Source organism: Leguminivora glycinivorella, chromosome 10, assembly GCF_023078275.1.
Source record: "Leguminivora glycinivorella isolate SPB_JAAS2020 chromosome 10, LegGlyc_1.1, whole genome shotgun sequence".
NCBI lineage: Eukaryota > Metazoa > Arthropoda > Insecta > Lepidoptera > Tortricidae > Leguminivora > Leguminivora glycinivorella.
The window spans coordinates 3,691,752-4,268,467 of record NC_062980.1 but is presented as its reverse complement, the minus strand read 5'-3'; the positions used below and the strand labels follow the sequence as shown (position 1 = coordinate 4,268,467).

Sequence of the window (576,716 nt, the reverse complement as noted above, 5' to 3'; positions counted from 1 at the left end):
TAAAATTTGATGATATGAGAATGGAATTTAATGTACTGTCAAGTTCATAAATATGAGTACATTTTTTTACCTTATTGCTACGAGTTAAGGTGAAGAAATGTACAGATATTTATGAACTCGACTGTATTGCATAGGTACTTGTTATTTCGCGTAAATAGACTTGTAAGTACGGTCTGCCAATTTGAATTCTGGACCACTCTAGAACTCTGTCTCATTTACACCGTGTTCCATTTGCCATAGAAGTCACATTGACGTTTACTGTGCAAGGGTTCTACAGTGGCCTAGGATTCGAATTGGTTGACTGTACATCTTGGTTTCAAAAACTTAGATTAGAGGTATACGCTGTGATCTGCTTCTCGACGAACTTAGTTCCTATTTTCACTTCTCTGTAAATTGGCATCCATACTATTATAAATGGGAAGGTGTGTGTCTGTTTGTTTGCCCATCTTTCACGGCAAAACGGAGCGACGAATTGACGTGAATTTTTAAGTGGAGATAGTTGAAGGGATGGAGAGTGACATAGGCTACTTTTTATCTCTTTTTAACTCCCCACTTCCCTGAAATGGGTGGTGGAAGTTTGTATGGAGAATTCCGCGATTTTCGACTTTAACGCGAGTGATGCTGCGCAAAAGCTAGTAATATATAATTTGAAATATGTTAACCATGTTTGTGGCCCTGTGTTTGGCATTTTGTCTCAGCTCAAAAATACAAAATGAACCAACAGTAGACATTTATAACAGTTATTTGACACACATTCCTTTGATCCATACTAAACGCCTCAGAAAATACACAGCAAACACCCATAAGTCAAAAAATCATGATAAGCCCGCAAATAAATATTCTAGAATCTATTATACAATACGTAGTCAGATATCAAAACTGAATAGTTTTGTTTACAACGGTACTGGGAACCTAGCCAAGTGACAATCGCTTGTGGAAAACACCAATCGACACTAAAATAAATGTATTGAAATGAATGTTGAATAGAACGGATAATTCACATTTATTATACATATCGCTGTAGGAGACAATAATTGACCCCAATGACAGCGTAGGTACGTTTTAAATTGATTTGCTTTTTGTATGCCCCGATGTTCTGCTTTAGGGACCGGCCACATCTAAGAGACGCATGTCCTGAGGTGCGGAACGGACGTCCGCGCAAGGCCGCCTGAATGTAATTCAAAAAACGTCTCCTCAGTACATTTTGTATAGGAAAGACATGAGACGCGCCCCAGGCGGCGTGGCGGCGCGTCTTACGTCCTTCCTGTACAAAATGTACTGAGGAGACGTTTTTTGAATTACATTCAGGCGGCGTGGCGCGGACGTCCGTTGCGCGCCCCGAGACACGCGACGCTTAAGTGGGAACGCTGCCTTACAGGTCGCAGTTCTAAACCGATTCTCACGAAATTTTGTAACCAGATTATATGATGAACCAACATTTTTTTGTCGATCCAGTTTTTCCAACTTTTGACGTGACAACGTCTAATAACTCGTTACTACGGGCTGCATTCACGAAAAAGTTGACGTCATTGTCCCGTTCCGCAAGCGAATTGTCCCGTTCCGTTGTCATGTCAAACTACCCTCCGTAAAACGACTTTACAGACAACCAATTATTTTTTTAATGTGGAAATTGCCATAAAGACTTTAAGAGCCAATAACGTATATGGCGCTTAAGACTATCGTGACTCGAATGTGATACTGAGTTTAAGAATTAAGTATTTTTCACTTTTGCTTTTTCTAAGCATGTCGCGAAGATCTACAGCTCCACTAGTTATATTGTTTCAAATCTTTTGGAGATCCTTCGTATTCATTTTCGTTTTTTTCTCTAACGGCTATAAATATATATATACACCCTGTTTTTATTGAATTCCGTTAACGTTAAGGGAGATGCATTACATTAAATACAACTAATTTCTACAATAAACTAGCGTCTTAACTCTTGCAGTTATCGAGTTATTAAAAAAATAAAGATAATTGCTGAACACGTGTGTCACAGCCTTTACCAATTCCTAATGTTTTGACATGTGCCGTCAATCACTTGGTCTCTCACACTAATAAATTCATTTATTATGGATGAAAATGAGGACATTTTTTTGCGAATTCAACTAAAAGTGATATACACTGGTTCCTAATACTAAACCTAACGGCGTGTCGAATTTAACGGAAAACAAAAAAAACACGGTGTATAGGCCTAACATTTTTTGAGCCGCCCAACATCTTCGGTAAATAGTGTCACTTTTGTTCCTTATTGAATTAGCGTCCGCCATGCGTCTTCGTTAGGGTACGGATACGCGTCTTATTTATTATTTACTGTTTCACTCTTGAGCCTATTTTTATTTTGACATAGCATCAACAACCAATAATTATTTTTTTCAGTACAGATGGTGCTTTTTTTACGCACTAGTACGAGAAGTGGTTCATTATATGTCAGGTCGAAACTTCGGAGGTCCATCTGTACTGAAAAACGTCGTTCGATACACGTGCGAAAAGGAAATTCGTAACTCATGTCGATTTAAAACACTCCCTTCGGTCGTGTTTTAATTTATCGCCACTCGTTTCGAACTTCCTCTTTTTCGCACTTGTATCGAAATGTACTATATTGACATGGGACTGATGGGACTAAATAAGTTCTTGTCAATAATTTCATCTTTGGTTTTTAAGCTTTTATCGTTGGCTATAGATTTCGTCCACAGGTAACTAATATTAATTGAGTCTATACCGGGTGGGGTCTGTAACAAAAGCAAAAAATTAAACTGTAGGCTGTACTCCTTACCCTGACCAACATTTCTTCAACGACTTTTAAAAATAACTTGTATTTTGTTATTTATCACCCTTGAAAGTTTTTCCTAAGAGGTAATGTACTGCGAATTCTGTTAAGTCTAAAGTGTGACTGACAACGTCAATGACAACAATAATGGCGTCCATTGAAGCTAATATTTAGTTTATATGAAAAATTAGAAAATTAAAAACTTCATAATTTTTAAAAGTCGCTGAGGAAATGTTGGTTAGTTTAAGGAGTACAGCTAACAGTTTAATTTTTTGCTTTTGTTACAGACCCCACCCTGTATATACCTATGATAAATGATAATGAAGGTATCAGATTTTTCCATATTATCATAACTTTTCAGTGTCATCTAATTCACGTAATTACCTATTCCAAATAACATCTCAATCAGAAATTATAGCAAATGGGTCAAAAGTAACTTGTAATAAAATTACCTAAATAACCTGTGTTGTCGCCTAAATAGAATATTGTTTTTTTTTCGTCTGTTTTTGATGTGTTTATTTTTCTTACTTTTGTGTTTTTATGCTTTTATGTATTTTTAACCGACTTCAAAAAGGAGGAGGTTCTCAATTCGACTGTTTTTTTCAGTTACACAGTGCTTTGGTTTTTACGTGGTTTTCACTGTCATGCTATGTAACGTATTTGAAATAAATAAATAAATAAATGAATAATCTAATAAGTAATGGACCCGCACGACCAATAGGTATAATAAAGAGTCAAACATTACAAGTTCCAAATCAAGTCTCAAAAGTCTGTTTATTCTAGATTTCAGGCTATCCGCTTTAAAAAGTAAATCTCGCTGGCAGTCCAATTCATCTATGCAAATAGTAGTATTACGAGTGCAGCCGCGGATTATGGAAATGACTTGGTTAGTTACGTACCGCAATTTAATCCAGACTTATTTACTCTTATTAGTTCTAAGTAACTACATTTATAAACATCCCATCTGTACCACCAACTTTTGAGTGATACTGATGTTACTGATGATTGTGAAATTTAATCATCAGTAACATCAGTATCACTCATATATTTTTGTACCTACTAACTAAACGCCAAAAAATATTTTTCATCACACCCGCACTTTAAATGTGGCTATTGCACGCATGTGGAGCGTGAGTTATAGAAAAATCGTTCTCCCAAGGGAATAATGAAATAACTTGTACCGTACTTAACTTTTTTACATCTATTTACATATTTTTTACATTGCGAGTGTGATGAAAAACATTACTAACTCGAGTCTTTAAATCGCTCCGGCAAGCCGTCGCGATTTAACTTACTCTCGTTAGTAATATTAAACTTCCTCCCCTTGTTGCACAATGTACTATTACGTTACACATGATATGTACTCGTATTGTTTGGTCAAGCGGTCTTTCTTTTTTTTTTTGCATTGTCAGCAGACACGAATAACCTTTCACTATGCGTGGCCCGACACTCATTCAGCAGACTTTTTATTTCCGACCATCACGCCAAGACGAGCCCAAATGATAAATGATTTATCCAACTATCTATCTGAAGTAATTTGCGACCAAGTCCCACCGAGGGAAGTTAAGACGTGATGACCGACTTGACAAATAGTTGCTGCTGATAAATATATCTTCTTTATGAGTATCTTAATAATGTGTTTTCAGTCCTATTTTATGATAGTGAAAAATGATCAGGAGTGAACAGGCTTCTTCTTGAAAAAAGGTCGCTTGCTGTGGCCACGAGTAAATAAAATCCTACTTACTTACTTTGTTGGTGCGATGACTCTAAATGAGTCTTGGCCTCCAACACAAGAGCACGCCACTTTACGCGGTCCAGGGCGACATACCTATACCTATAGGGGACACCTTACACAGATCAACTTAGCCCCAAACTAAGCAAAGCTTGTACTATGGGTGCTAAGCGACGATATACATTCTTAGATAGACAAATACATACTTATATACATAGAAAACATCCATGACTCAGGAACAAATATCTGTGCTCATCACACAAATAAATGCCCTTACCAGGATTCGAACCCAGGACCTCGGCTTAGCAAGCAGTGTCACTACCGACTGAGCCAGACCGGTCAACCCCACCAGCCCTCGTCAACGCCGAGTCCACGGAAATCTGCCTCCACTCTATCCGCCCAACGATATTTAGGACGGCCAACAGGGCGGCGTCCAGTTAGACGAGCCAAATAGGCCCTCTTGACTGTCCGATCCTCACCCATCCTTATAAAATGGACAAGCCAGCTGAGACGATGTGTTTTGGTCTCTCTCACTTATTTATTATATGTACTCGTTTCGGCATTCTTTCAGATTCTCCAATTATTGCCATCGTCTCTTTTGATGGATCCCAGAAATAAAATCGAATGTTAATCAATTCCTTGATGTATTCGTAAGATAAGTATGTATGAATAAAGGGTTTTTGTAAATAAAACGGAATGTGCCACTTCAAGATTTGTTTAAAAAGCGAAAGAATGGAAAGTTTCGCTCGTCGTCTCGTCCATAGCACAATAAAATTAGTAAAGACTGTAAAGAGCGATCAGCCGGGCTAAAATGGCCGGCTGTTTATCATTCTGTCACGTTCTAACAAGTATGTAAGCGCGAAAATGACGCAGTATAATAATATGACAACTATGACAAGTGGCAAAAACACGACCATCATACGGAAACAGACCCAGTTCAAATATAGCCAGAGACAGTGTTTTTACTTCTCTATTAATTGCAATAAGTATTAAGTAGTTTGCGATTAGCGATGTGAATAATCGATGTAAATGTAGTAATCGTCCTCTTTTGGCGATGCGCGCAGGTATTAAATTAGACGATTACCGACCATCTGTCATAATCAGTCAACTGAACTCTGTAAACTATGTCAAGAAGGCAGACATGCATTATCGATTGCCTGGACTAGAGTGCACTAGACTAACGACGTTCATAATATACCTACTTTATGTTAAGATCTATGTATAATAAATGATAAATAGATATATTATATAGGTCATTCTTACACAGATTGAATGAGACAAATTCTGTGGCGATGAGTTAAAAATTAAAGAACTATCCTTTTTCTTTTCGTGGGTGTCATAAAATTTCACTCCCAAGTAACAATTTCTGGTCCTATAGTGGTCGAGAGCACCAAATTAAATCACATTAAATAGTCCTATAAATAGTCTATATTGGTACTGTAGAGCCGATTTGGCGCAATTATGCAGCCATTTAGTGATATAATAGGGCTATAGCAGTATCATCCGTGACGTTTAAGGTCTATAATGGTGATGTGATGATGACTATTGTGCTAATTTGTTGACATAGATGACACAGTAACGCTATTATAGTATCAATTTATGCTATAGTAGCATTTGAGATTCCGTTATACAGGTTTTTTGTTCTGTAATAGCAGTTGCCGTCCCTTTTAATGCGAATGAATGAAATTTCTAAAATAATTTAATGTGTGTAATATTTAACAAACGAGGAACTTTATGAAAAGTGGCGTGTGAACTTGTGAAGTTTAGTGTCAATCAAAATAATTTGGATTTCGTATAATTCCATCATTACTGCAAAAAGGTATGCGATGGAAATTTTACCGTTAAAAGAATATTAGTTTAATGGAGTATTTTAAGTGCGCCCTCGATTTATACCTGTTTTGAATAAAATAAATAAATATAATTTAATACAATAAAATTATTGGCACCATAGTTTCTACTATGGATCCAAGAAGTAAAACATACGCTTTTATAGTTCGACTATGTCACTTATCATACGCATTCACTGCCATAAGCCCGCCATTGTGGATTCAATTAGGATTGCATGAGACTTTAACTATGATCCAGTTTAACTTATAAGTTCTTTATATAGAAAACAATACTTGTTTTCAATGTTTTACTATAGAAAGATCTTCTAAACATTTTTTTTTTATAAAACATATAGTAAACTCAGCTATAACGCTATTGTGTTTTAAAAGAGATACCGAAACCATTATTCCACAGTTCTGTGATATAAAAGAGTAATTGTGACGTATACGGCGATGAGATATAAAAGGCATTAGAAAACGACTATTAACGCTTTTCAAAGCTATATAAACGTATCCTGAAAACTTCATTATACAGCAAAATAGCTCTATAATGGTATTCATATCACTACTACAGTGTTAAATACTGTAGCAGTGTTTTCCAAAGCCACTATATCCCAAAATAGTGGTATAGTTAGGTTTTAATTTCTGTTAAAATACGACTACTAAAAATACTATAAGCGGCTTGTTGGGAACCTTAATAGCGCAAATTGATAACATAACAGTGATTCCTAACACTATTATACAATAATATTGTTCTTTAGTAGGTTATTTGATCCTGTTATAGACCAGGCCTATAGCGGCTGTATAAAATGGTGATATAAACGTTTACATCACTTCCTAATAACACCTTTTAGCTGTATAACACAACAACTATAGCGGCTTGTCGGGAACCTTAATAGCGTAAATTGATTGCATAACAGTGATTTCTAACACCATTATATAATAATATTGTTCTATAGTAGTCATATTTGATCCTGTTATACATCAGGCCTATAGCGGCTCTATAAAATGGTGATATAAACGTTTACATCACTTCCTAATAACACCTTTTAGCTGTATAACGCAACAACTATAGCGGCTTCTCGGGAACCTTAATAGTGCAAATTGATTGCATAACAGTGATTTCTAACACCATTATATAATAATATTGTTATATAGTAGTCATATTTGATCCTGTTATAGACCAGGCCTATAGCGGCTCTATAAAATGGTGATATAAACGTTTACATCACTTCCTAATAACACCTTTTAGCTGTATAACGCAACAACTATAGCGGCTTGTCGGGAACCTTAATAGCGCAAATTGATTGCATAACAGTGATTTCTAACACCATTATATAATAATATTGTTCCATAGTAGTCATATTTAATCCTGTTATAGACCAGGCCTATAGCGGCTCTATAAAATGGTGATATAAACGTTTACATCACTTCCTAATAACACCTTTTAGCTGTATAACGCAACAACTATAGCAGCTTGTCGGGAACCTTAATAGCGCAAATTGATTGCATAGCAGTGATTCCTAACACTATTATACAATAATATAGATCTATAGTAGTCATATTTGATCCTGTTATAGACCAGGCCTATAGCGGCTCTATAAAATGGTGATATAAACGTTTACATCACTTCCTAATAACACCTTTTAGCGGTATAAGCTTATAGAGCTAAAAGGTGTTACTGGAGGCTTTTATACGACAAGCGGTCACGCCGAAAACCTTTATACGACATCTATAGTAGCTTTTGGCGTCGAAAACCAAAATTATAGCACTAAAATGTTACTTGGGCTGTGTGTGGCCAATGGGCTAGTAACGTGTCACTGAGATATAACAATTTTGTCATTTTGTAACCCCTTTATCACTTAGAAAAAAGTTGCGTGAGCGTGTACCTACCTCTTGACTTGAGCGACTTTGTATGCTACCATAAATAAGATTATTTTTCCTTTGAAATTCTGTTCTCGTGTAAGTGTCTTGTATGTCTGTTATGAGTTATGAAAATAAATATCTTTAAACCTAAATCTACAATTCACAAGCTCAAGCTCTGTCTCCCCTTTTATATGCTGATGCGATAAATATTACTTCTAATTATACTGATATGTTAGTATCAAAGTGTCATATTTGTTTGAACTACGTGTCAAGAAGGCAGGCATGTATAATCGATTGTCCTAGAACTATGAGCCGCAGAACTATGTCGAAGTTAGCTCGAACTTGGCCGTGCATTACACCTCTAGAGACGAACTTTATTAGGCATGCAATGCAAATATTTGTGAGCATTATTATCTACCTTGGCATTTACGCATCTGTCATTTTAGGAATATTTTTTTTATTTTTATAATGTGTGTCTCTATCATGGGGTCATCATCCTTTTGTATAATATATTTGAAACAGGGAAGTAACGGTATTTTAGATGGAAATTATGATGTAAAATCTCTCTTAGATTCCTCTCTATCTTATCATTTACTTCCTTTCGATTCACTTCATTCTGACTCATTTATTCGTCCTTTTTTTCGGTTTTCCTCTCCCGTTCATTCCTTCCAGACTAAGAGCGAGGTGTGACTGGTCAAACCCGATAAATCGAAATTATTTTTCATTGAAATTAGATCTTTGACAAAATTGCACATATTTAGTTCGAATTTCAATAACAAATTTTCTCAACTTATCTTGTTTAACCACTCACCCTTCGCGTGTATCTATCCATACTATAAGTAATATTATAAATAGGAAAGTGTGTGTGTGTGTGTCTCTTTGTTTGTCCGTCTTTCACGGCAAAAAGGAGCGAAGAATTAACGTGATTTTTTAAGTGGAGATAGTTGTAGGAATGAAGAGTGACATAGGCTATAATACGTTTTCTCTCTTTCTAACGCAAGCCGCGGGCTAACCTAGTTTTAAAGAAATATAATATTATACATTATTAGTCTTGATAACGATGGCTCAGATTGTTCCACGCTCCAATCCTCTGATATCAGAAACACTAGGCAACCTAACTAGTCTACCTAAATTCCAGCGTCTAGTTTCAAAGCAAACTGAACTTCCCAATTTAGATTCAAAGTAAGACTGCATCGTATTTGAGCTCTGACTATAATGCAGCCGATTCTGTATTTAAAAAAAATCTGGTTTCTTGTATGGGAAAAAGTCGAGAGTTGAGTTCATAGACACTAAAAAGAAATAACGAATGCTATGGGCAGTCCTGTGAATGTTCAACTATATAATTGCAGCACTTGATGGGTTGATCCATGACAAAAAAGCTACGATATAAGTATATTTAACCAATTTCGACTACTACTAAAGAGGGGGTTATTTTTAAGAAGGAGGACAGCACTAAAAAAAGAATCATACCTCTAGGTACATAGATATTACTATTATGACCTTTGCTTATGCATACGTTGCTACACCTGTTGCGCCTACGATAGGCGCTAACGGCAATTTATTTCTTAGCCTGTTGTGTCCCACTGCTGGGCAAAGGCGTCCCTCTCTTTCTTCCACGCGTCTCGGTTTAAGGCAATGTTTGGCCAATCTTTTCGAAAGACGTCAAGATCGTGCCGCCATCTCCTTCGCGGTCTGCCGTCACGCCGCACTATGTTTCGTGTCCATTCGGTACTTTTCTTGGCCCACAGGTCGTTTGGCATGCGGCAGATGTGTCCGGCCCAGTCCCATTTAAGCTTAGCGGCTCTGTCAGGGCTACGTCGGCAATTGGTGATTAGAAAATATTGAAGAAAATACGCGTATGATGACTTACGCCTCAAGATCATGTCAAAATAAGAAGAAACCCTATTAAACTATCATACCAGAATGGGCTCCGAGTTTTGGAGAAAATAAACAAATTACTTATCTTGGTTTGCATTTTTATTATAAGTAGAAAAGCGTCAGCTTTGCATACACTATTTATATGTGGTAGAATGTAAAATACATGTTATGTAAGAGACGCGTATGTATAGTGTTTTATTAGGCTTCTGAAAACAAAAACCATAATATATGTACGAATAGGTAAAATGTAAGATATAGTGGTTGTGTTGCTTGTACGTTTTTTTATATGAACTCATCTCAATGGTATATGGTACAAATAAAAATAACAGTAAACTGTGTTATTCAGCATCAAATAGAATGATACCTGCACAAGATAAAGAGGGAATTGGGGCCCCAGTGTCACCAGTGCGGCGACCCTGACGACTCGGCCCAACACACGCTAGAGGTGTGCAGCCGCTGGGAGCAAGAGCGCCGCGCTCTCACCGCAGCAATGGGAACGGCGGACCTCTCGCTGCACAGCGTCGTTGCAGCCATGCTCCGTAGCGAGAGGAACTGGAAAGCGGTCATCTCCTTCTGTGAGGATATCATCTCGCAGAAGGAGACAGAGGAGCGAGAACGCGAAAATGCGGCCGATGCGCCTCCGCATCGGCAAAGACGTAGAGGGAGAAGACGCGCGCAGTTCGCAATAAACGGCGCCCTCCCTCAATAGGGCCAGTGGGTTGGGGCCCACATTTCACGGCCTTACACGACTGGGGGGAGAATCAGAAGCGTCCCTGATTGTCCCCTTCCTTGGTGCGGGTTTTCCGGCCTAACGCCGGGAAAGACGGGGGACATTGCGGAAGAATGAATGTGCGAGCCCGTGATGTCCCCATACAACGTCTGAGAGGGTGCGACGCCGGAGTGCGGTTTAGTGGGTATTCTCTTTCCCTCCCTCTCGATAGGAGATGGAGCTGAATGAGTGAGTCCCACATACCCTTCCCATCATGGCTTTCCCCACGGCCGGGGAGAAATGCGTAAAAGCATTCCCCACTCCGTCAACAAAAAAAAAAAGGGTTACCCACCATTTTATATAGTATTTGACAGATGACAGCCCACTAACCCTGAGTTAAGTGGTTGGTGCAAGTGGGCCTAAGTAATATAATGCCAATTAGCACGTAAGGTTAATCTGTAAGTGGAAATTGAATGAAATAAATGAAAATTGAAATTGAAATGAAACTTGAATTGTTATGGTATCCTAATTCCAAAGCCACCATAGTGTCATGCTGTTAATTTAGTCATGATGAAGTTAGCTCCCGTTTAACAAAATAATGGCCTTGCTTGTTTCAAAGCGAGTCGTCAAAGCCCCTGTGTATCATCACTCGTTGACCCTTACCTCTGTCATTTGCGGTCTGCGCAGCATGTCTTCCTCTCGCGTATCTTTCAATCGCCCATCATTTCATTATTACTCTCTTGCTTTCGTTTCATATATAGCTACCTTTCCTTCGGTTTTTCTATCCCGTTACTTCCTTCCCCATTAATTTGTTATACTTTTCTCGTGACATGACTGTCATCCCTTCGCCTCACATGACCATTCCATGCTAGGCGATTTGCACAAAGCGCGAAGCCCTATTTAACTAATCCACTTATAAAATATTCCATCCTAAATCCCGAAGGTAATGTCGTAGACAAAATTACACAACACTACCAAACTTTGCCTAAACCGTCGAAAACAAAAGAGGCTTCGCAAAAACCCGAAGGCTGATCCTTATAATATGGGCGGGAATAATTTATCATAATCCAGCAGACGTTGTGTGATTACGTATTTTGGGATCGTGTTCTATTAAAATATTGAATAATGGACCGTTAGTGATGAGTGAATTTTTGAAGGTCCTACCTATAACTTTACTTTGCTATCCAATATTTTCGAGTCATAATCATCCTTTTTGCGTTATCCCGGCATTTTGCCACAGCTAATGGGAGCCTGGGGTCCGCTTTGACAACTAATCCCAAGATTTGGCTTAGGCACTAGTTTTTACGAAAGCGACTGCCATCTGACCTTCCAACCCGAAGGGTAAACTAGACCTTATTGGAATTAGTCCGGTTTCCTCACGATGTTTTCCTTCACCGGAAAGCGACTGGCAAATGTCAAATGACATTTCGCGCATAAGTTCCGAAAAACTCATTGGTACGAGCCGGGGTTCGAACCCGTGATCTCCTGATTGAATGTCGCACGCTCTTACCGCTGGGACACCAGCGCTTGCTATCTAATATTTAATAATTTCTTGGAGAGTCAGGAAGACCTTGGAGGTGGAAAAACTAGTAAGCGGGCCAAATGTCATCGATGAGAGCAAGGCTCCTCGTCTTCGCTGGCTCGGCGATGTGGAGATAATGGTAAAAGATCGTGCGGCCAACATCTACTGGGAAATATCCGGTCGGAAGGCCCATGTAAAGATGGATCGATGTGGTCCAGAAATAACTGCGCGGTGACACTGGTGACCTTCAAGAGACAATGCCATCAGGGGCCCATTTCTCAAAACAAGTTACAAGCGGAAGTCTCTTTCCAACTTGTCATATTAGACATTGAAAACCGCTTGTAAATTGTAACTTGTAGCTTCGAAAAATGGGCCCCAGATCGCACAGGAAAGGAGCGAATGGCGAAGTCTACTGTCAGAGGCCAAGATACGCTGCGGGTCGCTAAGCTAGAACAGTAGACGACCGGTCTGGCTCAGTTGGTAGTGACCTGCTAAGCCGCGGTCCTGGGTTCGAATCCCGGAAGGGCATTTATTTGTATGATGATCACAGATATTTGTTCCTGAGTCATGGATGTTTTCTATGTATATAAGTATGTATTTATCTATTTAAGTAAGTATATCGTCGCTTAGCACCCATAGTACAAGCTTTGCTTAGTTTGGGGCTAAGTTGATCTGTGTAAGGTGTGCCCCAATATTTATTTATTATTTATTTAGTAAGTCAGAAATAGGACAATCATCCTCCTTGCGTTATCCTGGCATTCGCCACCAGAAATAGGATAATAAGAAAATGAAAAAAAAACTGCAACATTTTAAGCTCCAACTACAATACCGTTTACGAGCAAGTGTGATGAAAAACGACTTTTTTTATGGTCCTTACATAAAACAAATTGTAGCGCGACCTCGTACATCAATCTAAATATTTTGCTTCAACGGACATCCAATATGGCCGTTCGTCTGTAATGTAATCTTTTAAAGAACGACATACCTTTCTTTTTATTATTTTTATTACTTGCCCGGGGCGGCTTTTATGAAAAACTGAGTGTCGACATTATTGAATTACAATTCAAAATCTTAGGTTATTCAGGGATGAAAATTATACATAAATTTATTATATTTATTTATTTATTTATTTATTTAATCTTTATTGCACAACAAAATAAGGTACAAATGGCGGACTTAATGCCTCAAGGCATTCTCTACCAGTCAACCAATGGGCTAAACCAGAAAGATTAAGTAGGTGCAGTGTCTTAATAAAAAGAAGGAAAAGGAAACTGTAACCTAAACTATGGATAGATGAATATTAAACTATACATATTTAAGATAAACTTACATATATACGTAATAAAAATAAACATACATATATATTTACATTGATATACCTATACTATACCTAGTGTGAATCATTAAGATGACGATGAAGAAACTTTGTCAAGGAAATACTTGCGCAACATGCGCTTGAATGCGAATTTGGTCTGTGCTTGTCTAATTGAGAGAGGAAGAGAGTTCCAAAGTCTAATTGCCTGGACAGTAAAAGAGTTGGACATAAAACCGGTACGATGTTGAGGAACAATAAGCCTTAAACTACGAGAAGAACGAAGATCAGCGCCAGGGCGTGGTGTATCAAATTTGAATTTCGAGCGGAGATATTCGGGGGCTGACGGGTCAAAGAGAATCGAGTATAGAGTACATAAAGTACGAAGGGACCTACGTTCTCGAATAGGAAGCCAATTGAGCATTCTACGGAAAGAAGAGATGTGGTCGTACTTACGAAGGCCAAAAACGAAACGAATACAGTTATTAAGTAACCGCTCTAACTTATTCAAAGAATCTTGGGTGAGATTAGAATAACAAACATCAGCGTAATCAAGTACTGGCAGAACAAGATTTTTATAGTATTTCTTTAGTTTTTGACCCAAATATTTTTGCGTGTTTTTAGTTTTTAGAAGAACAAATGACATTTATTATTTCTTTATTTTAATACATATAGTCATATCACGTCAATACACGTTTTGAAAAAAATAAATCCATACTATACCTACTAATACTAATATTAATAAATGTCAATGGTACTCGTAAAGGTGTATTGGGTAATATGTCACGCGGGGCTATCGATTCTATTCATCCCGTACACGTGTACGTTACGTGGCAACGTTACGGTGTGTACTTATAAATCTTATAATTGATGATATTTTCACGTTATTCATAAAGTTTGATGTTATTTTAATAGTTATTTGTTATACAAGGGGGCAAAGTTGTATTTTAACGCCGAGTGTGAAATTGAAAAACGAGCAAGTGAAAGGATTCTATAGTTGAACCACGAGTGAAGCGAGTGGTTCGAGAATAGAATCCTGAACTTGCGAGTTTTTTAACACACGAGAAGTAAAATACATTTGCACCCGAGTGTAACACAAAACTTTTCCCCTCACTATAGCGAGGAAACTACAAGACAAAAAATGCGTTTATCACTGCTTCCAGTAGTTCCACAGGTGGTAAATCATCTTTATTACTAGATTCACCTACTTTTATCAATTTTAAAGCAGTTAATTTGACTTTATTCAAGGTCAAATTACTTTACCCACTAGTTGATAAAATGCGTTTTTACCCGCTGGTATTAAAGGACAAAACACGTGTTTCCGAGCTAGTGAGGGGAAAAAATTAATAACATACATAAGTACCTTGTCGCTTTAAATCGTTTGACGATTTCGTATGACATTTCAGACACGTGACAAAGTACAGAAATCATCACTTATTTATGCCGCCGGAGACGGTACATAAAGTGATCGCACTATCGATGCAAAGTAACACCATTATCATCTACCCAGGTGTAATACTAAATCTAAATAAAACCTTTATCCAGAACACACGGGCCCTATATACATATATTTAATATGTATGTTTTAAGTAACATACATTGTATTTCACAGTTACTTAGGCAAGTATATTTAAATACTAGCTTTTGCACGAGGCTTCGCTCGCGTCAAATTCGAAAGTTACAGAATGATCCATGGAAACTCCCCCCCTCCTTTTTTTTAGAAAAGTGGAGGATTAGAAAGAGACAAAAAATAGCTTATGTCACCGTTCATCCCTTCAACTACCTCCATTTAAAAATCACTTCAATTCGTCGCTCCACTCCGTTTTGCCGTGAAAGACGGACAAACAAACAAATACACACACTTTCCCATTTATAATATTAGTGTGGATCAAAGACATATGTAACTTCGTATAGACAGTCTAAGAAAAAACCGTAGCTCAGAACCACATAGAAAAATGTACGGTGGCCTAGATGGCGTTGCACCTTTGGGGTCCCCCAAGGTGCAACGCCATCTAGATGCTCGGCTAGATGGGGCTAATATTAATATTTGACATTTTAACACATATCGAGCTAAGAATATGGGCCAAATTGTCACAACTGAGGTTTAAAAGTTTTAAGCTTGTGTCGAGAGATGGCAGTCTATGCACTGGGATTACATATTTTTACTTTGACAGTAATTCTTTAAAATACTTGATCCTCTTTGGTGTGGATGTATATTTGAAAGTAACCTACACTGTAGGGTAGGTAGTTTCACACTAATAAGTAACATGAGAGGGTACCTCATGCCCCGTAAGATATATGTATTATGTAGTGTAAGAGAACTTTCCTGAAAACCGCCACTTGTGTAGTTTATATTTCCCAGCTGTTTCGAGTGATTTATTAGTTGAGAGTTGGGGGCCACAAACAAGCACTGTACATAGTAAGTTGGACAAAAGTTGTCTTTAATAGTACCGGTCTGGCTCAGTCGGTAGTGATCCTGTCTGCTAAGCCGCGGTCCTGGGTTCGAATCCCGGTAAGGGCATTTATATTTGTGTGTTGAGCACAGATATTTGTTCCTGAGTCATGGATGTTTTCTATGTATGTAAGTATGTATTTATCTATTTAAGTATGTATATCGTCGCTTAGCACCCATAGTACAAGCTTTGCTTAGTTTGGGGCTGAGTTGATCTGTGTAAGGTGTCCCCAATACTTATTTATTTTATTTATTTAGTTAGCAAGTGGCTTTGCGGCCTACTCCATACTAATATTAAATGGGAAAGTGTGTGAGTCTGTTTGTTTGTCCGACTTTCACGGCAAAACGGAGAGACGAAATGTCGTGATTTTTAAAGTCGAGATAGCTGAAGGGATTGAAGAGTGACAGGCTACTTTTTGTCTCTTTCTAATACCTCCCTTCCCTAAACTGGGGGGTTGAAGTTTGTATGAAGCATTTCGCAATTTTAGAATTTTAGCGCGAGTGAAGCCGCAGGCAAAAGCTAGTACAATATAATTCTATTATGTCCCATTATATGAAACAATGTTTTAGTAGTAGTAGTAGTAACTCTTTATTGTACAAAAACACATAAAAAAAAAGCATACATTAAGATGTGAAGTACAAAGGCGAACTTATCCCTGTTATCCTTATTAACAATGTTTTCATTCTCAATAAGACCTAAATACGCTAGTTTGCATAGTTACATTGCAGTCGCTTTCGTAATAACATAACCACAAAATTAAAATTTTGAATAAACCCCCGACCGCGACATAGTAGACCGATTTTCATGAAACATGGCTAAGAACACTCACGATTAACTCAGCTTTCAGACAAAAAAATTAAATCTAAATCGGTTCATCCCTTCGGGAGCTACGATGCCACAGACAGACACACACACAGACAGACAGACAAACAGACATACAAACAGACACACACAGAGACAGACACGTCAAACTTATAACACCCCGTCGTTTTTGCGTCGGGGGTTAAAAACTAGTACAAGGTGAATACGGGTAAGTTTATCATAAGGAGAAGTGTGTCTGATCTTCACTTGTGGCCTATTTAAAACAATGATAACTATGATCAATGTTTATTAAGAGTCCATACGTTTACCACTAATCATGAGTAGCAAATAGCGAAAGTCGCAAAAACGGTATACTCTTGGGTCGACACGTTCGTTTTTCGTCACGTTCCTAGATTTGTCCGATTCTGCTTTTGTTAGCCATTCTTTATTCGTCACGATCGTCGATGGTCTTTCTCAACTACGGTCAATTTCGTTGTTCATCTTTATCTTAATCCTTCTCGTTCTTTACTCTTCATAATCTTCTTTCGGCATGTTCGCTGTTAAATCTATGTTTTTTCGTACCAACTTAGAATATGACCAAATACGATATGACGAAAAACGATTGAATCGAAATAAGAAAAAGGCCATCAAGTTCATTATGGTCAAAGACGATAATGACTGCAGACTAAGTTGACGAATGAAGAATGGCCGACGAAAGCAGAATCGGACAAATTTAGGAACGTAACGAAAAAGGAACGTGTCCACCCAAGGGTATACCGCAAAAATACCTGTAACAATTAGTAACAAAGCCCCTAATGTGAAGGCCAGACACACTTACAGGGCATAGAGTAAGATTTCAAGCGTACCACGGGTTCCCATAAGCCATAAGTCTAAAAAATGCGAGGAAAATACGATAATTATACTTAATTTCATATTAAAAAAACAGTACGTGAAGTCACACCGCGCAGAAGAAGTGAAATTTCAACATAAACAACTCCAACACAACTTAAAACAAACAACATAACCTCAAAGATATTTTGTCAAGTGACCATCATATTTTGGCGTTTAGTTACGTCCATCTTTTGACTGTTTTAAATATTTTATTTACATTGCTATTTCATCAAATTATTGAAAAAACAAACTAACTTTGCAATCGATCTAAATATAAAACACACGTTCCAATTCATTTCTGTGCTGTCACTGACTGAGTGAATAAGTGAATGAATGGAATAAGTGAGTCGTTGAGCGTAACGACTCAGACAGAATGTTACGCGCTGAGTGAGCGGCATTTCACGCAAAGTAACAATGACTGAGTGTTACGCGCTGTCAGTTGGAAGTCGCATTAGAAGTTTCATTTCAAAAATTCATTTTGTAGGGGGTAGGGCATTGCGAATGATATTCCGCTTTGTGTGGTAGGGCACAGCACAGCGGATATCATCTCGCTCGAATCTAGAGCAGAGCCCAACTGGGGTAGTACCTCCGCCTTAAGACCGCAGCCAAATAGCACTAGACCCTACACATAGTGTTGTGTTCCTGCCGGTGAGAGCTCAACGAGGGTGCGGTGTGCTGATGACGGGAGGACTTGCGGAACTGACTTATTCCGTCTATTGTCCTTTAATTGAGTCGTCGGCAACCCGAACCCTCCTTGGAACTTGTGCACTCCTTTTTACTGTGTATTTAACACAGCAAAAGGGAATGTACAAGTTTCTAATGAGGTGGCAACGCGCATGTGACACTCTTTGAGTTGCAGGCGTCCATAGGTTACGGTGGCCGCTTTCCATCAGGCGGGCCGTACGCTTGTTTGCCACCGACGTAGTATAAAAAAAAATTAACTCTTCAACTGCAACTTCATCTTTAAAGCTTACAATAATCAGTTATCCTGGCTTTGACAGTCACGAAATGGTTCTTTATAATATAAACCATAATAAACCATAAAAGAAAGCCCTCTCAGCTTCCTCACGCCCGCACAGAAGCTCGGAGCTCAACTGGAGTAGCTCTTACTGTCAATCACAGATTGCTTCCCTATTAGATGGACTACGTACATATTTATGTCCATACGAGTACTAAGACTTGTAACTTGTTGACTTCGTAAGACCATTTTGACACGGCTACTTTTTAAGTACAGCAGCCGGCGTATTATGATTCCAATTTTATCACTTATCCACGTGGATAAAGCATCCGTCACGCTTTGGCAAGTATGTCAGTGTGAGAGCGACAGTTGTCTTATCCACGTGGACAAGTGATAAAATTGGAAGCATGATACGCCGGCTGGTTACCATAATTTCGTTTTGTAACATACAAGCCCGCCCACATTTAACTCGATCACTTAGCGGCGGTAATCGCGAACATTTTACGTGTTATTAGTTGCTCCGTATAACGCACTATTTTAGGGTTGATCACTGGACTTTTTTTTGACGGAGTTGACGGAGTGGGACTCGCCGTTGCTTTCCCCTCCCTTAGCATGAGGGGTGAAACTTGGCCCTAGCCACTAAACCCACTCTGGCTTCACCCTTGCCGTTCGTGAGGGCGCGCTGGGATGGATGTTGTCATTCACCACGGTGCCCTCTTTCATTACTGGGTTTGCGGCACACCTCGGACAATGGTGATCAAATGTATGAAAAAAGCGCTTTCCTACGCACACAGTCTAAGCTCGTGTAGGCGAACGAGTAGCATGCTTGTGTGAGTGAGATATTACAGTACACACAGGTCAGGACCAGGATAGGTCAACTGGTCACGTTTTTTACAGGCGGTAACTGAAGGGAAGCAGGGAATGGCTATATTGTACGATTCTATTCTGTATTATAATGTACGGTGTGTACGGACTCTTTATTTTAATGTACGGTCAACCAATTAGAATCCTAGGAATTGAATAGAATAGAATTAATTTTATTCGCACACACACAAAAGAGAAAAATATTACAAAAAGGAACACACAAAAACGAGAAGGTGCCATGAAATGGTTTGACCTCAGCATATTGTCAGCATATTGTGTATAGGCTACTCTAGAACCCTGTCGTATTGACACCGTGCTTTATTTACTATAGAAGTCATTTTGACTTTTATTGTGAAAGGGTTATACAGAGGCCTAGGATTCAGATTGGTTGACTGTACTTGCGGAGTCTGTAAGAGGTAGTCGCTGTCGATATTCAGCCAAAGCGGTTAATGGCTCAAGTTAAATTGCTGGAGTTAATTAACGGCACTGATATTTGGGTTAATGCCCGTTATGGCGCTCCAGGTGATTTGATACTCAAACTGTCTAAGAATGAAGAAGGGTATTATTTACACAAACTTTATAGGTATACTTAAAGCAACAATAGGAGATATCTCGACGATATTGTTATTTCTAACTGTTCTAATTTAAGAGGAATGCTTTCTTTGTAAATAAGTACTTTGTAAGCTTAGTTCTACGAGATACTACTACGTAATTTATATCAAAATTAATTGTAATGTCGTATTCGTCTCCCAAAGCAGACATTTCTTATTTGGGCCCTTTGATTTACAAGAAAACAAAGCGTGTTTTACGTTTTATTAAAAACAAATAGCGGCATAAGCGTAACATATGCTTACGCATCACAATATCACTTCAAAAAAAAACAAGCGGCCCTAATTGTTAAAGAACTAAACGCCAACTGTATACATAATTATTAATTATTATACAATCTTTTTTTATGAAATAGGCAGCAAACGAGCAGACGAGCCGCCTGATGGGAAGCAGTCATCGCCGCCCATGGATATAAGCAACATCAGGGGTGTCTTATGCGTTGCCGACCTTTGAGAACCCTAAATACCTGCTGCTTGAAGAATCTCATGTCATATAGGGGGATACACCTCAGAAGGTAGCTCATTCCACAACGTGCATGTTCTGGACAAAAACGAGCGAGAGGCCCGTTTGTTTTTGGTTTGCCAAATGTCCAGAAAGTGAGGATGAACTTCGTTTCTTTGGTGGGAGGTGCGGTGATAAAAGCGCGACGGTGGCACCAGGTCAAAAAGTTCTTCAGAACATTCCCCGTTGTACAGACATCTGCATCTCTAGATCTACTGTATCTCTATCTACTCGTCTATTATACAACCATCTTGACCATCCAATTTAACCAGCACTCACGCCGCCAAAACGAAAATAATTATAGCAAGCCCTCTTAAGCCGGGTCTGAATGATCGCCGGCTAATAATCATGGCCGCTGGGTGCCATATAATTAATACGGACCCTTTCCTTAGGCACAGTATAATAAAGAGTACTATTGTATAGTCAATCAATTGGAACCCTGGGCCACTCTACAACCATGTCAAAATGAGAAGCAGTAAGAGATTTCTTACAATCTGATGTATAACGTCACTATGACATAGTTCTACAGTGGCCTAGGGTTCCAATTGGTTGACTGTACAGTATGGCCACTCCTGCTTCCCGCTGAAAGTGCCACCCACCCGCTCTCGGCTACCTCACAGTTACCGACTAGCTGTCAAGAACGCGACGAGTCCACCTGTCATATCTCACTCATACAAGCATGGTGCGCGTTTGTCCACACGAGCTTTGACTGTGTGCGTAGGAACGTGCTTCTTTCATATATTTGATCGCCATTGTCCGAGGTGTGCCTTTAGGAGTCACGCAAGTCAAAGGCAAAATCCCTTACGCTTCGAAGCGTATCGTAGCTAGCTTTTCCTATCGCTCTTGGCGTCAATGATTTTCACTTCAAGGCCTTTCGCTAAACGTACAATCGTGACGCCTCCATGTTGAACGATACACGACCTGTCTGCTCGTTTGCCTCCTATCCCATAAAAAAAAAAAAAATACACAATTACACACCTGGCTAGGTCGCGGAAACATGCAAGAAGTGTAAGAACGATAGATTGATAACTGCGATACGATTCGGAACATCAACAAATGCACTCTTGGATAGTGGGTCAGTTAGAACATCAGCCTAGCCGAGCCAAAATTTATAATTTTTTAAACATAAGGTAAAACTTTTATTTTAAAGATGTGTTTAAAAAACCTAATCACCAGAGAGCCCAGAAACCTAGCTCCTTCCTGGCCCTATAAAATATATTTTTTAAACGATGACATAAGACTATTATATTACAAAAAAATTAAAATCATTTCTATTAATTAGACCATTTTATAATATGAATGAATATTTTCAAAACATGACATTTTGATCTCATTAGTATTATTTTTAGGTATTAAGTTAGTATACGAATTTGCATGCCATATTGAGGTAGACCATACATACATGTAGTACATGTACATGTCATGTACCCATTAATAGCTACAATATGTATATCTATAACACCCCAATTGCATGTACCCATGACAACTGTGTGTTCGGGCAAAATAAATGAATTGAATTGAATCGCTTGCGCTTCTACAAGAAATACTTAATGTGTCTGTGTGACTCTTTCATTTACCACAACATTGACAGTTGCGTAAGCGATTGTAGCCTCGACCAGCAGTTTTCTCATTATACTACCTAAATAAGGCTGAAGTGTTACAGACTTCAGCCTTATTTAGGTAGACATGAAGAGTGTGAATAACGTTCAGTAAGTGTAAAACCTGTCTTCGGCAGATATTGTATCGATGACTTACCTGAAAACAAAAAACGTCACATTAATTTATCGAGTAATTTATTCTATATCATCAAGAACTCATGATAGAGGGTCAAAACTTCAAAAATTTACAGAATAGATATATAAATCTTTATTTACATGAACATATTTACATAATTATATAAGAAACTAAGGCTAAACTTAGAAGCTAGCTAATGTCTAAAATACACTTATTCACCCATTATGAGCATCAGGATATCCACCGCATTGAAGTGAAACTTGAAATTCCTGCCCCGAGTAAATATTCCGTCATAATTGCAAGCCCGGCACTGCGGGGCGAGGAATTCGGTAATACACATAGGCGCAGAAGAGGTGAAATTATATGGTAATTTTATGGTTTATTAAATTTATGGTGAGATATATAAAAACATAAGTGTAAGATATATATCTAAAAGGAATGTATCGTCTAGTGTTCAGGTCGGTCCAATTTATAGAATCCCTTCCCGGTTAGCCTAAATGACATTCGTTGACGCTAGACTGGATTGAAACGCAGCCTGGCTCTTTCTCGCCAGTACCAAGAACAATAGTGGTATCTACGATAGCGATATTATAAGTGAGCGTTCGAGTATTTGGCTACGTAATTAGGCCGTAGCTAATCGCTCACGATCCACGCCAGGACATCGTGAACAATATTAACACTCTCTACGTATTTGACATTTTTCTTCCATTTTAGTACGACTCAAGCAGTTGCGTATCGCTCCCCGCGGAACGTAAACGATTGGCCGCTTGTCTAAGCACTCAATCTTGAGAGATATAAACATTTTCACCACACCAACTGATAAAGGCATTCTTTGCTATTCGAAAACGGATAACAAAATTGCATTTTATCTACAAGAGTGCAAAGTAATTTCATACAAATTTTAACTTAATGTTTTAAGCGGGCAAATAGATTTCACTTATAAATGATGATTTTGAATCATAAATATTGAATAAATTGATGGATTTGATTTACATTCATGTTTTATGTACAGTATTTGTATTTGACGACCGGTCTGGCGCAGTCGGTAGTGACCCTGTCTGCTGCGCCGCGGTCCCGGGTTCGAATCCCGGTAAGGGCATTTATTTGTGTGATGAACACAGATATTTGTTCCTGAGTCATGGATGTTTTCTATGTATATAAGTATTTATATATTAAATATATCGTTGTCTGAGTACCCACAACACAAGCCTTCTTGAGCTTACCGTGGGCCCTCAGTCAATCTGTGTAAGAATGTCCTATAATATTTATTTATTTATTTATTTATTTTGTTCGTTGGTGTGGTGAAAAATTTTGTGTTTCACTCGGTGGCAAAGTTTGTTTAACCTTCGTGCTTTGAAACCCTCGCAACGCTCAAGATTACACTTTTTGAACCGCGAGCGTAGCGAGTATTGGAATCTTTCGCTCGCTCGGGTATCAATATTAGCACGTGCGGTTAAACAACAACTTTGCCCCCTTGTAAAACAAATAATTATTGTTCTGCATTCATGTGAATAACCATATTTTTAAGAGGATACGGTAGCGAAAATGCTAAAATGGAAAGGAGCCCCCCTTTCAACTCGGGAATTTTAGTTATATACAAGTGTTATTAACTAGATTTATCGAAAAAAAATTGTCCATTAAGAACAACTCAGTCAAAAGATATTTCAAAAAAATCTTTAAAATCGAGGTTCCGCTCTCGACTCTTTCCTCCTTCAAAACTTAATCAATCGGAACGAAATTTGAGAATCTGAATAACAATGAAATAATCCATGTCGGACCGTTTAGATTTTTTGGTTAATTGTTAATTTGTTACCAATCTTGAGTATCACACCTTTTTTTGCGCCACAATGAAAAAGGCCGTTTTTGGAAATTTTTGATTGGCTCTAGAATCTTTAAAAAGCAGAATATAAAAAAAATCAAAACGGTCCGACACAGATAAAAATAATAACAATCTAGATGTTGAAAAAATCATTGTTCTATCTTCAAAACCGGCCAAGAGCGTGTCGGGCCACGCTCAGTGTAGGGTTCCGTAGTTTTCCGTATTTTTCTCAAAAACTACTGAACATATCAAGATCAAAACAATTTTCCTAGAAAGTCTTTATAAAGTTCTACTTTTGTGATTTTTTTCATATTTTTTAAACATATGGTTCAAAAGTTAGAGGGGGGACGCACTTTTTTTCCTTTAGGAGCGATTATTTCCGAAAATATTAATATTATCAAAAAACGATCTTAGTAAACCCTTATTCATTTTTAAATACCTATCCAACAATATATCACACGTTGGGGTTGGAATGAAAAAAAAATATCAGCCCCCACTTTACATGTAGGGGGGGTACCCTAATAAAACATTTTTTTCCATTTTTTATTTTTGCACTTTGTTGGCGTGATTGATATACATATTGGTACCAAATTTCAGCTTTCTAGTGCTAACGGTTACTGAGATTATCCACGGACGGACGGACGGACGGACAGACAGACATGGCGAAACTATAAGGGTTCCTAGTTGACTACGGAACCCTAAAAAGCGAAGAGCCCCATATATTTTATTTTATGTACCTATTCTGAAACTAAGATGCGCTGCTAAAAGTACCTACTTAGGTTAAAAGCAAGCGTGAGTATTTGTTCCACATTACAGTGAAACTGCAAATTCTTGCTCCGAGTATTCGGTCATAATTGCAAAACAGGCATTTTAGGGCGAGGAATTTTGTCGCAAGATAATTAAGCACAGGAGGCCTTTAAGATAGACCGAACCAATTCAGTTCTCTCTAATAATATGTATAAAAGTTAGTATCATATATCTAACGGCACATATCAAAATAAATAAGTAAATAACATAATTTTTTCAGTAGATAATTTTGTTTGTCTTTTGTATTATTTATTTTTGAGTGAGTTTTGTAATTTAAGAGTTCAGAATTTATCCTCACTACCTCTACGCGCGCATTAATATTAACTTTTAATATTATTTCTCACATAATGCACCCGATAATAAATTAATAACATTAGGAAGTAGTGAAGATTGTCTTACAATTGTTCAGTAATTAAATTTATTTTATCAGTCAGAGGAGTGAGAAGTAAAAAACTAATTTCTTAGAGAAATTAATATTTTCTTACCGGTCCTATAGTGGATACCCCCCTCCAACTGAGGGGGGGGGCTGATTAAATCTTCTCGAGGCTGAGGCGTAGGGTTAGAGCCGGCGGCGTAGCTTTATTTGACGTTCATATGCGCATTGTAATATGCCTACATGGAAAATGAATATTTCATTTCATTTCATTTCAATAGACTAGTTTCCTGCTAGTCAAATCAGCTTCTTTTTATTGACTATCAAAACGATTTGCTAATATGGAATTACTATGAAATACTGAGGAGTGACGTCACGGTCAATTCATTTACTTTATACCTTTCTCTTTGACTTATCAAATAGAAATTATGTTTAAAAATAACTACTGTCCATATTTTTCTTCCTATTATGTGGTGCTTTATTTCGTGCACTCCTTAAAATATTTTTTTTTTTAAGTACTTATAGGAAACTAGCCTATTGTTCAGTAAATACATTTATCTAATCAGTCAGAGTAGTAAGAGTTATGTCACTAGTTTCTTAGAGACATTAATTGTAGGTATTCGACCTAAATAATCTTCCCGTATCGCAAGTTAACGTAAATCAAAAACAGGATGATACCCTTCTGTTTCTATGTCTCATTTGTATCAACGCCCTCGCTTTGTCACTATCCATTATACCTTCCTTTTCAGCGCTTTATTTTGTTTTCACTAAACAATACAAAATATTTTTTTGCAATTTTAATTATTAGTCTTACTTTCTATAAGGTAAAATAATAATATTTAATCGCGTTTGGCCGTGATGATCCATACTTAATATTATAATGGGAAACTGTGTGTATCTGTTTGTTTGTCCGTCTTTCACGGCAAAACGGAGCGACGAATTGACGTTTTTTTTTTTAAGTGGACATAGTTGAAGGGATGGAGAGTGACTTAGGCTACCATTTGTCTCTTTCCAACCCACTTCCCTAAAATGGTAGGGGGGGGGGGGGGGGGAAGTTTATGTGAAGCATTCCGCAATTTCCGGATCTAACGTGAGCAAAGCCACAGACAATTGCTAGTACTAAATACCCAGCGTAATCTACAGTGTGTAATCCTTATACACGTGATAAATTAAACCACGCATATCATCAGGCTTATCATTAATTTTACTAAGAGGTGTTTTGACGTTAGATACTTTTAAATTTTCAACCGATAAATAAATAAATAAATAAATAAATATTGGGGACACCTTACACAGATCAACTTAGCCTCAAGCTAAGCAAAGCTTGTACAATGGATGCTAAGCGACGATATATACATACTTAAATGGATAAATATTGGGTTGGTAAGAATGTAATGAGCGAATCATAACCAATATTGTAATTTTTATTTAATTTATTATTTTAATCATTTATCTAAATATATAAAAGAAGAAGCTGACTGACTGACTGACTGACATATCAACGCACAGCCGAAACCGCTGGTCCTAGAGATTTCAAATTTGGCACGTAGGTTCCCTATATAGTGTAGAGGAGCACTAAGAAAGGATTTTCCAAAATTCACCTCCTAAGGGGTTAAATGGGGGTTCAAAGTTTGTATGGGGAAACAAGATTAGTTTGACTAATTTATTCGAAACTTCACAGGAAGATTCCTTAAGACATATGACTGAATACGTGTTTCAGGTTTTTTGAAAATTTAACCCCTAAAAGGGTGAAAAGGGGGTGATAAAGTCAAAAAATCAATATGGGTATCGTTTTTATGGTTTATCGGGTCGCTGATCACGATAAATACAACGTTTTTAAAATCTAACGAGGCGGAAGTGAAATACCTTCTCCCCTGTTGTGGTGCAATGGGGTTTAAATATCAAAAAAATATATAAAAGAAGATATTGACTGACTGACTGACATATCAACGCACAGCCGAAACCGCTGGTCCTAGAGATGTCAAATTTGTCAAGTAGGTTCCTTATATAGTGTAGAGGAGCACTAAGAAAGAATTTTCCAAAATTCACTTCCTAAGGGGTCAAATGGGGGTTCAAAGTTTGTATGGGGAAACAAGATTAGTTTGACTATTTTATTCGAAACTTCACAGGAAGATTCCTGAAGACATATGACTGACTACGTGTTTCAGGTTTTTTGAAAATTTAACCCCTAAAAGGGTGAAAAGGGGTGATAAAGTCAAAAAATCAATATGGGTATCGTTTTTATGGTTTATCGGGTCGCTGATCACGATAAACACAACGTTTTTAAAATCTAACGAGGCGGAAGTGAAATACCTTCTCCCCTGTTGTGGTGCAATGGGGTTTAAATATATAAAAGAAGATATTGACTGACTGATTGACATATCAACACACAGCCGAAACTGTTGGTCCTAGAGATTTCAAATTTGGCACATAGGTTCCTCATATGGCGTAGAGGAGCACTAAGAAAGGATTTTTCAAAATTCTCCTCTTAAAAGAGTGAAATGGGGGTTCAAAGTTTGTATGGGGAAACAAGATTAGTTTGACTATTTTATTCGAAACTTCACAGGAGGATTCCTAAAGAAATTTGACCCCTAAAGGGGTGCAAAGGGGGTAAAGTCAAAAGCACAATATGGGTATCGTTTTTATGGTTTATCGGGTCGCTGATCACGATAAATACAATGATTTGGGACGGGGACGGGGACGGGGACGGGGACGGGGACGGGGACGGGGACGGGGACGGGCACGGGCACGGGCACGGGCACGGGCACGGGCACGGGCACGGGGACGGGGACGGGGACGGGGACGGGGACGGGGACGGGGACGGGGACGGGGACGGGGGGGACGGGGACGGGGACGGGGACGGGGACGGAGACGGGGACGGGGACGGGGACGGGGACGGGGACGGGGACGGGGACGGGGACGGGGACGGGGACAAAGATAGAGATAAGAATAGGGATTGGGGTCGGAATAATCGGTCGGCAATCGATATCAAGGCAGTGTAAAATGCAGGTGGCTCAGTGGAAAGGTATTAGTAAGTAGGCATCGGCGAGTATAGTTTATTTTTTACATAATTGTAACAGTGTTTGACGGTGTATGATTAGTACCAATAAATGTATCTATCTATCTATCTATCCTGCATCCGTAATAACTATTACATTCAATGTGCTGTAAGAAGATCGTTGCTTGCTTGCCTTTTATATGTTTACGTTTGCAATAAGTATAAGCAAAATGGAAAAAATTGTAAGCGATAATGCAAGGAAGTACTTTCTACCCTACCGACCATAGCGTCGAGATACTGGCTATGTGGGTTGTATGAAGTTTCCCCAGTATAAATATTTAAATTGGTAAAATACATACATATTCGTACCTACTACCTACGCTGTGGTCGCTTTGTAACAATTCTACAATCATTGCAAGAATTTATTTTAAAGCAATAGTAATATGTGTAAGGTACAGTCAGCCAAAACCGGACCGTACAGCAAATAGATCAGTTACAATGGCCCTCCAGTCGAGAATGGCCCCGCTTTACCTTAATCGAAATAATCGCGGACATCTGTACCTACAAAGAAACCTAAGGATCCAAATGAAAATCTTATTTTTTGTAAACGTTTCAATAAGAATACTTTTATTACGCGGGCGAAGCCGCGGGTAAAAGCTAGTCAAAAATATAACGGCCTTCGTTATCTACTACTTGTCTCCATCGTTCTGGTAAAGAATGAATAGCATCGGCGAAGAAGTTCTTAGGTTTAGATTCAAAAAACTCAGCTATGTACTGTCGTAGATGGGCTTGATCATCGAACTTTTTTTCATTCAAGGCATTGCTTAGCGATCTGAACAATGCGTAATCCGTAGGTGCCAAGTCTGGAGAGTACGGTGGATGAGGTATCACTTTCCAACCTAGCTCCAATAGCTTTAGCCGAGTCACTTTTGCAATGTGTGGGCGAGCATTGTCGTGTAAGAAAAAAACTTTAGCATGCTGTGGACGATTCTGACAGATTTTTTGGTTTAAATTTTCAAGCTGATTACAGTATACTGATGCGGTAACAGTCATTCCACTTGGTAGGAGTTCCCAGTGAATAATATCATGAATATCCCACCAAACGGACAGCATAACTTTTTTCGGGTGAGGCTCTGTTTTTGGTGCCTCTATTCCTTTTTCGTTTGGAGCTAGCCACTGACGTTTGCGTGTGTGATTTATATATAAGACCCATTTTTCATCTCCAATGATAAGATGGTCTAACCAGTTGAATGTGCGGCGAAAAGACAGAAGTTGTATGCAGATATCGGCACGACGGTTTAGTTGATCTCTATCAAGTTCGTGCGGTATCCAAACAGTATTTGTAGTTTTTTCCCAACTCGTGTAAATGTGTTTCTATGGTGACATGAGAGCAGCCTAACTCGGTAGCAAGAGTACGACTCGTTAGCCTCGGATCTCCTTCAATTAAGGTTTTTAATTTGGCTACATCAATCTTCACCGGTCGACCAGACTTAGGTTGATCTGATAATGTAAAGTCGCCACTACGAAACCGCTGGAACCATCGTTTCGCCGTGGCCTCAGGCACAACTTCAGGAGCAACACACTGACATATATTACGCACTGCTTCGGCGGCTGAATGGCCAGACTGAAATTCATATAGTAAGCAATGCCTTACATGCACTTTTAATTCGTCCATTTTCTTCCTTATATTAGCTCGGCGACAGCTAGTGAATGACTGACGAGAAACTGTGCGACTCGCCCTTTATATACTTTTGACCATAGAAGATTCTAGAACTCTCTCAAAAATTTTATGTGGAATTCAATCGATCGCTCATTACTTTCTTACCAACCCAATATATACTTATAGAAGTACATAGAAAACATATATGACTCAGGAACAAATATCTGTGCTCATCACACAAATAACTGCCCTTACCGGGATTCGAACCCAGGACCGCGGCTTAGGGGCAGGGTAACTACCGACTGAGCCAGACCGGTCGTCAAACCATAATAGAGTTTTGCAAATGTTCTCAGCATCAATGTACTGTAAACAAAGTTACGATAGGTAATGACATAATACGCAATATAATAGGCGATTAGTAACTGTCAACAAGCGTTTGACGCGAATATCTTCGCGTTAAATTGCGGGCCGAATTATTTTGTGTAGATAATATTTTACTATCAATGTTAAGTGAAAGTTAATTACATTTCTTATGACCTATGTATATTAGTATGCTGACCATCTCTAACCACTGTTAAGCGATCGCATGTATTAAATTTACACTCCGTATGTATTTTTTTTATTTAAGATGAAACAAACGGTCTTTTACAAAAATAATAGTATAATATAGTATTTTTGAAAATCTAAACCTGGAGTTTGAGTTGAATGTAAATTGATCTCCAACATTTTTTGCTTCGCGCCACGAAATTCACCATCGACCTCAATACCCAACCAATAATACCGCAAGACATTTTATAAGCCCTCGTAACAAGATTACCGGCCGCACGGCATGCAAAACACTAATCGGATTGGCGGTAAACAATGGCAGGCCACCCCAGAACTTGACAAGCTGAAAGAAAATGGAAAATTACATTTTTCTTTGGCAACCTTGGAGGACAATAGGCGAGACGTCTAAAAAACTATTAAGTCCAATTATTTATAAAACAGGCTAAGCATTTGGCTAAAAACACTCCCGGCTAACTCAGCTTTCAAACAAAAAAATCTAAATCGGTTCATCGGTTCGGGTGCTACAATGCTACAGACAGACAAACAGACAGACACGTCAAACTTATAACACCCCGTCGTTTTTGCGTCGGAAGTTAAAAAGGATTTTGCATGCCATTTCTATTATATTTAAGCCCAATTTACACGGAACGTTACGGCTCTCAATGTGTTTCTTTAAAGCCTTTGTGCAGTATCAATCCAATTTGAAACAAAAGAATGGCAATATCCTGTGTTCTCTGTAAGCACTGGTCCCACCAAAAGCGAGCAAGCGATGAGTTATCAGTAGGGATGTACCGACTATTGATTTGGCCGACTAGGCCGACTACCGACTAGTCGGCGCTTTGGTGGCCGATTAGTCGGCCAGAACATAATTTTCGAGTAATTTATCAAATTTTTTTGATGACATTTTTGTTGGCGCTTTTCATTATTTTTTAAAGATTCAAAGGTCAATGAGAATATTGATATACAATTTCCATTTTTAACAAACGGTTTGGCTTAAGTGGGTAGGAATCCTGCCTATGAAACCGATAGTCCTTGGTAGGACATTTCTTTCTGTGATTACCGCAGTTGTTCTTTTGACTAACAACATAACAAATAAGTTCATAATAATCATAATACAACAATATCAGCTGTTAATTTATGTTTGTACTGTTTTTCTATCACTTATAATGTGCCGACTAATCGGCCTTTTCTGCCGACTAGTCGCCGACTAATCGCCGACTACAAATGTGGCCGGATAGTCGGCTTTCCCGACTAGTCGGTACATCCCTAGTTATCAGCGATAGAAACGAACAAAATAATATAGTCACTCCCATGTAAATAAAAGACAGAGCGAGCGATTTATAGTTGGTCACCGAGCGATGCGAGCGATATGTGGAAGTTTTGTTTTCGGGTTGTTAGCAATAAAACCGTTGCACCAACCTGACCTTTTTATTTACTTGCCACGCAGTCGAAAATAAATCATTTAACGCAACTAATTAACATATAAATATTTTAAATAAGAAATTATTACGCAAAATATATTAAGACAATTCAAATTCTTGACATGACAGAACGAAGACAGAATGGGCCATTTTTAACCCCCGACGCAAAAACGAAGGGGTGTTATAAGTTTGATGTGTCTGTCTGTGTGTTTGTCTGCCTGTCTGTCTGTCTATCTGTCTATCTGTCTGTCTGTCTGTCTGTTTGTCAAGTCTGTCTGTGGCATCGTGGCTCCCGAACGGATGAACCGATCTAGATTTAGTTTTTTTTGTCCGAAAGCTGAGTTAGTCGGGAGTGTTCTTAGCCATGTTTCATGAAAATCGTTCCACTATGTCGCGGTCGGGGGTTTTTTCAAAATTTTAATTTTGTGGTTAGGTTATTCTCAAAGTTGTCCACCCCACTTGTTTTGTAACATGGGTATTTTTTACGCGATTCATACTCAGAGTCGGAGTCAGAGTCGAGAGCTCTTTCGATCCTGATAAGAGAAAAAAAATGTCCCAAGATTTTCATACATTTTTTCGAACCTTCCATTCTGTTACCGCCATACAAAATGTATGAAAAAATGGTAACGGAATGAGAAAAAACCTTGGGACACTTTTTTTCTCCTATTAGGATTGAAAGAGCTCGCGATTCTGAGTGGAAAACACATAAAAATTTCCAAATCCAAAAAAAAAGTGGGGTGGACAACTTTGAAAAAAATGGCCCGAATAGACAGACAGCGGATCGCGCATCGGCCAGTGCTCGCCACATATAACTTGCTCGCCGGGGGTGACATAATCACTGCGTGATAAAACCCCTTTCAAATTAAATAAAGATTTAAAAAGTCGCTTACCATCAGGCGACCTGTCTGCTCGTTTGCCTCCTATCCCATAAAAAAAAAAAAAAAAAAAAAAATATTTGCTCGCGCTATCATCGCGTCTCTTTTATTTAAACGGGAGCGACTATATTTTGTTTGTTTCTGTAGTCATTAAACATCCATACTAATATTATAAATCGCAAAGTGTGTGTCAATGTTTGTTTATCCGTCTTTCACAGCAAAACGGAGCGACGGATTGAAGTGATTTTTTAAGTGGAGATAGTTGAAGGGATGGAGAGTGATATAGGATACTTTTTGTCTCTTTCTAACCCCCCCCCCCACTCTTCGAAAATGGGGGGTGGAACTTTGTATGGAGCATTCCGCAATTTCAGAATTTAACGCGAGCGAAGCCGCGGGCAAAAGCTAGTAAAAATATAAACGTCATACACAAAGAAAAATTTAGCAAGGCCTCCACGCGTCCCGAGCAGGAATCGAACCAGCGTCCTCCGTTTACCGGACATCTGTCATCTGTCTAAACCGCTCGGCCATCGGGTCACAAAGACAAGGGTAAAAAATCCATATGACACCCTTTTTTTTTTTGACGGAGTGGGAATGCTGTTACGCACGATGTGTGGGACTCGCCGTTTCTTTCCCCTCCCCTATCGAGAGGAGGGAAACTTGGCCCTACCCACTAAACCCACTCCGGCGTTCCATCCTCTTTGCCGTTCGTGAGGGCGCGCTGGGATCGATGTTGTCATCATGTCATTCACCACGGCGCCTTCCGGCATTGCCCGGCCAAGGCACCCGCATAAAGAGGGGGATCAGAGACGGTTCCCCTTGTTTTGGCATAATTTTACAATCGAGAATTCTTTTTGGCATAATCTATATTGGCATAATTCACCTTTCGCATAATCTGTTCTAACCTAACCAAACCGACTCTCTTAACAGCATTTGGTATGGGTGGATATTCTGATTTTAAGAAATATGCCAAATACAATTATGCGAATTAATTTTATTCATAAAAACAATCGGCGTAAACAGAATTATGCGAACTTATTTTCGGACAATGTGTTATTCGTATTATTTTCGATTATGACAAATAAGTTTTCTGCCAAATTAACATTCGGCGAAAATCGATTATGCGAAGTCTGTTATGCGAAAATCGTTTCGGACAATTAAAGTTATGCCAAATAGAGGGAACCCATCAGAGACGCTTGATCCCCCTCGCTGGCATCAATCAGGGGGGTAAAACCCCTTACGGCTCGAGGCGAGCGTACGCTCTTCGCCTTCGACCCTGCCGCCTGCGTCGTAGGGGAAGAGCGTCTGCGGCTGCTTCTCGCTCCATATGACACCCCTGAGGCAGAACAATATGGATGGCCGCTAGCTCATCGCTTCCTCGTTTTTGGTGGGACGAGTGTCTAAGCCAAGCAAAAGCAATCTGGAGGCCATCTTCTTGCAAATCGTGTGACGCAATCTGATCGGGAATGAATTGCAAATACGACACGCGTGGGGCACAGTAACCGGTATTGCAGTAACAACACAGAATATATAACAGTACAAGTACAGAAGGCTCAAAATGCCGCCGTTCTAAATTCTTACCTACGTTAACAAACGGACCGCACGCGAGCAGCCGAAATAGAATTTTATTGCGCCGCGCAAAGGTCGTCACCACTGAATGGGCCGCGAACTCGAGGCCGCCGGCATGTACTTGTAGCGCGGCGTTAGAATCGCGGAGTGAGCCGCCCCTGGTAACAACTGAAATACTACATTGCGATACAAGTGCGATACATAAGAAATTCGGAACGATAAATTAAAACACGAACGTAGAGTGTTTTAAATTGACACGATTTGCGAATTACTTGTTCGCACATTTGTATCGCACAACGTTATACAGTACAGTAATTTTGAGATAATGTATCATCATCCTCCTTGCGTTATCTCGGCATTTGACACGACTCATGGGAGCCTGGGGTCCGCTTTGACAACTAATCCCAAGATTTGGCGTAGGCACTTGTTTTACGAAAGCGACTGCCATCTGACCTTGCAACCCGAAAAAAAACAAAGTGAAAAAATTAAAAAATGTATACCATCATCAATAAAATTACATACATACAATCACGCCTGTTTCCCAGAAGGGTAGGCAGAGATCACGGATTTCCATTTACTACGATCCTGACAAATCACTTTCGCTTCACACACTTTCATAACGTTTCTCATACACGCTCGTCGGTTTCGAGTACTTCTGACCTGGCCTTAATAAAATTATACGTTTGAATTGGTCAATTGGCTTATCAGTCGATACTCTAAGAACAAATTAAATTATTTTCATAGAAAATATTTTAACTTGTATTTTTTAAGTAGTAACACTACTATTATGTTATAAACATACACACACAGCTCGGAACACTGGAGGCCTTGGTCACTTTTTCTTTGTATATGACATTTATTTAATGTTTATCAGTCGATGTTACCATTTAGTTAAACAACATTAAAATATACCTATAAGGGCCTTACAACACATATACATAAATGTAAGTACGTATTATAATAAATGATATATCCATTGTTTTGTAGCTTCAAAACAATTTCCGTGAATCGACCAACCTTGGAACGCACCATCCCTTGGGGAAAATATGACCGTGAATATGCTAATTAATTACCTTTGTGATCTATTGCTTTTATATTCTATGAAAAATGTACAGGCTTGTAAAAAGTATTGGAAACTTTAGCGATCCATACTAATATTCCCTGACGAGAGCTGTCGGATCCCCGGCTTGAATCGTAGTCACAACTGTATGGGCGCCACAAGCCATTCGTCCCATTATAGCCTAGCGGTGCCGTATGGTACCCAATTTTGTATGGACAAGTAAAAATATGATAGAGCTTCAAATTAACTAATAAGTTTTTTGCAAAAATTTCATTTTTGCCACAAGCTTTTACCACCGACTGTACCTTTCTTTCACCAGTCATCTACTGCTCTCCGAGACGTTTCTAAAAACACTTTACTCGATGGGGATACGACGTTTTATAACAGAGTTCCTATGACCACCTTTCTGATCCACCATCAGATCAGCTCCATGGTACCATAATATTGCATTGTCACGTGATTTACATATGTGTGCAAATTTTCAACTCAATCGGAAACCGGGAAGTGGGTCAAATTTAGCTTCTACCCAAACTAACATACTAACATGGCAAGTTGAATAAAAGCTTGTAAAATTCATTCAGGAACAATATTCTTAATTATATACTTAATTATTATCCAAATCGGAAACCTAACAAAATTCGGGTTACAATGGGTTAACTTGGCCGCTTTTCTACCGACATCTATACCTTTTACGGATTTTGAGCGCTGGTTTATGTTCCAAATACGATCGCTAGCCCCGAATAGGAGTATTCTATTAAATTACGGTAACATGGATATACAAATCTCTCCCTCCGTTGCCTAGCAACGCAATTGCCAAGTACGAGAAGCGAAGCAATCAGGTCAAGGTCCTAGCAATAAAAACGTGGCCGATAACGATATCAGTGATCGAATTTGTACTGAATACTGAGAACTTCCCTGAGGGAAGACACAGCTTAGAATACAGCGAGGACACTGTCATATAAACTGCTGTGATTTTTGGCGCTACAGTTGACTGACAGTCTTATCTGATATGATTTTGGGCTTGTAAAACATGGTTGATATCGACTTCACTATTTTTCTGCACTTATTATTGAAACTTATTAGAATTTGTTTTTCAATCTCTGCAACAGATTTAACTTTACGTCATTTAATATTTACCTAATTAACTAATATTTATGTTAAGATACTAAAATCAGTAAATAATTTTTTTAAATTGAGACGACCAAGAGAATAATTTGATTAATAAGGAGTAGTTTTTTGTTGAAATTTATTATGCAACCTGATACGAAATGTTTTTTTTTTTACTAAGCTACCATAAACATTAACGTCTGTCTGTTATCTTAACGTTTGTGTGTGACCACGATTGAAACTTTAGTCTAAATTACAATGACAATATTGACGACTAATTAAGCTGGTGCAATCTGTGGAACGTGCAAAATGAGATAATAAACTGAATTTGTACTGTATTGCATTTTTCCCACCCGCCTTCATACGAAAGGTTAAGCTGATGTAATCTGTGGTTTTTGCAAAATGAGATATACTATAAATGACCAGCGTATCATGTTTAGAGCCAGAATTTCCGCCATATTTATGACTCGAAGCGTTTGACGCGGTGGAGTATCGAACCAAACCTCAGCCGGCCTAGTTGAGTGACAATCGTTGACGCTAGGCGCCGATCGAAACGTAGTCTGGCTCTGTCACACCAATTAGAAAGAGCGACAGGGAGAGCAAGCTACGATAGCGATATTATCATAAGCGTTTGTGCATTTGGCTACGCACCCTGATTACACGTGTCATTTCTTGTTTGTTGATGTGAAGTCGATATCTTGAATCAGCTTTATTGGTTCATTATATGTAGATGTCTGTAGACTGTATTTGATTTTAACTCAGACGAAGGATACTATAGACTTGACGCAAGCGTACACCCGTAAGGGACAGATATAGAATAATGGAGCGAATTTAAGAATCACTTTAAAAATGGCTGACAGTTTACCATAAACAACCTACGTAATTTGAGCGGATAATAAGCTTGACAAGCCACGTCCTTATTGTTTGCCACAAACTCGTTTGTGGCAACGGCGAAAAAGTGAAACTATGACAAAGACAAAAAATAAAATTTTGCTCTCTGTCACTCTTATTATAATTTGTATGTGACCATCTCGTTCGGTAGTGGTATTATTATTTGGCTGTCTAGTCTATAGTATCCTTTGTTTAAGGATTTTAATAAAATATGTATTTGGGTGAAACAAATTTTCTTGCCTGTATTGCCATAGTGACGGTCCCCTGAATCACGCTGGTTTTATGCAAAATTATGCTACTGAAATTATGCAGGCATATGAAGCAAGCCTCGATGAGACGGTCGGGGTGGTGTAGTGGTTTATGCACGTCAGCTGCGATAGCTGGAGACCCGGGTTCGATTCCCAGCTTCGCCACCAGTGAGCTTAATCGCCTTTTCTTTAGTGTATGATATCTATTTTAGTTTATAATTTATATATGTATAATAGTAGCATTACTACTAAAAAAAAAACAAATCAAAAAATATTTAATAAAATAATATGATTTGGTCCCTACGTAAATATAACTTATCTAATTCATCCCTCATATCTTTAAAATAATATTTCATAAAAAATAATATCTACACAACCGTGACTGTACTAACAGGTGGTTTAAACGATTACAATAATAACCCTGACCTTCTCAACTAAAATTAATTTTTAACTTGTTTTGACATCTTGAGAGGGATCTGAGAGTAATTTCACGAAAAGGGCGGCCGTTTTAGGCTAATATTAGACGGGACAGGCTAATTTTGTCCGTGAAATTACTCTATTTTAGGAAAAATGGTAGGAGGAGTAGGAAATTTGGCACGTGTCCCAAAATGTATTAGGGACACATTTTTTACATTTTTTTACCTTCTTACATGTTGGCAGCACTTGATATTAATTCAATTTTATACTGAACTAGCTTTTTCCCGCGGTTTTGCCTGCGTACTAAAAGTATAATCTAATTCAAACGTTGAACTTTGGACCCCCATTTTAGGGTGTGAATTTTGAAAAATCCTTTCTTAGTGCTCCTCTACACCTTATAAAGAACCTAAGTGACAAATTTAGAATCTCTAGGACCAGCGGTTTCGGCTGTGAGTTGATATGTCAGTCAGTCAGTCAGTTTCTTCTTTTATATATTTAGATAAAAATGCACCTTTTATTACTTAAGTACTTTAGCTCACCATCATCCTCCTTCTCAGTTGAAAGGATAGAGAGTGACATAGGCTACTTTTTGTCTCTTTCTAACTCCCCACTTCCCTAAAATTGGGTTTGGAAATTTGTACGGAGCATTTCGCAATTTTAGAATTTAACGCGAGCGAAGCCGCGTGCAAAAGCTAGTTTAAACATAAATGAAAGCTTCATTGAAGTTCACCGAATTAGCTCGCAAACGAACTAATTATTCACACTGTCGGCGCACTGTTTTAATTTGTACCCATTCAAGCTTCGTGAATAGAAGACTAGGGTTAAATAAGACATTAGGCAAATTATATGAATGCGAATGGTTCAGGCGAATCATGTCATCTATATCAACGATGGAAATTTCCATACATGGTAAATTACTTTAACTTGAATTGCGTTTCCACAGGAAATAGAGACAATTCTCATAACCCTAAAAACAATAGGCTACTTGACCCTTTTTAGGGTTCCGTAGTCAACTAGGAACCCTTATAGTTTCGCCATGTCTGTCTGTCCGTCCGTCCGTCCGTCCGTCCGTCCGTCCGTCCGTCCGCGGATAATCTCAGTAACCGTTAGCACTAGAAAGCTGAAATTTAGTACCAATATGTATTTCAATCACGCCGACAAAGTGCAAAAATAAAAAATGGAAAAAAATGTTTTATTAGGGTACCCCCCCCCTACATGTAAAGTGGGGGCTGATATTTTTTTTCACTCCAACCCCAACGTGTAATATACTGTTGGATAGGTATTTAAAAATGAATAAGGGTTTACTAAGATGGTTTTTTGATAATATTAGTATTTTCGGAAATAATCGCTCCTAAAGGAAAAAAAAGTGCGTCCCCCCCTCTAACTTTTGAACCGTATGTTTAAAAAATATGAAAAAAATCACAAAAGTAGAACTTTATAAATACTTTCTAGGAAAATTGTTTTGAACTTGATAGGTTCAGTAGTTTTTGAGAAAAATACGGAAAACTACGGAACCCTACACTGAGCGTGGCCCGACACGCTCTTGGCCGGTTTTTTTTTTCAGTTTGTCTTATTATTACTTACTGTCCAATTAACCGAAAAAAGGTATCACTATATTTTATTATGACTACCGCAAAAAATATTTCTAAAGAATACTTTTACGTAATCAGGCAAATACAACATCAGCCATGCCATCTATAAGTTTTCTGTGAATGAAGTCATTCAGTGCGAAAACAACACTTTCTGACACTTAAAGTACTTGCGGCATAAAGGTCATTATGTCAGTGATTGATTTTTTTTTTATACTACGACGGTGGCAAACAAGCATACGGTCCGCCTGATGGAAAGCGGTCACCGTAACCTATGAACGCATGCAACGCAAACAGTGTCACATGCGCGTTGCCACCCCATTAGAAACTTGTACATTCCCTTTTGCTGTGTTAAGTACACAGCAAAAAGGAGTGTACAAGTTCCAAGGAGGGTTCGGGTTGCCGACGACTCTAAAGGACAATATACGGAACAAGTTAGTTCCGTAAGTCCTCCCGTCATCAGGACCGCACCCTCGTTGAGCTCTGGCAGCCTTACTCATCGGCAGGAACACAACACTATGAGTAGGGTCTAGGGTTTGATAGAATTCATTCTATGACGTCGCTACACGTACACGGCCGACAACGTTTTCGGTGGCCGAAATATAAAAAAAAATTACTCACATTTTTTAATTGAAAATACGTAGTCGTCGTACACATTGAATACCCAAAATCATTAAATATTGGTTTCATATGTATGTATGTGTGGTTTTACCTTTTGATTTCTCTTGGCCACCTTCGCTATCCATCATCAAAACAAGTTGACTGACAAAAGAATATTATGAAACAATTCTTGTGCCTTGCCTGGCCCCGTAGCCGAATGGCATTTCTCCGACGCCAAACGAAAGCGATACGCCGCTGGCTCTGTCGCGCCAATACGCAAGCGCGATAGAGATAGATATCTACTAGCGCTCCGTTTCGTGAGCGTTTCGTGAGCGATTGTGCCATTCGGCTAGCCACCCTGGTCGAAACACGTCGGTCATCGGACATTTTTGACAAAAAAGTACTTACCTAATTACGGTATAAAGTAAAGGTTTCCAAATTACATATATAAATAATAATTTCAACTGAATCGGAAGTCGGAAAGCAGATCAAATTTAACTCATCTGTCACTCGTTAATAGGTGCTAAATATTTTATTATAAATGGGAAAGTGTGTGTGCCTGTTCTTTCACGGCAAAACGGAGCGACGAATTGACGTGATTTATTGAGATAGTTGAAGGGATGGCATGCGCGGATCCTGGGGGGGGTCATGGGGGTCATGACCCCCCCCCTGGAGCCTAGGTTGGCCATACAAATAGACCACGTGACCCCTCCTCTGGGGCCTGGGCCTTTACCACGTGACCCCCCCCCCCCCCCCCCCCCCCCTGGGCATAAAGCTGGATCCGCGCTTGAGGGATGGAGAGTGCACATAGGCTACTTTTTGTCTCTTTCTACGCGAGCGAAGCCGCGGGCAAAAGCCAGTTTGAAATAAAATAAAAGTAACGTCAACGTCATGTAGCAGAACTTTTGCTGCAGAAGTTTTTGGAAATTCCCATACAAAAAAGTGGAAGCTAAATTCGGAAACGGACCGTTTAGTGCAAGTAGGTAGTGCAACCGATTCAAAGAGTGTCACTGAAATGAGAGCAGTTTCATGTGCTCTGCTCACCCTTTTGGGAGTACAGGCGTTGTTTGTGTATGTAAGTCAAATCGATACCGCTTTCCTGCATACCTACATGTATTAAAAACTAATAGTCAGTGAGCGACTATTAAAAACGCCAGCGTTGATATCGTTGCGATAACGCGGCTCGTTAGTACTGATTGACAGGTCGACGGGGTGTTTATAAAACTGGGCGAGGGTTAAACTGTTTATTCACAGGTAAACATTTAGAGTTATTGATTTTAATTTGATTTTAAATTATGAAAATTCACATATTACTGCCCAATTTGAATGAAGATAGATATCAGAAAACCATCTAAGTAAATATTTTTCTTCGCTTCGGTTTTCCCACAATGGTTGGTAGAACGCATTAAACTGCTCAAGTTCCTCAATCAGAAATTCAGGGTATAAAAGATTGCGATCCCACAGTTGCCAGACCACCACAATTGAACCAATATCCCACAATCTACTTCTACGGCCACACGGGAGGAAAGGCGGTGATGAAATTCTTAACCGAAGCCGCGGGAAGAAGCTAGTACCTAATATTTGATTTATCCTAAATTTCGTATAAAATTATGCGCTATCGCAAATTGTGCGTCTTTGCGATAGAGAGTAAAACAATTCACACTTTATTAAAGTAGGTTTAATACCATGGAGAATAAACTTAATTCTGAGAGCGCTATACATACTTCATAATATTAAACTGTGTGGAAAGTATTAAGCTTAAATGTTTCTAGGTATGTTACATATGAGTAAGACATTTGTATCCTACAATTATTTTATTAGCTAGCCATACACGTATGGATCCGTCCGTATGTGGCAAGAAATAGACACACTATTGGACCCTCCTATTATCTATTTTGCTATTGCGCAATACACGCGCATCATTTCCATGGCCGTTTACATGCGAATGACTAGCGAGTCGTATCATCACGCACGCACACAACAACTGTATTCTCAATGAGCTAACAACTGCGTCACGTCTCTAGTATTATATGCTCTGAGGTTTGGAGTCAAGAATTTTTTCAAAATTGTGAAGATGAGTGCAAATATGTATTTACGCGTATTGATCCATTGAAATCGTACATTCAGCCTTGCATCAAATGAGGTAGTTCTAATTGGTGTTTCATATTGTTGTATATGCAATAGTGATGCGGCATCTAAGTTTTCCACCTCGAAAGCCAATGGGGTCATTATTAAATACATGAAAAACCATAGAAAATTTCAGCATTCGCGATTTTTTTCAACAAAGGACCCATGGTACAGCAAAAGTAACTATACACAATTTAAAGTAGATAACATTTGTAATTAAATGAGACTAATTTGGTCTTGGTATGTCAAATAGTTTCGAAGATTCGGCTTCTCAAAGGTTTGCAATATGAAGTAGGGTTAGTGAAATAGTGATTAGTGAAATAAACATAGTTAACGATAAATGAACTAGACTGGACCTTCGAATCTACAGCACTCCTTTAGGAGAAAGCTTACCGAGGTAGTATGTCTCCGTCAACTGATCAGGAAGGTCAAAATCGTCATCTGAAGGTGGATCATCATCGAGTAGGCGTTTGGCTCATATTATTATGGTGATAACAAGAAGGTGTAGGTACAGTCAACCAATTGGAACCCTAGGCCATTGTAGAACAATGTCACAGTGACGTTATAAATCAGATTGTAAGAAATCTCTTAGCGCTTGTAGTGCTTGTTTTGACATGGTTGTAGAGTGGCATAAGGTTTCAATTGGTTGACTGTGCTTATATACATACATATAAATTTGTGCCGAAAACATAAACACTGCATATAATAAAACTATGGAAACGGATTAAATCGCGTATAATGATTTTAAAATACATCCCGACGTTTCGAACTCTTTACAGCGTTCGTGGTCAACGGGTGACTGAGGAAAAATTTTTCATGAGTAACTATCGCGGTAACCGAAGACAATACTGCATATAATAATAAAGCTGTAGACAGTGTCAGTAAAGCTGTAGACAAACTACACTAACAAGACATTAAAATCTTCTCATTTTGTATAAAACCTCCATACGCAATCACCCATTTACAATACAATACAATACAATCCTTTATTGATAAAATAAAATTTTACACGTCGTATTTCCATTGCACTTAAGTGTACATACTTGTAGAACACAATTCGTTTTCGTTTAATAATACATTTAAAGTAGGTCACTCGAAAGTGCAGAAAAGTCCAGCTTTCAACGTTGCACTGGTGAACTAATGCTACGTTTACACGAGCTTAGTTCAGTGGCATGTTTCACCACACTGATAAAATGTCGCTCGACAGTGACATTTCCACGTTCATTGCCCATCCAATAAGTAAATGTTGACGCTAAGGGCCACGTGCACCAACGAAAATGGAGGTTTAACCCGAGGGTTAACCCTCCATTTTGTATGGGATTTGACAGATGACAGTCCACTAACCCTGAATTAAGTGATTGGTGCAAGTGGGGTGAGCGTCAGAATGGCGGGTGTACATCAAGCAATCCTGGTGTGGTATACGTCAGGAGTTAGTGCTAGCAATGTGCCAAATGTGCGCCAAAATTCGAGCAATGTGCTCTTTGAACTCCAGAGATATTTAAGAAATTAATGACACCCGCCATTCTGACGTCAGGTTGGCGGGTGCACTTCCAGTTCTAGCTAATGGCTGCCTACTCAAGGGTAAAAGTACTGCCTAAGGTTAGTGCTCGCAATGTGCTTCCACATGTATGAAACACACACTAATTCATAGAGCCGTTGAAGAGTAATATGGGATTGAATAAATATATCTATAACGCCTGCTGAAATAAAATAGCAATGTTCATTGCCTGCAATGCAGCATTAACATGCAGGCGCTTTTCACAAAAAAGTGATACTTATAGATATATTTATTCAATCCCATATTACTCTTCAATGACTCTCTGAATTAGTTTGTGTTTCATACATGTGGAAGCACATTGCGAGCACTAACCTTAGGCAGTACTTTCACCCTTGAGTAGGCAGCCATTAGCTAGAACTGGAAGTGCACCCGCCAACCTGACGTCAGAATGGCGGGTGTCATTAATTTTTTAAATATCTCTGGAGTTCAAAGAGCACATTGTTTGAATTTTGGCGCACATTTGGCACATTGCTAGCACTAACTCCTGACGTATACCACACCAGGATTGCTTGATGTACACCCGCCATTCTGACGCTCACCAAGTGGGCCTAATTGAGTACTAATACCGAGTGATATCCGTACTAATTAGTTAAGTCAGTGTTAATCTCGTATTAACCTAAGTACCTAATACGGTTCTTATTTTTTGATCTACACACTGCATCTCTTTATCACTCTTTTTTATTAGTGCAACAGTGACAGCGGCGTTTCGTTCACTACAAACCTTAAACGATTGACATATTGGCTACACAGGCAGAGCTTTGCCACAGTATAAACCAGTAATAACTCTTCTAAGAAACGTACGCCGCGTGGGGTGCACACAAGCGCGTCGTGTACGTACGCAACACATGCAAGCGGATTTGGATAAACGTGAATAAGAATAATATGCGTAATGATATTTTTTTGTGTTTTCTGACTAATATTCTATTGTTATAGTAATACTTATAGTTAATAGTATTAAATAACAAGATCTTACTTTGGACGATGTCGAGTAACATTTATATAGTAATTTTGTTCAACCACGTGCTTTCGAACACAGTAGGTACCTTTCGCGTCGCCGCTGCCGGAGATTAACTACTGAGTCGTCCTTATACTGTGGTTTGCTTTGTTGGCTACATAGTTGCGAGGCATGTCGCAGTATAATAATAGTCATTTGTTTTACAAGGGGGCAAAGTTTTTCTTGAACCGCACGTGCCAATATTGATACCGGCAGCAATTCCCGTCAACTTTGTACAATGCCACGTCAGCAAATTTTAATTGATCCTATTTTGTTACCAACATTTAGTAATATAATTCGACTTTCGTAAGATATATACAGGATAATTGTTATAATTAAGAAAAAATAGATACTAGAGAACCTTAATGACGAAATAAAACTTAATAAAATCTCAATTCATCGACAAAATCTTGGTAACAAAATAGGAATTAATAAAAACAAATTTAACTTTTCCCTTAATTTTTGTACAAAGTTGACGGGAATTGCTGCCGGAGCAAGCAAAAGATTCCAATAAAAGTGGAATCTTGAGCGTTACGAGGGTTTCAAGGCACGAAGGTTTTTAAACAAACTTTGCCACGGAGTGAAACACAAGTCACAACATTTTTCAACGACGAACAAAATATTGACTAGAAAACATCAAAATAAATCAAATCCGTCAATTTATTCAAATGCATTATGTTGGCTATACAGGCAGAGCTGTGGTTAATATAGGCAAGTCCACGTAATGTGAGGCATGTCGCGATGCTATGAGTTCGTATAGCAAACGTTCAGGCAGCATGCGGGTTTTGCTCGGACGAGCGATTTTCTACTTGCTACTATGTCGCTCGGAGCGACATAGTAGCAAGTAGAAAATTCAACTAAACGAAGCACCAACCTAAGCTGTATTTAGTCTAACAACAAGGATATGCTCATAAAACTTCAACTTAGCTTTACGACCTATGAAACGTCAGTCCAAGACAGGCAGTAAAAAAGACATAAACTATGTAGCATAACTCCTTTTATTGTATCTCCTACATTCGGAGATATGAATTTGGATTTACGTTTGTCGTGTGCTTAAGGAATTTAGATCTGTTATGAGGTGAGAAAATCATTATTGTATTATATTGTAGTTCGAACGGTTGTCTTGCGTAATTTTGGTAGGAAATAAAATAATTAAAGCCAGGGCCCGTAACCGAATGGCATTTCTCCGACGCGAAAGGAAAACGAAACGCCGCGAAAGGTAAACTGGCTCTGTCGCGCCAATACGCAAGAGCGATAGAGATAGAGATCTACTAGCGTTTCGTGAGCGTTTGTGCCATTCGGCTACGCACCCTGACCAGAAATATATGATCATTGTCAGGAGGGCGCGGTTATTCTGATGTATGGGATGACAGTTCAGTACCTAATAAATAATAAATAAATAAATATTATAAGGACATTCTTACATAGATTGACTGAGGCCCACGGTAAGCTCAAGAAGGCTTGTGTTATGGGTACTCAGACAACGATATATATAATATATAAATACTTATATACATAGAAGACATCCATGACTCGGGAACAAATATCTGTGCTCATCACACAAATGAATGCCCTTACCGGGATTCGAACCCGGGACCGCGGCGCAGCAGGCAGGGTCACTACCGACTGCGCCAGACCGGTCGTCACTAGTAGGTATGAAGAAAATAATAGTTCTAATATCATTCCGCAACATGGCACGTAGTCATAAGTATTATATATTTCTGCCGGCGTATCATGCTGCCAATTTTATCACTTATCCACGTGGATAAAGCATCCGTCACGCTTTAGCAGGTATGTCAGTGTGAGAGTGACAGATGTCTTATCCGCGTGGATAAGTGATAAAATTGGCAGCATGATACGCCGGCTGGTCCCATATACGACACTGATACGATCGTTAGGTTATTAGCGGGTTGTTATAATTGTCAATTTTAACATACCCATATAACCATAATCGGTCGTCGTCCTATTTTGTGTACACACAGGTCTTCGGGTCTCAATGCTTAGTCGCAGTACGGTCGACGTTTAGTCGAGGCGACCCAAATGGGGACGATTGGTAACAGGCACAAATGGTTACAGAAGTGACAGAAGTGTGCACTACGCGTGCACACATTGTTACCGTTTGGAGACTACTTTCCCAAAATCATTCGTTCATTTCATTCTTTTCAAATGGCGACTGTCAGAGACGTCAAAGTAAAAAAGAAATAAAATCATTTGACATTAAAATGTAATGGCGTAAGAATTTGTTAAAGATAAATATTGTTTGCATTTGTAATATAATGTGGGCTAATTACCATGGCCAATGAAATTGCTCGAGTGATTTCATAAAATAAGTCTAAATTTATCAACGCGCCATCAATTTACCTCAGTTTAACCAGCAATAATATTATTTACTACTCGGTGTTTGTGTACATGATTGGTGAAGTTTTAGTGCTTCGGTGCATATACTATACTGAAATAAAAAAATAATGCCTAGAAAACCAATAAAGTTGTTAAAATATGGATTAAGACTGGGTAATATTCTATGTAAAAACAGTCGACAAACGGTCACCAAACGGTCAACAAACGGTCGCAAAATGGTCGTAGCGTACACGCGTGACCGAAAGCAGTGAATATTTATTGGATTTACAAAATGGCTTCTTGTATTCATTTTTTCCAGGTATGCTCAAACTTTATAAACAATTAAATATGCCGTCGTACTCAGTTGTCCTCACTGAAGAAGATTAAAAAAAAATTGTAACGTGCGTACCGAGCTGCTGGGTTGTAAAGGATCGGGGATCATATTATTATGGTCATCTATAGAGCAACTAGTATTTTGCGGCATTTCACAATTGACACTTGTTGAAGTAGTCGTCATTATTAATATTACTATCAACATTAATTTCAGCGATCTGAACTTCTTTTGTCAAGATTTTTGTAGAGATAAGTGTCCACAAATTTGTAATGTTACAGAGACATAAATAAAACGTAGTAGAGTAAATAATTTGTTTTTTTTTTTGTAACCCAAACAAAATACTTGTAGATACAAGTGCGGAAAAGAGGAAACTCGATACGTGTAGCGATAAATTAATACACGAACGAAGGGAGTGTTTTAAATCGACACGAGTTGCGAATGTCCTTTTCGCACGTGTATCGTACGACGATTTTTAATACCTAAATCTAAGCTAAGAGTTTCGACCAGACAAGAAATGAATCATTGCTCGCACTACTGCGTTAAAAAAAGCAGCACCTGTACTGAAAAAAACTATTATTGCGCAACAGAAGAACCTAATACATAAAGAAAACTGCGTCACAAATACTAAGTAGTAACTACCAGCATTAATAACAATATAATATACGTCGATTTTCATTAATATTACTATCAACATTAATTTCAGCGATCTGAACTTCTGTGTCTTTTTTGCCTAAAAATAATGAAGGTTAGAATAATACTACGTTATGTTTAGGAATTTACTCTAGTACGCACTTCACAAGACATCTATTAATATCACAGTAAATACTCTATTTCATTTGATACCTACTTTTATTGTGTAAAGCAATACTACACATATTTTTTATCAATAAGAATTAAAAATTATATATCTAATACATTAAGTAACTATAAAGTGCTTATCGATTTGTATTATCGTTCTGTACTTTTCTTAACTTTCCCACATTTCTATAAAATGTCGAAGAGTGCTTAAATGGTCGTCGTTGTTTATTATTATTTAATTCGCTCATATTTAAATGATTCAAAGCAACCAGTCCACAACTTCACAAGACAGTTTGAGAAACAATCGTATTTCAGATTGTCATTTGCGGATACAGTGGTTTAGGAGCAGTTCGGTAATCAGACCTACACATGTGTGTACAAAACAAATTCTGTCAATGTCACTGTCAGAAACCGTTCTGACAGCGACAATGACAGCCACAAATTCGTCCACATGTTGTTACCGTTATGTGTGCATACGTCGACTAATAAAGTGTCGTTAAAAATCGTTCTGACAGTGACATTGACAGCCACAAATTCGTACACATTTTGTTACCGTAACAAGTGCACACGGCGACTACATTTTGTTATTGTATCAATACGGTCGCATTGTTTGCACGACATTACCACGCGTTATGTCACATTTGACAGTTAGTTACTGATTTGAAGATTTTGCGACCGAAATGGTTGTATGGGTATGTCAATAAAATTCTAAATGTATTTACCGAACCCCGATTTCTTTGGTTGGAAAGGGATACCGTGAGCGTTTGTGCATGCGGCTACGCACACTGGCTTTATACTTATGCAAAACTGAGATGTGTGGCATAATGTCACTGATTTGAGCCGGACACTGGTGATCAAATATATGAAAGAGGCGCGTTCTTAACACACATTCTAAGCTCGTGTAGGTGTACGCGTACCATGCTTGTATGAGTGAGATATGACAGGTTGACTGTTCGCGTTTTTGACAGGCGGTAACTGTGAGGTAACCGAGAGGTGGTGGGTGGCGCTTTCAGCGGGGAGCGGAAGTGGCCATACTATACGATAGTACTCTTTATTATACTGTGGTATAACATCCGAAACCGTTTTTGAATGATTACGAGTATGTATAAATAAGCTTTCCATCTAAAATTTCATTTCAGAAGCAATTAGAATATAAGAATGAAAAACAATTCTTGTTAGTCTTTTAACCAATTTTCTACAGGCTTAAGTAAATAATCCGATTGTAAAAAGGTCAAAGTCTAAATTATTAGTAAAATATGAAAACAAAGATAATAAAATAACTTTTCAAATGCGTTTAGTCCACAATGTCTGCCAAGGCTTTTTCTAAGAAGTGTTTATGAGTTCATGTCTAGAAAAATATTTTTTCACCACACCAACTGTTAACTGCTATTCGAAAACAGATAGCAAAATTGCATTTTATCCACAAGAGTGCAAAGTAATTTCATAAAAATTTTAACTTGATGTCTTAAGCTGGCTGGAAAAATTTACCTATGAATGATGATTTTGAATCATAAATATTGAATAAATTGATAGATTTGATTTAATTTGATATTTTATAGTCAGTATTTTGTTCGTGTTGGTGTGGTGCAAAATTTTGTGTTTCACTCGGTGGCAAAGTTTGTTTAACCTTCGTGCCTTGAAACCCTCGCAACGCTCAAGATTACACTATAAGAACCACTCACTACGCTCGCAGTTCAATATTGGAATCTTGCGCTTGCTCGGGTATCAATATTGGCACGTGCGGTTAAACAACTACTTTAAAAAATAAAAACAACTACTTTGCCCCCTTGTAAAACAAATAACTATTATCTTTATGGCTTCATCCAAAACCCAATTTTGCAATCTACTAGTCATCAACAACGAAGCAAATTTAATACCTATCTAATTGTATAATATTCAGCGGAAGTAGCAATCGTTGACGCTAGATGGCGATAGAAACGCAGTCTGTCCCTGTCGGCCTAGCCGAAATGAAGTATTTATTTATTTATTTATTTATTAGTAAAAACATGTTTATTGTTTACATGACATTACAGTAAAACCAATGCGTCACGAAACTTGGATAACAAAAAACATGAAAAAGAGAAAAAAAAAATAAAGTAATCAAGTAGTAAGTAACGACGTAACTGACGTAGCTGAAACAGCCGCCAAGCTTAAGTGGGACTGGGCAGGGCACGTTTGTCGTATGCCGGATGACATGTGGGCTAAAGCGACAACCAATTGGGTCCCACCAAATCGAACCCGGGGTCGCGGAAAGCCTCGACGGCGTTGGCGAGATGACCTTGACGCTTTTGATGAGAACTGGTGGGAAACGGGTCAGGACCGGGATACGTGGAAAGCGAAGAGGGAGGCCTTTGCCCAGCAGTGGGACACTCTAGGCTCATATAAATAAATAAATAAATAAATAAGTAGTAAGTAAGTAAGTAGTATGATAATCGTTTAAGCTAGACGCCGATCGAATAAGGAAGAAGGATCGTATTGGCGATAAAAATAGCGTCAGCGTTTGAGCATTTGGCTACGTACTCAGATTGTAACCTGTAGTTTACAATGTAAAGGTATTATGTTTGCGGTTGAATGTTAATTTTGTGTTGTGGTTAGTTCGCGTGTGAATGATCCGTGTTTGTGAGACTCATTAATTCTAAATTCATGTTCTATTTACTTCTATGGATGAAGCAAAAACATATATATTTTTAGAAAACTTAGATAGTTCTTGAAAGCACTATCATTGTTAAGTTCTTTATAGCAATTATCTTATCATGAAGAATTTCCAAAATCTGACACAAGAAAAAAATAAGTATTCAATTACCTACAGAATTTGGTCACAAATTTTCACAAAAATCGAACATCCGAACATGCGAACATCCGAAAAGAAGAACATCCGAACATGCAAAATGCAAAGCGAGATAAATCGTAGACCTACGCTATCGCTCTGGTCAATTAGGTGAATGAAGAGACGATCAGTTACGTTTTATTATTAACTAAACAAATATAAAAAGCTATTAAAAATAATATGGTAGGAAGAATATGACATCTTTAGAGTTAAACACTGATCAATGATTATTGATCAAGATTTGGATAGGCACTAGTTTTTACGAAAGCGACCGCCATCTGACCTTCCAACTCGAAGGGTAACTAGACCTTATTGGAATTAGTCCGGTTTCCTCACGATGTTTTACCTTCACCGAAAAACGACTGGCAAATATCAAATGACATTTCGCACATAAGTTCCGAAAAACTCATCGGTGCGAGCCGGGGTTCAAATCAAACCCGCGACCTCCGGAACGAAAGTCTCACGGCTACCAGCGCTTCCAGAAATTATCTATTCCTTTGAAACCTTGAAATAGTCTAAGCTAGTGAAACCTATACATTTTTACACTATTCTCTTGTTCAGTAGCTAATAATTTAATCTGTTATTCTAGATGTAAGCAATAAGCATATGTATATGTTATGTTAGCCATGTAAACATATTAGCATAACAAATACCTTTCTGTATGCAAATCGCAGGTTGTTACTTATGTCAATGTTGGTTATATCTGCGCAATGATACACCGAATTTGATCCAATTATTTTATAGCCTGATTTGACAATGATAGTAATAATTTAGTCGAAGCTTTATATTTGTTATTAAATTATCCATACTAATATTATAAATGCGAAAGATGTGTGTGTCTGTTTGTTTGTCCGTCTTTCACGGCAAAACGGAGCGACGAATCGACGTGAATTTTTAGGTGGAGATAGTTAAAGGGATGGAAAGTGACATAGGCTACTTTTTGTCTCTTTCCAACGCGAGCGAAGCCGCGGGCAAAAGCTAGTATTTGTATAAATACTACACAAAAAGAGGAAAGTCAGCTCCTGGTAGCGGAGAGAAAGATTTATCGCAAAATCCTGGAACCTGTCAAGAGAGATGACGGCACGTGGAGGATAAGGAGGAATGCTAAAATAGAGGAGTTGGTGGGCGAAGCGAACATCATCGGCGTAACAAAATCACACAGCCTTCGCTGGTTCGGCCACCTACTAATAATGGGAGAGGATCGGGCTGCCAAGAGGGCGTATCTGGGAAGACCAACTGTTGGTCGCCCGGCTGGTTGGCCCAGATACCGCTGGGGAGATAGTACGAGTATGATGGCGGATCTGTGTCAGCTACAAGCAGATAATTGGCAGGAAGCTGCGCAGGATCGGGAGAAGTGGCGTGCTCTCGTTTTGGAGGCCAAGAATCTCTTTGGATCACAGAGCAATACAAGTTAGTTAGTTTATAAATACTATTTGTTTCAACTTTTATGTGTGTGTATGTTCGTGTATATTTTGCATTTTCTTCTGATTGCTCAGGCTCAGTGATCTTTTTTTGCATGTGGTATTCCTTTACCTCCTCTCAAAATTTACTCCTTTATTTGGACGCAAGTACGACATAATTACAAGGCTGTAGCCAGTTCATTGTTTGGTCTAAAATATTCTTTATTATGGCGCAACAACTCGAAATGGATCTTAGCTTGCGATACCTAAAATGCACTGTGCTCCTTTTAATGCATTTTGTCCAATTACCGATACCAAATAGAAATTGAAACACAATAGGATATGATATGTCATTTTCGAAAGAAATATTATTATGCCAATGAAAAAGACGTTGCGGTATAAGCAACTTTCACCACTACAGGGTCAGTCGAAAACGAACACAAATTGTCTTAAATAAATTCATATCGTGCACTGTTTCTCTTTAAAAGTGTTAATAAAAAGTTGAAATTACAAAATGAAGAGTGCTGCAATATTGAAATATTTAAACGAACGAATATTAAATTGTGGATTCAGTTGTGAATATTTTATAAGCGTGCTAATTGGCTGAACATGCTGAGTCGCGCTAGTTTCCAAGCTGTGATTTTGAAAATAATTTAGTTGTAAAATTATTACATAACTAGCTCTTTCCCGAGGCTTCGCTCGCGCTAATTGCGAAAGTTGCGCAATGCTCGATACAAACTTTCACCCCCCATTTTAGGGAAGTGAGGGGTTTGAAAGGGACAAAAAGTAGATTTTGTCACTCTCCACCCCTTTCAAAAATCACGTCAATTCGTCGTTCCGTTTTTCCGTGAAAGACGGACAAACAAACAGACACACACACTTTCCCATTTATAATATTAGTAAGGATTACACCATCTCCAATGTAACATTACAATACTTTCAGTTTTCGTGCGGTTCGACTGTGGAATAATCTGCCCATTAATATTAGACGTGCAACTTCATTACCCATTTTTAAAAAAATGTTGAAGGATCATTATTTGTCTACTTCATAAACTTTCTGTTTTCCAAGAAAGATCATGTCGTTGAAATGGTCTCCATAGTTATATCTCATATATTGTTGTATTTATTAGTATATGTAGTCTATCATAGTTTTTATATTTGTAGTATATGTATTTTATTATATTGTACATTTAGGTACTAGCCTTCTGTTCTTCTTTGCACCACCCGTAAATTTTATTCCGATCGCCACTCGACTATCTGAAGGTTGTCTGTAAGAGACCGCTGTTTTAGCGATAAGACCGCCTGTTGTTACCTACCACGTTGTATCTGTTCTGAATTATGTTTCTTTTTCTTCTGTAGTGTGCAATAAAGTATTTTATTATTATTATTACATTACAGCAGAGGCCGGGAAGTCAGTTCTTGAGCAGTTATGGGCAAATAAGCCCATCAATTGCGGGCGCCACTACTTCGCCGAACAACTGAGTCTGCATGCTATTTTTTTTTCTTTCGCAGAGCTGCTTCTAATATGTCCATCTCAGTGGAAAGAAACGCATAACGCCGTGGCCGAAGCTTGCGTGGACGACGGTCGCACGACTGCCGCCTTCGCGTCGCATAGCATCGCCTGTCATTGATAGTTCATCGACGTCGCGCCGCGTCACCGTCGTGCGACCGTCGTCCAGCGTAAGTCTATTCGGAGTTGGTTTCATGAGACCCTAATTTCAATTTACCCAATTACTAAAACGCCTTCGTTTCAAAACGACTCAAAACTGTCAAATTACCTGAAGCCCAAAATGCCTTTTTTTTTTCAGAACACCGAATTAATAATATGGCAAATTTTTAATATGCCCACGTATCATAATGACGAAATTTCACATTACCGTTAATTCAAAACTCCCTATCTTCAAAACAACCAAGTTCCGAAATACCTAAAATTCATAAAGTTTCATCGCTAAGACTTTAACCTCTGTAATCGCTTATCAATAGACCAGGAAAAATAGCTTGACCTGGACATAATTCGATAACCGTAATTTTCTTTTTCTGTCGTATAAAGTATCATTAGTGATAGTTAAAATACAAATTATTAATCAAATTAGGGTTCTGATTCAATTTAAAAAAAAATAAAAACGAACTTTGAATATTTTTTGATTTTATAACTAAAGTATTAAATGTAATCCGGAAAAAGTGCTTGTATTATGTTGTGACACCTGCATTTCATATAAAAACATCTAATTTTTATAAATAATTCATACAGAACTATCATTTATAAAGAAGGTTTAGTAAGTTACACATTTTCAGGCGTATTTCACTAGAAAATATTGTTAACCGTAATCCTGCAATTTATTATGAATATAATATTACGTGTGTTGATAAATTATTAAAACTTATACCAATACTTTTGGCGCTTGTTCAAAATCTTAAATATTGATAATTTTAGGAAAGGAAAAATACCTAACTAAATTGAAAGATGGTAAATTTTGCCGTTAATATATTCTTAGTACTATACGAAATCAATTAAACAACAAATATGTAAGATTCATTACTTAATTGATATTTTTCTTACTTGCGCTTTAATATGAACGTTATTACCTGCAGAATAAGGTCGTGCACAGAGTAGGTATAGCTAGTATAGTAGTAGCGGGAACGGGCGGCGAGTCGTCAACACGTGTTTCATATCAAGGGCGCCGCGTTTTCAAAACGCTTCGATAACAAATATTTCACCGTCCAGTATAAGAGAGCTCCCTTATTACAAGTGACAAAAGTCATACAAATCAATTAGTCCGATAGGTCACGTTAAACTGGTCAAGTCGTTAGCTCAATAATAGTACCTATCGAGCTTGACGAGATGCTTGGATCACAACAACGTAATATGTATGAAAGCTTGCGGCGCTTAAGACTGTATTCTTTCGAGTCGTGTGTAACGTATTTTGGCGAGGCAAATTTGAAGCACAGTGCGTGTCTGTCTCACTCACTCTTACGGTAAACCTAATGAACTGTTTCACTTTCAGAGGATTTTTGAAGTAATTTGGGTAATATGACATTGTCGCGGTGAGGTCTTTCCGGTACAAATTTATCGGTGGATCTTTTCGGATTTGTGGATGATGAGCCGATGCGATGTCGCTTCATTTTGAAGTGTCGACTCTCGCGAGGGAGTTCTTAGAGGACCGCGAGGAGCGCGTGTGACTGTTGAGTTTTTGAATGATTTGAAGTTTGTGAATGATTTTATTTTGTGTGTATTTGTGTGGGCATGAGGTGTTTGTGTTGCGAGAGTCAAATCAATAATATGAGTGGTACAAATTTTATTAGGGGGCCTCATGTGTGAGAAACTCAACACTCGAATGCTGCGTAACAATGCGAGCCGAAATCGCCTAATCGGAAGTGTCCGACTTGGTATCGACTAATCTATACACGTTGTAACATGAGAAACCAGAAATCAAAACCTGGTTTCTGGTATCTAGTACCCGGTAACCGGTAACCGGTAACCGATAACCGGTAACCGGTATCCGGTATCCTGTATCCTGTATCCGGTATCCGGTAACCGGTATCCGGTAACCGGTATCCGGTATCCGGTAACCGGTATCCGGTAACCGGTATCCGGTAACCGGTATCCGGTAACCGGTATCCGGTAACCGGTATCCGGTAACCGGTATCCGGTAACCGGTATCCGGTAACCGGTATCCGGTAACCGGTATCCGGTAACCGGTATCCGGTAACCGGTATCCGGTAACCGGTAACCGGTGACGGGTCTCCGGTATTCGGTGACCGGTAACCGGTAACCAGTAACCAATGACCGTTAACCGGTATCCGGTAAACGGTGACCGGTAACCGGTAGACGGTAACCGGTATCCGGTAAACGGTAGACAGTAACCGGTAACCAGCATCCGATATACGGTATCCGATATCCGGTTTCCCGTGTTCGGTTTCCCGTTTCTGGTTTGGTTTTGGTTTTAGTTTTAGTTCTGTTAGTTTAAACAAAAACAAAACTGAAAACGAAAACGGAAACCGAAACGGGAATGGAAACGAAAACCGAAATCGAAACCGAAACCAAGACCAAAACCGAAACCGAAAAAAATATTTAAGTTCCTAGAAGTAAAGAGTGACAGAGATAGCACTATAATCATTTAAGTTCCTGGTAGTAAAGAGTGACAGAGATAGCACTCATGTTAGTCAAACTCGTGGTATGTGCACTTCCCGTACACAGTAAAGAGTGACAGAGATAGCACTATAATCATTTAAGTTCCTGGTAGTAAAGAGTGACAGAGATAGCACTGTAATAATAAAATTTATGTTCCTGGTAGTAAAGAGTGACAGAGATAGCACTATCATAATTAAAGTTCCTGGTAGTAAAGAGTGATAGAGATAGCACTCATGTTAGTCAAACTCGTGGTATGTGCACTTCCCGCACACAGTAAAGAGTGACAGAGATAGCACTATAATAATTTAAGGTCCTGGTAGTAAAGAGTGACAGAGATAGCACTATAACAATTTAAGTTCCTGATAGTAAAGAGTGACAGAGAATAGAGATAGCACTATAATAATTTAAGTTCCTGGTAGTAAAGAGTGACAGAGATAGCATTTTTGTTATTTAAATTTCTGTTAGTAAAGAGTGACAGAGATAGCACTATTGTTATTTAAATTTCTGTTAGTAAAGACGTAAAGAGTGACAGAGATATCACTCACGTTGGTCAAAGACGTGGTTTATGGACTACTATTTGGACCCCCAATGTCACGCTTTTTTAATCCTTTAACATGGATTGTCACATTTAGTATGACGTAATATATGAATGACGCCTAAAGATTGAGAGAGACAGCAATATTGTTCTTCAAATTCGTGGTAGTGAGAACAGGGTGCGTAGCCGAATGGCACAAACGCTCACGAAACGAAACGCTAGTAGATATCTATCTCTATCGCTCTTGCGTATTGGCGCGACAGAGCCAGACTGCGTTTCGTTTTCGTTTCGCGTCGGAGAAATGGCATTCGGCTACGGGGCCTGAACAGAGACAGCACTATGTATCGCGCGGCCGCCGACTACGCAAGTCGCCGCGTAATTATAATAACCGTTCGGCTCCTTTTTAGATCGTGTACAGTCAACAACACAGCTGGCAAGACAAAGTGCCAAAAATATGTATAGAGTATTTTATTTCCTGTACAAGTGTTGGTACTTGGTACATTAAGGTATGTGTATACATATATTTGGCACTTTATCTTTATTCACAGCTGAGTTGCTGACTGTACCAATAACGATCAACTATGAACTTTTGTGGTTTGTTTTAAATAGTTCTATGCAGATATAGATTAGAATACCTATTCTATCGGTACTTTTTGTATAGGTTATTATAATAACTGGACAAAATAATTATAATCAGTGCCGGCGCACTCCGCGATCACGATTCTTTCGCCGAGCTACAAGGCCTTGATATATAGGATGTATTATTTTATCAGCAACAAAAATATGTGATGATATTGAATTAAGGCAAAACAAGACATATAAACGCTCTCCATTATTTCCTCCCTGGTTTATGAAGCTAGAACAATGATTTTTAACACATACGAAATTCGTACACTGAAATAAAGTGATGATACTATAAATATACTCGACATTCAAAGTCGATAATCTAGTGACGTGAGAAGTTATTGATATAACAGAATTTTGCACAAAATTTTGCAGAATTTTGCCCTTTGATGTTGAAAATGCCGCCACTCTATAAAACAAACAGACCGCACACGAGCAGCCGACATTAAATTCTATTGCACGGCGCGAAGGTCGAAAGCCGCGCCCGCACCTGGGCGTAGGTAGCGAGATCGGGTGCACGTGCGCTTACCTTTGAAATCGCCGACACACAGGTGTCGCCGTTCGCCCTCTCTTTTCATTTATGTTTCTGTTTCAATCGGTTAGCCGTATGCCGGCCGGCAATAAAGGTTGTTTTTTTAACCGACTTCAAAAAAAGTAGGAGGTTCTCAATTCGACTGAATGTTTTTTAGGGTTCCGTAGTCAACTAGGAATCCTTATAGTTTCCCCCTGTCTGTCTGTCTGTCCGTCCGTCCGCGGATAATCTCAGTAACCGTAAGCACTAGAAAGCTGAAATTTGGTACCAATGTATCAATCACGCCAACAAAGTGCAAAAATAAAAAATGGAAAAAAATGTTTTATTAGGGTACCCCCCTACATGTAAAGTGGGGGCTGATTTTTTTTTTCATTCCAACCCCAACGTATGATATATTGTTGGATAGGTATTTAAAAATGAATAAGGGTTTACTAAGATCGTTTTTTGATAATATTAATATTTTCGGAAATAATCGCTCCTAAAGAAAAAAAAAGTGCGTCCCCACCCCTCTAACTTTTGAACCATATGTTTAAAAAATATGAAAAAAATCACAAAAGTAGAACTTTATAAAGACTTTCTAGGAAAATTGTTTTGAACTTGATAGGTTCAGTAGTTTTTGAGAAAAATACTGAAAACTACGGAACCCTACACTGAGCGTGGCCCGACACGCTCTTGGCCGGTTTTTGATCATATTAATATTTTCGGAAATAATCGCTCCTAAAGGAAAAAAAGTGCGTCCCCCCCCCCTCTATATTTTGAACCTTATGTTTAAAAAAATATGAAAAAAGATCAAAAAAGTAGAACTTTATAAAGACTTTCTAGGAAAATTGTTTTGAGAAAAATACGATAAACTACGGAACCCTACACTGAGCGTGGACCGACACGCTCTTGGTCGGTTTTTTTGTTACTCGATATCTCCGAGAATCGTGGACCGATTTTCAAATTATTTTTTTAATCGAACGGGTATAACCCCGAGATGGTCCTATTGGCACCAAGTCCCAGGCGGCGCGGCGCGCGCCACGCCGCCTGGGGCGCGTCTTACGTCCTTCCTATACAAAATGTACTGAGGAGACGATTTTTGAATTACACTCAGGTGGCGTGGCGCGGACGTCCGTCCGCGCCCCGAGACACGCGACGCTCTGGTGTGGCCGGTACCTTACGTCCCTAACCTATTAACCGATCCGCCGCGGTGACGCGGCCGGTGCGCGGCGCGCTCTCCCAGGCCCGCGCCCCGCGCGCTCCCCCGCCCCGCGACAGCCGCTCTACGACAACTTTGCACCCTTTTAAATTACTGACATTTACAGTTTCTTAAGCGCGACCTTCACAGTATTAATTTTGATAAAATCATGATTATAGTACACAAAAACCTGGTCTTAAGCAAAAAAATCTCAGTTACAATTTATACCTACTGAGAAATTCATGTTTATTTAAGCGTTAAAAATATATGTTTAAGATCGGTGTTAAATGTCTATATATACTTAATACAATGCAAATTGATATATATATCATGGTCACCATTTTTACCTACCTAGATATTCACATTAAATGAAAACGGTAAAAAAAAGTACACAATCAGATTTATTTTCTGTGTAATATCGCTAATAACTGATCGCATCTGAGTGCACCACAAAGTTAATCTAACAAAGTTTTCGGTTAACTATTTTGCTGTTAGCGAAAAGTGGGATAATGTACTTTATCTCATGATTTTTATAAGATATGAATACGATCGTCTTTTTTTTTATCTATGTACATAATTACTATTTGATGCTTAATAATAATACCCAATAAAATATCAAAAAGGACGAGTTATTGAATTATGTCCAGGGTACCTTACTTTTACTCCACATACTATACTAGGCACTTGTATTGAAAAAAAATTAGGCATTTTGAAACCGTGAAATTTTGCTTTTCCGGTATTCTAGACTTAGTGCGTTTTCACATTATCCGATCCGATATCGGATGTCGGACCGATATCCCATACATTACAGGCGCCATCTTGGATTTTTTCTATTGAAATCCTTCCGACATCCGATATCGGATCGGATAATGTGAAAACGCACTTACACTATTTAGTCCTATATTATTATTTATTCGGTATTTGAATTTTTAGGCATTTCCGGAAATGGTCGTTTTACGAAAAAGTCATTATGATTTTTTGTCATTTTAACAGTGAGATGTCTCACTCTTTGTAAGGATTAGGCGTGAAGCAATTTAGGTAGAATGACACCAAAGCGTCGATCGTAATTTCTTTCAAACTTCAATCTCGCCAATCTAAATCTCATCCGTTAAACACCTACTGACGTCAATTTCTTTCGGCCCAAATACGTTAATCTGACAACTGACAGTCCGTCAATTTGACGCTTCCCGTGGGACTAATCGCTTCTCGATGGGGATAAAAAATAACCAAGTAAAATAACCAGGGGAATGAATCTTCGATTCTTTATGATAAAGTTTATATTGTAACAACGGGAGTGAGGATACAGGAAATTCAATTTTAAAGGGTTGTGCCGATGAGATTGATGTTGGTATGAAATGTGATTATATACTTAGGTTTTTTTTATAGACTGATCGGCGATGACTCTAGTCACACCTGATGAAAAGTGTCAGATGGAGCTCACCGATTCAGTATTCATTTTTTATTTTTTCATTTTATTTTATTACGGCAACAAACAATCATTACATCAAAATATACAATAGATGGAATACAGAAAAGACAAAGAGTGGCGAAATTTTACAATATAGGTATTGTTCAATTATTATGAAAGTTGATACTGAGCGGTAGAAATAAACTTTTCGTGGATATTATTTCAGTCTTGCTTTAAAGAATTTGATTGAGCTTGCAAAATTTAAAAGTACATGTTAGGGCGTAACACAAATATTGAGCATCTGTATTCTTCAGTATTAAGTTCTGATGAGGAAGTACTTTTTTGACCCAAAAAATATTTAAACTGAGTGTAGGACGGAAAATGTTGCAGAAAATAAAACAAAATTACCTCTTCCCGGCTCCATCCAACAGAAAAATAGTATACACACCTTGTTCAGTAAACAAGAAGACTCAGCTCACATGTACTATCAGCTGCAAAAGTGCATGGAGAAATTATGAATGAATTTATTGATTAATTCGCCATCCACTTTTGCAGCTGATAGTACATATACCTACGTTTACCACCCTAGATCATCTAGGTAGCAAATCAGAACTTTATTTGCCTATGCCAAAACTTTACAGGTTCATGAGTTTCATAACTAAGGTCCAGTTGCATCAACTACATTTGACAGACACATCATCGTCACGCTGCGGACGTCTATGGAACTTCCCAATTCCCATACACTAAAATTTAACGAATGCTTTAACGGTGACAGACGGTTTGATGCAACCGGCCCTAATTGTAAGGTAGGTACTTTAACACGTTGAACAATACACGCGCTAAAAGCTTGACAATAAAAAAAACCGCGACAAAAAAGCGTGACAACACAGTGACATCTGTCGTTTGCTCATTGCACTAAGTTATATCTATTTCTATTTTAATTATAGTAAAACTCAAATAATACCCCAATTTAAATTAGCTTCACCCAATAAGACCCCAGGCTTTAATCAAACTTTAATGTATACAGTATGCCTAGCCAACGTCACAACTGCATACTCTTCGTAAGCGTATCGTAGCTCACCAAATGCACTATCGTTTACAATAATATCGTTTGTTAGACGTACATCTCTGTCGCTCGTAGGCTTGTGTAGGACATGTACTAATAGTACAAAAGACACGATTCCCTGCACTGTACTAGAACGAACTACTCCCAAATGATTCTGCTCTCTAGTACATTTAATACACTAACACATGCGCAACAGAATGGGAGCGAAAGGAGCGAAGAGCCGAGGAGTAACAATGACAGCAAAGCGATCCGTGCGATCCGACCGAGAGCGCGCGAAAACGGCCGATCAGCTCTCGGCTAGTACGAGCGAGCGTTACTGTACGTCATATGCACAATTTGTCTTTTCACTCTCTCGGTGTACTACTGTCCTAAATGTCCTAAAAGAACGAACTAGTACACTTCGGAGATCGTACTAGTTGGGAGCGATCTTTTCAGTGAACGAGCAGGCACAACTCTAGTCGCTCGACAAAACCAGACTGCGTTTGATTCGGCGTCTAGCGTCAACGCGACTGGGTGGCAGGATACAAGGTGGCAAACGGTCTAGCCGCCGTGATTAAAATTTGATTCCAACGATTTCGGTAACTCTTTGACGTTATTTTGCTCAATTACGTTTGTAATTTAGATGTTTAAAGTTGTTCGGATTTCGTCACTTTGATTTCAGAATATTTACACGTGGCATTTAGTGAAACAGTTGAAATTCTTTGAGTAAATAAATCGAGTATTTGAATTTTTTGAGCGTTGCGAATTGCTTTTGTTACAATTAGGAAAAAAATTAAGCAAGCTTGATATCGTCACTACTTTAAAAAAAACTTGTATCTTCGTCTGTCAATGAAAAGAAAATTGTAGTAAGTCTGTATGGAATGCATATAGACTTACTGCGTTTTAACTTTGAGGAACAGCGTGAGATACGAGATTTTTTAAAAGTAGTGACGATATGTTTTTGTATAATGGTCAGTCTGGGTTAGCCTTTTGTAAATTCCCAATCGATAGTAATGTTTTGACACTTTGGACGGACAGTCACAGCGCGCCATAAGGGTTTCGTTTGTTTTGTACCTTTTGGTATGGAACCTTAATAAAAGACGGCCGTGCATAGACTTTAGTACACCTTTAGTATGACATATACTCGTCATAAATCCATACTAATATTATAAATGGGAAAGTGTGTGTGTCTGTTTGTTTGTCCGTCTTTCAGGGCAAAACGGAGCGACGAATTGACGTGATTTTTTTAAAGTGGGGATAGTTTAAGGTGTAATGGCATATTAGCCACTTTCCGTGTTTAGCAGTAACACAATGGTTTACTGCGACATAACGCATATTGCTTGGTCAGCGACAACCCAAACATGTAATAAAGGAACCTTTATGCAATAAAGGGAATTGATTGAGATTCATTACTTTACGCTTTACCTACTACTCGTGTCTATCATTGACAACACCTCATCCCGTGACGCTGCTCATCCTCATCAGTAATAACTATATTGTTATTACAAAGGGATCTCCATCCCTTAACTTAAAGGACATAGGCTACTTTTCATCTCTTTCTAACCCCCCACTTCCCTGAAATGGGGGGTGATAGTTTGTATGGAGAATTCCGCAATTTTAGAATTTAACGCGAGCGAAGCCGCGTGCAGAAGCTAGTGCCTACTTAATTAAAACCGAAATAAATTACACATATGAAAGAAAAGTGGGTGTGTAATGATTGGTATAACATTTTTTGGTATAATAATAACATTTGATATAACAACATTTCGTATATATTTAAAGGATATAATTACTCATTTGACATAATTATCATTTGGTATAACCACAAAATATCTACTTTTATTTTGTATAATCATTATTTCGTATAACACTTATTTATAATAACCGTTATATGGTATAACTATCTATTGATATACGATTAGGATAATATAACTAGCAAACAGTATAAAACATTTCATGAATTAATTTTATTCTTTTTTGAAGGGATCACAGTTCTAACCTAACCTAACTTACCTAACCTACTTTTCTGATAGCAGTACATATGTTTAAGGGTCACAGTTCTAACCTAACCTAACCTATTTTTCTAGTAGCAGCGCGTTGTGTGTAGGGGTCACAGTTCTAACCTAATCTACTTTTCTGGTAAATGATGGATCTAATTTACTGTACAATTGTTTTTTATTCTAACTGTGCTTTAGAAAGAATTTGTGTTATACAATTTATTTATTATCAGAAATAAGCATTATACTCAAAGTATGTTATAATAAATGATATTCGAAAAAATGATCATTATATTAAATAAGAATTATACAATTTGTTAGTATATTATTTGTTGTTATATGATTCAATAATTATATCAAATGATCGTTATAACGACTAAAAATATATCAAAAAAGTTATAAGTTATATATATCAAAAAAAGTTAGTCTAACCTAATCTACTTTTCTGGTAGGTAAATGATGGATCTAATTTACTGTACAATTGTTTTTTATTCTAACTGTGCTTTAGAAAGAATTTGTGTTATACAATTTATTTATTATCAGAAATAAGCATTATACTCAAAGTATGTTATAATAAATGATATTCGAAAAAATGATCATTATATTAAATAAGAATTATACAATTTGTTAGTATATTATTTGTTGTTATATGATTCAATAATTATATCAAATGATCGTTATAACGACTAAAAATATATCAAAAAAAGTTATATCGATCGATACGCACCCAAGAAAAGTGACCAAGGCCTCCAGTGCAGGCTGGAATCGAACCAGCGTACTCTGCAATCGCGGCAGATGCCTGTATCCGCTCGGCCACCCAGGTCACAGCTGCTGAGGTCGAAATTATCTCTCATATGAGTAATCTATACATCTCATATGAGTATCTATAGTGCCTAACAAATTGTGTTTTTTTTAATTCTACAAAAGCAATTCACAATCTAGTTCTCTCTATGTATCTCACCACAACTTTTCCTACCTCATTAAACTGCTTAAAAAGAACCAAACCCTATTTACGAACATTATTAATAAGGCAAGTTCGGAAGGGATAACAACGTTACATTGTCAATTAGGGCCCTTTGCTCGCCGTTCGACCCATTCACGGACAAAAATCGAGGCAAAATGGAAAAATGCTGGCAGGAAACGAGAAGCGAAGTTTTAATGGAACCTTGTGCAGATGTAGCAGTTATTATACTTTTCTAAACTGCAGGTTTCTTTTTTAGGGTTCCGTAGTCAACTAGGAACCCTTATAGTTTCGCCATGTCTGTCTGTCCGTCCGTCCGCGGATAATCTCAGTAACCGTTAGCACGCCAACAAAGTGCAAAAATAAAAAGTGGAAAAAAATGTTTCGTTAGGGCACCCCCCCTACATGTAAAGTGGGGGCTGAATTTTTTTTTCATTCCAACCCCAACGTGTGATATATCGTTGGATAGGTATTATGAAATGAATAAGGGTTTACTAATATCGTTTTTTGATAATATTAACAGTTTCGGAAATAATCGCTCCTAAAGGAAGAAAAAGTGCGTCCCCCCCCCCTCTAACTTTTGAACCATATGTTTAAAAAATATGAAAAAAATCACAAAAGTAGTACTTTATAAATACTTTCTAGGAAAATTGTTTTGAACTCGATAGGTTCAGTAGTTTTTGAGAAAAATACGGAAAACTACGGAACCCTACACTGAGCGTGGCCCGATACGCTCTTGGCCGGTTTTTTGTCTTTTGTTTATAAGTAAAGAATGCGGCCAGCTGCAGAGACCTCGAGGCCAATTACAACTTTGTTAATTTTGGTGTCGAAACCCTCGGTCAGTATAGGATATTACTGTATAAAGACTTGGTGAAGCGGTTGACTGACAAAAGAGCTGGCAGCTTCGCTCAACGAAGAAGTATTGCGATTCAACGAGGAAATGCTGCCAGCATCATACGCATTCAGCCTCATTAGATATTGATTTTTCGTTTTTAATTAGTTTATAACATGTATGGTATCTAATTTTTATATACCTAAGTGTTATTTATTGAAAACAAAATTTAGTTTTTCGCCTAAAAAAAAGTAAGTAGGTAAATGAGTACAATCACGTAAGATAATATTTGTCACTGATACTGATGAATCATGAAGTTTGTGCGCACAAATTAATAAAACTAATGAGACTTTATTGCCAGATTAATAAACTTTTAAGTTATAAAATATCGAAAAACAAATTTTAATAGATGGCCTAATTATTTTACTTACATGATTATAAATTATATATTATAATATAAATTTTTGGGTTTATACATTGATGATCAACTTACCTGGAAATATCATGTAAGTGAAATTTGTAAAAAATTAAGCAAATCAGTATTCGCTCTACATAAGCTTTCGAAAATAGTAAGTAAGGAATCTTTACTTGTAGCTTACAACGGTCTTGTTGCATCAACACTAAGATATGGAATCATATTTTGGGGCAATTCAGTTGATAAAGATACAGCGTTTATAGTACAGAAGAGATGTGTAAGGGCAATGTGTGGGCTAAAAGTGTTAGATAGCTGCATTCCATATTTTAGATCGCTAAGTATACTGACCTTGCCCAGTTTATACATTCTGGAAATTGCTATTTTTGTTAAATGTAATCCACAATTATATGAAAAAATTGCTGACATTCGAAGACTCCCGGTAAGACCTCAGTATGAAAATGCATTGCGTAATAAAGCTTGTCACACAGCCTTAGTACGAAAAAGTCTGTTGGGAATGGCCCCACAAATATTTAACAAAATACCAGACCATATTAAAATATTAAAACTTGGAAAGTTCAAGACAGAACTTAAAATGTTATTAATTAGAAAATGTTATTACAGTGTACAACAATTCTTAAATATATTTATTAATTTTGAATACTGTATTTGACGAAGCAATTGTTTTTTGTATTAGCACTTCAATATCGTTTGCATAAATTTCTGGTTGTATAGTATTTTGTTAAGCATGAATTATATCTTGTAATTACGCATGATTAATATAAGGAAATAGTCGTACGCCAGCAGGCAAAACATAGTGTTACTGACATATTTATTTATAAGACCAAATCTTTGTACTACCTATGTTTAACGAATAAAAATATTCTGATTCTGATTCTGATTCTGATATATTTACATAATTATATAAGAAACTAAGACTAAACTTAAAAGCTAGCTAATGTCTAAAATAGGTCCTTGAGGCATTGTACCAAGGATACTGGCAACATTTCCTCGCTACATCGCAATGCTGATACGTTGTGCGAGGAAGTCGCCAGTTCTTCTGTCATCGTTATCGTTACCAGACGCTTCGCGATTTCTATAAAAAAAACTTCTTCGCGCGGGACCCCATGGACCTAGAGTTTCTACGCCAAAGTTACAATAAGGTGTTCTTTGCCAAGACTTTTGTATTTATTACATTTCGAAATTTCGGCACTTTTTGCTGCTGCGCCCGCTTTTATCTTGGTCCGTTGGAGGTGAGACGATGCCAATGTGTCTACGCAGGTAGCATCCCACACTAAATATGTAGATAAAATATTAAAAAATAGATTAAATTTATGTATTTTACTCGTAATATAATTTGTTTTCACTTTGAACTGAGTATTTTTGCTCTTGTATGGCTTTTCATTCGAAGTTATCAGAACCGCCCACAGTGCCGCGTGGGAGATGAATAATACTTATATCCTGAAGTCGATTCCAATTTTGGATTTTTTTATGCTTTTGGACTTATTTTGACACGACCCCGAGAATTATCATAGTCATTGGCGCTTTAGTATACCAAGCTATGTTGGCAGTGATTTTGATAGCCCCGCCAGTGTAATGTTATTTTAAAAATCAAACTTCAATGAAAGTATGAAATTTACCAAATATATGATAGATGGCCTGAGTGAGCTTATATTGAGCGTGTAGCGGAGCAGGGCGCGCGGCGTGCATGTCAAACAATTATTTGAAGTTGATACAAGTGTCCAAAACGCACGCTCGCCCGCCCTGCTGCAGTCTCCGCTCGACGCTCCGAACGTCTACTCAGGCTTAATAATAAATGGTTTCAGCGAACGGTCTCATAGCGAAGAGTCTCGACCAACATCTTAAGAGACTCTCGCTAGGTGGCTGGATCAAGGGCCAGATGCAGAAGGCGGTGATCTTGGACACGGCGCGGATAGTCCGACGGTTCCTCTCTCTGCAGTCCTAACCACCGGCAGCTTGGGCCCTGCCCCGCTGCTGGCGGCACCCTAGGTTAGGTTTTTTATAATATGTTTATATGTTTTTTATATTGTTTTGTACACACACACAAGCCTTCTTGAGCTTACCGTGGGCCTCAGTCAATCTGTGTAAGAATGTCCTATAATATTTATTTATTTATTGTTTTGTATGTGTTTTTGTATTTTACTTTTATATTCATATTATAAACAGCCTAACTTAAGAATGAAAATAAATAAAGATAATAATGGTATTCAAGGTCCAATCAAAACCAATATTACAAGTGTTTCAGTCAGAATCAGTCTGTGACCTACAATCATCGCCTTTCTTGTCATAATAAATATATTACTAGACTGAAATAACTTCTAGGAGAGGACTGTCCTTCGCAAAGGATTTACTAAGGAAAATCTTTCACCTACCTATTATTAACTAGTGATTTACTTGAAAGGGGGCGCGGTATTAATAACTAAAGAAAGTAAAGAGTTGCTTAGTTGTATAGATGGCAGCACCATCTCTCTCGCTATATCGTAATCCTGCAAAGGATTCGTATAGGAGGTGCAAGCACTAATTGCTCGCCCTTAGAGTTAGTCAAAGGCGCCTAGCCTTATCAGAGATAACATACACTAGAGAAATTTCGTCGGGTACCGCGGCGGGCGGGTGGTCTAGTGGTGAGGACGTTAGCCGCGTAGCTGAAGACCCGGGTTCGATTCCCGGCTCGGTCACCAGTGGGCCCTGTCGTTTTTTCTTTCGTGTTCGTGTATGATATCTATTTAAATTTATAAGTTGCTTAGCAGATTAAATTACCAGTTTTATTTAATAAAAATGTAATTTTATGTAAATTAATGAAAACTTAAATTAGGTTTGGATTTTTAATATTTATTGTAGTATATAATTAGATGTACAATTAGGTACATGATTTTTATGCGTTTATTCGTACCTACATAATTATGTACGTAAAATTTGGTAGGTAATTTAAACCACGATTTAGTTAAAATTAATGATAAATTAAATCGTACACATATTATTCTTAAAACTGGTAGAAAACTACCTTTTAAGTAATCAAATATTAAAAACCTAAAAGGTCTAAAATAAATCTAAGGTTATTTTTATAATAACTTCTATATAATAAAAAACCGGCCAAGAGCGTGTCGGGCCACACTCAGTGTAGGGTTCCGTAGTTTTTCGTATTTTTCTCAAAAACTACTGACCCTATCAAGTTCAAAACAATTTTCCTAGAAAGTCTTTACAAAGTTCTACTTTGGTGATTTTTTTCATATTTTTTAAACATATGGTTCAAAAGTTAGAGGGGGGGGGGACGCACTTTTTTTTCCTTTAAGAGCGATTATTTCCGAAACTATTAACATTATCAAAAAATGATTTTAGTAAACCCTTATTCATTTTTAAATACCTATCCAACAATATATCACACGTTGGGGTTGGAATGAAAAAAAATATCAGCCCCCACTTTGCATGTAGGGGGGGTACCCTAATAAAACATTTTTTCCCATTTTTTATTTTTGCACTTTGTTGGCGTGATTGATATACATATTGGTACCAAATTTCAGCTTTCTAGTGCTAACGGTTACTGAGATTATCCGCGGACGGACGGACGGACGGACGGACGGACGGACGGACGGACGGACGGACGGACGGACGGACGGACGGACGGACGGACAGACAGACATGGCGAAACTATAAGGGTTCCTAGTTGACTACGGAACCCTAAAAATAACTATAAACCCTCAACGAAAACATCTAGGTATTGTATTTGGTCAATCTTTGTTACCTACTTTTAGTATAATAGTATTATCCTGGATGTTCGTATTGTTCGTCCTTCTTCTGTGCCATATTAGTGTTAATTGTATGTTAACTTTTTCGCGTTATGTATATATAGGGATCATATATGTATTTTCACAGTGCTTTGGTTTATCTGTCATGCTGTGTTAATTATTATGAATAAAAATAAATAAAAATAAATAAATAAATCTTATCGTATAATAGAGATCTTATGAAACACAAAATTAACAGCATTGTACTTTAATGAAAATATTAAACGAATTTTATTTAGCTCAAGTTAAAGTTAATTATCTTTTCAGTAGAAAATTGGGAATGACAAGTGGCGAAAGTCATTACAAAGTTGAAATTAAAAATGAGTTTACGGGTGGCCAGACGATTACAGGCGATACCACAGAACTAGGCGATACAAATTTAAATAAACACAAATTACTTATCTAAATAAGATCTAACATAAGTAGTTTATTTGTGGTAGGTAAGTAAATAGTTACTCGTATTTGTTTTGCAAGGGAGCAAAGTTATTGTTTAACCGCACGTGCCAATATTGATACCCGAGCGAGCGAAAGATTCCAATATTGAACCGCAAGCGTAGCAAGTGGTTCTGAATGTGGTATCTTGAACATTGTGAGGGTTTCAAGGCAGCTACCGAATGAAACACAAAATTTTTCACCACATCAACACAGATAAAATACTAACTGTAAAACATCAAATCCATCAATTTATTAAATATTTATGATTCAAAATTAATAGGTAAATTCTACCCGCCAGCTTAAGACATCAAGTTAAAATTTGTATGAAATTACTTTGCACTCTTATGGATAAAATGCGATTTTGCTAACTGTTTTCGAAGAATAAAGAGAGCCATTACCAGTTGAGCTGGTGAAAAATAAAAAATAATATGATTATCATTGAAACATTGAAACACCTTGCAATCTGCCGGATCTTACAACTGCCCTTTAATGAGTTCTAATTCTGTATTAATAAACGCAATTTCATGGTATCTATGAGAATATATGTATATTCTCAGAAACACTATGGAGATTAGAAATATAAGAAGCGAAAGCTTTAAGTATCAGAAATGCACATATAAAAGAAAAGATAGGTGGCGCTGCAATCACAGGTGCATAAGGGTTTGACAATCTCTTTGCCTTCTCGGTAGTGACCCCGCCTACGGAGCAAGAGGTCCCGGGTTCAAATCCTGATGAGACCTCTTTTATTTTTTCTACTAATATTTTTCTTGAATTATTTTATTCTTTTAATGTTCAAAAATATTTTGTTTAAATTGTTACAACTTTTAGAAATTTCATTCGCAAGACTTACAACATTACCGAAGAATCCTAAGATGGGGCAAACAATGTAAAAGGGCTTAAGTTAACATTTGTATGAATAAAACAATAAATTAACACAAATAAAATACACAAAAAGAAAATTAATGTATAAAAAAACAAAAAGCAAAAAGATCGCTGTCAGAATCGAACCCGAGAACATCTGACGCACTATCACGGGACTACGTCTTGACTTGCTCAGTCTGACGAAATCAGCCTAGAGAAAAGAACGTCTAATGTCATCTCACATCGCTGATCATTGAGCGAGACATGCGCTCCAAGCGGAGAGATTTGTAACTGCAATTACAAGGCCTCAGCCGGTCATTTTTGCGACTGTCTACTTCGACAGACTTTTCTCCTTATCTCTAGTCTCCCTGAGAAACACGAAGACGTGTGACATTTTCCTTCGGTAGCGCAAATTTGCATTCATGAGGTTTTGTTTGATCCTGATAATAAACGGATGGTATATCGGAACTCAATCTTGCCGTGGGCGGGTGTCGCATCACTTCAAACCCTTGCCCTGGATTCCGATGGATGTCATTAGAATCGCAATCCATAAGGTCAGATGTGCACATCCGATAAAATAATCAAAAAAATTAAAAAACATCTTCTTAAAACGACCGAGTGAAATGTGAATAATGATTATCCATACTCTAGGCGAAAGCGTGTTGTGGAGGGGAGAGGGCTATGCGACGAAGCCTGGTTTAATGCTTTAGATAGTAAAAGGTGTCGCAGAAAGCAAACCGAGACTAGAACCTCAGGTGGTATGAGTTTCCTCTGCCAAAAATGTGGCAGGTCGTGCCGCTCGCGAATCGGCCTCCACAGTCACCAAACCCGTTGTCGAAGCAGCAATGTGTAAATCGTCTGCAATAGACGCAAAGGCCTGTGATGATACTAATATTATAAATGGGAAAGTGTGTGTGTCTGTTTCTTTGTCCGTCTTTCACGGTAAAACGGAGCGACGAATTGTCGTGATTTTTTAAGTGGAAATACTTGAAGGGATGGAGAGTGGCATAGGCTAATTTGTGTCTCTTTCTAATGCTAGCGAAGCCGCGGGCAAAAGCTAGTATATAATAATGTTACTATCTTTTATCCTTTCCTGGGTGTCAAATTATTTAAATTCTAAATTTTATGTTAATCTGCTTAATAATTTACTTGAACGTTAAACTAACAGATACATATACCATACCTACTACTATTAGTTATTAATGTGCCAACGGACACTTTCCAAAATTGCGAAATTTTCATCAGAAAAAAATGTATGAAACACATAAAAGAAAATTTCTATATTTCTTGTTAAACTCTCATGCAACTTGCAACATTAGTACTATTACTACTCGTAAGAAAACTCTGATAATAAATGTATGATATGTCGGAACTCCATCTTGCCGTAGGCGGTAGGTGTCGCGTAGCTTCAAACCCTTGGCCTGAATTCCGAAGAAAGTCATTTGAACCAGGATCTATAAGGTCGGATGTCAACATCCTTTGATCGGACGTTATCAACGGCAAATCTCGACTGGGGGCAAATGTAACTGGTCCATTTTTTCAATGTTTTACAATGTTTGCATTATTAATTAGAGTATCCACTGGTTATATATGGTAGGCGTGTTCAGTGGATACATGTAGAACTCAACATCATAGTGTATAATAATGGAAAAAATGGATCACTTTCAATGGTCCCCCAGTCGCGATTTGCCCCGCTGTAGGTACCTTACCTAAAGTTGAAAAATAAACTATTGTAAGCAACCCCTACTTCACATGAGTCCCTGGAATTTTCAAATGATATTGTACTTAAACCTACTTTTACAGTGAAATGACGTAATGTACGTAGGTACGTAATAACATTTTATGTCAAAAATTAAACAATGAAACGAATTCACAATATACGGAGCTATGAGGAACTATAAATAAACCCCCTTATTCATAAAAGTTCACTAAAGTTATCAATCCGATGAAGTTCGTTTGTCCCATTCTATCACACCAATACGTGAAAGGAACAAACGAACTTTATCGACTTGATAACTTTAATGAACGTTTATGAATAGGGGGGAAAGTGTCTAAAATATCGTTCCTTAACAACTCGACACCAGATTTAAATAGTAGCCTTTAATACAAATAATTACACTTAGCGAAAACGATTAAATACTGGACTGACAAAGCCCATACAAAAACGCGTAGCCCTGAAATGCCTTTTAGGCTTAAAACTACATAGCGCTGTTTCGCAGCCTGAGGCACTGGTCCCACCGCGAGCTAGTAAGCTATGAGCTATCGGCTATAAAAACGAACAAAAGATAATCACTCCCGTGTAAATAAAAGAGACACGGCGATGTTTATAGTTACTCGCCCAGCGGTGAGCTATCAATATCGCCGTGTCTCTTTTATTTGCACGGGGGTGCTTATCTTTTGTTCGTTTTTATAGCCGATAGCTCATAGCTTACTAGCTCGCGGTGGGACCAGTGCCTGAAAGTGGCTAAAATCAAATTTACTCCAAATATTTTTGCCTATTAAATTTGTTTTTTATCATGCAGAACGTCTGCGAGCGATATTACATATTTTTAAATTAAAAGAAAAATGAAAAAATCACCCCTCCGGCAGGACTCGAATGTAGGCATCATCAGAGTAGTTAAGATAGTAATTAATAGGTGGCGCTAAAAAGTCGAGGTACAATTTTTAGTATGAAGTTTGTAAATTATATATATAGTAATCCTTGCACTTAGCTTGATTATCCCACATCCTACATCAAAAAATATTAAACGCCCACGATACACGTTAATTATGATTTAATGACAGATATGGCGTTATACAATATGGCACCCGTGTGGTGACGGGTTAAGAATTTCACCACCCCCTATCTTCCCGTGGGTGTCGTAGAAGTCGACTGTGGGATATGGGTTAAATTGTGGCGTAGGCGAGAGGCTGGCAACCTGTCACTGCAAGGTCACAATTTTCGTTTTGTTTCAACCCTTTGATTGCCAAGAGTGGCACTGAGACTACAGTAGTTTCATGTGCTCTGCCTACCCCTTTATGGGATACAGGCGTGAATGTATGTATGTACAATATGGCAGTTATTTTAGCTAAAGGCGAATTTTAAAGTACGTATCATTGCCAAGTTTGACTTTCACTAATTATGAAATAAAGGTATGGAAACGGATTATATCGCGTATAATTAATTTACAATTCATCCCCACGTTTCGAACAGTTTACACTATTCGTGGTTATGGATGACTGAGGAAAAATTACAATGTGCAAAAGCTACCCACAATAATCCGTTTCCATAGTTTTATTTCATGAGTAACTATCGCGGTAACCGAAGACAATTTCACTAATTAGTTTATTTTATCCAAAAACTGTCTTTCATTTATTTTTATCTCAATAAATATGTGACTAAATTATTATTATTATTATGAGCCTATTGTGTCCCACTGCTGGGCAAAGGCCCCCCCCTTCTTTCTCCATTCTTCTCGATCTTGAGCTAAAACTGGCCAGTCTGTCAAAAAGGAGTCCAAGTTATCCCGCCATCGCCGGCGAGGTCTGCCGGATCCTCTGTTCGACTCATGGGGCTCCCATTCCGTGGCTATCTTGGCCCACAACTCCCACAAGTCATTCGGCATACGGCAGACATGTCCAGCCCAGTCCCACTTTAACTTGGCCGCTTTTCGAGCTACATCAATTATCAGAGTTTTTGAGCGCAGCGTGGTGTTTCGGATTCGATCCCTTAGTTTCACACCTAATATGCTGCGCTCCATAGCTCTCTGGCAAACCCCGAGTTTGTAAAATGACTGTGTGACTAAAATATATTTTTATTGTTTATGTTACCAACTTGTTTGACTTTTTCTCGTGTCGATTCGATAGGTAGTTAGGTACAGAGTGCGCGGGCCCAGAAGGTATTAGTGACACTTGTGACATTTATATCGCCCTGGGGCCCGTTTCTTGAAAGGTACAAGCCTTGTATTACAAGTGTGTTTCCATGACAACCCATACAATTTGACAGTTCGCGCACTTGTAATACAAGGTTTGTACCTTTCGAGAAACGGGCCCCTGTCCGTCACAATTTGTGCTACTTATTCTATTCCTGATTAATCAAATAAATGGATGTTACGTACACCTCTCAATATCATCTTCCCATCGTGTAGGCGTAGCTTTAAACCCTTCGCCAGAATTCCAAAGGATGTTATCCCAGCTCCGATCCCGGTTCAATAATGTCGCATGTGAACATCCGACCTAATGACATTTTCATATAACGCGAATATTATTATTTTAGGCGACATAAAAAGTACTGCAAAAACATTTTGACTGGACAGGAGTGTAATTGGGTTTTAGGTCCCCTTTTGACATACGAAAATATATATGTAATCATAATAATAAATTGGATTTATCTTATTTGATTTTGAGGTTTTATTATGTTTAAGGACCATTTTTTTTTTTAGTATGAATAGGTAGACGTTTGACTACGATCACACCACATCATACATGTATCTAACCACTTCTAGTGTAATAGTTATTTGTTATACAAGGGGGCAAAGTTGTATTTTAACGCCGAGTGTGGAATTGAAAAACGAGCAAGTGAAAGGATTCTATAGTTGAACCACGAGCGAAGCGAGTGGTTTGAGAATAGAATCCTGAACTTGCGAGTTTTTTAACACACGAGAAGTAAAATACATTTGCACCCGAGTGCAACACAAAACTTTTCCCCTCACTATAGCGAGGAAACTACAACGCAAAAAATGCGTTTATCACTGCTTCCAGTAGTTCCACAGGTGGTAAATCATCTTTATTACTAGATTCACCTACTTTAATCAATTTTAAAGCAGTTAATTTGACTTTATTCAAGGTCAAATTACTTTACCCACTAGTGGATAAAATGCGTTTTTACCCGCTGGTATTAAAGGACAAAACACGTGTTTCCGAGCTAGTGAGGGGAAAATAAATATATTCTTTAACAAAATTAATACAAAAATATCTATACAAACATCTGTATTCCCGGCCGAATACAATCTGGGTGTATTCAAGTCGAGACTGAATAGGCTATTACTGAACCAGTGAGCTACAACTTCGGCGTTGTCGTCACTTTCCATTAGGTGCGACTAAGATCAATCACTGGCCAGTTTATAATAAAACAAGAGCGTGTCGGGCCACGCTCAGTGTAGGGTTCCGTAGTTTTCCGTATTTTTTCTCAAAAACTACTGAACCTATCAAGTTCAAAACAATTTTCCTAGAAAGTCTTTATAAAGTTCTACTTTTGTGATTTTTTTCATATTTTTTAAACATATGGTTCAAAAGTTAGAGGGGGGACGCACTTTTTTTTCCTTTAGGAGCGATTATTTCCGAAAATATTAATATTATCAAAAAACGATCTTAGTAAACCCTTATTCATTTTTAAATACCTATCCAACAATATATCACACGTTGGGGTTGGAATGAAAAAAAATATCAGCCCCCACTTTACATGTAGTGGGGGTACCCTAATAAAACATTTTTTTCCTTTTTTTATTTTTGCACTTTGTCGGCGTAATTGATATACATATTGGTACCAAATTTCAGCTTTCTAGTGCTAACGGTTGCTGAGATTATCCGCGGACGGACGGACGGACGGACAGACAGACATGGCGAAACTATAAGGGTTCCTAGTTGACTACGGAACCCTAAAAATAAATACAAAATAATCTATAAAGTTTACTAACTGAAGTTCGTTTCCATAGGAGTTAGTATACCAATAGTCATCTGCAATAATGTGTCATCCAACGAATGCAGCAAAAATATCTGACACGTTCTTCGTCACCGGACTCTATTTTAAACCCCCGACGCAAAAACGACGGGGTGTTATAAGTTTGACGTGTCCGTGTGTGTGTGTGTCTGTCTGTCTGTCTGTTTGTCTGTCTGTCTGTGTGTGTGTCTGTCTGTGGCATCGTAGCTCCCGAACGGATGAACCTATTGGATTTAGTTTTTTTTTATCTGAAAGCTGAGTAACTCGGGAGTGTTCTTAGCCATGTTTCATGAAAATCGGTCTACTATGTCGCGGTCGGGGGTTTTTTCAAAATTTTAATTTTGTGGTTAGGTTATTAGACTCATAAAAGCATGTTACATAAATTTAAAGCATGTGAAGAATAACAAATTATTGCAGATGAATGTACTTGCTGCCTTTTTAAACCTATACCACACCTCGGACACTGGCGATCAAATATATGAAAGAGGCGCGTTCCTAGCACACAGTCTAAGCTCGTGTAGGTGAACGCGTGCTATGCTTGTATGAGTGACATATGACAGGTCGACTCTTCGCATTTTTGACAGGCGGTAACTGTGAGGTAACCGAGAGGGGGTGGGCGGCACTTTCAGCGGGGAGCGGGAGTGGCCATACTGTACGATAGTACTCTTTATTATACTGTGCCTATACCTTTTACACTTAGTACAATAAAATAAATATTAAAACACATTACCTATTTTTTAACCCCCGACGCAAAAACGACGGGGTGTTATAAGTTTGACGTGTCTGTCTGTGTGTGTGTCTGTCTGTGGCTACGTAGCTCCCGAACGGATGAACCGATTTAGATTTAGTTTTTTGTCTGAAAGCCGAGTTAATCGGTAGTGTTCTTAGCCATGTTTCATGAAAATCGGTCCACTATGTCGCGGTCGGGGGTTTTTTCAAAATTTTAATTTTGTGGTTAGGTTATTTCAAGACTGTTTCTTGCAAACACATATTACGTACCTACCTACATCGGAAACCGTGTTTTTTTATAATCATTGGTTAAGGGAATAAACATGAACATTCAATGAATAATTTACATTTAAACTGTTGCTTTCGCAAACAGATCTTTACGAGCACTAGCACAAGATTAAAAATAAATGTTCATTATTAGAACATGACCTACCTCTATAAGTATCTATACCCAAGATGAGGTTCTATATTTGAACCAGAATCAGTCAGTGTTTATAAAAAGGCAAGGGTGTGGTCGAAGGGAAGCGTCGATAGCCCGGCACCCCAACCTGTAGAATCACCACCTGAGCGGCAACCTGTTACACCCTGTACTCAACCGCGCTACACCCTGTATAGTAGACTACTCACCCTTCGCATCACACGCAGAGAAAACGATGAAGTCTTCATATTTATTTTTCTTGATTTACTTTAACTTTATAAAGTAAAAACACTGTAAATATCTCTTTTTATACACTGCTCTAAAATATGTAAAATTCACTAGTTAGTAGTAGCAAATATACAAAATCTATTTCGCTGTTCGAATTTGTAGTTGTTATTAAAATATATGTGTTTTTCTATGTAAATGCGGGAGCGAGCGACGCTGCGGACGGTATGAGCACGACTGATTATCAACCAACCCCGTCGTGGAAACAGGGTGAAAAGGACATAACGCTTACTTACAAGCAGAACGCCGTAACTCTCAACCTTACCAAACGAAATCCAACCTTTCAACCTGATTCTAAGCTTCAAATAAGAGTGATGATACATTTGCACATTTGAAGGATCTAGTAGTGACCTCTCTTTCACACGTTGCTTGTAGTAACATAGATACAGGATGAATTGAATTTATACCAGCAGCAAGGACGTATCGAGTTGGCTACTGGAATTTTCCTATATTCAACATACATTGCGTAATTTCTGCGTATTCCTAGTTATTGTAGTTGGGAAACAAGCAATGTATCATTTTTAGAATTTGTGAAGGATATTTTAATGGACAAATAGAGTTTATACTGCGCTTTCAATAGATTGGTATTTGAGAAACGTTATCGAATCACTTAACCTTTAAGTTAAGGTCTGACTTCTAAGATATTTTCTCTTTAATGTAATTAAGTCTATACCGAGAAAATCCATACTAATATTATAAATGGGAAATTGTGTGTGTCTGTTTGTTTGTCCGTCTTTCACGGCAAAACGGAGCGACGAATTGACGTGATTTTTTAAGTGGAGATAGTTAAAGGGATGGAGAGTGACATAGGCTACTTTTTGTCTCTTTCTAACGCGAGCGAAGCCGCGGGCAAAAGCTACTAGCAAATAAATGTAAGAATAAAGACAATACTATTACATAAGTAAAAAAAACCTTTTTAACCCCCGACGCAAAAACGACGGGGAGTTATAAGTTTGAGGTGTCTGTCTGATGAACCGATTTAGATTTAGTTTTTTTTTTTTTAAACCTGATTTAGTCGGGAGTGTTCTTAGCCATGTTTCATAAAAATCGTTTTTTTTTTTTTTTTTGTGGTCGAGCTTTCTTAAGATTAGTCCGGTATCCCGGCATTGTTTTCATTCACCGAAAACTGACTGGAAAAGACCCAAAAACGAATATGTGTGAGCCGAGATTTCAATCCGCGATCTATACTAGTTCACCAATGACTTTTCAAACCTAACGTGTGATAATACGACAGAACACCATTTTTGCGTTTTCGTGTATTAGAATTGGATGCTGATAAGCAACAATGTGTCAACCCACACGCCAACCATTTTGAGAAAATGGCGTCTAAAGATTTTTTCTCATTTTTTTGTGTTTCTCTTTAAAAAAATTGTTTTTATATAGATTGTTGTGTTTTTCAGCTATAATACGTTCAGTAGTAGTAGTGATTATTGTAGCTTAATTTCAAAACAAACTTCAATTTGACGAAATAATGCCCTTTTCTTTTATTGCGAATTGTTCGATGACGTCAAACTTTTTCAAGACTGTGTTATGATACTTAACCCACTTTTGCTAATTGTTTAAAAATATCTATGAGTCTTAAATAAACATGTTAAAGCACATAAATTGTTGTTGTAAAATACTCTACCTATGCATATTTTTAACTTTATAGGTGTTAAGTAACATATCAGTCATGGTCACTTATGTTATTAGGTATGTAGGAATCAATACATTATTTATTAATCAAACCTTTTAATGATTTTTCTACTCCCGAACTGTTATTCGTCATTTACAGGATTGTGCGTATCGAAAAAACTGAAAACGCACTGTTTGGTTCTGTAATCATGGCAACGCATTGCATTAACTTTGGGCAGCTGAGCTGACAGTGCAAAGCTTTGCAATACAGGAAACAGTGTGAATTTCGCGAGAATTATAAAAAAAAAACTATTAAAAACTAAGTGCATGGTCGTTGTAAAAGTATTGTATGCAATGGTGTTTAACTGACTCCAAAATACTCGTGGAAAGTACGCCACTCATATTTCTTGACCTCCTTTAAACGCCTGTTGAATAAAATACTATAAATTAACTATTAGAGTAATGATCATTTCTAGACACATATTTAAATTATCTGTGCTTTTTCAACAAAAAATCGTTACAAAAACCAAATAATCATCTTTAAAAAAAAAAATACTTATCTAAAATATACAACAAAATATTTTTTTACGCTAAGAAATAGACTAAGTCATTAAAATTATGAATAACTCATGACTTGTACAAGAACAAAACATAAAATATCTTTAACAAAATAATAAACTACCATTCAGTAAGTATTCAAAAATCAAACAATATTTTTATGCATACATTAACACGTCTTAATGTAATTAGTAATTATAAAAAATAGTAGCTTATATTAGATTTTTATATAAACACGTACTTGTAAAAAATGTTTGCAAATTATAATAACGAATATATTCATGACTTAAAATGTTCAATTTCGTACTGAATTTACCATTCATGTGCAAAAATATACTAATGGACTAAGTCATAACTTATTCAAACATAAATTAATATGAACAGTTATATTTTACAATATAGTGTCATGGTACTTACACCAAAAACGAACAATTTATGACCCGAATATAATTTAACAATAATGACTTATGTTTTATAACACGGGTCGTAGCATAAAACAACGAATAAAATATCATTTTGCAATAATCATTCAAGTCTCATAGTGGGTAACTATGTCATTTTTTGCGTTTTGCAAGAATGAGTCAAGTGTAAAAAAATCGTTGAGTCAACCCTCATAACACATTATTGTAATTTAAATATGTCTTCTGCCAATTACTATAATAAGTTAAGGTTCTTGACACATTAATGCAAAACAGGCAACACACGATAAAGGATTTGTGTTAACCTATTTTTTTACTTTTGGGATAGTAAAAATTTTCAAAATGAAAAGGTCATTTTTGCAAATAGAAGTTTAAAAATCCAGCTATAACATGGCATTAAAATCTAATTTTTTTAGTTTTTGTGGGTTGACACATTATTGCTTATCACCATCCAATTATTAGTTTACTGAAAGTACATAATCCTCGTCCATTCAAGTCTCAAGAGACTAGACAAACTTAGTCAAGGCTGAAGTCCTAACCCCCAGACGTAGAATATAGTTTACTGGTAAACTACTGACAATATATTGTTTGTTGAATTTGAATTAAAATCAGCATTATTAACTAGCTTTTGCCCGCGGCTAGGCTCGCGTTAGAAAGAGACAAAAAGTAGCCTATGTCAATCTCCATCCCTTCAACTAGTGATGTGCAAGTTGCGGAAACTTTCCAAAAAAATCTTTAATTTCTTGTTTCTATCCATACAATTGTCTACAACATATTGGATATAGACAATTGTATGGCAAACTTTCCATTTCATACTCACGACCAAAGGGAATGTCTTAAATCGACACTAGTTACCAATTTCTTTTCGCACGTGTATCGTACGACGTTTTCAGTACAGATGGCCCTCTGAAGTTTCGAACTGACAACAAAGGAGACACTTTATGCACGAGAGCGGGAAAAAGCACTATCTGTACCTATTTAAAGCTATTTTTTCTACTCCCGAACTGTTATTCGTCATTTACAGGGTCGTGCATAGATCTTAAAAACCCCACATAAAAGTCTATTCCCCAAAACCAGCATCCGTCGACTTTCCGCGCATGCGCGCAGCATTGAAAAAACTGAAAACGCATTGTTTGGCTCTGTAACCATGGCAACACATTGTTATAACGATACTGCGCGCGTGCGCGGGAAGGCTTTGGGCAGCTGAGCTGACAGTGCAAACCTTTGCGTCAGAATACAGGAAACAGTGTGAATTTCACGAAAGTTATTCAAGAAAACTATTAAAAACTAAGTGCATGGTCGTAGAAAAAGTATTGTATGCAACGGTGTTTAACTGATCCAAAAAATAATTGTGGCGTTTTTATAAACAATTTTCGGCTTCGCCTCAAATTGTTACTCACGCCACTCCTCTTTTTTGACCTCACTTAAACGCCAGTTGCATAAAATACTATTGTCAAACAAATCGTATCACTACATAGTATAAAACAAAGTCACTTTTTCTGTCCCTATGTCCCTATGTCCCTTTGTATGCTTAAATCTTTGAAACTACGCAACGGATTTTGATGCGGTTTTTTTTAATAGATAGAGTGATTCAAGAGGAAGGTTTATATGTATAATAACATCCATTAAATAGTGGAGAAGTACTGTTATTTTTGAGGTTTCTAATGTGATGTCGTAAATAATTACATGCGGGTAGATTATATTTATTTGTCTACCCCGAACATTTATATAAATTAATATCGGGTAGTTTTGTGTTGTTTACATGGGGTGACATTTTGCTGGGACGTCAGTCTTCCGCGACCACGGCCAGTGCAACCTGGCCGAAACGTTGGGAAAAAAGGTAAAAATAATGTTAATTAATCGCATTCGACCTGTCTGTATGTGACTTTAAATATGTGTACAAAGCGCGAGAACTTAGTGTTATCTTGATAAGGGATAGGGATAGCGATAGGGATAGCGATAATCGTAAATTCGTAAATAAACTTAAAAATAAACTTATGCTTGAAGCGTATTACACTGTTGACGAATTTTTCAACGACGTGCACTCTTGAACTGGTTCACTATACTAACCATTTTGAATTATAAAATTGAAATGTATCTTCGACAGCATGTTTGCATTAACTATGTAAGTTATAAGTGCCGACTGTAGACACTTAATAACAAAAAATAACAAAGAAGAATGTATTTATATGTAATTTTGTTGACATGTAAAACTATGTTTGATAAAGGAATAAATGAATGAATGAATGAATGAATGATAGGGATAGCGATGTCACTACATAGTATAAAACAAAGTCGCTTTCTCTGTCCCTATGTCCCTTTGTATGCTTAAATCTTTGAAACTACGCAACGGATTTTGATGCGGTTTTTTTTAATAGATAGAGTGATTCAAGAGGAAGGTTTGTATGTATAATAACATCCATTAAATAGTGGAGAAGTACTGTTATTTTTGAGGTTTCTAATGTGATGTCGTAAATAATTACATGCGGGTAAATTATATTTATTTGTCTACCCCGAACATTTATATAAATTAATATCGGGTAGTTTTGTGTTGTTTACATCTCCGGTGACATTTTGCTGGGACGTCAGTCTTCCGCGACCACGGCCAGTGCAACCTGGCCGAAACGTTGGGAAAAAAGGTAAAAATAATGTTAATTAATCGCTTTCGACCTGTATGTGACTTTAAATATGTGTACAAAGCGCGAGAACTTAGTGTTATCTTGATAAGGGATAGGGATAGCGATAGGGATAGCGATAGGGATAGCGATAGGGATAGCGATAGCCATAGCGTTAGCGATAGCGATAGGGATAGAGATAGGGATACGGATAGGGATACGGATACGGATACGGATACGGAAACGGATACGGATACGGATAATATGGGTATCTTTAGAGGGATACGGATAATCGGTCGGCGGTCTCTTACAATCAAATTAAGTGCTCTAAGACGATCGTTGTTTGCTTGCTTGAAGATTACGTTTGCGATAAGTATAAGCAAAATGTAAAAAATTGTAAGGGATAATAGAAAAAAGTACTTTTTACCCACCGATCATATAGTGTCGAAATACGGGCTATGTGGGATGTTTATAAAGGTTTCCCCAGCGTATATAGAATTACCTACGCTGTGGTCGATGTGTAATATTTCTACAATCATTGCAAGCAAAAGTATTATGTGCAATCGAAATAATCGCAGATAAATATACCAGAGAAACCTAAGGATCCAAATGAAAATCTTAATGAATACTTTTATTACGCGGGCGAAGCCGCGGGTAAAAGCTAGTAATTTTATAAAATGTTTGTTGATTGATAATTTATTTTAGAATTAGTCACTGTTATAATATTTTCGTGTAGGTATGGCAGCATTGGCAGCTACGGCATGAGTGAAAGTTCTACGTTGTAGCACTTTCGCGTAGCACAGTACGCGTCGTAGAACAAAATAGTTATTTGTTATACAAGGGGGCAAAGTTGTATTTTAACGCCGAGTGTGGAATTGAAAAACGAGCAAGTAAAAGCATTCTATAGTTGAACCACGAGCGAAGCGAGTGGTTCGAGAATAGAATCCTGAACTTGCGAGTTTTTTAACACACGAGAAGTAAAATACATTTGCACCTAAACGCCAGTTGCATAAAATACTATTGTCAAACAAATCATATAATTTTATAAAATGTTTGTTGATTGATAATTTATTTTAGAATTAGTCACTGTTATAATATTTTCGTGTAGGTATGGCAGCATTGGCAGCTACGGCATGAGTGAAAGTTCTACGTTGTAGCACTTTCGCGTAGCACAGTAGTTGTATTTTAACGCCGAGTGTGGAATTGAAAAACGAGCAAGTAAAAGCATTCTATAGTTGAACCACGAGCGAAGCGAGTGGTTCGAGAATAGAATCCTGAACTTGCGAGTTTTTTAACACACGAGAAGTAAAATACATTTGCACCGTAACACAAAACTTTTCCCCTCACTATAGCGAGGAAACTACAACGCAAAAAAATGCGTTTATCACTGCTTCCAGTAGTTCGACAGTTGTTTATGAAACGATTGTGGTGTTGGCTAGCCCCTCAGGTGCGTTGTTCCGTGGCCGAGCGGTTAAGCATTGGAATGAGGCCCTTCCCGCTCATCAGGTTGATTGCGGCCGTTAAGAGCCCTTACAGATGGATTCAAATATTGGATTTTTATTTAGTGGTAAACTTTTCATTGTACATGTTTATGAACAGATGCTGCAGCTGTGGCTAGAGAAAACAGAATAATTTTTAATTATTCTGGCAAGTAGATAGTAATTCTGCTTTTAAAGCTAATGGGCTCGTGTTAATATCCTTGTTAGTACATTTATTGCTGTGATGAGGATATGGATTTACTATTTATGTGTATTTAAGTAAATACTTTTAATCATTTCAGCGCTGCATACGTGACCGTCAGTTCGTAACCAGTTGCGTTTGAAAAATGTTTATATTGTACGAGGAGTTTGTATAGCTCGTTGCAATTGCAAAACAGTAGGTAGGTTAGGTTTTTTTTGTTTTGCAAAGGGTAAACGGTCTAGAAACATGGTCGCAACTGGTTTTGTGTATAATAAAAACTCTTAGATGGGAACTGGTTTCGTACGAAAATTCTAAATCACCATTGGTTACGAAATGGTGGTTACGTAGGCGGCCGAAGGGTAAATAATAATTTTAAATAGATGTCATACAATTGGGACGTTTCTTCAAACAACCTTTCTCGAACGATACTTTTTACCTGAAATTTAAAAACATTGGCTGTTTGAAAAAATGTCGATCTGATCAGGCCCCGTAGCCGAATGGCACAAACGCTCACGAAACGCTCGTAGATATCTATCTCTATCGCTCTTGCGTATTAGCGCGACAGAGCCAGACTACCTTTCGCGGCGTTTCGTTTTCGTTTCCCATCGCAGAAATGCCATTCGGCTATGGCACCAGTGGATCGGAAAACGTACGAAAAGGGCAATAACTTTTTGCGATATCGTGGTTGACGCCATAAGAAAAAATGCTTAGCATGGCCTACATCATACGGTGGTGGCCCAAATACTTATAATATTTTACAGTGGCATTGTATTGATAACTCGTATTGCTACTATCATAGGACACAAAGGAACAGACGGATCGATTTATCACTGTATTTAATGCAGTGCAGCTCTAGAGAGATTAAGAGCGTGCTTTTCAGCCTTGTGAGAGTTCATTCAGTGTATAACAAAAGTAACTGCACTGTAAGTTCCGTTGCTATACACATCTGAGGATTGGAGACCCGGTGACCTGATACACAGGTTCAACCTAGTTTGGGCACCAGTCTCCTCCGCACAAGTTTTGCACTTGTTGTATCTATGTGTTAATTATAATAAAACTATTGTACACAATGTATACTTTGTGTTGGAGTCAATAAATACTTTTTCATTTTCACTTTCAGTTATATTTCATGAACTTTTGTATGTATGTTTTTAACCCCCGACGCAAAAACGAAGGGGTGTTATAAATTTGACGTGTCTGTCTGTCTGTCTGTCTGTCTGTCTGTCTGTCTGTTTGTCTGTCTGTGTGTGTGTGTCTGTCTGTGGCATCGTAGCTCCCGAACGGGTAAACCGATTTAGATTTAGTTTTTTTTGTCTGAAAGCTGAGTTAGTCGGGAGTGTTCTTAGCCATGTTTCATGAAAATCGGTCTACTATGTCGCAGTCGGGGGTTTTTTCAAAATTTTAATATTGTGGTTAGGTTATTACGTTTAAGACTGTCTATTAAATACGTAACAAGAAACTAAGGGCCTTGAAACTGGTTGCAGTTACAGTGACTTTCGCGAATGCAGGGCTATTGGGGATGACGTAGTTACATACTGATTTTATACTTCGAATGCCTATTAATAAACTTAATTAGCTAAAGGCCACTTGCACCAGCAAAACCCCAAGGGTTAACCCGAGGGTTAACCCACCATTTTATATGGAACTTGACAGATGACAACCCACTAACCCTGAGTTAAGTGGTTGGTGCAGATGGGCCTTACTATTATGAATTGTGAGGCCCCTTAACAGGTTGCAGTTTCAGTGACCTCGATTAAGTCCCGCTGCAGTCGAAGGGCCTCGGATGCCGGGCTATTGGGATAAAGTATTTATGACGTAGCCTAGCTGTATATTGTGTGTGAAATAATTAATTTTTTCCCCTCACAGGCTCGGAAACACGTGTTTTGTCGTTTAATACCAGCGGGTAAAAACGCATTTTATCCACTAGTGGATAAAGTAATTTGGCCTTGAATAAAGTCATTAAAATAACTGTTTTAAAATTGATAAAAGTAGGTGAATCTAGTAATAAAGATGATTTACCACCTGTGGAACTACTGGAAGCAGTGATAAACGCATTTTTTGCGTTGTAGTTTCCTCGCTATAGTGAGGGGAAAAGTTTTGTGTTACACTCGGGTGCAAATGTATTTTACTTCTCTTGTGTTAAAAAACCCGCAAGTTCAGGATTCTATTCTCGAACCACTCGCTTTGCTCGTGGTTCAACTATAGAATCCTCTCACTTGCTCATTTTTTAACTCCACACTCGGCGTTAAAATACAACTTTGCCCCCTTGTATAACAAATACTATTGTCAATTTCTTTCAGCCTAGCTGTGAGCTGTTTTTATAAGCTTCTATTCAACTTGCCTTGTTAGTATGTTAGTGTGCGTCAAAACGTAGAAGCTAAATTTGACCCACTTCCCGGTTTCCGATTGAGCTGAAATTTTGCAAACATATGTAAATCACGTGACAATGCAATATTATGGTATCATGGAACTGATCTGATGATGGAGCAGAATGGTGGTCATAGGAATTCTGTTATGAAACGTCGTTATCCCCATCGAGTAAGAGGTTTTTGGAAACGTCTCGAAAAGCAGTAATTAGATGACTGTTGAAAGAAAGGTACAGTCGGCGATAAAAGCTTGTGCCAAAAATGAAATTTCTGGCACAAGCTTTTATCTTACGGAGTTTGTAATCTTATGGGAAACTCAAGCAGCGATTTCACTTAGTGTTCTTAAGAGTTCTGAGCGAGCATTTGAAGTGGAGAAGACTGAGCAGGAAAGCGGACTCTGGCGCTAGGCCGGGAAAAAGCTAGGTTGAAGAAGAAGAATTATTTATTGAAAAATTACCTACATTTTAAAAAATTATAAAATTTTGACTAACCAACATGACATAGTACATTACGATACAAGTGCGTAAAAAAGGAAGTTCGAAACGAGTGGCGATAAATTAAAACACGACCGAAGGAAGTGTTTCGGTTTCGCACGTGTATCGTAGGACGTTTTTAAGTACAGATGGCCCTCCGAAGTTACGACCTGGCATTATAATGAACCACTTCTCGCAGTAGTGCGTAAAAAAAGCACCATATGTATACTGAAAAAGATTATCTGGTTTAATAAATAATAAATATTATAGGACATTCTTACACAGATTGACTGAGGCCCACGGTAAGCTCAAGAAGGCTTGTGTTGTGGGTACTCAGACAACGATATATATAATATATAAATACTTATATACATAGAAAACATCCATGACTCAGGAACAAATATCTGTGCTCATCACACAAATAAATGCCCTTACCGGGATTCGAACCCGGGACCGTGGTTTAAGGCAAACATGCACTTCTTTAGACTTAGGGTCAGTAATGAGGGACACTTCTTACTAATTCCGAAATTGCCTCAACATGGAAAAAGTGGGAATTTATGCTCAAATATCGCTTTAAAGCTTACCGTTTGATAAAGTATTCCTTGTAGATACAACACTTTCAATACTGATAAATTGTTTTTGCTTTTATTATAATAACATCATCTTGAAAATCAATGATCACTCTTATTTCACAACCAATTACAACATACATACTTGAAAATTAACGCAATTTACATTTCTTATACCTACATGTGACAGACTGACATTTCATGTCTTCTTTTGGTAATCTTTTGGTGTATTAAGTTAGAGGTTAATTATAAAAAGGTGGTACTGGTATATAATACCACACCTATTTTATAATATACACCGTGTTTCACTTAACACTAAAAACCTGAAAACAGTTTGTTCAGAATCGAGAGTAGAATCGATTGAGCTATATCTTGATGGGGGTAATATTTTTATTTAAATTAGTATTGTTAATTATTTTTTACGTGCCCATTCTATTGTACTCGTAATACAACATTGTGTATATCGCATTGCTAGAGGTTGTTTACCTTTTTTCAGTATTTAGGGTTATTAATACTGGCCGGTTACTTGGACCATTTAGACGGGGCGTGCAGCGGTGCGGGCGAGCGTGCGTCCACCCTATGCAGCGTCGACTCAGGACACTTGTATCAGCTTCAATTGTTTGCACACGCCCTGCCCCGCTGCACGCCCGATATGAGCGTGCACTCAGGCCTTACGGCTCAGCCACGACCTTAGTCTAAGCGCGACAGCGGTGAGCGGCGGCCATACATTGGAGCGAGACACAGCGATGGGACTTTTCATTCGCACGTATGCCAGCCGCTCACCGCTGTCGCGCTTAGACCAATGTCGTGGCTGGGCCCACGCTTACAGCGCGAGCGGTTAAAAGGTCAGTGCTAGGTATATTATCACACATTGCAACAATTTCATTTATATTTATAATGTAGGTGCGGCGTCCATTTCGCTTATTAAATAGCTACTTGATAACAGTACCGAGACCTTGAAAGGGTCCCTAATAGCTATTTGTTTTTAATTATTGTTTATACTGCGACCCAAGGTTGCCCAACCCTGACGATTCAACCATTTTCAACGTTATTGGTTTACTAATTTAATTAATGGTTTAGAATCGTTTTATGTATTTTGCTATTGCCTAGTGTCATTGTAATGTCTATTGCTAGTGCCTAGTTTACATAATCCACTAAACTTACTTTGAAATTAATTTGCTTATTTCTTATTTTCTTTCCAGACTATTTAACTACATAAGTAGGTACTATATAAAAAAAAAAAAAAAAAATTTAAAATTTGAACTGTTTATTTCATTCAAATAAATTTAATCAGTACATGCTTAGATCTTAGCCTAATCTATATTATTCTAGATTGTTAGCCAAGACGAGTGGCCTATCTTTACATTTATAATTAAATACATGCAAAAAACTTAAATGTATTTTTAATTATTCTATATATACTTTGTTTTACAATTCTATTTATGACTTAAGGTTTAACAGGGCTTTTTTAGTTATATATTTAATTTTATGTGGCTTAGCCTCTATATTATCAATAACATGGCTAGGAAAACCATTCAGGATATTAGGTAAGTAGCTGTTCCATACTCTTTGTCCATATAAGTTAGTACTCCTTGGGAGGGTGAAGTGTTTTATGTTACTAAGTGCCCTTAGGTTAGCAGGTCTAGTATACCTGTTTAGTTCTCCCATGCCATGGCTATATTCTAATATCACTGACAGTTTGGCTTTATCAAATACATTCATAACTTTACACTGCTGAAATAAATCATCATAGTTATATCTATATTTATATTTAGTTTTAAGAGGTACAATGGTTTTCAACATTCTTAACTGTATATTGTATATTCGCTGTAGGTAAGTTTTATATGTTCTTCCATAGCTAGAAATACCATAATTTATCACCGAGTCAGCCATGGCCATATATATGAGGCGAAGTGTATTATATGGCATTTTGTTTTTAAGTATACTTAAGTTACTGAGTATTGCTCTCAATTTTTTACATACATGGTCTATATGAGGGCTCCAGTTAAATTTATCATCAATTATCAGGCCTAGGTAAGTATGTTGTGTTACAACATCTAAGGATTTGCAGTTACAACGCGAGTTTGTACCATGTAAGCATATGTGTTCATGTGCTACTATTTTAGGTGTCAAGCTAGTTTTCATATAGGGAGAGTGAATGTACATTAGTTTGGTTTTCTGATAGTTGATGGATAATCCCAAGTCATGTGACCACTTGCACAGTGCATCAAACTCGCGCTGCATTCTGCTCTCCGCCTCACTGACATTAGTATCCGCTGTAATAAGACAGGTGTCATCAGCAAATTGGTATACAGATGCCTCTCTAAGTACATTACACATATCATTAACATACAGCAGGTATTCAGTGGGGCCAATTATCGAGCCTTGAGCGGTACCTTGTACTGCCTGTAGCATCTCGCTGCACTCTCCTGCTATGCTTACTGTATTGCATCTGTTAGTGTGGTAACTTTTTAGCCAGTTTAGTGTAGGCCCCTGTATACCATTTTCCTGTAGTTTTTGATACAGTTTTCTATGGTTTAAAGTATCAAATGCCTTGCTGAAGTCAATCATGATTGCCAGTACATGTTTTCTTTCATTTAAGTGAGTATTTATTTCATCTGTAAATTGTGCCAAGAGTTGGGTAGTATTTTTTCCCTTTTGGAAACCAAATTGCTTGCTATGTATTATTCCATTGCTAGACAGGAAGCCATTAATTGTATTACCTAGGTATTTTTCAATTATTTTATCAATTACGGGCAATATAGTTATAGGTCTATAGTTATTTGTGTCTATATAGCTACCTTTTTTATGTATAGGTCTAATTAGTCCAATTTTTAATTTGTCCGGGTAAATAGAGGTGTTGATACACTGATTAACAAGGTGGGTGAGGACAGGTGATAGTTCTTTACTTAAGTATTTTACATCTCTAGCTCTTATTTTGTCATATCCCGCACTCTTTTTTTCGTTTAGGTTCTTTATTATTTTATACATGTCGTTCTGATTTATTTTATTAGTTTTAAGTGCAACTTGTGGAATGTTTTTATAGGTGGTATCATCTAGCAATGGGATATCACATGAACTAAGTATTTTTAGTACATTATTTTCAAAATCCTTAGAGAATTTATTGCACAATGCACTAGCTTTCATTTTGAATGACTTCAGCAACACATCATCAACTGCTTTTATTATTCTGCCTGTTAGGTTATTAATAATTTGCCACAGTTTTTTTGGGTTTTTCAGGTTATTACATATTTCTCTTTTAGTATAGTTATTCTTAGCCTTAGTCCGATTTACCTACTTTTCTATAAAATGATTGAAAACTTATATTAAGACTAACTTTTATCTGCGGCTTCGCTCGCGTTAAAAAGAGACAAAAAGTAGCCTATGTCACTCTCCATTCCTTCAAATATCTCCATTTAAAAAATCACGTCAATTCGTCGCTCCGTTATGACATAAAAGACGGACAAACAAACAGACACGCACACTTCCCATTTATAATATTACTATGGATTATATGCACTGAGATAACTTCGAAAATATGAATCCTGGTTTTATAAACACAAATATTTACATATAAGTAGACCGAACGCTTAACAAAACTCTAAAAAAAAGTTACCCAAATACCGAATATCAATGTAAATCCTAATCTATCCTGTATTACTTTCAGGGGGGTTATCATGACGTACTAAAGACGTTCAGTTTAGGTTGAGAGAAAGGGACACAGCTGTAGCAGTTACATAGCTCCGTCCCTCTCTCTCAACCTAAACTGAACGGCTTTAGCACGTCATGGTAACCCCCCTGGGTGGCTAGCCGAATGGCACAATCGCTCACGAAACGCTCACGAAACGAAGCGCTAGTAGATATCTATCTCTATCGCGCTTGCGTATTGGCGCGACAGAGCCAGCGGCGTATCGCTTTCGTTTGGCGTCGGAGAAATGCCATTCGGCTACGGGGCCAGGTCACCTTTCACCCTTATCAAGGTCAGAATCACATTTGTATTCGCCGCGCCTGACACCCTGTATAATGGTCCTGTCATATCAGCACACGGCGGAATATTTTAACGACCCCGACATAGGTGTGCGGAAAAAAAGGATAATAGAAAACTGTCTCTGCGAATATAACAAAACAAGTCATGGACGAAATGGAGTATTAATATTTTTTCAGTACAGTCTGGTCGCTTTTTTACGCACTAGTTCGAGAAGTGGTTCATTATATGGCAGGTCGAAACTTCGGAGGCTCATCTGTACTGAAAAACGTCGTACGATACACGTGCGAAAAGGAAATTCGTAACTCGTGTCGATTTAAAACACTCCCTTCGGTCGTGTTTTAATTTATCGCCACTCGTTTCGAACTTCCTTTTTTACGCACTTGTATCGTAATGTACTATTTCATGTTGGTTAGTAAAAATTTTATAATTTTTTAAAATGTAGGTAATTTTTCAATCAATAATTCTTCTTCAACCTAGCGTTTTCCCGGCCTAGCGCCAGAGTCCGCTTTCCTGCTCAGTCTTCTCCACTTCGTCCGGTCTTCGGCATCCTTAGGCGTGAGATTTCTTGCATGTCCGCTGTCACGACGTCCAGCCAGCGCTTCTTAGGCCTACCGGGGTCGTGAGTCTTAGGGCCTTGGACAGTGAGATTAAGGCATCATATGTTTCCGACGTAGTCTACCGGTCTGCGGCGTATATGGCCATACCATCAGAGGCGGCTTTCCTGCAGCTTATCCGATACGTCACGGATTTTTCAATCATCATTTACATACAATCATACATACAATCACGCCTGTATCCCATAAAGGGGTAGTCAGAGCTCATGAAACTATTAAAGCTTCAGTGCCACTCTTGGCAAATAAGGGGCTGAAAGAAAACGAAACTGTGACATTGCAGTGACAGGTTGCCAGCCTCTCGCCTACGCCACAATTTAACCCATATCCCACAGTCGCCTTCTACGACACCCACGGGAAGAAAGAGGGTGGTGAAATTTTTAACCCGTCACCACACAGGCAATCATCAATCATCATTTATGGTGTAAAAATTAAGAGTAACTTAAAACACCTTCAGAACACTCTCGGAATTTCCTACAAATTCTCTTTAATATTAGGATTTATTACACAATGTTCTCAATAGTTGACGATCGCTTCATTTGATGTTACACACCGGCGTTTATTATAATTATAAGTGCGTTTTCACATTATCCGATCCGATATCGGATGTCGGACCGATATCCCATACATTACAGGCGCCATCTAGCTTTTTTCCATTGAAATCCTTCCAACATCCGATATCGGATCAGATGATGTGAAAACGGACTTACTCACCAACTGTCAAACAAATTGACCCTAAAGGTTGTCAATAAATGTGCGAAGAACAATATCGAGAACTTTGCATGAGATAATTCGCAATTTTGGAAACTTCTCTTAAAGCCTGACCTTCTATAAAGCCTGACAAGTTTTTATTTGACCCTCGCCACGTTGCGGATTTTCAGCTGAACTTATTTCTTTTACTGGCATGGATTAATATTTGACACCCGTCGTCGAAAGTCATTGAATGTCAGTATTATCAGTGATGTAAACGAGAAGTAAATATTTTAAATTTTCTAACGGTTTCATCGCAAATATGCCCAAAATAATATTTAAAAAAGTGAAAATAATTATACTTAACGTGATACCATTACTAACAACAAAAAAAGATGAAGGATTTCACAGTATATCGGTAACAATGTTCCGAAATCGGTTGTTGTCATGTTGTCATGTCCGGTGCGGTTCTCCTGTACTGATTATTTGGATTCGATTTAGCTTAATATATATTTTTTTCTTATTTAAGGTGTATGTAGCTCTGGCGTGAACAACATAGAAATAAGGAGGCCGTTACATCATTGACATCAGTATAAAACAAGGTTCCACACAAAAAGAAAATAAACATCGACGACTTCGATAAAGGCACAAGATTCATGGATTTTAGGCTGTGCTTTAAACTATTATTTATTATTCTCTTTATTTATTTTCTTTCTTAGGCTAGGCTGTTTATAATATGAATATAAAAGTAAAATACAAAAGCACATACAAAACAATATAAAACATATAAACACATTATAAAAAACCTAACCTAGGGTGCCGCCAGCAGCGGGGCAGGGCCCAAGCTGCCGGTGGTTAGGGCTGCAGAGAGAGGAACCGTCGAACTATCCGTGCTGTGTCCAAGATCACCGCCTTCTGCATCTGGCCCTTGATCCAGCCACCTAGCGAGAGTCTCTTAAGATGTTGGTCGAGACTCTTCGCTATGAGACCGTTCGCTGAAACGACTATCGGAACAATGATCGTTGATTCAACATCCCACATGGCGGTTATCTCGTGAGCCAAGTCTAGGTACTTACTGGACTTGTCCTTCTCGGCTTTCACGAGATTCTCATCATGGGGGATGGTGATGTCAACGAGCACTGCCCGGCGTTGCAGTCGATCTATTATCACAATGTCAGGTTTATTGGCTACAATAGTCCTGTCAGTGATAATAGATCGATCCCAATAGAGCGTGGCACGACCATTTTCGAGAACTGGCGCAGGTAAGTACTTGTAGTACGGTACTTCGCGGTCCACAAGGCCGTATTGAAGAGCAAGTTGCTGGTGAATAATCCTGGCTACGAGATTATGTCTGTGCAAGTACTCGCCGTTAGCAAGATGAGAACAACCGGAAATAATATGCCTGAGTGACTCTCCGGGACGGCGGCATGCCCGACAAATGTCGACCGTACCGTCCTTCAGGATATGTTTCCGGTAGTTGTTCGTCATCATAACTTCGTCCGCAATTGCACAGGCAAAACCCTCGGTTTCTCCGAAGAGGTCCCCGAATCGTAACCAGTTCACCGATGCGAGCAGATCTACATCGGGTCCCGTGAGGGCCTTGTAGAACCGCCCGTGTAGCTGCTTGCTCTCCCATACCGCCTTGCGGTCCGCAGTACTTAGTACCACAGGTTTGCGCCAGTTCTGTTTCGCCAAGGAGAGCGGCGTGAGGTTTCCGTCCACTGCCACCACATCACGATGCATCCCGCACTCGTTGTTAAGGAAGTAATTCCTGAGATTGTACACCTCACGGTTGTGGAGATCTTTGGCGTTTAGGAAGCCTCGACCTCCGCACTTCCGTGGGATGTACAATCTCATAACAGACGAGCGCGGGTGTAACATACGGTGTGTGGTAAGCAGTGAGCGGACCCTCCGATCCAGGGCGTCCAGCTCAGTCTGGGTCCACCGTAGTATGCCAAAGGAGTATATTTATTATATTATTATATTAAACTTCGATTCTCTAAAATCCTGTTTTCATTTTCTACAAATATTAACGCGAAACCAGTACATGCTGTCCCCATTATATATGACGTCCGCACATTATTGCCATATGAAAGCGGTTTGTAGCGACACTCCTTCAGGGTCAAATAAAATCTTGTCAGGCTATAAGTAATGATAACTCTAATGACTTTATCGACCTATATGGCTTCCACAAACTAACTAGAAATTTAATGTAAGTGTATACACGGTGTGTAACATGAGGAAACCGAAAGATTTTAACTACGCGTTTCTGAGGGCAAAATAAAGATAAAATGTTATATGACGTAAAGCAAATTTCGCCGAAAAAAAAAATTTTTTTTTTTTTTATGTATTTTCACATAGTAAATGTTATTCATAAAACTGTCACATAAAATAAAAATGTACATTGATATCTGTGGATATCAACGAGGATCATCAAGACATCGTTTTGTTTTGGGAAATAATAAGTAATCTTTATTTTTTTATATGCTTATATCTCCGAAAGTAGGCGAAATCCGGAAAAGTTTATATGATATTTTACTCTTCTAATATGATGAGGAACACGCTATTAAAATTATCCGGTTTCCTCACGTTACACCGTGTATGTGTTTAAGGGCGGTTCACGCTTCTAGAATACTAATGCACTGCACTGCCCTTGGCCGTTCTAGTTCAGAATATAATTGATAATTTAGATAGTTAAAGTAAAAAAAAAAAGTTTAAATTAGTATTAAGTTATGTTTTTGTTTTATATCAAAACTGTATTTAAGTAACTAATGTCTAGAACAATGAGCGCCTCTCGCCATCAAACGTTACAGTTTGGCGAGGATTCCTGTAAACTGTTAAATATAAGTTTTCTTTTGTGAATAATAAATTTAAAAAAAAATATATGAAAGCCATCGAGTCTCAAGGGCAGTAGAACTAAGTAGTTTCTTCGTGTATAAAATATAAATCGTGTGTATATAAAAAACATGATAATATATATCAAAACAGATAAGATATATAAAAACAGATTGCGAAATTTTGACAGAAATAGATTTAGACATCCTTATGTTATACTAGCTTTTGCCCACGGCTTCGCTCGCGTTAGAAAGAGACAAACCCCCGACCGCGACATAGTGGACCGATTTTCATGAAAAGCCTTCACACAAAAAAAACTAAATCTAAATCGGTCCATCCGTTCGGGAGCTACGATGCCACAGACAGACACACACACAGACAGACAGACAGACAGGCAAACAGACAGACAGGCACGTCAAACGTTTTTGCGTCGGGGGTTAAAAATTAGAAGCATAATACGCCGGCAGTACAATAAGCATATGAAAATGAAAAATGAAAATGAAAATATTTATTGTAGATAAGTAAGTATAAAACTAAACCTAAGTATTACATTTGAACGGACTACAATCTACGAGTATGTTAATATCTAACTTATCCCAAAGTCAAATGCAATCAATCTTATCTTATCTTATACTTTTAAACGAGCAATTCTTGTATATTTATTTATTTATTTATTTATATATATATTTATTTACACTGACGATCTCGGAAACCGCTCTAACGATTTCGCAGAAATTTGTTATGTGGGGGTTTTTGGGGGTGAAAAATCGGTCTAACTTATCCTTAGGTCCCGGAAAACGCGAATTTTCGAGTTTTCATGCGTTTTTCTTCGCGCGCCATCTCGTGTGCAGTAGTTGTACTGTTAAGACAGAATTCTTTCGGTCGATGTAAGTACTATTTATTGCAAACACTAGATGGCGACACAGGTCAAGGCTAAAACGAATAGAAAATACACTATTTGAGTTTTTGTGGCGAAATGCGCGCCATCTCATGTGGAGTAGTTGTGTTGTTAAGGCTGAGAATTCTTTCGCTCGATGTAGGTACTATTCATTTTTGAACTAGATGGCGACACATGTCAAGGATACGAAACAGAACCGAGCGAAGCTCGGTTGCCCAGATATTGGATTATTATATGACATGGTAGCTCTGCTACAACGTGCTACGCCGAAACAACTTAATCTCATAAGCTACGTTCTTTAACTTTACTGGGCACGTAAGTAATATACACGGTGTACATGAGAAAATCGAAATGTGTTAACCACAGGTTTGACGACCGGTTTGGCTTAGCGTGTACCACGCCTGCTAAGCCGCGGTCCCGGGTTCGAATCCCGGTAAGGGCTCTTATCTGTGTGATAAGCACAGATATTTGTCCCTGAGTCATGGATGTTTTCTATGTATATAAGTATATTTGTATATTATATATATAGTTGTCTGAGTACCCATAACACAAGCCTTCTTGAGCTTACCGTGGGACTCGGTCAATCTGTGTAAGAACGTCGTATAATATTTATTTATTTAAAAAAAAGTATATTAAGGAGAGAGATCGGACGTGCCAGGCGATTTGTATTGAATACGCAGGTCGCAAGTCCTTAAAAGCACACACACTTGACGCTCCTATTGGGCTATTGAGCAATACACGCGCATCATTTCCATGTCCTGGGGGGTTACCATGACGTACTAAAGACGTTCAGTTTAGGTTGAGAGAAAGGGACACAGCTATAGCAGTTACATAGCTCCGTCCCTCTCTCTCAACCTAAACTGAACGGCTTTAGCACGTCATGGTAACCCCCTGTACATGCAAACGACCAGCGACAACCGTATGCTCAATGCGCTAACAACTGTCCACTCTCTAGTATTCCTGGCGCCGTAGCCGAATGGCATTTCTGCGACGCGAAACGAAAACAAAACGCCGCGAAAGGTAGTCTGGCTCTGTCGCGCCAATACTCAAGAGTGATAGAGATAGATATCTACGAGCGTTTCGTTTCGTGAGCGTTTGTGCCATTTGGCTACGTACCCTGAAACTAAAATAAGCAAAAAATTATATATATAAATTTCGCAAAAAACCTTGTATGTATAACGCTGTTATTCAGTTTCCTAGTTTTACTCGTACACCGTGTATAAACTACAATTAAAACCTAGAGCACGCACACAACTTAACCTAATCCTTGTTTTCATAACATGGGCAGCTGTCACGTTCCATCTGACCTCGCTTCAAGCTCAGTCCAAGTTTACACGCCTATTCGAACTTATATTGACATTAAAATGATATTTGATTCATACACCGTGTTTTTATTGAATTCTGTTAACTGTAAGGGTAGGTTATTTAGGTCAAATACAATTAATGTATCTAAGCAACCTAGCGTCGTAGCTCTTATGGCTATCGAATAAAGATACTGAACACGTATGTGGCATTACCACTTTTTAATGTCATTTGTTTTGACATGTGTCGTCAGACTTTTGATACTGACTTAAATGTTATGATGAAGGTCCTCTCACACTAATTAATTTGTTTATTATGTATGGATACGAAAAAAATATTTTTTTTCGAATTTACCAAATAGCGATACACAGGGTGGTTCCTGATGATGAACCTAACTGCGTGTCGAATTTAACGGAAAACAAAATCAACACGGTGTATAATATATTAATCATATAATTACCAAATCGGATATTGCAATAACGCGAGTGTTCTCATCGAACGTTCTTTTTTTTATATAAATGGGCGTACTCTTGGACACAGACTAGCCAAGGCAAGTTCTCGGTATTGTTCTTCACACACTTATTGCTAAGCTTCAGTCCGTTGTCATATCCGATATCGGATGTCGGGAGGATTTCAATAGAAAAAATCCGAGATGGCGCCTGTAATGTATGGGATATCGGTCCGACATCCGATATTGGATCGGATAATGTTAAAATGCACAGGATAAATTTCTATAGCATCTGGTGAGTTGATAATAAACGCTAGTGTGTAAGGTACAGAGGGGCAAATCTCGACTGGGGGGCAAACTAACTGGTCCATTTTGTCCATGTTTTACAATGTTTGCATTATTAAATAGAGTATCCGCCGGTTATACGAGTATATGTTAATTATGGTAGGCGTGTTCAGTGGATAGGTACATGTAAACTCAACATTATAGTGTGTAATGGAAAAAATGGTTTAGTTACAACTGCCCCCTAGTCTAGATTTTCCCGCTGTACCTTAACTCAAACATCAAATTATCGATAATCAACTGTTGAGAACATTGCGTAATACATCCTAATCTGAAAGAGAATGTTCTCAATGGCAACTCGGCCAAACCATGATTCGAATATCATTCTGATGGCATAGTTCCAGTTTCACACATGTAGAACTCAACATTATAGTGTGTAATGGAAAAAATGGTTTAGTTACAACTGCCCCCCAGTCGAGATTTGCCCCGCTGTACAGTCAACCAATTGGAACCCTAGGCCACTCTACAACTATGTCAAAATGTCAAGCAGTAAGAAATTTCTTACAATCTGATTTATGACGTCTCTATGACATAGTTCTACAGTGGCCTCGGGTTCCAATTGGTTGACTATACCTTAACTCAAACATCAAATTATACATCCTAATCTGAAAGAGAACGTTCTCAATGGCAGCTCGGCCAAACCACGATTCGAATATCATTCTGATGGCATAGTTCCAGTTTCGAATTGGCCTGTCAGTCCAAGCAATGACATCATAACGTGACATCGCCTGGACTCTGTGCTGCAAGGTTATTCCAAATGGCGTATTGTGTGAGGATACTTTCATATGCAAATATTGTGAGGGTAGGTTCATCTTTACAATCCATTTCAGTCTCGGTTTGTTTACTGTTCATAAAAAGTGATACGTGGCATGTAAAAAATACTCATGTATTATAAAATCAGGGGCATTCAAAGAAATCTATAAGACACAGAATCGTAGAGCTGGCGGATTCCTCGCTCAGTCTATTGGCATTGCGATTCAGCGAGGTGATGGTGCCAGCATCCACCCACATTTCCATTTGGTGGGCGGCAGTAACCGCTTACCATCAGTTGACCTGTCTGTACGTATGTCTCCTATCTCAGAAAAAATGTTTTATACGTCTCGTATTTTGTATGCCTATAGTCCGTCAACCAATTTAAGTCAGCAATGCAATGGTATTCATCGTCCCATATAACATTTGAGTTTTGCCCCTTTTCTACTCACAAATGTGTTTGATATAGAAAGACTATACACGGTGTAACATGAGAAAACCGAAAGATTTTACCTACGCATTTCTGAGGGCAAAATAAAGATAAAATGTCAATTGAAATTAGCCAAAAAAAAAATTTTTTTGGACATGTTTTCACATAAAAAGTAAATGTTATAAACATTAAATAAAATGTAGTAAATGTTATACGTAAAACTGGCACTTAAAATTAAAAAATACATTTTTTCTAAAAAAAATACATTTTTTTCTAAAAAAAATACTTTGTTGCAATGAGTCACCGATTGTTTTTTGATATCTATCGACGAGGATAGTTATACTATGTCCGATAACGGCATCATCGTCATCAAAACAGCGTTCTGTTCTGAGAAATAAAAGTAATTGCAATTTTTTTAAATGCTTATAAAAACTCTGAAAGTAGGCGAAATCCAGAAAAGTTTATATGACATTTTACTCTTCTACACAGATAGAAAATATCTCTTCAACCAAAGAAACCTATTTGAACCAAGAGATATCCAGTTTCCCATATTAGGAAGATTTTAATTACTTGATATAAAACATAAAATGTCTCGATGTTTATTACTTGCACTAACCATTTTATATCTTAACATGATTAGCAAAACAATCTTTTTTTAAAACTTAATCATTTATTCCAAGAGCGTAAACGTTTTGTTCAGTGATAATTATTACTCAGAAGCAAATCAGCAAGTTCTTAAAAACAAGTATAATATTTCTTGGTTCTAAGTAATAAAATTGTTGTATTAAGAGTTATGACGGTTTTCGGTTAAGAGTTATGCATAATTAAAGTAAAAGTTAATGTTTCTTGGGGTGAAACAATTAGTTACTTACACCAAATATATACATTTTTCATTTTAAAAGTTCTGACGGTATTAGATGAAGATTTACATGTTTGAAGTTAGATTTAATGTTTCTTGGGGTGAAACAGTAAGTATCTTAAACCAAATATACTTACTTCTTGGATGTAATTTATCTTATTTCATTTAAAATATATAATTTCGAGTTCAGAACGAAGACCCCAGCCAGTTAGAGAGAGAGAGAACTGGAGCGGAAGCACGTTTAGGATAGTCCTCAATAATAGCGCGTAGTTCCCAGAGGGAAGCAGGGGGCTATTATGTCGGAATTTGTATTCCTATGATTCGATACATATCAGCAGTGGGTGTCATCTCAATACCCCCTCGGGGGTTTGGGGATGCTGCTCGGGGCATCGGCCCCTTTCAGCGGGTTCTACCGCCAGCCATAAATATGGCTGGGTCCTTGGGGGGGAGCGGTTGCTCCGGCGGCGTCTAGATTGGTGTCTTCTCACACCGGCGAGTTCAAGCCAGCTGGGTGAGACCCCTTTAGGGGAGGCCCGGCTAGCGAACGTCAGCCGGTGTTAGGGTGGTCGGGTTCGGGTGGCCAGCGGGTTAGAGCTCCGCTAGTTTCCTGACGATGGTCGGAACAGGGCTCTGTCCCGACTGGACGGCAGCGAGGAGGTCCAGCAGGATCCCCTCGATTATGGTGATGGTCTCAGTGCGGCTGTCTGCGGCTCCCCCTCCGGACTTCGCCTTCTTCCCCTGAGGTGGGGGGGCGACCGTGGGGGGCGGGTCAGTTGGGGGTTGCGATTGTGGCGCTGCGGCAATCGGGGCGGTCGAGGGCTGCTCGGGTTTCTGTTGCGGCGCGGGGGTGGGGTTAGGACCCGTCTTGGTCTTCCTCTTCCCTCCGCGCTTGCGTCTTCGGGCTGGCAGGCGCTTTCCGTCGTTGGCGGCTGCCATGAGCGACTGCGGCGCGTTGTTTGCGTCGGCAGTGGGCTGCGTTGGGGGTGGCGGGGGCGCGCCAGTGCGCGCTGCCACTCCGGCCTTCTTGTTCCGCGCCTCCCGTATATAGACCGGGCACTCGGTGCTATTTGCGGGGTGCGGGCCTTGGCAATTCTTGCAGGTCGCTGGCTCCTTCCGGTCCCGCTTGCACTGGCTGGCGGGGTGGGGTTCGGCGCACCGGACGCAGGCTTGGGGGCGGTGGCAGTTCACAGACGAGTGCCTGAACCCTTGGCATCTGTGACACTGCGCTGGGCCCTTCCTGCCACGCCAGGCTTCGATGATAACTCCTGGCATCCCCAGGAGCTCTGAGATGGCGTATATTGCCGGCGTCGTCTCTGCGGTGCGCTGCAGCTGGGCGTGGAAAATGCATCCAGGCCGGCCGCTGCGCGCGCTGATCTGGCGAACGAAGTCGGGTAGGAAGCCTCTCTTCCTAAGGTCTTCCTCGATGTCTGCCGGCGCGGTGTTCGCTGGGAGGCCGCGAATGGCCACCTTGAGGCTCCGCTCTGCTGGAAGGCCATAGCAGTACCAGTGTATCCCATTGGTTCTGTTTTGCTCCCCAAGGTAGCTTTGCACGATGCGGTACTCTTCCTCGTCGTGCGGAGTGAAGATGATCCCCTTGCTGAGGGGGCGGGCGTTGACGTGGTGGCCCAGCAGCGTCCGCAGTTCGCGGAAGTGCATGGGCCAGTCAGGCATCTCCTCCACGATAAGGGGAGGGTAGCGTTTCCCGCTCTTGGTGGCGGGAAGGGATGCTGCTTCGTCCTTCGATGAGGTGGGCGTCGTGGGGCGGGTGGGTGCCGCCTGCGGGGGGGACGCCGCCGAAGTGGTGTCCATCGGCGACAGGTCCAGTTTTGGCATCGAGTGAGGCGGTGGTGTGGCCCCGCCTTGCCTCTTCTTTGCGGCTCTGGGGGCGGCAGAGAAGGGCGGGTTTAAATTGGTTGGCGGCGGGAAACGCGACGGCGATGGCACGCGAATCTCGGGCTGGGCTGGGTTCGGGGGCGGCGCGGGCGCAGTAGGGCTTGCGCGAGGCGTGGATGCGGGGGCGGGCGCAGACGCGGCTGCGCGATACGCGGGCGCAGGCGCGGCAGCGCGGGGCGCGGGCGCGGACGCGGCGGCGCGGGGCGCAGGCTTTGCGGTGCGGGGTGCGGAGAGGGCAGCGCTGTATGTAGGCGCGGGCTTCGTAGCGCGGGGCGCGGAGGTGCGGGTCGCGGGCGCAGACACGGCAGCGCCAGACGGGGGTGTTGGCGCGGTCGCGCGGGCGGCGCGGGCCGCGGCGGCAGCGGCGACTTTTGACGTCGCCTCTGGCTTTCGCGGCGTCTTGGGTTGACGCTGCGGCTTGGGTGCACCCGGCGGGGTGCTTAGTGGCTCGTCGGGGGTGGTGGGCGGCGTGGTGTTCCGGGTGACGGCAACATCTGCGGCAAAGGAGTCCGCAGCGGTGGGCCTGGATGGGCCAGGCCGCGGCTCCGCAGGCGTGTCGCGGGAGGAGGGCGGGGGCAGGTGGAGTTGCTCCATCGCGCGCAGTGCCACGGATTCGGGGGCGGCGTATCGGGCCTCGCCAGCTCCCTCGTGCGTCGGCGTTTGTGCGCGGAGCGTCTCTTGTCCGGCGGTGCGCAGGATATCAAATGCGCGCTTGACCGCCGCGATATCTTCGTTGCGCCGTCTCGGCGCGGCCAGCCGGGGACGGGTTGACTTGCGGACGGCGGGATCCGAGCGTGTAGGCGTCGGCGGCATTTCGGTCGACTTCGGGGACCTTCGTGCAACTTCGGGTCTCTTCGGTTGGACTCGGTGCGGGTGGCGGGGCGGGGTGCCCTAAGTGGGTAGATCGCTCCGCCGATTTTCCGAGCTACCTCACCTATGCTAACGCACTGGCGGGGGTGTCGGGGGGGGAGCCGGAAACTCCGGCTTATGGGCTTCTTGAATTTCTAAATTGAGCACAGAAAACTCGCGATCGTGACTGCGCTGGCCACGTTCCGTCATACGCTGGGGCCGGGGGCGGTGAGACCCGCTTGTGGGAGGCCGACCCCGACAACAGCGGAATAACGTTCAGCGGCTAGTGCGGCTTGCGGGGGGGGGGTAGACGATCCGGGCAAGGTCGGGAGGCTTCGGAGGGCTCGACCGACTAGTCTGTGCGGCTATCCGATACATATCAAGTTCCAACCGGCGAGCCTAACCAAATCGGGAAAAATCTTAACACCGCGATGTACGAATTCTATGGGCTGGGGTCAGCGCCATCTAGCGGGTTTTTTGGTAACTAAACCGGTGTCGCCGCTCGGCGCGCGAACTAAATCTTGAAGCAAAACTTTATTATTTTTCGATCTAAACGTGTTGATTCTCAAATGGAACTTGTAGGCATTAAATCAAGAATTTGTGATATGAAGCCAAGAATGTAATAAATCTTGACCTAAGTCCGTGTTGATTTTTTATTTAAAACCTGCTCGAATTATGAATGAAGTCTATAAGCATCAAACCAAGAATTATTATAATCAAGCCAAGATTGTTCTAAATCTTGAAGTAAAACCTTGATATTTTTTGATTTGAACTTTTTGATTCTCAAATGGAGCTTGTAGACATTAAATCAAGAATTTGTGACACAAAGCCAAGAACTTAATAAATCTTGACATAAATCTGTGTTTATTTTTGTTTTAAGTTATTCTGGAACTTTGAATGGAGTTGCAAAGCATCAAATCAAGAACTATTAAAATCAAGCCAAGATTGATCTAAATCTTGACGTAAAACCGTGTATTTTTTTTATTTAAACTTTTATGTCTTGACTGTAGAACGTAAAAGTTAAATTAAGAAATTATGATTTCCTATTAAAAACGCAGAATTCTTGTAGTTAAATTGTGGTGAATCTTCTTTTAACAGGTTTTTATTTTTGCTTTGATAAAGGTTACTTGAACCAAAGACGTTTTTAAGAACTAGCATATTCATACTAAAACGGTGTAATATTTTGTTGCAAATAAATACTTCTTTGATTCAAATCTGTCCTATTTGTACCAAATGTATATAAAGTTACGACTGAACAATTTTGATTCTTCTTTGAAAAAGGAATATCCCTTTAGGTTAAGACCATGTTATTAGATGAAGAATTATATTATTCCTTTTAAATAACAGTGTTTGAGAGAGTTTTCCGTCTTAAATTAAAATATCTTTTCTATCTGTGTAAGTAATACGATGAGGAATACCCTGTTAAAATTATTCGGTTTCCTTATGTTACACCGTGTATTATGTACTACTGCATACTACGGAGTATGTAAACGACTTGACATCGACCTACTTTGTACCCACTCTACTGTGTAGATATTTAAAGGTCACGAACGGGACTACTTACACAAGAATCACAAGATCAACGTACATTTCCATATAAAGCATCTCATTCTCAATAGCAGGGTCACTATCACTTTTATATGCAAACACGGTAGCCCACCTTTTTGTGATAGATGAGTAAAGTTCACCCTTGATATTTGGCTAGGGCTCTATTGTGTGTAAGGGCCTCCCCAAATATTATTATTTATTCTTAGAAATAAACAGATTACTTTTTTTTTTTATCTATCGACGCATTATCGGCATTCGCCGATCAAAAATCACTCGTTAGAGTCGTTAGCATGAACGTACGTACGGCTACGTCCAGCGATGACGACGCGTAAGCGCATTTTCACATTATCCGATCCGATATCGGATGTAGGACCGATATCCCATACATTACAGGCGCCATCTTGGATTTTTCCATTGAAATACTTGTGACATCCGATATCGGATTGGATAATGTGAAAACGGACTGACGAGCCATTTTTGGTCGACTCGAGCCGATTCCGCATCGATCAGATAGGTTTGTGGATGCCCTATAGCTACGATTAAAATTTCTAGATAATGTTATGTTACCTCAAATTATTAACTCTGGATATAACAATCAACAATAACAACATTTCAAAAATTTACCTGTAAAATTGTTGATACGATAAAAAAAATTGTCTGCTTGTGACCACGGACTTAATATCACGTCCGAAACGTCGGGTTAAATATAAACGTAAGTCGCGATTAAGTGCCCGTTTTAATTTAATAAGACAATTTAAAATAACAATACAGAAAACAGAAAGATATACCCACTCAGTTGCTTTTGGTAGCTCTAGTTACCAGCTGTCACCTTTATTTTACTTGACAATAGAGGCCATTGAAAATTTTAGAGCAATTGAGTGGATACTTAACTATACTCATGAAAAGATATTCATCATTTTAGCGGAGCTTTAAATCTGTGTATGGAAATATACTTACCTACTACTTGTAAACATACGGTTATACATAGACAGCAAATATAGTTTTAACCCTAGGAGAAAACAATAATAACAGGCCTTTGCATCTATAACAGATGATTCAAGCAGCATCCTTGCGACACTTACGTTCGTGGCTGTACAGCCCAATTCGAGAGAGGATCCCTCGTCCGCACACACGGCAGGTGTATGCTCCCCCAGATGGGCGGGGGCTAGAGGCCTGCTCGTGACGCCTCATGCGTTTATCATTCAAGGAGGAGAACCAGGCGTTGTCGTGCTTGGATTGACCGTCATGGACAACACGGCGCACGTGGGTCGGTCTTCGGCCAGTCGCTGCCACTGGTTGCATGGAATATCAAATGTGACCATGTCACGCTTCACGCAATCTTTAAAGGCATTGGAAAAAAATCCTTTTCTGTCTATGCCGCTAAATTGTGGAATGAGATACCGGTGTCCGTGAGGCAATCCCAATCTGTAGCAGCACTCAAGAATAACCTTAAAAAACTATGGCTTTCCGACACTTAATTTTTTTTTTTATCGGATTGTTTTTTTTTTTCTTTCTTTTCTCTCTTTTTCTTTTTCTTTAATTTTTATCTATTTTTTTTTTTATTGTCGTCTTGCTTTGTGGTTCGAATTAATATCCATATACTTTTTGGTCTAAGTACCTATATAAATATATATTTTATGAGTATTTGTTTATTTATTATTATATTATTATATATGTATATATTGGTGTATTAATGTAATTATATATGTATATATTTGTTACCATGTGTATACAAAATTTGCATTTAATTCTTTTAGTGGTTGTACATTTTTGAATTCGTCACTCATCGTTAATTCGCTTCTACTCATTTCCTCAAAGGTTGACTGGAAGAGATCCCATTAAGGGATAAGTCCGCCTACATTGTATATTACTGACTCTGTAACTGTGTCTCTTTTGTTTCCTTTATGTACAATAAAGCTTATACATACATACATACAAAAAACAAACAGTATTCAATATTGAGTGTTTACATTGTCCCGTGTTTGCCTTACCCCATCTTTATCTAAAATATTTAACTTCAGAAGCCAGGTACAGCATAGTTCGAAAGTACAGTAACGTCAATATGGGTAAGTGTGGCTACGGGATAACATCCGGGCTTCTTTTGGATGAAGGTCGTATGATGATGATAATTATGGTATTTGTCCCTACTAGAATGAGAACTCAAACCAGTCTATTATTAGGCAGAGCAATTCTCATTTCATCTAATAGGCGAGACGACTAAAAAAAACTGATTAGTCCGTCAGTTAGATTATCAAAGAATTTTATACACGTACTATTTTCTTTTTTCTTGTAAACGAAAAATGACAACGGTACAGTGCGTTGAAGTTTCGCGTGACGTCACGCTTAGGTACAATTTCTACTTAGAAGTGACAAGCCCCCACTCCGGAACTTTGATGCCTTAATATCTTTGTATTTTTTCATTAATTAGAAAAATCTAAAAATATTTGTTCAGTATTTTTAGACGATCTAACTTACGGACTAAACAGAATGCCATTATTTTATGTAGTCGTCATCCCTATTCTAACAAAAAAACGGTACTTACCTACTCTTTTCTCATTAAGTATACACTTTTTAAAACCCAACATGCCTTTTTCATCATTCCCGTACAATTTATAACAACAAAGACCTCACTAAAAGCTATTTAGTCCATAAATAATAGCATATTATAGCACTAGGCGTTTATCGTTGTCGCTATAAACCTTGTATTACACCACCGTTGCATAAAATAGCAGATTGTGGTGCTGAAAGCGCGGTAGTTACGGCATTTTATTTAACCGTAGACAATAAAGGTAGCTATGCGAGAGAAACTGAAGATTACGTTATTTACGTTTAAGCGTGAAATTGTTGGGTCATGGGTCATAGTGAATAAAATAAAGGGAGGCGTAGTTCATTTCTTTTAAAACCTTTATACGGCTTATCTTAGCACTAATAAGTTTTTTTGCAAAAATTTCATTTTTGGCACAAGCTTTTATCGCCGACTGTACCTTTCTTTCAATAGTCATCTAATTACTGCTTTCCGAGACGTTTCTAAAAACCCCCTCACTCAATGGGGATATACGACGTTTCATAATAGAGTTCCTATGACCACCTTTCTACTCCATCATCAGATCCGCTCCATGGTTTCATAATATTGCATTGTCACGTGATTTACATATGTGTGCAAAATTTTAGCTGAATCGGAAACAGGAAATTGGGTCAAATTTAGCTTCTACGTTTTGACCCCAAACATGATCTGTTCTCAAACTAACATAGGTACTTACTAAGATTACTAACAAGGCAAGTAGAATAAAAGCTTGTAAAAATAGGCGGCAAATTTGAAAGATGTAGGGGCGAAGCTTTACTGTTCCATACAAAATTTGAATTTCGCGCCTTTTTTTAGTGACAAGATAGATTTGCTTGACCATATGACAATCATGAGTTCCTTGTGTCGTGTCGTCAATCTGATTTGATGACCACAAAACTCCATACCTTAAAAACATTACATTTTGTAACTTACCTACTTTTCTTTTTTCAGTGTGTTTTCACTATCGTCTACGCTTCGCCAATAAAAGCCACAAAGGCATATGAAAGGTTATATTAAACGCTGTATTATGTATGTGTTAATATCTAAACACAGTTTATTAGTCACAAAACTGAGCCTTTTTTTTTTTTTTGACGGAGTGGGAATGCTGTTACGCACGATGTGTGGGACTCGCCGTTTCTTTCCCCTCCCCTGTCGAGAGGGGGGAAACTTGGCCCTACCCACTAAACCCACTCCGGCGTTCTATCCTCTTTGCCGTTCGTGAGGGCGCGCTGGGATCGATGTTGTCATCATGTCATTCACCACGGCGCCCTCCGGCATTGCCCGGCCAAGGCACCCGCATAAAGAGGGGGATCAGAGACGCTTGATCCCCCTCGCTGGCATTCAATCAGGGGGATAATACCCCTTACGGCTCGAGGCGAGCGTACGCTCTTCGCCTTCGACCCTGCCGCCTGCGTCGTAGCGGAAGAGCGTCTGCGGCTGCTTCTCGCTCCCTCTCTGCTTCTTCCTTCTGCGATATGATCACTTCGCAGAAGGAAACCACCGCATTCACAAAACTGAGCCTACCGTTCAGAAACGAATCAGAGTGAATTGAATAGCAGCTGACGTATTATGTTTCCAATAGACTAGTATCCTAAAATATATATTTTAAAAATATAATAGTACATTACTACAGAGGCCGGGACAAAGGGGGTTGCCGGCCGAAGACATATAGACGCCGAGGTATGTATAGTGCTTTTCTCAAACATGGTATGAAATAAATAAAGTCTACTGAAAATAGTAACTTTGGATGGCTGTATCTCCTAAACGGTGCGTCGTAGCGCGCAAAAATAATCGAATTTTCGTTCCCCTTTGATGCCCCGTATACGCTTTTAAAAAAACAAAAAGTTAAAAAAAAAATTCAAAAAAAAACGAAAATAATTTTTTTTGTATGAAAACGCACCCAAAATCAAATATTGTCTAGGGCCCGTACCAGTTGCAGTTGGCACGTCTATAAAGCCCCTTATAGTTTTTTTTTAATTGGCTAAATACCTGGAAGTTATGTCACAATTATCTGTGTTTGGAAATTAAAAAAGAAGACTTTGCCGGCCTTGGCCTGCAAGGTTTGTATGAAATTCCATTATCTATCAATCGTCCTAGCCGCACCTGCAACGTCATACTTCGCTGCCAATTATAAGGCACATAACATCAATATTTCATACCATGTTTGAGAAAAATATTTTATGTAGTGCACGAAATAAAGCACCACATAATTAGAAGAAAAATATAAACAGTAGTTATGTTTAAACATAATTTCTATTAAATAAGTCAAAGAGAAAGATATAAAGTAAATGAATAATGAATTGACCGTGACGTCACTCCTCAGTATTTCATAGTGATTCCATATTATCTAATCGTTTTGACAGTTCTTAAAAAGAAGCTGATTTGACTAGTAGGAAACTAGCCTATTTTATCACTTCCACGAGGATAAGACATCTGTCACTCTCACACTGACATACTTGCCAAAGCGTGACGGATGCTTTATCCACGTAGATAAGTGATAAAATTGGAAGCATAACGGCCCAGCCACGACATTGGTCTAACTAAGCGCGACAACGGTGAGCTAGAGCCATACGTGCGAATGAAAAGTCGCATCGCTGTGTCTCGCTCCAATGTATGGCCACCGCTCACCGCTGTTGCGCTTAGACCAATAGAAAACTTTACGTAACGAATTTCCTTTTCGCACGTGTATCATACGATGTATTTCAGTACAGGTGGCCCTCTGAAGTTTCAACTTGACAAAAAATTAACCACTTTGCGCACTAGTGCAGATAAAAAGCACTTAAAATTGTATCACTAATGTACCTGATATTCGACTAAGATTTTTTATTTTATTTTATGTATTTCACTCTGATTTTAATTCTTGTAAAATTTGTTTTGTCATATTTTTAGCTGTAGTGTAAATATTGTATTTGCATGCATGTCGATGTGTTTTTATGCAAATAAATGAATGAATATGAATATGAATATCATCTGGCGTATCATGCTTCCAATTTTATCACTTTTCTATGTGGATAAAATATTTGTCACGCTTTGGCAAATATGTCAGTGTACGTGCGTTTTCACATCATCCGATCCGGTATCGGAAGTCGGAAGGATTTCAAAGGAAAAAATCAAAGATGGCGGCGTAAATAATATATGGTGGTCCGACATCCGATATCGGATGGGATAATGTGAAAACGCACTAAGTGACAGATATTTACCTCGTGTCGTGACTTTATCCTCGTGGATAAGTAATAAAATTAGAAGCATAATGCGTCGGCTGTACTGAAAAAGTAAACTTATATTGACCATGATTAGGTACCTTTTTGATTTTTGACGAGCTCCCGATATTTCAAACCAATTGCATGCATCATGATCACGGAAAACTAAAATTCTCACTGAAAAAGTTTTACTAGAGATTTATTTTAATTTCATCGACCTTGTTTCGTTTTTATTCGATATAAAAGCTGACGGCCACGGATCTCTGTATATCATTAACCTCTGCAGATGCTTTAATTTGCTTAATTAAAAAATAAAATACTGCGGGCGGTAATAAGAAATGGCCGTTTGAGGGTACATTTTAAGGGGATTGAAAATTAGTGTTGAAGTAATTTTCTTTTGCTATAAAAACCTTGTTGAAATAAAATAACATTATGGAATATGAAAATTGGGATAGTAATTAAAATTGGGTAAGTTGGGATCTTTATCTAGGAGTATTCTATTAGGATATACATTGGGGTAATTTCGAAGTATAGAAATGCTTAGGTAATTTCGAAAGGGGAATCTTGAAATGATGGAAATAATGGTGATTTTTATGTGACTTTCGAAATTATCCCAATGCAACCTACATTTTGTTCTTCGATTTTAAGGTACCTGAGTAAATTAACGGAGACCAAAAAAAAACAAACTATATTCATATGAATGTGTTCATATGAGTACCTACTCTAGTTTACGAATGTGTTCACACACTATAATTTCGTCAAATTGACGAAATCACAAGCGCTGGACGAAAACTCTCGCAGTCAGCCCTTCAAAAAAACTTAACAAACAACAAAGCTCGATAGTGACACATTACTGACATTACATACCTACTTATAATCATTAACAAAGTAACAATCTCAAAATTTCTTTAAATTGCAAGAAATTTTCCAGAAAAAAATCCTTAGAACTCATGAAATGCTATAGATGTCAAACCTACAACTTGGGTATAAATGTGCAAAGAAAAATATCGAGAACTTTCCATGACAACATGCGTAATTGAAGAAACTTCTCTTCAGTGCATTACTTACTACTTACTTACTTTGTTGGCATGACGACCCAAAGTGAGTCTTGGCCTCCAACACAAGAGCACGCCACTTTACGAGGTCCAGAGCGACCTCTCGCCAGCCCTCGTTGACGCCGAGTTCACGGAGATCTGCCTCCACTCTATCTGCCCAACGATATTTATGGCCAGCGGGACGGCGTCCAGTTGGACAGCCCAGATAGGCCCTCTTGACTGCCCGATCCTCACCCATCCTTAGACCGTTTTCACATTATCCGATCCGATATCGGATGTCGGAAGGATTTCAATAGAAAAAATCCAAGATGGCGGCTGTAATGTATGGGATATCGGTCCGACATCCGATATCGGATCGGATAATGTGAAAACGCACTTATATGAGATGGCCAAGCCAACGGAGACGATGTGCCTTGGTCTCACCTATTACATTCGGTAAGGCTACTTCCGTGCATTGCTTATAATTCAAGAGATATAGGTAGTTATTTACCCATACATTTTCAAACATTTGAACAACTCATTTCAATAACTCGCAAGGCCGAGGATTTTCATCCAAGAAGGAATTTTTATCACGAACGTGACGACGATAACAGGTCTAGCCAAGAGTACAATCGTTAACGATCCACGGTGAACGATACGCAACTGTCTGTGTCGCGCGAATACGTAAGTGCGATAGAGATAGATAGTTACGAAAGCGATATTATCGAGAGCGTTTGTCCATTTGGCTACATGCCCTGGTCCTCTAGCGAAGAGTACAATCTTTAGCGCTCCGTGGCCAATACGCGACTGCCTGCATCGGACCAGCTGGCCTAGACAAAGTGACAACAATTGACGCTACGTGGTGATCGTAACGCACTCTGGCTCTGTCGCGCCACTACAGAAGAACGATAGGGAGAGCTTCAAGCCGGTTTACTGACGATTCGCCAAAAAACGTTTCCCAAAGTTTCACATCCCAAACTATTATTCCCAAATTATCATTTCCCAAATAAACGTTTGGCAAAACAACTTACCGCAAATTGACATTTAGCAAAACTTTTATTGGCAAGTATTTGTTTCCCAAAATATTTACTTGGTCAAATTTCATTTTACCAAATATTATTTAGTCAAAGGTATTGTTAGGCAAAATTTCCATTTCCCAATATATTGTAATTAAATGGCGCACTAGAAATTTGTTTGTTGATTTTATACTTTGTGTCCAAGATTTGTGTGAAATAATGTGTATGTCGTACTTTTTTTCCTCCTGCTGCAAATGTCAAGGATGACATTTTCACTTACATGTCCGGATACATTTTATTAAAAAGAAACCTTATGATTTCAAGACCATTATGTTCTATTAATTTTTAATTACTTTAAAAAGCCATTTCCAGTTTGCTCACTGTCAACCTAACACGCTCCTCCTCGCTTCGCTCGTCGTCGCACCTAAACTGACCCTGTCGCACACGAGTTTTTTTTTTTTTTTTTTTTTTTTTTTTATTCAGAACACAAACAGTCGTAATATACATCATACATAGGTGTAGTACATAGAGTACCTACAAAAAACTGAAAGTAACACAAACAGACCTGGAGGTTCATAAAATACATATGAAGTTAACTTAAAACAGTAGGTAGTTATAAAACAGCGTAGTACCTACATAGTATAATAAGATAAAAACAACGTAGTTCAAAAATGAAATGCAACACATACAATTACGATTAAAAAAGCATCGATAAATACAGACATCAAGGAATATTGTTTACTATAATAAAGTTATTTAAAAAGTTTACGTCTCACTTGCAATTTTAAACTAGATAACGAATTATTAAAGGGATCAATATCGAATAAAAGTTTATTATATAAACTGGGAACTCGTCTGAAAAAAGTATGCTTAGCATAGTTCTTACGAGAAAAACTAACATGGAATAAAGGTCTAGGCCGTAAGGGGAGACGCGGACAACCAAAGTTCACTAACTTCAGGAGATCTGGACTATTAATAGCACCTCTAAGAATTTTAAACGAAAACATTACATCTAAGTAATTCCTGCGATTGGATAAAGACGGGACACAAAAATATTTAGCCGCTAATGCGGAATTTTCAAAAAAGTTACCTGTTCTGTAGGCAAGTGATTTTAAGAAAATATTTTGTATCCTCTCCAAACGGTCAATGTAAACTTGGTACTGAGGAGACCAAACTATACTACCAAATTCGAGGATACTTCTAACTAAGGAATAAAATAACAATTTGTAGGTAATAGGTCTCTTAAAAGGCTGGCCAATACGAAGAATCATCCCTAACTTTTTATAAGCACGCTTACATAAGTTATCAATATGCAAGTTATAGTTCAATTGTGAGTCCATTGTAACACCTAAATCCCTAATGGATGATACCCGTGCTATCATATTACCACAAAGAGAGTAGTTAAAAATTACTGGATTCAGTTTGCGGCTAAAACTAATTATAAAGCATTTGTCGGTATTTAAGAATAGGTGATTGTCTAAGCAATATTGGTAAAAATTATTTAAATCTTGTTGCAATGAAAGGCAGTCAGCTTCCGACGATATAGCTCTAAAAATTTTGGTGTCATCCGCGTAAACAAGATGTTCAGCATTACGGAAGCAGGTCGCCATGTCATTGACGTACAAGATAAACAATAAGGGACCTAGGTGGGAGCCCTGGGGTACTCCAGAAGGGACAGGCAGAAAACAAGATGTATATCCCTTCAACGCTACTGCCTGACTCCGGTTAGAAAGATACGATTTAATCCACCGCAGAAGGTCACCGTGTATACCGAGTTCTAATAATTTCTTAATTAAGTGATTATGGTTAATTTTATCAAAACATTTCGAAAAATCGGTATACACGGCATCCACCTGGTGGCCAGAAGATAAATTATTTATAATAAAATCCGAGAAGGTAAGGAGATTTGTGTCAACACTACGACCTTGACAAAAACCATGCTGACTGGGCGCGATATGCTGATAGAAAGCGGCAGTTATTCTATTGTATACTAATTTCTCAAAAATTTTTGCAAAAATATTTAGTTAACTAATTGGTCTATAATTCATTTTCTGTTACAATACTAATAAAATTATTACATTACATTTATGTCTTGTAATATTTATTGTCAAACGTGGTTTTGCATGGTGTAATTTGTAGAAACATTTTTTGACAAAAAATAGTTGACAAAATAATTTTGTCCAGTAATTAATTTGACAAAAATAAAGTTGAGCAAACTTTTCTTGTCCAACTGAAGCCTTGGGAATAAAACTGAAATTATCATTTGACAATTTTAAGTTAAATTTGGCAAAAAAATCTTCGGTAAATTAAATTAATCCCGTAGAAATTAAAATGAAAAAATGAAAATGCCTAAATATTTTCGAAATTTGCGATGTGAAATTTTGACCAAACATGTTTTTGGGATATAAGTTTTGCCATTAAAAACGTTTGCGAAATAAAGTTTTGTCTAAATAAAATTTGACTAAGTAAAATTGTGCCAAATGATAATTTGACCAAACAAATTCATTGCGAAACATACCTTTGCCAAACAATACTTTGGGAAATGAAACTATTGCGATATGATTATTGGGAAATGAAATTTGACGAAACGTTTTTTGGCGAAACGGCAGGACACCCTTCAAGCCGTTTACGAAGCATGACTGTGAAGTTAGCTACGTAGCGGGCCTAGCCGAAGAGACAATCATATTTAAAGTCACATACAGGTCGAACGCGATTAATTAACATTATTTTTACCTTTACACACACTTAATAAACACACATACACATACATATGTGTGTGTGTGTGTGTGTGTGTGTGTGACAATCGTTGACGCTAGACGCCGATCGAAATGCAGGCAGGCGCTATCACGCCAAATACGGCATAGTGATAGAGATAGCTACGATAACAATAATATCGTAAGCGTTTTGTGCATAGTATGGCCACTCCCGCTCCCCGCTGCAACTCCCTCGGTTACCCCACAGCAAAGAGGATCGAGTATTATAGAGTTACTGTCGAAGTAAAATGTGTATTAATCACAGTGCAAAGACTGCCATCTCTTGACACAGGCTTAAAACTTTTGAACCTCAGTTTTGACAATTTGGCCCATATTCTTAGCTTGATGTCAAATATTAATATTAGCGCCATCTAGCTGAGCGTACTCCAAAGGTGTAATGCCACCGCCACCGTACCTTTTTCTGTATGGTACTAAGGTACGTTTTTTTCTTAGACTTTATCTGTCTATACGGAGTTATGTCTTTGCCCACAGTTACCGCCTGTCAAAAACGCGACCAGTCGATCTGTCATACTCATATCTCACTCGTACAAGCATGGTATGCGTTCACCTACACGAGCTATAGGAACGCGCCTCTTTCATATATTTGATCGCCAGTGTCCGAGGTGTGCTACGAGGCTAAAACGTACTATTGGCTAGAGGGCTCTGTCACTGTTTACCGGGCACGTGTCTCACGTTCCCGTGGCCCTATTTCACAAGGATAACAGTCAGCAGTCATTGTAGCTATCTGACGTTTATGTACGCAATGCTTGAAATACTTTTCATAACAGGAAAACGAGCAGATGACGCCCGATGGTAAGCGATTACCGCTGCCCATAGACATCTGCAACCAGATAGTTGCTTATAACACTTAAAGTTCTCGCGCTTTGTACACATATTTAAAGTCACATACAGGTCGAACGCGATTAATTAACATTAATATCTGGGCGACCGAGCTTCACTCGGTTCTATTTTATTATATCACATCTTTAGATAAAAAAAAACTCTTATAATTAAATAAAAAAAAAAACAATCTCTGACGACTGAGCTACGCTCAGCCAATGTCGGTCGGCGAAATTAATGAACATATTTTGCGTTTACTAAAGCGAAAGAAAAACGCATGAAAACTCGAAAATTCACGTTTTCCGGGATCTAAGGCTAAGTTAGATCGATTTTTATCCCCCGAACATCCCCGCACAACAAATTTCAACGACATCGTTAGAGCGGTTTCCGGGGTCGTCGGTATATATATATATATAAATAAATAAATATACAAGAATTGCTCGTTTAAACGTATAAGATTTTACCTTTTGTCCAACGTTTCGGCCAGGTTGCACTGACCGTGGTCGCGGAAGACTGACGTCCCAGCAAAGCAGCCCCGGTGACACTTTGGCCTTTAAGATGCAATGGGATGGGATGTTTGGTTTGGAGTGACGTTTAAATGAACACTCTCATAAAAATAATAGCTCTATGTCTCTCTCTCCCTCTCTTGTCCTTTTCTTCTAATTTTTTGTCCTTTTTGGTAATTTTTTGCTGCTATCAGCATTTTTTCTAAGCGTAAAGATATCATAAATGGGAAAGTGTGTCTCTATTTGTTTGTCCGTCTTTCACGGCAAAACGGAGCGACGAGTCGACATGATTTATTAAGTGGAGATATTTAAAGGGATGGAGAGTGACATAGGCTATTTTTTGACTCTTTCTAACCCCCGACTTTCCTAAAATGGGGGGTGGAAATTTGTATGGACCATTCCGCAATTTCCGAATTTAACGCGAGCGAAGCCGCGGACAAAAGCTAGTAACTTATAATATCAAAAATATTGCTTCTCAACAATCAGCAACTAAGAATATTAAATCTAATTTCACTTTGTACAGTCAACCAATTTGAATCCTAGGCCACTGTAGAACCTTTGCATAGTAAACGTCAATGTGACTTCTTATGGCAAATAGAACATGGTTTAAATAAGACAGGGTTCTAGAGTGGCCTAGGATTCAAATTGGTTGACCGTACTTCGCCAGTTGTGATTGAAGAGTTTCACAAAATTTAAATTAACGAAACCAAAATTGAGAATTGTAAAACTTTAGATAAATTCATGTAATATCTCATCGGGGTGTGTGTTCATTACATAATTTCAATTTTGTTTTGGCCGCAGACGTGTAAAGTGGTTATTATAAGTTTAACCGCTATTTTATCTGTCAGTGGCACGTTAGCTCAAAATGAATATAATAGAAGAACTTTATTCAAAATATTCTGCCTCACACGTAAAGTAAGCAAAGTTGTTTTATTTTGTCCTATTTATTTTTTAACTATTATTTGCGAAGAAAGGTCAAGCCAGGAGCACCTTCAGATCGGCGCGCGTATATTGGGAATTTTATAAACGGTCTATATCTAAAATTATGGTCTCTGCCTGCCCCTCCCAAAAAATGCTAAAAATAGGTTTAACCTGGTATACTTTTACAAGTACAAACTATTTGTGTTTGTTCGAATTTCCAACTTTTAAGGTCACTTGCACCACCGAAAATTGGTTAACCCACCATATTATAATATGGAATTTGACAGTTGACAGCCCACTAACCTTGAGTTAAGCGGCTGGTGCAAGTGGCCCTTATAGAAATAAAAGAATATTCCTAAGTCAAAATCTAAAAAAAAAACCCTGGGTATTTATGAATTGGTAATTTTGTAATTATTAGGATCGTAGCAAGTGAAAATCCGTGGTATCTCTATTACCTCAACCTACCCTTCAGGAAACAACCGTGACTCGTGATGTACTTATTGTATTGTTTCGTATGAATGCTAGGTACAATTAGCGTCTTGAAAAAGGTACTTACTTTATTTTCAAATACACAAACAGCAAAGTCCTTCAGAAACCATTTATTCCAGTTTGTCTGCCGTATTGGGGTATAATTGTGAAATATACACGTCGGTGTTAACCGACCAATTTGCGGAGGACTCATAAATCTACGAATTGTACGTGCTGAGCTTAATGATGTAATTGGAGGTTTTTTTTTTAAATTTTTTGGGTTTGCTTAAAACCTTTGAAATTTTTGACAAAATATTATACGAGTAAGTATATGTTAAAACAACACTAGAGCCTGTTAGGTTGGTACCTACCTTTTTACATTTAAACCACTAGAATAAATGGGAAGAAGCTTCGAGAACATACATTTTCAGTGACGAGGCACACTCAAAGGCTATGACAGATGGCGCCACCCTATTAGTCCAGGATACGTGAGAGCGAGAAGATGATTATGTTTTTTCTCTCTCTCACATATGAATGACAGTGACATGGAACCATTTGGGACACCGTGGTGGACGGTCGTGTCCGGAGCAAGTCTCATAAACGCGTAAAAACCCATCGAAACAATAGATCCCAAGTGCAACCGCTGCACGTGCATCTAAATACCGCCGACGCGCCCCGACCCGACCAAAGCTTCCGCGACGCGTTGTACCTAACTTCAGACTTTTGTGACAGTAGTGTTAAAATGTATAGAGCTTATAGTTTTCGCGTTACGAGTGTGCCGTGTGTTTTCTTATTTACTCAATTTATAGAGACAGTGCGAGACCAAAAACACCCAGTAGCATCCAAACAGACAATCCGCAGTACGAGTTACGAGCTTCTTCCCGCACCACAAGCGTGTGCAGTGTGTTTACATACTTACAGTGACAGTTGCTCAATTTTTAGAGACAGTGTTAGATTAAATACCTATACTTAGGAGTACTTAGTAGCGAATCAAGCCAAGTGCCGGTGGCTCTCGTCGTCGCGCCGCCCTTACCCAACCTGGGCCCGGCGCCTACTACCCAACGTCGAGAAGCAGCGGCTGATGCTAACTACACCTTCATTGCGGCTAAATTGGTGAGCTCGTTCCATCTCTGTTGTCTTACTTAGCGCTAACACCGGTGCTCCTAGGTTTAGGTGCCTATTTAACTAGATTTAGCTTGACCAAGTTGTTAAGCCTCAACGAAAGGGATATCAGCTGATTACAATTATACGCCCAGTTTAGCTAATTATACACATTGTGCCTAATTTATATATATATAACGCGACTATTTATTTACTATTTAATAAGCACAACACATAGTATGCTTGTATTCCACATAGTTCAATCTAATGGTAATTATTTATTTGTTTCTAGGCGAGGTAACAAAATGTAAATCGGATACAAATATCATGTAACTGTACTAAACATATATACTTAATACTAAATTTACATTTTAAGAATAACCAAGCGAAACATTCAATAATGTATACCTATCATTTGTACACGCTATCATTTTAAGTAACTTATTATTATTACACCTACCTAACTTTGATTTCAAATCTATAATCTAGCATCGACTTAAGATAAGGTTATTTGTCACTAGCCTGAAAGAGCCAGTCACGTGACCAATTTCAGTTATATTTAAGCTAATCTTATAGTCCTATTGAATCTAATCTTAAGTTACATTAAGTAACGCCTTATTTGATCAGTTTTAAATTAATGAATCGAGAACAAAAGTTAACATTGACTCGCAGAACCGTTGAGCGATAGCCGTGACGTTACCATAAAATTATACCTGACTATTTTAGTAACTAGGTAGGTAAGACAGGTCACATAGTCCAGGTACCTCAATTAAACTATATTAGCTAAAATTTCCACTACGCAATTTCCATGGGCCGCATAGTTCATATTAGTTAATTAAGTTATGTGTCTAGAACTAGCGCTACGGTTCTGCACTAGACAGGAAAGTTGATTTAAGAAGGCCTGTAATGTTGGTCTCAATAAAACCGATAGCGATGTCTATTTGACCAGGTTGTCAGCATTAAAATTACCATTGCTTTTGCGCTGTATAACACTTTATATCATACCTTTGGTACCGTTTTAACTAAGAACTGTAACGAAATATCTTAGTTTGGAAAACATACCTATAATATTGTGGATACTAACTTCACTTTACTTAGCTTTACATAATAGCACCTTAGGTACTTACTCAACCCCCAATGATACATAGCTAGCTGGAAATACCAAACAAGTATCTGAGACTCAAAAAAGGAAAAAAAACACGGGCTGTTTTCTTGAACTATCTGGGCAACTTTTACAACATAAAACATTGCACTTCCAAACCATAAACCAAGCCAATAACTTCCCATTAAAGAAAAGGATAAATTACTTTCTTAAAAAAACCAAGACAATTTCCTTGTAAAGACGCACACATCTGGCCTCCAGTCACCGCTATTCTGCCAAACACGGTCAAAAAGGATATAAATTATGCAATACTCTATTGATATAGGGTTGTTTAACGGCCGGCCGCCCGACCATAGTATAACTGCAAACCAGTGGCGGGGCGTGAAAATTTTCGTTGGTAAAGCCGGAGGGGTTTTTGGAATCTGTTTTGTATGGACTTCTACAGATACTAGATAATTTTAGGGAACCCGTTGGGAATCGAGTTGTATCGACGCTCCGCCACTGCTGCAAACCCCATTAAATCTTTTCATCCAAATGTCTTTCCAAATTCCTGACGCAAATTTATAACTAAGACAATAGGCCCCATCTGGCATTCGAACCCACGCTACCTACTAGAGAATAAAATAACAATCGCTTTTATTACCAGACCAGACTAAACCGGCCAACTATATTAAACTATATTTTTATTGTCTCAGTTTTAGGTACCTACATGAATACATACGGGCGCGATCTAGTGTTGTGGTACTTGTGGTAGTCAAAATAGTAGGTACTAACAGAAGTATAGTACTTATTAAGTGATTTCGAGTGTAGATGATGAAGTGACTATTACTACCATAATTTGTCGTTGTTATTATCTGTGCTATCCTTAAGTGAACTTGTGTATCTAATGCTATATGTGTTGTGGTGAATGGATGCACCGTGAAAGTATGGGCCTAAAATTGTGAGGGTCTTTTATGAGCTCGAAGAAATAAATGTCACAAGAAGATACCAAAGAAATACATAAACCCTTATTTGCCTAAATGGTAATACATAGTTGCATCAGCGCTTTAAAACGTTATTCATTCTTAATTATCCCATCAGCGGACGTGTTATCAAACATATCGCCGTAGACGTCTACAACCAGCAACACTATTACATTACTCTGCATTTACCCACAACAGGACAACGTTACTGGAGCCCTTATTACTTCGCCAAGTCTGCTCATATTATGGACACTCAAACTAAACAGTTTGAGTGTCCATACTAAACCTCACGTACTAAACGTACTAAACCTCACGTGTTTGTCGTCTGTCAAGAAATAAGAAATACATCGAGTTCACAAAGAATGACATGAAATGAAACTATCAACGAGAATAAGCAACAGAAAAAATAACTCATTATCTAAACAGTGCTCAACTCAACCCTCTTCGTAGATCATCATCAAGAATGCGCTGCGCAGCCGGTTGAACAAAACTGAGAACTGTGCTACAATATCTTCAGAATGCTAGCCTCAGTTTTATCTTACAGTGAAAGCAGTTACAGTGTGAAATATTTACCAAATTTAACAATTACTTAGTTACGTTTTGATTTTTTAGTGTCATTTGTTTAGTTAACGTATAGTAAAGTGTTGTGGGTGATCTTAAGAGTGGCAATGTAGTAATCAACCAATATTTACACACTTCACGCGTAGAGACTACTTATGGAAGAATTGAGACAAAGATGAACGATATACATGGGATCCGTGGAGTTATAGAAAACTACCGATATACTCCACTATCGCTGAAATAACACAACTACAACGTGCAACGACATCAAGCTGGCTCTGAAACCGTAAAAGAAGACGGGAGAAGCCCCTCTGGAAGCTAGCCAGCTTCCGTCTGATACATCCGAGACGAAGAAATGACAAGTGAGACAAAGGGGAGGGTGTATTTTAAATGCAGTCACATATCCTCACACCTAATATTTATTACACACCAAGTATAGTATTTATCTACCCAACGCTGACTTTACGATGCCTTGTATTCGGGTCGGCTCCAAATTTCCCGTCTCTCCTACTATCCTGACTGCAAACCCTACACTCCCAACCCTATCTACTGGGTGCTCTGGTGTCTTGGACAGGCTGCGGGGGCCTACGGCGGGGCAGCAGGGGTTGCTGCGCAATGAGCCAGTTTGCAAACGTACTCTGTCTGATTCTGCGTTCGAGTCTTAGTCGGTGAGATGTGACGCAGACATATCCAACGACTCGCTGCCTCTTAGGCTCAATCATCAGAGTCACGTGAGCCTACAGCGCTATTGCGTATCAAAATCTCCTCCCCCTGTAGTCTCCCCTTCCTAGTCCTTGCAGCAGGATCTGCTGGCTGGAGTTACCCCCTGAATCTGAATCTGAATCTGAATCTGAATCTCTCACATATGAATGACAGTGACATGCCTAGACACTTGCACAGGCGCCGCCTGGCGGGATAAAATGTCAGTGTGCCTCCTCATTAATTAAGGATATAACAAGAAACAAAAACCAATTTTGGATTCCTTCTTTAGCAGACATTTTTCCCTAAGGTGAAGATTTTCAGAACTCCTACTTCAAAAAAATTGCATAAAGTCATCAACTAATTGTTTATAACTGCAGGCTTACTTCGTCAAGATTAAGGGGATTTAGTACTAAATTAAATACCCTGACTTCAGTCACCTTCAAGAACTAAAACATTATTATGATGACATCATAGCCTCGCCTTAAACCTAGGGAATCTAGGGTAGTTAATTAATTTAAGTGGATGCATTATCCCCCCGCCACTGTGTCGAAGACTGGGCGCCTAGCCAGGTTGACAGTCAATTGCGCAATGATAAGGACACTATTTGCACTATTCCCGTATCACTAACACGAAAGAGAGATCGCTTCTAAAACAGAATTACGTTACGATGTCGATCAGCCACTGTCAAAAAGTTTTTTCACCACACCAACTGTTAAAGGCTTACTTTGCTATTCGAAAACAGATAGCAAAATTGCATTTTATCCACAAGAGTGTAAAGTAATTTCATACAAATTTTAACTTGATGTCTTAAGCTGGCTGGTAGAATTTACCTATAAATGATGATTTTGAATCATTAATGTTGAATAAATTGATGGATTTGATTCAGTTTGATGTTTTATAGTTAGTATTTTGTTCGTGTTGGTGTGGTGAAAATTCTTGTGTTTCACTCGGTGGCAAAGTTTGTTTAACCTTCGTGCCTTGAAACCCTCGCAACGCTCAAGATTCCACTTGGAATCTTTCGCTTGCTCGGGTATCAATATTGGCACGTGCGGTTAAACAACTATTTTGCCCTCTTGTAAAACAAATAACTATTTTTTACTCGTCGATTTTAATCTATCAATTAGGACACCACGACATGGTTTACCATGAGTGCTAACTTTTCGGTGTTGGATAGTCTTTGACACTTGACAACATATTTCATTAAAGTCCTCTGCAGTCAACTATAATAATTACAAAAATAGAACTTCATACAAGTTTTATTACTAATTTCCGATACCTGGCAAAGTTTTCTGCATCTGAAACACATTTTTTTATCTGTCGCGTTATCGGCCAATCTGAGACAGTTATTACAAACAATTGGTTGCCAGGTAATTCGATGTTGATACAACGGTGAACGACGCTATTAACTTATTTAACTTCGACTTAAATGATGATATTGCTCGTCCATTGATGATGAAGATGATGACTCATAGAAAAAGTATTGTATACAAGAGTAAATAATCAAGTTTTTCACTCTCGTATCGTACAGTAATTACTACATATGTATAATGTAACTATTAATAAGAATAACCTTGACTGTAAGCCTATTGCACATCACGCCAAAGCCAATGAAACGCTTGCAAAATGTTTATATGTCGCAGGGAAATGGCCAAAACAGAGATTTGATCAAATCTCTAAGGTATATGATCAAATCACGCAGGATGTCAAAATGGCGAATCAATTTCATCATTTCTCTAGAAAATTTCAGTCATTTGACTAAATCCCTGACTCTGTTTAGTGAAATCACAAAATCGGCCAATAGAATGGCACGTTTTGTCATTTCACTAGATTTGTTTAGCGATTTGATAAAATCCCTGAACCACAACAGTAAGCTGGCGAAACGAGCTTATAAAGTCAACTTTTTTTATCATTTCGCGACGAAACCTGTACAGAGATTTGATCAAATCACCATATTTATTATATGTATCTAAGACTTTATCATTTCCCTAAATTCGTTTATTAGAGACTTAATCAAATCTCTGTTTTGGCCATTTCCCTGCGACATATACAAGTTTGAGGGTTTGCCAACTTCGAAATGACTTCGCTTCGATAACTTAATGCCATATTGTAAGGCCCGATTTAGACGGCGTGCGACTGCGAACTCGCGTGCGATTTTAGTTATATTGCGGGCTGTTGAGGTTACATACAACTTTGCACAGCCATCAAATACCGCAATGTAATAAAACTCGTATGCGAGTTCTCGTACCGTTTAAATGGGCCCTAACTGTGCCATTCAGTAGAAACTTCGCCTTAACCTAGGCGAGCTAACTAGAGTAGGTACCTAATTAATGTAAGTGGATGCATTATCGCCCCTCCCGCCCTTCGCGACGACAGTTTACCGGTAATGCTATTAATGCCTTTTGAATCTGATAAGGTCATTGTGTAAGGTCATTGACCAATCCCAATAAGGCCTAGTTACCCTTCGGGTTGGAAGGTCAGATGGCAGTCGCTTTCGTAAAACTAGTGCCTACGCCTTGGGATTAGTTATCAAAGCGGACCCCAGGCGCCCATGAGCCGTAGCAAATGCCGGGATAACGCAAGGAGAATAATGAAGGTCATTGTGTAAGTTTTCGTCCATATACTTTAGTTTTCGTTCGTCACACACATAGTATGAAATCTGGCAGGCAAGCATGGTCGCGCGATAAATAATAAAACATCAGTGTGCGTAGCTGTATGCACAAACGCAAACGCTCACGATAATGTATCTTTCGTAGCTATCTATCTTTATCGCTCTTGCGTATTGGCGCGACAGAGCCAGACTTAGCTTTCGCGGCGTTTCGTTTTCGTTTCGCGTCGCAGAAATGCCATTCGGCTACGGGGACAGGCTGTCCTGGGTGGCTAGCCGAATGGCACAATCGCTCACGAAACGCTCACGAAACGAAGCGCTAGTAGATATCTATCTCTATCGCGCTTGCGTATTGGCGCGACAGAGCCAGCGGCGTATCGCTTTCGTTTGGCGTCGGAGAAATGCCATTCGGCTACGGGGCCTGATGTTTTATCATTTATCGCGCGGCCATGCTTATACGCCTGGACAATGTTAAAAGAACGTACTCAAATAATGTATGAGTTTTGGGGTAGATTAGGTACATTTGTCGGTCAACCAACCAAATACAACCTAGCATATCTGTCACTGTGGATCTTTCTTTAATCTTCTTATTTGGTCGATAATGTTTTAAAGTCTCAGCTGGTATGAGGACTGAGGAGCCTTTTGAGAGTTTTGGGGGTAGAAGATTACATTTATTTAATAGTATTTTATGCAACTGGCGTTTAAGTGAGGTCAAAAAAGAAGAGTGGCGTGAGTAACAATTTGAGGCGAAGCCGAAAATTGTTAATAAAGACGCCTCGAGTATTTTTTGATTCAGTTAAACACCGTTGCTTACAGATGTACAATACTTTTTCTACGACCATGAACTTACTTTTTAATAGTTTTCTAGAATAACTTTCGTAAAATTCGCACTGTTTCCTGTATTTTGACGCGTCGGCCTCCCCTCTGCTCCTGCCTCACCCTGTCGCTCGCACTCCCCCGCGCCGCCGCCAGCCCCCGGCGCCCCGCGCCGCCACCGCTATATCCATTATAGGCTCCCTAACAATGCTTTAAGAGCTATATCGTATGCGTGGGTGCGCGGGGCCCGGCTGGCTTTTATGTAGGGTTTTAAAGATCTATGCACGACACTGTAAATGACGAATAACACAACGGGAGACGAAAAAATACCTAAAGATACAGACTATACTTAATAACAACTTTAAAAACTTAAAGCTGAGTTTAGACGTGCAAGTTATTGCTGCAAGTTAATAGACAGAAGTATAATATGCTAGAAAGAGATGCAGATATTTGCCACTCACTCTTACCTATAGTTGCGTCTCAAAACTTACAGCAATAACTTGCTGGTCTAAACTCAGCTAAAAGTTTTGATTTATAAACTTCTCACAAAGTTCATTCACACGAAAACTTCCAAACACTTCGATAATCAATTTTATAACGCATAAAATTTAATTTAGAATTCTTCGAATGTATTCCACAACATTGAGCTGAAAATACGTCTGTCTTCATTCAAGTTACAGTCCTACTCCTTGGAATTAAAGTATCAAATAGAAAAGGAAATGTTAAAAATGTACTCTCCTTGATCAATTAGGAAGTTTCAGCAGACCTAACCAACGTCACAAACGTTTCGTAAGCGTTTCGTAGCTAGCCCTCCCTATCACTCTTCTGTGTGCGTAGCCGAATGCACAAACGCTCACGAAACGCTCACGATAATATCTCTTTCGTAGCTACCTATCTCTATCGCTCTTGCGTATTGGCGCGACAGAGCCAGACTACATTTCTGCGCCGTATCGGTGGCGTTTCGGGTTACCCTCATCTGGCAGAATAATTTTGGCCAGAAACACACTTTGCATAACATGTTTCGCAGAAACATTTTTGGTCGAATGTTAATTTGGCAGAAAAAATAGTTGGCATTATTTTGCAGAACATTACTTTGGTCGAATTTGATTTAGCATAATTTTATGTACCTTAATAATCATATAGCATACTATTACAAAAGCAAAATTATGACACGCTATCAAAAAGAAAATACTGTCCCAGAGGCACCGTTAGGTACGACGACGAGCGAAGCGAAGAGGAGTGTTAGGTATCTTGCATCCCTAATACGTCGAACTCGCTATCAAAAACCAAATTGAAAGGAGAAGGACAAAAATTTAAGTCTTTATTATTTAATTTTTTACTCGCTAAGTCTTATTATAATGTGAATGATTACTTAAATGATATTGACATATGCCAAATGTAATTAATTTTAATTTATTGTCATAATTATTTCCTTATTTCGTTTTTTTAATTTTTTTTATCTAAATTTTTTGAATTATTTTCCATTTATTTTGTACCATTAATTTATTATTGATTCATTTATGCATATGCTAATATAATTACCCATGTAAATACTTTTATAAATTGTATATATAACTAGATTATAAGAAATTATTTCGTACGCCAAAAGGCACATCATGGCAGTTCTATGAAGAATTATGTTACCACCTATTTATTATGTACCTGTGATGAACGAATAAATAAATTGAAATTGAAATTGAAATTGAAACAACTACGCCGCCTAAATATTATGCACAAATATTATTTGCGCAAGTACTATTCGACTAGAAGACTATTATGCTCATTAACATTATGCCAATATACCATTCGGTATTATAAAAATCTGCGAAATGATTTATGCCAAAGCATATCCTGCGTAAAGTGTTTCTGCCAAACGTGACTTCTGCCAAGAACTATACGAATCAAATAAATGCGAAAAAAGTTTCTGCGAAACATTAATGAACCGGCGTTTCGCATCGCAGAAATGCCATTCGGCTACGCCCCTGTAGTGCCGCGACCGAGCCAGACTGCGTTTGGATCGTCACGTAGCGTCAACAGTTGTAACATTGGACCAAAGAGGATCGAGTATAATATATACAATGTAGAGAGTTACTGTCAAAGTAAAATGTGTAATCACAGTGCATAGACTGCCATCTCTTGACACAGGCTATTATAACTTTTGAACCTCAGTTTTGACGATTTGGCCCATATTCTTAGCTTGATATGTGTTAAAATGTCAAATATTAATATTAGCGCCATCTAGCTGAGCGTACCCCAAAGTTGTAATGCCATCTAGGACACCGTACCTTTTTCTGTATGGTACTGAGGTACGTTTTTTTCTTAGACTTTATCTGTCTATACGGAGTTATATGTCTTTGCTTTGGATGGTAGTTCAAACAAGTGCGCAAGACTAATGAAGTTCTTTGACCTTCGGAGTTTAGGTACGAATTAGTGTTATTGTGTAGTTGGTGAAGTAAAAGAGAAGGGTGCCTAGCCAACGTGATAATCGCTTGGGCTACGAAACGCTTTAACCCTTAAATGCATGGCGATGTATATGTTATGGACCAAGTGATTAATAAGGGCATTATGTATAATGCCCGGACATTATGAATAATGCCTAGCTGTATTGGGCAAAGTGATTAATAATTGTGTAGACGCCATTTTTTATTACATTGCCCGGTCATTATGATACTGCTACGTGATCGTTGGGCAATTTGATAATAAGTTTAACAGGTTTGTTTAAACGCCATTTTTTATCATATTGCCCGGTCATTATGATAATGCTACGTGATCGCTGGGCACTTTGATAAAAAGTTTTAACAAGTTTGTCTAAACGCCATTTTTTATCACATTGCCCGGTCATTATGATACTGCTACGTGATCCTTGGGCAATTTGATAATAAGTTTAACAAGTTTGTCTAAACGCCATTTTTTATCACATTGCCCGGTCATTATGATAATGCTACGTGATTAACGTGATCGTTTGGCAATTTGATGGTAAGTGTAACAAGTTTGTCTAAACGCCATTTTTTATCACATTGCTCGGTCATTTTGATAATGCTACGTGATCGTTGGGTAATTTGATGGTAAGTTTAACAAGTTTGTCTAAACGCCATTTTTTATCACATTGCCCGGTCATTTATGATACACATGATCGTTGGGAAATTTGATAATAAGTTTTTTATGTATACTGAGTGTTTCCTAACAAATAATGAAATGTAAATTGTGCTTCTTTCATGAGGATAGGTACTTTTGTTGAGTAGACTTGAACAATTAGTAGTTTTTCGATTTTTTTATACAAATTAAATACCTATTTCATTGTACGCCATCATCGTTTTAATTGAAGTAGACTTTAAACTATAATAAAAATGAATACAAATTATTTTATTAAGTTGTTGATCAAATATATAGTGGTTAGTCAGGTCAGTAAAGATGATCAAAGTTAAATCAGTTTCATAAAACGTACCTATAATTTAAAAAAAAAACATATTTCAAATAGCGGTTACAGTTGGACGGGAATATAAAAAAATATTACGTCCCACTGCTTGGCACAGGTTGCTCTCTTGTGTGAGAGGTATATAGTGACTGACCGAGCATAGCTGTTCTTTTCCGGAATGCTGTTATGCAGCATCCCCCTGACACGGGGAGGATTTAGGGGACTCTCACCTCGTGGCGTAATGGACAGATCCATTGTGAAAGAGGGGGATGAGCTTACACCGGCGTTTCACTATCTTTACCGTTCGTACGAGTGCACTCAGAACGAGGTCATTTCACCACGGGCCGACCTCTCACTACTCAGCATAGCCTCCATTATCCCATGTTCTCTCTACATCTACAGGTCTGCAAACCTCGTTACTGCCTTGAAGGAAGCTCTTTCCGCGGCCCAACGACTGTATTCTCCCAGTGTGCTGGCCATATTGTCTGTCGAGCCACATTTGACGCTATCATTGGTCATACCTGCTAAACAAACTAGGCGTTTTACCATCTTTGCCATTCGTGAAAGTGCACTTTTATCATGGCAGTTACCGGTAGCCGTGCCTTATGGCTAGAAGCTGGTCTGACGGACCGAAACTCTTTATTGCCCTCTCCCGATATCATCTATGGACCCTGCCTCACTAAGGCTCAAGGCGAGCTCTGCTCTGCGGCCTATATCGGACTTTTCGTTTAACTCTAAATCATCTATCATAAGAGTTTTAAATGATTCACAATTGGTTTCATAAGATTTATATTAACCGGGATATAAACCGTGATTACTTTTTTGAATTTTATTGAAGTCCCGATATTTCGACGCAGTTTCATGCATCATGATCACGGGAAACTGAAGACGGCGGGTGGATGTCAAAGTTGCAGCGGCTGCGCGTCCTTTGTTGTTCGATATGAAACTGCATACAGTTTCTTGAACAGATCGGCACGAAAGTATGCTGAAGCTACGCCAATCCAGCTATTAGCTTTGCTACATGTTTTATTATTACTCTGCCCAACAATGGATGGGCATTATGTATAATGCTCGGGCAAAGTACAGCTATTCGGTGTGTTATTATTACTTTGCCCAACAGAGGATGGGCATTATGCATAATGCCCGGGCAAAATTCAGCTATTCGGTATATTATTGTCACTTTGCCCAACAGAGGATGGGCATTATGTATAATGCCCGGGCAAAATTCCACTATTCGATATGTTATTATCACTTTGCCCGACAGAGGGTGGGCATTATGTATAATGCCCGGGCAAAATTCAGCTACTCGCTGTGTTATTATTACTTTGCCCAAAGAGGATGGGCATTATGTATAATGCCCGGGCAATTTAATTATTTGAATAGTTATTATCAAAACTCACAATGGGCATTATTCATAATGCCCGGGCATTATGTATAGTGCCCGATTAATCACTTGGTCCATAACATATATATGCATCATATATTTGATGGCCCGTGGCTCGATATGTAGCTATCCAAAATCACATTTATTGCTTATTAAAAACAGGACGATGGCGATTTTTAGTATGTGATTTAGGCTGATTGTTTTGGAGTTAGTAATTAGTTTATGTTTAACCATTTTATCATAAAGGTTTCACAAATAGTGTACCTTATTAATAGTAGTATTTTTTTTAACAAAACTTATAGGCAACTATACTAACTAAAATAAACTTATATAAGTAAATAAGATTTTGCCTATTTAACTTCTAACTCTGATTTAGTATAAAAATCGAACTTAAATATGTTTTTATTATTTTTCTCAGACTCAGAAAACCATTGTCTATCACATATATTAATATCTCGTTAAAAGAAAAAATCATGCATTTAAGGGTTACACCCTGGAACGCCGTTGTCAAAAATTTGCCACTGAATGTTAATTACAGTTTAAATTGTCTAGGGCAGATCTGGAACGAGGCAGTTGAGGGGTTAAGGTGCATTAGGGTAATTACGAATGACAGAAATCGGGTAATTTCGAAAGGGGAATCTTGATATGATGGAAATACCATTATTTTTATGCGACTTGCGAAATTAGAAGACTTTCGGAATTACCCTAATGCACCTTATGTCTCCTTATGACTCATCTTTTTAAGCAGAACAGTGACCGTTGCGTTTCGCTAAGGAGCGTGAACGACCGGCATGCGCGGCCTGATACTTACCTCTAAGAAACTACGGTATACTTATTGACTATAATAGAAAGCTTAATTAATATACATACTTACATACAATCACGTCTGCTTCCCAGGGGAGTAGGCAGAGATCACGGATATCCATTTGCTACGTACGCTTCACACACTTAATTATACTTAACGATAAATAAATATTATATGTTACTGGTAAGTAATTGGTAAAATTATCTCATTTATTTAATTTATTTTGAACCCCAATAAAACGTCACTCTTGACTAATCTAAGTATACAGCCGTTTTATTTTATTAGCTTATTGATTTTAAATTAAAATATCTTTCAAAGTCATTAAATCAAATAATTTTTACACATACAATACAATCACGCCTGTATCCCATAAAGGGGTAGGCAGAGCACATGAACTACTCAAGTTTCAGTGCCACTCTTGGCAAAAAGGGGTTGAAAGAAAACGAAAATTGTGACATTGCAGTGACAGGTTGCCAGCCTCTCGCCTACGCCACAATTTAACCCGTATCCCACAGTCGACTTCTATCTACGACACCCACGGGAAGAAAGGGGGTGGTGAAATTCTTAACCCGTCACCACACGGGCAAATAATTTTCAATGTTTGTTTTATAATCTTGAATGAGAGCAGTACAACTTCATTAAGATTCGCAAAGTGTGTCAGAAAACCGGGAAAACCAGGAAGCGCACGCACGTAATAAATTTCCTTACTTTCTGACTTCTAAGTAGGTGTCATCCCATTGCTTCGAGCACGAGAGTCGATGCCTCAGTGGACTAATATAGGAACAAATTACTTTCACTGGACGAAATTGGGATAAATAATAAGTTATGGCTTGCATTGTGAAATTCTTGTTTTCTGTCCGCTATTTTTTGACCTGCAGGCGTATTATGCTTCCAATTTTATCACTTATCCACCTGGATAAAACATCTGTTACTCTCACACTGACTTGCCAAATCGTGACGGATACTTTATCCACAAAGATAAGTGATAAAATTGGAAGCATGATACACCGGCTGGATTCTAAGCTAAATCTCATAGAACAAAACTTGAGACAGGGGCAAGCTGTGACGGCGCCATCTATTGCAATCCTTTGACAGTTGTCAATCACATGAAATATCGTCACTACTTTTAAAAAATCTCGTATCTCACGCTGTTCCTCAAAGTTAAAACGCAGTAAGTCTATATGCATTCCATACATACTTACTACAATTTTCTTTTCATTGACAGACGGAGATACAAGTTTTTTTAAAAGTAGTGACGATATGTAGAAAGGTTGGGAGACGTAATAGAGATCACTCTCTCTAGGCAAGTGTTATTTTGGGGACCGAAGTTGATCGGGGTGTTCGGAATACCGTAAGCGCGTTGTAGAACGTGCTAGCGCCATCTGTTAGAATACTGTGGCACGACGTCAGGCATCCACTCTTCAACGAAGGACCTAAACTAATGGGACCAGGTCTTAATCGCCATGTGCGTGTGCCACAATACAACAAAATAATGCTAACGGCAGGCTTTGGAACTATTTTGACTTTCTTCAGATTTAAAGATAATTCTACAAAAGGGCAGGGCAGCATAAATCGTGCACCTAGCGAATATTCTTAATAAACTTTTGCTCGCTACCCACGCGTAGCAACGGGAATGCAATGTCTTCATTTTCAGCCTACTCCGATAAGAGCTGTTTACTGCGGACGTGAGCCACTGCATTTTAATAAAGATAAGATAATGTTTCCTCAAGATTTAATTGAATTTAGTAGGTATTACACTTTGTGAAGAATTTCCATCTCTTTCATAATATGATCAAATTTATCTGAACACCAAAAAGCTGTTTCATGCCTGTACAAAAAGGAATCAAGGGACATCAAACACAAATCCTTGGCCCTAGGCTCTCTGTCTAAGCCTATCTCAGAATACTTTCCATATGTTGTGAGATAAGTCAGAAACCTGTTAATAATAAAGACATACGATAGTTATATTGATTAAAACTGATTAAAACACGAGCAGACCACGTGACCACGGAATTAATGTAACGTATCCAAAACGTCAGAAATAATACGCAAGTCTCACTCGATTATTCTCGTTTTAATCAAATAATATGATTTATATGATAGACAATAAGTTATTTGTTTTAAAAAGTTTTTGTTTAACCGCACGTGCATTATATTGATACACGAGCAGCCGAAAGATTCCATGAGAGTGTGGAATTTTGTAAATTATGTACAGTCAAGTGCAAAAATACGTATCGAAATAATCGTCTCATACTCGTACATATGGTACTACGCTCTTAGTCTTATTACACCGGACTAAGATGCTATAGGACATATTTTTGAGTAAGATGTGTACACCCATATTTTTACACTTGACTATAAGGCACGGGATAAACAAAGCTACCGACTGAAACAAAATAACCAGTTTTTTCTCAAGTACCAATCTCTGGTAATGCCTGACAAATCCCCGGAGGGCAGCATAGATACAAAGATACGGAAATAGATTAATAGATAGACTAGCTTAAGCGACGAGTACAGGCTCGTTAAGATAATTGCTGTGCTCAACCGAATCGAATCTCAATAATTCACCTTCTACATTTATTTACTATGAAACTGCAGCCTGTCCATTAGCGACGCTTCGAATCCACCGTTCAATTAGGTAATGAAAATATATGGAAAGCGAATTTTTGGTGATTCCAACAGGAGAGTTTTAGTTACCGGTCAAATTGTTGCCGGTAGACTTTTTTCGTAACATTAAATTATCTGCGATGAGATGACCTAGGCTTCCGATAGATATCCATATCAGGGATGTAACGGATGTGGTTTTAACGGAACCGGAAGCGGAAGCGGAAGTTTTGAATTTAGTTTAACGGAAGCAGAAGCGGAAGCGGAACCAGAAGCGGAAGTTATAGATGTTAAAAACGAAATGAAAAAATACCACATAGGTATAACATAAACCAAAACTACTTAAATTACCTAGAACTTTTAGGTGTTTACTGTTCAGCCTGTAATCAGCCTTTAGGCCCACTTAGGTTTTAAAAACGAAAAGAAAAGTTACCTGATATTTTATCTTAAGTACATATATCATTCATTACAATCCAAAAATTTAAATCACCTTGAACTTTAAGATGTTTAATTGTTTAGGTAATCACTAAAAATCACATAAGAATCCTTTTAAACCTTTATTATGCCGGCTGGCAACCTGTCACTGCAATGTCATAGTTTCGTTTTCTTTCAACCCCTTATTTGCCAAGAGTGGCACTGATGCTTTAGTAGTTTCATGTGTTCTGCCTACCCCTTTATGGGATACAGGCGTGATTGTATGTATGTATGTATGTATGTATGTATGTATGTATTATGCCGTAAAAGGTTTTAGAAACGAAAAGAAAACTTACTCGTAGGTAGTACCTATAATACAATCCAAAACTAACCAGTAAAAATTATATGTGTAATTGTTAGCACACAATTAAATTTTTAAATTAAATGGAGTGATTATAAAAGAAGTAAACTGTATTTAATAAACAAAAGCTTAGCAGCTTTATCTCCCGGCAGTTTGCTTCTAAGGGGATCGTAGATAAGCCCTGCACCACTGAATAGTTGTTCACTCGCTACTAACTAGGTGGACAGGACAAATATTGGCGCGCAATGGAATGAAGCGATTGATGTTTAGTATCGCAGCACGCGGCAAGCGGAGAGATGAGCGAATGACAGGTATAGACCTGTTGGTCTTTGATGTACGCCGCTCATGTCCCACCGTCGCTATAGGTTCCGACATCCGCTATAACTTCCGTTTGAAAAATAACAGAACCGGAACAGAAGCGAATGTGTAAAACAAAACGAAAGTTCCGCAGAAACGGAAGCAGAAGCAGAGCTCCGTTACATCCCTGCTTTCGACAACGGGTGTCAAATAGTAATCCTTGCCAGTAAAAGAAATTAGTTCAGCTGAAAATCCGCAACGCGGCGAGGGTCAAATAAAAACTTGTCAGGCTATAATTTAAGATTAGCAGATAAGTTCATAAATACATGTATGTTTCTTAAAAATAAACAGTTTTTTTTAATAATGCAAACATTGTAAAACATGGAAGATTGACCACAGTTACATTTGCCCCCCACTCAAGATTTGCCCCGCTGTACCTTACTTACCCCTATTTTTTTCATGCTTAATAATATACTGTCTAGTATAAAATTAAACACTCAAAATCGAGCGCTCGAAATTGGAAAATCAGCCCCTGATTGATACAGTTAGTAAGTATGGCAATTCATTTTAGGATAATTAAAGTTATACGAAATAATAGTATGCAAATTTCAATTATGCAGATTCATTGTTATGCGAAATAAGAATTATGCATTTTTAATATTATGCTTATTCAATGTTATGAACAATTATGTTATGCCAAATCTGTTCTGCGAATTCAAATTATGCGAATTAATGATAGGCGAAATAGAGGGCACCCTTAAAACATATCAAGCTAACAATATGGGCCAAATTGTCAAAACTGAGGTTCAAAAGTTTTAAGCTTGTGTCGAGAGATGGCAGTCTATGCACTGTGATTACACATTTTACTTTGACAGTCATTCTCTATAATACTCGATCCTCTTTGTATAATTACGATGTCTATGGAATGGAAAGCGGTGCGTGTTGAAAAATTGCACTTTCACCACACCAACTGGTAGGCTTGTGCCGTTTCGTTCGTTGATCGGAGCTCTCCGATCTCGTTCAATCGCTCCCACGAACTAGTTCGCTCTTTTCTTTTAGGTCTTTTGCTCATTTAGTTCAGCCAGACCAGCGACCACTGCGGTCGGAAAGATCAGAACGAATGAGACCGAATAGTGTCAAAATGATACGAATAGTCCACAGATATAGTAACATTCCGGGGTAACCGAAGTTTAATATGAAAACTTGACGTTTTTTTGTAGCTCTGCTAAGTAGCTCTCGCTCTCGGTCGGCGCAGTCACACACTCGTTCTCGTTCCAAACCGCTCGCGCTCGACGATCTTATACTGAACTAAATGAGCAAAGACCGATTCTCAGAGCACGGAAAGATTCAGTTCATTTCGGTCATTGATGGGATTTTATTTCAACAGTTCATAGTTCGTGAACGACACAAGCCTACCAACTGGTAACGTAACGGCTTACTTTGCTATTCGATAACAAATAGCAAAATTGCATTTTCTCCTCAAGAGTGCTAAGTAATTTCATACAAATTTTAACTTGATATCTTAATTCTTGTCTGCGGAATTATGCCACGGGCTGAACCACCGACCATGTGTTTTTAACCCCCGACGCAAAAACGACGGGGTGTTATAAGTTTGACGTATCTGTCTGTCTGTCGGTCTGTCTGTCCGTATGTCTGTCTGTCTGTCTGTCTGTGTGTGTGTCTGTCTGTGGCATCGTAGCTCCCGAACGGATGAACTGATTTAGATTTAGTTTTTTGTCTGAAAGCTGAGTTAGTCGGGAGTGTTCTTAGCCATGTTTCATGAAAACCGGTCAACTATGTCGCAGTCGGGGGTTTTTTCAAAATTTTAATTTTGTTAACTTAGGTAGTTATCTATTTTATTGGTCATGCACGAAAGAAATCCGTCCATAACCTAACCACAAAATTTAAATTTTGAAAAACCCCCGACCGCGACATAGTAGACCGATTTTCATGAAACATGGCTAAGAACACTCCCGACTAACTCAGCTTTCAGACAAAAAAAAACCGGCCAAGTGCGAGTCGGACTCGCGCACCGAGGGTTCCGTACAAACCTGCATTTGATATGAATTTCAACTTGATAGCTCTACGCGTTCATGAGGAAAAAAGTAATAAGTTTATATTTATTAAAAAATATATATTTTGTAATGTAACTAAAAATTTAAGGTTTTCGGAATTTTTCCTTTATGTGTGCTATAAAACGTTGCTTCATGCCAAATTTCAAGATTCTAGGTCGACTGGAAGTACCCTTTAGGTTTTGATTCCCTTGCGAGTACTTGCGAGTTTCAAAATATGCAGCTTAAATTGCTGTTTCTTTTGATTGCGTTGACATAGAAGTTTGATTTTGTTACAGCTTAAAGGTATTATAGACCTGAGTATTTGGTATGAATTTCAATTTAATACCTCTACGCGTTTATGAGGAAATGGGTAGTAAGGTTAAAATTATTAAAAAAAATATATTATGTGATGTAACTAAAAATTTATGGTTTTCGTAATTTTTCCTTTATCTATGCTATAAGACGTTGCTTCGTACCAAATTTCAAGATTCTGAGTTCACGGGAAGCACCCTGTAGGTTTTGATTCCCTTGCAAGTGTCGAAAATTTGCGGCATAAACGGCTGAATCTTTTGATTGCGTTGGCTTAGAAGTTTGATTTTTTCACAGCTTCAAGGGACAGTAGACCTGAGTAATTGATATAAATTTCAGCTTCATACCTCCACGCGTTCCTGAGAAAAAGGGTCTTGACAGACGGACGGACGGACAGACGGACAACAAAGTGATCCTATAAGGGTTCCGTTTTTTCCTTTTGAGGTACGGAACCCTAAAAACGAAATCTAAATCGGTTCATCCGTTCGGGAGCTACGATGCCACAGACAGACAGACAGACACGTCAAACTTATAAAACCCCGTCGTTTTTGCGTCGGGGGTTAAAAAGGGGCCGTCATGAGAGGTCGGCTCTTTTCGGATAGATGAAGATGACGACCTATGCTATGTAAAGTCAGATACGATTTACTTGTCTTTGCTTTGCTTATCTATGCAGTGGTGTCAATTCAGCTGACCATAATAAGCTTTTTCATCACATTTGCTGTTTAAAGGTATCATTACGTCTACGTGTACTGAAGCATAATGCACTATTTTATTCCCAAGGGAATGGATTTAGTTTTAAAAATGAATACAATCCGTACAATACTTCAGGCAAAGGATGTTTCAATCTGCCAAGGATTTTTATTGCACAAGCAAAATTTGTTTATTAAGCTATAAAAGATATTATAAGGTATGAAAAATGCATTTTATTTATGTTTTACAATTATCTCAGTGTGTTTTGCATTTATTTCGTAAACTTAACTGAGATAAATTGTTATAATTTATAATCTGACAACATGCTCTCTACTCGCGCTTGACCGCGTGCGTACGCGAGGCACCCACCGTTGCCTAGCAACGGAGAGTACAACAGATCAAAATATTGAACTGAATGAAAGATAAGTGAAATTTTGGTTCAATCATATGATTTATCTGCTTTTTTGAACATTGCATTTAATTTATACGCAGTATTTTCGAGTTTGTTTTCGTTCAAATAGTGTTTGTTATCAAAAAAAAATGGATTTAATATGAATAATCTGATGTAAATCAAGATACACTACTGGTCGCAACGCCGCCGGTTGAACGTTTTGCCTTATAACTGTTTACTCTGTATTTTTCTCTCAAATGTGATGAAAAACATTGTGTGTAACTCGGGGAGTATGAATATTACTAACTCGAGTCTTTAAATCGCTCCGGCAAGCCGTCGCGATTTAACTTACTCTCGTTAGTAATATTCAACTTCCTCCCCTTGTTGCACAATGTACTATTCTGCTTTGACCAGAGCACCTTGGCTCGAACAGAAAAAAAAAACCATAACAAACTGTGTTAAGGTATGCTACAGTCACCGGCATAAATATGTGATGATTTTTATACCTTATCACACTAACGTCTTGGTTGAAATGTCATGCGAAATTGTCAAACAATTTAAAGCGACAAGGTACAGAAATCATCACTTATTTATGCCGATGACTGTACACACAATCAGTTGTCAGATAATATTACCATGTCCTTGACCTGTTCGTGACCTTGCAAAGCTTGTTTATATTTGCTCAGTAACAGTAAAAAGCAAAACTTACTTGTAGCATAAAGAGTATATTTCCTACTTTACAGGAAAAGTGAAAGTGTTTTAAATATTTTAATTGATTTAATAATGTCACATATTATAAAACAAACAACATTATAAAAGACAACAAAATATACAACATTGGTTAGCTTACACTACACTTACGTACGTATAGATATGCAAATATGGTTAAATTGAGGTAGCGTTTCATGTTAGGTATGGGTGAAAAACTTTAAAAAATCACCTGTTGTATATGTGAGTGACGTGTTCAAATAGGCGTGTGTTCTGTTTGTGTTACTAATTTTAAATATGTGTTCTCTATTCGAACACGTCACTCACACATACAACGTGATTTTTTTTAAGTTTTTCACCTATACCACAGTATAATAAAGAGTACTATCGTACAGTATGGCCACTCCTTCTCCCCGCTGAAAAAGCTGCCCACCCCCTCTCGGTTACCTCACAGTTACCGCCTGTCAAAAACGCGACCAGTTGACCTGTCATATCCCACTCATACAAGCGTAGTACGCGTTCACCTACACGAGCTTAGACTGTGTGCTAGGAACGCGCCTCTTTCATATATTTGATCGCCAGTGTCCGAGGTGTGCCTATACACCAATAATAAACTGTGATTGTGAAGTATCTTCAAGGTATATTTTGGTTTAGTTGGTTTCTTGAAGGTATGTTTAACAGTTATTCGGTGTTGTCCAGGAGCGAGGCAGCAAATATCTGCTGCATGATGTGCGGTAGCGACGCGACGTCCATACACACGTGGGCGTGGCCTACTGGCAGCTTGCGCAAGAGGCTGAAATATTAAAAAAATTAAATTAAATTAGTTTTATTTCGAGTAACAAAAATGACTCATAGTTTTATGGTTAGTATGCACTTAAGAGCTATGTTAGTATGTATACTTATTTTATCATCATCATCATCATCATATCAGCCCTTTATCGCCCACTGCTGAGCATAGGCCTCTCTTCTACTACGCCACTTTTCCCGGTCCTGGGCTAGTCTCATCCAGTTGTGACCCGCTATTACGTGGCACAAGTCAGAAGTTACTTACGAGTTCGCTTCATCGCCGAGACTGCCGATGAATATAACGTGCGCCTGTACTTTAGGCTCCGACATCAAGATGGTGCCCAAATGCTCCGGCGGAATGCCGTATCTGCAACATAAGAAAATAAACCAAATAAATTCAAATGATCAAGTGCTAGCGACCCGAAATGACTTCTGTTAACGCCATGACTGGCAACACTGTCCAGGACAGCCAACCTCCGGTCACCCCGCTGATCCAATGAGCAGCGGCCAGCGCCTCGACCTGCCGGACCAATAAGAATGAAGACTGGAGCGCCACAGTTTCCCCTTGGCGTCACTATAAAAGCAAGGTGCACGGCACCAGCGTCCCTTCTTTTTCTAACCAAAATCTCTCCCGCTACGTGTCCTAGACTCTAAAACCTATTGTATTGAAAATCCATTAAAAATGGTAATATTTTTAAACTGTTAATGTTTGGGTTCCGGCTCAAACAACTTCGTACTGGCAAAATTGGTTTGCCCGACAACATATGTGATGTTCTCAAGCAAAATTGTAGCTGACCACAGACAAGTTAAAAGAGAGAGCGAGCGATTTATGATTCACCGCTCAGCGATGAACTATACAAACCGAAACACATTGTTAAAATTCGAATCAAATTGTAGTATTTTCTATGATTAGAATCACACTATAAAAATCCGACGCGGCACCATGCTCTAACAAACTTAAACGTCGCGTTTTAATGATGCGTTTCCGCCTTAACTCGCTCGCACTATCATCGCCTCTTTTATTTACACGAGAGCCGACATCTTTTGTTCGTTTCTATTGCCGATAGCCCATCGCTTACTTGTTTTTGGTGGGTCCAGTGCCTAAAACGCTAAAAAAGCGTCACCTCTAGGCTTGTGCCGTTTCGTTCGTTGATCGGAGCGCTCCGATCGCGTTCAATCGCTCCCACGAACTAGTTCGCTCTTTTAGGTATTTTGCTCATTTAGTTCAGCCAGACCAGCGACCACTGCGGTCGGAAAGATCAGAATGAATGGGACCGAATAGTGTCAAAATGATACTAATAGTCCACAGATAGCATTCCGGGCCGAAAGGTTGTAGGCACCGAAGTTCAATATGAAAACTTGACGTTTTTTGTTGCTCTGCTCAGTAGCTCTCGCTCTCGATCGGCACACTCGTTCTCAATTCAAACCGCTCGCGCTCGCCGATCCTATACTGAACTAAATGAGCAAAGACTGATTCTCAGAGCACGGAAAGATTCAGTTCATTTCGGTCATTGATGGGATTTTATTCCTAACAGTTCATAGTTCTTGAACGACACAAGCCTAGTCACCTCCTAAGGTTGGCGTCCTTGTTCTCCTCGTCGTTGCTCTCGGCCGCGAGAGTGGACAATGGTGTGCTGCCCGGTAGTGTTGTCTAACCAGCACTGAGCGTGCATCGTTCGTATATGGGCATTTTCAGAGTTTCGTAAGTTGTTAACAAAAATTAACTCACTGTCAGTTTTGTGACGACAATTATTAAGCCTGAAATTTCAATAAAACTATTGTTTTTGTGTTAATTACATAAACTTTAAGTGATAATCTACTTTCAGAATGTCATCATCATTCTCCTGGCACATTCCCTATTTGGGGTCATACATGATCGCCATTTTGCGCGATCTTTAGTCATTGCTAAATCAGAATCTACATTAAGAATGTGAAAAAAGTAAATTTTTAAACAGATTTTATGCTTAATTGTCGTCACAAAACAGCGAGTTAATTTTTGTTAACAACTTACGCTAATTGGGGGGACCCAAATTCTGAAAATGCCCGATAATCTGTTAGTAAGGCGGCGGAATTGAAAAAAGTCGTCTAGTTTTAAAGTTGATGTGACTGGAGAGTATACTGCTGACAAGTGGTATCGTTGTGATCGGTAAACTTTACTGAGTACGAAATAATGACTTGTCACATTCTCAGACTGTGGGGGGGTTAACTATGACGTCACAAAGATCGCGGTCCCGGGTTTCAATTTTTTGCCAATTTGTCTAGAACCCCTTGTCCAATTTTGAAAAATGAGGTGTCGATTGAAAGCGTATAACATGCTGATTAAGATTTGTTATAAGTGAAAAGTATAGTTTTGTTAGTTATTTTTTAATTAACAATAATGCAAAAAATACTTTTTTTTTACTCTCTTTTTTATTTTTGTGACTCAAAAAGGCAATGAAAACGGCCACTTAGCTAAAAAATATGTTATACAAATCATTTAGCTACATTATTAAGCTATCTGTTGCTTTTGAAATTTCTACGATCGGATAATAAATAAGCAAACTACAAGCACATACCTGTAGGCGGGGAGTACCGCTTGACACGCGTTCCTATACATTCGGCGTCTACCAAATTACACCTCGCGCAAAATTCGTTTCAAGCAGATATACCTCTAATCTTATTCATCGTAACCTATCAATATTTGTATCATTTGAAAGTACAATTAAAGTCCTTTAAGAAACAATATCAACCATTTTCTTAAAATCAATAATCGCCAGTCTACGGTGGTTACAAAGAAAAAAAGCGGGGATTCAATTTGACTGGTTCCCTAGGTTTGATACCCTAGACGAGTTTAAAAGGGGAGGTAAAGGTGACAAATATGGGTCGTTCTCTGGCCTGAAAGCTACACAGAGGGCCAGGGGAAGAAAAACTAGGGTTTAAGTTATTTTTTCTTTTATTTGTTGATTTTATTGTGTTTAATTTTTTTGTAATTTTATCAAGAATACACGCTGGTTTCTTTTTGTGAAAATGCCCTTTTTTATGAGAAAATCGATGAATTTCATGGCATTTTCCGATAGAGACTAAAATTAACTTTCAAATAAGGCCACATAGTCATACTTTTACTTATATAATATTAAGGGAAATAGCCCCGGCGGAGTAGTGCAAGCGGGACAGCAGTGTAGCAATCCATAAACCTGACTTCACTGGTTCCTCAGTGCCACACATAGTGTTACGAGGTGCCCTGCGCGCCCTGCTCTCTAATATGTGGGTCAATACTGCTTCAACGCAAACGATTGAGATGTGTGATTTTTTTGACACTGAGTGTATTTGCAGGAGCTGCATGTACTTAACAAGTGTACCCCAACAACTATTTCATGTTTATAACGCATTATTAATAATAAATATGCTCTTAATGTTATCTTGATCTTGACTTCTGTCGAATAATTATGTTCTGAGAAAAGTGGCTAAAAGTAATGATTATAATCACTAAAACATTAAAGGTAACTTCATTTTAGTGATTTAATGTGTATAACGACCGAAGTCTAATCGTTTTGATTTTAAGATTACTTTTTAATACCTACTGGGTCAAAAAACCGCACCTCTAAGTCGTTTGAGTTCAAACGGTATTACTTGGTATTACCCTTAATATTATATAAGTAAAAGTATGTATATGTGGCCTTATTTGAAAGTTAATTTTAGTCTCTATCGAAAAATGCCATGAAATTCATCACATTTCTCATAAAAAAGTGAATTTTCAGCAAAAGAAACCAACGTGTATCCTTGATAAAATTACAAAAAAATTAAACACAATAAAATCAACAAATAAAAGAAAAAATAACTTAAAACTAAACTTAAACCCTAGTTTTTTCTCCCCTGACCCTCTGTGTAGCTTTTAGGCCAGAGAACAACCCATATGTCACCTTTACCTCCCCTTTTAAACTCGTCTAGGGTATCAAACCTTAGGAAACCAGCCAAATTCCATACCCACTTTTTTCCTTTGTAACCACCGCAGACTGGCGATTATTGATTTTAAGAAAATGATTGACATTGTTTCTTAAAGTACTTTAATTGTACTTTCAAATGATACCAATATTGATAGGTTACAATGAATAAGATTAGAGGTATATCTGCTTGAAACGAATTTTGCGCGAGGTGTAATTTGGTAGACGCCGAATGTATGGGAACGCGCGTCAAGCGGTACTCCCCGCCTACAGGTATGTGCTTGTAGTTTGCTTATTTATTATCCGATCGTAGAAATTTCAAAAGCAACAGATAGCTTAATAATGTAGCTAAATGATTTATATAACATATTTTTTAGCTAAGTGGCCGTTTTCATTGCCTTTTTGAGTCACAAAAATAAAAAAAGAGAGTAAAAAAAAAGTATTTTTTGCATTATTGTTAATTAAAAAATAACTAACAAAACTATACTTTTCACTTATAACAAATCTTAATCAGCATGTTATACGCTTTCAATCGACACCTCATTTTTCAAAATTGGATAAGGGGTTCTAGACAAATTGGCAAAAAATTGAATCCCGGGACCGCGATCTTTGTGACGTCATAGTTAACCCCCCCACAGTCTGAGAATGTGACAAGTCATTATTTCGTACTCAGTAAAGTCTACCGATCACAACGATACCACTTGTCAGCAGTATACTCTCCAGTCACATCAACTTTTTCCGAGACCCTCTCGCCGCTCTACTATGTGGAATAAGCGTCACCTCCTAAGGTTGGCATCGGATAGTATGAGCACGACGGAATCCTCCTCGTTGTTTTCGGCCGCGAGAGTGGAGATGGCGTGCTGTGCGCCCGGCAGGGTGTTGTCGCCCGACCAGCAAAATTGCGCGTGCGCGTGCATCGTTCTGATGATCTGTGGAATAAGTTGTATTTGATTAGACTTATACACCGTGTTGTTTTTGTTTTCCATTAAATTCGACACGTAGCTAGATTCATTATCAGGAACCGACCTGTATATCACTTTTAGTAAAATTCGCAAAACAAAATTTTCAGTATTTTCATACATAATAAATGAATTTATTCGTGTGAGAGACCCTTAAGAATAACATTCAAGTTAGTGTCAAGTGATTGACAGCACATGTCAAAACAAATAACATTAGGAATTGGTAAAGGTTGTCACACACGTGTTCAGTAATTATCTTTATTTTTTTAATAACTCGATAACCGTAAGAGTTAAGACGCTAGTTTCATAGAGAAATTAATTGCATTTGGTCTAAAGAACCTTCCCTTAAAGTTAAGGGAATTCAATAAAAACAGGTTGTATTGACCGGGATATAGAGAAAATTTCAATCGTGAGGATGGCTTCAAACTATCAAATGTATGTAATCCAGTGATTTGTTTGTGTGAAAAACCGGTGAAGTCAGAATTGAACAAACGTAGTGACACTGTGAGTGTAGTGTTTGGACAGACCATCGAGTGTGAATGCGACCAGTAGTAACGCTGAAAGTGAACGCAGCCGACGCGCGCGAAGGAGGGTAGATCGCGCGCTGTCTATGCAACATTGACATCCACCCGCCTTCGCCAGTTTTCCGTGATCATGATGCATGCAACTGCGTCAAAATATCCGGAGCTCGACAAAAATCAAAAAGGTAGTCACGGTCTATATCCCGGTCAATATAAGTCTAATGAAAATAACCGTGAATCATTCAAAACTCTTCAATTGTATTTGGGTGAATCAACTTTTTCTTGCCTGTTATTACCATGGTTACAGTCCCCTAAGTCACGCTGGTTTTATGCAAAATTATGAGATTGTCTCATTAAGGACAAAAATTAAACCAGAACAAAAAAAAAACGAAAAACTACCGGTATTTTAGTATGAAGTAAAACCGGTTTCCGAGCCCTGCGATAGACTGTTCCAAACCATATACCTGCAACCGCTGTTTCTCGTTCTCAGGCGGGCGGTCGACCCTGACAAGTTCCAATGCTTTTTCTTCACCAGAGTGAGCGTAGATATCGTATCGGATGCGCGTCTCGTAACCCTTCATGGCCTCAGTTAGGAGTACGACGGCCTCCATCGAACGTTCTAGACGCCCGTCGTAGGAATTGAACCTGAAAGTAAAATTACATGGGTTATGATTATGATTATTTGTTCCAAAAATATTTTTAATTAGATTTCCTTTTGTTGAGGAGTCATAAATGGGAAAAATAATGGAAATTATATAAAGTTATCCATTTTACTCTCTACCCATCTACGACGCGTACTAATATTATATTTCTCGCTTCCAGAAATCATCATCATCATGAAGAGGTCATTAATAATAATGAGGAGAAAAATTATTATTTTTATTTTAGGTAGAATTAAGCACTGACCCAGTTATTTCTGCTGATTGTTAACTGTTTTTTGTGGCACATATGCGGCGCAAAAACTAAACGGTCCTTACTTGCAACGTCGTGCATTCTTCGCTTATCGGACAGCTGTTGCTATTTGTCGCCGCCGTTGTCGCTACATTTAATAATATTTATTTATTCCTTTAGTTTTTGCCTCGCGGCTGTGTGCAGGAGTTCGTGTACCATCTTTAAAATAGTTTAGTCATTAAGGCCACATACTAACGTAGCATAATTAAAATCAAAATGTTCCTAACAATACCTATACCTAAGTTACTTAAAATATGTAAAAAGAGTTTCTCTTTTCGCCAACAAACTGCTGTGCAGTTTGGCGAAGATATAATCGTGATTTGTGTAATGTGTTTTCTGTAGTAAATAAGAAAACTATGAACCGATATGTGTCACATACACACAGAGAAAACGACCAAATCGACCAAGGTCACCAAGTGTCCAGAGCTGGATTCGAACCAGCATGCCCCGTTTACCGGACGGATGCGTGAACCACTTGGCCTAGTGAGTTAAAGCCAGGCCGGAAATATACATATGACTATAGGGAACTTGACTGTAGTTAAAATAATAGTACATTACTACAGAGGCCGGGACAAAGGGAGTTGTCGGCCGAAGACATATAGACGGCCGAGCGAAGCGAGGCTGGATAGGTCTGAGGCGGGCAACCCCATTTCCCGCCGAGGTATGTATAGTGCTTTTCTCAAACATGGTATGAAATAAATAGTCTACTGAAAATAGTAACTTTGGATGGCTGTATCTCCTAAACGGTGCGTCGTAGCGCAAAAATAATCGAATTTTCGTTCCCCTTTGATTCCCCGTATACGCTTATAAAAAAACAAAAAGTTAAAAAAAACGAAAAAAAAAACGAAAAAAAAATTTTTTTGTATGAAAACGCACCCAAAATCAAATATTGTCTAGGGCCCGTACCAGTTGCAGTTGGCACGTCTATAAAGCCCCTTATAGTTTTTTTTTTAATTGGCTAAATACCTGGATGTTATGTCACCATTATCTGTGTTTGGAAATTAAAAAAGAAGACTTTGCCGGCCTTGGCCTGCAAGGTTTGTATGAAATTCCATTATCTATCAATCGTCCTAGCCGCACCTGCAACGTCATACTTCGCTGCCAATTATAAGGCACATAACATCAATATTTCATACCATGTTTGAGAAAAATATTTTATACCATGCACGAAATAAAGCATCAGATAATTATAAGAAAAACATGGACAGAAGTTATTTTTAAATCCAATTTCTATTTAATAAGTCAGGTAGAAATATATAAAGTAACTGAGTTGACCGTGACGTCAGTCAATTCGATTTCATATAAATTCCATATTAGCAAATCGTTCAAATTCGTTTTGACAGTTCTTAAAAAGAAGCTGATTTGACTAGGAGGCAAGTAGCCTATTGTCAAGAGGACGCTGGAACATAGAAAATGTTGCCTTTTTATTTAGATTTTCGTTGAATTTCATTTCGGTTGCAACAATAAATGTTTCCTTGCATATTTTAAAGTATTTTAGTTTATTTTCGGAACGAAGTGCTATGATATTTAATTTTTTCGCTCATTTAGCACCGTAGCACGGTAGTTTTTCAAATTTATTTTGGTTGACACTTGACAGACAAGTTTTTTTTGAAGGTGCGTTCGGAAACGCGCATATATTTTGGTTATGACTCAGATTGTACAACAAATTGTAACAATTTTATTTGGTAATTGCACAATTCTTTGCGGTTTTTAGTATCTAATAATTTAAATTCAATACAGTAAATTGGATTTGTTTTTTGGCACTCAACCCTAGGTTTTTCAAAATATTTTTTTTAATTGTTTTTTTTGTAACTTAAACTCGTAGGAGTAAAGTATTTCGGTTTTTTTTTGGGTGATAGATTGGATAGGCAAATTCAATCTTCTCATTTTGGTTATTTCGGTTTTTTGGTATGGCATGTTATGGTTGTGAACATATGGTTTTTGGTAGGTTTTTTTTAATGAGGTTAACGCCCTCCCCTACTCAATTACGTTTCGTTTTCGCGGTTGTTCGTGAAGAGTGTTGGATATTAATGGTAGAATATCCAATCACGACTCATGTTCGGAAAGTGGTGGACAGAATGTGACTGCTTCCACTACGATTTTTTGGTATGAGAGAGGCATGGAAGGTATGAATGCGTGAGGTATGGTAAACACGGAAGATATGATGTATGGATACTTTATATGCGTGATGTATGTTAGGGGCGACACAACCTGGCTCACTTTTAGGTTTGAGCGGTCCTTAACATGGCCAAATTGGGTGTTCTGTAGTAGGTGGGTATCGGGTGCTTACCACACTCGAGCACGGTTTGTGCATTTTTGCGTATTTGTGGCTACGCAGTTTGGTCGGTTTGGTGTTGAGAGCCAGCAGTCACCCATTTATAGGGGCTGTTTTTTTTTGTTTCGGGCTCTCAATTTTTTTGGGCCATATCGACCGCGGTACACCGATTTGGTGGTACTTTTTTAGGGTTCCGTAGTCAACTAGGAACCCTTATAGTTTCGCCATGTCTGTCTGTCCGTCCGTCCGTCCGTCCGTCCGTCCGCGGATAATCTCAGTAACCGTTTGCACTAGAAAGCTGAAATTTGGTACCAATATGTATATCAATCACGCCAACAAAGTGCAAAAATAAAAAATGGAAAAAAATGTGTTATTAGGGTACCCCCCCTACATGTAAAGTGGGGGCTGATATTTTTTTTCATTCCAACGCCAACGTGTGATATATTGTTGGATAGGTATTTAAAAATGAATAAGGGTTTACTAAGATCGTTTTTTGATAATATTTATATTTTCGGAAATAATCGCTCCTAAAGGAAAAAAAGTGCGTCCCCCCCCCCCTCTAACTTTTGAACCATAGGTTTAAAAAATATGAAAAAAATCACAAAAGTAGAACTTTACAAAGACTTTCTAGGAAAATTGTTTTGAACTCGATAGGTTCAGTAGTTTTTGAGAAAAACACGGAAAACTACGGAACCCTACACTGAGCGTGGCCCGACACGCTCTTGGCCGGTTTTTTTTGGGTAATTATCGTGCTGGCGGGTCCAACGGCCATTTTTCGGCGTTGGAACGACACACGGAGTTTTTTGCCACGTCTTTACCCGACTTCGTAGGAAGAAGGGTAATGTTTTGTTTAGCCTACTACAGACATGCAATTGTTTTGTATTTTTTTTTTTGAGTTTAGCTACAGCCAAATTTAATGGTTGTAGGTATGGTTTTGGTTTTGATTTTTTTTTGCCAGGGTTAGGTGAGAACCACACCTGCGAGGGGTTGAATGCAACTTTGAATTTTTTTTTTAGATTTTGGGGTCTCGTCGTCAACGTAGTTAGTTTTTTATGGTATTTTGAGGGAGAGTTGGCACAGATTGGTGTGTCCAATTCAAGCATACATAGTTTTTTGGTTCATTTGTTTTTTTGGTTTGTTCACCTGAATGGTTGAGACAAGTAGGTGTCGTCAACCTGTAGGGCTGTAACAATGATTTTGGTTTGGTTTTGGAAGTTTATAGTCGGAAGACTATAACTTTGGTTTCGCCCGGTCTAGCTGAGTTTTTTTTTGGGAATGCTGAACATCGGTCCTGGCGGTTGGCTCGTTCCTATGCAAAGAGGATCGAGTATTATAGAGAGTTACTGTCAAAGTAAAATGTGTAATCACAGTGCATAGACTGCCATCTCTCGACACAAGCTTAAAACTTTTGAACCTCAGTTTTGACAATTTGGCCCATATATTGATTTAGACTAACACGATTTGCACTCATAATTTTATTTTAGAACAAAACGGGACTTAATCGCGTAAACACTTACATTTATATTAGGCCCGACGTTTCGAACATCACATTATGTTCGTGGTCACGGGTAGACTATATAATTTATTATAATTTGGCCCATATTGTTAGCTTGATATGTGTTAAAATGTCAAATATTAATATTAGCGCCATGTAGCTGAGCGTTCCCCAAAGGTGTATCGCCATCTAGCTCACCGTACCTTTTTCTGTATGGTTTTGGGGTACGTTTTTTTCTTAGACTTTATCGGTCTTTACGAAGTTATATAGGTCTTTGGTTCAGTATAGTATGAAGAAAATAGTTGTAATGACATTCCTCAACATGGCGCGTAGTCATATATTTCTGGTCAGGCTGTATATTATGGTTTCAGTAATTTACCTGTACATGCTTCCAGAGACATCTAGTACCAGCCGCAGACGTTTGGGCTTCTCTGGGGGCGCGCCCGGCGGCGGTTCTTGTTCCGTGCGCCGCCGGTAGATGGCGCGCTCACCTGTTAGTCCTGTGCAAGAAATGTTTCACACATTAAATGGAAAAAAAGGAGTTTAGAATGTAAATAGTGTATTTTGGGTAATAAAAGCTAAATCCAAAATGGATGGCACTCAGCATATCTTCACTAATTAGAAAAAATCTCGTATCTTACACTGTTACATGTTACATGGTTTGATTCAGTTAGAAGGTCAAACTAGTTCCGGTTCTACCTCAAAGATGGCCGGGGGGCGCCATAAGCCTTCGGTAATTCGTCACTACTTTTAAAAAATCTCGTATCTCACGCTGTTCCTCAAAGTTAAAACGCAGTAAGTCTATATGCATTCCATACATACTTACTACAATTGTCTTTTCATTGACAGACGAAGATACAAGTTTTTTTTTTAAAGTAGTGACGAATTGTATCCTATACTTGAAAATTACGACCCTTGCTGCCGTGACCAGTTGGCCGAGTGGTTCAGGCATCCGTGGCTATAACGGAGTACGCTGGTTCGAATCCAGCATTGGACACTTGGAGGCCTTGGTCATTTTTTCTTTGTATATGACATTTATTTCACTTTATAGTTAAATAATAGTAGTGTGTCTACTAAAAAAACACAAATTAAAATATTTCCTATGAAATAATTTAATTTGGTCTTACAGGGAACTAGATTTAGATAGAAGAAACGAGTTCATCTATTTGTATAGGGGCCGAGCGTGTCAGATTTTAAGATAAAACTCGTTTTCAAAGTAGTGACGATTTGTCTATGATTAAGTTAGCCACGTCGCTGGTTTGAAAGGAGAGGCTCTTGAGACATACCTTCTATAATTTTCCCATCATCTAGCTCCCCACTCGTCTGGTGCCTACTCCACTGACGTTCTTTCTTCTTTGCCTGCAACTCTGCCAGGACTCCGCGAAGAGCGCCAATCTGTAAATAAAACGTTTAAATGTTTATATTTAGGCAAAATAAATCCATTACATTTTTAAGACTAAAAACCATATGCCTGCGATCATTGTGCCTCCTTCTTAGGGAGATTCAGCAAAATCTCTCTTTCACATTTTATCCAAATTCCAAATCTGCCGAAAAAATGTTAAAAATGAACCTATCACATCTGTTAACCTGGATTACAGGTTATAATAGCTACATCTATAGTTTCTGAAAGTATAATAACGTTGCTTGAAAATCATATTTAAATAGTATGAAATCGGTAACAATCGTGAGTCGCTACGTGGCTATCGAAACGCAGTCTGGCTCTGTCGCGTCACTACAGTAGAGCGATAGAGAGAGCTAACTACGAAGCGAAACGATTGTGACATAAGCTAGGTACCCAAGTACAGTCAGCTGCAGAGAAAATTAGACCCCCCTGCATACAAATTTGTATGCAGGGGGGTCTACTTTACTCTGCAGCTGACTGTACATACGTCGTCTTTTTATATTTATTTATTATTGGAGGTAGGTAAAGACCTGTGGTTGAACAGCCTTGTAGAACTGCTCATATAATTTAGCGTCATATTCGCTGATGTTGATCTCCTTCAGCCGTTCTTCGAAAGCTTTTCTGTTCATCTCGCGAGCCGCCTGTTTGACGTGTTCCGGTACGTCGTCTTTTTCTGCGTCTGATAGCTGGAAAAGAAAATTAATAATTAACAATAATAATAAATATTGGGGACGAGATACCTTACACAGATCAACTTAGCCCCAAACTAAGCAAAGCTTGTACTATGGGTGCTATGCGATGATATACATGCTTATATACATAGAAAACATCCACGACTCAGGAACAAATATCTGTGCTCATCACACAAATAAATGCCCTTACCGGGATTCGAACACAGATTATATTAGGTAATTGATAAATTAAAATTAAACATTCGTTTCTATTTTTAAAATACCATATGGATTAATATTCTGAAAGCCCGACAAGGCACATGACGGTTATTTGCTATAAATAAAAAAAATAAAAATAAAAATTATTTGCTATGCTGCCCTCAATTTATGGGCTACTCGATGTTAAAACCCAAATCTCTTGAAATTGTGTGAGAATATTTTTTTTGATAATCTATCTGACGGACTAAATAGTTTTTTTAACCCCCGACGCAAAAACGACGGGGTGTTATAAGTTTGACGTGTCTGTCTGTCTGTCTGTTTGTCTGTCTGTCTGTGTGTGTGTCTGTCTGTGGCATCGTAGCTCCCGAACGGATGAACCGATTTAGATTTAGTTTTCTTTGTCTGAAAGCTTAGTGAGTCGGGAGTGTTCCTAGCCATGTTTCATGAAAATCGGTCTACTATGTCGCGGTCGGGGGTTAGGTTATTTATTAGTCGTCTCGCCTATTGTATAATCTCGGAATACAATTGTATAGTTCTGTAATACAGTAGTACAATACCTGGTGCACGTCGTGCCCCTTGTCCAGGCGGTAGGGCCCGCCCTTGCCGCCCAGCCCCGCCGTGTCCCGCCCGCCCGAGCCGCCCGCCCATGTGTTGCCGCCCACGTGGGGCTTGTTGTCCGGGTCTTCTTTACCGTGCTTGGGTGATGAGGTGTCTTTGCTAAAAATAAAATAGCATGTAGCAAAGATACAGTAAAAACATAGAGGGAAAAGGGTACGTAAGGTGTTTCTGCCAAACGTGACTTCTGCCAAGAACTATTCTGCCCTCCTAAGCTGAAAAGCGCTATCTCAAACGAAAATCCTTAGCTAACTTAGCTACTGAAAGTACTGAAGTATATATAGCCGACAGTTCGATTTTCAAAATCATTTGGTTTTGAGATAGCACCACTCGGCTTAGCAGGGCAGTATTATGCAAATCAAATGTATGCGAAAAAAGTTTCTGCAAGATTGGTTTCTGAACCAGACTTGTAACTTCCATACATTAGTAAATGCGAGTTATTTGTATAGGCATAGTTAAGTGACCTCTGGCGACAATCACGCGTCAAATAGCGTGAATTATCAGTACCACTACTCGATACTAGGTGGCAACAGTGTCTCTTCTGCCAAAAAAATAATATTAGAACAGTTTACAACTTATATTACAAGCAGAAGGAATTGAAAACAGAATACTGATTCATACTATTGTAATATTAGCTAAAAATTGGTGAGCATTAGACTCTTCGTTCGTCGCGACATCCATTGACAAGTAGCAGTACTGATAATTTACGCTAGTTGACGCGTGATTGACGCGTGATTGTCGCTAGATGTCACTTAACTATGCCTATACAAATAACTCGCATTTAATGATGTTTGGAGTTACAACTCTTCCCTTTCTAATTCCTCTATGGTAAAAATAAAAACCTATCGTATTTTTTTTTAAAGATTACTTTGCACCAATATTTTTACCTAAACATGAAATAAATGTGATAATTATACAAAGAAAAAGTGACCAAGGCCTCCAAGTGTCCCGAGCTGGAATCGAACCAGCGTCCTCCCTTTACCGTCCGGTACCTAAACCGCTCGGCCATCTTCCCACTTGCATGTAGTGTAGGACTTCAAGTAGCATATCTGCCAAATCTATTTAGAGTCTGGCTAATGAAAGTTGATCCCGAAAAAACGTGGCAAATTCAAAAAAATTGGAGCTGGCAACACATTGATAACATGGTTTTTTTATTATTATTTCTACTTAATTTATTTACAGCACTTACTTTACAAATTCTTATGGTGTTATTCATTATTATTTTTAGATTTCGCTGTTATCTTTTACCGAAATTCGTTAAAGTGACAGTCATACTGACAGATGACAATCGATGATATGACATCCAGAGTTGCTGTTTTAAAAAAATACTGGGTTCAACTTTCATCAGCCAGACTCTCAATCAGTTTATTAAAATGGGGGAGAGGACTTACCCACTAGTCCTCTCAATAGTCATCTGGATTTTCTTTAGCGCCTCTTTAGAGCGTCCCTCTAAAACCCCTTCAGTTGGAAGGCCGCTTGCATGTAAAACTTCAAGAAGTGTGTCAGCCATTTCTTTGCTATAGCGATCGAAGTCAAACACGTTGCTAATAGCGCTTGCCAGATCTTCTGATGGGTATTTCTGAAGCGAAAAGGCACTAAATTATTAATCAACATACCTAAGAGAGGTAAGCTTTTAATTTAACTTAAAAGAATAATAAATGCTAGCAACAACCAAACCTAGATTAAAGTTTATAGAGATTTTATAACAAACTTCCTAATGCCATCACTGAACTGTCTTTTAATCGATTTAAACATTTATGTAAAGCATATACTGATATCTAAAGCCTACTATAGAACACAAGACTACATGAATTATGAAACACCGTGGGATACAAGTATTGCTAAATAGTATTTTATGCAACTGGTGGTTAAAAGAGGTCAAAAAAGGTGAGTGGCGTGGGTAACAATTTGAGGCGAAGCCGAAAATTGATAATAAAGACGCCACGAGCATTTTTTGACTCGGTTAAACACCGTTGCATACAATACTTTTTCTACGACCAAGCACTTACTTTGAAAGAAAATTATAAATTCAACAAATACCTACTTTCAGTCATCTTAGTTATCTAGTGGACCGCCTACCATTTTGAATATGCAGTTTGAGTGCAAACATGAAAATAAAACTGTCTATGGTATGGTTCTTTGAAGCCTGGCCACTAAGACGAATCGAGCCGAGTTGAATCGAGTTCTCATACATTTGAATGCGATTCGACGCGTAGCCAATGAACGCAGCAGAAAACGAACGAGTCTCGACTCTGCGAATGCCAGGCTTTATCTGACATTCTGAGGTTGCCAACAATGTACTCGTATTTCATACAATATTTTATTTTCTACGATGAAGTGATTGGTTTGTTAAGTTGGTAGCAATGTATTTACAGAACTTTAACAGCTACGAGTATATCGTGCTAATGCTACTAAATGCTTTCAGGGTATAGACTAGATAGACTTGTCCTGACATCTTTTATGTAGGGTTTTAAAGTTCTATGCACGACCTTGTAACTCACGAATAACAGTACGGAAGTAGAAAAAACAATTAATTATATAGGTTATTAATGATGATATTGATAATTCAATGTATTTTTATACAATATTTTTTTCACATTTAGAATTTATTCTAGAAGTTTTTAGACTATAGTATATTTTATACAATTTAGATTGATATCATTTTATTAATTCAATGTAATTTTATATTGTTTATTGCACCAATAAATTCTCTGATATTTAGAATAAGATGAATATTGTACATTGTTGACAATTTAAAAGTGCTTATTGTAAGCCTATTTGAATAAAGAATATTTTTACTTTGACTATGAAGAAAACACTAAATGAAGATGATATTTTGTCCTCGTACTAACAGATTTAGTTGTGTGCGGCGGATGCAATATTCCTCACACCTATAGTCTAAAAAACATACTACATAGCACTGAAAAGGCAAAGCAAGTTAGTTGTCAAAGACGACCCCAGGCTCCCATGAGCCTGATGATAGAGATAGCAATAGCGCACGAAAGAGATAGCAGTTGACCCATACCTGCAGATGTTTGACAATGTTGACAAGCTCTCTAGTGGAATAAGGGTACGTCAACTGTCCCTGGTCAGCCATGTTTCTCAATACAGCAAAAGCTTGCACCAACTTGTTCATGACGTCATGAGGGACGTCAGGGCCGTAGGAACGGAGCAGTTCCAATTCGGATTCTATTGAGGGGTTGTCTACAGCGTGGCAAGAGAAGAGGTCACCTGTGTGGATAATAGTAATTATTAACTTATTTGTGAAAGAAAGAAACATAAAAAAGGGAAACCTTACATGGGTTTTTTCAATGTTTTACAAGAAGATACGTCTGCATATATGATACTTATGTGCGAAATGTCATTTGATATTTGCCAGTCGCTCTTCGGTGAAGGAAAACATCGTGAGGAAACCGGACTAATTCCAATAAGGCCTACTCCTAGTTACCCCTCGGGTTGGAAGGTCAGATGGCAGTCGCTTTCGTAAAAACTAGTGCATATGCCAAACCTTGGGATTAGTTGTCAAAGCGGACCCCAGGCTCCCATGAGCCGTGGCAAATGCCGGGATAACGCAAGGAGGATGATGAGTTAGTTTAGTAGTATTTATTTTGTTACATCGAACATTTACTTTGACTTCAAATATCTGTAGAAATGTACAAAAGTATGAAAGTGAGAACTGCATTATTTCATTCCACATATTTTCGAGTTCAATGAGAATATTGAGAATACAATCAACTTACCCAACGCAGCAAAGAAGTCATTCCCCAAGAACGGGAAACCAGGTCGATTCGCCAACACTATCATCCTAAAATCATCATGCACCGGAATAAAACTGCTCGCATCTCCTCCAGAACTTTCCATCATATCCTTTGGCACTATCCTTCTGCCATCGCTCAATATCATCTCTCCATTCTCAACTAAAGTTTTAAGAATACATGTCACATGTGTTGGGGCTTTATCCGCCTCATCAACTACTAAAACATGCCCATGTTTGACAGCCTTTACTAACGGCGAATCCTCATATACGACGATCCCATCTTGAACCGTCGGCTGAACTGTCAAAGACTGCACTGTCGTATCTCTGTGTAGTTGTATATACTCTCTAGGCCTGTTTAGTAGTTGTAGTAATCTATCAGCGATTTTATTTTTACCTACCCCTTGATTACCTACTAGTAACAAATGGTTTCCGAGTAGAAAATCTTGCAGCAGCCATTCGAGTAATCTTACATGTTGGGGTACATCGTAGAATAATATATCAGGTACTTTGGTTAGCGCGTTCGTTTTGAAGACTTCCGTGCTCGTGTTTCCAATAGTTAGAACGCCATTTTTGACGGAGCAGCTGACTTTTTTCTCTGTGCCCCCAAAGAGTCCGAATTTTCTAGGTGGATCTATTCCGATTCTTGTGCAAGCGCCGTCTAAGGCTCGTCTGGCTAGGTTAGGTAGGAATTTGGCTAGGAATGTTCGTTGTACAGTTTCGTAAGCGGAGTCTGTAGGGTATGAAGCCATGCGGCTGGCTATTCGGAGTAGTTGGCGCGTGGAGAGAGATGAGGAGAGGTTTTTGAGGGTGGTATCGTCGGAGGAACGAAGCTCGTCAGCTAAGTTGATGATGGAATGGAGGGGGCTGGAGATATCACCGTACTGAAACAAGATTGGGTTACCTGGTAAAATGTTAATTTGACATATCGACGATAAGTCAACTGCTCTCATTACATATCAATACAATATTAATATTTAAATTTCGGAATTCAAAAATCTGGATCTCATTTTTCGGATAAGTTGCAATGGCATTGTTATGCCGTACACTACAACTGTCTGCAGAATATTGAGTATGAATAAAGTATAAATGTGAGTGTGTTTAGTAAAACGTCCCACTTTGTCGGGTACCAATAAGGCGAGATTTACTTGAATATTTATATGAATACGCTGACAAAGCGGCTTTATAGCAATCGACAAAGTGGGACGTTTTTCCGTGCACACTCACGAATATTGAGATAGCTACTGAATATTGATTTAGACTAACACGATTTGCACTCATAATTTTAGAACAAAACGGGACTTAATCGCGTAAACACTTACATTTATATTTGGCCCGACGTAAATGCCCTTACCTCGGGCACTTAATGTTTACTCAATGTAAGTGTTTACGCGATTAAGTCCCGTTTTAAACCGCCTTCCAAATCTCAAAGGAAGGGGTTATCAAGTCGTCTGTATGTTTTTTTTTTTTTTTTTAATGTTTGTTCCTCGATATCTCCGTCGTTACTAGACCGATTTAAAAATTTTTTTTTTGATTGAATGTATATGCATACAGATTGGTCCCATTTTTCTCAGAATCCAGTTCTGATGATGGGATCCTGGAGAAATCGAGGGAACTCCTCAAATCTGAAAGGCATACATATGGTGATTTTTGTGTTTTTAAAGGAACAGCATGCATTTACGTACGGAACAGTGACATTTGGTGTAGTGGAACTCCTGATGATGGTCATAATGGAACTCCTCAAATCTGAACGGCACACTTATAGTGACTTTGGTATTTTTATAAGAACAGCATGCACTTACGTCCAGAACAGTGATATTTGGTGCAGTGGAATTGCTGATGATGGTCAGAACGGAACTCCTCAAATCTGAACGGCACACTTATAGTGACTTTGGTATTTTTATAAGAACAGCATGAACTTACGTCCAGAACAGTGACATTTGGTGCAGTGGAACTGCTGATGAAGAGTGAGCCGCCCCTGGTTAGAGTTCCGTTCTGATAATCATTCTCATCTGTAAGTACTTCAGAATCATCCAGATTTCAAAATTGGTTCAGAAATGACGGAGATATCGAATAACAAACATTAAAAAATATACAGACGAATTGATAACATAATCCAACATTTGAAAGTATTTATCACCAGAACCCCAAAGGAAGGCGGTTTTTTTTTTTCTTAAAAATTATGTTCTAAAATTATTATAGCTACTGAATCAAACCTAAAGAAAGAAAAGATTAAATTTGATCTCGTCCGTCTCCAAAAACGAGGCGAAACCAATTGATTGTCATTTTGATACTGAGACTACTTATGACTTACATGCTAATGAAACAATTGACTCACCAATGAGTTGATAATGAAAATCTCTTCATTCTTGCTCAGGTTTCTCATTTCGTGGAAAATGAACAAGCTCAGTATCTCAGGTGAGAGCCAGTGCGGCCCGCGGCCGAGCGTCGGTGGTTCAGCTAACGCCACTATTCTGAAGTTACAAGTTAATGTGAAATGTAAGCCAACAAAGCTCTGCTGAATCACAGAACTTCGGTCATACATTGTGTTTACTCTATTAATAGTTAATAGTGTTATCCCTTGGAGTGCATATGCCGTTGCTTAGTTTGGGACTAAGTGGTATATTTATTTATTTATTTAATCTTTATTGTACACAAAGAAAGAAAAAACTTATAGTACAAAAGGCAGACTTAATGCCAGACAGCATTCTCTACCAGTCAACCTTTAGGCAAAGCAGAGATATTGTGGGCGGTGATATTACTAAAACTCTGTTCGTGGTTCTGTGTAAGATGTCCGCCGATTTTTAAAATTATCTTTTTATTTTATTTTTTGTACCGTGTGGTGCCGGGTTAAGAAGTTCACCACCCCCTTTCTTCCCGTGGGTGTCGTAGAAGTCGACTGTGGGATATGGGTTAAATTGTGGCGTAGGCGAGAGGCTGGCATCCTGTCACTGCAATGTCACAATTCGGATTTCTTTCAACCCCTTTTTGCCAAGAGTGGAACTGAAACTTAATAGTTCATGTGCTCTGCCTACCCCTTTATGGGATACAGGCGTGATTATATGTATGTATCTTTTTAATTAGAAATTTAATTAGTTGAGAGGAAGTCAACATTATCCCGGCTCAAATTACATATGTCACAAGAAGAGTTCATTGGGTTCAATCTCAATTGGCTATAAATTACCTGTTGTAGGTAGTTTAACAATAAGTAAAATCTACCCGTTATTATTTTAATAAACCAGTTGTCATCTGAGCTCGGTGTTTGATTTACTACATGGTGACAGCGGTGGGATACGAACCCACGCCTCCGAAGAGACTGGTGTATATGTACAGTCAACCAATTGGAACCCTAGGCCGCTGTAGAACTATGTCACAGTGACGTTATAAATCAGATTGTAAGAAATTTCTTACTGCTTGTCATTTTGACATGGTTGTAGAGTGGCCTAGGGTTCCAATTGGTTGACTGTACGATATTCTATGTTGAGATAATTATTCTCTCTTTTCTTTGTTTACTGTTACTTTTGTAAATTTTTTATGTTGCCTTTTAAAAACAAAGAGAAGACGAATGAGTAAAGTGTATACTAGTTTACTTGAGTTATATACCAACCTACGCGTCCTATACGCTAGTAGGTAAACTGTGTCGTAAGTTCAGATTGTATTCTATAATGCATGCTTTTTGATTCGCGACCGTATCGTCTGTGGCATAAAAAGCATGCGTGTTTGATTTACTACATTACCCCAAAGCCAAAAAAAAAATTGTAAATTTTCAACACCCGAAACTTTACTTTCTGCGCGGCCCCATGGACCTTCAATTTTCACTTTTCTTTTTATGCTCACCTAAAGGCAGGGTGTATCCTCAAAACGCCACTCTCTTCCAACTCCTGCTGAGTCAATCCAGAAGCGATGAGGTCATCGTATCGGTCGTGGCGTAGTAACCTCTTGCCGTCGTGAAGTTGGAGCTCTCTGTCGTGTACCAATCTGAAAACACATTTTTTTTTTCTGACCAACCTAACAGTTCCCAGCCCAGTTCTCTGTCCGAGATACAGGGTTATTTTTCCTAGTTCGGGCGCACGTATCACTGCACGTAAGATAAGTAAACGCATAAATGTAATATTAGTAATAAGGTTTTTTTTCAATAAATTATTCTCTTATTCTCTAGTTAACAGTCGTTAACGCCAAGAGTTGGCAAGACAAGCTAGGACGGCAACAGAAGAAACTTACATATACATCAATGAGCGGCGGCCCCTCGCGGCCAATCAGGAATCGCGACAGAGGCGCCAGAGTTTCGACCACGCGTCACCACGTCAGGCGGCGGCGCGAGAGACACTCTCTTCCTATCTAACCATCAATCTAACTAGAACGATCTAAGAACCTACTATAGCTAGCTATACACATGATAATTTATTTTCTAAAAATGTTCAAAATGGTAATTGTTTTTAAATCATCGTTTTATTTAAATGTCCGGGCAAAACGCACAAACATTGAACTTTCAGGTAGCATAATGAACTTGAACTTCGGTGTTTATTTTTTTTTAATTATTACGATTTTGATTTCATATTTTCACTAGGAAATTTGCTACACGTTAGGTGATGAGATCAGTGTGCGTAGCCGAATGCACAAACGCGCACGAAACGCGCGTACGCACACAGTCTAACTAAGCTCGTGTAGGTGAACGCGCACCATGCTTGTGTGATTGAGATATGACAGGTGGTGAGGTGGGCGGCACTTTCAGCGGGGAGCGGGAGTAGCCAAGCCATACTGTACAATCATCATCATCCTCCTTGCGTTATCCCGGCATTTGCCACGGCTCATGGGAGCCTGAGGGTCCGCTTTGACAACTAATCCCAAGATTTGGCGTAGGCACTAGTTTTACGAAAGCGATTGCCATCTGACCTTCCAACCCGAAGGGTAACTGGGCCTTATTGGAATTAGTCCGGTTTCCTCACGATGTTTTCCTTCGCCGAAAAGCGACTGGCAAATATCAAATGTCATTTCGCACATAAGTTCCGAAAAACTGATTGGTACGAGCCGGGGTACATTAGTACTCTTTATTATACTGTGCTAGTAGAGAGAATTGTGCTACAGCTATTTAATATAATTTAAGGATAATAATTTGATCATACCTGTGTAATACAGCGAGAGTGCTCGCATGTATCCTATGTAAACCATCCAACACAGCCAGGTGTCCCTTCAACGCCGCGTCGACTAAAGCGGAGTTTCTCCACACAGTGTCTCCATTGTCTAAAGTAGTACGTTGCTGTACTAAGTCCCGTGCCGTCATGTCTTGGTATAGGCACACCTCGGACACTGGCGATCAAATATATAAAAGAGGCGCGTTCCTACGCACACAGTCTAAGCTCGTGTTACCATGCTTGTGTGAGTGAGATATGACAGGTCGACTGGTCGCGTTTCTGACAGGCGGTCTGTGAGGTAACCGAGAGCGGGTGAGTGGCGCTGTCAGCGGGCAGCGGGAGTGGCCATACTGTACGATAGTACTCTTTATTATACTGGGCTAGTATAGAGAATTGTACTTTAGTGCGTTTTCACATTATCTGATCTGATATAGGAAATAGGACCGATATCCCATACATTAGAGGCGCCATCTTGGATTTTTTCCATTGAGATCCTTCCGACATCCGATATCGGATCGGATAATGTGAAAACGGACTAAGGATGATAATAATGTGATCATACCTGTGTAATACAGCGAGAGTGCTCGCATGTATCCTATGTAAACCATCCAACACAGCCAGGTGTCCCTTCAACGCCGCGTCGACTAAAGCGGAGTTTCTCCACACGGTGTCTCCATTGTCTAAAGTAGTACGTTGCTGTACTAAGTCCCGTGCTGTCATGTCTTGGTATAGTCACACCTCGGACACTGGCGATCAAATATATAAAAGAGGCGCGTTCCTACGCACACAGTCTAAGCTCGTGTTACCATGCTTGTGTGAGTGAGATATGACAGGTCGACTGGTCGCGTTTCTGACAGGCGGTCTGTGAGGTAACCGAGAGCGGGTGAGTGGCGCTGTCAGCGGGCAGCGGGAGTGGCCATACTGTACGATAGTACTCTTTATTATACTGGGCTAGTATAGAGAATTGTACTTTAGTGCGTTTTCACATTATCTGATCTGATATAGGAAATAGGACCGATATCCCATACATTAGAGGCGCCATCTTGGATTTTTTCCATTGAAATCCTTCCGACATCCGATATCGGATCGGATAATGTGAAAACGGACTAAGGATGATAATAATGTGATCATACCTGTGTAATACAGCGAGAGTGCTCGCATGTATCCTATGTAAACCATCCAACACAGCCAGGTGTCCCTTCAACGCCGCGTCGACTAAAGCGGAGTTTCTCCACACGGTGTCTCCATTGTCTAAAGTAGTACGTTGCTGTACTAAGTCCCGTGCTGTCATGTCTTGGTATAGTCACACCTCGGACACTGGCGATCAAATATATAAAAGAGGCGCGTTCCTACGCACACAGTCTAAGCTCGTGTTACCATGCTTGTGTGAGTGAGATATGACAGGTCGACTGGTCGCGTTTCTGACAGGCGGTCTGTGAGGTAACCGAGAGCGGGTGAGTGGCGCTGTCAGCGGGCAGCGGGAGTGGCCATACTGTACGATAGTACTCTTTATTATACTGGGCTAGTATAGAGAATTGTACTTTAGTGCGTTTTCACATTATCTGATCTGATATAGGAAATAGGACCGATATCCCATACATTAGAGGCGCCATCTTGGATTTTTTCCATTGAAATCCTTCCGACATCCGATATCGGATCGGATAATGTGAAAACGGACTAAGGATGATAATAATGTGATCATACCTGTGTAATACAGCGAGAGTGCTCGCATGTATCCTATGTAAACCATCCAACACAGCCAGGTGTCCCTTCAACGCCGCGTCGACTAAAGCGGAGTTTCTCCACACGGTGTCTCCATTGTCCAAAGTAGTACGTTGCTGTACTAAGTCCCGTGCTGTCATGTCTTGGTACAGGACTATGGGCTCTATTGTGTAGCCTAGTAGGGAGGATAGTTGGGCGACGAGTAAGCTCTTGCCGCAGCCTTTTGGTCCTGGAAATATAAGTAATGATGTCATAATATTTCTAGAAAAACTAGAACCATTTCAATATCAAAGTGACAGTGATAGACAGTTAAAATATGTATTTGTTATTATGTATAACTAATAGGAACACTTCATGTGGCATGTTTCTCAAATTATTTAAAATTGAACTGTACTTATTTAATAATACAGTTTTATTTTTCACTTAACAATACAAAATTGTATGTTAGTATTGTTAGTCTATTATATTTTTAGTTTGAAGCTGTATCTTTCTAAAAATCTGCTTCATTCAACTTTACTATACATCTAAATTTTCCCACTATTTGTATTTGTTATGTCTCCAGCCTAGTTTTCTTCTGTCTCCCCTTTTTTTTGCCTTTTGGACCGTATTATCCAGGATCAATTGTATTATTAACTCAAATTTATAAAGTAAAAGTTGCCAAGTTACATACCTACTATACAAAAATCTCCAACACTATGGCTCAAAAGCAGCTCATTAAGCAGCTCACTCTGAAACGCCGTTTTCACCACCCCCTTTTCCTCCCTCCCCTTTTCCCCTTAAGACTTGCTATAAAACATTCTCATTGGGGTCGTACGAAATCCTCGAAAAGAGCATTCGGCGTTTAACAAATGCTGCTCACATTTCTGAATAAAATGAAATAAAATAAATGTAGTTATTATCTTAAAGAGTGTGTCTACAACATTTGACTATTCAGAATCTCTAATTATTAAAGGTATAATAAATAAACCCACGCAAAGTTGACCTAAAATGAGAAAAACGTATGTTGCCGTTTAGTAAACTTTGTTAAAAAATTCAATACTTTAGTTATAACATTAAGTGATTCTAAAAGCCAGATAAATGGACTAGAAGTTTTGAGGTTTTTTATATTTTTCCTCTTAAAGGCAACAAAGAAATTTTACCTTAAATTTAAACTATCGTAAAATTTCCATACATTCGCCATTGCTGTCAGAATTCTCCTTTCGATTAGATGCCGTGAGCGGCTCATCGGAGGCAGACGTGTCGCCGGTCGCTCCGCGTTGACAATTAAATTTGACAAATATTTTGACAGAAAATAGTGTACGTACACGAAAAACCATACCAGTGTAAAACTGTGCTCAAAATAAATAGGGTAAATCAAATATGTCAGGTGGAGATCCAATCTCATTTAAAGTTTAAAGGTGCATGGCTTGTGCATAAAAAATAAATAAAAATATATCACATTATTAAAGAAAATAACGAACACAACCGAATGAGTATAAATTATTTCATTCTAGTTCGGTTAAATTGAAAAAAGTTTCATGTTTTCTTTTACTCATTGGAATACATTTTCATTACGCTGGTATTAACAGTACGTCATTTTAAAAATATATATGACAGCACCTACGTCAAATTTTGTCAACCAAACTTCACAGGTTGTATGTAAACAATTACAATTTAATTTATCCATACATATTCAGATACTTATTAACATCTTATTAATCGATTCTTACTTAGAATAGAAAAAAGGGGAATGCGAGCGGATATAGGTATAGTGCTTCTGGTTCAAATTTAATTGTATACTTATATAAAAAAATGTCTCAATTTCATTAAAGATTTACTCTGTGCATACCGCGAACACGTAACCGTAAGTTGAAAACAATAATAATTATAAAGTACCTAAATACATCGTTGTTTAGAAAGCGCTTGTTTTGAATGGCACTTCTCCACTCAACTAGACCAAATATTTATGGAATACCAGCTGGTGACCAGCATAAATGACTATGAACGGCCGTGAAAAATATCTGATTTTCTATAGGGGGCCATAAGTAGGTATATGACGACATGTTCCCGGCAAAAATTTGTGATGCTCCGTGACCGGCAAAACGTCGTCTCTCTTTCTAGCGTCTCGCGAGCGTAGTTTCGGGCCAACTGTATGGAAAAAGACGCCGCGTCAGCGCGGCTTATCCATACAGTTGGCCCGACACTACGATCGCAAGACGGTAGATGTGGGAGGGTCCTTATCCGCATAAATATCTGATCGGGTAGCTTAAAAAAATTTGATTCCTTATAAAAACCTAAATTACACTCTCACCCGCATAAATATCTATCCATTGTTAAAGCAAATATATATCTTACGGGCTAGAAATCATTAATATGTAATTAAAGTGCAATAACAAACCCTGCCTGGTTGCTTTACAGCCGTAAATTGTATGAGGTGATTTGACAGTTCACGGAAACGGTGTAGACTTGTCATTGGATATGTCTGTCTCATCTGTTCTTAAATTATGACAAGTAAACTTATTGCAAATCTAGTATCAGAAGCCTTTACGCAAGCTTTTATTCAACTTGCTTTGTTAGTAGGTATGTTAGTTTGAGTCAAAACGTAGAAGCTAAATTTGACCCACTTTCCGGTTTCCGATTGAGCTGAAATTTTGCACACATATGTAAATCAAGTGACAATGCAATATTATGGTATCATGGAGCTAATCTGATGATGAAGCAGAAAGGTGATCATAGGAACTCTGTTATGAAACGTCGTATCCCCATTGAGTCAGGGGTTTTTAGAAATGTCTCGGAGAGCAATAGATGATTGTTGAAAGAAAGGTACAGTCGGCGATAATAGATTGTGCCAAAAATGAAATTTTTGCAAAAAAAAACTTATTATAAATTGGGAAGTGTAATTTTGTATTATCTCTTAAATAGCATTAAGAAGAAAAACCGACCAAGAGCGCGTCAGTGTAGGGTTCCGTATTTCCCGACATTATACATAATGACAATTTAATAAATACCGTAATTTGGGGTGAAAAGGGTTCCGGGGGTATATAATGTTATTATATTTCTTGGCATATTCCTTCTATTTTCCGCAATCAAAGTAGGAAAATAATATACTCGTATTTACAGTTTCATGTCTGTCAAAGTTGACGTTCAAATTTATTGGATTTTTACTCATTTTAATCGTTCATTATCCTTTTGAATGTGTATACACTTTTAAACTTATGTATAACAGAAAATCATAAGGCATATTTTCATTTTTATAATGGTTTTCATGAAGAAAGCGATGCAACTGTGTTCGGGAATTTTTACGGGATGAATAAATATCCGCGGCCTGAGAGGATCGGGTCGCAAAGGGGGTGAATAGGTTTACGAAGGGGGTGATTAGAGTCGGAAGAGGGGTGAATTGGGATGTGTGGTCAATGCTTGTCACATTGTATAAAAGATTTATATAACTTACCTAAAGTGATATTTTTATGAATGACCTCTCTGTATATGGACGCAATTTATACGTCAATGTATTGCTTCGTAGTTAGACTAGATATAAGAAATGAACACTTAGAAATATTAATCACACTTCTGTCAACCTCTACGTTTCTACTTAAGTCCGCAAAAATCACCCATGGTTGCTATAATATAAACGGATTACTTACTTTAAAATAAAAATCATAAGTAACATAACTATACAACTAGGGAAGAAATAAAATTATTTTATTGAATAATTTTTGATTTGTTCTTTTTCAAGTTTATATGAATAATAAATTTTCAAATCGCTCAAAGGTTGGAAGAGATCGCTTATAGGGATAATATCGCCTTTGTACATCATAACTATACTGTATTTTTATGTCCTAACTTGTCTTATGTACAATAAAGTGTCCAACTGTCCACATACATACATACATATATTGAAATAGATATCATACACGAAATAAAAAACGACAAGGCCCACGGTGGCTGAGCCGGGAATCGAACCCGGGTCTTCAGCTTACGCAGCTAACGTTATTACCACTAGGCCACCAGGCCAGGTAAAAAAAACCGGCCAAATGAGAATCTATTTTCACACAATTGTAAAACTAAATTATTTTTACTAGTTACCTCCAAAATACCAAATAAAATTGGGCTACATAGTACATCGTTTTCTGAAGATTTTGGGTTCATGGGGTCGGAACGGGTATAAACTAACGTAATTTATGGTGAATAGGGCCAAAACCGACTTTTGAACGTCGATAGCATTTTTTTTATATGTGCCATGCAAATTTTTTAGACAAAAAATCTTCCCGCAGTGTGAACTTCGGTTTGTCTTTGAAAATATGTCGTTTTATTTAGTAATTTTCGCTCACTCTAACGTTGCGGTGAATAGGGTCGGGAAGGGGGTGAATAGGGAAAAGTGCTAGGGTTGACTCTTTCGGATTGCGAACAAAATATGACCTGTCACGAGCATATTATAGTTATTTGACCAAAAAAAGAAGGATTTAATATGTTATGAGTAGTCGGTAATGAAATCTACACATATGATAACCCTTAACCAACCTTTATAGTTAGATGGTACTCTGACGCGGCGAATAAGTAAGTATGGTCGTGGGCAGTGCGGATAACGTGTCAAAATAAAAGCATAGTTTGTTGCTATTTTTCATGTTTAAATAAACTTCTAAACTAACGTAGTGGGTATTAAAGCAAAAGGTTCACAGTGAATGTTAGCTTGCCAGAAATGTGTTTAGCTATACCATTGTATTAAATTTTGTATCATAAAGTCAAACTAGGTATTTACTACTAATGATTTACTCTGTGGGGTGCCTTTGATCACTTGCATGGGGTAACATTGACCATAATGACACATAGTTGATTATTGTCTGATTATGTCACGGTACTTGTGGAGGCTGATAATTAGATCTTCTCTTCTTGTGATAAATATTGAAACAATTGCAAATAAAGTTGGTTTTTTGAAGATGGTAATTTTTATTTATCAAAGTAACCCCAAAATAGCGTTAAAGAGTTGTAATATTTGACTCTGCGAACTATTTTTTTTCTTTTCTTGAGATAAAATACTTTTGTAAGGGATTACATTCGATTATCATTACAATTAACAAAAAATAAAACCGCCTTCAAAAAAAGCGTGTTACAAAACACGGAGAAACTAAAAAGCCAAAAATAATAAACCTTCGAATTCAGATTTCTTATCGGATTGCAATAATCTAAACATCCAAATTATAAACAAATCAATTATTTTTGTAGTCGGTACCAGACCTGTTCGTCGCCTTGCTATTTCCTGTTTGCCCCACCCAACCATACGCAGGCTGGCCCCGACTCCAAAAATAATTGATTTGTTTATAATTTGGATGTTTAGATTATTGCAATCCGATAAGAAATCTGAATTCGAAGGTTTATTATTTTTGGCTTTTTAGTTTCTCCGTGTTTTGTAACACGCTTTTTTTGAAGGCGGTTTTATTTTTTGTTAAAAAGTTAATTTATTTGTTGATTTTTAGTGGTTCCTAGTGATATTATATGTATCAGTCCGAATATATGTACAGTAGTGAAAGAATTATCCTTTAACTCCTAACCGTTGAGGTGTTGACCTTCCATCATCAGCTCAGCCACATAAAATTATTACCATCAGGCGTAAATACTGGTGTACCTTTGAAAAATACACTAAGAACATTACATGTGCCTATAACATTTGAAGAGTTTCCTCGATTTCTCCAAGATCCCATCATCAGACCCCGACTTGGTGCCAATGGGACCATCTCGGGGTTATACCCGTTCGATCAAAAAAAAAATTTTGAAAATCGGTCCACGATTCTCGGAGATATCGAGTAACATACATACAAAAAAAAAAAAACATTCAGTCGAATTGAGAACCTCCTCCTTTTTTGAAGTCGGTTAAAAAAATAGTGTATCAAAGTAAGTAATGTCAGTTTAAGTTGGATCACATCGTTTTTTTTTGCGTACATTATTTTATTTATTTATTCTTTATTGCACATAAAAAAATAAGTACAAATAGTGGACATAATGCCTTAAGGCATTCTCTACCAGTCAACCACTGGGTTAAAAAGAAACATTTGATATGTGCAGGCATCGTGACAGAAAACAATAGTCCTGATATCACTTATTTTCTTACCTTTTTAGATTTTTAGCAGGAAAAGACTTAAAAAGTTGATGGTCCCATTTTTTTTCTTTCTTAGTTACGTTACGTTGACCAATTTTGGAATTTATACTTCTCTAACTCCTACATTTAATAGGTAAAAACAAAAAACCTACATCGAAATCGGTTCATCCGTTCGGGAGCTATGATGCCACAGACAGACACACATACAGACAAACAGACAGACAGACAGACAGACGGACGGACAGACAGACAGACACGTCAAACTTATAACACCCCTTCGATTTTGCGTCGGGGGTTAAAAATACCCATTAAATGTAGAAGCTAGAGAAGTTTAAATTTCCAAATTGGTCAATGTAACCCCAGTTTACGGTAGACACCGTCAACCTATTGTAATAATTCTCTTTTTATTTGAAAGAAAATTCGTTACGATACTAAAATATGCAATCTAAGAAAAAAATGCTTTCATATAGTTACAAACTTAGTTCAGTAAAAACAGCCCTTATGGCCTGAAATACGGCATACGGCAGTGATATTGACATTGACATATGCTTTTCCTATTTTGATGGTATTTTGACTGCACTGTATTTTTTGCCATGCTAATTTGAAACTTATCTTTGAGCGATGTTTTTTAATTTTCAGTTACATCACAGATGTTTATGACATGACATCTAGGTATTTAGCCATTTAAAAGAAACTACAAAGGGCTTTACAGACGTGGCGACTGCAACTGGTACAGGGCCTAAGCCATAATTTAAAATTATATTATGACTTTTATATGTATTTGTGTTTTATTTATACTAAGTATGAGTTTCAACATTTTCAACTCAAGGAACTGAAATTAAGAGAAGAGACTCGGAAATTGGGTAAGATCAAGAGTCTGATGCAGATGGCGATGGCGGTATTGGATAAGATATGCGTCGATATTACCTGTCTTTCTTGTGTCTCTGACTTGACTGCTGCTAGCTCTGTACTATATTCATTAGGTTTTTAGGGTTCCGTAGTCAACTAGGAACCCTTATAGTTTCGCCATGTCTGTCTGTCCGTCCGTCCGTCCGTCCGTCCGTCCGTCCGTCCGTCCGTCCGTCCGCGGATAATCTCAGTAACCGTTAGCACTAGAAAGCTGAAATTTGGTACCAATATGTATTTCAATCACGCCGACAAAGTGCAAAAATAAAAAATGGAAAAAAATGTTTTATTAGGGTACCCCCCCTACATGTAAAGTGGGGGCTGATATTTTTTTTCATTCCAACCCCAACGTGTGATATATTGTTGGATAGGTATTTAAAAATGAATAAGGGTTTTCTAAGATGGTTTTTTGATAATATTAGTATTTTCGGAAATAATCGCTCCTAAAGGAAAAAAAGTGCGCCCCCCCCCCCCCCTCTAACTTTTGAACCGTAAGTTTAAAAAATATGAAAAAAATCACAAAAGTAGAACTTTATAAAGACTTTCTAGGAAAATTGTTTTGAACTTGATAGGTTCAGTAGTTTTTGAGAAAAATACGGAAAACTACGGAACCCTACACTGAGCGTGGCCCGACACGCTCTTGGCCGGTTTTTATTTTATACACATACTTTATTTTTGTATTAAAATAAATGATAAAAAAAACCTAACGACCAAAAATAATAAAGAAAATATCTGATAGTCTTTAATACAACCCGTATATACGTAATGCGCAGCACAGGCCTCTGAAGACCTGCAGGGCAATCATGGTCGCGCGATAAATGATAAAACATCGGGCCGTCCCTATCGTACTTACAAATAGTGCGATAGGGACATCCTGATGTTTTATCATTTATCACGCGACCATAATTGTCTGCCTGGAGGTATCGTCCTTCACATGCGTCTTTGATTAATGTTTGCGGAGATAGGCAGGCTGACGATTTTTTATCTAAATATAGAAAAGTAACGCAAAATGAAGTGCAAAGTAATTTGAAATACACCTAGGTAAACAGTCAACTGAGTAAGGAACGTTATCTACATATTTAGGTAAATTCACATGAGACATGAACAGAGAAGGAAAGCTCGATGACGCGTATTCTTTCTCTGTCTTCTTGTATGCTACCCTTTTTACAGTTTTAATTTCTCGAAGGAGGTCAGTAGTTGACTACAAACTCAAAATAACACTCTTGAAAAAAATTAAGGGTCACTGACCTTTCACAGTAAATTGAGGTAGTGTGAGTGAAGGGTGTTTGTGTGTGTAATGGGGTAATTTGACAGATTCTGAAAATTCTCCCTGCTCTACCCCCTCTTAAGTCGATATAGCGTTCGACATGTATGCGTCGCGCTCTCGACATGTAAAGGCGGGGTGTCGCTACTCTTGAGAAAGGTTCTCGAAATTGAACCGAAACATGTCGAACGCTATATCGACTTAATACGTGAGTAACCCGCTTAAAATATTTTTAAATATGTATGAGTCTCACGGGAGTTTTATAGTTAAAATTAAAATTGCATTATTCTGGTAAGTTTTATTGGCGCAGTTGGTTAAGAACAAATTCGAAAGTCCCAAAGTTTCTCGTGAAAATAATACTGTGTATGTCTCTTGGATATTTGTTTCATGTATTTTTTTTTTTGCTTCAATCACTTTTAAAAAGAAAATAAAATGTATAACTCGCGCAGGCCTAAAAACTTTATAGCAAACTGATTAAGGCCAAAATAACCAACCTTGAACATTAACTGTTGTGTGACAATGGACTTGACACCAAGTTCAGATCTGATGAGAGAATCGCGTGTAGACATAACCTCACGAGGATTTTCAACACAAAACCAAATGGATGCATCGGAATCGACAGACATAATGTAACCTGAACATTCGGTGCCTTTATAGGGTTTATCGAATGTATACTTATTAGGTAATTAGGTATGGCATGTATTAAATTATATGTACATATAACATATTTTACTGTTTAGTCTCAAGGAAAACTATAGATATGCTAATAGCACCACCAAAAACCATTATGTTATAAAGTTAGATATATGACATAACTCGCTTTTGCCCGCGGCTTCGCACGTGTTAGAAAGAGACAAAAAGTCATCCCGTCAACTATCTCCACATAAAAAAATCACGTCAATTCGTCACTCTGTTTTGCCGTGAAAGACGGACAAACAAACAGACACACACACTTTCCCATTTATAATATTAAGTATGGATATATGCTCTTACTAAGACGGCACATGGTGAAGAATTCGGACACGTTCCACCGTGATGAAACGGCCAAGGGATTCATGGCTTTAGCCGCGATAGCTAAAGATAGGTCGAGATCGCAGACTTACAAAATTTAATAATAGTAGTGGCATCATGCAGACTGCTCACGGAAAGTAGGGTAGACTAACTTGCTGCAACTCTGAGCTGATGAGTAAGTATGGCCGACAGTAGCTGTTCCAATAGCCTGGTCTCCTCTGGTCCTTCAGGATAGTCTTTCCAGTATATAGCTCCTGGCGTACAGACTATCCACGGGAACTAGACTATGCAGCTCTGTGATGTGATGTGCGCGTACACAGACAGTTACTGCTCCGTAGCCTGATCTACTCCTGGGGCTTCAAAATAGTCTTACCAGTATAAGGGCAGCAGAATGCAGGCTATCCACGGGGATGACGGGCAGGCTGACTTGCTGCAGCTCTGGGCTGATGAGTGATGACGTACGCTGCCTACGCTAACTGCTTCAAAAGCGTGGTCTATTCTAGAGGCTTCAAAATAGTCTTACCAGTATAAGGGCAGCAGAATGCAGGCTATCCACGGGGATGACGGGCAGGCTGACTTGCTATAGATCTGGGCTGATGAGTGATGACGTACGCTGCCTACGCTAACTGCTTCAAAAGCGTGGTCTATTCTAGAGGCTTCAGAATTACCTTACCAGTATAAGGGCAGCAGAATGCAGGCTATCCACGGGGATGACGGGCAGGCTGACTTGCTACAGATCTGGGCTGATGAGTGATGACGTACGCTGCCTACGCTAGCTGCTTCAATAGCGTGGTCTATTCTAGAGGCTTCAGAATAACCTTACCAGTATAAGGGCAGCAGAATGCAGGCTATCCACGGGGAAGTCGGGCAGACTAACTTGCTGAAGCTCTGGGCTGATGAGTGCGTACGCAGCAGAAAGTAGCTGCTCCAATTTCGCCTGGTCTACTTTTGGGGCTTCGTCTTTTAGTGTGTTGAGGTGTTCCTGGAAAGAAGAGAAGATAAACTGAATGTAAGAGACGTAGTTACAACTAAATACGGAGTCCATAAAAACGCGGAGCGGTGATTGGTGAGTTTTCAGCAAAGTGTTTGGCAAGGGTGCATTGAGACCGCTTGCATTTGTTTGAAACGTGAACTATGCACTAATAGCTTAAGGAAAATACATGGCACAATTATGATGCCACATCAAAACGTTTCCAGAGACGCCTGCCTCGTTAATTCACCTTCGTATTTATAAGTCACGACAAAACCCACCATGTTATTAATTTTCTAAACAATCAGGGATATCGTCGAGATATGGGTGTACAAATGTGTTACCTGATATTTAAAATATTTTATTTTTATATCATTAAACATTAAAGTGTCTAGTTATTATAAGGATGTAAGTTTGTGCGTACCTATGTCAAGTTATTATAAGGATATAACAAACGGCTATTGCACAATTAATGATAATTATATGCCTTAAAACTTAAATTAACAAAACAAATACAACGCAATATTTTAAAATGAAAATTTGATAATAACATCAGTAAACTTTGGCAATTAAAACTTGGATAACAGAGAATTGGCACAGCACGCAATTTGGTATAAACAAATGACTTCCGGCTTCAATGTCTTTTGTCAGTTAGTTACCTAAAACATGTTGGTCTGAGAAAATGGGTTTCATCAAAAAATGATAATTTCGTTATTGTCAAAAGTGTAACCGTATGGTAAAAATGTGAGGTTGTGCGGTAGTTGCTCTAAGGGCCAGTTGCATCAACCAAATTTGACAGACACATCATCGTCACGCAGCAGACGTCTATGGAACTTCCCATACAATACAATTTAACGAACGATTTAACGGTGACAGATGGTTTGATGCAACCGATGGTTTGATGATGGCCCTAAATGAAGTGGTATATATAGGTACTCGTAGTCAAATCGCGAGGTACATTGCCACGTACTAAAGAATTGACGTATTTCAAATTAAAATAGATAGTTTGGAGAAAATTGACTAAGTACGCCTGGCCTGCTAGCCGAATGGAATTTCTGCGACGCCAGACGCCGATCGAAAGACCGCTGGCTCTGTCGCGCCAATATGCAAAAGCGATAGAGATAGATAATATAGATATCTACGAGCGTTTGTGCTATTCGGCTACCCTGACGTTCAGTGGGCTATTTCCCCACAGTGACATTGACACTGATAATTCTGTGTGCCTATTTCTGGTTGATAACGAGCATTATTACTTATTAGCGTCTTTCCTAGAACAAGCAATGAACAGCGGACTGACACTGTCGGACGACAATTGTCATTGTGATCAAATACACCACAGCCAAAAACTTTTATAAGTGATCCTGCTGGATTTTTTCTTACAACAAATATACGCAAGTAGAAATAGTGTGTGATTCACCCGATAATTTACCTAAGCCCCTTTTTCGACATTTATCGCGTGTCCCGGCTACCCATAAATCCCCAGGAACCTGTCTACAGAGTTGTAACTGACACGGTGACCCATTATTTTGATGAAATATTGAAACTAACATGCCTGGGAATGGCGAAAAAGAATTTATAAGAAAGTTTTGTTTTTATTTTTGCCACAAAAGATATAGCAAACATAGAAAAAAAAGCTTACACCAAACTTTAGCTACTGACGTGATATTTATTCGATATTGCTAACCCCAAACTTCATTAGAATTTATGACGACGATTAAAACGTTGACTTTGAACATGAAAGCTAGCTTCAACTACCATCAGATACTTTGGAGCGGCAAAGGTTCTCACTAATATCTAACTAAGCCTTTATCGTCAAAGCGTCGAGTACGTCTTGAGATGGTTTTGAGCACCGAGGTGCGATGTAACGATGTATCTAAAAACTGTATAGCCATAGCCTTCTTTCTATTGCCAAAAACAGAATTCCATTCCGCATACAGCGTAATCTTCTTTAAGAGTCATAGACAAGAACAGATTTTGTGGCGCAGGATGTTGTAGTTGCCGTTCAAGTAAATCGATCATGTCATTGACTCTGACTGCCAATTTCCTTCAATCTGCTTTGAGTTTTTGAAATAGTTTCATAGTACTGCTGCCGCAGTCACAATCTGAATTTAACCTTAAGATGCCTTACTCGTATGTTAGATTGCGTGCCACGATAGAACGTAATTGCAATGTCACCCGTCCTGTTGCGAAATTAATTTCTTGCGACTTGACTGCGCGCTGTACCTAAATATTTGCAAAACATTTGTTAAAGCTTTGAGAATACCCCTAGCATAACTTGACCCGAGATGTGTGGTTTATCGACATGAAAAGGAGAATTATGGATATCAGTAGATCCACTTTTGGTTCATTTTTGTTTCGATTGGTGAGCACTGTGAATAGTAAGCTGGTGTTACACTAAGTTCTGATGGTATCTGCTAGGCGATTACCTGAGCATGGTTGACAAACATGCAACTAATTTGCGTTATATCTTTTGGTAGAAATAGTTATAGCCACTGCAGTGCAGTTTATATTATTTAAATTATATATTTTATGCATCTGAGGTACATTCAGAATATTAGCATTATTGAAACTAGCCAAGGGAAGCCCGAAAAAGATGCTTAATTGCTGGCTATTCAGCGCGATACATCTACAATATCTACATATTATATCTATTCGAGTATATATTAATCTTTGAGGTAAAAGGTGGTCAGGCATATTGACGATCCTCTTTTCTGTTATTAAAGATTGTCATGCTCTAGAATCTCTAGAATCCAGTAATAATAAATCAATAAGACGAACTCAGAAGAACTTCATAGTAAGTAGCCTAAGTCAAAGTACCTAAGGCATATTTGATTTAGATGATGGAAAAATAAATTCTGACAGAGCCTATGACTTTGTTTAGGTACTTACTTACTTTACTGGCTTAGCGACCCAAAAAGGATATTGGCCTCCGACACAAAAGATCGCGACTCTGCCCTATCCTGCGCCACTTCACGCCAGTTGGGTATACCGAGTGTGGGCAGGCGTTTTTAGGGCTTCCTCGCACCAGCTATATCTGGGACGCCCGCGCGGACGTTTTCCACTCGGGTGTCCCACATATACTCTTCTCACGACTTTGTTTATTATTCAAATATCCAGCGAACTTTTCTCTCGTCTCAGGTTAGTTAGTAGCGTGAATAAAGTGAAACTCAACTATGCCTACGACGCATACTTTGAAAATAAAATGTAAACTCATAAAATAGTTGTTCCACATCCACCCCTCTCATTAGCATGTCGTGCCTCGGAGACATTAACGCTGCACGTAAACAATTTGCGATTAATTCTGACAACGGCGCCCTCTGACAACTTATTAGCGGTAATCGTTGGACAAACAAAACAACAAAACTATACGTAGTGGGTATAACAAAGTCATAGGGCGAAGAGGTTCGGCCGAATGTTATAACTTTTTTTTATATTTTTTTTATATATTATTTTGACGACCGGTCTGGCTCAGTTGGTAGTGACCCTGCCTGCTAAGCCGCGGTCCTGGGTTCGAATCCCGGTAAGGGCATTTATTTGTGTGATGAACACACATATTTGTTCCTGAGTCATGGATGTTTTCTATGTATATAAGTATGTATTTATCTATTTAAGTATGTATATCGTCGCTTAGCACCCATAGTACAAGCTTTGCTTAGTTTGGGGCTAAGTTGATCCGTGTAAGGTGTCCCCAATAAAAAAAATAAAAAAAATAAAAAAATATTTTTAAATTTATGGAAAAATTCACAGCTCCGGCAGGACTCGAACCTGCGACCTCTGGCCTTTCCGGGGCCATCACGCTTCCAACTGCGCCACGGAGGCCTGCTGGATGTGTGCGAATTTATCCATGCCTTCCCTCAATTCTCAATAACCTCCAAATAACTATTGAAAAATATGTTCAATGATAAATATTGAATTTAATTAATTGTCCTCTTTTTAGTTTGATATTTTACAGTAGTTATTAACTTTCTTTGGGTTAGTGTTGATAATGGCAACACATAACTTCCAACATAGTTGCCGAAGACAATTTCAGTCCAACCACGAAGCAGTTAGCACTAAATCCCTGTCCGCGGTAATAAAGCACGGCGTGTAAACAATTCCACCGTAATTACAAGCAACCTGCGGGTAATTGCAGGTTGCTTGCACTAAATTGATTCATATCGGTTTAACCTTGTTTGATATTTTCACTTATTTGACTTCCTTTCTAAGTTCTTTCAAGGGACATTTAAAAGGGAGTCATTAGTAAATAATTGTATGGCTCGCTATCCGCACTTGTTGCCTATACAGAGAACATCAGAGACAGGCCCCTATTTCTCCATCTTGACAAATGTCGGCGACATATGTCGGCTGACAATCCGACACATTGTCGACGACATGTGACAATCTCATAGAAAAATTGTGACAGTTGTCCCCGACAAATGTTTCGTGAAACAGAGGTCAACTTTTCCAAGTTGACACTTTTGTCGAAATGTCGCTAATTCTTGACAGGACTTTAGAGAGCGGTCGAGAATTTCTTGACAATTGTCGAGTTTTAGGGATAGTTGCAAAATGGCGTTATATAATTATACCTAGATATTTTTCTGGCACGAACGAAGTGACACTAGTGACTTTTAGTATAAGCTTGCTTACATTATAATATGTCATTAATTATTAGAATTATGTCGTTAATTATTGCCCTGACTCTTGAGTAGTTTTATGTGCTCTGCCTACCCCGTTTAGGGAATATGGACTTGAATTTATGTGTATATAACATAAAAGGTTAAAAACAAATTTCAAATGTTTGTAAATAAATTGACAATAATAATAAAAAGAACCACATTTTAATAGTTTACATAATTTCTTACATGATTATTCAAGATTTTATGTATAGATATTATCATTGGGGGTAATTAATAACCTTATGTTATGTAAGGCTATTTGTCGATAAACGGATTGTCGATGTTTTTGTTTTGTCGAATACTAACAACGACGTTCGTGCCAGAAAAATATCTAGGTATAAATATTATATACTATATATTATACTTTGTGGTTATAGTTCAAATGGATTGGGTAGTATTTTCGATAAAATATTCCAGTCAGCTTAGGTTTTTTCTTGCTTACAATATCGTTTTCAACCAATTCACACAAAAATTAACAAATTATATTAGTACCTAAACCTTCCTCATTCAAATACTTTTGTGATAGATGAAAACCATAAGAAAATGTGTTTAGTCGTTTTTGAGTTAATATCCCTAAGTTTAAAGATATATATTTTGGTGGGGTTTAAAGTATTATTTATTTTATGTTTAGCGTACTCTTTGGTTATTTGATAACATATAAAACGTCCGTGATTAAATTACCTAATGTTATAAATTAAACACGTTCACGTTACAAAAATATGACTATTTAAAAAAGAAAAGATAGTTTATTTATAATTATACCTATAAAACATTACGCGTCTACGTTTAAGAAAGTAAAAATATTTTTTTATTAAAAGTTCCATGAGACTACCCGACGAGTACCCGTTAGCTAATAGATATTTACTATTTTGGCACTTCGGTAGCGACACATTTGCTTTTATATATGGCCGGTATGGATGATTTATTATTTTTGATGGCAAGAAAAAAAAAAGCTAAGATAACCGCTCGCCGCAGACATAACACGACGAATTTGAAATGGATTTTCATGATGCCGAATGTTACCTATAGCGAATCCATACTAATATTATAAATGGGAAAGAGTGTGTGTATGTTTGTCTGTCCGTCCTTCACAGCAAAACGGAGCGACAAATTGTCTTGATTAAAAAAAAAAAACATTTATTTCAGACTCAAGGTCCATAAACGGTTAGTAGAACATTAAAACTCTAAAGAACTAATATTAGTGTTAGTAAGACATTTCCTAATGAAGACTTAAAAAACCGGCCAAGAGCGTGTCGGGCCACGCTCAGTGTAGGGTTCCGTAGTTTTCCGTATTTTTCTCAAAAACTACTGAACCTATCAAGTTCAAAACAATTTTCCTAGAAAGCCTTTATAAAGTTCTACTTTTGTGTTTTTTCATATTTTTTTAAACAGTCATATGGTTCAAAAGTTAGAGGGCCCGGAGACACACTTTTTTTTCCTTTAAGAGCGATTATTTCCGAAAATATGAATATTATCAAAAAACGATTTTAGTAAACCTTTATTCATTTTTAAATACCTATCCAACAATATATCACACGTTAGGATTGCAATGAAAAAAAAAGGTACTCCCCACTTTACGTGTAGGGGGGGTACCCTAATAAAACATTTTTTTCACCTTTTATTTTTGCACTTTGTCGGCGTGATTGATATACATATTGGTACCAAATTTCAGCTTTCTAGTGCTAACGGTCACTGAGATTATCCGCGGACGGACGGACGGACGGACGGACGGGCGGACAGACAGACATGGCGAAACTAAAACAATTCAAACTTAAAACCTACATAGCGACAGCGTGCAGCATTTGCCATCGGTTGAGCATGGGGCCATTTTCACGTGGAGATAGTTGAAGGGATGGAGAGTGACATAGGCTACTTTTTGTCTCTTTCTAACGCGATTCGCTCGCCGCGGGTAAAAGCTAGTATAGGTATAAAGTACCGGGCAATGATAGTACATTAAGTATGACACAAATGTGCTAGTTTGGTCAATGTCAATACACATGAAGTGATATTGTGCGTGCAAGCGAAGCGAGTGCGCATAAGAGAGCCAATGTGTGTAATTTTTATTTATTTAAAACCTGTGTTTAAAACATATTAATTATGAATATGTGGTTCGTAGATCAACAAATCCTATCTAAGTAAATGACCAATGCACATGTGTTTCATACGTTTTACGCAAAAACAAACAAAATTTACATATTAATTAGATTTTATTGGCTAAAACAGTTAGTACATACATACATACATACATACAATCACGCCTGTATCCCATAAAGGGGTAGGCAGAGCACATGAAACCACTAAAGCTTCAGGGCCACTCTTGGCAAATAAGGGGTTAAAAGAAAACGAAACTGTGCAAAACAGTAAAAGTCCAAAATGTGACACGTTGTCCGCCCCACCCGGCGCTTGCTCCACGGATATAATGTGAGTGTGACCAATTTTAAATGGAGCCGTATCCATGTTGTTAGCGGCTAGTTTCAATATCAAGTCTATCGGGTTATCATACAATACCCGTAACACAAGTGCGGTAGTGTAATAAAAAGCCACACAGTGTAATTTCTTATGAGCCTAAAAACGGTTCAATAATATCATTGTTATGAGCAAGTGTGTTGAAATAGTACATTTCGATACAAGTGCGATTAATAAGAAATTCTAAAACCGGCCAAGAGCGTGTCGGGCCACGCTCAGTGTAGGGTTCCGTAGTTTTTCGTATTTTTCTCAAAAACTACTGAACCTATCAAGTCCAAAACAATTTTCCTAAAAAGTCTTTATAAAGTTATACTTTCGTGATTTTTTTCATATTTTTTAAACATATGGTTCAAAAGTTAGAGGGGGGAGGGACGCACTTCTTTTTCCTTTAGGAGCGATTATTTCCGAAAATATTAATATTATCAAAAAACGATCTTAGTAAACCCTTATTCATTTTTAAATACCTATCCAACAATATATCACGCGTTGGGGTTGGAATGAAAAAAAATATCAGCCCCCACTTTACATGTAGGGGGGGTACCCTAATAAAATATTTTTTTCCATTTTTTATTTTTGCACTTTGTTGGCGTGATTGATATACATATTGGTACCAAATTTCAGCTTTCTAGTGCTTACGGTTACTGAGATTATCCGCGGACGGACGGACGGACGGACGGACGGACGGACGGACGGACGGACAGACAGACATGGCGAAACTATAAGGGTTCCTAGTTGACTACGGAACCCTAAAAACGAGTGGCGATAAAAGTGGCGTTACACGTTCATACAAAAAAATCAAAAAATGTGATAAATAACATTATATTTATTATATTATATACCTACCGGTCATAAATTTGATACAACCCGGTACTGTACACGTAACGTCAAGCGTAAAAAAAAAATATGGGTATACAGTCGAGTTTATAAATATGTGCACATTTTTCACCTTATTGCAACGAGTTAAGGTGAAGAAATGTACACATATTATTATTAATAAACTCGACTGTACACATCTTACCCAAAAATAGCATAGCATCTCAGTCCGGTGTGATAAGAGCGTAGTATATGAGACATATTTATGAGACGATTATTTCGATACCTATTTTTGCACTTGACTGTACTATAGCAGCAAGAAGAGCGCGATTACTATATTTGTCTCGCATTAATAATTTGCGCGTATAATTAGAACGACGCGACGCAGGTACATTGCGGTCCTACTTAGTTGACCGGTTTTTTCTGTCTGCGGGTTAATTTATCGTGTGACAATTGTAGATTTTGGTGAAACCAAAACAATATGTCAATGTCAATTTTTCTTGACATATGTCGGATTGTCACGATGGAGAAATAGGGGCCAGACAACAGAGGCAACCATGACCATGGAGACCTCATTACAGACTATATGGAAGATCTAAGCTAAAATATAATTTATTGAAATTAATTTCCATTGAGTACCTAGTCTGTTAATATTTTTTGATGAATACTTTTGCATGTTAAATTGTATCTTGTTATTAATTGCATGTTAATTATAAGACGTAATTTTTTGAAAAGAAGTGGCCCGCCGAGTTTCTTGCGGGTCCCATAGTGGATACCCCCCTCCCCACTGAGGGGGGACTGAAATCTTCTCGAGGCTGAGGCGTAGGGTTAGAAGAGCCGGCGTAGCTTTTTTTGACGTTCATATACGCATTGTAATATGCCTACTTGAAAAATAAATATTTCACTTTCATTAGACTACATGGAGGATCAGATCACAGGTCTCACTCGTAAATTTCCGTAGCATGATTTACTTCTCTCAAAGCTAAGGTCTTCAAGTAAAAATAGTAAAATGTAGGACTAAACTTAGCAAAAGAGGTCATGCCATGTTCAAGTTTACGTCAGGGCTATTCGTGGGCCGGGGTATAAAACGCAGCGGCATACATTTCCGTTACTGACACATAAAATAGGAGACTTAAGGCGACATGCGTCTTATTCTGACGAAACTGTAAAACAACGTAAGAAAAACTCTATAGTAATTGGTCAGATTACCTGCAAGCAACGGCAGCAACCCGAATTCTCAACAAATTTTGAGGATTCACTACGGCACTGCAATATAAGTAGCTGGCAGTACTATTTTTTTATTTTTTTTTCGCACTCAGGTGCTGATGCTAAGAGAGTGTAGTCGTGGTCAACTAGCTCAAATCAGGGCATGACGCATCATTATGCAGCATCCGTGTCTTATTGGGTTTTAAAGAGATGCAAACAATCAAACATCATCAAATCACACAAAACAACGGAATGCACTTGCACTGGTCTTTAGCTTGAAAACCTAAAACATACGAGAAATATTTAATCGTTGTCGAGCCGAAGACCTTCTTTCGTCTTCAGAGACTCAACATGGTTATATGCGAATTATGCGACAAGGAGTGTCGTGTGTGAGTGTTGCAAAAATCGGGGATGCAGTGGCCAATGATAAATTGATAATAAATCTTTGGTCTTGGCCGCAAAACAGCGCTGAAGAATAATTTGAGACGAAACTTTCAACCTTTTTTTAAACATCCGTATTTTTTGTCACAGCAATAAAATAATGTCAAGTTTTGTGACTTAATTTCTCAGTAAGTACATTGTCTTACTCGTAGTTTTTTTTTGCATGTGGACCAAATTTCCGAATATGCAGTAACCCAGTGAGTGGCGTCGTATCTGATGGCGCCGTTATCACATTTGAATATCGCCACAACTATTCAGGGCTTCACAGTTTTGTCGCCACCCATTTTACTTCTTGTGGCGAAGTTTTATCACAAAATCTTGAGTGTCTTGATGTACATAGTTAAAGTTTTATTTTTAACAGCGACACTGAGTGTACAGACATCCTAGGTCTACACAGTTGTTGCTATAATTTCTCAAAAATGTTTATTTAGTGTGTACTGTATAACCTAACCACAAAACTAAAATTTTGAAAAAACTCTATATTCATGAAACATGGCTAAGAACACTCCCGACTAACTCAGCTTTCAGACAAAAAAAAAACGAAATCTAAATAGGTTCATCCGTTCGGGTGCTACGATGCCACAAACAGACAGACAAACACACACGTCAAACTTATAACACAACGTCGTTTTTGCGTCGGGGGTTAAAAACACAAATAAAAATTTCAAGCTCCCTTCTTTATTTTTTATTCAGGTTACTACAATATCTCAATACTAGTATCACGAAATTTGAACCAACACCGAACGTGCAAACAAAATTGTGCAACTTAACTTTCCTTAAACTTAACTTAAACTCCCAATTCTGTTTCCACTCTAATTTAGACAAAGTTTCTAAATATACAGCGAGATACCATCATTCCATTAACGGACCAAGTTACTTCGGAAACTACTTATTTGCACCAACTTACCCGTGCCCCAAATCACGACGCCACACGTAATACTAAAGTTCAAGTATGCATAATACAATAAACTTTAAAGACCTTATTGTTATAACCTGGGGGACTATTTTCGTTGGATTTCCTTAATTTGAATATACGTAAGTAATGCTATTTTGAAAATATGACCGCAGAAATAACTTTGTATTAGTATTAGTAAAGGATAACCTTTCGTGCAAAATAACAGTTTACATCCGATGCTTTGATTATGCAAAATGACTGCCGAATTTATAATTTGCAGTAAATTTGGCGGTTTGAAATTTTGTATAGTAATTTATAGGTTTGTATTTGGGTTAAATTACTATCACTATACTATAGCACAGAGTGGTACCTACTGGAAAGATTTGGTTATCTTATTATATGTATGTAAAAAAATATAGGTAATCCCTGTTGCATAAAAAACTATTTAAAAACAATACATGCAAATTTTATACTCGTAAAATATAAGTAGGATCTATACATGGTACGGGATTGTTTATATCTGTGGTATAAAATTGTTTTTGTAATGTTTTGTGTTTATGTGCAAGAAACGTATTTTTAACCCCCGACGCAAAAACGACGGGGTGTTTGACGTGTGTGTCTGTCCGTCTGTCTGTATAAATAAATAAATAAATATTATAGGACATTCTTACACAGATTGACTGAGCCCCACGGTAAGCTCAAGAAGGCTTGTGTTGTGGGTACTCAGACAACGATATATATAATATACAAATACTTATATACATAGAAAACATCCATGACTCAGGAACAAATATCTGTGCTCGTCACACAAATAAATGCCCTTACCGGGATTCGAACCCGGGACCGCGGCGTAGCAGGCAGGTCTGTCTGTATGTTTGTCTGTGTGTGTGTCTGTCTGTAGCATCGTAGCTCCCGAACGGATGAACCGATTTAGATTTAGTTTTTTTTTTGTTTGAGAGCTGAGTTAGTCGGGAGAGTTCTTAGCCATGTTTCATGAAAATTAGCCCACTATGTCGGGGGTTTTTTTTTTTCAATTTTTTAATTTTTATCTTTACCTTTAATAAGAGCTCCTTCACTGATAGGTATTTGACATAGGTATTCATGGCATCATCTAAAATCTCTTATATAATTGAAGTTGAACCAGTCACGTCATCTATTTCGCAGAAACCTTAAAAGCTGGTAAAAAAATCAACAGCAGAAAAAAGGCAGGTTGACAAATTAGTGAAGAACCGAGCCGAGGATAATGTCCCAACTTGGCACGCCAACCATCGAGCACCATTTTGTGCCTAAGGGCGTGTTTACACGGATCCCTTCGTTTCACATGATGATTGAAAGTCATAATGTAATAATTGCCAGATCATCATTAGTCATAATTATGAAACTGTTAACTTTTCTACATTAAGATCACCCATAGATAGGTTAGGTTTGTCTTATGGCAACCCTAAAAAAATAAGCGTTTCTGAGAAAAAACTAATTATGACTAACGAAAATGTGGACAAACAATACATTATGACATAAGACTTTATGGTAACCAATAGAGACCCGTGTTGGCACTGTGTCATCTGCATCTCTTTGATGCTCACACTTTTTGACGAAGGGTCAATGCGAAAAATTTCTTTCTTCATCAAAAAATAAATAAATTGTGTACGTTGTTCTTAAATTTCGTGGGCGAAACAGTCTCTAATTCTCTCCGGAATTTACTAGATTTACCTTACATTAAGATTCCGTAAGAATATTAAAATGTGTACATTAGTCCCATTGTCAAGAGTGTGTAACTGTGTAAAACGATTTTTAAGTTTGTAAATCTTGAATTTGTACTTTGCCACTTCATTTCTTTTTTTTTGCCATTTGTTTTGTTTTGATTTTTTTAGGGAATTTTAGGTCAATTGTACTCAGAATCACGAGTACTTTCAATCTCACTGGGAGACAAAAATTGTCCCAGAATTTCCATACATTTTTGTTACTTTCCTCTTTTGTTACCCCACACATGTATGGAAAATGGTAACAAAATAAGAAAAATCGTATGGGACAATTCTTTTAACTACTAGGATTGAAGAAGCTAGTGATTCTAAGTAGAAATACCACACATTTAAAAAAATATATCAAATTTCATAAAAGTGGCGAAACAAAAAAAATGCTCTTAAAATTATTTTTCTGTGGTATTACACCATTTTTACTACGCAAAAGGACATCAGCATGACCAAGCCCTAACCCGGGGTTAAAACCGGCCCCGATCGGTCGCCCCACGGCAGTCACACACAACTTCGAATTCGCGAGGTCGCGTCACGGCATCCGAACCACAATACCGCAACGAAAACAAATCATCAAAAAGAAACAAACGTGAAACGAAAGTTAAGACTATATGGAAAAGTATTTTAGACAGAATATAAAAGATTTAGTTTGATTCAATTAAATATATCAAATCAAGATCATTGACTTTTGTGTGGCTAAAGAAAACTAAAAGAGAAAATAAGACACAAAACACGGATATTAAGATCAAATACAGATTTGATTACTGTTTAAAAAAACAAAGGAAAGGAGAAAAAAAGTTGAAACGAATGTTCTCTATTCAAATTTCAATAAGAGAAGATTATATGAGCTAAAGTAGAATGAAGACGATCTCATCGATACCTATGTCAAGAAAGTGAATGGACATAATACTACGAACGTAGTGGTCTGTAGAGATCTACGAGCTACGACGTAGTCAACGCAGTGACGGAGTGATGGGATTTATATGAAGGAGGTAAATAGTATCCATCACTTTGGTAGTTAATTATTACTTTTGTTAATAAGTAGAAAAAAAGTTGAAAACTAGAAAATGCATCGTCTAAGTTGATATAAAAATTAAAGCTAACATTGTATTTCAGTGTCCATGTAAAACTCGTGTAAGTAGCTAAAACTACAGAGCAGCATTTTTTTTTTATAAAAGTATCTACATTTGAGGATTTCAAAATGATTTTATTGAATAACTTCTAACTAAATTCTACGACTCTTTTCGCACAGACTAATACTGAAAGTCAATCTAAGGGCCCGGAAATTCATCCAGAAATCATAAGAAAAATTTATCGGTTAACATTTGGAAAACCATAACTTACCTATACCTAACTCGGTTGTTATGAAAATCAACTGTCCCCAATCCCAATTCCCGACATTCAACAGCATAACTAAATAGATATCAACAAAGCTTGTTTTCAATTTGCAAATGCGTCGAGGTTGAATGGTCTCGTTACCCTCTTGCTTCGTTACTTCACAATGCCACGTTACAGTCTATAATCTTGCAGACTTTACACTTCATACACATGGCTTACAGATCTTAATCCACAGAAGCTAGGGATTGAATCTCGGGAAGGGTATTTATTTTGTGTTCTAATTATTGTTTAATAACCTAACCACAAAATTAAAATTTTGAAAAACCCCCGACAGCGACATAGTAGACAGATTTTCATGAAACATGACTAAGAACACTCCCGACTAACTCAGCTTTCAAACAAAAAAAACTAAATCTAAATCGGTTCATCCGTTCAGGAGCTACGATGCCACAGACAGACACACACACAGACAGACAGACAGACAAACAGAAAGACAAACAGACAGACAGACAGACAGACAGACAGACAAACAGACACGTTAAACACCCCGTCGGGGGTTAAAAATTGTTTCTTTCTATTTCGCGGTCTATATGCCAGGCTTTCTTCCGAGGTTATACTGCGGGTTTTTAGAAAACCTTTTTGTCATATCTCAAATACTCATCTCAAGCTAATTAACTACTATAACTTCATGTTTGAACTGAAGCGCTGCAGGTTGTCTATCCTATGTGAAACGTAGAAATGATTAATCGTTTAGTAAAAGAGCGTGCGTGACACAACGTTTTTATATAACTTCGACCCTTTCAATTGACGTCCTATTCGGCTTTTTGTAAAAAATCCGCCATTCATGATTAGACTGCACTTTTATAAGTTAAGTGACTTGTTACTAAGTCAGTTACTCGACATACAATTGAACACATTAAGGTACGAAGGTGTAGGTATACCTATATAACCTTATGTACAATAGAATTTAAGTCTAGATATTGCTTTTGTTGGGACTTACAAAACTATAACTATTAACTACAATACGAATACAATTTCATTTTTAAGGTTTTTTTTTTTTAATAGAAGCGGAAAAAGGAAGTGAATTGGATTAATGTGTAGGCCCTGATGTTATGAAAGTTTGTACATACTTCCATAACCAAAGACCCGACATTGCTTTAAAAATTGATTTATTTAAACAAGATTCTCCAAAATCCACAGAGTGAAGTTTAGTTCTATAGTTTTGATACCCTTCACTCTTTATTTGAGGTTACAAATCAATATGAATCCAACAGGAAAGTAATAATTTACCAAAATTACGCAGTTATAGGTACGTAGCTTTGTCATATACATACCTATTCCTCTTACTCAGCACAGGCAAGCCGAATCATAAAGTCGACCAGTGGGTCTGCGTATGAGAAATCACCTGTAAAATACATATTTGGAACATAGCTCTTGCACCAAATAGATTTCACGGCGGCTTCTCCCCTTTCGCGAGAACACAAACTTTTTTATTGACTCAACCATTTCAATTTCAGAAGCATCGATAATCTATCATGGGGGCAAGTTCACGCACGCACACGAGTGTGTAGCCAGGCCATGCCCCGCTGGCAGTCGTCGCAGCGGCCTATGTACGTCCGCACGGTCTGGGTCGACGGCTTCCGACACGCCATACTCACCCCGGACGACCCCTACTACACCAAACTCAAGAGGCGGCCACACTCCTCCGCCAGCACTATCAAATACTCGAGAAACTCTAGGCTAAGCGTAAGGGACGAGGGAGAAAGGAAGCTAAGCCTTGTCATCAGAAGCGACAAGTCCAAAATTGTAAGCAAACAACGCCCGAAAAGCCACGAACCAATAGAGCTCCTAAACCTGGAAGCTTTAGACCTAGAATCAGAAGAAGATTTCTTAATAAAAGCGAATCCCCAACCGATCTACGAGTACGACACTGGAAGGTCTAACTACGATTTATCAGCAAACATGAGGGCTTTTAAAAGCAACAGAACAGCTAGAACCGAAAGCAAGGAAAACACAGATCTATCCGACAGAGTTTTACAATGGCTAGATCTAGCCGGCAAGATAGATTTGTTAGCTCCAAACGCGGAACGGATGGCGCAACCGCGACACAGCTGGCCAGAAATACAGAAGCGCAACTGTCTAACCAAATCAAAAACGACCGTAGACATAAGGGTTAAAGAGGAGGTTAAAACGCCAAAGGATTCGGCAAGGACCCAAGGGATCGATCGCGATTACCAAGTCCCGCCGTCGGCGGCGACAATCGAGACGTACGCGCGACAGTCACGGCACAGAAACACGCCACGCGATGCAAAAAAGGACAAAACGAGGAAAGACATACGGGCCAATGTCCTAGAGAGACGACAGAAGGTAGTGACAGAGAGAAATGCGGTCGAGAAACAGTACGCGGAGTTAGTTAGCAAGAAATTGATACCGGATTTGGGTAAGGGCAAAAAGCAGGTGCATATTTTTATGCCGGAAATGATTAAGAAGAATTGTAATAGCAGAACGGAGAGTCTCCTCTCTCAGGTGTCGTGATTTTAATAAATTATAATATTTAGGTGTCGGTTTTATTTTAAATCCTCTCTTCCATCGCAAAACTTACAGTACAGTGCCGGTCAAAATTCTTCGGTGCATGTTTTCAGTATAATTGACTACTTTATAAAGAAGTTTTTTTTCAGTTCAGGTATCAAAATACCAATGACATTGATTTTGATATAGCAGAAATACCGCAAATGAAGTCCGAAATGAATACAACACATACAATTTAGGTATATGTATAAATGAACGCTATCGAACGTACAGTTAACACAACTGTGTATACAGACAAAGTGCCAAAATATGTATACACACCTTAATGTACAGATATAACAATCCGTGTATACAGGGTGGGGCCTGTAACAAAAGCAAAAAATTAAACCGTAGGCTATACTCCTTAAACTGACCAACATTTGTTCAGCGACTTTTAAAAATTAAGACGTCTTGAATTTTTTAATTTTTCATACAAAATAAATATTAGCTTCAATGTACGCCATTATTGTTGTCATTGACGTTATCTGTCACGCTTTAGACTTAACAGAATTCGCAATACATTAACTCTTAGGAAAAACTTTCAAGGGTGATAAAAATCAAAATACACGTTATTTTTAAAAGTTGCTGAACAAACGTTGGTCAGTATAAGGAGTATAGTCTACAGTTTAATTTTTTGCTTTTGTTACAGGGCCCACCCGGTATATCTATAGTACTTTGTATTCACAGCTGTGTTGTTGACTAATACCACACTAATACACTTAAAGGTGCAGAATGCCACTTTAAATATCATGTGACGTATTTAAAAACAGAAATTGATATCTTTACTTCTTTACGCCTATCAGATTACAATATTCAGACCGCTTAACGGTCGTGTCTCTCGGTAAAAAAAATACTTTTAAAAATGGGTAAATTAAAATACAAATTTTGGATCGTATCGTCTATTTTACTTGTTTTTCTTGTTCCGATAAGGTGAGTGCTAATTACTTAAATTATCTTTAATTGAATTCATTTCAAATATTAAATAACTAATTTGAGTTTATTTATTTTATTTATCAAGTAATTATTAATGATATTAATTACCATTGGTATGTAATGCGGAGGGATGAAAGTGATGTGACGAGAAAGATATTACAAATGAATGTGAAAGGAAGTAACGGGAGAGGAAAACCGAGGAAGAGGTGCATAGGCTGTGTGAGAGATGATATGAAACTAAAGGAAGTTAATGATGAGATGACGGGTGATAGAGATGATGTAATAGGAAGACATGCTGCACCGACCCCAAGTGACCGGGATAAGGGCAAGAGAATGATGATACCAACAAAACAAATGACCATTTTAGTAATTATTATGACAGGATAGTATTAGTATCATAATGCCAAGTTTACTGGTTGAAAGGTCAGATGGGATAAAAACTACCGTCTACCCCAAATCTTAGGATTCATTGCCAAGCGGACCCCAGGCTTGTGGGAAAAAGCCTTGTCTACTGGACTCACATATTAATTTTAAAATGTTATCTCGATAAGTAGAAAATATATCCAGCTTTTTTTAGTAAAACTGCTGATACGGCGTTTGTTTTTCTTTAATGGTTAAAAATATGTTAATTTTAAACTAACTTCTGAAGTCTACTTTTTTTGTTAAAGGTATTTTATATCAATTACATCATATTTAGGTTAAGCACATGTAATTTCTCAAGGATCAATTATTTTTAGGGTTCCGTAGTCAACTAGGAACCCTTATAGTTTCGCCACGTTTGTTCGTACGTCCGTCCGCGGATAATCTCAGTGACCGTTAGCACTAGAAAGCTGAAATTTGGTACTAATATGTATATCAATCACGCCGACAAAGTGGTAAAATAAAAAGTGGGAAAAAAAATTTTTTTGTTCATTGCAGACCTAACGTGTGATATACTGTTTTTTCGTTTAGTCACCTTTATCTGTATGATATTTACATCTAATTAACGTCATCATGCGTCAATACAGTTTGTTGATTTTGAACATGGAATTTTAAAGAATGTAAGTTATAAATTATTATTCTACACCGTGTTTTTTTGTTTTCCGTTAAATCTGACACATTGTTAGGCTCATTAACAGGAAGCACCTGGTATATCCCTTTTTGTCAAATTCGAAATAAAGTTTTTATTTTCGAGTTCCTATATGTATTATAAATAAAACCGTTACCCAAGTCACAAACAGAAAGCATTTATTTGTATTTGCTACAATACCCAATTTTACCCACGACGTTATAGTTAATTTCTTTTTTTTTCACGACGTCTTAACTCTTACAGTTAATGGGTTATAAAAAAATACTGAACACGTTTATGAAGATCTTTACTACTTTTTAATGTTACTTATTTTAACACGTCCCGTCAGATACTTGACACTAACGTTTATGCTATTCTTAAGGTTCTTTCACACTTATTAAGTCATTCATTATGTATGAATTCGAAAAAAAATCCTATTAAACTGAGCTTAAAGATTTGTCCAATTTAACGGTAAGCAGACATGGTAGATGGTCAATAATGTCAATATATGATCACCCCGACCACTGGTGCTACAACGATACGAGCGTAGTCGATAACATGCAAAATCTACGAACTACTAGTCTACGAACCCGATTATCGGGTTACCGACACTGAAAGCTTTTTTTTTAATAAAAAAATTAAATAGGGACATCAAACATTTTAATATCAATCCTACACAATTCATGTGATTTTTTTTTATACTACTTCGGTGGCAAACAAGCGTACGGGCTCCGCCTGATGGAAACCGGTCACCGTAACCTATGGACGCCTGCAACTTAACACTTTCGAAACCGGGCTCTACGCGGCGCTACGACATTTTCGCTACATACGGGGAAACCCATGTAATCGGCTACGCTTCTACGAGCGGTGTGCCCGACAGTCGGGTTCTTGGTAGCGAAAGTGTTAAAGAGTGTCACATGCGCGTTGCCACCCCATTAGAAACTTGTACATTCCCTTTTGCTGTGTTAAATACACAGTAAAAAGGAGTGCACAAGTTCCAAGGAGGGTTCGGGTTGCCGACGACTCAAAGGAGAATAGACGCAATAAGTCAGTTCCGTAAGTCCTCCCATCATCAGCACACCGCACCCTCGTTGAGCTCGGGCAGCCATACTCACCGGCAGGAACACAACACTATGAGTAGGGTCTAGTGCTATTTGGCTGCGGTCTTCTGTAAGGCTGAGGTACTACCCCAGTTGGGCTCTGCTCTAAATTCGAGCGAGATGATATCCGCTGTGCTGTGCCCTACCACACAAAGCGGATAATATAATTGAATAACCATGAATATGAAATCTGATTGTGTCAAAATTACAAATACGTATTACAATTACAGTTAATGGACAACTGAACCTGTCCTGTCAAAGCCATAAGGTTTAGGTATAGCGCGACCAAGATAGTGTTTTTTTCTAATTAGGATTATTTATAGACGGTCCGATAAACCGTCGCCCCAACATTTTCAATCGTCGATGATTCCGCCGACGTCAAGGTTTAGGAATGCGTTTCATGAAAACACTTGGCCGGAATGGCCGGTGAGACAGAGTTTATTTAGTGCCCAGATTTAGTTGACCGTGTATTTATGTACACCGTGTTTTCATTGAATTCCGTTAACTTCGGCATATAGTTAGGTCCATTATAGGAAACAGAATGGCATAGTTAGTTTTCTTAAATTCGTATTTTTTTATTAAGAAAAGCCATACACCTGCGATAGATGTTACTTTAATTACTGATTGAGAAACGGGCTTTACAATGAACTCACACTAACGCCGTGTCTTGCGTGGGCGACGGTCGCGCGACCGTCGCCGTCGCATCTCATACTTCCATATCGATAAGGTTTAATTTCGTATGCGTCGCATCGCCGTGGCGCGACCATCGCGCGACCATCGCGCGACCATCGCGCGATCGTCGCCCACGCAAGCCACGGCGTAAGTAAGTTTCAAAACTATGACATGTCAATCGCATATCGAACACACAAAGCCTGTTTCATAACAGCAATTGATGTAATATCTATCGCAGGTGTATGACGTGTTTCAGAAAAAAGTTACGAATTAAAAACAGCTAACTATGCTATTCTGTTTCCTATTATGGACCTAACTACATATATGCCGAAGTTAAAGGAATTTTATAAAAACACGGTGTATACCTAATTGACTAATTATTTATTTTACAGTACTGGTAACATTATTAGCAAAGGCAAAGGCAATCCTAAACTAATAATCGACCAAGATGCCGGAGCAGATGACGCTATGGCTATATTCATGGCTTTTCTTTATGAAAAGTATTTTAATGGGTAAGTCTCATTTCATATTATGTACCTCCCATTTATAAATAATAAATAAATAATATAGGACATTCTTACTAGATTGACTGAGTCCCACGGCAAGCTCAAGAAGGCTTGTGTTGTGGGTAGAATAAGTTTCATACTTGTTTAACAAGTGTCCCGAGAGATGGCGCTGTACCAAGAGTGGTAATCTCTACATCGCGGTAACGATAGTTTTATTGAGAGAATATAAGGGTTTGGGATTTTTTATAAAATATTGGCTTTATTTATGACTGTTTATAATCAATCCTTCACTCGGTTAATATCTTGTTAGCTATTTTAAAATCGATAATTATTACAGATGTTTAACCCTCAAAAAATTACAGATGTTTAAACCTAGGACCTTAGAGCTAATGTGTTAAAAACATTTTGTTTGTTTTATTTACGAATTCATTACTTAATTACAATATTTTTAATTAGTGTAAACTTTATTTACACGTATAATGATTGTTTAATTAATTGTTTCTTATCATAATTGTTGCCTACCAGAAAACATGCTTATCGTCGCGCTCACAGATTACATAAACTAGATACAGCATACCACTGCGTTTGCGATCTGTATTTACTCCGTTAATTCAAATGTCTGTCGATAGTAGTTTTTCTTAGAGTAGATAATGATAATAGAAAAAATGCTGTTATAGGTGGGCCATTTTTTTCAAAGTTGTCCACCACACTTTTTTTTTGGATTTGGAAATTTTGATGTAGTTTCAACTCAGAATCGCGAGCTCTTTCCTCCTATATATCCTATAGGAGATCCTAATAGGAGAAAAAAGTGTCTCAAAGTTTTTTCCCATTCCGTTACCATTTTTTCATACATTTTGTATGGCGGTAACGGAATGGAAGGTTTGAAAAATGTATGGAAATCTTGGGACATTTTTTTTCTCCTATCAGGATCGTAAGACCTCGCGATTCTGAGTATGAATTGCGTAAAAAATACCTACCCATGTTACAAAAACCGGCCAAGTGCGAGTCGGGCTCGCGCACAAAGGGTTCCGTAGCAGCAAATATAATAAACCAATAACTTAACCAAAATTACAGTTAAATCAACCTATCTCAAAAACTATAAGAGATACTTTGATCAAACCAAAAATCGTTGAAAGAGTTAATTAGCATGCATCACCTCTATTTTTTTTAGAATTTTATACCCCGTAGTTATAAAAATAGAGGGGGGGGGACATACTTTTTACGACTTTGAGAGCTGATATCTCAAAAACCGTTCACTTTAAGAAAAATGTTTTTTAGAAAACTTTATATCATTTTAAAAGACCTTTCCATTGATACCCCACACGGGTATGTACATCGAAAAAAAAAATTTTCATCCCTCAGTTACATGTATGGGGGGCCCCACCCCCAATTCTTTTTTTTACTATTTAGTGTCATAATTTTGTAGCGGTTCATACAACACATATTCCCATCAAATTTCATCACTGTAGTACTTATAGTTTCCGAGTAAATCGGCTGTGACAGACGGACAGACGGACAGACGGACAGACGGACAGACGGACATGACGAAACTATAAGGGTTCCGTTTTTGCCATTTTGGCTACGGAACCCTAAAAAAGTGGGGTGGACAACTTTAAAAAAAATGGCCCTGGTAAGCTAAAATGAATATAGATAGTCAACCACCCCCTTTCTTCCCGTGGGTGTCGTAGAAGGCGACTATGGGATATGCGTTAAATTGTGGCGTAGGCGAGAGGCTGGCAACCTGTCACTGCAATGCCACAGTTTCGTTTTCTTTCAACCCATTATTTGCCAAGAGTGGCACTGAGGCTTTAGTGGTTTCATGTGTTCTGCCTACCCCTTTATGGGATACAGGCGTGATTGTATGTATGTATGTATGTATAGTCAACCAATGGAATCTTGTCACTAAAAAGGCGTGAAATTCAAATTTTCTATGGCCATTAAACCTACTTTGTCAATCAATTTTTAAGTGTTATGGTTTGTCGATGATTCCGACAACGTCAAGGTTTAGGCAGGCCGGTGAGCCCTTCTTTTTCAAATTGCCGCCTTTTTTAAGTGTCAAGATTTGGTTCATCTATATAATGGCGTTTAAACGGAAGGAGTGTCACATGCGCGTTGCCAACCCATTAGAAACTTGTACACTCCCTTTTGTCGTGTCGACAATAGAGGGAACAAATTAGTTCCGTAGGTCCTACCGCCACCAGCACACCGCACCCTCCATGCGCGGATCCAGGGGGCCATACTACTTAATAGTCCACGTGACCCCCCCTTGGCTTGAAGCTGGATCCGCGCTTGGCACCCTCGTTGAGCTCTGGCAGACTTACTCACCGGCAGGAACACAACATTACGAATAGGGTTTAATGCTATTTGGCTGCGGTCTTCTGTATGGTTTCATTTCATGGCTATAAATTGTTTTTCAGGCCATCCGTCATAGCATTAACGACCGTCCACGGCAACGTGGATGAACACCAGGCTTTTATCAACACTCAAAGAATATTAGACATAGCGGATAGACGCGAAGTAAGCAATTGATATTACCATTGTTCAATAATAAAGAAATGACTGTTTTTACACTATTTAATATTGTAAAAGAACTGACTGCTTTTACACTCTTCTTCTTCTTCTTCCTCCTACCCTTATCCCACGTTATGTGGGGTCGGTACAACACGTCTTCCTCTTCCATTCTCCTCTATCTTTCGTCATCTCAACACTCACATCTTTCTTCCTCATATCCTCTTTCACACAATCCATCCAGCGTTGTTTGGGTTTACCCCTCCCTCTCCATCCATCAACCTTCATCTCCAACATTTTTTTTGCCTATATGACATTCATCCCTCCTCATTACATGACCGAACCACGCCAACCTGCCACTCCTCATCTTTTCCGTTATAGGCGCAACTTTCAAACTTCCCCTAATATACTCATTCCTGATCCGATCCATTCTGGTCACTCAACATTCTCATTTCCGCTACGTGCACTCTCCTTTCATCCTCCACCTTTGTCGCCCAGCATTCAGATCCATACAATACAATTATAATAGCTATAAGTACCCGATTAAGTCCCAATCGGGTATGGCTAAGTTTTTAACAAACCTCCGTCGTTTCAAGGATGCATTGTCCCCGTGGTCTGTGAGCAGACTTAGTTGTAAGCTGTAAGTCCCGTTTACAATAGATATGTGTAAAAATCATAACTGTTTAAATCAGTGTGTATTTACACTGATTGTCTTCTTTTCTTGATATAAAAGTGTTTTGTTACTACGTCAGATGGCGAGTTTCGATTTATTCTTTCAACGGTTTACCGTATGTAAGTGATATGATATAAGTCTCAGTTCTGCAATACCAACCCAGCGTTTTGTTAATCAGGTACCTATACCTATATACCGTGGCAATAACGAATCTCTAGTGACCTCGGTACCATCTGACGGATATTTCGGTGCCGACGGACTAGGTGACAACAATTTTGGAGCAGTACAGCCAATTAAAGCGCAGAACGTCCACGCCGCTCTGGGTATCATTAAGCTGACTAACAAATATCCAGGTATTTTTATTAGGAATTGTTTGTAACTGTCTAGAAAAATCTGTGAATTGAAATCCTACTCCTTTTTTTACGCCTGAGCATGAGCAATTTACTACTCAGTTTCACCCAATATTATATACTGTTATTTTTTATATTTTGCAAACCAGAAGCAGTAGACATGTTGCCAAATGGTCTACAAGTGCACACAATTTTCTAAAATTTTCTGGGCGATAACACGTAGATAAAATGATTAAGAGAGACAAGATGATACCTGATGACGTCAACTGCCAATATTTATATTACAGTGATGGTTTACCCGTCGGCCCGCGGGACATACCCGGCTCGCGCAAGTATTTTATCCGGTTTTCTATTGGTCGTTAAAAATAGTGTGTTATACGGCCAGTGCTGTGTCCTATTGTAAAATTCCGTAAAAGCCCCCAACGAAAAAAGTTTGTCCACCACTGTTATGAAGACCATATTTTTTCAAAGTTGTGGCCCCCCCCCCCCCCCCCCCCCCCCCACTTTTTTTGGATTTGCACTCAGAATCGCGAGCTCTTTCAATCCTAACAGGAGAATACGGAACTCAAAAAAAGTGTCTCATGGTTTTTCCCCATTCCGTTACCATTTTTTCATACATTTTGAATGGCGGTAACGGAATGGAAGGTTTGAAAATGTATGGAAGTCTTGAGACATTTTTTTCTCCTATCAGGATCGAAAGACCTCGCGATTCTGAGTATGAATCGCGTAAAAATACCCATTTTACAAAAAAGTGGGGTGGACTACTTTGAAAAAATTAACCATTATTATACATACATACATACAATCACGCCTGTTTCCCAGAGGGGTAGGCAGAGATCACGGATATTATTATTATAAGGTATAAAAATTGTCTCATTTATTTCAGGTAAAGTAATTCTGGTTGCGATCGGCGCACTTACCAACATAGCTTTGGCAGTACGATTGGAACCTCAATTGATTAATCGTCTTTCACATCTATATGTAGGCGCAGGAAACGTTTACAGTAAGTTACACAACTGCACATTTCGTTGCATTAAAATGCATCATTCATTGCAATAAAAAACACCTGGTATGTCAGTATTTGTGAATTTAAAAAAAATTGTCATCGCTTTCATACATACTTAATAAATTAACTAAATATAGGTAGTGTGAAATAACCAATGCATTATTCATTGCAATAAAAAACACCTGGTATGTCAGTATTTGTGAAGTTAAAAAAAATTGTCATCGTTTTCATCCTACTTAATAATAGTTATTTGTTATACAAGGGGGCAAAGTTGTATTTTAACGCCGAGTGTGGAATTAAAAAACGAGCAAGTGAAAGGATTCTATAGTTGAACCACGAGCGAAGCGAGTGGTTCGAGAATAGAATCCTGAACTTGCGAGTTTTTTAACACACGAGAAGTAAAATACATTTGCACCCGAGTGTAACACAAAACTTTTCCCCTCACTATAGCGAGGAAACTACAACGCAAAAAATGCGTTTATTACTGATCCCAGTAGTTCCACAGGTGGTAAATCATCTTTATTACTAGATTCACCTACTTTTATCAATTTTAAAGCAGTTAATTTGACTTTATTCAAGGTCAAATTACTTTACCCACTAGTGGATAAAATGCGTTTTTACCCGCTGGTATTAAAGGACAAAACACGTGTTTCCGAGGTAGTGAGGGGAAAATTAATTAAATAGTGTGAGATATCCTTAAGAATAACATTAAAGTTAATGTCAATCTGACGGCACAATGTCAAAACAAATAATACTAGGAAGTTATAAAGGTCGTACTAGACTTATTGAACTAATAAATTTATTTTTCAGTACAGTTAGGTTTTTTTACGCACTAGTGCGAGAAGTGGTTCATTATATAACAGGTCGAAACTTCGGAAGCTCATCTGTACTGAAAAACGTCGTACGATACACGTGCGAAAAGGAAATTCGCAACTCGTGTCGATTTAAAACACTCCCTTCGGTCGTGTTTTAATTTATCGCCACTCGTTTCGAACTTCCTTTTTTACGCACTTGTATCGTAATGTACTATTTTATTAACTCGATAACACCAAGATTACTCTTAGACACTAGTTTCTTAGAGAAATTAACTATTATTAACTTCGAAATAAGATATCATATATTAAAGAAAAAGCGACGAGCACCACCAGTGGTGAAGGCCGGATTCGAACCGGCGTCTTTAGCAATCCGGGCTGACGCCATGAACCCCTCGCCACAGCGGAAGCCGTCAAAATTTCTCTTCTATATGTCACCTTTATAAGACTAGGCGTCTTTGACCAAATCTAAGAGTTAGCCCGGATTGCTAAAGACGCCGGTTCGAATCCGGCCTTCACCACTGGTGGTGCTCATCGCTTTTTCTTTAATATATGACATTTTATTTCGATTTAGTGTGATTTAGTGTGACTACTTAAAAAACAATATTTGTTAAAAATAATTTGATTTGTTCCCATAGTTGTGTTATTAACTTGTTTCTTTAACCTTCCCTTGAAGTCAACGAAAATCAATAAAAACACGTTGTAGTAAACGATTGTACAGTCAGCCAATTAGAATCCTAGGCCACTCTAGAACCCTGTCGTTTTGACACCGTGTTTCATTTGCTATGAAAGTCAGTTTGACTTTTACTGTGAAACAGTTCTACAGTGTCCTAGGATTCAGATTGGTTGACTAAACAAGTATAAATTGCAGGTGAAAATAAGACGAAGGCGGAGTTTAATGCGAAACAAGACGCGGAAGCATATCACATAATAATGCAAAAAGCGCATCCAGCGAAAGTGACGATTGTGCCCTTCTCACAAGTCAGAACAAGGGGCGTCTCCCGGGTAAGTTGTTAATTAAACAGACTATATAAATAAATGGCGTAGGGTACTGCGGGGCAAATCTCGACTGGGGGGCAAATGTAACTGGTCCATTTTTACCATGTTTTACAATGTTTGCATTATTCATATATCATATCTACCGGTATATATTATATCTACCGATTATATATGGTAGGCGTGTTCAGTGGATATATGTAGAACTCAACGTTATAGTGTAATAATGGAAAAAATGGATTAGTTACAATTGCCCCCCAGTCGAGATTTGCCCCGCTGTACCTTACTACATTTTCTTAATAAGCTCACTCAATTATATGCGACGTTCTCAAGGAAAAGGTACGACATTGAACAAAAGGACGAAATGTGCTCGTCAAACGAATAACTTGTTACGAGTATAGCGATAATGTGCTTTAGTGACAATGTGATACTTATTTTAGTCGAGAACATCCATACTAATATTATAAATGGGAAAGTGTGTGTGTCTGTTTGTTTGTCCGTCCTTCACGGCAAAACGGAACGACGAATTTTTGTGATTTTTTTAAGTGAAGATAGTTGAAGGGATGGAGAGTGACATAGGCTACTCTTTGTCTCCTTCTAACGCGAGCGAAGCCGCAAAAGCTAGTAACACATATAGCCTTAAACGGACTCTTACTGTGTCTATTATATCTTTGTAACAGTTGTAACTACTGCAAATGGTCGCCTTTAAAAGTTATGGTGACATTTAGACCATTTTGTAGCACCTGTTATTTTTGCTTGTATAATTTTCCTTTTTTGTGTGTGTTTACGTTGTGAATAAATAAATTATATTCTATTCTATTAAACTATGTATTTGATTAAACTTTTAAGACAATTTGCAGACGTAACTAATCGAGTCAATCTTTGCTAACAGCAATGCGTTTCATGTACAGATGTACACCATCTAGTAGAGTTGATCTTTCTTAAAAATAACCAGTTGAAGTATGCGTTCCATTTCAGCAATGGCGTCAAGAAGTCTTGGGAGCCATACCGACAAAAATAATGAGAGCTCAAAATGCCTTCGAACGGATATCGGTAGTCAAAAATGATTATTTGGCTCTATTGGACCCTGTTGTAATGGGTATGGCGCTCAACCGCGCAATTGTTGGAGAGGTGAAATATTCACAAAATAGCATCATTTTATGCGGTAAGTAGTGTAATATGATATGACATTTAAAAAACAACACTACATAATATAAAAAAATAGGTCTGGAAAGCGTCCTTAACGTCAACTTCAACGAAGTTCAGTGGATCCAGGCTACACTTCCTATCCGCTATGGAGGCCTGGGTATTCGTAGCATGAACGATGTCGAGATTGCAGCGTTCCTAGCCTCCTCTCATGCGTCGACAGGTATTGTCACTAAAATATTATCCTATAACGGTGGCGAGATCTGTCTTCCATTTGTAGAGGAGGCCTTAGAGGAGTGGGCAACCCGGTGTCCCGGAAGTGCACGTCCGGACAACCCTGATCTCCAAAGACCCTGGGATAATACCTTATGCGAGCGCACATATTTAAGTATCCTCAACAGTGCTCCACGAGGCGAAGATGTGGCCAGATTAAGAGCCTGGCTGCACGCGCTACCCTCACCACAATTGGGCACACTCCTAGACAACGACACTGTTAGAGTCGGAGTCGCCCTTAGACTCGGTTGCAGGGTATGTGAACCTCATCGCTGTGTCTGCGGTACAATGGTCGAGGCCAATGGGCACCACGGACTAAGCTGCATGCGATGTGCGGGGCAAATGCCTAGACATCACGATCACGCCATCAACGAGCTGATCCGTCGTGCCATGGTCTCGGCCAGCGTACCCTGCATCCTCGAGCCGCAGGGTTTATGCCGTGTAGACGGCAAACGACCGGACGGCCTGACGCTAGTGCCTTGGGCAAAAGGCCGCAGCCTAGTTTGGGATGCCACATGCGTTAGCACCTTTGCCCCGTCCCACATCACTCATACTAACAAAGTGGCAGGCGCGGCTGCCGAAAATGCTGCTAAATTAAAAAAAACTAAGTATTCCAACTTGGTACCGGCTTATGATTTTGTCCCGGTCGCCATTGAGACGGCAGGGCCTTGGTGTGGTGTGTGGTGGCGAAAGCTTTTATTGGAGCTTTGGGGCGGCGATTAAGGGACAGAGGCAACGACCCCCGTTCCGGCTCTTACCTGGTCCAACAAATTTCACTGGCTGTGCAACGCGGCAACGCTGCCAGCATTTTTGGAACCTTTAGATCAGGTGATAGCCGGAACGGAACTTAATTATTAATTTAGTTTTGGTTTAGTTTAGCTGTTAACTTTTAGTTTAGAATAGTTTTAATTTGTTTTGTTTGTTATTTATAGTACATTTATTTACCCCTGTTTTAAAGTTATTTAGGTTTTTTAGATTTAATTCAGTTTTATTTGTATCCTAATTTGTACCTATATAAAAAAAAACAGTTATCTATAAAATCCGATACGTGTGATGTCCTTCATATCTTATATTCAGCATTTACCTTTAAACAAATGCTAGGGAGTAAAACTCGCCCACAGGATTTTAATCAGCACGCAAAACGGTATTTTTTTTTATTGAAGCACAACTTATATGAACAAAATAATTAGAAAGACATTATGTAACTCAGTATAGATCGCTAAAGTCTAGATGGCGCTCCACCTTTGGTTGATTCTCGGCTAGATGGCGCTAATATTAATATTTGTCAATTTAAGAACATATCACGTAAGGAATATGGGTCAGTTTGTCAAAACTGAGGTTCAAACGTATTAATCCTGTGCCGAGAGATGGCAGTCTATGCACTGTGACAACACATTTTACTTCGACAGTAATTCTCTATTACACTCGATCCTCTTTGACAGAAAGAAACGTAATATTTTTCAACGAAATCATAGGTTAAATATAGGAAGATCATACCATCCCATACATAAAAATACGACCGCCTAAGAACGCGCATACACTACACCACAACCACACATAGATGGCGCCACAAAAAAATGCCTTGTTGCCAGCGATTATTTGTAGATTGGGGTTGATTGTCACTTTCGAGCCATAAATCTACGTCAAAAGTGACACTTAACGCCATCTATACAAGTATAATCGAAAGCTACAAGACATTTCTTTGTGGCGCCATCTATGTGTGTCTCATCTATGTGGTCGCATTTTAATGTATGGGATGGTATGATCTTATTATATTTAATCTATGACGAAATTTACACGAGGCCCACTGCAAAGTATCTTTTAATGAAAACAATTCTGGTAATTTAACATACCTTTTATTCATATTTTCAGGCGCAGATAGAGGCATCAACACCAACAACTTTACAACATATGAAGAAGCAAATGTAAATCTCATCAATAAAGTTATTGACGAGGAATATAAAGATTTACTTTTGTCCATTTTCACTGCTGAACTTCAATAAAAGTCTTTATTAAGACTTTATTGTAATAAAGAACTAAATGCAATGTACACATGAATTGATTTTTCTGTTTGTTACGTTGGTACTACATGTTTTGAGTAATACAGTAATTTATTACTACTACTTGCGTGTTTTAATATTTTCTAAGATGTTTAGAACGATATAACCTAACAATATTTAAATTTGAAAAAAAAACCCCGACATAGTGGACCGATTTCCGCCAAACATATCAAAGAACACTTCCGACTAATTCAGCTTTGAAACAAAAAAAAACTAAATCTAAATCGGTTCATCCGTTCGGAAGCTACGATGTCACAGACAAATACACACACAGACAAACAGGCAGACACGTCAAACTTATAACACCCCATCGTTTTTGCGTCGGGGGTTAAAAACCCTATCAGAATCGTCACCAGTTATAAGAAAGGTAAATTCATCAGCACCGATTATTTTGTGGAATTAACGGAATCTGTAATTAGAGAAACGATATCGTAAAACTTCTTCTTTTCGCCAAGGATCTTCGATTTACGACACCCGAATGCCTCTTCGATTGAAGGGTAAAATTTATAAATCCATCCATATCAATTTGTAACACCTGTTGTCATGTGGATATGGATCAGTGTTGGGCCCTAAAGGTGACGGATAAAAAGAGATTGCATGCAGCGGAGATGAGAATGTTAAGATGGATGTGTGGCGTGACACGAATGGATAAGATAAAGAATGAGTATATCTGTATTTCTACAATGTACCCTAATCTAATTACAATTTACGTTGCTATACTTGTTAACTGGGCAAAGGTCACTTAAGTAAGTAAATATGTAATAGGCAACGACTTGAAACCTATTAGCAAAACGTCCATAATATACTAGTGCCTATATTATGTAAATTTCATAAACTCCGCCGCCGTGACAAAAGTAAGAAATGTGGGCACACCACGGGTACACTTTCAGACTATTTGACATTTGAACTGTTTTGGCTCATTAGTCATGTAACCTATATTCTGTAAAATTGTAAGCTGTTTGTTTCCCAATAAAGATAATAAAATAAATAAAATGTATGTCAACTGTCAACCATCATGCACACACAAATATAAGCAGTGTCTCAGAAAGCAATTTACATAGAATGTATAAATTTACTTTGTATGTGAGAGTAAATGTAATTGAAGAACTGGCAGACCACTTCGAACTACACGTGACAACAGAATTATATTTCAATTATACAGATAGCTTTTACGTCTATCCCACGCCAACACTAGGGCAAGTACGAACGAAATGCGCGATAGCCGAATGACATATCTAGATATGATTTCGATGTGTGTGTCCGTTCGAATTATCCTGTCAGTCTCAAATTAGACGATCGCGAATACGGCGGTCGTGTTAGTGTCTCCGGCTAAATATAGTTTCCATACAAATGGAGGTCCGGAAATACAAATACTGGATTATTTTAGTGGCGGTTCTACTTGCTATTTTTATACCGATAAGGTTAGTATCTATTTAGATAATTAAGTAATCTTTATACTTTCTATCTTATCTATGCATTGTTTATTACCAATCGCTTGTTCTAAATTAAAATCATCAGACGTGCATGTTTTTTGAGGTTATTGACTGTATAACATACTAATATTATAAATGGGAAAGTGTGCGTGTCTGTTTGTTTGTCCGTCCTTCACGGCAAAACGGAGCGACGAATTGTCGTGATTTTTTAAGTGGAGATAGTTGAAGGGATGGAGAGTGACATAGGCTACTGTTTGTCTCTTTCTAACGCGAGCGAAGCCGCGGGCAAAAGCTAGTAGTACATACATTACGATACAAGAGCGGCGAAGAGGAAATTCCCTGTTCGCACGTGTATCGTATGAAGTTTTTCAGTAGGTACATATGGTCCTTTGAAGTTTCGACCGACAAGAAATGTACGACTTTGCGAACTAGTGCGGGGAAAAACACCCTATTTATCTACTGAGAAAACATTTTGTTAAGATATGTCTTTGACTAACAATAATCGCAATTCGATACAAAGGATACAATTATCAAGCAGTGTAAACTAAAGGAGAAGAATTGTAGCGTAATGATGTCAATATAACCTTTATTCTTTCAGGAAAGGTTTTGTATTAGGCTATTTCCAATGAGTAGATACTGTGAGCGTGTAGTGTTCAGTCACCGGCATAAATAAGTGATGATTTCTGCACCTTGTCGCTTTTAATCGTTTGACAACTTTGTATGACATTTCAAACAAGATGTTAATGTGACAAGGTACAGAAATCATCACATTTATGCCGGTGACTGTACTAAGTCAAGATATATCTTCATGTCCTTGAGTAAAAAGACACACTGTGAACACTTGCAATTGTTTTGTTTACATAAGTATTATATTATTTTATTTACCATAATACCTATGAACTACATACCTACGTAACATGATCTTGCACTAGTGGAGGACTTGATTTCAAAGTGACTTTTATTGTAGATCCATACTAATATTATAAATGGGAAAGAGTGTGTGTCTGTTTGTTTGTCCGTCTTTCACTGCAAAACGGAGCAACGAATTGACGTGATTTTTAAGTGGAGATAGTTGAAGGGATGGAGAGTGACATAGGCTACTTTTTGTCTCTTTCTAACCCCCACTTCCCGAAAATGGGGGTGGAATTTTGTATGGAGCATTCCGCTATTTTCCAATTTAACGCGAGCGGAGCCGCGGGCAAAAGCTAGTATATTATATATTAATTAATGTATTTTGCTTTTCAAAATTATTTCAGTCAAAAATCCCAAAAATAAGTGTAATGATCAAGTTATGATTTTCGAAGTCTCTTACCCATACAAAGATGTGTAATTTGTGTTGGTAAAAGTATAAATTGTTTTATGTACATACTTTTTATTAAAAAAAATTATAATTTGATAATTCTTTGGCTATTAACCTAAGTATGTAAGGCATTAAGGTAAGGCGGTAAGGGCATTTATTTGTGTGATGAGCACAGATATTTGTTCCTGAGTCATGGATGTTTTCTATGTATATAAGTATTTATATATTATATATATCGTTGTCTGAGTACCCACAACACAAGCCTTCTTGAGCTTACCGTGGGCCTCAGTCAATCTGTGTAAGAATGTCCTATAATATTTTTATTTTTTATTTTTTTTTATGTGTTATTAACGGTTTTGCTATACCCGAGTCATAAATAGAATTCTTATATTTAACCTCATCATCCTCCTTTGCGTTATCCCTTATCCCGGCATTTTGCCACGGCTCATGGGAGCCTGGATTCTTATATTCAACATTCAACCTACAAAACGAAAAAAATACATAATAACTTGCGCATCAACATTGATGATCAATTTCAGCCTCGTACAAAATCGAAATTAATCGATTTTAAACGTTCGCGGTAGTGTTTATTTCTTAGATGAAAACTAAACGAGAATGCTTCCCATATAACCACACATGTCATACAATATGACTTATATGACTGTATACTATAGATCAAATCAAGCAAACGTATATATATTATATATACTTAGCGTGTCAAATTAACTGTGAGTGTTCGGCCCTAGATACGAATGAGATCGTACGTAGATATGTGGACTGTAGGTATCGAAAGGCGATCAGCTGTTTTCGCCGATCAGCTGATCGGGTCATAGGGGTGAGAGCAGGACGGGCAATAACACACTGCTTCCTTTCTTCTAGTTCCGGAGGGCTCGGGAGGGTTCTTTCTTCTGGCGCGGCTCGAACAAACTGACGCCGGAGCGCGATCGGGGCTCGGTTTTATAGCCGAATCCCGGCCGATCGCGCCCCCGCGTGCATACCCCTCTAGCGCCTAGGCTGCGCGCGCATGCGCTCTCCCTAGCCCTTCAGAACTTGTCTTTATTTTAATAAACTTTATTACTACTACACTGATTTGTTTTATTTATTTTTATGCAATCGATTTTTCTTATTCTAATTTGAATCTTATAAGATTCTAGGTCGGGGCTCAGGCCGCCTAGGCGACCTGAGGCCCGCCTCTTAAATGAATGTAAGCAGAGATCAACCATTTATTTTCAGAATTACTTAAGCTAAGTTATCAATTAATTTACAATTTTGAACTTATTTAAATGACGTCTCCTGCGTCGTTCACATTTCTCCCGCCGTCGCCGTGCGATCCTACTGGTAGAACGACGATCTTCTTGGTGGGTCGGCGCAGGACGTGACCGCGGCTCGTGGTGACGTCGACGACTCGTACTACTCCGTCCTTGCCTGGATACGTCTGTGTCACTCTCCCTCGCGGCCATGTGTTGCGTGGGAGGTTGTTATCGCACACTATGACGACGTCGCCGACGGCTGGTTCGACGCCCTCGCCGCGGGGCTCCCGCCGGTGTTGAAGTAGAGGGCGTACTCGCGCACCCATCGGCGCCAGAAGGTGTCGGCCAGGTATTGGGCGCGCCTCCAGTGTTGCCGCGCGCTCTCATCGCTGTCCTTGAAGTCTCCCGGGGCTGGGGAGTGGCAGTCTGGCCCGAGCAGGATCATGTTCGGAGTGAGCGCGGGCGGGTCCTCTGGGTCGGTCGCGACATAGGTCAAGGGTCGCGAGTTGACTGTAGCCTCGACCTCCGCCATCAGGGTGTGTAGTGTCTCATCGCTCGGGCATCGCTCGTGCAGCGTGGTCTTCAGGGCTTCCTTTACTGATCTCACCATTCTCTCCCACACACCGGCCATGAAGGGTGAGGAGGGGGTAGGAAACGCCAGTTGATGCGGCGAGCGTGGGCGGCCTCTCTCATGGCCTCCGTCAGCTCGCGGTTCGCTCCCTTGAAAGCGGTCCCGTTGTCGCTCCACAGCTCCGTGGGGCAGCCGCGGCGAGCGATGAACCGGCGCAGCGCGTTGATGGCCGAGTCGGTGGTTAGTGAGGCGGCCACCTCTAGATGTATGGCTCTTGACGTCATACAGGTAAACAGCGCGACATATCTCTTCTCTCGGTGTCGGCCGACGGTCACTTCAAGCGGGCCGAAGTAGTCAAGCCCCGTGTATGTGAAGGGCCTCAGGTGATGCCCCAGCCGGGCGGCAGGTAGGTCCCCTGTAGGCGGGCCGGCGGGCTTTGCCTTGCGTAGTCGACACTCGGGGCAGCGCGCGATCACCTTTTTCACCGCAGGTCTTATCTTCGGTATGTATACACGTTGGCGAAGCTCGTTGACGACGGTTTCGGTGCCCCCGTGGTGTAGCCGTTCGTGCACGTGGGAAACATATAGATATGTGTAGTGATGTTTACCACACAGCACTATGGGGTGCACGGCGTCTTCGCTTATGTCGTCGGCGGCCGCTATTCTGCCGCGTTGTCGTATGATGTCGTCTTCGTCGAGATACACGCTCAGCTTGGCTAGCCGGTCGTCCTTGTTCGGCGCGAGGCCCTCGGCTATGCGCTTTCTCTCTCTTGCATAGCTATCTTCCTGCGAGGTTCGCACGAGTACTTTCTCGGCCGCGAGTAGGTATCTGGCTTCTAGTATTATGTATTTTCTCCTCCGGCTACTCTCGACCGTCTTGGGTACGACGGGAGCGCGCTTGTCTCGTTTTCCCCAGGTGCTGTCGCCGTCCTTGTTTGCGCGCGTCCTTTTCCTTCGCGCCGCGGCGATGCACTGTGTCGCGAGTGAAGCGCGACTTTTCTGTCGTTCGCGCAAGAGGTCAATGAACTGCAGCACCCGTGCGGCCGTGCGTAATAGGCTTGTCCACTTCGAGAAGTTTTCGATGGCGGGCACGGCCGCGCGGCTTTTCTCGGCGGCGCGACGGAGCAGCAGACTTCTTTTTCTTCCCCTGTTGGCTCGATTTTCATCTTGTTTTCTTGCGGCCAGGCCTCCTCCGGTTCGTATAGGAAGGCCGGCCCGGTGAACCATCTGTGTCGGGTGTCGAAGTCGCTCGGCGCGGCGCGTGTCGCGTCGTCGGCCACGTTGTGTGCTGACGGTACCCATCGCCATTCGTCTTTTTTCGTGTAATCTTCGATTTCTGCCAGGCGGTGCGCGACGAATGACTTGTAAGTGCGGGGTTCTGAGCGTATCCATGCTAAGGCCGTGCGCGCGTCACTCCAGTATGTTCTACTGTCGATCTCGAAGTCGTGCTCGTTCCCGACGGCCTCGGCGAGTCGCACGCCCAGGACGGCCGCTTGGAGCTCAAGTCTGGGTATCGAGACGAGGCGCGTGGGCGTGACTCTGCTCTTGGCGGCGGCTAGAGCGACCTTTGTTGTGCCGTCAGCTCGGGTCATGCGCCAGTACACAGCGGCGGCGTAGGCTTCTTCACTCGCATCGACGAAGGTATGTAGCTCGTACTTGGGCGCGGGCGCGGTATCGTAGCATCTAGGTATCGATAGGTCACCTAGGTCGCGCAGATGTTGCAGCCAATTTCCCCAGCGTTCACGCAGCTCTTCTGGTATTTCTTCGTCCCAGGCCGTAGTGTAGCGCCACGTGTCTTGCATGATCCTCTTCGCGGGCGTCGTCACTGGCGAGATGAGGCCCAGCGGGTCGAATATTGACATGATGATACTGAGGGCCTCTCTTTTCGTAGGGGGGCGTTGACCTTTGATCACTTCTGGCGGCGCTCGTCTCGTATTGAGTTTGAAACGAATGCTATCCTCTCGCGTGTCCCACAGTAGGCCGAGTGTTTTCTCTATCTCGCTCCCGCCGATAGAGACGGTGACGCCCTCTCGCTCTTTCTTGCCGATGACCTCGGGTTCGTTCGTAGCCCAGCCGCGCAGCTCGAAGCGAGCTTTCTTGTGTACGTGGTTCACTTCGCTCGACACTCTCTTCGCCTCTTCTATGCTGGGAAGCTCTGCAGGTAGTCATCCATATAATGATTTCGCTCGATCGCCCGCGCGGCCTCTGGGTGGCGGGCCGCGTGCTCGCGTGCGTTCCTATTCTTTATATACAGCGCCGTGCAGGGGGATGAAGAGGCGCCGAAGATGACTGATGTCATGCGATATTCTGTCGGGCCGCCTTCGCGTCGATCGCCTCGCCACAGGAAGCGCAGCGCGTCGCGGTCCTCTTCTCTTATTTTTATTTGCATAAACATTTCCTTTATGTCCGCTGATACCGCCACGCCGTATTGACGGAAGCGCATGATAACGCCGGGCAGCGACTGCAGGAGATCGGGGCCCGCGAGAAGCATGTCGTTGAGGCTGCGGCCGTGTGAGGTGGCCGCGGCGTCGTGGACTAACCTTATCTTCGGCTTCTCCGGGTTGCGCACTGCGAAGTGGGGCAGGTACCAGGTTTTCCCGCTGCTCGGTGTCGGCGCGAGCTCGGCGTAGGCGGACACAAGCAGGTTGTCAACTCGTTCGGTGTACTGCTTCTTCAAGTCCGCGTCGCGATCCAGCTTCTTCTCTAGTGTGTGTAGGCGTTTGAGGGCGTCGGCGCGGCTGTCAGGTATGTTGATGTCTTCCTGTCGCCACAGCAGGCCGGTCTCGAAGCGCCCGTCTGGGAGGCGTCGGCTTTTCTCTTCTAGCGTTTTCAAGGCTTGCTGTTCGGGATCACTACGGGGCTTCCTCGGCTCGATCGAGAGTGATTCGAGCGCAAAGAAGTTCTTCATCTCGTTCTCGATGTTCCCGCCGGGCTGTATGCGCGTAAGGTGTGCGCAGCAGTGGGCTACGGGTATCGCTTGTGAGTGGCGACAACCGTGTAGTACCCAACCTAGTAGCGTTTTAGATGCTACCGGCTGATCGCGCCGTCCTTTTTTCAACTTGCGCGACACAACGAGTTCCCAGTTGTCTTGTCCGAGCAGTATTCCCGGTGTAGCGTCTTCATATGTCAACAGGTGCTTGATATCCCGCAGATGTTCACAGTCGTCTATCTCTCGCTCGCTGATCGTTTGAGTGGTGAAGTCAAGGCGCCCGACTGTATGCGCGTTCGTCACTAGCTGCTCGTCCCCTCCGTGTTTGTTGCGTATGCGGACATCCACTCTCTTGCTCTTCTCGTACGCCATCTCGTTCCCGCCCACGCCTTGGACCCACATAGGTTCGGTGGGCCCGTCAAGGTTGAGGGCGGCGGCGATCGCAGAGTCGATGATAGTCACTGTACTGCCTTCGTCTAGGAGCGCGAACGTAGCCACTTCCGAGTGCGGCCCCCGGAGTAGTACTGGCGCCATCTTGAGGTAGGCGCGGCTCGCCCGGGTCGCGGCGTGTACGGCTTGCTTGACGGCTATGGCCACGACCTCGTCGGACTTGCGGGGCTGCGTCGGCTCGTTCGAGGCGGCGACGGTGTCTGTCGGGGCCTTCTCGTGGTGAAGCAGCTTGTGGTGACGCATAGCGCAGCCTTGATGACCGCAGGGCTTGGCTCGGCAGACGAAGCGGCGATGTTTGCTGACGAGGCACCGATAGCACATATTGTGTTTCTTCGCTATTTCCCACCGCTCGTTCGTGCCCAGCTTAGTGAATTGCGGGCACGTCGGCAGTTGATGGGCGGACTGGTCACACACTGGACAGGGTAACTTTTCTTCTTTTGTTTTCTTCACTTCGGCGACGGCTACGCAGGTACGCTCGGGCTTCTTTTTCGTGGCTCGTGCTTCCTTGGGCTCCGCTATGGTCTCGGGCGGGGCATAGGGCGTGCACTTGTCGGCTTCGTTGTTGAGGAAGTCGGCTATCTTCTTAAGTTCCGGCGTGTCTTCATCACTCGCGGCGTAGTCGTACCACTTACTTTTTAATATGGGCGTTAACTTTTCCACTATAGACCTCAGTAACTCGGGGTTGTGAAGATACTGAGGCTTCTTCAATATCTCGATCGTTGTCACGGCGTTGGCGATACGTCCGGCGAACGTGCACAGGTCGCGCGGGCTCTCGGCTAGTCGTGGCAAGGCCTTTATTCTCTCCATCTCGTTCAGGAGTAGTGCGTCGGGCCTCCCGTAGCGGCGTTCCAGGGCCTTGATGATATCGTCTGGACGCGGCTGGCTGATGAGGAGTGCACTGACGGCTTCTAGGGCGGCGCCTTTGAGGCTCTTTCTTATGCGAGCGACGTTTTCACTGTTCGCGAAACTAGGCGCCGACTCGTTGTAAGCGGCTTTGAACTGTAACCACTCCGCGCACTGTCCACTGAACGACGGCAGGTCTGGCAGGTACTTCCTGTTCGATCTGTTCGCTTGTAGGGCGTCGGTCAGGGCTGCTGCGAGTGACGTCACATCCATTGTCTGCTTGTGGTGCCGCGCGCGGTGCGCAGGGGGGCGCGCGGCGTGGTGTTCGACCGCGTCTTGAATCGGGCGGTCGAACCAATCGGCTAATCTCTGGGGGCCGAGGTCTTCCTCTTCTTGTTCGGAGTCTTCACCCGACGAGGAGAGGTTTCTTCTTTCTTCTCTGATTTTTGCCAGCGTAGCTTGGGCTTCGATGCGCTTGAGCTCCAGCTCGGCTAACTTCTCCTTGGCCTCTAGCTCCGCGAGGAGCCTCTTGCTGGAGGCCTTGGATCGGTGTGACCGAGCGGGCTTAGCGCACCTCTTCGTGCCGAGCGGTGGAGGCATCAGCTGTTTTTCGACGATCGTGGCTATGGTGCTGGCGGCGGGCGTGGCTCTGATACCAGAGGTGTCGGCGGGCGTGGCGGCGACGGCGGCATCCTCGGGCGTGACCTCTTCTTGGGCCGCGCTTGTACCCTCCGTGGTTGCTCCTGATTCCGTCGTTGCTTCTGTGTCCGCCGTGGTTCCCGTGCCAGTCGTGGTGCCCGTGGCGTCGGTGTCGGACGTGGCGGTAGTGCCGTCCGTCGCGGTAGTGCCGTCCGTCGCGGACGTCCCAGCGGTCGCGGACGTCCCAGCGGTAGCGGACGTGTTATCGGTGTTCGTATTAGTGCCGCCGCTGCCAGATGATTCCTCCCGAGCTCCGTTTCTGCTTCTAGTTATTGCCATCCTGCCCTTTTTCTTCTTGCTTCAGAGATCCGGCTTCGCTAAGGACCAAACAATGTGAGTGTTCGGCCCTAGATACGAATGAGATCGTACGTAGATATGTGGACTGTAGGTATCGAAAGGCGATCAGCTGTTTTCGCCGATCAGCTGATCGGGTCATAGGGGTGAGAGCAGGACGGGCAATAACACACTGCTTCCTTTCTTCTAGTTCCGGAGGGCTCGGGAGGGTTCTTTCTTCTGGCGCGGCTCGAACAAACTGACGCCTGAGCGCGATCGGGGCTCGGTTTTATAGCCGAATCCCGGCCGATCGCGCCCCCCGCGTGCATACCCCTCTAGCGCCTAGGCTGCGCGCGCATGCGCTCTCCCTAGCCCTTCAGAACTTGTCTTTATTTTAATAAACTTTATTACTACTACACTGATTTGTTTTATTTATTTTTATGCAATCGATTTTTCTTATTCTAATTTGAATCTTATAAGATTCTAGGTCGGGGCTCAGGCCGCCTAGGCGACCTGAGGCCCGCCTCTTAAATGAATGTAAGCAGAGATCAACCATTTATTTTCAGAATTACTTAAGCTAAGTTATCAATTAATTTACAATTTTGAACTTATTTAAATGACGTCTCCTGCGTCGTTCACATTAACTCAGTAAAATCCACTGAGCTGTCCGTCTTTAATCGCACAGCTTGCTGCTTTCTGGCGTCAATTTTTATAAGTTGAAGTCAAGAAAAATATTAAAAAGGCCTCGTTACGTGATATTTCATTGCAACAACAGAAAAATTATGAACACACAAGGGCCTGAGACATATTTACAATCACAGGCAAGTAACAACTTCAGTACAAAATCTGACACGCTCGGCCCCTATACAAATAGATGAACTTGTTTCTTCTATGTAAATCTAGTTCTGTGCATATAACATACGTTCCAAGTATCCAAGTTTGTTAGTCGTTATTAGGGCAATGGGCATCATTTATTTGTTTATTTTATTTGTTTGTTTATTTATTACAGTACATCCACGTCATATGTATTACATCTTACACAATTGTTTTAATTCGCAGTCTGATACAAAATGACAATTAAGGAGTACATAGCACTTATGTTATCAAATGACAGCTGGGAATCGAGGACCTTAAATATATATAATACAAAACACTTAATACTTGCTATCTTATCATTTTCTTGCATAATGTTCTATTTTGTTTTGTATTTCTTGAGATAAATGTCGTTACCAAGGCTTATGAAGTTATGAACAATCTTGGAACATGATAATCTTGTCTGATAAAGAAATGGCATCAAACTGCACCTATGTACTATTAAAAAGTATATTTATAACTAGTTTTTTTCCGAGGCTTCGCCCGCGTACTAATCTTGTTTTCCTATAAAAACTTTGGACCAGTGGTGAACTTTGAAAAATCCTTTCTTAGTGCTCCTCTACACCTTATTATAAGGAACCTATACGTGCCAAATTTGGAATGTCTAGGACCGGCGGTTTCAACTGTGCGTTAATATATCAGTCAGTCAGGCAGTCAGCTTCTTCTTTTATACATTTAGACAAACACATACTCAAACTCACGCCTGTATTCCCAAAAAGGATTGGTGGAGCATATGAAACTACTCAAGTTTCAGTGCCACTCTTAACAATGTGATCATACTCGTATGTCGGTGTTATTTACATTTGAGAAGACAACATACCTATGTATGATCTATGTAGCAACGACTATAGGTAATAAAAAATTGGATTGAAGAAGTGAGCTTATATATACTGTATAGTATACTAGCTTTTGCCCGCAGCTTCGCTCGCATTGACTTGGAAGGCTCCATACAAATGTCCACCCCTCGTTTTAGGGAAGTGGGGGGTTAGAAAGAGACAAAAGGTAGTCTATGTCACTCTCCATCCCTTCAACTATCTCCACTTAAAAAACGTTAATTCGTCGCTCCGTTTTCCCGTGAAAGACGGACAAACAAAAAGACACACACACTTTCCCATTTATAATATTAGTATGGATGTAAATTTCAGTAGCTTATGTTAATTTTGTACAGTATCTATTATTTCAGCACTGATAACAGCGAAGATAATGGTCCAATAAGCAAGCTAATAATAGACCACGATGGCGGAGCGGACGACGCCATGGCTATATTCATGGCTCTTCTTTATGAACAATATTTTAATGGGTAGGTAAGTCTGTAATATTATTAGGATCACTGGCACCACCGAAAATGGAGGGTCAACCCGAGGTTAACCCACCATTTTATATGGAATTTGACAGCCCACTAACCTTGAGTTAAGCAGGTGGTGCAACTGACTGTTAGGGAATTATACAACACCGTCAGCGAAACTTTGCACCATACAGGAAATAGTTATTTGTTTTACAAAGGGGGCAAAGTTGTTCTTTAACCGCACGTACCAACATTGATACCCGAGCAAGCGAAATAATATAAACATTCCCTTATTAACCGCGAGCGTAGCGAGTGGTTCGAAATTTGTAATCTTGAGCGTTGCGAGGTTTTCAAGGCACGAAGGTTAAACAAACTTTGCCGCCCTGTGAAACACATTATTTACCACAACAACATGACGAAAATATTAACTGTAAATCCTCAAACTTATTAATCACTCTATCAATTTATGCCAGATTTATGATCCAAAATCATCATTTAAAAGTCAATTCTACCAACCAACTTTGGACATCAAGTTGAAAAATGTATAAAATTACTTTGCTCTTGTGGATAAAATGCAATTTTGTGATTTGCTTTTGTAGAATCAAGAGCGCCTTTACTAATAGTTGTTGTGAAAAATATATTGTAGGTATCTGTAGTATATATTGTAGGTAATAGGTTGTAGGTATCTGTGGTGATTAATACTATTGTTCCCCCTAATAACCAAATCTCATTAAGTAATTAAGTAAAAACAATACCACTATTATTGCTGCACCATAAACAACATAATATGTAAACAAAACGGAGGGAATGAATAATTTCTACGCTTAAAGAAGGTAACGATAGTCGATAGGTTTATTAGGTTTAAAGCGATCTTTATTTTTTTTTTTATAATTATATCTACATCCTTTAATTTAAATTTCAGCCCAACGCTCATAGCACTGACAACTACTCACGGCAACGTGAACGAAAGCCAAGCATTCCTGAACACCCAAAGAGTATTAGACATAGCTGGGAGGCGTGATGTGAGTATTCTAGGCTTGTGTATTAGTACATGTACTTGTTGCAGACCGCGTCCGCAAAGCTTCCTATCGACGGCTCGAAGTGGAGAGAATGTGCTGGAGCTCGTGCGACTCACTCTTTCGTCCCGGGCCTGTACCTTGAGCTTCGATGTCGTCCTCAGCAATCAACCGTACCGATTATGATTTTGGATTAAACTAACTAAAAAACGAATCAAATCAAATGGTTTATATTTACAAAAATCAACGACTCTAATTTTAACGCGGTTATAAAAATACTCCTAAGCTAATATCCTAACTTGATCCTAACGAAACGCTCGGTACGGACGATACGTCGCGATGCTGTCGTTTTCTGCTGCTGCCGCTACCCGTCGTGGAGGGTGGCTGGCTGCTGGCTGTAGGCTGCTAGCTGCTGGCTGTAGGCTGCTAGCTGCTGGCTGTAGGCTGCTGGCTGCTGGCTGTAGGCTGCTTGTAGTAGGCTGCTGGCTGCTGGTTTTCCTTGGAGGCTGCTGGTTCTTCTTGTTCCGGTCGAATTCGAATGCCCCATACCGAGCGATCGTTCCTTTTATACCCCTTTTCAGAATGCGCCTACGCTTCACGGAAAGAAACATTTCAATTTATTCGCCCAATCACGACTCGGCTGAGCGCGAGGCTCCGTGCGATAGAGAGGTAAATAATTGCGCCCGATAGGCGACGGATGGCGCGTCGTGATTGGTCGAACGCGTTACGGCGCTCGATTACGTGAATTTAACGCTATCATTTTTCGTTCAAATCCTAATTACTTATAAACTAATTAGGCTATCGCTTCGAAATTACGTAACAATGCACCTGACACTAGGGTCATTCACCTCGAGTGGAATGCACCTGCGTTTGTTTACGTTTTTACACAATAGAAGAGGTGATTAGCCGTCCGGGCCATACAATAGACTGGTTTCTCAGCTTGCCTTGAGCTCCATTGTTATCGATAACAGTATATTACTATGGAAATGTAGGTTATCGTGTTACGTAAGTTCCCAGCTACGTTTTAAAACTATTTACATCTTCATATGTCTTATAGTTATCGAGTTATTGGCTTAGATTCGAGTAATCCTAAGGCAATTTTCGGGTGAAAGGAAAATGATTTCGGAACTTTAAGGAAATATTTTTAGCCAATCAGAGGAGAGTTCGGTTTTCTCGCTCTAAGCCTCTCACGTTAGTGCTTATTGGCTATTAATCGTAGTCCAATGGACAGTCTGAGTTTAGATTGAACTTTGGACTCGGTTTCCGCGACTTGGGAAGGAAGGAATATGGGAATTGCCTGCTATCGAATACATCACATATGAGTCTTATTATCATACTTAATAATCGGAATTGACAAAATTAACTTAACTAACGCAGTTCTACCCGTTTCCTACCTACGAAATAATCTTTATTACGAATACAGTCTTAATCGAATTCTTATGCTATTTTACATATATTTCGACGCGTCGCTAACATTTTGTCCCCGCAGTCGAAGACTCCTGGTGCATGGGTTGCGACGCGATGACCGCCAGCCTGCAGCTGGGCCTGCGTAGCGTCCCGTGTCTCGTTCTGATGTCAGCGGAGCGGACCCGTCCATCGGGTCCCGGGTAGGTAGTCTCGACGACGCCCCGGGGCCACACGCTGCGTGGACCATTGGGTTCAGCGACGATGACCACATCGCCTGGTTGAAGTTGCCGCCCTCCGTCGTGGGACGACTTCCTCGGTGCCAGTAGAGGAAAGTACTCTTTGGTCCAGCGCCGCCAAAAGTGGTCGGCAAGCGCTTGGGCCATCTTCCATTGCTTCTTCTCGTTCTCGTCGTAAACGCCAATCATCGGTAGGTTAGCGTTATGAAGAAGTAGAAAGTGTGCTGGAGTCAAACTTTCTTCGGAGTCTGGATCGACGTTGACATGTGTAAGTGGTCGTCGGTTGACGATATTCTCTATCTCGGCGAGTAGAGTTTCGAAAACTTCGGGTTTCGGTGCTCGTTCGTTGAAAGTGTAGGACATCGCTATCTTAACTGTCCTTATCATTCGCTCCCACGCGCCCCCGGCCGAAGGATTGCCAGGTGGGATGAATTTCCACTCCATTCGGTTCTGAGTGGCGTAAGTTTGCAGTACAGGCAGCCATTGCCGGTACGCCTCACGTAGTTCCGTCGCCGCCGCCCTGAAGCACGTCGCGTTATCGCTGTACATCGTCCTGGGCCATCCTCTTCTCGCGGCGAATCTTCGTAGTGATAGTAGCGCGCTGTCGGTTGAAAGACTGTGCACGCTTTCAAGGTGAATAGCGCGCGTCACTAGGCACGTGTATAGACACACCCAGCGTTTTTCTCTGCGCCGTCCGATCGTGACGAACATCGGTCCCATGTAGTCTTGTGCGGTGTGAGTGAAGGGACGTTGATACGCCTGTAGTCGCTCGGGCGGGAGATCGCCTAAGGGCTGCGCTCTCGGTGTTGCTCGTCGTAGTGTGCATAGCGCGCAGTTTCGAGCTACAGACTTCACGGTCGGCCGCAGATGTAGTATCCAATATTCTTGTCGCAGTTCGTTGATTACTGCTTCGTTGTGAATGTGCGCTGATCGTCGGTGAGCTCGCAGGATGAGTAGACGGGTGAACGGCTCGCGGCCATCCAGTATTATCGGTTGTAGCGCGGTGTACAATACTGGAGCGCTGCCCAGCCTCGTCTTCATGCGTAACACGCCGTCATCGCCTAGCTCGGGTGCCAGGTCGTATAATCGCGATTTGCGATCGATGAGCCTATTCTGGCTTAAGGCTCGAAGCTCTTCGGGAAAGCTTCGTCGTTGACTGTATTGCAACCACATGTGTTCTGCCTTTCTCAAATGTCTGACTTGTAGCTGCAAGGCTTTATTCTTCGTTCTCGTTTTCTCGATGAATAGCAAGACGTTCGCTGTCGCGTTCAACAGTCTGTCGTAACTGCTAAACCGTCTCACGTCTGGCAGTACGCTCGAAGGGTCTGGCTTCGCTGAGATGATCGCCAGTGATGTCGCGGTTGACGGCCTCGCCTTCCTCTCAGGCAGGTCGTCTGTTCGATTCGATGTGTGACTAGGCCATGATGTCTCGGGTCCATAGAGAAAGCGCGGTCCTTCGTACCACTCGTCCTCGATGCGCACGCTCTGCGCTGGTTGACATCTCGTCGCTCGATCTGCGGGGTTCTGAGCGGTTGGTACATACCTCCACGCGTCTCTATCTGTTTTCTCGGCGATCTCCGCAAGTCGGTGTGACACGTACGGACGATAGTTTCGCGCGTCATCGCGAACCCATCCGAGAACAACCATGGAATCTGTCCAATACGTCACCTTTGTCACAGGATAACGCTGCTCGCGTAAAATTGTCTCCGCCAGCCGCACGCCGACGACTGCTGCGGTTAATTCGAGCCTGGGAACTGTCATTACCTTTAGCGGGCAAACTCGGCTTTTCGCTATAGCTAAGCTCACTTGCGTTTCCTCCTCGTCGTTCGATACTCGCCAATAGGCCGCCGCGCTGTAGGCCTCGGTCGATGCATCACTGAAAATATGCAGTTCTCTTCTAACTGCACCGGTGGGCGTGGCGTATCGTCGGGGTATTCGCAGCGCGGACACGTCGCTCAGTGCCCTCAGCCACCGGAAAAAGTCCTCCGCTTCCTCCGCCGGCAGCCGCTCGTCCCAGTCCGTGCCCTTTGTCCACACACGTTGGAATATGATCTTAGCGCTTATCATATACTGCGCTATGAGGCCTAATGGGTCGTAAACTGACATTACGGCACTCAAAAGTTCCCTTTTAGTGGGCGATCGCTCGTACCTTTTCACGTCGTCTGGCACTCGTAGCATTTTCGTGTTGTACCCCAGCGTATCCGTCTCTGGGTCCCACGTCATTCCGAGGACGGTCTGTTGCTTTTCTCCGAGATGAGAAGGTCCCGTCGCTCGCTCCTCCGGATCGATGTTTCGCATTAACAACTCGCTGTTGCTAGCGTAGCTGCGCAGCCGAAAGCTAGCCTCCGCGTGTGCTAGTCTCACCTGTGTCGCTGTTGATATGAGTTCCCGTTCTGTCTCATATGATGCCACATAATCGTCCATGTAGTGATTATTATGGATATCGTAGACCGCGTCCGGATAGCGATCCTTGTTGTCCGTCGCATTCCTATTCCGCACCGAGTGTGCGAGAAAAGGAGAAGAGATGTTACCGAAACATACCCGGTTTAGCTGGTACGTCCACGGTGTCACGTCACGCCGCGATCCCCTCCAGATGAAGAGCTGACTATGCCGATCCTCTCTTCGCAGCTGTATTTGAAGGAACATTTCCTGTATGTCCGCGGTGACGGCGAATTCCCACTCACGGAATCGAAGTAGTATCCCCAGCAGGCTCTGTAGTAAATCCGGTCCCGCGAGGATGAAATCGTTCAATGCACATCCCTGACTTTTCGCGGCGCAATCGAATACAGCGCGATACTTTCCTTTATTTAAATTGTAGACGCTGAAATGGGGCAGAAACCACATCCGATCTGACTGCGGTGGTTCCATGATGCGCTCTGCGTACCCCTTTTCCAGAAGCTTGTGTATCTGTGCTTGATACTCGTTGGCGAAGTCAGGATCTCTCGACATGCGGGCTTCTAGATTGCGTAATCTCGCCTTCGCCATGTTGAAACTCGGTGGCAGCTTTATGTCGTCGGCAGCCCATAGTTGGCCGACTTCGTATCTCTGTCCTACCTTTTTTACTGTTCGTTCGAATGTATCGATCGCTCGCTGGTCGTCGGGTCGAATGTTGTCCTTTGCCGTTATGCCAAGCGCCTCGACTGCCCAGTGTTTCTTGACCTGCTCCACGAGATCACTGTCGTCACTGTGGCAGTGCATCACGACCTGCTCGTTATTTGGTACATACCTCGGCATTCGCCCGAAGAAAACCCATCCTAACGAGGTTTTAACTGCGCACGGCTCGTCCTCGCCGCCCTGCCTCACCTCCGTCGGGTTTATAAGATGACTGAAGTCTCCGCCTATTAACATCTGCGGCACGCCCATGCCCGTGTAGCACTCGTCGCCCAAGTCCGCCAGATGTTCGTATTCCAATAGACGCTTCTTATTTAATGACTGCGAGCGTATCCCTAGTCCGTCTACCGTTTTTAGGGATATATCGTATGTCAAGCCGCCACGAGCGGGGCTTACTTTAGCCTTGACCGTCTGTGTCACTGAGCTAAGTTTCAACCGCTGAATACCTCTTATGCATAGCGGCTCGTCTTGACCGACCGCGCCGATCTCGTCCGCGACGTCCTGGTCGATCATTGACAAGGTGGATCCATCGTCAAGGAAAGCGAAGATATGCGCCGTTCCCTTTGGACCTGATACGGTTACGGGTAGTACCTTTAGCAGCACGCTGTAGTCCGGTGTTGACGACACGTACACGCGGGCGTCGTTCTCGTCGTCCGCAGCTCGCGGCTCCGTCGTGTCCGCTGGCTCGGCCGATGACGTCACTGCTGACGATGTAGGTACTGACCTGATTTCTTGTGTTAGCACCATAGCCGTATCCTCACGCACTTCCTGCGGCGAGTCCGCATGAAGCAGTCGATGGTGTACGTGAGGACAGCCTGCAACGCCGCACGCTTTGGCCTTGCATTGTGTTTTCATATGCTTCGCGTCGATACAGCGATAGCATATACGATTTAATTTCGCCCACTCCCATCTAGCGCCCACGGATTGGGCGGCTAACTTGCGGCAGTCCGGCGTCAGGTGACCGCCACCGCAGAACAGGCACGTCGTCGAACGGGATGTTGTGGCTTGACGTGTCGCGTACGTCACTTTCTGCACCTCGTGTTGACGTCCTGTGGGAGCTCTCGGCGGGTTGTGCGTTGCGGATATTTTCACGCGAGCGCCGGCTGCGCGCGCGTGCGGCACTGATAACGGCGCCTGCGCTCGCCTCGGGGCGGCGCGGGCGTGACAGAAGGACATCTCCTGTTCGCTCTCCTCCATGAGGAAATCCGCCAACTGCAGAATCTCCGGGTCCTTGCTGTCTCGATGTTTCTTCGCGTAGTCGCACCATCTGCTTCGAAGATGTGGCGACAACCTGTCCGTAACCTCTCTGATGAGCATGGGGTTATCGGCATAGTGCCTTCGATCGATATCCATAACTGTAGATACCACGTTCATTATTTTTATCGCGAAAGTGTTGAGGTCGTTCGCGGTAGGCCCCAACTGCGGCAACTTTCGCAGGTCGTCAATCGCCTTGTCTAACAATACCTCGCTGCGTCCAAACTGCTTTTTCAGTATTCTCACGATCATATCGGGTCTGGTGGCTGTCGATAACACGTGAGACACACACGTCTTTGCGTCCCCGCGTAAAGCCATCCTGAGCCGCGCCACGTTCTCGTAGTCAGTAAACTTATACCGCTTCGATGTCTCTGCGTAGGTATTGTAGAAACTTCTCCACTCGCTGACGTCTCCGTAGAAATGCGGCAGCTCGAATATATCCTTCGGGGCTGGACGGGCCGCCATCTGCATCCTCTCGAACAGGTGCAGCATGGACTCTGCTACAGTACCTTCGGTGGCGCGCGTGTGCGCCGTGCGCGGAGTACGCGCGTCCAGCTGTGGCGACGTCGATCGCTCGCGACGCGCCGGCGGCGTCGTCGATCGCCTGCGTCGCTCCGGTGGCGATATCGATCGCCTACGCGACTCCGACGGCGGCGATATCGATCGCCGATATACCTGGCGGTCCGGTGAGAGGCCTCGAATATGCCGCTCCGCCTGCGCAGGTCGTCTCGGAGTCTCGTACTTGGGTAGAGGTTCGTCGGTTAACCTCTTACAAATGGGTTTTGACGTCGCGTCTCGCGAGTTCTCTAGCCATTCGTCTAATCGATCTTGATTCGAATTCCGCACGCTACCAGCAGATTCGTGCTCGTCTGCGCTATCCGCATTAGCGCGGATCTGCAGTTTTCTGGCGTCTAGCCGTTTACGTACCATGTCCGCTTCTAGCTGCAACTCCCTCCGGGATATCTCCGCTAGCCGTTCGCTGGCCTCGAGCTCCGCCTGAGACAGCTGCGCTTCTATCACAGTGCGACTGCTCGCATGTGATCTGACGGACTGAGCTTTAATAATTGGTTTATTTACCTCCTTGGTAGTTTCCTGCAGCGACTTTCGTTTCTCGGTAGTTCTGTCTATGACGGCAGCCTTGGGATGTCTAGCTGGGATCGGCGTGGGTCTGGAACGACGCCGTAACCGCTTGGCTAAATCCCTTCGCCATAGCAATGTCGTGTCGTAGGACGGTGACCTCGGTGTCTCTACGGTTAATCCATACCTGAGCGTGCTGTTAGCTGTCGCCGCGCCCATCGGTTGCGCGCCGGCGACGCTAAGCCCTTCCGTTACGCCAGCGGGTCCGGAGGGAGGTGAGGAGGGCGCGCCGCGTCGGCGCCCATCGCCCTCTCAGCGCTTGCGCGTGCGGCCTCTCGTTCGCGGGCCGCCGACGCGCCTTCGTCGAGTAGTTGCTGCCTCTCCTCTTCGCTCGTCACTGACGCAGCTCGGTTGGACCTGGACCTTGTCCTTACCATCCTGTCGTCGCTCATGACAGGTACGTCGCTGTAGACCCGTAGTCCGCACGAAGATCCGGCTCGAAGGACCAGAAACTGTTGCAGACCGCGTCCGCAAAGCTTCCTATCGACGGCTCGAAGTGGAGAGAATGTGCTGGAGCTCGTGCGACTCACTCTTTCGTCCCGGGCCTGTACCTTGAGCTTCGATGTCGTCCTCAGCAATCAACCGTACCGATTATGATTTTGGATTAAACTAACTAAAAAACGAATCAAATCAAATGGTTTATATTTACAAAAATCAACGACTCTAATTTTAACGCGGTTATAAAAATACTCCTAAGCTAATATCCTAACTTGATCCTAACGAAACGCTCGGTACGGACGATACGTCGCGATGCTGTCGTTTTCTGCTGCTGCCGCTACCCGTCGTGGAGGGTGGCTGGCTGCTGGCTGTAGGCTGCTAGCTGCTGGCTGTAGGCTGCTAGCTGCTGGCTGTAGGCTGCTGGCTGCTGGCTGTAGGCTGCTTGTAGTAGGCTGCTGGCTGCTGGTTTTCCTTGGAGGCTGCTGGTTCTTCTTGTTCCGGTCGAATTCGAATGCCCCATACCGAGCGATCGTTCCTTTTATACCCCTTTTCAGAATGCGCCTACGCTTCACGGAAAGAAACATTTCAATTTATTCGCCCAATCACGACTCGGCTGAGCGCGAGGCTCCGTGCGATAGAGAGGTAAATAATTGCGCCCGATAGGCGACGGATGGCGCGTCGTGATTGGTCGAACGCGTTACGGCGCTCGATTACGTGAATTTAACGCTATCATTTTTCGTTCAAATCCTAATTACTTATAAACTAATTAGGCTATCGCTTCGAAATTACGTAACAATGCACCTGACACTAGGGTCATTCACCTCGAGTGGAATGCACCTGCGTTTGTTTACGTTTTTACACAATAGAAGAGGTGATTAGCCGTCCGGGCCATACAATAGACTGGTTTCTCAGCTTGCCTTGAGCTCCATTGTTATCGATAACAGTATATTACTATGGAAATGTAGGTTATCGTGTTACGTAAGTTCCCAGCTACGTTTTAAAACTATTTACATCTTCATATGTCTTATAGTTATCGAGTTATTGGCTTAGATTCGAGTAATCCTAAGGCAATTTTCGGGTGAAAGGAAAATGATTTCGGAACTTTAAGGAAATATTTTTAGCCAATCAGAGGAGAGTTCGGTTTTCTCGCTCTAAGCCTCTCACGTTAGTGCTTATTGGCTATTAATCGTAGTCCAATGGACAGTCTGAGTTTAGATTGAACTTTGGACTCGGTTTCCGCGACTTGGGAAGGAAGGAATATGGGAATTGCCTGCTATCGAATACATCACATATGAGTCTTATTATCATACTTAATAATCGGAATTGACAAAATTAACTTAACTAACGCAGTTCTACCCGTTTCCTACCTACGAAATAATCTTTATTACGAATACAGTCTTAATCGAATTCTTATGCTATTTTACATATATTTCGACGCGTCGCTAACAGTACTAATAGTACAAAATACACGACTCCCTACACTGTACTAGACCAAACTATTTCCAAATGATTCTGCTCTTTTAGTACATTTAGTCCACTCACACACGCGCAACTGAATGGGAGCAGGCAGCAGCAGAGAGACAATGACAGCAAAGCGATCCGTGTGATCCAACCGGCATATTAATATACTAGCTTGTACCCGCGGCTTCGCCCGCGTACTAAAAGAATTATTCAAACGTATACAAACATTAAGATTTTCATTTGGATCCGTAGGTTTCTATGTAGGTACATTTGTCTGCGATTATTTAGATAACACATATAACTATTTTTGTAAAGAAATGCTTGCAAATATTGTAGAAATGTTACACAGCGACCACGGCGTAGGTAGTGGGTACGAATAGGTATGTATTCTATATACACTCTGGGGAAACTTCATACAACCCACATAGCCAGTATCTATGGTCAGTGGGTAAAAAGTACTACTAAGTAACCCTATCCCTATCCCTATCCCTATCCCGATCCCGATCCCGATCCCGATCCCGATCCCGATCCCGATCCCGATCCCGATCCCGATCCCGATGCCGATCCCTATCCCCTCCCATCCCCTGTCACTGTCAAATGATCATGTTAGGAGGTCAACTTTGAAAAATCTTTTCTTAGTGCACCTCTAAGGAAATCACGTGTGTCAATTCGAAATCTCTTGAACCAGAAGCAAACATAAAAACTAAATCCAATCCATTTTAGTTAAGTTTAGTTTTTAATTTAATTTTAAGTTGCTTTTATTATTATTTTTTAGAGTTAGATATTATTTATTTGTTATTTAAGTTTTATGTCCAATAAATATTTAAAACTAAATGCATATGATAATTTTGATATTTAAACCGCATTGCACCATAACAGTGGAGAAGGTATTTCACTTCCGCCTCGTTAGATTTTAAAAGCGTTGTATTTATCGAGATCAGCGACCCGATAAACCATAAAAACGATACCCATATTGGTTTTTTGACTTTATCAACCCCTTTTCACCCTTTTAGGGGTTAAATTTTCAAAAAACCTGAAACACGTATTTAGGAATCCTGTAAAGTTTCGAATAAAACGGTCAAACTAATCTTGTTTCCCTATACAAACTCTGAACCCCCATATCACCCCCTTCGGACATGAATTTTGAAAAATCCTTTCTTAGTGCTCCTCTACTCCATATAAAGAACCTACGTGCCAAATTATAGATCTCTAGGACCAGCGGTTTCGACTGTGCGTTGATATGTCAGTCAGTTTCTTCATTTATATATATTTTTTATATTTAAACCCCATTGCACCACAACAGGGGAGAAGGTATATCACTTCCGCCTTGTTAGATTTTAAAATCGTTGTATTTATCGTGATCAGTGACCCGATAAACCATAAAAACGATACCCATATTGGTTTTTTCACTTTATCACCCCCTTTTCACCCTTTTAGGGGTTACATTTTCAAAAAACCTGAAACACGTATTTAGTCATATGCTTTTAGGAATCCTCCTGTGAAGTTTCGAATAGAACAGTCAAACTAATCTTGTTTCCCCATACAAACTTTGAACCCCCATTTTACCCCCTTAGGAGGTGAATTTTGAAAAATTCTTTCTTAGTGCTCCTCTTCACTATATAAGGAACCTACGTGCTAAATTTGAAATCACTAGAAACAGCGGTTTCGACTGTGCGTTGATATGTCCGTCAGTTTGTTCTTTTGTATTTTTTTTAAATATTTTAACCCCATTGCACCACAACAGGGGAGAAAGTATATCACTTCCGCCTCGTTAGATTTTAAAAGCGTTGTATTTATCGTGACCAGCGACCCGATAAACCATAAAAACGATACCCATATTGGTTTTTTGACTTTATCACCCCCTTTTCACCCTTTTAGGGGTTAAATTTTCAAAAAACCTGAAACACGTATTTAGTCATATGCCTTTAGGAATCCTCCTGTGAAGTTTCGAATAGAACAGTCAAACTAATCTTGTTTCCCCATACAAACTTTGAACCCCCATTTCACCCCCTTAGGAGGTGAATTTTGAAAAATCCTTTCTTAGTGCTCCTCTGCACTATATAAGGAACCCACGTGCCAAATTTGGAATCTCTAGGACCAGCGGTTTCGGCTGTGCGTTGATATGTCAGTCAGTCAGTCAGTCAGTCAGTCAGCTTCTTCTTTTATATATTTAGATTATGCTTTCAATTTTATCACTTATCCACGAGGATTCTTCTCTCACACTGACATACTTTCCAAAGCGTGACGGATACTTTATCCACATAGAAGCATAATACGCCGCGTCGGCAGATCCGAGAGCGCACGAAAAGGGTCGATCAGCTCTCGGCTAGTACGAGCGAGCCATCAGATAATATCCTCCGTTTACTTCGTTACTGTACGCCATATACTCAGTTTGTCTCTCGGTGTAATACTGAATTTGAGCACCAGCGGTTGAAAAACCTGGATGCTAAGCGCCATATCCGAAAGACGCCTAAGCCACGTATACCCGACCCGCAACTTGTCTGAACAGCTCCACTGTGCGTGTGACCGCATCTTCAAGACCCAGTTTGGATTTGCGAGCAACATCAGAGCATTCCATTATCCAGAGAATAATGGTTGATGGAGTCGCTTTTGTCGGATACGACAAGGAAGTAGTTAGTAGTAGTAATACTGTACTAAATGTACTAAAGAGACTTTCTTGCCGGTCCCATAGTGGATAACCCCTTCCAACTGAGGGGGGACGGAAATCTTCTCGAGGCTGAGGCGTAGGGTTAGAGCCGGTGTAGCTGAGTAGAGCGCATTGTAATATGCCTACTTGGAAATAAATATTTCATTTCATTTCAAAGGAACGATCTTTTCAATCTGCGAGCAAGCACAACTCTAGATTATTCTCTAATTTATCTATGCTGTATCTTACTGTCCAAGTACGAGCGAAAGAAATCGTACCTACTTTTTTACTAAGATTTATGAAATTGTCTCAGGTCCCAATATATCGTGGCAGCAAGTCCTCCCTAGTGATGTCAGTGCCGGCGGGAGACTGGTTCGGAGTAGACGGCCTGGGCGACAACGTAAACGAGCCCATTGAGCCCATTGAAGCCCACTCTAAGCATGCAGCTTTGGGGATTATAAAGCTGGTTAATAAACATCCAGGTAACTTAAAACAGTTATAACTTATAACCAAGTTTGTAAAGGGAAAAAAGATTATGATTCAGTATAGCGTAGTGTAACAAAACTTAACGGAAAATCATAATATCGATGATACAAGTCGAATTTGTTCGAACAACAAGGTCAAACTTGTTAAAAGATATTTGATTGAATCAGCCTAACATATGTTAAAACAATATGTGTCATGTTGCTTTTATAAAATCGACTTGTTGATTCAAATATATTGTTGATTCAAATGACGAGTAACTTGTAGAATGTACTAGTTACACTTAACAAAATCTAACTTGCTTGTTTGTTGTTTGCTCTTTAGCACGTAGGCGCTATTTTGACCAAAAAACTTGTTGAACGAACATGAAACTGGTTTTTTCTCTCAAAGTAGGATTATCAGAAGCTATAATATTCCTCGGATATTTTTTTTTTAGGAGAAATAACATTAGCTGCTATCGGCTCACTAACTAATGTAGCTCTGGCGATACAATTGGAACCAGAATTGATTAGCCGGCTCTCGCATCTCTACGTGGGGGCAGGACACGTTTACAGTAAGTAGATACACTGAATGAAATCAGGACTATCCTATTATGGGCCCAATAGACTTCCCCTTATTTTATAGGCCCCAATAGACCCTAGCTAGACCGAGACCACACCTAGGACAATGACGATCAAATATATAAAAGAGGCGCGTCCCTACGCCCAGTCATAGGGTCGCAGTTATAAGGTAGGTGAAAGCGTACCATGCTTGTATGGATGTGATATGACGGGTCGACTGGTCGCGTTTTTGACAAGCGGTAACTGTGAGGTAAGCGAGAGCGGGTGGGCGGCACTTTCGGCGGGACGCGGAAGTGGCCATATTATACGATAATACTTTTTATTATACTGTGCCGAGACAGCACACGCGTTTTCCTCCAGTTTTCCAAGGCGCGTCTAAATTGGCCCTTTATTTTGACTTGGTGTAGATTTGATTCGTTTTTAATAATTTCAGGTGAATCAGAGCCAACTCCAGAGTTCAACGCAGAACAAGACGCGGAAGCATACCATGTGATCATGCAAAACGCTACCCCGGATAAAGTGACGATCCTACCTTTTTCACAAGTTGGAACTAAAAATATAACCCGAGTAAGTTTGGAATAATATGTGGCTCTCCTTCACAGTAGAGTGCTGCTTCTCTGACGAATAGCCACATTGCAATTATATGCCTATGTTATGTGTATTAAACATAGGTATGTTTATTCATTTTATTTACACCCAAGTCGGGTTTTAAATATCAAAAAGGAAGAAAACACGGTAATAATTATAAATAAATAAATAAATATTGGGGACACCTTACACAGATCAACTTAGCCCCAAACTAGGCATAGCTTGTACTATGGGTGCTAAGCGACGATATACATACTTAAATAGATAAATACATACATATACATAGAAAACATCCATGACTCAGGAACAAATATCTGTGCTCATCACACAAATAAATGCCCTTACCGGGATTCGAACCCAGGACCGCGGCTTAGCAGGCAGGGTCACTACCGACTGAGCCAGACCGGTCGTAAATAATCTTAGTAAGTAGGTGAACAGGTTATCCATATCGGACCATATCGCTGTTGGAATGAGACCAAGTGCGTTTTCACATTATCCGATCCGATATCGGATGTAGGACCGATATCACATATATTTAAGCCGCCATCTCTGGTTTTGGCTTTTGAAATCCTTCCTGCATCCGATATCGGATCGGATAATGTGAAAATGCTCTAACGCTGTAAATAGTCGCAGTACCTAAGTATACATTTGTTCACTCGGCAATGCTACGAGTAGATAACCCTGAAATCCGCCAAGCGATTCCATACATTTTCCATGAATGAATGAATGAATGAATTGAATGAATGAATGAATGAATGAATGAATTATTTTATTGCGATAAACATGGTATACATCAGGTGGTACATTATTATTTTTGAGTAGCAATACGTGTTTAGCCACAAATGGCATGCAAAATTATATCTTAACCTACAGTAAAATTAAAATTAAATAAATAAATATTAGGCCATTTTTATAAATAGAAAATGTCTATGTGAATAACTCTGTAACGAGTTCTATTATGATTATAACCTCCATATGCGGTGTCATGGTACACTAGTTAGTAGTTATTCAGCCCTCATCAAGACATCAAGGGAACCTATCCCAGCGTTTTGTGGCTGTCTGGCGAGAGTAAATCCATACTAATATTATAAATGGGAAGGTGTATTTGTCTGCTAAACAAGCAAGCGTCCTTCACGGCAAAACGGAGCGACGAATTGTCGTGATTTTTAAGTGGAAATAGTTGAAGGGATGGAGAGTGACATAGGCTACTTTTGTCTCTTTCTAACGCGAGCGAAGCTGCGGGCAAAAGCTAGTAAGCTATATTTTAATCGATGGCGAAGTGCCATGAACTCCTAAGTACGAAAACCTAAGTAGTTGGGAGTTCATGCACTTCACCGTCGTAATGTGTTTTTCAGTAGAGATGTTGTTTTTTTTACGCACTAGTGCGAGAAGTGGTTCATTATATGCCAGGTCGAAACTTCGGAGGCTCATCTGTACTGAAAAACGTCGTACGATACACGTGCGAAAAGGAAATTCGTAACTCGTGTCGATTTAGAACACTCCCTTCGATCGTGTTTTAATTTATCGCCACTCGTTTCGAACATCCTTTTTTACGCACTTGTATCGTAATGTACTATTATTTCAGCAATGGCGAGAGGAAGTTCTAGGAGCCATACAAACAAAAATAATGACGTCTCTAAACCAATTCGAAAGGATATCCTTACAGTACGCGAATTATTGGTCGCTGTTGGACCCTATTGTGTTGGGCGTGCTATTAAACGATACCATAGTCGGGGATGTCAAATATTCCCAGAATAGCATCGTTTTGTGCGGTAAGTTATCAATTTATCATCTTATTTTCGTTAATCCTACTTTTTGCCACGATTCATGAGAGTGTACGGTTTGCTTGGCAACTAAACCAGAATTCGTTTTTACGTAGTATACTATACTAGTAAGAGTACTAGGTACTAGTTTATTAAAACTTATTAGTACTAGTTTTTACGACAACTAATACAATCTGATCAACCCAGAAAGTAAACTAGGCCTGGAATTCTGGCCATGTTTTCCTTCACCGAAATGCGGCTGACAAATATGGAATTACATTTCATACTGATTTACATAATTATGAAAAAAAAGTAGATGCAATGCAATTTTAAAGTCATACAACTACAAAAAGGTACTTTATATAGACAGATTTTTTGTCGTTAATATTTTTTTAAATACAAAAAAAATTGAAAACGCCACGTAGTACACATTTTTTTATGAAAAATTCATAGTTGCGTATTATTTTTAACCGACTTCAAAAAAGGAGGAGGTTCTCAATTCGACTGAATGTTTTTTTTTTTTAATTTTTTTTTTATTTTTTTTTTGTATGTATGTTACTCGATATCTCCGAGAATCGTGGACCGATTTTCAAAATTATTTTTTTTGATCGAACCGGTATAACCCCGAGATGGTCCTATTGGCACCAAGTCAGGGTCTGATGATGGGATCCTGGAGAAATCGAGGGAACTCTTCAAATGTTATAGGCACATGTAATGTTTTTAGTCTATTTTTCAAAGGTACACCAGTATTTACGTCTGATGGTAATAATTTTATGTGGCTGAGCTGATGATGGAAGGTCAACTCCTCAATGGTTAGGAGTTAAAGGATAATTCTTTCACTACTGTACATGTATTCGGACTGATACATATAATATCACTAGGAACCACTAAAAATCAACAAATAAATAAACTTTTTAACAAAAAATAAAACCGCCTTCAAAAATAAGCGCGTTACAAAACACGGAGAAACTAAAAAGCCAAAAATAATAAACCTTTCAATTCAGATTTCTTATCGTATTGCAATAAGCTAAACATCCAAATTATAAACAAATCAATTATTTTTGGAGTCGGTACCAGCCTGTGTATGGTTGGGTGGGGCAAACAGGCAATAGCAAGGCGACGAATAGGTCTGGTACCGACTACAAAAATAATTGATTTGTTTATAATTTGGATGTTTAGCTTATTGCAATACGATAAGAAATCTGAATTGAAAGGTTTATTATTTTTGGCTTTTTAGTTTCTCCGTGTTTTGTAACGCGCTTATTTTTGAAGGCGGTTTTATTTTTTGTTAAAAAGTTTTATAAAATCAGATTACTGTTTTCAGGTCAAGAAAGAGGCATTAACACCAACAGTTTTACAACAAAAGAGGAAGCGAATGTGAAAGTCATCAACCGGATTTTTCAAGACGACTTTAAAAAATTACTTCTAACTATTTTTTCTGCAGAATTATACAATTAAAAAAAAACTCGTAGCTGTACCTATAAGAATTTTAGACTGTGATTATAACAATACGAAAAAATATCTTTGTCTTCTTGGCCTGTAAGCATGAGTTACGTTATCGCGCGACTTCACAAATCAAGCGCGATTTCAAATATGGACTCGCGCGCGAGAAAGCATGCTAATTTGTCTGAAGCTCAGTTAACACTTCATTTATTTATTTAGATACAAGTACGTATAGTTCCTACGTTATTAAGTTCAAAGAGATTTAAATCGTGAATGCCGTCAGTCACCCTACCCTACCACTGCGAAGACAGTAACGGCCCAGCCACGACATTGGTCTAAGCGCGGCAGCGGTGAGCGGCAGACATACGTGCGAATGAAAAGTCCCATCGCTGTGTCTCGCTCCAATGTATGGCCGCCGCTCACCGCTGTCGCGCTTGTTATGGCCCATAATATTTACATAATAGAATAAGGAACTCACCCCAAACCCGATGGTGACGACGTCTCTCGCTTGGAACCTCGAGCGCAGCGGAGGGTCCAGAGGCTGCCCGCTGTACCGAGGCACCGGCAAGCCTAGTGCGATCACTCGGAAGTTCTCATCCACTCGAACTAGACGCCATTTTGAAAGTTCTTCTTCCCCGTGTTCCTAGAAAGTAAGAAAGGGTTTTTGTGGTACAAAGCCAGTCTAACGTCAGCGGTAACGTTGTAGCAACAATGAAATTGAAACCTAGAGTTGCAAGCATCCACACTCTATTGTGACTACTTAATAAAAAAAAAAACTTTATTCAGACCAAAGTCCATACAGTGAGCAAATACATTTTTAAAAACTTATTCTAATACAATACAAATACTCTTTATTGCACACCTCAATACAGGAAACAATGTAGTACCTAAGTATACACAACAACTTAAGAGGTAAAACAAGAGGCGGTCTTATCGCTACAGAGCGATCTCTTCCAGACAACCTAGGTAGTGGAGAATAATAAATTTAACCTTCTTCTTCTACTTCCTTTTCTTCTTTTCTTCTTCTTTTTCTTATACTTAAGTTCTTCTTCTTCCTATCTCATCTCGGCATATTTGCCACAGCTCATGAGGGCCTGGCAACTAATCCCAGTACAATAACAACTAGTGCAAGCGCGGATCCAGCTTCGTGCCCAGGGGGGGGGGGGCACGTGGTAAAGACCCGGGGCCCCAGAAGGGGTCACGTAGTCTATTTGTATGGCCAACTTAGGCTCAGGGTCCCTGGATCCGCGCATGAACTAGTGACGTTGTAAGTATTGTGGGCACTGGGCAATCCTACTTTTGACAGAAGTAACATAGTGGGTAGCTCCGATCTCGCCACGGTGACGTCGCCGGCAAACGCACCGCACGCGAGCAGCCGACATTGAGTTACATTGCGCCGCGCGAAGGTCGTCACCACTGAATGGGCCGCGAATGCTTGTAGCTCGGCGAAAGAATCGCGGAGTGAACCACCCATGCTATTACTAAACTATGGATTAGGTTACCTTCAACAGTTTGTCATATCTGGCTGCAGGCACCAAGAATCTTCCATCTTCTAGGTGCATCTCCCTGTTTTCTAATAGATTATTTAACACTGGCAACACATTGCGTTCCGCTTTCTCTATGCCTTCGAGCACCAGCACTCGGCCTTCGACTGCTGCGCGGACGGCACTCTAGGAAATAAAGGTAGGAGGTTAGGTTTTGCTTACGACAATTTTACCATGTTTAGAATTAAGTATTAGATATTATTATATTCCTGTCGTGGATGACTGTGGCAAGAGACAGGAACCAGTGGCGGACTTTGGAGGAGGCCTTCGTCAAAGGACGAGTTGGAGTTGCCGATGTAAATGAGTAAAAAAATATAGTTAAATGAAACTTCAATAATAAAGGCTATTTTTATTTTTTATTATATTCCTGTCGGTGAGTAAGGCTGCCAGAGCTTAACGAGGGTTCGGGGTGCTGACGACGGGAGGACTTACGGAACTAATTTGTTCCGTCTATTGTCCTTTGAGTTGTCGGCAACCCGAACCCTCCTTTGAACTTGTACACTTCTTTTTGCTGCGTACTTATACTTAACACAGCAAAAGGGAGTGTACAAGTTTTTAATGGGGTGGCAACGCGCATGTGACATCTTTGAGTTGCAAGCGTCCATGGGTTACGGTGACCGCTTTCCATCAGGCGGAAAAAAAAATTAGTACAACACTACTAAATGCTTTTTCATTTCAAGTTTTTCATTTGTTCTCTTGCTTTCTGTGTCTTGAGCACTTAGCTTTGTCGTCCTTATTAGTCAACCAATTGGAACCCTAGGCTAGGTCACTCTACAACCATGTCAAAATGACAAGCAGTAAGAGATTTTTTACAATCTGATTTATAACGTCACTGTGACATAGTTCTACAGTGGCCTAGGGTTCCAATTGGTTGACTGTACATGTGGACCTATCAAACCACAGAAAAGCCAGTAATTTTGTAGCAATAGTGTTTGTTAGACAAGCATACAGACACAGAGGTTGTCATACAGTGGTTAGATTAACTTCCTGTACTATACCTGATCGAAGTATTTAGCGGTTGACTGCTGTATTTCTCTTCTCTGTTTTAAGTCTGCCTCGGTAGTGTCTCGAGACAGCGCAACATATTCAAGCTCTCTTTGAGTCAGCTCCAAGTATTGCAGGGCTACTTTTCTCCTGTAAATATCAATTTTAACGATATAGATTTAAAAAAGGTGTATACACATATTAATTTATTTATTTATTAAAAAACATATTTACACAACCTTACAGTATAACCAATGCGACACAAAACTTAGACAAACAGAGAAAGAGACAAAAAAAGAGAACATATTTTTTACATGTGGAGCAATCTTTAAGCTAGAGAGTGATAGATCTCACAGTAACCCTTATAAACACTTTTTGAGTAATCAAGTAGTGAGATCTTGGAACAAACTCCCAGAAGACTAAGCTGTAAATAGTTATAGTTTTCGTTCCTTACATGTGTTTATTTCATGCTGCGCATACATGTTTTGGGTGGCATTCTAACTTAAAACCTATGTGTATACTATTTTATATCATGTTGTAAATGTCAGCTGTTTTGTGTGCCTAATAAATAAAATAAAAAATAAAAAAAAAGAAGACGTGGTCTCAGCACAAAATGTGAATCAGTTTAAAAATAGACTAGACAAGCACATCACATCTACAACTCGGCTATGATTACTGTCACAATGATCACTGGATACAGGCTATATCAGTCTCAACTCAACTGCTGCCTGCTTATTAAATAATAAAGTTTAATGTTTTGTTGGCGAATAGTATTTACCAATTTGTCAACTCTCATTTAAATATTATTTGTCTAATTTTATTTTTTTTCCTTGAAATTTTGCAACAAAAAAACCACTTGGGAACAAAGCATTCCTTTGTACCTTGAAATTTTAGAGACCGCCTCAATGTTTAACATTCCACTTTTCATGGTTATGTTTTGGAATTTTGTGCTAGCTCAGATATCAATATTAGTTTGTAAAACAAATAACCATGTGTTATCTGTCATACTACTTAAAAATGCTAATAAAAGTAAGCAATAAAGATAAGATTTAATACCAGGAGAATGGTAATAATCTATATCTAAATTATTTTACTGCTGCACTGTTGCTACACTAAAGAGAAAAAATTCTGTCGGTTACCTACTGCTGTAATAGGCTACTTTCCTACTAGTCAAATCAGCTTCTTTTTAAGAACTGTCAAAACAATTTGCTAATATGAAATACTGAGGAGTGACGTCACGGTCAATTTGACGACCGGTCTGGCGCAGTCGGTAGTGACACTGCCTGCTGCGCCGCGGTCCCGGGTTCGAATCCCGGTAAGGGCATTTATTTGTGTGATGAGCACAGATATTTGTTCCTGAGTCATGGATGTTTTCTATATATATAAGTATTTATATATTATATATATCGTTGTCTGAGTACCCACAACACAAGCCTTCTTGAGCTTACCGTGGGCCTCAGTCAATCTGCAGCAGCATGCAGAAACGTCTGCAAGCGATATTACATATTTTATGGCCCCGGCAAGGCCAAAGGTCGCAGGTTCGAGTTCTGCCAGAGGTGTGAATTCTACCATTTTTCCTTTAATTTAAAAATATATAGGAAACTAGCCTATTGACAAATACCTATTGATTAGATGATTAGATTAGTTTAAATATGCTTAGTGGGCTTAAACATTACATAATACATATAAACTATGGGTAAGTTACACATGTCGTGAAATTACAAAGCAAATACTCAGTACTCACCTACCAGGTCCAGGCCTCCCTAATAGAAACATGTCCTGCCCCAGTGAATCTTTCTGCATCATCCATCTTAGGTTCCTTAAGCTACTCTGAGACAAATACTTTAACTCAGAGTTCTCCACTGCCACTGAAATTATGAAAAATATGAGTTACATCATGAATTATACCGACATTGAAGCCATAGGTTTAACTGTCTTTTACGAAAAATATGAATACATAGACCTAATGAAAAGTATAAGTCCCACCAATGCTCGACAGTTAAGAGACAACAATTTCAAAGAGTTTAATGAACTTTACAAAACTTTTATAGGTACAACAAGGAAATGAACTATCAACTTACAATATTTCCTGGGCACATATTCGATCTTCTTAGGACTTTTGATCTCTTTACTAACATCGCCAATAGTCACTTTTCCTTCACTAGAATAAGCTCTGACAAGATTCGCACTTAAAATAGCATTTCGACCGCTCAAAATACGAATCAAAACATCAATTCGTCTAACCGTTACTGCGGGGTTGTACATGGTTATTTACAAACGACGACAACACAATTAAATAGACTAATATTTATTTACATCACGCTACGCCATGGTAGCAGAGAATGGACGTTGTTTAATATAAATATTAAATATAATCCGCAATAAAAATCTGCAAGTCCAAAGTCTCTAAGTAGGTCACGTCACGTTGAAGTGACATTGTTGACATTTCACAGCTGATTGGAAAACTGTTCCGTACATTGCTTTGCACGCCAGAAAGTTTTTATTATACCAGGGGCGGCTCACTCCGCGATTCTATCGCCGCGCTACAAGTACATGCTGGCGGCCGCGAGTTCGCGGCCTAATCAGGGGTGGCGCGTGTTCTCACGGAACGCACGTTCGCACTTTCTAATGTTACTTTACGTCGCGAGTTTTTTTAAAGTTCATATGCGACGTCCGCGTGTGGAATGGCTAATAATGCTTAGTTAAATAGATATCATGAATCAAATAAATACCATAGGACATGTTTACACAGATCTACTATTGATTAAGTCCCCCGAAAAGATTCAATAAAGCTTGTGATGTTGGAACAAACAAAAATATATAAATACTATATATATGTATATACCTAGAAACTACCCAAGACTTGAATATAATAGTATAACATTTTATCTGAGTATTAAATCGTTTTAATCCGTAGGCAACCCTATCACCGGGCGCCGCGCACGTGCGGCTCGTTTCTTTGTTAGAATTTTGTAGGCATTTAAAAAGGCGGCATGTCGTGAACATCAAAGCAGTGGGCCTTCTGTACTTGTACTATTATATATTCTGTGATTATACTGAGACACAATCACGATGTTAGTAAATAAGGAGCGAAATTCAAATTTAAGAAAACCCATTGAGGTATATGTACTACGTACGTACCTACATACGTACGTAGTACATATACCTCAATGAGAAAACCAAAGAATATAATAGGTACTCACTTCCATTTCTAATGTTGCCTTTTTAGGAGATTATAAAAAGTGGGTGTGCCAAAGTATAATATAAGATTTTGAGGCAGGTAGTCGAAGTATTGCATACTGGTGATTTGCTGGTAATTTTCAATATTTAACTATGGTCTGCAAGATAAATGGTTATACCCTCTACACAAAGAGCATTGAATCACTATATTTTACCTATTAACAAAACAAAAAAATATCGCTGCGATTTGTCATATTTTGCGTGCTATTTGCTTGGACAAAAAAACGAAATCCCAAAAGGAATGTTGTACAAAAAGAATAGGTGTGGTTAATTTTGTAGGTTTAATAAAATAAAACACTAGGTATATCCTATTGTAAAGGAAGATATAATGTTGCTCTTATATCTACAAATACTTACTACTACGAATTAACTAGGAAAACATCCAATATTGAGAGTCTATTACTATAATATTCCACAAATTAAATTTTTACTATAAAAAAAATGCACCTTACCAGAATTATAAACTATAACATAAGATAGAATAAAACTGTTTACTTTATAAAATAACACTCGAAATATTTAAGATATAAAGCTAAAATAAATGTAACCAAAATATACAGTACAAGATATTGAAGATATACAACATTTATTATATTATACTTAAATCCTAAACTAACTGCCTACTGCAGCTAACGCCTACTAAAATACCTACTAACTAAACGGACTATAAAGAAAGAACTTTCCTTTCTCCCTCTATTTAACGTTTTATTACCCACCAATTCCACCATACAAACTATTCTTATTTTTTATGTGAAGCTTTTAAAGTGGGACATTGAATATGTTTTTGAAATCAGAGACACAAAAAATACTACTTTATTTGGTTCTTATAGGGTTCTAGTTAGATTGAAACGGATTGTACATTGTTATGGACAGTGGGCTTTGCAAGGATAATTATTTTATTTACTCCGATGCTTCATCATCATACATCGGCTCAATTTTGACGCTAACAAAATCAGTCGGCTCCACTTCATCCTCATCATTCTTTTCAGTTTTAATAATAACACTACTCATTTCTTCCGTCACATTTTCATTTTCATTCTCATCAGAATCTTTCCCATCATTATCATCTTCATCATTCGTGTCATCATTTTCATCATAATCATTGTTCTGCATATCCTGATTGCCAGTTAGGTTATTAGTGAGTGTGACAAAGTCGCCTATTAGAATATCGGTCATAGTTTTCTTAGGTGGCCCGAATATCTTGATCATAGCTTCGTCGTCTAAGCCTAGGTTGCAATCGTGAGGGTCGATGCGTTTGTAGTAGTCTTTTATATTGACTTCTGGGCCTTTGAGGCCGTGGCGTTTTCTGAGGTGCTTGACAAGGGAACGCTTCACGGCGTAGGATTTTGGGCAGCATTTACACTGGAAGCAAAACGTAAAGATTATTTAAACACCGTAAGTGCGTTTTCACATTATCCGATCCGATATCGGAAGTAGGAAGGATTTCAAAGGAAAAACTCAAAGATGACGGCGTAAATATATGGGATATCGGTCCGACATCCGATATCGGATCGGATAATGTGAAAACGCAAGGGACGTGTAGCTGAATTTACGCTCTAAAATATAAAACACAGTACGCTAAAAAGTAAATAGAATGTTAGTGGGAATAAAGTTGTGCCGTAAGCCGACCATACTAGTTAGGTTCTTGCCACATAGTGGACAAAATAACGAAGTATACAATAATAACCGGGTCCACACATAGCGAGGCAATTGCCTAACGCGGCAAACGCCTATGCACGTGCCTCGGCCGAGGCAGAGCGCGCGTTTTGCACCTTGCTCTGTGTGGACCTGGTTAACGAAGTATTTAACAGGGGCGGCTCACTCCGCGATTCTTTCGCCGAGCCGCAAGTATATGCCGGCGGCCGCGTATTCGAGGCCCATTCAGTAGTAACGACCTTCACGCGGTGCAATAGAACTCAATGTCGACTACAAGCATGCGGGCCGTTTGTAAGGATTATGAAAGGCGGCATTTTGTGAATATCAAAGCAGTGAGCCTTCTGTGCTTGTACTACTATTTACTCTGTGGTATTAGGTACCTAAATATGGTCGGAGTCTCGGAGTATTTTTTTTACAAGCTTTTATTCAAATTGCCTTCTTGGTATGTTAGTTTGTGTCAAAACGTAGAAGCTAAATTTGACCCACTTCCCGGTTTCCGATTGAGCTGAAATTTTGCACACATATATAAGTCAGGTGACAATGCAATATTATGGTATCATGGAGCTGATCTGATGATGGAGCAGAAAGGTGGGCATTCCTACTCTGTTATGAAACGTCGTATCCCCGTAGAGAACGGAGCTATTAGAAACGTCTCGGAGAGCAGTAGATGACTGTTGAAAGAAAGGTACAGTCGGCGATAAAAGCTTGTGCCAAAAATGAAATTTTTGCAAAAAGAAAACTTATTTTAAATATCCTTACCCGGAAAGTATTAATGTCACTATGAGTGAGTACATGGTGTCGTAAGCCCACCATACTGGTTAGGTTCTTGCCACACAGGGGGCACGAGAACGAAGCACTAGTGTGTGAAGTCCGGAGATGACGTAGCATGTAACGCTCGTCTTTGTATTTCCTTTCTGTAATTAAAGAAAAATGATTATTTATTTATTGTACGTTTAAAGAACTCTATACCACAGTCTATACGCCGGCGGAACACTGTATTTACTCGAGATTTTTAAAATTTAGAAGGCCAATGTACTAGTGCTCGACAGCGTACCAGTAGATGCCACTTTTAATCTTAAGTCATTGTCAATATTTTTTTTTATCTTACAGATGATCTTTTTTGAGACCTGTGCCCTGTAAGGTCAGTTGCACCAAATTAAATTTTATTTGTCAATAAATGTCACAGAAAGCTGTCATCTTTTGGCGTGTCGAGCACTAATACTTTTAAATCATGTGTTTGTGATCAAATATAAGATTCGTAGACTCGTAAATTGGACAAATACAACTCAGAAAGCTTTATTGTAATTATATCAGACGTTATATCATATTACAGGTTTGAAGAAACATACAAAGGGTATTTTAATCCTTAATTTTTTAATTTCATGCGGTAAAATGTTACTAGCAGTAATTAGAGTGGAATAGCATTCGGCCTAGAATGAATCTACTTATATAAAAACGAAAAACCAGAAAGGGATAAAAAACGAGGGAAGAAACGAGATGGCGCCTTACAAATTTTAAGAACTTTTGGACCACGTTTCTCGGATACAACGCAAGTATCGTAATAGAAAACTATTTAAATCTATTGTCTAAACATAGGAATAGAAAATGTATATGAAAACTACCGCTTACGCTGCGTATTTATTTTACAATTAGCTAACGAAAATTTCATAAACTTCACCATTTCAAGACTTCGGCTATCTTCGGGATCCAATCGGCACTTACTCGGTCTTTCGTTTCGCGAGTTGAAGTGGTTCAAGTTGATTGAAAGTTTATTATGTTTTGTGAGTTTGTTATGTTGGCGACTAACTATAACTCGCTTTTGGTGATAATCGCTTTTGGTGATACCAGTGCATGTAGGGTTAAGTATGTCACTTACCACAAAGCGGGCACTGAATCGCTCCTTTTTTCTTGGCTTCGTGTATTTTCATGTGCTCGCGCAAGGAGCAAGCGCTTGTGAACAGCTTCGAACATATCGAACACGTTTCTAAATCTGTAAACAAATGATATGTTTAGTTCAGTGGTGAGTCAAGTACGGCCCGCGGCGCACGTCCGTCCATTGCATCCGGCCCGCCAACGGTCCTTCAAAGGGTCTCCCCACATCTCGCGAGCGTAGCGTCGCACGGTGGGCTGGATGGCTCGAAAAGAGGACATTCGCACTTTTTTCAGAAAATCATTTTTTGAATTATATAAGGAACAATAAATGTGGAATTTTTTTTTTTGAAATAAGGCATATTGACAGCAGAAAAAAATTAAGTCTGTTTTTTTGTATGGGACCCAAAAATAGGTATCTTGTTTCTCAGAAACTATTAGAGGTCCCGTCTTCTACCTTTCAAGACTTTGTTTTTCTACTTTTATAGAGTAGGAAACGATAAGCAGATTTTTTATACAGGTGCTGGTTTTTTTGTAGTCCAGTAAAAAGTCCACACATTTTCGATTTTTTCTTTTATGACTTTTTTGGGCTTTTTACATTATATTTCGATAGTTAAAAGTAAAAATGATAATAAACACATAAAGTATGTAACGTTTATTAAGCTGTAATTAAATCCTAAGTATATTTTTGTCATTTTTCATACAATTAAAGAGTAAATAATCTAATGTTTTAGAATAGACACATGTCACTTAAAATAAACAATAAATGACAAAAAGTAATATGGCTATGGTATATAATAACGGTACGATACGTAAAATGTCTAAAAATGATTGAGTTGTAAATAAATAACTAACAACAAATTTGAACCAAAATCAACTCTTGCCCCCATAAAAATTGACAAAAATCGTCGCATCTGTAACGTTTTATTATTATTATTATAGAATTAAACTATTGAAAAATATTGCGGAATCCCCAAAAAGACATAATCGAAAAAATCGAAAATGTGTGTACATTTTACTGGACTAAAAAAAAGCAGCACCTATATAAAAAATCTGCTTATCGTTTCCTACTCCATAAAAGTAGAAAACAAAGTCTTGAAAGGTAGAAGACGGGACCTCTAATAGTTTCTGAGAAACAAGATACTTATTTTTGGGTCCCACACAAAAAAAACAGACTTTATTTTCTACATGCATGTAATTATAACAGGTTACTTAGCACTGATTGACTTGCACGTTATCTATTCGCGGATTAGCAAAGGAAAGTTCTAGTTTACGATTAACATGGAAACGCCTGATTCCATCGATTAGACTTTATTTTTTTCTGCCGTCAATATGCCTTATTTCGAAAAAATGTATTCCACATTTATTGTTTCTTATATAATTCTCTATCGGATAGCATTTAAAAAAAAAATTATTTTCTGAAAAAAGTGCGAATGTCCTCTTTTCGAGCCATCCAGCCCACCGTGCGTCGTGCCAACTGTATGAAAAAAGGCGCCGCCATACAGTTGGTCCGACGCTACGCTCGCGAGACGCTAGATGTTGGGGGGGGGGCCAAAATAGTGTGTGAGCCAGTACCGTAGTTGAAGTCCATTTTTGGTGTAAATCTGGCCCGCCTCTAAAAATGCTTCATATTTTGGCCCTCAATGAAAAGTTTGCCCGTGATTGGTTTAGTAGTATGTATAGGCAGAAATAAAAGCTATCCCATTTTAAAATATGATCAATTGATCAAACAAATATTCCTAAAATTTACTAGGGTACCTAGGATGGCACAATGGCACAATCGCTTACGCTTCATAAGCGTATCGAGAGTCTCCCATGCGCGGATCCAGGGGGGGAGGGGGCATGGGGGTGATGACCCCCCCCCCCCCCTCTGGAGCCTAAGTTGGCCATACAAACAGACCACGTGACTCCCCCCCCCCTGGAGCCCCGGGCCTTTACCACATGACCCCCCCCCCCCTGAGCAGGGAGTCATTCTTCTGTAGTGACGCGACAGAGCCAGACTGCGTTTCTATGATTCGATCGCCACTCAGGGTGCCTTTCCACCAGAGATGTACTACTCTACGTTGCTATGGATGCGTCTGATATGCACCAATCAGCTTAGTCGAACCCATTCCCATAGCGCTACGTTTTGTGGAACAATGGACATGATTGGTGGATGTGAAACACATTCACGCTGTGCATCTCTGGTGGAAAGGCAACCCATAGCATAAACGATGTCACTTTGGCTAGGTCGGCTAGCTATACGGCCCAGCCACGACATTGGTCTAAGCGCGGCAGCGGCGAGCGGCAGCCATACGTGTGAATGAAAAGTCCCATCACTGTGTCTCGCTTCAATGTATGGCCGCCGCTCGCCGCTGTCGCGCTTAGACCAATGTCGTGGCTGAGCCGTTATAGTCGGCCCGGTCGGCCGACCTAGCCAGTGACATCGTTTCATGTGAACATTGTCAACAATACCTACCTACACATTTATAAGAAAGTTCCTCCGTCATTTTTTATTAATATATTGAAAAGTAGGTATATTAATAGTTACTCACTTTCTCCGGTATGTTTTCGTATGTGGTACGTGAGCTTCGATTTCTGAACGAAAGTCTGTCCACAATAGATGCAAGCGTATGACGTCTCCTTGGAATGTGTTCTGTAATAAACAAAAACATATAAACACAGCGCAAAACGCTTGCAAATGCATTTGAATCCGAAAACTGAAGATTAGTTAGATATTTCCAAAACGTATTTTTCGGCTTGTCTTCCTGCGTATTCACAATATATGATGTAGGACCAATATCCTATACCGCGTGGAATCGGACGACGATCCTTTCGGGAAATGGGAGATGATAGTGTAGCCTTAGTAGGCTTGTGTAGGACATGTACCAATAGTACAAAAGACACGATTCCCTGCACTGTACTAGATCGAACTACTCCCAAATGATTCTGCTCTCTAGTACATTTAGTACACTCACACACGCGCAATAGAATGGGAGCGAAAGGAGCGAAGAGCAGAGGAGTGACAATGACAGCAAAGCGATCCGTGTGATTCGACCGCAACCGAACTAGAACCGACTGACTCGGACCGAGAGCGCGCGAAAACGGCCGATCAGCTCTCGGCTAGTACGAGCGAGCGTTACTGTACTGTACGCCATATGCACAATTTGTCTCTCGCTCTCTCGGTGTACTACTTTCCTAAATGTCCTAAAAGAACGAACTAGTACACTTCGGAGATCGTACTAGTTGGGAGCGATCTTTTCAGTGAACGAGCTGGCACAACTCTAAGCCTTAGGACAACATTTTTCCCCTTTGACATCCTTCCTAGATCCGATATCGGATCGGATACGTAATGAAAACGCTCTTACTCTAAAACCCTCGGCACGCCACCAGTGGCGTCCAGATTCACAGCCAAAATTTGAGATATAAGTTACATTACATCGGTCTCCAATATGCCTGCATTCGTGTCCCAGAATATATGAACGTTACACAGAACGATTGAGTAACTGATAGACAAAGACAGCTTACCTAGAGTGTGAACTACAAGCTCCCTTATGGGAGAACGTTATTGGACAATGTTGGTAGGCATAGGATCGGTCTCCTAAATGCCTGCATTCGTGTCGGAGCATATTCGAACATTGTACAAAAAGATAAAGTAACAGATAGACAAAATTAGTCTTACCTAGAATGTGAATTGCAAGCTCCCTTATCAGAAAACGTTCTCGGACAATGTTGGCAGGCATACGGTCGTTCTCCGGTATGCCTCCGTTCATGTCGGAGCATATTCGAACGTTGTACGAAACGCATAGGGCAGTAGGAACAGGCGTGACGAGGCCCTTCGTGGATTTGTAGATGCTCGCGGAAGGAGTCACGTTTCTGGAAAACATAAATTTAGTCATTTTTATTGTGTTTTTACAATAACAAATTCTTGAAGGAAACTTCGTCTTAACCGGTTGATAAGATTTAGGAATAATTTGTAACATATACCCGACTTAAACAAAAAAAAACCCTAGGTCCTAGAATAGAGCCTTGTAGCACTCCGCATACAACAAATATCAAAAACAATTTTTCCGTGGCGTAGTTTAACAGATTGAATGCTTCTAGTCAGGAAAATCGTAAACCAACATAGGTAACGTGTCTCAAAACCGTAGAAGCAAATTTAAACATCAAAAGCTTAGTATTGATCGTATCAAAGGCTTTGGAAAAGTCTACCTATCATTCACATTTATTATGTAGAGTATTTTAACCACTGGGTGGCGTCGAAATTTGAGTTCTGCCTACCACATTTGGGAACACAGACGTGAGTTAATGTATGTAGGTATAGCTTCTTACCGCGAACACTTTAGAGCAGTAGGTGCAAGTGAAGCTCTGCTTGATGGGCGAATGTTCCTGCTTGTGCATGTATAGAGACGACTTGTATTGGAAGGATTTTCCACATTCTGCGCACTCGTACGGATGGCGGCCTGGATGCCGGATGAGGTAGTGAAGTTTTCTGGGAAGAAACATTTTATCTGTTATCAAATATATTATAAATATATTATATGTTCAAGATCATACATGACTATTATGACTTACCTGAACTTAAGGACCTGTTTGTTATGAGTAAAAATCATTGTCTTAGAGGCCACAGCTTGAAAATTACTCGCGTTCCCAGCACAAGCAATCCTAGAAAGCACTTCCTATCAAACCGTGTCGTACGCGAGTGGAATAAGCTACCAGAAACAGTGATAAGTGCTCCCTCAGTGAACAGTTTCAAAAACAGACTTGATAAACATTTAAAACTAAAATATAAACATTAACTATAGAACAACAAGTGCAGTGATATACACGCATCAGCTATCAGCTGCTAGTGTATCAAATAATATAATATAATATAATATAATATATAATATATATATGTCGGAGTGCTGCCATCTATCAGACAGGCGTGAAACAACTACAGACGCGCTTGCACTTAGCTTAAGTAGATCGATAGGTTCTCAGTTGACTGTTTGAAGAAAGAAACGTCAGGTAGTTTTGCCTGAGTGGAATCAGAGATGGCGTTGCGTACCTGAAAACTGGTATTCGGTAGGGTAGCACGGCCGGAGCGGCCATTATGATTCTGACAGACAAACAGTGCGGTCGTCCACGTGACGTCATCTCTGGGATCACTGCGTTTCTTTGTTGTGATTTTGTAATCCAGTCGAATTAAAGCAATCGCTAGTTATTTTGGTGTTTGATCATTAGTGCACAATACAGTCGATCATTCTTTATCACGACGTGTTATTATTTCATCGCCCACGTGTGTATTTCACCAATATGAACTCTGATGAAAATATACCCGAGGAACGGGTTCCCACTGCGAGTCCTGTGCTACCATCGAGCCGAGGCCCTGTCATGCCTTTGTCATATATAATAAATAGCTCATATACTGTGATCTCCAGACACATGTTTTGTGCCAAACCCTTGCGGATCTTATGTAGTAGAATAGGCTAGTTTCCTACTAGTCAAATCAGCTTATTTTTAAGAACTGTCAAATCAAAACGATTGGCTAATATGGAATTACTATGAAATACTGAGGAGTGACGTCACGGTCAATTCATTTACTTTATATCTTTCTCTTTGACTTATTAAATAGAAATTATTTTTCAAAAATAACTACTATCCATATTTTTGTTCTAATTATGTGGTGCTTTATTTCGTGCACTGCATAAAATATTTTATTTTAAGTATAACTAGGAAACAAGTCTATTGGATGAAGAAAATTTTGCCTTAATGAAAATGTCATGGTTTTCGTGGTATTGGCACTTAACATGATAGCTGATGAGATGTCCTATCACACCTTTTAATTTTAGGCGTTGGTTTACAGGACATCCGGTTTGCCTGTATCAGAATTCAGCTCACCTTTCAACCAATGTATGCATGACTTCCCCACACAACTTTAACTTGTCAGGGCCTTCATGAACTTGCGCCCCGTGAGCACCGAGCGCGCGGGTGCTTACGAAATCACACTACAAATATTTGTAGACTGTGTGTCAACCTTAGAGTCTGTCTATGGAAATCGTGTGTGTATCTTAGAGTTGATATGAACTCACCTCTCATCCAGTGTATGCATGACTTCCCCACACAGCTTACATTTGAACTTGCCCGGGCCTTCATGAACATGCGCCATGTGAGCGCCGAGAGCGCGAGTGCTCACAAAGTCGCGACCGCAAACGGTGCAAGTAGCAGGGACCTGCGGACGCACTGCGGGATCGTGGACAGACTGTGGAAGGTTAAATTGAATTTTAGTTAATTCTTATTTCAAGGACACCTCACATTAGAAAAATCTGGCAAAGCAGTAGCATTTTTAGTTAACCCCCGACGGAAAAACGACGGGGTTTTTTCAGTTTGACGTGTCTGTATGTCTGTCTGTGTGTGTGTCTGTCTGTGGCATCGTAGCTCCCGAACGGATGAACCGATTTAGATTTCGATTTTTGGTTTGAAAGCTGAGTTAGTCGGGAGTGTTCTTAGCCATGTTTCATGAAAATCGATCCACTATGTCGCGGTCGGGGGTTTTTTTGGTTAGTGAAAAGCTTAATCAGAACTATTTTTTTTGCACAAGGGATACGACACTTCACTTTTATTGGTCAAACTGGTCTTGTCAACTCAGTAACGTACACAGTAATGTCAGGCCTACGTCACTTTAAGTACCTATCCGCTAGCAGTTGCCTCGAGGTAACAAATGGCCGAGAGGCGCCTACGTAGTAACTTATTAGTATTAGTTAAATAAAGCGTAGGTATTTGTCGTTTTGCGGGCAAGTGAAGGATCTGTTACGTTAGTAACTGAAACTTATTAATAATCTGTGGTAATGTCACAATAAAAAAATGCTTGACTGCCTTTTTTTAGAAACGCGATAGAAATGAGGATAAGGACAATTTCATAGTTATTACAACTATGCAAATACTGTGTATATATTTAATTTAAAAACTTACTCTCAAATGAAACTTAAACGACTTCCTATGGCTCAGCGGGCGATACTGACAAGAATCCAACGAACAGTATATTTTCCTCGCATCCGGATGTTTCTTCATAAAGTGCATCCTCATCTCCTCAATGCTGGGACGGACGATGCAGCACACACAGCACTTCAGCATGTATGTGGGGGAGTCGGGGGTGCTGTGCTTTTCCATGTAGTGGTGGATGTAGAAAACCTGAAGAATAGTTTTTAGATGTAGTGTACTTAATTTTTAGGGCTACAAAACAACGCAATAGCCCTCTCCACACAGAGCGAGGCATGTAACGACTGTCGCGAGGCAATTACTTAGCGCGGCATACATGCTTTGTAGACCTGGAGACCTTTTGGAGGTATGCCGCGTGAGCACATTGCCTCGCGACGTGCCTGTGTGGACTTGGCTAATTACCATTTCAGTTAAAAATTACACATAAGTAATCTGGCATTTTTAGCTTTAATAAAGGATAAGACTATCAAAACAGCTGATTTACATATAAGACTTGAATTTAAAACTGGCCTTAGTTAATATTCTAGACTTTTTGAGAGTTAAAAGTATGAAAGCTTATTTTACATTCCATACCTTATCACTGAATGTTTCCAAACAATCCTCACACTTGTAATACTGATCTGTATACTGGCTGAAATGTGTGCGCACCTCATGCGTCTCTCTATCTATCTCATTCCAGAATAGAGTCGAGCAATACTTGCACTTGAAGCCCAAATGTGGACTAAAACAGTTGTCAAGCTCCATAACCTCTGAGTGTTCGTTTAAATGTTTTCTCGTATCCTCTCTATTGTCAAATTCTTTGTCACAGAACTGACATATCCAGAGATCCTCAAAATCACCTTGCTCCTCAGTTGTATGGTTATCCAACTCAGTCTGACTTTCAAACGTAGCTGTACACACCCTACAAGAAAATATTGGTGCTACTTTCATAAAATGATTTTTAATCATATGAGTCATAAACACCTGTATATTATCACACTTATTTTTACATAGAGAGCAAGTCATATCATTTGGAACATCAGGTTGCGCCGTAGAATAGTCGATGTCAGAGACTTCAGGTACTAGATTGGAATTTATGTCATTTAAAGTTCTGTTTACATACTCAAAGTAGCATTTCTGTAGTATAATAAGCTCTGTTAATGTTACATCAAAGTCTTCATCACCTTTATAGGTATTTCCAATATCATTCTCATCTCTGACAATCTTTATTTTTTCTTTAGGCTTTTCCTCATTAGGTGTTTCAGTGTCTTCTGTTTCACTAATAGCTTCCTGTTTAATTTCTGGTATGAGCACTTTAAGCAGATCCTCAGACTCGTTATCACTATGATCATTAGGGTTTCCTACAATATTTTTCTGTATATCAACGTAACCAACTCTACTTTGATCTTTAAGCTGGTCATCAATGAATTGCGGACTGACATCAGCACCGCTGATGACAAAAGGCAGATCTCTACCTGATAGTATACCGCTTAGACATTTGAGAGTGTAATGGTGGTAGCCCATGTAATGATTAAAGAATGTTGTGCCTAGATTATTTGATTTTGAGCACAGTAAGCATGAGAATTTGCTACTGCCTTCATACTCAAACTCCCAAAGTGTGTCCTCATCTTTACAGGACAAGTTGGAGACACTGTGCTTCTGTATCAAGTGTGTGTTGTACTGGTCATCATCAGGTACTCGGAAGTGGCAGAGCCGGCAGTGAACAAGATTGTGTTCTGCGCTGAGGTGCTGACGGAGTTCTACTTCTGTGTCAAAGTCTAGGACACATTGGGAGCATGGCCAGGGCACATGAAACTTGAGGTGGGCGTGCCAAGCTTCTCTGTCTGGTACAAAATACCTGAAAATTCAAACAAATATTGAATAGAAAGATCTTTTAGTAATAAGTTTTGATAATGTTGTTGTTGGCTAATAAAATATGTCACCTATGATATATAGAACTTCATTGTTACATCACTTACCTGCATATGCCACAATAATCTTTCTTATGATTCAAAACATAGTGTAAAATCATTTTAGCTCTATTGATAAACCAATCTGGGCAAAGCAAACAGCTGTATGGTCCGGTCGGATTAAGGTCTTTTAAATATAGCCAGACATCCATAGGCCTTTCCACAACCGGCGGAGTGATCACAGCCTTCAAAGCACGGTTGATCTTAATCGTCATAGCATTCATTTTCTTTTGAGGATAGGTTTTCTTCTTCTTTTTCTTGGCCGGTTCATCTTGGCAAAGTTCAATGGTGACTTCAGGATATTTCTCCGGATGTAGCTTCTTTGCAGCCGCTATACTGGCAAGTGGCTCATCATCAGATTCGTCTGAAGACATTACTCAAGTTTATAAACTGGCTGGGGATGAAAAATACACGTAAACTCCAGCAAACAAACAAGAATAGTATTCTTCGATTTTCCCTATTATAACGCCGTCAAATTGACATATTGAATTATTGACATTTATAGGGATGCATCACAAAAAAATATCGATAATAACTAAGCCGGTCTACACTATTAGCATAGGTACTAAATTCAAAATTAATTAAGTTAAATTAATAGTACCAAATAAAACTTAATAGTTTACCTACAACTATCAATTTTATTTAACTACTAGCTGCCCGGCGTACTTCGTATCGCCTTATACTTGGAGGCGCAAAACATGGGGCAAGGCAAAGAAGTGACCATTTTTACTTGACACAATTAAGTAGCTACATCATTAATTACATTATAGCGTACCTATTTAATATACACATACCCATAGCTGGGCATTAACTCGTTAATCCGTTAATTAACGAAGTTAACATTTCGATTAACGGATTAACTTTTAAGTTAACTCTAAAAAATGTTAACGGACTCGTTAACTTCCGTTAAATTTCTCCGAGTCCGTTAATCGTTAATTTAGCAGGGCAGCGCCGCGAAAAACACGCTACTGTAAAAGTCCGAAGTACGGAAAATCCTAGGATTTAACCGGTAAATCCCAGCTTTTACCGATTTTGATCGCCAAAAGCCCAAATATTACCTAAAGAATTGTTGTTCATATGGGTTCGCTTTTACCAACGTTGATTCGATGAATCCTAAGTTTTACCATGGCAACTGTTCTAGATTATACTGTGGTTCTAGTGACAGGGCAGCAAATTCGAGCCCATTTACGACCACATTCTCTTCCCTAGCTTCTACCCGGCTTCCGCCTGCTGTGATCTTGCAGCTCTCCTGACACAGTTCTTGGCAGTAGCTCAGGCAATCACTGCCTTCCACATGTAGCCTAGAGTTCAATAGGCTTGCTGTAATTCGGGCTTTTACAGTAATATAATACATTATAGTGGATTACTGATACAACTAAATATATACCTACAGTAAAAATATTTTTTTGTCACGCGTTAACGGATTATCGATTAACTTTAACTTACGTTAAATTTGTTGAAATGTATCGCATTAACGATTAACGAAGTTAACTTTTTTAGTAACGGATTAACGATTATCAAAGTTAAATATTTGATTAACGGTGCCTGGCTATGCACATACCTATTGAAGAGATAAGATGACTTACCTTTTTCCTCTTGTGGCAATCATCCGGTTATTGCGTTGTTTTAGTTACTAACTGTAATACTTTAAATTGCTTTTGAAATCAATTTGGAGTTTTTTTACCATTCATTTAAAATACACCATTTAAGCTAGTTTATTCCAACTACAAAAATATACTACATGAAGAATAGAGATAAAGGAGCAACCTCTTTATGTATCAGAAGTGCACATATTAAAGAAAAGATAGGTGGCGCTGCAATCGCAGGTGCATAACGGTTTGACAATCTCTTAGCCTTCTCGGTAGTGACCCCGCCTACAGAGCAAGAGGTCCCGAGTTCAAATCCTGATGAGACCTTTATTATTTTTTTCTACAGATATTTTTTCCTCAATTTTTTTTTAATATCCAAAAATATTTTGTTTAGTATTGACAAAATTAAAATACTAAAAAAAATCAAAAAACAAAAAAATCGCTGTCAGGATCGAACCTGAGAACATCCGCATACGAAGCCAGCGCACTACCACGGGACTACGTCTTGATTTGCTCAGTCTGACGAAATCAGTCTAGAGTAAAGAACGTCTAATGTCATGTCGCGTCTTTGCCCGGCAACAGACAGTCTTAAAAATTCATAATCTTAAAAAAAAATTGTATGCAAATTGACAGTTCAAACTGACACTGACAGATCTGTCAGTGTCAGTTTGCATACAATTTTTTTTTAAGATTATGAAAATTAAGACTCGTCTGTTGCCGGCCTTTGAGTATTGAGCGAGACATGCGCTCCTACCGGAGAGATTTGTAACTGCAATTAATAGGCCTCATTTTCGCGACTGTTCTACTTCGACAGATTGTCCTCCTTACCTCTATTCTCCATGATATACTATTTTTATTTTATCTCAAAACACAAATCACAGCAATTGACAACGTCTAACAGATTTTTTTTCTGTTATGACAGCTCATTCTCATTCATTTCATTTCAAGTAATATTTTTTAGCCGCATTACCTGGCCGCTACATATTAAGGTGGATGATACAATGGCTCCGGTTGTGCGATGCGAATCGGAGCCAGTGTGACATCCACCTAATCAACTAATTGTTGCACGATTAGAGTGAGATGGACCAATAGGTAGAGAAGGACAAACATGTATTGCCTCACTCTATCGCTCTATCTCACTCTAATCGAGCAACCGATCGCCATGTGTGTAGAGATCTTGAGGATTGTGATCGTTTCGGTTTCCTTCGCCTAAGTTTTGCACGGAGCGAATGTAACTATTTATTTGCGATGGTACTGGTTCATCACTACTTTTGTGAAGTATAAAATTAATAGCTGTAACAAACTGTCAGATTTGGTTCGAGTCGGACAGCGGATTTAATTCGCTCCGAACCATATCCGGCCGTCTGTAGAGCACGCGGACCAAATCCGACCGGTCCGGCCCGAACCAAATCTAACCGTCTGTTACAGCTATTAGAGAAAATTTATAAATCTGGCAAGCAATTTGACAATGACAACTTCATAGACTACTTAAAGGCTCCCCACAGACAGTCTTAAAAATTCATAATCTTAAAAAAAACTTGTATGCAAATTGACAGTTCAAACTGTCAGTCAAACTGTCAGTGTCAGTTTGAACTGTCAATTTGCATACAAGTTTTTTTTAAGATTATGAATTTTTAAGACTGTCTGTGGGGAGCAAAAATAGCTGTAACAGACGTGTGCGTTCCGATTTAGTATTATTTCTTTAACGGAATAATTACTAATTTTCACATTATTTTGCCATTCCTTATTTCTTTAACGGAATAATTACTAATTTTCACATTATTTTGCCATTCCTTTTTTTTTAACGGAATAATTACTAATTTTCACATTATTTTGCCAAGATAAATTAATAAAATCACAATGCGTTTGGAACGTATCCGTCATTAATGTAAGTTTGGAACGCACCTGTCATTAACGTCACGTCATTGTCAAGTTGTCAGGTAGGAACAATTTGTATGGGAAAAAAGAATCACTGTTTTCTAATTATCATCACAATATTTACGTGTTTTTACACTGCCTAAACCTTCTGCGGTCTAATACAAACATTTCAATACCAAAATTACGTAAATCGGTCCAGCCGTTCTCGAGTTTATAGGTAACTAACAAACGCATTTCATTTTTATATATATAGATATCATAAAAATAAGAATCGGAATCATAGCTTTATACAAAAAAAAATGTCTAGAATGTATACAGTGTAATAGTGTATATGAGCCTTAAACATAGACAAGCAATATAGATTTTTTTTTTAGTCTTACGTTCCATTTCTCAGAATAAATTATGTAATAAAGTAGTTGAATTTTGAAAATATGGCACTTTTGTCTATCTATCTCATTAATTTTGCCATCATTTTGAAAAAAATATTATTTTTGTTTTAGTGGTTATAATAAAATACAATTTAAAATATATAACTATTCATATATGATTTGATTACAATAAATATTGTGCGTTTAACGAAAAGTTTAGAAGAAATCGTATAGTGTCGGCCATTTTATAGAAAAAACATTGTCTATGAACAAGAGCCAAAGAAAGGCGAAGCTAAACAAAAGGGTAGCATGTACATAGCATTTACTAAATTATTAGTAAAATATGCAGTAATATTGAATTAAAACCTTTGTTTTTATCATATAATCAAGTGAACATTTCAGTTACGATGCCAGTGTATCATTTAAGCTCGTAAAATGAGGTTCAAAGCATCGTGTAATGGTGGCCATTAGGAGCAATAATTATGTATATTGGCATACTTACTGTTTTACGGACCATCAAATTTACGTACAAAATGGAACTGTGAATTGTGTTGCAAAAGTTTTATCTGAACGGGATGTAATCGGACATTAATTAGTGAACTGTGAATGGGGTAAGAGCGAGCAGTGTAAATATTCTGTGCCGCGCGAATCATGGCCCAGAACCAGGGGGAGGTTCAAGTCGGTACAGCGAACCAACCCGTGAAGGATAAGGATATTTACGCCTGCTTGCCTGATATGCGAGTGCATGGCCCGCTGGGACCAGACGAACCCTGTCCTGGCGGCGAAGAGCTTCGATGGCTGCCTGCGCAGTCCACTGATCGTGACCTGGTGATGTACTTGAGAGCTGCTCGGTCTATGGCAGCGTTCGCTGGTATGTGCGACGGCGGCTCTCCCGACGACGGCTGTGTGGCAGCTAGCAGAGACGATACTACTATAAATGCCCTTGACGTTCTCCATGATTCTGGTTATGATCCTAGTCGCGCGCTACAAGCCCTAGTGAAGTGCCCAGTGCCCAAGGGAATCGAAAAGAAGTGGTCAGAAGAAGAGACAAAAAGGTTTGTGAAAGGAATCCGTCAATTTGGCAAAAACTTTTTCAAAATAAAAAAGGACCTTTTACCTCATAAAGACACTGCCGAGTTAGTTGAGTTTTACTATTTGTGGAAAAAGACTCCTGGTGCTAGTAGTAACAGGCCTCATAGGCGAAGAGTCCGTCAGTGTTCACTGCGGAGAGTGCGTAACACTAGAAACTCTCGTGCTGGGACTCCTAAGGAGCAGACTCCGGAAGTGCCTCCTACAGTTCCAGATACTAACGGTTCTAGACCATCTCCTAACACTAAAGAAGGAGGCGAGATGAGTTCAGTGACAGAAGATGAAAATTCTGAAGAGGATAGTGACTCCCGTGATGCTGGAGATGTGGCTAAAGCTGACAATGGTAGAACTGAGAATCCTGATGAATCACCCAGCAGAATGAGAACTAGAAATAAGTCCAAAGAACAGACAACACCAAATGGTAAGAAAGGACAAGATGAGAGTGATAATGACACAAAATCCAAGAAGGCCAAACCTAACACCCAAAGTACAAACAATAATGTTCCAGACAAAGTTCCTTCCTCTCCTGTTAGCAAAGAGACTAAAAAGAAACCAGTGGCTAATGGTAAAGTTGATGCATCAAAGGTCAAGAAGCGTCTTCCAGATGATTCATCAAAACTAGAAAGTATATTGGATGGTGATGTACAAATGAAGAAGAAAAAGGCTGCTGATCCACCTGAGAGTCCATCTGAGAGCCTCACTAATGACAGCTTCTCAGCCATGGATGAGACTGAAAATGTGGAACCAGAGCCTGAAGCTTGTGATTTTAGTTTCCATAAGACTGATAAGGAAAACACTGAACAAAATAAGGAAACTTTGCCTGAACAACCACCAAAGCCTGCTGACACTCCAGTTAAAGCTGAAGTCAAAAGTGAGGAGCTTGCTATTAAAACTGAAAAAGATCCTCTACCACCTGTGTTCAAACCTGCTGAAAAGGAAGTCATGAAGGAAGCTCTTGATCTTAAAACTGATACTAACATTCCAAAGGAACCTGAAACAATGGAGATGAAACCTCTTCCTCTACAAGGTGCAATGTTCCCTAAGACAGAGTTAATTATACCAAAAGTCACACCAATGACAACTGAAACTATGGATAAAATCAAAATTAAGGAGGAAGTTGATACAGAAGAACAACCTCATAACTTACAGAAGGAAGAATTCCAGAAGGATCCTCTTCCACATAACTTTCCTGGTCATGCTGTCAGCCAACCAAATAAACCTCTCAATTTGGAAAACACAAACTTCTTTGTCAAAGACAGCCATATTTACAATCCAAAGATTGCTCATAATATTAAAATTGAAGGTGTGCCAAGCAATATATTTAATCCTATGAACATTACAAAAGAAAGTTCTATCATAAGAAGTGCCAAGGACTTCTCTACAGGTATGCCACCCTTTTATCCTCCAAGTATTAACTATGCCAGTGATCCTAGCAAGCATAATCCTCATCTAAATCCATTAAAGACTGTCATAAAGTTAGAACCTAGGGATGAAGCAAATGAAATGAAAAACCAGAACACCCCTGAAATATTTACAGCTACAATATCTACTGGGAATAAAGTGGACTCGCCTAATGCACCTAGGCTTGATTCTCGTCAACAGATAAGTCCATCCCCAGCAAATGCACGCGGCTCATCACCACCTCCTATGGAACATCCTACAACAACCAATACAGAGCCAATTTCACCAGCAAATTCACAAGACAACAAAGAATCTGATATTGATGACAAACAACCTACTGATTTGAAAACACAACCAAAGCATGACAGTCAGATGGCTGGACTAAGACCTCCAATATTCCCACCACCACCCAGACCTGAGAATCTTGGAGTTAGGCCAACCGAACCACCAAGCACTCCAGTATCAGGGCAGAGTATGCCTCCACCACTCAGTCAACCATCAATAACCGGTTTGTTACCTCCTGGACCATTAATCTCAGTTGGAAGTGGATCAAATGTAGGGCCTTATGGCTTCATGCCAACCCCATTATATGGACACCCTGGGCATCCGGGTCACCCAGGACACCCAGGTCTTCCTGGGCACCCAGGACATCCTGGTTTGGACAAGCCAGGTTCCATGCCACCTCTAATACAACCTGTGCCAACACATGGAATACCTGGGAGCATTATACCACCACCCACAAATAATCCTAATGATCCGTCAATGCCACAAGACTTGAAAATCAAGCAGGAAGTTCCAGACAACATGCCAGCTAATTTGTCTACACAGGGTGTTTCCGATCCTCTTCAGTCCCTCAAAGAAGTAAAGGTCCCAGGATATCCAATTGGAAGTGCCATTGCACAGCATTTAAGCTCAGAAAGAGACAGAGAATCTATTTCAAGTGTTGAAAATAACAGTAGGCCTCCCAGCCAGCCTGCAAATGAAAACACAAATATTCCAAGTGGGTTCCTTGGACCAAGAATAGAAAGTATAAAGAAGGAACCAGATTTTATGCATCAACCACATCTCCCGCCTGTAACTGCAAGCCAAAGCAGTGGTCCAGATTCAGCGAATGCTCTACCACCAGTAAAGAGCCCGCATACTCCTACGCCCATCAAAAGCCAGCCTGGTCACAATGGTACCCCAGGGCATCCACATCCATCTTCAACCACGTCACCATTCTCCAGGCACTTGACGAGTCCATCACAACCGAGGCAGATTTCTGCTTCACCAGTGCAACCTCACACCCCAGTGTCTCATTCGGCGTTGAACCTTATGAACCCAACGCCGCTGTCAATTCCGTCGACGATGCCCGGGCCGATAATGCACTCGGGTCAACACCCAGGCCCTCCTCCGCCGCATCCATTTGCTTCTCCCTTACATCATCCTCATCACCCCTTGCTACATACTTCTATCTTCCAGCTGTCCGCTGCGGCAGCGGCTCATGCTATGCATCCGTATTATCCTCACCCACATCCTGGCTACTCAATGCCGTATCCATATCCTTATGGGCCCCTGGCTCAACCTCATCCAATACCGCCAATGCATCCTGCAGTCAGCGCCCCGGGCAGGCATGAACTGCCCACAAAACCTTCAACAATAGAATCTACGACAATGCTAAGTTCACACCACAGCACTAGTTCATCAGTTACAACAAGATCTCTAAGAGAAATATCAGAAAGTACGGAGGATCCGAGAAATCCAAATGCAACTACAGAGAGGCATCAATTGCATGAAACTACGATGACACAGCATCATTCAACCAGTCATCACAGTGCTGTGCACACAAGTACTGAAAAACAGCCAAATCATGCTGGTGGTGGTTTGAACCATACGTTATCGATATCACATTCTACGTCAAGCAGCTCATCTCAGTCTATACAACACAAAATTAACACCCAACAGAAATCGAGCTCACATTCAAGCTCTCCTCACCATCTCTCGGCCAGCGTTTCCCAGTCCACCAGCTCGTCGTCAAGCGTGAATGTGACAAATAACCACACCCATCACCATTCGCATCACTTGGCGCATCATCCTGAGCGGCTATCTCCAGCAGACTCGATGCTACTACGGCATCATCCAAAAATGCTTCCAGGCAATCCCAATCACCTTATGATTCAACCACCTTCCATGGGCCATCCGATGGGACTAGGATTACCTCCGGGACCGGGTCCCAGCTCCATCGAGAGCTTACGACTTCACGCCCAAGCTGCGGCAGGCCTACAAGCGGGCCACGGCAGATCGGGATCTCCGCATCAACTGCCACACGGCCACCCGCATTTGCGCGGCCCACCGAGGCCCATACCTGATGAGAACCCAGAACTGAAACTAGAAACACAATCTCAACCAGAAGAGGAGGAAATACCTAGTCCTGCGCTTATTCGTGACGGCCCAACTCCCGACCCGAAGATTGAAGATACCGAGTGTCACAGGTCACAATCGGCTATATTCTTGAGACATTGGAACAGAGGAGATTACAATTCTTGCACGAGAACAGATTTAATATTTAAACCAGTGCCAGAGTCAAAGTTGGCCAGAAAACGCGAAGAACGGCTCAGAAAGCAAGCCGAGAGAGATAGAGAAGAAAGAGAAAAGATTGCTCAACAGGCGCACAGGAAGATAGCGACGCCAGAGAAACCTGACACAAAACCTCCTTCCAGAGGTGCCATCGAAACTATCACTTCTCCTTACGACCGCTTCCCGCGACCACCCGGTTACCCCGACACGCCCGCGCTCAGACAACTGTCGGAGTACGCCCGACCACACGCCGGCTTCAGCCCGGGGAACCCTCTGCCGCGACACTGCATGGATCCTATGCTGCAGTACCAGCTCAGTTCGATCTACAGCGCCGCCGGAGCGAGGGAGCGGCTAGAGTTAGAACACCTCGAAAGGGAAAAACGGGATAGAGAAATCAGGGAGCTACGGGAGCGCGAACTGAACGACAGACTGAAGGAGGAATTGCTCAAAAACAACGTCGGACCGAGAGGACTCGACCCGCACTGGTTGGAGATGCACAGGCGGTACGGGATGCCGCCGCCGCCGCCGCAGGGCGCGATCCCGGTGCAGTTCGGGCTGTACCCGCCCGGGCACGGGCCGGGCGCGCTGTCGCAGCTGGAGCGCGAGCGGCTCGAGCGGCTCGGCATCCCGCCGGCCGGGGCGCCCGGCGCGCCCGCCTCCGTGCCCGTGTCGGGCGCGCCGTCGCACCACCCGCACCACCCGCACCCCGGCGTCGCGGCCGCGCACCTCGAGGCCGCCGAGCGGCTGGCGCTGGCCGCCGACCCCATGGTGCGGCTGCAGATGGCCGGCATCAACCCCGAGTACCACGCGCACACGCACGCGCACACGCACGCGCACTCGCACACGCACCTGCACCTGCACCCGGGCCAGCAGGCGGCGCAGGCGCAGCAGGAGGCGATGGGGCTGGGACCGTACCGGCCGCTGCCGCACCCGGACCTGCTGGGGCGGCCGTACGCGGAGCAGCTGGCGCATCAGGCGGCCGCGCACGAGCAGCTGCAGCGCCAGCTGCTGCTGGAGCGCGAGCGCGGCTTCCTGCACCCGCACCCGGCGCACCACGAGGACTTCCTGCGCCAGCAGCGCGAGCGCGAGCTCAAGGTGCGCGCGCTCGAGGAGGCGGCGCGCGCCTCGCGCCCCTAGGACGCGCCCGCCCGCCGGCACGATGCCGTCGTGTTGCTCGAGTGAAGTGCGGTGACCACAGTTATGTGCGCTAGTGGTGTCAAGTGTAAATTACTAATGTCGCCAAGTGTTCAAGCGGTAGTTTTATCGAGATCCTAAATTAAATACGAGCGAGTTTTTCATGTAATGTGTGACGATACTTGTAATTGAACTAATCATAATTATGTAATTTAATTATTTAAGTTTTTATAATATTTTTATAGATGCATGGTCATGTAGTACGCTTATTTTCCATGCTCAAATTATTTCTTAACTACTAGTCATAATTAAAATTTTATTCATGGAAGACTATCGATGAGTCACACGTTTTTACATAGATGACCTTATTTTTTAGTTTAAATTATTGTTTTATAATAAATTTTAATAATGATACAGATTCACCGAGGGTGCTGGCTAGTTAACCGGCCGGTAATTACATTTGATGTAAATTACATTATTTTATAATTATGACGTCATACATTAATAATAAATGGTAATATTTAAATATGACAGAGTAGGGACTGTGACTTGCCTTTCAAATCAACTTGCCTTTTTAAGTAATTGACCTGTAGAGAAGTTATCTTTCTTACTCTGTTGAATCCTAAGACTAAACTTAGTCTCTATCCCTTAAATTATTTACAATATTTTTATCCTATACATAAATTATTATTTTATGTAAGAATTGTAACTAGCTCTCAATAAAGATATAAGTAAACTGTAAATGTAAGTCCGTAAGAAGCGCAATCTACCTGCACAAAACGACAGTATGTGGCAGTGTTCAGTTCACTCACATATCAATTATAACATTGGAAGTCTCTCAAAAGAAATTGTAAATAATTGATATGATGCCTTTAATTGTTGATATTGTCCAAATCGATTGCGATGTTTCTATATGATTAATAAACATTTGTTTAAAAATATCTAGTGTTCATATTTGCAAATAATGTTTCTCTTAATTGTGATAGATATATTACTTTTATCATATTTTGATAGAGAAATCTGTAAAGTGATTATTTCCTTTATTACCCAATCTAATATTTTAATTACTTACAGTTGAATCATGTCTATTGCACATACATCCTGTTATGTTGAACAGTCAAGTGTAAAAATATGGGTGTACACATCTTGGGGATTATCCACATATTACGTCACACCAAATTTCAGGTTTTCCCCCCCTATGTCACGCTTTTTTGTATCCCTTTAACAGGGATTGTCACATTTAGTATGACCGACCCCCCCCCCCCCCCCCCCCCCTTACACTGTGACGTAATATATGGATGACGCCTTACTCAAAAATATGTCCCATAGCACCTTAGTCCGGTGTAATAAGAACGTAGTACCATATTTTTGAGTCGATTTTTTCGATGCTTATTTTTGCACTTGACTGAACTACACATATTTTTATGACTATATAAAACGGATATTCTGTTTGCTAAAAGTAATTATAAAGAAACTCTCGTTTCTTTAACTTTAGTTTCAAAAAAGAAGTACAAATATCTTTTCTAAAAGCAATATTTATTGTAATTAGTGCATATGATTTGTACGAATTTCTAAGTTTTCAATATTCTTCATGTTAACTGTCATTAATTTTGCTAGTAGTCGCTGTGGAATCAATAATGTTAAGAATTAAAATGATACATTAAGAATCGTAAGTTTCACCCAATGTACACATTCAGTGACTAATGCACTAAAATTGTAAAATAAATTCCCTTTGTAATAAATAGACCCTGTTAGTGAGGTAAATTGGAATTAATGACATATTCTAGAGTTTTCGATCCCCGATGTCGCTTGGTAGCTGTTATTTTGGTAACGCCATAGTAACTTCTGATGTTGAAAAGAGGAAAAATGAGTATTATTTTTAGAGACAAATTATATCTTAATTAATTTAAGAGGTTGAGTGTCGGTTTAAAACTTCATTTATTTAGACAATAAGGTTAAATGGATGTCTTAGTGCTTTTGTGTAAATTTTTTTGAATAATATATGTGAAAAAATTCAATTTAGTCTTTGATTCTAACTATGATCCTCAGACCTAACGAGGGTAATAACTGAACTGAAACATAGGCGGGCGGCATATTTTAAACCAGGCGGTCTAGCACAACTTGCGCTCTCGCTCGCGAGTCCATACTTCAGCTATTTCACTACCAAAGTTACGTTTTATAAACTACGCAGATACATATTAAAAACATTATATTTAATTGTTTCTCATGGCAAAACCTTGACTCAAACTATCTATTGTAATCAAGGAAAATCGTGCGAACATTGCCGTCTTTTTAATTTAATAGAAATTAGACATTATGGTTCACTCTTAAGTACTAGGCACTAAATACCTACTCCGCAATCGTATCTGCTCGTAAATGCACATGGTTTCACATTCACGATCGTCGTTAATCAAGTAGACCTGGATCATAAAATGCTGTGCATTTTGCCATCACCATAAATTTTATTTTAATGGCTGAAACTATCACGCCATCGCCCGATTGGTCTTTTGAGAAATCTAAACTGAACCTAATGAGTTGGTTATAGAAGTCGTATTAGAGTAATGTAATTATAAACTATTTCTGTCTGTGTAACATCTATTTCAATGTTTTGTCAGGCTGCGTTTTTTAAATGTTGAAAGATAGTACTTGTTGCCTAATAATAGTAGTTTAGTTTCCTATCCCGAAGTGCGGAGTAAGAGGAATGCGGCGACGACGACCAACACGCAACGTGGAAAAAATACAACGACAGCTATCAAGTTTAGTTATCAACTGTGTGTGTGGAAAGTTAAGTGTTTGTTTCTATACTCTATCAGGGTACCTAGCCAACGTCAGAATCGCTTAATGCTTCGTAAGAGTATTGTAGCTCTCCCTATCAGACTCAACATCAACGATTGTCACTTAGGCTTGGCCGGCAGGAACAGTCAAGTGCAAATATATGGGTGTACACTGTACACATCTTACTCAAAAATATGTAGGTACCATAGCATCTTACGGCTCAGCCACGACATTGGTCTAAGCGCGGCAGCGGTGAGCGGCGGCCATACATTGGAGCGAGACAGCGATGGGACTTTTCGTTCGCACGTATGGCTCCCGCTCACCGCTGTCGCGCTTAGACCAATGTCGTGGCTGGGCCGTTAGTACGGTGTAATAAGAGCGAAGTACCATATTTATGAGCTTTTTTCGATACTTACATATTTTTGCACTTGACTGTATGTTATATAGAAAACTATGGTAACTAAGTTATAAGCGTTTGATCGATATTCCCTGTTACAGTTAGATGGAGTTTAGATGTGTCTGGTTCGTTGACATGAAGAAATGGGGTTGTTGAGCAACACCGGGCTGCTTGCTTCTGTGCCACAGAAGTCTACAGAAGCTTCTAGAAACACACAACAGGTTGGTAAAGATACCTACATGTGTGTATGTTGGTATACCTAAAGTACCTACTTTAAAGATATAAGAGAGTAGTGAAACGCATTCATAAACGTGTGAAGAGTGCTTCAGTAGGCCTTAAAGGCTTAAGGTCGTTAATGCCTAATTAAATACATATCTGAAGATATAAACGATACTAAAATACTGAGTAGGTATGTAGGTACCTAAAGCACTTGTAATTTTAATGCCTTGTCGAAGTCGGCCTTGTAGAGTTTTGCAATGAAATTCAGGTAGAAGCATTTAGCACTCTTTAACAGCTGTGCGTGAAGCTAAAGTGGTTTGTCAGGTCGTAGGAAATCCGTGTTCTTGCCTACCCCTCTGGGAAAAAGGGGTGACTGTAGGTATGTATTTTAAGAGGCTGTGCTCTTGTCAATGGAGCAATGTCCAACCCGTCCGGTTCTTTGTCAACTCCTTAACATTTTGGTACCATACCTTGCCTGTAGGGGTCGCTTGGCACTATACATTTTGTGTCTGTATCTAAATATATCAATCGCTAATGTTCATATTATCGCCTTCCAGAGTTCATTGGAGCTAAAATGCTCAGTGACGCCAGCGCCATTCATGCTGCGCCCATACGCGGGGCTTTACAATCCTTTTTCGCACGGATGTTCCGTTCTTTGCAACCACCCGGCTGATACCGAAGCTAAGGAATTTGTGAGACGCGCTAAGGACTCTTGGGTAAGTGTTTATCTTCTATACATAGCGGCTAGCTGTTGGTGCCTTCCTCCCTCCCCCTGCATTCGCCCCTTCGCACGCGGTTGCTCCTCTCCATGTAACCATCCGGCTGATACCGAAGCTATGGAGTTTGTGGGACTCGGTTGCTCCGGTCTAATGTATCTAATCACCGGCTGCTACCTAAGCTATTAAGGTGTGTGTGAGACGAGCTAAGGAATCTTGGGTAACACACTGATTTAAACTTTCACGATTATTACACATAATTATTTTTAAGAAAATAATTATGTGTAATACCTAATCGTCCGGATCGGTATTAATCGTCTCCGTGGTCTCGGAGAAGACCCGAGACCACGGGGACAACGCCGTCCCTGAAACGTTGGAGATCAGTTTAATATGTAGTCATACGCGATTAAGTCCCTATTTTAAAAATAATCTTGGGTAAGTAGTGGACTAGCCTTGTCTTCTACACAGATCATGCTACGCGGCAGTAGAGATATTACCTTGATAATCTTGACCTAACTCAAGCCACTGCCACAATCATCTAATAGTATTTTTATCGTCTGTTTACACTTTACAGCTGCTGGAGGGCAGAACACATTGCTTCGGCGAGGACCTGAGTAAAATACAAGATCTGAATGGCCCGGACAAGGATAAGATCCGAACTCCTCATGACATCGTCACTGAGGACATGTTTAGAAGGTAATAAAGTCTATAAGTGTAGTCTAGTCTTTAACTGTGCTTATTTATACTAGAGATGTACCGACTATTGATTTGGCTGACTAGGCCGACTACCGACTAGTCGGCGCTTGGGTGGCCGATTAGTCGGCCGACTAGTCGGCTAGTCGGCCGAAACATAAATGTCGACTAAATTCACATTTTGAATGTTATATTTGGTCCTTCGTTCGCGCTTTTCATGATTTTTTACAAGTTCAGAGGTTCATGACAATATTTATATACATTTTCCATTTTTGACAACCGGCTTGGCTTAGTGGGTAGTGATCTTGCTTATGAAATCGATAATCATAGGTAGGAAATTTCTTTCTGTGATGATAACAAATATTTGTTGTTCTTACAAAGAAAGGAATTACGAATAGGTACATGATACAACCATAAATTTAAGCTGTAGCTCTCAGTTTTTCTATCACTAATGAAGTGCTGACTAATCGGCCTTTTTTGCCGACTAGTCGCCGACTAATCGCCGACTACAAATGTGGCCGGATAGTCGGCTTTCCCGACTAGTCGGCGACTAGTCGGTACATCCCTAATTTATACCTAATTTTGCTGTACCATGTTTGCCAGCCTAGGCGAAGTGGAAATTTTTCACACTCCGTATCGAACGAAACGCTCTATTCCACCAATTAGTAGGTACATAAGAGCGATAGAGAGAGAGAGAGAGAAAGAGAGAGATACATCCCGGAGCATGAACGATCTATCACTCAATAGGAAAAAAGAGTTTCTGCTTTTCGTAAACTAAGGTGCTGGTGAGATGAGGGTATTTTTGAGGAGTTCAGCATCGCCAATGCGCATGTGATAACTACCCTTGCTTGCTGTTGTCACACGTGTCCAGGGAATCTGGGGATTATGTTAACAGTGCCCGTGTGGTGACGGGTTAAGAATTTCACCACCCCCTTTCTTCCCGTGGGTGTCGTAGAAGGCGACTGTGGGATATGGGTCAAATTGTGGCGTAGGCGAGAGGCTGGCAACCTGTCACTGCAATGTCAAAACTTCGTTTTCTTTCAACCCCTTATTTGCCAAGAGTGGCACTGAAACTTGAGTAGTTTCATGTGCTCTGCCTACCCCTTCATGGGATACAGGCGTGATTGTATGTATGTATGTTAACAGTTTTACACCGTGGATGCCCAATACTTGGTTGTTGTGGTGGCAAAATCATTGAAGTACGTATATAAAATTTGATTCCAGATATACGGAGACGGATTCGCGTCCACTGACGCCGGCTCCTACCCTCGCCAGTGGCAAGTCCAGAGGCTCTAGAAGATGTCTCACTCCCGACCAATCCCACCACAGAACCACCATTGTTTTAGACCTGAGGAGGAGTCACAGCCAGGTACTGCATGCTGTTACAGTTACATTACCCTACAGTGTAGATGTCTTGTCATATGGAGATTTATCCGCGACTATTGACGCCGGCTCCGACCCTCGCCAGCGGCAAGTATAGAGGCTCTCGAAGATCTATCCCACTCCCGATCTATCCCACCACAGAACCACCATTGTTTTAGACCTGAGGAGGAGTCACAGCCAGGTACTATTCACATCACAGTTTCATAATTCTACAGTGTATACATGAAATTTATCCGCGACCACTGTCAGCTGCTCTGAACCGAAGCTCGCCTGCGGAACGTCTAAGAGACTAAGGGGGTCTCAAAGATGTCTTACCTACGTACCTACCCACCCGAACAACCCCAACACAGAACTATCATATTATTATTTTTTAGATCTGAAGAGGAGTCACAGCCAGCTCTATGGATGTATAAAGATATAGAATGTTGTCTGGTAGTCTAATTGCAACCGCTACTCGATTGCCAGAGTACCTATTAGTTACCTAACTATTCTGACTTAGATTTTGCTGCTAGCATTTTTGACAAGTTATCAATTGACTAAAACATCATTATTTCCTCCAGGAAACGTTGTACTACCACGGCTACACAACTTCAGACATGACAGCCGGCCACGGCACAAGCGCCACCAACGACCGTTCCCTCCCATCCCTCAGCCTTTCAGAGGGCGCTCACAGTCGTCTAATAAAAGGACAATGTGAACAGCTACCTCCATTGGCATCGCCATTGGTCCTGTCCAAGCGAGCTCCTATCATTAAAGAGACAGATGCTAGCCGGGAAAATAAAAAGGTATGCTCTCAAACTTAATTAGTCTAGGTAATACCACCAGCTACACCGCTTTAGATGTCATAGAAAGCGCGCTCTCGGCGATCTTAGTCTTTCAAAAGGCGCATACAGTCTTCTTATAAAGTTAAAGGCCAGGCCAGTCTTTAAAGGCCAATGTGAACAGTTACCTCCATTGGCGTTACCATTGGTGCTGTCCAAGCAGTCGGGAAAATAAAAAGGTGCCTACGCTTTCAAACTTGATTAGTCTAGGTAATACCTAATCAGCACTTTAATCCACAAGGGAATCAGCTACACTACACCGCTTTAGATGTCATAGAACGCGCGCTCTCGGCGATTTTAGTCTTTCAGAGGGCGCTTACGCTTACAGTCGCCTTAAAAAGGACAATGTGAACAGTTACCACCACTGGCATCGCCTCTAGTGCAGTCGAAACGGGCACCGTTAAAGAGACGGATGCTAGTCGGGAAAAGAAAAAGGTACCTATGCTTTCAAACCTTAGAATCAAATCTAAGAAACCTTATAATAGAATCCATAAAAGAACCAGAGGAAGCTACACCACGCTCTCTGTAATCCAAGAGCCTTTCAGAAGGCGCTCACATTCGTCTAATAACAGGGCAGTTTGAACAGTTATAACCATTGTGGCATCACCATCGTGTTTGAGATGTTACAGTAGAATAGCACCAATGTTCTGTAAACATCACTCAGCAATCCTGACTAGAGATTTCAAGGGATATCCTGCATATTTTTTTTTATCATTATAAATGGGCTTACTCTTGGCCACAGACTAGCCAAAGGCAAAGACGTAGCCTACGATGGAGTGCGCTCGCCCAGAAGATGCCTGTTCACTCTTGATTTGAAGGTTGCCGGGTTATATAAGCTCGGAAATATAGCCGCCGGCAAGGAATTCCACTCCTTGGCAGTGCGCATAAGAAAAGAAGAAGCAAAGCGCTTCGTGCGGATTCGTGGAATATCTACCGAGTAAGGATGGAGATCGGCCGTGCGTCTAAGAGTCCGATGGTGGAATAGAACCGTATACCTAACTCGCTAGCTATCTATAGCTTATATGGTATGCTGTTGCAGTCCAGACAATCAAAGGGCCAGTAGGTTTCAAACCTAACAACATCATGAGAGCCAACAATAAGGATTAGATAGATAAAAGTCAACCCGAATAACCTATAGATAGTTCAGGCAATTTAATAAATGTCAATGCCATGTGTAGTACAAACAAGGTGAAACACGTAGATCATACCTACCTGTGTTAAACTAACGTAGCTATTAATAAATTGACGTAAATGTGTAGGTTATTTTCCGTCCTCTACAAAAATTACTAGAGCATTACTTTATCAGATAAGAGGATATAATCAATAACTGTCTCTTTTCCTATCACTTTGCATCCAACCTCACAGTCAAACAGTCGCTTTTAACGCGTATAAAAATGCTACCTTTTCTAATATCGAAAACAAAATTGCTACCTTTAAGAAAGGAAAAACCGAAGGAGAAACAAAAGCCAAGTCTCGCAGTTTTACAGCCAAGTAAAAAAGAGAAAAGTTTCTTTATAACTGGTGATAATCTATACACAGCCAAGCCGAGACGCGCAAAACGGAAATCTATACTGCCCTCTCTGAACCCATCTTGTGACTGCAACCTAATGCATTTAACAAGAATAGTCATTAACTATGCTCCTAGAAGTAGGAAGAGAATCGCGTCGAATATAGTTCTGTCTATGACCGCTTGGGGCGCCACTGGGCAGAGGAAACGGATGAAGCTGCCGAGTGTGGTGTTGTCTAAGAAGGTGAAGAAAGAGAAACCTTTGAACCATGATAGTGACGAGTTCTTTAAAAAACTTGAGGTAATTAAGATTTAGCAGTTTTGAGTTTTTATTAAAAAGCGTAAAATCCAGTGAATTTGAAACGAAGACTCATGTATATTTACTTTAGATTGCGCGCCTAATTTACTTAAGTAAGGTAAAAAGTAAGGTCCAATGCAGCGCAAAAACTACAGCGCACGTAGGTACCTACCGTTTTCACCGCATTTCTAAAGCCGGATGTGTTCATCGCTTCGTGTGAGGTACCTTTTGTAAAGAGTATAACATTTCCATCTCCATCATTCTCAACTGTGCGTCTCTCCAGAAACTTCCACCTCATCTTAAAGGCCGGTAACGCACCTCCAACACTTCTGGTGTTTCGGGGTGTCCATGGCAGGCAGTGATCGCTTACCATCAGGCTACCTGTCTGCTCCTTTGCCTCACACGTAAATTTCAAAGCTTGTTGATTATTTTGATAACTTCGTATGGCATTAATCCTCCATGTAAATAGAATGCACACACGATCAATAAACATTTGACGACCGGTCTGGCTCAGTCGGTAGTGATCCTGCCTGCTGAGCCGCGGTCCTGGGTTCGAATCCCGGTAAGGGCATTTATTTGTGTGATGAGCACAGATATTTGTTCCTAAGTCATGGATGTTTTCTATGTATAGTATGTATTTATCTATTTAAGTATGTATATCGTCGCTTAGCACCCCATAGTACAAGCTTTGCTTAGTTTGGGGCTAAGTTGATCTGTGTAAGGTGTCCCCCAATATTTATTTATTTTACTTATTTATTTATTTTCGTAATTGCAGAACCAGCTGAAAGCCCTAAAGCTAGGGAAGGTGATTAAGAGTAAGAACAAAGCTGACGCGGCGCCTGCGTCACAGCGGTCCAAGTCTGAGAAGAACGACGGGAGCGAAACTCTTCGGGGCACTTTAGATGGCTCTGGAGGTAACATATATAATAGTTATTTGTTATACAAGAGTGCAAAGTTGTATTTTAACGCCGAGTGTGGAATTGAAAAACGAGCAAGCGAAAGGATTCTATAGTTGAACCACGAGCGAAGCGAGTGGTTCGAGAATAGAATCCTGAGCTTGCGAGTTTTTCAACACACGAGAAGTAAAATACATTTGCACTCGTGTGTAACACAAAACTTTTCCCCTCACTATAGCGAGGAAACTACAACGCAAGAAACGCCTTAATCACTGCTTCCAGTAGTTACACAGGTGGTAAAACATCTTCATTACTAGATTTACTCACTTTTATCAATTTTAAAGCAGAAAATTTGCCTCTATTCAAGGTCAAATTACTTTACCCACTAGTGGATAAAATGCGTTTTTACCCGCTGGTATTAAAGGACAAAACACGTGTTTCCGAGCTAGTGAGGGGAAAATACTCTTTCCTTTTACCACTTTTTTTTTTATACTACGTCGGTGGCAAACAAGCATACGGTCCGCCTGATTGAAAGCGGTCACCGTAACCTATGGACGACTGCAACTCAAGGAGTGTCACATGCGCGTTGCCAACCCATTAGAAACTTGCACACTCCCTTTTGCTGTGTTAAGTACACAGCAAAAGGGAGTGTACAAGTTCCAAAGAGGGATCGGGTTGCCGATGACTCAAAGGACAATAGACGGAACAAATTAGTTCCGTAGGTCCTTCCGTCACCAGCACACCGCACCCTCGTTGAGCTCTGGCAGCCTTACTCACCGGCAGGAACACAACACTATGAGTAGGGTCTAGTGCTATTTGGATGCAGTCTTCTGTAAGTGTAGTATCTGGGGTAAGGGCCCAGTTTCCGAGTACTTTCAAAAAAAAATGTAAAATTTCATCGGGTGACCACATTCTCTTTGCTCCTAACCTGGCTTAAGGAACGGTAAGCATTTTATAATATTAATTTATAACTTAAGGATTTGTTAAGAATACAATAAAATACATCGTGTTCCTCCAAACGAACTTTTATTATTATAAAATACTACGTGGCGCAGTCGGTAGGATTATTTTCCTGCTTTCGGGGTTCAAAAAATGTGATTCATGAACCAACCTTAACTCAGGAATTTTTAATAATATAGTGAGCATTCACCGTTGCCTATATAAGAATATGGGCCAAATTGTCAAAACTGAGGTTCAAAAGTTCTAAGCTTGTGTCGAGAGATGACAATCTATGCACCGTGACTACACATTTTTAACCCCCGACGCAAAAACGACGGGGTGTTATAACTTATAAGTTTGACGTGTCTGTCTGTGTGTGTGTCTGTCTGCCTGTCTGTCTATGGCATCGTAGCTCCCGAACGGGTGAACCGATTTGGATTTAATTTTTTTTTCATGAAAATCGGTCTACTATGTCGCGGTCGGGTTTTTTATTCAAAATATTAATTTTGTGGTTAGGTTATACTTTGACAGTAACTCTCAACAAAACAATAACCACAAAATTAAAATGAATTTGAATAATCCCCCGATAAAGTGGACCGATTTTCATGAAACATGGTTAAGAACACTCCCGACTAATTCAGCCTTTAAACAAAAAAAAACTAAATCTAAATCGACTTATCTGTTCGAAAGCTACGATGCCACAGACAGATACGACAAACTTATAACACCCCGTTGTTTTTGCGTCGCGGGTTAAAAAGTAAGTCAAAAGAATATCAAGTAAATAATTCCAGTTTTTAGGGTTCCGTACCTCAAAAGGAAAAAACGGAACCCTTATAGGATCACTTTGTTGTCCGTCTGTCCGTCCGTCCGTCCGTCTGTCAAGACCCTTTTTCTCAGGAACGCGTGGAGGTATGAAGCTGAAATTTATATCAATTACTCAGGTCTACTGTCCCTTGAAGCTGTGAAAAAATCAAACTTCTAAGCCAACGCAATCAAAAGATACAGCCGTTTATGCCGCAAATTTTCGACACTTGCAAGGGAATCAAAACCTACAGGGTGCTTCCCGTGAACTCAGAATCTTGAAATTTGGTACGAAGCAACGTCTTATAGCATAGATAAAGGAAAAATTACGAAAACCATAAATTTTTAGTTACATCACATAATATATATTTTTTTAATAATTTTAACCTTACTACCCATTTCCTCATAAACGCGTAGAGGTATTAAATTGAAATTCATACCAAATACTCAGGTCTATAATACCTTTAAGCTGTAACAAAATCAAACTTCTATGTCAACGCAATCAAAAGAAACAGCAATTTAAGCTGCATATTTTGAAACTCGCAAGTACTCGCAAGGGAATCAAAACCTAAAGGGTACTTCCAGTCGACCTAGAATCTTGAAATTTGGCATGAAGCAACGTTTTATAGCACACATAAAGGAAAAATTCCGGAAACCTTAAATTTTTAGTTACATTACAAAATATATATTTTTAGGGTTTTTAATAAATATAAACTTATTACTTTTTTCCTCATGAACGCGTAGAGCTATCAAGTTGAAATTCATACGTTTGTACGGAACCCTCGGTGCGCGAGTCCGACTCGCACTTGGCCGGTTTTTTTTTAAGAAAAGCCACCAAGAATTTCTGTATTCGAGTGTAATCCGATTATTCCGTCGGGCGTAAAAGACTGGAGCCCAAACCCCTGTCTAGTTGATTATCTTAGAATGTTTAGAACAAGTATTAGAACCCACATTTCGTTAAATTTCAGACGGGGAGATACGGAGGCGAGGCAAGAAGCATCGAAAGCGTCCCACCGGCAGCGACCGACTGACGTCCGCCGGACTCGCGGCGCAAACGCAGCAGGATCCAGAAACACAGGTGAATTTACATTATACCACAGAATATATAATAGTACAAGTACAGAAGGCTCACTCCTTTGATGTTCACAAAATGCCGCCATTCTAAATTCTTACCTACGTTAACGAACGGACCGCACGCGAGCAGCCGACATAGAATTTTATTGCGCCGCGCGAAGGTCATCACCACTGAACGGGCCGCGAACTCGCGGCCACCGACATGTACTTGTAGCGCTGCGATAAAATCGCGGAGTGAGCCGCCCCTGATTATACCTTGTTTTCTACCGCATCTAGCGTATCACTTTCGTTTTTTTTTAGGGTCAGTCGCAAAACAATAATCTACTACGGCCAGATATGGTGATTTAGGAGGGAGAAAAGCAACGTACGTCTTTAAAGAACATGGTCCTTCGAACCGGATCATTGTATCAATACTCAATACAATGGGAAAGTGTGTGTGTGTCTGTTTGTTTGTCCGTCTTTCACGGCCAAACCGAGCGACGAATTTACATGATTTTTAAGTTGAGATAGTTGTAAGGATGGAGAGTGACGTAGGCTACTTTTTGTCTCTTTCTAACGCGTGCGAAGCCGCGGGCAAGACCTAGTTGGTTATAAATCTTTGACGTTTTCGGCCACAGCGACTGCTCATTGCCGGGCATGAAATCATTATTGCCCAGAACAAAATGTAATAAAGGACAATATTTCCCAGTACCTATTTATATCTCAATCTCGATTTCGATCCTAGTCAGTGCACCCCAGGCCCAAACAGAAAAAAAAGTCTATGGCTGTTCTCACATATTACTTATTATATTTTATTTTTAACTATCCAGATCGCTGGCATCGGCACAGACTCCCAAAACCCAAGTTCCCGGGGCTCTATAGCACCGGTGGACGATGACGTCATAGTGCTACCAGTGATCAAGCAGGCTGCGACCAAGAAAACTGACTCCTTCTTGGATGATGACATTCTGAAGTATCTTCATAGGGAGGTCGATGAAGAGGCTATTGAGACTGAGTTTGATACTAAGGTACATAATTGCCATTTTGGGAATCCAATAACTTCGGTCAGGCGAATGTTTTAGTAGACGGCGACAGAATAGCTTACCTAGTTCCAAAACAAGTTTGACATAGATTCTGTCGTCGATTTTTGTCAAATCTTTTCTTATTTGTATAAACTAAATTTTAACTAAAACGTTCCAGCGTCGTTACGTCCTAGAAGAAGCCCTGCGTACGCGACCAGAGCGAACTCCAGGTCAAGAGATGCAGACGCTACTAAAAGAGCTAAAAGTCCCAGCTGTCAGTCTGGGCGATTGGCTACACATTCCGAGGGTCTTCTCACGGCAAAGCGCGCAGTTCTCACTGCCCATCGACTCTAATGAGCTGGAGAGTGAGTAAGACAGTATGTTAGAGTAGGACAGATGCTACTTTTAGAACTAAAGATCCCCGTCATCAGTCTGGACAACTAACTTCAGATTCTGAGGATCTTCTTCCGACAGTTCCGACACAGCGCGCAGTTTTCCCTGCCCATCGACTCTAATGAACTGGAGAGTGACTAGAGTGAGTGAGACTATCTGTTAGAACAGGATAGATGCTTCTTCAAAAACTGAAGGTCCCAGCTGTCAGTCTGGGTGATTGGCTAACACATTCCGAGGTTAATTCTCACGGCAAAGCGCGCAGTTCTCATTGCCCATCGACTCTAATGAGCTGGAGAGTGAGTAAGACAGTATGTTAGAGCAGGATAGATGCTGCTTCGAAAGCTGAAGGTCCCAGCTGTCAGCCTGAGGGATTGGCTACACATTCCGAGGGTCTTTTCACGGCAAAGCGCGCAGTTCTCACTGCCCATCGACTCTAATGAGCTGGAGAGTGAGTAATCAATCCCTAATATATTTATATAACTTAGGGCCATTTGCTGGAACCTAGGTTGGCCATACAAATGGACCACGTGACTCCCCCTGGGGCCTAGGCCGTTACCACGTGACCCCCCCCCCCTGGGCACGAAGCTGGATCCGCACTTGGCCATTTGCATCAACTACTGTTAGCAGATTCATCAACGTCATGCAGCAGAAGCCTATGGAAATTCTCACGTGATTAAATTCGATTACCGCCGATTTGGTGCAGGTGGTTTATTTAATTTTACTTGAAAGCCATCCCACCGCTTTTCGAACGAAAGTGTAAAGGATTCCAATTTCTAAAGTATGTTATTATTGTATTCTTGTTCTTGTTTTTGTTTATGTTCACTAAATCTAATTATACTAAGTCCAAAAGTCCTACTACTGTACACATGTTTTTCCAAAGATACTGGTGCAATGGTGCATGATGTGATTACCTATAATTGGGCAAACATCTAACTTTAAATTAATGAAGGTTTAAAAATGTTTGAATGATGTATTGTCTGTTGGTGATCCTAAATAAATAATATAAAAAAAAAGCCGACCCAGTCCACTTTACGTCCCCCCCTAGTCCCTGCCTTAACGTTTCTATCATTTTTAACCCCCGACGCAAAAACGACGGGGTGTGGTGTAATAAGTTTGACGTGTCTGTCTGTGGCATCGTAGCACCCGAACGGATGAACCGATGTATATTTAGTTTTTTTTTGTTTGAAAGCTGAGTTAGTCGGGAGTGTTTTTAGCCATGTTTCATGAAAATCGGTCCACTATGTCGCGGTCGGGGTTTTTTTTTCCAAATTCCAATTTTAGGTTAGGTTATTGACCTTGTTCTCATTACAGATATAACACCAATGCAGTACGCGGCGCGATTCGTGAGCCTGAAGAAATCCAAGCAGTTATTGTACCTGACGGTTCTTAGGAGGTTCAGGCCCGATGGCTACAAGATGCCAATACAGGTAGGTGTCGTACCAGAGTAGTTAATGTGGCTAAATATCAAAACGCCTGTTTTCCAGAGGGGTAGGCAGAGATCATTAATTTCCTTTTGCTACGATCCTGCTACTTCTGACCTGGCCTTTTTGTGTCTAAATACCAGCTTGTAATCTTGGGGGAATATCGGCCTCGGCTGCCCCTGGAATTCGACCATGCGACCCCCGATTATGGACCACAAAATGGCATCCCTTGCGGTAAAAAATTTGAAGCTCTGAAATACGATGGTTCAAAAATCGTTAACTATTTTCAGGATATAGGAGCCGGCCTGACGCTCATGATGGGAGGCATCCTTTCCACGACCCAAGTTGAGCAGTTCCGCTCCATCATGCAGTGGACAGGATACGTAGAGGAAGATATTCCCGATGAAATCAAGCTAACTCTGGAAGGATATAGGGAGCGAAGCGCGTCCAAGGATAGTGAAGAGGTGTGTATCCCACGCCATTGAAGTAATAAAGTGTCATAAACGCATTATCAAAAATTGTACCAGGGGCGGCTCACTCCGCGATCCTATCGCCGCGCTACAAGTACATGCCGTGGGCCACGAGTTCGCGGCCCATTTAGTGGTGTCGACCTTCGCGCGGCGCAATAGAATTCAATGTCGGCTGCTCGCGTGCGGTCCGTTTAATGTAGGTAAGAATTTAGAATGGTGGCATTTTGTGAATATAAAAGGAGTGAGCCTTCTGTACTTGTACTATGTTAACGCCCTGACTGGCAACACAGACAGGATAGCCAACCTCCGGTCACCCCGCTGATCCAATGAGCAGCGGGCAGAGCCTCGACCTGCCGGACCAATAGGAATGAAGACTGAAGCGCCGCGGTTTCCCCCGTCGCGACACTATAAAAGCACGGTGCGCGTCACCAGCGTCCCTTTTTTACTAATCGAAAACTCTCTCTGTCGCGTGTCCTAGACAAAACCTGTAATTTAAAATCCATTAAAAGCAATGGTAATATTTTATACTGTTTTATTTAAACAATTGAGTTCAGGCTCAAACATTTTGGCGACCGTGACAGGACACGTGCGGAGAGAGGAACTCTAAATTTTTATAGCCACATCAAGCTAGCGGCCATCTTGGCGGAACGGGGTGGGCTTGGAGCAGAAGACGACGCAAGACAGCAAAAGGACATCGCCGCCAGCCGAATATCAAGTTCCCGAAGTCTCCTGGGGGACAGCTGCGGCGAACAAAGAAAAAACCTGACGAGCGTCGAAGGCGCGGCACCCGGCGGCAGCGTGTGGCGGCTGGCGAGTTTTTAAGGAAAGTGCCGTGAGAAGTGCCCATACCCACCTAATTCTGTTTCCCCCAATTTCTTAATTAGCCCTAGTCCTTTTTTCCAATTTAAATTCATTTTCCAATTTACAAACCTTAAATTTAAATTCATTCCAACCCAACTTAGCTAACATCAATTTATATATCTACCTACTTACTCAACTTTGAACTCGTAAACAACTTAACCTCTATTTGACCTTTACCCGTACTGACTTGACAACCTTACTTTAAATTCAAATTTCACTAGTTCCCCATCAATCTAAAATTAGGAGAGAGCTCGCTGCGTATTATTGCCTTCATTTGTGTTTTAGTTTCAGAACGCATCTGCAAATTGTCAGTGTGACATTAACCTCAAAAGCCACGCTGGCACATAAACGTTGCTAAAGTAAAATCCATAAACCTACGGACCAAATTGACAAGTAAGTGTGAAGGAATGTTGCCACAGTTTGGCCAGTGTCGTTCTTATCGATATTAAAATTATTATTACATCGTAGATTTAAGGTGCACCCAGACGGGACAATGAAATTGGCAATTTGATCGGCTAATCAATATACCAACTTTTTCTGTGATTTCGACAGATCAAAAGGTCTGTAGACCGCATTAGCGGATTGCTGTCTACTACTACTATTAATTATAATAGTAGTAGTAGACAGCAATAATATTATTCGAAAATTATATAGATATTTATGATATACTTGCCATAGCGTGACAGATAATTTATTATCGTCGGACATGGTATTTTATTTTTTACCTACAGGCTCGGAAACCTTTTTATGTTTTAAAACTAGTGGGTAAAAATGCATGGTATTCATCCACTACCTCGAAGATACATAGAACAAACCAAAATGTGTACCTCTTATTTGAAACTCATATATTTAAACTTGTCTGTTGTATGTACTTTACAACTTGTCGATATATTGTTATCGACATATACCCTTCCCTATTTTAATTTTGCTGTTCCTGGTATCATTTTTCCTGTCAGTCATTTGTCAATTTAGTCCGTAGGATTATGAATTTTACTTTATAGCATAGCTTAACGCATACTGCATTTCGAGTTTTTTCTGCTTAAAACAGTAAAGTGCATTGTTCTTTCCATACTTTTAATTTAAAAATTGAGTTTCGTTTAAAGTTTAATAGAAATTGCATATGCCATCCTTATTTTGTGATAAAAACGTAAGGTGATAAATTCATTTGCAATCAAAGGCACTGCTTTCTTTAAAAAGGTGAATTTAAACTCAACTGTATCTATTTCTTTCTAATTACGCTGACGCAAAGTGGTTCTATTCTAACATCGCGCCTGCTTGCATCTTGGTTTGTGTTCGCATATGCACAGTTTCGTTTGCACAATTTCAGTGGATTCCGTGGACAACCGTCGCAGTGCGTATCGCGTGCCACATCTGTAGTGCCACGCCCATACCTGCCACCACGTGGCAAGTTGTCCAAGGGACTGCTGCCGCAACACACCTCGGCCTAGCTGTTGAAGTTTAAAAGGCGCGTAAGCTGTTTTCACATTTTTATTTCTAACGTGGATAACTTTAAACTTGACATTTTATTTTTAAAATTGTATTTGACTTGTTTGCTAGCCCAGTTAAAAACATAATTCAACATGGCTGAGGCAGCTAAAAGGGAGGCTCTTCTAGCAGAATTGCGTACTAAACGCGGATCGATTAAAGGTCAAGTTCCAAATTCCGCATTTACTTAGACAAAATTTCAGATGATGAAGTGTTATCAGGTGTTAAATTCAATGAGCTGACCTTAAGATTAAACAAAGTTATAGAGTTATCCACGCGACTTGACGAGCTGCAAACTTCAATCGAAGTTGCTAATTTTGAAAATTTAGACACTGAACTTGCAGAACGGGACAACAATGAAACCCATATCAATAATGCTATAGCTGCAGCTCAGTGTATTCTTGAACACTCTCAAGCTCAAAAACCCTCTCCAGAGACTTCTGTCAGAACATGTTCATCGAACGGCTGTCATTCTGAGCATCTCGGCTTCAAGCTTCCTCAAATTAAAATCTCTAAATTTGATGGTTCATATTATAAGTGGATGGAATTTAAGGACCTTTATGAATCTTTAATTCACAATAATGATCACATTAAACCTATTCATAAATTCCATTATCTGAGCTCTTATCTTGAAGGGGATGCGGCCAGAGTGATAGCAAACTTAGAAGTCTCCGCTAACAATTATACTGAAGCCTGGAAAATTTTGTGTGACAGGTTCAGTAATAAAAGACAGCTGATTACTAACCATTTAAATTCTCTATTTAATTTAGAACCTATACAGCGAGAATCGGATAAGGCCTTAAGATTCCTTAATGATCATGTAGTTAAAAATCTCCGGGCCCTAAAGACATTAGGTCAACCGACAGAGCATTGGGATACAATTTTAGTTCACCTATTGACGGCTAAGTTAGACGTCAATACTAATGCAAAATGGGAAGAACATAGGAACACTCTCAAAGAGTGGCCATCACTCGATGACTTTAGGGGATTTCTTAGTAATCGTGCAGACATCTTAGAAAATCTGTATCGCTCTAGGAGAGAAAAACAATCTAACCACAAGCCAGAGCCTGTGGCCAATAAAACTTCATTTAAACATGATAAAAACATAAAAACATTCGTGATTTCAGAGAAACAAGATGACCACAAGGGTCGGCCGTGCATCGTGTGCCATGGTGATCACAGAGTGTACGACTGCCCAGCCTTTAAAAAGATGTCAGTCGACGAGCGCTGGTCGCAGGCGTCACGTCTAAAGCTGTGCCATGTCTGCCTCCGACCGGACCATGAGACCCGTCAGTGCAAGCTGAACGGTTGCCGGGTATGTAAGAGACGTCACAATACATACTTACACACCACACAAACACTCAACACTTCTCCACCTGGAGCCAGCACGGAACAAACAGCCGAACCTGCAAGTAGTGCTAGGTCGGATGTGGCTTGCTCCTCGACTATGCTAACCTCTGACAGTGCAGCGGTGCAAAACACCCTCACTGCTAGCACTTTAATTAACACTAGTGAGTCATTGCTCTCAACAGCTCTAATTGAAGTGATCAACCCTATTAACAACAAAAGGGAGACAGTTAAATGTCTTGTAGACAGTTGTTCACAGTCTAATTATCTATCTCATAATTTGAGACAAAAACTAAATCTTGATTGTCAGCCTCTAACTGCCTCAAATGTGACAGGAATAGGAAATACGCCTCTGACCTATCAACCTGTGCTTTGTGCAGCTCATATTCAATCTAAACTCAGTGATTTTAATGCCAAAATTGACTTTCTAGTTTTAGATCAAGTAACTAGTCGCTTTCCACAAAACTATGTAGACATTAGTCACCTTAACTTACCTGCCTCTGTGCAGCTTGCTGACCCAACATTTAACGTTCCATCCCAAATAGATATGCTGTTGGGAGTGGAAATGTTTTGGACTATTGTGACAGGTGCTGCAAAAAGATTGCCAACGAGCAAGCGCACATTCCTAATCCCATCTAAACTAGGGTGGTTAATAGCGGGACCGGTAGAGGGAGCCTCGGCTCATTTACATACAGGGAACACGCGCAGCCACCTCTGTCTCTCTGATCTGTCGGCCCAAATGACCAAATTTTGGGAAACAGAGGAGCTACCGTCTGAAACGGACTCCATCAAAAATGGGAGTGAGTTCGAGTCTCACCCTATAAACCAACACTTTGTTGAAAACACTTACCGCCAATCTGACGGCAGATTCGTTGTGCGCTTGCCTTTAAAGGACTCGCCGGACTGCTTAGGCAACTCATTTAACATAGCTAAAAAGCGCTTATTCAGTTTAGAGAAACGTTTTAGTAACCAACCTGAATTAAAATCAATGTATGTTGATTTCATTAATGAATATAGAGACTTAGGGCATCTGTCGGAGTCTGAGCGATGTTACAAAGCTAATCACCTCCCGCATCACCCCGTGATGAAGGAGAGTGAATCTACACGCATGCGCACAGTCTTTCACGCTAGCTGTCCCACCTCTTCTGGGTATTCAATAAATGATATTCAGCTTGTAGGCCCTAACATACAAAGCCCACTGTTTGACATATTGCTTAGATTCCGACAGTACAAGTATGTGCTATCTGGTGACATAGAAAAACAGTACAGGCAAATAATGATGAATGAAATAGATAGAAACCTACAAGTTATTCTATGGCGCGAAGATGAGCACTTACCCATACGCTCACTAACTTTAAATACCGTTACGTACGGCTTTGCTTCATCGAGCTGGCTAGCAGCACGCTGTTTGTGGCAGTTAGGGGCTGAAAGCAAGGATCCTTTAGTTAGGACTATTATACAAAAGGACTTTTACTGTGATGACTTATTAACAGGCGCAGACTCTGAAATAGAGCTGCTTCGTATACAAGCAGGTGTCTCACAGGCTTTAGCCTCTGGTTGTTTCAATTTACGTAAATACCGCTCGAATTCTAACGGGCTATTAAAGTCAGATTATATTAATAAAGATGATCACTTAGCATTGAGTCAAGCTTGCCAAACACTTGGACTAGGGTGGCAACCTAGCCAAGATGTACTAAACTTTTCCATTAAAAATGATCATGCTGATAAAATAGTTACAAAAAGAAAAATCTTATCTGAAACGTTCCAAGTCTTTGATCCATTAGGACTCTTAAGTCTATGCACAGTTAAAGCTAAAATATTAATTCAAACCTTATGGAAAGAAGGCAAAGCTTGGGACGAGCCAGTGTCTCCTGAAATACAGCATATCTGGTCAAAATTCATTAAAAACTTACATCACATTAAATCACTTAGCATACCTAGATATGTATTATGTGAGGCAACCTGCACAATAGAGTTACACTGTTTTTCTGACGCTGCGGAGACTGCATATGCAGCCTGCATTTATGTTAAATCTATTTCTGAATCCGGTGAACAGAAAGTACATTTGCTGTGTGCGAGGGACAGAATTGCTCCAATCCGTCGCACATCTATTCCTAGACTTGAATTGGCCGGGTGCTTGTTAGCAGCCCAAACATATGCAGCCGTAGTACGAGCCTGGAGACGTCCTGTCTCTCGCACAATATTCTGGACTGACTCTAGCTGCTGCTTGGCTTGGCTAAAAACAGACAGATCAAAGCTTAAAACTTTTGTGGCCAACAGGGTAGCAGCTATAGACAGCCTTGCTCCCGGAGCCACCTGGAGACATGTACCTACAAAACAAAATCCAAGTGATCTTGCAACTCGTGGTGTGGATCCACAACATGTCGCAGGGACAGCTCTGTGGTGGGAAGGCCCCGAGTTTCTATTAAAGCCTGAGAATGAATGGCCAGGATTAAACGCTGTAGAGCCGGAGGTCTTACCTGAAACTAAAGTAACATCAATGCTCACTACTAACACCGAAACCTCATCTATTATAGATTTTGACAGATTTTCAAAATACACAGAACTACAACGTACTATGGCCTATGTGCGTCGTTTCATAAATAACTGTAAGCCCCGTGGGCCTAAATTAACTGGTGCACTTTCAGCACAGGAGCTTACAGACGCATGTCACACTCTAATTAAACTTGCACAGCAGGAGTCATTCTCTGCAGAGCTTGAAACGCTTCGCAAAGGTCACAGGTTGAGTCCCAAGTCACACATACTAACCCTGGCCCCGTTCATCGACTCTCAAGGCCTCTTGAGAGTAGGTGGGAGGCTAGATGCTTCAGATTGTACTTACGATCAGAAGCATCCAATGTTGTTACGTGCTAAACACACACTAACTAAACTCATCTTTACACATGAACATGTACGTCTCTTACATGCCGGGCCACAGTCATTGCTAGCCTCAGTACGAGACGAGATATGGCCGATCGGAGGCAGGAATTTGGCACGAAGCACGGCCCACAATTGTGTCACCTGTAAACGTATCGCTGGCCAAACTTTAAAAAATATAATGGGAAATTTACCAGCGCAACGAATTAAGGCTGATTTTCCATTCACGTCAACAGCTGTAGACATGGCAGGGCCCTATTTAATAACAGATCGCCGGGGGCGTGGATGTAAAATCACCAAATGTTACTTGTGTCTGTTTATATGCTTAAGATATAAATGTGTTCATATAGAAGCTGTGAGCGACTTATCTAAAGATGCATTTGTGCTAGCTCTACGCAGGTTTATCGCTAGGCGCGGCAGACCTGCGGAATTGTTTTGCGATAATGGTAGAAACTTTGTAGCTGCAGCTAAAGAAATTAATGATTTTTTTAAGTTATATAAAAGTGACTTGTCTGAATTTGCAGCTGGTCAAGGAATTAAATTTAAATTCGCACCAGCTTACGCGCCAAATTTCAACGGATACGTCGAGGCCGGTATAAGGAGCGCCAAATTTCATCTTAAAAGAGTTTTGGGTAACACCCATCTCACCTTTGAAGAAATTGCATCCCTTTTTAGCCAAGTGGAGGCAATATTAAACAGTAGGCCTCTCTGTCCACTCTCTCCCTCCCCCTTAGACTTTACACCCCTTACTCCCGGGCACTTTCTCATTTTTAGGCCGCTCACGTCGCTGCCGGGCCCGCCGCTCGACGACCGCAACCCGCACCGCCTGGACCGCTACCTGAGGCTGGAGCAGCTACGGCAACACTTCTGGAAGCGCTGGTCGGCCGAGTACGTGTCTCTACAACAGCAACGCTACAAATGGCGCGAGAGGCAACGTGACCTACAACTGGGAGAAGTAGTACTCATCAAGGAGGAGGGCTTACCGCCGTTGCTCTGGCGCATGGGCAGAGTCGTCAAACTATACCACGGGAAGGATGGCGTACCTCGCGTGGCAGACATCAATACCGCTAGAGGGGTGATCAAGCGTGCGCTGAACAGAATATGCCCGCTCTCGTCACAACAAGAATCCTGAAAGAGAGTCTTTCAGCGCCCCGGAGTATGTTAACGCCCTGACTGGCAACACAGACAGGATAGCCAACCTCCGGTCACCCCGCTGATCCAATGAGCAGCGGGCAGAGCCTCGACCTGCCGGACCAATAGGAATGAAGACAAAAGCGCCGCGGTTTCCCCCGTCGCGACACTATAAAAGCACGGTGCGCGTCACCAGCGTCCCTTTTTTACTAATCGAAAACTCTCTCTGTCGCGTGTCCTAGACAAAACCTGTAATTTAAAATCCATTAAAAGCAATGGTAATATTTTATACTGTTTTATTTAAACAATTGAGTTCAGGCTCAAACACCAAAAAAAATCTGTGATAGTACCTAAATATTTCTTAATATTCCTACCGGTAGCGTGTGAGACACAAAAAGTACAACTGATTTTATATAATGATTTATTATTTTTCACCACACCAACTGTTAAAAGCTTACTTTGCTAATCGAAAACAGATAGCAAAATAGATTTGATTTAATTTGATGTTTTATAGTTCGTGTTGGTGTGGTGAAAAATTTTGTATTTCACTCGGTGGCAGTTTGTTTAACCTTCGTGCCTTGAAACCCTCGCAACGCTCAAGATTCCACTTTTTGAACCATTCGCTACGCTCGCGGTTCAATATTTAAATCTTTCGCTTGCACGGGTATCAATATTGGCACGTGCGGTTAAACAACTACTTTGCCCCCTTGTGAAACAAATATCTATTTTCAACAGTCAGACGCCAACACACTGAAGTACCGCACCTGGTGCGGCCTGTGTGCCATCTGCGAGCGAATGTACGGCAGGTTCCCGCCGAGAGACAAGGACCCACCCGACGGGGTGAGTGTTTCATAAAGATATTAGGTAGACCTTATCCCGTTATAAAAAGGTTTACATTGATAGATCAACTATTAAGTAGTATAAATAAATGACTGAGTTCCACGGTAAGCTCAAGAAGACTTGTGATATGGGTACTCAGACAACGATATACATCTATACTTCTATACTAATATTATAAATGGGAAAGTGTGTGTGTCTGTTTGTTTGTCCGTCTTTCACGGCAAAACGGAGCGACGAATCGACGTGATTTTTTTAGGTGGAGATAGTTGAAGGGATGGAGAGTGACATAGGCTACTTTTTGTCTCTTTCTAACGCGAGCGAAGCCGCGGGCAAAAACTAGTAATATATAAATACAACATAGAAAACATTCATGACTCAGGAACAAATACCTGTGATCATCACACAAATAGATTGCCTTTGCCCGGATTCGAACCCGGGACCGCGGCATAGCAGGCAGGGTCACTACCCGCTAGGTCAGACCGGTCAAAAAATAAATAGCTATACTTAAAAATTGTGAAGTATTTGAAATGACAATTTCAGTGACATATTTACCTACCTAGAGAGTCACTCTAACATCTTGAGCACAGAGAAAAATGTCCGCACCGTAACCTAAACGTTCGTCCACCGTAGTGTCGTTTTGTGTCCTTACATGTATTAGGCAATGTGAAAAGGACGACACTAGGATGTTACCACTTTTAGTTTCTACTCTTTCTTGTCAGGCTTTAAGTATAGTGTATATTTATGTTTACAGATGGAGCTAAGTGACTTCACCATGGTGGAGACGAAGTTAGCCATGCTGAAAGTAAATCCTGGTTTGATAGAGGTCCTGAATACTATCAGGGTACGGTAACTTGTACATTTTAAAAATATACATTTGTAAATATATTTCGTAGGGTACCTTACCTATTTTGATAAGATAATAAATAATTTCTAAATAAATACTTATCATGTAATTCACGAGTTTTATTGAGTCAAAGTATTTGTAATATGCCTCAGTTTATTTCGAGATATGGCCTAGTTTCACCAAAGATATAGGAGGATGCATAGCGAGGAATGCGGTAACCGCTCAAACGCCTTGTTCCATATCTGTCACTGACAATGTAAACTGTAAGTGACAAATTTAAGGTTATTAATTCTGTAGGAAATTTTTGATAACGGCGTTCCAGGGAGAAACAATAGGAATCACTTCGTTTGTTTACCAATATTAACAAAAACATTCCTCGCCGCGTCTCTCACACACCAGACCCTTTAGCACAACTTGCCTTGTAGCGCGCGAGTCCATACATCAAGCGCGACTTCAAGTATGGACTCGCGCGCGACAAGCAAGTTGTGCTAAAGGGTCTTGTGTGTGAGAGACGCGGCGAAGAATGTTTTTGTTAATATTGGTAAACAAACGAAGTGATTCCTATTGTTTCTCCCTGGAACGCCGTTATCAAAAAATTCCTACAGAATTAATAACCTTAAATTAGAGGGGCTGGTGGTAAGTGGAAATACTGCCAACACTGAAATTAATTGGTGCTAAGATCCAGCAGTAACCCTTATGTACTATCCAAATTGAAATGAAACCAAAACATGATTAAATTGAGTTTAATATCAATAAAATAAGAAAATTATTTACACAAATTTTATCAAAATACAAAAATAAAACACTGTCACATACATATTAGGTTTCAACGACTTCAGGAGGTTCTATTATTAGTCTTAAATAAATGTGTTACAGTTTACAGCACAGCTGTCTATATTCAGAACACTTCGATATCGGGTAAACAAAATGTCATATAACCTATAATTTAGTTTGATAAACAGAATTATTCTGTAGAGATCATTTCCCCATGAATATGAGCAATGTTTGAAGAAAGGCCACTGTTACCGCATGCTAACACTTTCAAAGTTTAGTGTCCCACATTTGGATCATGACAAATTAGCTCCGTAAGTCTATGCCCCATATATGGGTCAATAAGGATCTGTATACAAGTATACCTAGCGATTGAGTCGTACATTGATTGTAGCAATTTGATGGACTTATGAGGACAATAAATCTTTTGTATGGAGACTGTATTTTATAGTAATTTTAAGTCTGGAACCGGCTGCAAAGGTATGGTTTGGCCTTTAAGCCACTGGGTGCCTGATAAGAGTTTTGTTATACTACATGGCAGCAAACAAGCATACGGCCCTCCTGATGGTAAGCAGTCACCGAAGCATCTTATATTATAGTTCTAATCGCAAAAATATTAAAGGTCGCCTTCTTGTTATTTAGGCACCCAATGGCTCTTTCTAATACTTAGACTTTCCGTAAACCATAAAATGGAATAACTCTGTTCAAACAAACTAAAATGTAAATTAATACTTTACCTTCTTAAAAACAAAACACCATGTAATCCTTTACCGCTCTATCTGCATTTACTAACCTACCGTTTGGACTTGCTCGAGGTACTATTTATTCCCTTGGACATAAATCTTTAAAAACCCATTTGTAACTAATTTGTAACTATTATACAGCTTTTATAGTATGGTTTCAAACAATTCATTTATATAATTTAAGTACGCACCGTCAAGAATGCTATGCCAATATAATTTTAATATTTTAGTTCTTGGTTTTGACCACCAGTCATTAATCACTTCAGAGCAACGAAAAAAGGCAATACTATTAGATGTCCAGTTTTCGATGCTCTTGTGTATTTTTTGTCACAAAATCCATCCAGCCAATAGTAGAATCCAAAGTTGATGACAGACATGAAATTAATAATTAGTAACAAATGACTTTTACTGAACCATTCGGCAACACCTGAAGCCCCGTTGTCATTTCCAAGAAAAAAAAATAGACTAGTGTAAGTAGTAATTGGCTTATAAATTTTGTAGCAGAAACATTGGTTCTCTTAATTTTATATGACAGCACAAGGGCCAATTTCAATGTCCAATTTTACATAATATGAAACTTATATCAGTGTAATAGAGGCTTGCCATGGCCACATATGGAACAGAGACAGAGAACGTGTTAAGAAATTTACTTTAAGAACCACGATTAGCTGGAGAGACTAAAGTAACCGTTTATGGTGGTCGTATACCTATGTCTATCAAGTATTACCAACACAATCCTGTGTAGGTTCGAAAGCTACATGAACACAAACTAGTTTTCTTCATCCACTTGTCAACCGCAGCCAGAAGGGTTAGGCCAAAATAATATGGCAGTGTAAGGCTCCATCCCATCTTTAAAGGTCTCCCCACACATATCGCCGAATAGGCTTTTGCCGACCAAAAATCGTCTCAATCGTAAGCGTCTTTATACTAACGAGCGATTTCTGGTCGACTAGAGCAGATTCCGCGTCGATGTATGGTAAAACCCTATCTTTTCAAAAAATACGTTTTCAGGCAAAAGGTACCGTTTGTCACTTGTCAAAATAGAAGGTTAATTGATAAGTAGCACTTCGTGAATCGTCCAAAATATGGTATCTTTTGCTTTGATACAAGACAATTGATGACAAATATGAAATCTACAAAAAATACTCAATATGAGTTTACTCCAAGTTTAATTATTTAACGAAATGGATGAAGAAATCTTATTGTTGCAAGATATAAATAAATGAAAATCGGAATGTTGTCTCTATAATACATATGTTTGTTAATATGAAATTAATGATCCTTTTCCAAGTATAGGCCGTTCACATACGCACTGCTTCGCAAATAAATTTGCACAATTTACACACGCTACACACTAAAGGCGGCATAGAAAACGTGATTTGACGAAATCACGTCGAGTATGCGGCGTCCTTAACACATCTGATATGTTCAGGAAAAAAAGGTTACTGGCACCGAATAAATAAGGAAGAAATAGTGATTATGATCAAACATAGTTATTCACAAATGCTATTACACATTCTATACAAAATTATTCTTAGTACTGTTTTACATTGCAGGATATTTACAATCTTAATCTTAATAAATTATAGGACATACCGTCTCTGTACATTATGTGACGCAAAAGTGACTCTAACGTGTCAAACACTTCTTATTACCATAGTTGAGATAATGTAAATAGAAGAGTTATAAGTATTTGAAGCATTAAGGTCACTTTTTCTTTAAAGTAGCCACATACCAAGCAGTCGCAAATTCAGCTGAACTCTGTTAATAGTTTTCTAAAGAATTGTAGCAGTTCTTTGTAGAGTATCAGCCTTTTGGGTCTGCTTGAATTTTAGAATATCATTACATAAATATATGATATTATGTACACAAACAATAATCTCGGCCACTGACGTGACATTTCGATTACATTTACGTGTAGATATACAATTTACCTAGCTATAGCGCACGTGTAATTTAGATACATATCGTAAGAAGAAAATATGTCTGTATATGAATTCTCTATTATAAAAAATCTAAGTATTGCGTTATAAGGACGAAAAATTAGAAAATCGAGATCATTGAGAACATTTTTAACATTTCTTACACGTTTAACACCTTTAATCTTGAGTTAAGAGGTTTAAGGTGTTATTAAATGTGACCTTTTTCATGTGTATTAAGGTCTTTTTCACATTTCCTCTCATTGTCTTTACTTATAGTTAGTCTAAGAGATATTCAAGTTGTATCAAACAAATACTCATAAGTACCAGTTAACTCCATGAGAGGTTTTCATAGATGCCTTCTTTTTACAGCCCTATAAAACAATGGTAATATCAGAACTTTTAGTATGAAACGATATACACCTTAGTCGGTAGTTAAAATTTAATTTTAACGTCATCGCATAAAATAGTTAATATCTGTTGTTACACTAAGATTTTGACTTTTAAGAATTCCCTTCTTTACAATAGCATGCCATATTTACTTATATATTCATATAAGTTCTGTCAATAAATAAAATGAAAAGGTGTCAATGTTGGCTATTAAATTTTAATCCAGAATAATTGTAGATGCTCTAGCGCTGTGTTTGATGATATGGTATAAGTAAGAATTAAATGAGAATTTGTATGTGATAATAGATCTATCTATGGCAGTTTAACAGACCAAAAACTATACCACGAATGTTGTTTTAGATGGATACCCAACTTCACTCGTCACAACAACCGTTTGGAGATCAGTTTACAGTTTGGTGCCGTGACCAGGATTCTTATTTAGTAAGGAGATGACTTTGGTCAGTACTAATTTTTGCAAATGTATGTAATAATATTGTTGTCTAAACCAGATGGTGTGGTTCTCTATTGTAACTGCCACAGGCAATCATCGAAAAATGAACAGTTCCAGTTACATATAGCGCGCTAAGCTATGTGTCTACGGAATATTTGGCACATACATTACCAGAGTCAATCTTTTACTTCTTCACGTGAATCATGTGTTAGTGCTATGTGATTGTTTTCTAGTGTTACGTATAAGTGCTACATCAATACTGATCTTATAGTTTGTGTCAAATATTTGTACAGTCGCCGAGCCGCAGAAGTAATAGATCGAGTCCGAACAGATTCTCAACTCGGTGCACCCCGAGTCCGAAACTAAGAAAATTGAAGCAGTAATAAATCAGTCAATTCCGTAACCACGCGTCTCCTCGGCGTACATTAAACCTAAAGGAAAAACATACAACAGCTCAAAGAAATCTTATTTTTTATAAATATATTTTATACAGTACAATTGAGACACACGAATCGTCGATACAATTTCTATATAGTTCTATAATTGTCATCTCGGAATCACAACACTGGGGGACTATGTACACGCTCTGTCAACAAAGTTAAATATAGTTCAACAATACAAATCGCTCACAAATATACATACATATAAAACTCTAATTACACCTTACGAGCAATAACCCGAGTCTTACGGTTAATCTATTGACTATACAGTAACGTTACACGATCACTCCTCGCCGCGGTTCGACACGGCCCGAGGATACAAAATGCTGACCGGCGGCCGGATACTCGCCAATGACTTCCAGTTCGAATATCTAAATTTACACGGAGGTTTGCATGGTCGATTTCGGTGATCATTGTGCGTCACAACATTAAACAAAAAATAACAAACACGTTCTTTGGAATCACACGCGCCCGCAGCGCTGCACTAGACCGCGGAGGCTCGCGTCGGCACACGCGAAGGTAACATCGGAACGTCCGTCGCTCGTCGGGTCTAGACGGATATCTCGTAGTTGCAGTCGTAGACGGAGGCGCGGTCGGGCGGGTCGGGCGGCGGCGCGCGCGCCTCCAGCTGGTCCTGCACCTCGAGCGCGCGCACGAAGGACAGCGGCCGCGCGGGCGGCGCGCCCTGCGGCCGCCGGCGCGGCAGCGGCGAGGGCTGCGGCGGGAACACGGGCACGCCTCCTCGAGGCGGCGCGGGCGCGGGCTTGTGCGCGGGCCGCTCGGCCCACAGGTAGTTGCCGCGCTGCGGGGAGGCGGCCAGCTCGCGGATGTCGTCGGCGGTGGGACGGTGCGGGTGCGGATGCGGCGGCGCGGGGTCGCGCAGCAGCTCGCCCTCGGACAGGAAGCGGCGCTGCGGGGAGGCGGCGCGCCCGACGCCGATGAAGTCGGGCCGGCGCGGCGCGGTGGGCGTGCCCGGGTTGGACCTGTGCGCCGCGGCGTCAGGGGTTTAATCGCGCGAGCTCGTCGGAGCCCGAGCTATCGTTATCGTACGGCCTACGGACAGAGGAAAAGGGAGCTGCGGGACGAAGCGTTTGCACGTGCGAGCTCGCGACCCGGCCCGCCGCCGGACCACACCCGAGTTCAGAATTTACACTTCTCATTTTACTAGTGTTTCTAATGTGGAGTTGCAATATGGTGAAATTTTACACTAAGTATTAAAAAAAGGTTTTAACTGGTGTTTGAATCACTTGGATGTGACACTCATCGACACGGTCAAAACTTTTCAATTAAACTTCAGTATTGTTATTATTTTATTCACTCTTTAACTTGCAATCCAAAAACTCAACAATTTTTGCAATTCCATTTTAAACACCTTAAAATTACACATTCAAATCAAACTACATGTATCACTCTCCGTAAAGCGCTCTAATATATCTTGAATCTCCGACAAACCAAGATACATTAAAGCCCATCATAGAAATGTGTTCGTGCTTTAGTCTGAACAGTCGGACCGGTCCGTCGGCGGCGGCCGCTACTGCGGGGAGCATGCCAACGCCACATGCCTCAATGTACAGGTATACACTATCATACACTACTCTACTGCAAGCTACGCGCCGGCTATCCTGATGAAACATACACTTACTATCTGACCCTAAAGTTCTTGACACGTTCCAAGTTTGCACACTTTTTCAATGACGCTGGCCTTAGTTTTATCAATTTGGTTACCATAGTTGTCAACCACGCGCGACTACAGCCTTATTTCTACCTTCATGTATAAGGTTCACAACAACCAAGAACAATGAAACAAATTGTGGTGGTACAGCGCGCACACTCGAATAGTTCGTGTTGAGGCCGAGGCATTATTCGAAACTGCAAAAATGATCATGACTTTGGACCTACAATATTATATTGGGTAATATTTTTTCTATACTTAATCTTCTTATCGTGTGTAGGGATCATAACGTAACTAAACTAAATGTACCTACCTAACTCCGGATTCAACTACGTAGAGGTAGAGGTACTTAGTAAATTAGTTGAATATTCATATTTGACAAAAAAAAACTTCCCGAACCCCGAAATAGATTAAAGCTCCAAATTGAAAACTGTAGAAACGAATGATTAATTTCCCTTTAGAAAATAGTTTCATCAGAAAAGCTCGGCCCGCGAACGGCGGGGCAACGACCATAAAATGGCTGAAATGTAAGATCCACATTCACCTACAAATAAGTCCAAAAATGTCCTAATATGTACAAGATACGAGCTGAACAAGCAAATTCTGTACAAATATGGAAAAACACGGAACTCACGTTGATTATATCGCTATTGGCAACATGTTTTAATTGCCTGGTCCACACAGAGCGAGGCACGTTAAGAGGCAATGTGCTCACGCTGAGGCTCGGCTGAGGCAGGTTGCTTGGCCGAGCAAAACGCGGACTCTGCCTCGGCCGAGGGACAAGGCGATGAGTCTACATCGCTTGCCGCGTAAGCTCATTGCGCGGCGTGCCTCGCTCTGCGTGGACCCGGCTATTGGCAATGTTTTATAGGCGAGCAGTCATATCATGCCATTAGGCAAGTCACCATAAAAATAAATATCGAGGGGACACCTTACACAGATCAACCTAGCCCCAAACCGAGCAAAGCTTGTACTAGGGGTGCTAGGCGATATATATACCAAAGACATATATAACTCCGTATAGACGGATAAAGTCTAAGAAAACGTACCTCAAAGCCATAGAGAAAAAGGTACGGTGGCCTAGATGGCGTTACACCTTCGGGGAATGCTCGGCTAGATGGCGCTAATATTTATATTTGACATTTTAATACATATCAAGCTAAGAATATGGACCAAATTGTCAAAACTAAGGTTGATAAGTTCTAAGCTTGTGTCGAGAGATGGCAGTCTATGCACTGTGATTACACATTTTACTTTGACAGTAACTCTCTATAATACTCGATTCTCTTTGCTTATACATAGAAACATGACTTAGGAACTACTGTGTTCATCACACAAATGCCTTATCGGGAGTCGAACCCCGGACCATCGGCATCGGCTTATAAAGCAGGGTCACCGACTAGGCCAGATGGGTAGTATGAATCGATACATGTCGCCAATAGCCATATAATAAAACGTAAGTAAAACCGTTTTCTTTTTCAATTTTTAAAACATATTTCACGAAAGTTCTTCTATAAATTATGTACAATTACGATATATCATTTTAAATGAAACGAAGAAATAGATCGTGAATAGCTGTGCTTAAAAAACTTGCAAAAATTGAGCGTTAAATGGATGAAAAACATGAAAGACATAACTTCAGGAAAATAAAGATGAAACACTGAATTATTACCATAGATTCATGTGGTCTATCATAATTCGACCATCGACAATAGATGGTAGCCGTTATCAGCCATAGTATAGTGCGTCACACGCCTGCGGTCCATTCTGTCACAACAGCTTGCAAATAAAAACCAAATTTTACTTTTAGTATACTTCAGGTACATTTTAAGTTCTGAATAAAATTACTAGAGTCATACTTAGGTAAGTTAGCAGCGATCTTGTCAGCCCAGCCGGTGCAACTGTTATTTGAAACGTCAAACTTCTAGGAAATTATAACGTTTAAATGGGTGAATCAACTTTTTCCTGCCTGTTATTGCCATGGCTACGGTCCCCCGAGTCACGCCGGTTTTATGCAAAATTATGCTACTGAAATTATGCATGTAGTCCATGTTTGTAAGTGGCAAAATAAGGAAAGGGCTTGTTAACACCAGAAAAACGCATGATTGCATAGTTTAAGTAGCATAATTTTGCATAAAACCAGCGTGACTCAGGAGACCGTAACCATGGCAATAACAGCCAAGAGAAAGTTGATTCACCCAATTAACCCTTGCAAAGGCGGGGCTATATTTTTTTACAAACTTAGCTTAGTCTGACTTTAAGTGGACTTAGAAGCTCAAATAAAGCAGAAACGACAGAACTCAAAAAGTTCCTAATAAAATAAAATTAGTTCATAAAATTTACACACTCGTCAAACAACATGCTATAAAAAATACAACAAAAAAGTAAGAAAGCAATGCTGTTTGTACTAAAACCAAATATAATACACAGGATAAGTGCAATATACAAAAAGCATTGGATTCCCTGTATATAGTTTTTATTTTTACAGTCAATTTTAATAAATAAATACCTATATTATAGACAATTCGTTTTATAAACTAAATACTAACCTGTCAGATAGGTTTTGAAAGCTATATTGATTAGCAAAAACCCAAAATATGGTGCAATCGCAAATATTTTACAACTAAGAATTCCGATAAGTATAAGACAAGCATTAGTAGATAGAGATATGAAAAAAAAACTCAGTTACAAAATATGTATGTCCCTTGTCAGAATTCTACCTTAGCCTTATTTCACAAGAGTACAACTGATGTTTTTGCAAATATAAACTGGCAACACACTTACTAGAAACCGTTAAAATATATCAGACTTTTATTTTATGCGATATAATAAAACTGTAGTGTAATTTCGTTCGTTCGCAATTTAACACATTCACTACCAGACAGAGATAAAATGGCGCACTGCGTCAGAAAACGGGCGTTTATCTATAACCGCCCGCTAGTACGGTGACTACCCGCCTAGTGGGTTGTCCGGTATCGGAGCGAAGTTCACGAGTTCCTACCAGGCGGGTTCTTGGTTGCAAAAGTGTAGAAAAGTGCAAAAGATAAGGTTGAAAATATGCATGTTTTGGCGCCTGGCAGCTTTACAACATTTATTTATAGGCTTTATGACTTATAAAAACTCAAACACATTGATATTGCCAGTTTAAAACTAAAAACATCATAATTTTAGAACAAAACGGGACTTAATCGCGTAAACACTTACATTTATATTAGGCCCGACGTTTCGAACATCACATTATGTTCGTGGTCACGGGTAGACTGATAATGTGATGTTCGAAACGTCGGGCCTAGTATAAATGTAAGTGTTTACGCGATTAAGTCCCGTTTTGTTCTAAAATTATGAGTGCAAAACATCATTTGTACTTGCCCATCAGCCATGTCGGGTCCGGCCGAGGTCTCACTATCTGGGGCCCATTTCTCAAAACTGAAACTTACAACTTACAAGCGGAAGTCTCTTTCCAACTTGTCATATTAGACATAGACTACCACTTGTAACTTGTATCTTTCAGTTTTGAGAGATGGGCCCCTGAACGCGGTTCTATTTTCAAGGAGTTTGTTTGCGTGTTTAGATAGTTTTGAGCACTTCGTCCGCCTCGATATAACTGATGGCGATTGAACCGCGAATTAAGGCATCAAACAAATCACTCAACTGACCAAAACTAGCCCTTGCACGAAATAAGGCCTACTAAGACACTGGTACACTAAGCGATGAGCTATCGGGAATAGAAACGAACAAAACACGATTAACTATAAATCGCTCGCTCTCCCTTTTATTTACACGGGAGCGACTATCTTTTGTTCCTTTCTATTGTCGATAGCTCTTCACTTACTCGCTTTTGGTGGGACCAGTGCCTAAAGGACAGTCAGCGTAATAAGGGTATCAACACACAAAACACAAGAACGAGTTACCGTCGACACGTCGGCGTTATGCGTTAGGTCCATCTGCCGCGCGTAAGCGGTAAACGTACAGATTTATATGGCACGCTTGCAACATTGCTTACATCGGTACTTTTCAAATTGTACTTTATACACACAGACCACCCCGATACAGACGCCGCGAGTTCGTACTTAAGGCAGTTATTTTCCACTTTGCAAATAAATTATAAGCCTACAGACCACCTCAACTATTAGACGGAGTATTAAAGTCAACTCAAAGTCACCACGTATGTTCTCCCGTAATAATTTAGTATAGGAACGCAACCGCTTTAACCACTCGAGTCAACGTTTACAACCAGCATTCGTGTAATTTTGGAGCATTTATAAACGGAGACGCTCCTTAAGGGTTCCTTTAGGGACGTAACGTAACCCTAAAAAGGATAAGGGTTGAATTTGGGCTGTTATCTATGAAATGGTGTAAGATGTTGCGCTGCTCGATCAAATCGTGGTATATGTTACCAGTAATATTGTAAATAGTCTGGTGACCATCGGGCCATGCGCTCTATGTAAACCGTTTCATAATGAGGAGTCTGTATGTGACTTAAAATCAAAGACTGTTAAATTTAAATAGACGGTATTTTTCTAACAGAGAGTGAAAGTGTTGTTCTGAATAGGCGAGACGAATAAAAAAAAACTAATTAGTCCGTCAGTTAGATTATCAAAGAATTTTAGACACTTATTATTATTTTTTCTCGTAAACGAAAAATGACGACGGTACAGTGCATTGAAGTTTCGCGTGACGTCACGCCTAGGTACAATTTTTACTTAGAAGTGACGTCACAAGCCCCCACTCCGGAACTTTGATGCTCTATGTCTTTGTATTTTTTCATTAATTAGAAAAAGCGAAAAATGTGTTCAGTATTTTTGGACGATCTAACTGACGGACTAAACAGAATGTCATTTTTTTACGTAGTCGTCATCTCTATTACTGTACTGTTATATAAAAAAAGTTTTGTTTAAAAGATTTTTGGAACCGATGAAAGCAATGTTGACAAACTGTTAGAGATCAGATAGGGGGTCAGTTGCAGGTTGGGAGGCAACAGTTATTGAGGAAGAGCGGGGTCAGAATGGGTTACTTATTTCAAAAACTGAGCGTAACATGAATTTTATTAAGACAAGTATCTTAAAACTCAGGTACTTATAACGGCTAAAAAATACACCTATGTTTAATCTAGTATTTTTTAAACTACCTACTTGATTCTATGTAGCGATTTTCTTCTAATTTATCAAATAATTTAAAGCATTATAGCAGAAATGCGTAGCAAAGATATTAATATTCTCTAGGATAAGGCATTTATTTATAATATATTATATTTAGACGTAAATACACTACCTAACATGTTTTGCTCAGTTTTTAAATATTTTAAGAAGAGTTAATATTTCCATAACATACATTATATTATACACATATAATCATATATTTATTATAATTCTAAAAGTAACATGACATCAAGAAGATTGGCTCAAATTTAGCCATTAAAATAATCTATTTCCATTATTATTGTATTTTCACCTTAGCTGTCAATACGAAATTATTTCCAAAGGCATATATATTATTATCTATTCCTATTGTTCAGTCACCGGCATAAATATGTGATGATTTCGATACCTTGTCACGTCTTGTTTGAAATGTCATACGAAATTGTCAAACTATCAAAACCGACAAGGTACAAAAATCGTCACTTATGTGACTGTGTTCATCATTATATCATTAACAACCGTGTCTATCCATCGCAAGAGAGTCCTTATGCTTTTTCAATAAGGTCCCTTCCACATAAAATTCAGATAGAGATCCTTATTGCATAAGAAGCAACCCTTCTGAGTTATAAAGTCACATTTTTTTTTAAACGTGGCTAAAATCGAGTCAAACCTTCAAACATAAACGAAGCAATGTACACCAGTGACACATTAAGAAAAGTGTACCCAAAAATTATTCACTGCTAAACATGTGAACGCAAACCAATGTACATGCAAATTATAACCTCTAAACCATTTAAAAGAAAAAAGCAATGCAGTTTGTGGACTGGGGAGTTTAGTATCGAAGACATTTTAGTATAAACATGGACGTACAAAACAAAAAAAAAACCGATAATTAGGTCGCTATGAACAAAGAATTTCGTACATTGACCCGTGTTTCTATTGCACGCGCATAGCGTCATTGACCGTTGTTGTTATGGGCAGGCAGGACAGCAATATAACTACGCATGTGCGATAGAGATAGGGAAAGACGGGTTAATGTACGAGATTCTTTATGACTAGCGACTTTATACATTATTGCGTTCCTCCAAAAATCACGCCTGATAAGCGTTACTAACACCTGTGATCCTTTCGGAGTCTTGCGGCAGAATTAGAACAATGCCACAGCGATGTCATTCATATCAATGCAGAAATACAGAACCAAGGTGGGTAAACAAGTGAATTTTCTGTATCAAAACATTTCATTCTACGTGTTAGGATTAAATGTTTTGATGGTGACAATTCGGTAACGCATCGATGTCTGACTGTTCGAATAAAGCCGTAGAACTCTAGACAAATGAACTCTGCTTTCATTCAAAAGATGGCGCTAGACGGAAGAACGCGACTGTACTTGGTTTTATTCGTCCATTGTAACAAAACAAGTGAATAACCCCAAAAACACCTGGGTTTGTCGCAACTGAGCGTCGGTGGACCCTGTTTCATTGTAGTAAGGTCTACAAACGCTCAATTAAAAGTTAGCGCGATTTAGTACGTTGTTACCCCATCTAGTGGAAATGATGGTAATTTTTTATTTTATACTACGGATTATTCACTTGTCTTTTGTATGGTTAACTTTTATGGGAAAAGGCCATGATATAATGGGAACTCATAATAAATAACTATTTTAACAATTCTTTAATATATTAATGAATTCAATTAAATATAGTGCATTTAAATGCACTGGGAATAATTTGGATCAGAATTATAGTCACGGAAGCACATTTCGAGTATGTAGAATTTATTATAAAATTGAGCCCAAATTTAAAGAAAATCCTGTCTGATGGATGACACTAAAAATGTTATTTAGTAAAACTGATCTATAAAACATTAGATAACCGATAACGACATGTATGACGCACAGATTCATCAGTTTAAAAAAAACTTAGGTTTTTAAGGGAGTAACATAACCTTTAAACTTCCATGTTAATATTAGCCAAGAGTGGAATTTCAATTATTGCACTTAATTTTTGATCTTAAAATCTTTAAATCCCAGCTCAATTTTACACATTATGCACATACCGCACTGAACTGGTCACGGCGAGCAACGTTGCCATTCCGAGCGATTTAATGCACTGTTGCATGTTGGGCGACGGCAGCCGTTCATCGGGAGGAAACTCAACAATCTACTTACCTTCGCACGGGTCTGCTGCCGCTTAGCGGCGTTGCCACTCCGAGCTACTTGTTGCGCTGTTGCATAGTCGGCGACGGCTACAGACTTCAACTTCACCTCTCCAAATACCACCGCGTCGGACTGCTGACGGTCAGCGGCGTTGCCACTTCGAGCAACTTGATGCGCGGTGAGGTTCAATTCAATCAGTGGACCTTTAAACTCAAGACAAACTGTTTACATACCTCCGCACAGGACTGCTGACGGCGAGCGGCGTTGCCACTCCGAGCGACTTGATGCGCTGTTGCATGGTTGGCGAGGGCCGCGCGCCGTTCGCGCCGCCGTCGTATCGAAGGGGTTCCATCACTACACGGTAGCCTGTGGTCGTGTTCCCATGGCTGAAATGAGATTTACAATGTTATTGTTTATCCTGGCAGGGTCGCCATGTACGAATGGCATTAAGACAAATAACAAAGATTTATTTTGACGAATATTTAGGCAAGGTACACACACTCACCTCGTGTTCCTGGAGAGCGGGCTGAGCCTGGGGTAGTGGTGTCGCGGGGGTAGATGGTGGTCGGCGGGCGGGAACAGGTTGGCACCGGAGCCGCGGCGCTGCATGGGCGGCGGCGTGGGCTCGCAGTCGGCGGACTGAGAGGCGCCGGGACCCTCCATCTCGCAGTTCGGCTCTTCGCGCCCGGGGGACAGCTGTTGGGGCTTGCATGGTTAGTCATGTCACGTGACTTGGAGCATTCACATCTAATCTGATATCGGATGTGAGAAGGATATTAAAGAAAAAATAAACAAAGATAGAGAATATCGGTCCTTCATCCAATATTAGATCGAATGATGTGAAAACGCACTTCGGCCACCATATTAAGGGTAGAATTACGTCTATTAGCATTGGGGTATTAAGATGCGGCTCTGCGGGGATAGATGTGATTCTACCCTTAAATTAAATTATAAGATAATCCGGTAGTATTTTACGTTGCAGTACAAATCTATGAGACCTTATAGGAAATAAATTGAAACGCAAGCATTAGTATTAACGTATGTGGAATAAAATCTGGACAAAGTTTTGATATCGTACAGAGTAAGTAAATAAATAAACTAAAATAATGTATAAATGCCAGATTAAAGTTTACATATCTGTCATTTAAACTGGTAAGTTTCATGAGTATTGGATTCCTTTTCTCGAAATGATGGTCAATCGAGAAGGACGACCTAGCGAAACTGTTTGTAATTTCTACATACCAATTTTCTGTGACCGAATGCAAAGCCCGAGGAAAGTTTTGTAGGAAGGGTTAGAAGCTAAACAGTCAATTTATAATATTTTTACGTCCTTTTTCTTTACAAAAACTACCGCAACAAAGCGTGGTTCAAGAAAACATTACAGCATTGGCAAGTTTTCTGGGAGAGATTTGATTAAAAGAAATGTCGGCCCCCTAAGGCACAAAATCTTACAGAGAGCTCGAGACAGCATTCGAATGGGGCAGCGAAAGTGATAAAAATTATCTTGAAGACATGAGTATCGATACACATTCAAAAAAGTCTTCAAAAATAAAATAAAAAACTTTGAAAATGCTGCTACGCCGTTAAGTCAAAAAATGTAAAAAACAGCTGTTTTTTGCATTTCTGGGTTTATGAATGACTAATAATAGGTCGAGTAAATGGAATTTTACGACTAGAAAACTATTATTTTGAGAACACTAATGATCCTACGGACAAGAATGTGAAAAATGTCGAGCATACGAAGCTTCTTTAAAAAGTTATCACATGGAAGATAAATTTGACCTTAAAAAATGCTAACATTGGTTTTGTCGACACCGACACCGATGGACATAAAGTATCACAAGTTCTGTTAGAAGCTTCACATTGGCGAAAACTAACTCTTTTATTTATCGATATTCAATACATAATTAAAATCACGAAAGATATCAAAAATAAACTATGTTATATTAATTTTATAAGACATTGAATTTTGTCCAGATTTCATTCCGCATACGTTATGTCAACTTATACTTGGTATCCTTTATTACACCAATTTATAAGTCTTCTTTACAGCGGTTTTCAAGTCCAAATTGTTTTATTGTTATAAGGAAATTATAAACAAAATACAAAAGAAAATATTAGTAGTTATGGAAACGAATGTAACACGAGATTGGTGTCAAAAAATAAAACAGAGGAATGTATAATATTCAAGAAACAATTCGAAACCATCTTCTACAAATATTATATAACATAACTTAAAAGATAGATAGAGTAAAATCTAATAAATCACCTGGTTCCAGAAGCATCAAAGAATTGTTAAGTAGAGAGCCAGACATACCCATGTCTTCAATTCACTAAAAACGAAGTGCAAGTGCGAAAATCGACATCATGTGGTGAATTGAAGGTATGTTACAGTTTGCTCTAAAAGCATGATAACTAAACAGTCTAGTTAGCTCTAAGATGAGATAAAAGGAAAAGTAGATGAGATTTATACAATTAAACATCTTAAAGGAAAGGAAAAATCTTGAAATTCAAGACCTAATATTGTCTTCGGTTACCGCATCATTCATTTGCAGTTTATTCTTTGTCAATTTTGTGTAGATTAATTGGTTAATTTTTTTTTTTTTAACATAATAATGGTAAATTTTTTGAATATTGTATAACTAGCTTTATTAATAGTGTGTGAACCTGCCTTAGAAATCTATATTATTTGTGGTCATGGTTCGTTAATATTTCTTGTATGTGGGTAGCTTTTGCACATTTTAATTTTTCCTCAGTCACCCGTTGACCACGAACGCTGTAAAGAGTTCGAAACGTCGGGATGTATTTTAAATTCATTATACGCGATTTAATCCGTTTCCATAGTTTTATTCAAGACCTATTTTGAAGAACTTTTCATTATAAGAAAAACAAAGAGGATCAAGTATTATAGAGAGTTACTGTCAAAGTAAAATGTAATCACAGTGCATAACATAATCTTAAAACTTTTAAACCTTAGTTTTGACAATGTGGCCCGTATAGCTTAGCTTAGCTTGATATGTGTTAAAATGTCAAATATTAATATTAGCGCCATCTAGCCGAGCGTCCCGTAAAGGTGTTACGCCATCTAGGCCACCGTACCTATTTCTATATGGTTCTGAGGTAGGTTTTTTTCTTAGACTGTAGCTGTCTATACGGAGTTACATATGTCTTTGAAGAAAAATAAGCACTGTGCCTTAATAATCATAGTAAAAGTTACTTTAAGTATGAAGTGCTTCTGTTTTTAAAAGTAACAGTAATTTTCAAAATTATCCTGCTTACGAAGTTAACCCAATGCCATCTTGCAATGGAAAAGCAATATCTACACAGTCTGACAATTAATAAAAAAAAAAGATTTGTTTACAAATTTACGAGATTTTTTTCAGTCATCTAATCTAATCATCTTACTTTTCATTTTACATGATATGGCATATGAGCGAGGTAGACAAGTACCACGATGAGTCTTAATGGTATATGAAATGATTGTAAGATAATTGTAAGATGAGTATCTAGAATATTATTATGTATGAAATCAATACTAACTATTACATAATGTTACTTCAAAATAGAACGAAATGGTACATATCCATGCAATATTCATTAAAAATAAAGTTAAATAGGTATATTTCGAAATCGTCTCAAATGTTGAACTATAATATAAATAATATATTAAATGATAGCTGTCCGATATAATTATAGTTAATGTTTACCTAACCAAAATAAAGTTATAGTAAAATCAAGATGAGAATTATGGTTTAAAAATGTAAGCAAATGAGATGTATTTATTTGAGAAGAAGGTATTTGCATTACTGGTACAAATATATTAAAAGATCCAATTTCATTAATTTCATTATTCACAAATGACCTATGTACCTAAACATGGTAATAAAGTCCGTATTTGAGTACTGTAAACACAGCAACAATTTATTAGAGGACTAAATTAAAAAATTAAAAAATTAGAAGATCAAATACGGAGTTTATGTATGTATGTATGTATAAGCTTTATTGTACATAAAGGAAACAAAAGAGACACAGTTACTCATGTCAGTTTACTCATGTCATGTGTATTATAAAGACATGTATTATAACATAACTAGAGGTATGCAGGCAGAAAGTGTTCATAATTGTGTTAAAAAATAGATTTCTCCTGAGAAAAATGTCCTAGAAGCAATGTTAAAATATCTAAGGAAATTTTAATGTATTCTGTAAACTTTCTGTCAACATACCATTTTCACGAAAGCGAGCTCCAATATGGACCGTTTCTTAACAGTTTAAGTGAGCCCTATACAGTATGGCCACTCTCGCTGCCCGCTGAACGTGCCGCCCACTCCCTCTCGGTTACCTCACAGTTACCGTCTGTCAAAAACGCGAACAGTCATATTTCACTCATACATATTGTATGGTACGCGTTCACCTACACGAGCTTAGACTGTGTGCTAGGAACGCGCCTCTTTCATATATTTGATCGCCATTGTCCGAGACTCTTAAAATTCCACTATAAAGGAAAGCGCTTTCGTGTATAAACTTAGGTTCGGCCTCATCGGCTATGCGTGATAGCAATTCAACGCATCCGCTGCCATTGTGGCCAAGCCCTAAGGCGGGATTCCACCAGTATGCGGCACAGAGTATATTCAATACAAAAATGCTATAATCCCGCCTTAAGGCCCATTTACAGGTAGCGCGAACTCGCATGCGATTTTCGTTTCATTGCGGACTGCTGAGATTTCACACAATTCAGCGCATTAATCAAATACCGTAATATAACGAAACTCGTAGCAGCCTTAACGCCTGTGTGACCATGCCTTGGACTGGACGCAAACGCTCAAAAGGTGCGCGACAATTTACAGCTGTTCACTTATTACAGCGTTACTTGCGTCCATTCCGCACTTTTTGAGCAGGATTTCACCAGCAGTATGCACGACGATAGTCAATACAAAAATGCTAGTGGAATCCAGGTGGGGCCCATTTCTAACCGAACGATATTTGACTAGAATTTTATTGACCGGGATATAGACCGTGATTACCTTTTTGATAAGTCTAAGGTTCTTTTTGAGAATAACCGTGAATCATTCCAAACTCTCATTGATATTTGACTAATATTCTATATTAAAAAAAAAGTCTACGAACTCGTACGGGTTGCCATGGCAACACACTAATATTATTAGACTAATATTTTTGGAGAAATGGGCCCCAGTACTAGCTTACAACGTAGCAGCACCAAGCGTCTGGCTCTCACCTTGTTATAGTGCGCGTGCGCGCCGACCACGCGGTGCGCCGTCCCGTTGTCGGCCGTGTACGTCTTTACCTGGTGCGTGTCGGTCGCGATCGTTGATATGCCCGAGTCTGAGGGCGGCCGGAGCTCGCGGCGCTTCTTGCCTTTGTATACGTATTTCGATGGTCGGACTAGGCTGGAAGGAGGGAGAAGAGGTTTAGTATATAAGAACATTTTATGAAAAAACTTCAATAGGTGACTTATTCCGTCTATTGTCCTTTGAGTCGTCGGCAACCCGAACCCTCCTTGGAACTTATACACTCCTTTTTACTGTGTATTTAATACAGCAAAAGGGAATGTACAAGTTTCTAATGGGATGGCAACGCGCATGTGACACTCTTTGACTTGCAGGCGTCCATAGGTTACGGTGACCGCTTTCCATCAGGCGGGCCGTACGCTTGTTTGCCACCGACGTAGTATAAAAAGAAATAAATAAAAAATAGGTACAGTACAGATAGTTTCACGAAAGCTGGCACTAATGAATGAACTTTGATTGTATGAGTGACACGAGTATCTTATCTATACATAGTCGTAACTGTTAAGAGCTACCATTTTATTGTTTAGGGCCAGTTGCATCAACCACATCTGACAGACACATCATCGTCATGCAGCAGACATATATGGAACTCCCTATACAATAAAATTTAACGAATGCTTTAACGGTGATAGAAGGTTTGGTGCAACCACAGATCAATACAACAAGATGGCCCTTACAGGGCGACTCGCGGTCACCAAGCATACGACAAATCAGGTTTATAAAAGTTTGAACGCGTGCGACACCGATCAGTAGCGCCCAAGTATACGACCCGCTAACAGTGTCCGTGTCCGCTCGGGAAAAAATCTTAAATAATCAATTTTGGTTGCAAACAATGGTCTCTTACAGCATAAAGTGGTGTGGCAAGTCTTCTAACACTTCTACATGTAAAAAAGATGGAACAACATTCCACAGTTAAGTCAAATTAATTATTTTGTTGAATATTGTTTATTGTCCGCGGAGTTCATTTATACTGGTCAATATGGTTGTGCTGAGCGGCGCCGAGGCGCGTCCATCCCTCTTTACCGAGTTAAAAATGTGATATGCTATCCCTTTCACGTAAACGACTAGGCATGGGGCCATGTTAGTTTATGTCTGTTGCGGCAACTTCGTACTGCCGTTCGTACCATGTGCTACCATTTTATGAAATATAAAAGAAAGCAGATTTGTAATAGTGAATAATTATCTAGAATCTGTAGAGTCTGTAGTGGTATTTAGTTCATTGATTAGTTTAGAATATTTAGTTGGTTATTTAACTTAGTAAACGTAAGTAAAAATGCACAGTTTAGTTATTAGTTACTAGAATGATTTTTATTGAGATGCTATCACAATTATCATCCTCCTTGCGTTATCCCGGCATCGGCATTCGCCACGGCTCATGGGAGCCTGGGGTCCGCTTTGGAAACTACTACCAAGATTTGGCGTAGGCACTAGTTTTATGAAAGCGACTGCCATCTGACCTTCCAACCCGAAGGGTAACTAGGCCTTATTATAATTTAATTATAATATTATAATTTGTTGCAAAACAAATTCACCACAGTACTGGTACCGGTACCATTGTCTATAATAGACATGTCCCATTCCCATCCCTACTGCTAATCATAAAGGCGCGCCATTATTTGAAACGACCAATGGCAGCACCGTGCGCGCCCGCCTCACCCCGCAAGGATTGGTGATTTGCGTCTCGAACAATATCGCTTGCATTTGGCTTCTAGTGGGGTGTTCTGTGGGTGCAACTGACCCTAAATCTGTCACATTTTTCATTCAATCATTCGTTCTATTCGTGCCAGCTCTTGTGAATTGACCCGTATACAAGTTGGTGATCGACCCGCTATAGAATTTAACTCCTAATGGCTTTTTAAATTGTTCGAAAACAAAAGGAAGAATATACAGCTGATAGCAAGTATTTTACAATTTTGGGATTGATCCTTTGCATTAAATGTTTACCTAAAAGATTATGGCTCATAGTAGACGCAGCCGTTGAAAAAAAGCCAATTTTACAATTAACATAATTTACCTAACCCGTTTTTGGACTAGGAGGCGCATCACTTATAATTCTTTAAAAATAATCTAATTAAGATATGAAACTGTAACTCTAAAATACACACTGCAGTCCATGAGTACATTGGACATTATCAAATTACACAATGAAATGAAATAATAACACTACCAAAATGAACACAACATAAATTAGACTACTAAAACTACACACGCGACCAAAGAAATTGTCCTTTTGGTAATAGTTCTCACTGAACCATATAGAAGGATTACGCTCAGTAAAACCCTCAAAGTCGTATTTTCTGCATTTCCCCCTTTGTGGGTGCCGAGCGGCGATTTAGTTTCCTGAAATTGAATCGAATCGTGCCGCGGAAATAAGGACTACCGTGAACTGTATCGAATAGTAATATTTCCTTTCTTATAAAGCTCTATCAATTTAATATTGTCTTCGGTTACCGCAATAGTTACTCATGACATGAAATTGCCCGTGTGGTGACGGGTTAAGAATTTCACCACCCCCTTTCTTCCCGTGGGTGTCATAGAAGTCGACTGTGGGATATGGGTTAAATTGTGGCGTAGGCGAGAGGCTGGCAACCTGTCACTGCAATGTCACAATTTGAATTTCTTTCAACCCTTTTTTGCAAAGAGTGGCACTGAAACTAGTTCATGTGCTCTGCCTACCCCTTTATGGGAAACCTAGGCGTGATTATTAATATTATATGTTACTCATGAAATTATTATTTTATATTATTTATGGTCATGTTTCGTTAATATTTCTTGTATGTGGGTAGCTTTTGCACATTGCAATTTTTCCTCAGTCACCCGTTAACCACAAATGCTGTGAAGTGTTCGAAACGTCGGGATGAATTGTAAATTCATTATACGCGATTTAATCCGTTTCCATTGGTTTATTTCTCTATAAATTTCCTTTTATTGATACTTGGTCTTGTAGGTAAGTACGCGGTGTAGGTACGCTCAACGTGATTAGGGTACGTCACACTCATTGAGTACCAATCGTACACACCACAGTCCAAACAGCAAACATAACACATCATCAGACAACTCCTGCGTGCGTAGCCGAATGCACAAACGCTCACGAAACGAAACGCTCGTAGCTATCTATCTCTATCGCTCTTGCGTATTGGCGCGTCAGAGCCAGACTACCTTTCGCGGCGTTTAGTTTTCGTTTCGCGTCGTAGAAATGCCATTCGGCTACGGGGCCAGATATTTTTTTTGTGTTTTATGAAATGTCAGCCATTTCGAATTATTATTTTGTACGTACGAACTTACGAAGGTATTGTTGATATTCCCATAGATTAGGTCTGACATAAGTGATACTTGTAGTATAGTACACTGTACGTAATATAAATAAACGCATAAATCTTCTATTTTTCTTCTACTTATTCGAAATAAGATGAAATAAAATTATCAGTCAAACTTGTTCAACCCAATTTCACATTAAGTAATCATCGTATATCCACACATATTCGTCGCTTGGTCTAGAATACTCTAGAATGAATTTACGAGACTCGCCACAGGGAACGTACTCGACGACAATAATTGGGAGACATAAATATGTTACTGAACTTACGACAGTACCTACCCACCGTGAGAAAAACTAATTTTCCACACGAGGGGGTTTGCACTTATTTTGTTTCGTTTGTTATTTCTTTGGAGGGATTTTCTTTTCAAATATGTCTTGGAAAATAGGATAACACAAATACTATATTTTCCACTCGTGTTCAATAGAATCTCGAAAGTGGAGAATTCCGATAGGAAACTTCGTAACTTCATCATGTAAAATGTTTCTATTCAGGGCCACTTGCACCAACAAAAATCCCACTATTAAACACAAAATTTTTGTAGTGTTAAACCCAGATTAAAATGCAACCAGGAGTTTTAAACCTCTGCAAAATTGGGTATTTTTTGGTAGATGATTCCCAAAAGAAAAGAATAATATTCATTAAATGCAAAGAAGATATGTTTGTATTTGTGAAGGTGTATATATTATGTTTCGTCAAATTATACGAAATTACATGTTAGTGGAATGAAATGGAAAATAGTAGTCAGCTCAGTTATTTCTAAATAAGGAAAAAAAACAGGAACCAAACGTTACCTAATAAACAACCCTCAAATTTGACAGCTCAGGTTTGTTTACACTTTTTTCAACAGCCAAAAGTACAAGATTGTACGTCAAATGTTAAATACAACGAGAAAATAGCTTATGTGAGAATAGGTTGAATCAATCATTGTATAAAAACCAATAGGTATAGACGTCCAATTGTAATCCCCGCTGACCTCTGCTAGGCCGTCAGTCAACCGAATCGTCTGGGTAAATTGAAAACCACTGGGAAGGCACGTAACATCTACACATGCCATTGTTTTGTATCCTTACCACGAGCTTGGCAACTGACAGTGACATATGCGATAGCAAGTGTGTCTCTGCATCTCATGCGTACGGACACTACTGACGTATTACTAATTTTTATTACGGGATTATGAGCACACCTCGGACACTGGCGATTAAATATATGAAGGAGGCGCGTTCCTAGCACACAGTCTAAGCTCGTGTAGGTGAACGCGTACTATGCTTGTATGAGTGAAATGTCATATTTCACTCGCTAGGTCGACTGTTCGCGTTTTTGACAGACGGTAACCGAGAGGGGGTGGGCGGCACTTTCAGAGGGGAGCGGGAGTGGCCATACTGTACGATAGTACTCTTTATTATACTCTTTATTAGACTCATAAGTCAGTCTCCATTTTACGATTACCTCCTATTTCACCAAAAAACCGAAAGCCTTTTTGAAATCTCACGGACTGCATAGACAGACATCAACGAATGATGCAACATGTCAATAACGCAACAGTGCCAAGTTGTCAAACTCGTGACAGCCGTGTAAGTAAAGTTGTAGTCTACACAGCTTGACCTACCGCAACTGCGCAAAGATTGTCCTAGGCCAAACAATTGAATTCCGTCTGGAACACATTTTTTATTGTACAGTTAAAATGTTTTGCTCGAGTCCTATAGCGTATTTGGGTGTAAAAATGTTTTGATGTTGACCAGTAACATATCTGTGAGGTAAAACATGTTGAGAAACACTTGAGAAAACTTCATTTACAAAAACTTGTGTCAAATTTCCGTCCATCTTTAGCTAACATGGAAAATACAGCCCAAATTCATTTGGGCGGAGTTTGTCAAGCAGTAAACCAGGGGCCCATTTCTCGAAGCAACAAGATACAATTCACAAGCGGTAGTCAATGTCTAATATGACAACTTGGAAAGAGACTTCCGCTTGTAGCTTTTAGCTTTGAGAAATGAGCCCCATGTGTACTTAACAAAGATTAGGTTAAAAGTGGCTTTCAAAACAGAAGGTTCCTTATGCCTCACATGCAGGGCAGGAGGAGGAGGACTTTTTTATCAGAATCTCTATTAGAATTTTAGTTGAAACAAACCTTGTTGCAAGGACTCATCATTCTCCTTGCGTTATCCCGGCATTTGCCACGGCTCATGGGAGCCTGGGGTCCGCTTTGACAACTAACACGTAGTCGCGTAGACACTAGTTTTACGAAAGCGACTGCCATCTGACCTTCCAACCCGAAGGGTAACTAGGCCTTATTGGAATTAGTCCGGTTTCCTCACGATGTTTTCCTTCACCGAAAAGCAACTGGCAAATATCAAATGACATTTCGCTCATAAGTTCCGAAAAACTCATTGGTACGAGACGGGGTTCGAACCCGCGACCTCCGGATCGAAAGTCGCACGCTCTTACCGCTAAGCCACCAGCGCTTGTTGCAAGGACTCTTCACACAAATTCTGACTATCAAAACCACACCTCCCTGTCATTAGTACTGTGTAGTGTGGAAAATCGATTCCTTTAATATTGTAGTAGCCTCACGGTAGCTACCTAAATAGTGGACGGTGCACGTGTGATTGGTTACTGCATTAACTTGATACTATTAAAAGCTTGATATTTCTAGACTTTGTATTTCCGAAACTGTGATAGTATTTTGTTGGATGAAGTCTAGTAGTTTTTAGTATTTTATACAATTTATTTAATGATGTTTGGTCTATTTCATAACTTTCATAAGTCACAATTGTAGCCGGACAGTGACACTTTGCCGTTCATTGCGTGTTCAACAAGGAATACCCTAACCACAAAATTAAAATTTTGGAAAACCCCCGACTGCGACATAGTAGTAGACCGATTTTCATGAAACATGGCTAAGAACACTCCCGACTAACTCAGCTTTCAGACAAAAAAAACTAAATCTAAATCGGTTCATCCGTTCGGGAGCTACGATGCCACAGACAGACACACAGACTGACAAACAGACAGACAGACAGATACGTCAAACTTATATGTATATGCATCGGGGATTAAAAATTGACGCCGAGTAACAATGTCCATGTCATTTGGCACAGTCGGTAGGATACAACTTACGCACCCAAAGATAATTTGATGTCCAATCAAATCATAAAATGTGTCATCAATTTGATAAATATAGCAGGCGGTTTTTATGGCGCCACCTGGCGTGGTATAATCAATTTGCCTCCTCATTACGCGCTTTCAAAAAAGTTACGAAATTCCTTGCATTAGGTCTCTATTTAGTCCTTGACTCTAAAACAATGTCGTTCCTGTTATTACTAGATGAATTCCCATATATGTGAATTTATCATTAGATTGTAAGTTAATCGTGTACCATGTCATTTACTACTGAGAATTAATAAGTAACTACATGGTATGGTTACTTGATTACTTCTGAAGAACGTAAATATTTGGTGATGGCGTTTTACCCTCATTATGTCACTTATTGAACAGCACACCTCTTACCAGGTGCTAAAGAGAATAAAATGCAAAATACACATCAAATCTATTATGAAGAAGCTAAAAACTTTTCAGATTATAGAATAATTTTACTTCAAAAATCAAATAGGAATTTTAACTGAATGATACCAACTAAATGAAATAAACGTACTTTTCCTCTTTAGTAGATAGGTCAAAATCAAGCGGCGGCTTGGCGGTAGCCCCGTGGAAAAAATTGTAGATCCCCGATCTATAGGCTACTGGTGTCCCTTCTGCCGCTGGACTGTTACATGAGAGATATAGTGTCAGAAAAAAATGTAATGCAAGTTCTATTATAAGTTTAACAAACATTTAGGGCGTCTGCTGACTAGCGCGGTTGGAAGCAGTGTGCGTAGCCGAATGCACAAACGCTCACGATAATATCTCTTTCGTAGCTATCTATCTCTATCGCTCTTGCGTATTAGCGCGACAGAGCCAAACTACATTTCTGCGGCGTTTCGATGGCGTTTCGTTTCGCAGGAATGCGATTAGGCTACGGAGCCAGGTGACGTTACGCCATGGCTTGCATGGACGACGATCGCGCGACCGCTGCCGTCGTGTCTCATCGCATCGGCTATCATCCATAGTACATCGGCGTCGGCCACCTAAGGCACTGGTCCACCGCGAGCTATAGCTATGTTTATAGTTACGCCGTGGCCTGCGTGGGCGACGGTCGCGCGATGGTCGCGCGACGGCGATGCGACGCATACGAAATCAAACCTATATATAAGATATGAGACGCGATGCCCACGCAAGACACGGCGTTACACGCCCAGCGGTGAACTATCAATATCGCCGTGTCTCTTTTATTTGCAAGGGAGTGCATATCTTTTGTTCGTTATTATAGCCGATAGCTCATAGCTTACTAGCTCGCGGTGGGACCAGTACCTAAGACACTTCTATATATATCGAAGGTTTGATTTGCGCCGCGTCGCATTTTTTTCGCATATTGTAACTTCTGAAAACTTTGTAATCTCTTTTTGGGCATTTATGGACAATTAATAAGTCACGAATTAATAGTGTAATAGCTCAACCGCTCTGATTACCCACGCCAGCCAGCAGACGCCCTTAAATATATGTAATTATGTACTTCAACACTAAGATGGGGATTTCAACTGTATGGTACCGACGACTAATGAAATAAACATACTTTTCATCAACTAAGGGTAATTTTACTTCCTTCTTATTGTAACGGAGAGCGATAAGTCGTTTTCTATGACGCACAAACGCTTGCAAGAACTTGGTTTCGGGTACAATCATTTGGCTGAAACAAGGTATTGTGTGTACAAAAAAATATAAATAATACAAATAAAACGTGGAAAAAACTAAAGAAACGGTTTTTCTACAATTCAGTAACAAATGTCAATCTTCTCTACACTTTCTAACATCCCAGGTATACAGATACAACAAGCATCTGGTTGTACAATCTGTACCTACGTTCAAATTCAAATATTTAGCGCTAATTATGAATGGTCGACACGGATCGTCGAAGGATTTGCATATGCATAAATGCATAATTTTCAAGGTAAGGAAGGACGGAGAAGAGTTGATACGTATTACCTGCACTAAATTATAAGAGTTCAAAAACCAACTGCAATATTGAGCAGTCAAGGGATGCTCAAGTATTTAAGTCATATTCACTGTGTTTATAATATCGAAGAGAAGCTCCGAAATAACATAAAAATTATATATACGCATTACGAATCATTTCCAGAATTGGCCTATGAGCAATGTAGGACAATGCCAATTGTCTCACGGGAGTTTTATAGTTAAAAATGCCAATTTCATAACTTAATCTGATTTCATAACTTAATCTGAAAAAACGGAAGACTGACTGAAACGGACGGTCGGAAGCCCCAGGTACCATGAGGTCCAGAAAGACCTGTGTGACCTTCAAGTGACTGAGTGGCATCAGATCGCACAGGATAGGAGCGAATGGCGGAATCTAGTGTCGGAGGCCAAGATCCACTTCGGGTCGCTGAGCCATCGCAGTAAGTAAGTAATAGTAATCCGATATCAGATGGGTTATAGTAAATAGTTGAATACCGAAATTTATATCACTCCGATCAACTATTACTGCATGGTTCGCACGTGATTGGCGCGAGAGTATGTCGCCGCGAGATAGACTACCCGTGCTTATGTCATTAAGCAGCAGTAGTAGATAATCGCTAACTTGAGTGTTCGCGATAGGCGCCCAGACTAGCGAGCGTATTCGAAATACGCCGTTGCCTGTTTCTAAGTCATGACCAGAGATCGGATTTTTGTGCGACATCTCATACTAAAAGTCATTAAAATGACGTAAGTCACTAAGAATGTCGCAAATCCGTCCGATCTCTGGTCATGACCCATCTCAACCATCCAGCGATGCGTAAAACTGAACAATAAGCATTTTCCCCTTACAGAAAAGATAAAACGTCATCCCCCACCATGGACTAATTACCCTAATTGCCAGGGAAATCTCGGGTTCGCGTCTAATTGTGTTAATTAAAAATAGAGGCAACCATTTTGCTTTCTTTCCGAGAAAATTGTTCTAACCTTTATGAAAAGGGTCAATTAATATGAGAGATTAAATTTTCAGCTCTGGAGAGGCGGGATATAATACAAAATGGAATCTGAGTTTCCATTAAAAACTATAAATAGACGAGAGCCGCGCTATTGTCTGAAATGACATGCTTATACTTTTTGTTTGTCTTTTCTCTTTCATGGACCTTATTATTTTGTTGGGTTGACCTCTAGTGTTAAAGTACTACAACCTACTCTCCAGTCTCGTAAAAATAAATAACTACACTTCTGATAATGTTAAATTGACCGAAGCCGCGAAATTTCTAATATTATTTAATATACTGTTTCAGACATCGTTGATCTTATCTTATAAATATTTACTTTTTATACGCCCCACTCGTTTCAATTTCAAAGTGATAAACACAGATTTAAACATAATATTTAAGACTTATATTGACCGGGATATAGACCGTGATTACTGCGTCGAAATATCGGGAGCTCGACAAAAATCAAAAAGGTAATCACGGTCTATATCCCGGTCAATATAAGTCTAATGAAAATAACCGTGAATCATTCAAAACTCTTATAATATTTAAGCACAAAATAAATGTTTCACACGCACAATTCCTTCCTGACCAAGATGCGGCAAGCAGTTATACCAATTACCAGGCATTCCTTTAATTCAAGATGGTGTCGAATAGTTGGAGGAATAGGTATTGTTCCAGCACCTGGTTGCGGCATACCGAAAACAGTTTGTAAGAGCATTTTGTACAAGAGGACAATTGCTTTCGCTTCGACATCGAAACGTTTTGTATCTCTTTTTCTCAAAACAAGTGACAGTCATAACGCAGAGTAAGTGATTGTTGCGTTGCAAATGCCGAGGCATCCAGGTCTTATCACGCCCATTGTCACCAATATGACCGTGCGTTAACGTTTATAACCTTAAGTCGAGCAATCCTTCAATTCAAGATGGTGTCGAATAGGTGGTGGAACTGGTGGAATATTGTTCCAGCACCTGGTTGCGACATATCGAAAACAGTTTGTAAAAACATTTTTTTGTACAAGAGGACAATTGTGGCGTTGCCCCGGCATCCAGATCTTTAAGAAACGTGTCTTACCTAGGATACTGCGGGCCAAACTGCGTGTAGCAGCAGTTGTACCAGCAGCCCTTCGAGAAGGGGTTGTAGCCGCCGGTGAACTTGCCCGTGACCTGCTCGTTGGTGGTGCGGCCTCTCGACACCAGCACCATGTGGAACCCTGTCAGCCCGAATATCGGGATCGCTAGGAGGGCTATCACGCCCATTATCACCATTCTGGATTTACGTTAAGGTTATAAATTCTATATGAGATTAATGTAACATACTAATAATCTTTGACCGCAAACCGTTAACGAACTCGTTAGGTAACAACTAAAACAGCACAAGTATATTACAAGCATCATTAATCGTACTAGTATCATAAAAAGGTTGAGGTTCATCAATTACATGGAAAGTTTTTCAAATTATACTGCAAGTATTGCAACAACTACTTATGTGCATTGGGTCTTATGAGGTTAACCAACCACCTTCAAGAAATCTATAAACATAGATATGTACAAAATCAATGCTTTCATATATTTGTCATTCCCAATGATGCGTGCCTTGGTTCCTATTCTAATATGCCATTAAATATTTGTCAAATCAGCGCGTCATCATGAATAAAACCATCTATTTATACACCAAATTGTTTACTTTAAGTGGAAAACTTCATATCTCTGGATTACTCAATCACACAACTTACCCGTGAAGGCACCTACACACTAAACAATTTCAAAAAGGATACGACACAATCGGCTCGACTTCGGTCAAAGTCCGGCCATTGTTGTTCATGATGAAGTACAGGGACAACCCGAATATGCTCAACATGTGTATGGAGAGCGATATTAGGAAGAAGAAGAAGAACCTATAGTTACGCCGCCCTATGCAGTTGTTCACCCAAGGGCAGTGGTGGTCAAATGTCTGTGGACAAAGAGATACATAATTAGTATAGTAATACTAGCCCCGTTGCATATGTTTTCGTCTAGTCAGACCATTTTTTGAGGTTCTCCTTTTTGTACAAAAATAATGTCTTAGTTTAAAAATCATTAATGCAGAATACTAATACTAATCTAGTTTATTTTTTATGGCAGTATTGTTCAATAACTAAATCTAAATATAAGAAATATCATTGATACTGAAAGGAAGAAAATTACGATTTTTATTTTATCTTTTATCGATGGGTATTATAATACATGCCTGATGTAAGGCGGCCCAAGGAAAGTAACTAAGTTTTGCTAATAAATTAAAAACAAATCTTAAAGCCTACGCATGCAGCACTGCTATAGGAGAGGAGAACGTGATTAAGACAACATTTTTTAGTTCTTTTTTTTTACAATATAAGTCACATGCAATTTTATTTTACAATCAAAATAAACTATATTAGAGTACTTTTACAATTCTCACTACTGGGTCTTCATAGATCTACATGTGTAAACGTTATTAGAATAAAAAAAAATATTTTTGTATTACTAGACGAACTCTTCTGCATCGGGGCTAGTTGGCTACTTGCCTCCTAGTCAAATCAGCTTCTTTTTAAGAACTCTTTTTAAGAAAAACGAATTTGAACGACTTGCTTATATGCAGTGTTGCAGGCGTCCATAGGTTACGGTGACCGCTTTCCATCAGGCGGACTGTATACCTGTTTGCCACCGACGTGGTATAAAAAAAATATATGGAATTAATATGAAATCGGATTGAGTGACGTCACGGTCAACTGAGTTACTTGATATATTAAATTTCTACCTGACTTATTAAATAGAAATTGGATTTAAAAATAATTTCTGTCCATGTTTTCCTTATAATTATCTGATGCTTTCTTTCGTACATAATGTAAAATATTTTATTTTAAGTACTTACAGTCTAGTTCCCTATTGTACCAAAGCCAGTGGTTGGACATTCTTCCATGGGTAGCAATTATTAGGGTTGGTACAACTTGACATCCCTTTTGCGTTCGCTGCCACAGCTTAGATAATTACGAGAATTTAGACTACCCTAAATAGTCTAAAGGGACAGTGACAGTGCCATGCATTAGAAAGGGACAACACGTTTGACCCTGAACTGCTCTTAAACTTCAGTTTCGTAGGAAGTGTTCTTTCTGTACGTAATTAATGAAATGAAATGAAATATTTTATTTTCCAAGTAGGCATATTACAATGCGCATATGAACGTCAAATAATGCTACGCCGGCTCTAACCCTACGCCTCAGCCTCGAGTAGATTTCAGTCCCCCCTCAGTTGGAGGGGGTATCCACTATTATGGGACCGGCAAGTAACTCGGCGGGTCACTTTTTTTTCAAAACATTACATCTTATAATATTATTTATAAGGAACATATGTTATTCTTGCCCGCTACACTATTATATACTTAATATTGTATTGGCTGGTTAACTTTTAAATTCTCTTGTTAATAAGAATTTCATATATGCCCTCGTGATTTTTTCCCGCATTTCCAAAGTATAGTCAAATTTAGGACCCCTAATTTATCGGTTTAATATAGATACCTAAATTTTCCTTTACATTACAAGCAGTGTCTTAGGGTCAGTTGCATCAACCGCATTCGACAGACACATCATCGTCACGCAGCAGGCGTGTATGGAACTTCCCATACAATAAAATTTAACGAACGCTTTAACGGTGACAGACGGTTTGGTGCAACCGACCCTTAGTACACAGAATTTACATATTACAGAAAACGCATTACTCATAATATCAACATTTAACCTAATACCAAAACAACATTTACTTTTATAATGTCATGGCATTTTATCTTTACGTTCCAAGAAAATACAGTCTAATTCCAAAGCGACTTTTTATTATAAAATCCCGAGAAACTCAAAGATATCAACCGTGAATAATTTATCCAACTAACCTTTTCAGAGCAACAGACTATAATCACTTCGTCAGTCTAAAACGGACTGTGAAAGCATAGATTTAAGGTTTAAATTGCTTTGTAGATGGTAGTGGAATAGTTTTTAGGTAATCCCTTTTAGTACTCTCATACTAATGACAAGCTGAAATCTGATTAGAGCTCAAAGATGTAGCAAGTCTAGCAACTAGTTTACTGAAGTTAGGTTGGTTATAATCACAGAGAACCTCCTATAGAGTGCCAATATTGTAATTTTTGTGCGCACTACAAATCACCAGTGCTTGGGGCGCGAGGAGCGGGAGGGGAATGTGTTTAGCGCGCTGCGATTGGTCGTTTCAAGGACGGCAGGCAGTCGCGCCAGATGAAAAAGGAGTCGCGTAAATAGCCAGTGTAAGTTGACCTATGCCGGCTCTGAATAAATTATAAATATGACTTATTTGTGGAATGTAATACCGTCTGTTTTTAAATTTGATCTTCTTGTTACCTTTCCACACCATTTCACACTACAGGTGGACATCTTTAAGGCATCAAAATACCCTTTTTCAATTTTTTTATTGCGAAAAACACGAGCTGCTTTCGAGTCGGTTACTTGGTCGTTACTGATCGGGCACGGCGAGCGCCCGCGCTTATATCATGGCAAATACAAGTAAGGCTGGTGACCGCGAGTCGTCTTGTAATGGATGTCTATAGGGGTTGGTCTGTGGTTATAACATACGGCACGGTCGGCACGGAATATACGAATATGAAATGAAAGTGGCAGTCCTCAACTGTGCGTTTCTCCAGAAACTTCCTGCCCCGCACAGCTAAACTGTGGAATGAATTGTCGCCTGCGGTATTTCCGGACCGATACGACCTTCAAATCTTCAAGAAAAGAGCGTACACCCAAAGGCCGGCAACGCACCTCCAACACCTCTGGTGTTTCGGGTGTCCATGGGCGGCGGTGATCGCTTACCATCAGGCGACCTGTCTGCTCGTTTGCCTCCTATCCCATAAAAAAAAAGTATCCACTTATTTCTATAAAACTAACATAAGCACTAAATAATGGTGAATATATTAGAAAAACATCTAACGACACATATGTAATTGACTTTTTTAATACGATGGTTTCATTATTTGGAGTTTCATGAAATATTGCTTAATATTGTAAATTTGGAAAAATCTGCAGTGCGAAATTTTATCATATTATTCTAGAGAAGTGTACTTTTGCCGAATCGATCTCTGTTCTCTCGTCTATTTAAAACACGCTCAGCTGGCATTTCTATTTATTTTTATTATGTGAACTTACCTCTGTGTTATTTAATCGTTTGGCATAATTCCACAAAAACAGGCAGTTATATGAATGTCAGAGAATACAAATCAAATTACTTACCTCTATGCAATGATTGCATACAGAACAGTGCGAACAGCGCGGCGGCCTGTAGTACTTGCACGTGACGCACCATTTCAAACAGTTATGTTATTTATTATTTGAACTTACCTCTATGCAATGATTGCACACAGAACAGTGCGAACAGCGCGGCGGCCTGTAGAACTTGCACGTGACGCACCATTTCAGTCATACAGTTATGTCATTTATTATTTGAACTTACCTCTATGCAATGATTGCACACAGAACAGTGCGAACAGCGCGGCGGCCTGTAGTACTTGCACGTGACGCACCATTTCAAACAGTTATGTTATTTATTATTTGAACTTACCTCTATGCAATGATTGCACACAGAACAGTGCGAACAGCGCGGCGGCCTGTAGAACTTGCACGTGACGCACCATTTCAGTCATACAGTTATGTCATTTATTATTTGAACTTACCTCAATGCAATGATTGCACACAGAACAGTGCGAACAGCGCGGCGGCCTGTAGTACTTGCACGTGACGCACCATTTCAAACAGTTATGTTATTTATTATTTGAACTTACCTCTATGCAATGATTGCACACAGAACAGTGCGAACAGCGCGGCGGCCTGTAGAACTTGCACGTGACGCACCATTTCAGTCATACAGTTATGTCATTTATTATTTGAACTTACCTCTATGCAATGATTGCACACAGAACAGTGGTAACAGCGCGGCGGCCTGTAGTACTTGCACGTGACGCACCATTTCAAACAGTTATGTTATTTATTATTTGAACTTACCTCTATGCAATGATTGCACACAGAACAGTGCGAACAGCGCGGCGGCCTGTAGAACTTGCACGTGACGCACCATTTCAGTCATACAGTTATGTCATTTATTATTTGAACTTACCTCTATGCAATGATTGCACACAGAACAGTGCGAACAGCGCGGCGGCCTGTAGTACTTGCACGTGACGCACCATTTCATACAGTTATGTTATTTATTATTTGAACTTACCTCTATGCAATGATTGCACACAGAACAGTGCGAACAGCGCGGCGCCCTGTAGAACTTGCACGTGACGCACCATTTCAGTCATACAGTTATGTCATTTATTATTTGAACTTACCTCTATGCAATGATTGCACACAGAACAGTGCGAACAGCGCGGCGGCCTGTAGTACTTGCACGTGACGCACCATTTCAAACAGTTATGTTATTTATTATTTGAACTTACCTCTATGCAATGATTGCACACAGAACAGTGCGAACAGCGCGGCGGCCTGTAGAACTTGCACGTGACGCACCATTTCAGTCATACAGTTATGTCATTTATTATTTGAACTTACCTCTATGCAATGATTGCACACAGAACAGTGCGAACAGCGCGGCGGCCTGTAGTACTTGCACGTGACGCACCATTTCAAACAGTTATGTTATTTATTATTTGAACTTACCTCTATGCAATGATTGCACACAGAACAGTGCGAACAGCGCGGCGGCCTGTAGAACTTGCACGTGACGCACCATTTCAGTCATACAGTTATGTTATTTATTATTTGAACTTACCTCTATGCAATGATTGCACACAGAACAGTGCGAACAGCGTGGCGGCCTGTAGAACTTGCACGTGACGCACCATTTCATTCGTACAGTTATGCCATTTATTTCCACGCTGCGGTACAGAGGTGCTCGGAAGTCGTCTTCGCGGTCCTCGTCAGGTGGAGCTGGTGGAAAAAACAGGTTAATAATGAGAGAAATAGGGCTCTTAATAGTATATTACGATACGAGTGCAGAAAAGTGGAAATTTGAAACAAGTAGCTACCTATACCTTAATTAAAATATGGCTGAAAGGTGTGTTTTAAATCGACACGAGTTAAGAATTTCCTTTTCGTTTTCCTTTTACATTTTACAGTAAATATTTCAATTTTTGACATAGTTGCGTAATGAGCTCATTACCAACCAGTGTGGTAATATAGCGCCATAATGTATGTACAGTATGATTACTTACGGTACTACACCTACAGTCACCAGCAGAAGACCACAAAAATATATGACACGATTTTATTATTAGAGCCATAACAGTGTGTCAAATATTGTTGCGCTCGATGAGTAACTACAAGTGACTGTAAAGAAAATTCTATCGCTCGAATGTGCAAGACCGGCAGAGGCCGATAAGCCCACAGTTCTGTACTATCCGAAAAGCATTCGATCAGAGTCGTAAAAACTTATCATTCACTAAACAACATAGTGGATAATTCTGGTTTGCCAGTAGACCAGCGAATGCTCCTTTGAATGCAAATAAGTCCGTATGACGATATTAGCTCTTTGAAGAAGAAAACAAGACCATACAGGACTTCCTGTGAACATCTTGGTTGTAATAAAAAGTAATATTCATGCCGTAGAATCCTTAGACGTCGGCAGATAACTTACTTAATAAAAACTGTCTTACAAGCTAAATTAAAATAAGTTTGCTTGGGAAATTACACCGCAGTTACTTTAAGGTTTCAGTGTTCGTTCTTTTTCAAATTAAAGTGATCCAACATTATAATTATAACAGTATAACTAGTGGCTCTGGGTGCTGTAGACCTTCGCCATATGCATAGAAAAAGCAAAAGTGAAAATAGGTTGAGAATTGCGACCTGTAGAGGAAAACATCCGGACATACAAAAGCAAATTGAGTTAAACCGTGGACCTACGCTGCCGCTGCGGTCCATAAGAGAATTTTTAAGTCAAGAGAGCGAATGTTGTCTACCTACTAAATATGTAGCAATAAATTAATTAATTGTCTAACACAATTTCAAAATTTTCAAATAGAGCACGAAAATGTACGGTCATTTGTTTTGCGTCTAGTTAGATCGCGTAATAGAATTATCGCTTTAAAATCAGAAACTGCTGAGCAGGGTAGAATAATATGCTAGACATTGATATAATTATGTTAAATTAATGGCCACATAATGCTATAACATTAGTTTATCTATTTCAACGTGTTATACTAAAGATTAAACTTGTAATAAGTATACTAGCGCTTCATAAAACAGGTTAATAGGTACCCGTATTATGGATAATTCATATCATAACTGCTACCTATTACGTGCTTTGGCGCTTAATAGTTAAGTCTAATGAAAGGTTTACTACGGCTTTAGCAAAGCTTTATGAAACGTCTCTTCAAAAACTGGACTGACAGACAATGAAACTTATAAAGCTTATGGTCATCTGTTCAGAGTCATCCCTCCCAAATTAACGATTTTTTGTCAACGTCTTAAACTAAAAACAGTTAAACTGAGACCTTAATGAGCCCACTCCACTCCGCTCGCGGTGGCAACTCGGCTAAAGATCGTAACTAATTTTTCGAGTGTCGTCGGACCTTCACAAGTTTTTTTTTGTGGTAGCGACTTGCACAGATCTCGTGAGCAAAAACCCCGCGAAGGATAATGGCGAGCCTTGCTCATGTGCATGTCTGCCGTCATCAGTTTTCCCTTACTCGTCTTAGGGCCCATTTAGACGGTACGAGAACTCCCATACGAGTTCTATTACATTGCGGTATTTGACGGCTGTGCAAAATTCTATGTAACTTCAACAGTCCTCAAAGTAACTAAAATCGCATGCGAGTTCGCACGCCGTCTAAATCAGGCCTTATACGACATGCACGGGATGAGACGGGGTGGTGATATTCTGATGCCGGCACCACACGGCACAGTTTGTACGGGTGTACAGCTCCCTTGTGTACAGAATACCAGCTTTTGCCTTATGAAAGGCATATCGTGTGTGGCTTTAGCGCGTGAAAGGCAAATTGTCAATGGAAATCCAATTTAAAGTTTGCTTCATTAGCATGGGACGAGTGACGCAATTGATTTACTAGTTTATTTACTTTTATAGATTACTCGGAGGCGCGAAAATGAAACGAAAGAGAATTGGAAAATTAAATTTCAGAAGTCATAAACGAATTCAATTATAAGTTTGGTAATTCTTAGTTGGGCAGGGGAAATTGTTAAATACAAAAGGCGATTTCAGATTTGACTCTAGTAAATGGTATTAGGGCGAATCAAGTTTTTGACCGACATTTTTAGGGTTCCGTAGTCAACTAGGAACCCTTATAGTTTCGCCATGTCTGTCTGTCCGTCCGTCCGTCCGTCCGTCCGTCCGTCCGTCCGTCCGCGGATAATCTCAGTAACCGTAAGCACTAGAAAGCTAAAATTTGGTACCAATATGTATATCAATCACGCCAACAAAGTGCAAAAATAAAAAATGGGAAAAAATGTTTTATTAGGGTACCCCCCCTACATGCAAAGTGGGGGCTGATATTTTTTTTCATTCCAACCCCAACGTGTGATATATTGTTGGATAGGTATTTAAAAATGAATAAGGGTTTACTAAAATCATTTTTTGATAATATTAATAGTTTCGGAAATAATCGCTCTTAAAGGAAAAAAAAGTGCGTCCCCCCCCCTCTAACTTTTGAACCATATGTTTAAAAAATACGAAAATAATCACCAAAGTAGAACTTTGTAAAGACTTTCTAGGAAAATTGTTTTGAACTTGATAGGTTCAGTAGTTTTTGAGAAAAATACGAAAAACTACGGAACCCTACACTGAGCGTGGCCCGACACGCTCTTGGCCGGTTTTTTGTTGTCTCGTCTCTGGCGTTACTCAATATGTCTCTGTTACTCGTACCAAGAAATCGAATTTCTAATGAACAAAGTTTCAGTTTATTGGATTTAACAGAAAAATTATTATTTAAAAGTGTAATAATCTTACACTGCCCGTGTGGTGACGGGTTAAGAATTTCACCACCCCCTTTCTTCTAGGGATGTTACGGAGGTGGTTTTATCGGAGCCGAAGCCGGAACCGGAGATTTTAAATTTGCATTAACGGAACCGAAATCGGAACCGAAACCGAAGCCGAAACCGGAACCGGAGATGTATGTTTAAGCCGCGGAGGGAGAGAAATTAGTACCTAATTTTTCTCCCTTCGCCTGCGTCAAGTAATAAAATAAAACAGTGATATTATTTTAACTTCTGATTAGCAGAAACGTCTGCAATCGATGCCACTAGGCTTAGAATAAATTTAAAAGTGGAAAATGTCTGCCTTGGGTGAGACTTGAACTCACCCAAGAACTCACTCAGTGGTATTATTATTTCGTATTTTTTATTGTTAATTAAAAAAGTACCTTCATACAAATCAGTACCTACCTAGGTGTGTAGGTATAGTCTCGACATTATCAAACTGGCATGGGAAATAAAAATGAACACCTTATTGTACGATTGAAAATGTTATAGCACAGGTATGTAATACATACATACAAGTCCAAACCTGTTTTCATAGCCAGGCACGCGCCGCGTACTGCGGCCATTAAGTTTCGGTTTCGGTATGACTTTCGCTTGAAATCAATCGGAACCGAAGCCGAAGCCGAAGGTGTGAAATCAACCGAAAGTTTCGGTATATCGGAACCGAAGCCGAAGCTCCGTAACATCCCTACTTTCTTCCCGTGGGTGTCGTAGAAGGCGACTGTGGGATATGGGTAAAATTGTGGCGCAGGCGAGAGGCTGGCAACCTGTCACTGCAATGTCACAGTTTCGTTTTCTGTCAACCCCTTATTTGCCAAGAGTGGCACTGAAACTTAAGTAGTTTTATGTGCTCTACCTACCCCTTCATGGGAATTGGGATACAGGCGTGATTGTATGTATGTATGTAATCTTACAACGGAGTTTAAAATCTGCGGACATATTTGAAGCGGTCTAAAAGTTGATTCGCCCATTATTAAGATCGCAAGATAGCAAACTAAACGCCTATGTAAGTATGTATGTCTCACTTATAAAGGTGGGCATGTTGTCCCTGGTATCCTAAGATGTGAGTCACTTTAATACCTACCGTAATAATTATTATGTCATTTACCACAAATTAAATAACAATTATTTACCTACATCAATATTTTCAAACGCGGACACAACACCTTCATAATTATTCTTATCATTAATATAATTATCATTGTTGCACAAAATCTTGTTTACTAATCGTTACATAAATTAAGTAACTATGACATCAATGACGCTTTACAATAGTGTTTCTTCAAAATAAAACCTTAGTAACCACGAAGTAAAGGCAATTTCGCATTGATTCAGCCAGCGGCTAAAGCAACATGGAGATCAAACAAATTTAAAGTTAAACTAATAATTAACAAGGTTCATTTTGCATTGAATCAACAAGTTCATTTGGCGGACTTCATCAATCTTGAACCCGAACAATATTCAACCTAAACTTTAATTACGCATGGTTGACTTTAGTTAGATTGATCGAGTTCATTCTACGAGATCAACAATAAAATAACACGTTTAAGCGAAACTGAACCTAAATGATCCTATCAGGGTACAGTCAAGGTCAATATAGATGCGGACAGTGCCAAAAGTATCTATACACGACTTTATTGCTTATAAGTTAAGGGTGGACACATATTGTCTACATCTATCATTTAGTATTCATTTAACCAACTTACATTTACAGAGAATCCAGGCAAGCAAGTCTACATCTGTATTTAATACTTAGGTTGAGGACGGTACAGTCGCCATCAGATATATCTGAGCGGCCGGGGCGCGCAAAAAGAACTGAACACGTCTTGTCGTCTTGACAATAGAGGTGTGTATAGATATTTGTGAGCACCTTGACCGCTCCGATATATCTGATCTAGATAAGTAGGTACTCATACAACGTCTTCACTTATACGCTTCGTAAGTATGTCGTAGTCGTAGCTAGCTCGCTCTCCCCGTAGCCATTTGGCATTTCTACGACGCGAAACGAAAACGAAACGCCGCGAAAGGTAGTCTGGCTCGTCGCGCCAATACACAAGAGCGATAGAGATAGATAGCTACGAAAGAGATATTATCGTGAGCGTTTCGTGAGCGTTTGTGCATTTGGCTACGCACACTAGTGGCGTGACAGAGCCAGACTGCGTTTAGATCGCCAAGTACGTGTAGGGCCTGAGTGCACGCTCATATTCTGCGTGCATCGGGGCGGGGCGTGCGGCGTGCATGTAAAAGAATGGAAGCTCATACAAGTGTCCTGAGTCGACGCTGTATAGGTGGTATGCACGCTCGCCCGCCCCGCCGAACGCTCCGCATCTAGCGTCCGCCTAGGCCTTACACTAAGGGTCTCGCGAGCGTAGCGTCGGGCCAACTGTATGAAAAAAAGACGCCGCGCGTTAACGTCGCGCCGACGCGGCGTCAGGCTTTGCCATACAGTTGGCCCGACGCGACGCTCGCGAGACGCCAGATGTGGGGGGGACCCTAACGGCCCAGCCACGACATCGGTCTAAGCGCGACAGCGGTGAGCGGCGACCATACATTGGATCGAGACTCAGCGATGGGACTTTTCATTCGCACGTATGGCTGCCGCTCACCGCTGTCGCGCTTAGACCAATGTCGTGGCCGGGCCGTAATGCAATGAAATGAAATGAAATGTTTATTGTCAGACTGTGAGTTAGATACAATGGTCTTAAAGATATGTCAGGGTGGTATCATCACAATCACCGCGATGCGGCGTACAATATTGTTAATACTAAAGCTAATCTTACAGCTAAATACTTATATTAATGCCCAGGCTATTACATATAGTGCGAATGAAATAATTAGGTAATTGATACAATTCTCGAAAAAAATAATGCATGGTGTCAACCATTCTCACTTCATCGGCTGATAAGGTTGATTTTGCATTGATTAGGCATTAGAAATGCGACCTTTAACGAACGGACTGTATAATTTGTTGGTTAAACAGTGTTTACTCGAGGAACCGGTTCCCAATCAGTGTCAATTGGTGATGGAGTAATGAGGGTCAAGTTAGGTATGTAAATCGGAGTGCAAAGTGCGGGGGCGTAACCCATATAGGCCCGATGGGTCGTTTTTGACACGCTAAATCAATAGTGGGAAAAGTTTTTTCATTGGGGGCCAAATAATTAAGGAATTTTAGAGGCGGGCCAGATGCATCACAAATGCATTTTTAAAGTGAAACTTCTAATGCTACTGACAGCGTTAAACATTTAACGCTCAGTGTTGCCAACTCGAATTTTGAAATACCCCTTCCGATTTTCATTTCACTTCCTTCCGCGCGGAGGGACTTTACGCACTATTTTTTTACATACATTTTTTTTTGAAAAACCGGAGGCCGGCCGGTAACAATCATTTCGAGGGGCGTACTTTAATGCCCTCCACTGTCCTCAATGTCACTTCGTGGTGAAATAGTAGTAGTAGTAACTCTTTGTTGTACATAATAACATACATTGAGATGGGAAGTACTAAGGCGAACTTATCCCTTCCAGTAGAGTTAGCACCTGTAGGCCTAGCACATGATTGCCGCGAGAGTATGTCGCCGCGAGATAGACTACCCGTCCTTATGTCATTAATACAGTTAGAAGAAGACGTGTGATCTATCTCGCGGCGACATACTCCCGCGGCCATCAAGTGCTAGGCCTACTGATTGTCACGAGAGTATGTCGCCGCGAGATAGACTACCTGTCCTTATGTCATTAATACAATGAGGAGGCACACTCAAAGGTTATGACTGATGGCGCCACCCTATTAGTCCATACGTGAGAGCGAGAAGATGATGTCTTTTCTCTCTCTTACATATGATTGACAGTGACATGCCTAGACACTTGCACAGGCGCCGCCTGGCGGGATAAAATGTCAGTGTGCTTCCTCATTAGAAGAAGACTTGTGATCTATCTCGTGGCGACATACTCTCGCGGCAATGTGTCACCTCGAGGAAAAGTTAACGAGGGTTAACAAATTCCGCAATTTGTACCATAAAAGACAATGAACAGGTGAAACTAGATAAAAGCTTGTATAACTTGTAATGTAACATGTCAAGTTCCGGTGTATAGTAGAGCGGCGAGAGGGTCTCGGAAAAAGTTGATGTGACTGGAGAGTATACTGCTGACAAGTGGTATCGTTGTGATCGGTAGACTTTACTGAGTACGAAATAATGACTTGTCGCATTCTCAGACTGTGGGGGGGTTAACTATGACGTCACAAAGATCGCGGTCCCGGGTTTCATTTTTTTGCCAATTTGTCTAGAACCCCTTATCCAATTTTGAAAAATGAGGTGTCAATTGAAAGCGTATAACATGCTGATTAAGATTTCTTATATGTGAAAAGTATAGTTTTGTTAGTTATTTTTTAATTAACAATAATGCAAAAAATACTTTTTTTTTACTCTCTTTTTTGATTTTTGTGACTCAAAAAGGTAATGAAAACGGCCATTTAGCTAAAAAATATGTTATATAAATCATTTAACTACATTATTAAGCTATCTGTTGCTTTTTAAATTTCTACGATCGGATAATAAATAAGCAAACTACAACCACATACCTGTAGGCGGGGAGTACCGCTTGACACGCGTTCCCATACATTCGGAGTCTATCAAATTACACCTCGCGCAAAATTCGTTTCAAGCAGATATACCTCTAATCTTATTCATCGTAACCTATCAATATTGGTATCATTTGAAAGGACAATTAAAGTACTTTAAGAAACAATGTCAATCATTTTCTAAAAATCAATAATCGCACGTCTGCGGTGGTTACAAAGGAAAAAAGTGGGTATGCAATTTGACTGGTTTCCTAGGTTTGATACCCTAGACGAGTTTAAAAGGGGAGGTAAAGGTGACATATGGGTTTTTCTCTGGCCTAAAAGCTACACAGAGGGTCAGGGGAGAAAAAAACTAGGGTCTAAGTTTAGTTTTAAGTTATTTTTTCCTTTATTTGTTGATTTTATTGTGTTTAATTTTTTTGTAATTTTATCAAGGATACACGTTGGTTTCTTTTGCTAAAAGTTCCCTTTTTTATGAGAAATGTTATGAATTTTATGGCATTTTCCGATAGAGACTAAAATTAACTTTCAAATAAGGCCAAATAGTCATACTTTTACTTATATAATATTAAGGGTATGGCTATGTATCAGTAGGCCACATAGTCATACTTTTACTTATATAATATTAAGGGTATGACTATGTATCAGTATGACTATGTGGCCTTATTTGAAAGCTAATTTTAGTCTCTATCGGAAAATGCCATGAAATTTATAACATTTCTCATAAAAAAGGGAATTTTCAGCAAAAGAAACCAACGTGTATCCTTGATAAAATTACAAAAAATTTAACACAATAAAAAGAAAAAATAACTTAAAACTAAACTTAAACCCTAGTTTTTTTCTCCCCTGACCCTCTGTATAGCTTTTAGGCCAGAGAACAACCCATATGTCACCTTTACCTCCCCTTTTAAACTCGTCTAGGGTATCAAACCTAGGAAACCAGTCAAATTGCATACCCACTTTTTTCCTTTGTAACCACCGCAGACGTGCGATTATTGATTTTTAGAAAATGATTGACATTGTTTCTTAAAGTACTTTAATTGTCCTTTCAAATGATACCAATATTGATAGGTTACGATGAATAAGATTAGAGGTATATCTGCTTGAAACGAATTTTGCGCGAGGTGTAATTTGATAGACGCCGAATGTATGGGAACGCGTGTCAAGCGGTACTCCCCGCCTACAGGTATGTGGTTGTAGTTTGCTTATTTATTATCCGATCGTAGAAATTTAAAAAGCAACAGATAGCTTAATAATGTAGTTAAATGATTTATATAACATATTTTTTAGCTAAGTGGCCGTTTTCATTACCTTTTTGAGTCACAAAAATCAAAAAAGAGAGTAAAAAAAAAGTATTTTTTGCATTATTGTTAATTAAAAAATAACTAACAAAACTACACTTTTCACATATAAGAAATCTTAATCAGCATGTTATACGCTTTCAATCGATACCTCATTTTTCAAAATTGGATAAGGGGTTCTAGACAAATTGGCAAAAAATTGAAACCCGGGACCGCGATCTTTGTGACGTCATAGTTAACCCCCCCACAGTCTGAGAATGCGACAAGTCATTATTTCGTACTCAGTAAAGTCTACCGATCACAACGATACCACTTGTCGGCAGTATACTCTCCAGTCACATCAACTTCAAAACTAGACGACTTTTTTCAATTCCGCCGCCTTACTAGTAATCAACTAACAGGTTCATGACACGACAAGATGTCATTAAGAGACGTGTCAACTAGACAGTGACAGCTGTTGACAGCGAAATTAATCACCGGGACACATTAGTCGAGTTGCTAAATCGTGAAGCGTGCGAAACAGGTAATTAATAATTATTATTACACTACACATACCTATTATGGTGCTTCCACACTGGCTGTTATAAATGTTATATAACATTGTGTGCAATGTCAATACCATCGCGCTGTCCCTGTCACACAATGTTATATGTATAACATTTACTAGCTTTTGCCCGCGGCTTCGCTCGCGTTAGAAAGAGACAAAAAGTAGCCTATGTCACTTTCCATCCCTTCAACTATATCCACTTAAGAAATCACGTAAATTCGTCGCTCCGCTTTGCCATGAAAGACGGACAAACAAACAGACACACACACTTTCCCATTTATAATATTAGTATGGATAACAGCCAGTATGTGAGCTCTTTTAGGCGGTTAGATTCGAATGCCCTAAAGGTGGATTTCCACCGGCAGCGCAGACGTGGCGAGTGGCGAGGCTTGAATTGAAATTTGTATGGCAAATTTTAAATTTTTGCCTAGCGCATCTTCAGTGGAAATAGAAAGCTACGTTTTCACTTAGTTTTCTGAACATTTCTGAGTGAGCATACGTTCGTTCGTGCACCGATAAAGGTATGGAAGTCAACTGTTTTCATATGCGCACGAAAGAATGCTCGTTGAGAACTCAGAACTGTTCAGAACACTTATTAGAGCATCAATTAGCTCTGCAATAGAAACACGGTTCTCGCCATACGCCATTAATGTAAATCTTTAGTCGAAAAGGGTCAGCTCGATTTCAATTCACGCCCCACCTCGTCTTGCATCGCCCTGTCGGTAGGAAACCATCTTAACACGGAAAACGAAACTCCGATAAGGAAAATAAAACAGAATTTGGATTGTTGTGAAAAGTATTGTGTGGGCGCGACCGCAACTTTGGCGCCCGCAGTTGGCAGGTATTGATAAAACAGAGCCGTATAAACAATTTAAGTAATAATCGGGCCAGTATATAACTTTTTAAAGGAACCCAAGAATGCCTGAAAGCTTTGCAGGTCAAGATAAAAGGGACAGAATCGATCTAAATACACCGAAACCACAGTATAATAGACTATGGCCACTACCGCTCCCCGCTGAAAATGCCGCCCACCCGCTCTCGGTTACCTCACAGTTACCGCCTGTCAAAAACGAGACCAGTCGACCTGTCACATCTCACTAATACAAGCATGGTACGCGTTCACCTACACGAGCATAGACTGTGTGCGTAGGAACGCGTCTCTTTCATATATTTGATCGCCATTATCCGAGGTGTGCCTAAACCTCCAAACTGAATAAAGTTTAATTAAAACAGTAGGTACAAATTGTAACACTTCGAGCCCATTAACGAAATGGTGTCATTGGGCACACCCTCTAGTTATCACTGTCATCAGTCGCGACTGGCGTGTCATCGATATCTAACAAGTGTAAATGTTAGAATCTCTTAACGCCAAAAATGTACTAGTTAGCGTTCAAGCGATCTTGAACGATGCATTTTCTGGATAAAGAGAAAAACAGAGGTACGTTACAGGAACGTAAAAATATTGAAAGGGTCAAAAAGAATAGATTAGAGAGAACTTATATTCAGTATAATTATCTATACTAATAGGCTAGTTCCCTAATAGTCAAATCAGCTTCTTTTTAAGAACTGTCAAAACGATTTGCTAATAATATGGAATTACTATGAAATGCTGAGGAGTGACGTCACGGTCAATTCATTTACTTTATGGAGATAGTTGAAGGGATGGAGAGTGACATATGCTACTTTTTGTCCTGTTCTAATCCCACACTTCGCTAAAATAGGGGGTGGAAGTTTGTATGGAGCGTTCTGTAAAGCCGCGTATCGACTGCGCGCGGCAAACCATCGAACATTGGCTCGCGCGACGGCCGCGCAATATGGGGATGGGTCCGCCGCGCAAGGCAGCTTGAACATTGGCGCGCTCGAACGTGCCGCGCGGCGAACCAGTTCGTGTCGGTTTTTGGTGGCGCGGCAAACGAGCGTCAGTGTGTTGTGCGTGCGCAATTGGGACGGACCTAAATGAATGTTTGTTCACGGATCGCCTGCCGCGCTATATGAAAATGTTGAGCTTTAAATTGGCTCGCGCACCAAAACGCAGGTTTGGCGCGGTCGAACATGGCTCGCGCGGCAGCCGCGCGCAGTCGATACGCGGCTTAACTTTAGAATTTAACGCGAGCGAAGGCGCGGGCAAAAGCTAGTATGCTTATAATTGTCTCTGAGACTTTCATATTTTAGGTCTTATTTAGGGACAATCTTACAGATCTACATTATAGTCACAAACTAAACAAAAGGTTTATCCATACTAAAATCATAAATGGGAAAGTGTGTGTGTCTGTTTGTTTGTCCGTCTTTCACGGCAAAACGGAGTGACGAATTGCCGTGATTTTTTAAGTAGAAATAGTTAAAGGGATGGAGACTATGGAGAGTGACATAGGCTACTTTTTGTCCCCTTCCAACGCGAGCGCAGCCGCAGGCAAAAGCTAGTGTATTATAAATGGGAAAGTGTGTGTGTCTGTTTGTTTGTTCGTCTTTCACAGCAAAACGGAGCGACGAATTGACGTGACTTTTTAAGTGGAGATAGTTGAAGGGATGGAGAGTGACATAGGCTACTTTTTGTCTCTTTCTAACGCGAGCGAAGCCGCGGGCAAAATCTAGTACAACAATACAATGGCAACTAAAACTAACCACTTCGCTTCGCGCTCATTAACGAAATTGTGTCATTGGGCACGGGTGTGCCCAATGACACAATTGGAGGGTTCCAGTTATCAGTCGTACGTTATGTCATCAATGCTAACAAGTGTAAAAGCTAGGTTTTCAAACAAAGCGCCTAAAACAGTAGTTGGAATTTTCAACCTTTTATTAGCAGGGTGACGTCTAAGGTACAGCGGGGCAAATCTCGACTGGGGGGGGGCAATTGTAACTAATCCATTTTTTTCCATTATTACACTATGATGTTGAGTTTTACATGTATCCACTGAACACGCATACCATATACAGGATGCCCGGAAAATTTTAATTTAATACTACCTAAAATTTTAAAAAGTGTGAAAATCTCGAAAACTAGGCGACTTTTACTAAACCTTAATAATGTCGATTTTCTGGACCAGTATAAGGTGCCCTCTTGGTGGTTAAAAGGTTGTCCATTAATTACCGGGCACCCGGTATAGCCGGTGGACACTCTATTTAATAATGCAAACACTGTAAAACATGGAAAAAATGGACCCGTTACATTTGCCCCCCAGTCGAGATTTGCCCCGCTGTACCTTAAAGAATTCTCGTATTAGCAGAATAAAGTTTATAGAATTACTTTTGGGTCATAGACCAACGTGTTTCGCGTAAGAAAAATCAGTCCCAGATAGATTATGATTTTTCATCGTCATCAGTATAGTCACCAGTCTGCCTAACCACCTACTGATACAAGTTCTCATTTTAATAGCATAAAAGTAAGAGCCAAAGAACGCGTTTACATTAATGTCTTTGGCGGCCAAAGGGTTAAAGACATTAAAGACATTAGAAACAATACTGTGGCCATGACATATTAAAGGGAGGCGAAGGTTTTAACATCTAAACACACCGACTCCTTGTGTAGGTATACATATATTTTTGTGCATTTCTGTCACAGAACTAGATTTACATAGAAGAAACAAGTTCATCTATTTGTATAAGGGCATTAAGGGCCGAGCGTGTCAGATTCTGTACTGAAGTCGTTCCTTGCCTGTGATTTTAAATATGTCTCAGGCCCTTGAGTGTTCATAATTTTTGTGTTGTTGCAATTTAATATCACGTAACGAGGCATTTTTTTTATGCTTTTGTTGACTTCAACTTACAAAAATTGACGCCCGAATGCTGCAAGCTGCGAATAAAGACGTACAACTCAGTGGATTTTACAGAGCTCATTTGACACGCTAAGTAGATACGTTTGCTTGATCTATGGCAAAGAGGATCGAGTATTAATTTTAAGTTTATATTATAATGTTGACATGTAAATTGGCTTTATGAATAAATAAGTATGAAGTATGAAGTATGAAGTATTATAGAGAGTTACTGTCAAAGTAAAATGTATGACCACAGTGCATAGACTGCCATCTCTCGACACAAGCTTAAAACTTTTGAACCTCAGTTTTGACAATTTGGCCCATATTGTTAACTTGATATGTGTTAAAATGTCAAATATTAATATTAGCGCCATCTAGCCGAGCGTTCCCTAAAGGTGTAACGGCCATCTAGGCCACCGTACCTTTTTCTCTAGGGTTTTGAGGTACGTTTTTTTCTTAGACTTTATCCGTCTATAATACGGAGTTACACATATGTTTTTTGATCTATGGTAATATGTCATCTGTGATTTCTACCATATCTAATGGCGCCTATAACATAACAATCATGATCACACAGCCATAAACAATTGTGTGTTTTAGCACATTATTACTTAATGATAAGATAAAGCGAGTTTAGATATTTAATATATATTAGTCATTCGCGACTGCCCGAAAAGAGATAACTAGATAAGGCAATGTTTACATTGAATGGAGATGTAAGTGGCAGTGATTGTAGCTATCTACGTTATCTATAAACCTATATCTGGGGTAGGGTAGGCAGTAGGCTAGAATCGGGTAGGGTAGGGTATCGAGCGACGTATGTATAATCTACGTGGCGCGCCCACTGAGTCAATGGGGCGATTTCCGTAAGAGTCAGATTCGAGCCTGGACGATTGCCGGCGAGGTTGCAGAAGAGTAGGTGCATCAGCGTTCTTGGGACCTCGCCCTAACGGCCCAGCCACGACATTGGTCTAAGGCAGCGTTCCCACTTATGCGTCGCGTGTCTCGGGGCGCGCAAAGGGCGTCCGCGCCACGCCACCTGAGTGTAATTCAAAAAGCGTCTCCTCAGTACATTTTGTATAGGAAGGACGTAAGGCGCGCCGCCAAGCGGCGCGGCGCGCGCCCCGCCGCCGCCACGCCACCTGGGGCGCGTCTTACGTCTTTCCTATACAAAATGTACTGAGGAGACGTTTTTTGAATTACACTTAAGCGGCGTGGCGCGGACGCCCCTTGCGCGCCCCGAGACACGCGACGCATAAGTGGGAACGCTGCCTAAGCGCGGCAGCGGTGAGCGGCAGCCATACGTGCGAATGAAAAGTCCCATTGCTGTGTCTCGCTCCAATGTATGGCCGCCGCTCACCGCTGTCGCGCTTAGGGCCCATCCACACTCATAAGACGCATGTCTTGCGGCGCGCAACGGACGTCTCCGCCACGCCGCCTGAATGTCCTTCCTATACAAAATGTACTGAGGAGACGTTTTTTGAATTACATTCAGGAGGCGTGGCGGAGACGTCCGTTGCGCGCCGCGAGACACGCGACGCCTAAGTGGGGACGCTGCCTTAGACCAATGTCGTTGCTGAGCCGTAAGATAGCAAGGAGACGGCGACAGAGGGGTTTTAGTGGGTGAACCATGGATCCCATCAGACAAGGGAGTCCCACATAACTAACCCAGGCCTGTCCTCGCGTCTGGGATCTGCGGGCGTAGCACACTAGTTGGATAAACTTTAATGATGCGAAAAGGACGGCTTGACGTTTTATCGTTTATAACGCGACCATGCTTGCCTGCCATCAGTTTCATGTGCTCGGCCTACCACGTTTGAGAAATAATGTATAAATGATATTTCTAAGCAGGAATACTAAGAAACTGTACCGTCAGGGCCGTCCCCTGGGAATCCTGCAATGGTATTTAAATGAAGAAGAGGGTTAAACTAAAAGTAACATAATCAAGTCTGCTCTAGGTCCCCAAACAACGTGCCTTTGAAACTATTATAGTTTTTCTCCCTTGGGACGTAATGACCAACCAAAAAGAGGTGATCCACCTAAGTACAGTCAGCATCAGTAGTAGAGGATAATACCAAAGGTAGTTACATCCTGATTAACTTTCTAAATATAGTTTGACAGTGGTCACAAATGCCAAAGTTGTTTTTTTTAATACATAGATCACACATCTATCTCATTTTGTTTAGCGGTTACAGAATGTTTAGTTACTTCTGATGCGTTGTTTCATCCGTTCCGTTACTTTTGATGTTGACTTTATATTTTAGGCACTGCAAACTGAAGTAACTAGTAAAAGTTGTACAAGACTCGCGCAATGGCGTGAGTATGCCAAGGTCACGAGGTCAATGTCGTCGTGGAAGTCATATAAAATATAAACTACTTCCGCTACGTTTTATCAATTAAGGCGAGGTAAACGAATTTACGATCGATAAGGGATGTGTATATTTGCATGTTACACAACTATTACACCAGAGGGCTTGTATTACACTATTTGTCGTTATTAAATTTATACATAATAATACACTATGTTTTATATAGTAACAAAAAAAACATTAACTTAATAAATTGAGATTCTGTTCATCATGCATAAACCTCAAAATTACAGATACTTTTCCCTGTCTTTTAGGGGCTCCTTACCAAAAAGGTACATACATAACCCTTGGTAGGGGACAGGAGTATATTGTATGACGGAAATTTAGTGTTGATTTTTTCTTGAGGACTGTACATACCCTACAGCTAGAGCTTGCTTATTGGCCAGGTCCACACAAAGCGAGGTATGTCGCGAGGCATTTTCTTCGCGCGGCAAACGTGCTATGTAGATGTGCCTCGGCTCGGCCGAGGCCCGAGGCAGATCATGCGATTTTCTCGGCCGAAGCACGTCTGATATTAGACGTTTGCCGCGCGAGCACATTGCCTCGCAACGTACCTTGCTCTGTGTGGACCTGGCCATTAATATGAATAATTAATATTAATTGTTTATGAATAACACCATTAATGTCATTATGGTGCACGGATAGAATACCGGTATAATTATAATGTCAATACAAATTAACTGGTACTTAATTGGTATCTCGGTTGTTTATTTGCATTTCGTTCAGCTAGTCTAAAATATTGTACTATGGGTTCTAGGCGACGTATATATACTAACTTACTTACTTACTTACTTACAATACTTAAAATGAGTTTTTTTAAAGTTTGAGCTAAAAAGCTGAGGTGTGAAGGCTTGGACACTGAGAAGCAGAGAGCCCGATACAATGATTTACATAGACTGGTACAGACATCGACGAGAAAGGATAGGGACATATACATTAATGGCATATGCGATGAGATCGAAAGTCACGCTAATCAATATCACACTAAGGACCTTTTCCGAAAAGTGAAGCAGTTGACTGGTACCTTCAAGCCGAAATGTTGTATTGTGGACGATGATAAAGGTAACATCTTGACAGAGCTTGACTGCGTCTTGGAAAGATGGAGGAGTTATTGTTGTGACCTGTATTGTGACGACAAGGGGCCAATCATTGACAGAAAGTGGGACGAATACACTGAGGAGCCGCAAATACTTCTCTCGGAAGTGCAAGCCGCTATAAAAAAACTTAAAAACAATGCAGTGGGTCCTGATGGTGTTTCGGCGGCAATGATTCAACGTCTAGGTGCAGAGGGCATTCGCCTGGTTCACAGACTATGCAACAAGATCTGGAAGACTGGTCAGTGGCCAGATGATTGGACTCAATCCTCAGTCATTCCTCTTCATAAAAAAGGATCCACGAGAAAATGCGAAAACTATCGCACTCTGTCATTAATGTCTCATGCCAGTAAAATCCTTTTGTATATAATACACGCTAGATTAGCTTCGTTTACAGCTCGACAGATTCCTGAAGAACAGTCTGGGTTTGTCGCCGGCAAGGGAACACGGGATCAAATTTTGAATATTCGGATACTCATAGAAAAATGTCGCGAGTTCAACAGACCCCTGGACCCCTTTCCTGTGTTTCATAGATTACGCTAAAGCTTTTGACTGCGTTAAGTGGAGTACCATGTTTGATGTGCTAATTGAAATGGGAGTTCCTGACCACCTTGTATTCCTGATTCAGAATCTGTACCTTGAAAGCACAAGCTGCGTGAAATTGGACGATAAATTATCGAAACCATATCGCCCGGAGCGAGGCGTGCGACAAGGATGCATTTTGTCCCCGTTACTGTTCAACTTGTATGGCGAATACATTATGAGAAAAGCACTTGAGGACGCACAGTTCGGCATCAAGGTGGGCGGCCACTACATTACAAACCTTAGGTACGCAGACGACACTACTATTGTGGCTTCGAGTGAAGAGGAGATGGCGGCCCTGTTGAAGAAAGTTGAAGCAGAGAGTGCTAAAGCTGGATTGAGAATAAACCACAGCAAAACCAAGATCATGGTAGTAGACCGAGCAAGTGTTCTTGCTCAATCCAATGCCCTTGATAGCTACGAGAAAGTGGATAAGTTTGTTTACCTGGGGTCGCTTATTTCTAATGGCGGTGGCAATACACAAGAGATATGTCGACGTGCAGGAATGGCGAAAGGTGCTATGTCTCGATTAGAGAAGCTTTGGAAAAACCGTGGTATTCGTCGTGCAACCAAGGTACGGCTGGTGCGAGCATTGGTGTTCTCCATCTTTATGTATGGCGCTGAAACTTGGAGCTTAAAAACCCTAGACAGGAAAAAGATTGATGCTTTTGAGATGTGGTGCTGGAGACGGATGCTCAGGATCCCATGGACTGCTTTTAGAACTAACGAGTCAATACTGCGAGAACTGAATATCACCAAGCGGCTCTCAACTATTTGTCAGGAGAGAATACTCAGGTTCTTCGGGCATATCATGCGTTCTAAACAGCACACTCTCGAAAGGAACATTATCCTCGGCAAAGTCGAAGGCCGACGCTCCAGGGGTGGAATACCGCTAAGGTGGGCTGAGACCGTGAAGAAAGCTTGTGGTTCCATGCAGATGGCAGTCCATATGGCCCTAGACCGCGTCAAGTGGAGAGAAATCACTGTTGGTCACGATCCTCAGCCATGAGGGAACGACTGAGAAGAGAAGAAGAAAGTTTGAAGGTCATGTCTCATGTCAGATACGAACGAATCTGATATTTGAGAATTGCCGGGTCCCGAAAGTAACAGTTCTTGTTAGACGCGTCAGAGCCCACTCTGGGAACCACTGACAGGTAGTTGCTATAGTCACATAATCATTTATGTACTACAAACAAAAAAGTTACTCACCACAACAAAAGATCGAAATGATTCATTTATACTTATATACTACTGTATAGTAAACTTTTCATTGTGATCGTACAATCATCCCAGTGGTTTTATTGAACTCGAACTGTTGGTCAAATGAATTTCAATTCTATTGCTCGAGTTGAGTGTTACTGTTCAAATAAAAAACTGGGCAAGTTCCTTTTATGTACTAAGCCTTTGGTCAACCCATACATTATGTTCTAGTTCTACCGCTACTAGCTCATAAAGGTTCTGTGGCTATCAATTCTCCAATAATTGCCCAAACTCCTAACGCTAAGACCCTCAGCACATATAGCGTACGTCTTACGAGTCGCTTGGTGCCCTGCCGGCCTAGCCAAAATGACAATAACGCTAGACGCCGATCGTAACGCAGTCTGGCTCTGTCGTGCCAATATTGAAGAGCATTTGAGTACGTACCATGAATTTTACAAGTTTCGTACAACGTTTTTACGATATGCTTACGCTTCTTTTACACTTAGCTCACGCAACATGCCGAATGCCTGAGACTTCAAAGCATTTCAAAGGATTTTTATTATATATTGATTGCTCGGGCTTGGTATGAATCATGTGCCAGTGTGGTAAATTATATGCCAGCAGCTAATTGGGATTCTTCAACTGACAACACGACTGCTAGTTCTTTCAGTCTTAAACCCTTACATATAGTTTTCAACTACCCAAAGTGGTCACCTTGGTATTGTTAATTTGAGTTGGTAAACTGAATTGCAAACATCATTCTGTACAGTGACCTTGGACCTTTGGTGCATTACAAGAAAGAAAACACTCACCTTTTGGTATAACTCCCGGGTCCATGAAAGTGGCCAGTGTAAAATTGGCCAAAACAAAAAACGTTATGACACCTTGATACGCCGGGACCCATGGGTGCCTTTGTAGATAGTACTGGCATCTGTAAGAGAATAGAGAGATTATATATTTTGCTTATTTACTTTAGAAGCATTCAATATCTAAGAAGTAAACATCCTTAAAAATTAGAAACTAAACACACACAAACACACACAGTCTCTCTGCTTAGCCTTGAGGTTAATTTTTCTTTCGTGCAATAAAGATTAAATAAATTTAATAAATAAACCAGGAGAATTTTCATTTGAAGTCTTGATTCTCTTGATATCATTTTTCTTTGGGTCTTAACAAACCTAAATATTAAGCCTATTCTTATTTATGTCACAAGATGGCACATCCTTCAATGCCCATCCTTACTTGCAGTAAAAAAGGCATGTTTTATCATGTTTTTATAATCCTAACACTATGTTCTGATTATATTGCAATATTTACAGTAATATGTGGCTCATTGACAAAATAAAAAAAAAAATGTTTTCCCATAGAAATGAACAATAATTATATTAGTTGTGTATCGGGGGTTTTAATTAAACTAGGCACTTTCCATGACATGGTAAATATGTAATAAACAATTATAAGGAAAGTTATTTAATAATAAAATTAGTGAAGGGAACAGACCATGGAGATCAGATAACTGACAAAAACATCATTAGAATTTAAGATTAGAAAAATTCTTATTAGAATATTTAAATTAGCAAACAACAATAGATATGAACACTATTGTTATATAACATATAATAAAAATTCCAATCATTGTATGAATTGTTATTTGACATAAAATCATTTTACTTAGATTCCAATAATGCAATGCAGTATTACAATAAATATTGAATGGTGGATGGGTTTTGGTTAACCCCTTAATGTTCCAATATACACCGTGTTTTTTTTTGTTTTCTGTTAAGTTCGACACATCGTTATCAGGAACCACTCTCAATGTCACTTTTAACTAAATTTGCAAAAAAATTGTGTCATTGTATTCATTCATAATAAATGAATTGATTAGTGTGAGAGACCCTTAAGAATAACATTCAGGTTAGCATCAAGTGATTGACAGAACATGTCAAAACAAATAACATTAGGAAATTGTTAAAGGCTGTCACACACATAATAATCATCTTTATTTTTTTAATAACTCGATAACTATAAGAGTTGTCGCTAGTTTCTTATAGACATTAATTGTATTTGATCTAAATAATCTTCCTTAATTCTTCAATAAAAACATGGTGTATTTGTCTGATGTATCAATTAAATTGGGATTATAATAATGCTATACTTAGTAGTACTTGGTTCTGGTGGTCCAAAAGGCCATAAACAGAGGAGTAACTTAAGTATACCATGCTAGAAAGAGTTGTGTTACAATTTTTCACAAATTATTTGTTACAATTAGTATTCAATTGAGAAATCTTTGAATCTACTGTCGAAATAAGTTTTTTAGCATAGTTGTGTTATGAAATACATTCAACTGATGCATAATTTTTTAGATTTATAAAATATTACATTTAAAGCCAAGCTGTACCAAATATTTTCAAACATGTCATAAATATGATACAGAATAATTATACTTACCTGTATAAATAAATTTTTTATTATAACTCTTTAACATATTCATAAATAAACAACATTTTATTCTAATGTGTTAATGTGAAAATTGTCAATTACAATGTATTGTTTGGTATGTTTTGCCAGCAGTTTGTAACAAGATGAAATAATTTTAAGTATGCTCATAACTCGAAAGTCACCAACTGCTTTTTCTCGTAATTTTATTTTAGACTTGTCATCACAGGCATCAAGTTGACTCATTTCTAAGTAACTCACTTTGTTTAAATTTACCAACTTTATAAACATTTAAGAATAGTAAGCAATAAAGCGTATTATAAGAACGTGGAGAGGTGCGTGTACATAGAATTTAATTAATATACAAATGACACTAATTACTCTGGCATGGCCTAGCTCAGAGTTCGAGGTTCGATACTCGTTTTTGACAAACCCTTTGCCCTTTATGGAGAAACATATACAACAAGTTGACGCCGCACATGGCAAAGATCGAATCCAAAGATATTAATAGCTCCAATTTCCACGATCTGTGTGAAAGTTGTCAAACCAAAAATGAGATTTGTACTAGATCGACATGAATGTATACTCACGGAAAATAAAAAAATAGTGACGTCGTGCCCAAAAGCAATGTCCAGGCGAAGGTCGCGGGGATGTATCTCGTTTTGAGGTCGCATTTGGGCATATTGTGTCAATTTTTATTCCCTAAAAGCAAAATAATTCTATTTTATTCGCTACAGATCAACATGGCCGCACCTATTAATCTGACAGCAGCGATAGAGGGTTGCTATATGAAAACAACTCTGTTCCCTACAACCATTTTAAAGAAAAAAGTTGTCGAATAATCGTTTACAAAAATCATGTTTCTATAAAAAGTTCCTCCAATGATTGTCTTTAAAAAACACAAATGTATAATTGAATTACTGTCGTTTTGTTTTAAAATTTTGTTCAGTTGAAATTATGTTCAAGTTCTATGAAATCAAATTTTATTTGCAAAATGGATTTCCCATAGATTGCAACAATTTTTCAAAATGGTAACCAGGGACTTTGGCTAGGGATTTCAAAAACCCGTCAATACCGTTTTTAGTGTCAGTTCTATTATTATTCCAAATAAGGATTTTTCAAATAACTATTGATTTATATTCACGAATTTCTTATTTATTAGCAATCACACAAAATGTAAATAAGGAGTCAACAAAATTGGCATAAGCACAATAACATTAAAACCGTTATCGAATCGAATCGGAAATGCGAAAAAACATTTGATCAAGCACTACCGGCTCGTTAAATTGAAAAATGCTGTCATTGGTCCAAATGACAAAAAAAGAGATAAGCGAAAATTTCGGTTTCATCCATTGGTCTGCTGTGTACACTGACAGTTTTATCTCTTAGTGATTGGTTGAAAAGAAAAGTAACGTTCAGTCTCGCGGATAAAAATGGCCGTGGTGTTGTCTTCGGTGTGCTTTGCTTGAATAATTTCTCGTAAAACTTTGAAAGCATTTAGCTAATAAACTTTTCTAAACTATTGTGTATTTGAGGGAAGTGCTTTCATTTGGGTGACTACGAATTGTGTACACGACTGTGAAAAATGTCTGAAAGCACAAGCCCAAGTGTGTTAAGTTATTTGAGGCAGTATAGGTTTCAGAAAAAACCGAATGGCGATGGTAGTAACACCATTGTTACTATGTCTGGCCCATCAGCGACTGCACGTAAGTTCTTTTCTTAACTTTATTTTAATATAGAACACGTGTTACGGTCATGCTATGGAGATTTGCAATGTGTCCAGTGACCCTCGTTTTCAAGGTCCTTTTTTTGTGAGCCGGTAGGTTTTATACCTAAGCAGGCATCCATAAGCTAGACAAATTGCTGTTACTTGCGCTAGAGCTATTAGCACATGTGTACATTATGCAATTTGATGTAATTTTAAAAGCTTTTCCTCATTCGTCGGTTAAAATTAACAGCTGATCGTTGAATGTAATACAGAAGTGCAATTATTCATATCATGACCTATAATCTCTAATTGAAGTGCATAATCTTTATTTAACAGTAACTACGTAAGTAACATTGTGTCCTTTAATTTTCAATGACACACCACTCTGATACAGGTCATGAATGTGTAGACAAAAGAACGGTTTTTAGAGTAAATTATAGTTAAATGTATTAGAAAAATCATGTGCAGCATGTTATTTTCCCCGTAATATGCCTCCAATTCAACAAAATCGTAAACCTTGCTTCACTATAATAAAGATAGGTCTGGTTTTCCCCCATCAATAGTCTGTAGGTATGTTGTCATATTTATATTTATTGCTGAATAAATATATTTGTTATTTATCTGTTAATTGAATAGATAAAATTGAAAATTCTAAGAAAGTGAATATGTTAAATTCAGATGCAGTAACAAAATCAATATTTTTAGGTTATAATACTGAGGCTTTCATATTTTAAATAATATATTTTGTTCATTTATATTAAAATAATAATTACAGATATAGTATTAGCTTAAATTAAAACAATTTATGAAAATAATATAAGTAAGTTTATTTTGATGTGGTATCATTCCTTTGTATGTAAGCATACTCTGCTGCTACAAATTATGCTTATAATCATCCTAAATACTAGGAAAACATGCACAAAAATATTGATCAGCTGTTTTTCTGCACATTTAACTGTGCTTTTGCTGAATAAATATCAGTCTTATATTCAACCTTATTGTTATGGACATAAGGCTATGAGGTGAAGTTACAAAGTGAATGACTAACTTTGTTTATTTGAGACTGCATGGAATTAGAAAATTTGTTTTTATAGAAGAACATATGTATGTAAAACAATATTTTAAAGTTAAGTTTAACTTAAGTATATATTTAACTTCATATTCTTCATCCTACTATTGAACATTATTTACTTCATACTAAGTATAAAGTGAACTTGCAATAGGAAAAACTCCTTTATGTGCAGTTCGACATAATATGTGAGTGTGTTTAGTAAAACATGCCACTTAGTTGGTTACCATTAAGGCGAGATTTACTTGTATCTTTGTATGAATAAACTGGCAAAGCGGCTTTATAGCAATCAACAAAGTGGGATGTTTTTCTGTGCACACTCACATATTAAGATATGTGCACTCATGATTAGCAAAATAGTCTAAAAGACAAGTCCACAAAGAACAAGCTAGCTGCCTTGATAGTTGTATACTATGTCCTTTAAGGTATTTAAAAAAAACGTAAACAAATAATTAGTAAATTTTAGGCTAGTTACAAAATTTGTTGATTAACCAACCAAATACAAAACCAAGCAGACCCATCACTCAGCAAACTGTCTTTTAAACTTCTAATGTTGTTGTGTGATCTTTCATTTACTCCCAACTGGTTTACGAGGCTCATGAGGGTATATTTTGTTTATGTTTATTTATATAATACTTTAATTCCTCACCAAGTACGCTGTAATATATATAATTCACTGATAAAATCCCGGTTGAACTATCTTATCGAAGTTTGGGGCAGTGCGTGTAAAACTAATCTTAAAGAAATCCAAATAATCCAAAACAAATTAATAAAAAAACTTTTTCATTTTGATCATTTAACACCTACAACAACAGTTTATTCCAAAACTAAGCTAATGAGCATAAATCAACTATATTGTTACAATACCAATTTACTAATAAGGAACATACTGCACAAAGAAGTCAAATCTCATTTAAAACCAACAAAGAAAGTGGCAAAAGAAATCTTCGAAGTGCAAACAATCTATGCTTACCCTTTACGCGGACTAAAAACTTCGGTAATAAAAATTTTACATACCAAGGTGCACAAATGTATAACAACCTTCCCAAAAATATAAAAGACTCACCAAGTTTACCAATCTTTAAAAATAAATTAAAATCACATATACTTTCTGAAATTCCGATTATCTAAATACGGCCCTGACAAACGCATTGTCTTATCACCAGGCTTAGGAACCGGCCGGTTCCGATCACCCGGTGCCGTGCCACCGCGTAAAATATTAACATAAATTCAGCTACCTACCACACACATATCTTTTTTTTTTCCAAAAGAGAAAAAAAAACATGTTTATTTGATATATATGTTTTGAGAAATATTCTATTGTTTGGTAGAATAAGTAGTTAGTTTTATTTAAGTAATAACTTTGTTTAATTTTTTATTTTAACATATTATGTACCTATGCATGTAGGCGCTCACTACATTTCTAAAATACCTTTACTCATTAAGTGAAATGTAATTATTTCTTTTGAGTTAATAAATGTCTTTAACCAGATATACCTAAACATATCCATAAATAAATAAATAAAATAAAAAGCCTTTTATTTCCTGTTATTATTTACAATGAAATCTTTGCTATTTGTTAGTAATTGTTAGTCTTTTCTCTAGTTTTAATTTAGTTTTTTGTTAGTGATTACATTTATATTTTAGGTAAGTTTACAATTATATGTTTTGATAAACAGGAACGTCAGGAACCCCTTAGGTGAAGGCCTCTTCCAAAGACAGCCATTTTTAAGAGCAAGATATCCATACTAATATTATAAATGGGAAAGTGTGTGTGTCTGTTTGTTTGTCCGTCTTTCACGGCAAAACGGAGCGACGAATTGAGGTGATTTTTTTAAGTGGAGATAGTTGAAGGGATGGAGAGTGATATAGGCTACGTTTTGTCTCTTTCTAACGCTAGCGAAGTCGCGGGCAAAAGCTAGTAGACTATAAAATAAAAATAGCCTTTATTTACGGAAACATTTTTTTTTTACATTTCATCTACAAAACTATTTTTGCTTATTATCTGTGTTTTATTTTTAAACTATAATATATTTCTATTTTTTTCATCGACAACTTCAGTCTGGTCCTTTGAGGACATAGGCCTCTTCCAAAGCCTTCCAGGTATCGTGGTCTCTTGCTTTCCTGAGCCAGTTCACTCCGCCTATATTTTTAAAGTATCTGACCATCGGAGATTGGGCCTTCCTCTCTTCCTTGTGTGTCCCCGTGGGTACCAGTCTATAAGGTCTTTCGTCCACTTATGACCCTGCCCTAACAGCTCCAGCCCTTTTCTTATTTAAATATATAGACTATAATAGGATCTAATTCCCTCATGAGCAGAGATCGGACGGATTTGCGACGTTCTTAGTGACTTACGTCATTTTAATGACTTTTGGTATGAGATGACGCACAAAAATCCGATCTCTGCTCATGATATTGCTTAGGTAAATCTGACTAACAAAATTTTTCGTTTTCTTCAGAACCTCAAAGCAGGATGCCAGCCCCAAACACCATAAACGGGCCTATAGTCTACAAGCGCATCAGAGTGCCTGATTCTGACTCCGATGAGCCTTCATCACCAGCCAAGAGGATCATCATCACCAGCCCGGTGGTGGTGACTTCTTCGCAGCCACCAAGTCAGCAGCAGGGGCAACAACAGCCACTGACTACTGCCATCAGGGAGAAGAGGTTCAGGAACATGCTGGAGATGTTTCCGGAAGTCTCTCCCATGGTAAATAAACAATGCTAGTTTACCTTCTTATTCCATGTCATGATGAGAATATTGCGTAGACAATATTAGTGCGATAGAGTTCATGCCGCGGAGTATGAACGATTCTTCCTTTAAGTTCATTAAATGCTGTTTTACATGATACAAGAGAGATCTCGCGAGAGAATGCAAGTTTCATTACAATGCGGCAATTATGGGTACATCCAATTCGGTCAGCCGAGCAAGCTAACATGCATCTCGTACTTATCATGGATATCTGCTTTTACGATGGTTCACCATCTTTGAAGTCTCTCGGCATTTAGTGACGGAGCATACGCTCAGTGAAATTAAAATTTCACCCAACATTTATTTTTGTTACAGTTCATTAAAAACACCCTAGTGAAACACAACTGGAATGAAGAGCGCTCAAGAGACGAACTCCTCAAACACGACCCAGAGAGCAACGATCGTGCCCCTACCTCCTCCTCCTCCTACCAGGGCTCCCGTCCCGGCTTTTCTGGACAACGGCCTAATGGCTCCAACATGGGGGTAGTCCGGGTGACTAGTAAACCTGTTGGTACGGGGGTTACCAGTACCACGGTGGTGGTGAGGAAACCGCTGGCGGCGCAGGGTGGGAGGGCTAGGAGAGGCAGCAGCGGGAGTGAGGATGATGATTATGGGGTCCGGAAAGGGAAGGATGATAGGGTTTATGACAGGTAAGATATAAACAGTATTCTACTTAAATTAGGGAATTGGGGGAATTGGGTCGGCGGCTTAGAGGCAGGGGTTGCGATCCGTGTTCCGGATCGTACCTGGTCCAACAAATTTCCCTGGCTGTACAGCGAGGTAACGCGGCCAGTGTCATGGGAACATTTCGGCCAGCTACGGTCCGGGGTGGCACCATAGGGTAGTTTATAGTGTTTAAGTTTGACAAAGCCTGTTGCGGATTACTTCATTTGTATGTATGTAGGTGACAAAGCCTGTAGCTGATTTGTTTTATGTCCACTTGACGAAGCCTGCGCTGCTGATCACGAACTATTTTTGTTGGTATGGTTTTTGGGTTTGGTTATGACTTTGACTTTTTTTTATTGTATTTTTTTTAACCCTGAATAAATGGTTTTTTAAATAATTAGAGAAGCATTCTGATCTCTTTAAAGCCATGAAAATCACACAAGCTATAATTTTCCTGAAGGTTTTCAGCAGTTTTGATGTTTTACTGGGTTTGGTTAGCCCGTGACGGGTTAAGAATTTCACCACCCCCTTTCTTCTCGTGGGTGTCGTAAAAGTCGACTGTGGGATATGGGTTAAATTGTGGCGTAGGCGTGAGGGTAACCTGTCACTGCAATGTCACAATTTCGTTTTCATTCAACCCCTTGTTTGCCAAGTGGCACTGAAACTTGAGTAGTTTCGTGTACTCTTCCTTCCAGGGACCGGCCCGCTATCCCTTATACGGGGTTTTGTATGGGTATTTCGTTAGGCTTAACTTACCCTACCCTTTTGACGCGATACCCTTTCATTTTGCTTTTAAAGCCCTAACGAAAGCGCTTAGCTAAAATAGCCCAATACCCTTTCAAAACCCTTATCATCGGCTCAGCCTAACGCCATAAGGGTAAGCCTTATATTGGGTTTTATTTGCTTTCCCTTATAGCATATCGTGCGAGTTTAAATCCTGTACCTCGCTCATAAAGCACACATTACTCCGAACGAAATAACATACGATCGTTACCTACGGCGGCACTGTGTGTCATATTTGCGCGTTTCTGTTTGATGGAAACGGCTGTAGATAAAATAAGGTTCAATTTTCAATACCAAATACTTATAGTTATGATAGGCTCCTTCTTTGCTCAGGTGTAACACAGGCAAACGCTGCTTTTTAGGGTTCCGTAATCAACTAGGAACCCTTATAGTTTCGCCATGTCTGTCTGTCCGTCCGTCCGTCCGTCCGCGGATAATCTCAGTAACCGTTAGCACTAGAAAGCTGAAATTTGGTCCCAATATGTATATCGATCACGCCAACAGAGTGCAAAAATAAAAAATGGAAAAAAATGTTTTATTAGGGTACCCCCCCTACATATGTAAAGTGGGGGCTGATAATATTTTTTTCCCCTCACTAGCTCGGAAACACGTGTTTTGTCCTTTAATACCAGTGGGTAAAAACGCATTTTATCCACTAGTGGGTAAAGTAATTTGACCTTGAATAAAGTCAAATTAACTGCTTTAAAATTGATAAAAGTAGGTGAATCTACTAATAAATATGATTTACCACCACACGAATCCAGTTGGAACTACTGGAAGCAGTGATAAACGCATTTTTTGCGTTGTAGTTTCCTCGCTATAATGAGGGGAAAAGTTTTGTGTTACACTCGGGTGCAAATGTATTTTACTTCTCGTGTGTTAAAAAACTCGCAAGTTCAGGATTCTATTCTCGAACCACTCGCTTCGCTCGTGGTTCAACTATAGAATCCTTTCACTTGCTCGTTTTTCAATACACTCGGCGTTAAAATTATTATTATTATTATTATTTGTAAAGCAGGCAGGCAGTTGTAGTAACTGATAAAGCCTGTATCCAGTTGTCGGCAGAGGTTTCAGGTGTTATGTGGAATTAGCACTGTGCTTGTCTAACTTATTCTTGAATTCGTTTACACTTTGGGCCGATATTACATCCTCCGGGAGCTGATTCCAAGCTTTTACCACTCTATTACTAAAGAAATGTCTATGAGGATTGTTGTATGACCTGCGAGAGACCAGTTTATACTGATGACCTCTCAGACGGGTGTTGTTATTACGTTCTAGCATTTTATGAAAATCTTTGAGGTCATAATGTTGGGTTAGTATTTTGTATGTCTCGATCAGGTCTCCACGCTCTCTACGCTCCTTCAGGCTTGTAAGCTTTAGGAACTCCAATCTTTCCTCATAGGACATTTTTTTAAGTTTCTTCGGTATTTTGGTGAAGCTGCGTTGAACCTTCTCCAACAAATCGATGTCCTTGATAAAATAAGGGCTCCACACTTGAAACGCGTATTCCAATATAGGCCTAACATAGGTTTTGTGAATTTTGAGCATCATATCTGGCGTCAGATTCCCGAAAGCTTTTCTTATGAGGTAGATGAGACTCTTTGCTCTCTTAACGATCGATGTTATGTGTTCTTCCCATTTTAGATCCTCTGTGATTTTGACGCCCAGATCGGTTTGTGTCTTGACAGCTTTTAGGGGAGCATTGTCTAAATTATAAACATAACGAGGGTTATTTTTGCCTATGTGCAGAACAGTACATTTTGAAATGTTAAGGTTTATGAGCCATCTTTTTGACCAGTTCCATACTTTGTTCAGGTCGTCTTGTAGCAAATCAAAGTCAAGCAATGGGTTGGCGAATAGTTTAGTGTCATCTGCAAAAGTACTGATGCTGCAGTTTAAGCAGTGAGGCAAGTCAAAAGTGTATATAATGTACAGAACAGGGCCCAACACTGAACCTTGTGGAACTCCGCTGTGAATATCTCGTTGCAATGACATCGAATCACCCACTCTCACTTTGAGTGTTCTATGACGCAGAAACGCCTCAATCCACTTTAATAGCTTCCCTCTAATGCCCAGGTGCTCCAGCTTAAAAAGAAGTCTTGTTGTGGGGACTTTATCGAAAGCTTTTTCATAATCTAAGTAGATTACGTCGGTAGGCTCCCTTACATTGAAACTATTTGTCCATGAGGAAAGGCAGGATAGTAAATTGGACACAGTCGAGCGGTGGGGGCAGAAGCCATGTTGTTGGTCACCTATAATAGTGTGCTGGGTAAGGAATCCTCTAATGTGTTTCACTATTAATTTTTCCATGACCTTGCAAACTACACTGGTTAGGCTTATTGGTCGATAATTTGCTGGCTCCAACTTGCTTCCTTTCTTGAAAATCGGGGTCACGTTAGCGGTTTTCCATTGCTCCGGCAAGATACCAGTGTCATACGATAGCTGCATCATTATTGATAATGGACTAGAAACTGCGTCACATTTCTGCAAAAGTATGACAGGGACGCCGTCTGGGCCTGGTGATGAGTCGTGTTTCATTTCTTTGATTGCTCGTTGAATTTTATCTGCCGAGAATGTTATGTCCGAAATACAGTCGTTAATTCTACAGGTTTGTTCTAGGCATGGCAATTGACCCTGTGGCTCTACTTGGTAGATACTCGCAAACTGGTCAGCGAAAGCTTCGGCTATTTCAGGCGGGCTGGTTACCGCGTTTCCTTGTCCATTGTTTAGAACCGTGGGTATACTGACCTTTGAACTTAATTGCTGACGTATATAAGAATAAAACTTTTTCGGCCCAGTTGCTAGTAAATTAGTTTCATAACTCATACGGGCTGCTCTAATACAATTTGTTATTCTGTTATTTATTTTCCGGTATTCTTTGTAAGAACTTTCCAACCCAGTTAACTGATACTTGTCCCAAAGCGCTGCTTTTTGTTTTATTAAGTCCTTTATCTGTTTGGTAATCCATGGCTTATCATTAGTAATTGGTTTAGGTTTTATTCGAGGTACAAACTGGGAAACAGCTTCATTCATCGCGGTAAGGAACATGTTATATTGTTCTTCGATGCTTACCACACCAGTAATCTTTTGAAGTAGAGTTAATTTTAAATGCTCATTAATTTTGTCATAGTCGGCTTTCTTATAGTTGTATCTAAGTTCTCTTTTCATGCAAAGCTTTTTAAATTGTAGTTGAATGGTAGCTTCCAAACAGACGTGATCGCTTTTGCCAATTGGTGCCTGATGATCAATGCTAGCTATTAAAAGCTCGTCACTTGTCAGAACAAGATCCAAGTATGATGGCTGATTCCCTTGACGAAATCTAGTAGGTTTGTCTATTAGTTGATAGAGGTTACCATTTTTGTACCACTGTATAAAGTTATCTTCCTTTGGCGTTACATAACCAGAGTTTTCGAGAGGCCATTTCACTCCACCATAGTTGAAGTCTCCCATAATAATGACTGAATTCATTTCTGAAGCCTCACTCATTTTGTCGAGCAATATGTTGTCTTGATCTAGCGACGAGTCGTGACCTCTGTACACACCACATAATATGAATTTGCAACTGCCAATTTCCACATCCAAAAAGAGGCATTCAGATGAGGTATGTTTCGTGTTATAATTGCTGTTTAATTTTGCCGTGACATGTTCAGTTTTAGTAACATATATAGCCACTCCACCACTTCGTTTTTCCACTCGATCATCTCTATATAGGTCGTAGCCAGGAATCTTAATCAAGGAATCAGGTATGTTTGGTTTGAGCCAGGTTTCTGTGATCACAATTATAGTTGGTTTGAGGACATTAACTTTTGCAGTGAGGAGATCTATCTTAGGAGAAACAGATTGGATGTTTGTGTAAAGTATGGTGACTGTAAATATTGCTGGCAGAGATGGTCTTCCAACGGCGACACCAATGTCATTTTTCAGGGCCGCGGCTTGAACACTTGTAAGGCAGTTGTTTGTTAGATCTAATGGTTTTTTGTCGGTGTAGCCTCCACTATGGTTGGGTGGCCACGAACATATTTTATGGTGATGCCTGTTTCGCCCTCGCTGATGCGCTTATTAAGCTCTTCTCTCAAATGTTGAAGATATTCCCTTTGAAGGGGTGTAAGGTCAGCTTTGACAGATGAGGGTTTTGACAATTTCTTTTTGTTGCGAAGCACCTCCAGCGCGTCACTCTTACTGCGTAAGACTACCTTCAACGGACGCGGCGCCGCACGGCCACTGGATTTAGCGCCTAGGCGAAACACTCTCATGCCAGTACAACTTACTTTGCTGGAAACACTGCTTATTATACTAACAGTCTCTTGCATGTCATGTTCTTTCCTTTCATCAGCTTGCTCACTCATCGACTCGGGGATATCAAATATAATGACATTGTTTGCCCTCTCATTCCTTTCCGTTATTTCTCGTACTGCTGATTCTGTTGCAAGCATGCTCTGCCGCATGCGAAGCTTATGAACCTCATCAGTAAGCATGTCCAGCTTTTTCATAATCGTTGGTAACTGAGCTATTACAGACCTACACTCGGGGCAGAAGAAGTTCATAACCCGAGAAACAGTTTTCAATTCAATCACCCGGACCTCAGTTGGTGATAGCCCATGACAATCTCCACAAAACAAGTTTTTGCAAGAATCACAAAGGACTGATGTTTTCTTCTCATTTGGTATTTTCTTGCAGTTAGTGCATTTTTCTGTACTTTTTCCAGCCATTTTTGTGGGTTTTTTAACTTTTCCACTGGCAACACTATTGATAAAAAATGTTGTGGGTAGGTTGATAAATTTAGTTCAGATTTGTGTCAAGTGGTAATGTTTTGCACTGTTTTTTGTAAAAAGTACTTAGTTTTAAGGAAAAATAACACTATCAGAAGTTCCGCGAATAGTCACAACCACTTTGGTATAGTATTCACTTGAAATTACACAGTTTTAAGGCCGACATATGCTAAATAACACGAGCACAGTTTCACCCTGACAATCAACTTTGACAACGTGTAACACAGGCAAACGCTGTTTTCGTCATCGGACTTGTCTTGATCAGTACTCGAGTGAGCAATACCCAAAGTCCAGCTGATGCTGAACCCTGGCTGCACCTAGGGGAACTCGGGTTTAGTGTAACACAGGCAAACGCTGTTTTCGTCATCGGACTTGTCTTGATGAGTACTCGAGTGAGCAGTACCCGAAGTCCAGCTGATGCTGAACCTTGGCTGCACCTAGGGGAACTCGGGTTAATGAAACACAGGCAAACGCTGTTTTCGTCATCGGACTTGTCTTGATCAGTACTCGAGTGAGCAATACCCAAAGTCCAGCTGATGCTGAACCCTGGCTGCACCTAGGGGAACTCGGGTTTAGTGTAACACAGGCAAACGCTGTTTTCGTCATCGGACTTGTCTTGATGACTACTCCAGTGAGCAATACCCAAAGTCCAGCTGATGCTGAACCCTGGCTGCACCTAGGGGAACTCGGGTTTAGTGTAACACAGGCAAACGCTGTTTTCGTCATCGGACTTGTCTTGATGAGTACTCGAGCAAGCAGTACCCAAAGTCCAGCTGTTGCTGAACTCTGGCTGCACCTAGGGGAACTCGGGTTTAGTGTAACACAGGCAAACGCTGTATTCGTCATCGGACTTGTCTTGATGAGTACTTGAGTGAGCAGTACCCGAAGTGTAGCTGATGCTGAACTCTGTTTGCACCTAGGGGAACTCGGGTTTAGTGTAACACAGGCAAACGCTGTTTTCGTCATTGGACTTGTCTTAATGAGTATTTGGGTGAGCTGTACCCGAGATAGAGCTGATGCTGAAACCTGGCTGTACCTAGGGGAACTCGGGTTTGGTGTAACATAGGCAAACTCTGTTTGCGTCATCGGACTTGTCTTGACGAGGACTTGGGTGCGCAATAGCCAAGATAGCGCTGTAGCTGAGCCCTGGCGGTATCTAGGGCAACTCTGGTTTCGGTGCATTATAATATAGAAATATTTCATGCAATGTCAAGTTAGGCATAAAACATAATATTAACTGAACAAAAATCCTACCAGAAGTGAATATTAATATCAAGTAGTTAGAACAAATTTATTAATTTGCCATACATAAAACACTTTATTTATGTCTAAAAAAATACGTACGAGTATGTATATCCATTTGAATATAAAAATTAAGTACAGTCGATTTCACTAATAGTAACACAGGGAATAAAGAGAATACTGGAGTTCCAAGCGTCCATAGACTGCGGTAACTATTTACTATCAGACGGGCTGTATGCTTGATTGCCACCAGAAAAGTATTTCTGTTTCAAACGATCTTCATAGAATTCACAACAATCAACAGAAATAGTTTGACAGATTCTATGGTACTACTTAACTCAACCAAGTACCAGTCATAAAGACGAGTCTAAGATATTTCACACGAAACATACTATGAACAGAAAACAGCGTTTATTTATATTGCACCGAACCTGAGTTCCCCCAGGTACCACCAGGTCTCAGCTACAGCACTGGCTTGGTTACTGCGCACCCAAGTCCTCATAAAGGCAGGGCCTATAACGAAAACCGGGTTTGTCTATGTTGCTCCAAATCTAAGTTCCCCTAGGTACAGCCAGAGTTCAATATCAGCTTTACCAGTACTCATCAAGACAAGTCCGATGACAAAAACAGCGTTTACCTATGTTGCACGAAACCCGAGTTCCCCTAGGAATAGCCAGGGTTCAGCATCAGCTCTACCTTGGTTACTGCTCACTCAAGTACTCTTCAAGACAAATCCGATGACGAAAACAGCGTTTGCCTATGTTGCACGAAACCCGAGTTCCCCTAGGAATAGCCAGGGTTCAGCATCAGCTCTACTCTGGTTACTGCTCACTCAAGTACTCATCAAAAGAAGTCCGATGACGAAAACAGCGCTTGCCTATGTTACACCAAACCCGCGTTCCCCTGGGAAAAGCCAGGGTTCAGCATCAGCTCTACCTTGGTTACTGCTCACTCAAGTACTCATCAAGACAAGTCCGATGACGAAAACAGCGTTTGCCTATGTTGCACGAAACCCGAGTTCCCTTAGGAATAGCCAGGGTTCAGCATCAGCTCTACCTTGGTTACTGCTCACTCAAGTACTCATCAAGACAAGTCCGATGACGAAAACAGCGCTTGCCTATGTTACTCCAAACCCGCTTTCCCCTAGGAATAGCCAGGATTCAGCATCAGCTCTACCTTGGTTACTGCTCACACAAGTACTCACCAAGACAAGTAAGGTGAAGAAAACAGCGCTTGCCTATGTTACTCCAAACCCGCGTTCCCCTAGGAATAGCCAGGGTTCAGCATCAGCTCTACCTTGGTTACTGCTCACACAAGTACTCACCAAGACAAGTCCGGTGAAGAAAACAGCGCTTGCCTATGTTACTCCAAACCCGCGTTCCCCTGGGAAAAGCCAGGATTCAGCATCAGCTCTACCTTGGTTACTGCTCACTCAAGTACTCATCAAGTCAAGTCCGATGACGAAAACAGCGCTTGCCTATGTTACTCCAAACCCGCGTTCCCTAGGAATAGCCAGGGTTCAACATCAGCTCTACCTTGGTTACTGCTCACACAAGTACTCACCAAGACAAGTCCGGTGAAGAAAAGAGCGCTTGCCTATGTTACTCCAAACCCGCGTTCCCCTAGGAATAGCCAGGGTTCAGCATCAGCTCTACCTTGGTTACTACTCACACAAGTACTCACCAAGACAAGTCCGGTGAAGAAAACAGCGCTTGCCTATGTTACTCCAAACCCGCGTTCCCCTGGGAAAAGCCAGGGTTCAGCATCAGCTCTACCTTGGTTACTGCTCACTCAAGTACTCATCAATACAAGTCCGATGACGAAAACAGCGTTTGCCCATGTTGCACGAAACCCGAGTTCCCCTAGGAATAGCCAGGGTTCAGCATCAGCTCTACCTTGGTTACTGCTCACTCAAGTACTCATCAAAACAAGTCCGATGACGAAAACAGCGCTTGCCTATGTTAAACCAAACCCGCGTTCCCCTGGGAAAAGCCAGGGTTCAGCATCAGTTCTATCTTAGGAACTGCTCACCCAATTAACTCATCAAGGCGAGTTGGATGACGAAAACGGCTTGTTTTTATGTTGGCAATTAACGTTTTCAATGTGTAATGTTAATGGTTAATTGTATTGATTTTCGGCCAACACTGTATTACTGTATATTTACATGCATACATACATATTTACATAATTATATTCATACATACATATCTACATACATTCATACATACCTACATACATTCATACGTACGAACATATTACATACTGATCTATGGGCGACGATGATCATTTACCATCAGGCGATCCATCAGGTCCTTGTCTCCCAGTTCATTAAAAATAATTTCTAGCCGTGTTCTATTTTTATCCAACGAAAACATGTTTCGTTGCAAAATTAAAAATGGGGCGCATAGCGCGGAGTGGCAACAGCGCATTTTCCTTCCTGTTCTTACAATAGCTTAGATTCATAATCCTGTCTCTTTTACGCAAGGCTCGACTACGCTTTAACAAAAGGGAAAGCCTTATAAATAGCGCTTAAAATAAGGGTAACCCTTATTAAAGGATTGCAAGCCGTATCGGATAGCGCTAAGCCAATGCACAGGGCTAGCTTTATTGTTTTGCTTAGTTTTTTGTAAGGGCTAGTCAAATGAATGGGCTTGCAGTTTGAAAGGGAGAGTCTCTCGATTGGGTCGTCCTTACGTTAGGGATTCCCAATGAAAGGCTTGTAGCGCGGAAGGGGTTGTCCGGTCCCTGCTTCCTTCCCTTTTATGAGATACATGCGTGATTGTATGTATATATTTATCTCTTTTCCTGTGCTTAACTGATTTCATCTAATTTATTACAGTGACGACTCAGACAACGAGGTGACAGATGACCTGGTCGGTGACAAACGGAAGGTGTTCGAGTTCCTCAACAAGAGTAGTCTTAATGAGTTGTCACTGCTGAGTGGATGTTCGCAAAAGAAGGCTGACGCGATCATTGCGCAGAGACCGTTCAAAGGCTGGTTAGATATGGTAGGTCTATTATAAGAGCATTAAACACTTGCAAAATGACTCTTAGCCCTAGTTTACAAGAGCGCGCACGTTAAAAAAACGTCTCCGTGTACGTTTTTTTTTTAATCTGCATGCTTAATTCGATTTAACGTCCAACGCCCAACGTCAAAAATCAAACAGTGCTCGATAAAATGGCGCCGCGGTTTAAAACCGCCTTCGTGTGAATTAATGCACGGCTTTAAATTTGTTTAATTGAAACGTTTTTTTAACGCGCGCTAAAAAAACGCTCGTGTGAACTAGGGCTTAATTTTTCGCAAATCTTCTCTGAAATAATCCGCAAAACTTCCCACTTAAAGTTTGTCTTAAATTGCCGCGTAGCAATTGCTCGGTCAAGATTTGCCTCACCCAAGGCAACACCGTCGCAAATACCTTAACTACATGCGTGGCTCTTCTACATAGACTGAGCTGCTTCGCAAGGCAATTTCCTAGCAAAACTGCAAATTCTGTGTGAACTTGTTGCCTTGTGTTGCCTATTAGAAATACGATTTCCTTATTCCTTTTCCCCTAGTGGAATTCTAATTTATAGTGTCACTTCGGTAAGTTCGTGCGACTTCGTTCCGGTGGTCGCGGGTTCGAACCCCGGCTCGCACCAATGAGTTTTTCGCAATTTATGTGCGAAATGTCATTTGATATTTTGCCAGTCGCTTTTCGGTGAAGGAAAACATGAGGAAACCGGACTAATTCCAATAAGGTCTAGTTTACCCTTCAGGTTGGAAGGTCAGATGGCAGTCGCTTTCGTAAAAACTAGTGCCTACGCCAAATCTTGGGATTAGTTGTCACAGCGGACCCCAGGCTCCCATGAGCCGTGGCAAATGCCGGGATAACGCAAGGAGCATGATGAAGCTAGGCAAGCTATGTAAAGCATCTTTCAACTTACAGGTAGAAAAATTCAACAGCATCAAGATGCTAAGCACAGACCTTCTAAACTCCACCCAAGAGCTCCTAGCGACCAGAAACAACATACAAAGGCTGATGAAGAAATGCGTGGGTTTGGCACAGCAGTTGGAAGCGGCTGTGGCGGCGGGCGCGGGAAGACTGACACAACCTGCTATGATGGACTCTAGGTAATTTAATTATTTACTTTACTTTAAAATATTATAGGACATGTCTTACACAGATTGACTGAAGCCCACGGTAAGCTCAAGAAGGCTTGTGTTGTGGGTACTCAGACAACGATATATATATAATATATATAAATACTTGGCGAAAATTTAAAATTGTATACCGAGGCATGTACCGTTTTTGTAAATAAATTAAAAAAAAAAAAAAAAACTTATATACATAGAAAACATCCATGACTCAGGAACAAATATCTGTGCTCATCACACAAATAAATGCCCTTACCGGGATTCGAACCGCGTTACAAAGAGACAAAAAGTAGTCCTTGTCACTCTCCATCCCTTCAACTATCTCCACCTAAAGAATCACGTCAATTCGTCGCTCCGTTTTGCCGTGAAAGACGGACAAACAAACAGACACACACTTTCCTATTTATAACTGACGACCGGTCTGGCGCAGTCGGTAGTGACCCTGTCTGTGAGTATTTTTTTTTTTTTTACTTTACCAATGTCCTCCTTGTGGTGATGCGATGATAAATTGACTACACGTGTTTCCTCGCGCTAGCAACGGGTCAATGCAATATGACAATTTCGTTTTCTTTCAACCCCTTAATTGCAATGACAAATAGCAGTTTTCAATCGTGAGTTTATGGATGTGTATGTATTCTACCAAGGTGCAAGTCAGTGTCAGAAACCACTATTGGCAGAGTGATCTACAGTCGCTAGTTCAAGTCGCGCCGGACACAGTAACGTTACTCCCATTGCTTATATTTTTGTTTATACTATGTCGGTGGCAAGCAAGCATGCGGTCCGCCTGATGGAACGCGGTCACCGTAACCTATGGATGCCTGCAACTCAAGGAGTGTCACATGCGCGTTGCCAACCCATTAGAAACTTGTACAGTCAACCAATTGGAACCATGACAAAATGACACGAAGTAAGAGTTTCCTTACAATCTGATTTATAACGTCACTATAACATAGTACTACAGTGGCTTAGGGTTCCAATTGGTTAACTGTACACTCCTTTTTGTTAAGTACACAGATAAAAAAGGATTGTACAAGTTCTAAGGAGGGTTATATCTAGATTTCATGATTAAACCTAAGGCAGCGTTCCCACTTAAGCGTCGCGTGTCTCGGGGCGCGCAACGGACGTCTCCGCCACGCCGCCTGAATGTAATTCAAAAAACGTCTCCTCAGTACATTGTGTGTGTATGTGTGGATGGTAGCTAACATGTTGTTTATTTTCTTTCCAGTTTAACATTAGCCCCATACCAGCTGGTTGGTCTCAACTGGCTAGCGGTCCTACACAAGCAGGGTGTCTCCGGAATCTTAGCCGATGAGATGGGTCTGGGCAAGACTGTGCAAGTGATAGCGTTCCTGGCACATTTGAAGGAGACCGGGCAAGCTAAGGGCACACATCTGATTGTCGTGCCTGCATCTACACTTGGTAAGTACAGTCACGAGCTTTAATTTGTAACCCGTCTCTGTTAAATTTGTCGTTTAACTTCAAACTTGGATAAATACATTCTGCTATAAGGTAAAAATATCTGGGCAACCGAGCTTCGCTCGGTTCTGTTTCGTATCCTTGACATGTGTCGCCATCTAGTTCAAAAATGAGTAGTACCTACATCGAGCGAAAGAATTCTCAGCCTTAACAACACAACTACTCCACACGAGATGGCGCGCATTTCGCCACAAAAACTCGAATAGTGTATTTTTCTATTCGTTTTAGCCTTGACCTGTGTCGCCATCTAGTGTTTGCAATAAATAGTACTTACATCGACCGAAAGAATTCTGTCTTAACAGTACAACTACTGCACACGAGATGGCGCGCGAAGAAAAACGCATGAAAACTCGAAAATTCGCGTTTTCCGGGACCTAAGGATAAGTTAGACCGATTTTTCACCCCCAAAAACCCCCACATAACAAATTTCTGCGAAATCGTTAAGCCAGGTTTAGACGAGCAATTAAATTTGCAGAAGTTGACTTCCACGAGTGACTTGCGTCGTGTAAACAGCTAACTTCTGTATTTTTTCAACTTTCGCTAGCTTGCTGCAAGCTCTGCGTGTAAACATCAAAAAATAGACTCGGCAAGTAACTTCTGCAATTATCGTAGGTTGTATAACTTGCACGTTTAGACGAGCAATAAAACTTGCAGAACAATACTTTTGCAATGTAATGTCCATGTGTAAACAGTCGCTGCAAGTTGACTTCTTGCAAGTTTTACAACTTGCAACACTTGCCGCAAGTACAACGTGTAAACACATTTTAGATATCCCTGCAATAACTTCTGTGTTTATTTTGTCGACGGAATAAAGTTTTCTTGCTGGCATGTCGGATAGAAAAGTTTAGATCCGTGACAAAGTCATCAAATTGATATCGCACTATGAGCAACATGGAGAATTATGGGACACAAAGTGTAAAGATTATCGAAACAAAATTAGGAAAAAAAAACCGGCCAAGAGCGTGTCGGGCCACGCTCAGTGTAGGGTTCCGTAGTTTTCCGTATTTTTCTCAAAAACTACTGAACCTATCAAGTTCAAAACAATTTTCCTAGAAAGTCTTTATGAAGTTCTACTTTTGTGATTTTTTTCATATTTTTTAAACATATGGTTCAAAAGTTAGAGGGGGGGGGACGCACTTTTTTTTCCTTTAGGAGCGATTATTTCCGAAAATATTAATATTATCAAAAAACTATCTGAGTAAACCCTTATTCATTTTTAAATACCTATCCAACAATATATCACATGTTGGGGTTGGTATGAAAAAAAATACAGCCCCCACTTTACATGTAGGGGGGGTACCCTAATAAAACATTTTTTTCCATTTTTTATTTTTGCACTTTGTTGGCGTGATTGATATACATATTGGTACCAAATTTCAGCTTTTTAGTGCTAACGGTTATACTGAGATTATCCGCGGACGGACGGACAGACAGACATGGCGAAACTATAAGGGTTCCTAGTTGACTACGGAACCCTAAAAACAGCTTTGCTGCAGCTAATCTAGCAGCAAAAAGCAGGCAGCAAAAATTGTTTTTAACTTGATAGGTTCAGTAGTTTCTGAGAAAAATACGGAAAACTACGGAACCCTACACTGAGCGTGGCCCGACACGCTCTTGGCCAGTTTTTACAATTTTTTTATACCGTGAAGGTTCTTCTTATCGTAGTTCGATTAATAAATTGCGTTGTATTCCTATAACATCTCGTCTTAAAATCCAATCTTTTACCCCCTTCCGATTCTTCCGTGTTTTCTTCCCCACTACTATTATTATCGCCGCAGATGCACGCATTTTACTATGAGCGGGCATTTTTAATTTGTAAATACTTGTGGTATAATCGCCAACATACTTATCCCATTTAAACACGTATGCAAGAACTTGCCAGGAAGATCTTGCTAATAACTTCTAAAAAAGACTTGCGACAGAAAAATTGCAGGTAGTCTAAACAGACCACAGATGTCATATATACCATAGATCAAGCAAACGTATCTACTTAGCGTGTCAAATGAACTCAGTGAAATCCACTGAGTTGTCCGTCTTTACTCGCAGCTTGCAGCTTTCGGGCGTCAATTTTTGTAAGTTGAAGTCAACCAAAACATAAAAAATGCCTCGTTACGTGATATTCAATTGCAACAACACAAAAATTATGAACAATCAAGAGCCTGAGACAGATTTAAAATTACAGGCAAGAATCAACTTCAGTACAAAATTTGACACGCTCGGCCCCTATACAAATATATGAATTTGTTTCTTCTATCTAAATTAAGTTCTGTGAAACAGACCAACGATTTGATGCAACAAAAGTTGCCACAAGTTATTGCTAATATAAACAGTCCTGCAAAATCTTCCAGCAAGAACTTGCTTGTCAGCTTGCAGATGTAACTTGTGCTACAAAAATTGCATGTAGTGTAAACAAAAACGCAAGTTATTGCTCAATTTATTGCAGCAAGAACTTGCTCGTCTAAACCTGGCTTTAGAGCGGTTTCCGAGATCGTCAGTGTAAATAAATATATATATAAATAAATAAATATACAAGAATTGCTCGTTTAAAAGTATAAGATATATAAAAAATATAATATTGATCTGAAAGATAATCAACCATCATGGTTTGCAATAAAGAATTATGAATTACCTTATAGCAGAATAGATTTACCCAAGTTTGAAATTAAGTGACACAAATGTTAGAACATTCATAATGCAATAAGGTCGAAACTTTAGTCTCAGTTATTCTAAGGTTAGCTGGAAGAGATCCCTTAAAGGAATAAGCTCGCCTTTGTACATAACCATTATAATTATTCACTTGTAATTTGTTCTGTGGTATAAAGTGTTTGCTACTACTACTTCTACTGTAGTGCAATAATGTTGAATGTCAAGTTAAAAGTTAAGATATTAAATGTCACCGAACATTCTTAAAAAAAAAAGTCAAAAGACCTCACCACGATATTGGCAAAATCCACCTGGCTTAAATTAGCGAGGAGTAAAAGCCATGAGAAAAAAAAATGTCATATCTAATCAACCCTTGAAATGATAAATTGATAATTGACCTCTTTGCAAAAAACTATCATTATATTTATTCGACTTTCGAAATATTTCGTGTCAGTCAAGAAAATTGTTTTATGTGAAGAACGAAACGTAAGATTGTCGATGGTAAACATTAGGAATTGACAGCGTTAAAATATTAGCTCTAGTTAGCGAAAGTTTGCTACACGATATTCAACTTTGGGTGGGTCCTAGGCTCCAGGAGGGGGAGGGGTCATGATCATGATGAATTCAAATACTTGTTACAGATAACTGGAGCGGCGAGCTCTCCCGCTGGTGCCCCGCCATACGCGTGAGCAAGTACTATGGACACCCTGAGGAGCGCCGGCAGCTGAGGATACAGTACGCGAGGAGCTTGGAGGATATAGACGTTATACTCACCACGTAAGTACAGCAACACAATAGGCTACCAGACTCATATCTAATTTGGCACAATAAATAAATAAATAAATAAATAAATATTGGGGACACCTTACACAGATCAACTTATCCCCAAACTAAGCAAAGCTTGTACTTGTATTAAGCTAAGCGACGATATACATACTTAAATAGATAAATACATACTTACATACATAGAAAACATCCATGACTCAGGAACAAATATCTGTGCTCATCACACAAATAAATGCCCTTACCGGGATTCGAACCCAGGACCGCGGCTTAGCAGACAGGGTCACTACCGACTGAGCCAGACCGGTCGTCAAATGATTGTCTTCTGTAATATTTGACATAAGAAACCAATATTTCGTCACTACTTTGAAAAAATCTCGTATCTCACTCTGCGCCTCAAAGTTCAAACGCAGTAAGTCTATATGCATTCCATACATACTTACTACAATTTTCTTTTCATTGACAGACGAAGATACAAGTTTTTTTAAAAGTAGTGACGATTTAATGATTTTGGGTATTAAATGTGTACGATGAATACGTATTTTTTTTAATTCTATTGTGAGTAATTTTTTTTTATTATGGCCATTGAAAACGCTGTCGGCCGTGTAGTGACGTCATAGAATTCATGTCAAATCAATCACTGACATAATGACCTTTATGCCTCGTACTTAAAGTGTCAGAAAGTGTTGTTTTCGCACTGAATGACTTCATTCACAGAAAATCTATAGATGACATGGCTGATGTTGTTTTTGCCTGAGTACGTAAAAGTTTTTTTCTTTGAAATATTTTTTTGCGGTTTATAAGTCATAATAAAATATAGTGATATTTTTTTTCGCGTAATTGGCCAGTAAGTAATAATATATGACACACTTTAAAAAAGGGTCAAGTAGCCTATTCATCATCACAGACCATCTGTCTATAATCTTTGTTCATCAAAGTATGTTTACAATTTTAACTGTAAGGTCTCGGTCGTTCTGATTCGCTGCAGGCGACGTCCAACGGCCCGTCGTCCGCGGTGTCTGTACAGTCAAGGTATAAAATAGAGATGTGGGCAAAGCTCCTATTAAGGCTTGGCCAAACTAGAGTATAATAAAGAGTACTATCGTACAGTATGGCCACTCCCACTCCCCGCTAAAAGTGCCGCCCACCCCACCCCCGCTCGGTTACCTCACAGTTACCGCCTGTCAAAATCGCGAACAGTCGACCTGTCATATCTCACTCATACAAGCATGGTACGCGTTCACCTACACGAACTTAGAATGTGTGCTAGGAACGCGCCTCTTTCATATATTTGATCGCCAGTGTCCGAGGTGTGGCCAAACACGGCACGACGCAGCGCCGCGGTCGCGCGGCGCGACCGTAGCATGTGCTGACAGGTTAGCGACGTCAAACAGACTGCGTCCCGCCGGCATCGCGCCTCGCTTCTGCCGCGGCACGCTGCGCCGCGCTCACTCACACGGTAAAGGAATCAAAGGAATGAGCGACCCTCCGCGGGCGCATGGTGTAGAGGCGCGAGTCGCGCCCGCATTGCGCCGTGTTCGCGCGCGCGATGAGGGCGTGTTGAGAGCGCGTCGCCGGCGTGATCCGCGCGCGTCCTGTTTGAACAGTCATCGCATCGGCATCACGCTGTTATCGGTGTGTTTGGCCAAGCCTTTAAGCTCCTAATATATATACACGACTTTATTGCTTATACATTAAGGTTGTGGATACATCTTTTTGGCACTTTGCCTGCATCTATATTTAAGTTGTACAGGAGCGGTCGTATTCAGTCGCGGGCGAGAGGCCGCTGGCTGCTGGATAATGCTTGTGACAGGTCTGAACGACCAAAGTCTAACTCTCCAGTATTCATAGAATTAGTTTCTAGTTTTAAAAAAAAAATCTGCCGCACTGAAAACTTTGAAAATAACTTCCATATTCATCCGTACCTTTATTTATTATTCAGATACACTATGGTGAGCAGTTGTCCAGAGGAACGGAAGATGTTCCGTATAACGCCGTTACACTACGTCATCTACGATGAAGCTCACATGTTGAAAAACATGTCTACCCAGCGATACGACAATTTGCTTAAAATTAAGGTTAGTTACATCACGCAGACAGTAACAGTTATGTCTTCTCTGAAGATGAATAATCTAGCTTTTGGGCTAAACTTAAGGCAGCGTCCCCACTTAGGCGTCGCGTGTCTCGCGGCGCGCAACGGACGTCTCCGCCACGCCGCTTGAATGTAATATGCCGCCTGGGGCGCGTCTTACGCTTACGTCCTTCCTATACAAAATGTACTGAGGAGACGTTTTTTGAATTACATTCAGGCGGCGTGGCGGAGACGTCCGTTGCGCGCCGCAAGACATGCGTCTTATGAGTGTGGATGGTCCTTAAGATATTTTCAAGATAAATGAAACCTGAAATGGAAACGAGAACTTTGACATAAAACCAGGAATGAACGGGGCAAGCTATGATGACTTCAACTGTTAACTGTTTCGACTGGCACCTGTTGTAGCATTAATAAACTCAACGAAGTGCAAATACTAACACATAACTGATTTTATGGGCTTTAATCCGTTGCAATAAAGTCCATGATTATTCGGCATTCAAAGAAGACCAACATTTACAAGGGTGGCGTTTTACTATAGGGTTACCTTTATAAGTAAACAGTTACTACTAATAATCCAAAACAGAATCTAAAGTCGACTTACGCTCTGTCTAAACTACCCCTTTAAGACTACCCTCTCCATAAAAATCCCATCATGTAACAAGATTCAAAAGCCCCACAACTTAAATTTAATTTGCCTTCACAGTCGAAACACCGTCTGCTGCTAACGGGTACTCCGCTCCAAAATAACCTTCTGGAACTGATGTCGCTGCTCTGCTTCGTGATGCCGCATATGTTCTCCGGGAAAACGGACGATCTGAAGAGCTTGTTCCAGAAGAATGCTGTAAGTTATTCTCAAGTATTATATACTAGCTTTTGCCCGTGGCTTCGCTCGCGTTAGAGAGAGACAAAAAGTAGTATATGTCACGGACTTTTGGGAGGCGTGCGTGGGGCCGAAGCCAACAGCGCAGAGGCCGTTTAAGACAGTTTAATTTAAAAAGTAATGTGACACTAACCGGCGATTATCCCTGTCTGCACTATAGTACATTACTGACATTATTATTATTATTGATTTTTTATTTGCTTGTTTGTTTATAATGTTTAATTGTTGTATGTTTCTAATGTTTTGACATGTAATTTAGTATTGTATAAAGTGACTTGTTTGTTTGTATATATTATGTCACTCTCCATCTCCTCAACTATCTCCACTTAAAAAATCACGACAATTTATCGCTCCGTTTTGCCGTGAAAGACGGACAAACAAACAGACACACTCACTTTCCCATTTATAATATTAGTATGGATAACAATAGAGAAAACACTATATAAGACCAGTAGTAGTAACTCTTCTGACAAACGTTCGCTGCGCGGTGTGTACTGTGTATGCACGCGCGCCGTGTTCGTACGCAATACATGTAAGGGGATGAGAATGAACCAGAATGAATATTTCTTATCCGCTTACATGTATTATCAGTAATCTTTATTGCTTCCATAAGTAATACAAGGTGTTACATTTTATTTGCTCAGCTATGAAACTCTGTAGGGCACTGCAATATAAAAATCTAACTAAAATACATCATTTTGTAACTATGGCTCAAGGCTATCTTATTATGGCTTTATTATAAATGGGTAAAAATAATTGTTTTCTGTGCTACTTACTTTGTCATTGTGATAATCAATTTAGAAGCTGCTAGAGATAACATAATTATTATTGTCACTATGCAACCTGCTCTAAATAAAAATACTTAGTAAATTTGTCTAAAACATATATTTAATGAGGTTTTTTTTCTCCAGAAATCACTCCGAACTACAAAGAAAGGTGACGGCACGAAAGAAGACGATGTTCCTCCGTTCGAGCAAAGCCAGATCACGCAAGCCAAACGCATTATGAAACCTTTCGTGCTGCGTCGGTTAAAAAGGGACGTCCTACAAGACTTGCCTAAGAAGACCAACCATACAGAACTATGTGCTATGTCGGATAGACAAGAGAAGTTGTATAAACATCTTATAGCTGGGTTTGCTGCTAAAGATGGAACGGTAAGTTATCTTTATATAAACATTTAGAAAGAGCTAGAAGTCAAACGTATCTTGAAACCTTACGTGCTGCGTCGGTTAAAGAGGAGTCCTACAAGAAATACCTAAGAAGACCAACTATATGAAAAATAAGACTACATTAATTGAAGAGCGGCTAGACATAAGAACAAACTTAAAAAATTGCCCATTTTATCCATACGAGAATTGAAGTAATAGATTTTGTTACATACAATGGGACAAAAGAACATTTCTACAAGGAATAACTGGCTTTATGTTTCCATATAGGTGTCATTCAGGATGGCCCGCAGATTTGTCAAATCTAACCTGTAATTTCATGTAATTACTTAGCAAAAGCACATCTTGAATTACACGGTTTATAGTAATGTTATATTCATATTCATATTATTTATTCACAATATTTGCAATATTACATGTCATTTTTACATTCAGTAGTAGAGTTAGATTCAGTAATTATATAATTATACATTCGTACAGGGAATTACAATAAAGTAAGATAAAAATAATTGTTGTCACTTAACTATAGCTTAACACTGAGAAATTCATCATAGCTGTAGAATGTGTGCTCGAGGAGCCAAGACTTCAGCCTAGTCTTGAAAGATTGGAGTGACTGTGCCGAGGTCACTGTCTCCGGCAATCTATTGTAGACAGTTGGACCCATTATGTGGGTTACCTTATTGGATCTCGCTAGTCTACGTTTTACAGGGAGGAGTTGATTAGGGTGCCGTAGCGTGGGGGCTAGGTCAGCGCGTTTCTTATATTGCGTTAGGTTGGTATACACGTAAATAGCGACCTGCTGGATTACTATTGACGGCAGGGTGAGTATACCCAGTTCTTTAAAATAAGCCTTCGCTGAGGTATCCTGGCTTACCTGCGCTACACACCTCACGGCTCTTTTTTGTAGACGGAAAACGCGCTGCCAGTCGGCGGCACGCCCCATATCTCTGCACCATACTGTAGAACGGAATGTATTGTCGCAAAATAACAATTTCGTACGACATGCCGTGGTACAACCCATGCCAGACGGCGAAGGGCAAAACATGCACCGCCCAGTTTCCCACACACCTGGTCGATATGGGTCAACCAAGTCAACTTCTGATCTATTCGAAGCCCCAAAAAAGTTGTGAACTCAACCTGCTCCACTTTGATGCCGTCAGCCTGGATCCGAAGTGGCCTTGGTGTCCGACCTCCGACATGAAACTGCAAAAAGTGTGTTTTGGACAGGTTAAGCGCCAAACCATTCGCGGCAAACCACTTAGATAGCTGGTCTGCAACGTGGTTAAGACGTGTCTCCAAGCCATCTGTGTCTGGTGCTGATATTATGGCAGCGACGTCATCCGCGTACATTAAAATGTCTGCGTCCGCTATCGCATCTGGAAGATCGTTCAGTAATAGTGAGAAGATAATGTTAGACACAGACGAGCCCTGTGCGACGCCCATGGAGGTGACCAACGGATCAGACCTGACCTGACCGCTGTCTCCTATCACAACCTGAGATCTGTCTCGGAGAATGTCAGTGAGGAGGGCGTGCGCATTTCCATGTATGCCATAGTGTAGCAGTTTCGAGTTAATGACGTCGTGATCTGCTACGTCAAACGCCTTGGAGAGGTCGCAGCAAAGCATGGCCACCTGCTGCTTCCTCTCCAAAGCGTCAAAGACCTTGTGTACAGCCTCGCGTGCTAAGTCGATCGTACATCGTCCGGACCTGTAGGCATATTGTCGATCAGACAATGCGTTTGTTGCCCTGAGGAACTCTGTTAATCGATAGCATAGCCCGTTCTCCAGCACTTTAGCGATGCAGGGTATAATGGAGACTGGTCTGTACCCATCAATATTCTCCCGTTTCCCTTTGCCTTTAAAAATTGGAGAGATCTTATTAACTTTGAAGGACTTGGGGTAGGAACCTTCTTTAAGACAAGTGTTGTACAAGTGTGTTAACGCTGGTGTGATGGTGTGGGCGATAGAATACAACAACTCCATTGATACATCGTAGATGTCTTTCGTAGACTTGTGTGGAATACGCATCGCTATAATATTGTAAACCTCTTTGTCTGTGAAGGGGGTAAGTCTCATGGAGCGATCTGCCGGCGCGCGCGCTGCACTCAGCTGATCGCGCACTCGGTCAAGGTCGGCGCGGGGCGCGCCGCAGGCCAGTGCCGCGCGGGCAAATCTGGTGTTCATGATATCGATTGCCTGTTTCTTTGAAAAACATTTTACACCTACTGAGCTTTCTACTACATCTGTAAAATCAACAGCGAGACGACTAGATTTCCCTCTTTCTTTATTAATCACTTCCCACATTGCTTTGGACGAATTTTGAGTCATTGACATTTTTTTACTGTAGAAGCCTGTTTTGCACTGTTGTAATTCATTGTCATACCTTATTTTTAAACTAGTGATTCTATTTTTTAATTCAAGATTATTTGGAAATTTCCGTTCTAAATAGATGCAGTCGAATAATAATGATTTAATATTTAAAATATCCTGCGTCACCCACGATTCGGTATTTTTTGAGACGTTCGTATTGAAGTTGTTACTAATTCATTTCTTTGTTCTCTCTTTATCAGATCCACGCCACAATGGAACAGAGCGGTATATCCATGATGATGGACATGCGAAAGCTAGCCAACCACCCCTGCCTCCTTCGCTACTTCTACGAAGCTGACACCGTACGGACGATAGCCAAGCGTCTAGCCAAGGACCCGACGTACAAGGAGAAAAATGAACAATACGCGTTTGAAGATCTCATGTGTCTCTCGGACTTTCAGATACATCAACTGACACAAACGCATAATGTAAGTATTATTTACATTTATGACGACCATCCTGACAACCGGTCCGGGCCTAACGCGTAGTGATCCTTCCTGCTAAGCCTCGGTCCCGGGTTCGTATCCCGGTAAGGTCATTTATTTGTGTGATGAGCACAGATATTTGTTCCCGAGTCATGGATGTTTCCATGTATAAGTATGTATTTATCTATATAAGTAAGTCTATCGTCGCTTAAAAGTCTGGGAAGTTATCGCTATGCGATCAAAACTGCATGAGGCCATGCGCTTGGCGAGGAACAGACGCCTATGGAGGGACCTAGTCTTCAACAGAATGACATGATGTCACGGTCCTCAGCATTGAGGGAACGACTAAAGAAGATCGTCGCTTAGCACCCATAGTGCACGCTTTGCTTAGTTTGGGGCTAGTTTGATCTGTGTAAGGTGTCTCCGTTTATTATAAGAGTTTTGAATTATTCACGGTTATTTTCATTAGACTTATATTGACCGGGATATAGACCGTGATTACCTTTTTGATTTTTATCGAGCTCCAGATAATTCGATGAAGTTGCATGCATCATGATCACGGAAAACTGACGAAGGCGGGTGGACGTCAAAGTTGCGTAGACAGCGCGCAATCTACCCTGCGGTCTCCGTTTATTTATTTTTTTGTTTATCCTTACTCCGTTATTTCTATAAAGTCACTTCGGGCGATAGCACAGCACTAGCAAGTGATCCAAATTTAAGAATTTTCAAGGATGCATAATGGAATAAAACCAATGAAACATCTATGTTAATTTTAGCAAGCTTTTCCTATTCCTGAAAGTTCAATTAGACAGCTAAAAATTACAATGTTTCATTACGATTCTAATTTCGCGTCGCCTGAAATCTCTGCTGTACGATTATCGTCACAAAACGGACAGTGAGTTTATTTTTGTTAACAACTTACGGTCCCAAATTCTGAAAATGCCCTTATACAACTGTTGCATAAAGTACTAAGTAAATGTCTGTTCGAAAAATCAGCATGCTTTGTAAACCAATGAAAATGTTAGGTAAATACTTATATACATAGGAAACATCCATGACTCAGGAACAAATATCTGTGCTCATCACACAAATAAATGCCCTTACCGGGATTCGAACCCATAGGCTAATTTTTGTCTCTTTCTAACGCGAGCGAAGCCGCGGGCAAAAGCTAGTAATTAATAAAGCCATAAAAAGTAGTAAAATAAGTGCTGGAAATAAATTAGATATAATAAATGTTGGAAAATTCAGCATGCTTTGTTAAACCAAAGAAAATGTTAGGTAGCCACATAAACGCACTTAGAACATAATTTAAATGTTTGAATAAAAAGTCAGATGAATGTTCTGGTGCGTTGGGAATTCCTTCTTGTTTCGATCCTACTACTATTAACATCCTAAATTATATCAGTGTCTTCCGTTCTCCGTTCATATAATAAACCATCTTCATAACCAAGTCATCGTTTCCTTCTATCAATGTCAAAAGAGTTACTTATCATTTCTCTCTTCCTTTTTCAGAGTATAAGCCAATTCGCCCTCCCAATAAGCTTGATCCTAGACTCGGGCAAGTTCCTCAAACTGGACGAAATGCTGCCAAAACTGAAGGAAGAAGGCCACAGAGTACTGGTGTTCAGCCAGTTCACTATGATGCTGGACGTTATAGAGCCATACCTCATCCATCGCCAGTACCGGTATCTGAGGCTGGATGGACAGACAGCCGTCACGGACAGGTAAGAATCACAAAAAAATTTACAAACATAATACATAAACGGGATAACTTTTCCCATTTATGAAATAGCTTGAAATTCTGTTGATGTTTATTCTATGTAAATATTAGACGATAGGATACGGGGAAACAACGTACGAAATTCTTTGTACTTGTAAAGTAATGCATGTATTATACTGGCCTTGACGTCTATTTCAGACGATTTATGTCCGAAATCATCGCTATTAATGGCTAAACAGACCTATACGAGAGCGACATACTTTTCCACAGCTGACAAGGGAATCTTGCAACCGATTGCGACTTTTCGCTACGGTGCCTTCTTTCCCTTTTGGTTTTGTCAGAAAGTGTCGCAAACCAGGTCTCATCGACGAACTTGCATCTCCAATGCACTTACGCCGCTCCGTCCGCTTCTCCGCAAGCTCCCAGTTTCGATAATGCATGGTTACCGTTATTGTAGCGATTTTTGTATCAGATCGTCTTAATATATTATTATCATCTTTGCAGACAAGAACTAATAGACCAATACAACACGGAGGACATTTTCGTGTTCCTACTGTCGACGCGCGCCGGCGGGCTCGGCATCAACCTCACGGCCGCCGACACCGTCATCATACACGACATCGACTTCAACCCCTACAACGATAAGCAGGCTGAGGACAGGTATGTACATCATCATGTCAGCCCTTTATCGCCCACTGCTGAGCATAGGCCTCTCTTCTAGTAGGTACGCCATCGCCATGTATCCCAGTCCTGAGCTAGTCTCATCCAGTAAGCTACTTGACCCTTTTTTAAAGTCGGTCTTATATGATTAAGTACTGGCCAATTAACCGAAATAAAATATTACCATATTTTATTGTAACTTAAAAACAGCAAAAAATATTTTTAAAATATACTTTTACGTAATCAGGCGAAAACAACACAGTCATGTTAATCTATAGATTATCTGTGCATCAGTCATTCTATTCGAAAACAACATTTTCTGACTTTTTAAGTATGAAGCAGGGATGTAACGGATGTGGTTTTAACGGAACCGGAAGCGGAAGTTTTGAATTTAGTTTAACGGAAGCAGAAGCGGAACCGGAACCAGAAGCGGAAGTTATAGATGTTAAAAACGAAACGAAAAAATACCACACAGGTATAACATAAACCAAAACTAATTAAATTACCTAGAACTTTTAGGTGTTTACTGTTCAGCCTGTAATCAGCAGTTTGTAATCAGCCTTTAGGCCCAGTTAGGTTTTAAAAACGAAAAGAAAAATTACCTGATATTTTATCTTAAGTATATCATTCATTACAATCCAAAAATTTAAATCACCTTGAACTTTAAGATGTTTAGTTGTTTAGGTGTGTGCGTGTGGATTGAGTGAGCACCTTCCAAAAATAAAAAAAATATGCTGATCATTTAGTAAAAGTTCTAAAACAATTGTAAAATGAATCTCTGAATTTGTAAAAAGATAAATCAAAAGATACAGTAGATACGGATACAGTAGTATCAAGTAGGGTGACCACACTATGTCGGCTCCTGATTTACCCCCTTTCCCATTGTCATATTGAGATTGGGGAGTTTCGTTCAATTTTGATAATAGTTTACCGGATTTGTAAGTGGGAGCAAGAAAAGAATAACTATTTCTCGCTCCCACTTACAAATCCGGTACGCTCATCTGTTAGCGCGATTAGATTACCAGGTTCTGGTTTCTTACTAGTGAAGTATTATATTCTTTGTTTCTTACCAATTATCATTCATGTCCTTTTTAATGCATGAATGTCGATATGGTTATTATCCTGACGTCGATATAAATTACACAATACACATCATCACTAGGCCAAGAACATAACCTAAAAACAGTTTGCAGATGGAGAATTAATATGGTATTAGTTTAATATAAACTATTATTAAAATTGAACAGAACTCCCCAATCTCAATATGACAATGGGAAGGCGGGGAAAATCAGGAGCCGACACAGTGTGGTCACCCTACTTGATACATTTGTATGAGAAAAGTTATGTCTGAATATCTTTAAAACCAGACAACGAATATAAAATATTAGATGGTGGATATTTAGTAAAAATGTTTACTAAATGTTGAAGTACTTTCGAGTGTCTGTGGTGCTACAAATCTTAAGATATTTACATTTTTAACTTTCTCAAAACGTGTGGACTGAGTGAGCACTTACAAAAATTTATTATAAAAAAACCTGACACGTTAGTGGTTTGTTTTGTATTTTACAAATTCCCATTTCACTTTTACTAAACTATAAACATATAATAGCGGTCTAAATCTTATGTTTTTCATCAAAATTCGGCTTTTCAAAAGTGTGAGGATTGAGTGAGCATAAGAAACTATTTGTAAAAAATTAAATACGTCACTAGGTAATCTAAAATTTATAGAGGTAGGTTGGCATATTTTTTACTAAATGTTAGTATATAAATATTTTATGTTAAATGAATACATTCACTGTTTTCGTTGGTAGTTTGTGAGAACTGAGTGAGCACATGTTAATGACTGTATCTTTTGATTTATCTTTTTACAAATTCAGAGATTAGTTTTACAATTGTTTTAGAACTTTTACTAAATGATCAGCATATTTTTTTTTATTTTCGGAAGGTGCTCACTCAATCCACACGCACACTGTTTAGGTAATCACTAAAAATCACATAAGAATCCTTTTAAACCTTTATTATGCCGTAAAAGGTTTTAGAAACGAAAAGAAAACTTACTCGTAGGTAGTATAATACAATCCAAAACTAACCAGTAAAAATTATATGTGTAATTGTTAGCACACAATTAAATTTTTAAATTAAATGGAGTGATTGTAAAAGAAGTAAACTGCTTCAAAAAACAAATTGCTTCTAAGGGGATATCGTAGATAAGCCCTGCACCACTGAATAGTTGTTCACTCGCTACTAACTAGGTGGACAGGACAAATATTGGCGCGCAATGGAATGAAGCGATTGATGTTTAGTATTGCAGCACGTGGCAAGCGGAGAGATGAGCGAATGACAGGTATAGACCTGTTGGTCTTTGATGTACGCCGCTCATGTCCCACCGTCGCGCTAGGTTCCGACATCCGCTTTAACTTCCGTTTGAAATATAACAGAACCGGAACAGAAGCGGATGTGTAAAACAAAACGGAAGTTCCGTAGAAACGGAAGCAGAAGCAGAGCTCCGTTACATCCCTGGTATGAAGGCATAAAGTTAAATATGTCAGTGATTGTTTTGACATGCAGTAAGGTTTGAATTCGATGACGTCACTACATCGCTGACAGCGTTTTCGGTGGCCAAAATAAATAAAAGATTACACACATTTTTAATAGAAAATTCGTCAGTCATTATACACTTTTAATACCCAAAATCTATAAATATTGTTGTTTTATGTCAAATACTACAATAGACAATCATTTATTGTGTCCAATTCGATATGAGTCTAGTAGCCTGTTGTGACCCGCAATTTTGCGGATGTCGTCCACCCAACGAGCTAACGGATGCCAAGCGCTTCTTATATTTGTAAGCGGGCTCCACTCCGTTAACATTTTAGTCCACCTACCGAGCAACATGTCCCGCCCATCTCCATTTTAGTTTGGTAATGACGAAACCAACGTCTTGCACCTTGGTGCGACGACGGATCTCGGCATTCCTTACCCGATCTCGAATCTTGATACGGAGCATGGCACGCTCCATGGCTCTCTGTGCAACTCGGATCTTGTGCACAGCCTTCTTAGTAAGCGTCCATTTTTAGGTCATGGTACTCATGGTGGGCAGGATACATTGGTTAAAGAGGCGAGTCTTCAGGCATTGTAGAATGTAAATAAACATATAATTAAGGATCCAACTCACAATAATCAATATGGCTGCGATCCAAAGAGAATCTTGGCCTCCAAAACGCCACTTATCCCGATCCTGCGCAGCTTCCTGCTTCGAAGAATTGTAGCGTAATGACGTCAATGTAACCTTTATTCTTTCAGGAAAGGTTTTGTATTATGCTATTCCCAATGAGTACTGTAAGCGTGTAGTATTCAAGCGTGAAATCTACATTGTTTATTCTTTCAGATGTCATCGAATGGGACAAACGCGACCAGTGACGATCTACCGACTGCTAAGCTCTGGCACTATCGAGGAGGGAATATACCAGGTGGCACAAGAAAAGCTCAACCTCGAGAAAGAAGTCACTGGGGCTGATGGTAAGACTTCAAACACATTTAGAAGTTATATTACTTACTCAACCCCTTGTATGCGGGACGTCAAAGGTGGTCGAAAAAGTAACCTTGACATTTTACATTACATTAAAATTCCCACGCTCAGAACCGTGTCTAAGTATACGAGGGGATAACCACCCGTTTAGGGAATGCAATCCCGACTCGGGATTGAAAATTCGGGATCCCGCGGGATTAGAAATATCAATCCCGCGGGATCCCGGAATTTTCGGGATCCCGACTAGTTTTAAAAAAAAATATTCGGATGACTGAAGAAGCCAATAACTGCTTGTTTGTGATAATTAGTTTAACTAAAATAACATATTACTTGAAAGAAAATAAAAATCTTTAATCTTACTAACTAATTATCAAGTTTTAAGAAAATTAACATAAGTAAATTAGGTAATCAATACAATAAGCATATTTCAAGTTTCAAGAGAATTAGGAAGTAGTTACCTACGAGTGATTTTGAAAATGACTCCTTAAAAAACAAAAGGGTACCTATTAATTGTGTCATCTGCTAAACGACATCTTATGTCCGTAGCAATGTACCCAGCTGCTGAGAATGCCCTCTCTGACTCTACACTGGTTGGCAAGTGCAGCACGTAAATTTAAATCCTCTGCAATCACTGAAAGAGGCAAGGCAAGTTTTCTAACGCTGTTTGGCGTTCCTGCCGCTCGCGGCCGTCAGTCAGCGGCTCAGCGCGCCGCTTGCGCCCCGAGTGGACGTGTGTAGCGTTGCTGACCACTGCCGCCCAATCCCGTCAATCCCGAACGGGATCTCGTCAAATTATGCGTCGGGATTGATCCCGAAAATTTACACGAGATCTCGCGAGATCGGGATCCCGCGGGATCGGGATTGCATTCCCTACACCCGTTGGACCCGTTCGCTCTCATCTACAGCCTTTATGAAAACAAGGCGAACCATCAGACGTGAGACCAATATTTCATTTTTTCTCCTGCTCATAAGATCCTTCAGGTTTAAATGCCGAAGTAATGGCTGAGCACCTACAATTGTGAAATTCATAAAATATAGAATATAACCAATTAATCATAAACCATTTCTTTTTCTTTTACGTTATTATTTTTTTATTTTTCAGAAAACGATACGCAGGAACAAAAGAACGTAGTGCGACTTCTGTCCGCCGCACTCGGCCTCACCACGAACAAATGATATTCGGCCGACTCGGCGCCAGTGTTGCCGTCTGCGCAGTGACTTTACTCCTACTGTATAGGTTAGTTATCCAAGGGTTGATAATTCTGCGGCGTAGCACACTAGTTCGGTAAACTTTATCGCATCCGTGTATCCCTATCGCACTTGTAAGTGCAAAAAGGACGGTCTGTTATATCGTTTATCACGCGATCATGCTTGCCTGCCTGTACTCACTTAACACATTGCAATAAGTGTCTTCGGGTCTTTTTACCAAAACTGGCACAAATAAGAACAAAATTTTGATAGTTTGAGTGACACCTGTAGAGATATACAGTGGTAACCACAGAACTAGTTCATCTATTTGTATGGCGCCCGAGCGCGTCAGATTTTGTACTGAAGTTGTAACTTGCCTGTGATGTTGAATATGTCTCAGGCCCACGAGTATGTTGTTGCAACTAAATATCACGTAACGAGGCATTTTTAATGTTTGTGTTGACTTCAACTTACAAAAATTGACGGACGAAAGCTGCAAGTTGCGATTAAAGACGGACAACTCCGTGGATTTTACTGAGTTCATTTGACACGCTAAGTAGATACGTTTGCTTGATCTATGGTATATATGACGTCTGTGGTGGTAACTGTCAAGAGCCACTGTTTATATTGGTTTATCTGTCACATGTTATATTTTCAGTCACTCATTCGTTCCATTCGTGCCAGCTGTTGTGAATTGACCTGTAAGTATAATACAGACGTAGTGCGAGAAGATTTGCCTTCGAATTGTTACGGAAACGTACGAACGGGTCATGCTATTTCAGTCAGTGTCAGTACAAGATGTACTCACATTGACTGAACTAGCATGACAAATACAAACGTTTCCGAAGGAAACCCTTTTCTCACATCTGTACCGATCGAAACTTCTAACTAGATTCATAAACAAATGACAAGTATTTGTACAAGAGCCCGTGCTACCTGCTACAGTGATTTTACTGTATATTTGATAGATTAGTCAGTAAGGGCCCCCCCACATCTACGCTAGATATGGGGGGACCCTAAACTGCTCAAAATATTTTACTGCATTTGATTATATTATAACTCTTTAGTTTAGTTAACACTATTTGATTATAATCCTTATGGTTAGGAAAAGAGTGTCAGAAATTCCGATCTGTACAGTCAACCAATCTGAATCCTAGGCCACTGTAGAACCCTTTCACAGTAAAAAAGTCGAAAGTGACTGCTATAGCAAATAAAGCACGGTGTCAATACGACAGGGTTCTAGAGAGACCTATGATTGTAATTGGTTGACTGTACTATGCTTTTTAATAGTTCCATGGAACTGAAACTTATGGCCCGAATTGAGCTCTATAACTTAAGCGTTAAGATGAATCCCAAATGGGAAATGCCCAATTTCGTATTTGCATTTGAAATTATTGATGAATCTGAACGGTTCTTAATTGTGAATATTAATTGTAAATTGTATTTAAAAATTATTCCTGTGTTATGAAAGCACGGTTTCTAAATTTTCATCGTTTTTTGTTACACTTTTAAACTTATGTAAAACAAAATTCATAAAAATTTACAATAGACAACAATTTCGCATAGAAATAACTCAATGCTTATTGCACTTATTTAAAATTCATATTGACTATGTTGACATAAGTTTGTTTTTTAATTGTAAGTTTTTTACATGCAGCGTCGAATGAAAATGTCCCAACAGTATTGTACCACCTTTGATGTAGACCTCACCAGCCGGCCTACCATGCTTCCAATTTTATCACTTATCCACGTGGATAAGACATCTGTCACTCTCACACTGACATACTTGCTAAAGCGTGACAGACGTCTTATCCACGTGGATAAGTGATAAAATTAGAAGCATGATACGCCGGCTGAATAGCATTTAGTACCCCAGAGTTAGACCACCAAAGTGAGTATTTGCTACAATATGGGTTTGTCGTAATTCGGCCTTAACACACTAGTGAAGTCCGAGCGATTATGGGCACTGGTCCGGTGGTCCTACCAAAAACGAGTAACGCCGTGTCTTGCGTGGGCGACGGTCGCGCGACCGTCGCCGTCGCGTCTCATACTTCCATATCGATAAGGTTTGATTTCGTATGCGTCGCATCGCCGCGCGACCGTCGCCCACGCAAGCCACGGCGTAAGCGATGAGTTGTCGGGGATAGAAACGAACAAAAAATAGTCGAACCTGTGTAAATATAACCTAATCCGAATATGCTCAACATGTGTATGGAGGTTTCGTCACGATCATCGATGGTCTTTCTCAACTACGGTCAATTTCGTTGTTCATCTTTATCTTAATTCGTTTCGTTCTGTATTCGTCATAATCTTCTATCGGCATGTTCGCTGTTAAATCTATGTTTTTCGTGTTTTTTCGTAGTCGGTACCAACTAAGAATATGACCAAATACGAAATGACGAAAAACGATTGAGTCGAAATAAGTAAAAAGCCAACAACTCATTATGGTCAAAGACGATAATGACTGCAGACTAAGTTGACCAATGAAGAATGGCTGACGAAAGCAGAATCGGACAAATTTAGGAACGTGACGTGACGAAAAACGAACGAGTCGACCCAAGAGTTACGCCGCCCTATGCAGTTGTTCACCCAAGGGCAGTGGTGGTCAAATGTCTGTGGACAAAGAGATACATAATTAGTATAGTAATAGGCTACTTGCCTCCTAGTCAAATCAACTTCTTTTTAAGAATAACCTAACTACAAAATTAAAATTTTGAAAAAACCCCGACCGCGACATAGTGGACCGATTTTCATGAAACATGGCTAAGAACACTTCCGACTAACTCAGCTTTCAAACAAAAAAAAACTAAATCGAAATCGGTTCATCCATTTGGGAGCTACGATGCCACAGAAACACACACAGGCAGACACGTCAAACTTATAACACCCCGTCGTTTTTGCGTCGGGGGTTAAAAATAGACGAAATGATAACTCGAGCGAGTTATAGTACGTCGCCGAGCGATAATCTATAAATCGCTCTCTCTCTCTCTTTTATTTACACGGAGCGAGTATCTTTTGTTCGTTTCTATCGCCGAGAACTCATCGCTTACTACCTTTTGGTTGACTGACTGTACAGTCAGCAGCAGAAGTTACGTAACGGGCAAGGTGTTCACAATGATCCTAACACGCTCTTATTGTCTTAAAAATAAGATCGTTTCAAGTTCATTTTGAACACCTTGCCCGCTACGGAACTTCTGCTGCTGACTGTATGTATCTGTTGCACAAAATACTATAGAATAATTGTTGTCCTCATATACGATTCTTAGAAAGAAAGAAAGAAATAAGAAGAATGTTGTTATTATCTTAAGAACTATGTTGTCTATACAGTATGTAAACTAACGAAAACCATTTACTGTAACCCGTAAATGTCCAGGTGATACTGTGAAACTTTTACTATGGGACCAACACCCAAAACGCGAAATAAAAATTTACTCTCCCATAGGAAATACTTACTATAAAATAAAACTACCTATGAAACTGTCAGAAGATATTTTCGTGATTTCGGGGTTGATCCCATAGTAAAAGTTTCTCAGTATCACCTGCACGGGAAGCATGGTCGCGCGATAGACGATAAAATATCAGGCCTTCCCTATCGCACTTACAAATAGTGCGATAGGGACGGCCTGCTATTTTATCGTCTATCGCGCGACCATGCTTCCCGTGCTGGACATTTACGGGTTACAGTAAATGGTTTTCGTTAGTTTACATACTGTATATTCAATTCATCAAATCATCTCATATTGTAGCATAATATTCAATTTTTTTTGTATTATTTATGTTATATTTTTAGTTAATTTTCGTTGTAAGTAGTTAATTTTCATTGTTTTAGACATTCCGTGGTAAATGTTATTTAGACAATCTCACTATTTTATTTTATCAATTTAAGTTAAAATAATTATTTTCGTTTATTATAAGTAAATATGATTTTATTGAATGACTTCATGCTGTGGATTTTGAGCAAACTATTATTTACACACAAATGTAACTTTGCAGACACCCTAAATTTAAGGAGTTATTTTTCGTTTACAACATTATAATATATCAAATTTACCTAAATAACAAACGGCGAACAGCATATAAAAATGCAGGCAATGAAGTATTCAAACCAATTTAAAATTGCAACTTAAAAATGGCGCATTGACCATTTTTATGGTGTAACACCTATTTCATTCACCAGAGTAACTGTTCCTGACTAACCACAGATTTATAAGTATCCCTATAACTTAGTTCCATAGTTAAAGGCATCTGATTGACAATGTATGTACATTATTAGTTGTAAGTTATTGTAACAATTGCTGGCAAATTGACTTATTACTGAATATGTATGGTGTATTTTATTTCAACACTTAAAACCTTTGAAACGATATTGTATTACAAAATAGAAAAGTGTGATTTAAATAAAACTTTTCTTATTATGTCACATATGCTATTTAATAAATATTTAAATTGGATATTACGTAGTCTTCATTGAAATTAATTAAAAAAAATGTATCCACTACCCTGAGGTTAAGACCGAGAAGCAATTATTTTGTTTTGGAAATAAGAATGACTGTATTGTATACAAGTTCGAAATTGGTTTTTAATATCTACAAAAAATACATAGGGTCCCAGGAGGATAACTTCCTTATATTATAAGATTTATACGACAAAGTTATAAAAACAGTATTGCCCTTCAAAATTGTTATGTAAACTACCTATGTATTCAGATTCACTTATAAAAAAAGCACATCTTAAGATGTTTGCTCGTGACATAACTATTTATAATATGACTGTATCTTGTAAACCTGTAAATTAAATAAAAAAGTGAGAATATTACTTCACACAAACGGAAGAGTGACGTAGTTGTAACTTAGTGTAAAGTATAGACGTAAGATGTCGCTGCTTGACACACACGATCGAATGTGAACCTTAGACGTTTTCTTTAAGGTTCATTTGTAATTATTCATTTAGACGTCGCGCGAACTCGCATCCGATTTTAGTTCATTCATTTTATTTATTCAATAACAGTCTTATGCAACATGCAAAATGGTTTACATAGACGGTGCCGCCCCATTTTTTTTTTGCCGGGATGTAGGTAACTCTACCATAGTGTGGAGACATGTATGTTATTTCATTAATTAATTTAAACCTTTTTTCGGTGTAGTTAAGAAAGAAGTTTTGATTGATTGGTGTGTCAGGCAGCTGGTAATGTATGACTTGGGCTAGCTGTATGAAATACGATAAGTTTATTTTGTTATGTGGATGCAAAGAAATTGTTGAATAGGCGCAGTTGTTTTATTAGATTCATTCCTTTTTCCCATATTCTCACCCCTAGATTTTTTTATTTACTTTATACACCGTGTTTCACTTAACAACCTAAAAACCGTTTGTTCAGAATCGAGAGTAGAATCGATTGAGCTATATCTTGATGGGGGTAATATTTTTTGTTTTAATTTGTATTATTAGTTATTGTTTACGTGCCCATTCTACAAATTCGTAATACAACATTGTGCATATCATATTGCTAGAGGTTGTATACCTTTTTCAGTATTTAGGGGTATTAATACTGGCTGGTTACTTGGACGATTATTTTTTCCGCTACGAGTTTGACGTTGTGCGTCACTTTAATTTTAAAGTTTATCATAAGTCATAACAAATTGAACTCTTACCTAATTACTATTATATAATACTAATATTAATTTGAAAAAATAATAATCATCAAATTAAAAAATGAATATTGTAGATACGTTTAAAAAAATAAAAATCAGTTGGGGTGTCTGAGGTTTTGAGTGATACCGGAAACACGGTGTATAGGTGTTACTAAATTAGACATGGATATTTAAGAGACGTTAATTGACATCAAAAAAATTAACTTTCACTACAAAACATTTTCATATGATATTTTTGTTCTCATTTCCTTAACAAAAAATATTTTTATTTATTTTCTAATAACCATTCCCTATAATGTAAGTGCCTCTCATGTCACGTTAACAGTGTCTAGAGAGATTTCATTTAATTATTTTATTAACCTCGTAAGTCCCAATGTACAGTCAACCAGTTGGAACCCTAAAATAGGCCACTCTACAACCATGTCAAAACGACAAGCAATAAGAGATTTCTTACAATCTGATTTATAGTTACTATGACATAGTCCTACAGTGGCCTAGGGTTCCAATTCCAATTGGTTGATACATAGTTGTTGCAATCTAATTTGAATCTTTCATGAACCAAGTAGATTTTTTTTTTTTTTTTTTTTTTTTTTTATTATAAATGGGCTTACTCTTGACCACAGACTAGCCAAAGGCAAAGACGTGGCCTACGATGGAGTGAGCTCGCCCAGAAGATGCCTGTTCACTCTTGATTTGAATTTCCATTGTTACATTGATTTTTGAAACAAACGAAATTCTTACCGATTTACTCATAGAATAAGGTTCAAATTCAAAATAGGAAAACTAAATATGGTGGCCCTTACGTGGTAGCACAGTTGTTTTCTAATAACACCTAATGATGTTTCATACATAAATATAGGTACTCCAGGAGCGGAGTAGGTACTATTAGCCGTAAAAATATCCGTGACTAATTTGGTAATCCATACTAATATGTATTATAAATGGGAAAGTATGTGTGTCTGTTTGTTTGTCCGTGTCCGTCCTTCACGGCAAAACGGATCGACGAATTGTCATAATTTTTTAAGTGGAGATTGTTGAAGGGATGGAGAGTGACATAGGCTACTTTTTGTCTCTTTCTAACGCGAGCGAAGCCGCGGGCAAAAGCTAGTAACTTATAAATAGGTACAAAGTTGAGAAAAAAATACATCGACTTTCCTCAGGGCGTCACCGAGTTAGGATTAGTAAGTACGGAAAGCCGTGCATCCAAGTCCTAAGCTTTGAGTGCTATGACCATTGACGTCGACAATGAAAATGGAGAGGAAGGAAATTGGTAATGAAAAGTAGAACTGGCTGGAACTATGAATTGTGCATTTATAGTTGTTCCAGCAGGGTTAGCACATGATTGCCGCGAGATAAGACTACCCGTCCGTATGTCAATCAATCATGTGCTAAGTTGCTAACCCTTACTAAACATACTTATCAGGATAAAGCATGAGGTACCAGCTTTGACTAATTACGAAGTAATAATTACTCAATGGGTACCAGTGATTGAAAAAGTTGGCAACTTTTCATCCAGGGTGAAATTCCTTTGACATCAAAGTTAACACTTAATTTAAATTAATTTCATCTATGCCTTAATACTGGATTATTATGGCCATATAAACTGAAGGCAGGACCATTGCTACTACGCGTTTGGCTAGATAGTTCAAATTATCTAAAACTGCTTGATATTTATTGCATGAGATATCTGAAGAGAAACTCAAGTAATAAATAAATAACCGAGAAAAGGAAGAAATGCATATTTATTATTCGCCAAATACCTACCTATTCCACAAGTTAAGGTATTCATTAGTAAGTTTAGCTATGCAAGAAGAATAAAATATTGATGCAGTGCCTCAGTGTTTTCCTTCAAGAGACACTGTGTCGAATGTTTTCCATTTGAAAACTTTAGTTTTCAAATTGCCGCCATTCGTAGTGTGTACCGGTCTACGATAATTATAAAATTTTCTTTGACTATTAAATTGAATTTATTACCTAATGATTTAGATATTCTAAATAAAATCGGTAAGTAACCCCGGTTAAAAAGCGCCTACGTTTTTATTGCCCCTTTTTCATCCAAGCGCTGTCTAAAACCTTCGGCCTACAATTATTACATGTAAAAATCGTAATATGTATGTGTATGTTGACTATTATTGACCTAATTTCTAGCAGAAATTATCCACATTTTAGAAAAAGGTTTGAAAATATCTGTCCATGTCCATAAGTATATTTGATTTGCCGAATAGAAAGATGATCTTGATCACGACAAAGCACGAAACAAATCACCAATAGACACAGTGTTCGCGCAGTCCGTTCGGTTGGCAGTACGCGCCCGCGCACCGCCAGTCGGCAATCCGCCCGGGCGGGCGCCACACACACGACCGGAGTCTGCGCGCGCGATCAGCGGTATCGAAATACATACAAGTGCACCAATACGAATACCAACGACCGATTGGATTGCGAGCGCGATTCTGGTAAGTCCAGTGAGAAAATATAATGCTTTAGGCACACAAGTGATCGATTTGAATGATTTCGGTCAGGCTAAATTTAGTGCGTTATTTCGGAAGCTGCAGCGAGATTTCAGCCGCGAAAATTCGTGTTTGAAACTCGAGATTTTCTACAAATTAAGAGCAATGTGAAAACGAAAGTCTGCATGCTGCATTCTGAGCTAACAGATTTCTATAATCAGTGTAGCACGATGAAGAATAGATTTTCTTGTTCCCAATAGGCTGGCCGGACGGCCTGGCCCAAATAGCTGAAGATTAATTCGTACGCCGCCCGTCGTACTTAATGTACTACCGACTGCGAACGACAATGGTATGAATGGAAATCGTAACACGCAATAAAAAAACACATGTTAAATTGTTATTTTATACTCGTACTCTATTAGTAAACAGCTACAGCACGTGTTAAACTATTTTAGTTCAAAAGGAATCATAAACGTATCCAAACGTGAAACGACTGAAAAGTTTCATGTGTTAAAAATAGTTCAAGTTTCTTTGCATCCACGCGGAACATACTGGCTTACTAAACTGTAAAACTGCATTTTTAGCGTTAGGTAACTGAGATACCTAGCGAACGGACATAGTCTATTGACTAGGGTCACTCACCCCTGAAATTTACCTCTAGCAATCGCTTGAATTATCTTTTTTGTTACCTAACTTAATACGTTGTGTGAGGAGTTAAAGCGAAGAACGGCAAAAAGTTAATGTAGTGGAAACAAATGAATTTCAAAATATCTACTTTCATAAGTCAATGCTTAATTTAATTATGTGCGTTAATTTTACCTTCTTATTCTTCAGTAACATTCAAATACGAAAAACGGGATACGAATGTACCAGAGTCGTTAACTTTTGTAATATTGTCCACAGAAGTGACGTTTTTGCTAAATCTTTTTGACCCAATCTTGGAAAAAATATTTAATTGTTATAAGTTATCACCTAAAAAGTCGAAAATAATTATTTAAATGATGATCTCTCAATAGTCCGAATTCTCTTAATACAATATAGGGTGGACTAGAAAGTCTAGAAGTAATAAAGCCGTAGTTTGATCCTTTAATTATTTACATAAATTGCTATCATTTTTAGCCTAAAATTAAAGTAGAGACGTAGTGAAATATATAGAGAAGACACAAATTGAATATGTAAGGTGCATTAGGGTAATTCCGAATGACAGAAATGGTCTGGTAATTCCGAAAGGGGAATCTTGATATGATGGAAATAATGGTGATTTTTAATGCAACTTTCGTAATTAGACGATTTTCGTAATTACCCTAATGCACCGTATATTCAATTTTATTTATTTTCAGCTTGTCTATAGACAAGCAAGAAACTGCAACTAACTTTGGAGGACAATTGTTTAAAGACACTACGCGTATATACTACATGACTGTTGCGTAAAATTTAAATTTTAGCAGCAACATTCATATATACTTCATTGTTTTACTTGCTTGGTCAAGTTGGACTCTAACTCTCCTATAGGAATCGCGTAAGTATGTGGGCATTGTTGACGGTATTCCACGTTTTAAAAAATCAACTAGAAAATTCATTATACAATATAAAATAAACATAGGTTCTCAAAATATAAGGCAAAAATTAGTCTAGTATTAACACTTTCGTTGCTTAATTATCTTCCAAGGATATTTTTTGAATTAATTATAATTGTTTGTAGGCGTATGCAGTTATGCACTTTCGATTTCAATGTAGACCAACCTGCTAAATTAAGAGTAGGTAGGTAATTAGAGTAAATTTTACGCTAATTAATTTAACTGTCTTTTGTTTCAAAGATGTACCTACTGTAACCGGCGTAAATAACAAAGAGACAAAAATAATGGCCATGTTCTGTTCTGTTTTTATCTACCAGACGGAAAAAAATTACTTAGTAAACTCGGTGAAATGAAAACTTAACTTGATTCAACTATACTTAAGATATGATAGAAGTACACACATAATACTAATACTGGTCTGTGATAAATAATAATAGAAATAACAAAAGAAAAACTGCTGAAAAGCTCACATTTTATGAGAATCTGTTGACTAGCGACTTGTAGAGAACACCCGGAGAAAAATGAGAAATGTTTTTGGTACAATCTGTAACAGAGATTTCTTCAGACGATCGCTGTTCTATTATTAGCTAGTCTACTACTAGCCAACCGTTCAGGTTTTGAGCTAAATATCAGTTAGATTGGATAATAAATTGGCTAATTTACTTATTTTTTGTGACGCCATAAACTTCCGTTAGGTTTATGGATTACCCTGCCCCTTTATGTTCGATTGTCTAGACCGCCCGTAAATACCGATGTAGGTACAGGTCAACTCACAAGAGCTGACACGAATGAAACGAATGATTGAATGAAAATGTTCATGTGTGTGACAGATTAACCAATACATAATATAATGGAAATGGAAGCTCTAGAGAGTGCGCCTGTATGCCGATACAGGATGTCCAAGGATGTCAGTCATACAATAAAAGTTTCGTTTATTCCATTCGTACTAGCTTTTTTGAAACTACGAGGGCGACACTGAAAGTTTTTAGAACTTGTGAAGAATATAATTCAAAATTAAGTTTACATTTTAAAAATAGAACTCTTTGACAATATAATTGTGTGTGCATTTCATTCATTTATCATTTGTTTTATGATTTGGCAGCAAAATTAAAATTGTATGTTTCATTTCAGTAGTTTCGCGAGGCGCTCGAAAATTTTTGTACTATGATTTTCTATGACTTTCGATGTCAACAAAACAGTTATAATAAACTTCGTTTGGCCTATCTCGTGGCACTGTTTACATCTGGTTTAATAATATTCGCACTAATTTCACCGATGATCAGCGTGAGGGACGGACATTTACGGCGATGACTGAAGAGAACATCAGTGTTGTTCGGCCTATGATAGAATAGAGACTGACAAAAGAGTGACCTACCAGCATATTCCGACAACCTTAGGCATTGGTATGAGTCAAGTGCACAAAATCCTCCATGGACATTTAGTACTCAGGGGGCTTTGTGCCCGTTGGATACCTCATAATTTGACAGAGACCCAAAAACTACCCCTAGAGACGAGTGGGCAAAGTGCTTTTCTCAGTGGTTCCATCGGGTGCAGCGATGTATTGATGTGAAGGAACACTATTTTAAAAAGATATAATAAAACTAATAACATAGCTAGTTTGCTTAGTTTTGATTTTCTAAAAACTTTCAGTTTGGCCCTCGATTTAGTTCGGAACACATTATACTTATTAGCCAATGAGTTCGAACAGTATATGGTTTGTGTCAGTTATATTACGTTAGCAGTCGTAGGTGGATCCTGTGGGCAGCAAAAAAGGCGCTAAACGGCCGTGACGGCTCAATGCAGTCCACCTTATTGTCGATATAGATTTATTAATTTGAACTGCACTTAATTTACTCTGTGGTAGAAATATACTAGAAATATATAAATTGATTTGAGCCAGGATATGAACTAATCGTATAAGGGTCATGTAAATGCTTATGAATAAATAATATAATCTAAATTAAATAAAAAGTATAATTTTCAATTGCATTTACGCCCTTTGAAAAATGTCAATGTGGTTTTTGTTTCACCCTGTATTCTAATCTAATACGTTTTTAAAAATTTCAAATCATGCATCAAAAATCAAAGTGGAAAGTTAAAGTAAAAACTTATGAAGTTTTTTCAGCAGGCCTAGCACATGATGGCCGCGGGAGTATGTCGCCGCGAGATAGACTACCTGTCCTTATGTCATTAATACAATTAGACAAAGACGTGTCATCTATCTCGCGGCGACATACTCCCGCGGCCATTATGTGCTAGGCCTACTGGTAACAAGCTCACCATAAGCAGTCGGTAGTGACCCTGCCTGCTACGCCGCGGTCCCGGGTTCGAATCCTGGTAAGGGCATTTATTTGTGTGATGAGCACAGAATTAGTTCCTGAGTCATGGATGTTTTCTATGTATATAAATTATAAGTATTTATATATTATATATAATTATATCGTTGTCTGAGTACCCACAAAACAGGCCTTCTTGAGCTTACCATGGGCCTCAGTTAATCTGTGTAAGAATGTCCTATAATATTTATTTATAAGCTCGCCATAATTTCGTGTATAATATTTCGTGTATCAAAATCTAATTGACGATGACGGTACGGAAGTACGGAACAGCCAAGATCATGAATGAAAAGGCAGTGTAGTTATTTTGGCTGTTATTATCTACAGTTTTTCGTGACCACGCTAAAAATGTGCAGTATCAGCACAGTATAAGGATATATCAGTAGTTAATCTCCGGCAGCGGCGGCGCGGTCGTTACTACTGCGCAAGGTCACGCAGGGTTGTACATGTACAACGTTACTATAATCGACTTCGTACAATGTAAGTTGTTGTAAATCTAATAGGTACTATTAACTGTAAGTAGGTTTTAGTATAACAATACCACGTCATGACACCACATTAGTCAGTATTGAAGACACAAAAAATCATTATAAATATATTACTCTCATACGCGCAATAGTAGATTGTGTAACAATAATTGCAAAAGCGTTAATTTAAGTGTTCATTTTATATGTTTTCTCTAGAATACACCCAATCCATCACAATAAAAAAAAGATTCGTTTGAACTAGAAACGTAGGTACCTACTGTCCTACTCGTATTAGTAACTGTGTATGGCGCTATGCTAGTACCAACGCTCTTTCTACCTTTTTATCTAATAAAGATTCAAGTACGTATTTGTTTCTTAAATACTGACGAAATCATATTTACATAAAATGTTTGAATAGATGTTTGCACAATATTTAAGTAGGTACCAAACTTTCGAGCTAGATAGATCGCAGCATCTACCTAAATGTCGTTACAGATAAATCCTTATTGATTTTAATGTGTCATTCTAGCTTTAAATCTCACTTTTACGCCATTTACGTAAGCAATAATGTACCTAACACTGCAAATATATAACAACCACTTACTTTTCTGGGTGTCTAGGAATTCTAAAGAATGACATTTCCGCATTTTGAGAACTTTCCATACACCCATAAACACTACAGTAACGAAAATATGTCTTCGGTGCTGACGTCATTTTCTCCCCAACTCAACACGTCAACACAGCGCGCAAACGCGGCCCCGACTGTCCAGCCCAATAATCACCAGTTTCGCATGTTTTCGCCGCATGCGAGGGGAGGGAGGGGGACACACCGCGCGGCGTGAAGTTTGTAAGAAGAGTTATTACTGGTTTTATACTGTGGTATCAGTCATCGATATCGTGTCTACTTGTCTAGGAATGATTGACGGTACCGCGGGCAGTGGACCGCGCCGCGACGCGCATTAACAATCGAATTACGGGCCAATCTAACTGCAAATATACTGCCTGTTAATATCTGTCTGTTCATTAAGCTAAGCACAGTCGGAATATCTATATAGCAGTTGTTACGTAGCTACGTCCCCTCTCACCACCTAAACTGAACAGCTTTAGCACTTCATGGAAACCCTGATCTCGCACAAGTCGCAAAACTTTCCTTAGTAGGAACTTGATAATGTGTGACAATTTTTTTGAGTTTCCATTCCTTACTACCTCTAGATCTAAAATTAAAAATACCTACCTAGTGTATGTTCATCCCCTAGCGCCTACGGATCTAAAAAAAAGTCATTGAAAATTAACGATCACTTTCGCACCACGAAGAATATCCCAATTCCCAAGCAAAAGCTAAAATATATTCTATGGTACTTCAGCTACTTGGTGCAAGATAAACAACTATTCTATTCATAAACTGCATCGCATCCTTGGATCAGCAAATAAATGATCGTTCTGACTCAAGTTCGATGAGGACATAAAGTGCGCAGTTGGATCCACTGTGAGTCATCGTGCAAAAACTGACGGTAAAAACTTGAGCTGAGACACGATAGGTTTGCGGCAATTTTACGCATAGTATTTTCTTTGATAGAGTACGGAATGGTACCTACCTACAAATTGAAGCCAAATTGCTTATATCATTCTCCTCTCCCGGAAAAAGTTTGCCCGCCACTAATCTATAGGTACATTAACGTAGTTGAGTAGTCGTGAGTGGCAATCTTATTCGCTACGCTAAGTGTATGTTCTAGGTATCAAATATAATGCAGTAAAATGTAGTGTATTATAAAGTCTGTGTGAGTATAGGGTAGGGATCCATACATTCCACGACTCTTTTATTTCCGAACAGACTAATTCTGACAACCAGCGCCACGCGCCAATCCTTCACGCATCTTGCCAATTAGTGGCATAGATTGATTTGCGTGTAGGAGTAGGAACACAGCAGGAACTCTACCGATGACACGAGCTATTCAAATAAGTAAATAAAACTAACTTCCGTCAATAAAGAATTGCAAGGTTTTGATTATTTGGCACGATCATGGTCATCGATGCCTCGTCGTGGATGAAAATAGTTCTACTTCTCTATTCACTCTTCATAGGATTGTGAAAGCTGACTAAGAAAACTTTACTTAAAAAGAATTTCGATGTACATATTATTATCTTATTCTCCCTATTATCAACTCGTCGTCATCCTCTTTGCGTTATCTCGGCATTCGCCACGGCTATGGGAATCTGGGATCCGCTTTGATAACTGATTCTAACAATTCTCTCTATTATAAACTACTTAACCCGTCCCGTAATAAATCTTTGGGAGTGAATCCTTTTCTTTTGAAATCTTAATCTTTTTGAGTGATTCTTATGCTACTATACAGTACAAGGACACTTTTCCAAGGAATTGAAGAGTTAATAGAGCGTTTTTGCAATAGGATACCACAAGTCGACAAAAACGTCGTGAAGGAACTTAATGTAGGATGTAGTTGTACGTTCATAATAGTCATTTACACTTTACAACAGCGTTGTAATTCTAGCTTGAGTACCGGATAAAGTCACTCCGAAAGATGATTGGCCTGAATGAGTTTCTTTCTGTGAGCCTCACTTAATTTCACTCTTTAGGCCGTAGCCACAGGAACAGCGCTAAATTATCTCGGCCTGTACTATGCCTGTAGGACTCTTCTTACATAAACTGAGGTGGCGCCAGTCAGCATGCGTAGCCGAATGCACAAACGCTCGCAAATATCTATCTCTATAGATCTTGCGTATTGGCGTGACAGAACCAGACTACATTTCGCAGCGTTTCGTTTTCCTTTCGCGTCGCGGGCATTTTCAGAATTTGGGAATTAGCGTAAGTTGTAAAAAATTTACTCGTTGTCAGTTTCGTGACGACAATTAAGCATAAAATCTGTCTAAAAGTTTACTTTTTGCACATTCTGAATGTAGATTATCGCTTAAAGTTTATGTAATTAACACAAAAACAATATTTTTATAGAAATTTCATGCTTAATTATCGTCATAAAACTGACAGTGAGTTAATTTTTGTTAACAACTTTCGCTAATTGGGGGTTGGGGGGTCCGAAAGTCTGAAAATGACCAGAAATGCCATTCGGCTACGGGGCTTGTGCAGAAAGAGAAGCATCGTAGAATGTATGTCTTGGATCTTAAATATTCTACGATTTTTCTCCTTTCCCAAACCTATTTTAATTTAGTACGCAAAGCTTTGGAAGCGGAAGACTAGTAATTCACTCGTGTTAACTCAATTCATGCGTGAATCAGAGTTTGTCTTTTAGGTACTGAGTCACAGGTTAAAATTTACATTTGAAAAGATACACGTAACCTATACACAAAACATCAAATATTTTTGTTTTTGAAATGATGTACATTGTAATCTCTAATTTATTGTTAGGATAGATTTTTGCATTTAGCGTCAAATAAAGCATTATACACCGATTAGCTTCTCCAAAACTGTGAAAACCGCATGAAAATCCGTTCAGTCGTTTTCGAGTTTGACGCGCCATGCGGGAGAAAGCTTGATTATAAAAAGGTTTGTCAAAGAATAAAACAAAAGCGAAAATGCTCCCATTACCCCAATTCCCAAAATATATCTTCACCATCAATACTACGCCGTATCTACAAAACAAACGAAGAAGTAGGTGGCTATACTGGCTATGACATCATGTTTGCTCCGACACACCCGCTGTCAACGTCACATATATGTAAACATCTTTCGCTTTTAACATAATGGAATAAGACGCAAGATTGTGTAGATATCTATGAATTTAAACACAGTCGGCATCTGAGCTCATAAATATCCGAACACATTTCTATTACCAAATCCTTAAAGCGTGTATTCCGATATTTTAGTGGAGTAAAAGTAAGGTACCCTGGACATAATTCAATAACTCGTCCTTTTTGATATTTTATTGGGTATTATTATTAAGCATCAAATAGTAATTATGTACATAGATAAAAAAAAATACGATCGTATTCATATCTTATAAAAATCATGAGATAAAGTACATTATCCCACTTTTCGCTAACAGCAAAATAGTTAACCGAAAACTTTGTTAGATTAACTTTGTGGTGCACTCAGATGCGATCAGTTATTAGCGATATTACACAGAAAATAAATCTGATTGTGTACTTTTTTTTACCGTTTTCATTTAATGTGAATATCTAGGTAGGTAAAAATGGTGACCATGATATATATATCAATTTGCATTGTATTGAGTATATATAGACATTTAGCACCGATCTTAAACATATATTTTTAACGCTTAAATAAACATGAATTTCTCAGTAGGTATAAATTGTAACTGAGATTTTTTTGCTTAAGACCAGTTTTTTGTGTACTATAATCATGATTTTATCAAAATTAATACTGTGAAGGTCGCGCTTAAGAAACTGTAAATGTCAGTAATTTAAAAGGGTGCAAAGTTGTCGTAGAGCGGCTGTCGCTGGGCGGGGGGAGCGCGCGAGGCGCGGGCCTGGGAGAGCGCGCCGCGCACCGGCCGCGTCACCGCGGCGGATCGGTTAATAGGTTAGGGACGTAAGGTACCGGCCACACCAGAGCGTCGCGTGTCTCGGGGCGCGCAACGGACGTCCGCGCCACGCCACCTGAGTGTAATTCAAAAATCGTCTCCTCAGTACATTTTGTATAGGAAGGACGTAAGCCCCAGGCGGCGTGGCGCGCGCCGCGCCGCCTGGGGGCGCGTCTTACGTCTAAAATAAACACAACGGACGTGGCGTGGCGCGGGCGTGGCGAGGACGAGGCGCGGACGGGGCGCGGACGCAATCTAAATTACACACAAGAGGTGAAAACACGGCTCGATGCGTCATTATACAGGCTGATTTCGTTGCGGAAACGTCTTCCTCGTCCGATGATGAAGATGCGTTTGCCTTGCTGCAAATTCTCAATATGCAGAGGCACAGGAGATATTGGGTTCACCCTATGCGAAAATTATCCGAACATTACAGATATTTCGAAACCATGGAAAAGTTGCATGAATATCCGGATCTTTTTCGTACAGTTTATAAAATGTCAAATAAAAATGCAAATAATAAACCTTTGAATTCAGATTTCTTATCCCTCATGCCTGTTTGCCCCACCCAACCATACCCAGGCTGGCCCCGACTCCAAAAATAATTGATTTGTTTATAATTTGGATGTTTAGATTATTGCAATACGATAAGAAATCTGAATTCAAAGGTTTATTATTTTTTGCGTTTTAGTTTCTCCGTGTTTTGTAACGCGCTTATTTTTGATGGCGGTTTTATATTAAAGAAAAATTTATTTATTTATTGATTTTAGTGGTTCCTATTGATATTATCCTTTAACTCCTAACCATTGAGGAGTTGACCTTCCATCATCAGCTCAGCGACATTAAAATTTTTACCATCAATCGTAAATATTGGTGTACCTATTAAAAATACACTAAAAACATTACATGTGCCTATAACATTTGAAGAGTTCCCTCGATTTCTCCAAGATCCCATCATCAGACCCCGACTTGGTGCCAATAGGACCATCTCGGGGTTATACCCGTTCGATTAAAAAAAATAATTTGAAAATCGGTCCACGATTCTCGGAGATATCGAGTTACATACATACAAAAAAAACCGGCCAAGAGCGTGTCGGTCCACGGTCAGTGTAGGGTTCCGTAGTTTTCCGTATTTTTCTCAAAACAATTTTCCTAGAAAGTCTTTATAAAGTTCTACTTTTTTGATCTTTTTTCATATTTTTTTAAACATAAGGTTCAAAATATAGGGGGGGGGACGCACTTTTTTTCCTTTAGGAGCGATTATTTCCGAAAATATTAATATGATCAAAAAACGATCTTAGTAAAAGTAAACCCTTATTCATTTTTTAAATACCTATCCAACAATATATCATACGTTGGGGTTGGAATGAAAAAAAAATCAGCCCCCACTTTACATGTAGGGGGTACCCTAATAAAACATTTTTTTCCATTTTTTATTTTTGCACTTTGTTGGCGTGATTGATACATTGGTACCAAATTTCAGCTTTCTAGTGCTTACGGTTACTGAGATTATCCGCGGACGGACGGACAGACAGACAGACAGGGGGAAACTATAAGGATTCCTAGTTGACTACGGAACCCTAAAACACATTCAGTCGAATTGAGAACCTCCTACTTTTTTTGAAGTCGGTTAAAAAAACAACCTTTATTGCCGGCCGGCAAACGGCTAACCGATTGAAACAGAAACATAAATGAAAAGAGAGGGCGAACGGCGACACCTGCGTGTCGGCGATTTCAAAGGTAAGCGCACGTGCACCCGATCTCGCTACCTACGCCCAGGTGCGGGCGCGGCTTTCGACCTTCGCGCCGTGCAATAGAATTTAATGTCGGCTGCTCGTGTGCGGTCTGTTTGTTTTATAGAGTGGCGGCATTTTCAACATCAAAGGGTGAGCCTATTTTGTGCAAAATTCTGTTATATCAATAACTTCTCACGTCACTAGATTATCGACTTTGAATGTCGAGTATATTTATAGTATCATCACTTTATTTCAGTGTACGAATTTCGTATGTGTTAAAAATCATTGTTCTAGCTTCATAAACCAGGGAGGAAATAATGGAGAGCGTTTATATGTCTTGTTTTGCCTTAATTCAATATCATCACATATTTTTGTTGCTGATAAAATAATACATCCTATATATCAAGGCCTTGTAGCTCGGCGAAAGAATCGTGATCGCGGAGTGCGCCGGCACTGATTATAATTATTTTGTCCAGTTATTATAATAACCTATACAAAAAGTACCGATAGAATAGGTATTCTAATCTATATCTGCATAGAACTATTTAAAACAAACCACAAAAGTTCATAGTTGATCGTTATTGGTACAGTCAGCAACTCAGCTGTGAATACAGATAAAGTGCCAACCACACACACCTTAATGTACCAAGTACCAACACTTGTACAGGAAATAAAATACTCTATACATATTTTTGGCGCTTTGTCTTGCCAGCTGTGTTGTTGACTGTACACGATCTAAAAAGGAGCCGAACGGTTATTATAATTACGCGGTGACTTGCGTAGTCGGCGGCCGCGCGATACATAGTGCTGTCTCTGTTCAGGCCCCGTAGCCGAATGCCATTTCTCCGACGCGAAACGAAAACGAAACGCAGTCTGGCTCTGTCGCGCCAATACGCAAGAGCGATAGAGATAGATATCTACTATAGCGTTTCGTTTCGTGAGCGTTTGTGCCATTCGGCTACGCACCCTGTTCTCACTACCACGAATTTGAAGAACAATATTGCTGTCTCTCTCAATCTTTAGGCGTCATTCATATATTACGTCATACTAAATGTGACAATCCATGTTAAAGGATTAAAAAAGCGTGACATTGGGGGTCCAAATAGTAGTCCATAAACCACGTCTTTGACCAACGTGAATGATATCTCTGTCACTCTTTACGTCTTTACTAACAGAAATTTAAATAACAATAGTGCGCCAGATAGCCTGGAGAGAATCATTATGACGGGCAAAGTTGAAGGCACGAGACCTCAGGCTCCTCCCCTACTAGATGGTGCATTCAAATTACTGCACCCATGCAATTAAAACTGCACGAGGCCATGCGCTTGGCGAGGAATAGATGCCTATGGAGGGACCTAGTCTTCAACAGAATGACATGATGTCACGATCCTCAGCATTGAGGGACCGACTGAAGAAGAGAAGTGCTATCTCTGTCACTCTTTACTAACAGAAATTTAAATAACAAAAATGCTATCTCTGTCACTCTTTACTACCAGGAACTTAAATTATTATAGTGCTATCTCTATTCTCTGTCACTCTTTACTATCAGGAACTTAAATTGTTATAGTGCTATCTCTGTCACTCTTTACTACCAGGACCTTAAATTATTATAGTGCTATCTCTGTCACTCTTTACTGTGTGCGGGAAGTGCACATACCACGAGTTTGACTAACATGAGTGCTATCTCTATCACTCTTTACTACCAGGAACTTTAATTATGATAGTGCTATCTCTGTCACTCTTTACTACCAGGAACTTAAATAATTATAGTGCTATCTCTGTCACTCTTTACTTCTAGGAACTTAAATATTTTTTTCGGTTTCGGTTTTGGTCTTGGTTTCGGTGTCGGTTTTGGTGTAGGTTTCGGTGTCGGTTTCGGTTTCGATTTCGGTTTTCGTTTCCATTCCCGTTTCGGTTTCCGTTTTCGTTTTCAGTTTTGTTTTTGTTTAAACTAACAGAACTAAAACTAAAACCAAAACCAAAACCAAACCAGAAACGGGAAACCGAACACGGGAAACCGGATATCGGATACCGTATATCGGATACTGGTTACCGGTTACTGTCTACCGTTTACCGGATACCGGTTACCGTCTACCGGTTACCGGTCACCGTTTACCGGATACCGGTTAACGGTCATTGGTTACTGGTTACCGGTTACCGGTCACCGAATACCGGAGACCTGTCACCGGTTACCGGTTAACGGTTACCGGATACCGGTTACCGGATACCGGTTACCGGTTACCGGATACCGGTTACCGGTTACCGGATACCGGTTACCGGATACCGGTTACCGGTTACCGGCTACCGGTTACCGGATACCGGATACCGGTTACCGGATACCGGATACCGGATACCGGTTACCGGATACCGGTTACCGGATACCGGTTACCGGATACAGGATACAGGATACCGGATACCGGTTACCGGGTACCAGATACCAGAAACCAGGTTTTGATTTCTGGTTTCTCATGTTACAACGTGTATAGATTAGTCGATACCAAGTCGGACACTTCCGATTAGGCGATTTCGGCTCGCATTGTTACGCAGCATTCGAGTGTTGAGTTTCTCACACATGAGGCCCCCTAATAAAATTTGTACCACTCATATTATTGATTTGACTCTCGCAACACAAACACCTCATGCCCACACAAATACACACAAAATAAAATCATTCACAAACTTCATAAAATAAAATCATTCACTCCTCGCGGTCCTCTAAGAACTCCCTTGCGAGAGTCGACACTTCAAAATGAAGCGACATCGCATCGGCTCATCGTCCACAAATCCGAAAAGATCCACCGATAAATTTGTACCGGAAAGACCTCACCGCGACAATGTCACATTACCCAAATTACTTCAAAAATCCTCTGAAAGTGAAACAGTTCATTAGGTTTACCGTAAGAGTGAGTGAGACAGACACGCACTGTGCTTCAAATTTGCCTCGCCAAAATACGTTACACACGACTCGAAAGAATACAGTCTTAAGCGCCGCCGCAAGCTTTCATACATATTACGTTGTTGTGATCCAAGCATCTCGTCAAGCTCGATAGGTACTATTATTGAGCTAACGACTTGACCAGTTTAACGTGACCTATCGGACTAATTGATTTGTATGACTTTTGTCACTTGTAATAATGAGCTCTCTTATACTGGACGGTGAAATATTTGTTATCGAAGCGTTTTGAAAACGCGGCGCCCTTGATATCGCCGAGCGAAACACGTGTCGACGACTCGCCGCCCGTTCCCGCTACTACTATACTAGCTATACCTACTCTGTGCACGACCTTATTCTGCAGGTAATAACGTTCATATTAAAGCGCAAGTAAGAAAAATATCAATTAAGTAATGAATCTTACATATTTGTTGTTTAATTGATTTCGTATAGTACTAAGAATATATTAACGGCAAAATTTACCATCTTTCAATTTAGTTAAGTATTTTTCCTTTCCTAAAATTATCAATATTTAAGATTTTGAACAAGCGCCAAAAGTATTGGTATAAGTTTTAATAATTTATCAACACACGTAATATTATATTCATAATAAATTGCAGGATTACGGTTAACAATATTTTCTAGTGAAATACGCCTGAAAATGTGTAACTTACTAAACCTTCTTTATAAATGATAGTTCTGTATGAATTATTTATAAAAATTAGATGTTTTTATATGAAATGCAGGTGTCACAACATAATACAAGCACTTTTTCCGGATTACATTTAATACTTTAGTTATAAAATCAAAAATTATTCAAAGTTCGTTTTTATTTTTTTTTAAATTGAATCAGAACCCTAATTTGATTAATAATTTGTATTTTAACTATCACTAATGATACTTTATACGACAGAAAAAGAAAATTACGGTTATCGAATTATGTCCAGGTCAAGCTATTTTTCCTGGTCTATTTGATCACTTTGTCCGCTCAGAAATATAAGATGGCGACTGTAATTTTTTTTAAACTGTTACTAATGCACTCTATTACGTTCAATTAAGATAGGCGATAGATTGACGGTAGTCGAAGTCTTTTCTGTGTTCATAATGCATTGTATGGCTCTAGCTGGGCTCTAGGCCATTGCATTGTCTTTGGCATGTTACACCGATTATATTGATTACTTGTATTGATATTTAAATATCATGTTATGTAATCCTTACGATTGTCGTAGCATGTGTGTGTGTGTGTGTATTCTCTAATACACACTATTGCCAGGAACCATAAGATATACAGAGAATCGCTTCCAAGCGCGGAGCCAGCTTCGTGCCCAGGCGGGGGTCACGTGGTAAAAGCCCAGGCCTCCCGGGGGGGGGGATCACGTGGTCTATTTGTATGGCCAGCCTAGGCTCCATACCCCCGTAGGGAGGTCATGACACCCCCCCCCCCCCCCCTGGAGTCGCGCATGATCGCTTCAGAAAGAAAATTTCCAGATTCTGGATAAGATTCGTGGATTTGAACGTTAAAAAAACTTAAGAGCCCTATGTCCCTAGTGAGGCATAACAGAATCACATCATCATCATAGGTATAATTAATTAAATTTGCCAAAAACGCAATTTATTTTTTAGGCATACCTACATTACGCTATAGCCTCTACTCGCTTATCTGTTTGTTCAGTAATTTAGCAGCTAGGTTCTAGGTTTTATAAACACTGTTAGAAGACGGCTGTAGACTTAAGTGCAGTTATTTAGCAAAATAACGTAAGATAAAGGTTACCCACGTTCTTGTAAAACATAAAACGTATATAGTAATCGTTAAAGTTATAAAACTACCTGTAGGTATAACTGTTAACTAAAGTTAAGTACATTCGGTGGGAACTACCTAGTAGGAAAGTATAGTACTTTCATTTCGCACGTACATGAGTTTATCTTGTTGAAAGGGAAATTAGTCGTCAATACAAACAAATAGGTAATTAGAATTACCGCTCTCAACAATTTCTAGAATAATTTTGTTTGCTATAAACAATACTTACAAAAATACCCATTTTACAAGAACGTTCATTTAATTTTCCTCCATCCATGCAAAGCGCAATACAGTCACCAACAATAAGTAGGTAAGGTAATAGTAATAGTACCAGTGCCTAACAGTGCCCTATGCTATTTTCAATATTTAGTCATTATCAATAAATGTTACATCTATTGGACATTAGCGTCTCGACTCTCGAGCACTGGTGCTTTTATATTACCGAAACTGGTGCGCAAAATTTGTACTGATCCCTCTTTATGCAACTTGCCAAACTGTATCAAATTGTAGAGTTCATTGTACGTAAAATTATAAATGAGATGAGATGAATGATGACATAATTAACACCTTTCCTTTTTGTTTCAGTGAATCAAATACGAGTAAAGTGAACGAGTCTCGAGTGCAGAGCAAACGACAGACGCCGCACCACGAGAGAGCGGTGAGTCATTGCATTGCATTTTACCACGTACAGACTACTGAGGCTAGAGAGATCCCACATCCCACACCATAGAATCGACAGGCGATAATAATCCATTCGCAGCAGCTGATAATACTAGCCTCAGTTCAGCTACGGTGTTTAGTCAACGCTGTGGAAAATTGGTAACCAATATCACGGCGCTGTGTCGCCAAAAGATGCGTCGGCAGCAAGCATGGACTGATTAGCAGCAGATGCTAATAAAGACACAATTTGTGGTAAAATAAGTGCAATACAATTAAACCAGAGCAGTAGGCATTTCGAAGTTCTTGGTTACGCCTTCTGTCTGTACAGAAAAAGAAGAGTCGTGATATGTAGGACAATTATTTTTCTACACGAGTATTTTTATCACTAGGTATACACTAGAGATGGGCCGAATATTCGGTAAATATTCGGTATTCGGCATATTCGGCAAGTTTTTCAATGTTCGTATTCGGCCGAATAGTTCGGTTGCATTGCCAAATATTTACCGAATAAACAAAGTAAATAACTAATGAAGATCTTACGTATTCCATTGGATAATAAGCTCCTATTTTAGTAGATTTTTAAGGAACTGCTAAAAAGAGAGAAACCTATGCGTCAGAATATAAATACAATTGTTTTGTAAAAAAGTTAAAAAACCGTAGTTTAAAAGTTAAGAAGAGTTCAGAGTAGTTTTAACTAAGTTTTAGTTATCCACTAAATCATAAAAACATGGTTGTAACATATGTAACTATTATCAATCATTTAATAGTTTTAATGAACATCCCCTTTATAAATATGGCGTAACCGAATATTCGGCCGAATGTTCGGTTCGGTAAGAGCTGAACCGAATATTCGGCCGAATATTCGTATTCGGCAAAGTCCATATTCGGCCCATCTCTAGTATACACTACAAACCAAACAATTGAAAGAATATTTACAAGGTACCAGCTCTTATCTGTGCTCAGTGAATCATTTCATTAGTGCGCTAATGAACCGACTAACGAAGCGCAGAAATCCAGTCTGGCCGGCGAGTACACATAGCGGTTTTCATAAACTACCTACCTAGCAAAACAATTAAATGTTTATTAGATCCTTGTGGAACCTTTGCCATTAGCCCTGGACTTGTCGTTAGATAGCGTCTTCGCTTAGCAGAAACCCCCACATTACCAATCTCATCACCTTATCCAAAATCCAGAAAAGGAACCAAAAGTTTCCGATATTCAGGGGTAAAGGGTTTTCGAATCTTACTTCAATGCACTCTGCTAGTTCCACGCTGGTGTTACATTATATGACCTGATGTTACATACAACGAGGTGATGTTTCTAAACATCCAATCTAACAGTACAATACCGATGTGTAATAGCCAACTTCCCACTGTCATTAAACAATACTGTACTCTCAAAATTAAACATGGCGGACAACTAATCAAACTTTGACCTGATACCGCGTGTGACTACGCAGAGCTTACGGTTCACAGTATACTGGTCGTAATCCTAGAGAGGATTTGTTAAGAATAGAGCATCCACTTTGTGGCATGTGGTTGATGTGGCCGTACATACCAACGTAATTGGCAGTTTCCTTTTTTCGTTGTATGCAGTGATGTGTATACCTATTGGAACTAGTTTGAGATGCGCCTGACTCAGGTGCACGTTCTGTGAAATAGATTTTCTCACATTGATTGGGCAGAGGTTAATTGAGGGTAGAACAAGGCAAAGATAGATGCTGTTTAAAGTTTTGTCAGTGAAGGAAAGTTATTGAAGAGTTAAAAGTTAGTCAATTTCTTTAGAAAGGATTGAGTGAGACGGTGCGAAGTTGCTAACAACTGCTGATTGTTAATAATTCCCATTACTTACCTGTTTTTCTCTTGTTTCAGATTATAGGGTTCAAAGAGCCCACACGAAACGATTCGAGACGCCGTAGAAACAGCGGTCTCGAAATACAAATCGCTCGGTGACGGGTCAGGCACCTCACGCTGCACTGCTCTCATCTTAGTCGTATCAAACGAACTCGAACAACGCTCTATCAGTGGCCACGATAGACGCGTACTTGTTTATATATGCATATATAACGGATCTGATCTCTAACGTGACGTCACAAAATTGTGATCAATTATTGTTAAAGCTTGTATTCGCATTTTCGACGTGTATAGTTAGTTTTTTGTACGTATTTATTGATGTTGTACATAGATATAACCAAAATAAGTGTGACATTGCGTTAATATAACTATAATACTAGTCATTCATCTAGTGTATCTATTTATTTAAATATTTTGAGTCTTGTCTGTAGAATAATAATAAAAACTGGAAAATTTTAAAAATAAAAGTGAATACCAGAGCTTACAGTAGCTACCAAAGAGTTTGAAAACACGCGGCAAACCTAAAGTTTGACAGCTAAATAAGCGGGAAATCGCGACCATAGATAATACTACACAGAGTTAATATATCCGGCCTAATCATTCGTAACCACAGAATATAAGAAGTGGCTTCAACCACAGAGTAAAAAAAAATCGGCAGAAAATTCATAGCAACAGATAAAAAAGTTGTTTTCGTAGATTTTTTCAAATCGATTAAGCACAGATAAACAACATGAGCAACGAGATGCAAACACAGATAGGTAGTGGGCTGCAGAGGAGCTACAGGATGCAGGACTTTGCGTCGCCTGGCGTTATAATGAGGGAGCGCAGTTTCATCCGCCCTCAGTCGCACCATAACATGCACCATAATCAGGTAAGCTGAACAATAAACATTTTCTGACTCATCTCATGTTACAACTGTACCCCCATGGGGTAATGACGAGGCACACTCAAAGGTTATGACAGATGGCGCCACACTATTAGTCCATTGCACTTGCATTGCACAGATAAATAATAATTTCATACGTGAGAGCGAGAAGATGATAATTATGTTTTTCCTCTCTCTCACATATGAATGACAGTGACATGCCTAGACACTTGCACAGGCGCCGCCGCCATGGCGGCCTCCTCATTCAATAAGCACCAAAAGAATTATTAGCAAAAGTAGATCAATTCCACGAGCCAGGACAAGACGTCAAGTACAAACTTCGTATGAAATGCACTCATTTGATGGAATAAAATGCAAATTTGTCATCTGTTTTGAAATATCAAGAGTGTTTTTACCAGTTGGTGTTTTCAAAAACAATAGGTACGTTTTACAATTTGATCCGTGTTAAGGAAGAACCGGCGATGTCAACTTGTCCAGTCCCATTACCACCGTTATTGGCTCAAAAAGATTAGGAGACCTTTTTTTTTTTTCTTCAAATACATACTATTGCTTAAGCATAAGGACGGTCTAACAGGTAATTCGTATAAAAATATGAGCAAATTTCGACCTTAGGGCCTAGATCCCTCGAATCAGTCAACTGTAATGCTCATTATCACTCGAATAATTCATAATATCTATTATTCAACGATCATAAAGTAATTATGCAGTGATTGTGAAGTTATTACGTTGGATGCGTGGGCGCACGATCTAATCACCCACACGTCTGCCACCTCGTCGGCCTTTAGGTTGTTGAAATTGCATTCCTTCTTAGTATTTGAACTTTTTGACAGAATTCTAGCTAGTTGCCTTGGTTATATCGACCTTCACAATATATAGGTATACCGGTAAAATACAGAATTTGAACTATCAATACATCCCCAAGCACGCACAAACTTGACTAGAGGTAAAAATGAGTCCCTAATATACAATAATATAACATGTGTGTAAATATTTATAGCGAGAGCGACATCTATCGTAGTAGTGGAATACCCTAAATGCGAATTATTCGATTTTTCCATTAGAAAGAAATCGAAACTAAACTTTCCATCAGGCGGGCCGTATACCTGTTTGCCACCGACGTGGTATTAAAAAAAAAAAAAAAACTATGGCATTGCAGTGACAGGTTGCCAGCCTCTCGCCTACGCCACATTTTAACCCATGCCTATCCCACAGTCGACTTCTACGAAAACCCCGGAGTAAAGGGGGTGGTGAAATTCTTAACCCACCTTTACTTGCCAAGAGTAGCACTGAAACTTGAGTAGTTTCATGTGCTCTGCCTGGTGCCTACCCTTTTATGGGATACTGGCGTGATTGTATGTATGTTTCCATTAGAACAAATACCGAAACATGCGCAGTTGCACAAAAATTTATATTTTTACGTCCGGTTGCATTGCACCAGAGCTGCTAATAAAACGTTAGGTCATTGGATGGCAGCCTAGGATATTGCTAAATATTTGAACAAGCACACTATTTACTCATGGCTCTACCTACCTAATCAATTATTCAAGAATGCTTTTAATAAATACCAACTAAAGTTTCAACATAGGTTTAGATGTAATGCCTCTTTAAATACTAAGAAATAAAGTACCTCTCATCTTTAGAACGAAAGTGACCTAATGCTCAAACCCTATTGAGTTGTGCGACCTAAACTAAAAGCTTGGATAGTCCTATAGGTACTTTATCAACATTTTTACATTATCAAGTTGTCAGATCTCATGTCAAGAGTCAAGCTTCTAACTCTAGAAGTCTACAAGACACCTACTTCGCAAACTAGGTATACACATCACATCGTACAACAAACTCAAAATATGTGGCTTGGCCGTTTGATGGTCCTTAGACTTTAAATAATAACATAAGTCATCTTTCAGATTCGTCGGTGATGCCCAGATTTCATCCGAAATCTAGTGCTAAAAATAAAACGTGACAATCCATTACTGACGAATAATTCTGGCATTTATTTTACAGTTTCCGAACAACGGGAAGCGGCGGAGCATGATTCTGACCAACGCCAAGGGCAAACCCACGCTGGAGATATACAGACCCCCAGGTTTGTTCAAGACTAATAGACAAGATGATTTAGTATATTCCATTAGCACTTTAAAATAATGTAAACAAACCAAACCACGTGACTCTATCATTTTTCCAGTAAAACACTTTTTGTATCTGTGGTACGTTTCTTTGGCTGAGTCACTGCATGAATATGGTATTTGTTTGTTTACAATATTGTAAAGTCCTAATGGTGTAAGTATGGAGACGAACCATGCTAATGCTGCACATACTTTGCAGTCAAATACTTTCACATTATGTTCTTTCTTACATCAAAGTCTGTGCAGAGTTAACTTTAGGGGACATAAATAGGTTAAGTGTAGTGGTCCAAAGTATTGTAGCTGCAAAATTGACATTTCAAGCAGGCAGTCAACATCAGTTGTCGTCTTTTCGCTTACAAATGTTACAATACTTTGCACTCTACGTTTTGGTCTCTTTTATCTATGCTTCTGATTGGCTCAACAAATGCAAAGTTTAGTTATCTGTAATTCTGTACTTAATCGGACTCGTAAGTGGCGCTAGTGTGAACTTCTGTAAAATATCCATGTAGGTCATGTAGGGTGTCACTTTTACAGCCCGTTGAATGAATGTCATTCATTCATTTGATTAATTTCATTCATTCATTGCATTTGAGAAGGAGACGACCTCAGACGAAGGATACTATAGACTTGACACAAGCGTACACCCGTAAGGGACAGATATAGAATAATGGAGCGAATTTAAGAATCACTTTAAAAATGGCTGACAGTTTACCATAAACAACCTACGTAATTTGGGCGGATAATAAGCTTGACAAGTCACGTCCAATTATTGTTTGCCACAAACTCGTTTGTGGCAGCGGCGAAAAAGTGAAACTATGACAAAGACAAAAAATAACATTTTGCTCTCTGTCACTCTTATTATAATTTGTATGTGACCATCTCGTTCGGTAGTGGTATTATTATTTGGCTGTCTAGTCTATAGTATCCTTTGTTTAAGGAGACGACCGTTTTATCGTCTCATCAGCATGTACTGTACCTAAATAATCGGGCTCAACATACACCTACATCTTTGGTCTATGTACTGTAGTTTTCAAAACAAATCGAACGTGAGTCGTAATCGTAAGCCAACAACTCGTTAGGATAGTTCGTTGCGATTTATTGAATAAGGTTGGTCAACTGTCAAAACACGGCTGGCTGGCGAACGTCACCGGCCGAAATTGGCGCCAAAATTAAAAATAAACAAACAATCATATTTGGAACGTCTCGACAGTCTCATGTTTAGTGCGCTGTCAAACGCATGTGCGTTTCCTCGATGTTTTTAGTGAAATAAGATTATAATTGTGTGTAAGTGAATTGATGTCGAGGTGTATAATGAAGCAGTCGTTGGCTCAGCCGATGACACCGGTCGCGCCTGTTGTGGAGCCGGTATCCGTAACCGTTCCCGTATCAGTACCGGTACCGGTCCCGGTAGCGCCCGTGACCGTGACCACGCCTGTGTCGGAGCCAGCAGTGGTACCCGCTGTACCGGTCGTACCTGTATCAGTGGCACCGGTGGTAGCCGCGGCAACTGTTGCCGTGACGACTCCGACGCCTACCGAACCTGAAACCACAGGTTCGTTAATAGTGTTGCAAAAAGCTTAGAATCGAAATCTTGTGTAGTATGCTCAATTGCTCATATCATTGAGTTTCATGTAGACTGTTACTCATATGAGCAAGCAGCGATTGATTTATGTGTTAGTTTAAAGAAAACACTGCACGCGACAGACGCACGCTAGATTCGTCGTAATTTTAGTGTAGAATAATTATGAATCTGTTAGGCCCACTTGCACCAACCATTTAACTCAGGGTTAGTGGGCTGTCATCTGTCAAATTCCATATAAAATGGTGGGTTAAACCTCTGGTTAACCCTCCATTTTCGTTCGTGCAAGTGGCCCTTAGCTAAACTGCGTGTTAATAGCAAATCTAGGATCAGTTAGTTAGAAAGTTAGCATTCGTGCGTGGCGCCGCGCATGGCCAACCGGGTTACCCGATTACGTACAGATAATTTATTTGTATTGTTTATGGCAACATTCGCAATCGATTCGTGCCAAAGATGCATCGATTATTTTGCTTTAGGGCCTATACAGATGGACTGCAAACAAATCGCATCTTGTATGGGAGCTGCACGATTATTACAGGGCCTACAGGGGAATTCCAACATCGGCGTGCAATTCCCATACATTTGTGTTGCAGTTGACTTGTATTGACCCATAGATCGAATCGAAATTAACCCATTTGGATAAGGGCCAATACAAAATTACTGCAAAGGTGCACAGTTTCCATACGTGTTTTTTTGTATTTCAAATTATGTACCTGGTCCCTTCCATGTGGGTTGTTTTGATACGCATAATATTTAATTGTCTAATAGTTCTAAAATTAGATCACACTTTATTGTTTTGGTTTCATTTTCACGACTTTTCTTTCCTTTTCCAGCTTCCTTCTCATAATATAAGTAATTAATACTTAAGAGCGTTATAACATTTCGGCGTCGGGCGAAATTAGGTATTTTACCCGCCGCGCGAGCCCAATATGCCGACCCTTTCTAGCACGTCTTATCACTCGCTCGCACTACAATAATGGACAAAACAATCTTGATCCTTTCTATGGAATTTTGATAACAACCACAATCTACTATCTCGATATAAACTTTTGGTTTCTAATAAACATTATTTTGTACGAAAATACGAGAATATAGCGCGAAATAATATCAATTATGTTAAAATTTATTTAAAAAATTAAAGTAATAATTATAAAAGTAGATCCCATCCCAAATATTTGCTTTTGTTATATGATAAGTATTAGAGTAAAGTATAATTATATTAATATGATGATAAAATAAGACAAATACAATTCTAATTACTTCAAGGTGGTGCTCAGGGTCTGATGATGGAGCCAGATGGTGGTCACCAATACCAATGAACAATATGACTATACAACTTCGTGGTTTACATGTCATTCTAGCATTTTCACTTTCACATTTCAAGTGCATATACCACGAGTATAGGTTTTCGGGTGTGCTGATTTAAAAATTAATGACCGATTTGGAATCTGACATTGCTGACTGGCACTTTGACACAAAAGTCGTCATGGGTGTCGTAAAATAGGTTTTAGGGGGTGCTGATTCCAAAATTAATGGCCAATGTGGAATCTGACATTGCTGACTGTCACTTTGACACAAAAGTCGTCATGGGTGTCGTCAAATAGGTTTGCGGGAGTGCTGATTCCAAAATTAATGAACAATGTGGAATCTGACATTGCTGACTGTCACTTTGACACAAAAGTCGTCATGGGTGTCGTAAAGAGGTTTTAGGTGGTGCTGATTCCAAAATTAATGACCAATGTGGAATCTGACATTGCTGACTGTCACTTTGACACAAAAGTCGTCATGGGTGTCGTCAAATAGGTTTGCGGGGGTGCTGATTCCAAAATTAATGAACAATGTGGAATCTGACATTGCTGACTGTCACTTTGACACAAAAGTCGTCATGGGTGTCGTAAAATTGGTTTTAGGGGTGCTGATTCCAAAATTAATGACCAATGTGGAATCTAACATTGCTGACTGCCACTTTGACACAAAAGTCATCATGGGTGTCGTAAAATAGGTTTTAGGGGGTGCTGATTCCAAAATGAATGACCAATTTGGAATCTGACATTGCTGACTGTCACTTTGACACAAAAGTCGTCATGGGTGTCGTAAAATAGGTTTTAGGGGGTGCTGATTCCAAAATTAATGACCAATGTGGAATCTGACATTGCTGACTGTCACTTTGACACAAAAGTCGTCATGGGTGTCGTCAAATAGGTTTCCGGAGGTGCTGATTTGAAAATTAATGACCGATTTGGAATCTTGACATTGCTGACTGTCACTTTGACACAAAAGTCGTCATGGGTGTCTTCAAAAAGGTTTCCGGGGGTGCTGATTCCAAAATTAACGACTATTTTGGAATCTCACAGTGCTAATTGTAATTTTGACACAAAAGGAATCATGGGTGTTGTCAAATAGTTTTTAGGGGGCACTGATTCCAAAATTAATGAAATGATTTAAAAAGTAATGACCGATTTGGAACCTGACATTGCACAGTACCCCTGGAAAGGAAACCTATTTGACGACACCCATAACGACTTTTATGTCAAAGTGACAGTCAGCAATGTCAGATTCCAAATTGATCATTAATATTGAGATCAGTACCCATGAAAACCTATTTGAAGACACCCATGATCACTTTTGTGTCAAAGTGACAGTCAACAGTGTCAGATTCCAAATTGGTCATTAGTTTTCAAACACCTCCGGATACCTATTTGACGACGCCCATGACGACTTTTGTGTCAAAGTGACAGTCAGCAATGTCAGATTCCAAATTGGTCACTAATTTTGGAATCAGCACCCCCTAAAACCTATTTTACGACACCCATGACGACTTTTGTGTCAAAGTGACAGTCAGCAATGTCAGATTGAACATTGGTCATTAATTTTGGAATCAGCACCCCCTAAAACCTATTTTACGACACCCATGACGACTTTTGTGTCAGAGTGACAGTCAGCAATGTCAGATTGAACATTGGTCATTAATTTTGGAATCAGCACCCCCTAAAACCTATTTTACGACACCCATGACGACTTTTGTGTCAGAGTGACAGTCAGCAATATCAGATTGAACATTGGTCATTAATTTTGGAATCAGCACCCCCTAAAACCTATTTTACGACACCCATGACGACTTTTGTGTCAAAGTGACAGTCAGCAATGTCAGATTCCACATTGGTCATTAATTTTGGAATCAGCACCCCCTAAAACCTATTTTACGACACCCATGACGACTTTTGTGTCAAAGTGACAGTCAGCAATGTCAGATTCCAAATTGGTCATTAATTTTGGAATCAGCACCCCTAAAACCTATTTTACGACACCCATAACGACTTTTGTGTCAGAGTGACAGTCAGCAATGTCAGATTGAACATTAGTCATTAATTTTGGAATCAGCACCTCCTAAAACCTATTTTACGACACCCATGACGACTTTTGTGTCAAAGTGACAGTCAGCAATGTCAGATTCCACATTGGTCATTAATTTTGGAATCAGCACCCCCTAAAACCTATTTTACGACACCCATGACGACTTTTGTGTCAAAGTGACAGTCAGCAATGTCAGATTCCAAATTGGTCATTCATTTTGGAATCAGCACCCCCTAAAACCTATTTTACGACACCCATGACGACTTTTGTGTCAGAGTGACAGTCAGCAATGTCAGATTGAACATTAGTCATTAATTTTGGAATCAGCACCTCCTAAAACCTATTTTACGACACCCATGACGACTTTTGTGTCAAAGTGACAGTCAGCAATCTGAGGTACTACATATTCGTAATCTGAAAGTAATCAAGTCAATAATTTCAGTTATTTTGAATCGACTATGATTCCGAATTATTGGTAATAGTAATGATTGTATAGATGATTAGTGATTCCTTTACATGTAATGGTAATTTACCGTTTCACTTGATTACATTACAAGTAATCTGACACCCAGTGTCAGATTACAAAGTAAAATCAAGTAATCGTGTAATCCGGAATCGATTACGATTTCCCCATCTCTGGGTTTAGTTATATGGTTCATTGGTACTGGTGACCACCATCTGGCTCCATCATCAGACCCTGAGTACCACCTCTTGTCAAAGGTCTTGTTGAGACGAACCCAACGAGCCTAAACATGAAGTCGTTTACTTACATGGTTCACTGGTACTGGTGACCACCTTCTGGCTCCATCATCAGATCCCGAGTACCATCTTGATGTGTCTTATCATCTTGACCGTATTGTAATTTTCACATTTTTATCATCACAACGTTGTAATACTTTAACATTTAAACATAACAAAGTATTACAAAAGCAAAGCAAATATTTACGGATCTAGGATCAAATTCGTTGGTCGCTGTTTACACACACACAATGCGAGGATAGCCCGTGTAGAAACAAGGCGTCCGACCCACACAACAATAAATATTCTCGACGTTTGCGATGAAAACTCGGAGACCAAAGCGACATACGTCTTACCTCCTCGAGCTCCGGCGCGGCACTGAAATCGCAGGCGTCCGTCGCCGGTAAAATAGCGACAGGAAGGCTAGTTTTCAAAAAATTGGCAAAAAATCATGATAAAATATTATAACGACAAATGGATAACAGCAGTTTAAGCACATTGTGCAGATTATTTATATACTAAAATAACTTCGATAACATGTAGATTTTCGGAGAAATGATCACTTGTTTCGATGTATTTTCAAGACAAAATTGAGTTCGTTTTACTTTCAATTTCTCAATTTCAAAGGATTAAATGATAAATATTGTTTAATGGGCCTTAAGTACAAGATATTTGGAACTCAAATTTACCTCATTTATGAGAGTGATCTTATCAAATTGTACATAATAAGAGCTCCGAATTCTGTGCTTCACGCGGTTTTTCCTAAACGAGCATCAGAAAAACAATCATTACTAATTGAAAAAGCTTTTTTTTTCATATGTTTTTTATTTAACCGACAGTTAATAAGATGTTCTAACTGAAACAAGTACTTTCACTGTCTTTTAGTATGAGTAAAGTGTACAATTTTGTCGATAAATATTGTGCATTTTACAATATATCGCCTTTTTTTGTCATAGCGCTCTTAACAATGATACAGAATATTATTACTTGTAATAAAAGTGTGTGCTTGAGAAATGCCCTTGGGTCAATATAGTTAATTTTACATAAATCCGAATTAGAACCATCTATTCAGATACTATTGATTCTCTATTCAAAACCGAGAGCATTTCTTAATTAGTATAATTTTTTTTGCTAAATAGGGTTGCCAGACTTCAAAATTTCTCATCCTGACCTGACGGCCAGGTTTCAAGTCTAGCAAAAGAAAGACGCGAGTCACTGGGTGATAGTGCTAAAGAGAAGCTATTTTGATCGAATTCCTCCGATATTTGACTGTACTGGCGCACTATGTTTATGCCATTGTTGTTACCTCTTAGAAAAATCTATCGATAACCATTCGCCTGGCAACCCTATCTCCACCCCTTCACTCTAACTCTCCTCCTCCTAACTCTCTCTCCTTCTTCTCTTGACGCCACCGTTGACCGCCAGGTGTCCGCACAGACGCACCAGCCTCCACCAACAAGCTGAACGTCCACGCCAAGGAGTTCACCATGGCCAAGCCCGCTGATCAGCAGAATCGGTGAGTTGATTCGAATTTTACTTTTCTTTTCCCAGGGGCAAAGTCAAAATGGCAATACCTTACGTGCGAATGAAAAGTCCCATCGCCGTGTCTCGCTCCAATGTATGGCTGCCGCTCACCGCTGTCTCGCATAGACCAATGTCGTGGCTGAGCCGTTAACGAGCGCGGATTCCGAGCGGAATGCGAGCGTTCCGCCGGCGCACCGCTATCATTGCGCTTCGCTAACGCTACGCTATCAAAACGCTTTGTGTGTGGGAGGCTTTACAGTTCATCGCTTGGAGTCGGAGACTAACTAACTCGCTCGCGCCATCATCGCGTCTCATTTATTTACACGGGAATGATTATCGCCTTTAGCTCATCGCGTATAATATACTTGCTTTTGGTGGAACCTCCAATATTAGTGTGTGTGTAGTGGTGGCGATTCGTTCGCTGCTTAGCGTATTGGCATTGGCATGTTGGCTGAGCACCCGGGCGTAGCAAGGATTTGTCAGTAACTTTCGCTCTTTACACTACACGAGTACGTATTTATTAAGACAGTAATTTTACAACGTTGTATAAAATACTCCCTATAGTGTCCGCGATACTTACGGTATTATGCGTAAAGTCTCTACAAAGAGATCTTATTAGAAACGGAAGGTTTTCCGCGGACATCCAAATTTGCAAATTGTGGACTGCAGACTGTAGTGCGTTTGCAGGGGGCCGATTTTTGAGTCTCACGGCGTTCGAATTCAGAAAATTGTCACTGAAAATAATAGGCAATTCACCGTTTTCAACCGGTATTTTAGCGACAGTGAGACTCAAAAATCGGCCCCCTGAGCTGTAAAGAGCTTGCAGGAAAACAAAGAGATGCCCGTAATTTGCGAACTTCATTTCGGTGTTCGCACTTCGCAGTACTTAGGCTCTCTGTAAAGAAGTTTCGATTTTCGTTTTTACTGTAGGCGTAGATCCTCTGCAGACGGAGACTGCTGCATACCTGTCTTCGTTTTAACCTCTATGTATGCTTGAACGTGTATGACAGGATGAACGAATGAAAGGCTAACATAAGAGTTATTTACATTTATTGTGTTTATACCATTATACCCATTACAAAACTGGCAAATGGTAATATGTATATCACATAACATGATCGATCAGTGACAAACCCAGCCATCTGTAACGTTATCCGCAGATTCAACCCGTTCCAATCCAGCGCGGCCATATCGATTGGCAATATTGGCATTGACAAATCTATTTATACCTTACTTCAGGATGTTTATCATTATCCTAATGCGCATTTGCTTAGCCCTCGATCATTTGTTGACATCAGCATATTATTACTGTCTCAGAATAATCTAACTTATCAAGTGCGAATTCTCATTATTTCCTCCTTGCACTTACGGCTAAACTTTGATTGTGAAAACCCAGATTGATGAGTCCAACCTATCTGGCTGTCATTGTAGAGTGGCCATCAGATATATCGTAGTAGCGGCCAAAGTGCTCATAAAATGTGTCATAAAAACCAAAATCTTCCTAAATATTTATTATTATTATTTATTAGTAAAAACATGTTTACATGACATTACAGTAAAACCAATGCGTCACGAAACTTAGATAACATAAAAGAAAAAAACAGTTTGTAAGAACATGAAAAAAAAAACAATAAAGTATATCATAATTAATATTGTCTTCGGTTACCGCGATAGTTACTCATGAAATAAAACTATGGAAACGGATTAAATCGCGTATAATGAATTTAAAATACATCCCGACGTTTCGAACTCTTTACAGCGTTCGTGGTCAACGGGTGACTGAGAAAAAATTAAAATGTGCAAAAGCTACCCACTTACAAGAAATATTAACGAACCATGACCACAAATAATATAGATTTCTAAGGCAGGTTCACACACTATTAATAAAGCTAGTTATACAATATTCAAAAAATTTTACCATTACTCTGTTAAAAAAAAAAAAAATAATTAACCAATTAATCTACACAAAATTGACAAAGAAACAAACTGCAAATGTCCAACACCATACAACACAAATGCCTCACAGCCTTCGTCGTGCTTGTTCCATTATCAGATGTACTACTGGATCCCAAGCCGGTGGTAAAGTAAAGCCATCCTCTCTATTAAAGTTTGGATATTTCTTGATCTCAATGGCCTCTCGCAACATTCTGGGTATATATCGCTTCTCCTTAGCGAGAACCAGAGGCTTGTCAAACTTTATAGCATGATTGACTTTATCCATGACATGTTCAGAGACTGCAGACCTTTGCCGACGGTGCTTGACATCCGCTATGTGTTCCTTCACCCGTGTGGAAATGCTTCGTTTCGTCTGTCCCACATATGACAGGCCGCACTCACAGTCTAGCCTGTACACTCCCGCGCTTTGTAGAGGAGTTTGACATTTCACAGGCCTCAGGAATTGGGACATCTTCTTCATAGGCTTGAAATAAGTTTTAATAGAAGCCCGTTTCAAGATGTGGCTGATCCTATCTGTGACCCCTCTAACAAAAGGGAGAATTGCAGGCCGGCGCTCGACTGTAGGGATCTTCAAACGGGCCTTCTGCTTGACACGCGGTATCTTGAGCTCGTTCGCCAACAGCGCCTGCCTGGCATGTCGAAGCTCCGCGGTCAAATGTTGGTCGTCACATATCCTTTGGGCTCTCTGAAACAAAGATTTGCCTACAGTAGCTAGTTGACTGGGATGGTGGTGAGATTTGCCATTTAAGTACCTATCAGTATGAGTAGGTTTTCTATACACAGTGCGACCTAAGCTATTATCAGGATTCCTCAAAATGAGAACATCCAAGAAGATAGGATCAGCCACATCTTGAAACGGGCTTCTATTAAAACTTATTTCAAGCCTATGAAGAAGATGTCCCAATTCCTGAGGCCTGTGAAATGTCAAACTCCTCTACAAAGCGCGGGAGTGTACAGGCTAGACTGTGAGTGCGGCCTGTCATATGTGGGACAGACGAAACGAAGCATTTCCACACGGGTGAAGGAACACAATCGGGTTAATTTTCTTTCAGCCCCTTACTTGCCAAGAGTGGCACTGAAGCTTTGGTGGTTTCATGTGCTCTGCCTACCCCTTTATGGGATACAGGCGTGATTGTATGTATGATTGTATGTATGAAGGAACACATAGCGGATGTCAAGCACCGTCGGCAAAGGTCTGCAGTCTCTGAACATGTCATGGATAAAGTCAATCATGCTATAAAGTTTGACAAGCCTCTGGTTCTCGCTAAGGAGAAGCGATATATACCCAGAATGTTGCGAGAGGCCATTGAGATCAAGAAATATCCAAACTTTAATAGAGAGGATGGCTTTACTTTACCACCGGCTTGGGATCCAGTAGTACATCTGATAATGGAACAAGCACGACGAAGGCTGTGAGGCATTTGTGTTGTATGGTGTTGGACATTTGCAGTTTGTTTCTTTGTCAATTTTGTGTAGATTAATTGGTTTATTTTTTTTTTTTTTTTTTTAACAGAGTAATGGTAATTTTTTTTGAATATTGTATAACTAGCTTTATTAATAGTGTGTGAACCTGCCTTAGAAATCTATATTATTTGTGGTCATGGTTCGTTAATATTTCTTGTAAGTGGGTAGCTTTTGCACATTTTAATTTTTCCTCAGTCACCCGTTGACCACGAACGCTGTAAAGAGTTCGAAACGTCGGGATGTATTTTAAAATCATTATACGCGATTTAATCCGTTTCCATAGTTTTATTTTATATCATAATTGATAAATATCTCTGACAATGAGCAATTTCTCAATATGTCTTGTTCATCGGAAATCTCATTAAACCCTTCACCACCTACTTGGCAAGTAACTCTACCAGGAACGTACACGACCAACAACGTCCCTTTGACGTCTGTCGACGTAACGTCGTGCAGTTATGTCACACTCATCAGCGACTCAACGTCAACATTGGCACAATTTGCGGCATTTATCACTCTTTACATCGCGGCTATTTAGCCCCGAGATTGTGTGATAGGAAATGGCCAGTCAAGTGGTCGTTTGGCTTAAATTATTATTTCCTTTTTAGGGTTCCGTAGCCAAAATGGCAAAAACGGAACCCTTATAGTTTCGTCATGTCCGTCTGTCCGTCTGTCCGTCTGTCCGTCTGTCACAGCCGATTTACTCGGAAACTATAAGTACTACAGTGATGAAATTTGATGGGAATATGTGTTGTATGAACCGCTACAAAATTATGACACTAAATAGTAAAAAAAAAGAATTGGGGGTGGGGCCCCCATACATGTAACTGAGGGATGAAAATTTTTTTTTCGATGTACATACCCGTGTGGGGTATCAATGGAAAGGTCTTTTAAAATGATATAAAGTTTTCTAAAAAACATTTTTCTTAAAGTGAACGGTTTTTGAGATATCAGCTCTCAAAGTCGTAAAAAGTATGTCCCCCCCCCTCTATTTTTATAACTACGGGGTATAAAATTCTAAAAAAAATAGAGGTGATGCATGCTAATTAACTCTTTCAACGATTTTTGGTTTGATCAAAGTATCTCTTATAGTTTTTGAGATAGGTTGATTTAACTGTAATTTTGGTTAAGTTATTGGTTTATTATATTTGCTGCTACGGAACCCTTTGTGCGCGAGCCCGACTCGCACTTGGCCGGTTTTCTGTTTAATGAAATGACACTATAATGGAATGAAAGTGTACCTCTAATCGTAATAGTTTAAGAGCTAGAGAGTTTGAGATACCTAGAACTGTCCAATTTTTGCCTGTAGATTGTTTACTCTAAGAATCCTCCAATTTCAATACATATTTATTATATCGCCAATTGGAAAAGCTCAAAATGTTGTCCTGAAATAAGCAAGTGAATCTGTCGCTGTGAGCTTGTGAGAGTTCTGAACCCAAATATTTTTCTCAGAAAATTTTCTCAGTCATCAAAATTTCCTGATCGTTGATGTACCGCGACCTTGCAGCGATAGTTTGTTTTTCGTCAAGCCAAAGCGGTAGTAATCCAGTTCGCTGGCGCCGCTCCAAAGCAGGCAAACGCGTCTGCTTACCTATCAGTTGTAGTTTTTGTTATCACTTTGTTTCGCGCCGCGCTCTAGACCGCGCGCGCCCGTGCCATCCGCGCTCGCGCTGCCAGACCGCGCACCCGACCGAACCCGACCCACGAACGACCGAAACTTGAACTCTCCGACCTTCGTCTCTGAAGCTAAATCACCGAAACGAGCTCTCAGGAAAGCGTATAAGCTCTTTCCGTTTATTTAGACTAGATTCTAATAATAAATCCCAAGTGTAGTGAAATGAAACGTAATTTCAGTGCGACAGATTGCCAAGTTTGCACAGGGATTGACGCTATTCTGTGATAAATTTTATAGTGATTCGGGTAAACAAGTGAAGACTTTGTGTTGGGTGTTGTTTTATTGTTTTGTGACTGAAGAGTGAGTGGAAAATATTGAAAATGGTGCGCGGCAGGTTTTCTACTTCGGATGTGTGAGTACTGTTTGTAATTTGAATGAAACTTGCTAATGCTCAACATTATGAATACTGAATGAGTATGATACTTTTTCGTACACTGGTGCATTGACCCGACTAGTCTTTTCTTTTCACTTTATGGCAGGGCATAACAAAGAAAAGTAACCACAAATTTAAACAACTTTGAAACAGGGGAGGCATTCTGCACATAATTAAAGTGCTTGTTGCTAAGACGCACTTTTCACTCGGTGACATCCTCCCCCTTCTCTACCTTCCCCTTCCGATTTGTAGCACGTGTGTTGTCAACAAAACAGTATCTACAAGTAGTTCTTGATGTATGTGATTTTGCGCTGGTCATGCTCTCCCGCGAACTAACCCATAATTTCTTCTGCTGGACACCGCATTAGCATTTAGCAACATGGTTATTTTCAGAAACCTTTACGTTTTATAAAACGCTGCGGATTCCTTTTCTTATCATCACGTTTGACTCCAAAATCTCTATGAACAAATTATAAATAAGACGTCTTTTCAAAAGGACTCTGTGAAGTCCATACTAAAATAAGCCCATTTGGATATACACTTTTCAAATGTTAAATTTCGTATGACAGATAGGGTCACCAGGGCCCTATTTCTCGAAACTAATATTAATAATATTAGTCCATGAACTAATATTTTTACAAGTTTACTAGTGTAGGTACGTTTCTCGAAGCTACTCTATAAAATATTAGTTACTAGCTAATAAATATTAGCTAATATTATTAGAACTCTTTGGATTTTTGTTTCATGAATAAAAAATAGTTATTTGTTTTACATGGGGGCAAAGTACTTGTTTAACCGCACGTGCCAATATTGATACCTGAGTAAGCGAAAGATTCCTATTTTGAACCGCGAGCGTAGCGAGTGGTTCAAAAAGTGGAATCTTGAGCGTTGCGAGGGTATCAAGGCACGAAGGTTAAACAAACTGCCACCGAGTGAAACACAAAATTTTTCACCACACCGACACGAACAAAATACTGACTGTAAAACATCAAAATAAATCAAATCCATCAATTTATTCAATATTTATGATTCAAAATCATCATTTATAGGTAAAATCTAGCAGCCAGATTAAGAAATCGAGTTAAAATTTGTATGAAATTACTTTATATTGATTTAGACTAACACGATTTGCACTCATATGCCCTACGTCAGAGGTGTGACGGACAAGGTCGGGACGGTACTAGGGAAGTATTCTATACGTACCGTGTACTTACCGATGTCCAAAGTGTCAGGGCAACTTAGGTCAGCAAAGGATGTTATCCCGTATCAGACACCAGGTGTGTACAAGATAGATTGCAGCTGTGGTAGTTCCTATATTGGAGAAACCAAACGCACAATAGCGGTAAGGGTCAAGGAGCATATCGCGGCTGTCAAAAACCGCCAAATTAATAAGTCTGCGGTAGCTGAACATCTGCTACAGTCGGGACCAAACCACTGGATCGAGCTCCATAGTCCCAAAATTCTATCAACGGAACGTCTGTTCTACAGCAGAAAAGTACGTGAAGCGATTGAAATTAGGAAGCATCGAAATTTCAACCAAAATGAGGGACAGGGAATTTCTTCTTCGTGGAATCCAGTGATTAGCAAATGTAAGCGTGAAAAAACACCGAGGGACACACCGGCTGATGTCGTGAGTGTTGTGTGTAGGCAAAGTGACAACCCTAGCGCAAAAGTGAATAATCAAGAACAAGTGCGGGTAGTTCAAGAAACTCGCGTGGCTAGAAGATGTTGATGCAATTCCTCGCCAGTCTACCCGTGACCACGAACATAATGTGATCTTCGAAACGTCGGGCCTAATATAAATGTAAGTGAAATTACTTTGCCCCCTTGTGGATAAAATGCAATTTTGCTATTTGTTTTCGAATAGCAAAGAAAGCCTTTACCAGTTGGTGTGGTGAAAATAAATATAAACACTTGTAAAATTCACTAATAAAGCTATTAATCTCGGAAGGTTTGTAAAAAATATTAGTCGAAAGTATTAGCGTCAGCACTTTATTAAACAAAGTCATAAAATGTGTACTGATTCGTTTGCTTCCCACAGTGCAAAAGATCTAATAACAATTTTTCGTAGACAAAACTTTTTGAACATAAATAAAATTTTATTAAAACGTCAGAAAAGCTTCCAAAAAAATATCTGTACCTATACATAATAAATAAAAATAGCCTTTATTTACTGAAGCTGTCATCTACACGTATACTATTTTTGCTTATTATCTATTTGTTTTTATTTATAACTATAATATATTACTATTATTTTTTCCATCTACAACCTTAACTTCTCTTGTCCTTTGAGGACATAGGCCTCTTCCAAAGCCTTCCTATACATAGTTAATTTTAAATATGAAATCAATCCAAAAAACAATCCGCGCAAGGAAAACGAATAAAAAAATGGGCGGTACTATTCCCGGTTTTTTTTTTTAATTGGTGAGAAGACATGGGTAATAAAAGCACCATTCAGCCAAGCCCGACTAATATTTTTTATTAGTTTAACAGTATTAGTTACAAGTAGAATAATTATTTTTGAGAAACAGAAAATATTAGGACTTGTCAATTTTTCACTAGTAGCTAATAACTATATACTAGTAAAACTAATAGTTTCGAGAAATAGGGCCCAGGGAAGACATCTCAACATAATACAGACGATGTCGCATGAAGAAACTGTCTGACACGACTATTATCTTTGTAATTTAAAGGATTAAGTTCAAGATTACTTTGACCTGTAGTGTAATTTGTCTCGTGTGTACCTACACTTATACACAATACCACCAAATACTTGCTTTGTAAATTCATACGCAACGCAACGTACGAGTACTTAAATTAGGTAAACTAATCACGAGGTTAAATCTATTGCAGTTTATCGTGCTTATTTCTAAAGAAATGTTTCCATATCACGCGACTACAGGAAATTATACCGCAAAAATTGGCATTTCATTGTGTGCCTCTCTTTTATATCTATTGGTTCCCCACGTCTAAGTGCCGTAGACTCTGCCTAAGATGTAAAATTAGTAAAATCAAATAAAGCTAATATGTCCATTTGTCCAATAATGGTTCTGGAACGAAAGACTAGGATCTACTCTGCTCACTTTAGCAATAAACAATTGTATTAATCTAATCAGCCGGCGTATCATGCTTCTAATTTTATCACTTATCCACGTGGATAAGACGTCTGTCACGCTTTAGCAAGTATGTCAGTGTGAGAGTGACAGATGTCTTATCCACGTGGATAAGTGATAAAATTGGAAGCATGGTAGGCCGGCAGGTAGAGAAATTTACTCAGTTTTACCTCTGTGATATAAGCTCACTATCGCTGACCTTGCAGCCTTGGCTTGGCTGTCCACCAAAACATTGTCAACAACTGGATTTAACGAAATCCATTCAGAACCAAGCCCCATTCATTAAATGTCATTGTTTGTGCCATCTGAACATACATACTAGTTTATTAAGCGGTTGATTGGGCTCGTATCGTATTCATCTATATTAGTGACGTAAAAGTGTACTCGTATGTATTGTATAATTTCCATTTACTATTTACTTAGGGCAACCATCACGACATTACAACACCCCATCTCTTCTTTCGTCTTTGTCTTTGCCTTATCCCATTATTTGGGATCGGTTCTCCTCGTTCTCATGCGCCAGGACTCCTGTTCTGGGTTGTCGTTGTTGACAGTGGGGTCGCTCCAAATGATATATAGTGGACCCCCATGTAGCAGGCGGTCGTTCACCATATCTCTTAGCACTGCAGCTTTTTTCATCACATTAACCACACCCCATCTGTGAGGGTGGCATAAACTCGCCACTGCGTATAAGGTTTTAACCCCCGACGCAAAAACGACGGGGTGTTATAAGTTTGCCGTGTCCCGTGTCTGTCTGTTTGTCTATCTATCTGTCTGTGACATCGTAGCTCCCGAACGGAAGAACCGATTTAGATTTAGTTTTTTTTGTTTGAAATCTGAGTTAGTCTGGAGTGCTCCTAGCCATCCATGTTTCATGAAAATCGGTCCACTATGTCGGGAGTTTTTTCAAAATTTTAATTTTGTGGTTAGGTTATTGTATAGGAAAAGATCTACAAAGAAGTTCAAGTTGTTTTAGAGGAAAAAGAGCGTATTTTAGCTCAATTAAGACACATGAACTCTTTGGCAACCTTGTTAAAAGTAACCTAAATAGGCTTCTAAACATCAAAGGTAGCCCGTCGAATTCTCCTTGAAACGATTAGCCAGCTATTTGAGTTCCTCATATGAGCGGAGTTTTAAATTGGTACAGTCATGCGTCATGTTTGCTCTTATGTTCTGTCGTTGCCCCAAGGCCGTATCGCCAGACCGATGGCAGCCGATTGTCTGAAACAATGACTTCATTTATGCGTTTGCATGTGAAATTAATGATTTTGTTTACTTAATGAAACGAGCTACCTATAAGTGTGAATCTATTCCCATTGATTTTTTCAGATAATTTAAATGGTACCTTGGTTTTAGTTTATATGAGTATGCTATAGACAAAACTAAGTTATACCATAAAATATTACCAGAGTATGTGCGTAAAGAGAGCCACAGAATGTCTAACTAAAGTCCCATGCATTCCGTTCAGACTAGATAAGATTAGATTTTCCTGTTCCCCCTATAGGTTGTGATTTTTTTTAATATACCTAATTGGATGGTTGATCTGAAAGAATTTCACTGGTCGTTACAGGATACTGAGAATGATAAAGGTTTCCCTCGGTGTTTTAGTGAATGACAAACAACCGGTAATACAATTCTAATTTGTTTCCGCGAAGACGGAGGAATTTCATATCGTCTGTGCAGAAAGAGCAGTCAGATAATGTATACCTACTGCATTGGATTCCATACATTCTGCGATTCTTCTCTTTTCGATCAGATTCTATTTAGATAAAGATCCTTAACCTTATTACACCTCGTCCATAAGATACCATGTGCGGAATCCCTGTGGATTTGTGGAAAGTTAATCTTCAAAATCATGTTCAGAATAACTGTAACATTAAATTATCAAGGACTGTTTCGTAGAGATATGCTCGGCTGCGTATGAATTTTTATGCTTGAATAATTTATTATCTTCTCTTTTCGAAGCCTTTATGTATCGGTTTATTGCGTGTTGCCATTTGTTCACGAAATCAGCCGAATACGGGTTCCATGAACCCGCTTTTTCAGTACGATATAGGCAGGTAGACTTCACGCTTTACTGTTTAGCATTACCATTTTAACCGATAAAACTTTTTGACGGGTAACGCAACGCCAAATGTTAAAAGCAATTAAGATAAATGCATCGTGTTTGAAGCAAAACACATTTAGTTTTTCCTCCTCCGTTCTGACATGTATCGTAAACTCGCCTCATTCGGTGACACTGACACGCCTAATTCGGTGATACCACAGAATATACAATAGTACAAGTACAAACAATATATAATATATAATAGTACAAGTGGTGATACAAACTTTGAAGCACTATTCCGAAAGACGATTTTTGTTTGTTTCACCGAATTAGGCGTGTCACCGAATGAGGAGAGTTTACCCTAGGTATGTTTCCTGAATCCTCTATAGCTTTTTAAATTTAGATTTAGAGACACCTACTCTGTTCTTCTGCACTACAATGACATGCAGGAGATTTTCTGAGATGCTTTTTAGATTTAGAGACACCTATTACTCTGTTCTTCTGCACTACAATGACATGCAGGAGATTTTCTGAGATGCTTATGCATCTCGTACACAAACTGTATATAGGTACATCAAATACGATACAGAGTTCAGCCTCATAAGGATCTGCTGCAATTTCGTTATTTGCATTTTCCCCGCTCGAATTTAGATGAGCGCTAGGGGACTAAACATTCCCGTTTTCGATATTAATAGTTACTACCTCTCAGTTCCTCATTGTACTTATATAACTAAGGTGTTTTACCGCCACTAAATTGCTACGTTAAGTTATATACTTAAGTATAGAATATAGAGCTACCTAATACAGTCATCTTTATTGTTTGTTTTACTCGTGTTTTGAGGACTAAGCATACTAAGAAATGCCGTCTTGTTTCGCTGAGCTATGTTGTCTAATCACTTCTACAAGCAAATAACACAAAAGACTAGGTACAAACACAACGAACCATACATTCTTCGAGACTGTTTATCACATTCAACACAATCTCACATCACACAACACCTATGTTACTATGTAGTAGGTATGTTTAGTATATTTACCCATTAGCACGACGTCATTAAATTTAATATAGGTAACTATACTCTGTCAAACAAATCTGTCAGTAAATAAGAACAAAGAAAAGTATAGGTATCCTTTTCTCTAGCACCCTAAAGAAAAGGATGCATATAAGTTTTCTTTGTTCTTATTTACTAACAGACTTGTTTGACAGACTTTAGGTAACGTATTATCTCTAGCCTCGTTTACTATTTTTTTTATTTACCGAGAGTCTGTTGCTACTCGAGATTTTATTTCGATTCGTCTTCGAGTCGATTCAGCGGATACAAATTTGGAGGCGATTTGGCAATCGATCGTAATAGTAATAACATCCGATATAATCCTGGGTGGTCTAATTCTGGGCGGAACTGACGTCTACTTGGGATCCTTTTTAATGCTGCTCACATAGTATTTGTCTTTTTTGTTCGCTTTCTTGAGAATCGTGGAGCGTGTGTCTATCTTTTTTGCCTTTGACAATCCGCAGTTGCTTCCCGTTGGGGTTTGAATTTGTCGCCCGGTAGGATTTTTGCAGTTCTGCGTTCGGTCTGATGATGATTGGAGACGTAAGGGGAGTACTCTAAAGAAAACCGTCAAGTGCTTTGTTTGTGCTATTGTTATGCCTAAACTACGGGACAGACTTTAAATCCTTTAAAAAATCTCTTAAGTGGCATGTAATACAAACTACATGCAAGTAACCTTAGCATTGTGACATTGGAAGCAAGTACTCATTCGCCACTTGAGTGGTCATATTTCTTCTCATATTGCTAACTAAGAGGCTTAACGTGTTATAATGTGACGAGTGAGTGGCACAAAGCAGGCCCTCGATCGCAGACAGGACACGCCACTTGTGCCCATTTCATGCGATTTTCTACACAGGGTTTTTGTTACCGTATGAAAATATCCGAAATGGTATTAGCAAAGGAAACTTGTACCTAATTTCGATTTTGGCTGTTGATTTTGCTTATTTATTGATCCGGCTTCTTAAATTTCGTAAGAAGCCTAAATCGTTGCCCATAATATGGGCTTTCTTAATTAGAGAAACGAATACGATACATTATATATCAATTTCTGTTGTAGGGTTTGGTTTGTCGATTTCGCTGAGCCGGATATTCTGAATCAACCATTCAATATCTTCATTTATCAAAATGTACCCATTGAGGTAGGTCGTTGAACGTCTAGGTTTAGTTGAGTAGAGTGGCCCAGAAACCTCGCCTACATCATTGTTTAATTTTATTTTATTACCGGTCTGGCGTAGTCAGTAGTGACCCTGCCTGCTGCGCCGCGGTCCCGGGTTCAAATCCCGGTAAGGGCATTTATTTGTGTGATGAGCACTGATATTTGTTCCTGAGTCATGGATGTTTTCTATGTATATAAGTATTTATATATTATATATATCGTTGTCTGAGTACCCACATCACAAGCCTTCTTGAGCTTACCGTGGGCCTCAGTCAATCTGTGTAAGAATGTCCTATAATATTTATTTATTTATTTATTTATTTATTTCTATAGTTTGCAAACCTCACCTCATATAATATAAATAGAAAAATCAATTGATGAGCGTACTGAATTGCTAATAAATTTATCTAAATTGGACATCTCTCGTAGCGTAGCTATCGTAGGTGGTAGATATATTGTGGATATGATATTTATTCAAAATGATTCATACATAGGATCGGCAGTTATCGTTTATGGTGTTGGTGTATGTTTTTTAGGATATAACAAATCATTATTACAAATGATACAATAAGTTTACTTAAAACAAGGGGTAATGGATACGAATATTATGTCCTAAAATAATCTGTAACACAGACAACCTCTGTCTTTTCCGTAGAAACAAACTATTGAAAAATTCTATGAATGATGCGTATTCTGACTAGAAAAATATAGAATCAGAATCAAATCGGAGAATATTACAACAATCTATTTCCCAAAAGAGACGACCGTCTAGTTTCAGTTACTTTTAATTCCACCTTGCACTCGCATTCCTAATTTAGTCATCAATTCATCATTCATTAATTTGCTTACCGCCATCACGTCCTCACGCCATAACGGAGGCGCTGTAACTTTTTACCATACTAAAACGGCGTTGCAACATTAGATACCCGTTGGCTATACGACCTTTGTGTTGCCATCGCGATGTCCATTATTATTTATGAGGGCACCAAAGGACGAGCATTGTGACATTTGTGACAATCGTCGTCGTCATCACACTGTTATTTGCCAGACTAAAATTGAGTTGTTAGATTCGGTTGATGAATAAGAGCGTGATGAATGCGTGGCTTTTTGTCACTGGAGTATATTTAGGTACTGATGTGGCGTCAGAAAATTTTCAATTCGTAATTTTTTTTTTCAAATAAATGGTCTAGTAGTTTTAAGATTCAATTTTTACACGTTTTCATAAAGGTACCTAAATGCCGTGGAAATAATCACAAGGCAACTTGCAAAGACCCAACAAAAAAGTCTTTTATCTACAGGGACCTATTTAATTTTACATCATTGCGTACTTAACTAGTTTACTACAGAATATTTCTCGTAATTACTTAAACATGCGAATGAAATTAGCTCCTAGATAAGTAATTAGCTAAATAAATGCCATGTGCTATTAGCATGACCTACACCACGCGGTGGCTTCATTGTAATCAGTGCTAATCACTTCTTTGAAAATCAATAGAGGGGATGATGCGAACAAGGAACAGGTACTAAAGTTTCAGGTAGGGAGTATTGAGATTACAGGGAGTAGGGTTTACTTGCTCCTGGACCGTGGTCAATAGCGTATGTTGTGTTCTGTGCTCTTAAAAATAACAAATTGTGAACTTTGCCTAAAAAGTACCGACCTACCTACAGTTTAGTTAATATAAGGTGAAACGGAAACATACTTACCTCCACAAGGTCCTCAAATTTATTTGTTTTTGCTTTAATCATACACACGGTAAGTCAAAATGAAATTTTTTAAGCATAATTTTTTCGTCATGACATTTATCGTCAAAACGTAATTAATACCACTTTATCTCAAATATTTAGTAGGTAATAGGTATAACATTATTTTCGACCAATATTTACTAATATTGAGCTTTCAGTGTATTATGCTGTAGTTACTGTTCAGTCTCCAACGGATTGCGTGCGTCAATTCGCTTCGCGTTTTGCTAAACCTTTCGTTATACCTACCACTCACGACTACGCAAGTACGCACGCCTAGCAATTTTCATAGTTCAAAGTGTCATTCGTGCTTAGCGTCCTCCGAAAACTGAAGATTCGCTGTTTCGTTGAGTACGGTTGAGGTTAGCGCACTCTCCTCTTGTACGCGTTCGTAAGTATGTTACCGGAACCGAAAATTTACATAGGGAAAAGAGAGAATTCCCGGTTCCGAGTCTGAGTTACTTTACCGGGCGCCCACCCTGTTGGTTTATTCAACGGTTTTTATAGAAGTTTTGATATGTTTCAGACCAGCAATGGGCGTGACCTTCGGCGGAGGGCTGCAGCACTCGCGCTCGGCCGTGCTGTCGGCGCAGGTGCCGCCGCACTACCGGCCCGTGATGCCCGTGCACGCTCTCCTCAACAGCGCCTCCAGCGGCCACGTGGCGCAGGTACGTCTCTCCTGTCGCTCTCTCTTCTATCGCTCTGTCCCTCTTACAGCCGAAGCCAACACGGACGCGGCTACCGCCCGATCAAACTTGCACCAAGGTACGATGCCGTAAACGTTAGGCGTGGAGTTCGAATGCCTATGAGTGCAGTAATAATCAGAGGGCGGAATTGCTCATGGCAAAAATCAAACGTCAATCGAGTTGGAACGTAAAATTTTATCGACTATCGATTGAACTGAAATTATTGAGTGATTGATTGAGAAGAACTGATTGAGTTGTTTTCGTCGTAAGTAAGACGAGGATACTTCTTTATCCATTTGTCGACTGTTTTTCGTTTTAGATGAACCATTTTTTTTTCAAACGTTTTTGCAAGAGGACTAGTGACAAAATGATAATCAAATGTTATACAATTTACTTTTAATCTAGTCAAAGAGGTCAAAATCAAATGGTCGAATAGCTAATCAGAGGTCAAATAAAGGCAGAAATGTAAAAGGTGACTGTTTTTATCGATAGCTGAAAATGTCGATAAAATTTAACGTTCCAACTCTATTGACGTTTGATTTTTGCCATGAGAAGTTCCGCCCTCTGGTAATAATAATAAGGTTGCAGACGAAGCGACGTGTCAATGAGTTGGACTGCAGCGCATTTAGCCTACCTATAGCGAGCCATGTGTTTATTGCTAAATCTAACTCGTCCTCTACAGGATCTACACTACAGGATCAAGTATTGCTGTGCTCTGGAATCTACTTCAATCTGGTATCCTTTCTTCGAATTGTTAAACCAAGTTTCTACATGCGTGGTTTGAACATGGAAATTATAATTGATTTCATAAAAAGTAGCCTTTGTAATTCATCGATTGGACTTATCTTGTGTCGCCACTTAAAACATAAGCTGTATTATACTAATTAATTACAAATACTACAACTTCATGAATTTGTACAGCTGTAATAATCGCGTGTTCAGTATTTATGTTAGCATTTAATTGTCACGCATTTGTTATCACTGTTACCAGCAAGGCAAGATGCTTAAATGTAAGCCTAGATAACATTATTTATATTTACTTAACCAATTTACCAAAAACCCGGTTTCATCTTGATATCTGCAAATGAAATATCTCCCCGTGCATTGTTTTTAATGCTCCCTGTCTACTTGTCTAGCGGGATGATCTAATTAATATTATTTGTTAATGCACCGGCGGCTTAAAGCTGATACGTGCACATTAATGTCCTGATGCACTTGTGTTTTGTCCATTCAAGAAATATTAAAAAACAGAATTAATTTGTCCCCGTTTTCTTATGGCGGTGCGTGATCCTGATGATTGACATTCTCGCGACGTTTGAAATACCGTGTGAATAAATAAAGCTCACATTCATTTACACCATTCTAGGGTCCACGTGTCCACTTTAAGCTGCAGCCGCAGCAGAACTTCCCAGAGAAGAAGAAGTCCCCTCCCTCCTCCCTTTCCAACGGGAACGGGAAGAGCATTCGTCCGCAGTTCATGCCCGGCCTGAAGAGGTCCAAGTCGCTCACGTCAGCTGATGCCTTAGCGAGCGGCATGGCGGCGTTAGGACTGGCGGCCGATGCTGGGGACCTGGGCAACTTCCCGCAGGAGATTCAGGAGTGCATCGACAAGGCACTAGAAGGTAACTGTCTAAAGCTAGTTGAAGAGAACTCCACAGTTCATGCCCGGCCTGAAGCGCTCCAAGTTCCTCTCGTCAGCTGATGCGTTGGCGAGCGGCATGGCTGCCGATCCAACGGGAGAACACATATGCAATGTGGTGGTCAAAACTGGAAGTAACGGAGGAAAGAGTCATGCTGAGTTCGACATTCGGTTGAAGGTGTGAGTGTGACATTGTAGCGAACTCCCCAACCTCCGTTTTAAACGGGATTGGGAAGAGCATCCGTCCAGTTGTTGCCTGGGCTGAAGCGGTCCAAGTCGCTCATTTCACGTCTGATGAGGAATTAATTACTCAATTTTATAAGCCTTTTCTCTGGAAACCCACTAATTTATGACGCGGATGATAATTATTCGTGTTTGTTTTCCAGACCCGAACTCCGTATGCGCTCGCACACTAATGGACGCCGTGGGGCACCTGGTGTCTCGCGCCGTGGAGTCTCCGCGCTACGCGCTGCCGGCGGCGCGGCGCTGCATCGCCGTGGTGGAGCGCGAGCAGACCGAGACCTTCCTCGAGTCGCTGCTCAACACGTGCCAGCAGTGGTACCACGACCGCGAGAAGGTGAGGAACTTAGTCTAAATGGGAAAGCCGAAAGCTATTATCACAGTCTGTTGACCAAAATTCCAACTAGGTGTCCTATCCGACATTTTGCAATATCGACTGATTGATGGTAGAATAATACCTAAATATCTTGGTGCAATAAAACTCCTTACTAAGTTGTGAAGTTATGGCTTGTAAAATTGAAAGCTTGGTTGTACCATAACTTGTAATCTCTTTAATAGTAGTTTCAGCCTCATAAGGTCGCGTTTTGAGACATTTTAGTTTAGTTTTTGGTGTTTTTATGATGTAAAATAGGCTTTATCAACTTATTTAATACAACTGTTAACCTTTTCTAAACGTCGATATTTGTTGTTTCCAGCTGCTGGGCACGATCGTGGGCGGAGGCCGGCCGCGCCTCATGGCGTTCCTGTCGTTCCTACTAGAGATGTACTGCCAACTACGACGTCGAGCCATCCAGCGACGCGGGGCGTCAGCACAGCCAGGACACGTCTTGCTCACGCTTATCTGCAAGTGTTGTGAGGATTGCATCCGCCAGCCTGTGCCTTCTGCTGGAGACGTGAGTATAGTTGTCCAATTACATGTTGTCGTTTGGCAATGGTATTCTTTTAGTTCCTATTGGAGATGTTCTGCTAATTATGTCGGAGGGTTATACAGCAGTGTGGTGTGTCAGCCCAGCCGGGACATGTCTTACTGACGCTCATATGCAAGTGCTGTGAGTACTGCATTCGCCAGTCTGCTGGAGACGTAAGTAGTTATTAAATTATATGTGCTCGTTCATCTCCTCCAAGTGGATATGTACTTACTGCCAACCGTCGAAGAGTTATACAGCGGAGTGGTACGTCAGCCCGGCCTGGATACGTTTTGCTGAGACTCATCTGTGAGTGTTGTGAGGACTGCATCTGTATTCGCTAGCCCGTGCATTCTGCCAGGAGACGTTTTACTATTTTTATTTTACTGTTTAGTTGCAATTTCGTGGTGACCTCATAGTTATTAACGTGCTGTTGATATTCATTTGCAAGTAGTGATGGGTCGTCGGTAAAATACTCGTTACCAGTATTTTTCCATTTGGGAATATTACCAGTAAAATACCAATCTTACCGGTAATATTACCAAAACCGGGTAATATACAAAATTTGCGATTTTTATGACACGCGATAGTTATTTTTTTAATTATGTATTACTAAGTCGCCATCATAAAACTTAAAAAAACTCGTAGAGTGCCTCGGGGAGTAAATTACCAATCTTACTAGTAATATTCCCAATAATACCGAGTAAATTACCAGTCTTACTGGAAACATTCCTTTCCTATATTGTCACCAACTGCAAATATACTTCGTATAATTTTGTGGTACCTCGTGGCTTGTGGCAGATATATCTAATATTTGGATATTTTGTCCCTGTTCCATTATATATAAAAACTATTTTACTACTGGGGTTACTTTGATACTTGGGGTTACATTGATAAAAACTTCGTTTTATCTTTAAACGCAAAATTCTACATGTCCCAACGCATCTGTCCATTTTTAGGGTTCCGTACCAAAAAGGTACAACAGGAACCCTTATAGTGTTTTTAACGGCGTTGGCACTATCGATAGTTAGATACTACCATTAGTTGCACTAACGCAGTGAACAAGTATGGTCATGGGCAGTGCAAATCTCTTGTCAAAATTTAAGTAACATAGTTTATCGCTATTTATCATGTTCAAATAACTTCTAAACTAACTTAGTGGGTATTAAAGTAAAAGGTTCACAGTGAATATTAGCTTACCAGAAATATGTTTAGGTGTATGACCCGTATATCATTGTATTGAGTTTTGTGTTAAAATTCAAACTAGGCATTTTATTACTAATTATTTAGTTTGTGGGGTGTCTTTGATCACCTGCATGGGGTAACATTGACCATACTTACACAAAGTTGATTATTGTGTATTATGTCAAAGTACTTATTGAGGCTGACAATTTGATCTCTTTTTGTGATAAATATTGAGACAATCTTAAATAAAGTTGATTTTTCGAAGATGGATTTATGTCTTTGATCAAAGTAACCCCAAAATAGCATTAAACAGTTGTAACTTTTGAACTTGCGAAACGATTTTTATGTTTCCTTGAGATAAAATACTTCTGTAAGGGGTTACATTCGATTACCGACAAAAATCCTAGTTTTCGTAATTTTTTCTCTCTCCGTACATTATTTTGTTAGCCTTTCTAGATTTTTAGCAGCGAAAGACTAAAAAAAGTTGATGTTCCCATATTTTTTTTAAATTAAATTTAGAAGTTAGAGAAGTTTAAACTATAAACTGATCAATGTGACCCCAGTTTACGGTACCTATCTATTGTAAGTAATACTTTTTAACTCAAGTCTGCATTAGGTACCCAATAACTTTGTGTTAACTATGTGTTGTTGTACCGAATAGGTAATGTGAAAAAAAAACACGCCAAGTGCGAGTAGGACGGCCGCTTTTTTTCTCTCTCTTTTGTACTCGGAGGTACAGTAAGAAGTGAAACTCCATTATCGGACCATTTTTCTACTATTTACAGTTTAACGAAAATTTGTTAGATGAGATTTAAACAAAAATAAAATACTACCCTATTAATTTTCTACTATTTACAATACATAAACTAATCTGTGTGCCTACGGCTGTGTAACCCTGCCTTACCACCTTTCGGTTCTATGGTCCTGGTTCTACTGGTGATAGGAAATATGGAGTATGCAGGAAAATTTCTATTATTTCGCCTTCCGGATCTGCGGCCCTGGTACTACAGGTGATCAAAAATATGGTTTAGCTGGGAAAAATCATAAATGAAAATGTTTATACAGACAGACACGTTGCTACAGATGTAGTGCAAAGCCAGCGGCTGTCTAACCCCGCCTTACCACCTTTCGGTTCTGGAACAGGTTATTTATTGCCTCTTTTCTTAAATTATTTCTAAATTAATTAAAAACAAACATTTTTGAGATGCCTGTAATTCTATAATAAGCTCTTTCATGTGATAGTATGTAAGAAACTTTCATTCAAAAATCTTTAATTTTTAATTTTTACATTACCCCCAAAAGTGACCCCTATGATAGAAATGTATTAACGTAAGTTACATGTCCGTCTTCGGGTCACAAGGTTACATACGTCTATCAAATTTCAAGTTATTCGATTCCGTAGTTTCGGAGAAAATTAGCTGTGACTGTGACAGACGGACGGTGATCCTATAAGGGTTCTGTTTTTCCATTAAGGTACGGAACCCTAATATTGGTACTAGGGCTTGCAATATCGGACGGTTTTCAATTCCGGAACTGGTTTTCGAGATTGGACTTCAATTCCGGAATTCCGGAACTAGTTCCGGAATTGAACAATTTTTTTTTTGGTTTGGTTTTCTGGTGGATTTTTAATGAAATAATACAATTTTAAACTGAAATTTGTTATAAATCGACGTTTAAGACAATAACTCCGTACCTGAAAAGCATATAACACTGAAATTTTCATTTTTTTTAGTAATTTTACAGGAAAGCCCATTTTGCGTCAAAATCGGTCTTGCAAGGTATTTCGAACTACAGATAACGATACTAACGAGGTTTTAGTGCCAGTTTTCTGATAGTGGTTAACGTTAAAGTTATTTTTTTTTTATCCATTGAGCATCGAAATAATATAAAAGTAATAATTTACAAGAATTGCATAACGTCTTATTCACATAACTGTAATAAAAGTAATATTGAATTACCTTTATCAGACTCGAGTAGGGACAAAAGATATCCAAGCTATCCCAAAAAGACAGATTTTATGATTTATTCGTAGGTAAAAAAAAATCATTCTTTTATATTCATCATTTTCCATACACTTGCTTCTCAAATCTTTTGATTTTGTGGTAAGTGATAATAGACTTATAGAGTTTAGTAAAATATGCACACGTCTTTGTGAAAAGTGTATAAAGTAACTACGACGTTATGCTTGTGAATGAATGTAATACCAAATACTACGAGTTGCTTCTGAACTTAAGACTTTATGCCTAAAATATTCAGTGCTATGAGAAAAGAAGTAATATATAATTGAGCATAAATAACGCCAATAAAATAATAATATTAATAATGTTCCTAATGTTATTTATTTATGTTTAATTGTCCTTCAGTATTCGAGCATAACACTCAACTCCCGGCTAGTAATTTTAAATTATCACAAAACAAAACTTTTTATAACAAATATTTACTTTAAAATGATTATATTTCACTTATTAGCTAAAACAATTGATAGAAAAACCAGAAAGTGACAATGGTATAATATTAGCGGGTTAAAACTACACTATCTCGCTCTAACTAAGCCCTACACGGGAAGCATGGTCGCGCGATAGACGATAAAAGGCCGTCCCTGTCGCACTTACAAATAGTGCGATAGGGACGGCCTGCTATTTTATCGTCTATCGCGCGACCATGCTTCCCGTGCTGGATGCAACCTTTTGGTCATAAAATAGGCACTACCTGAATCCGAGGAGTGACTAACTTAATGAATTTACATATCTTTTATGGACGCCGTGGTAGTTTTGTAAAATGACCAGGCTGATATTACACGTTTTCGTCCAAAAATATATCTTTTTTCAATTCCGGAATTTTCGATATTATGTGTTTCAATTCCGGAACTGTAATATCGGAAAAATTGTCCGAAATTCCGGAATTTCGAGATTCCGGAATTCCGGAATGCAAGCCCTAATTGGTACGGTACCTTAATACAACAAATTAAAACAGATTTTTAAAAATTTCGTTATATTTTCGCCATATTATTCCTTAAAATTATGATTCATTGTAACTTTCATATCATACTACTATAGTAATATTACCAGTAAGATTGGTAAAATACTCGGTAGTATTGGGAATATTACTGGTAATATTGGTAGTTTACTAATTGACGTTAGGTAGGTAATATTTTTTTGTTATAATACAGTGCAACATAGTATCCTTTGTATCAATAAACACAAAAGAATATTTTTTATCTATTTTTATGTCTATATTTCTCTAAATTCCCGCTAAGTGGTAATATTACTAGTAACATTACTGGTAAAATACTCGTTTTAGTAATATTACCGGTAACGACCCATCACTATTTGCAAGTGTCGTAAAATGCAATTTCTGCTAGAGACAGGAGTTCAGTTTCTTTAGTAATATTGTCCTCTTTTGCCCGCTCGGAATAAAAATTTAACAAAAAAATCACATATTGAATGTTGTTTAATCCTCTTTCCAGACGGAGAACTTGTTCTTCGTGCTGACGTACATCGGGCGCGACCTGGAGCAGGCGCTGCCGGGCGACCTGGAGCGGCTGCTGACGGCGGTGCGGGACGCCTTCCTCAACACGCACGCGGCGCCGTCCACGCGGCGCACGCTGCTGCAGCTCATCGAGCTGCACGCCAGCCGCTGGCAGCTGCCCGGCTGCGCCGTGCTCTACTACTACCCCTCCTCCAAGTAGGTAGATAGTAGATAGTGTTCTGAGGCGCGTCTGCTTAGGTCACTGTGAGGAAATTTGCGGGATTCCGAAATTTTCAAGGGGGAAAGAAAGTCTTAACTCTTAAATGCACGGTTTGACATGCCTAATAACCATACGTCGGGGTTTTGGGAGCAGGAATGAATTTGTGTATCTGTAACTCTGTTTATAGTCATTTGAATTACTGAAATATATATTAAACTGTGTAACTGGCTCCAAATGTACCTAGAAATGTTAAAGTAATCTTTATCTTTTATCGTTTTCACCATTTTTGGGCTAGTGTAAATCATTCCCGCTCCCAAAACCCCGATGTATGCTAATAACGTAAAAATTGAAATCCGTGTCAAAAACTTGATAAAAAATTGACATCGATCTATATCTAGTTGTCATTTTGGATACTGTAGTTTTTGATACCGTATGCGTTTAAGGGTTAAAAAATTCTGTGAAAACTTTTTGGAAGCTATTTGCGAACTGCACATCTCTAGCGCAGATGTTGGGAAGCAAATTTTAAGGCTACGCGCTTAATTCGAGTTGCGACCCCGTCGTATTTACATGAAGATCCTTGTTGACAGTCAAATGATACGCATAATAAACGTAAGTGCGTAAAGTGCCCGATTCGGTCTTTGGTCTTAGTGCATACTATAGGTACTGCTACCGGAGTTACCGGACAAGTATACCACTTTAGCAAAAAGTGTTTTTATGAACTATTTCTACTAGTGCCTCTATGTATTGTAATGCAGGCATGAAACTGCTGCAAGCTCAGATCGAGTGCCTTTTAAGTATGTTAAGCATTTTCAGCACTTTCAAGATATTGAACACAAGTTTCCAACGGAAACATGTATGAAATATCTTCTTCGAAAGTGCGAAAGTGGACTGTATAATACATTAAATTAGTTATAGGTGGATTATATAAAGGGAGAAGATATATGCCTTAAAAGTATTAAAAAGTACGTGTAACATAGGTAGTTGACAAAACGGTGTACACTACTGTACGGTCCCCGCATAGTATTTGGTGCATTGCATCCTTTGTCGTTTATTTTCTAACTCTAGGTACCTATTGCCATCTCTGTAGTATGCCTCTCGCTTTTTGTATACTTGTGCCGTATATAGCTTTCTTAGTTATTCAATAATAGCTATCTTGAAAATTTTACTACGTACTATTTAAGAAATTAATAAAAGTTAGTAATATTTTCAAGATGAGCACAGATGGTTTAATTATGGAATTCATATTTTTATTTTATTCCCTAAATGATAAGTGGTTCAGTAGCTTATGTAATAAGCAATTTTTGTTTTAACCATTTCCTTTTTATTTTGACTGAGATTAGCGCAAGAATTTCAATGTTAATTATGCTTGTGATATTATTTAAATTTAAGTTATAGTAGGGTCTATTTATTTCTGTCCTAACCAAAGACTGTAATGGCGTCACAATGTCTTATTAACAAGTATTAATCAAAAGAATAGTTGTTGAAGCTGGACCAAAATTTGTTTTGTGTATTTTTTACCACACTTGTTTAGAGATAAGTGATACCATAGTACTTTTAAGTTCACATTTACTTGAGTTAACAAGCACAATTACCCCCATCATATAAACGTTCACTATAAAGTTATCAAGCCGATAGAGTTCGTTTGTCCCTTTCTATCACACCAATACGTTCGACAGGGACAAACAAACTTTATCGGCTTGATAACTTTAGTGAAAGTTTATGAATAAGGGGGTTAGGAGGCATTTATCTGATTGTAACATTGATATCATATCAAAACAAAGTAAATTCAGTTGTGTTAAACATTGAGTAAAAAAAAAAAAAAATTACTGCTATTTTGTTATCCAGTGGTGAAATGGATGTGATAATAAAACAAAATAACAAGTAAAAAAAAAATGAAACCTCTTTAGTGTGCATACTGTGAATACATCTAAGTCGTCTAAGTGTGCGTATTGTTTGTTGATTAACAATATTTATATGCAAGGTTCAACTGAATTTGTTTTGATAGTTGGCTATCAATGTTACTTGTGGTTTCCCACAATGAAAATCGGCCAGCATGACTATGTAGAAATGTATATGATTGTTTATTATTTGTAAAATAATTATGAACTTAGCGAAGCAATGTCAACTTTTAAGTATTACTGTACCACTTTTTATTATTATGTGTAGGACTTGTATGAGTCTTTAGTGAATGTTGTAAATTCATGTTAGTTGATTCACAATATAAATTATATGTTAGATTAACATATAAAACAAAAGACCATAACTGTTCATTACATATTACTATGCATTCTTAGCAGGTTAAGGTATGATTTATATATAAAAAATGTAAAAACATAAAAAAATGGTGCTAACATATTGATATAATTGTTTCTGAGTTTCGGGCAATAACCTGTTCCCGATAACTATAATTTTGTACCTAGGTAAACCAATAAAAATATTTACATACAATTTGTATTACTTGTTTTTTTTTACATACAATTACAACCTTTGCATGGGCTTCGTCGAATATCAACAAAGGAAAAACAGCTGGGTAAAATAACCCTTAAATGCATGACCTTGACAGTCTTATTAACCCTTAAATGCATGACCTTGACAAACATTCAAATTTGACTTTTGACATGCTGTCAATAGTCAAAAATACATGATGCATCTATGCATTTAAGAGTTAAATTTTTGACATGTTAATAGTCAGAAATACGGATCATTCTCAGTAGATCCATAACAGTAAGTAGTAGAATAAGCTGCATTCAGTGATAGTCTCCTAGGTCTTTCTGTAGCGAAACCGAAAGCCAGAATGAGTAGTTTGGCCCCACAGAGAACCTCCTATAGAGTGGCAGTCTTGTATATTTGGTTCGCGATACGAGTCACCACTGTTTGGGGTGCGAGGAGCGGGCGGGGAATGTGTTAAGCGCGCTGTGATTGGCCGTTTCAAGGACGGCGGGCAGTCGCGCCAGATGAAAAGGGACAGAAGTATGACTGTCCCTCTACTGACGCGTAAGTGGCCAATGTAAGTTGACCTATGCCGGCTCTGAATAAATTATAAATATGACTTATTTGTGGAATGTAATGCCGTCTGTTTTTAAATTTGAGCTTCTTGTTACCTTTCCACACCATTTCACACTACAGGTGGACATCTTTAAGGCATCAAAATACCCTTTTCCAATTTTTTTGTGCGAAAAACACGCGCTGCTTTCGGGTCTGTTACTTGGTCGATACTGATCGGGCACGGCGAGTGCCCGCGCTTATATCAGTGCAAATACTAGGAAGGCTGGCCACCGCGAGTCGTCTTGTAATAGATGTCTATAGGGGTTGGTCTGTGTTTGGCCCTCATGTGGACACACTAGCTAGTCTGACAAGAACGCCTTTCTGCACCGGTGATAAGGTTGAATTTAGTATGGCAAAAAAAGTGAGCTCAGTCCCTATTGAAGATCCATGGGTTACCATAGTACAATAGTAGCATTTTTATCTGTACCCTCTCATGTGGAACGTGTGGATCGCCTTTCTGTCTCAGTGATAAGGTTCAATATAGTATGGCAAAAAATGTGATTCGCTGCAGCTGCAACTGACAGTGACAAATAATTTTTTTTTCGGGTGACAGGTGATAATGTTGCCACACTTCATAATTACGATAATCGATACATTGCGAAACCAAAATTAATCGATGCGAGTTATAGTCGGTCAACCAAATCTTGACACTAAAAACTGCGCTAAAATTCAAATTTTCTATGGGCATCAATCACTCGTCCCTAAATTTTCAATCAATTTTCAAATGTCATTCATGATTGTCTCATTCATGATTCCACCAACGTCAAAGTTTAGGAAGGCACGCGTTTTATGAAGAGAATAGGCCGGTGAGTCCTAGATTTTTCAAATTTGTTTAGTGCCATGATTTTTATTTGACCCTATCTTGCTAAATTTGATAATTTCTTTTCCTTGGAATCGGCACAGTAACGTATAGAACAGTAGAATTGCTGATGCCATTGTTTTTAAAGTTTATAATTGGGCATATTTTTATTTTGTTGTCGATTTCACTTTTTTTTAGTTCTGGAAATTTTTACACTTTTACTACTCAGATTCATGAGCTCTTTCGAATGTTTCGATTCTAATAAGGGACAAAAATGTCCCAAAAATTTTCATTCATTTTTTGCTTTCCTCTGAGTTACGATCAAACAAGTTCTTTGGGAAATTGTAACTCAGTGGAAATAAAAATGTGATTTTTTTTCTCCTGCGGAATCGAAAGAGCTCATGATTCTGAGCAGAAAAAGTACAAAAATTCCCACATTAGGAAAAAAGTAAAATTGACAAGAAAATAAAAGTGCGCCCAATGATGTCAAATCTATTAGAATTACATGATTTACTGTAATATAAGACGAACAATTCTGGATTTTAGATAGGGGGCTTAAGATGGTTTTTCACCGGCAGAGCGAGACAAGACGAGGCGTGAATCGAAATCGAGCTGAAGTAAGTTTTTTTATTTTTATTTTTTATACCATATCGGTCGCCGTAACCTGTGGACACCTGAAACTCAAGGGGCGTTAAATGCGCGTTGCCGACCCATTAGAAACTTGTACACTCCCCTTTTTACTGTGTATTTATATTTTATATGTGTATTGTCTAATATGTTTTTCAGCCAATAATTGGCAAAAATAGAAAACAAACTCAGGTAAAAGTTTGTTTATTCACAATCATTCACAATTACCTTTGTTTTTAACCGACTTCAAAAAAAGGAGGAGGTTCTCAATTCGACCGAATGTTTTTTTTTTGTATGTCTCGATATCTCCGAGAATCGTGGACCGATTTTCAAAATTTTTTTTTTGATCGAACGGATATAACCCCGCGAGGGTCCATTGGCACCAAGTCGGGGTCTGATGATGGGATCTTGGAGAAATCGAGGGAACTCTTCAAATGTTATAGGCACATGTAATGTTTTTAGTGTATTTTTCAAAGGTACACCAGTATTTACGCCTGATGGTAATAATTTTATGTGGCTGAGCTGATGATGGAAGGTCAACTCCTCAATGGTTAGGAGTTAAAGGATAATTCTTTCACTACTGTACATATATTCGGACTGATATATATAATATCAATAGGAACCACTAGAAATCAACAAATAAATAAACTTTTTAACAAAAAATAAAACCGCCTTCAAAAATAAGCGCGTTACAAAACACGGAGAAACTAAAAAGCAAAAAATAATAAACCTTTGAATTCAGATTTCTTATCGTATTGCAATAATCTAAACATCCAAATTATAAACAAATCAATTATTTTTGGAGTCGGGGCCAGCCTGGGTACGTTTGGGTGGGACAAACAGGCAATAAGGCAAGGCAAGGCGACGAACAGGTCTGGTACCGACTACAAAAATAATTGATTTGTTTATAATTTGGATGTTTAGATTATTGCAATACGATAAGAAATCTGAATTCAAAAGTTTATTATTTTTTGCTTTTTAGTTTCTCCGTGTTTTGTAACGAGCTTATTTTTGAAAGCGGTTTTATTTTTTGTTAAAAGGTTTATTATGAAATTGAGTTGTCTTCTTTCTACTGTTATATTTTTAGCAGTCGCTATTCGATTGCGATTCGATAGGTTTACTGACGATTCGCCAAAAAACGTTTCCCAAAGTTTCACATCCCAAACTATTATTCCCAAATTATCATTTCCCAAATAAACGTTTGGCAAAACAACTTATCGTAAATTGACATTTAGCAAAACTTTTTTTGGCAAGTATTTGTTTCCCAAAATATTTACTTGGTCAAATTTCATTTTACCAAATATTATTTAGTCAAAGGTATTGTTAGGCAAAATTTCCATTTCCCAATATATTGTAATTAAATGGCGCACTAGAAATTTGTTTGTTGATTTTATACTTTGTGTCCAAGATTTGTGTGAAATAATGTACTGTATGTCGTACTTTTTTTCCTCCTGCTGCAAATGTCAAGGATGACATTTTCATGTCCGGATACATTTTATTAAAAAGAAACCTTATGTTTTCAAGACCATTATGTTCTATTAATTTTTAATTACTTTAAAAAGCCATTTCCGCTTTGCTCACTGTTAACCTAACACGCTCCTCCTCGCTTCGCACCTAAACTGACCGTGTCGCACACGAGTTTTCTGTTACAATACTAATAAAATTATTACATTACATTTATGCCTTGTAATATTTATTGTCAAACGTGGTTTTGCATGGTGTAATTTGTAGAAACATTTTTTGACAAAAAAATAGTTAACAAAATAATTTTGTCCAGTAATTAATTTGACAAAAATAAAGTTGAGCAAACTTTTCTTGTCCAACTGAAGCCTTGGAATAAAACTGAAATTATCATTTGACAAATTTTAAGTTAAATTTGGCAAAAAAATCTTCGGTAAATTAAATTAATCCCGTAGAAATGAAAATGCAAATGCAAATTTCATATCGCAAATCTCGAAAATATTTAGATATTTTCGAAATTTGCGATATGAAATTTTGACCAAACATGTTTTTGGGATATAAGTTTTGCCATTAAAAACGTTTGCGAAATAAAGTTTTGTCTAAATAAAATTTGACTAAGTAAAATTGTGCCAAATGATAATTTGACCAAACAAATTCATTGCGAAACATACCTTTGCCAAACAATACTTTGGGAAATGAAACTATTGCTATATGATTATTGGGAAATGAAATTTGACGAAACGTTTTTTGGCGAAACGGCAGGACACCGATTCGATAATCATCAATCAAACTTAATATTTTTGTGTACTGGCAATACGAAAAATGTTGTTCAGAAACTATAAACTCTTCGAACCATTTGGCAGAACAACAATATTATTACAATGGAAAAATATGTAATGTACAAGTAACAACAATCATGAAAATTTAATAATAATATTTTTGGTTTTAAAATAACGTGAAATAATATGTTTGGTTTTAAATTTACGTATACTTTATGTTTTACAATAAGTTAAATTCCAAAGGTCTCTGAACGAACCTTTCATATGATTTGTCGCGAAGCTGTCAAATCATTGTCAAGGTTTTGCCGCTAACTTCATAGCATAGATTACAGCCGCCGTGTCCTGCTCGCCTCGTCCCACGGTACAAGGAACTCTGCTTCGCTTTTGTTGCAGTTTGTTGAACAACGTCGGCTCGATCGCCGCTCGGTGTGATGTGACCTGTTGATTTATTAATCAGTGTTTTAGTGCTGTTTTCTGTGATAAAAATGACCTGATACATGGAATACGTGTTTAGTGTTTTACTAGTGTGCAGTGTAAAATGGGTTTGATTACATCGCGAGAGCAAACAATGTTGGACGGGCCGGCAGTAGGGCCAGTCAAGAGTCACCATGTGCGGCAGGCGTCGACGAGGAATCGCACCAAGCCGCCGATGCCAGACAGAGATGAGCTGGAGAACCGTTTCGTTAAAGTTTTGGTAAGTTTTGAACAGAAATATGGCGATAATTCGCCGGTAGCTTGTTTACAAACAGTATTGTTTACTCTTAAGGATTACTTTGTTACGTGCGCGTTGCGCGGGGCTTCGATAAACTTGATTCGATTGCATAGCTATCGGATGGTTATAATGCATTCTCGTTGTAGCTTTAATTGAAGATATCTGTTAAACCTGTTTCCGATTACTTGGTGCTTGCGACTAGTTGCTGCCGTAGTTATTCAAGCTAAACTAAACCGCTATATTAATCCTTTACGATCGTAAAATCTGTGAATATTTTATTACACGTATCATAATTAAGTTACGTACGTACAACAAACAATTACTAATAGGAGTACAGTATGTAGATGAGTGTATAAACATCAACAGCTGATTCATATTATTGCCTCTTTAACAAAACAATATTTTTATTTCAAATACCACAATAATTTACATAAAAATAATATCATGTAGGCATAAAGAAGCTTGTACTTATATGGTTTTCTATAATGTTATAAATATAAAACATTTATTTATTGTTTAAATTTTATATTGGACTTATCAGAATACCATGATCAATTTCAAATTCAATAAATATATATATATATACACGGTGCTCGTGAGCATTGCGAGAGACTTTAAGAACATATTCCTGATCCCATTTTAAGACTAAAATGTCATATACACTTTTCTAGATTTCGCCTAGTTTCAGAGTTATGACCAATTGAAAAAAAAATATTTTCTTATTGTTACTCAGTACAAAAGGCTTTTTTAACGATGTTGATGCCATTATGGAGAATTAGTCTCACTATCCTCATTGATAGATGTCCAAAAGTACGAAATCAAAAATCAAAAATGTGGTTTTCAGAAAAAAAAACGTCAAAATTCATTTGAAGTGCTAGTTTTATGAATAACATTTACTTTTTATGTAAAAATACATTCGAAAACAGTAAAAAAAAAATTAAAAAAAAATTTTTTTTTGGCAATATTTCCTCATGTGAATAAAAAAAAAATTTCCTTTAGCCTCAGAAATGCGTGGTTAAAATCTCTCGCAATGCTCACGAGCACCGTGTATATATTATTTGATACACTAGTAGCTGATAGCTGATATGTGTATATCACTGCACTTGTTTTTCTATAGCTGTCAAATTCTTGTCATAACAACAACAATCAAAAGTAATGTTCTACCCCAAAGTATAAAAAAAGAAACATTTTCATAAAAATAACAACAGACAGATTTATTTCCATTTTATCTACTCCAATTTGAATATTTATAAGTTGATGATGTGGGTTCAATTATTTTTGTCCATCCGGCATATATACTACAATAAATATACCACAAATAGATAAAATGCAACATCCCACCATTTCCCGTTTCAAAATCTCCTGTAACATTTATCTAGTCGCTTGTCACTCTGTTTCGTAATTACTCTACTCCATATCAACACAAAATGGCCCATATTACATGAATAATAAAGTTCGACATGCTGCATAGTGTGGAGTCAGTTGCATGAGATAAGACACCAAATGTTTCATTTCCTGTTTTTATCTATTGTGTTCGCTGCAGCATACATTGTGTTTAAACTTATTTATTGTACAACTTTAACAGTGCTGTCCTTGAGACAAATGCAATTAAAGTTTTTATGACTTTATTATTGTATTGTAAGAAAACTATATTTATGAGAATATAATTGGAAACAAAAAATGGGTATTCACTTTATATACATTAACAACAAAATATTTATCTAGAAACACATACCTATCATAGATTTAACCTCTTGAATGGTTAGTAGCAGATCTGCTTCATATTGTTTCAACTTTAACATGTTTTTATTATGACATTTTGTTTTTGACAGGCGCATACAAAACCTTAAATCAGTAAGTCACTTTCAACATGTTTTTTCAAAAATAATTTGCTTTATTTTTTGCATTATTCAAATATTATTATGTACTTACAGGCTTATACTGGGTCATTTGATTTAATATATTATATCATTTATATCTTATTCTCCTAATATGTATGTCATAAACAATTACTATTTTCCTACTAAGATTGTTTAAACTGAAAGCTTTATCCCTTTTGATTTACACATAATTCATTTCCATTGCCAACTGCTAACTCACCTTAAGGTAAACCAAACTCAAGGTTCCCATGAATAAACCAATTGTTTCCTCTATTTGTTCTGTTGTTCCAACAAATAATGCCATGATGAAGTATGAATATAAGTAAATTGAATTTGGAATAACAGTTGTTGTAACTACTTCCTGATTTGGTAATTGGATTATACATAAGGATAAATCAACTACATACAGATTAGTTACCAGTTGTGTTATTTTATTGTTTAGTTCAAGATTATTAATTAATTCAAATAATATAAGGACGAAGTTCTAATGGAATTTCAGGTTAAATCATCAGTGTTTCCTAGAAACAGAAGGACCTTATGGATGGTGTTCCATGCTTAAATCTTCATTGACGGTTACAGAAAAAAGAGGAAGGCCTTTTCTCAATAAAATAAGAGAAAATCATCATTGGCTGAAATGATTTAAAATGGCAAATTATGTATAAAAATATCTTTGAACCACTTCAGTAAAGAATGCCTGGTATGCCACCAGGTGGTGTGGTGTGCCACATCAAAGTTGTCAGTAAATCAAAATAAACAACTGGCACTAGTTTTTACAAGACTATTTATTTCTGGATCAGTTTGTTTATAATCATTCACTGAGTCTAGCACTTTTTTCTCAAGATGCTACAATACCTTCTCGGCGCGAAACTTGAAAAGAGAATCGGCTTATGATTTTCAACCTTATTATATCGAAATAACGGCAAAGTTAGAATTAGTTTATTAACAGAAAAGTCGCAAATACTTCAATATTATGTCTAAACAAAATGGACCCTTAGTATCTACGAATTGGTTACATAGAAAAGCGTGAACGTCAATTGCCCTAAAGTCTACTTTCCAATGTTAGGAACATAATCGTACGCCCTTTTGTAATTGTCAAGGATGCAGGACGTGTAATGTGGCCATACGGGTGCACAGAGGCCCATTGACGAGTTATTTTTACACTTATCTCTCAGCCAATAACAGGGGCTACGAGATTCAATGCCTAGTTGATGATACTCTGATAGAAATGTTGTATGAACCCCTTTCATGTCTTACGATACAATTGTATAATATAAAGATTATACAGTTTATTGTAAACCTCGATACGGAAAACAATACAAATATAGAACAATAAAAGAATAGCATTCAGTTAGTCGAAAACAACAGCCGGTTTTACGCCAAAAAAACGATATATTCCGGGCAATCCTTACGTAGCTTTAACTCAGTTTTTGTATTGATAGGAACTACGAAAAATATGACTGTGGACTGTACAGTGTAGAGGCCCAAAGACACCACAAATTAGTATTTGTTATGATGTTCATACATATTATAATGTAACATAACAAATAAAAGGGCAATTTTATTGATAAGGACAAATCATTATATATTCGAGAGCGGTCGGGTTATCATGTTATCAATAACATGTTTTGGCTGTTTAGTTTATCGGAAAAAAAAATATCAATGTCAATATGTAAATAAATCGAGAATTAGTAACGAAATATGAGCATTAAATGGACTTTATCCAAGACAGGGTTTTTAAAGGTACATTTATGGTGAAGTAATTACTTATAAGAGAAACCTCAAATCTGTGTTGTCGTACTGTACAAAATATGATTTAGTTCCGTATTCAGGCAAGGCAATTATTATAGAAAAGTATTTATATTAGGCATTGCATTCCGTACTAGTCATAATCATTTCGTGACCGATTTGATTGGCGGGTAACAGTACTTTTTTTTTTAATTTCACGAAAGCGTGAATAATTAATTATCTTTATGCGTTGTCTTGTCTAATTACGTTAAATACGAAAGCCTTTGAAATACAAACTGAAAGTAATTAATAGCGACCATTAACCCCAGCGTAATCGATTTAATTATGTCCGAAAGTGGTTATTTATCCATGTTTTGATACGCGTGGAGAATTTGAAAGAATGTAATTCAATATATTTACGAACTTCATACGCTATTCGCGTGAACAAAGTTTGTTATAAGTATAAATTTATAACAAACTGCAATTTAAGTGAAATGTTACACGCGAACCGAAACACGCAATCGCAGACATTGCACTCAGACAGTATTGACTCATGAAACTTAACAAGTAAGGCTTGTGTCAGTGGGGGTGAAAGTTTGGGTAGGTACACATCAGGTACTACAAAACAGAAAAGAAGGAAAAAGGCTTTTTTCCCAATTTTGCTATGATTTTATTTTGACTGGTCTGGAACCCTAGGCCACTATAGAACTATGTCATAGTGACGTTATATTATAATATAAATAATATTATCAGAAATCTCTGACTGTTTGTCATTTTGACATGGTTGTAGAGTGGCCTAGGGTTCCAATTGGTTGACTGTACATAATTGAAAAACCAAAACAATTTGCTAAATTACAGATATACCTATAATATTTTCTTTTAAGCTGACCGTATAGAAATAGGACAATGAGCTCTTATACTTTTCATCATTATATTTATTAGGTATACTATAGGTACACGCTAAATAAAAACATATTTACTGTACTAAAAATTCAATTCAATTGGGTAGTTTACTCTATTCGGTTATTAAACATGAGATATCAAACCTTGATTATATTATTTTGAAAATAAAAACAAATGATAATCTTAAAACAATGGCATTTGTCTTTGAATTAACTGTAAAAAAATATTGATTCTCCAATTATAAACTACTTTAAATTGCGTAAGCAGCCATTCGTCGCGTGTTCACTCCGCGATTAATTCTATTCCTGGCTTCTAGTCACTATTCACTAATTGGCTCCTGACAAAGGAAACATGCCAAGGACCTCTTTAACAGGCAAATTGCACGAAACATGACTGGTGAGTCATGGGACCCGTGATGCGGGTCAAATGTGGGCCTTGACTGATGGTGATGGATGGTTGCGACATGGCTTATCAATTGATGTAAATAAATAAACTGCTGTGAAGGTCGTTGATAATATGTAAACATCAGTTTAGAGGGCCGTTCTCCAACAACAAAAATAAAAAAATCGGTCTCAACAATCGAAAGGCAGATTCAAGACAAAAATAAATATTTCGTGGTAGAGCCTCAGGCGAATCTATTTATAACCATTTAGAAACTACATACTTTCACTTTCATTCTTCTTATAGTTTATCCCGACCCTGTCAATCAGTTACTACTTGTACCTAGGGAGATACCATTAATGTCACCGAAAAATACTTTTGTCATTATAGCACTGGTGCTTGCTTGCAGTCGCATTTGCAAACGAATTAATTACCTATATTGTATTAATGGGAAAAGTTACACACAACGAATTTTACCATAATCGATCGTAAGTACCTAAGTAGGTTTAAAATATAACGTGTAGCTAAATTGAAATAACCTTTATCCGCTAACGACGGAAGAGGGCGTTCTGAAGTTTCGTCACCGCTTATATACTTGCCTATTGCTGGAAAATACTTAGGTACCTATTAACTTATGCTTGCCTGTGCTATTAGTGTCCATACTATCCATGTACAAACCGAAGCAGATTTAGCACAGATCAAACCTAGCCAAGTAGCCACCTTGTAGGCGTGAACATGCAAATAGAGCAAAGAATCTGAAGGTTCAGTCAGTGGTACTGGGACGCATATCATACCGACCATACCATATACCTTGTTAGGAGCACACTCAATGCTCGTCATGCTATGTTTGAAGGGCTTGTCAGTTATTCGGCGCTGACACGTATTTCTTTTCTACAGACCCATGTGGTCTGAACTGTAGCTAGAGGGCCTTTTAACACACTGAAATCTAACACGTTTATAATTCGGAAAGAAACACATACTTTATCCTCATTTCCATAATGCAATGCGTAATTGGGTCATAGACCTCCCAGTTGAACTCTTATTGGTGATAATGAGTTATTTGCGCATCTCATCAAATTGGCGTTGGCGCGTTAACAGCATCCTACGTACTCGTTACATGGTTTGATTATTTGGCAACCTTATTCCAAAGATGTATGGTCGAATATTGGTCAGTGAAGAGTGTTGCTGTACAACACCTACGATTTCGATGTAGTTACGAAACAACATCTAACGGTTATGTTCCTGGTTATATTTCGAATAGGTAAATGGGTCTAAGGGACCGGCCACACTTAAGAGACGCATGGTTGAGGTGCGGAACGGACGTCCGCGCCACGCCGCCTGAATGTAATTCAAAAAACGTCTCCTCAGTACATTTTGTATAGGAAGGACGTAAGACGCGCCCCAGGTGGCGTGGCGGCGGCGTGGCGCGCGCCGCGCGTCCTTCCTATACAAAATGTACTGAGGAGACGTTTTTTGAATTACATTCAGGGGGCGTGGCGGAGACGTCCGTTGCGCGCCCCGAGACACGCGACGCTTAATATAAGTGGGAACGCTGCCTTGGACACCAGTGGCGGCTGGTGAAAATTTCTGCGAAGCAACACTGAGCAAAAAGAAACCTACCTTAACATTAGGTACTTTACTAGTAATCAATTTTAGGCAAGCCGGTGGGAATCGGCTTGTATGGATCAGCCGCTGCTGTAGACACTAAGCGGACTTTGAAAAAAAAGTATAATCACAACTGGTTTTTTTTGTCGTGTGTCAGTGTGACTGGAGGTCGAAAAATGTTTGCTAGGTTACCAAGTATCTGACTTTTTTTAAAATTGCTATTACTATATTTTCATTGCCTTGCGAGTATGTCATCCAACATCCAAGTAACCATTCATAATTTTCGCTAGCTTCCAGTTTATTGAGGTCAGACTCAATCTAATTTAACCGACTGATCAAATACCGCAATGTTAATGAAATTCACACGGGATATCGCACCGTCTAAAAGATCTATGACTGAGGTATTTTTCATATTAATTAAGGTAATAAGTAATTACGAAGGTAATTACTCTACAACAACATCCAACAGGTGGCATCTACACACCGGTAGTTATGTATAATTATACTCAGACTCGTTGAGTCAGATTGAGTCAGTCATAATTTATCGGTAATTACTAATTATATATCCCCACAGTGTGCTCTTGTATACAGTCTTCGTCAATTATTTTCCGATGCTCCGATAGTATTTTTTTTTCTTTTGATACTACTTTTAAAAACATCGTGAGGAAACCGGACTAATTCCGATAAGGTCTAGTTTACCCTTCAGGTTGGAAGGTCAGATGGCAGTCGCTTTCGTAAAAACTAGTGCCTACGCCAAGTCTTGGGATTAGTTGTCAAAGCGGACCCCAGGCTCCCATGAGCCGTGGCAAAATGCCGGGATAACGCAAGGAGGATGATGATGATGTTTGTTGGTCCAATATTAGGTATCGTAAGGGCCTACGCTAGCTTACGCGGATTACCCGCAACGGACGCCCGCCTCAAAGAAATTGTATAGACACCGCTAACTGGCGCGGGCGCGTGCGACGGACGTTAATCCGCGCGGCGGGCGGCGGGTGTCCGCTCCGTGCGCACGCGGCGGGCACACGCTCGCGGACTTGTTTCTTGCATTCAGTCGAGCGCCGCATCGTGCCGCGGATACACGCGCCGGACAGTACAGTTGAGACAATATAATGATCGACACGGAGCGCGTAATATTAGATGTGCAAGCTCAACCAGTATTATGGGATATGAGAAATGAATTATATAAAGACAGTAAATTTCACTTTTTAAGGCACTTGTTATGAAAAAAATTGTTCTAAACATGTGTAAAAACTTATTTTCACTTGTATCGAAATGTACTATTACTTATAGCTATTGCTAGCCTTTCTATGGGTGTTATCGGAACATTGATTCTATAATAATTTTTTTCAAATGCGGCTCTAATCTTATGAATAATTCAACAAATGTCTTTGAAGTCATTTTAAGATATCTGTAAAATGCTTTCTCATCTTCTCTCAAAAGCGAAACTTTGGTTACAAATTCACTATTCAGCAACCTATTTTTCAGGAACACGGAGATCTGTCGACGTTTTTTCGCCATATAATAAATTTATTAAAAAAACCATTATCTAGCGGATACGTCTGTACACACTGTGAACCAAAATTATAGTGGTAGCGCTAAGTTAGGCGTGCGCCCGTCGCGGGCGCCCGTCGCGGACTCGCTGGCCCGCGGCGGGTGTCCGGAGCGGGACCCGCGAGCGTGCGCACGCGGCGGGCGTCCGCGTAAGCTAGCGTAGGCCCTAATACTCAAGCTTCGCATAGTGCCGTATCGTATATCGTATGATTCGTATGGTATAATATTTAAGGTTTCCATTAGTGACCGGCCACACCAGAGCGTCGCGTGTCTCGGGGCGCGCAACGGGCGTCCGCGCCACGCCGCTTCAGTGTAATTCAAAAAACGCCTCCTCAGTACATTTTGTATAGGAAAGACGTAAGACGCGCCCCAGGTGGCGTGGCGGCGGCGGGGCGCGCGCCGCGCCGCGCGCGGCGCGCCTTACGTCCTTCCTATACAAAATGTACTGAGGAGACGCTTTTTGAATTACACTCAGGTGGCGTGGCGCGGACGCCCTTTGCGCGCCCCGAGACACGCGACGCATAAGTGGGAACGCTGCCTTACATGTATTCGTACACAATTTATACTAGGAGCGGTAACACTGGTAATAGTAATATTGTTATATATAATTACATCTCAATACAGTTTGTTCTCGTATTTGCGCAAATATTAGTACAAATCGTGTTAGTTTAAATCAATATAGAGGCTTCTTCTTCTGAGTAATGAAATATCGCTCACAACAATGTTGGGTATCATAATTATTAAACTCCGCATAGTGTCGTAGTCGTAGACGGGAAGGCCTTAATCCTAATATTCCGCCACGTACAGGTTTTCTATTAATCATTCGAGCGCTCCGAGCGCGCCGGCTGCATTCCTCAACACCTATGGCGGTGCATCGCCGCGATACCAAAACGCATTATGTGGAGATTTAGTAAAATCCCTGCGTACAAAAAGCATGCTCTTTTTCAATATGTTTCCTACTTCTATAGTTATTTCTAAAGGTATTAAATAGTTATGATATTATTTCATGGACATGTCGCTTACTTTTGATATTTTCTAACGACCTTACAACTGACAGATACATTATGTTTACCAAATTAAAGAATACTTGAGCGTTCGACCACATTCGACTCATTACTCATTAGGTACTTAATGTGTCAATGTACTTTTTTTATTATTGTTATAAATAAATGGGCCTAGCCAAAAGGCAAAGACGTGGCCTACGATGGAATGAGCTCGCCCAGAAGATGCCTGTTCACCCTAGATTTGAAGAAAAATAGTGCACAATATTGTATCCTATAACTGTAGCCTTGCATGAATGGTTATTAAATAAAATGTTTTACTCACTCAAAGACTATCTGACATAATGTATATAAAATAATACTTAGGTATTGTAGTGAATACTTAGTTTAAGAACAATATTTGCATGCTGTTTGTGGACGGTTGAATAAGGAGAACATTTTATGTAACACCTGTGATCTGACCCTATTCACGCAAATAAATGATTTATGATTTAGAAGTAAAATTTGTCAGAAGGAAATCATTCATAACAAAACTACATTATCGAACTTTTTGCATCAAGAAACGGCGCTTAAAACATTTTCTCACCTACAATATTGCTTTACCCGCTCCGTAAGCTCAAGAAAACAGCGCAGCGCATGGTTTTTTAAAAGCTCCAAAGGCTATGTGGATCCTACATGCTAGTTGAGAAAATTGGATTCTTGCGCCTTTTGCAGTTTAATTAAATTTGTGCTATGGTATATTGCTGGCGCGGGAACGGCATGTGACCATATTACAGCGATATTAATTTTATCATACATTCTTCTGTGTGTAATCAACACAAAAAGTACAAGAGATCTTACAGAAAAACATAAAAACAATATCACCGCAAGAAAGAGCATATCTATAAGAAACATTTAACTGGCAAAACGTTTCGCGGCATAACTAACTTGCAAAAGCAAACAATTTTGTATTACTTACAATATTTTATTTATCTTAGTCAGATTTATTACGGGAGAGGAGATGAAATACGTAAAGCGTCTACTTTCCTCCTAATCAAATCAGCTTCTTTTTAAGAATTGTCAAAACGATTTTAAATCATAAGTTTTGTCCCTGTTTTTCTTATAATTATCTGAGGCTTTATTTCGTGCATGGTATAAAATATTTTAAGCACAGTCTAGTTGCCTATATTAGGTACAGGTGCTTGTCGTAAAGAACTAACTTTAATATTAACTTCACTAGAATCTGTTTCAGCAACAAACACAATCAACGACCGGAAAAATATATATATCTACGTACTGTAGCAATTTGAACAGGATTGTTCACTTATTTCTATTATGTTGTTATTCGCATTGTTTTTCTTTTATGTTTGTTTCCCTTGCGTGTTGTTTTCTCTATCTTTCGTCTCATTTTATGAGTATCATACATGTTTTCTATACTGTAGATATCCTTTTATCTAAGGCTGGTAATTTAATATGCGACCCTGTGATAAAAACTTAATAGATGATAGTACAAATTTTTGTAACGTGTGTTCCTATGTACATTTCTGAGGTTGTGCTGTGCAATAAAGTGAATTTGTTTTGTATTGTATTACAACTATTACAACGACGAGGTAGGTTGACGACGTTTTATTTTTTTGCCCTAAATTGCCTAATTTATGCATCAAATAATTATGTATATCATAAGGTTTATACAAAATAATTACCGAGCAAACATTAACGGTGTGTGCTTTATGTACAGTCAACCAATTGGAACCCTAGGCCACTCTACAACCATGTCAAAATGACAAGAGTAAGAGGTTTCTTATAATCTGATTTATAACGTCAGTATGACATAGTTCTACAGTGGCCTAGGGTTCCAATTGGTTGATTGTGTGGGGGATATCCCACAGGTCTAACACTATATAGCAGAGATCTATAGCACAAGGAAACCAAGAAAGTGTACACCAGGAATTTATTCAATGTTTACATGAGAACTGTTATTGACCGACTGACTTACAAAACGTAAACAAACATATCAAAGAATCGGTTGCTATACCAAATACAAAATATGACAGTATTCCTTCAACAGCCAGTACTGTGGCCTCTTAGGCACAACTCGATTCTATCGAATATCTCATTATCATTATATTCAATACGCCCCCTTAATGTGCATATTCAAAATAAATTGTAACACAATAAAACATACAAACAAACTAAAGTGATATCAAAGAACAACTATTAAAAATGTAAACAATTAACAAGCAATGCCCAAACCGCGCATGCACGTATAATGCTTTTCTCTAGGCAAAGCCTTCGTTAATATGTCGGCGAGCATTGAGTCGGTCGGTAAATACTTTAACTCAATACTCTTATTGTCCTTTAATACACTTCGCACAAAGTGATACTTTATATCAATATGTTTGGACCGAGAATGAAACATTGGATCGCTCGCAAGACATATTGCCCCCTGATTATCTACATGTAAAGATAATGGTGCATACTTACGTAACCCAATTTCAGTAAGCAAACTGTTCAGGTATATAGCTTCCTTCATTGCCGATGCCAAGCTTATATACTCTGATTGACAAGATGAAGTGCTCACACATCTCTGTTTTTCTGATCTCCAGCTTACACAACCAGCTCCTAACATAAAAACATAACCAGAATAAGAACGCCTATCTATCAAACAACCTCCCCAATCAGCATCCGAATAACCATGCAATGATTTACCTGTCTTTTAAATAAGTCCATATTGTTTCGTATGCTTCAGGTATCTCAAGACACGCTTTGCTGCATTCCAACATTCCTCGTTAGGGCAATCCAGGAATTGACTCAATACAGCCACCGTATTCGTAATATCAGGTCTCGTTCCCGTAGAAAGATACATCAACGAACCTATAATTTCGCGATATGGGTATTGTTCACGCGCACTGCACTTATTCACCGGTTTTTCTATCTTTTGCTTAAATTCCATAGGCGTAGATATCGGTTTACTTTCATTCATATTAAATTTAATTAACAAATCGTCAATATATTTTTGTTGTGACAATTTCATTCCATTGTCAAATCTGTCAAACTCTATGCCTAACATATACTTCGCAATGCCATAATCTTTCAATTCAAACTTTTCGGCCACTTCCTTTTTGAAATGTTCGATGCATTCACCTCTTTGCGATGCGACGAGTATGTCATCCACATAAATTAATACAAAGAGTTTAGTTTGCGAGTCTATATTTTTAAAATAAAGGCATGGCTCATTTAAAGATGCTTGCAATCCCATGCACTTCAGCTGTTCATCCAGTCTGATGTTCCACTGTCTACCAGCTTGTTTCAGGCCGTACAGCGACCTCTTGAGCTTGCATACATTGCCTCCAGACCTCAGGTCGCATAACAACTTGCTAGCTCTTTCATATATGAATGAACCTGGCTGCTCCAATCGTGTTAAATCTTGCAAACATTCGTCAAGAAGATCTGGTACTTTCATGTATATCTCTTCTTCTAATAATCCATTTAAATATGCCGTATTTATGTCCAACTGATGAATTTCAAGATCCAGTTCCACTGCAAGTGCAACTAATAATCTCACTGAATCAAGTCTAGCGACTGGCGCAAAGGTTTTCTGGTAATCGACGCCGTAACGTTGGCTAAAGCCTTTCGCCACCAGTCTAGCTTTCTTCTTCTCAGTCTTGTCGATATTTAACTTCGTCGTTAAAATATATCGGCAACCAACGACATTTCGGCCCATGGGTTTCTTGACGATATCAAAAGTGTCGTTTTTAATTAAACTTTTGACTTCTGACATTATTGCATCCTTCCATCCTTTTCGCTCGTTACCTGATAAGGCCTCTTTCAGACTAATCTCGGCAACTCCAACGAAATCTTCGCAGTCTCCATACTCCTCAGTTGACTCAAAGCCTTCTTCCGCAGAAACCTCTGGTTCTATGGCAACTTCTGGCTCTGCGATAATCTCTGGCTCTACGACAATCACTGGCTCTACGATAACAGGATCCGGTTCCACGATAACTGTGTTATATATCTTCCGAGGACGCCCAACATGACCTCTTTCCAGCCGCGGTCGCCCTGGACCTCTCTTCACTATCCTCCCCCCATCAACATGAACTTCATCTTGATGATGATCATGTTGAGATGGTTCTGCAACAGTACCTGGATCATCTGTCATTTGACGAGCTTCAACAGGAATATCCTCTTCTCTCTCGGGTTCAGGATCACGACCACTCGATGACCTTATGTTCACATCCTCGTGATCAGAGATCTGTTCTACCGGATTTCCCCTAGTCTGAGCCGGATGGAACTCTACATCTACCGATAAAGGTTGATTTGTAGTATTTGTCGATCTTTTCTTGTCGATTTCAAAACTCGATCCGTTTCTTTTCTTCACGTTTATCTTCACGTTATGTTTGATTTTTAACTTTTCATTGCATAGTCCACTCGAGCTAGAAAATGGCAACCTGCTTATTTTTCCTTTCGCACAAATTTTACAATCATACAATTCTGTTACATCTGACATCTTTAAATTCATGCCAGATTTATTTAAAACTCGGACAAGATCTTTCGCATTTAAATGACCAAGACGTTCGTGCCACGACCATACGTCAACCTTTCGCTCAAAAATCGCTGACACTACACCACAATGTTCCTCGACGTAATATAAATTACCTTTACGATTTGCGACCAGTTTAGTATTACCATAGCTATCTTGAACCATAGCTATATTTTTATTGAACGTAATGCTATAACCTTGATCGGTAATTTTTGCTACTGAAATCAGGTTACATCGCAAATCCGGAACAAATAATGTATTTGGCAATTGCACTTCAGTTTTAAAACCATTATCACATGAAGAAAATCTAACTGTCCCCTTACCTTGTACGTCTGTGCTCGAATTCGTTGCTAAATTTAGCTTACCGGACAACGGTAGTAATGAAGTACCAAATTTATCTGCATCGTTACACAAATGTGACGTACACCCACTGTCAACGATCCAATTTCCATTCTCGTTCCCAACAGCATTAACATCTGAAACACAATTGAATGTTACAAAATTGGAATCAACATCATATAAATCACTTGAGTTCGACACATACTTTGCACTGTCATTACGTTGTTCCTTCTTCTTTTGAGTACAATCCGAGGCTTTATGACCGTGTAAATGGCATTTGAAACATTTATAATTGAATTTTGACCTAGCCTGCTCTGGGGTATCACATGCGCGTTGACGTTGCTCTATGCCACTCTTTGGCTTAGAAGATCTCTTTCCTCTTACAAGAAGTGCCTTATCTACACATTCTTTATGATTTCTGGAATGTTCCTCTTCTAAAATCTTCACTTTCAGTGCGTCTGGCTTGGCAATGCATCTCTAGATTCTATTGCACATCTAAAATTGTCAAAACTGGACGGTAAACTATACAGAAGCATTATAGATGTCAAATCGTCAGGCATTTCAATGTCCATGTCAGATAATTGGCTTATTACTTCGAAAAATCTCAAAACATGTTCCCTCAAGTCGCCGTTTTCATCCAATTTACGCAGTAACAACTCTTTCAACAGTGTAGCCTTTTTCGCAGGTCCTTTGGAAGCATGAATATCCTTTAACTTTAGCCATACGTCACGCGATGTCTTGCAACCTCTCAGGTGCCTCAATTCACTCGGAGTTATGGATAAAATTAGGTCAGACTTAGCTTTGGAATCTCCTGTCTCCCATTTCGCTACTTCGGCTTCTCCACTTTCTCCAGCTGGCTTCTTGATACTTCCATTAACGTATCCCCAGGCGTCATTTTTTATCAACACTGCTTCTACTTGGATTTTCCACGTCTCATAATTACTCTCGTTGAGTTGGTCAATTTTCACAGTACTACTCATTTCCGCTGAAAATTTCTTCCTTTTACCGTTAACACTATTCTTGATTCGTACGAGGGACCATAACCACTGTGGGGGATATCCCACAGGTCTAACACTATATAGCAGAGATCTATAGCACAAGGAAACCAAGAAAGTGTACACCAGGAATTTATTCAATGTTTACATGAGAACTGTTATTGACCGACTGACTTACAAAACGTAAACAAACATATCAAAGAATCGGTTGCTATACCAAATACAAAATATGACAGTATTCCTTCAACAGCCAGTACTGTGGCCTCTTAGGCACAACTCGATTCTATCGAATATCTCATTATCATTATATTCAATAGATTGTACGTACCTATACTGTAAATAAACTTTATAGCACATATCATTAGTACTAACGTTAGAACGTGCATGACGAGTAAAAAAAAAGCAGAGCAATATATTATTGTCACGTAGATTCGTGCTCTATGATGAGCGTAGCGGAACGTAAAGCCAATTTACCGCCATTAACGTTATAAACAAATGTGAGCTATTGCCAATGAACAGCTATGATTAACGCTTGGTTGTTATTCTACAAGTAGGTATACCTTTTTTTTTTATGGGATAGGAGGCAAACGAGCAGACAGGTCGCCTGATGGTAAGCGATCACCGCCGCCCATGGACACCCGAAACACCAGAGGTGTTGGAGGTGCGTTGCCGGCCTATTATCCATACTAATATTATAAATGGGAAAGTGTGTGTGTCTGTTTGTTTGTCCGTCCTTCACGGCAAAACGGAGCGAGGAATTGTCGTGAATTTTTAAGTGGAGATAGTTGAAGGGATGGAGAGTGACATAGGCTACTTTTTGTCTCTTTCTAACGCGAGCGAAGCCGCGGGCAAAAGCTAGTACATTATAAGACAAAAATATACATATACATAACTCCGTATTAGACATGCGCGCCGCCGCGGCGCGCCGCCGCTGAAAGGAGCCAGCGCGCCGCCGCCGCCGCCGATAGTTTGAATTTCGCGCCGAAATAGAGAACCATACGAGATTAATAATATTAAAATCCATTGAATATAAACAAGCGAATGAAACGCGCGTACCCCGTGTCCCTTTAGTTTCATTATAGTATTTTATGCAATTAACCGTTGCTTATGAGAGGTCAAAAATGGCGAGTGCTGTGGGTAACAATTTGAGACGGTAGTATACAAAAAGCTCTTCCTAATATCCCCTTTGTATAAACGCTCTCTTTGAATGTTCTACACATTCCAACGGCGCTGCGAAGGCTGACAGGTTCTAACCTAAGCCGTCAATAAATTTGCTGACAAACCGAACTGCCCGCCGCCGTTGGATGGAGTCAAGCGGAAGGAGCTGGTATTGCGGAGCGCCAGACCAGAGATGGGGACAGTACTCAATATTAAGGTCGAACCTGCGCTTTATATAACAAAAGTCGCTGACGCTGACCCGGTAGGTTTGGGCTGGCCCTGTTCAATCGTTGGAACCCAATTTAGCTTCATGTTTCACATGACTTCGAAACTGGATATGGTTCGTAATATTTATCACCAAGTATACTTTTGGTTAGAGATGGTAAAGGGATGCCCTGAAACTTTGGCGACGTGACAAATTGTGTTTTCTTAGTAGAAAACGCACTAACTATACTTTGTTTGAACTGGGCTAGGTTAAGATTACCCAATTTTGAGACCAAAAACGTCTCAAACACAAGGTTGCATCCTATACTCCGACAACTGCTCAGGGGAGGCATTTTTGCACTACCTGTATAACGGCTATCGGTAGTGTTATCATCTGTATAGCAGTGAATATTGTTAGCAGACAATAAATCATTGAATTGCAGAAAGAACAAGGTAAACAGTACAGATCCTTAGGATACGCCAACGTTTATGAGCTTATAGTTCAAGCATACTTATTCCGATAGTGACGACTGAAATGGTTCGCCTAAACAGGAAGCAGGAACCAATGGGCACAACCTTTTAGGAAGACAGTACGAGGTCAGTTTAAAGAGAAGAGCCTTACGCCAAACCTTATAAAAGGCCTTTGTGATATCCAGGCTAACAGCCAGTGCTCTCTATAGCTGTGGCGCAACGACAAGTGAGGTCTACCTCACTTTGTCTACAAAGAGGTCTCCAGCGCCTCGACCATAGCGAAGACCGTACTGCCGGGTGATATTGAGCTGGTGGTCTTCAAGGTACTTAAAACTGTTTTCAAACCAGCAAGCGGACATCCCTTTTCAACGCTTATTTGCTAAGTTGAACCCAGGCAATATTGAAAAGAAGACAAAGCGACCAACAGAGAGCAAGGAAATTCCACTTTCTCTTTTGAGGAATGAGCCAGTGAGTCATCAGGTTTGGGCAAGGGTAAAAGTACAAGGAAAACTTGCAGAAGGTCTTCTGAACAGTTTCTAGTTCTAGTTATCTAGTATAAGAAAGTCATCATCATTGGCCACAGCATCTTTCCAGATGATAGTTGCAGCACTTGCAGCGACTAAGTAAGAGGTAGGTATTCTGAGTATGCAGTCTACAGCCTACATCGGTTATGATGGCTGTACAAGCCAATGGCGGATCAGCATTTTCTGCCGCATCGATCACAAATTTGCCTTGACTCCTGGGGTGGTCCAGCAGCTCTACGGAGACGCTTTTGCTGGAGTTGGTACAGCCAAAGCTCGTCATGCTTTATCATACCCTCCCTCAAGCTACGACGCCACTCCGGTCTCATCTCCGCGCGCTCCTCCCAGCTACAAGATGGAATATTAAAGCCATTCATGTCACGTTTGCAGGTGTCCTTGAAACGGAGAAAGGGTCGCCCAACCGGTCTCTTGGCTTCGGCAATCTGTCCGAGCATGACTTCGCGAAGCAATCTGTCAGGGTCCATTCTGTGAACGTGTCCCAGCCAACGAAGTAGTCTCTGTTTCAGCATAGCCGTTATGCTGTTGCATTGAAAGGCCAAGTTACTCCTATTATGGTTCGAAGGCAACGCATGTGAAATGCATTTAAGCGACGCTCTTGTTTGGAATAGGTGGTCCACGTTTCTGACGCGTACAGCACGATACTAAGGACGCAGGCTTTGTAAACGTGAACCTTGGTGGAAATGGTAAGCTTGTTATTAGCCCAAACTCGCTTAGAGAGTTTTCCAAAAGTTGTTGCGGCCTTTCCAATGTGGGTATCTATTTCCTTATTGTTGTAGTAGTTTGATGTTGTGGTTGATCCCAGATATCAAAAATTATCAACAGACTGAAGCGTTACTTGATCAAGTGTGATTGCTGGTGGTACATCGGTGCCCTGGACCATTATTACAGTTTTCTTGGTGTTCACGCTCATTGAAAAAGCTCGGCATGCACGACCAAACCTGTTAACCAACTCTTGTAGCTCTTCTTCCGAGTTTGCGACAAGTGCAGCGTCATCAGCAATTCAGCATACAGCAGTTCACGGACTAATAATACATCATACCGCTTCCTAGTTGACTTTAGGAGGTTGATGTTGAATAACTTCCCATCCTTTCTGGTGTGCAGATGGACTCCGACATCGCATTCATCAAAAGCTGCCCTGAGGAGTGCCGAAAAGAAAATACCAAAGAGCGTTGGCGCCAGAACGCAACCTTGTCTTACGCCGCGCCTCATATCAAAAGCCGCCGATGCCTCACCATCGAACATGACGGTACCTTTCATATTCTCGTGGAACGCACGTATCAATGACAATAGAGTTGGTGGACACCCAATACGGACGAGAACATCGTAGAGACCCTCTCTACTGACCGTATCGAAAGCTTTGTTAAGATCCACGAACGATATAAAGGGACACTGCTGCTGGTACCCATGCCTCTCACTTTTTTACCCAATGTCTTAAAAAACGGTTGCATAATATACTACAAATAAGATTTTCATTAAAATTTAACCCCATGAAAGTGATATTTAAAAAGTTGAAAAAAATCTCACGCCGCCGGCGTTACGCCGCCGCCGACGATTTTTCCGAGGCGCGCCGCCGCCCGATTTTTTCCGAGCGGCGCGCATGTCTACTCCGTATACACAGATAAAGTCTAAGAAAAATTGTACGGTCGGGTAGATGGTTCTACACCTTCGATTGATTCTCGGCTAGATGGTTCTATTCTAATATTAATATTTGTCAATTTTTACACATCAATTTATGAATATGGGCCAAAGTGTCAAAACTGAAGTTCAAAAGTTTTAATCTTGTATCGAGTAAAATGACAGTATGTGCACTGTGTGAAAGTGGTTCATTTTAAAACATAGTTCACTGTACTATATGTAATAACAACTAAGCAAAAAGCAGAAGCAATATCTTCTTGTCACGCACAAACGCTACATTACGAGCTGTTCGGAACGAATTGAGAATTTGCTATGATTTCAATGCTCCATTTTAAATAACAGATTCGATATGGCGATATTTGCATTGCATTGCATTTCCTAGGCATTCAACCCTATATATCCAACTAGGGTCGACGATATATATCAATGGATATAAATATCCGATATATATTATTTTTTTTATAAATGGTGTGTCATGGTTTAAAAAAAGTAACATTGTTAAAAATATAGTTTTTATTGAGTTTGTTACTATTTTTAAGCCCTGACGCAAAAACGACGGGGTGTTATAAGTTTGACGTGTCTGTCTGTTTGTCTGTCTGTCTGTGTGTGTGTCTGTCTGTGGCATCGTAGTATATTGTACTCTTACACTCTACATGAATATAAACAGTTTTGCGTTTTGATAAGTCTCATTCTGTTTTTAAACTCCCATAACCATAGATGCAATCTTTAATTATGTCCTGTTAAAATGTATCATATTGCAAATGTACATAACTCTTGACGATCATAATATTAATTCTTATAATGTATAAAGCAATGTAATTTTATGAAATAAATAATATCAATATCATACCTCTTATTAAATCTTGATTTAAAGTGTGAGGAAAATTCAACCATTGAAGTTGCAAGTAAACCTGTTGATGTGCCTCAAATTGATTGCCAGCGGGCGGACTGCCAGCCACCTAGAACCTGATCTCGCGAATAAAACTAAATAGTTAATTTGTAATTATAACTCCGGCGAAGATACGCCGTAGGCTGCTTTTCATTAGCGGAACACAATTTATCTTATAGTCGGAACGTGTTTTTTTTCATTGAATAGAAAATGTATCTATGGGTGGTATAAAGTAGCAAATTACTGAACAGTTTTTTTGATAAACTGGAATATATGATTGGGACACAACAAAAAGTGACGAATCTAGTACAGTTGTCCTTTTCATTTCGGTTGGTGATGTAACCTGAGCTTCGCATTCGTGACTGACAGACGCCATAACTTTTTCATAAATTATAGTTTTGCAGAGAAATTGTCTTTATAACGTTGTTGCATTTTTTTAAAGAATGTGCGTTTATGAAAAGTGGTCAGCGAAGGGCTCTGTTGTAGCGTATCGGATTACGAAATCGATATGCATATTTCTTTTTACATTCCTGTATTTCTCCTGTCTTCTTTTTTTGATGGTTTACATTGATCACTTACTGTCCAAGCGCTTAGTGCTTTTATACCTAATCCTGCAAGGTCTGGAATTAATTGAGCGAAAGGAGAAATGAAACATATGTCCTATGCTTTAAGATGCGTTTTAAGAACTAGTGTTTACCCATTTATCTATGTGTGCGCAGTGAGTACAACATGATTAAAGCCTATACATCCACAGACAATGGAGTGTAGCCAACTGTGTCGCCCGATTGATCGCAGGATCTACGCTAATGCCTCCATACTCAGTCACACTAACAGGACAATTGATTTATTGACCCTTATCACACAATACATGATGTAATTCAATACATATGTATAATATGAATCAAGACTATCAAGAGGACTTTGTAAATATACAAAATGTACCCCCTGCAAAAAATTAGTAGACTGCAACCAAAGAATTGCCAATGTAAGTTAATTCGCACAGCTAAACACTGTGGAATGAATTGTCGCCAACGGTATTTCCGGACCGATACGACCTTCAAGAAAAGAACGTACACCCATCTTAAAGGCCGGCAACGCACCTCACACCACACTTCTGGTGTTTCGGGTATCCATGGGCGGCAGTGATCGCTTACCATAAGGCGACCTGTCTGCTCGTTTGCCTCCTATCCCATAAAAAAAAAGCTTTTATTTTCAGATGCTGAAGAATGTATACCCACCCGAGATAATTTCTAACACACTGAAGTAGGTATAATAATTCTAAAGCCACAACACAATGACGTCAATGACATATTATGCAAGAGAAAGGATCGAATATTTGTAACCACAGACCTAGTTCAATCGAATCCAATTTATAATTAGAACCATATTTCACACTAGCTTTAACGCAGTGTTATAAATTACGGCATTATCATTATGTACATATTACAGTTCATAGTCTTCAAAATATCATCCACTCATTGTAGTGGAAGTTCCGGAAGTATATGTATAACTGTACAATTTAAATAATAACTTTGTACTTTTGTAAGTTCAAAAACGTGTCACCCTTGACTTTATCCACAGGGTGGTATGTTTTATAATTGTCGAAAATACTTCTCGCCGATTATGTTATATTACTGGGGATGCTATTGCTATGTCTTGTATGGGAACCCTGCATTTTATGATTAAGCACTGAGACTTGGCACAGTTGTTCATTGGGTAGCCCTGAGTAGATAAAGATCGGGAGGCATCGAGAGCCCCCCTTAATTTAGGAGGGTGGGGGGGGGGGGAAGGCTGGCGCCTCCGCGCTTCCTTTGAAACCATATTTCTCCAAAACTATACAAAATAGGGCATGCGATATATCAATTTCGGATAAATGAAGGACGAGGAATTCATTTTTGGAACAAAAAAAATGTATTTTAGAACAAAAATACAAAATAAAATGGGAAAATTTAAAAACGAGTTGTTTTTTTTTACATATTATTGCACATTTTATGAAAACTGTAATGGTTTTTTTTTAAATAAAAAATATTATTTAATAGCTACATTTATCTAGTTTATAAAAATATATAGTTTGTTATATAAATATATTACGAAACGCGAGATAAAAAATAATGAAAGTGACGTGGCAGGGCGATCGTGATATACGGTACGGGTCAGCTTGTATGATTCGATGAGGTGAGGTAAAGGCACTCAAAGCTCTCAAAAAGTGTAGTTATTTAGAGTATTTCAAATTAAACAACATACTCCTATATAGTCTGAATTTAACTATTGATATCACATGAAATGATCGATTGATATGATAGGTCAGATATATACATCTGATCCTAATACATCTTGTGAAATAGTAGATATCTATATGATTTGCATAATTTATGGATAATTCTTACTTGACATATTTATTATTCCAGATCTGCGTCCTGTACTTTGGTTAACGAGTGCCGAAAATAGTTATTAACCAAAAAAGACCGTCAAATTAACAGCATTTCACCGACAAAAGCTGCCTTACACCATTTTTGTAAGGGTTATAGGTATATCAAGGTGTCCATGTATGGGGTCAACTAAACCCAATTCAAAATTTGCCATTATTTGCTACTTGTGGCTTGACGAAAGTCTGTAACAATTGGGATTTGGGAGCCTACTTGCCCGCAACGTTGCTTGTTGCTGCAGAAACATGCCTCGAAATTGTCGGATGCAGGTGTAAAAAACAGTGCCGCGTAAGGTGCAACCGTAAAAAAAGACTTTTTAAATTAAATGTTCGGAGCTGATGTGCTTATGCAGTGGGTGTTGTGATATATACATAATTAAATTCAGACTATTCATGTTGTTTTATTTGAATAACTCAAAATAGCTACACTTTTTGAGAGCCTTGAGTACTAGCCCCGATACACATGTTTTCGTCTAGTCAGACCATTTTTTGAAGTTCTCCTTTGTACAAAAGCAATGCCTTAGTTCAAAAATCATTAATGTTTAATGCTAATACGAATCTAGTTTATTTTTTATGGCACTATTGTGCAATAACTAACTATCATTGATACTGAAAGGAAGAATATGACGATTTTTATTTTATCTTTTATGGATGGGTAAAACCGATTTAAGGGGGCCCAAAGGAAACTAAGTTCTGCTAGTAAACTAAAAAAATCTTCAAGCCTATGCATGCAGAACTGCTTTAGGAGAGGAGAACGTGATTAAGACAATTTTTCTTTTACATTATAAGTCACATGCAATTTTATTTTACAATTTTACAATTAAAATAAACTACATATATTAAGTATAGGACTTTTACAAATTTCTGTACTGGGTCGTGAGATATACCTACATGTGTAAACTTTATTAGAATAAGTATATTTCTGTATTACTAGACGAACTCCACTGCACAGCGGGTAGTACCTTTACCTCACCTCATCGAATAATGCAAGCTGACCCGTACATTAAAATTTTCATTTTCATTATTTTTTATCTCGCATTTCGTAACATATTTATATAACAAACTATATATTTTTATAAACTGCATAAATGTGGCTTTTTATTGATATTTATTGCTTTTAGATATATATTGTGTAGAAAGAACAAAATAGGATAATGTTAAAAAAATTATCACATTTTTAATATTTTTTTAAATTTTTGTATTTTATTTTATTTTAAGTACATTAATCACTAAAATAGCCATAAACTACAATGATTACGGCTTTCGTGTGTTAAAAATAGTGATTATACCTGAAATCATTGACAAAACTTATTGAAATGAGCATTCAAATCACCCTATCGGGCGATGTTAATTATTTTTTATCACTCGTCCGATAATATATTTCTATAACAAATTATACATTTTCTAAAACTAGATAAATGTAGCTATTAAACAGTATTTTTTATTTTAAAATAACTATTACGGTTTTTATAAAACGTGCAATAATATGTATAAAAAAAAATCTCGTTTTAAGATTTTCCCATTTTTTTGTATTTTTGTTCTAAAGTACATTTGTTTTGTTCCAAAAATAAATTCCTCGTCCTTCATTTATCCGAAAATGATAAATCGCATGCTCTATTTTGTATAGTTTTAGAGAAATATGGTTTCAAAGGAAGCGCGGAGGCGCCAGCCTTCCCCCCCTCCTCCCTCCTAAATTAAGGGGGGCTCTCGATGCCTCCCGATCTTTATCTACTCAGGGCCACCCAAGGAACAACCTGTGCCAAGTCTCAGTGCTTAATCATAAAATGCAGGGTGTTGTGCAATAGCGTCCCAGCTATATGCGAAGTCACTGAAGATACGCTAGTTGCTAACTTTAAACGGAATAAATTCAGAATAACATTCATTATGTCTTAGAATTTGGGCAGTAAAATGAAGCACAAACTTTCCGCGATCACAATTTTACTTTACGATCACGACAACTACAAGTTCTGCTAACTTACTATTTGTAAACAAACGATCGAGGTCAGAAAATGACGTAACCGATTCGAATAAGGACATAATGGTAGCAGCCTCAAATCCCCCAGTACAAGGTTAGCATGTAGCTACAGCTTGTATACAACCGTAGTGCGTGTATCGAATGTCAACAACTCAACACATATGATTCACTGAATGCGTGTACACGTGTCACGATTGCTTGGTAATACAACTGTCTACTTGTCTAGTTCGTGATTTTATGCGTTGTTTTGGATGACCATGAATGGGTTGAACGCCGGTCTGAAATAGAAAAATAGCAGTTCGTGTAAGAAATACAAAGATTGACATTGATTATAAATTATAATGATTATGATTATTACAGGGCTGCGACTGAATTATGGCCCATCTTAACTACGAGCTACGTCCTCATCCAATTATTCTTATAACATATGAGAGGAAACAGGTGAAAATTTCAATAAAACATATTTATCTACGGGCCACCTTTAGCTACACTTGTTAAAGGGTGCAGTGGGGTTAACGAACAGAAAAAATGGTAACTAGATCAACGATGACCAGCAGACTTTATGCCAAGTATAGACGCAGCCTTGTTGGTACCATCGTCCACAAATTAAACCCCTAAACTTTAATGCAAGGAAAAAAGATCCGTCTCTAGTCAGCAAAGTGTTTAGAAGTACTAAGTAACGAAGTGTCGTGAACTCGTCACGGTGTAACGAGCCGGCTCTAATGCCTAGTTAGGGCTGTTAACGCATTACGGTGGAATCGGTGGATTCCATGCTAATGCGTTAATACACCGAAGGCTAACAGTTTTTCTATTAGCACTAAGCATCAGTGTGGCGCCCCTTTGGTCTTAATTGTAGGACCTTACTGGCTGGCGCGATGACCCAAAATGAGTCACCAGGTTGAGTAAATTTTTGCACTGAGCGTGATGGACACTATTGGACCTAATTGCTCTTTATATAAACACATATAGGCAAATTTTGCTCACAAATATCCAATTCCGTAGTACGAGTAACGAAGTGAAACATAATTATGTAGAATTGAGCCAAACTTACATGAACTTTCAGGGACTTCTCCCCTATGTTCGGGGGAATATCCTTCATCGCATTTTCCACTGTACCTGTACTTTAACAAGTATAAGCTGACGTAATACACCACGTCAAACCGCAGTGACTGATCAGGTGTTTCCTGAACGCAACGGGACTGCCATTATCGTCACCGTATTCGATGTTCTCATTTCTCACAGCCATGAGTGATGACAGTTAGCTAATTCAACCTTTGAGGGCCTAGCCTTCTATGAGGAGAAAAAAAATCTCTGTTATTCGGACGTCGGAGACTACCTCACGGCCGTCGTATGAGGCTCTCCCTCGCTTGTTATTATGAACATGCGTTAACCTGTTATAAGTCACAGTTTTAACTAACCTACGAAAGCTGGTTATTTCTACAGCGGGTGTGTCTCTTTCTTCCAAAGTTTGTCTCCTCCTGACCTAGCCTATTGTTGTACCTACTGGTCACGTTGCTTCTCACAGTCATCAGGTGATGACTGCCGACACCGACAGTTAGCCGAGCGAGCCGTGACGGCCTAGGCCGCGCGAAGGTCGTGCATGTGTCATTACTTCAGCACGTAATTTGTCTTACTCTAGCTAGGTCTTTCTCACACTGTTCAGTTACTCTATTCATGCGTTTTTTTTATTTATAGCCATGGCATAAAACGGCCTTGCGTTCACTGCGATTCTTCCTTACCCGTGTTGCATTGATTCTGTAACGACTGACGACACTGCAGAGTTAACCTATGAAGGCTGTCTTTAGGTTGTAGCAATCGTAGCTCTAGCGTATGCGCATAATATTGTGAGACTTATTTAATAATACCTACTTATAATTTTATGCAGACTTCTGAACAATGAATGGTTCATTTTTGGGATGAAAAATCGCGGGATACTTCTGTCTGTATGAGATTATCCTGGGACTGAACTGTGTGGCGTAGCGTACACGAAGAGAGGTTATCAGTGGGTGACAAAACGCTGATGATGAAGAACGAATAGGTTTATTTGTTAGGTTGTTTTGTCTAATTCTAATTATGCATTCAGTCTATTTCTCACCCAAGAGCATTAGACACGTTAGATCTAATTTATATAAAACGCGTTACTAATTGACCATCAATAAAAAGTTTAAAAAGAAAGCTAAAGAGAATAAACAAACCAAACGCACGGCCAACAATTCGAGGCAGTTTCCACGGTTCTAATGTTACTAATCTTACGCGTTTAGCTCTTATAGTTCTCCATGCGCGACCAACTGAGGTTTCACTGAATAAACGTGTCATTTCCTTAAACACTCCACTTGCAAACTGACATAAGTCCTTAATAATTATATGGTACTTACACCCTATTAAAATAAACAAGATAGTGTTGCATGGGTGTTGCCCGAAGCGTGAAGCAGTGAAAATGACCACAGTGTTTTCTTTAGAACGATTTGATACGAAAGTTGTAATCTCATTGATGGAAAAAAGATTAATTTCATATTGCGATTGACAAATGCAATGAAAGCGAGACGCTCTCGCTTCAATGAAAGATATTATATAATTTTTATAAGTTGTTATAGCGTATAAGCGTGGAAAACAGTCAAATTCCGGAAGTATCATAACTGAAAATACAAAAACAACTTATTAGCTATGAAAACACGGGAACTATTTTTTTTTATTACTATGACCTGACAAAATTCCACCAACACAAATGATGGAAATGGACGAATTTAAAATTCTTCATAATAACCATTTTTTTTTTCGGTGTTAGTTTCATAACAAGGAAACAAGGAGTATATTTGTCTATCCGATGACTGACTAAAGCCCTGTTAGAAGCCATAATATACCCCATATATCTATACCAGATAATAACGGCTATGCCTTATTACCAAACAAAACGCGCTTCAAAATTATGACAAAATTTGCCACAATCTTCAAGATATCAACTTCATATTACAAAGGGCCTTTGAAAGAAATCGCTTCGTCACGCCTATTACCGAGGGGAACCACAATATCGCATCAAAGAATATTTTGCCATTTTTATGGTTAAACGCACATTCGTGCCGATTGTCGCAAATGTCAAATGGAGTGTTTGGCTTTTCACGGGATAGGATATCGTTCGTAAATGTAAGGGGATCGGATTTGGTTTGAAGCATCTGGATAAACATAACCTATACTCGTATCGTATTGTAATATTCGCGCGCTGAAGTGTACCTATTGGGAATTTGGGATTAGATGAAGAGGACTTTATTTTACACGAGTAGAGATGAATACAAATTACATCTCGCTGCAAAATGTGTAGTTGATTTGATTTTCAACTGTCTTTCTTATCAAAGTTTAAGGTCTTTTATAGACTGCTTCTAAACTGCATGATTGAGGTTTTTTACCCTTGTATAAATCGTTTTTGTCCAAAATTTCTTCTGTTTATAGATGAATTGTTCTTGGTCACAACGAAATTTGGAGATGAGCCTTTGTTTCGTCGAAAATCCATCCGTTTTATTTCCAAAGACAATCTAAACAAAACATCCAACTACAAAGGCATTGACTTTTTCATCCGTTGCCGCTGCATGTGAGCAGGAAACAAAACGAAAAGGTCGCGGCCTGGCCACCACATGTGCTGACGTCAATACCCAGTCAGCTGTACAGTACTGCATCTAGGCAAACCAGAGGGATCTTTATTGGTATATCGATGTCTGCTTTTCTATTGCACGAATAAGAAAGAGCGATAGAGATAGCAGATTAAGAAATTTGGATTCTCGAGGTGTCATTAGGGCTCTGGCCATCAACAGCTACTGTGCGTTTTCAGTTACCAATACCACTCATATTGGTTGTTGATGGCATGCGCTTGAGTGTAACGAACTAGACTTGATAATCAGTACATAGCCCAAATATAGTAATGTGAAGTTGTGACATTTACTCGGGTTTCGGGATCATAGTGTTGTTACTTGTTACCGTATTTATATGTTTAAGTCAACGCATTGAGGATCTTAAACCAGCTGACTCCAATTTTACAACATTAAGTTACACTCTCAGGTGAAGAGAATGGCATGTTAACCATTGTATTCTCTCAATAACTTTTTTTTAATGTATAGTGCTCAATACAGAGAGTACCTTAAACGAAGGAGAACTGTTGGGAGTACTCAGAATCTTGTTATTACAAGTGATTGCACATCTATTAAATTCACAAGCTTAGTAGCTGTGCAATGTGTATCGTTCTATTGCACTGTGCAGGTGCAGGGGTAACATGAGTGGCTTGTCAAAAGCACAGAGCGCAAAGCTTTGCTATTTAATGCCTAAAAGACAGGCTATACTGCAATATGGAACTGGTTTAGGCTATTTTAGTTCTAGCGATGATTTGAAGAAGCTATTATAGGCTGATGGAAATACCCTTATCGATCCATTGACTACTTGTTTTGAGTATAAACATCGTACATGCTTGAATGGCGGCGAAAGTGTACATAAGGAGCTTTAGAGATACGATAACACTACGAAATCAGAGGTCCTAGGTTCAAAACCCGTTAGGTTTGTTTCAATGAGCGTATCAATGGTTTTGATATTACTACTTAACCGTTTCATACTTTGAAAAATGTGGGAGTCACAAGTCACAAAGTACAAAGTGACACAGAAATGAAATCCTTTGACTGAATCTGTGTTTATATCTTTCTTACTATTATAGAAATGTATAGCAACAAAAATATCAACGGATAAAATCCGTTATCCAATGATGTTATCCGTACTGAGTTAAATTGAAATCTTGTCCTGCGTATCCCAACCAATCTTTACATCTTTTTGCTCAATTGTGCTCTCTTCAAATTGGATTTTCCCTTGAATGTGTAGCAGATGTGTGCGACCGAAGTGAGAGTCGTTGAATCGTTGAAAAGCAGTTCGGCTCTGTCGCGCCACTACCACAGTATAATAAAGAGTACTGTCTGCCACTACAGAAAAGCGATAGGCTTACGAAGCGTAACTAGCGTAAGCGATTGTGAATTTGTGACGTTGGCAAGGTACCCGGGTCGTTAAAACGTCTTTAGCTTGTCGCTTTCGAACTTTCGAGCAATGATGTCTGATTGCTCTGTTAAATAGTGACACTGGTTTTTTTGCTGGAACGTTAAATAAGTCATTAGCTCTCAGTCGCAACACTCGCAACGGCCAGACAAGTGAGAGCTAATTTCGATTTCCTTTTAGTTATAAATTGTTAAAGTGTCTAACTAAAGTAACTAGGTATCTGACAGTATAAGTAAACCAGCGGGAATGACGTTCTAATGGATGAGATAAACCACTGTGATCTATACTTGCCGGCGGCTATACTTCCGAGCTCATACTATAACCCGGCAACGTTCAAATCAAGGGTGAACAGGCATCTTCTGGGCGAGCTCCATCGTATCCGTAGGCAACGTCTTTCCCTTTGGCTAGTTTTTTGGCCAAGAGTAAGCCCATTTATAATAATAAAAATAAAAATAAAATAATTTTTTATCGATGTTTCAATCTCAATAAATAAGTTCGATATGATCATGACTCCCGAGTTCCCGACAGACGCCACTCAATGCTATCGTTTACACAAAACAGCTGTTGTCACATCAAACAAAGCTTATTTAATATTTATTATTATTTCATATTTCATATTTCATTTATTGCATAGCCATGAACATATTTACATAATAAGGTGTTACAGGTATAAGTCGGCAATTCATGACACCCTGTTAGGGCACACAATACTTATTATTATATCTAACTTAATATCTAACAGAATTCATGAATATTAAAAATAAAAATAAGATGTAATCATTGCAATAATAAAAGATTTAAATTTCGGTATAAATATTAGGTAGGTACATAACATTCCGTGCATACGTTTTGAAATTGAATTAACTAAAATTCGTGCAATCATATTTATAAATTGTAACATTAAATTATTATTATTGTTGCATTATTTTACTATTATAGTTCATCATCATTTAGAAACTGTTCAATTGAATAATAACATTTATTAATTAACATGTCTTTTAATTTATTTTTAAATAATTTGTCAGTTGCTACTAGCTTAATACTGTCTGGAATATTATTATAAATGGAAATAATGTTACATTGTGGTCCATTTTTAAATATGGCTAAATTTGATTTTGGTAAAAATAATTTGTTTCTATATTGGCTTCTAGTTTTTGCTGTTTCTGGTTTTATGGGAAATAGATGTGGGTGTTTTCGAACAAAGATTGCCGCTTCCAATATAAATATTGAGGGTAGCGTTAGAAGCTTAAAATTAATAAAATGAGGGCGAGCGCTATTAGGGATGTGAATGTTGGCTAATATGCGGATACATTTCTTTTGCATGATGAAAAGTTGTTGCGAGTCTACACTGGTTCCCCACAGAACGACACCGTAACGGAGGCTCGAATAAATATACGAAAAATATACAGACAACGCGGCTTCAAGACTAGTGTTAGATTTAACTATGCTTAGTGCGTATGTATATCTAGCTATTTTTGTTTTGGTATTTTGAATGTGTGTTTTCCAGTTTAGACTGGAGTCTATCGTGATTCCTAGTAGATTGAATTCATTAACTTCTTCTATTTCATTATTGTTTACTTTTAATTGTAATTTTAGTGGCTTTTTTTGGATGGGTTTGAACTGAATTATCTTTGTTTTTTGGAGGTTTATTTCTAAATTGTGATCCTCGAGCCACTTTTGAACTGTAAGAAAGGTGTCGCAGATCAGTTTGTTGCATTCAATGCTATCTGTACTATTGAGTAGCAGGGAGATATCGTCCGCAAACATAACGCAATTGGCATTTGTGTTCAGTATTTTGGGCAAGTCGTTTATGTAAGCTATAAATAGGGTACTTCCCAGCACACTGCCCTGTGGAAGTGAACAGGTGATAGAACGCAATTGTGAAGTGACCGCTGTGACTTCCCGGGCTATAAAATCATAGTTATCTATTTGCACGAACTGTTTCCTATTTTGCAAGTATGATTTAAACCAATTATGGGCGGTACCGCGTATTCCCATGTCATGCAGTTTATATAACAATACCTCATGGGACACTTTATCGTAGGCCTTCGTCATGTCTAATAATAATCCGATACCATATTCCTTAATGTTTATTTTTTCTAGAATTTCTGTTGTATAATTATAAACTGCTAATGTTGTCGAGTGATTTTTTCGAAATCCATATTGGTTTTTATCAAATATATTATATTTTTCAAAAAAATTGTAGATGCGATTTGACATGGCCATTTCGAAAATTTTTGACACTGCTGGCAAAAGCGCGATTGGGCGATATTGGTTAGGGTTGTTTGCGGCGCCCCTGGTTTAAGTATGGGTTTTATTTTTGAAATTTTTAATAGGTCTGGAACTACACCTTCTTCAAAAGATTGGTTAATTAACCAGGTTAAAGGTTTAACTAACTCAGTTGCACATATTTTTATTAAGCTCGATGGAATTTCGTCCGGGCCAAAACTATTTTTATTTTTTAGTTGTTGTATTAACTTTATTATCTCGCCTTCGTTGACTGGTCTAATGTAAATAGAATTACTAGCGGGAGAGATAACCGCGCGTCCGAGCGCTTGCGGCCGCGCTGCAGCGCTGCCCTGCGTGGACGCCGATGTACAGCCTACTGATAAGAAGTAGTCGCTTAGCGTGTTTGCGATTTGTTGGGGTGATTCCACAACTAAGTCTCCTACTTTTAGTGTCATATTTTTATGTTGTCTAAGTTTATTTTTGCGTGTAATAGTATTTATTAAAGTCCACATAGCTTTTGTTTTATTGTTCGATCTTCTTATTTGGAATGAATAATTTAGTTTTTTTGAGGTTTTAATACATTTTTTTAACAATTTTTCGTATTGCTTGTAGTATTTGCTAAGGATATCGTTATTTGTTGTGTTTAGAAAGGTTCTCAATTGACGTTTATGTTTGCATGATAATCTTAAGCCTTTTGTTAGCCACGTTTTGGTTTGCGTCGGTTCTTTTAATTTAATTCTCCGCTTAGGTATATATTTATTTAAGTTTTCTTGTAGTATATTGTGGAATGTCTGGAAGTTTGCGTTTATGTCATTTGTTCTCAATAGTATTTTATCCCAATCGATTGACTTTAAACCTTGTTTAAACAATTGTTTGTTATTATCGCTAAATATTCGAGTGTGTGTGAACCATGATTTCGATTGTATTGGTATTGTTTGTGTTTCTAATGTTATCATAATACTTTTGTGATCTGATATACCATTATCCTGAACTTCTACGCTAAATTTTGTCTCATTTGTGAAAACTAAATCTATACAAGAAGATGAGTTATGCGCGTCTCTTGTAGGTACTTTGACAATTTGCCTCAGATTGTAACATAACATGGTGTCTAAAAGTCTTCTGCTAGTATTGTTATTAACCAACATGTTTATATTAAAGTCCCCCACTATAACGATTCTTTTATTTTTATGTTTTTGATGTATGTTACACAATAATTTTTCTAATTGCTCGAAAAAAGTTTCAATTTCAGGACCGGGCCGATAGATATTTATTAACAATATGTTTTCTTTTGGGATTTCAACAGCGCAACATTCGAAGACCGACTCCTTCGACAGTTTAGCGATATCATTTTTTTCCACAAAATCGATGCCTTGTTTTAGTAGAATCGCCACACCGCCTCCGTGTCGTAAACATCGATTGAATTCCGCTGCAAACTCGTATGTGTCAAATGTTATTAATTTATTTTGATATTGGGCTATCCACGTTTCTGATATACATGCTATAGGTATATTTTCGTTAAGTAAGAACGATTCTACGATGTGATTTTTATTTTTAAGCTTTGTACGTTTTGCACAAGAAGTCTCATTTTATTCGAAACTACGAAAGGAATTATTATCGTGTCTCAAGTTATTTTTTTTACTATTTTCCTCATTGCAACGGGTTTCGGTATCACTAGACGGTAATTGTTTTGGTAGTGAGTGCGGCAGTGAAGTGCTTGTGTGCGGTGTTGTTTCTTGTGATTTCTTCGATTCTTGTATTGTTTCTTCGCAGATGATGTGTTCCTTTCCTTCAACAAAAAGTTTGTTATTTCTTATCGTTGCGTATTTGCCTTCTTGACGTGCTTTTATCATAATTTCTCGTAGTAATTTTCGTTTTTGAAGAGATTTTGTGTCTAGCCAAGCTGATACGGTGTAACCTGTATTTTTGAAACAATATGCATTTTGTAGTATATAGTTTGTCATTCGCTTACTTAGTAGATCAATTTTTACCGGGCGGCGACGGTAGCCTTTTTTACCTACTCGGCTAGCTCCTTCGATAAATCCGTTGATATTGATATTTAGGGTGTCGTAAAATAAGTTGTCCACTCGATGACATAGTTCTGATTCAGTTTCTGAATGATTTTCATCTAGTCCGTAGATAATTAATGTTTTTGTTGTTTCACTATGGTGATTACAACTGTGTTGTGTTTCTAATTTGTTTTGAAGCTCGTACAGTTCTGTTTGTAGCTTCCGGTTTTCTTTTTCTAATTTGTCTATTTTTGTATTTGTTTTTTGTAGTTCTACTTTTAAGGACGCTTGGTTCGTTGATAATGTGCTGTAGTTTTGTGTAATTTCCTGTTTTAGTTCATGGATAGCTATATTTATTTCTTGTTTTATTGTACCTTGCATCTCCGCTACTATGGCTTTGTTGTTTGCTTCCAGAAGAGTTTTAAATTGATCTAGAGTGATTGACTGTTGGTTGTCTTGGTTTTGTTGTGTAGGCCGTGCAGTGGCTGGACTGGCTGGCGATGTTTTATTAGGTGAAGGGTTGCCGAAGTGGCTGGGTAAGGTTTCGTCGCCGTTTAGGTCTAATAGGTCATCCACTGACATGGTAGTGTCATCTAAGGTTGGTGCGATTTTTCGATTACGTACTGGTGTGTCGTCGTCGTTTCGCCTACGTGTTGCATTTTCACAAACTGGGCAACGCCAGGATATTTTCAATTCGTGTGAGTGTTCTCTGTAGTAAGCTTGTGTCATATTTGTACATAGGTAATGGTATAGTCCTTTGCAAGTAACACAGACCAAAATATCCGTGTGGCGTTGAATGCGATGTGGACAAGCCATGCACTTCATGTTTGTTTCTTTGTATATTTAGTATATTACAATTTACCTAATGTTTTGATGGGAGAGTTAATAGTTATTTTGAGTGTGGAGGGGTCGGTATGTTGAAGATAGTCTTGGAAGAGCAGCATGCATATATACGGAATACAGTGTGTGCGACAGGGACGCACGATCCTTGAAGTGACGTCTGTTAAATTTGTCCGTTAGCGTAATCTTCACTTATTTAATGTGCACAACCTAGCACAATTTTTAGCACTTTACGCCTACATATTGTCACTTTTAGTAAGTAATCACTTTAAACTTCACTTTGGTGTTGAATATCAGTGTTTATGCGGCTTATTTTCACTAATTATTCATAATATTCACGGTCACCGTTTTGTTCGTGTTGTTCGCTTGACGTGCGTTCGGAAACCTTTATGAAGCTAGACCGCTACCAGTTTAACCTGGTTTACGCAACTATCATTATTTTATGACAACAAACGCCCTTAATGCGTCAAACAGTCGGTATTTCCTCAAAAACTGCACTTATTACGACACTATGATTTAGCCGTATTACAACACAATAAGTAAACAATAGTCTAGCGTGACGGTTACTGATGACATATGGCATCTGAATGGGCATTTTGCAATCTCTATTTAGTGCGCAGTGTCATAAAGCTACAAAGCAGGGTACGTAGCCAAATGCACTAACGCTTACGATAATAGGGCATTTTCAGAATTTGGGGCCCCCCAATTAGCGTAAGTCGTTAACAAAAATTAACTCTCTGTCAGTTTTGTGACGATAATTAAGCATGAAATTTCAATAAAAAGATTGTTTTTGTGTTAATTACATAAACATTAAGCAATAATCTACATTCAGAATGTGAAAAAAGTAAATTTTTAGACAGATTTTATGCTAAATGTCGTCACAAAACTGACAGCGAGTTAATTTTTGTTACCAACTTACGCTAATTGCGGGGACCCAAATTCTGAAAATGCCCATTATCGTTACCGTAGCTATCTCTATCGCTCTTCCGTATAGGCGCGACAGAGCCAGACAGACTGCGTTTCGATCGGCGTCTAGCCTCAATGATTGTCATTTCGGCTAGGCCGGCTGTTCAGCCGAAGTGACAATCACAGATGACCGTAATGATACTACACTACGTTTGCGATCGAAACGCAGTCTAGCTCTGTCACGCCACTGTAGAAGAGTGATAGAGAGAGCTAGCTACGATACGATTGCGAAGCGTAAGCGATTGCAACGTTGGTTAGGTACCTTAACCCTTTTAATGTCATATTTCATCATTCGAGTTTTGACTTACAAAACGAGTAAGTTAAGTCGATATTCGCTTGTTTTGTTAACTTTGCGTTTATTTTTTTATACCTAATATTATTTTAATAGTCATTATAGTACGGCACGCAAGTTTACCTTGCTGTTGTGAAATGGATAGTGGATCTGATAGCGAACTGATGATTCTTAGTTTCTAGAGCGTGTATAAGTACTGCTCTTCACATTGTTTATTTTTGTAATAAATAATTGATTGAGATTAGTTACGTACGTTGTAAGAATATTGTTACGATTTTGTATTAAGCCCCTGAATTCGTTATCGCGGCTGTAAGAAGTAAAAACCGTCTCGAATTCAAGCGCAGAAATATGCATATGTAATCTATTTCACACAATATTGTATGAAAAATCAATATGTTTGAAGTTTTTTGATATTTTGTAATCCTGGAAGTTGTTGAGAAATTATATATTAATATAGTTCATAAATGTTTATATAATTATATGTAGTTCATAAATGTTTACATTTATTTACCTAAGCTCAAAAGTTCAGCACGTAATTAATAATTATGAACCCGACTGTCACGTCATGCCTTCTAAGATTATGCAGTCAATCAAATACACTCAAACGCAATAAAAACAGGTACACAATGTCGAGATTATACCCATATAAGCCATATAACGTTCCATATACCGCAAGCTCTCGCATTGGCCTAAGCAGGATGTTGTCGTAGGTCGCTGTCAGCGAGACGGTCCCAACCGGCCCCCATATTTATTATAGTTGTCATGCTTTCTAAATTTATTTTTCTCACTGCACCCACATTCGCGAATTTCTGTTTGGCCCTATGGTTGACTGGTAGAGAATGCCTCAAGGCATTAAGTCCGCCATTTGTACTTTTTTTTCCAATTGTGCAATAAAGTTTAAATAAATAAATAAATAAATATTTGGCCAGATGCAACTGTGTCGCAGCATGTTATTGAAATAGGTTACAGTTGTGTGCTTGATGTTGATTAACGTATCTGTATTTGCAATATCTATGCTCAATGCAATTAAATTGAGCAATATACAGTACAATTAATACCTAATAAATAACCCATACCTGTGAGTTATCCGTTTCACAAAAATAGACATACGATTTTGTCATAAAATAATCATTATTAATGCTCTTTGATCTTTATTCTATGAAAACTTAATCTTACCAAATACCTATTTATGAAGTGGCGGTCCAATCAGTACATTGCTTACATTATGTCATTGTAAACAGTTTCACAGTGTTTTCATAATTTCATAAACAAAACTAACGACAAATACGCTCTTATCCGTTATCACTTATCAGGTACTAGTAGGCAACTATTTGTTCGGAATATTTCCGTCCAATGTTATATTTCCGTCGGTTAGCGAATTGATGAGTTATCAAACTGATAATCTTGTAATTCACGGTCTCCTCTCTAGTCATACTAGTTATGAAAAAAAAGCTGCACTTTTAGATGGAAGCAAGCCGCTTTGCATGGTGATAGTAGACGTCTTAGTAAACGATTTTTTCCGAGGATATCGAAATTTCATCCCTTAGGAAGCCGAGCGTAGCGAGGTGTTTTATGAAAATAAAAAAAATTCTATCTTTTTATTGTATAGTCCGATTTTGACAAAACGTATCTCAAATGAAAGGTATTGCTTTATGTAATTTAAAAAAAAATTGAAAAAAAAAAATTATTTTAAAAAAAGTAAGAAAAAAAATAAAAAAAGTAAATTTATGTCTCGCACTGAATAACTTCAAAGAATGACAGACGAAATGTACAATATCGATATATGAGTTTTTTTAAATCAAAGACAGATAAATTCATAGTTGAAAACTAAAGACCGCATCGAAATCGGATTAGCATTTTTTAAGATACAAGTTGCCAAAGTTGGGAAAATTTGCTTTATATATGGCCACTTTGAAATTCCTTTGCCAGAAAGTCAGAAATAATATATTTTTCTTACACAGAAAAGTACATAGTGACAGTAGAACTCAAAATAAAATAAAAAATTCCGAGGATATCATAATTTCATCCCTTAGGACGACGAGCGTAGCGAGGTCTGTTACGAAAACCGAAAAAAAAATGTAATTTTTTTGTACGTCGTCCGATTTTGACAAAACATATTTCAATTGAAAGGTATTGCTTTATGTAACTTAAAAAAAAATATTGAAAAAAATTGAAAAAAAATGAAAGATTTAAAAAAAAAAACTTAAATTTTCGTATCACACTGAATAACTGCAAAAAACGGTAGACACGATGTATAATATCGATATATGAATTTTTGAAATTAAAGACAAATAGATTCATGATTATAAACTAAAAACCGAATCGAAATCGGATCAGTAGTTTTTAAGATACGAGTTGTCAAAGTTGGCTTAGTTTGTTTATATGGTCGCTTATAAATTCCTTAGCTAGAAAGTCAGAAACATTATATTTTCTTACAGTTATAAGTATGCATTAAATTACATAAAGCAATACCTTTCATTTGAGATACGTTTTGTCAAAATCGGACGATACAATAAAAAGATAGAATTTTTTTTATTTTCTTAAAACACCTCGCTACGCTCGGTTTCCTAAGGGATAAAATTTCGATATCCTCGGAAAAAATCGTTTACTATGATGTCTACTATCACCATGCAAAGCGGCTTGCTTCCATCCAAAAGTGCAGCTTTTGGCCAAAAATTCTCCATAACAAGTATGACTACTCCCTGCGCTTTGTTGAACTCCAAACTATTATGCTACTTCTAGTGCCTCTTGAGTCCCGGAAGCATTTTTTTGAAACCCTTTGAAAAAAATAAAATATTTAGGTAAATTGTATTTGAAATCTCTACAAAAAATTGTACACGAGGTCTGAGGAGGCTAGGGATAAATTGCAGGAATTTTTCTTCTTCGTGTAAAAAAGGGATCAAGTTCAAGGGGTCAAGGGAGCAAGAGGGAATGTACAAGTTTCCAATGGGGTGGCAACGCGCATGTGACACTGTTTGAGTTGCAGGCGTCCATAGGTTACGGTGACCGCTTTACATCAAGCGGGCCGTATGCTTGTGTGCCATCTACGTAGTATATAAAAAAAAAATGTTTGCCTATGCTTTGAGGTACGAGTATTAAACCCTCACAAAGTCCCCCGCAATCTTAAAATTAAATACTAAATAGAATTCTGTTCAGCTACACCACGTTTAATTTAACTATTTCATAGATCAATTGATTAGCTCAGTATCAGATATGTCTAGTGTACTCGAAGTATTACTCATTTTATGTGTTCCCACTTCCCAGTAAAAATCGAGTGTTAGTAGAATCAGTATCGATACTATCGATTCATGCGCTCTATAGCGTATGCCCACACGTTTCTTTAATCGCTCACTTCCTCTAGATGAGTCGGTGGATAATAAATAGATATCGATGGAGATCTATGGCGCTCGATTACAGTGAGCCGAAAGGAGCGTAACAGAATTTTCTATTTTGGTTTCACGGTTAGTTAATCGCTTTGTTAAAAATAAATATCGAATCAGGCGCCTTAACACTCAATAGTGGATATGGATATGCGCAACATACTATAAAACTATACACATTTGGCCCCAAGAGTGTTGAAATAAAACCACTATAATAGAAATTGAAATTACTACAGAAAATCATCAAAATGGCTAATACTACATTTTTGCAAATAAATATTGATTGATTGATTTTTACTCTGGGTTGTAATTTTAAAAACCTACCCTGTCACTCAAGTCAAAATATGTCTTCACCTTCACTACTCGCTAGGAATAAATGGCAAAAAACACGGAAAAATGTGAATTCCTGCCCTCGTATGCATTTCAAATACCAGTTTATCCTATTACGCCTCATGTAATGCGTTAGTTGCATCCCATTTTAACTTCATTACTTTACTACTAAGTTTCTCATTAAACTATTTCGAGAGTTGACTCACATGGGTATACGTAGTTGTGTTGATAACTTTATGTCGCGTACAAGCGCGCAAATAAGTCTGAGTCAGCTGTTGCTAAATTTATGTACGGTCGAAGAAATTAATTCTTTAGCAGTTAGCGGTTCACTTTACGTTTGACAGCTCTTAGCATTAGTATGTGTCAACCAAATCTACTTGAACCGCAAATTGCTAAAGAATCAATTTCCTCGACCGTACATTATTGTACATGTTGCTTACTCCGCCTATTGTTAGCCGTTCGCTTAAGGCGCTGAATGACATCGTTGTAATTTTTGATAATTATCGTAAAACAAGTATGATTTAGAGTAGAAAAAAAAAATGTGCTGTGATTTGTTTGCTTAAAAATAAAATAAAAATAAAATAAAATAAAAATCATTTATTTCGGACCACAAAATCCATACAAGGTTAATACTTACACCTAATACTACCACTATGTTAGTTTCCTTAGTACCTAATTACAACATATTTACTATATACTATTTAAAATTAGGCATAAGCCTTATACAAGATTTTGCTTAGGTATAAGATAAGCATGATTTTATTTATGAATTTGGCACGTTATTAAGCGTGGTTGCCTTCTTGGTCCGTCTTATGATAAAAGACGAAACCAATCGATATTAGACGAAGAAGGAAATATTAATATTCTAATGTACATATTCTAATAAAATAATAGAAACACAGGGCAGTTCCATTTCTTTTCTCATTAAAAAGGTAATAAAAAATAATTATGCTTTTACGAAAATATTTTTAGTACTTATTACCTAAGTATCAATGCAAAGTGCCTAAGTTTACTCGTCTTAAACTTAACACAAAAGACGGGAACACATTCGAACTAAACTAAATGAAATGAAACATGAAATCAACATCAAACTCAATTTCGTTGCACAAATATTAGGAATAAAACCTTCGAAAAGCTGAATGCATTTTATCACATCGAGATCGACATTACAAATTGCTTGTTCAGAGTTGGAGGTTCGCAAGAATGGCAACAAATGAGGGATAAGATCGAATCGATATGTCGCGAACATACTCTTGTTGGATGTTTCCAATAAGGGAACTCATTCAGAACAAGTTGAGGGGTTATTTCTGTATGCTGGAGTTTAACTTTGTTTTCCGTGTCTGTACAATATAAGTACTTTAGAGAATCTAGACCCCTGTTTTATGGATATGACACCTTGTTTTATTTGCGATGGAAATCACTTAGATGTTTACCGTGAAAATGATCCACAATGGTCTAGGTTTCAAATTGGTTGACTTTACAAAGACAAAAAGTCCCAATCCACTGAATATTGACCTGCGCTAGAAACAAGTTCTATTATTATTATTACTTATAGAAAATTATAAATAGCAAAAAAACGAGGTGGAATCACATCTGTCAGCAACAACATATAACCAGATATTATTAAGATGACGATGCGTACGCATACTTCAGCTTTCCTGAGCAATTATACATAAATTGCGACAATATAATCATAATAATGTATCATGTATGTATATGATTCCACCCTTAATCAGCGTTAGATTAGAAGCTTCAATAAACTACCGTAATATGTTAATTCCTGATAAAACTACCTGACTTAAGTGGTATTTGTTTATAGCTACACTACACGTTTAGATTATAATTAAGATATGTGTAATGCACCTTCTTGAACAGCCTATGGGTTTGGCTTCGCACCTGGGTGCTATTAACATTCAATGAATTCAAACACAAAGTAGCTTACTCGTTGTGCAGCTTCGTTTCATCTAGGCATTTTATCTCGTTGCATAATTTCAATCTTGCGCCGCGAAATGTGTGAAACGTAAGATTGTATATTTCCTTACAATGTAGCGATAAACTGTATAGGTACTATATTTTATTGAAATGATAAAACATCAGGCCGGCCCTATCGAATTTACAAATAGTGCGATAGATGATATTTTGTCATTTATCGCGCGACCATGCTTGCCTGCCTGGTCATCATCTTTATCTGTTACTCTAATCAAGGGGTAATTAGAGTGACAGACTGACAGAGAAAGATGCTCCACAATTTGCGATTTGGTATTCGCGGTTGGTTAGGACTTTTCAACTAACCATCGATGGGACTTATGTCTTTGCAAGAAGGTTTACAAAGTAACTGGTGTTACTACTCTCTTTATTGATATACAAGTATTTATCTTCGTTTTCTGCAGCCGACCACCGGCGTGGTGACTATTATTCAAACGGCGCCTCCCACACTTCTTGTGCTTGCTCGTGATCGTGAACATGACTTGTTTTGAGCTTCGTTTATATTCAGCGGAAGATGTGACATTGTGTGTAAAGTCATTCATATTCTAAAGAACTAACTTTGATGTACCCTTTCCTAAGTTTTTCACTTTTTACCACATGATTGGAAGAGACGGACATGCCCTGTGCCCGTACCAATCGTCTGATGGAAAGAGATTATCCGTAATCGCTACATTAGTCGGTCTGCATTACCCGAACTCGTCGTTATCTATTCCAATACAAACATCACTATCAGGTGAAAACAAATGATAATATACATACTATTTATACGCGTATTTTTAAGGAAAACTATACTACTACTACTTCATTGATGTTATCCATCACGGTAATCTTTGTCATTGAGATTCGGAGAATCCCAATGTTTTTGTTAACTCTTTCTACGTGATTCAATATGTGTCAGATCAAATAAAATTACAATCATGCGTACTTTGGGCCTTATTCTGGATTATTTCTTTCTGGATTTTGTGTCTGAATAAAACCCTTGGAACTGTTTGTTTACGCAAAGATAATATCTCGTCTTGTTTACAAGCACTCGTAAATGTATTTCAAAGAGAATTACACTTTTAAATTCATATAGATGCCGTTTATTTTAATGGTTGTGATAAACTTGAAATGTAAATTATAGGTAACCTACATTAACTGTCTTTTAATCAGCGGTAATTGTTAGGCGTTGAATACAAATTGAAAACCTGTCGGTTAATAATTATTGATTATTATATGAACAGCTCAACTACCAGTTTCGATATTGTGATAAGGCGTAAACGAAAGTATGTCATTGTCAACATAAAATTTGCATTCTTTTGATACTACTTGATGTTTTAAGCAAGTAGATTTTAGCACCTTTGCCAAAGTGATCGGAATGCGTAAACTTCAAATGTGGAAAAAAATAATGGGCTGTAAATGCTCTAATCTAAGTGTACGATATCGATAGCGTCTTTTTGACAGTGCAGCACTGCAGCGTCTGGCGTCAATTCAACGCTACAGTAAAAGCCGTAGACGTGAAAATCCGACGCTCGGGAGACGCAGCGCTGGTGTGGGATGATCTTAATTTGCGCAAACGCATGCTACGGATGTAATTTATCTCCGAAATGCGTTTGCCTTACTACATACAGCAAGATCGCTCTCTAACAAACTTCCATCGCTCTCTAAGGAACATATTCCAGATTCCAGCCCATCAAATTCTGCTTTCTCTCTTGCATTATTTTATACACGCTAGGCAATAGGTTTCCTTTAGTTTTTCCTAATTCCCTAGAGCTAAACTTAGAAATAGCTCAGTGAAATAAAACGTGATGTCAATATAAAGTATACCTATACTTAGACGAATCTCTCTTAACTTTCTAAGTCTGATACTATACGCAGTCTATGATAGCAACTCTCTAGCGTACACCATATGTCCCTTGGGTGTAAACAAAAGGGTTCAACAGTTTCGCCGGCACATGGATTCGATTCCCAGAAGACTTTTTGTTATTCAGGCGTACTGTGAGTCGGATGGTGGAACAGACCAATCTAACTCAACACAATGTGCGTAAATATACAACTCTAAGAAATGTCTTAGAAACGACAATTTAACGATTTTTGTCAATCTAAGGTATATCGAATCCTGTTGGAGATGTGAATCTTCTGTAGAAACTTCTGTAGATTTTATTTCTTCGAAGAAGAGCTTACAGCCTCCAATATAAAAATAAAAAAATCGTTTATTCTCAAAATAAACTCTTTTTTGACAACATTAAGGGCCGGTTGCATCAAACCATCTGTCACCGTTAAAGCGTTCGTTAAATTTTATTGTATGGGAAGTTCCATAGACTTCTGCTGCGTGACGAATGACGATGATGTGTCTATCAAATGTGGTTGATGCAACTGGCCCTAATTCTTCTGCCAGGACAGTTTAATAAGACAAAGGACGCCTCAAGTTTTTCTCTCATAGATAGGTCTTTCATGGTCAAAAACGTCTGCCCTGGGTTCTGCTTTCAACATTTACATAGCAATATAGGACAGCAACTTTGAAGAAAGTACAAAACCAATTTATTATCTCTAGATGGTATTAAGTAAATCAGTGTAGGAGAATCCGACTCATCTTCGGTAAAGAATGTAAAACTAGAAGGAAGTGGGCGGCGTGATGCGACTGCACCGACCTGCGTACGCGCCATTGATATTCACGGGTGCATGCTTGCGTTAAACTAAAGCAGTCTGCCTGGTTTATTGGACTTTTATTGATATTTAAGGGTGATTAAAGGATTGATATATTGTTGTTTGATATTGTAAATCTTTCCTTGTTTATTTTGTAGTTAAAGGGGCCCACTAACTGTCAGTTTGGAGGACAGTCTGTCAATTCTTCAGCCTCGTCATTGTTTACTGCTGACTGACAATCCGTTGCCGTCCGGTAGACTAATATTCAGTGGATGCCTTTAGAGCCAAACAGACTACAGGCAACACTTATAACATGCAGATTGCAGACTAATAATAATAAAGAAATAATTGCCAATATTCAGTGGCAGTTCTTTATTCAATTATATTACTAATACGAATCTCTAAATCAAGAGTAAGTAAATTGATAATTGTGACCTACTTGATATTTTATAATATGCCTATAGAGGGGTGGACTGTAGAAACAGTATTTATTATCAATTATTTATCTGAATTTGCTGTTACCAGTATCTAATGGTGATCTTAGTACCCTCTTGGGATTTATGCACCTACAAATGCTTGCATGTTCTTCTTTGTAGGAAGAACAGGTGATTCAAAGCACATAAGAATGCCTTAGAACCTTCACATAACCTTACTCCTGCGAACAAAGGCCTTGTTTTCTTAGAACGTCTTTGCCCAACGTCATGTCTCCACCCTTGACTGCAGGGCTTTTATTCACAACGCTCACGAACTACAACAATAGACCCACTTTAAGCTTGACCTTCAACTCTTCATAATCTTTAGTATTCGTAGGACCAAGTTATACTGGGGTCGTGCAAGGGACGTTCGGTGGTACATTGGACCTTAAGTCTTCGTGATAAAGTTTTTGTAAGTGATGGTGGTATCAGAACAGGTTGGCAAACAGCCTTGGGCCGAGAGCCCCGACGTGCTCAAGTAAGTCAAGTTAACGCGTTGTGGCATAATGATACACTTGGACTGCCAGCGGTTAGCGGTATCTGTCGTCTGGAGATTTATCTGATTCTAATGTTTAAAAAGTGCGAAAGCTGTCAATATTCATGAATCTGAAGAGTATTAGTTAGGTGTAAAATAATTACATCTTGTTAATATTCTAAAAATCTAAACATTTATAGGACCTGGGGCCCAGTTCTCAAAACTGAAAGTTACAAGTTACAAGCGGAAGTCTCATTCCAACTTGTCATATTAGACATTGACAACCACTTGTGAATTGTAACTTGTAGCTTCGAGAAATAGGCCCCTGTACAATATAGTAGTGGATAGTGTTATCGGTATTATCTAATGTTTAAAGAAAACACTTTTTTAACGTCAAAGTTGCATCGTCGACCAGCTAAAATGTTTAATTCAAATTAAAATTTCTTTTGTTTCTATTGAGTATTTACTATACGAGTATTATATATACGATTGAAAACACAACTGAAAGTCTACAATGTCTAGATTTTATTTTAAATCGTCAGCGTTGAAGTGAAACTTTAAACGAAGAAAAGCTTTTAAAGTCTGTTTCAGATTGAATGAAAAGTAAATACTTGCTTTAAGAACTAAAGTACCACTACTATCTTCAGTTCGTTCCGATAGCTGCACAACAGTAAAATAGTTCGTTATTCGGAAAAGCTTTTAATACGCTCGATATGGCTTGTTATTCCAGTTTTACTGCCTCATCAATTCTTCCACAAACAATCTAAGGAAAACACTTTTATTATCACTCAATAGAATTCTCAGATATTTAATGAACGTCCTGATAACTCGCTCTGCATTGCCATTATTTTGTGGGTGACCCGGTTTCACAAATCGTTATCATGTGGTTTTTATTTTGCTTTGCATGTTTCATTGCGATCTTATCAGCGTCGGTTTGACCAATTTACGGGCATTGGTTGTCAACGTGTTTGGTCGTGCTCGTGCTTTTTGATTTCGAAATGATTGTAAGTATTGTAATGCCGCACGGGCTTGCAAAAAGGGTTTATTGATCGATGCAAATTTGGTGGTTCCCATTATATTTTAGCACTTATATTGCGCAAACTTGGCTTTTAATGTTATTAGTGCTATTAGATAGTATGGATGTGCGAATGATTTTTTTTAAGTTTCGATCTTACATGCTCTTGCATGAATCAGAGCAGAGGTCTTAACGTACACTGAGTATATTGAAAAAACCCAAAAAATAGTAAAGGAAAGTACTGTAGTACAAATAGCTAATAACATTAACACGTGATACCTACATGTGCTTCAATGAATAAATTACCTAATCAAATATTAATAATAAAGTTAGGTACTTTATTATTAATATTTAATTAGGTAATTTATTTTCCGCAAGAATATAAGATCCACAAAAAAAAAAAGAATTAAAGTCTCAGAGCCTGCAAGCCTAACCACAGCCATTTGATATATGTTTCCAGATTGCCACGGAATCCCTTCCACATGATACTAAATCCAATTAATGATGCGGAAACTTGCTCACTAAACTGCTTGTTATGCGTAATGGGGGTTTTGCTGGCTCCCCTCGTAAAACACACATATACCCGTCCTACCTATTTAGCATGCTGTTGCTGACATTTTTATATAGGTAAATTCGTGTATTTGTCTTTGTTAAGGATTGTTTTTAACCCCCGATGAAAAAACCACGGGGTGTTATAAGTTTAACGTGTATGTCCCTCTGTCTGTCTGGTGAACAGATTAAGATTTAGTTTTTTTGTTTGAAAGCTGAATTAGTCGGGAGGGTTCTTAGCTATGGAAATCGGTCCACCAATAGTCGGGGTCTTTTTTCAAAATGTAAATTTTGCATTGTGGTTATTTTAATGAGAGGTTTAAAGGAGTTTGATTTCATAAAATGCCGCTTCAGAATTGTTGTTTTCATGATTGTTGAAATCGGTTACGTTTGACTGCATCATGATGAGGCTCACCCAATATTTCATTAAATGATTGCAACTTCATTTATATTTTGATTTTCGGGGTGATTAAATCTGCTAACTGTATTAATTAAACTACATTAATTACGTACTCACCTTCGGGAAACGTATACCTTTCAAGATCAAGGTTGTGAGGTATCATGTTTCTAACGATCGATTATTAAAGTATAATCTATTGGTATAAAATATGTTTTTAATGCCTATGTTTCGAATAGTTATTGATACGGATAACTAACAGACGTACACTTAACGAAACTAATAATTAATGTAAAGTTTGTATTTGTTACATTTGGTTTCGTGATTCACAATCTCGGATTTGACATTCAAATGTCCATCAATATAGTAGTTTAGTATTTACAGAATACCACGCCTTGCTAACTGTATGGCGTAGAAAGTAAAGTCCTGTCACTATTCACCGGGGTTTTCAGTTGCCGTGCCCACTTCACAGGCCGTTAACCTCGCTAGGGTTGCCTTGACTGTTCGCCGCAGTTGTCAAGATACTGGCGTTTATAACTGGCGCCCAACATGGGGCCTTTTTGCACTTTGTTTATTTTAGAAGTTTTGATTTTCATCTGCTCTGCCCATTTGATAATCTAAATCAATCACGATCATAATCACCCTGTTGCGGCCGTATTCGCCCAAGGTAGGTTATAATCCTGCAAAAAAAGTATGCTTCATTAATTTATATTCAGCGTCTACGTAGCGGCAATAATATCATACACGTAATTTGTTTAACGTAGGTAATTAAACTATTATGTAGATTGTATATGTGAATTTTATAGTGTTAATTAAACATACGTTGTTGTTACATAGGAACATAAGAACTATCATCCTTTTAGAATCAGTCGTAGAGATGTAAGTATAACTACACGTTCATTTCAAGCTTATCAAAACCGTGACCATTATAAAGATTTATGACAACCACAATTTTATCGCTCATATCTTAACCCTTGTCACGCTGGGGCCCGTCGGACTTGACGAATCAATTGTTTCAGACATCTATACCTAGCTCTACCTTTGGGTGGTCTCCACGCTTTACGCCACGATACCTTCTAAACATTATTGCAATAGATATAAGATCCACATCTGGCCAGTTAATGAGTGTTGTTACATGGGAACTAACCAGTCTCATTTAATTGCTTGCGTCTGGTCTCTTGAAAATTTAACGCGCACCTTTTCTTTAGGAGCGTATTGTTTTTGAAAATTCTTTCTTTGTTTCGGTTTTAACATTTTCCACTTTTAATGGCCCAGACGTGTTTTAGTGCTTTCATCAAGTTGTTTATTTATATCATTAGCATTACGTTAGAATGAGTCTGGCTATGCAATAAAAAAGTTTGAGAGCGTTAAATAATATGCAGATTGCAGATTGGATTTCTTATGATAGTTATGATGCGTAACTGGTAGGCCTATGTCACGCAAAAAAAAAAAACAACCGTAATTTTTTTAATTATCTAATAACGGAAGCCAATCTAGGTATACCATGGATTATTCATTGTTCACAAAAACCTTAATAATTGGAATTATAAAAGTTCATAAAGGTCAAATCATTTATCCAGTACACTTTGTAGTTTCAGTTTCTTTTTACAGCACCGTTGTATTTTCATTAAGATATAAAGATGAATTTTACAAGGGAGAACTATCTTTTGCAATTTAATTGAAATGAGTCTGGCTCGGACATTTCTTCATTTACTATTTAAAAGATTCCTCGAGTTAAATGACTCTGATTTTAAATATTTTAATTAAAGTTTATAACTGAGAATACACACAACTCCACTCGAGATTCATTTGTTCAGAGTTCCCCTCCGTCCCGTTGCCAACTCTTATGAAAATTGGCTTTACTCAAGTTAATATTTATTAATTAATTGCAAAACTTCAAGATAAATGTACTTGTTTTCCTACGTGATTAGCGTCCATTTAATAGTTTTATTCATTTCTTAATCGATTTAATCGAACCTACTATTTGTCTATTATCATAATCACACGTTTCATTAAATAGGTATGTGTAAAGAGCCTTTCTTGTTAGACTAGACGATATTGATCACGTTCGAGTTGTCCACAATAGGCTGTTTCAAAACAATAGGCCTATCGTCAGGTGTTCTGATTATTGAGTAATAGTTACTTATATCAAATATTTCTGATCACATGCGGAAGAAGGGAAGGAATGTGGTCGAGTTTTTTTTAAATCACTTATGTTATGCAACATGTTCCTTTAACAGCTATTTTAGTACGTTCAATCGTTTTTTTTAAAGCTCATGAGAAGACTGATTTAAATCGGGATATTTGGTTTCATAAGGTTTGTTTGTATTAATTGCCAAAAGAAAAGTGTGGAGATGTTTGTATTGGATGTAGGTTCATTGTTCGTTGTAGAGAGAGACATATTAACCTAAATTAGTCAGATGAGGGTTAGGTTACTTAGGTTTCATGAAGCCTAATTGTAGCATGCTCTAATTGCATGTAATTCCTACTCGTGTGTTATATAACATTTAAATATTATGTTGGCAATTCCAGACTTCTTGAAACATCTCAGGGATTTAGTAATACGGAGCAGAACATTAAATGCAATGTGTAAGATTTTAATAAACTGGTTTATTATAATTTTATAGCAACCACAGCTGATATCGTTATAAAATTCCTACTTTATGTGATGTTAACGCAATTTTGCAATTAACCGTGATATGCAACAAGTAAACGTGGGACATTTCTTCGGTGTACCTACCAATAAAGGCCTGTCTTATTATTCTATTTGTAAGATAAATATTTACAAATAAGAAATTCTAGAAGGGTATCTTTGTTGGGAACAGGCGTATGCAACTATGTGATTCTAGTTAGTTTATTGTCGACCAAAACAGGGACTGCCTACCTCTTTTCATGAAACGGCTCGTCCGTTAATAATGCACTATACCTACTGTTTTGTTGCGTATTCTAAGTATTGCCGTCTTTTGTTTCAGGTACGTTTCGATCGAGACAGACATGTCCGCATCAGGAAATAACCGACTAACCTGGTTCTGCGACGATCAATATTTTTTTAACCTTTCGGTTAACCGACAAAGAGGTTTTTGCTACCGTTGCGTCTTTGTCAAGTAGTTTTTTATTTGAGTATTCGTTAAAACATTATTCATCGTAAACGTAAACAATACCTAAAAAAAACTTTGTTTATTTATAACTAGAAACTTCGATACACACAATCAAATCCCTTTCTATAGGTATGTATGGGTTCCAGTAGTTCCCCGATTACCTACTATGCGAATAACACGCAGCCGGAAACTTTTTATAATATTTACTGAAACTACTCAATTATTATCCTGTTTCCTGAGCAGAGATCGGACAGTTGGGCGTCATTTGCATGACGTTTTCGGAATAATGAACCTTATGTTGTTATAATGACTCCTTGTCCGATTTCTGTTCCTGAGTTTACATACTTTAAAATTTGACATAGAAAATTCTAATTATTTTACATTTTTTTAAAGTAACAAGATTATAAAGTGAGGAAAAAGACTGAAAGAACCGAATAATTTGATAAGTCAATATTCTGTTTGACCTTGAGAGGATTTGAGTAGCCAATATATTAAAAACGACGGGGCGGTAGACATAAAAAAAGATACACATCACTCTTTGAAAATATATTAAAATAATTATAAAATACTTACATTTTATAATAGTAACCACTGTAAACTATAGTTCAGTCTCTAATTTCACTCATAAAATACTTGCAGCACTGTAAATGCAGTAAGTCATAGTATTTTGCACTGTTTAATCCTGCCCTTTCATACAACTGTCAAAAACACAACTTCTAACCTACACACACATCGAGTATGGCAAGCTACAGCGAAATTGCGGAGAAACAGAGATCCTTGGAGAGGTCAGTGAATAAGATGATGTCAAAGTTCGAGGCCAAACTTAAGTCACCAGCGGCCAGAGCAACCGTGAGTACCTTGAGTGAAGAATTTTCCAACTTTAAAGAATACACACTGGGCATATTGAAACTTCTGGGCAGCCAAATAAATTCTCTCAGTCGTTCTCAAGACATATTGGAAATGAGGCACAGAAGAAAGTATTTACTTTTCAAAGGCGTGCCGGAGGACTCCAGTGAAAACACATCTACTTCTATCACCAGTATTATCACAGACCAACTGAAGATCCCCGATGTCACAGCCGCTTCTCTTAGGGCCTGCCACAGGCTGGGCAAGCTGTCTGATGGCCGAGCAAGACCAATTCTTGTGCGCTTTGAAGACCTGAGTCTGAAATCCCTTATTTGGCAGAAAAAGACGGCTCTCAAAGGAACTTCTTTTGCCTTATCCGAGTTCCTTACTCCACATCGGCAAGAGCTGTTTAGTCAAGCACGAAGAGCTTTCGGCATGAAGTGCTGCTGGTCGCTCGAAGGGAATATTTTTGTTAGGTTGTCCACGGGGGTGCGTGAACGCATCGAGTCGGACGAAGATATTCAGCGTCTCAGAGAACATCACATCGTACGGCAACCACAAATTACATCGACCCCCGATGCTGAGGCAGCCGAGGAGCAGAGTAAACCCGTCGCCGCTGACTCCGGCAACGGCAGTAACGCTGGCCGGTCTCGTCGTGAAAAGCCGATAGCCTAGGCCAGTAGTGTTGTTTTACGACACAATCGAGATTTAGCGCAATGTTTAGTTAGTTATATACGGCAAGTCTCATGTAGTTTATCTTATGCAGCCGTCGTTGTTTACAATGTATAAATTCACTTTTTCAGTTTTGCAGGTAACTTAAAATTTTTGTTCATACCGTTTTAATCGTAATATTTAAAAACAATTTCTGGTTTTGCACTTCTTTTATTATTTTAAACAGGTATACGAGTTTACTTGATCTGACGTCTGTCACTGTCAGATTGACTGTGTTTAAGTCACTGTTATTACCGCCTGTGTGTTACTAAATGTAATTCTTAGTTCCTTTCATGGCTTCTGTGTGTAATTTTACTTCATTATTCTAAAATGTTTTTTTTTTTCTCATACTAAGCAACCGGCAGGATTAGCAGAGTTAGGCGTAGTTTTACTTTTGAATTTTAGTTTATACATTTTATATTAAGTATATATTCGTATATTATTATTATATTTATGTCTGATGATGATGAAACTTTTTATTCTGCCAGCAATGATAGCTCGTCTTTTGTTTCACTTAACTCTCTCGACACTTCTTATAATTTGGGCACTTTGCTGTCACGTGAATTTCTCAACTCCAAATACTTTAACGTGTGCCATATCAATGCCCAAAGCATTCCCTCTCACTTCACAGACCTCTTGGACACCTTTCAGACTGACTTCATTCACGCGGTACTTGTATCGGAGAGCTGGCTGAAGCCCACCCTTGACTCTACTTCCTATGCTTTGCCCGGCTTTGTTCTAATTAGAAACGATCGCACGGGTAAGGGCGGCGGCGGTGTAGCCATTTACCTCAGAAGTAGCATTCCGTACAAAATTCTGAGCTTGTCTCCTTCTCTATACTCTGGATCTGCGGAATGGATACTTCTTGAGGTGAATGTCAAAGGAGTCAAGGCCGTACTGGGTGTAGTCTATTGCCCCCCTACTATCGATTACTTTTCTGATCTAGAAAGAGTTTTAGAATCATTGAGCTCCGATTACACGCATCACGTCATTATGGGTGATCTTAACACAGATCTCTGCAAGGACACTCCAAAAAGTCGTAAACTGCAATTCTTAATTAAGTCTGTCAATTTCTCTATTTTGCCCCTAAGTCCAACTCACCATACTGCTTCCTCCGATACCTGGCTGGACGTCATTCTTACTTCTGCTCCTAATAATGTTATAAAGCACGGTCAGCTTCTTGCGCCCGGTTTCTCTCACCACGACTTAGTATTTGCATCTTATAATATCAAACCGGGAAAGTGTAAACCTGCCGTTATATACTTGCGTAATTTCGCTAAAGTCGACTCTGATGCGTTGCTCCGCGACGCCGCGGCAATCGATTGGTCCCCAGTGTTCAATACTACTAGTACTGAAACGAAAGTATCTCTTTTTAATGCTGCAATACTAGATATTTTTAACAAGCATGCGCCTTTGCACAGGGTTCGAGTCAAGCGGCCTCCGGCGCCGTGGATAACTGAAGGTGTACGCATGGCCATGCGAAAAAGAGACCGTGCTTTTAAAAATTTTAAGCGTAACCGGACTGACGGAAACTGGACACTTTATAAAACTGCCCGAAATAGGTGTAACCAACTGGTGCGTTCAGCAAAGCGGCAGTTTATCCATAAAAATGTAACTTCATCTTCCATGGCTGACACCTGGAAGTTTATAAAGTCTCTCGGTCTGGGAAAACCTGTTAGTCACCTTGATAGTACTTCTTTCCCACTTTCGGACCTTAACAGGCATTTCTCGTCTGCCCTCTCCGTTGATGACAATGTCAAAATTAACACTCTCTTCGAAGTTTTGGCTCTACCTTCAGTTGGCACTGTCCCTTTCTCCTTTTCACTTACTAGCCAATCGGAGGTCAGGGCTATCATCAAGTCGATTCAGTCTAAGGCAGTTGGTTGTGATGATATCAGTCGGCATATGATAGTATCTGTTCTTGACTGTGTGCTTCCTATGCTGACTGATATCATCAACTCATCGCTTTCTAGTGGAGAATTTCCATCCATCTGGCGCAGAGCGTTCGTCATACCTCTTCCAAAAATAAATAGCCCATCTTTAGTTAGCCATTTCCGGCCAATCTCCATACTCCCATTTCTGTCGAAGATTGCTGAAGCCGTTGCTCACAAGCAATTGTCAAATTTCATTTTTACACACGATCTGCTCAGCCCCTTTCAGTCAGGTTTTCGGCGGGGCCATAGCACCTGTACTGCGTTGCTCAAGGTGACCGAGGACATCAGGCGTGGCATGGAGAACCAAATGGTCACTGTACTTATCCTAGTAGATTTTTCTAACGCTTTTAACACCGTCGATCACCAGATTCTCCTTGCCCTTCTTGAACATCTCAACGTGACGTCTAGTGCCCTTAAGTGGTTTTCGACCTATCTCTGCGGGCGTCAGCAAGCGGTACGGGTGGATCGCACTCTGTCGGAATGGTGTGACCTGGCCACGGGAGTGCCTCAAGGAGGTATCCTCTCACCACTGCTCTTCTCCATCTTCATCAATTTCATTACTCCGGACTTTCGCTGCTCGCACCATCTCTACGCTGACGACCTGCAACTCTATGACCACTGTAGCATTACTGATCTACCTGCTACTATTGACAAATTAAACCTCGATCTTTTGCACATCCAGCGATGGTCTGAGAAGTTCGGTTTGTTTGTCAATCCATCCAAGTGTCAGGCCATAATAATAGGTAGCGAGCGCCAGCTCTCGAAAATAGAAGTTACACGCCCCGTTTATTTTAACGGTACTCCCATACCATACAGCCGGAGCGTAAAAGACTTGGGCGTGTATCTGGACAGTACCTTGAGTTGGAAAACACAGGTAGCTGAAATATGCCGTAAAGTTACTGGATCACTACATGCCCTTAATAGACTTAAGCACTTCTTACCCATCAAAACAAAAATACTGTTAGTGCAGACATTGATTCTACCCATAATTGACTACGGCGATGTGTGTTATCCCGACTTAACTGTAGAGCTCTTGAACAAGTTAGATCGTTTACTTAACAACTGCATTCGTTTCATTTTCTGTCTTCGTAAATACGACCATGTATCATCTTTCCGTGTTAAACTTGGCTGGTTCCCTATACGTGGACGTCGCAACATTCGCATGCTCTGCACGCTCTTTTCTATCATTAAAGATCCTCAATCTCCAGAATATCTTAAATCCTTCTTCAACTACTACGGTGTTTCTCGGATTCGCCAACTGCGCTCTTCTGGCAACCTTTCCTTGTCAATACCATCTCACCGAACAGGTTTTATGTCCAATTCTTTCTCCGTTCAGGTGTCTCGTCTTTGGAATAGTCTCCCAGTCAAACTTAGACAATGTCCGAATAGATTTGCATTTAAAAAATCCCTGATTAAGTACTTTGCTGGTAGAATGACAAATCCTTAGTATTTCATTTTTGTAAGTTTCATCTGATGTCATATGTATGTATGTATTTTTTTATGTATTTAAATATATTGTATGTATGTATATTATTATCTGTGTGTAAGTATGTTTATTCTTTTATATATTACATATAGGTTAGCTTAATAATATTGTGCAAATAACTTAACTATTTTGTTCTTAATATAATTTAATGTTGCACCGCCTACAATTTCTCTGTTTTGCCCGAAGGTTGACTGGTAGAGAATGCCTTATAGCATTAAGTCCGCCTTGTGTACAATTGTATTTTCTTTGTGCAATAAAGATTAAATAAATAAATAAATAAAAGAGAAGAAATTAGCAAAGCTTCATTATTTTCTGCTACGAGCCTTAGCTAATTTAATATGTTTTCCAGATATTTGCTTCAAACTTCTATTTTATATAGCTATTACCCTTACACGACTAAATTTGAAAATTTCACCGCTCAATCACCGCCATAGACGTATCGAGGCAGTGGGCGTCTAACGGACACAATCGCCATTATGTCCATACTCGGGCCGGGCGTCGAACCCGCACCCACTGCGACAACAACGCATACGGGATCTAGGGATCTTAGCTTTCGCTAATTTGGTCACCCACCCGCTGCTACTGTTTAGAATGCTGATAGGAAGTGGCCTTGCTATTTAAAGAGCGGTACAGAAACTGATAGTATAAACTTTGAAGATGAAATTTTAAATGTAATTGCAAATGAAACATACACAGACACATTATTACACACTCACACTCTCTAAATACTCCGAGGAAACGTGGATATGGATAGACTGTGTGAAAGATCATAATTAAGAAACGAATGCAAGTGAATGATGAGATGTGGGGCGATAAAGAGGTATGGAAGACGAGGACTTGCTGCGCCGACACTATGACTAGGATACTTACTTTGTTGGCGCGATGACACAAAGTGAGTCTTGGCCTCCAACACAAGAGCACGCTAGTTTACGCGGTGCAGAGCGTCATCATTCCAGCCCTCGCCGACTAGAATTAGGGCAGGCGAATGATGACTCTTTTGCCTAAATTCAGACTCTTTTCTGATTAGATTCCTTAAACGCCATTTCTTCAGTAGGTAGTTAGTTCAGAAGAAGCACAATTTGATCTTATTTGAATCTTGCTCTCTAATGCTCGAAACCTTTGGACCAAAAGTCAATTATGTAAAGAACATACCATTTCAATATACAATTTTCGATTGAAGGTCTGGAGGTACCTTTTCGAAAGTGTTATTGATTTAGTTCCCGTGTTGCTAGAGTACTCAATGCTTATTTGACATGCTCTCGCCGGGCGCCAACTCACACCCACAATGTTGACATTGCTGCATACGAAATATATAGTCTACAAATTCGAAAGCCATTAGAACAAGACTTTATGTATATTTCTATATAAACTGACCGACTTTCGTCGCCCAGAACAAATGTACGTGTCAGCGCTAGTCTAGTTTCGTGACGTTAAAATACCATCAGAATCCATACTGATATCTACTATACTAATGATATTACAAATGGGGGTGTGTGTCTGTTTGTTTGTCCGTCTTTCACCGCAATACGGAGAGTGGAGATAGTTGAAGGAATGGAAAGTGACATAGACTACTTTTTGTCTCTTTCTAACGCGAGCGAAGCCGCGGGTAAAAGCTAGTTTAATATAAATGAGAGCCAAGTTCAATATTCCTAATATGAATAGACGTTATGGTTGACAATAATATTAATTTTAATATAATTTAAAGTGATAAAAAAAATGTAAGTAATTTGTAATTTTAGGATAGGTTTTAATACTCATTTATATTTTTTCTTGTGTGCATACATGTTTTGGACGGCATTATTATTTTAAACTTGTAATTTGTAGAGCTGCTATAATAATGTATTGAATGTTGTCTGTTTTGTGTGCCTTATGAATAAAAAAAAAATATATAACGGGCAAAATAATTGAGATCTAAGTTGGTGCCGATATCAAGCTCAAGTCTACTTTAGCTTTAGATGTAATATAACTAAAGTTCAGATGACTTGGCTAGTTCATAAACATCTATCTGTATGCATTGCTATCAGCTGCACCATAAGATCAAAGCGGCTGACGTACTATCATCTCAATTGGATGAACAGTATGAACACTAGACCTACATCAGTAATTTAATTGAGCGTAAGGTCACATATCATTAATTTGACACCACTTGGGACCCTCGGAGTTGCGACACTGAATATAAAGAAAAGTGAAGTGGCTTCCATGTTCTATGTTTAATCAAGTAGGTACTTAATCAGAAAGGCTGTGCGTGTCAAGTTTTATTTAATTTACGAACAAGCGCCTACTGTTGTTAAAAATTCACTTTTAAGGTTCCAAGTGTTCCAACGTAGCTGGGGAAACAAAGAATACATCTATCAATAAGAGTTTTGAATGGTTCACGGGTAGTTTCCCTAGACTTTTACTGACCGGGATAAAGACAGTGTTTTTTTTTTTTTTTTTCGAGTTCTCAATATTTTTAGTATTTTTTCGCAGTTACATTCATCATGGTAACTAACGATAGCTGATGGATGTCAAAGTTGTGAAAACAGCGCAAATCTTATCAGTTGGAAAAGTCGAAGTTTGTTTGAGTTTTTTTTTCTTCGGGACTTGTTGATGTGAAAGAAGTTGTTCATGCAGTTACCCCGAAACACAGACTTGCTGATGCCGTTAGAAATCCAATTTTATGGATAGATTGACCCCTTCACGTCTGCAAACATTTCTTTTTTGTCAGATTTTAAACGCTGGATGTATTTGTTTTTGTGTCCTTCAAGCTAAACAAAGCGTTTAGAGTGAAGTTATAATATTTGGCTTATTGTGGCACTATCGTAATAGTTTTAAACTACTAAAACTACGATCTGTGACGTGCTGCCGTAAAGCTACCCCTTAAATAAAACCTGATTTGTTTTGTCTATCGCCAAACATATTCTCCTCAAACTTGAACTGAAAGCAAAACATGACACAACTCTCGTGATGTCATCGCTTCCCTCTTCATAAAAGAAAGGCTGAAAAGCCGTATTCCACCAATCGTACGTAAGACGTTCTTGGCAATAGAAATGCAGCTATGTCAAACAATCGAGCCATTACTGAGCATGCGGACATCGAACTTGTGAGACATATGCTGAGCTTCCGGCGCTGTCCTACCATGAAGAAGGTCCTATACAACTATACTTGCCTGGTTACGTACGGCTCTTTTAGATGAGACGTGTTGAGAACGATTCCCATGTTGTTAAAGTGCATGTTATGTGTTAAAAGAAATTAAAACTACTGCTCGGTATCAAAAAAAAAATGTGTAAGACGAACTATAACTACATATTTACTCACTCGTAGTTATCTCTGAGAGTGTTGTTCGAATGAAAATTGTTACTAAGTAAATGGCTTTTGGCGCTTGCCGGCGGCTATTTCCGAGCTCATATAACCCGGCAACCTTCAAATCAGGGGTGAACAGGCATTTTCTGGGCGAGCTCACTCCATCGTAGGCCACGTCTTTGCCTTTGGCTATTCTGTGGCCAAGAGTAAGCCTTTATAATAAAAAAAAAATTTGACAGATAAATTTAGAACCTGTGTAAACAGAGTGAAATAGTAAAATGATTTGACCCACTGAACCCTATAATTTATTTTCACACCGCATAATTATATGTGCTAGGGCCTTCAAGCCGAATGGGCACAAATCCGGCGCGGGCAGCCGTGCGGACAAACCATGCCATGGCGTTGGCAAATTAAACTAATTGCTGTACAAAAACTTGTGCTTTTTGTTCAGGGTTGGAAAATCAATCTAAAAGACTCTAGTTTATTCCCTCTCATTTTGGATCATTGGAGATCATTTTGGTGCAAGTCAATGTAATCCTTACAGTCTAACCAAAAAGAATAGAAATTAAAAAGTGGCCACATCGTAATGTCGTCCCTTTTTATCACACATATTTGTTTGAAAGGGATGACACTACAGTGTTGCCACTTTTCAATTTCTAGTCTTTTTGGTCAGACTGCAAGTAGATGCCCTCTTTAGTAATTTGGTTACTTTGTTTATTTTTGAAAGTTTACTCGTACAATAAGAACTGTGGTGGTCGAAATGGACTAGAGTCAAACTCAAAGTCAGACTTCTTTACCTGCTGAGTTCATGTAAAGATTCAATATAAAACCACAATTTCGCGTTAAGTCCCCTAACCCATTAACTAGGGACTAAGAAAATAACAGTCCAGGAAGGAAACAAGTAAGGAATAACCTAATAGTTATTATGAGAAATGAGGCATCTTCTGGGCGAGCTCACTCCATCGTAGGCCACGTCTTTGCCTTTGGCTAGTCTGTGGTCAAGAGTAAGCCCATTTATAAAAAAAAAAGGTCATTTATAGACAACCTCTCTATTCATGGAACATTGTGATGATTTGGCCATAATATTGTGAATGGCGTAATTCATAAGCAAAGTACCCAATAGTGTATTGTTACAGTGTTATTATGCTCGGAACATAAAATTATGCTTCCATCCATCATGGCTGTGGGAGGAAGTAAACAACTTTATTCAAATTGCTGGATACGTATAAATAGTTCTGAATCCATAATCACTGGCATTTAATAACATTGTCTTCTTATTGTACATTTGAATGTATTGAGAACACATTTGTTACATAATATATTTTATATAATGATGTTACCGTATAATACAGTACTACATCTGATAACTGAAGTGCATAAAGGTTTAACCTACATTTACAACTGTCACTTATTATACTGTGCTATCACTGAACTGTGGCTGACTGTCGATATTTACTTATACTTTTGAGAGTTTTGTTATAATTTTATCATTCAACGTTGTTCTTCATATCGCGTAATACACGATGCTCATCAATTAATTATCGAATCGATTGAGTGTTAAAAGGTCAACGATCCTCGTTTCGCTTCCACGTTTATCAAATATCTATAATTAATGAATGTGGGAATGTGTGTTGCACTCGTTAGAGCGATAATGACATTAATGACTCTGTTTAATGTTCTATTCGGGGAAATAAATCTGTTGTCGTTATACTTGTACAGTCGACTACAGATGTATACATTATTTCACCTTATTACAATGCAATAAGGTGAAAAAGTGGATACATCTCTTTGTAGTCGACTGTATCATCGGTCCTGCATGTGGCAAGCTAACGCAGGAGCCAAACAATCCGAAAGATTACTTACACTACACACACCAAGAAATTCTAGGGACACCCCATTTGTTCCTATTTAACTTTCCCAGACAAAAATGTATGAATATCGAGCTACAGGTAGCCGTATAGAGCATGTAGAATTATCTGGACAAGTGGACATATTAAGAGCGAATTCATGTGTCCAATTATTTGTGTTATTTTACAGTTCGTCGGTTGAATTGTCTTTTGTTTTTTAGTTGCCAAGCGAACCCCAAGCTTCCATGAGCCCTAGTGCCCCTAGTCTTGAACGCCGGTATACTGTGAGGAAGATGATGTCTGTATACACAAATACGGTTTAATGACCTTGTTTTACTAGCAGAAGAGAGTGAACTGGTTATTTTATGCTTGTTTTTACTTATAAGACAAATTTGGAAGATTAAAGAAAAAGAAAGTTAGTAGTACCTTACTTTAATTGTCATCTATAAATCATACGCAAATTGCACGTAAGCCGGATTAGATCACCACCGCGTGCCACAAAACTTACAACCACCTCGTCCTACATTTCCTTCTCTGCATACGTGCAAAATATCAGCTTTGATCTTGAACACACTTGAAGGTGAAACGTCCCCTTTTGTCAACAATCTCCACGCGTTATTATCCACTTACTTCAATGTATGCAGCCGTATGTCTGGCATTTTATCTGGTCACCACCTGCTCAATGTTTATACATATTCAGTTGTAGTGCGAACTGAAGTGGGTCACCTGCCGAACCCATTATTTCAAGGCTTTTTATTTAATCAATGAGCATGCCTGACCCGTGGTCTACATATATTAAAAGTATTAAACCTGCGCGTTGAGGTTTGCTAACTATGTGCGAAGTACGTGCGGGAGTCATAAGCCACAAAGCATGACGTGAACAAAATGGTAAATTTAGATGATAACTTCATTTTATTTGACGGCTATAAATTGCTCACGGTGCTAGTAGTAATAGTCCAAAAGCAGAACTCCCAGAAAGCAACTGCGAAAACTAGTAGGATTAATGACAGGACACAACACACTGAACAAACACCTCAATAACATAGATATAACCGATAGCCCCATGTGCAGAGCGTGCATGGAAGCAGAAGAAACCACCAAACACTTTCTTCTAGAGTGTAAACAGGTAGAAGTATATAGGAACAAGTATCTAGGTACGCCGAACACATTGAAAGAGGTATTAAAATTAAGGGAAAAGTTAAATTTGTTTTTATTAATTCCTATTTTGTTACCAAGATTTTGTTGATGAATTGAGATTTTATTAAGTTTTATTTCGTCATTAAGGTTCTCTAGTATCTATATTTTCTTAATTATAACAATTATCCTGTATATATCTTACGAAAGTCGAATTATATTACTAAATGTTGGTAACAAAATAGGATCAATTAAAATTTGCTGACGTGGCATTGTACAAAGTTGACGGGAATTGCTGATTTAGCAACCTGAAAACACTGCTAGGATTCGTAGAGGAGCTGGGGTGGCTAGAGTAGTGCTACCTCGTTAATTTCACGCAAAATAGACACGACGGATGTCGACTTGCGGAAAATGCCCAAAAAAACTAACTAACTAACTAACTAAGTCCAAAAGCTGAACTGCGTCTGTCGACGGCGTTTAGTTAAAGCGAAGCTTTAGGAGCTTTAGGATGCATTTACATGTCAGCTACATACCTATGCAGATTCTTAAGCATAAGTGTTCGTTGCATACATATCAATCAATCAATCAATCAAAATATTCTTTATTCAAATAGGCTTACAATAAGCACTTTTAAATTGTCAACATCCTCCTTGCGTTATCCCGGCATTTGCCACGACTCATGGGAGCCTGGGGTCCGCTTTGACAACTAATCCCAAGATTTGGCGTAGGCACTAGTTTTACGAAAGCGACTGCCATCTGACCTTCCAACCCGAAGGGTAACTAGGCCTTATTGGAATTAGTCCGGTTTCCTCACGATGTTTTCCTTCACCGAAAAGCGACTGGCAAATATCAAATGACATTTCGCACATAAGTTCAGAAAAACTCATTGGTTCGAACCGGGTTCGAACCCGCGACCTTCGGATCGAAAGTCGCACGCTCTTACCGCTAGGCCACCAGCGCTTCCACTTTTAAATTGTCAACAGTGTACAATATTCATCTTATTCTAAATATCAGAGCAATTTATTGGTGCAATAAACAATATTGTTTTAAAACTACATTGATTTAATAAAATTATATTAATCTAAATTGTATAAAAAAAAATACTAGTCTAAAAACTTCTAGAATAAATTCTAAATGTCAGAAAAAAATTATATAAAAATACATATGTTCACCTTCACAGATTGTATCATTGTACCGTGATGACCGGGTCCTATGTTCACATCTGTAGGTACTGACTGCATCGCTAAACCGTGATGACCAGTCGTGACCGGGTCTCTAGGTCACCCTCCAAACCCGGTCATTCTTTTCACGCAGCCATTGTTTTTTTGTCAATTAATCAACGTGACTAATTTACATACGGTACCCTCAGTGGCGCAGTATGACATCACTGATAGGGTTACCAGCACGGGAAGCATGGTCGCGTGATAGACGATAAAATAGCAAGCCGATAGGGACGGCCTGATATTTTATCGTCTATCGCGCGACCATGCTTCCCGTGCAGATAATATCTGGCTGGCTAGCCTAATTATATTTGTTGTTGCTGATATAAAATTTTTACAGTAAAAATAGTTGGTTAAGCGTAAAACTTTTCATTATTTGCTGGTAAATGTTGCACGCCAAGCCAACAATCATAAATCATAATGGCAAACATAAAATATTACCATCTTATGCAGCTCCTGCTGTGCTGTGCGGCTTCTATATTACGTTTGCCATATTTGCAAGTTGGTTAAGCCCGATTTAGCTTTTGCACATTATCGACATGGCTTACAGATGTAGTGAGAAAAGAATTTGCTTCGTATTTTGGCGGAAACGTACGAACATGTCATGCTAACTATTTCAGTCAGTGCCAGTACAAGACGTACTGTCTGAACAAGCATGACAAATATATATGCCGCAGTCTTTAATCAGACTGTATTTTCTTACCTATTAAAGCTCGGCCACACATGCGCGTTTTGATAGCGTAGGCGGAGCGCAAGGATAGCGGTGCGCCGGACGAACGCTGGCGTTGCGCCCAGCGGACGCCGGCGGGAACTAACGAGCGCGGATTGCGAGCGGAACGCCAGCGTTCCGCCGGCGTACCGCTATCATTGCGCTCCACTAACGCTACGCTATCAAAACGCTTTGTGTGTGGCGGAGGCTTTAACGAAAACTTAAATTTATACTAGTCATGCTTCAAAATATTGTTATGTTACATGCAACTGTCAAATTACAACTTTGGTTATTTACCACTGGTAACCCTAATCAGTGAGAATTGCCTTTTGTTGTCTGCTGCCCACGGCCATGATGGTGAATGACCTTCACGTTGGGACCCAAAGGCCCAAAATTGCTATTTATTGCACTGCACATTGCCCGCTCCTGTAATTGCCATATTTTTGTGCAGATATGCATAATGAAGTTGAGGATGTTTTACACAATAAGTTAAGTACTTCTTTAGATCGTAATCTTGTATGATGTATAAGATTTTGTTTTTAAATTATGCAAATTTGCGCATATAGTCTTTGACTTGCCTTGCACTGAATATTTTAAAATTAATTGTTGAACATTTTACGGTAAACGCATAGTACTGCGTATGAGACTTAATTGGTATTTTATGTAAAAAAAAAAGGAAAAAGTAAAAATATTTTATTAACCAAGAGAATTTGTTTAAAATACAGTATGCAATTAATCGACGACCCCCACACTAGGCTAAAATGTAAAATTCTGCTTGATGTTGCTGGAAGGTCCATCCTAAGATCCTAACCTGGGCTCCAGAAATTGAGCAGTCTACACTATAGTAAACTTCGAATTTTTAGTAAATATTCCTGCTGCATAGAGTCTGGCTAGCCAAATATTGTTGACAGATATTTCCTTGTGGTATCACCAATTGTCTATGGTTTAAAAAAAAGGCTAAAAGTCTGCTGTCAATTTATGTCACTTATTCAAATTGTTCGCGGGTTATTAAGGGTAAATCTTAAATATTATAACAATGACGATACCAAGCGAGGTCCGCAATTTGCTGTTTAAGCTAATAAATAATTACAACCAAGAGCGAAGTCGACGTGAAGCGGCATATAATGAAAAACTGCAAATACTGCAATGTTTACAAGTCGTAAACAATATAGTAGGTTGGTGCTCTATTAATATTTTGATACTTTAAGTACTAGTTCCAACATTTGCCTATAACTTTGATTAAGTATGTGAATATAATAAAACTTAAATCTCATAAACAGGAAAAGAGTGTAAAGACAAGGAGAAACTCGAAGCTCTGGAAAGCATTAATAAAATAAAAATATTGGAACGTAACGACTTACTTACGAAAAACCAATATTTAGAAGAAATCAGTGAAGTGACTGGTCAGTAGTAATTTGATATAAAAATATAAAAAATAAAATAAATAATATAATTTAGCCTATATACGTTCCACTGCTGGGCACAGGCCTCCTCTCATGTCTGAGAGGGCTCGGGCTATATAGTCTCCACGCTAGCCCAATGCGGGTTGGAGACTTCACATAAATCTTTGAATTTCTTCGCTGATGTATGCAGGTTTCCTCACGATGTTTTCCTTCACAGAAAACAAAAATATTTTCTAGTATCAAAACTATATCTCCTACTATACCAAGTGTGACCAGCCCTAGATTTTTTGAATTTCCCGCCAAAAGTTGGGGCAATATTTCATTAGCCACACTCTATCAGTTTTATACATTCTACGTCAATGATTGTGTCTATACAGTCTTCGCTGCAAATATACTAACAGCACGCTTACCACCATACAGATAAACAGTACACTGTCACCTCTGAACCTCAGTCACGGCGATCTTTATGCGCGCCGCACGACGCCACCCGCGGTGTCATGCGATCCTGGTTTGGTATGCACCATCGTCCACATTACCAAAGAGGATCGTTTTATAGAGACTTACTGCCAAAGGAAAATGTGTAATCACAGTGCATAGACTGCCATCTCTCGACAGAGGCTTAAAACTTTTGAACCTCAATTTTGACAATTTCGCCCATATCTTCGCTTGATATGTGTTAAAACGTCATATATTAATATTAGCGCCATCTAGCCGAGCGTCCCCCAAAGGTGTAACGCCATCTAGGTCACCGTACCTTTTTCTCTATGGTTCTGAGGTACATTTTTTTCTTTGACTTTATCTGTCTATACGGAGTTACATAATTATGTCTTTAACATTACTCACTAACCACTTCCCAACCGTATTGTAAAAGACATGAGGTACTACAATACACCAAGGCTGTCACTGTTACTAAGCAGCTTACGACCAAATAACATACTTGTCTGATATTCTTATGGATTGTAAGACCTTGTGTGTTTGGCGCCAGCGTAGTGGTCCGGTTATGAATATGGCTTTCATTATTTATTGTCGTCTTGTAGCTTTTAAATATTGAAATGGTATGGAAATCGGGCTGGTTTCATAACGAATTAAGACAAGAAAAAATAGTGTAAGGGTCGTGAACTCAGGAAAAACGAAGCGTCCGAGGAACTTATACAGGTTTCGGGTCAAAGGGGCAACATGGCCTATAAATTTCGAAGAAAAAGACAGCCGAATAAATTTGTCCTCCAATTTTTTTTAAAGATTTCTCATTTGCCGCGGTCTTTTTGTTAAAAATCTAAAAATACAACACTGTAAGTCCAATACATATAAACAAAAGACCTGAAGAAACAAGTTAATTAAAAATCACCAGACATGGAAAGTCAGTTCCGCTGCTGATCCGAAACCATAGCGTGAATGTTTCCATCAATCGCAACGCTGTTAAGCGTCAATATTGAAACAATGAAATGATTAACATTCCCGATCGACACTTGGCATTGCGTTTCGACGATCTGCGAACACGCGACATTGGATACTTAGAATACGTCTAGTCGAGTAGTGATGTGCAAAACTTGAGGTGGTGTAATATTAACTTTATTTCTTACAAATTGCATCCCGAAATTAAGACTGAAGTATTCGAAAAAAAAGCTAGTGTACAATTGTAAGTACAACGCATTTAGTCTACACTGTACGGTGTTGCTTAGCCAACGCGCAGGTTTATATTCATCACTGGAAGGATAGAGCGAATAGTTGATTCTGAAGACCTCAGTCAATATAGTGCGATCGCTGTTATTTAACTTCCGCCACCAGACTCTATAGAGATCCGATCTCCGTCATCCGATTTCTTTCCGTCATTCTTCGGATCTAGTGCGTACTGCGTAAACCACCATACAAATAGTTCTACGTCTATGACGGATCTTATTTTCACGGATTCGGATCGGACGTAGTGCGAAACCGCTCTTACTCTAACCATTATACGGGATAAAGAGTCTATTGGAATAAGTACCTACTCCAATTCTTTGAGATTTTGTGTGAAATGGAAGTGCAAACAGTAATGCCACACCTCAATAGACGAGCTATTATAATACGGCACATAAACTCACTTAAGCATGTTCTCAATGAGACTATCAGTCAGCGCATCACCTGTCCCGTTAAAGTTCGCATTCAATACGGATACGATACATTATGATTGATCGAACAGATAATGAGATACACATTTTTTGTATGCAACAATGACAATGAAATTGCGAACGGTGAACTTATTGATGTATCTAATGACGTGACATCATCGCGCCGTTTAACTTAAGATCTTATCTGCAAATTTAACTTTAAGCCAATTTGGTATCGACGTATAAATAGTGACGTATTATAGTGTGGCACCGGTTGCACGCCACGAAGTTCGTCGAAATTCCGCGGCGTTCCAAATTCTGCTTACGCCGCGTCTTGCGTGAGCGACGAACCCGCGACGGCGACGCGATGCGATGCGATGCGACGAAATCAAACCTTCTATCTCTATGGACTTGTCTTAGGTGGGCGACGGAACGCGACGGCGATGCGACGCGACGAACTAGCGATGAACATGCGAATGTTAAGCGACGCGATGCGACGCGATGCGATCAAACCGCTGTGTTCATATGGGAGCGTCTTGCGTAAGCGACGGCCCGCGACGGCCCGCGACGGCGATGCGACGCGATGCGATGGCGATGGGCGCGCGATCAAGCTATTTGATTTTTAGAAGCAAATTCAATACGTAGAGAGGTCGGACTAGAGAAATAACGATTGATTACTAGTCTCACATTTCATTCTTTATATTTTCTTATAATAAAAATTCAAAATATTCAAATTAACATAAGTTGACCAAAGGAGTAATGTGCCTAAAAAGTAAGGAAATTACAACTTTTGTAACTTGTATTGACAGCCTTTGATTATGTGCACGGTGATACGAGATTGTCTGCGTAAAATATTAAAATTTAAGTGTGAACTAAAAATATGAAACACTAGTGCGATGACCTTACGATATATGTACTAGCACTTGACTTTGGTGAATAGGATCACAAAATTAACTAGTTATTACAACGGGCTCGTAGCCTAGCGGTTTCGACGTCTGGACGCCGCGCCAGCGGTGTGAGTTCGAACCTCGGCTGAGGCGTGCTTTTGCAGTTTTATTTTTGTTTCTTTTATTTTTTATTAATTGATTGTTTACTTTTTTCTTTCTGTAAGAATCTTCATTCTTATTTTTATTTTATTTTTAATAACTCCGGCTTTTATACTAACAAGGAAAGGTACCCATACAAAAAAAATATAATTAGACTACTCTTTAAGGGGCGTTCATTGTAATTCCTGCGATTCCTGCATTTATTGAGATATAATCCTAAACCAGAACTTCTTGTTGCCATATTAAAAAAAAATACATATAAGACATACATTTGTGTCGATAGATATTTTTCAGTACAGATGGTGTTTTTTTTACGCACTAGTGCGAGAAGTGGTTCATTATATGCCAGGTCGAAACTTTTGAGGCTCATCTGTACTGAAAAACGTCGTACGATACACGTGCGAAAAGGAAATTCGTAACTCGTGTCGATTTAAAACACTCCCTTCGGTCGTGTTTTAATTTATCGCCACTCGTTTCGAACTTCCTTTTTTACGCACTTGTATCGTAATGTACTATTTTAAAGCACATAAAATTCGAATAAAATACACTGCTGACACGGGCCCGCTCACTGCTCAGTTCAGTCTGCGCTGCGCCCAGCGCTCATAGACAGTGGACCTACGTTCGATAGTCCGGCCACAGATCAAATAATACTAGTACAGATACCTAATCCCATACTAAAAATGGGCGCCGTCCTAAGTATTCTAGACCTGTAGGCTAAATTTAATCCACACTCAAAGAGCTAGATGGCGCCAGTAGCCACGCGTGGCCAACAAAACTCTTATCAGTATCCTACGTCGAAATAGTCATCAAACTGCAACATCTTGCGACATCTGTTTTAGCTTTCACGCACTAAACCTATAACGTCACATGGACGTTTAAAGTCGAACATTACTAGATGGCGTTGCCGTGCGGCTTGTATGTGTGCTCGCCGCGTACGTATAATATACTCGCTCTGTCCGCAACACATGCAAGCGGAATTGAATGAACGAGATCCGCGGCGCCCCACCCCGCGCCCCACGCCCCGCGCCCCGCGACCACGGCGCCGGCGACCTTGAGTTGAAAGGCCCCAGCCCCCGACCAAAGGATGCATTGATTTGTTAAAATTTAAAGCACTCTAAAGCAGGCGCGTAGTTAATTAGAAATATGGAAATGAATATTATTATGTAAGAAATACATAAGTATAATAGCTAAGAATGTACATGTAGTAAACATAATGAACAAAATGTAAAGTACGTATTTGATAAAACATTTTCGAGAGTAATATTTTTATTCATAAAATTGTGCAAACACTGCAAACTTAATTTAAACTCCGAAACTATTTATTTTCTGAAACATGGTATGAAATGTTGTCATTACGTCCTTTTAAGTTAAAATATGCTTCCCGGTACCACAACATAGTGTAATTTAAAAATACAGATATAAAATTAATACTTCGCAAATAAATTACGACTATAAACACATAAAATTATTAAAACACCAAGACCAGACAATTTAAGCCTGGCGTCCACTAGGCGCGCCGATCGAGCCTTGGTAACCCTTAGGCCGTTTTTACATTATCGTTTTTACATAAAAAAACCGGCCAAGTGCGAGTCGGACTCGCCCACCGAGGGTTCCGTACAAACTTTCTTTCAAACTACCTAGTAAAAATAATCTCATATTTTCATATAACTCTAATGACTTGACTAGAAGACAAAAGTATAGGCACTAATGAGTATTATAGTGTATAGCGCCATCTCCCGGTCAATTTGATAACTAATTTGCGCGACCTGGTTTTTCAGGGATAATTCTTTATAATGTTAAACGATTTAAACAGTTTTTACTTTATTGGACAGAATATGGTTTACGTAACATCTCCTATTAATTTGAAGTACGATATACATCCGCAAGGGTGGGTAAATTGAAAGTAAAAATTTGAAAAGTTTTTTGTGAATTAAAAAAAGTATTCAAAATACAAACACGATTATATTTTTCCTGTAATATATAGCATAAAACCAATGTTTACTAAAATTTTCATAATTTTTCGTTGGTAAACTTCGGAGATAAGGGGGGGGGGAACGGTATTTTTTTTTACATTTTCCTTCAAAATTCTTTTTTTTTCCACAACAAAAAAATTATAAAAAATAGTTTATTTACGTTCAATTTGAGCTCTTTCCAACGATACCCCACTTGACCTAGTAACTTGAAATTTACAGTTTGCCCCCCTTTCATTTTGGCCATTTTTTACAATTAAAATTAATATATTTAAAAAAATTATACTTTCTATTTGTAGAGGTTTACAATGTTCACAACTATTCCAAATTTCAAGTTGATAGCATTAGTAGTTCTCGAGATATTTAGGAATGTGACAGACGGACAGACAGACGGACAGAGTCGCACCATAAGGGTTCCTGTTGTACCTTTTTGGTACGGAACCCTAAAAATCGTATTGTTTCTTACTACAAAAGGTCCTTTCTCATTGATAGATGTCGAAAAGTGAAAAGTAAAACCTTTGTTGAAAAATTTAGGTTTTTAGAAAAAAAAAACGTTTGAACTCTTTTTAAGTGCCAGTCTGAAAAAATATATTCAAAAATATAAAATACATAGTTATTTGTTATACAAGAGTGCAAAGTTGTATTTTAACGGCGAGTGTGGAATTGAAAAACGAGCAAGCGAAAGTATTCTATAGTTGAACCACGATACACAACAACATTTTCCCTCACTATAGCGAGGAAAGTACAACGCAAAAAACGAGTTTATCACTGCTTCCAGGAGTTCCACAGGTGGTAAAACATATCGTCATCACTAGATTCACTATATGACTATATTCAAGGTCAAATGACTTTATCCACTAGTGGGTTTTTACCTGCTGGTATTGAAGGACAAAACGCGTGTTTCCGACCTAGCGAGGGGAAAAATGCAAAAATGTAGTGTGTTTTGGTTTGGTTTGGTTTGGGGGGGGGGGGGGGGGGGGGATTTTAAAATGCTGTTGCGCTTCGCGCGACGCAAGTGCGGCGTCGCGTCGAGGTCTAGGCCCACTCCGCCGCAAATCGGCGACCGAGCGCGCATTCGTGTGCGTTCGGAAATCCTAGCCAGTCGGCAATCGTCGCGTCTCATACTTCCATATCGATAAGGTTTGATTTCGCATGCATCGCATCGGTCGTGCATGTAGCAAATGTCGGAAGGATTTCAAAGGCAAAAATCAAAGATGGCGGCTTCAATGTATGGGATATCGGTCCTACATCCGATATCGGATCGGATAATGTGAAAACGCACTAACGGTTAATGCTTAGGCCGTTTTCACATTATCCGATCCGATATCGGGTGTCAGATCGACATCCTACATCCGATAAACGCTTCCGATAGTGTCGGATGTACAGTCAACCAATTGGAACCCTAGGCCACTCTACAACCATGTCAAAATGACAAGCAGTAAGAGGTTTCTTACAATCTGATTTATAACGTTACTATGACATAGTTCTACAGTGGCCTAGGGTTCCAATTGGTTGACTGTAGGTCCGATAAAAAGCATTGTTCCAAATCAATGAAGTATGATTTTGTATCAAAAAGTATTTAAAAAATGTTTTATATTTAATAATTATAAGCACTATATTCCAAATATTATATTGTAAAATTAAAATAACGGCATAAAAAATACTCAAGAGTGTCAGGCAAAATAAATAATTTTACATTCAATTGTATCTACTAAAAGATGATAAAACTAGTATCCACAATTCGGACCGATGCATTACAAACTTTTTTTTTTTCAATGGAAATTGTTCAACTAATTTGATTGAATTTCGATCATTGGCAGCTGTTTAATAGAAATAGACGACATTTTTGTCACGCACACTACGACAAACGTATACCTACATTATTTAACAAACAAATATTATCGGCTGACAGCTGAATATTCTACGAACACGCGAGCGGGAGCGAGGCTGCGCGATTTTGGTGACGCAATCATAGACTAAAAAGTTAACCGCGCAGATGTGCCATTTTCATTGTTCCTACTAATGTGTTTCACCTCTAATAGATTTGCGAAATATATTTATTTCAATTTGGAAAATTATTAGGTAACTACTTACTACTTTATGAATTATGTTACTATAATATAAAAAAAAAGTTAATTTGTTTATTGATTGTTAACAGTTATTGAGTAAAATTGTATTTTTAGCACGCTCACTTTTTGCTGTTTTCTTTGGCCTGGTCATGAAAAAAGAGAACAATGGATACCTACGCTTTGTCCAAAAAAACTGACCGCACTATATATATATTATTATATATAAGTATATATTTGTATTTTAAAGAAGAAGATAAATCTTCAAGAAAAGAGCGTACATCCATCTTAAAGGCCGGCAACGCACCTCCAACACCCCTGGTGTTTCGGGTGTCCATGGGCGGCAGTGATCGCTTACTTTGTATTTTTTAAGTTGTAAATAAATAAATAAATAATTTTGACAGGCGGAATATAATAATGTGTCACATCTGATGGTGGACTTACTACTCTACGCGTAAATTACCGCTTCGCGCACTCCGCGCATTTGTCAGCTTGTGCAGAGTTTCCGTCTGGCAACGTCGCCTATAGTACGTAGTACATATATCTCAATGAACGGAACGCACACAATCGCACCGTTTCGTTGGCAGTATACTGTAGATAGTGACAGCTCCATCTAGTGACAATATGCAATAAAATTTAGGTAGCTCGATACTGTCGCGCGCAGGTTGTTCACGTTGTTGCGTCATAGTCAGTAGCAATATATTACGTGATATTATTTCTTTGAAAATTTCTAAAATAATGCATTAAATTTGTGTTGTCATCGATGTTTGTATTTAATTTATAATGTACTTAATTTATGACGCTTCAAGTACCTTTAAATCTATTTGATAAAAAAATAATAATCGTCAATCGTGACACTTAGCGCCATTTATGATTTCTATTTGTAAATAATTTTGCACTGTTCCGGATGAGACCCCATGCCGCGGGCAAAAGCTAGTAGAACATAAAAGAAAAAAGTAAATAAAAATGCAAAAAGATTGCGTGAGCCGAGATTCGAACTCACGACACTCATGGCGCAAACGATTCCACCTAGAAGTCAAACCCGCTAGACCATTTGCACATTGTGAAAGACGGCGAATCTTGTGATTCTAATCACCAAAATGCTAGTGCCGAAGTTTCGCGCGATGGATACGCGATGACCTTGAGCCATCGCCGTCGCATCGCGTCGCATCGCGTCGCGTCGCGTCGCGTCGCCCGTCGCTCACGCAAGACGGAGCGTTAGCCATTGTGGGACTGTCAGTTTGAAAATTATGCTTCCTTTGACATTAAGTAGAAGCTCACTTTCAACGTCACCGTTTTTAAGGTGTTACACGGGCGGTTTTTTCCGGCAATGGTTGCCCGGTGACCGGTGACACGTTGCCGGGCAACCATTGCGGAATGGAGCAAAACATTAGTCTTTTCGTTGTTAATTATTTTAACTAGTCAATTTGGAGGTTTTTTAGGAGCGAAGTGAGAGCAATTTTGCCTCGTTACTAAAATTGCAATATTCATGTTTCGTATACCTTTACTGTCACTGGTCACTCTTAACGGGTCACAACTGGATGAGACTAGCCCAGGACCGGGAAAAGTGGCGTACTAGAAGAGAGGCCTATGCTCAGCAGTGGGCGATAAAGGTCTGATAATTATGATGATGATGATGTTCTCCTCTATTATTGCATGCATTTCTCCGGAGATTCACAGAGAGCTTGGAAAATTCTCATACAACTCAATAATCCAGCTTCGTAACTACTAGTATGTGATTTGTAGCTTTAAGCAGCAATGTACGAAAATTATTTTCCCAGAAAACGCCCGTAACAGTCCAAAATAGACCACCATTCATCCCGAACCCGTATTGTTTATAGCAGTGTTTTTCAAAGTGTGGGTCGCGACCCCCAGGGGGGTCGCGGCATTTATCCAGGGGGGTCGCGAAGTTCAGCTTTAAGATAAACTTATGACAGGCTGGTTAATTTTTTTTTTAACTTTAAAAAGTCAAATTCGTGAAAATTAAAAGGTTAACCTTAAAACAACTCATTTTATGATAAATAAATAAATTGTGTTTATTTGTTGAAAACGTCATCGTCAGCTCGCATAAATATGAAGTAGCAAATGGGATCAAACTTTAAGGGCTTCTTTTACTAAATGTAGATATTCAGCCATTATTTTAACCCAGAATGCATCAATTGAAATGGTGCTTCTTTCACCGAGGCGTTGAGATCGGCCAGCTCAACGGACTAAATATTAAAAAAAATATTCAAAATCCAACTTTCCATCACCAATCAATGTTTCAGTTGAGAAATAACTTAGGAGTTGGTTTTTTAAACTTTGCAAGCGCTCCACCATATCTGATGATATTTCTTGAATGATTTTAGCCATGCAAGGAAATAATCAAACTGCATACGCATACGCAAACTGCATGCTGTGTAAAAATGTTGTCCACAAGTCAATTTTTGCTAGAAATCCGTTAACTTTATCTTTTTCCGTAATTATGTTTTCGTTTTTTTCTCAGACTTGCGATCATAGCATTCAAGTGGTCAAAGATACCGGCAAGATATGCTACTTTCAATATCGTAACATAATCAGGAACAATATTGTAAAAACATTAATAATTCTGATTTAAGCTTCATAAAGCGTGTCAAAACCCTTCCTCTCGAAAGCCAGCTCACCATTCTCACCTCTGAGTGATGTGATAAAGTACACCCATATCTACGCATACTATTCGCAACAGACGAGTTTGTAAATCTTTACCTTTGATCGAATTTACAGCTTTATTCATTTTAATTCTTAGGCTAGGTTTTATAATATGATTATAAAAGTAAAATACAAAACCACATACAAAACAATACAAAATATATAAAAACATTATAAAAAACCTAACCTAGGGTGCCGCCAGCAGCGGGGCAGGGCCCAAGCTGCCGGTGGTTAGGGCCGCAGAGAGAGGAACCGTCGGACTATCCGCGCCGTGTCCAAGATCACCGCCTTCTGCAGCGGACCCTTGATCCAACCACCAAGCGAGAGTCTCTCGAGATGTTGGTCGAGACTCTTCGCTATGAGACCGTTCGCTGAAACGACTATCGGGACAATGATCGTCGAATCAACATCCCACATGGCGGTTATCTCGTGAGCCAAGTCTAGGTACTTACTGGACTTGTCCTTCTCGGCTTTCACGAGATTCTCATCATGGGGGATGGTGATTACAACTTTATTATTATTACATCTTTCAGCACTCAGTTATAGGTAATATTAGGATCGAGGTATGGGTATGGGTATGGGGGTCGCGAAAAAATTTGAGAGGTCTTAATGGGCCGTGGCACCATAAAGTTTGAAAAACGCTGGTTTATAGTTCCGTGAACTCGCGTTATGTTCGATCGTTGTAATTTGGTCTTGACTCCGCCGAAGGTCACGTGCGAGCCATGCTACGAATTTAACTTTTTATTCTGACTCATTAGGATTAAGAATGTGTTTAGGAGTTAGGGCTGTGCTGCAGGTAACAATATCGATATTTTATAGTATTTTTGTCAATATTTTTTATATGTAGTCACAATAATAGCAGTTACTAAGAGACTAAGAGAAGATGATTGGTTAGTATGATGCCGTGCTGATTGCTTTGCGTGCATTTAACATTTTATTTGATAATTTACTAATTAGTACCTGAATAAGAAATAAAATAAAATAAAATATGAATATTACGAACACCGCCGACGCTGCTGATCCTAACGAAGTGAAATGCACCCTCTTGTAAACTGATTTAAATTACTCCCAAGTCTCACCAAACGAACCAGTCTGCTCAGCAAACTCAAATAAACAAATTTGAAATCCAGACACAGATAAAGTGATTAAACATACTCGTAGACTTCCTATCTCCCGGATAAAATAATTGCTTCCGTCTATCGATTTTCCCATCGCAGAGGATTAATGTCTGTTTGGTTCCATTTCTTAAAATAGAGAACTATTTTGCTTTCCCACGCCTAATGGATTCGCTAACGATGCTCTATTAACGATATAATGGCATAATGGTTTGAACGGTTACGTTTAGAAATGCACGCAGCTAAGGCAGCGTTCCCACTTATGATGGGGCGCGTCTTACGTCCTTCCTATACAAAATGTACTGAGGAGACGTTTTTAGGGTTCCGTAGCCAAAATGGCAAAAACGGAACCCTTATAGTTTCGTCATGTCCGTCTGTCCGTCTGTCCGTCTGTCCGTCTGTCCGTCTGTCACAGCCGATTTACTCGGAAACTATAAGTACTACAGTGATGAAATTTGATGGGAATATGTGTTGTATGAACCGCTACAAAATTATGACACTAAATAGTAAAAAAAAGAATTGGGGGTGGGGCCCCCCATACATGTAACTGAGGGATGAAAATTTTTTTTTCGATGTACATACCCGTGTGGGGTATCAATGGAAAGGTCTTTTAAAATGATATAAAGTTTTCTAAAAAACATTTTTCTTAAAGTGAACGGTTTTTGAGATATCAGCTCTCAAAGTCGTAAAAAGTATGTCCCCCCCCCTCTATTTTTATAACTACGGGGTATAAAATTCTAAAAAAAATAGAGGTGATGCATGCTAATTAACTCTTTCAACGATTTTTGGTTTGATCAAAGTATCTCTTATAGTTTTTGAGATAGGTTGATTTAACTGTAATTTTGGCAGGTGTATAAATTGACATAATAAGTTTATTATATTTGCTGCTACGGAACCCTTTGTGCGCGAGCCCGACTCGCACTTGGCCGGTTTTTTGAATTACACTTAAGCGGCGTGGCGCGGACGCCCCTTGCGCGCCCCGAGACACGCGACGCATAAGTGGGAACGCTGCCTAACTTGTTGACAGTTTTGGGATTACCACACAAAAGCGCTTTTATGCAACGGGCACTAAAAGTGCCTGCAGTAAAAGTTGTCTCTTGTCTGTCTATTATTAAACTATTGTTTTTGCTGTACTGCTTAATTTATTGAGGTGCGTAATGAAACTAATGAACAACATTCTGTCTATATCACTACAAAGAACCCTTCCTGATTGGTTGACATGTCGGTGTAGTATTTTGCAGTTCACATTTCTTGTTGATTGTGGTGCGTGGATGACGCCAATCTAGGCACATTGATTCCTATACCAAATAGGAAAGAGACGTACAGGTAAAAACCTTATTGAATTTAAGTGTACTCGTGTCTAATGCGTTTTTTAAAGCTGCATGGAGGAGAGGAGCAAAACATCGACTTATGATGATCAAACCGCTCAGAACCTCAGAATTACCTGCCCATCGTATGCGTGATGTACTCAATCTTTATTCTTATCACAAGATGTGACTGTGATGTGTATGTTTATATCGATTAGTAGTAAAAATAAAACAATGAAACAAAGATTCAATGGCCGGCAGTGGCTTCAATGGACATTACGGATATTTCGCACGCCCGCGCCCTGCCCCCGACATTGTTTGAGTACAAATAAACTTATGTTCTTATCATGATGTTGATTTCAATTTTGTACACGTGTGGTAGCGGATGTAAGCGATGTAGCGGTGTTATTGAAAACATTATAAAGATTAAGGTTTGGTTGTAATTCGTTTATATATTTTTCGAATTGATGAATTTATCCCGTCAGGCCTAATGATATAGTAATGATACCTATATGTAATACAAATTATGAAAATATTTCGACTTGTGTTAATATATGATGAAATTTAGAAAAGAGCGAGCTTAAACAGTAATCGTAAAAATACACAAAAATCTTATTTCTTATTTATATTGGGTTGAAAGAAATTATTGTATTTGTGGTCAAAAGCGCAATAAAGTGTGAATTATATAGTCATTTGAAGCACTATGAAATGAACAACACAATCATTATTTACATCTGTTCAAATAAGATAACTACAATGTAAGACCATACTATTTGTTATAATATATAATGGTGTAACATTGTGGTTTAACAAATGCCCGACAAAGCCAATCTATAAGCGATAGTACGTATTCATGTTTGTACTTTGCAAATCTAATACAAGTATCTTCAACAATTGACTTTTCGCCAATCTTATTCCATCGTATCAAAGTCTTCTATTGAGACTTGAGACTTTCCCTGTATCTTTGTCAGTACTAATATAAACATTCTTAACTGACCATATATCTTATGTATTTTGTCATAAGGATCTAGTATGGTCAGTTTAATCCGTTGATAGTCAGTCAGTGGAGCAGTCCTCATTACCATTCGTTCCGCGGCCGTTTCCTCATTGTTTTTTATGGGTGATTCACAAGGCGATGTAAAATTGCAACAACTTGTCAGACTCTGTCTGCTTTATGACGAATAGTTTAAAATAAACATGGTTACTGTGCTCGCGGAATCGCAATACAACTTGCAACTACTTGTGAAGTCAATTGCCCTACGGTTAAATGGAGAATTGTGGAGATAATTACTTAAATCAAAAACTGTTATAGTAATTAAGACCTTTGAGTGAAAGAGTAAATCATAATAACAATTAAGATCACCTCTTCATTCCTAGCTTTATCCATGTAGAACTGATGCTAAGTAGGTATCTATACCTAATATGTACTAATTAATATTCTTTGTATGCAACGACTCGGCTATAAAACGCAGGCAAAATGATTCATAACAAGTTAATTTACACGCACGATATAGATATCATCGACGTATGAATTATCGATAAGATCGACCATCGTGAAAGGGCGCGGCACTAATGCGCTAAATATAGTTTTTTTCTTGTTTATACAAGATTCATTCACAGTCGAGTCCAAAATAAAAACTCGACTATGACTCAGCTGAAGCTAGTTTTTTTCTAAATTCCATTGTTCTTGAACTAATCTTGGTGTTTAAGTGTTTTGCTTCAAATGTAATCGTGTGTATTGTACGCGTGGGATTGTGTTATTTGTTATTCACTATTTACATAACATTTGCCTCTACTCGGAGCTCTGTTATAATAGATACTTATAAATGACAGATATTTCCGTAAATGTTGTGTCTTATCAGATAAGTATATCAAACAGACTGGTTTTTCTATAACCATTTTGTAGATAAGCACTGACGTACAATGCCGTATGGTGTGTGGTATGCTGATATTTTCAAAACATCCTTCCATCTCGATATTCTTTCCTGCGCTCAAAGGTATATGGATGTTTCAGTCTAGTACATTCTTGCGGAAATGATACTGCGTAAGTCTTGTGGTCGAGCTACTCGAGCTACATGACCACAAACGCTAACCTATGACTCGTCAAGTCGTCACGTCACACAGTGACATTATCTGTCGTTAATTTATATTTGTTATAGACCAAAAGGCTATCCCTTTTTTTACTCGTAAGGTAAGTGCACCATCTGTATGCCGCCTCATTTATACAATTTGTAATTTCGTAGTAGTTTTCTAGTCTAATCTGACCAGATCATAATACTTGCCCGTGCCGTGTAAGCCCGTGTGGTGACGGGTTAAGAATTTCACCATCCCCTTTCTTCCCGTGGGTGTCGTAGAAGGCGACTGTGGGATATTGGTTAAATTGTGGCGTATTCTGTCACTACAATGTCACAATTTCGTTTTCTTTCAACCCCTTATTTGCCAAGAGTGGCACTGAAACTTGAGTAGTTTCATGTACTTTGCCTACCCCTTCATGGGATACAGGCGTGATTGTATGTATGTTGTATGTATGTATGTATGTATCATAATTCTCCATAATTCTAATCTCTTGTAAAAGTCTTTACACTGTCATCCAAATAATACTTTTATAATACCTTTTTTTTGCAGTTTGGCACTTGCTAGTGGTTCTCTCTTAAAAAATAGTGTGATATGTACTCGTTCCCTACGTCAATTGATGAGACTTTTCTAGCCAACCATACAAATTGGTCAGTGGTCGATACCTCATCAGTCAACTGATAACTTTGGTATTTCAAAACCCACCTGACTTTATCACTTTCCCTTAATTGCATCACTCTTTAAATAAAGAATCGTATATCTTTATTGATTATTTCTCTCAAACCATTAAATCTCATCGTTCTTCTTTGTCATCTCATTGGATTATTACAAAAGAGGCTTTAAACTTCTAAAACATAAATATATTTGATTAGTTCGACCCGTGAGTCAATCCCCTAATGTGATCCAATAAAATCAAAATAATACTCCATCCGATGTGGCATCGTAAACTTTGTGGCGGCTCGTAACTTATCGACCCGTTCACTTCGAGTTGGCTGCTGTACAACGACGACGCGGTGAGTGGCAGTGGCCAACTTGAAGCGTATGATCAGGAGTTAACGACTGAGGCGCAGTTTTAAGTCCGAATGGTCGCCCTATCGATTCGAAATCAATCTTGTTTACTGCTAATGATGCATGTTGGGTGTTTTGTCGGCGGTAAATGGGAATGATGGATCTTTACAACGTCCAATGTCGATGTCGAAGTTTGATCAATGCGTACACCACTACCTAACTTCTCCAGTGTTAATTACTTACTTGACATTACGGGGAAGGAAAACCTGAATGGGTAAAAAGTGTAAAATTCTGTACACAATGTGGACGATGAGTTTTCTTTTTATATCAAGCCGGCGATAAACTAGCATATTACAATCCATCTAGCGGTAAAGAGTTATGGTCGAACGGTCGCTTACATTACAATAGAGTGCCAACCAACTTAAATAATCGCTTTATGAATGCCCTTTTGCAGCTCGCTATCCATCCAGTCAGAGCCAATGTGTATCAAAAGATTATTATGGTTGATAAGATGCTAGGAAATGTTACGTGAGTATATCCGTACATTAGGTAAGTATTTATTAAGTTTCAACAATCAGATCATTGTCTGTCGAGTGAAATAAGTGCGATGTCGCCAACTTTTACAAGTTTTACAACTGCACCGACATACATTTTTAAAGAACTCCCAAACTGTAGTATTTTAAGCTAACGTCTACTGTAAGTTCGTTCCCCGAAAACCCTTTGAAACTCCTCAGTACGCGTTTTATGACGCTAAAGTTTAGACTTACAGATCTCATAAAGACTCAGTACCTCACAAAGTCTAAGTCCAGGACATGTAAGTACTTTTGACGTCCTGTCGCACATTCCTGGCATCGTTAGGTACTCACATTCCCCGCTTCGGAAGCTACTTTGTGCGTCATGTCCGTATTTTGCGTGGACGAAAAAGTAGATCAAGGCCTGTGGGTTAGGATTTGTTGTGGGGTTACCTTTGGAAGAAATTACCCAATACCCATAACAACTTTTGTGCAAATCCCCCCCCACCCACGATCCTCAGTAAATTTATTAATCAAACCAACATCAATGCAACTAATATTGTCTTCGGTTACCGCGATAGTTACTCATGAAATAAAACTATGGAAACTATCGCGTATAATGAATTTACAATTCATCCCTAACGTTTCGAACACTTTAGGTACAGCATTCGTGGTCAACGGGTGACTGAGGAAAAATTACAATGTGCAAAAGCTACCCACATACAAGAAATATTAATGAACCATAATATTGATTTTTAAGGTTGGGATGAATTGTTCATTCATTATACGCGATATAATCCGTTCCCATAGTGTAATTTCATCAATGCAACTGTAAAATAATAACATTACAACATTTACAACACCACCTTAACATTTCAATACATAAATATTGACGTTTAAGAGACCTATTAACAAACACGCCCTGTCGCGCGTCTTGTCACGCGCGCATGTCAAATGTCAGATCTGTCGATGACACGTGTCGTTTTGTCACCGTGTATCGTGTTTGAATGTTTTATGGGTTATTTAAGAATTTTAACGGCTGCTCAAATGTGGCGTTCCAATACCGAAAGTCTCTACTTGGAAAATAAATATTTCATTTCATTTCATTTCTCCTTATGCTTCAAATCTACAAGAAGGACGAATATCTGTAATAGAAATACTTAGGTATCGGACTAAATCTATGTACTACATATCAGTGACAGTGTAAAGCCTCCGCCACACATAAAGCGTTTTGATAGCGTAGTGTTAGCGGAGCACAATGATAGCGGTGCGCCGGACGAACGCTGGCGTTCCGCTTGCAATGCGCGCGCATTCCGCTCGCAATTCGCGTTCGTTAGTTCCCGCCGGCGTCCGCTGGCCGCAACACCAGCGTTCGTCCGGCGCACCGCTGTCATTACGCTCTGCTGACGTTCCGCTAACGCTCCGCGTACGCTCTCAAAACGCGCATATGTTTAAATGTATGGAAGCGCAACCATAACCATATTTTTTTTAAATTGGTAACATATCGGTGATTGACCTAGTCAGTGTGGACTTAGGGAAATGATAGAGCGCATCGGTTCAGTAATAGCCCATTCACTCTTGCTTTAAAGATATCGAAATTTTTACCAGAGAATACAGATGCCTTGAGCGGGAGCTCATTTCTAGGAAAACATAACGTTCATAGAGCAATAACGAACTTTGTGCATAGTTAGGTTAGTCAGGCGGAGGTCTAACAGTTCCTCTGATTCAGAGGGCGTGTCGCAACCTATATTGTGAATAAGCGATACAATTGAGCTTAGATAATTAAATAATTAATTATCTGTGTCGGACCGTTTTGCTTTTTTTATATTCTTGTTTTAAAAGAAACTAGGGCCGTTCAAAGTTGGCTTAATTGAATTTGCCAGAAAGAAAGGCGTGGTATTTAAAACTGAGATCAATTATCCAAAAAAAAACGAAACGGTCCGACACACATAGTTTCGTTGTAATTCTGTTTTCCAAATTTCGTAACGATTGGTTAAGTTTTGGAGGAGGGAACAGTCGAGAGCGAAACCGCGATTTTTACGCAGGATTTCGCGCCTGGGTGCGTGCGTAGCCGAATGGTACAAACGCCCACGAAACGAAACGCTCGTAGATATCTATCTCTAGCGCTCTTGCGAATTGGCGCGACAGAGCCAGACTGCCTTTCGCGGCGTTTTGTTTTCGTTTCGCGTCGTAGAAATGCCATTCGGCTACGGGGCCTGACTGGCCTGAGCTGCCTCTATCGCACATAAGTTAGGGGCGGGGTTAAATTACTAAATACGTACACCTATAAAGTATTAGTGCCTGTGTGGTGACGGGTTAAGAGCGCTATGACAAAAAAAGGCGATATATTGTAAAATGCACAATATTTATCGACAAAATTGTACACTTTACTCATACTAAAAGACAGTGAAAGTACTTGTTTCAGTTAGAACATCTTATTAACTGTCGGTTAAATAAAAAACATATGAAAAAAAAAGCTTTTTTCAATTAGTAATGATTGTTTTTCTGATGCTCGTTTAGAAAAAACCGCGTGAAGCACAGAATTCGGAGCTCTTATTATGTACAATTTGATAAGATCACTCTCATAAATGAGGTAAATTTAAGTTCCAAATATCTTGTACTTAAGGCCCATTAAACAATATTTATCATTTAATCCTTTGAAATTGAGAAATTGAAAGTAAAACGAACTCAATTTTGTCTTGAAAATACATCGAAACAAGTGATCATTTCTCCGAAAATCTACATGTTATCGAAGTTATTTTAGTATATAAATAATCTGCACAATGTGCTTAAACTGCTGTTATCCATTTGTCGTTATAATATTTTATCATGATTTTTTGCCAATTTTTTGAAAACTAGCCTTCCTGTCGCTATTTTACCGGCGACGGACGCCTGCGATTTCAGTGCCGCGCCGGAGCTCGAGGAGGTAAGACGTATGTCGCTTTGGTCTCCGAGTTTTCATCGCAAACGTCGAGAATATTTATTGTTGTGTGGGTCGGACGCCTTGTTTCTACACGGGCTATCCTCGCATTGTGTGTGTGTAAACAGCGACCAACGAATTTGATCCTAGATCCGTAAATATTTGCTTTTGTAATACTTTGTTATGTTTAAATGTTAAAGTATTACAACGTTGTGATGATAAAAATGTGAAAATTACAATACGGTCAAGATGATAAGACACATCAAGATGGTACTCGGGATCTGATGATGGAGCCAGAAGGTGGTCACCAGTACCAGTGAACCATGTAAGTAAACGACTTCGTGTTTAGGCTCGTTGGGTTCGTCTCAACAAGACCTTTGACAAGAGGTGGTACTCAGGGTCTGATGATGGAGCCAGATGGTGGTCACCAGTACCAATGAACCATATAACTAAACCCAGAGATGGGGAAATCGTAATCGATTCCGGATTACACGATTACTTGATTTTACTTTGTAATCTGACACTACTGGGTGTCAGATTACTTGTAATGTAATCAAGTGAAACGGTAAATTACCATTACATGTAAAGGAATCACTAATCATCTATACAATCATTACTATTACCAATAATTCGGAATCATAGTCTATTCAAAATAACTGAAATTATTGACTTGATTACTTTCAGATTACGAATATGTAGTACCTCAGATTGCTGACTGTCACTTTGACACAAAAGTCGTCATGGGTGTCGTAAAATAGGTTTTAGGAGGTGCTGATTCCAAAATTAATGACTAATGTTCAATCTGACATTGCTGACTGTCACTCTGACACAAAAGTCGTCATGGGTGTCGTAAAATAGGTTTTAGGGGGTGCTGATTCCAAAATGAATGACCAATTTGGAATCTGACATTGCTGACTGTCACTTTGACACAAAAGTCGTCATGGGTGTCGTAAAATAGGTTTTAGGGGGTGCTGATTCCAAAATTAATGACCAATGTGGAATCTGACATTGCTGACTGTCAGTTTGACACAAAAGTCGTCATGGGTGTCGTCAAATAGGTTTGCGGGGGTGCTGATTCCAAAATTAATGACTAATGTTCAATCTGACATTGCTGACTGTCACTCTGACACAAAAGTCGTCATGGGTGTCGTAAAATAGGTTTTAGGGGTGCTGATTCCAAAATTAATGACCAATTTGGAATCTGACATTGCTGACTGTCACTTTGACACAAAAGTCGTCATGGGTGTCGTAAAATAGGTTTTAGGGGGTGCTGATTCCAAAATTAATGACCAATGTGGAATCTGACATTGCTGACTGTCACTTTGACACAAAAGTCGTCATGGGTGTCGTAAAATAGGTTTTAGGGGGTGCTGATTCCAAAATTAATGACCAATGTTCAATCAGACATTGCTGACTGTCACTCTAACACAAAAGTCGTCATGGGTGTCGTAAAATAGGTTTTAGGGGGTGCTAATTCCAAAATTAATGACCAATGTTCAATCTGACATTGCTGACTGTCACTCTGACACAAAAGTCGTCATGGGTGTCGTAAAATAGGTTTTAGGGGGTGCTGATTCCAAAATTAATGACCAATGTTCAATCTGACATTGCTGACTGTCACTTTGACACAAAAGTCGTCATGGGTGTCGTAAAATAGGTTTTAGGGGGTGCTGATTCCAAAATTAGTAACCAATTTGGAATCTGACATTGCTGACTGTCACTTTGACACAAAAGTCGTCATAGGTGTCGTCAAATAGGTATCCGGAGGTGTTTGAAAACTAATGACCAATTTGGAATCTGACACTGTTGACTGTCACTTTGACACAAAAGTGATCATCGGTGTCTTCAAATAGGTTTTCATGGGTACTGATCTCAATATTAATGATCAATTTGGAATCTGACATTGCTGACTGTCACTTTGACATAAAAGTCGTTATGGGTGTCGTCAAATAGGTTTCCTTTCCAGGGGTACTGTGCAATGTCAGGTTCCAAATCGGTCATTACTTTTTAAATCATTTCATTAATTTTGGAATCAGTGCCCCCTAAAAACTATTTGACTACACCCATGATTCCTTTTGTGTCAAAATTACAATTAGCACTGTGAGATTCCAAAATAGTCGTTAATTTTGGAATCAGCACCCCGGAAACCTTTTTGAAGACACCCATGACGACTTTTGTGTCAAAGTGACAGTCAGCAATGTCAAGATTCCAAATCGGTCATTAATTTTCAAATCAGCACCTCCGGAAACCTATTTGACGACACCCATGACGACTTTTGTGTCAAAGTGACAGTCAGCAATGTTAGATTCCACATTAGTCATTATTTTTGGAATCAGCACCCCTAAAACCTATTTTACGACACCCATGATGACTTTTGTGTCAAAGTGGCAGTCAGCAATGTTAGATTCCACATTGGTCATTAATTTTGGAATCAGCACCCCTAAAACCAATTTTACGACACCCATGACGACTTTTGTGTCAAAGTGACAGTCAGCAATGTCAGATTCCACATTGTTCATTAATTTTGGAATCAGCACCCCGCAAACCTATTTGACGACACCCATGACGACTTTTGTGTCAAAGTGACAGTCAGCAATGTCAGATTCCACATTGGTCATTAATTTTGGAATCAGCACCCCTAAAACCTATTTTACGACACCCATGACGACTTTTGTGTCAAAGTGACAGTCAGCAATGTCAGATTCCACATTGTTCATTAATTTTGGAATCAGCACCCCCGCAAACCTATTTGACGACACCCATGACGACTTTTGTGTCAAAGTGACAGTCAGCAATGTCAGATTCCACATTGGCCATTAATTTTGGAATCAGCACCCCCTAAAACCTATTTTACGACACCCATGACGACTTTTATGTCAAAGTGACAGTCAGCAATGTCAGATTCCAAATCGGTCATTAATTTTTAAATCAGCACACCCGAAAACCTATACTCGTGGTATATGCACTTGAAATGTGAAAGTGAAAATGCTAGAATGACATGTAAACCACGATGTTGTATAGTCATATTGTTCATTGGTATTGGTGACCACCATCTGGCTCCATCATCAGACCCTGAGCACCACCTTGAAGTAATTAGAATTGTATTTGTCTTATTTTATCATCATATTAATATAATTATACTTTACTCTAATACTTATCATATCACAAAAGCAAATATTTGGGATGGGATCTACTTTTATAATTATTACTTTAATTTTTTAAATAAATTTTAACATAATTGATATTATTTCGCGCTATATTCTCGTATTTTCGTACAAAATAATGTTTATTAGAAACCAAAAGTTTATATCGAGATAGTAGATTGTGGTTGTTATCAAAATTCCATAGAAAGGATCAAGATTGTTTTGTCCATTATTGTAGTGCGAGCGAGTGATAAGACGTGCTAGAAAGGGTCGGCATATTGGGCTCGCGCGGCGGGTAAAATACCTAATTTCGCCCGACGCCGAAATGTTATAACGCTCTTAAGAATTTCACCACCCCCTTTCTTCCCGTGGGTGTCGTAGAAGGCGACTATGGGATATGGGTTAAATTGTGGTGTAGGCGAGAGGCTGGCAACCTTTCACTGCAATGCCACAGTTTCGTTTTCTTTTAACCCTTTATTTGTCAAGGGTGGCCCTGAAGCTTTAGTGGTTTCATGTGCTCTGCCTACCCCTTTATGGGATACAGGCGTGATTGTATGTATGTATGTATGTATGTATAAAGTATTAAGATTAAGGGTAAGTCTTTATAATTGACTCGTCTGTGTATATAATGAGCAGGTTCAAACATTACCTGCGCCGGCGCAGGGACGATCGATAAATATCTAATTAGAAAGTAGAAAATGTAATTATTCACGGTTAGAGGCCGGTTTGTAATTAACGCCATTGAGTTCGCGCGGACAACTATTTTCACCAAACTGTGCGGAAGTACTGGGTACGAAGCCAAATGGATAATATCTGTTTCGTAGCTATCTATCTCTATCGCTCTTGCGTGTTGGTGCGATAGGGCTAGACTGCATTTCTGTCTGGCGTCGACGATTGCCATTCGGCTACGTCGGCTAATTGCTGCCAGCTTAACGATTTGCTGGCCCTGAAGGTAAAATTGAGATTGTATTTATTCTTTTTGTACTTTTCGGGAGTCCAAAGAACGTAAGTTGATTTTATTACCACCTAAAAGAAACGAATGAAAATGTTCGTAAGTACATTAATTTAGGTATATACTAGAGATGGGCCGAATATGGACTTTGCCGAATACGAATATTCGGCCGAACATTCGGTTCAGCTCTTACCGAACCGAACATTCGGCCGAATATTCAGTTACGCCATATTTAGAAAGAGGATGTTAAGAAAAAAAAATTAAATGATTGATAATGGTTACATATGTTACTGGAACTACATATGTTATTACGATTTAGTGAATTTAACTAAAACTTAGTTAAAACAACTCTAAACTCTTCTCAACTCTTAAACTACGGTTTTTCCAACTTTGTATTTGTATTTTGACGCATAGGCAATTATCTCTTTCTAGTAGTTCCTTAGAAAGCTACTAAAATAGGAGCTTATTATCCAAAGAAATACCTACGTAAGATCTTCATTATTTTTTTACTTTGTTTATTCGGTAAATATTCGGCAAACCAACCGAATTATTCGGCCGAATACGAACATTGAAAAACTTGCCGAATATGCCGAATACCGAATATTTACCGAATATTCGGCCCATCTCTAGTATATACATAGTACACGCATAAACTCCCAGTAGGTATTCCGAAAACGGGAAGGCAGAGCATATGAAATTGCTCAGTTTCAGTGCTACTTTTAGCAATTGAGGGGTTGTAAGATAACGAAATTGTGACATTACAGTGCCATGTTGCCAGCCTATCGCCCACTTTGAGTAATTAAAATAATTACTCAATGATCGCCCACACCGCAATCGAGCCCGTGTCCCATAGTTGGCTTCTACGACACACGGGGGTAATTTCCAAAAAATAAATAAAATGTGATGGTAAAATATGATGCCCAAGCTCGCCAGAGACTGGACATTCAAAGTTGTGACTTACTTACTTAAGTTAAGTCCATGCATCATAAAGAAAGAAAAAATCAAATCAAATATGAGTTTAAATGGTTCAACCTTATCGCACTTGTTGCTGTCGAGGTTCGAACGAAAAATTAAAATTTAAAAAACCCCCGACAGTGGACCAATTTTCATGAAACATGTCTAAGAACACTTTCAGATTTCAGATTTCAGATCTTTATTGGTAAAAAGTTATACATTTTTACAAGTCATATTAAAACAGCACTCCCGACTAACTCAGCTTTCAAACAAAACAAAAAAAAAACTAAATCTAAATCGGTTCATCCTTCCGGGAGCTACGATGCCACAGACAGACAGACACGTCAAACTTCGTTTTTGCGACACCCCGTCGTTTTTGCGTCGGGGGTTAAAAATTGACTTTTGTGACCATCAGTGGCCATTTCACTTTTTTTTTAATAATAAATGGGCTTACTCTTGGCCACAGACCATCCAAAGGCAATAGTGACAATTGTCGCCCGACAGTGACACTTCGCCGTTCATTGCCCGTTCAACAAGGAAATAGACGCTGAGTAACAATACTAACAATGTTACTTATCAATCCAGAAATAGGCACAGAATTGTCAGTGTCACGTGTCAATGTCACTGTGGTGTAATTAACCCTCTAGCAACATTGGTATCAATACTACTGTATTGATATTGAGACCAACACGACACGACTCTTATGATTCTGATAACTCGTTGACCGGTTGCGAGCATCATACCGGCTGTATCGACACGCTTAGCCAAAACACTTATCATTATGCAGGTCGTTCACCCGAAGCGCAAACATAATTGAAATTAATAATTGCTCTTGTCGAAGAGAACTTTGTCTAACACAAAAAAAAACTAAACGAAGACAAGCCTTCAATGTTCATAACATTAATGACACGGAGACATTATATTGGCGCAATTTATAAATGGAACACAAGACTTGAGAAGCTCCGGCTATTTCTAAACATCAAATAATATGTGTATTCCTATAGGCCCTATAGGTTGTGGAACTGTGGAATCTTGTTAAAGAGATTAACATAGTGCATCTTTCATAATACATAGTATGCTGACTACATTTTTTTTACGGAACATTAAGCCAGATCTTTAATTTTATAGTAGACTAAACACTAAACAGCCTTAAAAACGTAAGAGATTAATATCCTGGCTTTATTATGTTATGCTCATATTTCCCAGCTGAAAATATTCTTAATTTACAACGTCTAGTATGAAAAATACCCAGAAAGCTCACGATTAAAGCAGAATCATAAAAAGCGTAGGTGTTAGCACGGTCATAATTGGACAGCACTTTATGCTAATACTTACCATAAAACAAGCTCCGATTTGCATACCAAACGAAGAAATGCAAATTAAAACAAACCTTGTAATTTCAGTCTTAAGAGCAAACAGTTTTTTAGCAACGGCAGAAATAAGATGGCAATAGATGCGTGTGAGTCAGTGATGATTCCAATTTCGATTAGAAATGATACTTGCAAGTAAATTGTTGGTAATTGCTTTCGTAAAGCATGACTATAAAACACGTGGTTTAAGGCCATGCATCGATAAATATTAGGATTTTAGATTCACTGGTGTGCTGAGCCCCGGAAACCTAGAGATCTGATTTTTGGATATGTATATCTTGACTATATGATTGAAATTTTTGTACAGCTCGAAACACGAATGCTTACAATTTTCTCGATAGAAATTTAATCCAAAGTAAGGCCTTAATTTTTCGTTTAACTAACATTGTGAAAAAAATATGCAACTTTAATCAGTCTAACCTACTTTAAAGTGAAGGTTTCCAAATTATCTAGTCTCTCGTAGAAGGAAATATTTTTTATTATCGTATATACAAAGATTTATCATCATTTACGATATCATGAATTCAACAGAAAACGGCCATTTTATGCGGTTTCGTTTCTCTTTCTTTCATACGTCAATCGTATACATGTGTCCTTATTGTCAAAAATGTCAGACGGCCGGCGGGCCTCGAGGAGGCAAGACCTATGTCAAATCGCGCAGCGTTTTTGACAATTTATAATTACGAAAATTTGGACGTAGTTTAGCGAAAAGGATTTATCTCCATAAAATTGCCATTGAAATGAATGACTATTGTTATTGTCAGAAAGTTTAAATTCTATTGGCAATGTTTGTGGGTTAGATCCTTTTCCATAAACTACGTTCATTTTGTATATTTATTATATATACGCATGTGTGCGTATTGCCAAAGCTACGTCAAACTCTATACTATTTGAGTTACAAAATGCTATGAAATTTCGACAGGAACGATAATGTGTCCGTGGCCCTGTGGTACCAGCCATCAGCTAAATATGCTAACTTCTTGGTGATTTTTTTCCATTTTATTTCGAAATTTCTACTTTTTGTTTTTTTTTTCTTTCTTATTATACCAAATAAATTGTAAAATAAAGAAATTAATATTAATTCATCTTCAAAAGAAGAAAACCTTTTCTGAGGGAGCCTAACCTAATGTATACAATGTTGTTTTGTGTGTTGTACCTACATAATTTACACAATTATAAGTGAAATAAAATAAAACAAAAATAAAAAAATACATTCATTGAAAAATAAGAATAGATATTGCAATAAAAAAAAATACAATGTTTAAGTTGGTTGGCCACGCAACGGGATTTGAACCCACAACTCTGGAGTGAAATCCTTGTACATATTGGATTGGACTGGCCCTGCCGGCCTGCTAAAGCTGATGTCCCTTGTTCGAATCCCGCCAAGGGTATTTATTAGTGTGAGGAGTACTTACAGATATTTATTTGGCTCATTTTCTCATTTTATCATCTCCAAGGCCATTTACATAAACGACTCATGGTTTTATACGTACTGATAAGTTGGATGTGTTTCAGTACAATTTTAAAATGTTAAATCTGCCGTTTCGGCTTGGCTATTAAAACATAAACTAGTAATTATGTCGTTCTCTGCTATAATTCTTTGATATTTTCTACTTAGTACGTACTTCGCTATCAAACAACCTGTATGGTCTGTGCAGTGATCTTTCTGTTCTGCGGTTGTCTGTGATTAAAACTCGTTGACGTTGGTATGTCAAAATATTTTCTGTAGCTTATGCTAAAAATACAAAAGATACAAAAACAATGGTATAAGAAAGGGAAAAGACAGACTCCAGGTACATGGTTATTTTTTAAATACATCCAGCAGCGGGGCAGGCAGGGCCCAAGGTGACCGACCTACGCGCCGTGTACAGGAGTACCGCCTTCTGCATCTCACCCCTAGCGAGTGTCGCTCACTTTTGCCTATGAGATCGTTCGCCGAAACGACGATGATCGTCGAATCAACCAAGTATCTCGTCCATTTTCGAGAACTGGCGCAGGTAAGTAGTAAGTACCTACTTGTAGTACGGTACTTCGCGGTCCACAAGATTGTATGGAAAATACTAACTGCTGGTGAATTATCCTAGTTATGAGGTCATGTCTGTGCAATGTGCCCGAGTGACTCACCGGGATAGTGTCCGACAAATGTTATTATTATTGTTTATATATAGCTAAACTCAAGCTTAATCCAGAACTGTAAAATAAACCTAAGAATTGGCTTTCTCTTTTTTAGGGTTTCATACCAAACATAGGCACAAAAGGAACCTTTCTGGTGCGGTTCGGCCCGTCTATTTTCTGCGTGTTCGGCAAAATACTCGATGACTCTATGTCTCTTACATAGTTTCTCTTAGTAGTGCGTTTTCACATCATCCGTTCCGATATCGGATGTCGGACCCATCCCATGTCCCGTATATTTACGCCACCATCTTTGATTTTTTTATTTTGAAATCTTTCCTACATCCGATATCGGATCGGATAATGTAAAAACGCACTTACACACTACTTTACTTTTTAAGTAAGTAAATAAGTTAATCTTCTTTATTGCCCCACAAAGATAACAGGTTTACAAATTTAATAACAGAATTACATTGAAAATAAAGGCAGCAACAGGCGGTCTTATCGATGTATGCGATCACTACCAGAATTCCTTATTAGGGTAGCACGAAATAAAGCATAGTTTTGGTATTTCCGATGAACTACAGTATGGATTCTTCAAAAAAGGAGTGTACTTAGTTTCTAATGGGTCGGCAACGCGCATGTGACACCCCTTGAGTTGCAGGTGTCCAAAGTTTCCGGTGACCTCTTTTCCTCTTACCTGCCGCCGACGTGGTATAAAAAAAATTGTAAAAGGTAATTTAAATAATATAAGGTACCTAGTTTTAATTATCAATTTTAAAAACTTGTGTTTTTAACCAACTTCCAAATTTCGAGGAGGTTATCATTTATCAATTCGTGTGTAATGTTTGATGTTTGTTACTAAGTAGACAGGTTTCGATTTTTTTTTAGTGTATGTACATATTATTGAAAGCCAGTTCTGATAATTGGATTCTGGAGAAATCGAGAAAACTCCTAAAGTCTGAAAGGCGCATAATATATAGTGATTTTTGTGTTTTATTAGAACATCATGCATTTCCATTCAAAACAGTCACATATGGTGAAGTGGAACAGTTTATGATGATCAGAGCGGAACTCTTCAACGACGAATTTAACGAGTTAAGTTTTTTAAGCACTTTGAGGTTTCAAGTCAGATTTCGATCATGCTGGAGTTTTGGTGATCTCCTTTGGATACCAATCCATGAAAGATCAAGGGAACTTCTCAAATTTGAACGGCACACTTGTAGTGACTTTTGTATTATCACCAAAGTCTCTCTAATGTTTTGGATTATGAATAAGGACAAGGACTTACATTTGACGAAGTGGAACTGATGATGATCAGAACGGAACTCCTCAAAAACGCATAGCTCGTGTTAAGAGATTGATGAAAGAACTGCTGATGATGATCCGATTAGGAGCCCTTCAGTGACACATAGCTCATGTTAGGGATTTGCTCATTTATGCGTTTGTGTATGTAAATAAATAAATAAATAATAAATATTGGGGGATACCTTACACAGATCAACCTGGCCCCAAACTAAGCAAAGCTTGTACTATGGGTGCTAGGCGACGACGATATACTTAATTATATAAATATATACATAGAAAACATCCATGACTCAGGAACAAATATCTGTGTTCATTACACAAATAAATGCCCTTATCGGGATTCGAACCCGGGACCGCGGCGTAGCAGGGTCACTACGCGCTAGGCCAGACCGGTCGTCATCATTTCATGTGTCGATCTCTAAACATTAAAGTTTATTATTTCTTCAGTATCGATCGCAGTCGCATGTGCGTTTCGTGTATGAGGTGCCTGGCTCGCTTTTATGTAGTGTTATATAAATCCGGATTTGTGGCTAGGTCCGTGTTATCAAGGTCCGGGTACCCAAGTTTAATATGTCCGGATTCACGGATTCTAAGTACAGTCCAGTTTGCTTTCTACGTACAGTAGAATGGATGCGTTTTTAATTTTATAACAGTGAGGAATGTAAATCATTCTGTAAAGGACGGGTTCGGTACCTCGGCAACTTAGCACTGCCGGGACTACACGAATACCTACACAAGCAGACATTTAGAACGGGTACCTTTTTCTTTTGACAGAGAACAGGTCTTGGTAATTATAACTATCTAGGAGGCAAACGTTAATTAGTTTTCTTACTTTCATTTGATAATCCGGTAAATTTTTTTTGCAAGGTTCAGGTGTTCCGAAATAGAATATTCATCTATTTTCGAACAATACTATAAGGCCCAGAAACTTCAAGGTACTACGTCTTTTAATATACACATAGTTTTAAGTAGAGGAGTTGAGTAGTTTTATGTGCTCTGCCTACCCCTTCATGGGATACAGGCGTGATTGTATGTATGTTGTATGTATGTATGTATAGTTTTAAGTTTATAGTTTTAAGCACAATGTTAAAAGCATGGAGTAGAAGAAGCTCATGTGTTAAAGAATGGTACTTATGTGGTAGCTTTTACATGTGATTAGAAGACTGTAATCAGGTCCGACTAAACAGGTTCGTCCTTGCCACTAAAAAGCGCCGTGATGTCATCGGATAGTGACGGATGAGAGAGTGTTTAGAAAAATGCAATAAAAAGTGTAGAGACTTGAATATCGACCTGTGGTATACTGACGTATGTGATATCTGCTGATTCCCGAACCGTTACCACTTTTTATTTATTTGTTAGGTAGATAAGCGACCAATTATATATACCTACTCCATTTTTTTCTATATAGAGGTATATAGAAATAGGAATCGAAGATGGTATGGAAAATATCCTTGTACTGCATTAACCGTCATCTTCATAACTAAAACATAAATCATGTCTGTAAAAGTAAGTAAGTAAGTACAAGGAATCTCTGGGCAAGCTTGCCCGGTGAAAAACCAAAAAGCTATTTATTCTATAGTGCGTTTTTAAATAGTTAAGAGACAAATATTTACATGTTAATAAATATTTTTAAGAAATTTCACAAACAACGAATGGGTTTGTTTCTACAGGACGACGTGTAACCATCATCATTTCTTAGCATAAGGAGTATACGATAAGGCATAACATCGCTTCTGGTATTTGATAGGTACTAGTACTACTTAGAAGGATTGATCATAACTAATATGTAGTAGACTGGACTGGTATGGTGAAGTTAGAGAGTTACTTCAGATAATATATAAAGAAGGTCCTCTTCGATAGTACTAGGAAACCCTAGGCTTGGTCCATTCCTTGGCCAAAGAATTTAGCGAGTAATATTGATGTAATAGGCATAGTTGACTAATTACTCGTACTTCCCGTGGGAATTCATTTTGGTGGATTATTTGGTTATTTTTAAGTTAGTCTATATTTACTGTGTACCTAAGTTTTTATTTCAGATACCATCAGTTAAAGGATTTTATACAAATAATGCATAATATTTATTAGTTCATTATATCCAGTACCCGACATGCTAAACGAGCATAAGGTACAAAGTAAGCGTAGGTATATACCTAAGTCTGTATTATGATAAACTTTTATTTCATATATTAATTTCCACTAATTTTTAGCCACTATTTATAAAACTGAACAGTGTAGTTCCTCTAGGTTATGATACACATCTCACAATATAAAAAAAAACTAAACAAAATTTGTACCTTGGTTATCAATTTAACTAAATAATTTAGGTTTTTTTTTATTTATTTTTTTATACTATGTCGGTGGCAAACAAGCATACGGTCCGCCTGATGGAAAGCGGTTACCGTAACCTATGGACGCCTGCAACTCAAAGAGTGTCACATGCGCGTTGCCACCCCATTACAAACTTGTACACTCCCCTAAATCATACTATACTAAAGATTAAAAAATAACTTTGCTAAAAAAACCTTAGTTAACGTTCTATATTTCAAAAACTCTAATTTTGTTTTATATTACATCAGTTTTATTCTAAATATGATGGTTTTGTTAGGTTGTTTTTACAGCTTCAGGTTTTTTACTGATCTATCACATAAAACTTGTCAGTAAATAAGTTCGAATTTTGTACTTTTTTAATGAATTGTGCAATAAAGTTTACATAAAATAATATTTACAAATATACATACAATCAGCCTGTATCCCATAAAGAGGTAGGCAGAGCGCATGAAACTACTCATGTTTCTATGCCAGACTTGGCAAATAAGGGGTTGAAAGGAAACGAAACTCTGACAAAATGTAAAATAAAATAATCATCAGTTGATTTACCTTGTACGTTAGTTTGAGCTAGCCAGTGCGTTTATGTTTAATTTACAGTTTTAAATTAGTCTTGACTAAACTGAGCTTGGCTTAAAATAATAAATAAAATTAATACCTTTCTGATGGATTGGACTTTGACTAAGGGGATTCTAATGTCAGCAGAGATAGGTACTCTATACGTACTAGATAGGTACTACCTAGCTGTGAAAATTGATGAAGATAATATGTTAATGACTAAGGATCTGTCTACAGCTTCAACTACGGACAGTTTTTGAGTAAAAGGGTTCCTAATACCTAGATTTTTTACTATGTTTATGGGACAACATACGTATTGTCTGAAACCAGTTCTGGTAACAATTAGCATTCATAAGTCATAACTACTTATTAATTTGGGCCTCAATCCTCTGTTCTTGAAATTATCGTCCAGTCGTATCGAATTCCTCAATAATTTCACACCCTATTTTTGTTGTTATAAAGCCTCTCTCTCTTTCAGTTCGATTAAAGAGATTTTTTTATGTTCAGCTGTTTACCTGATTTGACATCTTTGTTTTAAAAACGTGATTTTACTACCTACTAAATTTCTTTAAACTTTCAGTTAAATGTCAACAATCAGGACAAGGTTTCGCTTTCATCTTGGCTGCAGAAAGAGGAACCGCCGGACTACCCGAGACGTGTTGAAGATCCACCTTCTGAGTGAGAAAAACTGAGAGAGATACAGATTCTCTCAAGACATATGAATATTCTACACGGTGTTTTCTTAGTTACGTTAATTTTAAGGATGCATTCCTATTATTCCTAATCTTATAATATCATTTACTTGGCACCCGAGCTTGCCTACGATTTTAATTGGATTCCAGACCATTGAGGTCAAATGGATTCTTGCAATTAAAAATCATCAAAAAAGAAATTTGCACATAGCATACCTGTATTCTTCATCTCCTTGAATACATATAAAATAAAACAACATAACTACCAAATTGTTTATTTCAATCACTTATTTTCAGAATTACATCCTTATTTGGTTATGCTTGGCATAGTTTGTATTATACATTATACACAGTAGTATATTTTATCTTGTACAGGTACTGTATGTATACCTCCAACGACTGAGACCATACCGCCATTTAATCGTTATTCTTTATTTAAAATGTATATTGATTCACGGTGTCCTCATAAGTGTACACAATCAAGATACTTAGCCCCATTGAGTGAGTGTTTTTTGTTAAATCCAATGTTTGTAGTTCTTTAAATATATCTATGGTTTATTTTAGTTGACTAACTTTTGGCTTCAGCTCATATATCTTTGATGTTTGAATCAATTTAATGAAAATAATTGTTGTTACAGATAGAAGAACTATTCGGGTCTCTAAACCCTTTATTTTTGACGCAAGTATTTATTTGCAATTATAACACGTATCTATTCGATTTTCTAAACTCCAGACTCTTAGTTAACCTACCCCATCTTCGGAGTAAGTTGGCTAGGCGATAATTAATGTAAATAAAGAAATTATAAATTTAAATAAAATTTAAATATAGCCGGGGGCGCCACCCGGGGGCGGGCGAGTGGTCTAGTGGTAAGGACGTTAGCCGCGTAAGCTGAAGACCCGGGTTCGATTCCCGGCTCAGCCACCAGTGGCCCCTGGTGGGCCCTGTCGTTTTTTCTTTCGTGTATGATATCTATTTAAATTTATAATTTATATATAGTAGTGTGAACTAGTGAAAAATGACTACTTGAAAACGCGAATTTTCGAGTTTTCAAAAAAAAACAATCCGAAAAATATTCAATAAAATAATTTGATTTGTTCATCCTAATTGTAATGTAAATACAGAAAATTAATAATTTACAATAAAACAAAGTGTACGTAATGTTAGTAGCAGAAAATTAATTTTATCAAATTACAAGACACACAAACTTCAATCAATTCAATCAAATGAATTTAAGTGATACCATACGGGACCGCTAGTCTAAAATGGGTATATCTGTTATAATCATAGTACCAGGTAAGGTACAGAGAGGCAAATCTTGACTGGGGGGAAATTGTAACTGATCCATTTTATATTATGATAAAAAAAATCTGTTTATTTCTAAGAAACGTTTATTTATTACATACATGATGATGAGTTCTACATAGATCCACTGCACACGCCTACCATATATAAATTATATAAGCGGGCCGGCATTTGAGTCTCACGCGTTCGAATTCAGAAAATTCTTATTTTCAACCGGTATTTTAGTGACAAAATCCCGTATCGCCCCCAGTGGACACTCTTATTAATAATTCAAGCATTGTAAAACATGAAAAAAATTGACCAGTTACATTTGCCCCCAGTCGAGATTTGCCCCGCTGTACCTTACATTAAAAAATCATAACAATAAGCGCTTGCATAATTAATTAATTATACAAGCTATTACTTCTTCTTCCTGCCAAGTTCCATCCCTGCCATATTTATTGTTAGTAATAAGCAATTATCATCTTTTTTTTAATATTACAGCAATTTATTGTTGTGATTAGCAATATTCATTTCAAAATTAAATTCCATGAATTTGGACATACGACGTAACACGGGTACACGGACGTTCATTACATGGACCCTAATTCGGATCCGTGTAACAATGAAGGGACCGCAAACTCAACGTTCTTTCTAAGAATGAAAAGAGATTAAATCGCGTATAATTAATTTACTTATAAATATATCCTGATGTTTTCCGACGACGACATTAAAAGCTAGTTTTATTTCATGAGTAATAAATAACTATCGTCCTAACCGAAGACAATATAATTATAATCTAATGTAAGTCTATGTTGATTGGTCTTCGCGTAGTATCTGAGGTGCCAGTGACTTGAGGTGGTGTCCAGCCAGAAGTTGAATTTCTGAAATGTTGCATTTGCAAAAAAAAAGTATTTGCAGCATGTTGTGTTAAAATGACGAATTTGCATACCTAAAGATGAATTTTCTTAAATTTCAATTGGCATGAAGTGGAATTTGCAGCTTGTTGAATTTGCAAAAAAAACTTAATTTTTCCCACTTCGTTACCATTTTTCAAACACTTTGTGCTGCGGTTACAAAGTGAAAAGTATGCGAAATAATAGAAAATTTCGGGACCATTTTTTTATCTCTTGTTTTTTGCCCCAGATCGAAAGGGCTCGTGATTCTGAGTAGGAAAACCATAAATTTTACCTACCTTAGAAAAAATATTTTTGGTGATTATTCTCGCGAAAATGCCAAATGTTAATAATGTACCTACTATTTCAGTTCTTACATGTATGGTGTTTTTCAGAACAAGTTCGCATACCAGGCTATTTCTGTCAGGTCGAAATTTCAAAGGGTCATATGTAGGGTAGGCACTGAAAAACATCGTACGATACACGTGCGAAGAGGAAATCCTAAACAAGCTGTCAAAAATTCGACACGAGTTTCTGCACTTGTATCGTAATGTAGGTACTATACACCGTGTTTCACTTAACACTAAAAACCTGAAAACAGTTTGTTCAGAATCGAGAGTAGAATCGATTGAGCTATATCTTGATGGGGGTAATATTTTTATTTAAATTAGTATTATTAATTATTTTTTACGTGCCCATTCTATTGTACTCGTAATACAACATTGTGTATATCGCATTGCTAGAGGTTGTTTACCTTTTTTCAGTATTTAGGGGTATTAATACTGGCCGGTTACTTGGACGATTATTTTTTCCGCTACTAGTTTGACGTTGTTTGTCAGTTTAATCTTAATGTTTATCATAAGTCATAACAAATTGAACTCGTACCTAATTACAACCTTGTCATTTTGAATATTGAGTTTATTTGCTTACTGCGATTACCTGTCCAATTTGAAGTTTACTGTGACAAAGCTTTAAAGTGTTTTACAGTGACATCTTAGCTGTCTATTGGTAAACCTTATGTCGTTGCAGTAACGTACACAAATAAATAGTGTTATGGTTTATGATGGTAGTTAGCAATTATTTTATTGAGTGTAGAGCTAAAAGTCAAGTAGAGCTGTACAGAAAATTAAAAATTCAATTAAAAAAAAAGTAACGATCAGATTAAAAGATGAATACTCTAGATGAGTTTAAAAAAATAAAAATCAGTTGGGGTGTCTGAGGTTTTGAGTGATACCGGAAACACCGTGTATACCATTCAGAAATAAAACATAAGGGACAACTGTTCGAGAAACATGAACATTTTGAATTAAAATTTTATTAAGTCTGATAAAAATATGTAAAGTAAATAAATGAGTTGGCCGTGGCGTCAGTAGCTACTCAGTTGCTTTTGGCAACTCTAGTTACTAGCTGTCACCTTTAATTTGACAATAGAGTCCATTGATCATTTTAGAACAATTGAGTGAGACTCAATTTCATATTAATTCCGTATCAGCAAAAAGTTCAGAAAATTAATTTTGACAGTTATTAAAATGAAGTGTTTTTTTCTTGCAAAATCTGTAAATTACGCCAATTTTCATTAATTTCAAATCTAGAGGTTTCCTTAGACCGTTTCCGTATAGCATCACCTGTATTCGCATAGTGGCATAGCAAGATCTGGGTGGCTAGCCGAATGGCACATACGCTCACGAAATGCTCACGAAACGAAGCGCTAGTAGATATCTATCTCTATCGCGCTTGCATATTGGCGCGACAGAGCCAGCGGCGTATCGCTTTCGTTTGGCGTCGGAGAAATGCCATTCGGCTACGCACCCTGGTAGCTGCTGCGCCACGGGTGTGAAAAACAGAACTAAAAAATGGTGAAGAGGCCGGCTGTGCAATTCCCATTAAGTTTGTACAGTTGGATCACGTCTCCGATTTGGATAAAAATTGGTAGGCTGATAGAGTCCATGATGCTGAGCAAGAACCTTCCTTTGTTGTTACCAGATTTCTATGCATTTTCGGTAACAAAAAAGGAAAGTTTCATACAATCAATCTAGGACATTTTGGGAAACCTAGTGAATCTTGCTCAGCATCATGGACTATCAGCCTACCAATTTTTATCCAAATCAGAGACGTGATCCAAATGTACAAACTAAACGGGAATTGCGGGGCTAGTGACTCGCTGTAGGTACGTAGTGCGTTTTCACATTATCCAATCTGACATCGGATATATGTAGGAAAGAAGTACAAGGAAAAATTTAAAGATGACGGCGTAAATATATGGGATATCGGTCCTACATGTGATATCGGATAGGATAATGTGAAAACGCACTTACCTACATCACGGGGCTAGCAGTGTTGCAGAACGTATGGTATATTCCAAAGGGTAAGTAAAGTAAGTATTGCAAAACAATAAAAAAAATACAACGCGATTTAGATACCTAGGTAGCAAGGAAATGTTATTTGTAAGAGGGGTTAAATAAACTACTTAAACCTATACCCAAGAATAATTCGTTAATATAGATATTATAGCTGTCTCTATAAATCTCCTAAGGCGCATAATATGGAGTGTAGAAAAAACTCCATAAGCTATAGTAACGTATAGTAGCTTTGATAGAAACATTAAGAACCATTCGTTTTGTTATTTGACATTGGGCGAATGAATTGAATACAATATTAGTTACAACGCCATCTGTGAAGCGTGAAATTGTCAATGTCATTTTGCCGAAATATTTTTCTTTGGCTGACTGCCGATAGTTGTAGTTTACATTTATGAAGCTAGATGGAGCTTTAGCTGGGCTATTGCTCCGCGGAACGCATTACGGCGCTTCTATGTGTGCGTGCTTGCGGGGGCTGAGGTAGTTGACAAGCGTGGCCTATGAGCTGTCAGTCGCTCCTTTAGTAGCCCCTTAATGGGGTTATGTTAAAGTGTAGCAATAAATCGAAGTGCGTAAACTTGTAGATACTTAATCAACTTTGAATTTGTACGGTGAGAAAAGACCTGTTTTTTAGGGTTCCGTAGTCAACTAGGAACCCTTATAGTTTCGCCATGTCTGTCTGTCCGTCCGTCCGTCCGTCCGTCCGTCCGTCCGCGGATAATCTCAGTAACCGTTAGCACTAGAAAGCTGAAATTTGGTACCAATATGTATATCAATCACGCCAACAAAGTGCAAAAATAAAAAATGGAAAAAAATGTTTTATTAGGGTACCCCCCCTACATGTAAAGTGGGGGCTGATTTTTTTTTCATTCCAACCCCAACGTGTGATATATTGTTGGATAGGTATTTAAAAATGAATAAGGGTTTACTAAGATCGTTTTTTGATAATATTAATATTTTCGGAAATAATCGCTCCTAAAGGAAAAAAAGTGCGTCCCCCCCCTCTAACTTTTGAATCATATGTTTAAAAAATATGAAAAAAATCACAAAAGTAGAACTTTATAAAGACTTTCTAGGAAAATTGTTTTGAACTTGATAGGTTCAGTAGTTTTTGAGAAAAATACGGAAAACTACGGAACCCTACACTGAGCGTGGCCCGACACGCTCTTGGACGGTTTTTATTATTATTATAAATGGGCTTACTCTTGGCCACAGACTAGCCAAAGGCAAAGACGTGGCCTACGGTGGAGTGAGCTAACCCAGAAGATGCCTGTTCACCCTAGATGACTAGTTTGTAGCAGATGACTATCAACCTATGCTCTGAGGTTCATAGTCATCTGCTATGTCACCTATAATACTAGAGAACGAACAAGTCGATTTGGTGAGATCTGCCTTACTTCTGTAACTAACTTACATTATGTGCACACATGCACAGAAACTCTTAAACCGTTAGGTTTTACGGAAAGTAAGTTCCGTTCGAAACATTACCCTGTCGGGTTTACAAACTTTTACAAAGTAAGCAAATTGCGCGCTTTAACTTATCTAGTTTGCGTTAAATTTGCAATTTTATGTCATACTTATATCACGAGATTCACGAGTAAAGAAGACATTATAATTTACATACCTATGATAAAATCTAGGAAGACAAAGTAGGCTCTTGATAAAAGTTTTCGTTTATTTTTTATATTCTATGGACTGGCCTCTATGGAAATTTGGAATATAGCTTATCCAGGTGCTGAAGTCAAGAGATTTTGCGCTCAGAATACTATTTATTAACCCCCGACGCAAAAACGACGAGGTTATAAGTTGGCGTGTCTGTTTGTTTGTCTGTCTGTTTGTGTGTGTGTCTGTGGCATCATTGCTCCCGAACGGATGAATCGATTTAGATTTTGTTTTTTTCTATTGAAAGCTGAATTAGTCGGGAGTGTCCTTGGCCACGTTTCATGAAAATCGGTCCACTATGTCGGAGGTTTTTTTTTTCAAAATTTTAAGTTTGTGGTTAGGTAATTGTATCGTGACGTAAGCTGTCCCCAAATCAAAAGCTATATGAAAAGTAAAATGAAAGAAAAAAATAAACATGTTATTAAAAGACGGAACCCTAAAAATGTGTGGCGACGTGTTAAGAATTCACCTCAAACATTCCTCCGGTGGGTGTCATATATAGAAGTCGAATATGGGATAAGGGCTCAATTGGTGTAGGTTGCTTTGCTAAATGTGTCACTGAAACTTGAGCAGTTTCATGTGCTCTGCCTACCCCTTTTGGGAATACTGGCGCGAGTTTATGTATCACTGTATGTAAAAAGAATAAAGATCCTGATACCTTCTGATAGGCCAGTGGGTTCTACAACCTGCGTTCCCGCTTTTGCCCCCAGGCTTCCTTGCAGTGCACCGTGCCGTATCGGTGCTGATAATATCCGTGCAGATTATACGTTGCACTTATCTAAGCTTGGCGAACCCGTCACGATGTCTGACAGCCTACGGGGTGTTTTATAAGAACAGCATCTGCGCGAAATTTTGCTGGCGTGGAAATCGATAACCCCTATTCGCCATTAGTACTATATTTTAAAACCTTTTTCGCTCTTTTAAAGGATGATTAAATTTCTAGAAAAAATGTTTTCTCATTTAATTATGTACTTTTTAGTTTCGACAACCATATTAAATACTATAAACTGCCTACATTCATCATTTCATCTGAAGCTACTTGGATGGTTTCGAGAATATTCGAGATCTTATCTGAATCGATTGACATGTTTTTGCGAGATTAAATAACTGGCAATATTTCGTATTGATTTGACTTGACAGTTATGGGGCAAAATTGAATGGGTACGTAAACTAAAGATACTTTGTCGGACCTTGATGTTTATTGGCTGTCGTAATAACAGGCAGAAATCTGTACTACATATCTGTAGCATATAGTGTACTATTCAGTTAAATAAAGCCTAGTTCTGAAACGTTGTCAAGCCAAAAATGGCTTCGTAGCTTATCAGCTGGCGTAGCCGAATGGCAATAGACTACGCCAGACGCCGACAGAAATGCAGTCTGGCTCAGTCGCGAGTCGCGCCAATACGCAAGAGCGATAGAGATAGATAGCTACGAAATAGATATTATCGTGAGCGTTTGTGCATTTGGCTACGTACCCAGAACTGTCTTTAAAATAGCACCGGTTACCCAACACTCTGGAATGCCCCTACAAGTACTTTACCCTTCCATAAACGCTACCTCTCGCTATTAACCCGAACAATCCAAAGCCAACTTGCTCCTACTGGTTTTGCTAACTTCCCAGTTCATTCCTCCCCTATTTGAGGAACAATGCCCTCCAATTTGCCATCGGTAGCGACCAATTAGATCTTTCGCGTGTAAGTGGCTTGTTCTTAGCCGAGGAACTAGGAGACAGTTCTGATCTCGCACGTGAGTTGTATAGGGTTGGCTATACTCACAAGAATAAATTAGCTGTAGTTACATACAGAATACAATCACATCTGTTTCCCATAAAGGGGTAAGCAGAGCACATGAGACTACTCAAGTTTCAATACCATTCTTGGCAATTAACATTGTAAAATATATTGCATTGACAGGTTCCTAGCTTACCTATCCCCTACAGCTCAGCTGTATTTGTCAACAGTAATGTCTGTGTGCGTAGCCGAACCGAATGCAAACGCTCACGATAATATCTCTTTCGTAGCTATCTATCTCTATCGCTCTTGCGTATTAGCGCGACAAAGCCAGACTACATTTCTGCGGCGTTTCGGTTTCGGTCGCGATCGCGTTGCAGAAATGCCATTCGGCTACGGGGCCTGTCATCGTAGAAAATAATGGACAAAAAAATCGTATTTTTTTTACTGAAGATTACGAGGGATCGTAATTAGAACTAACGACTTCTTTGGACACTTATCACGATATATCTCATTTACATATTTTCTCCATGTGGAGTTTGTTCCACAGAAGGGTCGTGAATCTAACATTTTTTCTAAAAATGAAAAAAAAAAAAATGAAATATTTATTTTTCAAGTAGGCATATTACAATGCGCATATGAACGTCAAATAAAGCTACAAAAAGCTAGCTAAATTTTAGTATCTGTTTATTATGCAAACAACTTAGTTACGATAGCTATAGTGATGAAGAGCCCCTAATCCTCTCACCACACACACTTACGGAAATTATACGCCTATTACACAGTATAACCATAATCAAAGTTATCAACATTGTATTTATCCTACAAAGTCATCAGTGTTAGTAATTATGATTCATCATGGAAGTATGTTGACGTAGAGTAAACTAGGTACCGCCGAGGTATCATAACAGGGGCCATCAATACAGGTCCACTTTTATTGCGCAATATGGTATTGCTCTTGCTTCCTACATTCCATTTCTTAGTTCTAACCTATTGTCTTTTCTTAGAATGCTCAGCAATGAAAAGTTACAACCTAACACTAGTTTTATGTATGTTCTGAGAGAAAACACCTCACATATTTTTATTTAGGTATCAATTATTAATTGTTTTGTACAAATGGTCTTTCCGCATCACGGAATAATGATTTTCTGGATATTTGAAGCCAACAATACTGGTGGTTTAAGAATTATGCCACCCCCTTTTCTCCCGTGGGTGTCATAGAAGTAGACTGAGTTATTTATGTGTTCAATTGTGGCAGCCTGTTTCTGCAATATCACAATATCGTTTTCTTTCAACCTCTTAGATAATTTCTAAACGTGGCACCACAGCGTGGCACTGAAACTTAAACAGTTATATCTACTCTATCTACTCATTTTGGAAATAAAATATAGGCGTAATTTTACGTAAGGAGAGGCTCTTTAATTTCATGCAATTGGTGTATCCGACGAGTGTTATTACATTCTTACTCATTAGGGCCACGAACGAAAATGGTGGGTTAACCCGAAAGTTAACCCTCCATTTTATATGGAATTTGACAGATGACAGCCCACTAACCCTAAGTTAAGTGATTGGCTCAAGTGGGCCTTATTGACATTACACTATCAATAATTAACTCCTGACTTGACTAATCAAACATTGCCAGGAGACTATTTCATGGTTTGTGATATATTTGCAAGTAGCCTGGTACAGGTACAACCCTATAACCCTGAACGGCCTGAACCATACCGTTACCAGCATCACGGAAACTGGTTCAATGCTACGATTCTCGTTTAGATACTGCCGGGATCGTGTTTGAACACTATACTGTCAATAATGAGCTCTTGACTAAACAAATATCGTCAGTAGGTGTTTTTAGTTTAAGGTGAACTTACTCATTTTCCTTTCCATATTAAATTCTCTGCAGTTTTTTTTATTATACTCACTCGTTTTCTTTAGTATATGTTTGGTATGCAAACAGCTTTACTATTAATATTGAAAATAGGTATTGTAATGTCCTAAATTGGAATAAATAAAATAAATAAATAAATATGTATTATAGGACATTCTTACACAGATTGACTGAGCCCCACGGTAAGCTCAAGAAGGCTTGTATTGTGGGTACTCCGACAACGATATATATAATATACAAATACTTATATATGTACAAAGAAAACGTCCATGACTCAGGAACAAATATCTGTGATAATCACACAAATACATAAATGCCCCTACCGGGATTCGAACCCAGGACCGCGGCTCAGCAGGCAGGGTCACTACAGACTGAGCCAGACCGGTCGTTAATAGAATAGAACTTGAATTGCTTATCCCCTTATTCTTAAAAAAGTTACTGAACTGATTAGTTAAAATGTGTTTTGTCCCATTCCCACGAATACATAATTCAATATGACATAAAGGAAAACATCTCAGGATTAACATACCCTCGGTATACCACACTGTTGGACCACAATCTCTTGAAGAATAAGTACGTATACCTATTTAATTGCATCCATCAACAATACGGATACAGAAAGATCTAAATCCAAAAAAAATGTACGAAAACGAAGATTTAAAAAAATCCCACCTGAAGTAATTCTCAAATAAACTATGCACACTTTGCACATATTATAAGTTTTCGTTGTCGGTGGCAGTCTGACATGTCCGGACATTCTTGTGTCACGCTTTTCGACTATTAAAAGTTGAGATCTTGTAATTGGAACCCTCGTCAATGCTCCGCTGTCACTTTATACCCTTTTGGGCATGACTCCATGTTGGGACTACGACGAAAGGCAGCCAAAGAGTGAAGCATGGTTTAAGACATTTATTCTCATAAGAAGCAGTTAAAATTAACGATCCCAAAAGTTCTTTTTAAATTTATAACAGGGATCTTAGCCGTGATGATAATCCTTAGATTCTACCTTTAAAGCTAAACATTACATTGAAAATGCAACGAAAAGCAATTTCATCAATCGATTTTGACTAAGCAACATGGAAATCTATGGCTACGCCTCTTGACAGGATAGGATAAGCACTGTTCAAATATTTCTTGTCGGACTTAAATATAATATACCTACTTGAAGACAGCTACAAAATGAGTTAACATAACCTAACCACAAAATTAAAATTTTGAAAAAAACCCCGACCGCTACATAGTAGACCGATTTTCATGAAACATGGTTAAAAACACTCCCGAATAACTCAGCTTCCGTTCGGGAGCTACGATGCCACCGACAGACACACACACAGACAGACAAACAGACAGACAGACACGTCAAACTTATAACACCCCGTCGTTTTTGCGTAGGGGGTTAAAAATAAAACATGATTCGAAATAATAATCAGTTATACGAAAATAAAATTTTAAACATAACATTCAAACAACGTATATTTAACACTACGAAATTAGTAAAAAAATAAACAATAGGTACATATTAAAAGTCGATCCATATGTAGTAAATTTAACGGTTCGCTGTCAATCACGGCTTATCTTTTTATGGACTGCAGCCGAACAGAAATAATCCACCCTTCCGAGCTAAAAATACCACTTTACATCCTTGGGCCGAAAGTGGACACCCATTCATAACATTTATTGTTTTGTTTCGTTAACTTACAGCTAAGCATTGAGTTAAATTTCAAAAAACGCACTTGTAATATTAACATCAGTAATACATGTACAGGATCTCCCTAGTTCAGGCACGGACATGGTGAAGCCTATTTTTGTGTTAATATAGTTTATGGCCTGTTTATAACTGCTATTTTTGGTACATGAATAAATGTTTTTTTTTTTTTTTTTTTTTTTTTTTTTTTTTTTATGTAGGTATCTAGGTATACTTAATTCAGTAAAAGCGGTTTCTTAAAATATGTATAAAGTCAAGGTAAACCTAGTGGATCTTGCTCGGCATCATGGACTCTATCAGCCTACCAATTTTTATCCAAATCGGAGACGTGATCCAAATGTACAAACTTAACGGGAATTGCTCATTTTCACTAGCTTTTGCCCGCGGCTTCGCTCTTTCTGAAGGCTAGTTTTTGTACCTACGGTAAACGTGCGTACACTTGAGTCTCTAGTTCTAAAACAACTTTTTCTTGTTACAGGCATCAATGGACCTGCCACCCGACAAGGCGAAACTGCTCCGCAATTACGACTTGGAGAAGAAATGGGAGATCATCTGCGACCAGGACATGGTGCAGGCCAAGGATTCACCCACACACTACCTCAACAAGCTTAGGACGTACCTCGACCCCAAGGCCTCCAGGAGTCACAGGGTATGTAGCTATTAATCCACATAGCTTGGTTAGGGAAATGAGATATCTTCTGCGACCAGGACATGGTGTGATGCAGGCTAAAGATTCACCCACACACTACCTCAACAAGCTTAGGACGTACCTCGACCCCAAGGCGTCCAGGAGTCACAGGGTATGTAGCTAGTAATCCACATAGCTTGGTTATGGAAATGGGAGATCACCTGCGACCAGAACATGGTGCAGGCCAAGGATTCACTACCTCAGCAAGGTTAGGACGTACCTCGACCCCAACGCCTCCAGGAGTCACAGGGTATGTAACCAGTAATCCACTTAGCTAGGTAAAGGAAATAAGAGATCACCTGTGACTAGGACATGGAGCATGCCAAGGATCCGAATCCGAACTATCCGAGGGCCTTCATTTGCAGGGTGTGTGGCCAATATGTCTATACTACTAGAACATTTGTTAGGAGTTCTGTGACCAGAGTACAACAAGAAAATTCATTATCATTCCCATACGTTGAACGTGATTCTAAGTACGCGAAATTGAGCAATCCTGCCAAAATGATTTACAGTAGAATAGGTAACAGTTAAGACATAGCTGTCTGTAAAATTTAAAGCGACCCTATCTGGCATGTATCGTTTTGCTCAATAAATCATAAAGGAATGCCATAACGCCACAAAGGATGCCGTTACTCAGACAATGAGGCATAAATCACCGGGTGCCCGCAATCTACGGAGACAATCGGTAATAAGGTAGCGAAGGTAATTACGGGCCGGTGCCGAGGGCTAGGCTTTCTTTCCGATAGGGTTACCGGCCGGATACGTTTCTAAGACGGTATAATACCTGCTAATATTACAAATGCGAAAGTAAAATGTCTGTCTGTCTGACTGATACCGCTACAGGCTTAAATCGCTGAACCAAGCTTGATGAAATTTGTCAGATTTGGCGAGTTTGTGTGAGACATGGGGAAGGAAGATTCTGAGATAGATATTATGTCCTTTTTTGTGAAGGATAGTTGAGAAGGTAAAAATATATTTATTTGGTCATTTCAAATTTCAAAATAAATACAATTAAAAAAAAAACTAAATTAAAACTAAACCCAAAACCCATCCAATAAAAACAAAATAGATCGTGATCAGCAGCGCAGGCTTCGTCAAGTGGACATTTGTTGAGAAGTGGTGAGACATTTTTAGCGGGGTCAATTTTCAGTGAATTTCTGCCAAACATTCGTTTGTGATATTTTCCCAAATGAAATTTTAACGAGATTATTTTTTCGATGAGGAAATTAATTCTTTATGATGTTCGTTTTTCAAAATATTCCTTTGATTTTTAGATAATATTTTTCTTTATTCAAAAATTGCTCAAGCCACAATCCTGTCACTCTAGTGACCCTAGGGGATTTTGGTCTCTGATCTAGGTCTCGCTGCCTGCTAAATTACCTTTCCTAGTTATGATACTAAATATAAGAGCTACATATATTTGCAGACATAAATATACGGGGGACACGGAAGATAACGTTAGGTGTAACGGAGTGTAATCTTCGTAAAAATCTCTTCCTGTTTCATATGGAAGTCACGAACTAATCGCCTTACGGATCTAACAAGTGGAGTCCTGCTTTAAGGTTTTGGAATTCTTTCTCGTGTGTTTAGTTTTTTTAGCTTGTAACTTGACATTAAATGCTCATGCTGTTTGACAGATTTTGTTACGTTTTATCAACCTCGTATAAAGTAATATTAAAATTGACATGATTTATTCAGTATCATATATCGTTTTCTTATACTACGTCGTTGACGAACAAGTACGACCCGTAGGTGGTAAGCAGTCGCCGTAACCTATGGACGATTGCAAATTTAGAGGTATTACATGACCTTGAGTTATGAGAACCTTATGTTTGTAATATTTTAAAAAGTAATAAACTAACTTTGCTTTAGTAGGTACTGTAAGTTCAGCGTGTAATCAGTTGGATGATTTTCATTTAGTGTTGCCAGAACATGGTTATTGTAAAAATACCTGTTACACAAATACAAGCTTAGACCACGGACATACTATATCAGTCCCAAATAAAATACATTGATTTGAACACTACATCCGGCTTGTCGAACACTTGTTCTAAATGATATTTACAAAAACATGATTAGCTATACAGTAACGGGACGAATGCAAAAACACCTCACTGGCTAACGGCGATTTGTACCGCGCAAGTAAAAAGTAATTATTATGAAGAATTGAAAAAACACCAATAAACCCTTTCATATCGTATATTCTCTTCGCATCTATCTTTTAGGTGAATAGTCTCTTCGAAAGTGACGTAAAACCACGACGTAGGCAATGGATGGTCGGACGACATCAAAAAGACGGCAAAGCCGACCTGGGACCTGGCACAGAACCACTGCGTATATGTAGAACACAACGGAAATCCATGAAATACTAGAGGCATATTTTCAGCAGAAGACGCAAATATACTGAGAAAAAGTTTCTGGCAGCCGAAGAGTCAGTTCAGTCAGTACCAACTATGGGTATTTGCTACGCATACCTACCTACTTAGACCTTTAGGTATTTCTAAAAGATATCACGACAATGTCCTCCATTGTCCTTATTCTAGAGTCGTTTGACGAACCCAAAAATATTAATTTGGCGTTTTAATCAAGTTTGACGTAGCACAGGCATTGATTTACACACTGACTCCAGGAACAGTGCCTAAATACACCACCTGGTAAAAATTTGTCTACATAGTGACAATTTATCGCTTCTGAAACCCAACGACGCATAGAAATCTTTGCCTTTGATCTTTATCTCGTGTCTTCATAACATGATCGACAACCATATTTCTTAATAAATTACAACAAACGGTTGTAGTGACTAGTGACATTTTCACTGACGGATCAACTGACTCAAGTCCCGTTTAAGTCAGCTCTATTTGAATGTTATTTATCTTAATGTAATTAAGGGTCATTTTGCTATGATACTTGAAAAATTTCTAGTATATTGCTTTTAGTATAGGCAAGATAATGATTTTGTGTCATGTGCTAAAGAACTTATCTAATAAGCTAATCAAAATTCTAGAGCCATTCAATTTGTATTAATAATTGTGAAGAATATTGAAATAAATAAATAAATATTATAGGACATTCTTACACAAATTGACTGAATCGCACGGTAAGCTCAAGAAGGCTTGTGTTGTGGGCACTCAGACAACGATATATATAATATACAAATACAAATATACTTGCGGTAAATTGTCATGCAATTCGAAAAGGACAATATTTTACTGACTGACGTGAACCATCGCTCGCGGCAAAGTTCTTGCAAGAGAATCATCAGATATGACCTTTCACCACGCCAAAGCCATGGGTAACTTGGCTAAGCATAAGACACACACGAGACAATAAGTAAATGGTCAAATCCAGTATTTGCTCTCTAACTCAGTTATCCTTCTCCTCTCTATAGCTCTTCCGAATTGATGCTAGAGCTAGTTGCGTATCTTACGTCACGTCAACGATTGTACATTTGGATACCCTGGACGCTGGATACCTGCTTAACCTGCTTTGTCCCGCCGCCCCCCCAAGCCTGACGCCGCGTCTACGCGACGTCTTTTTCCTTACAGTGTTGGCCCGACGCTCGCGAGACGCTAGATGTGGGGGGGCCCTGAGTGGTCAAAAATCGAGCTCGCCATTCGATAGGAATGTCAGTCGTGTGTTTCCGAATGGTTTCCGATTAGATATTTATGGGAGATAGCGCCGGTCAGAGGTCTCCGGGCATAAATACGCCATCAGCGTACTGTATGGGAAGTGGGACAGTTCTGTTTAGCGGTCGTATTCATTGAATCATTTGGTAACTGTTGTTTATAGATTGGTCTCGTATTGTGTATTGATGAATATAGACTTTTATCAGTAATTTGGTTAGCGAATGCACAAAAGATTATGAATCTCAAAGTTTCAAAGTTGACCAACCTTGCCCACTTCTGGGCCCTGAATGCACTGGAAATTGAGCATAAAATAATAACATTATAACCACGATACAAAATTTAGATTTTGAAAAGAACACCAACACAGTGTACCGATTTTCATCAAACGTGGCTAAGAACAGTCCCGACTAATTTATCTTTGAAACAAAAAAAAAAGGAAATCTAAATTTCGAAAGCTACGATCCCACAAACGGGCAGACAGATACGTCTAACTTATATTACCCCGTCGTTTTTGCGGTAGGGATTAAAAAGAAAAGAGTAAAAATAATATGATTGACTAAAAATAATCCATATTTCAGACTGAAAACACAGAATATTTCTATATTTTATTTACTTGACTTTGATTAAACACATCACCACTCCTTGGCTATCTCTGGGCCAAAAACATCTCTTAAAGTGAATTCAAGTATAAACATCATTCAATAAACATAACCGTACATAAAACCATGTTAATTATCTAATAATTTCCCCTTATTTAACTTTCCATAATTACCCCTCATTTGGTGAAATGGACCCATAAAATGGCGGAGTAATTATGGTAATTTGGTACCTTAATAACCTGAGGTCATAAACAGCGTGGGTTAGGTACACATTACCTTTCAGTAATAAGCATAATTATTGAGAATACAGAAGATGTTACAATACAACTGGTACAAGTTAATCGTTTTCTAGAATAAATTTCGTGAAATACATATTGCTTCCGTGTTTTTGACACAAAGATTGACCATTTGAAAAACATGTCTATGGTTCACATGTTTTTTCTGGGTTGTTAAGTTGGTATCAATGCAATGTTTTAAGCAGTTCGTTAAAAGCTGCCAAAAATGCGTTTTTGGGGAATAGACTATAGACCTGTCACATATGATGACCCTGCCTGATGCCTGTAAATGACAAATAAGAGTATGGGAGTAGAAAAAGTATAAAAGCATGGCAAAGTACCTAACTTTATTATTATATTATAATATAAAGTCGATATTTACTTACAAACAGAAAAAGTCGTACAGCGCTCCCGTTGATTTCTTACCTGACTCCTTATCAGGTCTTTAGAAATTCCTCTTTCGCTTTTGTCACTCGCTGGCGCCACCGATTTTATTGAATGCTTTTCAATATTTGTTTTTTGCTATTGGTCTTCATAATTTGTTTTGGTAAACAAGGTATTGTACCTAGTGTTTTTAGTACTGGTCATAAAAATGCTTATAAATGTTTTTGTAAATGTTTTTTTGTATATGTTATTTTAACCCCGTTGAAAAGAGAGGTTTGACGAAAGTGCCTGTCTGTGACATTATAGCTCTTCAACGCATTGAGTAATTTCGACGTGGTTTTATGTAAAATTGCGTTTCCTTAATACGATGATTCTTAGCTATTCGCAGAATCACGCATCCCATAAAGGGGTAGGTAGATCACATGAAACTTTTCTAGTTTCGGTGCCACTCTTGGCAAATAAGGAGTTGTAAGAAAACGAAACGAAATTCTTAGCTATGTCTAATAGAAAGTAATCCAGAATTTTAAATAATATCAGATTTTATATTCCAAAACATTTATTAGCGTTTGTTTTGTGGCAAAACATGTTTTTGTAGTTATGGATATGTTGTGGTACAACTTTAGTAAAAACTTTATTGAAACAAACCAAACGAGCTACTCACAAATCACAATCAAACATTAGTCTTCGTTCTTTTTAAAAATGTTATACCCATTGAAAATTATGTGACCCCTACACGTGTACTGTGGTTATGGATGGATATTACCTATTCATTCATAAACTTTACATCCCTTAGTCAATATTATCCTTATTTTTTTGCGCATATTATTTACTGTTTCTAGTAAGCGACCACTTAACCGCAGCCTGTCATTCAATAAAGATAGTAACACTAGTAGCACATGTAATGGGTACTTTAAAAGCCGTTAGGTGGCGCCAGGCTGTGAATCATTAACTGCAAAGAGCTGAATGGGCACACTGTTCTACACTATTGTATCGTACCTATCACATATGGATTTAAGAGACCTAACATAGGACTATGTGTGAATGAAATCTATCACCCCCCCAGAGCTTCTAAGAAGAGAAGGGCCCTAAGACATTATCTAATTTCCAATAGCCTTACCATAAAAACATGTTTATCGAGACGGAATAGGCTTTCGCCGACGAAAAATCGCTCGATAGCCACTCAATTGCTCTAAAATTTTCACTGGACTCTATTATCAACATTAAATAAATGAAGAAAAAGTGATCAAGGCCTCCAAGTGTCCCGAGCTGGAATCGAACCATCGTAACTCCGTTAACCGGACGGATCCCTTTAAAACCACTCGGCCATCGGATCACGAAAGCAAGGGTCGAAATTTTCAAGTATATGACACAATTACCGAAGGCTTGCTAGAGCCAATTCCACATCGATAGGTCTGGGGAAACCTTAAGAGCGTTATAACATTTCGGCGTCGGGCGAAATTAGGTATTTTACCCGCCGCGCGAGCCCAATATGCCGACCCTTTCTAGCACGTCTTATCACTCGCTCGCACTACAATAATGGACAAAACAATCTTGATCCTTCCTATGGAATTTTGATAACAACCACAATCTACTATCTCGATATAAACTTTTGATTTCTAATAAACATTATTTTGTACGAAAAGATAGAATATAGCGCAAAATAATATTAATTACGTTAAAATTTATTTAAAAATTTAAAGTAATAATTATAAACTGTGATCATATTTAAGTAGATCCCATCCAAAATGTTTGCTTTTGTTATATGATAAGTATTAGAGTAAAGTATATATTAATATGATGATAAAATAAGTCAAATATAATTCTAATTACTTCAAGGTGTTACTCAAGGTCTGATGATGGAGAGAGATTGTGGTCACCAAAAATCAACTCGCATATTTGAATAACATAAAAAAACTAAGTGGTTCAGTTACATGGGTTTATTGGTACCGGTGACCACCATCTGGCTCCAACATCAGACCCTCAGTACCACCTCTTGTCAAAGGTCTTATTAAGAAGAAATAAGAACCCAATGAGCCTGATTACTAAATGGTTTAGTTACATGGATCACTGGTACTGGTGACCACCATCTGGCTCCATCATCAGACCCTGAGTACCACCTCTTGTCAAAGGTCTTATTGAGACGATCCCAATGAGCCTAAAGACGATGTGGTTTAGTCATATGGTTCATTGGTACTGGTAACCACCATCTGTCTCCATCATCAGATCCCGAGTACCACCTCTTGTCAAAGGTCTTATTGAGACGATCCCATTGAGCCTAAATACGAAGTGGTTTAGTCATATGGTTCATTGGTACTGGTGACCACCATCTGGCTCCATCATCAGACCCTGAGTACCACCTCTTGTCAAAGGTCTTGTTGAGACGAACCCAACGAGCCTAAACACGAAGTCGTTTACTTACATGGTTCACTGGTACTGGTGACCACCTTCTGGCTCCATCATCAGATCCCGAGTACCACCTCTTGTCAAAGGTCTTATTGAGACGATCCCATTGAGCCTAAATACGAAGTGGTTTAGTCATATGGTTCATTGGTACTGGTGACCACCATCTGGCTCCATCATCAGACCCTGAGTACCACCTCTTGTCAAAGGTCTTGTTGAGACGAACCCAACGAGCCTAAACACGAAGTCGTTTACTTACATGGTTCACTGGTACTGGTGACCACCTTCTGGCTCCATCATCAGATCCCGAGTACCATCTTGATGTGTCTTATCATCTTGATCGTATTGTAATTTTCGCATATTTATCATCATAACATTGTAATACTTTAACATTCAAACATAACAAAATATTACAAAAGCAAATATTTACGGATCTAGGATCAAATTCGTTGGTCGCTGTTTACACACACACAATGCGAGGATAGCCCGTGTATAAACAAGGCGTCCGACCCACACAACGATAAATATTCTCGACGTTTGCGATGAAAACTCGGAGAGCGAAGCGACATACGTCTCACCTCCTCGAACTCCGGCGCGGCACTGAAATCGCAGGCGTCCGTCGCCGGTAAAATAGCGACAGGAAGGCTAGTTTTCAAAAAATTGGCAAAAAATCATGATAAAATATTATAACGACAAATGGATAACAGCAATTTAAGCACATTGTGCAGATTATTTATATACTAAAATAACTTCGATAACATGTAGATTTTCGGAGAAATGATCACTTGTTTCGATGTATTTTCAAGACAAAATTGAGTTCGTTTTACTTTCAATTTCTCAATTTCAAAGGATTAAATGATAAATATTGTTTAATGGGCCTAAAGTACAAGATATTAGGAATTTAAATTTACCGCATTTATGAGAGTGAGCTTATCAAATTGTACATAATAAGAGCTCCGAAATCTGTGCTTCGCGCGGTTTTTCCTAAACGAGCATCAGAAAAAAATCATTACTAATTGAAAAAGCTTTTTCTTCCATATGTTTTTTAATGAACCGACAGTTAATTAGATTTTCTAACTGAAACAAGTACTTTTACTGTCTTTTAGTATGAGTAAAGTGTACAATTTTGCCGATAAATATTGTACATTTTACAATATATCGCCTTTTTTTGTCATAGCGCTCTTAAGTCACACAGATAGAAAAGATATTTTAATTTAAGACGGAAAACTCTCTCAAACACTGTTATTTAAAAGGAATAATATAATTCTTCATCTAATAACATGGTCTTAACCTAAAGGGATATTCCTTTTTCAAAGAAGAATCAAAATTGTTCAGTCGTAACTTTATATACATTTGGTACAAATAGGACAGATTTGAATCAAAGAAGTATTTATTTGCAACAAAATATTACACCGTTTTAGTATGAATATGCTAGTTCTTAAAAAACGTCTTTGGTTCAAGTAACCTTTATCAAAGCAAAAATAAAAACCTGTTAAAAGAAGATTCACCACAATTTAACTACAAGAATTCTGCGTTTTTAATAGGAAATCATAATTTCTTAATTTAACTTTTACGTTCTACAGTCAAGACAAAAGTTTAAATAAAAAAAATACACGGTTTTACGTCAAGATTTAGTTCAATCTTGGCTTGATTTTAATAGTTCTTGATTTGATGCTTTGCAACTCCATTAAAAGTTCCAGAATAACTTAAAACAAAAATAAACACAGATTTATGTCAAGATTTATTAAGTTCTTGGCTTTGTGTCACAAATTCTTGATTTAATGTCTACAAGCTCCATTTGAGAATCAACAAGTTCAAATCAAAAAATATCAAGGTTTTACTTCAAGATTTAGAACAATCTTGGCTTGATTATAATAATTCTTGGTTTGATGCTTATAGGCTTCATTCATAATTCGAGCAGGTTTTAAATAAAAAATCAACACGGACTCAGGTCAAGATTTATTACATTCTTGGCTTCATATCACAAATTCTTGATTTAATGCCTACAAGTTCCATTTGAGAATCAACACGTTTAGATCGAAAAATATTAAAGTTTTGCTTCAAGATTTAGTTCGCGCGCCGAGCGGCGACACCGGTTTAGTTACCAAAAAACCCACTAGATGGCGCTGACCCCAGCCCATAGAATTCGTACATCGCGGTGTTAAGATTTTTCCCGATTTGGTTAGGCTCGCCGGTTGGAACTTGATATGTATCGAATCATAGGAATACAAATTCCGACATAATAGCCCCCTGCTTCCCTCTGGGAACTACGCGCTATTATTGAGGACTATCCTAAACGTGCTTCCGCTCCAGTTCTCTCTCTCTCTCTAACTGGCTGGGGAACTCGAAATTATATATTTTAAATGAAATAAGATAAATTACATCCAAGAAGTAAGTATATTTGGTTTAAGATACTTACTGTTTCACCTCAAGAAACATTAAATCTAACTTCAAACATGTAAATCTTCATCTAATACCGTCAGAACTTTTAAAATGAAAAATGTATATATTTGGTGTAAGTAACTAATTGTTTCACCCCAAGAAACATTAACTTTTACTTTAATTATGCATAACTCTTAACCGAAAACCGTCATAACTCTTAATACAACAATTTTATTACTTAGAATAGAACCAAGAAATATTATACTTGTTTTTAAGAACTTGCTGATTTGCTTCTGAGTAATAATTATCACTGAACAAAACGTTTACGCTCTTGGAATAAATGATTAAGTTTTTAAAAAAAGATTGTTTTGCTAATCATGTTAAGATATAAAATGGTTAGTGCAAGTAATAAACATCGAGACATTTTATGTTTTATATCAAGTAATTAAAATCTTCCTGATATGGGAAACTGGATATTTCTTGGTTCAAATAGGTTTCTTTGGTTGAAGAGATATTTTCTATCTGTGCATATTTCGCTCGGAACAAGATGTATTGAATGTAAGTTACGCCGGTTCCTCAGTTGTCAAAATTATGACAAAAAAATAGTGCGTCTAGTCCCTCCGCGGAAGAAGTGAAACTTCGAAATGTGTTGTTTTTTTTTTTCAAAATTCAAGTTAGCAACACTGAGCGTTAGACGTTTAACGCTGTCAGTTGGAAGTTACATAAGAAATTTCACTTCAAAAAGCCAATTTCTAATAAGAAAACCATTCCTTCCCCAAATTAGTGTATGTGCAATTTGACTGTTCGAAATGTCCCAATCCCAAGTTAATGTAAAAAAATCTTCTGGCACACTCTTGGCGAAGGCATACATTACGAAAAATACCGCCAATGCAAATGACGCTTCAACCATATGGTATGATACGACCGCATCGTTAATTCTCAAGCAGAGCCGGCAAAACATCTGTTGCACTGTAACAAATCATATTCACCTGCCGAATGTCATTGACCTTATATCATAAGTGCTTATACCACACCTCTATACAAAAGCTACTACATCTGACCGAAACTAGACCTTATATAGTCTGTTCTATAGTTGATTTAAATCAACGGTCTTAAGACCGGTGAAAATAGAAACGTGGTGGTCCAAGATGAAAGACATATAAGGAGGTTAATCTTATTAGGGATGTACCGACTATTGATTTGGTCGACTAGGCCGACTACCGACTAGTCGGCGCTTGGGTGGCCGATTAGTCGGCTAGTCGGCCAGAACGTAATGTTCGACTAATTCACCAGAATTTTTGAATGACTTTGGTCCTTTGTTAATGCTCTTCATTATTTTTTACAGGTTCAAAGGTTAATGAGAATATTGATATACAATTTCCATTTTTAACAAACGGATTGGCTTAGTGGGTAGTAATTCTGCCTATGAAACCGATAGTCCTAGTTAGGACATTTATTTCTGTGATGGTCACAGTTGTTCTTTTGACTAACAAAGGCATAACGAATAGATTCACAATACAACAATATCAGCTGTTAATTTGTATTTGTACTGTTTTCCTATCATTTATGATGTGCCGACTAATCGGCCTTTTTTGCCAACTAGTCGCCGACTAATCGCCGACTACAAATGTGGCCGGATAGTCGGCTTTCCCGACTAGTCGGCGACTAGTCGGTACGGTACATCCCTAAATCTTATCCAACTTATTTGTATGGTACAGATACGTCGATGGCAGAACAATGAATCCCCATTGCCTCAGGTCACGAGTCCAATTTGCAAATGGAATCTCGTGTTCGGATCTTTTAGATGTTTGTAAGGTCCGTTGACATTACAATACACGTGTAATATTGGTCTAATACCATTCGAACGGATTGACTTTTACATATTTGGGATCAGCTATCGGGCCTATCAAATAATAGTACAACTTAAGTCGGTAGTTGAATATTGCGACGAGAGCGATTTAAAGACTCGAGTTTGCAATAGTCTTAAGCCCCGAGTTACACACAATAGTTTTCATCACACTTGTAACAAAAAATGAAAAACGATAAAAAGAGTACTTGGAATTCCACAACTCCCATGGGAGAGCGGTTTTTCTATAACTCCCGCTCTGCCTGCGTGCAATAAACTACTTGCCTCCTAGTCAAATCAGCTTCTTTTTAAGAACTGTCAAAACGAATTTGAACGACTTGCTAATATAGAATTTATATGAAATTGAATTGAGTGACGTCACGGTCTTTATAGTTACTTTATATATTTCTACCTGACTTATTAAATAGAAATTGGATTTAAAAATAACTTCTCTCCATGTTTTTGTTATAATTATCTGATGCCTTATTTCGTGCATGGTATAAAATATTTTATTTTTACTTCAGTCAAGTTCATATTGCCTGCCCACTTACTGTGCGAGTGTGATGCAAAATGTTATTGCTTTGAATAATCGGTCCCACCCTTTTATTAGTAAATCCGAGTTTTTTGTACAAGGTTTTTGTAAGATATGAATATGACTAAGATTTGTTCAATACTCTTTTTTACTTGTACAGAAAATCTGACTTTTTTTGTGCAAGGTTTTTGTGAGACAACTTACCAATAATAATCAGAGCAATTTTGACTTGGTACTTATACCAAATATAGAGAGAAAAATAGTTAAATGTTGTTATGTTTATTTACAGAAACGGAAAATGGTCGGCGACTCCACATCTACACAAGTTCTCAGGGATTTGGAAATATCACTCCGAACCAATCACATAGAGTAAGTTCATCTTATGTTTAGCGTCTTAAACAGCAAATAATCCATTGCAAATTTTAACTTCACTAAACGATGACTTAACATCGATGTCATCATGTCAAGTTCCATCCATGTAATTTTCTGACTTAGTGTACCTAAGCCTGAGTGGTGGGGCGTGTGGCGTGCGTTAATTGTTTGACATCATTTGCTCATACAAGAGCATTTCTTTTATTTGCCATTTTTTTATTTTGATTTTTTAGGGAATTTTAGGTCAATTGTACTCAGAATCACGAGTACTTTCAATCTCACTGGGAGACAAATAGTGTCCCAGAATTTCCATACATTTTTGTTACTTTCCTCTTTTGTTACCCCACACAACATGTACGGAAAATGGTAACAAAATAAGAAATAATCGTATGCCTTTTTTTGAAACTTCTAGGATTGAAAAAGCTAGTGATTCTGAGTAGAAATTGCATAATTTTTTTCAAAAATATCACATTTCATAAAAGTGGCAAAAAAAAGGAATGATGACAAGTGTCCTGAGTCGACGCTGCATAGGTTTGACGCACGCTCGTCCGCCCCGCTGCACGCCCTGCCGAACCGAACGCTCCGAGCGTCCGCTAAGACCTTCAGCCCCACGTATAATCTGTAGGCCTAGCACATGATGGCCGCGGGAGTATGTCGCCGCGAGATAGATGACACGTCTTTGTCTAATTGTATTAATGACATAAGGACAGGTAGTCTATCTCGCGGCGACATACTCCCGCGGCCATCATGTGCTAGGCCTGCTGGTCTGGTTAATAGTTCTACCAACGAATTGTAAGGGTGAGAAGAGGAGTCTCCTTCCTCAGTACGAAAATGCAAAGAACTCTTGATTGGACTGCGTAAACTCCTCTATATTATTAGGGAACTAATCCTCGAGCATAAATACCTTATCAATATATGATTATTATGTTTCAGATGGGTTCGGGAGTTCCTTAACGAACAGAACCAGGGCTTGGACGTGCTGATCGACTACCTCAGCTTTCGGCTTAGTATGATGCGGCATGAGCAGAGGATAGCCCTCGCTCGGAGTCAATCCAGCGATGGTATCAACCAAGGTACGTTTCATTTCATCCAAGTACTCCTAAAGACGAACTCATTAGACAACTAGAAGACCAAGTCCCGACTTTTCTTCTTCTAAGTCGTATACTCTTGTCAGAGTAGTCATTGTGCTGCCTTTCTTTAGGGACCGGCCACATCAGAGCGTCGCGTGTCTCAGCGTGACGTCCGTTGCGCGCCCCGAGACACGCGACGCTTAAGTGGGAACGCTGGCTAATGGTTCTCTATTTGTAGCGTTCCGCACGCACATTTTTAACGGCTCAGCCATGACATAGGTCTAAGCGCGACAGCGGTGAGCGGCGGCCATACATTGGAGGGAGACACAGCGATCTTTCCTTCGCACGTATGGCTGCCGGCGCTGCCGCTCATCGCTGTTGCGCTTAGACCAATGTCGTGGCTGGGCCGTAAGGGAGACCCGAGCCCACTTGGTCAGTCCATCGCATTGACGGGCACAGTCTGGGTCTTGTACCGCCCACTCTTCCCTGAACAACAAGTCCCGACTGCCGAACTTAAAAAAAAAAAGGATTTCATTACTCAGCGACGATGTCACCCATCTTAAATAAAATACCAATTTAATGTTATACGAAGCCTGTATAATGGTTTGATCCCGGCTAACCTAGTTCCCCGCATCCCCTTACTTAATCACGTCTGGGCCATAAATCATCTATATTATCGTCTGGGTCAGCTGTTACGTGAAGGGAATTCACAAACGCTCGCTCAACAAGTATTTAACAGGATAGAACACTAGACTAGATTATGAATACTTTGCAAAAGTTTGCAAATCTGTGATTTATTTAAATATTGAAATTGAGTTCATATCTAATGGCTGTCAGCAATCCTAATACGGGAATACCTCAAGATTCTCAAGTGGCGAATCTGGTTAAATACACTAAACCCTCATGGAAGAAGGCATGGATTTTGTTTAGAATGATGATTGCAATTTTATCATCTAGCATTCCAGGGTGGTTGGTGACAGTGATTACCACGCGAAGATTCGAAAAGACGCTATCGTCTCAAACTACGATAAAAACTGATGGCTTCCCAAAACTGATATCTCATTGAACCTTTTCCTTCCAGGTGCAAACACAACGACCTCCGACTGCAGCGCGCCAACCGACAACAGTTCTACATTAAACGCAACATGGCGGCGGCGCGCGCGGTCCACCGACGCCGAGTGCGAAGGTGCTGCCAGCCCTGCCGTCGCACGACGGCGGACCAGGCATGCAGCCCGGCTGAATATGGGCGCGTCCACCGATGATATCCATGTGTGCATCATGTGCATGCGCGCTATCATGAACAATAAGGTAAGTTCCAACAGAGCGGCCAAGGTTCCTTAGGTATGCGAGGGTATCGTCGAGTGTGAAGGAGGTGCCGGCATGCGGCCCGGCTGAATATGGGCGCGTCCACTGATGACATACATGTGTCCATCATTTGTATGCGCATTATCATGAACAATAAGCATTAAGTTCGCCATTTGTACTTTATGTTGTGCAATAAAGGTTAAATAAATAAATAAATAAACAATAAGATAAGTTCCACTTTTCCACTATCCGTGTACGCAAGGATTCAATTTTTAATAAACCCTTTGCAGACAAAAGACCCATTCCTTGATGTCCACTTGTTCTGCTCCTAAGCAATTTGTGTCAGATTTTTGTTCTGGATCTGGATTCTGGACTCCTGTATCTAGACGAACTATACCATAGTTAACACACCTTTGAGCGAATTCTACAGATCTGCCCAATACCGTTTGCGTTTGGAAAAGTGGGAAGATGTAGCTGGGTAATCCAGAATCGACACGATATAGTATAATTGAATTGTCAAAACATACCCATAAACTTATTAATCTTTCTTTTTCTCCAGTACGGCTTCAACATGGTAATCCAGCACCGAGAGGCCATCAACAGCATAGCTCTCTCCCTCGTCCACCATTCGCTACGCACCAAAGCGCTAGTGCTGGAACTGCTAGCCGCCATATGTCTCGTGAAAGGGGGACATCAAATCATATTGTCAGCGTTCGACAATTTTAAAGAGGTCGCTGGGGAGCCGAGAAGATTCCACACGCTTATGGACTATTTTATGAACTACGACCACTTCCATATTGAGTTTATGGTGAGTTTACTCTTCTAGACAGTGCTATTACATGTGCCTCGTGAAAGGGGCACCAGATCATATTGTTGGCGTTCGTTAACTTTAAAGAAGTTGCCGGTAAAACGAGGCGATTCTATACGCTTATGTATTACGATCACTTTCATATTGAGTCCAAAGGAGCGCCTGACTCACACACATGTGCCTGCTGATCTGCCATTCTGATTTCATTAAGGACATAAACTCCTGCCATACGGGTTGATTCAGCTTGATAATAGTTACTGTAATGACAATGCTCAGATCTTTTTTGGACACTATGAGGCTCTTGATTTACAAGAAGAATAGCTACTTCGATACTTAAATCCATTGTCTATTTCAGGTGGCGTGCATGCAGTTCGTAAACATCATAGTGCATTCCGTGGAAGACATGAACTTTAGAGTCCACTTGCAGTATGAGTTCACTTCGTTGAAGCTTGATGACTATCTAGAAAGGTTACGGATGTGTGAGAGCGAGGACCTTCAGGTATACTTTTAAATACTTGGAATACCTGTTTTCATTATTTGACGCGTCAAATAACGCGCGCCAGAATCACAGTATAACTATTATTCAACATTCATGCATTCTGATAAAGTTCATGATGACATTGATGAGGAGTCGCACATGATAGGAGTGCCTTCGTGGTGAAAACTTTTGACAGGAGAATAACGCGTCAGGAAATGACTGTCGAATGTGTATCCCGTGGACTAAACATTGGACACGATTTGCGTGTGATAGAAGAATTCGTGTTATTTCCGAGAAGAGTTTTAAAATACTAAAACAAAAGCTACAGTTATAAGGACTTTGCTAATCGCAGCAATGTTTCCAGGTCCAGATATCAGCGTACCTGGACAACGTTTTCGACGTTGCTGCCCTCATGGAGGACAGCGAGACGAAAACTGCGGCGCTTGAGAAGGTCAACGAACTCGAAGACGAGTTGGGACACGTATGTATTGCCAGGATAAGAATAAATCCAATAAGACTCATAACCATCATACCAGCCCTTTAGCTACTGCTTCTGAAGCATAGGCCTTTCATCCAGAACGCCACTTCTCCAGGTCTTGATCAAGTTTACCCACAATTTTTCGGATGTCGACTTCCAATAAGATTATCTTTTCCTATATGATATTCAAATGAAATAAAAACTTGGATACGCCCTGGTTGACTTTCCTAGTATGAAATAATTGGTAGTCATCATAATTTCTGCTCATTGTTTTTTATTCTAGAATACATAGGTACTTTTAAATTAAATGAAGAAAAAAAAATTCACACCTTCGGCAGGACTAGTACCTGCAAACTTTTGCATTGCCGGTGCAGACGTTGTGACCAACTTAGCTGCCTGAGATGTGGATTATTCCATTTTCCCTTTAATTTAAGTTTGTTTAAAAGTATATAGCATCTCTCGCAGAAGTTTTTCCATGATAAAAAATAAGTTTAGATTGCATAATTATATCGTACATGGTTTTTAGGCCCACGAGCGCTTAGCAGCGCTCGAACGAGAGGCGATAGCGAAATTGGCTACGCTAGAATCTGAACTGGCCAGCGTACGCCAGGAGCGCGACCAGCTGGCCGAAGCTCGCCGGCAAGTTGTTGAAGAGGTTAGTACTTATACCACACAAGTTAGGTTATATTTCTCCCCCAGATGCACGCCGAGCACGAGACCAATCACAACCCGAACCTTACATGGCGACCCTGGCATTTTTGTGCTCTAGAGCACAAGATACCGTGTTAAATTGCTACATTTGTTACCTTTCTGAGGAGGTGTGTTAGATAGATAGAGATTAGTGTACCTACTGATACCACACGAGTTAGGCTAGTTAGGTTACCAACACATTGGCTACGCTAGAATACGCTAGAATCTGAACTGGCCAGCGTACGTCAGGAACACGACGCAAGTAGTCGAAGAGGTTAGTACTACTTCTACTAGTAAGTATTTGTACTCGTCCCGTGGAAGGCTTCATTGCAACGGAGCTGAACGATGTGCTGGAAGATGGAGGGTGATGTGGATAGGTCGCGCTGCGAAGCGAACTCTTTTCATAAAGTTCTACTTTCTCTTGCCACTCGACTGCGCGCCTGCTATTAATACTACACAGTGCAAATATTCGTCTAACATGATAAATAATAAAGAATAAAATAAAAATTCTTTATTCAATTTAAGAATTACTTACATAATTTTAGTTGTGGTTAACCCTTTTTATTAAGTAAACAAATACCTGTGGTAAGGGGTACCGCTCTGGAAAACTAGTAGGTAATGTAAACAAGAATAATGTGGATGAAACATTGAAATTTAAAGAAGTTGAAAACTTGACAGAATTAACTTCTCTTATAAAGTTTATAATAACTATAATTTTAACCTAATGAGATGAAGATGGATAGCAAGTCCGTGTGATTGAAAAGTGTGTGCGCGCGTGCGTGTGTGTGTGATGAACTCTTTAATTTTTTCTTTCCATTTTTTTATGTTTTTGCTATCTCTGCTCATTTCTATGATTTTCGCACACGAGTTTACACTCTCCGTCGTGCTGTTGATGTTGTATTCTAATTTTTTATTCACAGGTGTCAACGTTGAGACGGGCTCAGCAGGACTCCAGAAATAGACAGTCTATGTTGGAGTCTAAGGTTCAGGAGCTGGAATCCTTGACCAAGTCGCTGCCCAGAGGGGCGTCAAGTAAGTTCCCCTGTTATTGAGTACTTTCATGTCTTTCAGTTACTTAATCATATTGTCATAATGGTGAATCTATACTAATATTATAAATGGGAAAGTGTGTGTCTGTTTGTTTGTCCGGAGCGACGAATTGATGTGATTTTTTAAGTGTCGAAGGGACGGAGAGTGACATAGGCTACTTTTTGTCTCTTTCTAACGCGAGCGAAGCCGCGGGCAAAAGTTAGTATAACAATAAATGAATTTTAAAACGGTAAAAAACATTTGTCTCACGTGAGATTTAAACTTATCGTCTCGGATAATTATTAGGGTTGAAGTTCTCACCCGATGCGGTAATTGTTCGGTTTTAAAAAATAAGTTCGACAGCATCGCTTGCAGATGTTACTTTGTTTAAAAATAACTACAATAATCTTTTCAGTGGGCGCCATATCCTCGCACGCGCACTGCAACGGCACGAACGGCACCACCAACGGCACGCACACACCGAACGGCCCCTCCTCCCCCCTCCCCAACGGTATAAAGGCGCCGCCCCCGCCCCCCGCGCCCAAGCCCCCGCCCGCGCCTGTTGCACCTCCCCCTCCGCCCCCGCCGCCGCTCGTGCCCTGCGCGCCGCCCCCGCCGCCCGCGCCCGGCCTGATGATGCCGCCGCAACATACAGATGCCATGACGATCAAAAGGAAGGTGGATACCAAGTATAAGCTACCTACGCTCAACTGGATAGCATTGAAACCCAACCAGGTTAGTGAGAAAGATAATGTATTACTTGTATTAGAAAGACAAAGCATGTCTTCAGTGCCATGCGCATCGACCCTTCCGTTGAATTTGATAGCTTTTAAACCTAAGCAGATTAGAAGGACAAAATGATATATGACGTCATTATAATGTATAACTAAATAAGTAAAAAAACACAAACATTGATGAAAGACAACTAAATTTAAACTAAACAATCGCTAAAATACCTGACTCATCTATCTTACTTGAATTTCCGCTACTTAAGACGAGAACCACCTTGCATTTTTTTTTCTTGATTGTAGGTTCGAGGCACAATATTCAACGAGTTAGACGAAGAGCGGCCGAGAAACAGGATAAACTTCTCCGAATTCGAAGAGAAATTCCGCATCGGCGGCCCCTGTGGTTTGGGAGTCGATTCTTGTGACAATGATACTCTGGCGTCCTTCCCTAGCAAACGGTTTAGGAGGCCTGATACAGTGTCTTTACTTGAACACACGCGATTAAGAAACATAGGTGAGTAAAATATAACTAAAATAATTTGGTGGCCCATGAGAAGAAGCGAAAAAACTGACAAAAAAAGACATGGCTTCTGCGAGCTGGAAGTAGATTTTTGTAACAATGGTATACTAACGTCTTTCTCGAGTGAGAGATTTCATCATCATCATTTCAGCCATTAATCGCCCACTGCTGAGCATAGGCCTCCCTTCGGGTACGCCACTTATCCCGGTCCTGGGCTAATCTCATTCAGAAGTGCCCCACAGTTTTTCGAATGTCGTCCACCCAACGAGTGAGAGATTTAGGAGGACTGATGTCGTGTCAATACCATTGGGCCAAGAAGAGCGACTTACGCTGTAATCACATGAAATGTATTAATTCTTTACGAAAAATTATCTGTCTATTTCTTTGTTACAGCAATATCCCGAAGAAAACTAGACATACCCGTCGAGAAAGTAATCCTAGCGGTCAACAACCTCGATCTCAAACAACTGCCCCTAGAAAGCGTCGAAATCCTCCAACGAATGGTGCCCACAGAGGCCGAACAAAAAGCCTACAAAGAATACTTAGCCGAGAAGAAAAATATCAACTTGCTAACTGAAGAAGACAAATTCCTTATGCAACTAGCGAAAGTGGAACGAATATCAGCTAAGTTGTCTATAATGAGTTACATGGGGAACTTCTTCGATAACATACATTTAATAACGCCTCAGATACATGCTATCATCTCAGGGTCATCTTCCGTCAAATCCTCACAGAAACTAAGGAATGTTCTAGAGATTATTCTTGCTTTTGGTAACTACTTGAACAGTAGCAAGAGAGGCCCGGCCTATGGGTTTAAACTACAGTCTTTAGATACG

The 576,716-nt window shown here is 39.1% G+C and overlaps 15 protein-coding genes across 23 annotated transcripts in view; 10 read left to right on the top strand and 5 right to left on the bottom strand.

Moving 5' to 3' along the window:
• Window positions 1-102,451: 102,451 nt before the first annotated feature.
• Window positions 102,452-104,812, bottom strand: LOC125230335 (double homeobox protein 4-like protein 4). The gene has a single exon (XM_048135466.1). It carries the CDS (start codon window positions 104,810-104,812, stop codon window positions 102,695-102,697), a length of 2,118 nt encoding a protein of 705 aa, XP_047991423.1. The 3' UTR covers window positions 102,452-102,694.
• Window positions 104,813-140,973: 36,161 nt separating this feature from the next.
• LOC125230334 (von Willebrand factor A domain-containing protein 8-like) lies at window positions 140,974-240,218 on the bottom strand. Its single transcript, XM_048135465.1, has 24 exons — window positions 239,899-240,218; window positions 239,562-239,685; window positions 237,832-237,967; window positions 236,792-236,959; window positions 235,768-235,932; window positions 175,478-175,636; window positions 175,323-175,384; window positions 174,134-174,186; window positions 166,071-166,175; window positions 165,383-165,629; window positions 162,384-162,524; window positions 160,885-161,020; window positions 158,533-159,430; window positions 157,818-158,023; window positions 156,184-156,371; window positions 154,735-154,894; window positions 153,818-153,973; window positions 153,172-153,280; window positions 152,265-152,385; window positions 147,629-147,809; window positions 146,465-146,613; window positions 142,030-142,131; window positions 141,575-141,771; window positions 140,974-141,337 (listed from the first exon to the last, which is right to left on the bottom strand). Exons 1-23 carry the CDS (start codon window positions 240,080-240,082, stop codon window positions 141,660-141,662), a joined length of 4,062 nt encoding a protein of 1,353 aa, XP_047991422.1. The 5' UTR covers window positions 240,083-240,218; the 3' UTR covers window positions 140,974-141,337; window positions 141,575-141,659.
• On the bottom strand, window positions 163,979-164,401 carry LOC125230649 (von Willebrand factor A domain-containing protein 8-like). Its single transcript, XM_048135878.1, has 2 exons — window positions 164,241-164,401; window positions 163,979-164,028 (listed from the first exon to the last, which is right to left on the bottom strand). The coding sequence occupies exons 1-2, from the start codon at window positions 164,396-164,398 to the stop codon at window positions 164,004-164,006; spliced, it is 183 nt and encodes a 60-aa protein (XP_047991835.1). The 5' UTR covers window positions 164,399-164,401; the 3' UTR covers window positions 163,979-164,003.
• LOC125230648 (inosine-uridine preferring nucleoside hydrolase-like) lies at window positions 192,569-205,897 on the top strand. Its single transcript, XM_048135877.1, has 8 exons — window positions 192,569-192,687; window positions 195,903-196,022; window positions 198,434-198,534; window positions 199,383-199,550; window positions 200,434-200,550; window positions 202,237-202,370; window positions 203,340-203,526; window positions 205,653-205,897. Exons 1-8 carry the CDS (start codon window positions 192,620-192,622, stop codon window positions 205,781-205,783), a joined length of 1,026 nt encoding a protein of 341 aa, XP_047991834.1. The 5' UTR covers window positions 192,569-192,619; the 3' UTR covers window positions 205,784-205,897.
• LOC125230647 (inosine-uridine preferring nucleoside hydrolase-like) lies at window positions 207,123-235,386 on the top strand. Of its 2 annotated transcripts, none has more exons than XM_048135876.1 (8): window positions 207,123-207,261; window positions 217,644-217,760; window positions 218,668-218,767; window positions 230,766-230,934; window positions 231,372-231,488; window positions 231,929-232,062; window positions 233,669-233,855; window positions 235,171-235,384. In XM_048135876.1, the coding sequence occupies exons 1-8, from the start codon at window positions 207,191-207,193 to the stop codon at window positions 235,302-235,304; spliced, it is 1,029 nt and encodes a 342-aa protein (XP_047991833.1). In that variant the 5' UTR covers window positions 207,123-207,190; the 3' UTR covers window positions 235,305-235,384. The 2 variants fall into 2 exon arrangements, with proteins under 2 accessions (XP_047991833.1, XP_047991832.1); XM_048135875.1 differs by having other exon boundaries at window positions 207,129-207,261; window positions 217,629-217,760; window positions 235,171-235,386.
• Window positions 240,219-241,363: 1,145 nt separating the features above from the next.
• On the bottom strand, window positions 241,364-253,952 carry LOC125230616 (zinc finger protein 33B-like). Its single transcript, XM_048135833.1, has 10 exons — window positions 253,501-253,952; window positions 252,116-253,379; window positions 251,516-251,734; window positions 250,636-250,805; window positions 248,894-249,053; window positions 248,244-248,437; window positions 247,117-247,217; window positions 244,590-244,703; window positions 243,473-243,627; window positions 241,364-242,419 (listed from the first exon to the last, which is right to left on the bottom strand). The coding sequence occupies exons 1-10, from the start codon at window positions 253,863-253,865 to the stop codon at window positions 241,958-241,960; spliced, it is 3,204 nt and encodes a 1,067-aa protein (XP_047991790.1). The 5' UTR covers window positions 253,866-253,952; the 3' UTR covers window positions 241,364-241,957.
• A 3,661-nt stretch (window positions 253,953-257,613) lies between these two features.
• On the top strand, window positions 257,614-264,648 carry LOC125230165 (arginine-glutamic acid dipeptide repeats protein-like). Its single transcript, XM_048135219.1, has one exon. It carries the CDS (start codon window positions 257,978-257,980, stop codon window positions 263,507-263,509), a length of 5,532 nt encoding a protein of 1,843 aa, XP_047991176.1. The 5' UTR covers window positions 257,614-257,977; the 3' UTR covers window positions 263,510-264,648.
• A 2,090-nt stretch (window positions 264,649-266,738) lies between these two features.
• LOC125230333 lies at window positions 266,739-288,731 on the top strand. Its single transcript, XM_048135464.1, has 13 exons — window positions 266,739-266,899; window positions 267,455-267,613; window positions 268,188-268,309; window positions 269,531-269,675; window positions 270,250-270,474; window positions 273,091-273,229; window positions 275,920-276,029; window positions 276,835-277,032; window positions 277,205-277,391; window positions 278,731-278,846; window positions 279,131-279,304; window positions 287,747-287,851; window positions 288,603-288,731. Exons 1-13 carry the CDS (start codon window positions 266,822-266,824, stop codon window positions 288,699-288,701), a joined length of 1,857 nt encoding a protein of 618 aa, XP_047991421.1. The 5' UTR covers window positions 266,739-266,821; the 3' UTR covers window positions 288,702-288,731.
• On the top strand, window positions 281,225-286,995 carry LOC125230371. 4 transcript variants are annotated; one of them, XM_048135509.1, is made up of 3 exons: window positions 281,225-281,636; window positions 282,784-282,971; window positions 286,655-286,995. In XM_048135509.1, the coding sequence occupies exons 2-3, from the start codon at window positions 282,867-282,869 to the stop codon at window positions 286,817-286,819; spliced, it is 270 nt and encodes an 89-aa protein (XP_047991466.1). In that variant the 5' UTR covers window positions 281,225-281,636; window positions 282,784-282,866; the 3' UTR covers window positions 286,820-286,995. The 4 variants fall into 4 exon arrangements, 3 of the variants coding, with proteins under 3 accessions (XP_047991466.1, XP_047991465.1, XP_047991464.1); XM_048135508.1 differs by having other exon boundaries at window positions 281,225-281,640; XR_007177512.1 differs by lacking the exon at window positions 282,784-282,971 and having other exon boundaries at window positions 281,225-281,640.
• Window positions 283,172-285,664, top strand: LOC125230369. Its single transcript, XM_048135506.1, has 2 exons — window positions 283,172-284,823; window positions 285,614-285,664. Exons 1-2 carry the CDS (start codon window positions 283,551-283,553, stop codon window positions 285,634-285,636), a joined length of 1,296 nt encoding a protein of 431 aa, XP_047991463.1. The 5' UTR covers window positions 283,172-283,550; the 3' UTR covers window positions 285,637-285,664.
• Window positions 288,732-289,424: 693 nt separating the features above from the next.
• LOC125230149 (palmitoyltransferase ZDHHC8) lies at window positions 289,425-345,707 on the bottom strand. Its single transcript, XM_048135192.1, has 9 exons — window positions 345,533-345,707; window positions 343,319-343,437; window positions 323,872-324,029; window positions 318,843-319,018; window positions 318,140-318,334; window positions 307,608-307,779; window positions 302,880-303,070; window positions 302,608-302,760; window positions 289,425-294,392 (listed from the first exon to the last, which is right to left on the bottom strand). The coding sequence occupies exons 1-9, from the start codon at window positions 345,622-345,624 to the stop codon at window positions 293,960-293,962; spliced, it is 1,689 nt and encodes a 562-aa protein (XP_047991149.1). The 5' UTR covers window positions 345,625-345,707; the 3' UTR covers window positions 289,425-293,959.
• A 675-nt stretch (window positions 345,708-346,382) lies between these two features.
• On the top strand, window positions 346,383-382,703 carry LOC125230262 (SWI/SNF-related matrix-associated actin-dependent regulator of chromatin subfamily A containing DEAD/H box 1 homolog). The gene is made up of 15 exons (XM_048135370.1): window positions 346,383-346,648; window positions 350,179-350,429; window positions 350,787-351,121; window positions 360,771-360,939; window positions 361,858-362,042; window positions 363,292-363,485; window positions 366,827-366,962; window positions 368,911-369,046; window positions 369,764-369,901; window positions 370,852-371,094; window positions 373,677-373,904; window positions 375,414-375,625; window positions 376,126-376,281; window positions 379,670-379,800; window positions 380,913-382,703. The coding sequence occupies exons 1-15, from the start codon at window positions 346,528-346,530 to the stop codon at window positions 380,984-380,986; spliced, it is 2,709 nt and encodes a 902-aa protein (XP_047991327.1). The 5' UTR covers window positions 346,383-346,527; the 3' UTR covers window positions 380,987-382,703.
• Window positions 382,704-385,543: 2,840 nt separating this feature from the next.
• On the top strand, window positions 385,544-407,126 carry LOC125230332. Its single transcript, XM_048135462.1, has 4 exons — window positions 385,544-385,549; window positions 388,918-389,099; window positions 405,042-405,114; window positions 406,988-407,126. Exons 1-4 carry the CDS (start codon window positions 385,544-385,546, stop codon window positions 407,066-407,068), a joined length of 342 nt encoding a protein of 113 aa, XP_047991419.1. The 3' UTR covers window positions 407,069-407,126.
• A 561-nt stretch (window positions 407,127-407,687) lies between these two features.
• LOC125230102 (CBP80/20-dependent translation initiation factor) lies at window positions 407,688-442,549 on the top strand. Of its 3 annotated transcripts, none has more exons than XM_048135120.1 (8): window positions 407,688-407,840; window positions 409,860-409,941; window positions 417,090-417,168; window positions 432,279-432,420; window positions 433,805-434,060; window positions 434,464-434,654; window positions 435,013-435,210; window positions 439,874-442,549. In XM_048135120.1, the coding sequence occupies exons 1-8, from the start codon at window positions 407,700-407,702 to the stop codon at window positions 440,093-440,095; spliced, it is 1,311 nt and encodes a 436-aa protein (XP_047991077.1). In that variant the 5' UTR covers window positions 407,688-407,699; the 3' UTR covers window positions 440,096-442,549. The 3 variants fall into 3 exon arrangements, with proteins under 3 accessions (XP_047991077.1, XP_047991076.1, XP_047991078.1); XM_048135119.1 differs by having other exon boundaries at window positions 417,078-417,168; XM_048135121.1 differs by lacking the exons at window positions 407,688-407,840; window positions 409,860-409,941; window positions 417,090-417,168 and adding an exon at window positions 422,215-422,623.
• A 4,573-nt stretch (window positions 442,550-447,122) lies between these two features.
• The window catches only part of LOC125230711 (formin-like protein), a 152,277-nt gene continuing 22,683 nt past the window's right edge, over window positions 447,123-576,716 (top strand). Inside the window, exons 1-14 of one of the 3 annotated variants that reach the window (XM_048135968.1) lie at window positions 447,124-447,500; window positions 449,351-449,372; window positions 556,149-556,319; window positions 568,692-568,771; window positions 569,708-569,847; window positions 570,926-571,152; window positions 571,709-571,957; window positions 572,313-572,456; window positions 572,800-572,916; window positions 573,440-573,568; window positions 574,524-574,635; window positions 575,048-575,367; window positions 575,664-575,874; window positions 576,274-576,716. The exon at window positions 576,274-576,716 is cut by the window's right edge and continues 130 nt beyond it. In XM_048135968.1, coding sequence (XP_047991925.1) covers window positions 447,415-447,500; window positions 449,351-449,372; window positions 556,149-556,319; window positions 568,692-568,771; window positions 569,708-569,847; window positions 570,926-571,152; window positions 571,709-571,957; window positions 572,313-572,456; window positions 572,800-572,916; window positions 573,440-573,568; window positions 574,524-574,635; window positions 575,048-575,367; window positions 575,664-575,874; window positions 576,274-576,716 — 2,451 coding nt within the window. In that variant the 5' untranslated portion in view covers window positions 447,124-447,414. Of the gene's footprint in view, window positions 447,501-449,350; window positions 449,373-556,148; window positions 556,320-568,691; window positions 568,772-569,707; window positions 569,848-570,925; window positions 571,153-571,708; window positions 571,958-572,312; window positions 572,457-572,799; window positions 572,917-573,439; window positions 573,569-574,523; window positions 574,636-575,047; window positions 575,368-575,663; window positions 575,875-576,273 lie in introns of all 3 variants that reach the window. The other 2 variants (XM_048135969.1, XM_048135967.1) reach the window with 2 other exon arrangements.

Coding starts and splice junctions, on each gene's coding strand:
- LOC125230262 (XM_048135370.1), top strand. CDS start 346,528: ATGTCTGAAAGCACAAGCCCAAGTGTGTTAAGTTATTTGAGGCAGTAT. Junction 360,940..361,857: donor TCAAAGGCTGGTTAGATATG/GTAGGTCTATTA, acceptor TTCAACTTACAG/GTAGAAAAATTCAACAGCAT. Junction 376,282..379,669: donor GATAAGCAGGCTGAGGACAG/GTATGTACATCA, acceptor TTATTCTTTCAG/ATGTCATCGAATGGGACAAA.
- LOC125230165 (XM_048135219.1), top strand. CDS start 257,978: ATGGCCCAGAACCAGGGGGAGGTTCAAGTCGGTACAGCGAACCAACCC.
- LOC125230371 (XM_048135507.1), top strand. CDS start 282,198: ATGGAATTTAAGGACCTTTATGAATCTTTAATTCACAATAATGATCAC. Junction 282,972..286,654: donor GCAAGCTGAACGGTTGCCGG/GTATGTAAGAGA, acceptor TCTCATTTTTAG/GCCGCTCACGTCGCTGCCGG.
- LOC125230616 (XM_048135833.1), bottom strand. CDS start 253,865: ATGTCTTCAGACGAATCTGATGATGAGCCACTTGCCAGTATAGCGGCT. Junction 250,806..251,515: donor CGTTTAAGTTTCATTTGAGA/GTAAGTTTTTAA, acceptor AACCTTCCACAG/TCTGTCCACGATCCCGCAGT. Junction 243,628..244,589: donor GATTCAGTGCCCGCTTTGTG/GTAAGTGACATA, acceptor CTTTAATTACAG/AAAGGAAATACAAAGACGAG.
- LOC125230369 (XM_048135506.1), top strand. CDS start 283,551: ATGCTGTTGGGAGTGGAAATGTTTTGGACTATTGTGACAGGTGCTGCA. Junction 284,824..285,613: donor CACAGTTAAAGCTAAAATAT/TAATTCAAACCT, acceptor CATAAATAACTG/TAAGCCCCGTGGGCCTAAAT.
- LOC125230647 (XM_048135875.1), top strand. CDS start 207,191: ATGGAGGTCCGGAAATACAAATACTGGATTATTTTAGTGGCGGTTCTA. Junction 217,761..218,667: donor TATGAACAATATTTTAATGG/GTAGGTAAGTCT, acceptor TTTAAATTTCAG/CCCAACGCTCATAGCACTGA. Junction 233,856..235,170: donor GAATAGCATCGTTTTGTGCG/GTAAGTTATCAA, acceptor TACTGTTTTCAG/GTCAAGAAAGAGGCATTAAC.
- LOC125230648 (XM_048135877.1), top strand. CDS start 192,620: ATGGGTAAATTAAAATACAAATTTTGGATCGTATCGTCTATTTTACTT. Junction 202,371..203,339: donor GAACAAGGGGCGTCTCCCGG/GTAAGTTGTTAA, acceptor GTTCCATTTCAG/CAATGGCGTCAAGAAGTCTT. Junction 203,527..205,652: donor AAATAGCATCATTTTATGCG/GTAAGTAGTGTA, acceptor TCATATTTTCAG/GCGCAGATAGAGGCATCAAC.
- LOC125230102 (XM_048135119.1), top strand. CDS start 407,700: ATGAGCAACGAGATGCAAACACAGATAGGTAGTGGGCTGCAGAGGAGC. Junction 407,841..409,859: donor ATAACATGCACCATAATCAG/GTAAGCTGAACA, acceptor TTTATTTTACAG/TTTCCGAACAACGGGAAGCG. Junction 409,942..417,077: donor GGAGATATACAGACCCCCAG/GTTTGTTCAAGA, acceptor GTTGACCGCCAG/GTGTCCGCACAGACGCACCA.
- LOC125230335 (XM_048135466.1), bottom strand. CDS start 104,812: ATGCCGCCGACGCCTACACGCTCGGATCCCGCCGTCCGCAAGTCAACC.
- LOC125230149 (XM_048135192.1), bottom strand. CDS start 345,624: ATGCCCAAATGCGACCTCAAAACGAGATACATCCCCGCGACCTTCGCC. Junction 324,030..343,318: donor CCCGGGAGTTATACCAAAAG/GTGAGTGTTTTC, acceptor TTTTTCCACCAG/CTCCACCTGACGAGGACCGC. Junction 318,335..318,842: donor GAAGTCGAGCCGATTGTGTC/GTATCCTTTTTG, acceptor ACGTAAATCCAG/AATGGTGATAATGGGCGTGA.
- LOC125230334 (XM_048135465.1), bottom strand. CDS start 240,082: ATGTACAACCCCGCAGTAACGGTTAGACGAATTGATGTTTTGATTCGT. Junction 156,372..157,817: donor ACATTGTCAAACATCTGCAG/GTATGGGTCAAC, acceptor TTTTCGCTTCAG/AAATACCCATCAGAAGATCT. Junction 153,974..154,734: donor AGGGGCACGACGTGCACCAG/GTATTGTACTAC, acceptor TTTCTTTTCCAG/CTATCAGACGCAGAAAAAGA.
- LOC125230333 (XM_048135464.1), top strand. CDS start 266,822: ATGGGGTTGTTGAGCAACACCGGGCTGCTTGCTTCTGTGCCACAGAAG. Junction 269,676..270,249: donor TGAGGAGGAGTCACAGCCAG/GTACTGCATGCT, acceptor TATTTCCTCCAG/GAAACGTTGTACTACCACGG. Junction 276,030..276,834: donor AGCAGGATCCAGAAACACAG/GTGAATTTACAT, acceptor TTAACTATCCAG/ATCGCTGGCATCGGCACAGA.
- LOC125230332 (XM_048135462.1), top strand. Junction 389,100..405,041: donor GGATTGCGAGCGCGATTCTG/GTAAGTCCAGTG, acceptor TTTTTGTTTCAG/TGAATCAAATACGAGTAAAG. Junction 405,115..406,987: donor CGCCGCACCACGAGAGAGCG/GTGAGTCATTGC, acceptor CTCTTGTTTCAG/ATTATAGGGTTCAAAGAGCC.
- LOC125230649 (XM_048135878.1), bottom strand. CDS start 164,398: ATGACAGCACGGGACTTAGTACAGCAACGTACTACTTTAGACAATGGA. Junction 164,029..164,240: donor ACTCTCGCTGTATTACACAG/GTATGATCACAT, acceptor ACTATCGTACAG/TATGGCCACTCCCGCTGCCC.